A 468608-nucleotide genomic window follows, 5' to 3' on the forward strand; every position below is an offset into this window, starting at 1 on the left:
TTTCAAGGAGATGATCCGGACTCCTTAGAGATTAGGCCAGCTTCCAGATCCGGGAACGTTGGGGTATCCAGGAGACTGACATACTCTCTTGTGAGCTTGGGTGCTTAGTGATGCAGTTTGTCACAATGGCTTAGATCAGTGGTTCCCAACCTGGGGTACTAGTACCACTGGGGGTACTCTGCGGACCAGTTGGGGGTACTTGAAAATAATATTGGTAATGGCGGACAATGAAAAGGTCTTTTGATGGCTGAAGAAGACCCATTGCCATGGAGACAAACCATGTTGTGTCATATGTCTGACCAGCAATCCACTGGAAGCTTCCCATGCTGCCCTCAGACATCAGCAGTCATCTGCCCAGCACTGACAAAGGTGGAGGAAGCAGCGGTATTAATCCTACCGGTGTTAGCGGGAGTCCTGGAGATAATACACAACCAGTGTCTAGACACAGAAGGGCATGATTCCTGGCTGTATACTACTCCTCCGCTCCTCCTTAATATAAGGACATGCATAAGGATCCGCATACCGCTAAGTACTGTCCATATTTCAAAATGAGAGGAGGGGGTACTTATCAATGAAAAGCCTAATCAAGGGGTACGGGAGAGAAAAAAGGTTGGGAACCACTGGCTTAGATGACCAATACTGTATGTCTATTCTACTCTGGATTTCAGTTACAATTGTTTTTTTTTTCCTTGCAGTTGCTGCTAATTTACAGAAGATGGTAGATGACCCAGTTTCATATAAAACATTGACATTTAAGCTGGTAAGTTCTTCTATGAACCAATAAATTCATTATACCATTTAACACATTATAAGAAATCCATTTTCTTTTGAACTTGGAACTGGTAGTTAGAAAATGTAATAGAAAATCTAAAGCATTTGAGCAGCACTTACAGTATGTAATTATTACTATTACTAACAACATATGCTTAGACTGCTCTGCTTTGCAATATAAAGCAGGCACCAGGGTTACATTTAATCTCCTTCCGCAAATCACTTGGACATATTGCTCACGGATATGTGTTGGACACATTCTAGTGATTACTAATACTGCAAGTGTGACAATACCATAAGCACAATTAAAATCTTAGAACCCTGTAATCAATTTTCTGGGCCTGAGGCTTCCATAACTTACACAAGGTCAGTGATTTCAATCAGAAACCATCCAAAACAATAATGCATTTTATTAACCACTGCTTGCTTAAGATGTAACTGCCACTTGTAGCAGATGGTGAAAAAAACCTTTAGGGCTCGTTCACACCTACAGTATCTGCTTGTTATTGTGTTTTGCACATGATGAAAAAGTGCACTGCAGGAAAATTACATTTGTCACATTCCCAACATGGAATTCTCCAATCAATTTTTATGCTCGTTTTAAAATTTTAGAACGCAGCAATAATTTATTTTACAACGCATTAATGCATTTTACCAGTAGCATACATTATATTATTAAATTAGCCCCACATGAAAAGTACATGGGAAATGTGTTAAATGGGCTTCACTACTGTGCATGTTATTTTCCGTGTAATTGCACTTGTTTCCTTCCCAGTTTTGTGGGAAATTGAGCTATATTAACTAATACAGGGGTTCCCAAACTCAGTCCGCAAGTCACACTAAGGGTGGGTACACACTAGAATGATCTTGGACTGAAATGTTGTTTCTGGCCATTTCGGAATCTGGAATTTGTATCATCTGGATTGTTTAGTGTGTACCCGATATTGCGCACATCCATGTGATGCATGTGATATCTTACATACTGTATGGCCAGACAGAAGACATTGGGGGTATTCAATCCCGGGTCACGACTGTCGCTCTGACAGCCATGACCCTGGCCTGTTTTAGTTTTGCTTGACCGCAATTCGCTAGGCAGGATTCAATGTCCAGCCGGTCAGTCGGTGAAAAAGGGGCATGTCCATTTAAATAGCCATTGATTGCCGTAATCAGTCTGTGAACGCGACAATTTACGGCCGTTCTCAGCAAAACGGGCTTGACAACTTTTAAAGTCGGGTCCATTCTGTTGATCTGCCTCTTCAATGCTGTTGAAAAAGACAGCATCGAATAGGCACCCGCGGCTATTTCCCCGGTCGGAAATAGTGGTGGGGATGGAATACCCCCCATTGTGTACAATACCGTGCTGTCTAGTGTAGCCTTGCATCCTACATCATGCTGTCGCCCCCTGCTCCATGTAAGTGTGTATGCACCTTCTAATGCAGGGTCTTGTCTCGCATTGGATTGGATGGGTACATACTGTACTACACATCTTTCTAGTGGATAACTAGCCCAGCAGTCAAGGTTTTAAGTCTATCCGGGCTTGACCATAGGTGACTTAATTAGTACTCAACTCAATTGGGTTTAGACATCTGTGTACAGCCAATAATTTTCTTAAAACCTGGATTGTCGTCTGGGAAGAGTGAGATTAGGACTCACTGAACTAATGCTTTATTAAAATGAATAATTACCTTAGAGGTACAAGCTGATCCTATAATAAGTGCAACACCCAAGTCCAAGGTAAGTGACTTTGGGGTATGGGAACCATATTTGACTTGTGGCGCTTCCTGGTGTACTCCCAAAGCTTGCTTGTCTTTGGTAAAATGGTTATGTAATTTCTGTATATAAAATGTCAGTGAGCACCACCTAGAGGCTGCAAAAAGCTCTGCAACCATTTGTTTCTTCACTCACAGCCCAGATCAATGACAATGACACATTTTATATTTCCCAAACTGAGTGATTGTTCTTTCTTTTTTTTTTTTTCATGTGTAGGCATCCGGTTGTGATGGGACAGAAATTCCAGATGAAGTGAAGCTGATTGGGTTTGCTCAGTTGAGCATCAGTTGATTATTTGCACTTTTGCACCTGGCAGAGTCACACTTTTTTTTTTTTGTGGCCATTCTAGATGAAAAAATAAAAAAGGGATAAAAATAATGGCACGCAAGATTTGCTTCAAATCTAGAAATTCACAAAGTTGTACAAAATAAAATCACGATTGTAATCACTGCTGCTATCCAAAAAAGAAATCTACAAATCTAACTTAGCAATCAAATTTGCAGACTCCCTGTATACAAAAGAAAGGAAAATGCACTTAAAGATAACAGCTATATTTATTAGTTACCTACAATATGTAATTTTCTAGAAGATATGTATTTCTCCTTTCATTGTAAATTTTCCTATATTTTAATTGTAATGTTGATTAATAAGACTGCCTATTTTCTGTATTATTTTAAGACTAATATTCTACAAAAAAAACAAAAAAAATATATTAGCCAAACTTGAATCCTAGATGTAAAAAGGACTGTGAATTTTATTTTCATATATTTATGAATTGCAAATCCAGTGGATATTTGTGGTTAAGTTGTGTGTTTGTTTAAACAAAACTATTACAAAATCCTTATATTTGAGATGATTTATTTTCTAGTCCCACAGTAGCTAGACGTGTGGACTATCCAAGTGCCAGTAACCAGATTTTAACATTATCCTTTTGTGGATACAGTAAGTCAGGCCTGTCCATACTGTGGCCCTCCAGCTGTTATAAAACTACACATCCCAGCATGCCTTGTCATAGTTTTAGCATTCCCTAATAGCAAAACTGTGGAAAGGTATGATGGGGCTTGTAGTTTCACAGCAGCTGGAGGGCCATAGTTTGGACATGCCTGCAGTAGGTCATTGCTTGCTTCATCTGATTAAAGGATATACTTATAATGAGGCCTGTTACTAAACTTAGGTGTACAATAGTATGTTGGTAATCTCATACGCTAACTTGTTTCACTGTTCCAGCAATGATAAAATCAGGTATTGAGAGTTATTGTGTATTAGTGGTGGGAAGTGAGCCCCTGATATGGGACTACAGCTTAAGTGATCCTCTGGATTTTCGAGGCTTTGGTCTAATGATCAGTGCTAGTTTTCCACTTCTGATGTTGCCCATATGTACTAAGCTGTGCTAAGCATTTGACACGTGGTGTGCCTTATCACTTAGCACTGCTGGGTAAATAAGAGCCAGGGTGTTTACTAGGATAGGTGTGAAAGGTGCCTTGAAGACAGTGCAGCTTAAGGATGTGCCCAAAGCTGCCTTTTCTCAGTCACACATGTTATTATAGTGTCATACTGCTTCCCTCACTGCAGGAGTTACAAACTTTCCAAGTGGAAATTCAGGAACTCGTTCACAGAGCTCCATGCTAGGTGTAGAAAATGTGATGGTTGTCTATCTTTAGTGAGACCTTACCCAGTGCTTAAATTGGTCATAGAGAGGTGTGGTACTCACCCCCACCCAGGTTCCCTATTCCCCCTTGGATGCCACGCACCTAGCCCCTCACCTTCCTGACTACCTGGCAGGTATTCCTATAAAAGACATAATTTGCGCAGTCAGTGCTTGACACATACGCACACACATTGGGTACCACACACACAGACACGGTGTGCCACACACACACACACACTGGTTGCGTGCACTCGAGTACAAAGCTCTGCCCCCTGACTCACAATCAGACCATCACTTCTGCCTGTACTAGAAGCTGTGGATGGACAAGGTGGGCAGACAGAGGTGGAACACTTTTCACCTCCATTTCCAACTAACAGAATGCAGTCCCGCACTTTAATCCCAAGGGTAACTTCCCATAGTTCACAATGATGTAGACACATAGGGAGAAATTTACTAAAGGAAATTTGTAAAAATATTGGTGTATTTGTATCCAGAAATACACTTATTTTTTACATTTACTATCCCGAAAATACGGCAATTTGTATTCGTATTGATGTGCTATCAATACGAATTGCCGTATTTTCGGGATAGTAAATGTCAAAAATTAGTGTATTTCTGGATACAAATACACCTATTTTTTACAAATTTCCTTTAGTAAATTTCCCCCATACACTGTTATTTTAAATGGTAGTTTTTTTTATGTGACTTCTGCTTTAATGGCTGTGGCCCTTTGCCATCAGGAGATTCAGGTCTAAAGGAATGGGATTCCTGGAGCAGGGTCCCACCTAAGTGCTATTGGAAGAGGCCTAAACGTGGGTCCTGTTCACTAAAGTAAACATTTATTTAAACAAAATAAAAAGTGGATTTTTCCTCTAGGTTATTTTGACTACATCTATGAAACAATAGCTGCATGCTATTCACCTCTTCACAACTTGTGAATGATGTACACAGGGCCGGTGCAAGGTTCCTCAGCGCCCTAGGCAAACTGTCTGCCTACTCCCCCCCCCCCCCCATTTAGAAGGGGGGTTAGGGTTATGGTGGAGATGGTTAGGGTTTGGCTGCAAGGGTATGTGTATGGTTAGGGTTATAGGCTGCAGGGGGTGTGTATGTTTAGTGTTATAGGCTCTGTGTGTGTGGTTAGTGTTATATGCTGCGGGGTGTGTGTATGGTTAAGGTTATAGGCTGCAGGGTGTGTGCCTATGTGCTTAGTATTTTAGACTGCAGAGGGGTGTATGGTTAGGTTTAGGCTCAGGGGAGGGGGGATGGGTGGGGTTAGGCTGCAGGTGGGTTGTGAATGGTTGGGCTGTGGGGGTATAGATAGTCTATGGGGGTATGCATAGTTAGGGTTAGGCTACTGGGGGATGTATAATGAAGGTTAGGCTACAGGGAGGGATATATAGTTAATATTAAGCCATGGGGGATGTATACTTAGGGTTAGAATGCGGGGGTGGTGAAAGTATGGCTGCGGGGGGAGGGGTATGTATGGTTAGAGGCTGGGGGGGTGATAGTGTTAGGCCTCAGGTGGGGTGTAGTAGCTACTAACCTTGCTCACAAAGGAGGCTGCTTTTGGGGGACACTCCGGACCGATTGACCTAACTGTAGCTCTTCATTCTTCATGCACTCTCCTGATCTCCCCAAACTGCTTCCACTGGGACCCACTCCTCTCTTCATCTGCTCCCTCCAGCAGCCTGACTCCTGAGATACAGGCATGGCCCGGGAGCAGCACAGAGCAGACACATGCACTGTGCAGGCTGATGGAATCCCGTGGCCGCCCTGCAGTTTCCTGGGAGGGGGTTGCGTTGGCTACGTTCCTCCCCCATGCGGCATCCATTCCTGTCCGGTCCGCGCACCCACGCTACCCAGGTGCCCCTTTAAGATAAAAAAACCCCATGGAAACGGCAGCACAGCGGCATGTGGTGCTGACAGGCAGGGGGCGGGCCGCATAATCTTCTTGGTACCATTGCGCCTCAATTCAGCATGCAGCTGTTGTCAGTGGGCGGGCCTAGAGTCCCTGCTCCTCCTGACTGGTGAGTGACCCCAGCTAGCAGCGGCCAGCGACACAGAGCAGACAGACAGCTTCCCCGGCTTCTCCCTTCCGGATGTGTTGCTGTTGCCACTGTATGGTCCTGGAGGCGTCGGCAGGGAAGAGGGCAGGCGGGCGGCAGTACTAAGAGCAGTGGCAGGTGTAATGGCCGCTACTTCTTCTTCCGCCCTCAGGTCCCCAACGCCCTAGGCAGCTGCCTAAAGCTGCCTAGTGGAAGCGCCGGCCCTGGATGTACAACCAAAACTCTAAATTTCCAGAAAAATGGCAATAATCTAGCAGATTGATGAATTGGAACATATCAGTACATTATTTTTAAATTCTGCTATTATCGTGGCCACCTTGACTATACAGTATGCAGACTGTTGGTCATTAGAAATCCCTACTGTAAGGGCAATATATGGACTCATATACTGTTACCCATAATGCTTCTTTAGTACTTTGCTCCAAAATTCTGCTTGATTCAGATTAATTGGCTTAAATGAATTATGAGCTTCAAGGGGACAGTATCTTGGGTTACTCATGGGCATTTTTTTTTTTTACAGGGACATGTGTTTGCCTGCAAAGTGCCGTTTTCTGTAAAATGTATCATATACAAACCATAGGGCAAGACCTAATCTTGATTCCAAATAAACAAGCCATTGTATGGGGAGAATTGTACTCGCCTGCACCGTAAATACACCCTTTCCAGTCTTTAAATAATCTAATTCCTAAAACTTACATTTGCATTTAAAGTAGGTGCAAAATAATCCCTACTCAGTACGGAACTCACCCAATTTGCTGCCTCATCGAAGTGGCCAGCAAACTATTACATCCTTGCAGGTCCCAGCATATAGTTGCCTTTCCTTGCATTGCCTTACTGGAAAAGCTTTTTGTGGTCCCTAAATTACCATTTGTGTTTAATGTGTAGAATCTAGCCTTTGGAATTCACACCTTTTAGCCCCTTTCAACAAGGTCTCAACAGGGTCATCATAACAGCATTGTAGGCCTCTAGCAAGCCGTGCTTTTATCACAGGAATAAATGCATTTGAAAAATCAAATCTTACCCCTTCTGCTGTCTTGCGCTGTTGCACAACATACTTCCATACAGTGCTTAGCTGCCATCACTCTGATTGGTGGATAGCACCAGCCATCCACCAATCAACAATACCATGCCATTTACTGTTTGGTTGCAGGCTGGGAAGCAGGTAGAAAATACTGCATTGCTGCTCTGATTGCTTGTAATTCATAATCAGAGCTGCCTGGCAGCATTCTCTACCTGCCTTCCAGGATGTTCGGTAGACAGCAGTTTGGGGTGCAGATGCCACTTGGCCCATCCTGCCCCTGCTTGAAGACCCTTTGTATCATGGGGCCCTGGGTAAAGTAGCTGCTCATTGTTCCTATACGTTAAGGTAGCCAAGCCCTCCATGAAACAGAATGAGTTGTGCACTACTAATAGTAACTTGGTGGAAATTCCTACCCTTGCTTGAACCCTACCTTTTGCTAAATTTAACATGATCCCAGCACACACATGCCCACAATTACTTTACATAGCAGGATACAGCTAGTTAGAAGTTTTAGATCTGTTGTGTTGGATATCATTTGTAACCAGCATGAAAGAGTATCAAACCTCCTAAAGAGGGCAGGTGGAGATGATGTCCAACCAATCAGCATTTAGCTGTCATTTTGCAGAATATACTTGGGTTATGATAGTTAGAAGTTGATTGTATAATATGGGTAACTCCTTTATGTGAAGTTTTGATACATCTTCTTAAAGTGACAAAAGTAGTGCTGGAGGTGGTAATTAGCTACCCGGCTATACAGTAAGAGCAAGCTGGAACTCTGATAAATAGAGCAAGCAATGAGAGTCTTACTGTCCCCCAGCAAATAGTTTGTATTGGTTAAAGGAGAGGCATTGGTATAGGGGTTATCCAAAATGGAAATTTGAATTTGGACGATCTACAGGTAATTGGACAGCCCGAAGAACAATCATCGGAGAAACATTTGGAAAAATAGCCAAACACCTACATTTTCTGGCCGATGTTTCTTCAGGGTTAATTGAATACTCCCCTTTATGTAAAATGATTTGGTGGTTTTTTTTACCTTACATAGTTGACCTGTTAGCAGCTCTTATAATATTATATTTTTGACATGCGTTCTGTGTAGTTAGCAAGACTAATATTGGGTTCTCTAGGACCCTGTTTTCTCAGGAGAGAGTATTTTACAGTACTGTTTTGTGCTTTTCCCCAGGCTGGCCTTTTTCATAGCTGTGAGCTATAAAAGAAAGCTTTATGTGAGAGATCACACTTTCCAAAATTAAATCCCAAATTGCACAATGGTGGCTTTAAAGTTTAGAGAATTATTTATCTATGAGTATAGCGTTAGTTAGGTTATAAGAATTGAATTGATGATTCTAGTTGTGAGGAATGTGCCCTAGTTCTTGGTGTGTCTTAGTTTTGGATGTCTTCTGGACCTCCATAATGTCATATTAAATCTTGGTTGCATCAACAGTAAGTACTGTGCCATTCCTAGGATATTAGTAAGTCCAGATCTTGTATCCCTCAGGGACTTGTATCTTTGAGTTAGCAACTCTTAAATTCCCGCCTTTGAGACATAACTGTAAATTTGGTAACACAGGAATGTCATACAATAGACATACAGCTGGAGCGCCTCTCAGCCAGCACTGAGAATCGCCAGATTCCCTTAGCTGGCAATCACCGGCGGAGAGGCACTCCTTCTGACGGGGACGCGCGAACATCTAATACGCACGTGCGTCCCCGTCAACATGGCGGGAGAAGGGCAGAGTTAGGGGGGAGCAAGGGGGGGGAGCTGCAGTGGGAGGCAGAGGGCTTCGTCAGAACGGGGCGCATGAGCATCTCGTGCGTGCGCTCCCCCTTCTGGTGGATGGCGGTGGTTGGTGATCCGAGCGCCAGGAGCACCTCCGACGGGAACTTCTCCATCTGTAGCAAGAGCATATGCTGGATGTAGCATTAGAATCTATGCGGGGCATGATGGGGTTTGATTGCTTATGTACCCGTAACTACTAAAACTGATGTTTGGAGTTTAAGACAACTTAGAACAGTCCATGCCAACCATTAAACCAAATAGTTCAATATTTCGTCAATAAATAAAGCTTGTTTTCAACCTGCTTATATGCTGCTAATGTGCATCCATTAAAATGCTAATTTAGAAACATATTGAAATAACACAAATATGCTGTGACCAAACGGAAATTACAGTAGCTTTGATTGATTAAACGTGAATTAGACTAATTAATGCAAATGTCAAGGGTTTTTATAGGCTCCAGGAGTTACATAGGTGCACCAGATTACTAAATGAATTTCTAAGAGATTTATTGTACTGTGCTGTGCAGCTATAATTTAGAACTGCCATATGCAAATTGGAATGGGACCAGACACGAATGGTGACATAAATTTATCGTCTTGTAGCGTCCTCTTGCGATTTTTGCTCTATATATTGCTTTTTCATTGTGCCTGATGATATACAGTAAATATAAAATATGGTTGACGCCAGGTTCAGACTGCATCACTAGGTTGCTTCCACTCTAATATTTTAAATATGTAAATGAAACAGGGATATATTATAGCTTTTCCTATTTAGTTGACTCTGGAGTGCAAGATTCTCTTGTTATTAGTATGCTATAGCTATTTGGCAATTCCAATGCTGTAAGAAATGTTGGTATTCAGAATGTAGACATTTGCTATGTTGACACATAGTCTGAATGTCGACATTCAGGATTTGACATGTCCATAATGTCAACATTGACAATGTTGACCTGCTCATTACAGATGTAGCCACACGTATTCTTCCCATGATTCATCCGCATCGCAGCAAGGATGGTGTGACTAGTGTGTCTGTGATTAAGTTGAGTCTGTGATTAAGATCCATGCTTAATTCCAGCCTAACCCTACCTGCAGCCTACACCTAACGCCAATTGCAGCCTAATCCTAATTGCAGCATAGTCCTAATCTTAATTGTGGCCTAACCCCAACCCTAATTGTAGCCTAACCTTAACAATATTAACAGTTTAACCCTAACCTTAATTGTAGCCTAACCCTGATTGCAGCCTTAGCATTACCCCAATTGTAGCCTTACCCTAATTGCAGCTTAACCCTTACCCTAATGCCTAACCCAAAGCATAACCTTAATTTTATGTGTCCACATTCTGAATGTGTCGAAAACATGAATGGTGTCATTCAGACCACAGCGACATCATGGTGTTGACATTCTGAACATCAACACATCACTATATTCTGTGCACAGAAGGTAGCATCCAAAAGCAATGCATTTAGTAAAACCGGTCCACCTGATCTACCAACAGTCCACATATTCCAGATCACCTAGCTGGTGCACAGCTGCAGTCATTACTAACTGTCACATGTTCAAAGAGGCTGCATTCATTCCTTCTAAATACATACCTCCCAACTTCTACAGCTGCAGAAGAGGGTTGCTCGCGCGGTGAAGCCGTGTGCATGCCCGAAAAGGGGGCATGGTCTATGCAAATGAGCTTGCAACATATGGAAATGATGACCACGCCCCATTTCCCCCCTCTGTGTCACTGAAGAGACGCTCTGCGCATGAGCACAGTATAGTATCATTTATAAGATTTGAAGCTATTATGCAAAAGATTAAACACTGGCTATTCCAGCCAGTAATGGAGGGATGCACAATCATCAGGATACTTTCTCTCAATGCAAATTAGCGTTACAGTGTATACATGTGACATGCGCATATACAGAACCAAGAGACACGGTGTGCAATAAAACCTACTGATAATTGGAGATCACATGTGAGGGAAGTGTATTCATCGATTTCTCTATTAATAGAACGTAGTTAAATCTAGATACGCCTCGTTTCCTTAACATGCTGACTATAGTCATTATACCTTATTGAAATAATTATTTATACCTTATCAACTGTTGGTGTTTTAAATGTTTCCACATGTCAATGTCATTCCAATGCATTGTACTGTTTACACAGAGAAAACACAGAGATGGCTGATATTGTGAAAGGAAATAAAATGTACTGCACAAGTTTTCTGGCTATGTTTTTATTTTCTGCTTAGGAATTTTAATTATATTATAATGTTTTAACCGACTTCCACAGTAGAACAGATTTTCAGTGGGTGTGGTATTGTAAGACACTGAACTATGTGCATATGGTGTAAATGGTACATGATTATATTATAAATAGTTCATTAGTGAACATTGCTTGATACCACAGACCTATTTACCATATAACTCAGTAAGACCTTCTGCCTTGCGATATTTACTAAGATGGTATGTTGCTATGGGCAACCAATCAGATACTATCTATTATCTTCTAGAACAGTGCTGGCTGACCTTGACACTCCAGCTGTTGTTGAAGTGCACATCCCAGCATGCCCTGCTACAATTTTACTATTTGGCCATGCTAATACTGATGCAGGGCATGCTGGGATGTGTATATTTCCACCCTTAGTAGAGGGCAGAAGGATATTTTGTTTGTCACACAAACAGCCAGGTCCCATTCTAGGCAATACAGCATTTTACAGATGGGCTCAAGGTATCCTACATTGGCCAGATGGTGCAGTTGCCCAAAACAGGACAAACCCATAAAGAATTTCTGATTAGGCATCTTACTCAAAATGTAGACATTTCTCTGTAGATTGTAAGCATTCAAACAGGGCCTTCCTACCTCTGTGTCTGTCTGTTATTACCCAGTTTTATTACTGTTGATCTAATTGTAAAGGGCAACAGAATATGCCTGGCTCCATAATAAAATGTAACTAAACAAAATAAAGCTGCAACATCTGGACATTATAATATAAACAAGATTGTCCTGCAGCGCTGAATAACCAGCATTAAATCAGTAAACAATATAGTTGGCCATCTTAAAAAAAAAACATTTGGTGGAAAGGTTCTTCCCTGTTGGTGCTGGAGAGGCATGAACATAGAAGGCTATCACCTGACTATGGCCCTTATTCAGATCTGATCGCAGTACAAATTTGTTCTCAAAATACTGTAGGCAAAACCATGTGCACTCTAGGTGGGGCAGATGTAACATGTAACAAGTGTGTTGAAACTGAAATATAAATTGCAGTGTAAAAATAATCAAAATAAAAATCAGTGATTATTTACCCTGCACAGAAACAAAATAATAGCCCTTTTACACCGCCTCAAAACCCTGGGTCTTCGGCGGGTCAGACCCAGGTCAGAGGCAGTGTAAATGTGTCATGCCGTGTGCCTTTACATGGGACTTCTATCCAGGTCCTGACCTGGGTAGAACATGGCTAGGACCTGGGTAGAGGGTGGTGTAAATGGGTACGCAGGGTCGGATGACCCGGCTCCCATTTACATCAATGGGGGTCGTACAACCTGCGGACCGCAACGTCACAGGTTGGACAGGGGGGGCACACGCAGCCTGTGCTGCTGTCTGCTATACTCTGCAGATGGCAGCGGAGGAGGTGAATGGATGCCTGTGTGCGGCATCCATTCAACTCCCGGATGACGGCTGGGGGGGTGCACGGGGGCTGGGGGTAGCCCAGCAGCTTACCTTGGTGCTGGGCTGCCCCCAGCATGGCGATAGGTGTATCCGGCGGGGATCACCGTGATCCCGGCACTTGGATATGATGTCATCTCCAAGCGCCGCCTCGTCTACAATGTGGGTGGGCACCGCAGTGTAAATGGAGTAAATACCGGATCCGGGATTTTTGGTGTAAAAGGGGTATAACTCACACAAATCTAACGCTCTCTATACATGTTACATCTGTCCCACCTGCAGCGCACAAGGTTTTACCCATTTTGAGAACAAATTTGTACTGCAATCAGATCTGAATAAGGGCCTATGTGTGTTATGGGTGAGGGCTAGCAAGCTATTTATTTATTTATTTTTTTGCAGTTTCTTATATAGCGCAGCAGATTCCGTTGCGCTTTACAATAGAAGCTATCATTCGGGGCACTGTTTTCTGAGCTTTTTGGCCAAGCTGCAGCAAAAACAAGTGGGGGGTCAGACCCACATATACAGAAACAATACAAGAATTGATAATGCTGTGCTAAATGAACAATGTGCAGTGTTTAAATTAAAAAAAGATTATTTATTATAATATAAATAAAAATAGACAAATGTAATGACGGTGTTATTTATGGATTATCTAGCATACTTTACACTCATTCAGGTGATAAAAGCATATAATCTACACACATTTTATGTTCTATCGTCTCCTGTTACCATCTACCCCAATCTAGGAAACTATTATTAGCACAATTGCAGAAAATATTAAACACAATAACAAAATATGTTCAGGTTTTCCAGATGCTACTCCCAACTCCTTGTTGTGAATGTGTTTTGGTCACGAGATCCTTATCAAGACATAACCAGAGTGTGAGTGGCACTGGTATTTAAGTGGCCCCTGACCAGTCATGGAGTAGCAGGAAATGACATCCTGTAACTAATTACTGCATAAAATACATATTAATCATATTAATCATTAAAGTCCATGTAAATTAAAACAGTGATTTGTATAGAATTAAATAATTGTTCTTATAATTATACGCTACCCCAGTGCAGTTTATATATATATATATATATATATATATATATATACACAGGGCTATTTTTCAGCAGGCTCCAGCAGGAACTGAGGCCCTTATTCTAGTTCACTCTTTCTGACAAAATATTTCTTAGATGGACAAAACCATGTGCACTGCAGGTGAGGCAGGTGTAAAACCCCACCCAAATCTAATTATCTCTGCACAAGTAACACCTGCCTCACCTGCAGTGCACATGGTTTTGTCCATCTAAGAAATATTTTGTCAGAAAGAGTGAACTAGAATAAGTTCCTGCTGGAGCCTGCTGAACAATAGCCCTGTATATATATATAAAGAGAGAGAGAGAGAGAGAGAGAGAGAGAGAGAGAGAGAGAGAGAGAGACAGAGAGAGACTGAAAACATCCAAATATTATGTAGCTTTACCATATCCAGCACAATAGAGTATATTGAGGAAATGTAATAGGGTCCGAGATCGCCGGCAGGTTGAAAGGCTGGATGATTTCTAAAGTTTTTTTTAAAGAGGCAATCATTACAAGGCACCCTGTACTAGTGGCGATCTCAGACCCTATTACATTTCCCCATATAGGTTTAATAAGATTTTATATTATAGGGAGGTGTTAAAGAAATTCTGGGTGAAAGAAAGCAGAACAAGTGAAGTTTAGGAAGTTTAGGCAGCAAGCAGCCTAGGTAGTGCTATCATAGAAAAGTCTATTATTTAAATGCAGTTATTTCTTTATATTTATATGAGAAACATATGGTAGGAGTCCCTTTAAAATCTTGATGCTACAGTAGTTGTCTTGTGATGCTTACCACAGCCCAAAGTTATGACATCACTCCTAAGGTTCAGTATCAGTGGTCCATGTGAGCTACATTTTTTGTTATTATCTGAATAAAATACCTTTTATGATTTGTGTGTGTCGCCGAAGGAACATGACATTTGTGGGGGTTGTCCTTTTTGGTCAGATTTTGTTTTTTTGAAACAGTTGCAAAATCCCACTGGATCCTCTCTTGATATTTTCCATTTTTCAGTAACTCAAAGCCTCTTCCCCTTCTTAGATTCTTAGGTGCTCCTACAGATGACTGAACATCAAGGCATATAGTAGAGGAAAAGGGCACTCACCATTGTAGTAAAATTTCAACAGGATTTTATTCCATAGAAGTGAATATAATCTGACATACCATTGATGTAACATGACATTTCAGTCCAGAACAGACCATCATCAGGATATAGTACAGCCACAATTGAAATCCATCAGACAACCAACCTGGCATCCATCCACAGAAGGGGATACAACTGTACTACCTCGCCAGGCCAGCGTAAATACTTTTCTACAGGAAGTGACATCATCATCAGCAGGTTGAACTAGATGGACGCAAGTCTTTTTTCAGCCTTACCTACTATGTAACTATGTAACTCCCTGTCAACTCACTCATTTGATATGCAACCAAAATACACCCATACAGCACCTCTAAACATAGTCCAAATAGAATGTAGACAAGCACCTTTATGTTTAAAGTATAATAGGCTTATTTTCCTGCAGGAAATAAGCCTTGGATATTGCCTTGCCTGGATATTGCCTTGCCTGTTATCAACCTTGCCTGGATATTTACTTTGCCTGTTTTCAAAAGGACTATTTGGTTCCTGCTATTACTTACCAAATACTGAGTAGCTGGCCTGCATTCTCCCACTACTCTGTATCCCGCAATTATCCATATTACTTTGCATTATCTACCTGCAATTATCCATATTACTTTGCATTATCTACCTGCATTTATTGTTCCTTGGAAGTTACTATGTTTGCTGTGGAATTTATACTTTATTCTTTGCTGCCTGAATAAAGTAGTTCATCTTTAGTTCTGTGGACATTCATTTAAGCTGCATCCAGGTCCTGGCTAGATTAATGTCATTGCTAGCTGCTGCTTTCCCCCGTTCCCAGGCATTGAGTTGTTCTCAGACTTTCTGCACAGAAGGGGTCAATCTCACATCCCTGGTCATTACTCATCAAGTACCTTGCCACACCTGGTCCAAAGCCCTGAACTTGTCTGACCTCCTCTGCAGCCACAGTCTAGTCTCTCTGTACCAGCCTGTTGCTTACTCCAGATACTGAAATATGGTTTCCAGTCTTCCAGATCCTAACACCTAGATGATTCTACACACACAGTATATTCTTACTTTGTATGTATTACGGATCGTGACAACAATTCATTGAAGCAAATTTACGGGGACCAGAGAAGCTAGCAGAACCAAAGATACAATAAATATACTCTTTATTCTTGTTTTGTTTAATTCCCATCACAATTCCAGAAGTAGTGCCGGGGGAAGTGCCCCACACTTTCAAGTCATACCATTTGAGGGCTATCAGGGAACTGGCTCTCCCAGCACATTCCCTTAAGCAGCAACTTGCATCAGAAGTGCGCAGATCCTTCATGAATTCTCGCTTCATGTTTACATCATGCTAATAGTTAACATTTGCTGATGTCATTAATATAGCTCCTGTTCACATCTCCTGACACTGCCTATTCATATTCCTCGCAATGCTGAAGATGATGGCCAAAACTGCACATAGCCACCAATGGCAGAAAAAAATAAGCTCAAGGTTATATTTTAGGGAAGTCAAGCTCAAAGTCTGCAGGAACCTCCAAGTAAGGCACCTTTGTCTTTGATGCAATATTAATGCTATGTCAATAGTCTGGGTGTGTGAGAGAAGCAGAAAGCGTATGACCTCACCAGTATTCTACATTCCTTAAAGGAAAATCACAAAAAGAATCTCTGGTGATGTTTGATATTTTTCTATAAATCATCTCTTTCCTTTATTTCACATGTGTTTTTTTTACCATTCTTATATTTGTCATAGTTCTTATTATTGCATCCGGGGTTCCTACTGTCAAATATTTATTGATTATTGCAATTGAATTTGTACTCTCTAATGTTAATACAACTTGAGTCTCCACCTCCCACATCTTTCGATGGGAGATATGGTGCGTGCACGCATATAAAGTGAATCAGCTCCTTGTTCTCGGCGCTTATGTCACCGGGAAATTACCATGGGAATGCTGGGCATTCCCATGGGTGAGTAGCCCGACCTACCGTCCCACGCACCTCCACCCGCAATGATGCACAAATACGCAGAAATGCGACTGCGCCTGTGCATACCCTAAACATCGGTCACCATGAACAAACGGCTGCTGCAAACATACCTGAATAAGGTCCTTAGTATACAAGATTACTGCAGATAAGGTTGATGGAAATCGACAATGTTGTGTCTAAAGGATATATCTGGACAAAGTCAATAACCAAAAAGTTGGCATCTTGTATGTATACTGGAGCATGGAAACACAGACAGATAATAGTATGAAGTGACTTTTATGGATATAAATCAGGGAATGCATGGTGGACAATGTGTGCGGAACCATAGGATGTGCATTTAATAAAGATGAGTAAATTGATTGTCCAAGCGGCACTTTCGTATAAATTTGTCTGATTTCATTCTTCCCATAAACAAAATATTAAGGACTATTTATGTATGTTTTTTTTAAAGAAAACAAAATCAAACAACAAAAAAATTAAAATAAATGATTCTAACTTTGCTACTTTGCTTTTGGTTTCAATTTCACATTAGTTACGCCATAGTGATATTACGATGGATCAGCAGTTGAAAATAACGTAGTTATACAACTGACAAGAGGAAATAACTTTTCAGTCAGTGAATCATGAAATCAATTTACAGTATTGAAAATTCAATGGAATCTGATATCCAGCAAGACAAAAATAGAAAAGAAAAGATTTAATATTTAAGTGATAAAGCAAGACATATATATATATATATATATATATATGTGTATATATATATGAACAGAGAAGAGAAGGAGCGCACAAATGAGCAGATAATATATAAATTCTTTTTACTCAGGAAATAAAGCTCACATACAATTTAAAACTTACTGTAGCAGCGTGGGACAGCTCACAGGGTACAGGCGGCAACACAGGCGTATCAACCGGATAGAACCACGGCAGCAGCGTCTCCACGATCCAGGCGAAGGGACTCGGACACAGCATGTCAGAGAAGCCACACCCCAATGTGTTACGTCATCTAGGACTTCGTCAGGAGGCGTGTCCTAGATGACGAAACGCATTGGGGTGTGGCTTCTCTGACGTGCTGTGTCCGAGTCCCTTCGCCTGGATCGTGGAGACGCTGCTGCGATGGTTCTATCTGGTTGATACGCCTGTGTTTCCGCCTGTACCCCGTGAGCTGTCCCACGCTGCTAAGTTTTAAATTGTATGTGAGCTTTATTTCTTGAGTAAAAAGAATTGATATATTATCTGCTCATTTATGCGCTCCTTCTTCTCTTCTCTGTTCCTACATGTTAATGGTGCCAGGCCCACCAATTTGCTGGTGAGGCTGTGACAGGAGGTTGATGGTGCAGGCCTCCTGCATTAAATTACTGTACTGGATAGGGGTTGCCTGGGATATGGAGAGATGGCGCTGGAAAAACTTGATGCTGGTCATCTCCTCTGCCCATCAGAATACAAATCGTATGAGGGTGACGAATGTCAGGTGGCACCCTCTGAACCACTGTGCTGCCCTCAGACTGACTTTTTTGGCACAGCTGTGGATATGGCAGCACCACATACGCACCCGCACACTGAGCCTCATTGGGTGTCCATTGGGGCAGGTCTGGGTCTCGGGTAGGACATTGTGGCCCTGCAAAAAACCCACCGCCTCCTCCCCAGTCTGAGGCAGATTGAAGATGGTCAGCTTCTCAGTGACTGTAATATACGTGTGTCTCTCACGGAATCAAACCACTGACTGACTATGCTACCTGTGTACCGCTCAATCTACCAGCTGAGTAACTACGCAACAGCTGACTGACTACGCTAACTGCGTACCGCTCAATCTACCAGCTGTCTGACTTAGCCGCGAGAACTAGACGCTGCTTCTGACAGGGACGCTAATTCTGACTACGATGGCTACGCTACAACTAGACGCTAGATGCTTTTCAGTAAATATGAAGACTACGCTAGTCGCGAGAACAGTACTGCCTACGCTGACTACACTATGCTACTTTTGACTGACTACGCGGTACTTTTTACGGACGCTGATAACGTAGATTACAGAAGTAAGGCAGCTGTCGAGCTGCCAGGATTCAAACATGCACTACGCTGATAACGTAGCTTTGAGAAGTAAGGCAGTCTGGCCAGCTGCCAAGACTCAAACACAGAGTGGCGCGCGCTGCCGCCGTGGAACTGAACAAGTGCCTATATTTCAAACAGAAAATGGAATCCCGATGATCTACTTACGGCTGCATGTTCTCACTTCCAGCTACGTGTTCCCACGTGAAATCCGGCCTCTTCCAGTCATGCGGTACTCGGCCTCAGGGTTTGTCCGTCACTTCTGCCGGAAGTGCCAATGCGTCTATCAGGTTCCCCGGCTGCATCAGGTTGAATGGTGTTACTATGCATCCATATGTCACTTCTGCTGGAAGTGAAGTTCTGCTACTATGCACATTATGAGAAAACAAGTGAGTTGCTAGGCAGCCAGATGAGTTATCATCAAATTAATCCCTTTTGCTCATATCATTGGATGCAGAAAAGGCAATTGATAGGTTGCATCTAAATACGGTCCTTCATAAATTTGGTATTTCTGGTAAGGCTCTCTATTCCGACCCTATACACTGACCCCTTGGCCAGGGGTTTCACAAATAGCCTACGTCCCTTTGAGTTTCAAATATCAAATGTTATTAGTAAAGGTTGTGCTTTGTTTCCCTTAGTATTCATGCAATTCTGGCTAAGACTATTAGAACTCAAATATCTATTCAGGGGCCCATATGGCCTTTGTCACAAACTTTGATTATTTTCAGTTATAACCTCCTGCCCTTTACTGACCTTTTAACATCCCTACCGCACTTGCATGAGTTTTTAGAAGAATTTGGGGGTTATTCAGACCTCACCTAATATGTGTATAAATTGCCAAGCAAACTTTTTTATTCATCATGATGTTTACCGTATATAGGAAATATAATCTTTTTGTTACAAAAATGATTTATTTAAATTTAAATTTATGTAACAATTGTGAGCGACGCTGGAATTTTTAGCAGATATTATAAATGTCTCTCACAGAGATGTTGGCACTCAAAGGGTTAAGGAAGATCTCATTAACTGTCTAATTCAAGACATCACCTGGATGGGCTGCATTGCTGCTCTTAAAATGGTCATACTCCCTGTCATGACCCTAGTCGGCGATTCCCCAGATACGACAATCTGAGAATCCCGGCCACGAGACACTTCTCCTGGGTACCCCAAGTGTGTGTGTATTTCACCACGATTCCGCTTGCCACCAATCAAAGTAAGCTTTTTGGACTTAGTCCGCGACAGCTTTGATTCTGCCAACACACCGAATTATGAATTACACGGTAGCGCTCTGGCGAATTTGTCAGAGGCTTGGGCTGGAAAACAGCAGATACCAGAACTAATTATGACTTTTAATTAATTGAAAACACTACAAGGCTTACAGTATATTACAGAAAACATAAGTTACAAGATATATGATTAATAGGTAAGTCAAACGTAAAAAACTGTTTCAAAATAAAAGAAAATGGGAATAAAGAAACAAACCACTTCAAGGACACAAAGCATGAAGCGGGGTTTGGAGTGGAAATCTCTCCGGATACTGGATCAGTTCAGAGACAGGTATCGGACCCATCCCATTCCCAAGAAAATGAACAACATGTCTTGTGAGACACACACTTTTAAGATTTGCAAAACACACACAATCACAGCCCCCACCTCAGGAATCTCCCTGTCCAGGGGTTTCCTTAGGATATACCCAGGGGCTGGCTAATTGACTTCCCTTTTGAAGATGAGCAATTTAGCCATTCAATCACCCCCCTGGGGCCTCCTAATTCTTATCTCAAATAAGGTGTCAGTCTAGAGTTCTAAGGGAATTGCTTTTCTGACATCTCTTCTGGTCTGGGAAGACATTTGCCAGAGACCCTGGACTTCAGTACAGTTTTTATAGATGCAGGGGGGAAGGAGATAACCTCTGCGTTCCTGTTGAGTTTTCAAGCAGATGGGCAGGGCTTGTTGAAATAACCTTTTTACCCACAATTTCTTCATAAAAATACAGGATACATGCAGGTCACTTATCAATAACATTGTAGGTACAGTTAGGCCCATTCCGGCATCAGAATGGTGCTTAATCATGACACTCCCCAAATTATTGTAGCTGTTTAAAAACAGTCCCATTTTAGCGTCAATTCCCTCTTAAGAAAATGTCACACTTGCGCTTCCAGATTTGCCTGATTACCAACTTGCGTGTTTGTTATAGCAAATTGGAGTGTGGTTTATTAGAGATTATACCAAATTGTGAATCCCGGAACATGTAATGGTTTCCCCATTCCCTTTGACAGCCCCTGTTACCATGCACTCCTCACATGCTCATCTGCTGTCCAGACATCCCACAAAGCCTAGATGAAGCTTGTTTCCACGTCTGATGATGTACTGTATCTCTCCCATCCACCAACTTTTCACTAACAGGTCTGATGTATCTCATTTCAAATTTAATATTTGTATAGATATGGGACTGCTCTCCCTACACATTGTCACATTGTCACATTGTCAGAATCCTTCATCTCTTTTGCTTAAGATGCAGGCTCAATACTCTCTATCCAACAATGAATTTGATACATTTCTGAAATTAAGAATATTTAGCATTACTTAACCTCCCCACATTGGGCCTTATTCTGATCGGTGCGGCCCGATCAGAATATGCGGCCACGACCGTGCATTTGAATCCCCGCCTTCCATACGGATCGCCACCTCCGTCCGTACGCGGATATGTGGCGATCCGCATGAAATTGGACGGGGATACGCCTCCTCCGTCTTGGGAGCAGCCCCTGCATTCGATGGTCGCCGAACATCGAATGCAGGGCCGCACGCTCCACCAGGTCCCGCCACACAAGACCACACGGACACTTGTCCGTGTGAAATCATGTATGGGGGCGGGCAGCTGACATCCGGCGATGTCAGATGCCCGCCCCCTACACACGCGTCACGGCCTCATTACCATGCATACGCCCCGCGTTTGCATGGGAACGCCCATGAAACGCGGGGCGTATGCATAGGGTAATGAGGCTAAGTAGCCCCTCACGCCCCTCTACGCCCCCTGTGCGGCGTGTCAAGAATATGTGCGGCGAAATCGCCTGCACATGCGCAGAGTGACCTCTGCACATGCGCAGATGATCACCATCGGCGGGACGAACGCATGCGGAGAAATCCGCACCGATCAGAATAAGGGCCATTGTATCAACCCTTCCTCATTACATAGAAATAAGTTTGTTAAAGCAGATCACAATGGTTGCATAATGTGGTGGTGTTGCCTTCTGATTTAAGCCAAGAAACCTTCAAAATTATTCTCCTTAGTGAAGTTTGGAACTGACCTCAGATGACAATTGGTGCTTTGTCTTCCAGACGTGCTTTCGCTTATCTAAATCCACTACTTATATTTAACTCCAATTTTGAAGATCAACGTCATATCAACGTTATTCCTCATACATAAACAATGCCAATTTCCTTTTAAGTGTCCAAGTTGGTTCTTAACTACCAACTGAGCAGAGCTGAAGGCATGACTATACCAGATCTGTATTTCAGACAGGTCCAGATGCTCCTGGAGTGTACTCCTTCATCAGACATGTTTTCAGCTGCATCTCATATGATGTGCACGGGATGCTCCACCCCATCAATGACCTAAAATGTATGTAAAACAATAATACAGTTTCAATATATAGCATAGTTGATCAAATAAGGTTCATGGGCGTAATTAACATATGTCACTCATTGCAGAATATATATGTAGAATTATGATTTCAACAAATCTTTCTATAGTGCCAGGGCCAGATCAAGACTTTGGGGCCTGGGGCATTTAATACACGGCCCGGAGAAGGGGGGGAGGGGGGGGTATCGATTGTGCATATCACCCAACATGACACAATCCAGGAAGGAAATGCTTTCTAGCCGGTTGTCCCTCTTAATATGGGTTGGAATCGTTTTGTCTACAGCAAGTTGGTCGACAAGCATTAGGTCAACACGGTTCTACAGTAGGTTGACAGGTGATTAGGTCGACACAAGCATTAGGTCGACAGTGTCAAGGTTGACAGTCAGAAGGTTGACATGGGTTTTTTCACAGTTAGGTTTACCAATATTTGTGGTCAATGGCTGCCTGCCTCATAATCCTCACCTCAAGGGCAGTGACTGGGTGAGACTGACATTATGCGATGTGAATAATCAAAGTGTGTGGGGTTAATTGATGGGACCCCCATCATATTATTGCCCATGCAGATCACTCAGGACTATTACAACAGATAGCTCTGGCATTTTGATTTACTTCTTACAAACTGTTCAACCACTGGCCGTCAATGAGATGCTTTCTCTTTTGTGTTTTCATTAATCTTACCCCGTCATGTTTTTCTCCATCTCATTCTACAGCAGTCCCCTATGACAGCCTTGCCCAGTGTGGCCCAATCAAAGAATATTGATATATATATATTTTTTTAATTGCGTAATTTTTATTGAGAGTTTTAATATTAACATTTACAAGTAACATAGAAAACAGTATATTGACCGCCACGATGCACACATCAAGGGTATATAGAAACAGAAAAGACAATATAAGACTGTCATATGCAATTATACAGGAAGGCATACAATAAAGGATTGTACAGTCTAGCAGTGACATTTCTGGAGTCTAGCAAACCACACCCCCCACAGGATAGGTTTAAGGTTTATACCTGAAGGTGCTATTCAGGTACATTTTCAAAAAGGAAAGAGCAAGATGCCAGACCCCACACAAAACACTGTCAAAACACTCATCTTATTGCATAGGGAGAATGAAGAGCATTAATGCATCGCAGCAGCGTCACAATATAGAAACCGGATACTGAAAAAAAAAACGAAACCCAAAATAGACCCAATTATTACTAACAAAATAAGCCCATAAAGACCCCCCCCCCATAACACCCAAAACAACCCCCCCATATAACCCCCCACCAACTAAGGCGTACTTGGATCCCAACCCTCCGCCCCTCTATTCTAAATACTACAAATCTAACCAACTCCCTCCCTCCCCCCCCCCTGAATACTACATTAAGGGTACTTAAAGCAGGATATACCGGGGGCAAATAGAATAGGACCTTACCGAAGGTGAAGTTAAAACATCTCTTTCCCTGACAGAGTATAGGTAACCCAGATTGTATGTCTTCAATCGGGCCAGTTTACAGTTCCCTGGAGGCGTATCAAAAATATAGCAAAGTCAGGAGAGGGGCCATATCGGATAAATATGGCAATGCAAGTAGAAAGCAAAAATTGAAACCAGGATCTCATCCCAATCAGCAGCATCAGTAGAGGTGGTGCTGTTGGAAGGAAATGTGAGGATATTACACCATATGTCATCAAATTTATACAGAGTCTCAGAGATGTATGAGGTCGAACTTAAGTCTGTAGGGTAGACAGAAGGGGCCATCAGGGCAACGGGTGAAGAGAAGTCATCCACATCTACTGCGTCATTGCATACAGGAGTAGGTATAGGGGCCGGGGTACCTCCCAGCACCCCATCCAACTGGGACAACAGTCTGGCAGAGGAGGCAGAGATTGCGTCCAGGATATGGCGGATATGACAATCCAACATCGTGTGTAGAGTTGTGGGCAGCAGCACTGAACATAAGGAGGATGGCGGAGGCTATCACTCCACCCCAATCAGGAAATTCACTTAGATACAACAGTGCTGCGGTGTTCACCAAAATAGAGGCAGTTCAACGAGTGTAATAAATGAGGTATTAAGCAGAGGTATTATAGCCGGATCAAGTATGACAGACCCCTGCCAGCAGTTGCCCCGTCAAGCATATAGTCCAGGATTATGGTGTCAGCGTACAGTGGTGCCTCCCGCAGATTAAATAAACAGCCGCAGCTCGGGGTCATCAAGGATCCACTGAGGGTCCGGAACGGCAGGGACAGGAGTACAGTATGCACAAAGGCAATTACCGCCCAGGCAGCACACGGGCAGGCCAGCGCCGTCACCCCCTGCGCGGACAGCGGGAGTATATCCCACATACACCGCTCACCTTTACAGGGTGCAATCAGCGCCAAGCAGCCAGCCCGCTGCAACACCCGGGAGAAAGACCGCAGGAGGCACAAGACGCCAGGTGGAGTTCCCAAGATGGCGCCTGGTCCCGGCCGCACCAGAGGCAGAAGAAAGCAGGCCAGGAGTCTCACCGCGTCCGAGTCAGGTTAGTCAGGAGGGCACCGGACGGTCCATCATCATCAGGGAGGCACCGGAGGACAAAGCCAGCCAAGTAGGGAATCCCAGTTCCCCGCAAGCAGGATATAAAGGCAGGATTTTGCGGAGTTCAGCTTCCCCACGTGCGCCCGCTAGCACAGTCAAGCCACGCCCCCAAAAGAATATTGATATTATTGTTTTTATAAATACTTGCTTTTATTTTATTTTACTATCAATACAGTATACAGTACATTGCTTTATACATTTGCATAATATTTTCCTTCCATGCACTGGGTGAAAGTGTTTAGACTAATTCCTCAAAATAGCACAGTTTCTTTTATTTTCTTCTTTTTTCAAGCCTTGTGATCAGGCATGCATTATTAGGCCCCATGTCCTCTGTTTTAGGTAATGGTAAATTGCCAATAAGACTGGCAGATGGAATGAACATAACAGTATTTGTGGCAATTATTAGCTGTTATTCCACTTACATAGAGCTTTTAGAAATTGCCAGTGATATTTTCGTTCACACTTAGAACTAATAATAAGTCTGACCTGAAAACCAAGTCATCTCATGGTTTATAGGGCTATATGGCTTGAATGTAGGTATTATTAGATAGAGAGACAGATAGATAGACAGATAGATAGATGCAGATGGAGTGCATCTCTGTCAGCGCTGGAAATCGCCAGATTCCCTTATCTGGCGATCATTGGCAGAGAGGCGCTCCTTCTGACGGGGACGCACAAGTCAACACAGTGGCGGAGAACACTTTCCCTGCCCGTCTCCACTTCAGGGAGACAGGCAGGGATCAGGGGGGAGCTGGGGGGGAAGCAGCGGGTGGCGCAGGGCTCTGTCGGAACGGGGTGTGCGAGTGTCTTGTGCATGTGCTCCCCCTTCCGGTGAATGGCGGTTGGCAATTATATCGCCAGGAGCAGCTTCATTTGCAGATAAACCTAATGGTTCTTTAAAGTATGGTATTTTATTCTGATTTTACCCTAAAGAGGCCTACACAAAGGGCGGGTTTTAGGGCATTTTCTAAGGGATCTCACTAGATTGCTTAGAAAATGCCCCTACATTGCACCATGTGTAGGGGCCATAGTGATAGCAATGCATGGCCTCGCAAGTCGCTATTGCCCGTTGGTTAATAGCCAGCATGCTGGATACATCTAGTTATATCCCGGTCAGGGCCAGTGTTCTCTCCGGAGAACACTGTCCCTGAGAGACTGCTCAGCAAACATCGCTTACTGTGTGATCTTGCTGAGCAATCTAGCTTCGCTCAGCAAAATCTCCCCCTGTGTAGGCCTCTTTACAAATACCACAGTGGAAATTTGAGTGATATGTCTGATAAATATATACCAGATACAGGGGCGTAACTAGAAGGATGTGGGCCCCATAGCAAAATCTTGGAAGCCCCCCCCCATTGTCACTACAATGCCCATTATGGGGGTGCAGAAGAAAGCGAGTGAGAGACAAAGAGTGTTAGGAGTGAGAGTGTCAATGAGAGACAGGGAAAAAGAGTGTCAGTGAGACAGGGGGAGAGAGAGCACAGGTAGAGAGGGGAGGGAGACTGTCAGAGAGAGGGAGGAAATAGAGAGAGGGGGAGCGTGGGGAAAGAAGTGGGGAGGAGAGAGAGAGAGGATAAGACTATCAGCAGAGAGAGAGATAAAGAGGGGAGAGAAAGAGTGGTGGCAGGGGAAAGAGCAGGAGACAAGAGAGGGTAGGGGAGAGAGCAGGATAGGCACCACCTCCTCCCAGTATAGATGGAACTGTGTGCTTCCCACTGTACCCCACTCCCCCAGTAAAGTTGCCGCTGGACAGATGGTACATGCCACACACCCCTAGGACAGATAGAGCTTTGTACCTCCGGGAGTGCAGCACTGGGATTCCGCTCACCAGCGCCGGGCTACCACCGGGTCTCTGCATCGCATTGCTGGGATCCACACCACCAGGTCCCTGCACTGCCGCTCCGGGTCTCCACTCTACCGCACCGGGTCCCTGCATGGTATTGCTGGGATCCACACCACCAGGTCCCCGCACTGCCGCACCGGGTCTCCACACTGCCACACCAGGTCCTTAAACCGCTTCTCCTGTCAGCCCCGGCAGCTGGACAGGTCAGGCGCTTTCATATTTTGCGCTGAGGCTGGACTGTGGACTCTCACTAGTGACGTTGAGCTCCAGCCTCCAGGAGAGAGGCAGGAATATGAAGCAGGAGGAGGAGTTTGCAGGTGCACACTAAATATATATGCTAGACCTTTTAATATCTTGCTATATTGCATTTGAGGTTATTAGCATAGTAATGGCCATTAGTATGGGCTTGTCCACCGCATCCAGGTTACCTCAATAGGACAAGTCCCTAACACTACTCTGGGACAGGTCCAGGGCACAGGGCCCCCCAGGCCAGCCCAGCAGAACCACCCCATGGCATCACATTAGTGTGAAATTAAAGTGATAGTAAAAGGGATAGGGGAAATTATATGTGATAGGACTTACCTAGGTAAGAAGTAATAATAAATGTGAAGGGTGCTACATATATATTAAACAAACTAAAGGGGTGATTGAAAGTATACGATATGATGCCATGGAGCAGCCCAGCAACAGCAGCCCAAAGAGCCCAGCGCCCCAAACACAGTCCTACAGACTAACACTCAGCATATATGTATAGTAGGACTTACCCTCATAGTGCCAAGCTGAGGTGTGCAGTCTTGAATGTTGGGACTCCAACCTATTTAAAATCAATCAGGGACAGGTGGGTGGAGTGCTAGTTAAGGAGGAAGGCGTCTCTAGTTCCTTCCAGTGTGTATGAATACACAATATATAGTACATAGGGGGAGGGGCCCTAAACTGCACACCCTGGACATATGAGGTGCTACCTGCTGAGACTTGTAGTGCAGCAAGCAGGAGTTTGCAGGTGCACACTAAATATATATGCTAGACCTTTTAATATCTTGCTATATTGCATTTGGCCTGGGGGGCCCTGTGCCCTGGACCTGTCCCAGAGTAGTGTTAGGGACTTGTCCTATTGAGGTAACCTGGATGCGGTGGACAAGCCCATACTAATGGCCATTACTATGCTAATAACCTCAAATGCAATATAGCAAGATATTAAAAGGTCTAGCATATATATTTAGTGTGCACCTGCAAACTCCTCCTCCTGCTTGCTGCACTACAAGTCTCAGCAGGTAGCACCTCATATGTCCAGGGTGTGCAGTTTAGGGCCCCTCCCCCTATGTACTATATATTGTGTATTCATACACACTGGAAGGAACTAGAGACGCCTTCCTCCTTAACTAGCACCCCACCCACCTGTCCCTGATTGGTTTTAAATAGGTTGGAGTCCCAACATTCAAGACTGCACACCTCAGCTTGGCACTATGAGGGTAAGTCCTACTATACATATATGCTGAGTGTTAGTCTGTGGGACTGTGTTTGGGGCGCTGGGCTCTTTGGGCTGCTGTTGCTGGGCTGCTCCATGGCATCATATCGTATACTTTCAATCACCCCTTTAGTTTGTTTAATATATATGTAGCACCCTTCACATTTATTATTACTTCTTACCTAGGTAAGTCCTATCACATATAATTTCCCCTATCCCTTTTACTATCACTTTAATTTCACACTAATGTGATGCCATGGGGTGGTTCTGCTGGGCTGGCCTGGGGGGCCCTGTGCCCTGGACCTGTCCCAGAGTAGTGTTAGGGACTTGTCCTATTGAGGTAACCTGGATGCGGTGGACAAGCCCATACTAATGGCCATTACTATGCTAATAACCTCAAATGCAGTATAGCAAGATATTAAAAGGTCTAGCATATATATTTAGTGTGCACCTGCAAACTCCTCCTCCTGCTTGCTGCACTACAAGTCTCAGCAGGTAGCACCTCATATGTCCAGGGTGTGCAGTTTAGGGCCCCTCCCCCGAGAGGCAGGAATAGCCCACCTCCTCCAGCACTGTATCTCCCAGTCCCTTCCACTGCATGCCCTTTCATTAGAAAATAATGTCACTGGGGGCACGGCACAGCAGCGCTATTTAAAAAAAATTAAAAGGGTGCAGGAGATTGCTAGCTTGGCCTCGGGCCCCCCAACCTGCCGGGCCCCATAGCAACTGCACCCCCTGCACCCTCTATTGTTACGCCACTGGTCAAGATAGATTTTATTCTACAGACAAAACATTTAGGCTTCAGCCGAGGACAGACCTTTTTTTTCTTCTTCTCATATGATATAGATGGATGAAAGTAATCAGATTTTCCTTTAAGATGCGGTAATTTATAGCTTCCATTATTGCCTTCAGTTTCAGCATTTGACAACGCATCTGCTCTGTGCGCACAAAACAGCTAAATCTATGAAGTAGAAATGTTATTGTGTTTTATTTATTTATTTCAGTCTATTGACCTGTGATTCACACAATTGGTTTTGCAGAAATGATGCAGCGCAGGGGGAAACGCTGTGAAGCAGAATAGAATACGGTGATTTAGGGTCTGTAATTCTGAAGCGGGAGCAGGAGGTGGTGGAACGCTGCAAACTTTTCCTCCACCATCTATGAAAAGGCTTTATAGATTAGTCTTGTATTGGTGAATGAACAACTGAAACAGTATAATGGAAAATTAGCACTTAGATAAGTGAGTTCATTGCCCTTTATCTTCCTTGCTTCAGAATGTTACAATGTGCTGCTTTTGTGAGGTATTGTGAAAATGTTTTAAAATTACATATAATTATGTTGTGGACTATAGTCATCATGTAGTTCATTCATTGTTCAAAGAAACAGGTTTGAGCACAATGAAGTCCAAAGCAGGGTAAGTATAGGGTCATAGAGTATTTGTATGATAAAATACATACAGGATAAAACCAGATATTTAAACCCAGCATGCCGTGATTAACAAAATAAATAGAACAGTGCATTGCAGTCAGTATTGAAAACACAGGATTATTCTGTTGGCTAATGTACCAGCCAGACCCTAATTCTGATGGCTAGTATGATATATAAACCTCCCATTCAGTTGGCAAGAATATAATGTACATAGTGTATAATATAATGTACATGCACAGTGATATAACATTTGAATGGATAGTTTACACCAGGGTTGGCCAAACTTTGAAATTGGTTGGCTCCGAGATTGGAGTGCAGCTGGGGGACAAATTGTTGGGACTGACCTGATCTTCATTGAAGGTGCCATTGTGGAAGGCCATCTCTCAGGATGGACTTTTGCTTGTTGGTGGCCTGGCATCATGCCCAGGGTACATGGCCAGGTTACAGGTACCACATGAAGCCTACCAGCCTCTTGATGTCTCTGGTCTCCTACAGGCACTCTAACACACTTGCCTCCTGCTCCAAGGAAAAAGTAAGGGTCAGCAGTTGGAAAATGAAGGTCTTCTGGGAATCAGTAAGTTCCAGCTGATGTGAATAGTCATTGCATCCCAGTCTTTCATAGTGATCTCTTTCATGCCAGCCCATTGTGGGGAGTTCCTGCACTCTCTCCCCAGCCCAGTAGCAGTAGTGGGAATGCATCTGTTTAGCAGCTGGATTGTGCTTCCTTTTCCCCTATAGCTTCCTCTTCCCAAGCCCAGGGATCAGCGCTGCTGTAATACACTCTGAGTTGAGAGCTGCTACCAGTGGCAGCTGTGGTGTCAGTGCGGCAGACCAATAAGAATCATCCTGACTATTATTTTCTGTCTCAGTCATATGTGACAGCCATTGGATACATGACAAGAAGATGAGGCAGATCATATGGAGGGCAGACTCAGAGATGCTGCCTGCTCTAATGTCTATTGTGGTGGATGCAGACTATGCATCCACCACAATCAATGGGTCTGATTTAGACCTGATTTTTGCAGAGGACTGTAAGGACTGTGATCAGATAGCCTCCACCCGGTCAGAGTGAAGTCCCGCTCCATGCACTGATCTGCAAATCCATTTCCAACTTTATCAAATGATTTTCCCTTTATATGCAAGTGTGCGTAACTCTTACCCTTCTACAGGCTGATTGAGGCCAGAGATGACGCCTCAAACCCTCCCTGAAAACACCTGGCCGTGTCTGACTTTTTTTGGTCACTCACAGAAAACGTCCATTTACTACCACCAAACGCTGGCTTCCTGTCAGTCAAATTGCAATGGGATTGTGAAAAGTGCTGATTTTTGTCTCTGTATGACCTTGAGAATGCATGAAATGATCTGTATGCATGTGCAGTCTTTTGATAATTGATCACCATGTGAATTTGCACATCAGGAATCGGGTCTGAATAACCCCCAATGTGCGTTGTGCAAGTCAACTTCTACACCATCCTAATTACATCTCTGCCAGTAATGAATCCAAGAGTGATATCTGCTGCTGTAGGCGCTGCTTTAGCTTATGGATAACCAATGGAGGATGTCTTCCATGGTTCCGCTGACACATGTTAAACTGCCTCTTATCTATCAGTTTATTACCATCCACCAACTGCTATGGAATTCATATGGCTAACAATCAAATGGCTTGTTCTTATTACTCTAAGAGGCTGATGGCTGAGTTCCTTAATTATCTATCTCAAGAACTAATGTGTTGGGTATGGGATCTCGGTACTTGGGATGCCGGTGGTCAGAAGTCTGAAATTAGCATCTTGATGTGCAGAACCCCGACACATGCTAGGTAAATATGCTATCACTCTGTGCCCGCAGCCTAACCCTAACACCCTCTATACCTGCAGCCTAATTTGCAGCCTAATCCAAATCCCTCCATACCTGCAACTTAATGCACCATTTTTAGTGCTTATCCCTAACCCCTACCCCTGCACAGCCTAACCCTAACCGTACCCACTTAGAGCTTAACACTCCATTTTTAGTGTTTATCGCTAATTCACCCCCCACAGCATAACCCTAAACTCCCCTATACTGCCTAAACCTAATTCACTTCATGGCAAAGGACCATGCATCGGATCGTATGTCATACACATGTGATTTGGGCTGATTTCACCTGATTTTTTCAGGGTAAATCCGGCCAAAACAACATAGTGTATGGGGGTCTTAAGTGTGCGTTAGTACCAGACAGTGGTGCTGAGAGAGGGAGGAAGGGGTTGCTAATTACCCAGGCCCAGGTCTGATGGAGGGGTCCCCATTTACCTGGCAGCAGCGGCTGCAGCAGCTCATCTCAACCCAACACATGCTGCTTAAAATGTGCATTGGATCACAGACGGAGATCATCACTGCTGCACCAAGGATCCGTTGGATCCCACAGCAGGGAATGGGATTGCATGCAATATATCATTGTCATTATAATTTGTTTTATAGATCCACCCACTTGAAACTTACTTACACATATTTCTAAGGCAAAACCAAATGCAATAGGCTCTAACATTTCAAGTTAGTGTACATAACAAAATGGCAGCCTCCAAAGTAAAAAAATATATTTTTAGGGATCCCAGGTACTAGAGGGCAATACCAAGTGAGTAATTGGGTTGCCACATCCATTGGGGCTCTGAAGGAAGATGTGGTTAGGGAGCTGTGGTTGTGCCTTCCCAGTCAAGCCCAGACAGACATTTTTACCTCCTCCCTTTCATTTTGGTGTCCCTTGCAGCCCCTGGACAGTTTTGAAGCAATTTCATTTAATAAAAGAAAACTTTAAGGAAAAAGCAAAACAAAGGTACTCAAAAAAGCAAAACAAAAAGAAAAAGACAAATCACCAAACACTTAAATAACAGTATTGTCCAAACTAATAAAATAGGCACATTTCCTCTGATTGTTTATTTTTAGATTGTTTAAAAAAGTACTTTAATACAGAACAACAATCCTTATCATACATAACTGTCTATACACTGCAATCGTGATTCTGTACGTTCTGTACGCCATTGTTTTATTTTGGCAATGGGAGGATTGGATGTTACTAAGTATTTCATGTCCTGTTTTTTCTTCCCTTTACACATCAGTAATACAAAATATAATATTGTCATTAGCAGCGAGACTGGTAACTGCACAAAACACCATGTGATACTGTAACATCATAAAATTACACTGTACATTTAGCTGAAATATTTACAACATTGACAAATAACTAATGAACATATTATATTCCTGCACAATGTACAGTTGTAAACTTTTAGCTTTTAGTCCCCCCCCCAAAAAAAAATTTAGGCTATATTTTTTAGAGTGATTTTACTCAAAACAAACAAGTTTTTTTTGTGATTACAAAAAAATAAACAATAAATAAAAAACATCCAATCATTTCAAAGGGTAATTTCTGCACATCCTTTTTCATTATGGGTAGGACAACCAGCAGGCAAATAGAATCCTCCCAATCATTACACTTTCAGCATGACAATCACAATTACTGAGTGTCCCACCTTTCCGCAATTGGAAGGTTTTTCCTGATTTTCAGGGGTGGGGTGCATGGGAGGCATTCCAAAGCATGCCGTAACAAAATGTTGGGAGGTTTCGAATTATGATTAAAAATGTAGAAAGTGATACATTGTATAATAACAAGTAAAAGCAACTAGTACAATTAAACAAGGCTTTTGATTCAATTGGAAAGCAGTTAATAGTTTAATAGGACACTTTATTGTGTGCTTTATGAAACGGGAACTAATTTTGCCATTTTTGTCCATTAAAAGAAAAGGGTAACTAGTTTATAACCCCCCCCCCCCCCCCCAAAAAAAAAAAAAAAACAAACAAACAAAAAAATAATAATTTAGGGGTAAATTTCCGAAAACTTCTAATAATTAAAATAGGTGACATTGTCCATAGCAACCAATCAGATTCTGTCTATCATTGTCTAGGATACAATAGAGAAATGATTGATATATATTGGTTGCTATGGGCAGCATCACCTCTTTTTATTTTTAGAAGCTTTATTAAATCTACACTTTAGTGTCAAAATAAAGAATCCTTTAAACTAAAAATTATAGGAGCTAGATGATGCCTATATAACCAAATATTTTATGTAGTATTTATTTAATCATACTGGACATAATTACTATAATGCACAAAGATGTCATCATTTGAAATCCCCTTGAGACAGTACATGACAATGAGGATTAATTCCCCCCTCATCTTTAATAGGACAACAGAATACTGAACATTAAATTATTGCATAAAATATAAAAAACAGCAATTCTCACTGAGAATTCTACTAATATCCTCATATGCAACCTTTGTTTTTAGCAAACTAATCAGGACTGGATGAACGCTTGTGAGATCTCCAGGGCAACTAACTTGTGGGGGTAAATGTATATATAACTGCAAGTATGATGTGCTAGTGATGTCACTAAAAATGATAATGTGTAAATAGTTCCAGCACCACATATATTGGTGATGTAGCTATGTGCCCGGGCCAACACGTGTGCGATCACCTGGGTGACTGTACTGTACAGATGGAGCCTTCTTCAGCTAGCCTTCTCTGGATAGCCATGGTGAGCCAAGTTGAGCCAAGGCTTATTGTTCTCAGCTGCAATACAATATATAGAACAATACAGTATGGAATTAGCATTGGAGTTCGTTAGCTCTGGCTCACTTAATCCTATTAAAGGTCTAGATGAGGATGGCTCTACTATCTGTATGTCCTATTGTTAAGCAGGTACTGCATCTAAGGAACATCATGTCTCACAAGCATTTTTAAAACACAAAGGAGTACAACAAACTTGTGGGGATCAGCATGTACATGTAGTAACAATGTAGTAACTCTGTAGACAAATGTTATTCAGAGGGGAAAATGGAATTTGAGGAGCCAGATTAGAACATCTCAAATGATGGATTCTACACTCCTCAAAAGAATGCTAATGTTATTCCATCTATCTGTATAGGTTGCAAATAACTGGGAACAACTGCCTATGGTTACAAGGTTATTGGTAAATAATCAAAATTGAAAATTGAACCATGAGATGATACTGTAGTTCCACTTTGAAGGAGAGGCAACTGCACTTGTAGTAGTGGAAAAAAAAAAACAGAAATAGGAACAAAACCTATCGGGCGCTCTGGATCTTCAATGCCAGGATTTTTTTCATGTACAGGTATTATATACAAAAGAAATGGTATATTATAGTGAAGTATGTTTTCACATGCAATTTAATGACAATAAAATGAAGAATAAAACACAACATCCACAATAAGACAAGTTTTAAAATACTGGATAAAGCACACAGGTTTCATATGGAGATAGGTGCTGGTAATTACCGAGTATAGAGGAACTGGGTTTAAGCAGTTCCACATAAGCCAGAACCGTGGTCCCAAAGTGGCAATCAGCTAGAACTCCTGGTTCATCGGCCACCGTCTCCTCCGTCTCCTGGAAATTCGAATGCAGTTCACAACACATTTCTCCCCCACACTGGGGACTTTTTCAAGGTGTGAAAAAGTCCCCAGTGTGGGGAGGAAACGCATTGGTGAACTGCATTCGAATCAGGTTTTGTTTCTATTTCTGTTTTTTTTTTCCACTTGGTGATTTTGGTGAAGGTTTGAGGGACCTTCAGGGAACATATACTAATCGGCAGCTCTTGTGCTACCTATAGACTCACTACCATTGGTGTTAATATTGCACTTATAGTAGTGTCACCTTAGATGCTGCTCTGTGATCCATGTTAATGATTGCGCACCTGTGGCCAATGAGTTGAGGTTTTGATTGATTTATATGATATTGACTTCATGCTCCAAAAGAAGGAATCGCTATAGTGAAACCTTTAAAACTGTGAGTATTCTGCTGTCCTACCAAGGCTCATGGAAATAACTCTATTACCATGAGCTGTCTTCCGACTCAAGAACATTTTTCATGTATGTATAAATTACCATAGAACCCAACAGTAAATAGTTTAAATGTGACAAAGTACATTTCATGTTCAAAGATAAAATACTGTGATATCATGTATATCTTATTTTTATCTAAAGGAAATCAGAGCTCACAATGAGAACCAGAATAGGATCCCAGGTTTAAGGCGGCTCCAGCACAAAATTACAGTTTTATAAAAAAAGCACATGCATAAAAAATTCCTTGCAATCCACAATCTGTACAACAGAACACATAAAAATATCCTAATTACATACATCATCGTATATACAAATGTACACTTAATTGCAGCCAAATGTACCAGTAAGACAACTTATTTCCGTATTTTCCATCAGTATAATTTGAATTAATGATATTATAATAGCAAGGCTGTGCTGTTAACATTATTAAAAGTTTTAATAGTTATTCAGGTCAAGTGAAAAATTATACCAGAGAAATGCAACACTATTGTAGCAAAGATCAGCATCAACAGCCTACTTCCAATGTGCAACAAATAAAATATAATATTTTCATAATAAATATTATTAGAATATAAAAATGCGTTATGAAAAATGTGACTCTCGTAATTAGATTTGCTTATAAATGTTATGTAATTTTAAAAGTTAGTTTATTTGTTAATTTTTATACTTTTGTTTGCTAGAGTTGTTATAATCTGTTTAATATTGCTAAAACATTATTTATTTTTATGTAATCTTTCCAATTGATTGTATGTACTATTAAAAATATTATCAATATAACCACCTAAATGACTGCAAACTGTATTATATGATGCTGAATAAAGTTATACATGTTTCTGCATGCTATTTTGACTATTTATTATTAAGTTTGTCTTTAAAAGATAATTTTTAAATAGATTTTAAGTAAATCAATTTAATTAACAATTAATCTAAAATCCAATGCATTATTTATTGGAGACTGTATACACAGTGATTATATATTTTTTTATTAATTACAATAGCCATTTTTTGTGGCTTCTAGAAATTTTAGGCATGGAACCTATGCAATATGTTAATACAAATTAGAGACTTAAAATACTTTTAAGTTTTTTTTTATTTATTTATTACCATAAATATCTCTTCTAAATAATTCTAATTGATATGGATTTACCAGGCCTTATGTGAAACCATCATTTATGATTTTCTATATTTGCTCTAAAGCAAGGTAGTGGGTGTCATTGTGCATTTTATATTAGTACAGTGCAGTTGACCTTACCAATACCCTCTAATTGTGCATTGCAACCACAATCATTTGACAGGGAATGTCAGATGGTAGTGTATGATTGGGTGTCCAGTGTAACTTGTACAAAAGTAGTGGATGTTGTTGCTGATTTTAATATTTGGTGTTTATAACATAAGGAAAATCACATTCTGCTTCAAGATGTACTGAAGAACGTTGAAAAGTATAGGAAAAACAATGAAAAAAATATCATTACTTCATATCATGATATAATTATTGTGACAACCTCAATTATGAACAGGTAGCTTTTTTTATTCTATACCAATTAAACAATCATAGTCATATCCACAATAAACATTTTACTACTTTAGATAAATAATCTTTTAAAAGGTGCGGTAAGATTAAAGGTTACCAAAAGATCTGTTCTTTAAATAATACATATCAGCAGACACCAGATTAAAAATCTGAAGTTAGGAATTATGAGTAGATCTATGCAAATTTGATTTTTTAATACTGCAATTTTGTACTATGTTGTATTGTGTTTATGTATCGATTTAATGCAAATTTAAATGGAAAGATTTCCAATGGAGCAGATGGAATGCCAGCTCCAGGTCTCCACATAAAAATAGGCCCATCATCAGCTGCACGTTTAGCTAAAAATCATTAGTATTATATTTCTAGTTTCCATAAATATAATGCAATTTTTGTAATTTTACATATTTGGGGCCAGATGTTTCAATCTTCAAAAAATGATAAAAAGTGGAGAGTGAAAAACAACCAGCCAATCAGCTCATAACTGTCACTATTCAAACCCATACTGTAACATGGCATTTAGGGGCTGATTGTGTGGCTATTTATCACTCTCCACTTTATCATTTTTTGAAATTTGACACATCTGGCCCTTAGAGAGACAATGGAGCTGATAGTGCATGAAGCCTACATGTCTACATGGCACTGGCCACACCCACACAGCATTGGCCACACCCCATCTGCTTCTTGTAATAGGCCTTTGAACATTTTCAGCACAATGCATATATTTTTGCACTGCAAAAAGTAAAAATATGCCAGTGGAAGAAGTAGTAGTATATGTATAAATTGGTGCAATGATATTTAGTTTTGTTTAAAGTTGCTTAACTTGAGTTATAAACACACACTGGCATGTATTCAATGCCGGTGCGAGATGCCGGCGAGGGGGTTAAACTGCGAGGATCACAGAAAACCAGTGATCCTCGCACTTTAACCCCCGCGCCGGCCGCTCGCACTATGTAACGTTCCGGGGGAATCCTCACTGTCACAGAACTGCGAAGATTCCCCTAAACTGCGAGAGCCGCGGCTAGTGCAGCAAACTCGCTGTAATTAGCCTCGATTCTCGCAGCTTTTGGAGCCGCATACGCCAATTCTCCCTCGCTCAAAAAACGGAGCGAGGGGGAATTTGCGTATGAGGGGCGTCAGTTGAATACTGACAGGGTGAGTGGTGACAGCGAGCAAAAAGTCCTGCTCGCAGTCACCGCTCGCCCACGGCATTGAATATATGCCAATATCTTAAATGCATTAATTCAGTGAATACTTGACAACATCTAAGCACACCTTTTTCGGGAGGGCTCATCAAGGTTGGAGGCAGGGCTGCCAGTAGAAATTGTGGGGGCCGGGAAAAACAAAATAAGCAGGGACCCCTGGAGGTGGAGCTAGATTGGAGGTGGGACATAAATTGGTGCATAAACCAGTTTAAAAAAGTCACACACATACTGTATACACCAACCACCTCCCTCTTACACACATATACCCAGCCCTGCCTCAGCAACCTCCCTCTCACATGCAAATTCCACAACCTCATACCTCTCACAAACATAAGCCCGGTTGTTTAGTCTCCTCCATGGTGGTGGCCATTTTGTTGAGGACATTTCTATACAGTAATACACGGAACCCACGACAAAAGTCCCTTCAGTCACCCCTGCTGCAGCCCTAGAGGGAGGTGCATGTGGAGGTGGCACAATGATTACATCAAGTGACCCCACCCACTGTTATACCAAAGGGAAAGCAGAGTGACATGAATCTCCCAGAGATTCCGGGAGGATAGATAAGTATGATTAAATGATAGTGCAATATATATATATATATATATACATATATATATATATAATGATCTGGGATCCGGCACTCCCTCCAAACAATTTTAGTGCTGTGGTGCCATCCAAAAACCCTTTTCAGGGATACAATACCAATGGAGGAGGCGGCACTCAATCAGACTGGATTCCAGTAATGAAGTAAAAGCCTTTATTTTCCTACGGCGTTTCGGGGCAACATACCCCCGTTTTCAAGGACAGACATTCAAACAATGACATTAAAATGCATATATACACAAAAATTCCCGCCACCACTCCCCCAGAACTGACGTGGACACGCCTCACTCACCTGTCCAGGGAATCACCGCCGGCGTCTGTCACTGCTGTAAACCACGCTGGATAGTTGTTGCGCCGAAATGCTTCCGTGGGGAAGCATTTCGGCGCAACAACTATCCAGCGTGGTTTACAGCAGTGACGGACGCCGGCGGTGATTCCCTGGACAGGTGAGTGAGGCGTGTCCACGTCAGTTCTGGGGGAGTGGTGGCGGGAATTTTTGTGTATATATGCATTTTAATGTCATTGTTTGAATGTCTGTCCTTGAAAACAGGGGTATGTTGCCCCGAAACGCCGTAGGAAAATAAAGGATTTTACTTCATTACTGGAATCCAGTCTGATTGAGTGCCGCCTCCTCCACTGGTATATATATATATATATATATATATATATATATATATATATATGTATATATATATATATATATATATATATATATATATACAATGTTGTCTCCAGATTACATTCACGTTGCAATTTTCAGCTGAAGGTAAATGTGTTAGTATTTGATCTTACCATTAAAGCACAATTTGCCTCCACTTTCGTTTGTGTTTCATCAGTCTGAATTAAACTAATGGAAGGACAAATTAGAAATGTGGCAATTTGCATTTCTTTACCCAAAATTCATTGATGTGTGTTTTAAATCATTTATCTGCCTGGTCTCTGTGGAAATGTCATTTTTTTTGAAAATCTGAGCCTGTAAATTCACTTATGACTTCAGATGGTTAACCTCATGTTACAGATAAACATTAGTTTCATTTCCCAGCATTTTAATGAAGTAATTAACGCAAGGGTGGAAATACAGTTACACTTACAGTATGGGTATTTGCTATCTTTTCGGGTTTTTGAGTGGAGCACAAGGAACATTCTCAATTTAATCTAGTCAAATATAATCAGTAAAAAAATACTTTACCAGTGGCTACTTACAGGTTACATTTTGAATACATGGCAACATTGCACTCCTTGATATGATACATACATTGCCTCTGAGTCCAGTAAATACAGGCGGCATTGTCAAGTCATCATAGGATAAATGTCTGTTTTATCAAATCCAGAGGAACACTCAATACTTGTCAAATTTACTGTATATACTGAATATATGGGTTGAGAAAAATTCCCAAAGAACTTTAACAAAGTTATTTTCACTGATAATAAATCAGGAAATCCTGGTCCAATAAAGTGAAAAAGAAAAGAAAAGAAAAAGTTGTAAAAAAAAATCAAACATTTAAATTTACAACTGGCACATCAAAGTTTCCTATACCCTTTCTAATAACAAAAACAGTATACAGTACAACCAAAAATGTTAACATCGAAGATGCTTCTTGCTTGACATGTCATTCCAAATCCTGTGCATTTCTTCAGGGCCTATTTGATGCACAGTGATTACTCTACGATAACGGCAAAGACTATAGGCCATTTTCCAGTGATTAAAGCCACTGTTTTGAAATGGGTGAATTCCCAGCTTTCGCAAGCAAAGTCCCACATACACATCCTCAAGATGCAAAAGTCTTGTGTGGAGAGAAGTCTTATAAATGAGGTCTGCCACATCGGCAGAAAAAATGTATCCAGTTCCTGAACAAAATGGAGGGTAGTTGCTATCAGGGTACAAGTCTCTTGGCATGTACCATTTGCTGCGCACGTCCCTTATAGGTCCTCCATTGATGACGTAGCCTGTAAAATATCTTCTCCTAGGCTTTGTGGTTGGTTTCAGAAGTTTATAAATCAGATTGTCCATATTTACAAAAATGTCGCTGTCTGTTTTCATCACGTATTTAGCCTTTGAGCAGAACGTCGCCACCCATCTCATGCCCATCAATGTTTTTAGGGTCAGATTGTGGTAAGAATCTATAAAGTCTTCTACAACAATATCATGAAATATCTGACTTTCTTGTTCCACCATCTGATTTAGAACAGCATCTGAGTTTTTGCCCAGAAGAAAGAGAGTTACAATTTTAATTCCCTTGAAGTTGCTCTCGTTACCCCAAGTTTCTCGGATTGCCTGCCTGGCGTCAAATTCCTTATGGGTTGTGCTTATAAGAATCACCAAAAAGGGGCTGCCATTGTTTTCACATTTTTCAGGCTCATTAATAACAAAGTCAAACGAGTGAGGGTTTATGGGTCGAGTTCTAATATTTCCAAAGGAAATGTTTTTTTGAGATATGACTATTTTGTTCAGCCTGTAGCCTGTGTAGTTGGATGTTGGGCGTGTGACACTTAGATACCAGAGGGCACTTGCCCAGCAAACGACTGTCAAAATATATAAGCATGACACCTTTGAAGCCATGGCTTCTGTTATCTTCTAGGCAATATTTCCTTTAAACTGTCTTCTCATTACATTGACCATCATTTGGTCCAATGAGGACAACATATTAGTTAAGGGAAAACGTGGGTAAATATTCAGGAAGTGACTTATATCCTGTTGCTTAACAATTTTCTGTGTCTTGCAGTTTGAGGAATCTCATCACTTTGCCTGTAAGATGAAGACAGAAAAGAGGCTGTTAGATAATAAAGAAGGAGGCGAGGGGAGGAACATTACATAAATGCATTGAGTTTAGTTGAAACTAACAGCACCAAGGATGATGTTTTGGTTTAGCAAAAACTGACTACATTGTGCTGTATTGGCAACCACCCACTATGGATGTGCCAACCCTGTGTCATTGTCTACACATAAACAATGAAACCAAGTCCACAAAGTTCAATGCGTTACAAATAAAGTAACTTAATCTATACAATTTAAATTCTTATTTTAGAACTGAATAATCAAGTAGTGAGGAAGAAGTTGTAACCAGGTGGAATATTACAGAAAGGCTAGGGGCCTCACGGTTCCTTTGTTTTCTTCTATAGAGTAACTTCTATGCAGTCATCCAATGTCTGCCCCACTCTGTAGGCCCAAATGACCAGTTGCTAAACCTATAAAATTAGTGGTACTTGTGTATTATCACTGTGCCCGCGAAATCGCATGCAAATCGGCCACAAATCAAATGCAAATCGCATGCGATATCGCGGCCGATTTGCATGCGATTTGCCACTATTTGCATGCTATTCCATCCTTGCACACCCCCACTATCCAAGTCAGCCCGAAGCGTGGAGAGCGCAGCGAGCCCCGCGAGGGGATGTGGTTCGCGTCCTCCCAACCTGTTCATACCCCCACTATCCACGTCGGTGTGGAGTTGGTTTTATAAAGTGTGGCGAGCGCAGCGAGCCACCGAGCCGAAGCGCGGCGAGCGGACACGGATTACTTGACGTGTATTCCGCGTCTCCTCACGGGGCTCACTGCGCTCGCCACGCTTCGGGATCGTTTTCCGCTGCGCTCGCCACGCTTCGGGCTCGGTGGCGCGCTGCATTCGCCACACTTTATAAAATCAACTCCACGCCGACGTGGATAGTGGGGGTATGAACAGGTCCCCTCGCCACGCTTCGGGCTGACTTGAATAGTGGGGGTGTGCAAGGATGGAATAGCATGCATATCACGGCAAATCGGCCGCAAATCACATGCAAATCGGCCGGCAAATCGAATCGCGGATCAAATCGGCCTCAAATCGCATGCGACATCGCATGCAATATCGCATGCGATTTACATTAAATTGGGCGCCGTGATAAAACACAGGTACCAAATTATCATACAGTCTCCCCTTTAAAAACATATCTAGCTATAGTGCCGTATTACGCAGGGCCATCTTAATGCACAATGGCCAACTGCTCCACAATTCCAGGGGCCTTCGAGTAAGGGCAGGTAGTGGTTACACAATCAGAGTGGCAAGGCACTAGACAGACAGTGAATTGCTATCTGATTGGTGGATGGCTAGAGCTATCCACCAAAGAGAGTGCTGACAGCCAATTACTGTATGGAAGCATGTGTAGAGATGGCACAGAATCTCAGGAGGAGCATGCTATGATTTTTTTTTTTGTGTAGTTTCACGGCAGCAGTTACGTAGTCAGCGTAGTGTCCCTGTCAGAATCAGCGTAGTGTTCCTGCAGCCAGCGTAGTCAGCGGAGTCAGCTTGTGTCTGTGACTGTGTGTACCTAACCGGAGCTTACGCAGTTAGCGTAGTCAGTCAGCGTTACGCAGTTAGCGTAGTCAGTCAGCGTTGTGTCAGTGCTTATTACATTGTGTGGGAACCATTGACAATTTTTCACCTGCCTGACATGACAGCTGTGAATGTGTTCCTAAAACACCCCCACTAACCACGTCAGCCCGAAGCGTGGCGAGCGGACGTGATACACGTCCTCTCGACCTGTTCATACCCCCACTATCAACGTTGGCGTGAAGTTGATTTTATAAAGTGTGGGGAGTGCAGCGAGCCACTAAGCCCGAAGCATGGCGAGCGCACGCAGATTAATTGGCGTGTATTCCACGTCCCCTCGCGGGGCCTGCTGCGCTCGCCGCGATTCGGGCTCGTTTTACGCACTCTTTATAAAATCAACTCCATGCCGATTTGGATAGTAGGGGTATGAACAGGTTGGGAGGACTTGTACCGCGTACCTGCATGGGGCACGCTGCACTCGCCATGCTTCGGACTGATAGTGGGGGTTTGAAATGGAGGCATTTGCCAATATGTAATATGAAGCACTGGCAAATGTGTCCTTTATTGTACATGAGACGCACTTGCGCACAAGATGCACACGCTACCGAACCCCTTACCCTGACCGTCTCCCTGAAGTGGACACAGGCACGGTTGCCTTACCCTGCTGCATGAATGACTGAGACGCACAAGCGTATGAGATACTCGTGTGTCTCAGGCAGATAGAGCACCTCTCTGCCGGCGCCCGCATGATCGCCTCTCCGCCAGCATCCACCAGTGCAGGGCATCTGGTGGTTAATGGCGCTGTGTGAGAGGCACTCACTAGGCTCGCCAGGGATGCCGGGGACAGAGCTGCAGCTCGTGGGGACATTACGGTGACTACGCTGCCTGACGGGGAGACTACACTGACTATTCAGTGCTGCCGCTGGGACACTATGCTAACTATGCTAGGCTGCCATTGGGCTACGCTGACAGCGTAGTGTAGCCTGCCGCCGTGAACCTACACAAGTACCTTTTTTTTTTTAAGTTAATGGGTTCCTGTGAATGGGTGTGTAGGGGATCCAGTGCATTGCTTTAGCCAGGGCCTACACAGCTGTTAAGACAGCACTGATATTAGGGCTACATTTAGGTCATGAGGTCATGAGCTACTGTTATGGTAGAATATTATGGTTATATATACTCTTCTAAAAAGAAAAAACCCACTAAACAAAAATAAAAAAAACTCTTGGGGTTCTTTTGCCTACTGTAGTCTCCAATAGCAGAAATAAACTGCTATGCTGTAATGGGGTGCCTGATGACTGCCCGACAGTCGAGATTCAGACGGTCAGTACTCCGGCATCAGAATCCCGACTGTTTAAATGCCCAATAGTCGAGATCCCGACTGACAGGGGCTATTCTCCCTTGTGGGGGTCCACGACCCCCCATAGAGGGAGAATAGAACCTGTGGCGTGTGAAGTGAGCCACCAAGCCCACAAGGGGCTTCTTTGCTCTCATCCTCCTGTCGGAGCACCGGCAGTTGGGATTCCGATGTCAGGATACTGAACATCAGGATCCCGATTGTAGCTGTAGCGGGTATGTAGTTTTTGGCTTGTTGGCTATGCTTTGTTTATTACGTCAAAATGTCAATGTTTTAATATCCTCTGGGATTGGACTTATAAATTCTCAAGGGGTATAAAGCAATAGCAATCTACATTATTCTCCAATTCCCCCTGACAGCAGTTTGAATACTTTAGCAGGATAATATTGGTTGGGTAGCAAGAAGAATATGGTGAGAACATACAATTTCTTTAAAACCATTGACATTTGTTTTAGAATGATTAATTATCAAAAGAAGGTAGATAAAGTCATATACTATATTAAATAAATAAAGTTCCATTTACTGGGTATATCATTTTCACAGTTCCCACTTCTCTGTGTTATAAATAAGTGAAAACAATTCAGCAGGCCGGGTGTATTAATGTAACTGCTACAAAATTAGATATGGAAGTATCCTTAGCTATGTCCTTTAGGATGGGTATATCAGGCAAGTGGTTGAGGGCTGGTACATTAATAATGACTATCAGCAGCACTACAGTTATACAGTATGGCCATTTCTGATTGGCTGAGTGATTAGTGGACCCTCTAGCTGGTAGTACTTAATTCATATGCATTGCTAATTTATGCAGTGATGTTGGAGCTGTCCAGTTGACATTCTCATTTGGACTATTGCAGGAAAGATGATTCTATTTGATTGTTCTATTTGATGCTTGCATTTACTTTCACTTGTATTACAGTTTGTTGTATTTAATTACATTATAAATATATGACTTTCATGATTATCAGTCGTGTACAAAGCATGGTTTGGTCATGTAAATGAATGACCTTTAAATAAACATCTGAGTTCAGCCAGCATCTTGCACGTCCTCCGAATTCGGACTTCATTACATCCCACCCAGTATCTGTGTTATAAAGTTGACAGCATATGCACATATAAATACACATTTTGATAAACAATCCCTTTGTCCAATATATTTAGACAAAGCTCCAACTGCAAACCTATTTAACCGATTCGATCACTGCAATTCATCAATGCGGAGAGTTGAAAACCTTTCACCCAAACAGGGTTTTCTCTACTGCACTTCACCAACAGCCTGTCACTGCAACATGCCCAGTAGTTTTACCAGGTAGGGAGCAAGCAATGCCTTTCCATCTTCCAGGTCCTCCATTGTTAGGCACAGATGACATTACTACCCCTTTCACACCAGAAGCAAATTAAACATAGAAACATAGAAACATAGAATTTGACGGCAGATAAGAACCATTTGGCCCATCTAGTCTGCCCCTTTTTTACCCTTCAGGTAAACTCAACCCTTTTTAATCCTTATTTCTTTGTAAGGATATTCATATGCCTATCCCAAGCATGTTTAAATTGTTCTACTGTCTTAGCCTCTACCACCTCTGATGGGAGGCTATTCCACTTATCCACTACCCTTTCTGTGAAGTAATTTTTTCTAACATTTCCCCTGAACCTACCTCCCTCCAGTTTCAGTGCATGTCCTCGTGTTTTATTACTTGTTTTCCTTTGAAGAAAATTTCCCACCTGTACTATGTTAAAACCCTTGATATATTTGAAGATTTCTATCATGTCCCCCCTTTCCCTTCTCTGCTCCAAACTATACATGTTAAGATCTTTTAGTCTATCCAGGTAAGTTTTGTGATGTAGGCCATGAACCATTTTAGTTGCCCTTCTTTGTACACTCTCCAATGTATTTATATCCTTCTGAAGATATGGTCTCCAGAACTGGACACAGTATTCCAGATGAGGTCGTACCAATGACCTATAAAGTGGCATTATTACGTCTTTTTTTCTGCTACTGATTCCTCTCCCTATGCAACCAAGCATCTGACTAGCCTTCCTCATTGCTTTGTTACATTGCCTCCCTGCCTTTAAGTCACTTGAAATAGTGACTCCTAGATCTCTTTCCTCCTCAGTAGTTTCCATTATAGTACCCTTGATACTATATTGAGCCTTTGGGTTTTTGAGTCCCAAGTGCATAATTTTGCATTTTTTAGCATTGAACTGTAGTTGCCATTCTCTTGACCAATTCTCAAGTTTACTTAGATCATCAGTCATTTGATTTACCCCTCCTGGTGTGTCTACTCTGTTGCATATCTTTGTATCATCTGCAAAAAGGCATACTTTCCCTTCAATACCATTTGCAATGTCACTAACAAAGATATTAAAGAGCACTGGTCCAAGTACAGATCCCTGGGGTACTCCACTGGTAACATGTCCCTCCATAGAATGCACTCCATTTACGACAACTGTCTGTTTCCTATCCTGCAACCAGGTTCTTATCCATTTAATTGTTTTGGTACTTGTTTCCTAGCACGGCCACAAATCTTATGGATCGTGTACCTTTAGTTAAGGTACACGATCCATACGATGGACCCGATTTCCTTTGAAATCAGGTCCATTTGGCCGGCTAGGACAAAATATCGGGGGCATCGCGTCGGTCGGGACCGTTAACAATGGTCCCGACGCGACCGACGCGATGCCCGCGATTTCCCCATAGGCTTCAATGTTAAAAAATATTTTAACATTGAAATCGTGTCGGGAAAGGTAAAATATCGGGGGCATCGCGTCGGTCGGGACCATTAACATAGGTCCCGACGCGATGCCCCCGATTTTTACATAGGCTTCAATGTTAAAAGATTTTTTAACATTGAAATCCTGAAAAAATGTGAAAAATGTGAAATGGGCCAATATGACCCATTTCACATTTTAGATGTCCCCGTCGTCACCAACCCGAAGCGTGGCGAGCGCAGCGAGCCCGCGAGGGGCGGCGGTGCGCGTCCTCCGACCTTTTCATTCCCCTACTATCCACGTCGGCGTGGAGTTTAGAATAGAATAGTGTGGCGAGCGCAGCGAGCCACCGAGCCCGAAGCGTGGCGAGCGCAGCGAGCCCCGCGAGGGGACGCGGATACCTTCACAGTTATACGCGTCCCCTCGCGGGCTTCACAGGTGTCCGTGGCGACGCGGACACCTGTGAAGTCCGCGAAGGGACGCGTTTACCTGTGAAGGTATCCGCGTCCGCTCGCCACGCTTCGGGCTCGGTGGCTCGCTGCGCTCGCCACACTATTCTATTCTCAACTCCACGCCGACGTGGATAGTAGGGGAATGAAAAGGTCGGAGGACGCGCACCGCCGCCCCTCGTGGGCTCGCTGCGCTCGCCACGCTTCGGGTTGGCGTCTATCGTGGGGTGGGGTGTACGCCGTGACATTTGGGGGGGTTGGGAATATTTTACATTGAATCCAATGTAAAATCGGGTCCCAGGGACCCGATTTACATTTCATAAAAAAAAAAAAATCGGGTCCAAAATCGGTCGGTCGCGTCGATCACATCGCATGCGATGCGATCGACCCAATTTTTCCGACACGACCACCCCGATGTAAATCGGTGTGGCCGTGCTAGGAAACAAGTACCATTGTTTTATAATCCAATCCCACACTTTCAAGTTTATTTAGCAGCCTACGATGTGGGACAGTGTCAAATGCCTTACTAAAGTCTAGATATGCCACATCTACAGCCCCCCCTTCATCTAGTATTTTGGTCACGGAGTCAAAAAAGTAAATGAGACTTGTTTGGCATGATCTCCCTGCAGTAAAACCATGCTGTTTTGGATCCTGTAAGTTGTTTAATTTAAGATATTCCACTATTCTTTCTTTTAATAGTGTTTCCATTATTTTCCCTACTACTGATGTAAGGCTCACTGGTCTGTAGTTACTTGCTTCTTCTTTGCTTCCGCTTTTGTGCAGTGGAACTACATTTGCTTTTCTCCAGTCCTCTGGAACTGCACCTGTATCTAGTGACCGGGTTAAAGCTCAACCGGGGAAATTTGCTGAAAAACCAGGGATTTTCTTTGGTGTGAAAGGGTCAACACAGGTCTTAAATCCTGGCACTCCGACTCTGCTCTTGACCAGGGTCGGTGAGCCGGGATTTAAAACACGTAAATAAATAAATACAGAAAAACCTGTTTTTTTCAGCAAATTCCCAGATTCAAAAGTTTTAACCCGATAATTTGTGGGTGGTGTGAATTGGGATCAGGCTGCACCCACTCAAAAATGCAGGGCGGCCGGTGTGAAAGGGGTAAGAGGTAAATTTACTTTTTGCTAAATAGGAATAACTGATAAACTTTTTTTCTACCAAAACAAATCAGAATAAAAGGACACTTTAACAGGGAGCAGACTAAACATATAGACACTATCATTAAAATGCTGAATCTGCTTAGTGACATGTTTGACCTCCCCAGTAGATCCTGGAGTGGCAGACAGGGAGAGCAAGTACAAGGGGTTTGGTGATGTGATCAGCATCATCGCTGAGGTGCCGGGTGGTGGCCTGTATTTTGATGGATGTGGCCTGTAATTTGCATGTATAAATAGCCAAGTAAATGTTTATGTGTATATAAAAGAGAACAAACTTACTGTGTCAATGTATAACACATATACAGTACATGTGGTATTTAATGGAACATTTATGCAAAAACATTTTTTATGTGAGCCCTGTTCCTGCCCATTGTCTCTCTCCGTACACCTCTAATGCTGCCAGACTGAGCTGGCTGAGGTATGAATCTGGTGTTGTATTGCTCCAGGGAAAATAATTTATTCTGACTTTTTATGTTTTGGAAGCAGAATGCATATATTGTAGAAAGTGATTCACTGGCCTTAGATTTACAAAATAGTTATTTACCATTTCAGCACACCAGGTGGGATTTTAGCTTTATATCTCTACAAGAGTTTTACTTATAGGCACAGCATTATTTATGGTAAAATGTACAAGTGCTGCATAAAATTTCCTACTTCAAGAGTCATTTGAACAGAATGAATCTAAAATAACAATCGCACATCCATAAATACAAAGCGAGAGCATAATGATTTTTCTACTGTACATTAATAACAATTCATATTGTTCTTGATGTTGTTGCCTTGTTAGTTTAATCTTTATGTATTAATAGGAATTGTAGATCTTCTGTAAAGATTACTATGTTGCAGTTTTCTACCTATGATACTGTAAAGAATAACACTATAAGGGTCATACAAATAGATACAAATAATTAAATTATCCCCTATATCCGTCACTATCAGGGAGGCAGGAGAAACAATAGGAGCCATGTTTTCACAGCCACATTTGAAGCAGTGTGTTTTTGCACGATAGCAGGTAAACTTTACCCAAAAAATTGAATTGACCCCCCTCCCCCCCAAAAAATCAGCAAAAAAAAAAACCTTATTCAAAAAGCCTCAGCGGTGACCACAGGTGGCGGTGGGCTCCTGAGCGCTCCCGAGCCTCGAACATCACAGAGCCTGCCGTCTGCTCCCTGCAACTAATGGCGGCGGTGGCAGCGGCAGGGGAGCTCCGGGGTACGAATGCTGGAGCAGAGAGGTGAGGGGGAGCGACGGGAGGGGAGAGGAGGTGGGGGGTGCCCGGACTGGTGATGCGCCAGTAGTGCAAAATCTGCAGGCACCACTGACGCACACCTTGATATTAGTGGTATTCCCAGGAAATTTTCCGGGACAGCCCGCTTTGGGCATACCACTCAAGTGGTTAAATGTATTTATTGTGTCTTCCGGCACCACTTCTTCTTGAAGAGAGTTCCATACTTTTACTGCCCTGTAAAAAAAGCCATTCCCTTTGCCCACGTGTCCTCAAAGTAAATAGAGTGTCTGACAGTTCGTTACATTGTCCCGTGATATATTTGTACATGGTAAGCATGTCTCCCCTTCTCTTTTCCAGCATAAACTTTCCTAATTCGGCTAATTGTACAAGGACAAGGTGGAGGTTAAACTTGCTCCACCTCAGAATTACAGGTGGAGGAACTCAAGTCCACCCCCCCACACTTTAACCCCTGCTCTCATAACAAATGCTGTAAATATATATATTTTTGTACATATTTTGTTTATTCAGCCTTTTTATATTCCCGTCATTTATGCAGAAGATAATTTCAGTAAAAAGCTGCTAACAAATAACTCTCCCTGGTATTTATTTGTACAGATGGGGCCATACTCTGCATTGCTGCCATCGTGCCATACGCAGGTATCTGGCGGATGGCGATCCTGCAGACATGGACGTGCATTCGCGCATCCATTGCTGAGAATGGGGCGCCAGGAGCCGCTCTGATGATCTGTAAGTCTTTTTAGGTTTAAAATACAGCATTAATAAGTGCTAAAACTATGGACCTTATTCTAGTTCACTCTTTCTGACAAAATCCTTCTTAGATGGACAAAACCATATGCACTGCAGGTGGGGCAGGTGTTACTTGTGCAGAGAGAATTAGATTTGGGTGGGGTTTTACTTCAAAGTGAGATCTATATTGCAGTGTAAAAATAAAGCAGTCAGTATTTACCCTGCACAGAAACAAAGTAACTCAACCAAATCTAATTCTCTCTGCACATTTTACATCTGCCCCCCCTGCAGTGCACATGGTTTTGTCCATCTAAGAAGGATTTTGTCAGAAAGAGTGAACTAGAATAAGTCCCAATGTGATTTTCTGAAAAGAGAATGAAAGAGACCATGAAAACCTTTTCCATATATTTTTGTATCAATTGTAATTGGATTTTGATAATACAAATAAAAAAGAAATCTTTTGTACAAATTAGAAAATTCTGCTAAAAAATATTTGAAGATAAAAACATCACCCAAGTAATAGCACAGAATCGTAATCTGTGGCTTTGTGTGGCACATTTACTGCCGGTGATTAATATGGGTTTTCCAAATAACTGTGTAGATTCAAGCCTCAGAGGCCTGCAGATGTACAGCCATGTTGTAAAACATGTTTGTTTGCTGCATTGTGGAATGCCGATATAATCACACTGGAAAAACTGAAGAAATGCTGAATTAGTGCTGCATGGCTTGAATAAAAATCCTCTGGTCATTTGCACTTTTAACAAATTTAGGCGCTGATTAATGCCTTGTCAATTTTGCAATTAAAATAATTCCAATTTCATTGGATCCCAGGACTCTGTCATTTTAAAGCCATTTCTGTAACCATGACAACAGGTTTCTCTGAAACTAGGATTGTCAATGGGATAGGAAAAATCATGCACCACTTTCAGCACAGATCAATTCATTTGGAAGGCTTTAATTCATCAAATGGTGAGAAAATCTCTGCAATGGAAATTATATCATTCAAATCCCATGGGTCTCATTTGTTATCCAATACAGTACTAGGTTCAAATCTTTAACTTTGAATGTTTTTTTTTCTTAACAAATTTCCCTGATTCTCAGGGAGACTTCCTAAAATAGTAGCAATCTCCCCAACTTCCTGAATAATCTAAAGGTGCCCACACACGGTTTTCTTGGCACTACAATTAAACGGACAGTTACCACCCTCAGACACCGGCTTTCTGTCAATCAGCTTGTGAACGGCTAGCAAAGGAAAAAAGGAGCAAGATCTCTTTGCTAGCAGGTGTAGTGCACGCCCCTTGCAGCTTAGTCGCATGTACAGTGTATTGGTCATCGGCCGCTGTGCAATCAGGTCTGAATTGGGCTCTATGTCTCTTGTTTTTTTCCCAATTGTGCTTTTGTTTGTAAAAGACAGTAAGTCTGTAAGCAACATGAGCCCTATAAGAGCTCAAGGCCGTAACTAAGGGGGGGCTAGGGGGTCACGCGCCCCGCTGCATGGGGGGGGGGGGCACTGTCAGGTCCAGGCAGTGGGGGGCCGGGGACGGGCGTAGCGGCAGCTGGAAGCAAGCTACACTATTTGCCAGGTGGGAAGCAGATTTTGAAAAGACTTACCGGATGCTGATTGGCTGAATTCTCTCAGCCAATCAGCGTCCGGCAAGTCTTTTCAAAATGAGCAGCGCTTCCCGCCGCCAGGCAAATAGCGTAGCTTGCTACAAGTGAAAGCCGCCGCTGCCCATCCCCGGTCCCCGCTGCACATAGGTATGTGGGCGCTGGGGGTCACTAAGCCTCCGGCGCCAGGGGCAAGGCAGTCATTTGGTCGCCCAAGCCCCCCCCCCCGCATGTCGGGGGGGGGGGGACCAAATGACTGTCTTGCCCCGGGCGCCGGAAAAGCTAGTTTTGGCCCTGAAAAGCTTTCCCCTTAAATTATGCCAAACCCACTGATTCCACTGGTTTAAGGACAAAATGAAGTATCTTCCAGGTTTATCAAAGGTGGAAAAGCTGCTTTCCACCTGTCAGCTCTCATAGCACCTATCCCATTCCTTTCTGTGGGACGATATTAACTACAGATGGAGCGCCTCTCAGCCAGCGCCAGGGCTCGTCAGAATGACCCCACTGGTCATATAGTGCGTGCGTCCCAGTTTTGAGCAGCGGGGAAGCGAACCCTGCCCGTCTCCACTTCCATGCATCATCGGGTCCAGAGACTGACATCACATGACATCAGTGACCGTGCCCAATTCGGCAGATAGCAGGCATCTGACATGTAAGTATAGGCTTACTTTTCAGAGCGAAGGTTGGAGAAATCATTTGATGATGAGCAACACATAAATGGTTTCTGCTCCATGTATCCGCATGCGAGCGGATGTGTCAGCGTACACATCTTCTTGCACGCTAGTGTGGGGATTCGCTCGGCGGGGGTGCGCGTTCAGTGGGGCGGGGTTTACCTGCTTGCTAGGCATGCTAGCGAATATATGCTGCCTAGCGAGCAGGTCTGAATCAGGCTCTTAATCAGACTCCAATGAATCGTTACGAACTGCATAATCATGAGGAAACCTACATAAGTAACAGCCGTGTCAGCCGTTTCACAAATCCAATTTGTTTAGATTTGTACTATTGGATCTAATGAATTGAATATAATTCAGCAGAGCATTCTGTCTGGCACGGCTCCTCCTACCCACATACTATAAATAATTAAGGAAAATAATGTTATATCTCTTGCGCCCATAAATAAAACAAAGAGAAATCATCGCTCAAAGCTGCCATAAAGATATTTCTCCAGCAATGGTGAATACAGTATATAGGTTTCTTATTCTCTGCATTTGAGCAGGGACCGATATTTGCCTCATATTCCTTCATGCTGACATATCTCATCTCCTGCTCCTTGAGCATTCAGTGAATGAGCTTCAGCCACCATCTGTTTGCACATTTATATTATTTGTTTTAGACAAGATAATATGGCCCAAGAGTCTCAAGGCCCAAGGGACACAACACTGACAGTATTTCTGGTTATCAGCGACAATGTAAGGAGAGACAGAGCGAGCACACTTTGATCTTCCCACGGTGCTGTGTGTAAATTGAAATTAAATGATTTAGTCTTCTGGAAATAAGCACATTTTTGTAAAACTAAGAATTTTTTTTACCTTCAATTTTCTTTCTGAAGTCCCCAGACATAAACACAGATGAGGCACTGATTATTTCTGCAGAGAACTGTGCACGTTCTACCATCAGGGCTGCTTAATGATATAGGAATGTTAGCAGACCACTATGTGCTTGCAGTGGTTTGCCTTATTTATACAGTAGTTGTACCTACTGAAATTCCACTAGTGAGACATGCCATATAGGCTTTCCATACAGGAACCCTATATAGGCTTTCCATACAGGAACCCTTGTAGGGTTTCCATACAGGAACCCTATATAGGCTTTCCATACAGGAACCCTATATAGGCTTTCCATACAGGAACCCTATATAGGCTTTCCATACAGGTTGACCCTATGTGTTTATGTCGACCTTCATTGATTTGACAGGATGACTGTATCCCCGTATGCACATTCGTTCGATAATCAGCCTGCCTGCAAATTTGCAGCCCAGCAATCAGATCTGAATAACCCCCAAAACACTAGAGGGTGGTTTTCCAAAACCCTATGATGAACTAGAACCAATATGAAAACATGGGGTCAAATGTACTGTAGTACTGGCACACTGAGTTTAACCCTTTGAGTGCCAACATCTCTGCGTGAGATGCCAACATCGCTCACATTTGTTATATAAATTCAAATAAAAACAATGTTATGTAAAAAAAAAATGGTACTTATGTAATATCTGGGCGCCCGACTTTTTGATCGGGTCGGAAAAATCGGGTCGATCGCATCGCATGCAACCAAATCGCATGCGTTGTGATGGACCCGATTTTTACATTGGATCCAATGGTAAATGGTACCTGAGACCCGTTTTTACATTGGGTCCAATGTTAAATGCCCCCCAGACCCCATTTTTTATTTGTATACCCACCCTGTTCATACCCCCACTATCCAAGTGGGCATGGAGTTGATCTTATATAGTGTGGCGAGCGCAGCAAGCCACCGAGCCCGAAGCGTGGCAAACGCAGTGAGCCCTGCGAGGGGATGCGGAATACATGTTAAGTAATCCGCCCCCCCCCCACGCGGGGCTCGCTGCGCTCACCACGCTTTGGGCTCGGTGGCTTGCTGCGCTCGCCACACTATATAAAATCAACTCCATGCCCACTTGGATAGTGGGGGTATGAACAGGGTGGGTATACAAATAAAAAATGGGGTTTGTGGGGCATTTAACATGGGACCCAATGTAAAATCGGGTCTCAGGGACCATTTAACATCAGCGATTTGGTTGCATGCGATGCGATCGACCCGATTTTTCCGAAAAAAAATCGGGTCCATCGCATCTGATTGCATGCCTTAAGTTAAGGCATACAATCAAAAAATCGGGCGCTCAGATAATACATAAGTAGCAAAAAAATATTATATTTCCTATATAACATTACAGGTCATTCTGATGAAGATAAATGTTTGCTTGGTAGTTTTTTAAACCTATTTTGACAAATTCACGTGGCACTCAAAGGGTAAAACACACTTTGCAGGGCACTATAACAAATAACTACACGTTTTCAACTCCTGGGCTTGAGCTTCTACAGACAGTACAACAGGAGGTCAATTGATTTTACATGTGGAAATGGCAAAAGAACAGCGTGACCAAGAGAGTGCTTCATTAACCCTTTAAGTGCCAACATTTCTCAGAGAGATGTGCAAAATAAAACTGCCAGCGCCGCTCACATGTAGATTCAAATAAAAAACGTTGTGTAAAATAGATTATATTTCCTATATACGGCAAACACCACAGGTCATTATGATGATTAAAATTGTTACTTGCCAATTTTGTTTACACCTATTTTGACAAATTCACCTGGCAATCAAGGGGTTAAACAGGAGACAAATTCACCTGTGACTAGATAGATAAAGGGCAGTTAGTATGTAGGGTACAGTTGCTCTGTAGCGGGACAAACACATTTCAGGTGAAATGATCACTGTTTCTCCTTTATAAAGAAAAAAAAAACAACCATGCCCCTTATAATGTGGATCAAAAAGCATTTAATTGGCAGACCCCTAGAGCCCTTAGTATTGACAGATTACTGTATGGCAACAGTAGCTATGGTCAGACATGCAGTAGGTCTCAATAATATTACTAGAATCTTTCGATACATTCTCTGTGCAATAACGGGTGGCTGCTTAATGATCCGATTTTCATAGCCAGCTGTCTGCCTCATTAGATGATGTGTTGGTCGTGTCTCTGTATTTCAGTTACAATATCTTCTAAAGTGCTTTTAGTTGAAGCAAGCACATTTACCATAAATGTTACATATAGGGCCTTATTCTAGTTCACTCTTAGAGGCAAATTCCTTCTCAGATGGACAAAACCATGTGCACTGCATGGGGGCAGATGTAACAGGTGCAGATTTTGGGTGAGCTATTTTGTTTCTGTGCAGGGTAAATACTGACTGCTTTATTTTTACACTGCAATATAGATCTCGCGTTGAAGAAAAACCCCACCCAAATTTAACTCTCGCTGCACATGTTACATCTGCCCCACCTGCAGTGCACATGGTTTTGTCCATCTGAGAAGGAATTTGCCTCTAAGAGTGAACTAGAATAAGGCCCATATAGAGGAATATATTTTAATGTGCTGTTGAGCCCTGCAGTAAAAATCTTCATAATAAAAATATGATAGTTGCTTGGAAAGGGTTACATCATGAGCCTCTTCCTAATGTCAAATGTCAGCCCTTCATATACTATGATGCTTATCGATCTCTGAGCCAGAACAGGCCTGGGGTTTGATCTTGTGCATTTCTTATATTCCCCTAGGTGAAACTATCAATAAGAAGCATCCTCATCACATGTGAACTGCAGCTGGGCAGATGGATGAGAAGTGGCAGATTGTGCAATGCAGTCACTGGCTCTGCTGGTTTAATAATGTTTGCATATTTGCTGCATTTCACAGTTGCCTACCCTGCTGCATTCTGCAGGAGACTCCCTGAAATAACAGCAATCTCCCTCTCTCCCTCATTAGTCTAGCAATCTCCCTCGTTAGTCTAGCAATCACATTACACTGTTACACTTTCAGTGGCAAATGCAGGATTTTAAAAGGGGGGTTTCTAAATAGTACACCCCCTCCCCCAAAGGCAGACATGCCACATATTCACAATCACACCCCCACCCCCTCCAGCACAGTCCCCACCCCCCCCCCAAAAGGCAGACATGTCAGACATATTCAGAATCTGAATAGGTCTATACGTGACATGTCTGCCTTTGGGGGGGGGGGGGGGGGGGGGGGGGGCGTGCTGGAGGGGAATCTGAATATGTGGCATGTCTGCCTATGAGTGGCTGTGCTGGAGGGAGTTGTGAGACCCCTCCAGTACAGCACCCCCTCTCCCATAGACAGACATGTCATATATTCAGATCCCCTAAAGCACAGCTTCCTTCGATAGGCAGACAATAGTGTTCTCCACACACAGTTGTCAGTCTGCAGACAATCCCCCCCCCCCCCCCTTCAGCACAGCCTCCACAGGAAAAGTCTGTAAAATGTATACCCCTGAAGCCCCCCCCCCCCCCCCCCCCACACACACACACGCACATTGTCAGTCTGACATAATGCAGACAGTTGCAGGCACAAATGGCCAGCCCACCCCTGCCCTGACTCACAGTTATCAGCAGTGCCGCTGAGCTCCTCAGTCCCCTTGTCTCTCAACACGTGACAACAGCTTGAGAGGAGCTGCTCCCCCTGCTTGCCAGCAGCTGCATCTTCATGTCATAGAGATGGAAGCAGCAGCAGGGAGGGAGCCTGACTGCCACTGCCGCTCAGAAGAACCTCAGACCCGTCTTGCAAACATCAGGACCACGACCGATATATCGGTGGACAGGGGGGGTTTCTATGTACTCGGAAACCCCCTGCATGCGCGCCTGACTTTTGGGGAAAAAAGGAATAAGAGACAGATACATTTACATTGAATCATCAGTACAATATCCCAGCACTTTACCAAGTATGGTATCTCTTACTAACTGCGTTGGGGCTCATCTACGTTTGTATATAAGTCATTTTAAAAGATTCCTCTCAGATGTAGCAGTACAGACCCATGCTTCTAGGTGTAACAATCTTTCCATACTGTATATGGAACTAGACATGCCCTTGGGTGGAGCATGACACGCCCTCTAAATGGGGCACTTTTCAAATATCTATTTCCTACTATAACCTCCTTGAAATTAGCTTTCAAAAGGAGGTAAGTATGCTGCATATCTAGTGTGCTTTGATGGCATGTGCAGAAGTACTATATGGAAGGCTCAACTAAGACACACAAAGGAGCTATTTCTTGACCGAACAGAAATGTCTATGCTCATTAATCTATATTAGTATATTGTATGTAGATATCAGCACACTTGTAGCTACTGACCTGCAATAGCCATTTGGCCTGCAATATCTACCTGGCCCCTACTTGCCTACATTTGAAAACTAGTTTCAGGGAGATTATAGCTGGAAGCAGAATTTTGTACAGTGCCCCATTGAGGGGGCGTGTCATGCTTCACCCAAAGGGCGTGTCTAGTTCCATATATGGAGAGATTGTGAAAAGAGATTCTAAATGTGGCACCTAGAAGCGTGGGTGTGTACTGCTACATCTGAGAGGAATCTTAGAATTTTATATCCAAATGTAGATGAGCCCCAAAGCAGTAAGTAAGAGCTACTATACTTGCTAAAGAAAAGTCACTGATACAGGTCAGAGATTGTTCATCTATGTTGTTTTACACGTGGTTTCATATATATGGCCACAAGAAATGCATGTACCCATAGGGATCATTGGGCGGGATGTTCAAACATCCTCAGCCCAGCTCCGCTCCCCTTCGCTGCTCATCGCATACACAATATGCTCTAACATATGCTATAATTATGGAAAAGGACAGCTCTTCAGTTAAGAGCTGACCTTTGTGGTGAGAGTCAGCGGATCCCACCGGGACCCAACGGCTCTCCCCTCCCTCCCTTACCCGGCGGTGCTGCTGCGCCGGGCTCTCCTCCTCCCTACACCCGGACGAGGATCATAGTGCAGGGAGGAGGAGGTCACAGGTCCGGGCAGCACAGCTCTGTGCTGCCCGAACACAGGTGAGGGCGGCGGGGGTCGGTGCGGGGCGGCAGTGGGTCGCATTAGAAGCCCATAGGCTTCTATGGGGCATTGCCAGATTTTTCTCGCAATGCCCCCCATCATGGTAACCCGGCGGGGGATGCTTAGAGCATTCCAAAATGCGGTAAAAACCCCAATAACGGGATTTTTACCGCATTTTTAGTTTAGAGAATGTCGACAGTTGTGTTTTATCACCAATGCTGGGAAATGGTGCTGATGATTCAATGTAAATGTATCTATCTCGCATTCAACAGCTACATAATGTGGGCTAGGTGAAATGAGGGAGATTGCTAGACTAATCAGGGAGAGAGGGAGATTGCTGATATTTCACGGAGTCTCCAGCAGAATGCAGGAGGGTAGGCAACTATGACCTGGCCTGCAATATAAAAGTGAATTACATTGCACAGCCATTCTGCTGCTCAGTGCTGTATGCCCCCTGCAGTCTCCTCAAGTATTTCAATGTTATTGTTGAACATGTATGCATACTGTTTGTTATACCTTTTTGATATTATAACTATAGAATGATTTTTTGGGGAAAAAAAGATGTCTAATATGTATCTCTTTAATTAATGTTTCTTGAATGGCTAATAAAGGTGTCAAAAAAGGTGTGAAAATTGGCAAGTCACCCTTTGAGTGCCAACGTTGCTGTGTTCCTCAGAAAATCCGTTAAAAATGCTAGTGCCGCTTCTTTTTTTAGGTGCAATATTTAATTAAACTTCAATTAACTGACTTGCTGTTTTTGTAAAAGAACAGTCACTTTGAGCGATGCTGGCATATTTAGCGTATATTTAAAGGATCACTCACAGCAACAGTCCAGAGGGCCAGGCACATCCAGTAACAGACAGTAATGGTCCCGGTGCCAGCTGTTAGCCCCAATGTCGGACTAGTACATAATACTCACGCTGCCTGGTCAGCAGCAACAGCAGCACACGGTCTTCAATGGAAGGCAATAAAGCAGGCAAAGATCAATGGCAACGTTTCAATTTTATTGATAAAATCGTCATTGGGCCCGATAGCATATATATATGCTATTATCGTATTTACCTACCCTCTCAGGATGGCCGGGAGGGTCCCGAAAATCAGGTCCCCCTCCCAGCTTCCCAGAAAGGGAGGCAAGCCTACCGCATTTCTGTCCATCGCATCAGACCCTTGCGGCCCTTTCCTCTGCCAGTAAAATACCGGCATTCAAGGCTCTTCAGGGAGGGGGCAGGGCTAAATTATGCAAACCACAGCATTTCACACCTCCCCCTCTAGAAAAAGCCACGAATCATGGCATTTACCATTTACCTTGGTGTCAAGCTCCGCCTCCCATCCTCCGGAAGTGCTTCAGAGAGTCTCTTCTCCGGGCTTCTCCCAGAGAGGAGATTTGAAAAGTAGGCAAGTATGCCTAATACCCACAAGGTAATAAACTTATCTGGGATATTGTTTCGTCCACCTCAGGCAGGCATAGTAAAATCTCTGAAAGCTGTCCAGTGGATGTCTCTGAAAGTTGTCCAGAGGAAATTGGGGCTGCGGCAGCCAATCTCAACAAGTTTCACTGAACCTATGTGTTTTCAGGAGAACCAGTGCTTTTATGGGGTGATCAAAATTGGTAGCCCAATAAGAGGCAATGGTTAAACATCAGTACATTTTTTAATCATGGTTAAAAGGATTATATTAATATATATATATATTGACGAAGTCCAATTGAGTGATGAAACGCTTAGAGGCGTGTCCAGTGACGTTTGCGTGGGTGGTCCTATCAACGGTGGATCAAGAGCTTTGCGGCTTTGGCACAACGTAGAAGAGACTGCACCCTATGCTTCTATTCATGCTGGCAAGCTGATTACTTATTACCTACCTGTACGTGAGCTATTGTTTTATTACATAAAATAATTTACTATATTGCTCATTGTGCGCATCTCCTGTTTTTTCACACACATATATATATATATATATATATATATATATATATATATATATATATAGTCCATGGTACTGGCACTCACATCGACATGAATAGCTTGCTGGGGTGACAATCCAGGGTAGGGAACTTGCTAGCAGGTCACTACTTTGTATAATGATACAGAATGGAGTCACTCACCAGTCTTTCAGGCAAATAAAGATGGGTTTATTCAGGCAGCATGGCAATGGTAGTGGGCATCGCCGTTTCGGTCCGCCTCTGGGACCTTTTTCAAGGTCCCAGAGGCGGACCAAAACGTCGATGCCCACTACCATTGCCATGCTGCCTGAATAAACCCATCTTGATTTGCCTGAAAGACTGGTGAGTGACTCCATTCTGTATCATTTTTTTTTTATATATATATATATATATATATATATATATATATATATAAAATATTATAGTTACTGTAACAATGAGCCTAATTCAGACCTGATCATTGGGCTGCTAGTCTTTGGAGCCAGAGTGAAATCCCGCCCCATGCAAGCCTTTGATTTGCTTAGCAAGGCTTGCGAAAATGAGCTTGATCAGGGCTGGAGCTGATGTCACGCGACTTCCCCTAAGATGCTTGTGTTTTCCCTGACACTCCCAGAAATGGCTGGTTATCACCCCCAAGTGCAGGTTTTCCGTCAATCAACTTGAATATGGCCAGTGATAAAAAAAAGTATCATGATTTTATAGCAGGATACCCTCACGCATGCTTACTACGGTCCGTACTCATGCACAGTCTATCGATAATCGCCTGGCCTGCAAATTCACAGCTAAATTCGCATTGTGCCTAATTTCGGTCTGAATTAGGCCCAATGTCCAGAATAAATGCTTCCCATAGGTATCCAATGTCTTGATGTACCTTTGAACACAGTTCTAGAAGACTTCAATGTGTCTGTATAATAGAGTTCTCTAGAATGTCCTCTGTATTGTATATATGTCACTAGAATATTCTGTGTTGTATATGAATCAAATACAGCCATGTTTCATATGTTTCATATGTTTTAATACATTTAATTAGCCATTTGCAAACCACTTTTTTTCCATCATGGACATTTCCACATCAGTGTGCTTGTATTAGATTTAGGGACACTTTCTTCTGTTTGCCCCTCAGGGTAAAAGATGAATTTGCAGCTCTCCCTGTATACAGTACAGTACATCCTCTTGTAAATTAATTGTAGTGGTCCATTAACCACAAGACAGGAACAGACAGAAATAGCATTGACGTGCGGTGAGGCTCTGATTGATACCAAGCACCCTGATATTATTCACAGAAGACTTCATATGAGACATTTTCTCAATCTTTGAAGGAATATATATATATATATATATATATGGTACATGTGAGTTATCCGGACGCCCGATTTCAAAATCGGGTCGGATCGGGCACATCGCATCGCATCGCATGCGACCATCGGATGCGATGCGATGCGATGCGATGACCCGATTTTTCCATAGGAATCAATGTTAAAATGGACTGAGTCCATTTTAACATGGAATTCAATGGGAAAAAGGGGTCCTTTTCATACCCCTACTATCCAAGTGGGCATGGAGTTGGATATAAACCTGTGGCGAGCGTAGCGAGCCACCGAGCCCGAAGCGTGGCGAGCGTAGCGAGCCCCGCGAGGGGACACGGAATACCGTCCCCTCGCGGGGCTCGCTTCGCTCGCCACGCTTCGGGCTCGGTGGCTCGCTACGCTCGCCACAGGTTTATATCCAACTCCATGCCCACTTGGATAGTAGGGGTATGAAAAGGACCCCTTTTTCCATAGGAATCATTTTAACATTGATTCCTATGGAAAAATCGGGTCATCGCATCCGATGGTCGCATGCGATGCGATGCGATGCGATGCGATATCGCATCGCATCGCATCTGATTGTATGCCTTAACTTAAGGCATACAATCAAAAAATCGGGCGTCCAGATAACTCACAAGTACCATATATATATATATATATATACACATACATACAGTATTAGGTTCAGTGGTGCCAAGACTGTCTGACTGGTTTCCCCCTGATGCATCGTTCCTTGACCTCCTTCATTCACCTTTAAACAGCAGCAGCAGCCAGTTACCGCAGAACAGCTGAGTGCACCCTGCAACCGCATGCTGTGCTCCCCTGAGCTGCTAGCACACATGATGAGGATAGCTACTGTCCCGGCCGCCGCTTTTTATGGAGACAGGGATGTGTGCTGTGCTGTGAACCACTCCCGCTCCCATCGCCGCCACTGCCCGCTACCGCCGGTCACAGGCTTCTCCGGCTTACTAGACGGGTACACGCAGGATTGACTAGCAGTAGACCGACTTGGTGCACGGCATACTGGAGACAGACCGCAGTCTGCTCCAAGTCCCGTGGCACAGCGGTCCTGCTCACATTTCCAAACCGCATACCCGCCCGGAGTTTCACATAATTATACAGCACAGTGAGCATTCTGACATCAGAGTTATCTCAGCTCCACGGGGCTTATCAGCATTATAAATAGCCTCTAAATCAAGCATTTTCCACTGTCTAATTTGCCTAATTGAACTAGGTATTAGCACAGTCCTATAAGATCATGATACCACTAATTATAGCATTTACAGGACATCAGGGCCCCACGTTGTAGGGATACTTGTATCCCATTTTTATCACTAGTCTGTTTCTCATGTTAATGTTGTTCGTGTTTTTTATTTCGCTGCTTTTTAATAAAACCTAATAAAAGTTAATTTTTATTATCATTCAATCTCCTTTGGTGCGCCACACAGAGACATTATTCCTGTGTTTTTCTCAGTACTAGAAGAGCCAAACATACATATCACAAAATAAAAATAAAAAAATCTAAACATTGGGCAAGGGTAACTTGTACAATAAATCCCTTTGAACCACACTTGGCTTGCACATAAATAACAAGTCCCCGTTAAACACCACATACAATATTTGAAAGAACACAAGCCATGCATACAGTCAGGGGCATGACTCCCAAAGGCGATGGAGTTGCCTGCCTCCAGGCTCCAATCCCTGAAGGGAAACCTGTATGGTTCATCACCATGGGATACAAATGTGACTGCTGCTCTTCCAACAGAGATCTGGGATGCTCCTATAAAGTTAATTAGCATAGGAGTAGAAATATGATAATGGTTGGTCCCAAATCCAACCAATCATGGCACTGGGACTCTTGCGTGGCGAAAAATGTGTGTGGCCTCAAAAGGGGGCATGACATTTACATATTATACCACACACCGTAAATGGCCATTATAGCAAATGCCGCAATGCCTGTTAAACATAATGTCTTGCACCGTAATGCCCATTACACATAAGGCCACATACCGTGATGCCCACTACACATTGTGCCTCACACCGTGTAGCCCATTACACATTATGCCACACACCATGATGCCCATTACATACAGTATTATGTCACATAAGTGCTGCTTACCTACATGCTCAACATCAGGGGTTACATGCTTAATGCCAGGGGCTTCATAATCGATGCCAAGGAGGTTTCATGCCCCTTGTCAAGGTGTCTCATGCTCATTGCCAATGGGAATTGCATATTTATTGCCACAGGGGAGTAAAATGCTCGTTGCCATGGGGGAGTAAAATGATATTTTGCCAAGGGGGACTGAAATCCTCGTTGCTAAGGGGCACTGAAATGTTCATTGCCAAGGGGATCTGAAATCCTGCTCAGTGACAGCCAGGCAGAGAGCTGTGCTCTGAGCAGGACAGTCTGACAGGTCCCCGCCACTGAGATTTCTAAATTTCACACTGCTTTGTAAGCCAATAGAAGCTTGCGATCCGGCAGCCAATCAGGAGTGGCAAAGATGGTCAGACCACCCCTTAGATTCACCTATGTTAATTATCTCTATCCAGGAGCTTCGCTAACACCTGCAATAGGGCACTGGACGACTTCTGCTTGCTACCTCTCAGGTATAGACAATGAATTCTCTTCTGATGAAACCACTGTAAAAGCTCATAGCAGATAAACGCGTCAAGAGGTCTGGGCTTTCTCTCTTTCCTGTGGGAACCTTATCCTGACCCTAACAGAGGCTATCGTCACCTGTGTGCTAACTTCAATACTGCAAATACCCCCTTGCTACACCGATCCTTTCGGTGAGTCCACACAGAAGGCGGCTGTGCGCTGCACATATCACAAACGGTCAGCACGCTCCCTGCACTGAGCGGAGACGGACAGCTCGCTCTCTGCCTGAATATCAACTACGGCCTGTCATTTGGCGGCGGCAGCCAGCAGGTGAGCTAGAGCTCCTCTCACGTAACAACCACTGCCTGTCCCGATCAATAGCTCCATAGGTGTGACCACACTTTCTTAAAGTCTTGATAACACTGCCTGAGCTTTGCTTACAATACGCCTGCTGACCTAAAGGTCCTAGTGGATATATAATTGCCATCTCTAAATTGGATCGGAGCCATTGTGCGACATTTTATATAAATTAGTGGCTTCTCATAGTCACAATATAACCAAGCACTGGACACTTTATAATGTCCAGATAACGGGTTAAGGTTCATAATTAACACATGGAGAGTGAAAGTGTATATATGTTTTAATTATGTAAAACAATACTTGTTTTACCTTTTTTAACCAACTCTATATTGCCTCTAAGCAATTTGGATGAACTTACACCTCTGCATACATTATATTTTATCTCCCATCTGAATATTCAGCTGTAATGTACATTTTTAAAACCAGTTATCAGTTTTATTGATGGAGTGACATTGATATTGACTTTGAAGGAAACAAACTACACAAAAACGACAAAGAAGAATACATAATAACTGAAAATGAACATAATAAAGTATACTTTACTATAGTAAAATAAATGATATGCAAGAGTACTGACAGCGTCTGACATATCTCTTATTATGCTATGAGATCAACCAAGAAGAAAGAGGACTGAATAATGAGAAGGGTTCAGCCGTGAAAGGTACAGGGAAGTCATCCGTTACGTCGGGAATGGAATAAGTCAGGGGTGAGACATCAAAGGGAAACTCAAATTGATGCCGCGTCATGTCATTTACCTTTAAGATTATAGGTTGTACTTTTTTTGACCAGACTGTTTCAAACAAATTACCTGCGTACAATTTTATCTAACAACCTGTTAATCTCTTACAAACAGAATTGCAAAATTCCAGATAGGGCCTAAAGATCAACTATCATTTAATGCAAGTCTCTGTAATTTCATATGTTTGTTCTTCAAGGTATCCGATTTGTTTCTATCTGATCCAGATCTAGCACCTCCCGACAGTACCTCTGTCAATCACTTATTGTGATAAAGGGCCAATACTGTTTCCAAAGGACAACGAGCATCTCTGGGTACAGAGTCAGCCTTGTATGTTTCTAACTGATCCACATCTAGCACCTCCCTACAGTACCTCTGTCAATCACTTATTGTGATAACGGGGCCGATAGTCTTTCCAAAGGACAAAGCGCATCTCTAACTTTAATATATATAATAAACTAATGGGGCCTACAGAGGGGGCGATTTCAGGGCATAAGGGCAAATAATCTCACTAGATCGTTCAGGAAATGTCCCTATATCGCTCCATATGTAGGGGCCATAGCGATAGCTGATATCGCCTGGCGATTAATATCCAGCATGCTGAATAAATCTAGTTAAATCGCTGGTCAGGGCCAGTGTTCTCACCGGAGAACACCGGCCCTGACAGATCGCTCAGCACACATAGCTGGCAGATTGCAGTGAAGAACTGTGTGCTGAGCGATCTTGCTGACCATTCTGAGTGATCTACATTTCTCAGATTGCTCAGTAAAATCTCCTCGTGTATAGGCCCCATCATATCATCATCTAAAGGTGCCGATACACTAGTACGATTTGGGCTGATATCACCGGATCCCAATGGATTGGGCCGAGAAATCGTCCCAAATCAGATGTGTTTGATGTTCCGCTCGGGACCGATGCGCGGTACCACGCACATCAGATCTGAGCCGGAAGTCGGACCTGCTGCCTGTCCGACCTCCGACTTAGATCCCCTCCTCATTGCATGTGTAAGGGGGGTGGGATGACCCATACACTACTGCCATACATCAAGTACTAGAAAAACCGACATAAATGACACAAAATAAAAAAAATTTAATCGCCATTTGCTAAGAATGGGACGCACGAGTATCTCACATGCACGCTTGCCCCATTCTCGGCGAAAGTACTGTATACTCACTCACTTATCCCCACAGTCTACTACAAATAGTGTAATGAGATTCAGGTCTATGCAAAAGTATCTTTGGAAAAAAGTTTCAACAACAAACTGAAGTACAGTAAAGTAGTTCTTGCGCTACAGTGCATTTCAATGGACACTTCACATACAGCAATCCGGATTATTTTGCTATAGCATTGCATTAGACATCTGACGCATGAGCAGCGATGATTTTAAAAGTGACATCTGGTGGATGATTGCTGGTATTGCATCCACCTGGTAAAAACATTCGCCAAACTGTGCTACTTATTGCGCTGCCTTGCGACTAGGCGCTGTGGTGAGTTGGCGGTCCAAGCGCCATAGGCATGTTAGATTAGCGTGGCTCCCTCTGTATTAGAGGACAATTTAGAAGAAAGAATATGTAATTTTTATCACCCTTCCAACCACATCTGACTTGAACATAGATAACAAGTGCCTGTTAAACACAATATGTTTTTTTTTAGGTGGCATCATTATACTATCTCAAGCTGTTTGCAGGGTCTGTAATGATCACCCTTGACTTGGTACCAAGAAAAGGCCACATTGGGTCCAGGGATTAGACTAGGACTTCCTGAGAGTATTTTACAATAAAAAATGGATCAAATGGACAGCTTGGTTGTATATCATGTTGTATCTGATGCTTCCCCTGATTAGGAGTCCGCTTATCATTCCACACACAACTGTCGCCATCAAGCAGCCACTGAGTCAGACTCAAGCCATGCCTGCCTACTGTGACTTTCTGTGATGTTTAATACATTAATGAATATAAACTACTTACGTCCGTTTTCACTTTCAAGTTAATAAAAGACAATCTTTCCACTGCCTTGATTCATCACACTGCCTACTGAGCTAAAATACTGAAATGCATAAAGCAGGAGTTATGCAACTTAAAATATAAAGGTTGAGTCAGAAATTTTAATGATGCTTGTCAAACAGTATTTATCATTCAGTCTCCAAAAGTCAGAGCATAAAAAAGGATCATGCAATAGAATGTAGAATAACTGCTATGAATATATGATCTCTATAACTGCAAATCACTGCTCAAATCAAATCAACAATCAAGGATAAATTCATCTTAGCGTTTTATATTTCTTATTTATAGGGTATGTAGTCTAATATTACAGCACGTAAATTGCTTAAGTAAAAGTTTGTTTTCTATTTTTTAAGAATTTTTATCCATGAAAATACTATTAGGATATATTATCTAAGGACTTAAACCACCGTAAAGGGACTATAAAACCGATTTGTACAGTTTATATTGCTGATGGTATAGGCAATGCACATTGCGGAAATACCACTGGTGCAGAAGGTGCACTGAGGACTAAGGGGCCCACTGCTGCCTCCCCATGTCACCCTATACTTCTCCCTGTCACCCACTGCTGTGTTACAATATAGAACAAAGTACAGACAATAACCAGCGCCCGATAACTAGGATAGAGCACTGAATTGGCATACCCAAGCATGATCACTGATTTTCTATGAGCAGAGTGGAGGCCCTGAGAAAGTATCTCAGTATTGCTGGGTCTTCTCGATTTTAGGGTCCAATGCAGTATTTCTTAAGTGGGGTCTCCGAATGTTTGATTTTAGAGTGATGGTTAATAGCCCATGAAGAGTAAATAATTAGCATGTAACAAGGTACAGGCTGCCTCAAAGGGCAGCTTATGTAATACAGTACTGCACTACACACATATGCAGGTCCAATGATCACACTAAAGGTGGCTATCCACTAGTGCAAGGAATCACATCCGGTATCTCGCATGCAATACCCCACAATCTCGCTGGATCGCATAAGATACATTGTATGTGGTCATTTTCCATACAATATATCTCATGCAATCCTAGCAGGGGCTATGAGCTGCAAAAATATTCATGGATCTCACATCACAATCGCAGGTAAATGACATGCAATGTGTCACTTTTTATGCGATCCGAAGCAGCAATGTGTTGGAATGGCATAAAAAGTGGCCATTAGTCAGTTACTAGTTTCTCTCACTGTGGAATGATTGAGCACTCAGATCCACAGACACAGACACACACACACACACACACACACACACACACACACACACACACACACACACACACACACACACACCAAGCAGACTCGATAATCTGCTGCCACTGGGCATGGGTAGCAGCACTGTTCTGCCCTGTATACTGCATAGAGTAGTTGCTGACCAGGCTGTGGGGAAAGAGTGTATCTGGAACCCCCCCCCCCCCCCCCCCCCCCACACACACACACACACACACACACCCTGCGTTTGCCTATGCCATTTACAACATTTCTTAAACAATAATAATATTACACACTGATCATAATTTATGGGCCATTGTTCTACTGTTAGCAAACCATCAGCTACTGTATTTTCAGATGGAAAGTGTGATTATACATCTGACCCTCTGAGCCAGGGGCAAACGCAGGATTTTCAGAAGGGGGTTTCCAGAAAGGGGCGGAGCAAAGCACGGAGATGGACACTTAGGAGACCCAGTATATGCCGAGTCAGTTAAAGTACTATAAATAGACCAAATGTATATAAATAATAATATTAATAATATATATATATATATATTATTATAACAGCAGTGTAGACCCCTCGGTATAGCAATGTATTGGGGCCCCTACTGATCCTCCAGCGGTAGGGGATGCTATGAGCGGAAGCTTTGATGTTCCGCAGGTCGTAGGGGTTATTATATCAACCGCTCTGCATGTAGGGGCTGGATCAGTAATTTCCACTAATTACCCCTTTACTGCACAGATGGTGGGAGAAGGGGGCATTGGGCTGAATGAAGGCGCCCTGATGCATAACTTCCAGGGTGGTAGAGGATGTTTGGTACTTATGTAGTAACTGGGCTGCCGATTTTTTGATTGTATGCCTTAAGTTAAGGCATACAATCAGATGCGATGCGATGCGATATCGCATCGCATCGCATCCGATATCGCATCCGATATCGGATGCGATGACCCGATTTTTCCATAGGAATCAATGTTAAAATGATTCCTATGGAAAAATGGGTCCTTTTCATACCCCTACTATCCAAGTGGGCATGGAGTTGGATATAAACCTGTGGCGAGCGTAGCGAGCCACCGAGCCCGAAGCGTGGCGAGCGAAGCGAGCCCCGCGAGGGGACGGTATTCGTCCCCTCGCGGGGCTCGCTTCGCTCGCCACGCTTCGGGCTCGGTGGCTCGCTACGCTCGCCACAGGTTTATATCCAACTCCATGCCCACTTGGATAGTAGGGGTATGAAAAGGACCCATTTTTCCCATTGAATTCCATGTTAAAATGGACTCAGTCCATTTTAACATTGATTCCTATGGAAAAATCGGGTCATCGCATCGCATCGCATCGCATCGAATCGCATGGTCGCATGCGATGCGATGCGATCTCCCGATCCGACCCGATTTAGAAATCGGCAGCCCAGTTACTACATAAGTACCGGATGTTTAATACGCAGAGGAGGGGTGTATAGTGGAGTGAGCTTATTATTCAGAATTTTCTGGTGGGAGGACAGCTTGCTGGAACTAGATTTCTTAGATTTTAGTGGAATTAAAAACTAGAGAATCCCACCCACCAAATGGTACTGAGGACTAGGGGATCAGAGTTCAGGAGGCAGAGCAATCCGCCAATGAGAATATAAAACTACATACCAGGTGTGTGGAGCTGGAGCAGTAACCAGCTGCTGGAAGGCTGATATCTCTGGTTCTGGGCAGAGTAGAGACAAGCTGCTAGTGTCCATCAAAGGGGGAGAGTCCCAGCTTTTGGAATATACTCTCAGAAAAACTCTAAGACAGAACCTGAAATATCTGACTGGGAAGAGCAATTAACAGGCTCGGATGGGGACCACTCCTTTGAAGTCAGATATCTCCGGTTCCCCAGGGCCGATTTTTAAAATTCTTGTACCCATGGAAAGAGGGGACCCTCATCTTTCAGAGTAGGGCCCTTAGATTCCTGGGGGTTTCTGGGTACTCAGAACCCCCCCCCCCCTGCGTGCGCTACTGCTCTGAGCATATGTTGCCTTTACACCCTGCTCCAAGTGCAGTGTCTATCTCATACTCCCACCACTCTTTAGTCATACACTCTGTGCAGTATTTGTTTCTCCTCCAGAGGTAATAGGCATCTGCCAGTTCCCCAAGACCCATGCCCCCATATTTTCATCACACACTTTATCCACCGCTCACCCACCATGAGATCCCATGATCTTTTCTCAGGATTTTCACAAACCAACTACAGTACATAGACAAGCACCATCAACATGTGCAGATGGAGCTGCTCTCTTCCAGCGGGGGTCTGGTGGTCAGATCACCAACCGCCAGTCCCCACCAGCTGCTGGAAGGGAACGCGTGCGCATGAGATGCTCGAATGTCCCCTTCCAATGGAGCTCCCCGTTGGTCCCTGCCACCTCCCCGCCGATCACAGTTCTGTTGAGCTGCAATATGCAGCTGCTGCCTTATTAGCCTCTCCCAGAAATTCAATATATAGGGGCATGGCCAAAACAACTAGATTCTCTGAGAATCACCTCATAACTCACACTCTTGTCCCACCCATTTCTATCAGAAAAGGCTGGTATGGAGGTGGTGGTGGTGGTGGTGGTGGTGGTGGTGGTGGTGGTGGGGGGGGGGGTGTCCTAATATTCTGGCAATCTGTGATACTTGGATATTCCCAGAAAAGTAGAAAAGTAGGAGATTAATGCATAATATACATGTGGCAAGCTCTGTATAGGTGGCATCAATTATTTTTTTCCTGACTGCATTTGACTTTTACCAACTCACTTGTGTCCAGACTGAGATACATGCTGTGCATGATTTGCAGAGATAAACTCGAAGACTTACAGTTAGTCACTAATATACAACTTTATACATATTTTATACTCCGCCCACTATTACAGACCACGCCCACAGCTAAAAATTACAAGCGCCTTTTCGATTTTTATCAAATTATTTATTTTAAATTGTAGATTAATAATAATACAACATATTACCAAATCTTTATTTTGGTCATTAGCAAAACAGGTAGCAACTCTCAGAAATGATTGAATGATAAATCTTTATAACTGGAAAACGTCTTGCTGTATAATTTTTATGCTCCTTAATGACTGATGCATAACTAATTAGATTCATATTTCGGTGTGCCTTTCTCAGGGGTCATATTTCATTCCATTGAGTTATTTAATAATGTTGTTTTGAAACAAAGTAGAGATTAAATATTTTTATTGACTGAAACTAATTGCACAGTTTTATTATACCAACTGTTACATTAGGGGAGCCTTATAAGGACGGAAGATTGATGTGCACGAAATCCTCCAAGACCTCCATCTCAAGCAGGCCGGTATAATACAATGTGAGCAGTTTTCTTAATCTTCTGTAACAAATGCTTCTGATAATTATAATTGAAGGAAACAAGACGGAGGTTACAAATGAAGATGAACCATGGATATACATAGAAATTGAAAATTAAGCAGCAGCATGTAATTTCTCTTAAAAAAAATAACATTTGACTTTTTTGTTCTTCATTACACTAGAATGCAAAAAAAAAAAATGTATTACGGCTAATATTCACGCATTGGTACCTCGGGAAAAGGACAGGGGACGATTTGCAGAAGTCCGAAAATCGCAGAGGCTGCATCAAGCATGCATGAAGTTTCAAAGTGCAATTGCATCCAGATTGCAGTTTGATTGACAGTGGCAGGTTTCAAGGGGGGTGGCGACATGGTGCTTTTAGAAGGGTTGGCCATAACAATGCAGGTGTGTCCACACCATTTTTGGGATAGCTGTGACATCACACGCTGCCACGGTGCGAAGACAGGGGTCAACCGTATACCTGTGATTGCATTGATTCCTGTAATGCGAATGCAATTATATTGCGATCACAGGGAAAGTATTAGCCTGGATGGACAGAAAATTAATAAGGAAACAAAAAAAAGGACCCCCCCCCCCCCCAAAAAAAAAAATGAAATATTAAAATAAAAAGAGAAAAGGAAGAGGAGAAAAGAAGGAAAAGGTTTTAAAGAAACAGATAAAAGGGTGGTAGTGAGAGGAGATCCAGATATAGGGGTAGTATCATGTTGAGGAGGTGGAAAAGTAGGGCTAAGGTGTGAATGCAGAACATAGTCAGACTGGGTAAAGTTACCGGGAGCATGCAAAATCATACCGAACAAGTCAAGTTTTTTCCTAGTACACTATAACAAAAATATCCCCTTGACAAACTTACTAGGAAACGTATTATACCACTGTGAATGATCACTCATTTCATTGTAATCCCAAAAACAGATTGCACCAGCATATTTATCAGAATAAAAGATTAATTAGGAGGGAATTATCATCATCAGTTCACAACTTGCTCCAGAAGACGAGTACCTACAAGTTATCCACATATGCATCCCCCTACGGCTTCAGATATTTCAACGGGAGGAACGCCACCCCCACTACTTGTTTTGGAGGAAGAATTACAAGGGAAACCACATTGGGCTGTCTGGAGGAAAATTCCACCTTCCATCTCTCCCCTTTCCCAATTCAACTGTGGACTCTCATTAAGGTGATGTTCCAGTAACTGGATCCAGCCTTCTCAATCCACCTGCTATTCCCAATTTTTTAAATTTTATATTATATTTCTGCTAATTTTAGTGTGTTATTTGTACTTATTAAAGTGCTTCTATTTTTAAATACAAACCTTGTTCTGCCATCAATTTAGCGCAATCTACACCCCAATATATTTTTTTTGTTTCTTTATAGGGACTGACAATCCCTTTCTCAGATTGCTGCTGGACTTGCAACTCACACAGGCGCCCCAACAGCTACTCCGGTACCTGTTTTTTCCAGTATTTTCCACTAAACTTTGACCTATAATGTACTTGGCAATTCTTAAACTGCAATTTTCTTTTCTAGAATCTATGTGATCAATCCAAAGCTCTTGTACTAATGCTGTGAAACCAAACTGCCAGGAAGTTAAATAATCATAGCACACCTGCCAAAATGCAGAGCTCCCTAAGACAGTATCAGGATTCATGTCACTCAAAAAGTGTGCTGCATCACCCTTAATGGCAGTGGCTGAATCATGGAGTATGTCCCGATGTTTCCATTTGGAACGTGGCAGGTATTCTTTACTGTTTTATTTTTATTTACTTCTTGAACTTTTTATTTATATTGTGTAAATTATGTCAATAGTTTAAAATGTGAATGTGAAGGTAGGGACCATGGGGGAAATTTATCAAAGTTCGTGTGAAAGAAAAAAATGGAGAGATTCAGTACGAACCAATCAGCTGCTTCTAACTGTCAGATAACTGTATTCCAAAAATTATCAAAGCTGATTGGTTGGTAACTCTCCACTATCCCAAGCTTTGATAAATATATTTCTATGGGTATTTGTGTACTCGCAGTGTAGCCACTTAGTGGACTGGACCAATTTTAAGTTCAAGAATTTTAAGTTTAAAGTTGTGACATCACTGAGGAATGAAAGACACAAAGGAGACAATGTCCAGTCACCCATCTCTCCTTATACTAAACTAGTAAGCCCGCTCGATGCGAAAGCTTGGAAAGCAAGTCAGCTACGTTATGTGTTTGTGTGTGAAAAAAGGATGTAGTGTTACTCTCTGCCAGCAGATGGCAGTGTTTGGAGATTCACGGACACTAGACATAGATAGATAGATGATGCTTTCTGTTTCATTCCATACTAAATACATTAGAAGCTACAGAAGTGGCTTTCTCTGAACCACCCCCACTCACGTGAAATAGTTAAATATGAACTACTCTCAGTGTTATATTTTAAAAGTTACATGGCATTTGTTGATGTTGAAAAAAGGTGTTGCCAGTTTTTATTTAAAAAAACCATAATGGGATTATACTTAGATGATCTGTCTGCCGCCACCTCTAAACACATTAGGAAGGTTTTGAAAACACCTGTTGGTCCCTAATGCGTAATCTTCCTGATATTCAGAACTTGCCCAAACTCTACCCTCATTTAGTAAACTCTCTCTTCTCTCTCTCTCTGGGGGTAATTCAGACCTGTTTGCTAGGCTGCATATATTTACTGCCTAGCAAGCAGTTAAACATTGCTCCGCCGAGCGCCCGCCCACCCTGCCGCTGAATATTTACTTTTCTGATGGACGCTTCCTGCCGAATTTGGGGCAGGTGCTCACTCTATGTAACATCATCCGCTACTCCGGCATTCCGACGGGCCCGCCCAGCGTTCCCATGGGCGCGCCCACTGTTTTGTGGGCACACACATGAAATGCTGGGTGCCCACCCCGGAACACCCCCTGCCTATCAATCTGTCATCAACTGCTACCGCGAATGAAAAATTAGATGAAGGCCCTCGCTGCAGATGTATGCACATAATAGCGCATGTACATGCGCAGACCACCACCATTGGGGACGGGGATGAATTCGTACCTGTTCAAACAGGTCTGAATCGACTCTCCCCCTGTCCCTGTCCCTGTCTCTGTCTCTCTCTCTCTCACATCCATATGCTTGGCAGCGAAACAGCTAATAATATTTGTTTGGGACCTTTCGAAATTTGAAATCTGTTCTGTAAGATACAAAATACAGCCGGTAATATTGGGAAAGGGCTGACTAGATGGAGGACAGTGAATTGCCAAACATTCAGTCGAATTTTTTAATTAGAGGGCATTGCCATATACAGTGAAATTAGTTGGCCATAGAGGGCTTGTATTTAGGACAATTATGAGTCTCTTAAATAAAAATAAGAAAACATCTCTTCAGGAATAAATACATTTTGTGGAGCAAATTAGAAAAGTTTCAGTGGAAGTTATTGCAGGAATAGTAGTAGAAAAGTAAGCCAGAAACGTAGCAGAATCTTATTAGTTAAATTTATTTATTTATTAACAGTTAGAGCCATGGTGGGGATTGAACCCATGACCTCAGCGCTGTGAGGCAGTAATGCTAACCATTACACCATCCGTGCTGAGGGAAGTATCCTATCAAATATGATTCTCTTTGTACAATGGCTTTATTTGGGGCAAAATTATTTTATATTTTCCATATGGAATGGGTGGAGGCCTCGCTCCAAACAAGTAAAACAATTATTTGACAATTGGAATTTTTTTTGTAAAATCGTGACTACTGCAAATAGGGTTCGTAAATGTTTCCAAAAAGCATAATGGTCTAAAGCCCAGATAGTCATGCAGAATTATCCAGTTCCTCTTTCTAGCTGCTCTTGCTTATTGTAATTGGGGGGTTATCCCATGCACGACCATTTTTCCTACTCCAATTTTTTTTTTGGGTGGTCACACAGTGTAGTGACTCACTGGTTGTTAGTTGTTGACAATATGATCAATTTACTACTGATCATTTTCATGTTTTCGCTAACAAAGTGAACGTATATTATTTTATATATTTTGATCCAAGGCTTCAAATATAGTTGTTGTTTTTTCCTTCAAAAACTGATGTAAGACAGCATGTTCCAATGCATGTTCCAATGCAGAGGATGGATAATGTGATTGTGCACAAACATTGAACCCTTTCCTGTGTATTGGTATGGGGTATGAAATTATATACACAAGGAAAGGAGAATACAGAGGCCCTTATTCTGGTTGCTGCGGTAATATCCGCGTGCATTCGTGCCACCGATGTTTTGTGTCTGCGCATGTGCAGAGGCATATCTGCGCATGTGCGAGCGGGACGCACGTCCAAATTCCGCATGAGATATGTACACTACGAACAGGGGGTGGAGAGGGGTGTGAAGGGCTGTTTGGGCTCATTACCATATGTTTACACCCCGCGTTTCATGGGCGTTCCCATGCAAACGCTGGGCGTACGTATGGTAATGCGGCCGTGACGCACGTGTAGGGGGCGGACATATGACATTGCCGGATGTCATCTGCCCGCCCAGATCCCTGATTTTACACTGAGAAATGCCCGTGTGGTCTGAGGTTGCGGGAGCTGCCTGGCCACTCGGTCCTGCATTTGATGGTCTGCGACCATCGAATGATGGGGAGGTTCCCTGAGATGGAGGAGGTGTATTCATGAGAAATACACGTGCGGTCCGTTCGGACAGCTTCTTACTGCGTAAGGACGGAATTGGAGATCCGTATGGAAGGCAGGGTTTAGGATGCACGGTGCTGGCCGCATATTCGGATCCGGCCGCACCGATCAGAATAAGGGCCAGAGTGACAGTGCTAGCATTCACGCAGAATCCCAAAGGCACACCCCGGCATCGGTTCTACATATCATTGATTGAATATATGTACTATTCCAAATGAATATCACCATGACATTTCACTATAATATTTATTTGCCTTTTTTCCATTTGCAATACTGTATCTGAATTAAATACCACAAGATGGATACATTCATCCTTCAAGTATTGAATATTACAATATTTATTATATTAGAAATGTAATTATAGTATCAATATTTTATGGAAGGATATATTCCGGTAGGTAGTTAAGAATTCTCCCAGGAGATCTTGTAGAGTAGCTCTAAGTGCAGTATAAGATAAAAATTCATAAACTATTACTGACCCAGATGTCTTATCTCATTATGCATGAATAATTATGACTACCTGATCTATATACCAATACTGAGATGAGCAACAGTTTCAAAACCGTTCATGAAGTAGTTTCCTCACTACAAATTAGTCTGAGGCACTTTGCACATTTGCAGTGGCGTAACTATAAATTTAGCTCCCCCTGCCAAAAAATTTGTGGCGCCCCATCCTCCCCCTTCTTTAGTAAAACATGACAATGGTGCAGACTGGTTACATGGGATACTGTGTGCCGCCATGTGTAGTGCTGCAGCTCCCCAGGAGTGACGTGCGGCCATGCAACGTAACAGGGAGGACATCCCGTCTGCTGACATACTGTAGCCTTCTGTCACCAGCCTCAGCTTCCAAGGACTGACCAGGGATACTAGCGGAAGTGTGTGTGGGTAATGACACCGACCGCCCCAGGAGCAGAGGAGACGAGGAGGCAAGGAGACTGCGGTGGGGAGGGGGGTTGGGCTGTCACCTACGGTACGCAGCTACAGTACACAGCCACTGCCACCCACTACACCTGAGTGACAGCAAAGGTACTTGTTTCCTAGCACGGCGCCCACTAAGCAATTTGCTTAGAGGGCTATTCTGCGTAGTGAAATCGCATCACATGGGCCATGCGATGTGCGATGCAATTTTCCTATGTAATTTATTCACTGCTCTCTCTGCCCCAGGCCATTGCATCGCATCTGCCGCAAAATCGAATGCGATCGCATGCGATTTTTAATCGCATGCGATTATAGGTTTAACGCGAAATAGGTTTAACGCACCCCCCCACTATCCACGCCAACCCGAAGCGTGGCTAGCGGGATGCAGAATACATGTAAAGTAATCCGCGTCCCCTCGCGGGGCTCGCTGCGGTCGCCACGCTTCGGGCTTGGTGGCTCGCCACACTATATAAAGTCAACTCCACGCCGACGTGGATAGTGGGGTAATGAAAAAGTCGGAGGACACGTTCCGCAGCGCTCGCCATGCTTAGGGTGGCGTGGATAGTTGGGGGGTGCGTTAAATCTATTTTTGGGACATACAATCATATTATTGTATACCTAATGTCATTGCATGGCACACCCTATAAAGTCGCATGCGATTTTGCGGGACATGCGATGCGATATTGTGGGGTAAAAAAAAAATTCCATGAAAAAATCGCATCGCATGCGATTTCCCTACGGTGCCGTACGCAGAAAATCTGGGCACCGTGCTAGGAAACAAATACCACAGCAAACTGTGTATTTGTAAAGGACAGCAGATATTTTTCAGTGTGCCCTGAGACCGCTGGCTCCCCCAAGGCACAGCTGGGGCTGCCGCACCATAGTTACGCCACTGCACATTTGCCAGTCATACCTACTTGACCTGTTTCTTGGAGCACAATGCCACCATTGTCAGCACTGCACAATGTGAAGAGGAAGGATGCCATGTTGATGCAAATCGCTATGATTCAGTTCATCAAGACATTGCATCACCTAATTCATTCAAGTGAGCGGGATGCAGAAAGAAGACCAACAATATTGATTGACCAAAATGCAAAATCTCCTGACAACCATAGTGCACTGCAGAAGAAGGAGCTGCTGTGAGTGGTATCACCCACCATAATATTTTTCTTAATGTGGTTATCCCAAAATCAGGAGTACTGCATGGCACCTAATACCCATATAGCATCGCACCTAATTACCGGGTTTATGACAGTTTTGCGATCTGAAAGGGGTTACCGGTTACAGCTAACTGGTAGCAACACAGCAATTCAAACCGGGTAAAAAGAAGGGTTCTTACTGGTTTGTTGCCGTGTTGCTGTGCCGTGTGAATGGGTTAAACGGATCGAGCGACCCGTTTCCCGTTCCCACTGTGGAGGAGGCAGCGCTTGGAGCAGCGCTGCCCCCTCCTCCACTCCGATGGTGCTCCACCGTGCCCCCACATCAGCCTCAGCGAATTGGCAACATATCCATTTCGCTGATGCAATCTGAACAGACCGCACATGCAGGGTCACACTGGGACTGAACCGGTGCGACCCTGCATTATCGGTCTGAAAGCAATATAAGACTGGGCTAAGGAACACAAAATTATTATACAGTATAGATCTTAGTGGAAAAAAAATGTCCAGACCCTAGGTGGCTGCCTGTCAGCTTTATGAGTAATCCAGCCCTATTTCCAACCAGTTCACACAGATAAAATATGAATTACAATATTGTAAAATGAGGACATCTATATAAATCTAGGTTCCTCTAAAGAAAAGGTTAAACTCATAATATAGCTGTTATTTCTTCAGTGCTTTATCGAAAATGTAATATTGCCGAGAGTAACCATTCAGAATCGAGCTGTCAATTCAAGCTTCCAGAGCAGCAATCTCTTCCTTCAAATATACCATCATCTTCTCAAAATGGAATCAAATTTTGGTACTTGTTTCCTAGCACGGCCACAATCGCGGGCATCGCGGGTAATTTTTAATGGTCTGCGATGCGACCGACGCGATGCCCGCGATTTCCCATTGAAATGCATTGAAAAAGTCAAAATCGCGTCGGTCGCATCGTATGCGGCCAAAAAAAGCATGCGATGGTACCGACGCGATGCCCGCGATTTCCCATAGGGAACAATGTAAAATGCCTCAATTTAACCAAATCAACATAGGGAACAATGTTAAATGGGCCAGACACCCCAAAAAAAACCCTTGACCAGTGAAATGGCCCCCCAAAAATAGTTAACGCCACCCCACGATCAACGTCAACCCGAAGCGTGGCGAGCGTAGCGAGCCGTCGAGGGGCGGCGGTACGCGTCCTCCGACCTTTTCAAACCCCCACTATCCACGTCGGCGTGGAGTTGAGAATAGATAGTGTGGCGAGCACAGCGAGCCACCGAGCCCGAAGCGTGGCGAGTGCAGCGAGCCCCGCGAGGGGCCGCGGATACCTGTGAAGCCCGCGAAGGGACGCGTTTACCGGTGAAGGTATCCGCGTCCGCTCGCCACGCTTCGGGCTCGGTGGCACGCTGCGCTCGCCACACTATCTATTCTCAACTCCACGCCGACGTGGATAGTGGGGGTATGAAAAGGTCGGAGGACGCGTACCGCCGCCGCTCGCCACGCTTCGGGTTGACGTTGATCATGGAGTGCCGTTAAGTATTTTTGGGGGGCCATTTCACTGGTCAGGGTTTTTTTTTGGGGTGTCTGGCCCATTTAATATTGTTCCCTATGTTGATTTGGTTAAATTGAGTCATTTTACATTGTTCCCTATGGGATAGCGCGGGCATCGCGTCGGTCGCATAGCATGCGATTTTTTAGCCCGCATGCGATGCGACCGACGCAATTTTTTTTACCTGCGATGCCCCAGATCAAGATCGTTGTGGCCGTGCTAGGAAACAAGTACCCAAATTTTTGACAGAAATATAAAAATCCCATAATTGTTAAATAATTTAATCAGGATATTATTATTTCATGTCTCTCAAAAGATATGAATTGAAGATAAAATATGCCACACTCTAGATCCACTCATTTCCTATTCATATTTACCCATAACTCTTCCATAGTGATCCATACACACCCCTGTTTTGTCAAAAACCTTCCCTCTCTGAGGAGTGAACCAGGACAGTACTGATAATATAGGGATAGTTCAGGAGTAAGACATCTTCTATACATTAAGGCACAGTTTCATATTGTGTAGAGTTTACCTTTATTGTCTTCTAGGCTGAGTTTGCTTTATGTGAACCTTCCTCTTCGCCTTCTCCCACTGGCTGAAAAATAAAAAGTAGATAGTATTAGATACTATCAGAAGTTTAAATTACTATATATTTCTATTGGATTATTATTCAGTGCAGAAAGGGTGATGAAGATACTGACATGTTGAAATTAGAGATGTGTGTGGACAATGTGTTTTGATTTTTTTGTTGTAATTCATCAATGTGTTTTGGTTTTGGCAAAACACCCTCAAGTGTTTTGGTTCACATTTTTTTTTTTTGGTTCAGGTAATAATCAATAATCATGGATTTTGTTTTGTTTTAAATCACGGAAATTTTACAATTCAAAAACCAAAATTCATATTTTAAATTTTAATTCTGAACCACAAGATGATCGGAACAGGGTTTTAGGGACAGATACTGGTTGGTTTGCAGAAGCAAACTCCTTCTTTAATGGACAAAACCATGTGCACTGCAGGTGGGGCTGATTTAACATGTGCAGAAAGAGAGATACATTTGGGTGGGGGGTGTTCAAATGGAAATCTTAATTGCAGTGTAAGAATAAAGAAGCCAGTATTTACTCTGAACAGAAAAAATAACTTACCCAAATGTAACTCTCGGTACTTGTGGACAATCACGGCTCCCACGATGTCCATCGGATAGTAAAAAAAACGCAGAAATGCATCCAAATGCATTGAAATTAGTATCAAACATGTTCAATGGCCCCCAAATGTCATTTTTCAGGCTGTACCACCCCCACTATCAACTCGAACCCGAAGCGTGGCAAACGCAGCGAGCCCGCGAGGGGCGGCGGTACGCATCCTACAACCTTTTCATTCCCCCACTATCCACGTCGGCGTGGAGTCGAGAATAGAAAGTGTGGCGAGCGCAGCGATCCACCGAGCCTGAAGCATGGCGAGCGCAGCGAGCCCCACGAGGGGACACGGATACCTTCACAGGTATACGCGTCCCCTCGCGGGCTTCACAGGTGTCCGCGTGCGCTCGCCACGCTTTGGGCTCGGTGGCTCGCTGCGCTCGCCACACTTTCTATTCTCAACTCCACGCCGACGTGGATAGTGGGGGTATGAAAAGGTCATAGGACGCGTACCGCTGCGCTCGCCACGCTTCGGGTTCGCGTTGATAGTGGGGGTGGTACAGCCTGAAAAATGACATTTGGGGGCCATTGAACATGTTTGATACAAATTTCAATGCATTTGGATGCATTTCTGTTAAAAATCGCATGTGATGCGATCGCATGCGATGCGATTGCATGCGATTTTTTAAAAATGCAAAAAAACGGCATAAATCGCATGCCACTACATATGGCATGCGATGGGAGCCGTGATAGTCCACAAGTACCTAACTCTCTTTGCACATGTTACATCTGCCCCACCTGCAGTGCACATGGTTTTGTCCATTAAAGACGGAGTTTGCTTTTGCAAACCAACCAGAGCCACCCCTTTCAGATCATATTGCCTTGGGAGATCTATACCAAGTTTTTGTTGAAAAAAATATATTTCAGATAAGACGTATTGAGGGTTCAGTTTTAGTTTTAGGGACTTCGTCTGCCATGTGCATGGATCATCCTTGACTCAAAAAAATGTATTGATGTTTGCAACAGTTATGTTTATTTCATTTCTATGTTTTACTATCATACTTACTAATTAAATGTTTCTCATTTGCATTGACATAACAATCTTTTGATATAATGTATATAAGCACAGTCCTCTGTAAAACGACATCCAAAACTTTTTTTAATGCATTCTTTTGGTTTTTATTAATTACAATTTAAACTACTGCAGCCATTACATAATTATATAGATTAACCACCATGGATACAAATGCATTCATTTTAACATTTTTCCTCTAGGTTTCACAAGTCACTATGGGCCTTATTCTAGTTCACTCTTTCTGACAAAATCCTTCTTAGATGGGCAAAACCATGTGCACTGCAGGCGGGATGATGTTACTTGTACAGAGAGAATTAGATTTGGGTGGGGTTTTACTTCAAAGTGAGATCTATATTGCAGTGTAAAATTAAACCAGTCAGTATTTAACCTGCACAGAAACAAAATAACTCACCCAAATCTAATTCTCTCTGCACATTTTACATCTGTTCCCCTGCAGTGCACATGGTTTTGTCCATCTAAGAAGGATTTTGTCAGAAAGAGTGAACTAGAATACGGCCCTATGTGCATCTGTTACCGTCAGGGCCGGATTAAGGGCCTAATGTTCAAATGCCTATTATGAGAAGTGGAGGAGGTGAGGTCAATCATATGTAGGCACGTAGAATCCATACACTATACGCCCAAATGTCTCCCTTAATATATAAATGTACATAAATTGCATAAATGTGCAAAATAGGAATGTAATTGTAATACTTATGATTTATAATAACCATGTGGCCAGCTGGTATCTGTCTGGTGATCATCATGCTTTTATGATGATGGGCCTATTTTCAGTGGCGTAACAATAACCCCACTGAGTAAGTGTGGGCGCCGGGGGTCTTTGGGGCTAGCGATGTGCTGCATTGCTGCCGGGACCAGCCAGCCTTACCCATCTGCTAACCTTTTTTACAGCTACACCACTGCCTATTGTAATGTGGAGGTAGTTCTGCAGCTCCGTCTGCCTCATTGTTAATCTGGCCCTAGTTACAGTGTGACCCTGACAGCCGTCATTAAGTGATAAATGATATCCAATTTGTCCAAATTCACTATATTATACTACTTTTATGTATATTAAAATAAAGCTGTTTGTAAACTGTCTAAACTATGTGGAGGGGGTCTAGATTGCACACCTTAGCTACTTCTTCTATTGAAGATGTAACATTAAAAAATGAGTTTACATTGTGCATATGAATATTGAATATATCAAATGTTGCAAGAAAGAATGATAAATAAAGTAGACTTCAGTACAATTCTGCGTCTCTCCGTTATTGTATACTGGCTTATATGTAACACAATGTTTACATAGAAAGCAGACATACAGTATGCAAGAATTTTAAACGTTAGTACATATGACATGTATTGAGAGACATAGCCACATAGAAAGGTATCTGATGCTCACCCGCTGGACCCTTATCTACTTTTAATGGAATATGGTACGTAGCTGAGACTTCGAACTACAACATAGAACCTACTTGCCTACGCTCCCGAAAGTTGCAGGAAGCTTCCGATATTTGGGGGAAAGCCCCAAGCACCCCTGGAAGAGCAGGAAGATCTTGCATCCTGCCCACAGATTAGTGAAGAGGTCAGGATGGAGAGGTAAAGATACTCAAATCATATAATTTAGGCTTGATGATGTCAGAGCCTCTCAAAGTTCGCTGCAGCATGTTCTCTCTGGGCTTCTCCCAGAGAGAAGAATTGAAAAGTAGGTAAGTATGCAAGCCGCATTGTACAACTTACTTCAGTCGGAAGAGGGTGGCAGTGGGAGACTGGCCAACTCTGTCTAGAGGCTGGTAATACCCCTATAATTCGGGACTCTCCTACAGATTAGAGTAGAATTGGCAAGATTGTTACAAGATATGATTTTCCGTTCAGAAAATAAGCAAATCCAGAATTAAAAATCTGGTAATCGATCCTGTCTTTATCACTTGCTGTTTTGTAATAATTCCAAATGTTGACTGCAGCCACACATTCGCAAGGTGGGGTCTGACACAATTGGAAGAAAAACAAAAGTCAGTCGCACAGGGCAGTAACGTTTTAAATAAAATTTTAAGAGGACCCTCCTAGATACAAATGTGGTTTGCAATTATTTGATACATATGGTGAGGGTGTGCTACCACAGGCATGGAATTTCACAAGAGTAGAGGGACAGCAGGGATGCCTTTTGTTGGTGCACCTAAGAATAAATTGAACTCATAATATATAACTTTTAATGAATTTACATCTAAAATATCTGCGAAATAAAACCAGGACATACAACAATCATACAAACAATAAAAAAGGGGAGGACGTTCCCCTGACTCAGTGTGACCCCCTGGTCACCACAACCCCTGTCTGTAAGTGTTATAGTGTTTTGTACCGTAGGCAACAATAAAGGAGTGGGTATTCTCCTACATGCAGCGGTTTAGCTTACAAGGTCACTTGTAATGAATAGTGTCACACGTACTGTGAGAACGTTAGTAAATATGGGTGAGGCACGCACCTATTGAGGACAATCCTCTGATAGTGCTGCCCTCAGCCCAGGTAGCCGTTACCGCACTAAAACAATGAGGGCTGGTGAACCCAATGTGAGGTGTGCAGGCATGCACTTGCCTCGTTCACACAGCTCACTCAGGTAGCGCTGAGTCTGGCGCCAGACTAGCGTGTCGGTCGCCGGGTGGACCGCTCTCGGGTTCTGCGCAACGGTACAGTTCAAAGTTACAACATTGTATGTGGGGAGGGGAAGAGGGGGTTTTAGAACACACTGAGTGTGTTAAGACGGTCAGCGATCGCTTCGCAGTGAACGCTTCCTCAGGACCCTGAGGAAGCGTTCACTGCGAAGCGATCGCTGACCGTCTTAACACACTCAGTGTGTTCTAAAACCCCCTCTTCCCCTCCCCACATACAATGTTGTAACTTTGAACTGTACCGTTGCGCAGAACCCGAGAGCGGTCCACCCGGCGACCGACACGCTAGTCTGGCGCCAGACTCAGCGCTACCTGAGTGAGCTGTGTGAACGAGGCAAGTGCATGCCTGCACACCTCACATTGGGTTCACCAGCCCTCATTGTTTTAGTGCGGTAACGGCTACCTGGGCTGAGGGCAGCACTATCAGAGGATTGTCCTCAATAGGTGCGTGCCTCACCCATATTTACTAACGTTCTCACAGTACGTGTGACACTATTCATTACAAGTGACCTTGTAAGCTAAACCGCTGCATGTAGGAGAATACCCACTCCTTTATTGTTGCCTACGGTACAAAACACTATAACACTTACAGACAGGGGTTGTGGTGACCAGGGGGTCACACTGAGTCAGGGGAACGTCCTCCCCTTTTTTATTGTTTGTATGATTGTTGTATGTCCTGGTTTTATTTCGCAGATATTTTAGATGTAAATTCATTAAAAGTTATATATTATGAGTTCAATTTATTCTTAGGTGCACCAATAAAAGGCATCCCTGCTGTCCCTCTACTCAAGGTGGGGTCTGGTTTATTCACAAGGGTGCGAATTCGCATCGGAGCGAATCAACCAGAATTACCCCCATTCTGTATCCATGCACTTCCTGGAATCTGGTATTCTGGTGGTAAGAACTGGAGAAGTAAGACTAAGACAGGATCTATTATAGGATTAGGAGGGACATTGGTAAACCTGAATGAAATGTAAGACTGTGGTCATGCTGCCTGCCATTATTAGGCTATAACAGCAATACATTCTGTATATTTGAATAATAACGTCATGTAGAGTTAAGAAACGATAACTGTTACTTTAGAACTAGAAGAAGAATGAAGAGACGACTGTAATTCTTCATCTTATATTTGCTGTATAGTTTCGCTGGGAGTTCAGTAACAGCAGGTGAGTATTCTCAGCTGGGATCGGCTTTTCATCACATTGTCTCGTTACACAGCACAAAACATACAGCGATGATCCTGCCGTCTGCTGCCGGATTATATCTCCCAGTATGGTCTGTGCAAAGCAAATGGTTTTTCTAAAAGGTCAGAGCAAGTTTAAAACCAATTTGTAAGATTTATAATACCAGTGTTATTTTTCTGTTTGAGAGGAACCATCATTACCACAGGAAAGAAAAACAATGTTTTCCCATGTAAAGGAATAGAGGTGCTGCAGGTATTATGAAACCTTTCAATGATATGTGAGACTGTGATGATAACATGCAGCAGAGCAGACACAGCTCTCACCAGGAGACCTTCTGTTGCTGCTGCTGGTTTCCCAAGGAGGATACGGTATCGGGATGGCTGAAAGAACGTGTCTAGGTTGACCGTCAATAGATTGACACCAAAGGTCGACCAGCACAAGCTCAACTTTGAAAATAGGTTGACATAAGCAAAATGTTGACATGGAAAAGGTTGACACAACCTAGACATTGGCCCTATGTGAAATTTGTATATTCTCTCCCTGCTTGTGTGGGTTTCTTCTGGGTACGCCTGTTCTTCCCACACATCAAACATATATTGGCAGGTTAATTGGTTCCCAACAAAAAATGAACCCTAGTCTGTAAAGACATGTACAGTTATTTTGTTGCCACGGTGCATGCACACGGGCACATGTATTGTGACAATGCTACTCACAGCTAGGCTTCATACACTTGTTGATTTTCCATACATTGTGTATGGATCGCGGGAGCAACCACATGATCTCTCCAGGAATTCCGCAAAACACATAAAGCATCACAGCAACAAAAGAACTGGACACATCTGTATTTATGTGTAAACATGCAAGCAACACTGTGACAGCCATATGCACATGTAGGGCGAGATTTAGTGGGTTCACCGTTTTTGTGAAAATGCGATCTTTTCTCAAATCGCCCTATATCGCCGGTTTTTAAAATCGCATTTTTACTGCGAATTCGCATATTTAATGAGGTGTGTATTCTGGGGTTGGGATCATTCGTCAGACTGCATTTAGGTCTACAGTCATTAGGTCGACCCCACTAGGTCGACTGGCAGGAAGGTCGACCTGACTTAAGGTCGACATGGGCCAAGGTCGACATGACTTAAGGTCGAATTTGCATAAAGGTCGACATGAGGAAGGTCGACTGGTCATAAGGTCGACATGGGTTTTTCACTGTTTTTTGAGCCGACATGTGCCGACAGGCAGTATTTCATGCCCTACCATCCACTAGGGCGTGGTGGGAGAATAAAATAGTGTGCCGAGCGCAGCGAGGCACCGTGCCCGAAGCATAGCGAGCGATGCGAGGGTCCGATTCTCATTGCCAACTGTGTCCATGTCGACTGTGTCGACATTCGGATCAAAAAACAGTGAAAAACCCATGTCGACCTTATGACCAGTCGACCTTCCTCATGTCGACCTTTATGCAAATTCGACCTTAAGTCATGTCGACCTTGGCCCATGTCGACCTTAAGTCAGGTCGACCTTCCTGCCAGTCGACCTAGTGGGGTCGACCTAATGACTGTAGACCTAAGTTCATTCTAATAGATGACCGCATCCCGTATTCTGGTATGAAAAGTGCGAGAAAGTGCGATATAGGGCGATTTTCGGGATGAAAAGTGCGATTTTTTAGTCATGAAAAGGTGTGATTTTGGTAAAAAAAAAAAAAATTGGCGTGAGGTCCCCCCTCCTGTACATAACCAGCCCCGGGCTCATTGAGCCGGACCTGGTTCCAAAAATACGGGGGACAAAAAGCGTAGGGGTCCCCCGTATTTCTGAAACCAGCCCCGGACTCTTGGACCGGTCCTGGTTCCAAAAATAGGGGGGACATAAAAACTGGGGGTCCCCCATATTTTGAAACCAGCACTGGGCTCCAACAGCCCGCAGTGTCATGCCACAGCCGGGGGACACTTTTTACACAAGGTGGCTGGACAGCCTTGGACGGGGTACCTGGAGGAGTGGGGACCCCCCCAATAAAGGGGTCCCCCCCCAGGCTTCACCCGTCCAGGGCTGAAGCCCGGGGCTGTCACCGGCGTCCCTGGCCATTGGACTCCGGCCTGATAGTGTTAAATTCAAATTGTCAATGCCCGGCAGTGGCATGACACTGTGGGCTGTTGGAGCCCGGTGCTGGTTTCAAAATACGGGGGACCCCCAGATTTTTTGTCCCCCGTATTTTTGGAACCAGGACCGGTCCAAGAGTCCGGGGCTGGTTTCAGAAATACGGGGGACCCCTACGCTTTTTGTCCCCCGTATTTTTGGAACCAGGTCCGGCTCAATGAGCTGGTTATGTACAGGAGGGGGGACCCCACGCCGTTTTTTTTTTAACTTTTACACATATTTTACCAAAGAACCATACCCAGATCACAATGATTTGTGCATGGTTCAGTCAAAATCGCCATGTTTCTGACAAAATCGCCAGTCAGGATCAGGTCTATTTTTTTTTTGCTGTTTTGACCATTTTTTTTGGCGATTTCAAAATTCGCATCTCATTAAATATGCGAATTGTATATTATTCAATGGGGAAAACATCTGGATGTGAATTCCGGAGTAAAAAAAAAATTGCACTTTCAGAAAGTGCGATTTCACGGCAAATCCCGCATTTTTTGCCACTTTTCGCATCTCATTAATTATGCGAATTCGGAAAAAAATGCGATAACGGCCATTTTTGCGATAAAAATCGCCAAAAACCCAACATCGATCTCTAATAAATGTCACCCACAGTGTCTACTTACATCATCTAGCCTCCCTGCATGCAATAGTGATCGCCATATACTACAGATAGCATTAGTGTCTACCAGTGGTGGCTCGTACATTTTTGGGGGGCTGCCTTTGGCCGCAGCCACCGCGGGAGTACTACGATGCAGAAAACCCCGCCACTCCTGCCTCTCTTTCCGGTCCCCGCAGAGACAGTTCCCGGTGCCTGTGTTATGATGACAGGCGCCGGGACTGGCGCAGGCACAGTACAAACAACTGTACTGCGCATGTGGCCAGCTTCTATGGGCTGCTTCGGCAACAGCCCATAGAAGGGAATCATGGTACCGGCGACTGTATAATACAAATGACAGGCACCGGGAATGGCATGTGCGCAGTACCGATGTAGGTATTGTGCATGCGCATTTGCCGTTTTTGCCCGGCAGCCCGCAACAAGGCGTCCCAGAGGGAGGTAACACCTCCCAATGGGACTGCCTTTGTGACTGGCAGGTCGGACTTCCAATAGGAAGTCACTGCCAGTCACAGTGAAGACAGTGCAGTCTCACAGACTGCATCTGGCTTCACTACAGTGGCAGATTTTACCTGGGGGGCTGCAGCCCTGCAGCCCATAGGTAAAAACTGCCACTGTCTCTATTACATCGGCAGAACATCTCGACCGTTAAAAGTGAGACTTTCGGAGCATTTACATAATATTTAAAAAGGACTACCTTCACACCACCTATCTTATTATTTTAAAGAACAACACAACTTCTCGGTCAATCATATCAGAATATTTCTAGGAATAATAAAACAATTGTTTAGTAACTAGAAAGATAGGAATGTGGATAGTAATCTTGCAAGTTGATTTACAAATTCAAAACATTAAAACCTACAGGTCTGAAGCAAGATTTCAAACTTAAGTGGTTTCTTTAACAGAATAATTTCTTCATAATTTCCCTAGGAATATTTTCATTCCCCATCTTTTATAATTCCATAAAGTTTTTACTTATTTTTAGAAATTTTTAGTCATTTTGTGTAGTTGATTTTTAATAGATTTTAATCGGCTTTATTTTAATTTGCTAATAGTGGGGCAGATGTATTAAGCCTTAACAAGAGATAAATTCAAGTGTGATAAGGAGAGATAAACATCCAGCCAATCAACTTACTGACTTTTTTCAAACACAGCCTGTATTATGGCAGTTAGCAGGTGATTGGCTGGGGATTAATCTCTCCTTATCACACTTGCATTTATCTCTTATTAAGGCTTAAGAGGATAAAAGATAAATATACTACTATACTACTATGCCTTCATATAATCAGACTTCTTTTCAAAACAACAATAAAGAAAACAAACAACAATTGGAGAGATTGATGCCGCCGAAATAGCAAAGTCACGAAACCAGAAATGAAACTCCATGCTCCCGCAAAACACGGACTATGTGCCGTGACCGGAAGTGAAGTTTTCGGTATCCGGAAGTACGATCATGGACACAGAAGATGGGATATGCGGAGATCATCAAGGATGATCTGTCTCCGGTGGTGCAGGAGGAGGATGAATGGAGATACTAGCGACAATAGCCATTAAGAAGCATGAGGATATATTCTACAGCGGTAGTACTGCTCCCAGCCAGTGAGGACCAAAACCGGAAGTGCAGGGGCGGCACTACAGGATATAAAAAGAACTCATTTTCTCATAATAGATCTGGATCCTGAGGAAGAGACACCAGTCTCGGAACAGTCTGATTTAGTGTACCCATACAGGAGTGAGTGTTATTGCTGAACTCCCATGGTAACCGTAACCGGGTCTTTGGTCCTAGGGGGAGAACTTTAATTTACTGCTAGCCCAGACTCATTACCTGTTTTTTTTTACCCAATTTTAAGCCCCAGAATGTTTTTTTTTCTAAATTAATAAAAATAACACGTGGAAAAGATACCGTGATGGACGTCTGATTACAGTATAGTACCGGTACGCCACCGATTGTACCTGAAAGATACCTTTATATGATTTAGCATACCAGTACTCAAGTGACTGTGGTACGCATTGAGTCATTTGCCTTTCACTGATTTTATATATATATATATATATATATAATATATATATATATATATATATATATATATATATCCATATGTGTTTTCATTCCATATGTTCTTCGAGACAACTGTGATCAACAAAATAGTTGCTTTTTGGAAGATTTATGAACAACAGAGGTCCTGATTCAGAGGGGTGTATTATTTTTATGTACATACATATAGGTAATTGTGTGTTCAAAAAAAGGGAGTGCCCAAATTCTGTTTATCAAAAAGCATCCGTTCTATAAGTGACCACCTATACAACAGACAGCACTAGTGATTGCCATATACTACCAACAGCATTTGTGATTGCCATATACTACAGGCAGCATTTCTTATCACTATACACTACAGGCAGCAATAGTTTCCGCTGTATACTGCAGACATCATTCATGACTACCATATACTACAGACATCATTATTGTCTGCCATACAATACAGACAGCGTTGTTTACTGCCATATATTTACTTCAACTGGGATGTGATCAAAAAAGTCAGAAATGCAACAGTTAGAAGACAGACAGCAGGATCTCCCAACTACTGGCTTGGATTCCACAGTCAGAGTTCCATAGCAATTACACTGTGAAGCTTAGTTATTTGGTTGGAGCTATGCTCAACATGTCTATACTATAGGTACAAATTGTGGGAAAAGGCCTTTTGGATCAAGTGCCACAAAAAGTGTTCCAATTGTGTTATCTGGAATGTTGATTTTGCAAAAGTTTAATTATTTATGAAAGGTTTAAACATTTTTATGCAATTGCTTAAATAAAACACATATACTGTATAGTTGCTTATAGACCCAGTCAGAAAAAGAGGCTACGAGGTTAATATTTCCTAATACTACACATTAATGACAATTATTCACCTACTGCTCTGTTTCAAACTTCCAATGACCATGTTTCAAAGGCAGTGTTCAGAAAGTTAGAGAGTAGTTATTTCCAGCAATTTTCTCTCTCCTGCTTAATTCCTCTCCAGCAAGCCTGGATTTTACTTAGACACCTAGACCAGATCTACATTTTTTCTTTATTCTTGACCCTTAATGATCTTTGTTTCATTGTTCACTCTTCAGAAATATGTCTTTAATCCCTTCAGTGCTGGAGGGTCTTGCAGAACACTGAAGGGATTATGGACATGAAACTTTCAATAATCCCTTCTCCGCTACAGAGGATTGGAATTTGCAGCTCTGCAATCCCCTTTAGCACTAAACGTACTGACCTCCTTCATAGCAAAGTCACTTAACTTGTTTACGGAAGACAATTGTACTTTTAATTAAAAGTATTTTGTCGGTGGTCCCAACTACATTGATCAGTGGGTTGTTTTATGATTTTTTTTTTCTTAAAATAAAGGAGTAGAGGCCTAATTAAGACCCAATCGGAAGAGGCCAATTTGGCCCCATTTATAGGATGGTGGGGGTCTGCCCATGCACATACTCACACTCCCCGAGGTGTTTGCAGGGGAATGGGAATTTTATTCCTGCCCGTGCTGGAGATGAAGAGGTGAAGAGATGAAGTGGTCATGGGCAGTTTATTGGTTGTATAACCATATGGATTGAATGCAGGTTGGTATAAACATTTGCAGCATCAAAATAACACTCTTGCCATGACATGATTTTGAAAAACATAATAAAAATAAGCCCTTACTGGGAATCAGGTTCTTTCGGTACCTCCTGTAATTATGGGATGGTATTGTCACCACCTCTAAATTCATTGGTGCACAAAACATGTAGACATGATCTTGCCTGGTAATGTTAAGAGATTCCATCCTGATGTAAACTAGACTCATCCTTATTCCATACTTGCCTACTCTCCAACCAGTTGTGGGAAACTCATGATTTTTCGGGCAGTTCACCACAGAGTGGCAAATTTTCCTCATCAAGGGGCGCCTGAACACACAAGAGCCTGAACACCCAAGCGCGCTCGACCCAGACCCCCCTCCCCAGCACCTTCATGGTGATCATACGTCATGGCTCCCCTGTAGATGCCCCTGCCGACTCCAAGCCCCACCAGAAGCAGCAGCAGCACCAAGGGACTGCTGCAGAAGGCAGTGGCTGAAGCGTTGCACCTTCTGTGGTGCATATTTCTAAGGCAGGGCAAACTACTCTGGTAGGTTTGTCCTGCCCCAGGAAAACCCACCACTTAAGGTGTTAAGCCTCACCACCTACAAGTATGATGAACACAATGAATTGTGTTGTTTCAAGGGTGGGGCCAAGTGATGTACAGCACCGCCCTGCCCCTCACAGTTTTAATTTTAATGTTGGTATGTACAGTATGCTTTATTGTTATATGTTCTCTTTTCTTTATAATAGTGTTTCTGCCCTGTCCTGGACTCCTGGTCTCAGGGTGTTGGGTGCAGATTTGATTTGAAAAGAACAAAACAAAAAAAAACATAGAAACAAATAAGTAAATTAATATTTGTTACCCCTATTTCAGATCATGTCATTTGTATATAGCACTTTCTCCCAGTACATTTGTCTTTACAGTACAAAAACAAAACAAGCTTAACAGTCGATATTAGTGACTGCTTAACAGGAAAGTCTATTTTTGAAGGTCACTGCTCATTGTCGGGCCATACACACTGGGTGGCTTTGAGTTGAAAGCGACTCAAACTTGCTGTTTTTAGCGCCTTTCAGCTCAAAGTCGCCCATTGTGTATGGGCCTTTAGATGGAGTTAATTCTGGATAATAGAAAAGATGCAGCTTTATAAGTTATCCTTATCTTATCCATATCTATCTATCTATCTATCTATCTATCTATCTATCTATCTATCTATCTATCTATCTATCTATCTATCAACGCCATTTGCTAAGCTAAAGTCTTGTGTAATTACACTAAGATGGATCAAGATAAGCTGACTTTGAGTAGGGATAATGATGTATTATCATTAAAAGGTTTGTAATCGTATTCTATTAGTTGGAAGAATGTACAAATGCGTATGATGGTATAGAGACGCCACACACTTTCTACTGGTCTATCGACCTGAATGAAAAATAGATTTGGCATCACCCTCCATAGAAACCGATCAATTTACCCATTAGTGTGCTAATTATACAATACTGTGAAGAAAATCATTATCTAGAGTATTTATTGTACAACCCAGTGAAATCACATTAATAAAAAAAAGAACTACATTAGCACAACAAAATATACACAACAGTAGGCAAAACAAGCATCAACGTATGGTTTTGGTTCTAGATTTACTGTATTTTCAATCTTAGTAAACTAACAGAAAATCACACAGCAAAATATTCAACTTTTACAGTGTCCTTATAGGAATTAGCACTGTTGTTGTATCCATGAACTTGTATTTCTACCAAGAGCTATAATTGTTTTTTTTGCAAACTTACATATCGGGGGAAATAGATGGCCGATTATGGCCGATCCCATGTACAAACGGGTACAACCGGGATCGGCGGTAATCGGATGAAAATATGAACGGAGAGTACAACTAATTTACAAAGCTGCCGTATTTTCCGAATTCATATTCATATTTTTACGATGATGTAGTGATCCGTATTTGGCTGCGGAGTTTCCCGCCAGCCAAATACAGACCAGGCTGAAGCATCGCACGGATCAGTCAAGGGAACCCGATAATTAAATATACAACTCGCTGCAAGTAGCATCGGTGGACACAAACTCACAGAAAGAAGTGAACCTTGCTCCAGTGAGGAAACAGCTGACTTTGCAGTGTTAGTGCACATGCTTGAGTTTGGGTTCTTACAAGCGCAATTTTTGTCCGGTAGACGAATCTGATAGGATCCCTTCATTGCAACCCCTGGAAATCTGACAAATTTTCCATTTGTTAAGAATTTTTGGAGCTTATTGTGTTTATTCTAGATCCCCATACTAGTGTAGGGGGACAGAGGGCTAGAACGGTATAGAAAAGTAAGGGTTACCTTTATAATGAGTAGACCCCTGTATCAGTCCCATACCTACCAAAAGGTGTTAATTATTAATTGGTACAGAGAGTCATAACTGCCTCATAATGGTCTTGTTTATGCCTATTGGCATATTGTCAAGAATTGTAAGATGATAAAAATTATGCAAGTCATACAGAATTGCATTATTTTTGCACTGTCAAATCCTCACAGACTAGCACAATCATGACATTATGGGGCAGATTTATAAAGCATGGTTAAGTAATCCGTGTCCGTCGATAATGCAACAGCCAATCAGCTCCTAACTCTCAAGTTACTTGCTCAGAATGAAAAATGACAGGAGTTAACTGGCTAGTGCGTTATCACCGGCCACTTTATCACTTCACCAGGCTTAATAAATCTGCCCCTATGTGCCTTGTTCTGTCCATTTTAACAGGAAGTTTGTGGAATGTAGGGGGGTATACTTAATTAAGCTTCTAATAATGAAAATTGTTGTTGATGCTCAAAGCAACCAATCACATTCTGTCTATCATTTACTAGCATGCAATAAAGGAATGATATAGAGATTCTGCTTGCTTCTGTTTGCTATGGTCAACATCAAGCTTTAGTAAGTTTACCCCTTTGGAGAGCCATCTACTGTTATAGGTGTCTCAAGGACTCTGTGATAATAAGTGAGTCCAGGGAATGTACAGTAGACGGTATGCAGAGCTGGCACTAGAAATTATGGGGCCTGGTACTGATTTCTAGGCCACCGCCCCCCCCCCCCCCCCATTCTCCGGATGGCTCTGCTGATGGCCGGCTATGCTGGGCCACCCCCTACACATACATACAAACACACACACACACTCTGCATTCATAAATACAGTATTCTCTCTCTCACACACACACACTCACATAGATATCATCCACACATACATATAAACACACACACAGTACACACATATATATATATATATATACCAAAAAAATATATAAATATATGTATGTATATATATATATATATATATATATATATATATATATATACATACATACAGAGTATACATAACACACACACAAGACACACTGCATAGATACATACAGAACACACACAGTATACATACATGCATACATACACACACTACACACAGCATACAACCACAGACACACAGAACATATACATATGCACACTTGCTGTGCGTGATGCGGCCGCAGGGAGACAGATCCCCAGATACACAGCTGGTGAGCTCCGGGCGAGAGGGTGGAGGCTGCGGGCGAGGATGTGGTGGCTCCGGGTGAGGTAGCTCCCGGCCAGGAGGTGGGGGCCTCCAGCATCTCCGCTCCCAGGAGAGGAGGGAGGCAGCGACAGGACCTGGTGGTGGACCACGCACACGACTGGAGCCAAGACAGCATCTACACAGGTCACGGGCAGAGGAGGAGGAGGGGGGGGGGGTGAGTCTGGAGTGCCGGACCAAGCGGCTTCTGGGAGGGGGGGCCCTAAGGGACAGGAGGACAGCTCTGTCAGTGGGGGGTGGCAGCTCAGCAGAGGTGCAGTGGGCGGAATGAATGGCCAGGGCCCCTTCACTCTCTATTAGAATGGCCGTGCCCGGGACAGTTGTGCCTGCAGCACCCCCCTGTTGGCGGCCCTGATGGTATGATGTAATAAACAGTGACAAAAGTAATAAGCGCAAACCCAATGCTGTCTGGCATTATTTATTTGAGATAGAATACTGCTAAGGTGAGCATCATATCAGGTGATAGACTAAGACATGTAATGGTTACTGCTGGTACTATTGGGGCAAGACATTGAACTGATGTTTAAGTTTTGCAGTTCCACAACATCTTTGTACTGTATCTCTACATTTCATAGTGTACTCTTAGCAGTAAATCTACTAAGATGGGAATTCTATTGAAGATGGGTTGTTGCCCAAACAAATCAGATTCTATCTTTTATCTTTTAGAAGGTGCCAAATAAATAAAACGTAGAATCTGATTGGTTGCTATAGGAAACATCCCCTCTTCAATAGGACTCCCATTCTAGTAAATGTACCCCTTGCTGTAGTTTGCAGAGACTATTTTCAAGTACAGATAAAAGGTAGGGAATAAGATATAGGGTGAGCAGGCATCAAGCTGTTGGTGATCTGTAAGATGAAAAGGTGTATTGCCTTTGACATTGTATGGTGCAAACCAAGATGTACAGATGGAGCACCTCTCAGTCAGTGCTGGGAATGGCCAGATTAGCTGGCGCTCCATCTGACGGGGACGAGCGAGCATCTCACACGCTTGCATGTTCCAGTCACTTGGTGGCGGGGAGCGAAATCCTTGCCTGTCTCCACTTCAGGGAGACAGGCAGGGTTAGGGGGGTGTGAGCAGTGATGGCCGAGCGACTGAGGGCCACATCAGAATGGGGCGCGAAAGCGCATCGTGTACGCGCGCCCCCTTCCGGCTCCTGGTGGCGGCTGGCGGTTGGCAATTCCGTCGCCAGGAGCAGCTCCGAAGAGAGCTGTTCCATTGGCATTGCTTTTTCCCTCTGATGCACTTAGTAAATGAGTTTCAGTGTTGCAATCTTATCTATATTATCTTAGTTCTACTTATCATTGCAGCAATTACTTTCACTTTTACGTTACTTTCTATTTTTTTTTTACTAGATCAAAAGTAAAACAATTGTTTTTATAATGGGAAATCTAATCAAAATTGCACACTTATGTCAAATAATTATCTGTTAATGAAGTGGATGGAAAAGACCTAAAATTAATACAAAATCATATTGCCAGAATTTTGCTTCACATCGTTTCATTTGATCAGTTAGTGTTTAATGGATCAGTAAAAAGTCCCTCCTGGGATGCAGTCACACATAATCAAGCTCATATTTTAATTTGAAATCTCTATAGCATTTACACATTATATTCCATTTTGCAGTTGTATAAATTAAAAGGATCAGCACAGCACAAAATAAAAAAAAAACAACTAAAGATGCATTTGTTCATAATCAGTTTATTAAATCAAAATATTTAAACGAATTAAGTAGATAAAAATGTGTGTTCTAATTCGTAACCAGTCGTGCGCATAAACTGATGCTTCTGGTAACAAATAATTTGTAGCCATGGAATTAAAAGCAGCTATTCCATAGGAACAAAAGTTAAATAAATTGACTATGATAGACAGGGCGGCCATTAGGGGGGAGACTGCCGGGACTCCAGTCCTTGGTTCTGACAGACCGTAGTGTCCCTTATTCATGTTATGTTGCACAGTAGCACCACTTTACCTTATACACATTATGTCCCACAGTAAAGGTCCCTTTTCACATTACGTCACACAACAGTGTTCAGTATTCATGTTATACCACACAGTAGCACCACTTTACCTTATACACGTTGTGCCTCAAAGTAGTGCCTCTTTTTCAAGTTAAGGTTTAAGTTGTCTTTGTTCCACAACAAGAAAACTTTAAAAACAATTGTCATTCAATTACTGTAGGCGGAGCTATAAACAGAATCCAGGCATTATTAAACTATTTGTTTACATCTACTATACATAAGCCATACCTCCCAAAAATACCCATTCCAGGAGTTACAAAATCCTCTCTACCTGGACTTTCCTCTTAATTTATGATTGCAATCACCTGTGTTGAAATGAATTTATTACAAATGACATAGTTTAACACTAGCTGGGTGCGGAGGGTGAGACTAGCCTGATCAGGCATTTGGAGAGAAATCTTTATACAGTACTGTAGTTTGACCAATCTTCAAACATGAATGAATTACAAAATCTTGTAAGCACAACCATAGTCTCACTTTTGTACTTCTTTTCTACATTACATTTGATTTTGTAGCCAAATCCTTAGGCAAATAGAACTCCCTGATCTGTTCATTCAGAACATTCAGCATATGAAAAGCCACATGAGACTGAAAAGTTTTTCAAGGGAGAACATTTGTACTCCTGGTTGTGACCCTCTATTATGAGTGTGTCCTGGTAATGTAAGAAAAGAGAAAACCATGCTAATCTGCTGCATGTCATAAATGAGTTCAAGGACTTTAATAAACAAATAGAAGTCAGGAAATCTGGACAGAGCATCAGTTACCAATTTGAGGACTATACTTCACCTGAGCTGTAGAGAAAAGGTTTGGTGGTATTTCATTGATGCGTGTGGCCATGAATGAGTGTTTGGAGATGAGTATGGGACAGGTAGGCAATTTTGTAGCAAGTGCTCAGGGGTGTCCTGTGCCAAAATATCTTATACCAGGAAGCAAAGAGAGAGGTGCTGGTACAGACATGCTGGGGTTTTCAAATGATCCCCCTAGGTCAATGTGACATTTTATATAGACATAGGAAGGGTGTGTGCCCCGCCAGACACTCTGCAAGCTGTAAAGAGGTTCCACCATGAGTGAAAATAATTGAGAATTAGACCAGTGCAGAAGATGTCCATAGTTTCTACCTATCATATTACTGAATGTACTTGATAAAGGCGATCTCATGGTAGGGATGGTTAGAATCATTGATGGTTTATTACCAATGTTGAATTGTTTTGCCATTGATGGGAGAGAATCAAATGGTTTCTCTCCATCGATGGCACAGAACAAATTACTATTTTTTCTTTGCAAGGTGCTGTCACGCAGAGCATAGCTCCACCTCCCGACACCAGCAAAGTGGTGAACAGGGATGACCATTGATGGGGTGAACCACTGATGGTCTCCCATGCCACAGTTGGTGACTATCAATGGCACTCACCATTTCAGCTTTAATGGCAAACATCGATAGTGAGCACACCGATGGGCGTCTTCTCCACTGGTCCACTTCTACACTCTTGCTATTACTTGATGCATGAACCCATTGGACCCTGGGTGGCAGCACCAATAGCGAACTCCTCATTACAGACTGGCATTTCCATAACCCCATTTGAAGTGGCCATGTCCAGATTCACTACAATGTTAGAAAGTGTGACTTAATGTCTGCCAGTGACACTTTTGTATCTCTAATGTGATGTCGTATCACAGGAGCTTAAGGTAATAATTTTTTGAGACTGATCATTTAATTACTTAAGATACAGTTTCCGTTTTTTTTTAACATACACTAGCTAATTAGTGATTGCTTACTTGAGTAATTGTACTGTAATAAAAAAAACACTAGACACTAGTAAACCAATACACTTCCAAGACTACAAAACGCAATAATTACATATTGCATAGGCAATAAACTCACAATAAGTTAAGAAAGTAGCACACAGTATATCATTTCTGCAAAATGTTGTTTACTTGTCTAGTGCTAGAATTGACTTGGCTGCTGCATTCGAAAGATATTCATTTCTAAATGTAGGGATCTTAATGTGTTGCAGTGCTGTAAAATGTTATACCACACTTTATTCTAAAGCATTATATAGTAAAATATAATGTGAAACAACCACAGATGTAAAAGGAGTAAGGCTGTACAAAATTTACGAGACATATGAGTAATGGGTAATTAACTTTCTAACCAGAAAAAATACACATACACATCAGCTTCTTAAAACGTCCCATTTTTACATATCTAAAATGAAAAACCTGAGTACCACATTTAGTACTATAAACCAGTTTTGTATTTTAATTGGTTCTTTGCGAAGCGCGGCATCTGCAGTAATTGATGTTAGGTAGTTCTCCTCCATTAAATCTACGTCCATACAACATTTCACAATATAGTGAACAAGCTTATAGAATTTCTAGAACATGAATTTATCTGCAAGAAGACATTGGGTGTAAGTAGCGTATAAAACCACACATTTGAAAAAAGTAATTTCTGGGGTTTACTGAAACTTCAGTTAATGACACAAATTTATAACTGGACCTGTTCATGTAAATAAATAAATTATATATACCTCTCAACTGTCCAGTCCCAATCCAGTTTTCTTGATTTAAATGTTGAAAGATAAGGTTATATGTTATCAAGCTTTAAAGTAATAAATCATGTCAAGAGGGGATAGAAATCCCCAGCGGCATCAGAATATTTATTACAGATGATGGCAGCTTTGCCTGCGGTGACATCCAGGATTGGCGGATCAGTGATGAGCTCACATTCTGATGTCATGTGATCATCTCACATCCAATACAGATGTTCTATTCTGAGTACTTGCTGTGTATTGATAAGTGTAAAACACGGGCATAAAATCGCTGACCATATTGCCAGCAATTGGAGTGTGCACTGATGATTTATCGCCGGGTGCGTGCTCCCGTTTTCAGCCCCTAATGGTCGCTGGTCGGAGGAGCATGCTCCTCCGACCAGCGACTTCCCCTGCCTCTTCTCCCAGCAGTCTGTCATTTTCATCAGCGACCATCTCTGGTCGCTGATAAATACGGGACACTGAGCAATATGATTGCTGAACAATATATTGCCAGCGATCATATTGCCACGTGTGTACACAGCTTTATGGTGTGTAGATACAGTACAATTCAACATACAATTTTGACTATATAGTCAAAATTGCATCGGGATGGCATGCAGATTGCATGCAGATCGCGTAGGTTTTTTTACCTTGCGATCCCAATTTGCGCTACTGGGACAGCACAAATGAATACCCAGATAGACAGGGCAGCAATGACTATATAATGCAGATCTGCACTACAGATGTAATGGGTCTCATCTTTGCAGGGGATGGAGATGGCGTCGCCATCGCCATCCCCTGCCCCGCCGCCATCTGTATGCGCGCGCGTCCCCTTCCGACGGTGCTGCCCTCGGTCGCCCGGTGCCCACACCGGGTGACCGCACCCCCCCGCAGCCTCCTCGGGTCCCCCCCCTGCCCCTCGAGCGGGAGGCCGACAGTAATGCGTCCGCCTCGCCGCCCCGCCGCCCGGATACTGAGACGCGCGTGCGTGGGGGATGCACGCGCGCCTCAGTCAGATAGCAGCGCCGTGTTGCTGGCGATCCGCCAGCAGCATGCTGCTGGCGGATTGCCAGCAAAGACGAGACCCGGTACATCTGTATATAGTCAAAATCACATGCATTTCGATCACGTCGGGATTGAATAGCAAGCCTAATCGATCGTGTGTACACACCATTACAATGCTGAGTGATTTCCATTTCCATTACCGTACCCTATAAGTAAAAAAGAGAAAGTCTACATACATAAAACTATACAAAGGTGGGTTTTCACTATATACTCATAGTGCTGCCTAACATGACAAAGTAAATAGTGCCCTCCTCAACTCTTACACAAAGTGTCATGGTTAATTCAATATGAATGATCAGGGGCAAACGCAGGATTTTCAGAAGGGGGTTTCCAAAGGGGGGGAGCAAAGCACGGAGATGGACACTTAGGTGACCCAGTATATGCCGGGTCAGTTAAAGTATTATAGATAGACCAAATGTATATAAATAATAATAAAAAAAAAAAAATATATATATATATATATATATATACACTGTATATATATATATATATATATATATATATATATATATATATATACACACACACATACATACATACATACATACATGGGCGTCAACAGCAGTGTAGACCCCTGGGTATAGCAATGTATTGGGGGCCCTACCGATCCAGCGGTAGGGGTGGGGGAAGCTCTGATGTCCCGCGGGTGGTAGGGGGTATTATATCAACCACTCGGCATGTAGGGCCTGGATCAGTAATTTCCACTAATTAGCCCTTTACTGCACAGATGGTGGGAGAAAAGGGCATTGGGCTGAATGAAGGGGCCCAGATACATAGCTTCCAGGGTGGTAGAGGATGTTTAATACGCAGAGGAGGGGTGTATAGTGGAGTGGGCTTATTATTCATAATTTTCTGGTGGGAAAACAGCTTACTTGACTGCAGATATCTCCAGTTCCCAGAAATAGATTTCTTAAGGTGGCCATACACACGCAGATTTATCTGCAGATCTGGCTGGTTGGAATAAAACATGGTTATGGATGAGAGCAAATGACAGTTGACCATTTGCTTGGAAATGCTGGAAAACTGACAAACTGTAACTCATCCATAACCATGTTTTTGTTCCAACCAGCCAGATCTGAAGAGAAATCTTACTAGTGTATGGGCACCTTTAGATTTTAATGGAATTAAAAACTAGAGAATCCCACCTACCAAATGGTACTGGGGACCAGGGCAGTGGTTCCCAACCTGGGGTACTCTGCAGACCAATTGGGGGTACTTGGAAATAATATTGGTAATGGCAGAAGAAGAAAAAGTCTCCCAATGGCAAAATAAGTCTACCATTGACATGGAAACAAGCCACGTTGTGTCATTTCCAGTTCCATCTGCAGCGTCATCAGTGTCTCCTCGTGATTTTGCCCAACCAGCAATTCACTGAGAGCTACCTGTGAACATCTGCCCCGCACTGACATGGGTGGAAGAACTATTAATCCTACAGGCATTAGCGGGAACTCTGGAGACAATACTGTCACAAACTTGGGGTGCACTACCACTCGGGGATTGGCTAGACCTGACACAGGGGCGCGGAGTCTAACCGTGCCGGGGGTTTTCTGCCAGTGACCCCTCCAAGCGGGATATGGGCTTTTGCGGCACCCGACACGTCGGTCGCGGCCCCCTGGTCAGGTTCCCCGTATGAGTGGCGGTAGCTTGTGAAATATGGAAGCGTGGTTGTCTAGCCGAGTTGGTATCAGTCCGGGCAAGTAGGAACACAAGGGAAAGGCAAAGGAGTATCCAAGGACAGGCCGGGTCATACACTGGAAGGCACAGGATGCGGTACACAGGGAGCAGGCAGGAGGATGGTCACAGAACAAGCCAAGGTCATACACAGGAATCACTGGACACGGTACCAAAGGATCAGGCAGGAGAATAGTCAGGAAACAAGCCGGGGTCAAATACAATAATCAGAAGTCTGGAATAGTACAGGGCACTGGAACGCTGGAGCTGGTGTGAACCTATACTCTGGCAGCTTCTGTCTCCCAGAGGCTGCCCTTTATAGGAAGCACAGGGAACCCACAGGTGGACTAATCAATGGGCTGAGCATGCTCAGTTTACCCTGAACTCTCCTGCAGGGGAGTTACCCAGGTGTAACTAATTAGCTGAGCTCAGATCTCACAGCACAGTTCAACTATACAGAGCTGTCAGCAGCAAGGACTCCTCCAGGTGCTGTAATTAGCAAAGCTCAGGCCACACAGACTTTCCTTGCAGCATGGAGCAGGCTGAACAGACAGGAGAAGCCACAAACCAGGTAAGAAACAAACAATAACTGAATGTTGTGACATTACCCTCCCCTCTAGGGGTGGGCTCCGAACACCCCACATGGATACTTTCAAGGTCGCCTGTGGTGCTTCTTCTTTTTCTTAGAAGAACACTTAGATCCCTTCAAGGCTGGTGACGCCTCTGGCTCTTCAAAGTGGGCTCTGGCCAACACTAGACCACCCAAAAAAGGAGCAGCATCGTGTTCAGAATCATAATCTGAGTTGGAGTCTAGTTCTGGGGTGCAAATCAAAGATTTTTTAGCGGATGATTCTTTGAGACCATGAAGTGCTAAAGAGCCGACACGGATGCCCCTAACTATTGAGTTCTTCGATTCAGATCTTGGCAAAAAATTTTTTTCAGAAGCTCTAGTACTCTCGGTATGCCGTCGAGATGACCTATGGTTTTGAAGAGGCATAGGCAGACTTTTAGCCAGGGAGGATGAAGGAGTCTTAGATTCAAATTTCTCGATCACAGCCCTGGAGAATGATATCAGATCTTGCAGTCGAGGATCATTGGCTTCAACAAGTGGATTGACCCATTTTAGTGCTTCTCCCCGAAAGGATAAGATCATAAATCTTACAATATTTGCCAAATTGACTCTGGAAGATGGATCATGATTCATGGCATCTAAGTAGTGATCCGCTAAAGCCTGGTAATGGGCAAGGTTCCCATCAAAACAAATATCTTCAGAAGACTCTTCAGCTGGCTTTTGTGTACTAGCCAACCCTGGTGGGACCTTAGACACAATGGATGTCTCTTGAACTTGAGGCACTGCTGACGCCTTATGGATGTCCAGTACAGTAGACATCGGTACTCTAGAAATTTTTTCTTGGCTGACATGTTTAGGCCCAGGGGTCATGGAAGCAGACCTGGAGACCGCAGAGGTAATGGAGACAGGCCCGGAGGCAACGGATGCACACCTGGAGACCACGGAGGTAGGCCCGGAGGCCGCGGAGACTGGCCCGGAGGCCGCGGAGACTGGCCCGGAGGCCGCGGAGACTGGCCCGGAGGCCAAGGAGATTTTCCCGGAGGCCACAGAGACTGGCCCGGAGGCCACGACACACAAGTCCTCATGCCCGGAGGCAAGGGCAAATGGGTCCTCATGCCCGGAGGCAAGGGCAGATGGGTCCTCATGCCCGGAGGCAAGGAGAGATGGATCTCCACCAGGAGTGACAGACCTGGAACCCCCACCTGGGGGGACGGGCTCGGAACCCCCACCTGGGGTGACAGGCTCGGAACCCCCACCTGGGGTGACGGACTCGGAACCCCCACCTGGGGTGACGGACTCGGAACCCCCACCTGGGGTGACGGACTCGGAACCCCCACCTGGGGTGACGGACTCGGAACCCCCACTTGGGGTGACAGACTCCAAACCCCCTTCTGGGGCGAAGGACTCGGAGCCCCCTTCTGGGGCGATTGACTCGGAGCCCCCTTCTGGGGCGATTGACTCGGAGCCCCCTTCTGGGGCGATTGACTCGGAGCCCCCTTCTGGGGCGATTGACTCGGAGCCCCCTTCTGGGGCGATTGACTCGGAGCCCCCTTCTGGGGCGATATATAGAGCCCCTTCTTGAGGCAAAGTGCTCAGTGGCCTAACCTGGGAAGCCACACTCAGAGACCCTTCCTGGGGTGTGGCTACCAGAGGATCCTTTTGGGGTGCAACTCTCGGAGATTCCTCTTGGGGTAGTGTACTCAGAGGCCCTTTTTGGGGTACCACTTTCAGAGACCCCTCTTGGGGTGCAGTGCTCGGGAAACCCTCCTGGGGCGCAATGCTCAGAGACCCTGTTTGGGGTGTGGTACTCTGAGACCCTGCTTGGAGTCTGACAGTCTGAGACCCCTCCTGGTGCACGACACTCTGAACCCCGTTCTGCGGCTTGAGAATTTGAGAACCCTCCTGGGAATAGACCCTCCGAGACCCCTTCCGAGGAAAAAGACTCAGTACCCCTTCTTGGGGCTCGCCATTCTGAGACCCCTCTCGGAACTCGACACTGTGAGAGTCCACTTGGGGTGAAACACTTTGATGCCCCTCTTCGGGCAAGACACTAGGAAGCCCTTCCTTGGGCAAGACACTAGGAAGCTCCTTCTGGAGCACAATAATCGGAAGCCCCTCCTTGGGCAGGACTAACAGAACCCCCTTCTGGGGCTGGCTGGACAGAACCCCATCTTTGGGTTTGATACTCGGACTCCCCTCCTGGGGCTTGTGACCATGAACTCCCTCCTGGGGCTGGATGGACAGGACCCCCTCCTGGGGTTGGACACCCGGACTCCCCTCTCGGAACTTGACACTCGGGTTCGCTTCTTGCGGCTTGACCAAAAATGTACTGCTTTTAGGTAAAAAGATTTTAGTTCTTGGACCCCAGTGATAGCCTTGAAACTCTTCCTGAGCGGGCACAGAAGCAACAACCTTATTCCTGGCCTCTCGGAGGGAGCAATCCCCAATCAAATGGTCCTGGTCTCCACAATAAAAACATAAATTTAAGGACCTGCGTCGCTGGCGTTCCTCACCTGACAACTGGGGACGAGGCCGACTCACGTACTTGTCCTTTAAGGGCACAGATGTATTTGCCAATGGGGTACCCGGAGTGGAATCTGAGGGTCTCGCAAGCACCAAACCCAGAGTAGACTCGCCGAGCAGTTTGGTGACAAGGGTGAGGACGTTAGACAGCAGCTGCTGTATTAGCAGGCGAGGCACCCTAATAGACTCTGGATCAGAAATCATTGGTGTTGGAGAGGGTGGAGCGAGGTCCATTTGCTGCTGCAGAGCTTGCAAGCTTTGCATAATCAGAGCTTGGTCCTGTTCTTACTTGTTAACCCTGGCCAGCAGGAGTTCCAGGAGTTCTTTATGAGATAGACCACTAGCAGGTTCCATATTCCAATTATAGGCCAGAGTATTCTGTCACAAACTTGGGGTGCACTACCACTCGGGGATTGGCTAGACCTGACACAGGGGCGCGGAGTCTAACCGTGCCGGGGGTTTTCTGCCAGTGACCCCTCCAAGCGGGATATGGGCTTTTGCGGCACCCGACACGTCGGTCGCGGCCCCCTGGTCAGGTTCCCCGTATGAGTGGCGGTAGCTTGTGAAATATGGAAGCGTGGTTGTCTAGCCGAGTTGGTATCAGTCCGGGCAAGTAGGAACACAAGGGAAAGGCAAAGGAGTATCCAAGGACAGGCCGGGTCATACACTGGAAGGCACAGGATGCGGTACACAGGGAGCAGGCAGGAGGATGGTCACAGAACAAGCCAAGGTCATACACAGGAATCACTGGACACGGTACCAAAGGATCAGGCAGGAGAATAGTCAGGAAACAAGCCGGGGTCAAATACAATAATCAGAAGTCTGGAATAGTACAGGGCACTGGAACGCTGGAGCTGGTGTGAACCTATACTCTGGCAGCTTCTGTCTCCCAGAGGCTGCCCTTTATAGGAAGCACAGGGAACCCACAGGTGGACTAATCAATGGGCTGAGCATGCTCAGTTTACCCTGAACTCTCCTGCAGGGGAGTTACCCAGGTGTAACTAATTAGCTGAGCTCAGATCTCACAGCACAGTTCAACTATACAGAGCTGTCAGCAGCAAGGACTCCTCCAGGTGCTGTAATTAGCAAAGCTCAGGCCACACAGACTTTCCTTGCAGCATGGAGCAGGCTGAACAGACAGGAGAAGCCACAAACCAGGTAAGAAACAAACAATAACTGAATGTTGTGACAAATACACAGCCAGCGGCCATACAAAGAGGGACCCGATTCCTGACCATATACTAGTCCACGGCTACTCCTTAATATTAGGACACGCATACCGCTCACTTCCACTCATAAGTACTGTGGAAATTTCAAATTGAGAGGAGGGGTACTTATAAAAGAAAAGCCTAATCAAGGGGTATGGTAGAGAAAAAAGGTTGGGAACCACTGGACTAGGGGACCAGAGTTCATGAGGCAAAGCAATCTGCCAATGAGTATATAAAACTACATACCAGGTGTGTGGAGCTGGAGCAGTAACCAGCTCTGGTTCGGGGAACAGTAGAGACAAGCTACTATTGTCACTCAAAGGGGGAGAGTCCCAGCTTTTGGAATATACCCTCAGAAAAGTCAGACAGAACCTAAAATATCTGACTGGGAAGAGCAATAAACAGGCTTGGATGGGGACCACTGCTTTAAAATCAGATATCGCCTGTTCCCAAGGTCCGATTTTTAAAATTCTTGTACCCATGGAAAGAGGGGATCCTCAGCTTTCAGCCTAGGGCTCTTGGACTTCTGGGGGGGGGGGGTTCCGGGGTACTCATAAACCCCCCTTGCGTGCACTATTGATGATGTACACTATAAAATCAGCTCCTAATTGTCATTTTTCAAATACAGCTGATTGGCTGGTAATATCACCTTCCAGATTATCACTGCTTTATTATTTTACCAGACTTAATACATCTGCCAAAAAGTTACATCCCAACACAAAAAGGAAAAAGGAAGTGCAGAACTTTGGAAAGTAAAACAAAGCCCATTAATAGCATTAATTAAAGGCATACCCCCCCCCCAACATTTGGAAGCCAGGATTCGGGACCTGCTGCGCTGAAGACATGGCTGGCCCAAAAAGGGACTGGGCTACTGGTGGGTGTGGCTTCACATAGAGGGGTGTAGCCTAGCACCACAACCCTCGTATTCATCCTTTTCGGGGGGCATACCCTTGGCTTCCCTAGCAGCTGGGCAGTCCCCGGCCCTCTCCCTCCTCCCTGCACTGAAGAGATGCCACATGCAGAGGCACAGCATCTCTTCAGTGATCATCGCTGGCTGCTCTGCACAGAGCAGTGGTGATCTCCGGCTCCCCTCAACTCCCCCCCCCCCATCCATTGGACATTGCCGGCCAGGAACAGCGGTACAGTCTCCAAATAGCGGAAATGTCCAGCTGTAAATCGGGACAGTTGGGAGGTATGTTAAGGGCCAGATGTATCAAGCTTCAAAAGTGATAAAATGGAGAGTGATAAACAGCCAGCCAATCAGCTCATACCAGCAATGTTACAGGCTGGGTTTGAAAAATGTTAGGTAGGAGCTGATTGGCGGGCTGTTTATCACTCTCCATTTGATCACTTTTGAAGCTTGATATATCTGGCCCTAAAGCTGTAGCATTAAACTGATTTGCATCTGAATACTTATGTGGCTCACAGTTAGAATATTTCTCTTGTACTCTAATTCCTTATTGTACCCTAATTCCTTAATTTTTTATTATGCAGAATATTCTATATGCTACAGATGGGCCGCCCAGACATACAGATATTTCCCACAGAGAGGAAACTACCTGTATCATTAGCTTTCACTGAAATATGTTTGTATTGGTATATGTAGTAAGGAAACATTTTCTTTAAATTGTTATTTCCAAAAAGCTTCAGCAGAATACAGTATGTGTAGGGGAAGAATGTATTCACTAACAGGAAGCTAACAGGAAACATGCTACATGAAGAGTTCTACATTGTCTCTAAGTAGTTTTCCAGCAGCTGTTTAACGACTTAAGAAGCAATAAGGAGAAATAACATAAACTCATATAAACCACATTTTTATTGAGCTCTCCTGCTGGCCTTAAACTCATACTGCAGGTTTTTAACATCGTCATAGAAGAAAATCTACTTTTCTGAGACCTTCTATGCAAAATACTATTTGTTTAAAATAAATTATAAAAAAAAAAGAATAATTGAATAATAAAAAAGCAATACAAAATGCAGCATAAAATATAATGGGTCCTGCAGCAAATACAGCCCCATCACCTCCTGCCTGCCATTACACCATCTGTAATGCCATACCCTCCAACATCTGAAGGGCAGAAACCAGTACAAATTTTAAAATGGGCATGGCCACGGGTAAAGGAAAATGGCCCATCCCCTTTCCTATAAGTACAATGGAGAGTTGGAGACCACAAAAAAAAAGAACACCCTTTTTGGCTGGTACAGGCCAAAAAAAAAGTACTTTGCCTGCCAAAAAAGTTACAACAGTCATACTGGGCACAGTTGACACATATAATGGATCTACCATCTGAAAACCTTACATCCTCAAGGCTTGAATATAGACTTTGATATCAAGAGTTTCTTATAACAAGGACACAAAAAATCCCAAAAATTCCTGTTATAATTTTTTTTTCATTTATTTAGTTTTTTCTTTATTTTCTATTTTCTCTATTTTCTATTCTTACCTTTACATTTTTATCTACTTACCAAACTTCTTTCTTTTCAAATTGCAATACCCATATTTTATATGGAGTCCAACATGTGATTGCCTCCATTTTAATACAACTTCCTGCCGCAAGTTCCGTTTTACAGAATAAAGTTTTTTTTTACAAAAAGAGAAAAAAAAAGAAAAAAATCACCCCTCAAATAGAGGGTGGAGAACCAGCACAGGTATCCATGACTAAGTGCGCAAGCACGAAACGTGTTGGAGCCAGCAAAGCCACAAGTGAGAAACGTCTGCCATCCGTCACCAGAAGCACGAGCGCTGAAGCCGGAAGCCGCCGCACGGGACTCCAAACGTGGAGAAAAAGCCGCATCCCGTTACGGTACTTTAGCTAGGGCTAGTCAGCTATCCTTTGTGCATACAGGTCTTGGAGACACTCGCTAAAGACTTTGCCACAATTTCAAAAGAGAGCTTAAACATACAAAAGCCGTTGTTTATTATTTTATATTATTTTATTGGTATTGCATACTTGTCTTATCTTTATCTATATCCTTTCACTTTAAAACTCTTCTTTTATTTATTTTAATTATTTTATCCCAGTTGCTTCTAGCGCTTTGATTATATTTCATCCAATTGCCACTTTTTACCATATCAGAGCTGCTCCCCTCCCCCCAGAAAAAATATTGGCGCAAAAACAGCAATTCTTTTTTAATACTTATAATGGACTGGCTGATACAAATCGCTTAGAGAAAAATACATTAAAGGTACTACTTGTGAGAAGTGCAGGTGCACGCTGCAATGGAGGGGAAAATAAGAGCGGAGTAAAAGTGTGTACTTAGTAGGACCAGACCAATCTATACAACACTACAAACCCACCCGTACCACCCCTAAACTAGACCCAGCTAATCTTCCCAGTAATACAGAATACCCTTCAACTGACAACTACTGGGACTAGATGCTAACAGCCTTGGGGTAAGATATTTAAAATTCCTTTTGTAATTCTTAAGGATACCATTGATCAGTCTTGTGATCAAGGTTATATTTTCAGCAGTAGTAAATAAATTATATTTCAATACAATACTTAACCCCTTGAGTGCCAACATCTCTGTGAGAGATGTGCAAAATATCTGCTAAAGATGCCAGTGTCGCTCACATTTGTTATAAAAATTCAAATAAAAATGTAAGGTAACATTACAGGTCATTATAAGGAATAGAAATGTTTGCTTGGCAATTTTCAAACAAATTCACTTGGCACTCAATGGGTTATTGAAGAAGTTTTTCAGAAGATGTTACATTCAGCACTAGATTATCGGCAGTTTCATATTCACATACAGTAGTTAAAGTCAATAACTATGGAGTCTTCAGTTTAAATGTCCAAGAAGGGAGACCTGTGCCTCTACCAACCCTGTCTGTCTGCTTCCATATTGATTCATTGAGAATTTTGAATGTTCAGATCAGCAAATATTTAATTATAGTGAGTAAGTGTTGGGTGAGGTGTCTGCTGCTATGGCACATTCATTTCTAACTATGCTCCTGAGTAATATCCCTTTGTGACAGACATAAGTGTAAGGGTGTATACAAGATAACAGAAAGCAAGGACTGAAAGCTTAGCGTGTACGGCAAACAAGATATAAAATACAAAAAGAAGTAAGCAATAAATGAGAAGGTATAATAACATATGTATGGAGGAAGATGGCGAGAAATAAATGCAGCGCCGGGGCCTTGGTTTAGAAAAGATACATATCAGATTTAAACAAATATTGTTGCTTAACATGAGAAAAATTGGAAAAACAAGTACAACGATGCAAGCAGAAACCTGCATTATACATTCAAATGGATAATCCAATCCTATCACTATGCTTCAGTATTAACCGTATTAGCAATAATTGCCAAAATGTTTTATAAAATGTAATAACCTAACAGCGGTAGCTCCAAAAGTCTTATTTTCTATTGCTTCAGTGATAGAAATGGTCCCTACTTCTTATGGGTGATGCAGGATACACAGAGGCACTGCACCTGGTAAGGCGCTCTCAGTCCGGAGTCATCAAAAGTAAAAAAAAAAAGTAGAAAATCTATAAATATTTTAATACAATTTTTAGAAAAAAAAAGCTTTAGTTTAAGTATTAAGCTTTTTTTTTTTTTTTTACTGCATCTACTATTCCCATCCTGAGATACAGTAGTGAGAGCATAGGAGGACAGTTACAGTACAGGTATCGCCTCCGTTCTTTAAATATAGTATGCTGTAAAAATATTTCTCATGTTTTTATGCAGTAGCTCTAACCAGTGGCAATGAGAGGGGGTGGGGTGCTCCTTACCTGGCCTTTTGGAGCTTCTCCGTTGTAGACAGTGGCACCATAGTGGGGAGGGATAGGACACTGCTACACTAGCAACCTTCCCTCCCTTGCCCAGTACGTCACCGCTGTGGGGGAAGAAGAGGCAGATGCAGAAGCGGGATACTCTCTTTATGTGTGATGTGTATGTATGTGTGTGTGATTTGCAAGGCACCGGAGCGCCCCAGGCGAGTCGGGGTGGGGGCGCCCCGGTGCCGGGGGGGGGGAGTACCTGTCCTGCGGCGCTGTGTATTTAAATCTGGCGGCGGAGGCAGCGGGGGTCCCTGCAGTCCATTAGAAATCACGAGCGCTATCCGCCGGGCTATGCGGAAGCGCTTCTAGTGTGAAAACACTGGCAGCACGCTGATTGGCTGAGATCAGCGTGCACCGTGCTGCCATAGTTTTCACACTAGAAGCGCTTCCGCATAGCCCGGCGGATAGCGCTCGTGATTTTTAATGGACTGCAGGGACCCCCGCTGCCTCCGCCGCCAGATTTAAATACACAGCGCCGTAGGACAGGTACCCGGGCGGCACAAAATGCCGCCCTCCAGTGGCCGGCGCCCTAGGCAAATGCCTAGATTTGCCTAGTGGTGGCGCCGGCCCTGGATTTGTGTGTGTGTGTGTGTGTGTCAGGTGAGTGATCACATCCATTACCAAGAAATCGGGTGAAAAGTTACCAAATCGCATGTGTTTGACATCTGTGTGTTCCCATTCATCTCAGATCGGATCTGGAGATTGATCCTGCTGCACATAAGATACAGTAAATCAGAATTGCAGCCATCAGTGCACATAGTGGCTGCTTTTAGAAGCTGCTATACATTGCATCTGATTTCCCTTGAATTCCCCGTCAGCTGTCCGGGAGTCCTTCTGTGCTAAATCGCATGTACAAATGGCACATCAAGTGCCAAATCCGATTGAAGGACTCCCAGGGAGCTGCTGGGGGAGTTGAAGGGAAATCGGATGCGACTTGTGCCTCAGTACCTGAGCACCTGGTCCATACATTGGCTTTAACTGGAGAGCTTCTGATATAGGCACCATGTAATGGCAATTGCAGGCTGGGAGAAAAGGCAAAATGGGACAAACCCCAAATCCAATGAAAAAGTAAGAACCCTATGAGTACTTGCAATGAATAGTCATAATTTAAGGTGGTACTGTATGTAAATAATTTAACACCTGGTAGGGAATCATGGGTAAACATTTGCCGCTACAGGAAAGTGCAGGTTACAAGACTGTTGAGAAACTCTGTATTAGATTATACTGGTTCTGTGATCACTAGTAAGGACTGCCTTTCATGTGCCTGTAAAATAACTTTACTGCAAATGACATGTCTTTCAGAGGCGGTAAAAATAGACAGTATACCATTTTTAATACTTCGTGTGCAGCACGCTGCCATTTTTAGAACTTGCTTCCCAAATAATCTGCTCATGAATATGATTAAAAGCAGAAATTACCATTAATCATGTGCGTAGGCAAAACAGGTGGTTTAAATACTTACAGCAGCAGTAATGCTTCTTGAAAAAACAAAAACTTTCTCACTGGATAATATAAAAAACAGTATATGTGTAGGATAAATGTTAGACCAGTGAACCTCAGGGACAGAGACTGAATTAAAATGACAAGGTACTGGTGAAACCTCAGCACTTTCTCTCATTGAAACATCATCAGCGGGTTCGTGGCATATAATGCACATTAGTTACGTGCTACACATTAATGATAGGTCATAGTTAAAATATCTATACCATGTCAGTCAAATCATTCTGCTATAAAGAAACAGTCATCTTTTTATTATTATACCATTGGTTTATCTGATTTAGGACATTACTGTAGATACATTTTATGGGTTTCATATTCAATCATTATCAAATATGAATCTGGTGCTTATAAATATTATCAATACCAGCGACCCCCCCATAGCTTTACACCGGAGAAATTCAGAATTTACAACCTATATTCGCTTTCCGACTCGGCATAATGGTTTCGCAAAATGCAATGTGTTGACACCCTCACCAGACACATTTACTATGGACGAGCCCTATATTTACTCCCACACCAGCCGGCCAATCATTCGCCTTCGATCATCCCCGCTCTCGTTTATTCAGCTCACTTTTGTCATAAACTAATCTCCATGCTATTTCTGATCAGCAGCCACCAGCCCTGCGGAGGCACTGTAGGGATGGTGGCCAAGGCAGAGTTACAAAAAGGAGATGCGGTCAGAGGCACACACGGGGAGGAAGAGGCCAGAGGTGCATTATGGGGCAGGGGGTTAGAGGCACAATTGGGGAAGGTCCGAGACACATATGGGGAGGTAAGATAATAGGCACTCATGGGGAGGGGGAATGGAGGCACTAATGTGGAGGGGGGAGGTATGCTTAGTCAGGCAGGAGGTAGAGGTACAATATATATGGGGAGAGGAGATGATAGCTGCACATGGGGGGTAGGAGGCTAAAACACTCATGGGATAGGGTTTAGAGGCACTCATGTGAAGAGGGACAGAGGCATGCTTGGTGAATAAAGGGGTAGAGGGGAGATGATAGGTGCTCATGGGGAGGTGAAATGCGCTCATAGGGAGGGGTCAGAGGCATGCTTGGTGAGGCAAGTGGAGGTACATATGGGAAGGGGAGATGAAGGTACATAGATGGAGGTACATATGGGAAGGGGAGATGATATGTATGTGGGGAGACAAGAGAAAAAGGGAGAGGTATTGGAATAAGGCTTGGTGAGGCAGGTTGCAAAGGCACATTCTGTAGGGGGAGGGAAGATGATAGTTTAACATAGAAGGCAGAGGTTCTCATGGGTAGTGGGATCACAGGTACACTTGGGGAGACAGGGAACAGATGCACTCATGGAAAAAAACTTGTCTATATTACTGATGACTTATGGAAGCAAGTGAAGAAGGAGCTTTGCAGAGATGGGGGGGTCTGGATATAAGCTGAGCTGAAGCCTAATATGAGAGCAAATCTACTGCAGTACCTCTTTTAGCCACTGTGTGCACTATAGAGCATACTTCTCCTGCTGAATATGTTACTCTCACTAAAATCTTCACTGCTCAGCTCCCTTCTTTCATACATAAATCCAAAGAACATACAGGCATTTTGGGCTAGTTCAGTATTTATTAAGTCTTAAGTGTGCTTATTTTGTGCTTTATGACCTTGTATTAACTTAGTATTCAGGCCTCTCTGTATTAACAGGGCCCAGAGACCCTCATTATTTATTTATTAAGAACTGTTCATAAGCCTTTAAATGTAAAATAATAGCTAATAAGGGAGTCCCACAGTGTGGGGATCCCTGAGGATATTTACAATAAAACGAGCGATAAAACGCGTAAGGTTCTGTTTGGACACTACGATGACATTCATAAAGGACACAGCAGTTCTCCAGACTGTTAAACCTTTTATAATTTACTAACAACTTGGATAAGTTATTGGTACTAAATGCTATCAGACAGCACTGCTAACTTCAAGGACTCTGAGTTAAGCTATTATTTTAAATATTTAAAATCTCAAGGTGTGTTAACATGCCATAAGGAGCAACGCTAAGTATCTCTGGACTTTATTAATGTAGATCAGCCAGAATACTAATTACCATTGGTGATCATTAATTTAATTTTAGCACAATTTAAGCACTTTTTGCATTTTACTAATAATCCAATGTCAGGTTCTTGCACAGTTTCTACCTCTTCTTATACACTTAGGGTCTTATACTGGTTAATTCACTCAGACGCAAATTCACAAGGTGGACCAATGTTTTGCGTATGCGCAGCAGCATTTCTGCGCATGTGTATACGCTGGGAGCTTGCAAACTCTGCGAGAAGTCTGGTTGCTCCCAGCCTTGCGGACGGGGGGTGGAGAGGGGCATGGAGAGCTGGGCTGGGGCATTAGCATATGTGTACGCCCTGCGTTTCATTAAAACGCAGGGGGTGGACAGCTACCCGCCCAATTCCCTGCATTTCTTAGCTTATATAAACAAGTGGTCAGGGCCACCTTACATATGCGTGCGCCTTCGCCATCATTCGATTGTCGGCAACCATCGAAAGATGGGAGAGGTTCCTACTGGCATGCGAATGGATGTTCATGTAAAACATCCGTTCGCAAACCTTGCGAAGAAAATTTGTTTGTGAATGGGTGGTGCGGGCTAACCATTCGCAAGGCGGGGTTTGGGCTATTTGCAAGGGTGCATGCATGCGTCCGAGAAAACTATCCAGAAAAAGGCAAAAGGACATGTCACATTAAGTACATATTTTTTAACACATGGTTCTGTGTAAAAATTAATGACATTTATTCTGTTTTAGAGAATAGGATAATAGGATAATGTGTTATTTCTTATTTTAATTTTTTTTTTAGTTTTGGAAATGTAAATAATAAATAACAGTTTCAAAAAAGTAATTTGAAACTGCTTTTCAAGGATAAAACAAGTTTTATGATAAATAAAGTTGTAGAAGACAATTTTGTTAAAAGATTGGTAAAAAAAATAGTTTCTTAATTTATAAATCTCATCAAAATTATGCTTCTCGGCTACAACATAGCAACAGCAAAACAGCAACAGCCAAAATGTGCGCAAAAGATGGGGTGAAATGTAATAGGGTTTGATTTTGGTAATTTGCCATTTTTTGGTCAAAAAACAAAATTGCATGTTTACCGATAATCACACATGAAGTAGTGTGATTGCACATCCAATCAGGGCTGTGCTCAGCCCAGGGTTATGCTAGAGGGGACACCCCGCAATGTTTTTTGAAGTTTTAACACAAAACTGCACACTCCCGTTACTACAAAATCGCAGGTTCCAATTACTAAAAATCATATCTTTACATTCCCGCTACTTAAAATTCCCCAGAAATGGCAAGTGATTTCTGACTTTGTCTAAAAAATTGGACCCTATTACATTTTACCTCTGGTGTACTTTTAATAGGAAACCGCTAAGTATATAAATCTGCGAATAATTCAGATGTGATTCATATTTAGTATTAGTTCTATTTGTTATGTTAGGAAAATGTTTTGTGGCCTAATGCCATCTTCTAGAGCAGGGGTCCTCAAACTATTTTGCTCTGGGACCCCATAAGACATTACAAATAATTACAGGACCCCAGCAAGTTACTGCAGAAGGTCGCATCACATGTGTAGTCAGCAGACAGCACATACATGGCAGCATTGTGGAGGCACAGAGTGATGGGAGGAGTCTAATATACCATAACACATCACATGTGTAGTCAGCAGACAGCACATACATGGCAGCATTGTGGAGGCACAGAGTGATGGGAGGAGTCTAATATACCAGAACCCATCACATCACATGTGTAGTCAGCAGACAGCACATACATGGCAGCATTGTGGAGGCACAGAGTGATGGGAGGAGTCTAATATACCAGAACCCATCACGTCACATGTGTAGTCAGCAGACAGCCCATACATGGCAGCATTGTGGAGGCAAAGAGTGATGGGAGGAGTCTAAAATAACAGGGAGGAGTCTAAAATAACAGACAATTCAACAGATAAGTTATTTCAGACTCTTTGAATCACTGACTGAGATTAAAAAAGTCATCAGCCTGACGGTCAGCAGCATGCGGTCGCGACCCCATGCTGAGAAGGTCGGGACCCACTTTGGGGTCAGGTCCCACAGTTTGAGAACCGCTGTTCTAGAGTAATTAAAGATGAAATACCGTACCATTCATTTCATGTATGCTAGTGTCTCTGGAATGAAGTAGTAAAGCCCTGTACACAAGGAGCGACACATCTTTTTCTGCTGGGCTACATGCTGCAGCACAAATGCTCAGCACATCGCAGGACACCCGCTCAGGACACTGCGGAGACCTGCAAAACATGCACTGCACTGAGGACTGACTTTGAGAACCAGTGCTATAACATGATTTTTATTTTAAAAATAGAACAAATTGGAAGCATAAACAGTGAAGATGGACCAAAAATGTCATGTAGGTCTCTTTCAATCCTTCCCTTATATACAGTGATGGCAATAAGTCCTGCTTTACTACATTTCTTCATGGGAATATTGGTTTTAATGTTGAATACAATGTTGTTAACTTTTATTATCATGGTAATGTAAGATTATATAAACCACTATGTCCTGATATTACTCTAGCTTTCAAAGTTAGTACAGTACTGTGGGCTTTAGTTTGGTTTGCCCTTAGAGGCAAATTCCTTCTCAAATGGACAAAACCATGTGCACTGCAGGGGGGCAGATGTAACATGTGCAGAGAGAATTAGATTTGGGTGGGGTTTTTTCTTCAAAGTGAAATCTATATTGCAGTGTAAAAATAAAGCTGGCAGTATTTTCCCTGCACAGAAACAAAATAACTCACCCAAATGTATTCTCTCTGCACATGTTACATCTGCCCCACCTGCAGTGCACATGTTCTGTCCATTTGAGAAGGAATTTGCCTCTGAGAGTGAACCAGAATAAGGCCCTGCATGTGATACTTTTATTTTAATAATGACTACCATTTATAAGGTTATACTTCAAAAACTCCATTGAAAGATACACAATGTTAATGCACATTTTGCATTCGCACTGACAACAACTGACAACTGGCCAATCAGATATACAGTAGCTCTTTATTAAACAATTACCATTCTGCATTTAATATAGAAATCCTGAGCGTGCAGTTATTCGGCATTAAGAAGTAACATGCACCTCAACAATAGTCAAAAGTCATCTTTCAAGCTTGACAAGGAAAATCATCTTCAAGTCGGGTAGAACATAGCTTGTCTCACAGGAATATTCCAAAGAAAATTAACTATTACTGATCTACAGGGGGAAATTTACTAAAGGAAATTTGTAAAAAATAGGTGTATTTGTATCCAGAAATAGACTTATTTTTGACATTTACGATCCGAAATTACGGCAATTCGTATTTGTATTGATAGCACATCAATACGACTACGAATTACCGTATTTTCGGGATAGTAAATGTAAAAAATAAGTGTATTTCTGGATACAAATACACCTATTTTTTTACAAATTTCCTTTAGTAAATTTCCCCCACAGTGTCAAGAATGATCAAAATTAGCATAAAGAAACACTTTCTATGGATGGTCTTCCATAATCAGGGTATCCAAGGAAGGCAACGGAACATCAAGATTTACTTTTTTGGCACATCAGTCTCACACATTTGAACCTCATGTCCCATGAACTTTTGTCACTTCTGTGTCAATGGGCAGCAAAGGGAAATGTTGATGATTACTATTTTTTTTTTTTTACACAGCCAATAGCATGTTCAGCCCCCAATGGAGCATGGTCTAGAGCAGGCATGTCCAACGTTGGCCCTCCAGATGTTGTGAAACTACACATCCCAGTATGCTTTGCCACAGTTTTGCTGTTAGAGAATGCGAAAACTATTGCAAAGCATGCTGGGATGTGTAGTTTCACAACATCTGGAGGGCCAACGTTGGACATGCCTGGTCTAGAGCATTGCAATTGACATGTACAGCTGATGGCTCATTTAAACCCTCAGCTAAGGAGTCCTGTAATGGCTACTGCCAGGGTAGTCAGAGCTATACAGTATACTGTATTTATGGTTAGAAACACTAACTTTGGATGAGCTCTGCAACCAATACAAGTTAAAAGCTACAACAAATGTATTTGATAACTGGAGACAATATTTTATTGTACTTGTAAGAGGCTTTATCAGGGGCCAACTGGCAGCAGACAGCATGGTGAAGAAGCCTGGTGGGCTGGTGTGCCTACAGGGCCGCTTGTACCAGGTAGAGCATAGAGAGTGACAGACAGGGTGGTGTGGGTGCATTAGGGGGTAGCATGTTGGTGTGGGTGTGTTAGGAGGTAGAAGGTGGTAGACTGGCAATGTTGGTGTGTATGGAAGATACTTTTAGGAAAAATCTTCCAGGGCCCCTTTCCACAATTCACAATCTCCCAATGATACAAGGGAAGGGCAATGTAAATTGAATTAGCAATAAATCACCAACACAACCGCAGGAAAAGACACAAAGACAGCTGTGTCCAAATCAGGGCCTATGAGACGGAATCCCACCCCTTCATCCACTCTCACCCCCTCAATAGACCCCACCCATGAGGGCTGTTTCCAGAAATATCCCAGACTGTTAATCCATCCCAATCTGTCCCTGGCCTTTATAGACTAATAAGGTATATTGCAGATGGCTTGTCAGATGTTTTGTTTCCTACTATATATACTATTTTTAGCACTATTGTGAGAAGCTTACTAGCACTGCTGAGCACTTCTAATCTGTACCGAGACCTCTGTAACAAGACTACAGTTTTTATATTGTATGTTTAGTATTAGATATTTAAAGCAAATGTTTTATTGGTTTCTGTGCTTTTTATGCAGATTCAGCAGTATGAATAAACAAGAAGCATTGAGCAATGTCATTTCTTTATGATGGCAATAATTAGCTCTCAATATAACTACTAATGTCAGCAGTTGGATCATTATGTTTCCAATTCCTTCCAGCTGAGAGAAATGTGTTGATGATGGTAAAAATATTCATTGCCATTAATGTACCACTTGTGTTAAGCAAATGGATAAACAGTGTCCAATTATAATTAAATTGTAACTGTACTGTATCTTTTGCACACTGTGAGACAGGTGTTTGTAAACACACACACACAGGGTTTTTTTCTGATTCACTCGGAAAGGCACAATCACTCTCTAATTTATTTATTTTTTATTTATTTATTTACAGTTTCTAATATAGCGCAGCAGATTCCGTTGCGATTTAAAGGCAAGGCACAATCACTCTCTAATCGACAAAGCCATATGCACTGCAGGTGGGGCTTTTGTAGCATGTGCAGAGAGTTAGATTTGGGTGTTTTATTGTTTCTGTGCAGGGTGTATACTGGCTGCTTTATTTTTACACTGCAATATACTGTAGATATCAGTTTGAAGTACACCCCACACCCAAATCTAACTCTCTCTGTACATGTTACATCAGCCCCACCTGCAGTGCATATGGCTTTGTCCGTTAGAGAGTGATTGTGCCTTTCCGAGTGAATCAGAATAACCCTCACACACATTAAGCAGCAAATGATCAGTTCTTGAAGTTGATGTACTGGAATAAGGAAAATGTTTAAGTGTAATGGGGCCAATTCATCCCCGATCTCCCTGACAATCAGCGCTGGCAGATCGGGGATATTAAACATACTCAAAGTGCCTGATTCCTTAATCCCACCGGTTGGCGCATCCAGTTGGGTTAACGTTGGTGCCGGTGGGTTGAGGGGAGTGGGGAATTGAGGCAGCAGATGTATTTGCTCCTTAAGCATCTGAGCTGCTCTCTTTCCCCCATCCAAAGGCCAAATTGTGATGGCAAGGCAACTTGAGCAGAGCAGAAATTAAACAGGTCTAGTGGGGTGTTCCTGGTACAGACGTGTCCCGCTACACCTTACCAATTTACAGGAGAGCACAATAGGAACAAACGGGACACACTTTAATTATACTGTCCATCCAACTATTCTTTTATTGAAGTGCATTTTTTATTTTTATTCTTTTTTATTCTTATTTCATATTGCTTATTCATTAATATCTGCATATTATGTTGTTCATTATAACATCCTCATTAAATTAACTTTTATATAGTGATACCCAATTGATCAGATCCTTTAGTGTTTCAATACATTTTTCATGTTATAATACTCATTATTGAGCACTCCACCACCTTTGTTTCTTTGTGTCCCTCTACAGCAGGGCTGTTCAATTGCGGCCCTCCTGATGTTGATGAACTACACATCCTGCAAAACTAATGCAAAGCATCGTGGGATGTGTAGTTTATCAACATCTGGAGGGCTGCAATTGCCCAGCCCTGCTCTACAGCCTTGCTGCGTTTAGCAGATTTTTTTTTAAAGGAGTCAGTTAAGTGGTTAATGTATATGGAGAGTAAAGTGTAATATTATGCAGTGATTTGATTCATGGAAAGGGTAATGGTATTAATAAGGAAGATTAGGTTATGAATTAAAGAAAAATTAAGGTATTTATAAGGTTAAGTTATAAATTAATGAAAATCAAGGAAAATAAGAGGATACACCTTCTGCATCCATCCCATTTGGTGCTGGCTAATAGCTGCAGAGCTGGGTGCTGTACAATGCAGCATGCTGTATGTCCAAGTGTGCCCTCCGTGTACTCCGCCTCACTGAGGGCCACAACAACTCAAATCAAATCAAATTTTATTTGTCACATACAAAAATCATACATGGTACAATATGTAGTGATATGCTTTTTTATACAACTGTCCCACATTACGATAAAGTAGATTGGCTGAGGAAGAGTGTAGAGAGAATGTGTCAGGTAGGTCCAGAAGGAAAGAAAGAAAGTCCCGGTACTAGGAGGTCTGGTTGAGGGCCCTAATGGCCTGCGGAAAGAAGCTCCTTCTGATTCGCTCTGTGTTTGCCTTCAATGAGCGGTAGCGTTTCCCTGACCGCAACAGAGAGAATAGTCTATTGATGGGATGGCTTAGGTCCTTCATCTTCCTGGCTTTGCTCCTGCATTGCTTGCTGTATATAGTGTCCAGGTCTTGGAGATCGAAACGGATGGTACGCTCTGCCGATTGCACAACCCTCTAGAGAGCTTGCCTTTCCTACTTGGTGCTGTTTCCAAACCAGGCCGTGATATTTCCTGTCAGGATACTCTCGATGGTGCAGGAATAGACATTTTTTAGTACTCTTGAGGATATTCTAAAGTCCTTCAGTCCTCCAAGATGATAAAGACGCTGCCGGGCCTTCTTCGCCAGTGAGTTAACATGGCAGGACCAAGTCAGGTCCTGCGTGATGTAGACACCTAGGTACCTGAAACTGTCTACTCTCTCCACTTGTGCTGAAGTCCACTATTAGCTCCTTAGTTTTGCTGAAGATTGTTGACCTGGCACCAAGATTCCAGGTTGCTAACCTCCTCTAGGTAGGCTGTCTCGTCGTTGTTAGAGATCAGGCCCACCACCACAGTGTCGTCTGCAAACTTAATGATGTTGGTGGAGCTCAAAGTCGAAGTGGCCACACAGTCGTAAGTATATAGAGAGTACAGCAGAGGGCTCAGAACACAGCCCTGGAGTGCTCCAGTTCTGAGGGTGAGTGAGGGTACCACCTGTTGTCTGTCTGTCAGAATGTTGGATATCCAGTAACACAAGGATGGGCTGAGGCCCAGGATCTCCAGCTTAGTGGTGAGTATGGAGGGTATTATTGTATTAAATGCTGAACTATAGTCGACGAACAGCATTTTGACATAATTCCCCCTTCTGCTGTCCAGGTGGCTCAGGGCTGCATGATGGAGGCATGCAATGGTGTCCTCAGTAGATCGGTTTGGACGATACGCAAACTGTAACGGGTCCAGGGTGGCCGGTAGAGAAGAAGTGATGAATTCTCTGATTAGTCATTCAAAGCACTTCATCACTTCTGAGGTAAGGGCCACTGGAAGGAAATCGTTCAGGCTGGTGGGCTGAACGATTTCACACACACACACACACACACACACATACATATATATACTGTATAGAAAACGCTGCTCCCTCCCCCCCCCCCAGCATTTTCTATGCACAGAGCCTCACAGCCCTGCATTGGAAGGCACTGGAGCCATTGAGCAAGCCATAGTACCTCCGGTACAGACAACACGAAGTGCCACTACAGCCACTTGTATATACTGTATGTATATATATATATATATATATATATATATATATATATGTATATATATAAAGGATCAATTGGTCTGTTTGTCTGTCTGGTTATACATTTGGACACTCCTGCATCATTTGATATTAATTGTAATATCTGACAGAAATAATCTATATTCAATTAACTAAAGTAACAGCATCCTTAAAATAAAATATAGAAAAACAGCACTTCAAGGGCAGCGGCTTCCTGAGGAAGCCGCTGACAAGCATCGTGAGGCGGAGAAACGCGTAGAGGAACGAAGGGGGACTTGTGTGGCTACCACTAGACACCACCAACGATCAATTCTCAGATATGACCGCCTAATTGGAGAATAACATCAGGCGGAGAACATCGCGGTATCTACAGCCTGCTAAACCCCATCACTGCTCACAAGCTTGAAAATCATAAGTATAAAGCCTTTAAAAACTTGTATGTGCACAGCAAGTGATAGGACTGGTACTTGAGTATTCCTGCTACAAATACTACTAATTACCATTTATGCATGCTATTAACCACTAACCGGTCCTAAGGGATAGGAATGGACTAACCAATTATATGTTGTGAGTCCTGTTTGTCTATTGTTGGCCATAATATTGTTATATTTTATATTTTAAAATAAAATAATTTTCTATTATTCAGTACAGCGCTGCTCCATATTTCTTTTTTCTTGTCTGTTTGATCCTATTAAAGGGGTTTAGGTAATCCCCCTTTTTGGTGCAGCTGCAGTACAGAATAAAATTAAGCAGCGCTCATTATCATTCTGGTTTGCAAGTTTTCTTTAGCGTACCCCTTTGCTGATAGTCTATCCGAAATCTCTTCTATTTGTTGATTACAAATCTCTGGATTGGAACAATTCCTTTTTGCTCTAGTGAATTGTCCAAAAGGTATTCCTTTTAACCAGTTTGAATGATGTTGGCTGTTGATGTCTATATATCCATTTGAGTCAGTATGCTTACGGAATATTTTAGTATTTATTCTTTAATCTTGGACATAAATAGTGAGATCTAAAAACGAAATTTCTTGTGTACTAGAGTTAAAAACCAAATTTATAGAAAGATCATTTTTGTTGAGATCATCACAAAATTTTAAAAGACTATCATGACCGTCCCTCCATATAAATAACACATCATCAATAAAAATACTAAATACTAAAAAAAATACTAAATACTAAAATATTCCGTAAGCCTACTGACTCAAATGGATATATAGACATCAACAGCCAACATCATTCAAACTGGTTAAAAGGAATACCTTTTGGACAATTCACTAGAGCAAAAAGGAATTGTTCCAATCCAGAGATTTGTAATCAACAAATAGAAGAGATTTCGGATAGACTATCAGCAAAGGGGTACGCTAAAGAAACCCTGGAGGCAGCTAAAAACAAAATTGGACAAGTAGAGAGAGTAGAACTCCTAAAAGTAAAAACGCCAAAAACTGAAAATGATACCAAATATAAATGGGCTTTTATATCACAATTTAATAATTTACATTTTAAGATTGAACGTGTTTTTAAAAACAACTGGCACCTAATTAAACAAGATCCAATCCTAGGCGACCTGGTACCAAATGAGCCTGTTTTTATTTACAGAAAATCAGCATCACTAAGGAACCATCTAGTTAAAAGTACCCTGGAAGAGGCACCCAGACATAGTATCCGCACAAAAGGATTTCATAGATGCGGTGATTGCCTAATGTGCAAAACAGTGAAAGGAACTATTAAAAAAATACCTGATTTTAAAGTTAATGGAAAGACTTTTAAAATAAATGAATTTATAACATGTCAGTCAAAATATGTAGTCTACCTAATGGAATGTTCTTGTACATTGTTCTATGTGGGGAGAACTAGTCGACCATTAAAAACTCGCCTTGCGGAACATATTTACAATATTCGCAAAGGTTTAGTGACCCACACCTTTTCCAATCATTTTAAAGACTGTCACAACTCAAAGGAATGCTTTATCACAAACTTTTGGGGTATCCAATTAATTTCACCAAAATGGCGTACAAGGGATTTAGACAAACGCCTAGCACAGAGTGAGGTGAGGTGGATACACCGTTTGAATACCCTTGTTCCCAAGGGTTTGAACGGCGATTTCGAATTAAAGCATTTTTTATCTTAATGTAGTTTTTATGACCGTCTCTCCATATGGCTGCTATACTTGTTTTTATATATTTTTTTATATTTGTATATGTTATTGTATTATTGATGTATGAGGTTCTATTCAATTGTATCACCTTTGATCCTATGCGGGGCTTCAATATTTGTCCGTTATGTAGAGGCTTATTATATCGATGCCTCTACACATTAAATATGGTCCCAACAAGCCGGTGTAAATGTGGCACGCACGGACATGATCTGCCCACATATGTAAGCTGCACCATTGGAACGCAAACGTCGGACTTTATCTGTGTTGAACGCACGCGTTCTGACGCGTGGAACGCACAGACATCTTGCTTCCGGCGAAAACGGAAGTAAGACGAGCAGGAAGTTTAACGCTGGACGGTATTTATACCCTGCTGTGGCAAGACAAAGACACGCTACTGAGGAAGGATCCGCTGTGATCCAAAACTAGTTTGGCGTGTCTTGCCACACTTCACCTATCTACCCGGTTGGATTACAGTTACTTCAGCACCCCTGTGGATGGCACCTCCAGCTCCGGATCTGGACTGTTCTTCCATTGGACTAGCGGGTTTCTGCCATTGCCCCGGGCTTCATGTTTATGTGCTTTTAAACCCCCAGCCTAATTGTAAGTGTACATCTTCATTAAATAGTGTTTTGCTTAAACGTTATGCACTATCAGTGTACCTTCTTTTTTTACATGTCTGGAGGAGTTTAACAGCAACTATTCCTATTGAGACTTTGACCTGTTAGGTCTGGAAGAATCCATCAGCATTTACTCTAATTTGGAGTCTGCTTTTGTATGGTGACTATAAGGAGGACCTTTCTTAGCGCAGTGTGACCTTCTTCATTTACATATGTCCTTATATTCGTCGAGGTGGTATTAGAATAACACCTCTAGATTGTTCACCTGCAGCTTTAAAAGTTATTTTTGCGCACTTTATTGCACTCAGTCACTTTATTGTTCACATGATTTGCTACACGTCATCATCATCATCAGTTATTGTTTGAACCTGCCCTATACCACGTGTAAATTTGCTTGTGCACAGTATGTATAGGAAGCATCTCTATTAACACATCATTCCTGCATTATGCCCAAGTGAAAATGATGGAAACCCCCTTCTTTGGCCTCAAGTGAAGATGCCTAGTTCAAACTGCATTTGCCATTGCATACTGTATCACTCATTTGTGCTCATTGATGATTGGGGCATGTACAGTGTGGAAAGACACAAGAGAGAGGGGAGATGTACTAAGCTTTGGAGAGTGTTAAAGAGGAGGGATAAAAAGCACTACCCAATCTGCTTCTAACTGCCATGTTACAGGCTGTGTTTGAAAAATGACAGAAGCTTATTGGATGGTACTTTATCACTCTCCAAATCTTAATACATCTGCCCCACTGTGAAAATGGGTGAATGTTAAGCTTTGCATCAGAATCAAAGTGTATTATTGTTATCTAAGGAATGTGGGAGAGCTACTGTATTTATATTTACATTTATGCAACATAAGGATGGTCCAATTTCTTGTACAGTAATTCCATGGTGTGATTGAGTGTTGCATCAGTAATACTCTCTGCATAGTTACCATCGACAAATGTTCCATCTGTATTTTTGTAATCTCCTTTAAGATGGTATCAAAGAATGTACAGTTTTCAATAAAAATACATTATATTGATTTAGCTACATTTGTTATAACTTAGGACTGTTTTTAAATTGATAACCTTAAAGGCATTTGATATATTAGAATCTTATTCCGAACATGATAGCAGTGATTTGATGGGCATAAATAATCTGGTTAAATAAAATCTTGAAGCCTGACTCTTATCTTCCGGCACAGACATCCATTCTAGTATTCTGCCATAATGCCTTAAAGAAATTACATGTCATTTGAAAATAAAATGATATATTTGGAAAAATGCAAAAAAAACCCTCCTTGTTTAAACAATTCTGCAAAATAAAACAATAAAAGCCAGATGTATGAGGCTGCAAAACGTGATCAAATGGAGAGTGATAAGCAACCAGCCAATCAAACCCAGCCTATAACATGACAGTTGGGGGCTGATTGGCTGGCTTTTTATCACTCTCCATTTTTATCACTTTTTGATGCTTGATGCACCTGGCCAAAAATGAGAATGAAGTGATAAAACTCATTGCATTTGATAAATGGTGCTACAGCTAATCAGCTTCCAATTGTAATTTTTCAAACATATGACAGGAGTTGAACGCATGACAGTTAACAGCTGATTGGCTGGACCATCATTTATACACTAGTTAAAAGCCCGTCAAAATGTCATTAAAAAATTACATTAAAAAAACACTCATCCCCAGAATGATGAAACAAGTCTACCTTAATATGGGAATAGGTAATATTTTCTGTGCTTGCACTAAACCAAATATTAGTTTTAACCAAATGCATGACTGGGGAGAAGACAGCTTCCAATTGTGGCAAAGGAGCATACAGCAATATGGAGAACATGGAAAACACATTTAGAGGAGGGATTATGAGACCCCAATACTGGGAGTCCAAACCAAGTCAACCAAGAAGGTTGACCCTGAGCACGCAATATATACTCCAAGAGATTCCCTGATCTCAGGGCATGTAACTTTATGAAGGGAGATTTGAGGCAAGGTTTTTGGAACCAAGTACAGTACCATCTGGTATAAATTATATATTAATTTAGATCAGTGGTTCCCAACCTTTTTTCTCTCCCGTACCCCTTGATTAGGCTTTTCATTGATGAGCACCCCCTCTGCTCAATTTATAATATACACAGTACTTATGAGTGGAGTGGAAGTGAGCAGTATGCGTATCCTTATGCATGTCCTTATATTAAGGAGTAGCGGACAGGAATCGTGCCCTTCCGTGTCTGGCTGCTGGTTGTGTATTGTCTCCAGGGTTCCCACTTACACCTGTAGGATTGATGCGCCTGCTTCTTCCACCCGTGTCAGTGCAGGGCAGATGATCGCTGATGTTTGAGGGCAGCATGGGTAGCTCCCATTGGATTGCTGGTCAGGCAAAAGTACAATGAGACACTGATGACGCTGAAGACAGAGCCATAAGTGACACAACATGGTTCTTCTCCATAGCAATGGGTCTTCTTCTTCTGCCATCAAAATACTTTTTCATCTTCCGCCATTACCAATATTATTTTCAAGTACCCCCAACTGGTCTGCAGAGTACCCCAGGGGTACTAGTACCCCAGGTTGGGAACCACTGATTTAGATGATCGTGTCACCATTAGTCCCACCACTTCTTTGGGGAGAAGGGTGGGACATAGTCTGGTACAGAGAGCCTAAATAGCATTTGTCATTTTGGTGGCCGGTCAATTATTGTGAAAACTATGGCCAATTTTGACAAATCGAACGTCTTAAATGAAACTCCACTCTAGAGAAATTTGAGCAGGTGCCGTAACTCCGCCCAGCGTTAGACACACACATGATTGACAGATGTAGCTATATATATATAAGAGATTGTAAATGGGGAGTGGGAAATTGCACACAATTATTTTAAACATGTGCTACCTTGCTGAAACTTGTAGTACCACACTAAAATGCAGAAGCACAATCTAAGCACAAAGAACAATAATTATAACCTCTACAATGGGGTGAAATAGAGCACAAATTTTTGGCCAAAAATCTGGAACCACCTACCACGGCAAGGTGACCTCATTTGCAGTCATCCTGGTGGATTTATTGGCACATTAAACCATAAAGCGTGTTATATTAGTGTCAATAGCAATATTTGTCTTAAGACAAATACTTCAGATTTTATTTGCATGACACGTTAGCTTCCTTGGCATGACCTTCAATGGCGCCTGTTCTCTCTGTGTACATTATGGCCCTTATTCTGGTTCACTCGCTAAGGCAAATTCCTTCTCAAATGGACAAAACCATGTCCAGGGGGGCAGATGTAGCTTGTGCAGAGATAATTAGATTTGGGTGAGTTATTTTGTTTCTGTGCACGGAAAATACTGTCTGCTTTACTTTTACACTGCAAAATACATCTCACCTTGAAGTAAAACCCCACCCAAATCTCATTCTCTCTGCACATGTTACATCTGTCCCACCTGCAGTGTACATGGTTTTGTCCATTTGAGAAGGAATTTACCTTTGCGAGTGAACCAGTATAAGGGCCTATATGCTGCCAGGACATTTGTACGCATACAGTATTTACATCAGTCTGTATCTGGTAACCACATATCTGTTTTTTACACAGTATTTTTGCACTCATAATTAACACATAAAGCAGGTACTGTACTTTTTGTCATTTCCTATTTCCTTTAAGATTGTAATCATTCTGCGAGAGAAGAGTGAAAATAGAGGGCACATGACTAATGTCTATGTTTTTACATTAGAAGTCATCAGTATCTGGCAATAACATATAGCTTATTTCCAAGATGGTATTAAAAAAGACAGGACCCATTTATCTTCTTAGTTTGGGAAGACATTTCATTTAAATGCAGTTTGATGCATTTGGTAAATGTCAGCTTCATCTTGGGGCATGTTCTCATTTGCATCAGAACAACTGGCAAAGTGCAGGAGTTTAATGCGTGCTGCCGTTCCCGAGAAAGACGTTAAGAACAATATGCAACTGTTATGCAAAACAGCTGAGCTAATATGGGCATGCATATTGGACAATAAACAGGTCCATTATAACACCTAAGTACAAGGTTAGCAATGGAGATACAAAAGTAACAAAGAGCTTCTCAAGAGAGATTCTACTCGTTTATATAAATTACGCTGCATAATGCTGTGTGATGAGGTTCTAAGAAACCATTTAATAAGCAAATTGGTTTAATATGTATCAATATTCCTTGTTACTATCCGCCAAGCAGAGGAACCAGGTAATTTCTCAAATGTAGAATTCTGTTGTTGCCAGTAATAAGCTCTATCAGGAAGGACTGCAGCAGGTGTTAATGTGACGACAAATAGATTTCTGAAGAATAATATCCCAGAATCAGTTCTACTACATGTATTGCTATAAAAACTAGTTATATGAACACAATCTTATTTCTCTGCATATTTATATCAGATATTGATTTGGACCTGTGAAACGGTCTGTCTTGCCAATGTAACCTTCAATATTACTCACAAAGTTAGAGTAGATTATTGCCACCTACGGGCCAAAAGTTAGAAATGTTGCTTCATTTCTGGAACCTTTGAAAGATGTACAGCTGTCCTGGGCCCCGGCCTATGGAGGGGCCCGGGCAGCTGCCCACAGTGGCACGCCCCCCCCCCCGCACAATGCCACCCAGCACCGGCGGACAGGCATGCACAATACACAGTGCAGCCTGCAGAGCGCCGAGCCTAGGATACAGAGGGACTCAGCGCTCTGCAGGCTGCACTGTGCAGTGAGTGCTCCGTCTGAGTCCCGATGCCTGGAAGGAGAAGATGCTGCGATGCTGCGCCACCACAGGTAAGTAATAGTTATTGGCTGGGTGCCGGCGTGCATGAGGGGGGTGCCGCCGGCATGCGCAAGGGGGGGGGGGTGCCGCTTGGGGTCCGGGCTGAAGGTCAGTCCCAGGCCCCAACATTACTAGCGGCAGCCCTGTCTCTCACTACTGTTATTTATCACCGCTGTATTCACAGATATATTTGTCTTCCACCAACTTTTTTAGACGAAACTAAATTTCAAGGCGAATGGGTCCCTTATACATGTATGAACAGTGGTTTCCATGTGTTATAAATAACACACATGGGATAAGAGCTGTCCCTTGCGATGCGACGCCGATGCTGGACTTCCAGGTCTGTGACCCGGGAGTCCATCTGCGCATGTGCAGAGCACGGCGCCGGCAGCAGGGCATGCTGGGAGGGATCCGTGACGGATCCCTCACACAGCGCTGCGGTAAGAAGCCCATAGGCTTCTGCAGGGAATCGCCAGCTCTTGCTGGTGATTCCCTCCGCAGCAGTGACACTGTGGAGGGGGGACAGAGCATACAGAAATGCATTTCTGTGTTAGAGAATCGCCCCCACCCCCCAGTCTACTAATAACTGTAAATCAGGTTACCTCTAATCTATTGATATTACCTTCCACATGTCTGTAACCAATTTCATAGCATACAGATCTTACCCAGCCTTCTAAAACAACTCCCCGCCGATCACGAAAAACCAGCAACAGGCCGCTCCTCACCATCTTCATACAGTAGTCTTAAATTTATTTTTATCTCAGGAGTTACAGTTACATGCCTAGGGCAATACTGTTAAGAGGGCAGTATAAATCATCATAATTAGATTTTATTCCTTCTATTTGGTCATTACCAGTCATTGATTTGAAATTAATGTATGTATGTATGTATGTATGTGTGTGTGTGTGTATGTGTGTGTGTATGTGTGTGTGTGTGTGTGGAGGATGTCAAGACTGACGTAAGAATGTTGGGAGCACTATTACTAATTCAGAGTATATTACCACCCAATGGCTAGGACAATGTTATATATAAATGTGCCCCCGGCTACTGTATGTTGCATTGCAGTAGAACCACACTAGATAGCCGTGATTTATGTGCAAATCCCAGAGCCTATAGAAAATGACTGTGACTGATGGGGTGTATAATCATGACCTTCTATGCAGTACAGTATGTTAAAGAGCTGCTAAGGATTTGCAGATTGTTGTTCATTGTAATTTATGTTCCTTATACTGTAAATAGTAATACCGATGGGCTAGGCTGGTCACAGTTGTAATGTGTTCTCAGACTGGAACAATTACCAACCCCAATGCTTCAATACCATTTTTTTCTTCATAAAATAGTCTTGCATATAATCTGTGAAAGCCTGCTCCCTATCTATTAATATACATTTTGACAAAGAGATATTAAAGATAAATACTTTTCCAACTGAGATCCCTGCATTTCCTATTATAACGTAAGTCTCTCCTGTTCTTCTATTGCAGTGTGCTGGGGACAATTGTTTGTTGTTTAGATTAACCCCTCCATTATCTTCCCCTTTGATGGATCAATTAATTGACTATCTATCATTTTGTGCATCAAACTCGTTATTTGTAAGAATATGGATCTTCCTATCGCCTCTTATTCAGCATTTCACATACTGTAATCACTTTAAGCTGTTTCTGTATGGGATAATGCGCTTCCTACTGTAAATTGGATGGACATCATAAATCCTCAAGCAGTTCTTTCATCACATAAAAGCAAAAGGCAGTAGAGCAAGTGCTTTTCTAAAGGCTATAGAGTTACAGAAATATGGACTGAATCCTAATATCCATAGTACTTTACAGTAAGTGGTGCATTTTCCCCCATAATACACAGATTTTCTCACAATGAAGTGATTACACTTAAAGTCATGTCTCGCTCGTGTTTCTTATAAGAGTTTCTATGCATACTAGTTTCTACTCGCAGCTTCACCTGCATGTAGCATATATTTTATTGCAGTTTGCAATGTTACTGCAGAGCCTTCCTAGATACAAGAATTGTTGTTTTGACTGTAATGCTTTGAGTGCACATATAAAGATCTCTGCTTGTACTGATTCAAGAACAGGCTCCAAAAAGCTGGCCATGCCAAAAGCATCTTTCCTGTACCTTTTTCCATTAAAATGTGTCTTATTCGCAAAACAGAGCAAATACACACATGCTGCTTCTGCTGATTAAAATTATTTGCAGCACACTGGATTGAGTGTGAGTGACCGCAGCTGTATCTGCATACAAATGCTAACATTCCATTTCCTTTGCAGATAAAGAAGCAGTCACACACAGAATATAGACATGACACACATTGGGCAGTAATTAATGAGGCCAATTCGCCATGTTTCATGGTGAATTTGTGCTATTTTCGCTTTGGAAGGTGATTTTTTGTGTCAGAAAGTGAAGCACCCTATTCAACGTGCACTTTTCACCGTCTCGAACAGTAAATGAGGGACAATTCGCCGTCTGATAGTCTCCGCAATTCGCTGTGGTTTTTTAATGGGTTTTTCAATGTGATTCGCCGTGAGTGTATTTAATGAGAAGATGGCGAATTGCTTTCTAAGTGATTTTTGCCGTGTGTCACTGTGTAGCAATCACCATCTTTTCATGGTGAACTGGAATGTGAACTTTTAAAATAAAGGTTTTTTTTTTTTTTTAAATTGGTGTAAAAAAATCAGGAATTTTATATTTTATTATCTGAAGGGGCATGCTATTTTTGGAGAGGCTTATGCGATGGGAGTGGGATAGGGTTATTATTTTTATTCATGTGCTTGCACATATTTAATAAAAAAAAATATATATATATATATATATATATATATATATATATTTTACACATAACAGCCAGCAGGGGGCCGGGAGCCGCTCATTACATATTCATATATTCACTGCTCCCGATCATTACATATGCACGATCGGGAGCAGTGCTAGTGGCTCCCTACCTGGTCCCCTGCTGGCTCTCCCGGGGGGGGGGGAGCTTGTGCTGCCTGGGTACTGGGGAGCCCTCTCCCCCCCCCCAAATACATTCTGGGGCAGGCAGGGGTTAAGATTCGCCATCAGTGACAGAAAGCCCCTGCGGCATTGAATACTGGGACAGGGAGGGCTGACAGCAAAGGCTCCAGCCCTCCGGAACACGGCAACAGTGCAGCGAATCCTAAACAGGATTCACTGCACAAGCCGAATTTAGTCATTGAATACTGCCCATTGTTTTAATCAGGAGAAGATGCTCCTTTGTCCTACTTACACAGTTTTGTGAATAATACACATTTTAATGGAACAAGTCACACACAGTGCTATTCTGTGCTATCTGAGTCAGTCAGAGCTCACTGGTTATGTATCATGCATCTTGTAGTGCATGGAGGATACATACAGTAGTTGTAGATACATCTGTATTTTCATTGATACTACTATTTTAACGATTTTTCATGTCAAATTTTTTTTACGTGTATTAATACCAGACAGTGTTATAATATTATTGGTTTATGTACTTTATTGTTTTTAAAATTTTTACTTGGATAATTAAATACCACATATTCAACATCACCTTCTCTTAAGGTGCCCATAGACGGTCTGTTCCCGGTCCGTCTGTCCTGTACTATAAGATGCACGCTTCCGCGCATCTCATCGTACGGTACAAAAAGTATGTGCTGCCAGGGGCAAACGCAGGATTTTCAGAAGGGGGTTTCCAGAGGGGCGGAGCAAAGCACGGAGATGGACACTTAGATGACCCATTATATGCTTTGATGTCCCGTGGGTGGTAGGGGGTATTATATCAACCACTCAGCATGTAGGGCCTGGATCAGTAATTTTCACTAATGGGTGGGAGAAGGGGGCATTGGGCTGAATAAAGGGGCCCCGATACATAACTTCCGGGGTGGTAGAGGATGTTTAATATGCAGAGGAGAGGTGTATAGTGGAGTGGGCTTATTAATCATAATTTTCTGGTGGGAGGACCGCTTGCTTGACTGCAGATATCTCCAGTTCCCGTAAATAGATTTCTTAGATTTTAATGTAATTAAAAACTAGAGTATCCCACCTACCAAATGGTATTGGGAACTAGGGGATCAGACTTCAGGAGGCAGAGCAATCTGCCAACGAGTATATAAAACTATATACCAGGTGTATGGAGCTGGAGCAGTAACCAGCTGCTGGAAGGCTGATATCTCTGGTTCTGGGAAGAAGAGACAAGCTTCTAGTGTCCATCAAAGGGGGAGAGTCCCAGCTTTTGTAATATACCCTCAGATAAACTCTAATTCAGACAGAACCTGAAATATCTGACTGGGAATAGCAATTAAAAGGCTTGGATGGGGACCACTTCTTTGAAGTCAGATATCTCCGGTTCCCAAGGTCCGATTTTAAAAATTCTTGTACTCATGGAAAGAGGGGACCCTCAGCTTTCAGCCTAGGTCCCTTAGACTCCTGGGGGGGGGGTTTCTGGGTACTCGGAAACCCCCCCTGCGTGCGCTACTGCTGTGCTGCACATACTTTTTGTACTAGCTTTACATTGTATCTCATCGCATTGCATGCACAATGCATGCACAAGGCATGCGATGCGATACGATGTGTACTAATTAAGTACCGAACAGATCCGACGAACGGACCGTGTTTGGGTATCTTTAGTATATATTATTTATTATGGCTTTGGCTAGAAGGGCTGAGTACACCCTTATTTGACAGCAGCTAATGAATCTATTATTGTAACATAACCCAGAGTTTTTGTATTGTTATTTGTTAATAGAGTGAAATTGTTCTTGGGTGCAAGGATCACATGTTCGCATAACTGTGAATCACCTTGAGTGGCAATTGTCTCAACATGTCCACTTTTTTAATAGTTTTTTTCTAAAGTAGGGACCATTTACCCCATGTATTGTCTCTTTGCCAAAGTTCCATAGAATTTTTAAAAACTTCATGGTCGCTTGCATCACCACCTAGTCCGTTTGTCATATTATTTCTAATAATATCAGTGTAGTGAGAAGTTCTTTAATGCTAAGATACACCCTTGCTCATTAAAATCCTGTGACCGAGCATTGTTACTATTATAGCACATGGTGCTAGGGTTATGCTACATCTGTCCACATTGGGCATCACGGACGGTGTAATGGTTAACATTACTGCCTCACAGCGCTGAGGTCATGGGTTCGATTCCCACCATGGCCCTAACTGTGAGGAGTTTGTATATTCTCCCCGTGCTTGCGTGGGTTTCCTCCAGGTACTCCGGTTTCCTCCCACAATCCAAAAATATACTGGTAGGCTAATTGGCTACCAAAAAATTAACCCTAGAAAGTCTGTGTGTGTGTGCGTGTACATGTGGTAGGGAATATAGCTCCACTGGAGCAGGGACTGAAGTGAATGTTCAACTATTCTCTGTAAAGCACTGCGGAATATGTGTGCGCTATATAAGAAACTGTTAATAAATAAATAATAGTGAATGTGGGACTAAAGTACCTCTTACCCCCCCACCCCCTACGAGCATTGGTGCCACACATATCTATTGCATTGATGATGACAATAAATTGTGTTACTAATACTACGGATTTCCATTTTTAAAAGGCATATTACATTTACTAATTACCAGAGGTAACATTGGTTTTTGCAAGCCTCCAATTTTCTGTGCATTTGCCCTGGATATAAAAAACAGCAATAATAGTAAAATGTATTTAATATTATTTTGGGGTCAAAAGTACAGAGAATTGCTATCACGTAGAAGCTGATGCAAATCTACCCTGATGAGTATATAAGAGGATAAATATTTTACTTACTGTATATTCATTATCTTCTTTGACATCATCAGAGTAGACACATAAAGATTTGGGCATGTAGAAGATTAGGCTGCTCTCAGAGGTCCAGATTCTGTCGAAATATAAATATAAAAAGTTATTGAAGTACAAAAGTAAAATAATTAGTAGACACCCAAAATACAATTTTTAAAAAAATGTTTTCTCAGGAGTCAATTAACACCAAATTTCTAACACATTTACTTTTTTTTTTCAAATTTATTTTACTGTTATTTCTTATAAAAATTTGTTTATATTTTTCTTTTTATATTGTACATGGTTTTGTACATAATTAAATTGTTATGGCCTGGCAAAGTGAATTACTGTAGCAAAATGCTTTGTTTTATTAGACTGCAGACTAATATTATTGCATAGTGGATTTGGTCCACTGTTAATCCAGTCATGAAGACATTCGTTAATACTTTCCTTTAAATGCCAATATTACAAATGATGACCAAGTCGAGGATATTGATTTGCTGTATGTTTTCTATTAAAAATAAGTACCTAAACACCGTCTTGGATAATCCTCTTTCATCGTAGATTGCAGAGGTCAGAACCTTTAATCTCTGTGGATAACTTACTCTTGGCGACATTTACATTTAAGTTAATGTCTTAACTTTCTATGATTCTATTTTATCAATCGTTTGCTTATACACAGAATAAACGTATTACACTATTTAAAGGACAGTTCCATCAAGATCGGTTTTATATGAATTTATGTGACACATAATATCACCCAAATCAAAAACATAGGTAATCAAGTGATATGTTAAATAATTATAGTCACTTTACTACACTTCTCTAATCCAGATCTGGTGGGTCACACCTGCGTTTAGGGGCTTGCTCAAAACAGGCTTCTTTGAACTACTGGTAGTGTTGTCAAGGCCATAACCTATTCATTTTAAATTTTTAAAATGAGCTTTTATTCTTTTAAATGAGCAGTTTATGGGGAAGTGCCCGTTACCCTTTGAGTGCTAAGTGAATTTTTTAAAATACTGTAGGTGTGAAAAATGCCAAGCAAACATTTTTATTCATCATAATGACCTGTAATGTTTATCTTATATAGGAAATATAATCTTTTTTTTACACAACATTTTTTATTTGAATTTATATAACACATGTGAGTGATGCTGGCATTTTTAGCGGATATATTGAACATCTCTTATAGAGATGTGTGCACTCAAAGTGTTAATTCCACCAAATACCAGTTTTAAAAGAGAAATGCTGGTGGAGGGGAGGCGGGAAATCTGTATTGGTGGAGAACAGATGACTGTTATGCCCCTTTCAGACCGCACTTTAAAAACGGTATATTGCCGTTTTTTTACCGTTTTAAAACGGTAATGTGTGCGGTCTGAAAGGTGCAGGACCACTTAACCGGTTAGAAAAAAACGTTTTTTCTAACCGGTTAAAATGCAGGGTCCTACCCGTTTCAGAACCGGTATTTTAGGCTCAAAATCGGTTCTGAAACGGTATTTAGGACCCAGCCAATGAGCTGGGTCCTAAATTCAGCACAGTGAATACTTAATGAGCGCTCATTAAGTATTCACAGCACTGGAGCCCCCCCGCACGTGTCGACACCCCCGCGCGCGTGTCGACGCCCCCCCGCGTGTCGGCGCCCCCCCGTGTCGACTTACCCCGTGCCGGTATCTCCGTTGTGGTTCCCGGCACTGCAGCTCAGTATGCTCGGAAAGCACTTATGAAAAAAGTGTCTTTCAGAAAATGGCTGCCCCCATACGAAAGACAGTTTTTTTAAACAGGTTTTCCTATGGGGCAGCCATTTTCTGGAAGACACTTTTTTCATAAGTGCTTTCCGAGCATACTGAGCTGCAGTACCGGGATCCACAACGGAGGTACCGGCACGGGGTAAGTCGACACGGGGGGGGGGGGCGCCGACACGCGGGGGGGGGGCGTCGTCGACATGCGCGGGGGGCGTCGACATGCGCGGGGGCGTCGACATGCTCTCGGTCGACACGCGCGAGGGGGGGGGAGCTGCACGGAGGGGAGGGCTGAAGGCTGCACTGGCTTTGACCCTGTATTTGGAAAGTTTCCAAAAACGGGTCTGCCAGTGTCAAAAAATCTGCACTTAAACGGTAATATACCGTTTAAGTGCTGCGGTGTGAAAGGGGTTTTATCTGGCAGACCCGTTTTTGGAAACGTTTCCAAATACAGGGTCAAAGCCAGTTATGCGGTCTGAAAGCAGCATAAATAAATCTTCACTAATTCTAAAAATGCATAAAATGTTTATTTTATCTTTAATATTGTCTTTAGTTATTTAAAGTTATAATGACACAAAATTAGGGAATTTTTTCTCTAAGTGAAGTGGGGTTTATTTACTAAGATGGGTGTTCTATTAGGATGTTGCTATGGGCAACCAATCAAATCTATTATCTTCAACAAGGTGCTAAATAAATAGATTCTAATTGGTTGCTATGGACAACATTCCTTCTTCATTAGAACTCCCATCTTAGTAAATTTACCTCATAGAAGGAATATGTCTAGGATTCTGAGAAATCCCAAAGATTTCTGGCAGGCCTCTATACTGGGGGCACAGGCAACAGAGGGTGTGTGGCTATCATCAGGAACAGGTGTTACTGGTGATACTGGTAAGGCTTAAGCCCCATACACATGGGGGAGATATATTGCTCAGCCATATATTGCTAGCAATATATGGCTGAGCCATATATTGCTTAGTTTCTCCTTTTCATCAGCGACCAGAGATGGTCGGCAGGGCCACAGAGGTAATCAGCTGGTCGCAGGAGCAAGCTCCTGCAACCAGCGATTAGAACAGGCCTGTTTATCGCCGGGGCACACTCCCATCACTGGCAATATGGCCGCCTGCGACCATATTTCCAGCGATTTCAGCCCCTATCGCCCCCGTGTGTACACAGCTTTAGATACCACTTTGCTGGCCCTGTTTTTGGGGATATGAGAAAGTCTAATCTAGCTAAATGGATCATGTATACACATTAAAAATACATCAAATGCCCAGACTGTAAAATCAATATAAAAATATAGACACATTTTATAATTATTTAAATGTGAATATAAAAGTGGACAAATGCTTTACTGAAATAATACAAATAATTTCTTCATTTTTATTCTTCCAGGGAAAAAAAACAGCGGCACATGATGTAAGTTCGTTCCCAAACCCATCCTTGATTCTTGTTTAATAGAAGTTTCATATTAACATACCAAACAAATTTGCAGCAAATATCTGGTCCTGTGGGCCTTATTGAATTACAAGCAAGCTGCCATCGGAATGGCTTCGCAGAATGTGTCTCTTGCTCATTTCTGCTGGTAGCAAATGGAGGTGTGAGTAGAAATGAGCTATAGTAATTGCAGCTGTTTGCACAGCGCAGGTCACGCAAGGCTGCTCGCCTATACTGTAAGTAAATCTGGCCAAACAGGGGTAAGATTTGTCTTTACAAATGAATAGATTATAAAGGTCTCCCTGTTACAGAATAATTCAGTTAAAAAAGTCTGAATAAAGGAATCTTGGTTTATTTTTTTGTACATACAAGAGACCTCTAATGGTGACATCCTTAATTCACTACCTTTAGTCCCTCCTAAGCTTACCCTGAATATAGTGGTATACCAGGGTTTGGAAGTAAGTTAGGGTAAAGGGAAAAAAAAACAGGAATCACATTTAGCATGTCCACACCCTTCACAGGTTGGGCCCAGTTGAGGTGGGCTTGGTAAGCTGCAAACATCGCAGCTTACTGAGCACCTGAGATGCCGCCTGCTGCCCATCCGAATGCCCGCCCCCCCGCCACCACCGATTCCCACCACCGATGGTCGCGGACCATCTCATGATCTCTCCTGCCTTCGCGCAAACAGACGTCAGTGAAGACTGACTTTTATATGCGATCGTATAATAATAGAGCATGTGCATGCGCAGTTCCCAAACATTATATTGCGAGTCAACAAGAATCACCCCCGTTATACAGACTGGAACACAGCATATAGCTTACCTTCCATGTACTTTAGCTTATACTGTAGTTTGTGCAGAGGACGCAATAGTGAAGAAAGGAGTAATGGCGAGATGTTCTAAACTTGAAAAGGGATAAAATAGACAGTGATAAATCACCAACCAATCAGCTCCTACCTGTCATTTTTCAAACACAGCTTTTGACATGACAGATAGAAACTGATTGGCTGGTGGTCCATCTGGCCCAAGGTCTGTACCCTGCCACCTATTCAGATCCTGCCCTCTACACTTCTGTCTACTTACCAGCTCAGCCTCGGCAACGCAGCTGCTAAAGTTACGGGTGAAGCAGGGGATGCGGTCATTTGGTCTACAGCATGATGGTAGACAGTCATTAGGTCGACACCATTAGGTCGACATGGGAAAATGTCGACATGGGTCAATGTCGACATGGTTCTAGGTCGACAGGTCGTTAGTTCGACAGGTCGTTAGTTCGACAGGTCATTAGTTAGACAATGTCTAAGTCGACAGTCAAAAGGTCGACATGGGGTTTTTCACTGTTTTTTGAGCCGACATGTGCTGCCAGGCAGTATTTCATGCCCTACCATCCACTAGGGCGTGATGTGAGAATAAAATAGTGTGCCCAACACATTGCGAGCGCAGCGAGCGATGTGAGGGGATGTGGTGCACTTTAAACTGTGTCCATGTTGACCGTGTTGACATTCAGGTAGAAAAACAGAGAAAAGTCCCATGTCGGCCTTTTCACTGTCGACCTAGACATTGTCGAACTGATGACCTGTCGATCTAACGACCTGTCGAACTAATGACCCTTTCGACCTCGAACCATGTCGACCTTTTCCCATGTCGACCTAGACCCACATCGACCTAGAACCATGTTGACCTTTTCCCATGTCGACCTAGACCCATATCGACCAAGACCCATGTCGACCTAAGGGTGTCGACCATCATGCTGTAGACCAAATGATCCCAACCCGGAAGCAGATCTGTGACTTCCAGCCTGAAGTTACTGGTTACATCTTTATCACTCAGTTCACTCCTGCTGCTTCCCCCGCTACCATTACTAAAGATCAGTTCTTTCATTTTAGATATATGGGGACTCGACTGGTTCCACCCGTGCATGTATGAGTGCGGGCGTGAAAGGAAGAAGTCATTTTCTGCACTGTAAAAATGATATTCTTGCTCAGCAATCAAACATGTTAATTGTGTAACTAGCTTTGACATTTTGAGCAGATTTATGAGACATTGTTTTGTGTTTTGTAAATGAGATATCATTTAGCTTTATAATGTTTGACATAAAACAAAACTGTTAGTGGAAATGAGCGATGCTATAAAGCTCCCAAATTCCATTACACAAAATAACAATACAATTACTTCAGCTGTAAACATTGTGTGCGTATTGTGATTAGAACTTTGTTACATTTTACTCATTCTTGGGCCACATCATAGCGGGTGGGATGCAGACAGTGATTTTCTGATGTTAATGCCGACCGATATATAATACTGTAGCTCTCTCTCGCTCGCTCTCTCCCTTGTACGACTCATCTCTCTGTCTCCCGTCTTTTCTCATTTCTCTTTTGCTCTCCCTTTTTCCTCTCACCCCCTCTTCTTTTTTACCCCTTATTTGCTCTGAGCTCCTCTATGTCCCCTCCCGTACCTGATTTCTCTTGCCTTCTTGTCCAGCTCTTGTCCAGCACTTGCTATGGGTGGATTCCTATGTTTCAGCAGCACCAGAGGGGGAGTTTTTCTACTGACTGGTTGTGAGTGCATCGGCCTCTGCCATGCGCCAGCAAAACACCAGTAATAAACTGGTGGTGCAAACCTCTATGACTGGCTTAGCTCCTGGCTGGGATTGGCCGGTCTTCATTGCTAGACAGTCGCTGTTTTGAGTAGCATATTGGTGGTCTCAATGTGGCAATGTATAAAGATCACCATCCACTAGGGCGAAGTAATGCATGTGATAGCTTGCATGTGGTACCCCCGCCGACTCACCCAGTGGCTCCTGGGTGGCTGGATTGCATATGATACCTTGTATGCGGTCTTTTTGCATTCAATCTATTGTTTGCGGTGCGGCCTTGTGACTGCAAAGTGCAAAACAAATTGCAGCGCTAGGTGACACCAGCCAAAATTTTGTCTAGGGCATTAAATTGGTTATGGCTAACTCTGTTTGATACATCTCCCACAGCCCCCTCCTACTTGTTATTACTGTCTGCAAACTGTCAAAACACTGTCAAAACACAGAGCAAAAGCAGTATAAACTTGGTCAATTGTCGGGTGGGATTAATATAAACATAAATATATATATATATATATATATATATATATATATATATAGAAGGCAGAACGCCACGGCACTCCAGACAATAGAATAGTGCAAAATCTTCTTTATTGAAGCACAGCAATCAAACAGCAACGTTTCGATACTAGATGTATGCTCATTCAACCATCCACATACAGGTAAGGCCATACAGATTAGGCACACTTTAACATGCAATTCCACATTTGTGGTATACCAAATATTGTGCCCGTGTGGTTTATCATATATCGGGAAAACCGAAACACCCTTTAAGACACGCATGACTACCCATCGGTCAGCCATACGTAATGCTCTTACCAGTGGAACCAGCGATCAGCCTGTTCCTCGCCACTTTATTAGCGCCAAACACAGTGTATCCTCGATTAAATATCGGATGATCGACTGTGTCCCCGTGTCGATACGAGGTGGCAATAGATCCCTACAACTGTTGCGCTATGAGGCTCGTTGGATAGCGAAACTAGGGACCCTGGCACCGTATGGTATGAATGAGCACTCCGGGATAAATGTGTTACTTTAGTCTTGTGACCTTGCTTGTTTTTGCTAATATCAGTATGATGTTTACGCAAATACGTATTCTATTTCAGATGTACTTACACCGACATTATCATAGTGTCCCCCATACTGCGGACCATCCTGATCACATATGTTATTATGCACTTGATTATTATATCTGTTTTTATGTATGAGATTTTGTATGCAGATTCACCTGTACGCTGCTTAAACTGTTTGCATATTTGCACATGACGATATCTCTATTGTTTGTTTGATATTGAATTGTCCGGTGAGATTCTATAGTCCCTATTTGTATAGACCGAGAATGTTTTGTATGTATTTCTTATGAATATTATACTTTCCCGTCCTTTTGTTTTTGCTTTTGTTATATTGGTTGCTGTGGTAACCCTGTGACGCATAGCACGTCTGACCTGGGAACTCCGGTGTCGACGGACGATGACGTCACGGGGTGCCCGTAGCACGCCCCACGCTCCCGGCGGGAGATTCATTGGTGTTCATTGGTGTACTTGTCTGTTAAATAGTAGCATGTTCACTGTGTAAAATTAGCCTGAAGCCGATACATCTAGTATCGAAATGTTGCTGTTTGATTGCTGTGCTTCAATAAAGAAGATTTTGCACTATTATATTGTCTGGAGTGCCGTGGCGTTCTGCCATTTGTATGTTTCCCTGCTAAAGGCACCCAGCGAAGTAACACCTAAGGAGGTTGTGCCGGGCATCCAAGTTGTCTATATATATATATATATATATATATATATATATATATATATATATATATATATATATATATATATATATATATATAAAATACCACATGAAAAGCCTGTGTTTTTCCCTCTGTACCTTACTCTGTAGGAGCCCTGACAGGCTCAGTGCTGCCTCTGATTAAAAACCCTCCCATGACTAGGCAGCTGCTGCTGCTATCCTTCATGGGCCTGAGAAGCATATGATGAGCTCCACCAAGCAGAGCTCAGAACAAGCCTCTCAGCCTCTGACCTCTTGTGCAAAGTCTTATGGGACTTAGGCCTTTATTCATATCTGATCGCAGTACAAATTTGTTCTCAAAATGGGCAAAACCATGTGCACTGCAGGTGGGGCAGATGTAACGTGTAGAGAGAGTTAAATTGTGGTGGGGTGTGTTGAAACTGAAATCTAAATTGGAGTGTAAAAATAATCCAGACAGTATTTACCCTGCACAGAAACAAAATAACTCACACAAATCTAACTCTCTCTATATATGTTACATCTGCCCCACCTGCAGTGCACATGGTTTTGCCCATTTTGAGAACAAATTTGTGCTGTGATCAGATCTGAATAAGGGCCTTAGTCAACTCCCAGTAATGCATTGCACACTTGTGCAGTCAGTGTGCCTTGGCTCCTGATGCTCAGCACCATTAATCGTCACATTGGCAGATAGGCAAAGCAGCAGCACTACCCCACTCCCATGCACAATACCATGAATTCTTAAAATACATGCCAACCACAGGGGGCCCCTAGACAGAGGAGGGACCAGTGGTACTGACCCCCTGTGCCCCCACTATAATCTGGCCCTGACATCTCCCCCTTACTTCCAGAAATGAAAGAAGAAACAGGGCTGTATTGCTCATGTGCTGGTCTCCAGAGAAGAAGTGCAAATGGATCATGGCCTGCCACTGTCAATAGTTTTTTTTTTAAACAATAAATAATAATTCTATAGACGTATATAAGTAGAGAAGAATGGATTTGCTGAATATGATGCTAAATTGCTACAATTATATAAAGTTTTGTAAACATTGTGCTTAGAATGAGGATGCATTCTGTATACATGGACAAATGTTGAATACACTTGCCAATTACTGCACCTGTATGCTGTTTAATGGTGCGTAGCAGCAGGCATTTCTTCCTACTATACTACTGTATACCCAGTGATCGTTAACATGCAATCTGACTAAGCCATATTAAAATAAATAAATGTTAATTGCATTTCCAGAACATCCCTTTACGATGTGTAGTTCTGCAATGCTCTCATTTTTATATAACAGAAAATCATAGTTTCTTTTGCTGTTATTTCAGTTTGTTTTGTTTTAAGCTATTAAAATAATGTTATACTGTACTGTTGTACTCTGTATTGACTTAAATATATTTGTATATAACAGTTTAAATATATTTAACTTTACCTATTATCTCTTGTGTTATATTTTTAATTGTTCTGATTTGTTTGACATGCTATCATTGCTGCAATACAACATAGAGGGATATCGTATTAGTTAATAGGTTTGCTAGGGGGAGTCCCTTAGCGCTAATGCACACTGCTTTCTGGTATTATACCGTGATTCGGTCATAGGTCACGCTGCGCAGGCTGCAGCGCTACACCACCAGCGAAGGAACCCACTCACTGCCGGGCTTCCCCCATCAACACGCATCATACCCGCCACCTGACTCTGCACTGCTGCCGCCTGCCCCCTACGCCGCTCCTCAGAAGTAAGTGATGGTGGCGCCAGGTACCCGCTAGCCACCTGGCCTCCCCCAGCCACAAGCATAATACCTGCCGCCTGCCTCTGTGCCCTGCTGCCCCCTGCTCCCCTCGCCGCTCCCTAAAAGTAAGTCAGTGTGGGGCACAGGGGAAATTTTTTTTAGGGATGCCAAACCCGGGATCCTGGGATTGAGCACTTTTCAATTTCGATTCCCGGGATTGAAAAAATGCCCGGTACTCTTTACCTAGAACGGCGCCCGTCGTGGTGATCGCGGGTACATTTATGTATGGCCGCGACGCGACCGACGCGATGCCCGCGATTTCCCATTGAAACCAATGTTAAACATGAAAATCGTGTCGGTCGCGTCGCGGCCGGCCATAAATGTACCCGCGATGCCCGCGACGCGATGCTCACGATTTCCCATAGGAATCAATGTTAAAAGGCGCGATGGACCCGATTTTACTGTTAAATGCCTCAATCCACCCGATTTGGCCATAGGAATCAATGTTAAATGGGCCACAGAGCCCATTAACCCTTAAATGTCCCCCCAAATTTTTAACGCCACCCCACGATCCACGCCAACCCGAAGCGTGGCGAGCGCAGCGAGCCCGCGAGGGGCGGCGGTACGCGTCCTCCGACCTTTTCATGCCCTACTATCCACTAGGGCGTGGTGTGAGAATATAATAGTGTGGCGAGCGCAGCGAGCAGGGGCGGATTGGCCTACCGGGAAACCGGGCTGTTTCCCGGTGGGCCGGCATATTTTTTGTGTGAACGGCCGCCCTCCCTCCTTTACAGGGCCGGCCGCGGCATCTACGTGCATTTTTCCCTAAGTAAAGATGGCCGCGGCCGGCCTCAAGCTTTGCCAAAGTTAAAATGGCCGCGGGAGTGCTGGTGCGCATGCGCGGCGCACGCAGCTGCTCCCGCGGTCCAGACAGAGGCTGACGCTTGTTCTCCTGGTCTGGCCGCCCTCCCTCCCTCCTTCACAGGGCCGGCCGCGGCATCTACGTGAATTTTAGCCTGAGTAAAGATGGCCGCGGCCGGCCTCTTGCTTTGCCATAGTTAAAATGGCCGCGGGAGCGCTGGTGCGCATGCGCGGCGCACGCAGCTGCTCCCGCGGTCCAGTCAGAGGCTGCCGCTTTGCGTCCTGCTCCAGCCGCTCGCCCGCCCTCCTTCCTTCCCTCCCTGCCTCCTTTACAGGGCCGGCCGCGGCATCTTCTTGAACTTTGCCCTGAGTAAAGATGGCCGCGGCCGGCCTCGACTTTGGCATAGTTAAAATGGCCGCGGGAGCGCTGGTGCGCATGCGCAGACGCACGCAGCTGCTCCCGCGGTCCAGAGGCTTTCTCTTCTGGCTCGCTGCCCAGGCCAGTGCCCACGTGATCCAGCCTTCCCAGCAGCGCGCAGGATTGCTGTTGGGCTGGATCTGATGGGCGTCAGCAGCAGGAGTGGACTCAGCAGCACGCAGCAGAGGAGCAGCTCTTAACAGCAGGCAGCACGCACCAAGGGTAAACTAGGGGCACTAAGGGGACTGGCAGAATTAATATATATATATATTTATATATATATATATATTTTTATATATATATATATATATATTTTTATATATATATATATATATTTTTATATATATATATATATTTTTATATATATATATTTTTTGTGGGCCGGCACATTTTAGATCAAAAGTGGCCGCTCACCCTCCCCTCCCTATCTCCGTGCTGGGCCGCGGCCGCCGGCAGCACTATGCCCTAATTAAAGATGGCCGCGGCCATCCTCGGCAGCTCCCAAAGTTAAAATGGCCGCGGGAGGGCTGGTGCGCATGCGCGAGCGCACACAGCCGCTCCCGCGGTCTGTAGGAACTATGGCAGCGCTGCCTGCCCACATGATGCTCCCCAGCAGCAGCAGCAGCGCGCAGGAATGTTTGGGCGCTGGGCTGGGGAGCCGGATCTGACGGGCAGCGGCGGCGGCAGCAGCAGGGCAGCAGGGCAGCAGCCAGCACCAGACTGACTGACTGAGGGGCAGCCACAGGTGGCAGGTAAAGTGCCACAACTAATAATGATAAATAATACAGCCTGCCTCATATTATATATATATATATAGATCTATATATATAGATCTATATATATATATATATATATCTATATATATTATATAGATCTATATATAGATATATATAATAATATATATATATATATTGCATCAGGACAACCAGAAACATAGAAAATACACAATTTACTTACGTGTCAGAAGAACAAACAAAGATATGATCCCCGGCCAGATCCCACGCCGCCGTGTCCTCCAGGCCGCCTTAAGATGACATCACATAGTGACTGGGGTGTGCGTCACTGGCATGCGCCAGGACGCTGCCTCGTTGCTGGGCTGCACATCAAGCTCAGGCATAGACGCCGGGCGGAGGGAGAATGGCTGCGCTGCCCTGCCCACATGATCCTCCCCAGCAGCGCGCAGGTCTGTTTTGCGCGCTGGGCTGGGGATTCGGGATCCGATGGGTGGCGGCAGCGGTAGAAGCAGGGCAGGTCTGAGGGCGCTGGCAGCCACAAGAGGCAGGCAGGTAAATGGCAATATTTTTTGGCCTCAGGAAAGTGTATATATATGTATGTATACATGTGTGTGTGTGTGTATATATATATATATGTATATATATATATATATATAAACTTGCAACAGGTCCGGCACTCTCTCCTCCAGTACTTACTGCGCCCGGTGCCCTCACGGGTATAGAATCAGATAGAGAACACAGTGTGTGGCACTCGGTGCAAATAAATCAAGTTCAGTCAGGTAGCTTGAAAGTATAGCAACGTTTCATTCAGAGTTGAATTTCGTCAGGATATAACAATGCAATAACTCACCTTATTTCCCCCCCTTGATGTCACAGACAATCTGCTCCTCACGGCGTCCGTCCACGCTGGGCAGCATCCCGGTGACGTCACTCTGTCAACGCCCGATGGTTGCTGGGCGCACATCAGTGACGTTACCACGCCGGGATCTTTTTAGGATTAGTTTTCAAACATATAGATCCTAGAAACTGATAGTTGCATTATGTATATATTTAACATTGTGGATCTTTGTGTGCGTAGGTGTTTATCTACATTCTTTGTAATATGTCCACTGCACATGGTTTTTAAACTTTAAACAGATGCCGCATCTCCATGGCGACAGGACGCTGTTTGTGGATCCCGGCGTGGTAACGTCACTGATGTGCACCCAGCAACCATCGGGCTTTGACGGAGTGACGTCACCGGGATGCTGCCCAGCGTGGACGGACACCGTGGGGAGCAGATTGTCTGTGACATAAGGTGAGTTATTGCATTGTTATATTGTTATATCCTGACGAAATCGATGTGTACGATCAGGGAACACCGCAACAGTGCGGCACTCACTGCATAAGGCCATACCTTTGCCTCACCCCTGGTTATCACCTCATGTGACTTTCAAGTTTTGCTTTTCAGTTTTCAAACATTGCATCAATATTTCATTAATAGGATATATAGGTGACCATGGCTTTGTCCCTTCCAATGATATTATTCCATGTGACCCCCGTACTGCCGGGATAGACACCGCCGTGTGTCGCTATTTATTTATATATTGTTTTGTATGCCATGACCTTTTCTGTGGCAGACGCCGCTGTGTGTCTTATATGAATCGTTACCTTTGGCCAATGTTGGTATATATAGGACTTATTTGCACGCCAGGAGCTTTTATCTCTCTCTACGCTATCACTCTCTGTGAGCATTGTATTTATGTATTAGATGCCTATTCTGCAGCCTGAGGGGCCGGGGACATAGCTAGCAGCTCAGAAAGCCACTAGCCATGCCCCCACAGTGGCAAAAATGGGGCGTGGCCTCATTGGAATAGGCCACACCCCAAAATTGCTAGGCCACGCCCCCCAAAAAAATCTGGCGCGCCTGCGGCGCGCAACAATACCCTACCCCCCCCCCAGGGCTGCCTTAAGATATTTCCCGGGCTGGTTTTAATTCCCAATCCGCCCCTGGCAGCGAGCCACCGAGCCCGAAGCGTGGCGAGCGCAGCGAGCCCCGCGAGGGGACGCGGATACCTTCACAGTTATGCGCGTCCCCTCGCGGGCTTCACAGGTGTCCGTGGCGACGCGGACACCTGTGAAGCCCGCGAGGGGACGCGTCTACCTGTGAAGGTATCCGCGTCCCCTCGCGGGGCTCGCTGCGCTCGCCACGCTTCGGGCTCGGTGGCTCGCTGCGCTCGCCACACTATTCTATTCTCACACCACGCCCTAGTGGATAGTAGGGCATGAAAAGGTCGGAGGATGCGTACCGCCGCCCCTCGCGGGCTCGCTGCGCTCGCCACGCTTCGGGTTGGCGTGGATCGTGGGGTGGCGTTAAAAATTGGGGGGGACATTTAACGGTTAATTGGCCCTATTTGGGCTGTGTGGCCCATTTTACATTGATTTCTATGCCCAAATCGGGTCCATTGAGGCATTTAAGTGTAAAATCGCGGTCAATCAGGCTTTTTAACATTGTTCCCTATGGGAAAATCGCGGTCATCGCGGCCATCGCGGCCATCCCGATTTACCCGCGATGCCCGCGATTACCGCGATGACCGCGATTTTTACCCACGACGACCGCGATTTCAATCGCTGGCGCCGTTCTAGGTAAAGAGTACCAAATGCCCCAGGATTGGCATCCCTATACAGAATGTTATGAAATGTTCAAGCACCTACTATGAGAAGGACGTTTGACCAGTGCTGTGTGGGTGTGGCCAGTGATATGTGGGCGTGGTCAGTGCCATGAAGAATCTGTATACTATCAGTCCCAATGTCTTCCTAAAATGTAAAAGTACAAAAATGACATCATTTTGTGTGGAGAATAATATACATACATTTTATTAGTTATGATTTATGGCTGACTGTGTACCCAGCTGGTGTCTGGTTAGAATTATGATGATGGCTCTCTTCTTATGTGGAGGCCTGGAGCTACCCCATTGATAATCTTGCCAAACAGATAAGCAGCCACTGGGACCCACGATAACACTTATCCTCGATCCCATGTGTTTTTTTTTTTCAAATGCAGATCCATATTCAGCCGATAAAAAAGGTCACTAATTGGATACCATGATATTGACCATCATTCCTTAATCACAATATTCTGTCCAGTTTTATCTTCCAGCATTGGGGCAAATACAATAGCTCTCACAGAGTACAGTACATGGATAAAAATTAGCCTTGCCTTCCCCAAACTATTGCCCCTGACAAATATTCATCCTTAACCCTTTGCGTGCCAAGTGAATTTGTCAAAATAGGTGTTAAAAATTGCCAAACAAACATTTTTATTCATCATAATGACCTGTAATGTTATATAGGAAATCTAATCTTTTTTTACATAACATTTTTTATTTGAATTTATATAACATATGTGAGATACGCTGGCATTTTTAGTGGTTACTTTGAACATTTAAAACTTTGCAGTTGGCTGTACACATTCAGGTAGGGTGCATTGTCCTGGCAGATCTCAGAATAACTCATTAGAATGCCAGGGGGCGAAGACATGTTTTCAGTGCTCTGGAATCATTGGTGATGTGCTTTACACCACTCCAGTGAACTTGCAGGGAGCTGCTCAACCACTGAAACCTCTGTCTATACTGATGATATAAAGGTAGGGTACTACAGGTGTACATTATACTACAGCAAAGAGGGTCATCTTAACATATAGTCATATTAGGCTGCTACCCAGGGCCCCACAATTCTAATGTTGGGTGGTGGTCACACACTCGGGGCCAGATGTACTAAGCTTCAAAAGTAATAAAATGGAGAACGATAAACAACCAATCAATCAGCTCCTGCCTGACATTTTTCAAACACAATCTGTGACATGGCAGGTAGGAGCTGATTGGCTGGCTGCTTATCACTCTCCATTGGGGATACGGTCATTTGGTCTACAACAACTAGGTCGACAAGCATTGGGTCAACATCAATAGGTCAACAAGGTCGACATGGGTCTAGGTCGACATGAGTCAAGGTTGACATGGGTCTAGGTTGACATGGGTTAGGTTGACAGTGTCATCAGGTTGACACAAGCATTAGGTTGACATGGGCAATGTCGACAGTGAAAAAGGTCAACATGGGGTTTTTCACTGATTTTTGAGCAGACATGTGCCGACAGGCGGTATTTCATGCCCTACCATCCACTAGGGCGTGGTAGCAGAATAAAAAACCCAATGTTGACCTTTTGACTGTCGACCTTGCCCATGTCGACATTTTGCTTTTGTCAACCTAGACACAGAGCATAGATCCGCCCCCGACACCCATGAAGCCCCACCTCCACATTCTGATTGGCCCACAGTTCAGTCAGTAAAAGAAAATGGAAAACCATTGATAGGTAAAACTATCAATGGTGATCACATAGTTTATGACTACCGATGGCTGGTTGCATTATCGATGGTGACTGCACAGATGGTGATCCCTAGTCCAAACTATGTTGTTGTGAATACTAAAGGGAATTCTAGGGAATACTAAAACTATGGCAAGGCACGCTGGGATGTGTAGTTTCACAACATCTGGAGGGCCAGTTTGGACATGCCTGCACTATGTGAAAGTCTGTGACTCTGGGCAATATGTATCAAGCTTCAAAAGTGATAAAGTAAATAGTGATAAACAGCCAACCAATCAGCTCCTATCTGTTATTTTTCAAACCCAGCCTCTGACATGGCAGGTAGGAGCTGATTGGCTGGCTGTTTATCACTCTCTATTTTATCACTTTTGAAGCTTGATACATCTGTTTGTCTTTGCTTCTTCCCCTCCTACCATCACAATACTGCCCCAGTCAGAAGCTCCCCACTTAGTCATAGACAACAGCAGACAAGTGCAACCCACCCACCCAATCAATATACTTATTTCCTGAAATACTATGGGCCTTATTCTGGTTCACTCTTCTGGCAAATTCCTTTTTAGATGGCCAAAACCATGTGCACTGCAGGGGGCAGATGTAAAATGTGCAGAGAGAATTAGATTTGGGTGAGTTATTTTGTTTCTGTGCAGGTTAAATACTGACTGCTTTATTTTTACACTGCAATATAGATCTCACTTTGAAGAATAACCACACCCAAATCTAACTCTCTCTGCACAAGTTACATCTGCCCCCCTGCAGTGCACATTGTTTTGTCCATCTAAGAAGGAATTTGCCAGAAGGAGTGAACCAGAATAACTCCCTATGTTTCAGTGAACAGTCCTATGATCTAATTGAATTTAAATTGTTCTGCCTATTCCCACTTAAAAACGTGAACACACTACCAAGCAGGGTATTACAAATTCATAACAAAATGGTACAGGTTGAAATGTTTTCTGGCTTCTGGGGTGACATTTAATGAGATGCGAAAACCGGTTTTTTTTACGGCAAAAATGGTCGAAATCGCACGTTTTCCGAAATCACATATTTAATGAGATGCAAAAATTAACAGATTCTGAAGTTGCGATTTTTAGTAACTTGCATCCAGATGCTATCCCCTTAAAAAGTATACAAATCGCATATTTAATGAGATGAGAAAACGGGAAAATGTTACAAAAAATCGCCACACATGCAGACCAGGTTCCGACAGGTGAATTTGCCAGAACCATGCACAGATCATTGGGATCTGTGCATGGGCCTGTCTTAAAAAATGCGTAAAAGTAGAAATAAAAATGGTGTGAGGTCCCCCCTCCTGAGCATAACCAGCTCCGGGCTCATTGAGCCGGACCTGGTTCCAAAAATATGGGGGACAAAAAGCGTAGAGGTCCCCTGTATTTCTGAAACCAGCCCCGAAAAGTTTTACATAAGGTCCCCCGGCCGTACCATGAGCACCGTGGCTGGTTAACCTTGGACGGGGTACCTGCGGGATTGGGAACCCCCCCAAAAAAGGGGTTCCCGCAGGCTTCACCCATCCAGGGCTGAAGCCCCAGGCTGTCACCTGCTTTCCTGGCCATTGGACGCCAGCCTGATAGTGTTAAATCATTCAGACATAACATTGCTTTATACAGGGGAACTACAAGTACCAGCAGACCTCCCCCGCATGCTGGGACTTGGTGAACCACAAGTCCCAGCATGCGGGTATTAATGGGCCCGCTCAGACTTGTAGTCCACCTGTAAAAAGAATGTTAAAATAAAACACACACATACAGAAAAGTAGAACTTGATTACACACTCTAATTTTAGTTTTTTTGTGCTTTTTTACACTTCTTTTTAAATGTATTTATTTATTAACAGTTTCATATATAGCACAGTATAATTGCTTTAGATATCTAATGAGCAGTTTGCTTACAGTGTACTAAGCTAGTTAGAGTTGTAATTATTTACTAATTATTTCTGCAATTGGCGTAACATTTTGTGATTTGAGCTAAATTGCCGTATTTCTAATATTTGTGAAATTTGACTTTTGCCTGGATTCACTTATTGACACAGAATCGTATTTAAGATAATATAGCTACTTATTGGAAAATCTATATACTTCTGTATAACAAGTGGAAAATAATCTTTTGACAGATGTAAAGAGCTTTGCTACAACCCATAGAACAGCTGAAAGTCAGTTTAAATGACTGCAAAAGTACAATATCTTATTGTTCTAGTGGATTTGTGCCTAACAGTAAGCCTTAGAAAATAACATATTTTTGATCTTCTTCCATAATTGTTCAACTGTAGACTGCTAGCTGCTGGTCACATTTACACTGTGATCTGCTTTAGGAAATAATTGGTCTGTTTTGCAAAGGTTTATACTGTATATACTTATATACAAGACACACAATAATCTGTATTTTTAAACATTACAGTATGCTAAAAAGACTTTTAAAAGCCACGCAATGCTGCAATTGAGATTGGCTAGTAACGCAGGTCGTGGCTTCTAGAAAACTTGAAGTTGATAATGAATCTTTGGAACAAAATGGGGATGATTCAAGTACATTTGGATTTGATATTACCTGCCAGTGGCACCCACGGAGATGCTGCTGAAGTAACTGTCAGCCTCTCATGGGATTTCACAGTCACCATAGCGGCCACTGAGATTTCTGTGATGTCCAGGAGCTGAGAGAGTTCACTTTGAGCTGTGTCGTGCAAACCACTCTACCGCTACCACCTGGGGTGTAGGCAGGAGCTGCAACATTCAGATGCTTGAAGTCCCGATCAAGTACCTATCTACTAATGTTTTTTGGTAAAACAAACTTTGGTATATATATATATATATATATATATATATATATATATATATATATATATATATATTATACAAACATTTATAGCAAAGATATTTGGAATATTAGGGGTAATTAAGTAAAGTGTGATTCATTTGCATTTTGAAAAAAAACTATATCTTCGTTCTTAAGGAATTGATCACAATCACAATGCTGACTGATAAATTATACTTTGTTTTTATAACCACCATTATATCACTTGTATTGATAGTGGCCACCACAACTTTGTTGTGGCCCCCACAGACCTTAATCTGACTCTGGATTTGGGACTAAGTAATAAGTACCCCAAACCCCCTCTGTCTGCGCCACTGCTAGCAGGTAAGACTTATTTGCCTGCATGGCAGCTGTATAAGCTGGGCTTCCAAAGCAAGCCATGTACTGATACTTGCATACATTTGCTCCCTGTGCACACAGAAATGCAATGCCACTAAACGATTACAATTTATAAGTCCATCTATATACTGTAATTAAGGCTATTACAGTCAATAAATATGCCTTCCATTCTTTATTGCACATTTCTGATGCACCAGCCACCCCAGCCCTGCTGTATTTCCTTTTGTTTCATTGAATCATCTCAAAACAAATTAAACCCCATTTATAAAAGGAAAGAAAATAAGCCAAACCTGATTTTGCTGTTCTGCCAATATGTCTTTATTTTGTTTATGTATACTGTATATAAAAGTAAAACTTGCACACGCATTCATGCAAGTGAATAACACATTTCTCCTGCACTTTATTCTAGGAGCACAACCTCATGTAAGCGGAATCTTCTTACATGCCAACATATTGTTTCAGCTTGATCATTTGCACCCCCTGAAGGCCTTTCCATTATCCAGTTATTCCATGAGAGCTGCAGACTGCGAGCACTTGTGGTGTCAGCAGGAATTATTGATGTACACTGTGGTAACCAGACAGCAGATGGTAGAATGTTAAGTGACAAAATGTTTGACTTAAAAATGTCAGGAATACAAGAATCACCGTTATAATTAGACAACGGACAACCAGACAGATACTGCATACTGAGGAGAACATCTCAAGGACCCTTATAACTATGTAGTGCAAAAAAATCCTATAAAACAAGGTCTTTCCTTTGTCACACAAATCTCACTGAATATAAACATCTATTATGAGGCATAATACACATTTGTCCACTTTCCCAGGGTAGTCCCCCACACCGAGTGCCCGGATCTCTCGCATTCCGCCTACTTCAAAGTGAAGGGGTCAGAATGGGAAGATAAATGACGCAATCAATGGTGCCATGAGGGGTGCGGGGGAGCGGTAACTCTTTATCTGTGCTTGTTGGAGGGACATGGGGGTCCTGCTGTTTTTCCTTCCACGAAAGATAGCAGCACATAGAGTGGGGAGTGAGGCAGAAGCAATGTACACTCTCTCCCTCCGTGATGTGCATGGGGGGGAATTGCTCCCTCCAAACCCAACCAAACTCCAGCAGTTGTCACCTCTGCCATCCCCTGCTCATCACATGGCACCAAGCACAATACTGTATTTCCTAAAGAGTTGGGCCACACCACCATGTATTGCCCAAGCTTCCTACAGGTACCTGAGCCTGGCATCAAATTATTTTGAAGCTGACATCTCAAACCACCCCCCCCCACAATGCGTAGGCACACCTGTGCTTTTCCTGATACTACCAGCATTTATTTTTTGGGGGCGTGCCTAGCGTTTATCTTAGCACTCCCATGAAATGGCCGGTTACCACCCCCAGACACCTACTTCCTGCCAATCACCGTGCGAACAGCTTGCAAACAGAAGAAGAAGCAGGATTTCATCCCTAGAAGGAGTCGCGCATGTGCAATCTATCGATATTCAACCGCTGTGGGAATTCGCGGCCTAGCGAACAGGCCTGAATTACCCCCATGCCCAGTTTTTAGCTATTTTTCAATTCAATACAAGAAAACAAACTGTTAAAAAAATTGTGCTATTTCATTATTCATATTTCTATGCGTGACTTTAGTTTCACTTGACCTCTCTGATTTGTAATTTTAATATATTAAGTTTTGTACAAGGGAGGATTGCAAGTATCTAATTATTTAGTTAATCTGCTAGTGTTGCATAACAGTTGACCTGCTGGCCTGTTATACCTCTCATGCCCTTCTCTTATTATAAACGCACACAGCACTCCCTGCTCCGTTCACATCTATTAGATACATCCACAACATGACACGCACAAATTTATTCCATTACATCTCAGTCCCCATTGTCAGGGATACTTGTGCTCTTCATTTATTTGATCAAACTGAGACCGTTTCTCTAAACAATTAATAAAAAATAGTTATTAGTCCATACTTGCCTACTCTCCTGGATCCTGAGGATAGTCCCCACAGTGAATAATAAATACAGTGAATCTGCCATTCTGGCAGAGGGGGCGGGGATTAATACTATCATTAAATTCTAATCCTGTAATTTTATCCCCGCCCCTTTGCAAGTTTGTTCCAGTTACGTACTTTCCCCTTGAGGGGCGGGGTTTTGTGTTGAGATTAGGCTGGCATCATCATTGCCCACCAGCTTCTCCTGAAGAAGAAAGAATTAAAGTAGGCAAGTACTGTATGTATTAAATTGATTGAAACTTGTAGAGCATGTTAATTAGCAAAGTGAGAAAAACAAGATAATATAGAGGGGTTCAGTATGATTTGCCGGAAGCCAGGATCCCAGCGGTCACAAGCTCAACGGCAGTATCCCTGCCGCCGGAATGGCGATTGGGGGGAGCACAAAGAGGCCCCTTGCAGGCATGGCTTCGCTCACCACAAGGTTCTATTCCCTCTCACAATGGAGAATACACCCTGTGCATTGGGATTCCGGCTTGCGGAAATGATAGCATTTGGGATTTTGGCTTCAGGATTGTGACTGCTGGCATCTCGACTGTCGGCATATTAACCGCATTCCATATAATAGACTACATAATAATTAACAGAATAATTATTTCATAGATAGGAAGGTAAGTGGGTGCTCATTTGCAAACTGTAAAACTGCATAAACAGAGCAACAGCTGATCCTTCGTTCTTTATGTTTCATGTGCCTGGGAATGACTAATGCATTAATAAGAGCTGACTGCACCCCTCTGCAGTTACTGCTCCTTCACCTGTGCCTGAAGAAAGCACACGATTGGCATTGTCTTCACAGCTGTCAGACTGGAAGTGACATCAGTGGCGCACTTCTAGCATATATTACTGACAGGGAGAAGCTGCAGTCAGTGTCATGTCAATGGAAAGCTCCTCAAACAGATGCATATTAAGGCCCCTATTCTGGTTCACTCACAAATGCAAATTCCTTCTCAAATGGACAAAACCATGTGCACTGCAGGTGGGGCAGATGTAACATGTGCAGAGAGAGTTACATTTGGGTGAGTTATTTTGTTTCTGTGCAGGGTGAATACTGGATGATTTATTTTTACACTGCAATATAGATCTCACTTTGAAGTAAAACCCCACCCAAATCTAGGAGGTTATTCTGATCGGAGCGGCCAAACGTGCGTACGTTCGCCATTAACGTACGCTAGCCGTACGCGGCCGTTAGGGTTAGGTCCACCCACAAATCAGCCGCTTACGTACGGGCAGAAATACCGTAGAAGGGGAGTGGCGTACAAATGAGCGTACGTCAACGTACGCGGGCGGCCCAGCCCTTGCACTCCGACAACAGGCGTACAACTAAGCGTACGGCGCCGTGTACGGACGTCTTTCCGCCGTCTCCCCACCGACTTCTTGCGGAGATCTGAGCGTACGCCAGTTTGCACGGACGGGTCCCTATTGTTTTCAATGGAAAACACAGCTTGTGTCACCGCTCGTGAGAGTGAGCGTACGTCCGTGTACGCTGACATACCCTTCACATATATGACCTGCAAATCTTGCCTCTCAACTACTAATCTGACAATTAATTAACCCCTTCCCGACATTTGACGTACATGTACGTCATGGTCGGGAAGGACTTCCCGACATTTGACGTACATGTACGTCATGACTTCTAACTGTCACTGCGTCTAGAGACGCAGTGACAGTTAGGTGATGTCTGCTGTCCCTGACAGCAGACATCCCCCCTCGCCGCCCAGGGGGGGCAAGGGTGCCCCCCCCGGTCGGCGATCGCTGTGATTGGCTGTTCAAATCTGAACAGCCATTCACAGCGTTTCCTGTGTTACCGGCGGCTAAGCCGCTCGGTAACACAGGGATCGGTGGTGATCGGTGCTGTCAAGTACAGCACCGATCACCTACGATGTGCAGCCCCCCGTCGAAACCGCCGGGCACTCACCCGGCAGCAGCAGCAGCTCCCCCGGCTCCCCCGGAGCGTCTGGAGCGCACGCAGCGCTGCCCTCCTCCCCCCTCCCCCCCGCAGCAGCAGCAGCAGCAGCATCAAGCTGCAGAACAAGTAAAAAATGAAATATATGCACTGAAAAATATATTTTTATATATATATATATATATATATACACACACATATATATATATATATATATATATATATGTGTGTGTATATATATGTATATATATATATATATATATATATATATATATATATACACACATATATATATATATATGTGTGTGTGTGTGTGTGTGTATATACCGCACCGATTACCACCGATCGCCAGCCCCCCCCCCTCCCACCCGGCAGCCCCCCTCCCTCCCACCCACCCGGCTGCCGCAGCGCCAGCACCCCTCCCACCCCCCCGCCAGCCGCAGCGCCAGCCCCCCTCCCAAAGCTGGTGACTAAAATGGGGTCACTTGTGGGGGGGTTCCACTGTATTGGTGCTTCGGGGGTCTTGCTAATGCGACATAGCACCCACCATTCATTCCACCACCAAAAATCACTCCTTCCCTTCTGGTATTTTTTGGTCACACGTGAGGCATTGCCGTACTCAGGAGAAATTGGGGCACAGATTTTGGGGTGCTTTGTGTCCTTCATTCCTTGTGAAAATAAAAAATTTTGAGCCAGAACTGCATTTTTCTGTAAAAAATTACATTTTTTTACACAAAAATGCAGATCTGGCTCAAAATTTTTCATTTTCACAAGAAATGAAGGAGACAAAGCACCCCAAAATCTGTGCCCCAATTTCTCCCGAGTACGGCAATGCCTCATGTGTGACCAAAAAATACCAGTTGGGTGCATGGCAGGACTCAGAAGGGAAGGAGTGATTTTTGGATTTTGCAGCACAGATTCTGGTTGAATGACCCCCGAAACACCCATACAGTGGAACCCCCCCACAAGTGACCCCATTTTGCAAACTACACCCTTCAGGGAATTCATCAAGGGGTATAGTGTACATTTCAAACCCCCCGGGGTTTCACCAATTTTGATACAACTGAGCTGTGAAAATGAAAAATTAATTTTTTTCATTTTCACTGCCCAGTTGTACCACAATTGGTGAAACCCCTGGGGGTTTGAAATGTACACTATACCCCTAGATGAATTCCCTGAAGGGTGTAGTTTGCAAAATGGGGTCACTTGTGGGGGGGTACCTAACTTTTAGCATCTTATGGTGCCTAGAAACCTACATTGTGCCTAAAAAATAATCTCAAAAAAAAGGAGGCTCCAAAATCAAGTAGGTGCTCCTTCTATTATGAAGCCTGTGGTTTCTTCACCGTGCACACTAGGGCCACATATAGGATAATTATGAAAACCAAAGAATTGGGGGAATCAATTTTTAGTCACATTTCTCTAGTAAAATCTACTGTGTTCCTTAGAAAAATGTATTAAAATTGCAAATCTGCAAAAAAAATGAAATTTTGAAATTTCACCTACACTTTGTTTTAATTCCTGTGAAACACCTAAAGGGTTAACAAACTTCCAAAATGCTGTTTTGAATACTGTGAGGGGTGCAGTTTTTGAAATGGCATCATTTATGGGGGTGTCTCACATACAAGTCACTCAAAGTCACATCATAACTGACCTGGTCCCTAAAAAAATCAGAGTTTGAAATTTTCTTGAAAATTTGAGAATTTGCTATTCATATTTGAAGCCTCCTAGTGTCCAAAAAAATGAAAAGGAGGTTGAAATAATGATTGCAACATAAAGTAGACATATGGTCTTTGTTAGTTATTAACTATTTTGAGTGGTATGTTTATTTGTCTCACAAGCAGAAAATGTGACATTTTGCAAATTGAAAAATTTTCCATTTTTTCACGACATTTTGGTATTTTTCACAAAAAAACACAGACTGTATCGACCCAAATTTACCACTAACTTGAAGTACAATGTGTCACGAGAAAACAATCTCAAAATCACTGGGATAAGTAAAAGCAAAAAAAAGTTATCCCCACTTAAGTGAAACATGTCAGATTTGAAAAAAATGGCTCTGTCAGGAACGCAAAAACTGGCTCTGTCAGGAAGGGGTTAATTAATCTATTTGTTATTCAATTATTGTTTTCTATTAACTCAATTGTCTACCTTAATAAAGACCTAATAAAACTACATTTGAACCCTCATTACATGTATATTTGTTATGTTCTAATGTGGCATTTTAATCACTATCTATGTGTCCCCATATTGCTGTTACTTTTACATCAAGTTATGTTGGTGTTTCTGTATATGTACTAAATTATGTCCATAATTACTTTGTCCACAATGTGTAACATGTATACCTACCCTGATGTTATGTGTGATGTTTTAATCTAACAACAATAAACATGCATGCATTTTCACTATGTGTTATTTTACTCAAAAACACACACATTCACACATCAATCATTACCCCTCACCTCAAATTACAAGTATAACGTACAGTACACATCTGTATGTACCTACCCTTACAAGCCCTCTAACATATTTATTAGTAAAAACACAGGCAATTTCGAACTGTACATAAACGTTTATTTTGGGCACAAATAATAAGGGGGGGGGGGGATTAAAAAAATTAAATCCTGGCCTCCAACAGTCCAAATAGTATCTGGAGGTACAGGAGGGTCAGTAGTATCTCCCTCATGAGGGCTGCCACCTCCTCCTGCTGCTGTTCAGTGTCTGTAGTGAAGGGATAAAAAAAAAAAATTAATATATAACATACACAAATGTTTGTTGTATTTGTACATAATAAAAAGTTCAGAGTTATGTGTGAAGGCCACATACATTTTTAAACTACATTGAAGATGGGTCTGCTGTAAACACAGTACTAAAAAATAATATGTTAACACACACATACTGTACATAGTAAATAACATTAATTCAATTACTCCTTCTTGAATGTATGTATGCTGAGACCCAATTGGTAGTTTGGTTTTGGGGGACTGTCCTCTAACCTCACAATTAGGCTGTGCTATTTAAGGGTTATGACATTGTTGTGGCTTAAGCCAGGGGTTCCCAATCTTTTTTGATTCACGGCACCCTAGAAAATCAGACTTTTTTTCACGGCACCCCTAGGTCAATTTTTTTTAATTTTGATTGGGTTTATATGCGATTCTTAGTGGCAGTTATGTGGTAAAGGGCAGGATTTGCTTCTGTTGGTACACATTCTATGATTGCCAACTACCAGCACTGGTTTTGCTCATAAATAATTAACCACTAATAATTTGAGTTGGTCCTAGACCACCAAGCCGTGGCACCCCTACATGTGTCCTGAGGCACCCCAGGGAGCCACGGCACACAGTTTGGGAACCACTGGCTTAAGCACTCCTTACTATTTAAAATTTAGGACATTGCTGTACAAATTATAGGCCTCCAGCTATGTTTGTAAAGCATGCATCCGCATGGCCTCACACACTATTAACAAAACAATATCTACATTTATGTTGCACATCATGCTGGGAACTGGAGTTACCCAACACCTGGAGCCACATTACTACCACACCACTAATGTCGGATATCTCATTGGATGTACTGTTATGTCAATTATTCAAGGGGTGAGGCATGGCCACACTCCAAAAAACCACCAAGGGGACCCTTGTTCCTGGAGAAGGACAGGACACACCCAGGGGCGTAACTAGGTTTTCAGCGCCCCCCCGCCGGATGTTTTTTCGCCCCCCCCCCCCCCCCCCCCCCCCGCCGCCGCCCGCCCGCCACCCGCCACCCCCCCACCTAACCTGACCCCCCTTCTCACACTTACCTGTCCCCAAAGTCTGCATCTCGCCCGGCTCTCTGCCGGGACCTGCCTGACGTCACGGTCCCGGCCGGCTCCTGCAATGAAAACTGACTCTTAGAAAATGGCTGCCCCCATACTGCAGACAGAAAACTGTCTGCAGTATGGGGGCAGCCATTTTATAATAGTCAGTTTTCATTGCAGCAGGAGCCGGCCGGGACCGTGACGTCAGGCAGGTCCCGGCAGAGAGCCGGGCGAGACGAAGACCACAGGTAACTATACCTCCGCAGCCCCCCCGGCGGCACCCCCAATTTGTCTGCACCCCCCCGCCACCGCGGGGGCTGCGGAGGTATAGTTACGCCACTGGACACACCTCATGGTCGCCCTGCAGTGATATGTTGCAACTAATGTTGATGTTGGATACACATATGTGGTTGTTGTGATTGTTTATGTGTAGAAATGTGTAGGTAAACATTAGACACATTATTTACTTACGGCTACTTGAGCCATCCTGGTCGCCGCTGGTTGGCTGTGCGTTGGTTGGGGGGATCAGGAGCAAGGGGGATGGGATGGGAATTTGGATAGAGGTAGTGGGTGTGAGTGGGGATTGGAGAGGTTTGGGGGTGGGTGGTGGAGAGGTGTAGGGGGGTAGGAAATGGGGTGGGGAGGGGGTGGGGGTGGGGGAGGGGGTTGGGGAGGGGGTGGGGGTGGGGGTTGGGGAGGGGGTGGGGTGGGGGTTGGGGAGGGGGTGGGGGTGGGGGTTGGGGTGGGGGTTGGGGAGGGGGTGGGGGAAGGGGATGGGGAAATTGTGTGGGACCAAGCATGAGCCATTGTCTCGGCCTCCTCTTCCTCCTCCTCCTCTTCCTCTTCCTCCTCCTCCTCTTCCTCTTCCTCCTTCTCCTCTTCCTCCTCCTCTTCTTCCTCCTCCTCCTCTTCCTCCTCCTCTTCCTCCTCCTCTTCTTCCTCCTCCTCCTCTTCCTCCTCCTCTTCCTCCTTCTCCTCTTCCTCCTCCTCTTCTTCCTCCTCCTCCTCTTCCTCCTCCAGGGCTGCCTGGTCCAGGGCTGCCTGGTCCCGGGCTGCCTGGTCCTGGGCTGCCTGCTCCCGGGCTTCCATACGTGCCCTTGCCCGTGCTGAAATGTTCATGTTGATGGCATAGAAATCGAAGATTGGGTTTCATAAAAAAGGGGGAAAGAAAAATTCACATTAGTCATGCTCATAACCTTCAAAATTATCATTGCTGTGATATTTCAGACATTTATCATGCAAACTAATTGATATCCTACACCCAAAAACTGAGCAACTACTTAAACCCCCCCCTATACACCCCCTATACACCCATATACACCCCATATACCCCCCATATACACCCCATATACCCCCCATATACACCCCATATCCCCCCCATATACCCCCCCTATACACCCCATATCCCCCCATATACCCCCCATATACACCCATATACACCCCATATACACCCCATATACACCCCCATATACACCCCCATACTCAGGAACATATTTATAAAAAGTACACAAAACATTGCTAAAAAACGCTGACATACTAGTAATCAAAACTTACATCGGGCAATATGGCGGCGAAGGCTGCTGAGTAACACTGGCTGCCGCCTGCGCAGGTCTGACCAGCGCCGCTCAACCTGCCCCAGGCTTCTGCGGACGCCGGTCGTCGAGAAGATCAGGCGGCGGGCAGCAGTATACGCCCGCCGCTTGTCCGCATTACTAACATATGGGCCCCTGGGCCCCAGGTGACGGTCCATAACTTCGACCAGGGCCAAAAGCTCAGAGGTGGAAAAGGGCCTAGCTCGAGGACAAGTCATAGTGGCAATGGCGCAGTTATTAATTGCAGGTACATATATCACTTTTGGTGCTTGCTGATTGGTCGAAAAAATTGTTTGTTTGGTATTAACTTTATTAATCCCTCTTACATTAACAAACTGGATGCGAATAGAAACTTACGCGGACCGTTCCGATATACACACACCACAACCAACAGCATGCATTCAATGAAGAGAGAAGTACTGTATTTACAGTGTGCGGAAAATAATACACGCAACCCTTTACTTATAACTACGCTGCTAAAAGGGGGCACGATACACCGGGCACGATACACCGATATCCATGGAGAGGAGTACTGTATTTGCAGTGTGCGGAAAATAATACACGCAACCCTCTACGTTTAACTACGCTGCTTAAAGGGGGCACGATACACCGATATCCATGGAGAGGAGTACTGTATTTACAGTGTGCGGAAAATAATACACGCAACCCTCTAGTCATAACTACGCTGCTTAAAGGGCCACAATGCGACATGTTGCTGTATGACAATTTCATACACATTACATATGTAAGGAAAGCATTGTAACGTGATGTTTTGAAATGTGACTCACAAGGCATACACGAACTCCAACAGATACCAGCTGACAACACTCATCATTGGAATGACAGGTGCACACATTTCACGATGTAGCCCACAATGCTCCACAACCTGTGTATGTGCATATACAGGTGATTGATCAGGTGCGTTGAGACCTGCGTAATTTAAGCGGGAATTATCGGCGGGAAATATCGGCGTAAATTTGCATCTACATTGCGGGAAAAAATATACGCCCCCTTGTTCATGGCGGGAGATTAACATATAAATATTCAGTCAGATGCAGCCCACAATTGCTGCAAACATGTCTGACTCAGACGATTCCGCAGCTGAGGACGCTCTGCAGAGAGCTACAGCACAATCCCTGCTTGATGCACTGAACAAGAGGGAACAGGAGCGGAGAAGGAGGGCCCAAGAGAGGAGTCGCCTGCAAGATCAAGCGGGCCCCTCAGTAACAGGCCCTGTTGAACCTCCACCAGCTCCACAAGGGCCAAGCAACCAGCCAGAACAAGAGGTTGCATCTCTCCAAACAGGTGTGACCCAGCAGGTGCATGGTGAGAGAACTGGGGCCACCAGAAAACAAGCTGCAACATCTAGGGTGAGGACTGAGCAGGATAACACCACCAGAAAGAAAAACCCTGCATTTGTAGAGGCCGAAATGCGAATTCTAGTGCCCAGGGCACGCGAATGGATTGAATTGGCAACCAGGAAGCCGGGTGCCAGTGCAAGGAGAAAGCTTTGGGACAAGATCACAGAGGAAGTGAACCAGGTGGCACCAGTGGTCAGAAATTGGGACGCGGTGAAGAAAAGGTTAGTGTGTTTGTCAGGGCTATTTTTCAGCAGTCTCCAGCAGGAACTGAGGCCCTTATTGTAGTTCACTCTTTCTGGCCAAATATTTCTTAGATGGACAAAACCATGTGCACTGCAGGTGAGGCAGGTGTTACTTGTGCAGAGATAATCAGATTTGGGTGGGGTTTTACACCTGCCTCACCTGCAGTGCACATGGTTTTGTCCATCAAAGAAATATTTGGCCAGAAAGAGTGAACTAGAATAAGGGCCTCAGTTCCTGCTGGAGACTGCTGAAAAATTGCCCTGGTCTTTGTCCCCCTGATGTCATATGTGTGTACATATGTTACATGTATGTTTTGAGACTAATAGAAAGGTGTGTTTGTAGATAGTGCTACACTTCAATGTCACATGTGAACACAACCATGTCTAATAACCCACATTGATATATGAAACATGCACCATTGGTGTGATGTGAGGTTATGGGCACAGTTCTGCTCATGTTAAGTATGTGATGGGACAAGAGAAAGTGTGTTTTTGAAAGAGTTGTTGTAACATGTTCCATATGATGCTACTGAAACAAGAATAAGCAAACTGTGCACATGTAGCTGGTGAGAAACTACACATCCCAGTATGCCATTCCATAGTTAAATTACTCCATAATAACCACATTGTCAAGCTATGGTGGAATGTGTAGTTTCACACCAGGTGGAGGTGCCTAATTTGGCCATGGATGATGTCATTTCTGCATAGTGATGTATGTATGTGCATTTAGTGGCCTAATGAATGAGATGAGACACTGAAATGCCTCCTAATTTAGACATGAATGTGTGTGTGGGACACATATGGCAAAAAAACATAAGAGCACCCACACTAGGAAATGTCACGTAGCTAGGGGTACCACATAGTCCGTTTAATTCCGGACACATATTAATTACACAGGTTCTGTGGCTGGCTGACTTCAAGACTCCACTTCACCTAATTTTAAACTGCCACAGAACCTGTGTAATTAACATGTGTCCGGAATTGAAGGGACTAGGTGGTAACCCTACACGTAGCACAGTGGTGCACATATCTCATGGTGATATTTGTATTTTTAAACTTGTAGGTGGACTGACTTCAAAAGTACACTGAAGAGGAAGATGACTGACCGGTACAACCACAGCATGTCCACCGGGAGCGGTCCTATGCCTGACCATTTGGAGTATACCCCCCTGGAGCAGGACTCCTTGGACGTGATTGATGTGGGGGAGATCAGGGGGATCTCCAATATGGACAGTGAGCTCCCGGCGGAGGTCTTTGATGCTGCTTTTGATGGTAAGTCACAGTAATGCATTGTATTTAGAAAGATATTTTTTATTGCGTATGTGATGGTGACATTGTTTTCAATTCTTATCCTAGCAGAAGCAGAAAGCCAGGATGTACCGGCAGCATCTTCCTCTGCAGAGCCACAGGTGGAGCAAGTGGTCCAGCCTGGATGCTGCGATCCGTCAGCAGCAGGTGGCGGATTTTCTGGCGGAGAGGAAGGCCACAAACAAGCTGCAGGTTGAGGCCTTGAACCGCATTAATGAAACTCTGGCGGCTGGCATAGTAAGCATTGGCCAACACCTCAGCCGCCAGAATGAACTTCTTGCGGAGCAGCTGTCCACCGCCAGGTCCCTAAGGGACAATCCCCCATCTGCTGCCCCACCCCAAGCTGCTCCCCAACCTTCCACCTCGGCTGACCCTCCTGTGTCGACTAGGGGAAGACGCCGAAAGCCAGCTGAGCCAAAGGCCCCTGTCCCCAAGGCCCCATCTAAAAGGGGCAAAAAAGGGCCCAAATGAGACCTGGTTCACTTCCTCTGTGGTTGGAGCCCAAAGGTTTAAATTGCACTGGACATCCGCTTCCTGAGTTGGCCATCCATCCATTTGCGTGCCATGGGCATGAAAGTTCGCATTTTGACCTCTACAAATGCAGGATATTTTTTTTTGGTGGTGTGTATCTTGCTTAGTATTCACCCTGGTTGTTGCAGTACGTATTCTGGTGTCCCCATTTCTTTCACCATTGCATTTGCAGGGTAACACATGTTTGGAGATATGCAACCTCTTGTTCTGGCTGTTTTATTATTTGTGTGTCTATTTTATTTGTTTATTTGATTTCTCACATTAAAGTGTCAAGCTGTGATGCTGAACAGCAAATAAATTTATTTTACAAATTAAATCTAAATTGTGGTATGTGTCATTTCTTGTGTGAAACAAATACTAGATTTATGTGTACTTACTGACCAGGGTATTTTTGAACATTTGTTGAAGTGTGGTAGAAGTTTCCCATGTGTAACCCTCTCCATGGCCATTCCCATGTTCCTATCCAACTTTTCCCTGCTAATTAGTTTGTGTCAGCACATGTGCAGAGCAACTTAATAGGTGAGAAAGCAGTTTGTGTGCAGGTGAGGTAGCTCCTACAGTAGTAGGTAAAAGCAGGTCCAGAACAATGCTTTCCTCATGGAGTGGGTGAGGCAAACAAACAAGGGTGAAAAGGTACATTTGTGTAGGAATGCATATGTGTCCTCCCTAAAAAAAGATGTGTGAATGGGCCAAACATGATAAATTAGCTTGTGAACAAACATGCATAACTTTTTAAATATATATGATTTTACAGTGTCATAAGCAGATGTAGGAATCCTTTGTTAGAGAGATGAGAGTGCAATAATGTGATTGGTGGCATCTTACATCCAGAGATTAGTCAAATCCAAATCATAGCAGATGAGATAGTGGTACAGGTCATTATTTTGGGTACTATACAAAGATTGTGTGGAAAATAGTGGTCATGGGCTTCAAACATTGCTGAAACATCCTTTGTAGGTGTTAGATGTGGTTTATGTTATTGTATCCTAAATACAAAACCTATGTTAGTATTAGAGTGAACACGTTGACACATGTCGACTTGTGTAGATTGAGTGTGCTACTGCGTAAAGTCTATGAAAGCACGTAGTGAATGTGTCTAACTGTTTAGCAAATACCTACCTTAGCGTATAAAAAGATTCTTACCTTAAATTAAACAAACCTTTAAATGTGGAGAAGTATAGCAACATAAGCTTCCAATGTGTTTGCGTGCTGTGTGTGTGGCTTGCAGGCAGTGAAATCATGGTTTGGACTTAATAGACTGCAGCATTGCTAAAGGTGCCCATACACGTTACAATTATTGTATACAATATTGTATACAATATCGCATCTCATCGCATATCGGTTTTGCGATGAGATCAGATGAGATGAGATCTAGTACAAAAAGTATGTGCTGCACATCTCATCTGATCTCATCGCAAAACCGATATGCGATGAGATGCGATATTGTATACAATATTGTATACAATAATTGTAACGTGTATGGGCACCTTTATTACATTCAGGTGTATGTGTTTGAGTAGTAATCAGCGTAAATTAGCCAACTCAGGCGCACGCTGGCATGCGGTATCTGTAGGGGTGGTTTGAGATGGCGGTTGGCGGACGCCTGTTTTGTGTCCGAAATGAACGGTGCCTTAGTCGATCGTGCGGTAGTAGCACCGCTCATTTTTTGTGCACACCCCCGTGTACGCCCATATTTACGCCCATTTTCCCTCATTATTTCGGCCGCTCCCATCAACACGCCCCTATGCCGCCCCCATTACCCGTACACTCGCGTACAGGTTTTTTCGCACGTTGAGACCCGGCCGTAAGCGTTGTGGAGTGTTCGCGCCGGCGCATTAGCGTATCTGCACATGCGCAGATCATGAAAAACACCGGGACGTACGCGTACGGCCCGGCCGCTCCAACCAGAATAAGGCCCCTAATTCTCTCTGCACGTTACATCTGCCCCACCTGCAGTGCACATGGTTTCGTCCATTTTAGAAGGAATTTTCCTTTGTGAGTGAACCATAATAAGGGCCTAAGAGTGGAGGAGGACTCTCTTCCAGCTGTGCTGTAGAGTTCATTCGGGACTCCAGAGGAGTAAGTATTAAAAAAAATGGTGCAGTGTTTGTAGTGTGGGCCCCATGGACTACTGCTCATATGGGCAGTACAGATAGTGTAATGGTTAGCATTACTGCCTCACAGCACTGAGGTCATGGGTTCGATTCCCACCATGGCTCTGTGCGGAGTTTGTATATTCTCCCCGTACTTGCGTGGGTTTCCTCCGGGTACTCTGGTTTCCTCCCACAATCCAAAAATATACTGGTAGGCAAATTGGCACCCAACAATAATTAACCCTAGAATGTCTGTGTGCGTGTATATGTGTGTTAGGGAATATAGATTGTAAGCTCCACTGGGGCAGGGACTGATGTGAATGTTCAAAATATTCTCTGTAAAGCGCTGCGCAAGTGATAACAGTAGAAGAACTTAAAATAAAATGAAAAGCTGAAAAAACACTGATTTCTTTTGCAGACCGTGTATTGTCACAGATAGCGGCGCACACATTACAAAATATGGCAGAAATAACTTTACCTCAGAAGCCCGATAATTGACTGCTCTATGAACACTGCTGCATCTTTGTATGCAGCAGCTAGCCTAGAACATGCAAAGCCGCCGGCTCCCCCACTCCCGCTGTGCCCGGCATCAGTCTCAATGGGAAAAGTAAAAATCCGGCGAGCGCTCTCACTGCACATGCGCCGGTTTGGGATACTGGAGGCAGGGATGCGGTGCAATGACGTCATAGCGCCGCATCCCTGCCTCCGGCGTCCCAAAACGGCGCATGCGCAGTGAGAGCGCTTGCCGGATTTTTACTTACCTTACCCCACTGAGACTGATGCCGGGCACAGCGGGCAAGCAGGGGGGAAGAGCCGGCTGCAGTGCTCCGGCGCCAGGTGACATGTTACCGCCAGCTTGTGCTCCGCCAGCTCCACCGGAGCTACGCCTCTGAAAGGTAAGGATGATGATACAGTATGTGTTTATATGTGGGGTAGGTTAGGCTGCTGGGGGGGTAAGAGTTAGGCCACATTGTGTGAGGGTTAAGCACTAGCAGTTAGGGTCAGAACTAGGGGTCGGGACGGAGGGTTAGGAAGTGCGTCAGCGTTGTGGACATAGGCCGTGGCGTAAGGGTGCACGTCAGTGTGATACAGCACAGGCCGTGGGTTGAGGGTGCGCATCAGTGTGATAGAGTGTACGCTGAGGGAGCATGTCAGTGTTTTAGAGCACAGGCTGCAGGGTGAGGTTGTGCGTCGGAGCACAGACCGCAGGGTGAGGGAGCTCATCAGTGTGATAGAGTGCAGGCCGCAGGGTGAGGGAGTGCGTCAGTGTGTTAGAGAGCAGGCCACAGGATGAGGGAGTGCATCCAGTTTATGTTCTAGCATGGGAGGGGGTTGATAGCGTTTGATGGGGTGGGCAGCCCCAGAGATAAAAGTGTATGGGGCCCCAAGATATCTGTTGCTGGCCCTGCATGTATGAGGCGCCACCACTGCCCCCGTGTGAGCGCCACGCTGACAGTGCAGGTCAGCAAAGGCACATGTGGGACCGATAAAATTAGAATCAGGGCCATTGTCTGATAACAATGTCACTCATCAATGTCACAATAGTTGGTAAGATGGGCATAGACGCTACTTGTGTGATTCAGCTTTGCAATTTCGCCACTATTAGTAGTAATAAGAAATTAAATAATGAGGTATTGTCACATTATTAGTCATTACTAAACAGCATATACGGACAGTGACTTACCCGAAAATCGCCTTGACTACTTGCTTATTGCAGCACTGAGGACCAGATGTATCAAGCTTCAAAAAGTGATAAAATGGAGAGTGATAACCAGCCAGCCAATCAGTTCCTACCTGCCACGTTACAGACTGGGTTTGAAAAATGACAAGTAGGAGCTGATTGGCTGGTTGTTTATCACTCTCCATTTTAGCAGTTTTTGAAGCTTGATACATCTGGCCCTGGAGATCTTTGTGCTGGGCAAGTGGACAACTCTGCAACCATGATATTCTCAACTCCAGCCCCTAAATACCACCAGCAGGTCACGTTTTGCGAATTTCTTTAATTCTGCACGGGTGAATTAATCTATTTTGCTGTTATGTTCTTTATTATATCTACTGCTTTTACAGACAGACATCCTCAATACATAGCCTGTTGGGGATAATTGAGGGTTCAAGTTTGAGAACCACTGCTGTAGGCTACAGGCTATAGTGGATTCAAGGGGCAAGATCTGAAAAACTTAACTAATGAAATTTGACAATTATGGGCACTGTGGTAACTGTAATTAGCTGAACATGTAAGACATCACTGATATTTCCATTTGTAAAATAGCCCCAGGATATCTGTATATATTAAATGGTCCTGAAACTAAAAATTTCCCTTTTATCATGCGGGAAAAGATGTTTCCACAAGACGTTGGCTTAATAAATAGGCCCCTTGGAGGGAATGCTCATACATATAGCTGCAAACCCACTGCCTCTTACACCGCAAGTGCAGCATTCACCTTATGTGCCCCTTCATTAATGAATTGGCTAATAAGCATAGCATTAAAGAACCTTTGTATATTAATATACAGCATTATTTTTCAAGCCAAGTTGAATTGCGTCGTTATTTTTTTTATTCTGTCTCATTCTCACAGAGATAAACATATTCCTTATAAATAATTTATATTTACAGACAATGAAGGAGAAACATTATTCATAAATCTTGTGTCTTAACATAACGCTGGATAGAAATGCATGACAAGGTGACAGGACACAATACATTAACTGACAATACATATGACAAGTGTGGAATAAGAGAACTGTAATTCATGCAGGTGAAGTGATATACAGAGCATTGCTGTGATGGCTGATGCCAACTAGCTAGATAGAATGCTAGTTGTCATATGGGTCCTGGGTGATCTTCATTACACAGGGGGGAGTTTCAGATTTTAACCCTTTCGCTACTAGAGGAATTACACCTTAGGTGGCATAGTAACATAACAAGTAACAAATATTTAGAAGAAAAGATCCAACATTTCCTACTACAATTGAGAGGGTTTCCCTACAATTCATATTAAAGACACCCACATAGACATCAGAGATCCAAATTAATGTCCAAAGTGAGTATACTGTGGGTGAGATTTAATAGGGTGAGAGATTCAGAAAGTGAGAGATTTTGTAAGAAATCTCCAGTTTTTTGGAAAGCGGCAATCATTTACACTGCAAAATTAAACTGGTTCTTCAGTGTAAATGATTGCCGCTTTAAAAAAAACTGGAGATTTCTTACCAAATCTCTCCCTTTCTGAATCTCTCACCATGTTAAATTTCCCCCTGTATGCCTAATAGAAGGTGAGTATAGACCTAGCGCTTCATGACTTGCGCATGCGCAGTCCGACTTTTCAGCTTGCAGGCTGAATACCCAGGAGGATCCTGGGTATTTCCGTGAGTCCGGGAGAATGGGGCGAAAACCGGGAGACTCCCGCAAAATCCAGGAGGGTAGGCATCATGTTTGTCTCCCTTTGTATCCCATACACCCATTGAGAACTACAGCAGTTGAAACTTTAGGAAAGAGCAAAAGAGCATTGCAAACCACTACCAATGGCGAGTATACGGCAGAGCAATTTTAGCTAAGGCACAATTCTCTACACCGAATGGTCAACATACAGCACCACTTGTTAGATGATTGTCTCATTACAGTGTACATTACAGTATATACATTTTTAATCTATACTAATGGCTGGAGAAGTGTTGTAACTACCAATCCTTCTACTGTAACAAATACTATAGATCTCCTAAAAGTGGTGTCAGAGAATTATAAGGCAGTACTCCATGATATGCTCTTTAAAATATTGGCTATAACGACATTTTTTAAAGAAATCATTCAGAAAATACTAGGTCTGAGTACATAACTGGGCAAAACCATGCTGCACTGAAGGTGGGGCAGATGTAACAAGGTGCAGAAAGATTTAGATTTGGATGAGGTGTTCTGAATTAAATCTAAATTGCAGTGTAAAAATAAAGCTGACTAACTCATGTGGGTTGAATGCAAAATCTGACAATGTTTACCCTGCACAGTATAAATATAAATGTATTTGCTCCACTTACATTGCTCCACAAACACGCTTTTTTTTGCTCTACTTACGAATATGAATCAGATCCATTATAGTCTTAATTAATTCATTTTAATTGTATCGAACTACTGTCAGGACTGTGATCATGCAAATTCCAAGTCCTGATGCAGTGAGGGCAGAGCCTAATATAATACACACACTGTTTATGCTATCTCCCATCTACTGCCACCACCTATGATAAATATACCCACCACCTATGATAAAAACACAAAAGAGCCCCAGGTTCTCTTACACCAGTGGTCAGGGAACAGGGGTAAATTACCCCAAACAGAATAAAATTGAAACTCCTTTGGGAAATGGACGGATGCGCTGCCGAGACACAGTCTATCTTTTGCTAAATATATTTAACTAAGATCTCTGAATTGCCTTCTATTATGTTGGTTATTCAAATCTTATTACTAATGCCCGTTGGTGTGCTTTGGGTTAAATCCCTCTCCCTTGCAGCACCTGGGGGGCATTACCAATTTGATTGAGCAGCTCTCACATTGTTGTTTTGAGACACAGTCTGTGTCTGGGCAGAGTAACCATCCATTACCCTCAGAAATTTAATTTAATTGCATATAGAATCTATATATATAGATTCGGTACTTATGTATTATCTGGGCGCCCGATTTTTTCATTGCATGCCACTACTTAAGGCAAGCGATGCGATTTTTCATTGTAAAGACCCGATTTTTAATTTGTATAGTCAACCATGGGTGTTTTCATACCCCCACTATCCAACTACGCATGGAGTTGATTCTATATAGTGTGGCGAGCGCAGCGAGCCACCGAGCCCGAAGCGTGGCGAGTGCAGCGAACCCCACGAGGGGCCGCAGATTACTTTACATGTATTTTGCGTCCCCTCGCGGGGCTCGCTTCACTCGCCACACTATATACAATCAACTCCATGCGTAGTTGGATAGTGGGGTTATGAAATACATATTAAATACAATTAAAAATCGGGTCTTTACAATGAAAAATCGCATCACATGAATTGTATGCCACTATATTGCATGCGATGCAATAAAAAAATCGGGCGCCCAGATATTACATAAATACCATAGATTTTATATGTATGCCCAGTTATGTGTACTGTAGTGTACAAGGCCCTTGTGTATAACATGCTTCCCTACGTGATGCCCCAGGCTCCGCCTCCAAGTCCACCTGTTCTTTAGTAGAGTGGACTAGTTGCTGTGCCATCTTGGCAGTGCACAGTGTGTACTGCCGCTGCAGCGCCGAGTTTCTCTGCCTGGTTATAGGCTCCTGTCATGGCATACCCATCTCTAGTCTAGGGGAAAAAAATTTGCACAGACTGTCACTATATCATCTTGAAATACTGACACTAATAGTTGCCTGGATGTCACATTATCAATGGCTATACCACACACATCCTTAAAGATAGGGTTCTGGAGCGTATGTGAAAGTAGATTAGTAAATGAACACTTTAGTTACAAAAGAAAGTGAATTGCTTAGTTACAGAACGTGTGTTCCAAACAAAAGAGGAGATACACCAAATGACACATAGTTTATTCAGGGGCCAGGGAAAATGCCAGTCTAGGCTCCACTTTAAATTAACCCCCAGAGTCTGACACAGAGCAACATGCTCCTCTACCTAATATCAGCATTTCCCACCCCCTAGTGATGTCATAACCAATTCCCAGATCACTGACTGGCTTGATAATTGACCTAGGATCCATAACAGTACTGCTCACATAAATTTTAACCTAAGCACAAATAACTGTATGTAATTTTCCCTGTGTATTAGCTACATGAAATATGAAATGTTCACATTAATAGCTACTATTTAAGCTATGAATGTAAACTGTTGATATGTCCTATTGGTGCAGATAAATAGGCACCAGCATAATTGGTGTTTAAGCCAGACAGGTTATTGTTAAGGGTCCCGGATGACTGACCGGCAGTTGGGATTTCGACAGTCATTACACTGACTCGGAATCCCAACTGTTAAAACCCCAACAGATGGGAAGTGGCTATTCTCCCTTGTGGGGGTCAACGACTCCCATAGAGGAAGAAGATAATAGGTGGAGAGCGTAGTGAGCCACTGTGCCTACAGCGTGGCGAGCGCAACGAGCCCGGGAGGGGCATCGTTGCGCTCGCCCCGCTATCTGAGTCCCGGCAGTCTGGATTCCGATGTCAGGCTTATGACTGTCAGGCTTATGATCCCAGGCGATGTCAGGCTTATGATCCCAACTGTTGGTGTGTTATACCACACCAATTGTTAAATAGGCTTGGAGGTTTATTCAGGATAACTTCAGTTGTCAGCAGTAACAGCTGTAGCACAAGCTATAATACAGAGATAGTGGTTTGACACGAGAGACAATGGTAGCAGAGATATTTACAGTACTTACTTCCAGGAGGAACATGTGTTTGAAGTGGTATCCGGACTGATCAAGATAGACAGACATACGGTCCACAGTCAAAAGGTCGACGGTCTAAAAGTCGACATGCAATAGATCGACATGGTCAAAAGTTCGACATGGAAAAGGTCAAAATGCTTTTTTTTTTTAAATTTCAGCCGACATGTGCCGACAGGCGGTATTTCATGCCCTACCATCTGCTAGGGCATGGAGGGAGAATAAAATAGTGTGTCCAGTGCAGCGAGGCACCAAGCCCGAAGCATGGCGAACGCTGTGAGCCATGTGAGGGGACGCGGTACACATAGGGCGGTATTCAATGTGCATTTTGGCGATGTGCAGCGAATCCTGTTTAGGATTCGCTGCACATTCGCCACTGCTCGCCGCGTTCCGAAAACCTCGCCGGCTCCAGTATTCAAGGAGTCAGGGGCTCGCTGCCCCTGACCAGCGAATTTTGACTCCTGGGCGAATGCCGCAGGGAGCCTGAGGACGGCGGCAGGCAGAGAGATGGAAGTCTCCCTGCCTGCCCCAGAACGTTTGTGGGGGGGAGGTGGGCTCCCCGGGTGCCAGGCAGCATAGGCTGCCCACCGGGGGTGCCAGCAGGGGACCGGGTGTATTCACTACACCCGATCATGCATATGTAATGATCGGGTGAAGTGAATATATGAATATCTAATGAGCGGCTCCGGCCCCCTGCTGGCTGGTCTGTGTAAAAAAAAAAAATATATATATATTTTTTTTTAATTAAATATATATTCATGTGCTTACAGCACATGAATAAAAATAGCATGCCCCTCCTCACATTCCACTTCACCATAAAAAGATAGCGATTGCTACTCGGTGAATCATGGCGAAAAAAACCTTGAAATGTATTCGCCATCTGGTCATTGAATAGGGTGATTCACCGTTTTATGTAGAAAGTGGGGTTTAACACTTTGCGCTAATGGTGTAATTGTTGCTCTGGTAGATATTAGTGAACAATATGAAAACTGGACACACCTCTGAATTAAGCTTAATTCAGAGGTGTGTCCAGTTTTCATATTGTTCACTAATATCTACCAGAGCAACAATTACACCATTAGCGCAAAGTGTTAAACCCCACTTTCTACATTTCTTTTTTTGAGTTCAGTCTAACTCACTTAGCACATGCAGCAATTGGTGTTTATATATATTTAAACTACTATTACCTAAGTACTACAAACGATTATTTTTAGCGCCGGAATTTGCAGGTTTGTGCTTGGCAATTAGCCACTCACTCCTGAAAATACCCTTTGATTCACCGTTTTAGTCAAAAATTCGCCTTACAGCACAAAATCGCCATAAAAACCTGGCGAATCAGCCTCATTGAATACCGCCTTTAGTGTCCATCTCGACCTATGTCAACATAGACACCCTAAAAACATTAAAAACTCACGTCAACCTTTTTTCGATGTTGACCTTTTGACCACGTTGACCGTTTTGATGTCGACCTTTTAACCATGTTGACCTTTTACCTGCCGAACTTTTGACCCTGTCGACCTTTTGACTGTCGACCGTTGGACCCTGTTGACCTTTCAATGTCGACCTTCAGACCCTGTCGACGTTTTGACCCTGTTGACCATGTGACTGTCGACTATTAGTGGTCGACCATATGATGGTAGAATAAGACACTGTAGATGTTTATACCATAACTGTTTGAAGTACCTCACACACAAACTAAGATGGCGCAGGAATGCGGAGTTGTGCAATTGCAGTAAAGGTTGTGGTAAAGGTACAATACAGAAGCAGTAGGTAGTGCATGCACATTTATACGACTGTGGGAACCCCTAGCTGTTGTAGAAATATAAATCTTTAGTCAGACACAGATAAAATACGTTGAGGTTTTGAGCTCTGAGAGTACCTTTTTTAGGCAGACTGGTAAAGCATTTTCCCTGCATGTTCCCCGCTGTGTTCGATTTATATTCAGTTTTATAACTTCTGTTCAGTGTTGCAAGTAAGGGGGTACGGAGTGGTACAGAGTACCTGTAAGAAATATGTTGCAGGTACGCAGTACCACTTACCCCTGATCCACTGTCATTTCTATTTTCATTTTAAGTCTAAATATAATGCATCCGCAGCCCGCCCACCCAGCGTTATGATTGGTGCTGTATGCAGCTACCGGCTACTGCTGATTTAGCCTGTCACACTGACAGGCATCAGCAGCGCCGACAGCATGAAGAGCAGGCTCCACAATTGTAAGCACAAGCTGCCTGGCTCTCCCCCAAGCAAGAGCCAACCCACCCCCAGTCATTCCCTGTTTCTCATTCCCTGTTTCTCATTCCCTGTCTCCTGTGTCCAAACCTCTATTGTCATTTAGTCACTCCTCTAGCTTTGTGTGACCACGCCCCCTGATGACACATGACCATGCCCATGTTTGGTGGAGTCTATCAGTACCACCAAGAAAAAAATTCTACTTGCACCACTGCTTCTGTTACATTTTTAAATTGTATTGTAAATGAAAACACTTAACTTCCCATTTCATAACTAAACATGCACATACAGAATAGCCAATTAGTTTTGTTCATAATAGGAAAGAGACAAATATATTCAAATCTGTATCAGAGAAGGTCCATTTTTGTTTTAGTACATTTATATATGTAATTCTGTACTATTTACTATTTAGTCAATGATGGTTACTTCTTAAATATGCATTGACACACACACACATATATATATATATAGCAATCCCAAAAAAAAAGTCACTCCGGGTCTGGTAAACTCAAAACGTAGTTTTACTGGTGCCTACGGCGTTTCGGGCCAAGTCCGTCTTCAGGACATACTCCTGAAGACGGGCTTGGCACGAAACGCCGTAGGCACCAGTAAAACTACGTTTTGAGTTTACCAGACCCAGAGTGACGTTTTTTTTGGGATTGCTGTATGTGGTCAGGGATCCCCTGACTACCGGACGAGCACCCGGGCAAGTTATACATGATACACTGGTGGGCAGTGCCGGATCATGTGGAGATATATATATATATATATATATATATATATATGAATATGACAAGGCTAAAGTCATTTTGTAATGCTAGCACTTTTAATATAATTAATATTTTACATGAGTTATTTTAAGCAGTTTATACAAAGTACAACAGAAGTGACTAAAAGCAATGGTAGCAGATTCATTATTTATAAAGCTTACTGCAATATTTAATATTAATTTTAAAATATAAAAAGGCAACAATGTACACTTACGAGGAAACTGTACAAAGTATGCCTTCGGCAGTGTTGGAAAAGTTATCTCACCAGGAAGTAATAACGTTCAAATTTGATTAAATTCAAGAGGAAGTGCAGTATGACCATGTGACTATATAAAATATAGTAGCAGAAAGGTGAATAATTTACTATATTATTTTACCACTTCCAAATGAAAGGGAGGTTCACCGTCATATTATTTTCCGTATGACTTTAAAGAAATAAAGTTTATATAATAGGCCTTTCACAAACACATAGCCCATATGTTTCCCTGAACAGGAAACAAATGTTTTTTTTGTTTAATCTCATAAAAAACAAATGTGGATATCGTAAATGAACTTTAATTGGCTAAAAAATATTAACTAAATGTCATTATACATTTACTGTATTCAGGGCCGTAACTAGGGGGGGGGGGCTAGGGGGTCACGCGCACCGGGCGCTGGAGGGTGGGGGCGCTAGTTTGGTGTCCCGGCAGCGTGGTCCCTGGGATGAGCAGCGGGGGTCCGGGGACTGGTGGGTTAACGCCAGGTCCTAGCGGGGTCCCGGGGACTGGTGGGTTAACTCCGGCTCCTAGCGCTGCCGGACGGTGGGCGGGAGGCAGGTTTTGAAAAGACTTGCCGGACGCTGATTGGCTGAATTCAGCCAATCAGCGTCCGGCAAGTCTTTTCAAAGTCATCAGCGCTTCCCGCCGCCAGGCAGATAGCGCTAGGAGACGGAGTGAGTGAAGGCTGCCGCTACACCAGTCCCTGGACCCCTGGACGCTACACACAGGTATGTTGGCAGGGGGGGTCCAGGGACTGGTGTAGCGGCAGCTTTCACATACACAGCCGCTCGCTATTTGCCTGGCGGCGGGAAGCGCTGATGATTTTGAAAAGACTTGCCGGACGCTGATTGGCTGAATTCAGCCAATCAGCGTCTGGCAAGTCTTTTCAAAATCTGCCTCCCGCCCACCGCCCGGCAGCGATAGGAGCCGGCGTTAACCTTCTCCAGTCCCCGGACCCCCGCTGCCTGACCCCAAGGTAGTGATTTTTTTAATTTTTTTTGTGTGTGGGGGGCGTCCAAATGACTGCCGACCCGGGCGCCGAAACACCTAGTTTCGGCCCTGCTGTATTGCAGTGGTTCTCAAATACGGTCCTCAAGACCCCACACAGTTCACATTTTCCAGGTCACCCGGCTGGTGCACAGGTATGCTCATTACTCACTGACACATTTTAAAAGAGCCACAAGTGGAGCTAAAGATGAAGCCAGTCTCCTGGTGCCATTCAAACGAGACGCTTGCGTGCCTTATTCTTGTCAATGGGACGCGCGAACACGTGAGGTGCTCGTGCATCCTCGTCCATCCCCATGCGCCGGCCAAGCCCCCACAATGAGAGCGGCACCATCTGTAATCATTTCTCTTGCAATTCTTTGAGGAGACCTGCAGAACATGCACAGTGTGGTGTCCTGAGGACCGAGTTTGAGACACTGTGATTTGTTGCATTGCAAAAAAAAAGGGTCTAGCTTGGCATTTATTTTGGTAATGATTTTTGCATGGTTAGTTAGGCATAGTTTTGCGGTCAATGAGATCTACTGTATGTATAGTTATATGTGATATGCATGAGTGTTTTCATTGTGCTAAGTGAAGGGGAACAGTGGAAATAATTATCGTTAGGAAGTGTTATCATTGCATGTTTTGATATGGTGACAGTGGAGAATTTGTAAGTGTACAGTAAAAGATGACGAGATGGAACTGTTTTATTTATGCTTTGTTCTGTATTACAGAATTTTATACAGTAATATGAATTCCAACACTGATTTTAGGGGGTGTAGTTGGATGCACAATATATAGCTTGTTACATAACATTGTTAGTGTATTATAATCATACTTCCGTATTATGACCGTTTCCTCTCTGGGAGAAGCCTGGAGATATGAAGTACAGTAGGTGGGCAGCAAGTGGCAGGTTAATGGCATCTTTAGACTCCACACCTCACATAGAATACAGTATGTCACAATTAGCATACATTTACATAAGGGGGATGCACTTAATATAGTAATAGAATGTAAGGGACCACTATGTGAGTAGGACACAAGAGGACACTGTCATTATTACTTTAGTTAGGATATGGTCACTAGGTCTCCAGGAAAGCATTAGGTCAACACCACTAGGTCAGCATGCATAAAGGTTGACATGACTGAAGGTCAACATGCATGGTCGACAAGATTGACTGTTGACATGGGTTAGGTCGACAGGTCATTAGGTCGACACAAATATTACGTTAAAGTGTGGTTTTTCATTTTTAGTTTGAGCCGTCATGTGCCGACAGGCGGTATTTCATTCCCCACCATCCACTAGGGTGTGGAGGGAGAATAAAATAGTGTGCCGAGCATAGGGAGGCACCATGCCCAAAGCATATTGAGCGCAGCGAGCCATGCGTTGGGACACAGTGCTACCTTTCAGTGTCCATGTCGATTGTGTCGAAATTCAGGACAAAAAAAGGGAAAAAACCCATGTCGACCTTTTGACTGTTGACCTTCCCCATGTTGACCTAATGCTTGTGTCGACCTAATGACCTATCGACCTAACCCATGTTGACCTTCAGCCATGTCGATCTTCATGCATGTCGACCTAGTGGTGTCAACCTAATGTTTGTTGACCTAGTTACTGTCTATTCAATGATCCCATTCAAATTTAACATACAGTATGACATTGTATATTGTGTGTAACTGATTCTGTATATGGAGCAGAACAGAACTTATATTTCTAAAAGCTGCGGACCGCTAAATTTTATCACTTTCAGAGCACTACAGTTTCAGAGACTCGGTCGCAGACAGATATACAAGTGTTCTATATCAAATTAATTAATTATTCTCCAGCGACCCGGTGTGCTAGGAATAGTGGTTGGCGTGACAGCAGCAAAGATGCATGCGGACATATCAGGAAACCGGGTTTCCTCCCACAATCCAAAAATATACTGGTAGGCTAATTGGCTCCCAACAAATTAACCCTAAAATGTCTTTGTCCGCGTGTACATGTGGTAGGCAAGATAGATTGTAAGCTCCATTGGGGCAGGGACTCGTATGACTGTTCAAATATTCTCTGTAAAGTTGTGCGCTATAAAAGAAGCTGTTAATAAATAATAATCTCCAAGGTTTAGTAAATAGACCCCATACCCTTTTAATTTGTAAAGGCCCCCATACATTATGCGATTTTGGGCCGATTTTGTCACTTTGGGCCGATAAATCAGGTGAAATCGGGCAACACCGCATGTGTGTGACATCTGATGTGATCCGATGCGCGGTCCCATGCGCATCGGACCGGATCAGGGGGGTTGGACCTGCTGAACATAAGATATATCGGAATCTGACCCATCATGGGTGCTTAAAAGCACCCATGATGGGTCAGATTCGATATATCTATTGTGGACCCTCCTCCTCCTGACCCCCGCAGTAGCAGCACGTCACCGGAAGAAGCAGGCGAGATGGGAGAGAGTATCCACCACTGCTGCAATGTCCTGAGTCGAAAGTGAGTTGTTATCTCTGTATACAGTACACTGGAATCAGGCTTGTGCTCCGGAGGAGTACGGCGCCTGATTGCCTGTGCGGTTCTCCATGGACTCCTGTGTTATAAAAATGTAAACACAGGAGTCCATGGAGAGCCGCATAAGCAATCAGGCGCCGTACTGCACAGGAGTCCATGGAGAGCCACATAAGCAATCAGGCGCCGTGCTGCAATGGAGCTCAAGCCTGATTTCGGTGTACTGTATACAGAGAGAAGAACTCACTTTCAATCAGGGCCGCCAAGAGAAATCCTGGACCCGGTACAACAACTTCCTCGGTCCCCCACGGACGCTGCTCCCAGCACACTCTGCGGACCCTTGTTACGCCACTGCTTCCAAGGTGGATACAAGGACAAAAATTTACACTGTAATGCCTATTACACATGTCACACACCCATTACATATTATACCACATGCCATAATGCTCATTACACATTATGCCACACCCCGTAGTGGCCAGTACACATTTTGCCATACACCGTAATACCTATTACATTTTTTACCACATGCCATAATGCCCATTACACATTATTCCACACACTGTAATGATCATTACAAATTATGCCACACACTGTAATGTCTATTACATATAATACCACACATATTATGCCACCAAATAAAAAGACCTGTGTGTCCAGACCCGAGACCCCTGACAGGCCCGGGTAAACTGTACCTGCTCCCCCTCCCTCTCTGCACCCCTGGCCATGAATACAGGCATATCCTGCCTGGAGCTAATGTTACACACCCTCCCCTAAAACGCTTGGGCACACCTGCTTTTTTCCTGCCACTCCTAGCTTTTTTTTTGGCATGCCTAGTGTTTTTCTTAACACTCCCACTTCCTGTTAATCATCTTGCGAACAGTTAGCAAAGGAAAAAAGTAGCAGAATTATTTTGCTAGCAGTCATTGCACACACATTGCGGCTTAAATGCATGCGCAGTTCATCAATAATCGTCCACTGTGCTAATTCGTACAGCTGCAATCAGGTCTGAATTAGGCCCTATATTGCACCCCTTACATTGCAACATGGTCATGGTGTATTAGATATTTGACATTTTACCCTATGATTTTAGAGGTCAGTGCCTTTCCTGTTGCTCTGTAGGCATATACTGTATAATACTCACAGCACTGAGGTCATGGGATCGATTCCCATCATGGCCCTAACTGTGCGGAATTTGTATATTCTCCCCGTACTTGCGTGGGTTTACTCCGGGTACTCCGGTTTCCTCCCACAATCCAAAAAATATACTGGTAGGCTAATTGGCTCCCAAAATTAACCCTAGAATTTCTGTATGTGTGTGTACTTGTGCTAGGTAATATAGATTGTAAGCTCCACTGGGGCAGGGACTGATGTGTATTTTAATGTAAATATTCTCTGTAAATCGCTGCAGAATATGTGTGCGCTATATAAGAAACTGTTAATAAATAAATATACAGAGTATACAGTCTATACTCATAGTTGCCTACCCTCCTGCATTCTGCAGGAGACTCCCTGAAATAGCAGCAATCTCCCTCTCTCCCTCATTAGTCTAGCAATCTCCCTCGTGTCACCTAGCCCACATTACACGGTTACATTTTTGGGGTAAAAAAGGAATGAGAGACAGATACATTTACGTTGAATCATCAGCACCATTTCCTAGCACTTTACCAAGTATAGTAGCTCTTACTAACTGCTTTGGGGTTCATCTACATTTGGATATAAGTCATTTTAAAAGATTCCTCCCAGATGTAGCAGTACACACCCACGCATCTAGGTGCCACGTTCACAATCTCACCATATATGGAACTAGACACGCCCTTTGGGTGGAGCAGGACAGGCCTCCTCAGTGGGGCGCTGTGTAAAATTCTACTACCAACTATAATCTCCCTCACTAGTTTTCAAAAGTAGGCAAGTATGTCTATACTGTATACTGTAACAGTGAAATGTTATCAAAGCAGCTGTAATTTTACAGAAAATCTAATGACTAGACAACAGGGGAGCAATGATTTAATCTTAACTGGTTATTCTGTTCTATATTATAGTGCAGTTTATAATAACTGTATAATCATTATCACAGCTTGATTATAATCACAACTAAATACTGCATGTTTCACACACACCAACAATAAAACGGCCCCTTTCCACTTAACAAAAAACGTAACAGTGCATAAAAATGTGTTCTTACCAATAGGATTGTCACAGCAGCTGGAGTCTGGTTCATTCAAAGTTCAGTTTCTAAGAAAACATAGAATAAAAACTTTTTTATTGTTACTGGTGCATATAAACACATTTACATAATTTCTTCAGTTATACCTTAGCTCATTTTCTTTGTTGAATTTCCCCTAAGGTACAACAAAAATGTCTATAGATCTCCATATTTTAGTAAATGCTTGATGCTCTCTCGATACCTCTTTTGCATTTAAGATTGTACATGTGTTGTTTATGTTTTCAAAAGATGTTCAATGTCAACGTATAACTGTGTAACAGATCTGTGGATAATGGACATTGTTCAGATTCAGGCGGAAATGTGATTTGCATCTTTTCTCATCCAAAAACATTTTTCAATAGGGCACATCAGCAACTTATAACAAAACATATGCATTTTTTTTTTTCAGTTGTAAACTGGAGGGATACAAGCATTAGCTTGAAAAGCCTTAGGTCGACACCACTAGGTCGACATGCAGGAATGTGTTTTTTTTGAGCTGACGTGCTGACAGGCGGTATTTCATGCCCTACCATCCACTAGCGCATGGCGGGGGAATAAAATATTTTGCCGAGTGTAGCGAGGCGCCGGTCCTGAAGTATGGCGAGCGCAGCGAGCCATGCAAGGGGAAGCGGTAATACATTTCATAGTCCATGTCGACTGTGTCGACATTCGGGACAAAAAAGTGAAAAACCCAATGTCGACATTTTGACTGTCAACCTTTCCCATGTTGACCTAATGCTTGTGTCAACCTAATGACCCTGTCATCTTAACCCATGTCGACCTTCAGTCATGTCAAACTTCTTGCATGTCGACCTAGTTAATTTCTGTCCAATGATCCATACCCAAGCTGAGTGTGTAACTGCTTATTACTGTGTTCCGGGACAGGGCTGGAATGGCCATGAAGACCCAGGCAGCAAAAGTACAGTATGGGCATCATGCGGGCATGTCATTGGAATTTGGGAGTAATATGTCTGGTGAAAAGTCACAAGCGTAGCCTCCTAAAAGGATCTGATTTACGGGATTATAACCCTTTTGTAAAGTCAAATCTGATGAGGATGAGTCTGTCTAATTGGTCGCTTGAATTTAAAACTCATCCATTTAGGCAAAATCATATGCTCTTTGTATAATTCTAAAGCCCCATACACACTAAGCGATATTGTTCACAATGTCACTCAGATGGAGCTTTCTGAGCGATATTGTGAACAATTTTGCCTATTTTGTACCCTCCCTGTTAACGATGTGCACTCCTGTGCATCATTAACGACCCCCTCCCTCCTCCAAGCATGTGTGGATGAGGGAGGTCATCTTTAACAACAGCCATGCTGCAGCTGCAGCATGGCCGTCACTCCCCCCGCCGACCCCCGCTCTCACTCACCTCAGAGCAGGCATCAGCAAGTGTGTATGCACTTGCTGATGTGTACCCCCCCCCCCACCGGGTCCCCGACGCCACCAATATCGGTCACAGGGTATATTGGGTAGTGTGTATGGGCCTTAAAGGTGCATACACACTGGGCATTTTCCCCCATCTAAGCAATTTTCCCAGGGTTGACTTGGATGGCTTTCCATAACAGGACGCTATGGAAAGTCATCCACCCGGTCGCTCATCTGCTTGTAATCCCAACAGATCAGTGGCGGCGGCCAGCGATGAAGCAGGAGCGAGCTGTCTAGCTCACAACCAAACCCCAGCAATGTCAGGTACTTCAGCTAGTCTGACATTTTTATGTGGAAAACAGGTTCTTGTCCATAGAAGGGGATTTTACCCACATAATCTCTATGGGCCTAAAACAGATGTGGTTGAAGTGTGTGTAGATCAGTGGTTCCCAACATAGGAGTGCACAGCACATTTTTTAGGGGGTGCACCGTCAAAGGAGTGTGCCTAGAACCACCTATTGGGCTTGTCTAACACTGCCCATTGAGTGTGTCAATCAGGGGTTTCTACCATCATCTATTGACACTCGCTACAATATAAAACGTCTCTCTGCCACACCATAGTCTCCTGCCTATTTCAGTTTTAATGTTCTAATTACTCTGTGTAACAGTACATGCAAATAAAGTCAAAAACGTATACGGATGACGCAGGTATGTAGTCATATGACTAGGAAAGGACCCCCAACTGTGCTAGTATAAGATACCAGCAGCACCTCAGAAAGAATCCACTGTTAGATAGGATTCACAGTTTTCAAAGATGAAGAAAGAAATTCAGAGGGCGCTAATTGTCTAGTAAATGATTAACACAGAAATTGTCCAAAATACTTTTTCCTCAAAAATTGTTTTTAAAAAACGTGCAAGTCAACTTTGTAGTTTTCTTCAAAGGTGATGGTAAACCACAAATATGAAATCTTTAGAATTGCAGCAATATGATCATCAGATTGAGTACAAGAAACCAACGTGTTTCGTCAGAAATATGACTTAATCAGGGGTAAGGATACAGCAATTTGGTGTTATCATAATCGGTTGCCAGGGATGTAGTGATATAACAATGGTCTAGTGCAATTAATAATGCAAAACACACATAATTGATTGAAGGGCACTTCTTTGAATGGAATACAGTTCTAAAAGGCAAGAGTCTTTGGTAAAAGGTATTGCTAGTGGCAGGGGAGTGTTCATAAGGGTGAGCACAGCATTAGGGGGTGCCTGTGCACCCCTAACACTCAATGTGCGCACGCCTATGGTTCCCAACCTTTTTTCTCTCCCATACCCCTTGATTAGGCTTTTAATTTATGAGTACCCCCTTCTCTTAATTGAAATATCCACAGTACTTACGGGGGGGGGGGGGGGAGATGTAGTTATCAGGCAAATTTCTGAAGGGTCTTGTGCAGTGTTGTCATCTACCAAAATGTCATGTAGAGGCTGCTTTTGAGGACGTATCTTACTTTGGTAAATTTTAGTCACGAAAGCTTTTCTGGGATTCACTATTAGAATTCATATTGTTCAAAAGTTCAAAGATCCTGTCTTATCAGTTTGGCCATAGAGTAGGAGCCACGACCGTGCACTTGTCCTTCTTAATTAACTGCGCTGTTGACATGAGAGATTAAAACTGCACTCAGATGTGGTAACCCGGGGAACAGGTGTACAGTCTGAACTGCTACCATGTCACAAAGCAAGCCATGCCACTGACTTGTATATTTATAGTCTGTCACTTTTACTCACTCAGCAGTTTTTATGAAGTGAGAAATGAAGCGTAGAACAATTTAAGTTGGAAGATCTGGTCTTTACTCAGTCACTTTGAAAGACAGTCTATCAAAAAATGTCAAAACAAATGTTATCGTTTAACATAAAATCATACGAGTTTGCAGTTAAACTAAGTAGCCTGAGGCCAATCTGCCGAAAACAGCTGCCTCATTTAAGTATCGGAGTAAAGGCCCCCATACACTAGAAAGATTTGTCTGACCTGTAAATTGCATCTGATTTCCCTTGAACCGGCAGCTTCCCAGGAAGGCTACATCCAATTTGACACATGATGTGCCATTTTTTACATCCAATTTGCGTCAGATGAATCTTATGGGATTTATCACTTATTATAAATGACATGACATTTATCTGATGCGAATTGGATGTACCGTGATTTACCGTATTTTAAAATATGAATTCGCCTGGAATACAAATACGAATGTAGATCGACCATAGTAAATTTGGCTAGATACGGCTAGAAATGGCTATGAATATGCATAATCATAGCCATTTCTGCTTATTGATTTCCCCATTGCCCCCCCACACACAAAATCTAGACAAGCAAAGACAGATAAGCACTCTCATCAGCTGACACATCTAATGTTCTCTGCCACATTGTAGTTCATTACCAATATGTAACCAATATCTCTGAATTCTATTATCATGTAGTGTTCAAGATTGGTTACTAATACTATTCAGTGTGCTGGGGGAACCAATGTCTTGTTACTTACTCAGTATTAACCCCTCCCTTGCATGCACCTGAATAGTATTACTGAACTAATTTGAGCATCTACCACTATCTGTAAGTATATTGTTCATTACCAAGCAATACAGTAGGTAAGCCAAAGAAGCAAAAAGAAAAACATTTTTTTGCCTTTACAAAGTTTCTATGTTACTACTTCGTTAGCCACACAATATTCAGACAAATTAAAACTAAAATAAGTGGTGGACATTGCTACCAGGGGTGCCGAGAGGGAGGGGGAGCAGGTACAGTTTACTCGGGCCCGAGCCTGTCAGGGGTCCCGGGTCTGGACACACAGGTCTTTTTATTTGGTGGCATAATAGGTGTGGTATTATATGTATTAGACATTACAGTGTGTGGCATAATATGCAATGATCATTACAGTGTGTGGAATAATGTGTAATGGGCATAATGGCATGTGGTAAAAAATGTATTAGGTATTACGGTGTATGGCAAAATGTGTTCTGGCCACTACGGTGTGTGGCATAACGTGTAATGAGCATCATTTGCATACAATGCAATCTCATATTCCAGACCACTGGTCCTAAAACCATAGATGTCAGATTGAGAGAAAATTTTGACAGCGAGGAGTGGCGTAAGTATAATGGGCCAGAGGGAGCTGCCTGGCGGGTCCCATTTGAGGTTTCGCAAAGGGAGAACAACACGACACCATGATTCCAGTGACGACACCATGATTTCAGTGATGAATTTTCCATTGCAGGCCATAGTATTGAGCACTCTGAGCATGCAGGGCCAAGAAATAAAAAGGTTTCTTGGTGCATGGTGTACAGAAGGATGAGGGGCAGATTTATTAAGCTTGGTGAAGTGATAAAGTATCTGGTTTTTATCACCAGCCAATCAGCTCCTAACTGTGAAGTTACAGGCTTAGTTTGAAAAATGACAGGTAGGAGCTGATTGGCCGGTGATAAAAACCAGACACTTTATCAGTTCACCGAGCTTAATAAATCTACCCCTGAGTTTCTTCATTGATAGAGTGAATCAAGTCTATGGCGCACCTTGTGTTGTCTATTCCTGGTGGTTTAGGATAAAAAGCACCTGATCTGGATTAATCAAGGGGGAAAGCAATGTGGAAAGAAAGCCTACTAGCCAGAACATTTAAGAGTGAGATGGGTCTGTAGTTAGCATGGATAGTGGGATCCTTACCTGGTTTGGGGATGACAACTACTGTATACTAGCCATGCCCTAGTCCAATCAAAGGGAGCCCTATATAGAATTGTATTATAAAACCCTGTTAGGAAAGGAGTGAGAACATTTTGCCCCCATCTTAAAATAATATTTTTTCTTGTTTAGAATGGATTATCTGGAGGCTTCTTTGGCTAAAGACTCTTATGTTGGGTACAAAGTAGCGATATTGGGTGTGCCAGACCCGGTGGGGTAGCCGGTATCGGTAAGTGCATACATACTTGCCGATAGCGGGTGCAACAAACAATTGCAGAGGGAGGGTGCTGGCATCACCTGCGACTCGCAGGAGCATGCGGCATTAATAATATAGTGCATACACACTATTTATTATTTATTATTTATTTACAGTTTCTTCTATAGCGCAGCAGATTCCGTTGCGCTTTACAATAGTAGACAGTGATAAAACAAACTGGGTAACAACAGACAGACTTGGAGGTAAGAGGGCCCTGCTGCAAGCTTACAATCTATAGGGATATAGGAGAGAAACGCAAGGACAGGCACCAGTAATAGCATAGCAGTCCTACCAAGTTACAAGTCCAGAAGGGAAGCTATATGATACATACTGTAAGCGCCAATATACTAGATGATATACACGATAATGTCATTACTCCTAGTAGATAATGACCCTCCTATATCATTATTGTGGGTTTCCGAGTGCATGCAGTACTGTTATCATTCTTAATTTATGTTTTCTATTTTCTTTACTTTCTGTCTTTACTTTCTGAATTTTATTTATGGACTAGATACATGTTTGGGACATTTAATTATTTTCCTTGGCACTTTTTAACATATGATACATCGGTTGGATTACGTCAGTTACAGTATTTTGTTTGTCTCTATGGTGTTTATTTACTAAGATGGAAGTTCTATTGAAGATTGGATGTTGCTATGGGCAACCAATCAGATTCCATGTATTATCTTCCAGAACATGCTAAATAAAAGAGTAGACCCTGATTGGTTTCCCATAGCACATCCCATCTTCAATAGAACTTCCATCTATGGGGGATATTTACTAAAATGGGAGTTCTATTTCATGTGGGATGTTGATTTGGTCAATCAATCAGATTCTATTTCTTATATATTTATTTAGCACCTTCTAGAAGATAACAGATAGTATCTGATTGGTTGCCCATAGCAACATCCCACTTGAAATAGAACTCCCATCTTAGTATATTTCCCCCTATGTGTTTATCCATATGACATTGTACACTGTTTGATTCGGTACTTGTGTATTTTGGCGGCGCCCATCGCATCGCATACCATAACGCATGTGATGGTATGCGATGCGACGCGATTTCGTTGGTTAGTGTACAATGGCATACAATTTTCAAATTGTATGCCATTGTACATGGCATACAATGCCATACGATGCGATGCGATTAAACATTGTATAAGCACCCTAATGGGTGCTTACAATGTTAAATGCACCCCCACGCCACCCCCCCACTATAAACGTGAACCCGAAGCGTGGCGAGCGCAGCGAGCCTGCGAGGGGCGGCGGTACGCGAGGGGCGGCGGTACGTGTCCTACGACCTTTTCATACCCCCACTATCCACGTCGGCGTGGAGTTGAGAATAGAAAGTGTGGCGAGCGCAGTGAGCCACCGAGCCCGAAGCGTGGCGAGCGCAGCGAGCCCCGCGAGGGGACGCGGATACCTGTGAAGCCCGCGAAGGGACGCGTTTACCTGTGAAGGTATCCGCGTCCCCTCGCGGGGCTCGCTGCGCTTGCCACGCTTCGGGCTCGGTGGCTCGCTGCGCTCGCCACACTAATCTATTCTCAACTCCACGCCGACGTGGATAGTGGGGGTATGAAAAGGTCGTAGGACGCGTACCGCTGCGCTCGCCACGCTTTGGGTTCACGTTTATAGTGAGGGGGTGGCGTGGGGGTGCATTTAACATTGTAAGCACCCATTAGGGTGCTCAAAAGCACCCTTTAGGGTGCTTATACGATTTTTCATCGTATAGAGGGTCAAAATCGCGTCGCATCGCATGCCATCGGGTACATGGCATGCGATGCGATACGTTCATCGTACGATGCACAAATCGGGCGCCGCCAAAATACACAAGTACCTTTGATTCTTTGTTCAAAATGCTAATCAATCCATTAAACACATATTTAAGAAAAATCTACTCTGTTTTTATTCCATACAATTGCATCTCCCACAGTCCTTTACCATCAAATGATGAAAAATGAGATCATGATGAAATGTTTCACCGTATATATTACTGAGAAGTTATTGAAATCAAATAGTGTTTTATTTCTAAAGCTTTATTACTAATGATACTGTATGAGTCAGTAGTGTCCCATTTTACAAATCTGTTACTTTTCAAAAATAAATAATATAAAAAATAGACAGATGGTTGAAAAAAAAAACAAAGACAGGTGGAAATGTACATAAAAAACAACAACTCTGAAACTATGACAAATCCTGTACTATATTAAAATCAAACCAATTGTTCTCAGTTACATGAAGAAAATAGTACAATACTGCCTATTTAGAAACAGAACTAGATCATCAGAGTATTTGTTCCATGCAATAGAAACAACTTGCTATGCAATTATTGTGGCCACAGGCAACGCATCATAGTAATCACTGTGTGCATGTAAAAAAAACAAAAATCATATATAAATTTTAAAAAGAACAGGGCACACACCAAATTTCAGCATAGGTAAACTGGATTAATCCAGCCGCGGCAATTAGAATTTGCAGGTATAAAGAATATTCATCATCAGGGCCGGACTGGGACCAAAAATCGGCCCTGGCATTTTGAACACACAGGCCCACCTGCTTTATGACACACACTGTAATGCCCATTACATATAAGGCTACACAGTCCTTTATGCCCATTACACATTATGGAACACACCCACTGGTGAATCTAAAAAATAGGATTTTGGGTACCTACCGGTAAATCCTTTTCTCGTAGTCCATATGGGATACTGGGTTGTATACTATGGGGTAGAGATCCTCCGCAGGAGAGACAGGCACATTAAAGCTTTTAGTGTGGGTGCACTGGCTCCTCCTCTCTACCCTCCCTCCACTAGTCAGTTAATGAAAAACTGTGCCGAAGGAGAGCTATGTGAGGAGGTATGTGAACAATAATTGTGGTGAGATTCTCACAGCACACCCAAACCAAAATTACAAAAGTAGGTGAACCATAACAACACTTCTGGGATCACCAATAAACCTTAGAGAAGGTATATATATATATATATATAATAACAAGGCAACAAGCCTGAACAGTGTAAGGAACAGAACCATTACAGCAGAAAAAACCGCACAGAGGCGGGCTCCCAGTATCCCATATGGACTACGAGAAAAGGATTTACCGGTAGGTACCCAAAATCCTATTTTCTCTACCGTCCAATGGGATACTGGGTTGTATACTATGGGGAGGTCCCAAAGCTACCAGAACGGGCGGGAACGTGCGGAGTCTGCTGTAAAACCGCTTGTCCGAACTGGGAATCCTCCCTGGCCAGGGTGTCAAATCTGTAAAACTTGACAAAAGTGTTACTCCCCGACCAAGTTGCGGCCCTGCACAGTTGCATGGCCGAGACACCTCGGGCAGCCGCCCAAGAGGTCCCAAGAGATCTGGTGGAATGGGCCTTTAATACTTGGGGAAGGGCCAAACCAGCCGATGCATAGGACTGTTGTATAGTGCAACGAATCCAACGGGCTATGGTCCTGGTAGACGCAGGAGAACCCTTCTTTTGCGCATCCTACAAAATGAACAGGCTATCCGACTTGCGAAGTCTAGCCGTGCATTTTACATACGCCTTAAGAGTATGCACCACATCCAAGGAAAGTGGAATATCAGGATGTACCGCGCTGGAAGGAACCACAATGGGTTGGTTCAAGTGGAAGGCGGACACAACCTTTGGCAGGAACTGCGGCCTGGTCCTGAGTTCAGCCTTATCCTCGTGGAACACTAGGTAAGGACTTTGACAGGACAATGCCCCAAGCTCAGACACACGCCTGGCTGAGGCAAGGGCCAAAAGGACAACAGTCTTCCAAGTAAGGTGTTTTAATTTCACCTGTTCCAAGGGAACAAACCAGGCAGACTTGAGAAAGCAGAGGACCATATCCAAGTCCCAAGGCGCGGTAGCTGGCACAAAAGGAGGCTGAATCCTCAGCACCCCCTGCAGGAAGGTGTGGACCTCCGGCAACAGCGGCAGTTTCTTCTGAAAGAATACTGACAGAGCCAAGATCTGTACTTTCCAGGATCCCAACCGAAGGCCCCAATCCAAACCTGCTTGAAAGAATCTTAACAAATTGTTAAGACGAAATACCGCTGGCGGCAAGGCATTTCTTTCACACCAGGCTATATACTTCTTCCAGATTCCATGGTAGTGAGAAGCCGTGACTGGTTTCCTGGCACGCGTCATGGTTGTGATAACAGAGGGATGCAGGCCCTTAAGGCCTAATATCTGCCGCTCAACCTCCAGGCCGTCAAACGCAGCCGCGGTAAGTCCTGGAAGACAAACGGTCCCTGAAGGAGAAAATCTTCTCTTTGAGGAAGACGCCACGGGTCCTCTACCAGCATGGCCTGAATGTCCCCGTACCAGGCCCTTCGAGGCCAGTCTGGAGCCACTAGAATGGCTTCTACTTTCTGGTGCCGAACCCCTTTTTTAGCACCCTTGCCAGCCAGGGTAGCGGTGGGAACAGGTACACCAACTGGAAGTCCCATGTCCAAGTCAGGGCAACCACTGCTGCTGCTCCTCGGTCCCTGGTCCGGGCACCGTACCTGTCCAGCTTGTGGTTCGACCGAGAGGCCATCAGGTCGATCTGAGGGAGCCCCCAAAGATCTACGAGGTCCTGGAACACCTGAGGGTGGAGTCCCCCCTCTCCGGGGTGGAGATCGTGACGACTGAGGCAGGCCGCCTCCCAGTTGTCGACTCCTGGAATAAATATTGCCGACAGGGCCTTTACATGGCGTTCTGCCCAGGAGAATATCCTGTTGGTTTCTCTCATACAGGGCATGCTCCTTGTCCCTCCTTGGCAGTTGATGTAAGCAACCGTAGTTGCATTGTCCGACTGGACCTGTACCGCCCTGCAGCATAGGCTCCGCCTGTAGGAGGGCATATTGAACAGCCCTCAGTTCCAGGTTGTTTATGTGCAACCTGGCTTCCATCGGAGACCAACGGCCTTGCAGGCGAACTCCCTGTATCACGGCTCCCCAACCCCGAGGCTGGCGTCCGTGGTGATCAGGACCCAGTCCTGTATCTGGAAGCAGCGACCCGCCAATAGGTTCTGCGAATCTAGCCACCACTGAAGGGAGATTCGGGTCTGTGCAGACAGGCAGATCGTTCTGTGCATCTGCTGAGGGGATCCCGACCACTTCGTGAGGATGTCCAGCTGAAAAATCCTGGAGTGGAACCTGGCATACTGGATGGCTTCGAAGGAAGCAACCATCTTGCCCAAGAGCCTCAGGCACAGGTGCACTGAGACCCAAGTACTTGATAGAACCTCTCTTACCAAGTCCTGCAAGGCTGAAGCCTTCTCGGGCGGCAGGAACACCTTCTGCTCCTCCGTGTCCAGAGACATTCCCAGGAATACCATCTTCCGGCTCGGGATCAACGAGGATTTTGGTATATTTAAAATCCAGCCATGTTCCCTCAGCACCTGCATCGTCAGAGCTAACGCACTTCTCAGGGCCTCCTCCGAACCTGCCTTGATCAACAGGTCGTCCAGGTAGGGTATGACATTTACCCTCCAGAGCCTGAGAAGGAACATCATCTCTGCCATGAGCTTGGTAAAGACGCGCGGGGCAGTTGACAGCCCGAAAGGTAGCGCCTGGAACTGGTAATGGCTGTTTCCCACAGAAAATCTTAGGAAGACTTGATGGGGAGGCCAAATTGGGACGTGTAGATAGGCGTCCTTGACGTCCACAGCAGCCCTCTTTCCAGGGAGGCAATCACCGACCTGAGGGACCCCATTTTGAATTTGAACACCTGCAGAGAGGGGTTCAGAGACTTTAAATTCAAAATGGGCCTTACTGAACCATCTGGTTTGGGGACAAGGAACAGATTTGAGTAATAACCCTGACCTTGTTCCTGTCTTGGTACGGGTATTATTACTTCGGACAAGAGGAGCTTTTGAATGGCCCCCTGAAGGAGCGCCTGATCCTCCAATGAGGCTGGAAGGGCCGACTTGAAGTATCTTCGAGGAGGAGGCCCGGCAAACTCCAGCCTGTAGCCTGCTGAAATTAGATTCCTGGCCCAGGAGTCTAGGCAGGAGGCGTCCCACTCCTTGCTGAAGTGCGACAGACGGGCCCCCACCTCGAGATAGTCTCGTGGTGGGTGTACCCGGTCATGCTGCTGGCCTGGAGGCAGCAGGGGCGGTGGAACGGTCCTGATGGCCTGAGGGGTTGTGCTTTCTGAACTTCCCTCTTGTGCCTCTGCTAGCGTTAGAGGCGCCTCTGGCCTTAGGGCGGAACTTGGACCCGCGAAAGGACTGCTGGGAGGGTCCAGTGAAAAGGGCGTTTTGCTGCTGTGGGGGCTGATGGGAGGAAGGAGGATTTCCCTGCTGTAGCCTTAGAAATCCAATCATCCAGCTCACTGCCAAAGAGCCTTTCCCCGGTGAAGGGTATGCTTTCCACACTCTTCTTGGAACCCACATCAGCCACCCACTGGCGCAACCACCGAGCCCGCCTAGCCGACACAGCCATAGCAGAATTCCGCGCATTTATAGCGCCCAATTCCTTTTGCGCTTCGCACAATATCCGTGCGGTATCCTGAATGTGGCGCAGGTTTTCCCCAATCTGAGCCACGGACATGTCCCCCAACAAACCCTCTTGGATCTGCGTGGACCAAGTATAAATGGCCTTAGCCATCCAGCAACTTGCCAGTACCGGGCGTTGTGAAGCCCCGCTGGCCGAAACATAGACTTTTGCATTGCCTCAAGTCTCCTATCTGCACCATCCTTGAGTGTGGACACCCCAGGGACTGGTAACAGCACCTTCTTGGAAAGGCGTGAGATAGAGGAATCCACCGCTGGCGGTTCCTCCCTTTCTTCCTACCAGCAGGATCAAAAGGATATGCATTAGTGAAGCGCTTTGAAAGCTGGAATCTCTTTTCGGGGTTCTGCCAAGCACTCTTAAAAGCACTTTCTAACTCAGCCTGTTCTGGGAAGTACACCGGCTGTTTTCTCTGGGTCATGAAGAAGGAGTCTCCCTCAGAGGATTCCTCCATAGGAAGCTCTAACACCTCCCTAATGGCCTTAATCAGAGGCTCAGAGCCATGAGCCAAAGACTGCTCCTGAACAATCTCTTGTTCATTCTGCTCCTCTCCCTCATCAAGGATGTCATCATCATCATTGTCAGAATCAGGGGCCATTGCAGTAGCAGGCCGCTTAGGAGGTTGAGCAGGGGGAGGGGTGAGGTATCAACCCTGGCAGACAACATGGCTAACTCCCTTTGTACCCTCTGCGTCTGCTGTGTATTGGCAGAGAGCTGGGAAGCAGCAGAGTCCATCAGCGTTTTTATGCTGCTGGCCCAGGCAGGCTCTTGACTATCAGCCTGAGACCCATCCACAAGTTGTGGGGGCACCCCACTGACCTGAGAGGTCACTCCACTGGGTTGTGGAAGCATACACGGCTCACAGGTGACCTGTGACTGTGAAGCTGGTATAAACCTTGTGCTGCACACCATGCATGTTAGCTTTTTTCACCATGATGAAGCAACAGGACACCCCCAGCAGCGTACCCACGCACACACATCAACACTCAAACTTATGTACTGTAATCTATCACAGTATAAGTGTAATTCAGCCTTGTTTAAAGACTATGTATGTGGACAAGTGGTTAACTAGCCAGTGGGGAGACTTAGAGCAATATTGAGGGGACCAGTACACCCAAAACCTTAACTCACGGATTGTAGTGAGCTGGTAGCACAAAACACACAGTGATATATATCAACACAGTGTAATAATAGAGCTAAGCAACGCTGCTGCGCTGTTAAACTTGCTGTCTCTGCTGCAAGGTCACATACAACCACGCCGCTGAGGTGCTGTAATGGCGACCTCTGGAAGCGTGAAGAAGCAGGCAGCAGAGACAGAGCGCGCCCAGCAGAGCCTGGTCCCGCTCTGAGTGAAGCCCCGCCCCCTTTGCACGGAGCTGGCGCTTCCAGTATATTTATACTGGCATATGCATCGTTTTTCACATAAAATGCATCGTTTTCCACATAAAATGTTATAAAAACCTGCTGGGCATCCCTGGTGGTCCAGCGGCATTACCCTATGCCAGTCTGATGAGAGGGTTTCGCGCGGTCCCTGCGAGAGGGCCGCCGCTACTCCCGCCGCCATCTTGCCGCACGGAGCAGTTGGGGTGTCCCCTTGTGGGACCCCCAACCTGTACTCACCACAGACGTCTTCGGACCAGTCAGGGGGTGTGCGGCAGCTGGGGGGCCTGCTCGCTACAGCGCAATGCTGTGCGGTGACAGGCCCCAACTCAGGACAGATTGTCCTGCAGCAGGGTCGTCTCTGACCTTAAGAGGTCGTGGCCTGACCCTTCCCCTGACACCCTCGAAGTAGGACAGCTGCCTGGTCAAAGCAGCGCCCCAAAATAATAAACTAAAGAAAACTTTGAAGAAAACTCTGGAGCATCCAGAAGCACTGCCTCTCCTGAGGCACATTTTTCTAAACTGACTAGTGGAGGGAGGGTAGAGAGGAGGAGCCAGTGCACCCACACTAAAAGCTTTAATGTGCCTGTCTCTCCTGCGGAGGATCTCTACCCCATAGTATACAACCCAGTATCCCATTGGACGGTAGAGAAATATGGTAATAGGTGGTCCCATTTTCAACCATTCTTGTACTATGGACCTGTGTGCGGTGAAGCCGCGTGTGCCAAAAGGGGGTCGTGGCCTTGCAGAAAGGGGTGTGGTTTAGGGACAGGGAGATTGACAGCAAGGAGTGTGATAGTAGGGGCGCTGGGAGAGTCACAGATTTGATGCAGTAAGGAGAGTGACAGCGGGGACAAAGCATAAGGGATATGCTTAATACATGCCTTTCAGGGTCCTCCTGAATAACACTTTAGGGGGAACCCAGTGGCAAACGCAGGATTTTGAAAGGGTTTTTTTTTCCAAATAAGTGGTTACAGAACCAATAAAAACTGCCCCACCCCCATAGATAGCCAACAAAACCCTCCCATATACAGGTATATCCAGCACAGCCCCCCATAGATAGACAGCATAGCCCCCAAAGAAAGCACAGCCACACATAGTCAGCACAGCCCCACCATAGTTAGACAGCATAGCCCCCCCATAGTCAACACAGCCCCCCCCCATATTCAGCACAGCCACCCCACAGATAGACAGCACAGCCCCCAAATAGTTAGACTGCACAGTCCCTCATAGAAAGCACAGCCCCACCCCCACCCACGCCGCTCAGAACAGAGGCATCATGATGCCGATGTGTCATGATGTAATTATGCAAATTACATGCCTGCCCGGCGCCCGCTCAACACAGTGATGCGCGCCTAGGAAGCGGTGCTGAAATCACAATTAAAACATTTTAGCACTGGCAGTCCAAGTCCCTGGCACTATATAACTTATCCCTGCTCACTGGCTCCTATTGAGCATTAGTGCCTTGTGCACCAAACTGAACAAGCTTTAAATCTCTTTCCTTTCTCCTGCAATCAGCCCAGTTCCCACCTGTGGCTGTGCAGGTCTGAACACCTGGACTGGAGCCGTATGTTTGGGAGCCCACCCATCTATCCTCCAAACACACATCAGAGACCCATTCCTGGCTTTGCAGCGAACCAGGTTCTGTTACCTGACTGCAAAGCACTCTCTCTCTCTCTGATGCTGGATGGCTTCTTAACCCTTTACAGGGCAGTTGTGACCAGGGAAAAACATCACTTTCTGCTGAAACTAACCCTGTTTCACCACAATATCCATATATAGTCTCAAAGATGCGACACTAATCCAAAAGACATCACTCAACCAGCGGGATACAACGTTCAAATGCATATTAATGTTATGGCATTTTCATCGAGAGGAAAATGCCGTAAAATTAACAGAGTGATGTCTTTTGGATGAGTGACGCATCTTTGGGACATTGTATTGGTATTCTATGCAGGCACCCCGACAGTGATTTTTTTTGAAGTTTCAATAAAAAATGTTACACATGTTACATCTGCCCCACCGGCAGTGCACATGGTTTTGTCCATTAAAGAAGGAGTTTGCTTTTGCAAACCAAACAGCATCACTTCCATGGTTCCAGTCATTCAGTACATAGATTTATATATAAAGCTTTCACTTTACTTCTTACTCTTTACTGGGTTCCATGGCCGTATTATTCATTAGGCTGACTAGGCTAAAGCTTAGGAGCTCTGCAGGGACTTTGCTAAGGCACTGCTACCTCCACCCTAGGGCTCTAATGTTTAAAGATATGTTTTACTGTGCACCGTAGCAGGACACACTCGTAGTCAGCTGAGGTTTGTTTTGATCCAGCAGCTCTAACGCTATTTCAACAGAGATCAGCAAAGGAAGAGCGTTTGTGCTGTGAGAAGAAAGGGCAGCAGACTTTAATTCAACTAGGTATTGGTGTCCATGTGAATACTCAAAGTGTAAATGATGGCATATGCTCTGCTTCGCAAATGTCAGCTGCAGTGGGGAGAAAGATTGAAGTGCCGGAGGGTGCCCGAATACCTAAAAGCCTAGTGGCCCGGCAATGGGTTAATACAGCCCTGATCTTATTAGAGTCCCTGTCTCGGCCAGCAGATAAATGGCACAGTACAATCATTTCTTAGTTACTTAGAGACAAAGAAATACACGGAACATATCAATGACAATGCATTATAAAATAATTCTTTTTTTAAAGCAAATTACTTTTTGTAAGGACTGTTCTTTATAAGAATAAGAACAATCTATTGTAGAACAATTCTGATTACTCAATCCTCAGAGATAAGGATAACAAACTCACTGAATACAGCACATAAACGGAAGAGTAGAGATTACACCTGGTCATGAGCCTATGGAGTCCTTGGTGTTATTTTGGCAACTGTGGCTATAGTAAATGGAATAAATGTGACCATTTAGCTTTTGCCTGTCATAATCAGTGGTGCAGACGTTCGGTAGAGAAGTCTGGCAGCGCGCGATCATGTTCCCTGCTGGTATTCTTATGGTTTAAAACCTGACAGAAGCAAGCATTTTATCCTGCTCATCCAAGTGCAAACGTGGATACTCAGATGACCAGGAGGAGATGGACTCCCTGTTGCTCACTATTGTAATGTTATGTTGGACGCCTGCACAGACATTTCCTCCAGCGCGATGTTCAGATGAACCTGTCTAAAACTATTTATTTGGAGAGGCTCGCTTTCCATTTGTGCTTTCCATTTGTGCAGGGTTACCAGTAAATGGCTCAATAGAAATAGTTTTTCACTAACTTTATTACACAACCAGCGTGTTAATCGTAATTACTTTTGCTAATAACCTCGGAATGGCTCTGCTTGACAGCTACACTAAATAAACTGTGAAGGTACAAGAAGACCTTTACCTCCTACAGTACTTCATGTCATTCTTATTGTTTGGTATCGTGAACCCCTCAGTATTTAACAATATGTAAAATCAGTGGCCTAACAATAGCCCTGCAGACCCCGTGGTGGTGGGGAGTAGCTGTGTAGGTGTGGGCGCCAGGAGTCTGCAGGGCTATTGTAATGCCGCTGCCGCCTGCCGGGAGCTCACCTGCCGCGTCTGTGGCTGGTGCCTGGAGCCGGAGACCCGCAGAAGATTTGTCCCCTCCTGGCTTCTGCTTCTCATCTAAATGGACCATCACAAAATGTCTGCCCCATACAGCAGAAAACTTTCTGCTGTATGTGGGCGGACATTTTGTGATGGTCCGTTTTCATTAGACGCTGGAGCCAGGAGCGGACAGGGGAGCCGGGACCACAGACAAGGTGCCTGCTACAGCGGCTTTTGGATGGGTAATGGGGGGGGGGTTAACTGTGGGGGGCGGTGCCGAAATTTCGGTGTTGGTGCTAAACACATGGTAGAACTAATAGGGTAGAAATAAACTGTCCACAATAAATATTGATGATGCAGATACCACCATTATTAGGGGTTAAAAAGTATAGGTTTGAGAACTTTAAATTAGAGTCTATTAATATAGAAGACCTACAGATAGAGCCTAGCCTTCTCTGGGTAGCCATGGTGAGCCATGACTAACCAAGGCCTATTTTTCTCAACTGCAATACAATACATAAAACAATACAGTAGGGGATTAGCATAGGAAAAACTCTGACAGCTCTGCCTCACTTAATCCTATAAAAGGGCTAGATGAGGATGGCTCTATCTGTTTTTGACATTTTGAAAGGCAAAAAATATATATTAAAAGTGGACTCCTGCAATACAGTGAGCACTATACCTATTTCCCTCCCACCAGTCCCAGCATTTGGAATAGGAGTAAGCACTAGTTGGGACAGTGGCAAATCCCATAAAATTAGGACTTTCTTATCTAGAGAGGATGTAGTCAATATCCCGTCACTCAGCATGCTGATGGTCAGATTCCAGCAGCAGAACCCCAACAGATACCAATAATAGGAACTGGAGTTAGGATGAGGATTAGAGTTAGGTTTGGGGTTAAACACTGGGGAAGTTTAGGAGTAGACTGTGGGAGGGGATGGTTGGAATAGGCTGTGGGAGGGGATGGTTAGGATTAGGCTGTGGGAGGTGATGGTTTGGGTTAGGCTGCAGGAGGGAATGGTTATGATTAAGTTGCAGGAGGGATGGTTAGAGTTAGCATAAGGATGTGAGTTAGGCACTAAGTGAAGAGTTAGGATTATGCTATGTTTAGGGTTAGGCTGCAGGATGGACAATTAGGGTTACAATACTGACCAAAATAGGTTAGTATTTTGAACATGGGATGCCGTTGCCGCGATTCTGACCATTGGTATTCTAAGCAGTAAGCACCAAGATATCATACCCAGCCCATCTAGACACTGGTAGTAGGATTTATGATGGCAATCTACTAAAATATGAGGATGAATCTGGACTATAATAAATAAGTGTCTGGATCTGCAATCGATGTTACGGAACTTATAGTTGTGACACACAAGCCCTACACAAAGTAGTCACAAAACTCTAAAAAAATAATAATACAAACTACATTTTATTTATAATAGGTATGCTAGTGCTACAGTCACAAAATAGTTGACAGCTACAAAAGAAGCTTAAGTACAATAAGTTAAAATATATATAAAAAATGAAACTGACCTAGTGTACTTTTACAATTATTTTGGCCTCAGCAGAGCAATAGCCGTGGTAAGTGGTTCGGTGATGATACCAACGGTTTGGAAAAGACATGTACAAATGGAGCGGGCATCATCCTTGGCCAGTGTTCGCCAGATCCCTTGCACTGGTGAGCGCCGACAATAGAGACTGGGACACAAATGCATTTCACATGCACGTGCGTCCCAGTATCACGGCGGCTGGGCAGCGTCTCCCTGCCCGTCTCTGCTTCAGGGAGACGCTGCCCAGTTCAGGGGGGGGGGTCGGTGAAGCGAGGGGGACCAGTGGGGGAGGCAGGGGAGGTGGCAGGGACCGGCAGCAGGCTCCATTTGCAAAGGGGTGCCCGAGCTTCTCGTGCGCGCTTGCCCCTGGCGGAAGCCAGCTGCTGGCGGGGCTGGCGAATCTATCGCCAGCTCCTGGAAAGATGTAGCTCGCTCCATCTGTACTCTCTGTATATAATTACTTATTATAATGCTTGGTACTAATTATATTCAAAATGCTGACACTTTCAATATACTGTATATAATTGCCAAAATGAAATACTATCAGCAAAGTGAGTTTGAAGCTACACTATTTACTCAGCACTTTAGCATGATATAAAACTTGACAACTCATTTGAGGTTGGCTCATATACCTAGAACTACATATACCAATACCTGCTTTAGGCTAAGAATACTGTAGGTCATCAATTTGTGCCCTGTTTAAGAAGTACATTCTGGTAGCTACACGCTTAAGATATATTACAGCAATTGTCCATATTAACGGAGACCATCTTACTAATTAACAAAGGCTCTAGAGAAAACCAATTTTGGATGTAATTAGACTATAAGGGAAAGAAAAGATGTGTTTCAGAAATATTATGGAAGAGTATTAAATAATTTCTTACTTTGTAGCTTGAAGCAAAGAAATTCTGAGGATTATTACGCTTATACAAGCTGGAAAGTAATGTCGATGAATCCTGAAAAAATAGTCTTCATTGAGCTTCTCAAGACAGACTTCAAGTAAGTCCACAGATTTTTGCAATTATGCCTTCGTCACAAAGTATTACTTTACAAACATTTTTTGTTAACAAGGATTTGTCTGGAAATGAAGGTGAAATACAAGATAAAATATGCACACACACACAAACAAATTTCCCAATGGTTTCTTTCTCTCTCTCTCTCTCTCTCTCTCTCTCTCTCTCTCTCTCTCTCTCTCTCTCTCTCTCTCTCTCTCTCTCTCTCTCTCTCTCTCTCTCTCTCTATAATATATATATATATATATATATATATCTGTATATATATCTGTATATATATATATATATATATATATATATACAGATATATATATATCTATAGATAGATACAGTGGGGCAAAAAAAGTATTTGGACAGCCACCAATTGTTGACCCACTTAAAAAGATAAGAGAGGTTTGTCATTTCCATTGTGGGTACACTTCAACTGTGAGAGACAGAATATGAAGAAAATATCAGGATATAACATTGTATGATTTTTAAACAGTTTATTTGTATATTTTTGCAAAAAATTAATATTTGGACACCTACCAACAAGCAAGATTTCTGGCTCCCACACACCTGTTAGTTCTTCTTTAAGAAACTCTGCTATCCTGTATTTGTTACCTGTATTAATGGCACCTGTTTGAACTGGTTATCTGTATAAAATACACCTGTCCACACCCTCAAACAGTCAGACTGCAACCTCTCCGCCGTGGGGAAGTCCAGAGAGCTGTCTAAGGACACCAGGGACAAAATTGTAGAGCGGCAAAAGGCTGGGGTGAGCTACTTGACAATATGCAGGCAGCTTGGTGAGAAGAGATCAACTGTTGGCGCATTAAAAAATGGAAGAAATACAAGATCACTGACAATCTCTCTCGACCTGGGGTTCCATACAAGATCTCACCTTGTGGGTATCAATGATCTTGAGAATGGTGAGGAATAAGCCTAGAAATACATGGGGGGACCTGGTCAATAACCTCAAGAGAGCTGGGACCACAGTCACAAGGGTTACCATTAGTAACACACTACATCTTCATGGATTCAATCCTGCAGTGCCCAAAGGTCCCCTTGTTTAAGACAGCACATGTCCAGGCCCATCTAACATTTGCCAGTGACCATATGGATGATCCAGAGGAAGATTGGGAGAATGTCATGTGGTCAGATGAGTAAAATAGAAAGTTTTGGTATAAACTCCACTCTACGAGTTTGGAGGGAGAAGCCAGACATATCAAGCTTCAAAAAATGATAAAATGGAGAGTGATAAACAACTAGTGAATCAGCTCCTACCTGTTAAAGACTGGGATTGAAAGATAGAAGTTAACAGCTGATTGGCTGGTTGTTTATCATCTCCACTTCATCACTTTTTGAAGCTTCATATGTCTGGCCCACAGTATGAGCCCCCCAAAAAAACACATTATGCCACACAGTTTGAATCAAAATTTATATATATTACATATTTTTCATCTATTAGTCAGGTATGCATCTGGAAACTGTTGGACCTATTTAGACAAAAACAACATGAGGTTTGAGTCCAGGTTAGGTTCAAATCCACCACGACCCACAATACTCTCTCCATCGGGGTCCTGGGGGCACATATAGGGGTCTGGCCACTAAACAAAATCGGTCAGGTAAGCTAGATATCATACCCCCTCTAAATTATGCTAGTTGCTGAGATCCAGAAGTCGACCACAGAGAGGTGTATGCTGGGCACACCATGGGCATGGGTCCGATATGAATTCATACACTGTTGGATCAAGTTGGACAAACCAACATGAGGAGGCTTAATTCAGGGTGCCGGCAGTCTGGATTCCGGTGCCAGCATCCTAATCGATGTTGGCATACAGGCGCCAGTCTATTTATATATATATATATATATATATATATATATATATATATATATATATATACATATAGAAATTATACTGTATATAATGTAGATATTAGTGCATTACTTATATTGGTACTTATGTATTATCTGGGCTCCCATGTTAAATGCACCCCATTTTTTCATACCCCTACTATCCAATTACGCATGGAGTTGATTTTATATAGTGTGGCGAGCGCAGCGAGCCACCGTGCCCGAAGCGTGGCGAGCGCAGCGAGCCCCGCAAGGGGATGCGGTCTCATAAGAAAAATGGGAGCCCAGATATTACATAAGTACCCTTATATTTTTAAATGTAGAGAACCTTTAAAGGCATGATAATAATTTCAAGAGAAATCCACAACAAAAAAAGGGAAAACGCACAAGATATTTGAAACTTTCTAGTATTTGAGAACATGATAATGGATTTTATATCTTATCCAAACAAAATGCACTGCACTAAATCTGAGATTATGGTATCATACACAAGCAGAACATTGAATAATCCCACATGTCAATAAGCAGAACATCTACAGCCTGGCAAAAAAAAAGAAGAGATTAATTTTTTTCTTAAAATATGTGCTCTCTGTGTAAGAATTTATCATAACTAAAATACTGATGGTCGAGTAGAAGCAAATTAAAGTCAATGCATTTTTGCTGGTCTACATACAGTTGTTTAACTGCATATAGTAACGTTGTACTGAGAGCAGTTCTTAGTGAGTTAATAAAAAAGATTCTCATTCAATTCACTTCTATTAGAAAATACAAAGAAAGAAAGGGTGACAATTTCACTTGTAAAATCCAAGTTGTAACAAGTCTTTAATATTTAAATTTTTAAAATTCTTTACTCTTTAAAATAATTTTAGACACATATTTTTCAAAGTCAAAAATAATTTATTTTATGTAATTTATTAATATAAATAATAAAAAAATAATATGGCCTTTCAAGTATTCTTACTTTATCACATTTTCATTTCTTCTCTCTGGTAGAAGCTTGGAACAGAGATGTAGCTGGACATTACGGTGGTATGGTGCCTTATTTTCATATCCTACACACAGAAAATGCAGTGATCTCAGATCCGTGAGGAAGGGTGGGACTGAAAGGATGAAAATTTTAGCCCTGACCCTTCTATGCGAAGCCTTGATTCACTGTATTAATGCCTCTGATGAAGAACACCTAATGGTCTGAAATACACGTTAATACACTGAACAACAACTGCTGACTTTCGGCTACTTACCTTGTGTGGAAGAAATCTTGGACCTGTACTAACAACTCTATTGTCACTTGCCACTTGTAACCAGCCAGGACATTGGATATTCTTCTGTGCCACATTGTGGTAGACCTGCTTGTGATTTTATATCAATTGTGAGTGCATTTGCGAATACATTTTTGTGTGTATCAAAGGTAATGCACAAGAAAGTTTTTTTTTGTGCTTTCTTTTTCGGTACCTATCTATTGAGAACTTGAAGGGGCCTGCAATACACAAATTTTTGGATGCATATCAGTTTGCCAAACCTAACTGGTTCTTTGAACTTCATGTACTACTCATTTGATGTAAGAGTGTTTATTTTCTTGGTTTATGTATTATAGTATAGGCACCTTAATGGTTAAGTGACTTTTTTTCTCACTTCACTAAGAAGTCGTTGGATTCCAGAGATCCACCCAGTCTATTGGGGTTTGATGGGCTACCAAAAAAAGTCTTGCACCTTTCAAGAAAGTAGATCGGTATGCATTTTCAATATTCTTTATTATCAATGTATCATAATGACATGATGTTTAAAAAACTTTCATATAAGCGATTTTTGACAAAAACGATTAATAAGAAGATTTTTGGGCAATCATGAGCAATTCTGAGTCGGATCTCAGTAGATTCTCACATATGGCTGGATGACAATTAGAGAGGTGGACAGAGCCTGAGTAAGGACTCCAGCCACCCTAGGATAATACAGAAGTGCCCCCACCATACATTAATTTATTTTCTTACCTACAGTACATGCTCATTGCCACTGGCTTCATGCTAGTTGTCAGGGGGTTTATAATACTCGTTGCCATGGGTTACATGCTCATTGCCAGGGTTTTTTTCTCATGGCCAGGGGTTTCAAGGTTGTTGCCAGTTGGTTACGTGCTCTTTGACAGGGGTTACTGTATGTGTTCATTTCAATCATGAAAATAGAAGTAATAAATATACAACGGACTAAATACAGTTATTTTGACATGACATTCTGCAAATGCTAATATCAATGAAAAGCATGTGAGGAATCCCAAACAATGGATTATGAGGATGAAAGATTATTTTTATTGCTAACATTTCCTCATACACAATGTGACAAGTAAACAGGATTGCCCTTTCACTTTCAAAAACATAAATACATTTTTGCAAAGTCAGAATCAATATTGGTGTTTAGCAAAAACAATTTATGCGGTAGAGTATATGTCTAGTGCAGATACGGCACTCTCTGGAGGAAGCCCACAGAGGAGATGTGATGTCCAGCAACAAACTCTAACGACATATAGCTAAAATGATGCAAACTGTTGTGATTTGTGTTACTTTAGCCCCTTCCCAAGTGCTTCAAATCACTGTCAGTTAATCAGCTGCCCACCTTTTCAGGGGGGCAGGAGAACCACACGATTTTCTGGAGCCTTCCAGCCATTCCAGGAGGGTGGGCACGTACTACTATCCCGCTTCCTGTGGGAGACACATGATATTTTGGGTAATCTCCTGTACCCCTAAAAAGTGGGCACTCCTCCCTCATCTCTCCTTCTTTCTAGGGAAGTGAGCAGAATTGGCAATGTGTTGTCACTAGCGCATTGGGCCTAATGGTAATTATCTAATATTAGCCCTGCCCACTATTCCAAAAGTGGGAATTCTGGCATTTACAGTGATGGGTGGGGCTTAATTATGCATCTAGTCTGGCAATGCCTTATCTCTGCCTACCTACAGGCATCTCCCAGAGAGGAAACATGAAATATAGATAACTATGGCTTACACTGTCTTGCAGTGTGAACCTGGGTTTATTGGTCTGGCTGCATGGATTGAACATATTAGTTAATTAGTGACCCATAGACCATTAGATGATTAGTAGCATTTCAAAATATATATATACTGTATTACAACTTACTGACATGAGAATGTTAATAGTGTATATTCATATGTAGGTACTGTACATACAGGGGTGAAGCTAGGATTTCTGTTACCTGGGGCAAAGACTCAGTTTGGCAACCCCACCGCCTTATCATTCATACCCTCTCATACATTGTCACTAAACAAAATCTACAAAGCCAAACCACCATTCTACTGTACACTGGGTGTCCCGTGGCATCATCACTTGCCCTGACAAATTATCATTTTACCTGGCTCCCACCGCCTGTCCCACCCAAATCTGGAACCATGGGCATTTCTCCCATACACACTTCTCTGTCTTTAAAATTGGATGATCGCGTCCATTCCACCTGGACTTCCTCCTGGTTCACCCAAGGTTCTGTATATGCCCAGCCAGTTTTCCTTTGGTTTATACAAAATATATAATACTTGACTGCATAAGAACACACACAAATGTAGTGTGGCAAAAGTGAAAATAGTAATAAAACAGAAATGTAGTTCAAAACAGACTGATGGGATACGCTTGTGCACTATTGATAATGGCAAACCCTGGGGCTCTTTGCTGATGCAAACACAAAAGTCCTTATTCTGTCCTGCTTCTCAGAAATTGTCCCAACATCCAAACTGTCTGGAGAGTCCTGCAGGGGCTGTTATTACTGCTCTGCATTCACACAGAAACAAACACTGCAGAGAGAGGCTAGCCCAGAAAGTGCTGGATATGCCCTCAAGTAATGGGTCATGGTGCATGACCACACCCCCAATGTGACACAAACTATGGCTTGACAAATACCACATACATTTCCCCCTTTGTCATGGATTTAAAATGATGGGAGGTATGCTGATGTCAATTGCTTCCCAATAATAACATTGCTTTAAAATAAGCCGTTCAAATTCTGTCTGTTAAATCCCATTATTCCAAACCATTGGGAAAAAATAGAAGCCGCTGTTGTTTACTTCACGGATGAAAAACTTATCACCAACTGCAGGATCCACTGAATTTGCACAGCCCGAGCAACTATGTGTGGGAAGTGCAAGCTGCTTAGTAGCCCATTTGTATGGCTTTATATTTTTTAACCCTTTCTGAATTTGGGTTATAACAATATCAATATTTTAGCCTTTATAAAAACAAAGGTCTCTTTAAATAAGTCAAAACAACAACAAAAAATGCTCAAAAAATGTCACAAGTATTATTTGTTTAAAAACGTTTATACTTCTTATAATTAATTACACCAACCTACAAGCACGATTCACACCTGAAACCATGACTGCATAAAATACTGATTTAAAAACCTAAAAAGAAAATATTATAAAAGTTATATTGAAAAGTTTGAGACTAATTTAGTGGTTTTGCAAGAAAAATGAATAATTCATTCATACAACCTAATTATATAGGCTCAAATAAATTATAAATGACACAAAAGTATTATAAGGCTTTTCCTCTGTATACTTGACACAGCCATTTTTTCTTTTCTTTACAGTTTATAGCATTAAAGCAGACTGAAATACATTCACACTTAATGGGACATTTTAACTTGCTCTGCAGTTTAATTTGGCAGTAGACTTTTCGGATGTACAAACAACTGTGCATGTTTTCCAATAAATTATACTTTATGGTGCATCTTTTCTTTAAAACATCCTGCAGTTTCTATTAATTTTTAAAAAAGCTTGAAAGAGGGAATAAAAAAATAAAAATCATTCATTTCTTTCTTCATTTTGATAATGTTGGGAGAAGTCTCAACTGATTCCCTTACAGCTCCCAGGTGGCTGGATCACATGCGATGTATATCGTATGCAGTAAGATCTGACAGATCTTACTTGCAGCACCTCAGTTCTCTGATCCGAAGCGTATGTGACCGCACATTGGATCAGAATTGGAGTCAAAACATACACGATTTGACACTTTTCATCTGATTTCTCGGCCCGATCTGTCGTAATTGGATTAAAAGTGGCTAAATTGCAGCTTACAGGTTGTTAAGTGTTTTGTGCATGCTCATGTTTGGGGAACAATTATGCCATTATCACAATCAGTAGTCTTTTTAACAGAGGAGTTTTAAATTGAATTAAATTGGGATCTTGGAATCAGGAATTTTAAACATATTTAACCTATCCCTAACCCCCCTCTCCCCCCCCCCCCCCACACACAATGCACCCTAACCTCCCCCCGTGCGGTCTAAATTTAATGTCAACCTTCTGACAATGTTGGCATTTTAGATGTCAACAGTTTGAGAATGTCAACATGTTGCCTGTCTCAACTTTAAGAGTATCAACATAATGTCTGTCAACATCATGGGGTCAACATTCTGACTGTCAACATTGTAAATGTCAACACTTTCACTACATCCCTTTGGAAATAGAAACAGCCTAGGTACACTGGGTGGTCATTATTATTATTATTATTATTATTATTATTATTATTATTAAATACAAGCAAGAAAGAAGGAAATTGTGAGGTAGACACTATGGGGATATTCAAACAGAAATAGAAAAATAACTACAGTAATTGATCCCCAGGCGTAATCCACTTTTCCAGATAGTGCCAACTATTGGGATTTCTTTTCATCGTCCTCAGGCAGGAGAAACAAAATCTGCCCTAAGGTCTTTTTAAAGTCATGATCGGGAAAAAACACAAGCGTGATCCAGTGTTTTTTGCATAATAGTGGGTATTAATTTTGCCAAGAATAAATGGCTATTAATTTATTTGCCCAATAAAACCTCATTTTTTTTTATTACGATCAATTAAATTCCCCTTCCTAATATATATTATATTTTATTTTCTCAGTCTGTTAATATTTAGTAGATATCATAAGTTAACATTTATTGAAAAAGGTTATTACAAATGTCAAAAATAGCTTATTATCAACTAAACATATCCTTATGGGAATTGTGGTTCACCAGTGTCACTTATGAAGTAGATCTTCTACGTTTCATCTGTCACCAAAAATAAAATAACAAAATGTCAAACTCAATTATGGTCTTATCTATCAATAACAGTTGAGGTAAGGAAATTTCGGCCTAAGTCGTCTCCAACCTAGGTCATTGAGGGGCACAAAATAATTTTTATTTTTTTAAGTCTATGTATTTTGGCAATGGTGGTGGTGGTTGACCAGGGCTAAACAAAGATGTAATCTGGCTTGTATTTGCAAACATAAATTTATACTTAGAGCTCTTAGGGGCACTTTTTATCAACACTATTTATAGGAAGTTCAGTAAAAAAACAAAAACTTTTTTTTTATTTTGCAAATACAGAAAATAAATATTTGCCCAGAATGATAGAATGGGGTGCCCTGTGTTTTCATTTGCAAAAGCAGCGCTACTAAAGTATAAAATTTACTAAGACAGGGGTTCCCAATCTTTTTTGAATCACGGCACCCTAGAATACAAGAACTTTTTTTCACGGCACCCCAAGGCCCAAAAAAATGTAGAAAAAATATAAAATGAAATGAATTTTAAATGAATTGTGTTTATATGTGATCCTTAAGTTCAGTTATACGGTAAAGGGTTCTGTTTGTACACACATTTTATAAATTGGTAGCCACCAGAACTGGTTTTGTCCATGAATAATAATTGACCATAAAAAATGTGACTTGGTCTTGGATCACCAACCTGAGGCACCCCTGCAAGTGTCCTGAGGCACCCCAGGGAGCCTAGGCGCACAGTTTGGGAACCAAAAAGCTATGCTACACACGCCTCAATAGCTAACCAATGTAGGCAATGTAGGCAGAATTTGAAAAATTGTGCCTGCTTACACATGCGCGGACAGACGTATCTGTGCTGCGTCTGATCCAGGAAGTAAAGTGATCACATAATCTTACTTCTTACTGTAGCCTAATACATTCCACTGAAGAAAGATATCTTACAGCAGCAATATGGAATGAAAAGGGATCTTCATGTTCCCTGGCAGACTGTACTTATGATAAATGTGCTCCTTAATCTTACTTAGGATTCACAGCACATTACCAACACCATAAAGTGTATGTTAATTCCCATGTACGCCTGCTCATTTCTGACTTACAGAAGACTAGACACACAACACCTGTTAGATATAATTAGCATGCCGGTATCAGCTGTAGAGATGTAAAGTATATAGTCTTGGATAATATATCGATATTATATAATATATTATATAGGATTCTGCTTCTCGGAAACAGTAATATTAAATCTGCTTTATTCAATTATTGTCTCTGTCACAATCTCATGATGGCAGGGATAATTATTGATACTAAATTGACACAGTTTCAAAAACATAATTATTATCCTCGCAGCGGTGCATAGATTAACAACTGCCACTGTCTGGGAACGGATCCTTCTTTCTGAAAATAAATCACAACCATACTAATAGAAATATGTCATTGTCACTTTGCTTTTGACAGTAAAAACCGATTACCAACAGGCAGCATTTATAAATATTGCTGGTCTGCATTTTATAGGAAATCGACTTCCTGATTATAACTGCAAAATATGGGCTGATCATGATTGACAATTTTAAAATGCAGCCAATGAAGCCTTTGGCTGTATATCAGTCTCTCCATGACCCTAAAATGGAATTATTTTCAGCTGCTGAAAACACCCCATGGTTGTTCAATGGTCTGAGTCCCACTAAGTTGGTGTTTCACAGTTCTGACTATAAAAACCTGTCAGGATCATATCTGTCTTATCCTCATCCATTCTAAAGAATATATTTCTCTTTGCCGTAGTGCATTCAAAGTGAGCTATATACTGTAGTCATTCAGCTGGAGAATTTTGTTGAGAGAGAATATATATATATATACGATAGTCCACTCAGTACCTGCCAGGGAGTTTGTGGAAACAAGAGGCGGCACTGATCTGTCTTTTTCCCCAAAAAAGTTATATTTTGGAAGAATTTTTAAGGCACAACAGCACGATGTGATGATGTTTCAAGACCACAACTGATCTTTTCATCAGTTCCATATGTACATAAATTACATAGTTGCACTATGTAATATATATATATATATATATATATATATATATATATATATATATAGGAAACAGTATTACCCGGCACTCTGCTTGTGATACAAATATCTTGCTGCGGTGCCTTCCAGGGAGCTCTAGGATCCAAAATAACAAGCAGGAAGAAAGGCGGCACTTAAAAGTCCTTTATTGCAGCGGACATACGCCGTTACGGAGTTACCTCCGTCATCAGGGACACCGTCCCTGATGACGGAGGTAACTCCGTAACGGCGTAGGACCGCTGTAATAAAGGACTTTTAAACTTCACTACAAGTCTGTGAGAGTGCCACCTTTCTTCCTGCTGGTTATATATATATATATATATATATATATATATATATATATATATATATATATATATAAGAATAAATGGTGTGATCCTAATAATGCGTTTATGAGAAAGCAGCACCTCTATAGAACCTTGCTAGAACCTAATGAAGCAACTAAAAAGGATAGATAGAAACAGAATAGAAGTGCGCAACAGTTTTTATCACCAGTGCTCACTTTAAGGTGGTTATTACAAAAGATAACTCAAATCGATAAAAACAAGTACAAATTTATTAAATGTTACAATGCTTATGTTTTCTTAAACAATTCCATTTTCTCAAGATGTACCACAAACAGAGACAATCCGCAGCCCAATGCGTTTTGTCCTTCAGGACTTCCTCAGGGGCGATAAGTATGTCTAATATGGGTATATTCTTTATTTAGTGCAGTAATGTATTGTTAATCCTGTACTGGATGCAGTGGCATACTGCAGTGGGTTTAAGGATATTACAATGGATATATATATATATATATATATATATATATATATATATATATATATATATATATATATATATATATGATTACCCAGTTCACAAGAGGTTCTTCGATACCCAAAAAGGCAATCCTTAATGCCTAATGAACAGGTGACATTCAGGTGTTGGGTAAATGTGGGGGAAATGGTTAACATAAGCTATGGAATCTGGAATAGATGATTAGTGACAGGTGTGTTGGTAGCTGCTCACCTATAAAAGCAAAGTGTGCTGTGAGCTTCAGACCAGATAGTATGCCTGGAATCAAACATTGATGTGATAGCTATGTGTATTGTAGCCATTTTCAGCGATAGTGTTAGGACCTGCAGAAAAGTAGGGGTCCCGTGAAGGGGGCTGCAGGCTTAAATGCATTGATCAATTCATGAACCAAATCTCCACTTTTTATTATCAGTTAATTTAGGGGGTTATTCTAGTTCACTAGTAAAGGCACAATCACTCTCTAATGGACAAAACCATATGCACTGCAGGTGGGGCTGATGTAACATGCGTAGAGAGAGTTAGATTTGGGTGGGGTTTGGACTTCAAACTGATATCTAAGTTGCATTGTAAAAATAAAGCAGCCAATATTTACCCTGCACAGAAACAATAAAACACCCAAATGTAACTCTCTCTGCACATGTACCATCAGCCCCTCTACAGTGCATATGGATTTCTCCATTAGAGAGTGATTGTGCCTTTGCGAGTAAAACAGAATAACCCCCTTAGTGTGTGCAGAGCCCCTACAATGTCTGTTTAAACAATGTGGTCACAAGCCATAGGGCACCCCAAAACTAGGAAAGGTGAGTGCCGATGTTAAGTGTATATATATATATATATATATATATAATATACATACATAGATACAACAAAATCCAATAGCGCAACTGGGTGTAGTTCAAATGGGAGAATCAATCCCAGGTGTAAGTCTGCTGCTTCATCTCCAAGGATTCCCAACCAGGGCTCCAGACTATGACTTTGCTTGTAAAAGAAATGGAGGAGCGCACAATAAGTTAACCATAAAAACACTTTTTCTACAATATTTAAGCTCACATACATGAAAGTTAGCAGTAGAGAGTATACTATTCAGAGCCACTGGGTCACAGCCAGGATGCGTCCAAAAGTCAGATCAACAGGTTCCTTTTGTCCTTTAATTTTGTTATATTCTCCCTATAGCAGTTAATGGATGGTGATCTTCTCACCAGCTTCAATAACCAAACATCTGATTTCATAATTTTATGAAATTCTTTTTTGGCATTTGTAATGTAATGTGAAGCCTACTTTAAAGGGGTTTGGTAAGAAAACATGGCATTCGAGATGGTTGGAATCTAGATACTGCAATCCTGATGCTGAGAATGCCACTGGTTTCCTTATATTTTATCCTTACCCCACCCTTCCCGCAGCCTAAACCTAATTGTCCCCTCCCACAGCCTACCCCTAACCTTTCCTTGTTATCTCTCCGCTTAGTGTCTAAACCTAACCCAAACCGTCATATTCGCCTCAGGGATCTGTGAGCATTCTCAGAGTCGGGATTCCGATTTCTAAATTTTGACCAACCACTCTGATCCTGTCCAGACCGCATCCCTGCATGTTGCTCACCACTGAAATTAATAATTGCATCAATCAAATCAGAAAGATTACTTTTCCTTGTTGGAAATAACACATTGAGGGAGAAAAGGGGCAGAGATACAATGTACTGATTAGCCTAGGTGTAGTACCAGGCCTATGTGTAGCCATGTTATCGAAAATACTGGGTCAAACATTATTATGGTTTCCCTGGCAACACAGGTGATTAGATAACTGTAAAACATGGAATAATGGGTAAAACTGGAAAAAAGCTCTCTTCAGAAAGCAAAATAAATTTAGCAACATAGAATAGTGATGATAGTGATAGTGATCATAACTATTAAGTGAGCACAAACTGAGCTAAATGCCGTCCGGCTGGGTGGATTGGACTCGCATGCCATCTACATTGCTCAATGTGTACCTGTGATATGCATGCTCCCGCAGTTTCATGCAACAATGTCAGGTTTGATGTGTTGCAGACCAGCAATCCTGGATGCCGGGGATTCGCTATGATGTTGGAACAAATCCCATTTCTCCATTGTGTACTGCCAATTTTGGCTGCAGATGATTCATTTTTATGTAGGAACAAATCCTTGTTACTTCAGTGTGTACCCAGCTTTAACTTCAGGGTATACAATAACTCTTATCCTGTATTTCTGATCCCTTATCAAGCAGGATCATTGAACATTGATTATTTCCCACCTCTCCACCTTCCCCTAGGTCAATTTCCATTACAGACCTCGCTATCCACTACAACATTCCCTTACTTCCCCATTAACTCTACCTTGCGTTTAATTGTATAGTTTTGTTATAGTTGTCCTATATCTTAATGTTCAGTTGTATAGTTAACACCTGTATGGGTTCTACTTGTTGATAAGGCATCCCCCACCCAAGCTGCAATGGTACAGATGGAGCCTTCTTCAACGAGCCTTCTCTGGATAACCATGGTGAGCCATGGCTCACCAAAGCCTATTGTTCTTAGCTGCAACACAATACAGTACATAGAACAATACAGTAGGGGATTAGCATAGGATTAAGTCCGACAGCTTTGGTTCACTTAATCCTATTAAAAGGCTAGATGAGGATGGCTCTATATGTATTATTATTTTTAGACGTGTCCTAAGGGCCCAAAGTTGCAATGCAACTAAAAGTGCCAGCAAGCTCTGCAGGCTACTGGCCAGCTGGGAACATGGATCATTGTACAACAGCTTGTAAAGTCACAGATTGCTTACTTGTGATTTACACATTTAGTAATTTACTCTAAGACTTGACTATGGCCATTAAGTTTTAGGATAAAAATATTTCACTAATTCTTTAAAATATAACACGTAGAAACATCTGTTCTCTTTCTTCTCTTTTATAAAACAGGTTAGTAAATGATTGGTTGTTAAAAAATTGTACTTTAGAAATATGAAGGTCAAAATACCTGGACTGGACTTAATGGCATTTTAATGGTTCAGTAATTTATATATTTGGTACATTACCCATTTTATGGCCTTGTGAAGCTCTAAAAGCAGACAGACAAATTTGTTGAAACAAAGTAGTCCACTTATCCTTAATTCCATTTAACTTAAAATCTATGACTTTTTTTTTTCATTTCTACGGAACATTAGCAAATTTTCCCAATCTGTTAACAGCTGACAAGTTATTTGGAAGTAAAAAAAAATCTATATTCTTAAGTGATTCTTCCTTATATTTATTCTTCAATTAGACCCTTGGCTGTACTTTACGAAGCACGATGTGACCCAGAGGATATTAAATCGTGGAGAGTGAGAGAAAATCATTAATATCTCCATCCATTTGGACTTACTCATTAAAGACAGCACACCATTGCGTAAAACTATAAGGAAGCAAAAATATAGAAGTTTGCAATTTGGGATGTACATTCTATTTCTGTATTTTCCAGGTATTTAGTTTATATAATCTGTACAAAACAGACAATGGGGCTAATTCAGTGAGCCCTGCTGCAAAAATCTCACGTCACAGGTAGGATAAAAAGTTTTTTATTGATACATTTTGGAGAAAAAAAGTTAACTCAAGAAAACCATGAAAAACGTAGGGCCATTTATGTGGTGGTGTACAGTTGGGATGATTTTCCACATGTTTTATAACTGGCATCCACCAGCATTAGGTTTGCCTATCGCTTTGTCCATAAATACTGTGACTTGATCATGGACCACCAACCCAGGGAACACCTGCAAGAGTCTTGGGCACCCCAGGGTGCCAAGGCACACAGTTTGAGGACTACTGCTTCATACCCTCCAACTGTACTGCTTTAGCCGGTACAGTACTGTTTTTTAATGGTCTGCACCAGCTAAATCAGAATGTACCGATTGTACTATTTTTTAAGGGTTTAGGCTTCTACTCCTTTTCTAAAAGATTGGCGCAGAAGGAAAGAATAATTAATTCTACTGACTCTGGCCCCTCTCTGACAGGTTAGGTCTCTCCCCGGCACCCTCTCTGTTCCCAGTGCTGCATTGCAGCAGGTCCCGGCAGCATGCGTCGCATCTTGATGTCACGTAGCCAGTGGACCCTCCTGCACTGGAGAGAGATGCCGAAGGCAGATGCACTTCACGTCTGTTGTGAACGACGCTGTTGATTGCTGTATTGCTGTACTGCCTTGATAATGGTCCTCAGGGACCGAAACGTCGGCAGGCCTTTTTTCTTTTTGACCGAATAAATTGATTGGGACACTGAGCCCGGGTGACTACTTCTGAAGAAGCCTGGTGAGTGCTGTTTTCCCCATTGGGGAGTTCCCTGTATGTACATAGCTGTGCTAGTTTTGGCTGCACTGCTATATATACGGCACCCCAGCAGCTACCTATTATATGAGGGTGAGAGTGCAGGTCCTGTGTAAGTATATATATATATATATATATATATATATATAAATATAATTCCCAGTATGCATTCAGAAAGGGGTGTGTGGCCCCCTTTACCAATCGACATGCCCCCTTTGCTGTTGGTCATGCCCCCTTTCCGAATGTGTACCGGTTTTCAACCTTCATATGTTGGAGGGTATGCTGCTTTATACTTTTATATTTTCATTTAATAGAAATAGCAGAATTCACTTTTTTACAATTAACATATTTTCTGAGCAGAGAACTTTTGCGCACAACATCAATCAGGATGCATTTATTCAGGAACGTAACGTAACACAATCCTGCAAGCAAGTTAAACCAAACAAATATTACCAAGTTCAAATATTTATAAGCAGATGTTTAATTATATGAAAACAAATTAGAGTCAGGAACAGCTATGTTTGAATTCTCTTGAATATAAGAAATGACAGTGTGGAAATGACACTAGTGACTACACTGTCTGACTAGTTTTTCTGGTTAGAAACATTTTCATTCTTTATTACACCATGGCAGGTATAGCATGTAATGCCCCATTTCCACATTTCAAAAGGACTGGAAATAAAATGTACTTTGCAATATGTGCTTCCTATATAAATTGTGACATTGGGATTGTATACTATAGATAATTCATAATCATTTTATAGCTGTAATTTACGTTTCAGCTGATTAATATTTTGATCCAGTATTTGGGTCTCTTATTGTACCCCTATTATTCCCCATTTGAGCTTAGGAAATGCAGTTGCCCATTATGGGTACCACTGTCAGACTAGCCCAGTACAGTGGGGCATTCTTAATGGACTCTACTGCCCCAGTGCCTGGCATCCGTCATGCACTGTCAAAGTATTATCTTCCTTTCAATATGTGGGGAAATTGGTTTAAAATGTGCCCTTTCCCTTTGCGGGCATCAGTGTGGGTTAGGAGGGGGCAGGGCCATCAGTGTTGGCTGGCATCCCTCTTCCTCCTGTCCTTCTCCAGTGGTCGTACTGAATGTCAGACGTAAATGACATGCCTCACGTTAGGAGAGCTGACAGGTGAGGTTGTGTAGTTAGGGACCTCACTGTGGGGTGGGAGAAGTCATAATATACAGCTGATGTGGATGTTAGTTGGGTGGGAGGAACAGGAGACAGATATAGGAGGAGTGACCAGCGGATATGGTGGGCCGATGGGCCGACACATAAGAAGCTGGGAACACATGGGTACATATTCAGTGACTTTAATGAAGGGCGAAATATACATGGTGTCTCTGGCAGTATTATCAGTTGTCTCTAGCGATATTGTCAAGTGCAGCACATCAAACCTGATGACATCGATAGTGACTGCGGACATGTGTGTATGTGCCAAATTGAGTGATACTGTATGTCAGTACAGTAGGCCCACTGAGAGGATATATCACTCAGTGTGTACCCAGTTTAACACATTTCTTTCCGATGTATATGTGATAAGTGACCTGGAAAGCAGTTGTTGCAAACATCTATAGTTTATTGGTATAAGTATAGTGAAATCTGATTGTGTTAAAGATTTCTTCTTAATACTGTACTTGTGTATTTAGGAGGGTATGTGGTGGAACTATTCCACAAACTTTACTCAGAGGCGCAGCATAAGGGGGGCACATTTACTGGGTCCTGAGATTCTGAAGGCACTGGCCACTCAATGCCTCCTGTGTTGTAATCTGTTCCTGATTCTGAAATGTTCACAAATCTGATTGTTTGCATGCAACTCTGATGGCGGGTGGACTGGGCATGCAAATCTACAGAACTGATCCTGCGTCGTCACACATACAGAAGGAGCCCTCCTCATCTAGCCCTTTTATATGATTAAGTGAGTATTAGGATTACTCTGCTAATCCCCTACTGTATTGTTCTATGTGTTGTATTGCTGCTGAGAACAATAGGATAGCCATGGTTAGGAGTGCCTAAATATTCATCATATCAATGTCCAACCCTCTGTTACATTAGCACTATCCATTTCACCCCCTAAAAAATCATGAGTTGGGGGCATCGGGCCATACTTGCCTACTTTTCCGCAAGTTGCAGGAGTCTAACAATTTTTGAGCCAATCCCCCATACCCAGCACCCAGTGTCTGCATCCTCCCAGCTTCCCAGTGGCATCAGTTATGTGCGGTGATACCATTTCTCCCCCCATGTATGAGTCTGGCTCTTATATCAGTGCCGGGCAATGTTAGAATGGTCACTATCACCATCTGTTCCAACACCTGCAGCCTTAGCTACCTCTGTACTCAAACGATCACAGCCAATAAGTTCTGTTGTTCCAGTTCTTAGCCCATTCTGTCAGCTAAAACCACAAATAAACATACAGTACTCCAAAGTGCTGGCGGCAAAGCACTGTCCTGCTATCAGGTAACTGTATATATACAGATGTAGCCACACTAATCAATGCCGCAATGCCTGTCTTTGTCCAGCAGCCGACCATAGAGGTAAATGGGGTGGGCTACTAGATGTAAATGGATGAGCACGTATAATGTTTTATTTTGTTTGATTTTTACTTTGTTTTAACAGTTGCAGCCATGTTAATTTCTGAGAATACTGTATGTGTGGTTGTTCTTCCTTATTCCCAACTGAACTACAGCTGTCCGTCACTCCCAACCTCGTTAGTTGGACTGTCAACTCCAGGGTACTATGTTATTAGTTCAGAGCAAAGGGATTTTTGTTAATTAATTCGAGAGAACAGAGTGCAGCTGATCTTTTGTTAGCACAGGATGACAAAGAATAACCTTCCGTTCCTATATATACTGTAAAGTACAAATCTGATGAGGGGGAAAAAAAGAACTCAGCAAGATCTAAGTCAGACTGTACAAGCCATTCAATTATTTCCTACTGGGTTAGCTCAAGCATAGAGATTGTGCCGATGATTAATCTTATTTACTGGATGTATAGAAACTCTCAATAAGGTCAGGTCCGTAACTAGGGGGGGGCTGGGGGGTCACGCGCACCGGGCGCTGGAGGTGAGGGGCGCTGTGAGGTCCGGTGACAGGTGTGTGGACGCTGTAGCGGCATGTTACTTTGACTCCGTCCATCTCCTACTAGCGCGGCTGCAGGAAGCGCTGATGACTTCGAAAAGACTTGCCAGACGCTGATTGGCTGAATTCAGCCAATCAGCGTCCGGCAAGTCTTTTTGAAGTCATCAGCGCTTCCCGCCGCAGCGCTAGTAGGAGATGGACGGAGTCAAAGTAAGATGCGGCTACACCATTCTTGCCTCACATGCTGCGGCTTCAACGGAGGAGAGGAGGCTGAGTTAGGAAGCCCGGAGAGCCACACCCAGCTGTCCGCCGCCGCCCCACGTGACCCAGCCCGGACAGCAGCAGCATGGGATGAGGAGGAGAAGGGCAGCAGCCGTGGCGGTGAGAGGACTGTGCGGGGAGGGGGGGGGTCTCCGGCGCCAGGTACAAGGCGTCATTTGGTCCGGTCCCCCCTGTCAGCTGCTAAGCAGCGGAGATAAACGCTGTGCGCATGCGCACAGCGTCTATTCCCGCAGCCAGGGGGCTGGGGGCATGGCTAGAGGCTCACAGAGCCTCTGGGTCATGCCCCCATAGCGGCAAAATGGGGGCGTGGCCTCGCGGGAGAGCCGCAATTATAGGCCATGCCCCCCAATTAGGCCACGTACCCAAAAATTTCGGCGCAGCAGCATCACTACTACGAAGCTTCACAAGTTGGGAGGTATGCTTTCACAAAAGGGGGGGGGGGGGGGTGCACCAAATGACTGCCTTGCCCCGGGCGCCGGAAACCCTAGTTTCGGCCCTGATAAGGTTCCCGTGACGCTTTGAGGTCAGTTACACGCAAACTAGTCACTAATCAGGATGTTATTTCTGGTTTTTATTTGACTTTTCTCCCTTCTTGTTCTCATACAAGTCATTCTGCAGCAATGATGCTTAATACGATGCTTTCTTGGCTCCCGCTTCCATAATGATCTGCAGGAATATTCCATACATTAACTTTCAAAGCTGACTTTCCCAGAAGACCTAACGCATGCTCACCGCACATAAATAGTAATAGCACTGAATAAATCAGTTATATTTAGATTCATAAATGGCAATTACAGGTGAGAACTTGGAGGAGAGATTGCGCTGTCAAGAAAAGCTGATAAACTGCCTGTTGCTTCCGTTCCCCGAATATCATGTGCTTACCATTTGCCTCTCTTCTATATTTAAAAGCTTAAGAACTTGTTTTTTAAAAACTTACTGTAAACAGAATCTAACAAGTTCCACGTTTCCAGTAAGCGCCTGCTGAGCTATCATTTGGCTCTATATACTATTTATAAATTGAGATTATTTTCATATTACCCTTCTACTGCATATACAATGGATAAAGCCCTGACTGGAAGTTATTCTGTATAACGGTATATAAGATGTTTATGTCTTTGCATTTATGCTGCATTAACAAATGTATTCTGGTAAATATGGTGCAGATGTATTAAGCCTTAACAAGAGATAAATGCAAGGGTGATAAGGAGAGATAAACGCCCAGCCAATCACCTGCCAACTGCCACGTTACATGCTGTGTTTGAAAAAAGTCAGTAAGGAGCTGATTGGCTGGACGTTTTTCTCTCTTTATCACACTTGCATTTATCTCTTGTTAAGGCTTAATACATCTGCCCCTATGAATCAAATAAACAGTGTACCAGTCAAGGCATGGAGGTCACTGGGTGGACAATGTCTATGTCGACCGTCACTAGGTCAACCACTAATGGTCGACAGTGACTAGGTCGACACCTCAAAATGGTAAACATACTCAAGGTCAACATTGACAAAAGGTTGACTCAAGCATATGATCAACAGAGACATGGTCGACATGAATAAGGTCGATATGAATTAAAAAAAAAAATCCCCAAAAAAGGTGGTCTTTCATTCTTTACTATCCAAGTGGGCATAGCGTGGGGACATATTAGTGAGCCGAGTGCAGAAAGCCATGCGAGGGGATGCAGTACACATATACGGTGTCCATGTTGACATATGTCGACATAGACAAAAAAACTCATGTCAACCTTATTAATGTCGACCATGTCTCTATTTCGACCATAACATTGTCTATCATTTATACCTTGACCCCGGTCAAAGAGGTTCTGTTTCTAACACATTCTTTCCATAAATTCCTCTATATTTATTAAAGTAGACACAGATATGTTGTGGAAAATATCCAGTTCTTTTAATACAATGGTACACAAATGGCCCCTTTTGTTCTGGCCCAGGCCATCAGCATTATAGGCATAGAGCCTGGCCAGCGATATCCTAGGGGGCGTGGCCTAATCATGGGAGGCCTGGATAGGCAGCCTTAAAATAAAATGCAGAAAAAAAGAATACTTTACGTTCCTCCTTGGCCACACTGCACCACAGCACAAAGCTGCTTGTGTTACAGTAGGTTGAGTAGAAAAGCTGCTACAGCTACTGGTTTCAAGCAATGGGATTAGGACCAGGGACCCATCCATCAGGCCTGGGCCAAGGTAATTAGTACCCCCTCCCCCATCTCTTGGCACCCCTGATTGTAGGTCCTGGCAAAGGAAGGCACTGATATCTACAACCATCCAACAATCAGCATACGCAGGAACATTAACTGTCTGTCTGTCTGTCTGCTGGGAGGAATCTAGAGAATAATGCCTGACGGCTGTCGTTAGTTATGATTCAAAATCATAGAATCTTTAAATGCAGCAGCCTGGGTCAGATGCCGCCCCCCCCCCCCCACTCAGCCTGCCCGAAGGCCCCTAGAATAGAAGAGCCCTAGACAGCTGCCCAATGATTAAGCCTATCAATTTACTAGTAACTCATGTCATAGTGATGCATGAAATGTCACGTGACACAAAATGTCTCTCTCTAGCAGTTGGCATTCGTTTATACTAGAGATGTGCAGGCTCTGATTTACTATAATTTCAAAGCAGGATCTTATTGGCTATCAACTGTCAACAACTGTCATGTGATAGCCAATAAGACCCTGCTTTGAAATCAGAGTAAATCAGAGTAAATCAGGACCTGCACATCTCTAGTTTATACAACCACTTTAGTGGGATTAGTACTATACTACTACTGAATTGCTAGACTTGCCTGTGGGTGATGACCATGCCCACTGTGGCATGGACATACCCCACAAAATGAAACAGTTAAATCCATTTCATAAGAGGAATGACAATGTTCTTATTTATGAAAGCAAATTGTTGCCAAGTTTAAGTAGCTAGGAAGCTATCATACATGCGAGTAAATGCAAAATTATATTTAGCATTTTTCAACTATATGCGTATGGTTTAAGTTTTCATACTTATAACTTCTACTTTATCTTTTACTGTGATAATCTCATTGTTCCATTGGTAATTAGACACAGCTTCCTCACCAGGTCGTTCTGATGTGGATTGCACGATATTAAATGTTATAATGATATTCTGATTTTCAGATTCAATCTGGATTTTAATTCTTAGTGGGGCAGTCTCCCGGAGAGAAGCTAAAGTTGGTGAAGATTATAAATGAAATCAGTTTTTCTTATCTTTTTTAGAAGTAAAGTTATGAGGCAATCTATCATCTCCGAGCGACCGCACTTTCTTTTAAATTTACTTATCGCGTTGAACATTTTATTTTACTTGCCATACAAAGCAGCGCAGAAACTGTTTCCTACGCCATAAATTATTCAAAAAACATGTCAGCTCGAATAATTATCACATGATTCCTAGAGATAAGTGCCCAGAAGCATTGATATCAACAGTTTAAACTATTGTGCTAAGAAATTAATTCTTAAGCCTATGCACCATACTTAACACAGCATCTCATTTACATTGATGCGGTTCAAGCAGTTGTACTTTCTTCCTTTTCTTTGTTCAATGAGCGGCTGAATACATTTCGGGAATACTTATAAATATATTATCAGCAAAGTGCTGTTATTAAAGCAACGAGTGAAATAGAACTCTTGAGGCAAAAGGTGGATCTCAGAAGCCGAAGAATGTAGAAATAGTTATGGGTTAACCCTTTGAGTGCCAACGTTGGTGTAAGAGATGTTCAAAATGTCCGCCAAAAATGCCAGGGAGGAAGTTGAGGAATATGGATCACTTAAGTTGTTGCTGGCAAAGGATCAAGTCAATTAATTGAAGATTTGTTAAACACTACGCCAAAAAAAAGAATAGTTGGTGAGTTACGCTGGCATTGATAGCGTATATTTTGCACATCTGTCACAGCAACTTTGGCACTCAAAGGTTCAAATGTATAGTACTAAAGTATGGGTGGTGGGAAGTACTATCACAGAGTCTATTTTGCTCATATATCATTCTTATGTCCTATGATGGACTTATGGTTCTGAGGCCTATCATGAATTGGAAAATAAATCTATACCACTCTCGCCACCGTGCGCCACGGTGAAATGAGGTGCGTGCAGGTGAGACACTTGCACTCCCCATTTATTGCAATGGACGCTCGAGTCGTAAGATGCTCGTGCATCCCCGTCTCCGCAAATGGCGCGCCGAGATGGGTCACTCGGGTGTGCCGGTGGCATAGATGGATGTGACATTGGGCCAGATTCTCTAAGCTTCAAAAGTAATAAAATGGAGAGTGATAAACAGCGAGCCAATCAGCTCCTACCTGCCATGTCAAAGACTGTGTTTGAAAAATGTCAGACAGGAGCTGATTGGCTGGCTGTTTATCACTCTTCATTTTATCACTTTTGAAGCTTAGAGAATCTGGCCCTCTATCTGTAGGAGGTTATTCAGACCTGATTGGATCTCTGCTTATTTGCAGATACCTGCGATCAGTTATACGCTGCACATCCAGAGCGAAATCCCGCACTGTGCTTGGCTGCGATAAACCTTGCGATAATTTTTCAGCCCTGTGAGTAGCTCCAAATCCATTCGCAATCACTCACCATGGAATGATTATTCCAGTGTGTGCAGTCTGTGTTAGCGCAAGGTGCTTCAATACATACAGCCTGTTCATCGCCATAGCTGACGTCATACTCCTTCCCTTCAAAGGCCTTTGCACACCTGCATTTTCCCTGACGCTCCCATAAAATGTCCGGTTACCACCTCCAAAATGCCAGCTTCATGTCAATCAACTTGTATATGGCCAGTGATCAAAAAAGTAGCAGGATTTTATCGCAGGACAGCCTCACACATGAGTACTATGAGCCGTATGCGCAGCCTATCAATTATCATCTGGCCTGCGAATTCACAGCCGTCTGAATAACCCCCTTAGTTGCAGTAACAATTGTGGAGTACTCATGGCTGGAAAACAAATAAGGGATAAATAATAAATACAGGAGTTGATTTGAGGTTTTTATGGAAAATATCATAGTTTGATAGAAGCTGATGATCCTACAGATCAATATTAAAGATAGTGAAATACCAATTTTTTTTTAAAGTACATTATATTAGGTAGATCACAATGAACAACACAGACCAATGCAATCAAGTTCTCAAGAATAAAGACAATGAATAAGAGAAAGAGCAGGTCAACACAAAAATGAGCTAACTAGTGTAAAACATGTCAATGTAGGTCAGTGGTTCCCAACCTGGGGTACTTGTACCCCTGGGGGTATGCTGCAGACCGGTTGGGGGTACTTGAAAATAATATTGGTAATGGTGGTAAAAGAGGAAGAAGTCTCCCGATGGCAAATTAAGTCTCTTGTTGCCATTGAGGTGAACCACATCATGTCACTTCTGGTTCCACCTGCAGCATCATCAGCATCTCCTCGTTCTTTTACCCAACCAGCAATCCACAGGGAGCTACCCGCAATCCCCTCATCAGTAATCATCCACCCCATGCTGACATGAGGGAAGAAAGCAGAGGCATTATTCCTACAGGAGTGAGTGGGAACCCCGGAGACACAGCCAGCGGCCAGACAGAGGGACCCGATTCCTGACTGCACATTACTTCTCCACTACTGCTTAATAGAAGGAAATGCATAAGGATACGCATACTGCTCACTTTCACTCTTCTTGAAAGTACTGTAGATATTTCAAATTGAGAGGAGGGAGAAAAGCCTACTCAAAGGGAATGGGAGAGAAAACAATTTTGGGAACCGCTGCTGTAGGTAAAAAAAGGAAAAAAAGCAAAACTTCAGCATACACAGCAGTGAAATTGTTCATAAAAGGGAACTAAAAACAATAAAAAAGAAAGAAAAAAGAAAAGAAAACATATTTGTCTATTGCAAGGCAGAAGAGGAAGGGGAAACTCATCCATATTTTCTTTTTAATTATTTGGAAAAGTGTAGTCATCTACTCCATGTAATCCACGTACCAGATGTGGCACAAAATTGTCTGCATAGTTGGAGAAGTGGGTTGTTTTCAATGTTCCACCAACTGGCAAGTCATGGCAGTCACTTTATGGCACATTATTTTGGTTCCTATTCAAGGCCCAGAGGGAAGATACTGTCATTTATTTAGGATTGTATAGGATAGAAATATTAACTGACCATAAGAGAAGATCAATGGCTTCCTTCAAAAGATGTACTCTCTGCGAGCATGACCTCCATATGTGGAAGAAGGATTGACTGCTTTTCGACATTTATCCAATGTGTCAGGATACATTCTACTCAATTGTGAGGGGGAATATGACTATTATTCGATAAGTATCTATTTCTACATTCTTTGTATAATGAACTGTGCAGAGGTATTGATGAACTGTGTGTGAAGTTCCTATTAATTCCTTTAATTTTTTTCATGGTTGAACGCCTTAAACATCTCTCCACCTCAGTTAAGCCTACATTGATTGTTCTCAATCCCTTAGTTTTTTACAGTGATGAAAGTAACCAGCCGTTTCATCTGTAGTTCGGGACTTTTACCATTTCTCTACAAAAAAATAGAAGATTACATGGACTGTAGGATGTATCAGTATATCACAATACATTCTCTTTGTGACTTACTCTAGGGCAGTGGTAGCCAACCCTAGCACTCGAGAGCTACCAACAGTTCACATTTTCCAGACAACCTAGCTGCTGCACAGCTGCACTCATTAATCACTGACACATTTTAAAAGATACACAGATGGAGCTAATTAGCTCACTTGTGATTCTGTGAGGAGACCTGCAAAACATGCACTGTTGGTAGCTCTCGAGGACTAGGGTTGGCTACCTCAGCTCTAGGGGAACACTTGTGAATAAATTGCCTTTTCCATAATCAGCCAAGGATGAAATGGACTCTCTCAACTAATGTCACACACATCATTTCATACTATACTAATTGGCAGAAAACAACTCAAGTCTGCATAACATGTATATGTAATGTCTTTATACACAGTTCTAAATGCTGAAAGCAGTAAAACAACTGAGCCACTTAACAGACATTCACTAGAGCTACAGGAAATACTTCGGGACAATGATGACACCTGGTTAAGTTGACAAAATGTGCTGTAACCAACAACAGTTTTTTCCAGTGGGATCATTGGGCCTTATTCTAGTTCACTCTTTCTGAAAAAAAAAACATGTGGACTGCAGGTGGGGCAGATGTTACTTGTGCAGAGAGAATTAGATTTGGATGGGGTTTTATTTCAAAGTGAGATCTATATTGCAGTGTAAAAATAAAGCAGCCAGTATGTACACTGCACAGAAACAAAATAACTCCCCCAAATCTAATTCTCTCTGCACATTTTACATCTGCCCCCCTGCAGTGCACATGGTTGTGTCCATCTAAGAAGGATTTTGTCAGAAAGATTGAACTAGAATAAGGCCCATTGTCAGCCTATTAAAGATCCTACATTTCTGTAAAACATTAGGCAGTATCATTATGCACCATAGGGCTTAGATGTACACCTATATATCTTACATAGTGGCTATATAATATAACAGCATTATATTTAAAATACTAATACAAAATAAATAATCATATATAATAATACATGTCTGGGTCTGTTATCTGGAAATTTTTGAATCTTAGAAATAGGAAAGAGACAAGTAGTCGTTACTTCTCATTGATAATGTCATACATCCAGATATGTTCACCTTATACAGACGTGTCCTGCTCCATTCTTAGCAGCATAGCAGTATTCTGTAGCAGGACTGCGATGTTTACACATTGAGGTATGCCCCCTGTGTACAGGCTGTTTTTCATTTCTTGTGTGTCTATTATTATTATCCTTTATTTATATGGTGCCACAAGGGTTCTGCAGCGCCCAATTACAGAGACACACAGGGCTATTTTTCAGCAGGCTCCAGCAGGAACTGAGGCCCTTATTCTAGTTCACTCTTTCTGAAAAAATATTTCTTAGATGGACAAAACCATGTGCACTGCAGGTGAGGCAGGTGTAAAACCCCACCCAAATCTAATTATCTCTGCACAAGTAACACCAGCCTCACCTGCAGTGCACATGGTTTTGTCCATCTAAGAAATATTTTGTCAGAAAGAGTGAACTAGAATAAGGGCCTCAGTTCCTGCTGGAGCCTACTGAAAAATAGCCCTGAGTACACATAATCAAAACAGGAAAACAGTGACAGTTAAAGACAATACAGGACAAGTACAGGGTAAATGATTATAGGAACATCAGCAGATTACTGCAACATAAGTATCCAGGTGGCAGCAAATAGCATGCTTTGGTGCAGTCGGAGACTACTGAAGTAAGAAAGGATAAGCACATGAGGTAAGAGGTCCCTGCTCGTGAGAGCTTACATTCTACATTTTTTCTATGTTGACAAAAGTGTACCAGGTTGCCTCGGATGGCTCGCTGCTCTCTCCATGCTTCGGGTATGGTACCTGGCTGCAATTGGCACACTCTATAATCTAACTCTATTCCCACTTGGATCATGAAGAAAGAACAAGTCATTTTCAAAGCAAAAGTTGACTTTTTGACCTGTTGATATTTAAAATGTCAATATTTTGTCAGCATTACTACCCTGTCGGAATTTTGGACCTTGGCTGCATTTTGACCATCGGCCAATGGTCGGGATTTTGACCTTCGGGAAATTTACTGCATCCCCTACATAGTGGTGTCAAACTCATGGCCCTCCAACTGTTGTGGAACTACACGTCCCAGCATGCCCTGCCACAGTTTTAGAATCCATTATATAAAATATGTGGCAGGGCATGCTGGGACTTGTAGTTCCACGAGGGCCATGCGTTTGACATTACTGCCCTACATCTTGTGCCAAGATGATGCAGTTTGTATTGCTGCCAAAGAACCACACTGTCTGGTATAACAGGTGAGTATAATACATGGGGGAGTCCCTTACTGGGCCAGACAGTGCTGTGAGTATCATCAGGGGGGTTCCCTCAATACCTCAAAGACCCTGGTTGTAATGTTGCATGGCCAAACCCCTTCTAATCAAGAATGTAGACTTTTTTGACACATGCACCTTGGGCATGAATGGTTCCTTCTTCAAATATGGAAGGTGGGGGCACCAATGTTGGTATAGGTTACCGAAATATAGATTGCTAGGGGTGATGGGGGGTGCTGGCTGCTGATGTGATCTGTGCTAGGAGAGGAGTTTTGGGTCAGAGGCAAAATTAGCAGCAGTGCTAGACAGCACCAGACAAAATCTTGCATAGGGTATAAAATTGGTTAGGGACGACTCTGGGTTATGCAGCGGGCCGGTGGTGTTATATATGATCCGATACTGTGTTAGATCACTAATACAAGCAGAAGGGGTCTACTTATGTCAGGCATCTCCTGCTGAATTAACATATTAGAGCATCAATGCTATCTTCCAAAACATTGGCAATGGGCCCGTTACTAGCAAGAAAGATTTGAAAAGGAAGTAATGCTGTTAGTTTCTAATGCAGGCAATGACTTGACAGAGAGGTTGCTTTATGTGAGTGCTCGAAGCCAATTTGACTGTAGTTCTCCTGGCATACAACCCCCACAGTTCAGTTAGCAGCAGTGAGCAGCTGGTGACTGACACAGTAATTTTTTTTTTACTCCCATCCCAACATAAGTCAGCTGGAAATTTTGACATGGATCTAGAAGGGGTCTGGCAATGTCAAATTTAGGACACATTGTTTTGGGTATGCCACCTGCCATGGACATGCTTAGAGCTTTTGAAGTTCTTAACATACTACTGACAGGACAGTGGGATAGTCCATTGCAATAGTGTATGTACTGCATAAATAGAAATAGTTGGAAAGTACTGCATGCTGTTTAAATGGATATATCATTTAATAAGCTATTCCTGCATGAAACTGGATGGATAAGCTATGTTTCAGAGTCTAGACGTTTTAACTGTAGGGTAAATCACACCTGGATCATTTAATACAATATGGAAAACATTTAAAAATTAACAGATACATTTTATCATAGCAGGTGTAAATCCCACCAATAGGGAATTAAAGGTATTTTTTATAAATTGCCTCTAGTTATTAACAGCACAAAAAGACATTGAGCTTTTACATTGAGACACTGAGGTGTAAATATAGACTTTTTTTGCAACTGCAGCTACAATATAACTTGAGACTGATATTCTGTGTGGTGCATTGTAAAAAATGCTCAGATTGTGGTGCTCGATAATTAAGACATCCTTATTAGACACAAAACATACCTCACGACTGTAATCATTTTGGCAGGACTTTGCCAAATTGCAGACCTTAAAAGGAATGTATTTTATGTAACAATGGTGTCATATGGGGTAAGGTTACAGTATATCGGAGGGGAGGAGTTGTGCTGTCTAGATATACAGTATGGATGTTGGTGGATAGTCATAACTTCATCTACCAATTATGTTACAAGAAAAGCCATTGGGCCTTAATCAGATCTGATCGCAGTACAAATTTGTTCTCAAAATGGGCAAAACCATGTGCACTGCAGGTGGGGCAGATGTAACATGTGCAGAGAGAGTTAAATTTCGGTGGGGAGTGTTGAAACTGAAATCTAAATTGCAGTGTAAAAATAATGCAGCCAGTACTTACCCTGCACAGAAACAAAATAACACACAAAGCTAACTCTCTCTATACATGTTACATCTGCCCCACCTGCAGTGCACATGGTTTTGCCCATTTTGAGAACAAATTTGTACTGTGATCAGATCTGAATAAGGCCCATACTGTACCATTAGCCTTTACAAATGTTAGTAAAATATAGGGGTGATTCAGGTTGGCTCACAAAGTACATTTGGTTTGCTAATGGAAAAAACCATGTGCACTGCAGGTGGGGCTGATAAAATGATGTTTTACGTCTCTTGATTTCAAGCTCGAATCGTGGTGTTTGACTAAAAGGATGAATCCAGAGTGATGTGAATATTCAAAATGTGAAAAATATAAATATATTTGTGTACCAAAGTATGGAAACAAAACCAGACTCACAATATATAGAGGCAGGACTAGACATGTATTGATTTCTTTTTATCAGATGCTCTTCTCTTCCAGGCAGTTGACCAAATTTTGATGTATCTCGAAGATGCACAATGTTAATATGTGAAGAGATTTTCACATGTAGTAGTAGTTTGTTTATTTATAAGGCGCCACAAAGTGTCCGCAGCGCCGTACATAGCAAACAAAAAAACAAAAGACAAGATAACGTACAGGGTGTGTTGATAAAATACAGCATAAATAGGGGTATAGCTGGTAGAACTAATATCAGCATCAGTTCATGTGTCATACCATCTTTGAAGACATCTATTATTTAGACTTTTAGTGTTGTTGGTGTAACACTACAGATAGTGTACCTAACTCACCACATTTAATATGTGGTATAAACACATCAATGGTATCTTTATTACAATAAGGGAGTTAGCAGAAGGCGGTACTGGAATTACTCAAACTGATGTAGATGAAAACACATAAAGGTTTCTTTTTTGTGAGAGTGGGTGGACTGGAAGTGGTTTCTTCTGACTTTACCAATGGTTTGTCAGTCTTGTGGTGTAAAAGAAAGTGGAAACAACCAATGGGTAGCTGGTGAGGTACGCTCTCACACTAAAGGTGTCCACTTCCTGCTGGTGAGGGGTTGCCTACTCTATTTAGCCCATAGCCCGATTATAAATTATAGTACCTCTGCAGACAATGCTACACATTGGTTGTTTATACCATAAGACTGGTAAACCATTGGTAAAGTCAGATGAAACCACCTCCAGTCCACCCACTCCTACAAAAAAAAGAATCAATTATTTGTTTTCATCTACATCAGTCCAAGAATATTGGGTACGCTGTCTTTGCTATATCCCCTATTGTTCTAAAGATACCATTGATGTGTTGACTCCACATATTAAATGTGGTGAGTTAGGTACGCTATCTCTAGCGGAACACCAACACCACTAAAAATATAAATAATAGATGTGTACAAAGACAGATTTACACATTGTATGTCAAAATCTCCCCACATTTTAACATCATGCATCATCGAGATACATCCGAATTTGGTCGACTTCCTGATGGAAGAGAAGAGCAACTGATAAAAAGAAACCACTACATGTCTGGTCCTGCCTCTATATATTGTGAGTTTGGTACGCAGCCTATCACATCTAATATTCACCTGCTATCACGATTTTGTTTCTTTACTTTGGTTTAACACAAATATATTCATTTGTTTAAAATTTTGAATATTCATGTTAAACTGAATTCATTCTTGTGTTTGAACACCACGGAACAATAATTTTATTATATGCACTGTTACACTTTTGTATCTTGTATATAGGTATACTTTGCCTCTAGTGTTTGGGTCACCTCTGCTCTTTTTTCCATACAGAAATAATTGAGTCACTGGTCCATATATAATAAACCTTGCCCTTTCCTTGACCTAGGTGAAGGTCATGTTTTCTTTACAGCTGGGTCCTCTAGGAAATCAATAACCCTCAAGTCTTTATGTTTCATAAAACATTTATAATGCAGTTTGAACTACATCAAAGAACAAAGCACACCATCACAGTTGCTTACTATCAGCAGAAACTGAGAGGCATAATGCAATTAGCCTAAATTTGTATTGTGAAAAAGAGTATTTTCATGTGAATTATGATGTGTCTTTTGCAAAAGACCTGGAAGTCGTGTGATAGTCATCACACTTTTTCTGGCCAAAGACCATGCAAGTCCGTCATCTGATGCATACATCATTGGGGGGCAGACGGAGAGAGATATGAAGTTCAAATTTGTGATAGAGTAGCGATAGGTCAGAAAAGGCGAAATATATCTAAATATATCTACAGATACTGTCAGTGCCAATCTCTGAAGTGTTCTGAAATGCAACGCATTCCAGAACTTGATAAATCCAACTTTATACCAGCCCTTATTGACACTTATGGGTGCTGCATTTGTGGTCATAAATTGAAATCCCTCCATGTACATCTGGACAATCATAAAAAAATTGGGTTACAGCCTGAAAATGTCTGTTTTGGGAAGAGTTCCCACAAATATATATTAATAATTGCCCAGATAATTTGATAATTGCATTAATTTAATACATCCATGAAAAAAAATATTTATAGTACAAAAAAACATACAAATTTGAATTTATTTCAATAATATCATGAAAACAGTAAATCCGCCAAAGTACACAAAGCAAAAAGGGCATCACTAACAATTACATTGTTTAAGAAAAGGTCAAGTTATTGTGAAGTCAAACAGTATTTGCACAACAATTTACAGCAAATGTATGTGTACAATGTTAATGAACAAATAAGTAACAACAAATCTATCATTGCTCACAGAACTGGACAATTGTATTATAAAGACCTGAGTCTTAAGTCATGTTAACACTTAGGATTGTTGCCAATTTTGCAAGAATAACTAGGTATTGTACATCAAAGTCTTTTTTATTTACTTAAGTGATTTGTGAAATGGCTTTCAAGTCTTTGAATTTTGTTATATTCTATTCCATTTTCAGAGCAAATACTCTATACTCTATACCAAGCAGTGGCGTTTTTTACCTATGGGCTGCAGGGCTGCAGCCCTCTCAGGTAAAATTTGCCACTGTCTGTGAAACTGCACTGGCTTCACTGTGACTCGCAGTGACTTCATATTGGAAGTCCGACCTGCCAGTCACCAAGGCAGTCCCATTGGGAGGTGTTCCCTCCCTCCAGGATGCCTCTCTGCGGGCTGTCGTGCAAATTCGCCGATTGCGCAAGCGCAGTACCTATATCCGTACTGTGCACGCGCTGGTCCCGGTGCCTGTCATCTGTATTATGCACGCACTGGGACCATGATTTATTCTATGAGCTGTTGCCGCTGTTGTTACACACTGACAGAACTGACACCGACATATGGTGAGAAATCTGTGAAGGTAGAGTATAGCACTAATCCTATAAAGCCTTAAATCAATATATGCTGACAAATGTAAAATAAAACGTGGTACTTGTGTATTTTGGCGGCGCCCGATTTCAGCATCGCACGATGAACGCATCGCATCGCATGCCATGTACCCGATGAAATGCGATGCGACGCGATTTTGACCCCCTATGCGATAAAAAATCATATAAGCACCCTAATGGGTGCTTACAATGTTAAATGCACCCCCACGCCACCCCCCCACTATAAACGTGAACCCAAAGCGCGGCGAGCGCAGCGAGTCCGCGAGGGGCGGCGGTACGCGTCCTACAACCTTTTCATACCCCCACTATCCACGTCGGCGTGGAGTTGAGAATAGAAAGTGTGGCGAGCGCAGCGAGCCACCGAGCCCAAAGCGTGGCGAGCGCAGCGGATACCTTCACATGTATACGCGTCCCCTGGCGGGCTTTACAGGTGTCCGCGTCCCCTCGCGTGGCTCGCCACGCGGACACCTGTGAAGCCCGCCAGGGGACGTGGATACCTGTGAAGGTATCCGCGTCCCCTCGTGGGGCTCGCTGCGCTCGCCACGCTTCAGGCACGGTGGCTCGCTGCGCTCGCCACACTTTCTATTCTCAACTCCACACCGACGGGGATAGTGGGGGTATGAAAAGGCCGTAGGACGCGTACCGCCGGCCCTCGCGGGCTCGCTGCGCTCGCCACGCTTCAGGTTCACGTTTATAGTGGGGGGGTGGCGTGGGGGTGCATTTAACATTGGAAGCACCCATTAGGGTGCTTAACATTGTATAAGCACCCATTAGGGTGCTTATACAATGTTTAATCGCATTGCATCACATCGTATGGCATTGTATGCCATGTACAATGGCATACAATTTGAAAATTGTATGCCATCGCACACTATGGCACGAAATCGCTTCGCATCGCATACCATCGCATGCGTTATGGTATGCGATGCGATGGGCGCCGCCAAAATACACAAGTACCTAAAACGTAATTGATTGCATCTATTGGACTATATACCATTGTTTGATTGGGGCATTAGGAAAGATTTACCTGTGGTTAAGAATTGTTTCTATGGGGGATATTCAATATGTGCCTGCCTATTCAATGCTGCTGTAACCGCATTGAAGGCAGTCAGATCCGATTTTTTAAAGCCAGATCTGATTTGTAGGAAACAGCCGCGGATTGCCAAATTCACGGCCGTTTTTTATCAATTCCGACACTCGACAGCCAGAACATTGAATTCCGACTGTTGAATTACTGTCGGATCGTACGAAAACAGCCAAGTATTCCGACTGTCAGACGTTCCTATAATTGGAATGCCGGATTGAATATTCCCCCTATGTTTTTATATATTTTTGACCTTTCACTGTATGTTTTATAATACATTTGATGATTTAATTTATGCTTAACGTGTGCTTTCTCTTTATCTACAATATCGCTGTACTATAGTTACTGTAACTAACTAAGATGAAGGGAAATCAGAGCGACATACAGTACTTTATACATTTAGGTTTTCTTTAAAGCATCTAATGCCGCACAGACCAGCCTGTTAGAAACCAAAATCTATTAAATATATTGATCGCTAAAACAGGTTCCCATAGAAATATCACAGTGCTGAAACAATGCAACACCGTGACCCATAAATCTAAATCTGACAAATGTCAGGGCTTGTAGAAAACAATTAGTGCAAATGAACACATTGTTCTTTTGTAGCCTGGCCAGCTGTTCTATAGTTTTACAGATGGATGCCATACATAGGAAAATGAACGTTCACCTTAGTATAGGTAATTGCTGCAATAAACAATAGTATAAAAGAGAAGCTGAACATTTGTCCAAGGTAGAGTTGGGAGGGGTCATTTTATTTAAAAGAGACATTCACTAATCACTAGCCTTCATGTTATAAAGTGATGACCTGCAAACAGTTTATTATCTCTATGCTGCATATTGTTTGGAAGCAAAAAATGCAACCAGAATTAAATGGGCATATTCACGCATGTGCAAACCCCAAACGTCGACCAGGGGACCGAATTCAGCCTGCAGCGAACAGGTCTGAATCACCCCCTAAGGGAGATATGTATCAAATAATCTAAAAAGTGCAGGTGGAGAAGTTTCCCATAGCAACCATTAGCTTTTTGTTTTCAGTTTCCTGGAAACCGAACCCACTTATCTCTTAGATTTTACATTTTATTTATTCCATTTATTGTGTAAATAAATATCTAGTCTAGTTTTTGTTCATACTCAGGGGCAAACGCAGGATTTTTATGGAGGGGTTTCCAAGCACGCATGCACGCATGCATGCACACACACACACACACACACACACACACTCTCTCTCTCCTGCACATACACACATATAGCATGCATACACTCTGCAGACACAAACACACATAGCATACATTCACACACGTAGCATATACACTGCCTGTACCCACAGACACACATAGCATACATACAGTACACATAAAAATTACACAGACACACACACACACACACATACATAGCATACACAGAGCATGCACACATACACACACACACGCATGCAAGCACAGCATACATACACACATATCCACAGCATACATACACAAAATCCACAAAGAAGACAAAAACACACAACATACAACCCATAGTTGCCTACCGTCCTGCATTCTGCAGGAGACTCCCTGAAATAGCAGCAATCTCCCTCTCTCCCTCATTAGTCTAGCAATCCCCCTCATTTCACCTAGCCTACATTACACTGTTACATTTTTGGGGAAAAAAGGAAGGATAGACAGGTACTGTACAATTACATTGAATCATCAGCACCATTTCCCAGAACTTTACCAAGTATAATAGCTCTTACTAACTGCTTTGGGGCTCATCTACATTTGGATATAAGTCATTTTAAAAGATTCCTCTCAGATGTAGCAGTACACTGCCACGCTTCTAGATGCCACTTTTACAATCTCTTTTCACAATCTCTCCATATATGGAACTAGACACATCATTTGGATGGAGCATGACACGCCCCCTCAATGGGATCGCTTTGCAAAATTCTGTTACCAACTATAATCTCCCTGAAACTAGTTTTCAAAAGTAGGCAAGTATGATGCAACCCCCTCCCCCCACTCCCTCAAACATCAGAGGAGTGTACCTGTTCAACTGCTGGGGACACATCCCTGTCTCCCCCAGCCAGCTCTCACACAGTCACACGGAGCACTGACTGACTGGGAGGAGTCCTGTCTCTCTAACAGCAGACAGCGGCCATAGGCTGTATTTAAAATTGGACAGCTCGGCGTGCAGGGAGGGTTTCTAGGTACTCGGAACCCCCACCAGGGCCGTAACTAGGGGGGGGCTGGGGGGTCACGCGCACCGGGCGCTGGAGGTGAGGGGCGCTGTGAGGTCCGGTGTATGTGGACGCTGCGGGCATAGTGTAGCGGCGGGCATGTTACTTTGACTCCGTCGGAGTCCGTCCATCTCCTGCTAGCGCGGCTGCAGGAAGCTCTGATGACTTCGAAAAGACTTGCCGGACGCTGATTGGCTGAATTCAGCCAATCAGCGTCCGGCAAGTCTTTTTGAAGTCATCAGCGCTTCCTGCAGCCGCGCTAGTAGGAGATGGACGGTGAGAGGACTGTGCGGGGAGGAGGGGGGGTCTCCGGCTGTACGGGGAGGGGGGGGTCTCCGGCGCCAGGGACAAGGCGTCATTTGGTCGCCCCCCCCCTGTCAGCTGCTAACTAAGCAGCGGGGAATAAACGCTGTGCGCATGCGCACAGCGTCTATTCCCGCAGCCAGGGGGCTGGGGGCATGGCTAGAGGCTCACAGAGCCTCTGGGTCATGCCCCCATAGCGGCAAAATGGGGGCGTGGCCTCGCGGGGGAGAAGCGATTATAGGCCACGCCCCCAAATTAGGCCACGCCCCCGAAAATTTCGGCGCACCTCCGGCGCGCATCAGCATCACTAGGGGGAGGGGGGGGGGGGGGGGGCACCAAAAGACTGCCTTGCCCCGGGCGCCGGAAACCCTAGTTTCGGCCCTGCCCCCACCCCATGCATGGGCGACTGTTACTGGTTCAGAGAACTGAAATAAAAGTATAATAAATGTAACAGACACAGACAGGACATCTAACACAGGGAATACGCTATTTTTCAATCACGTTTTTCCCTTTCGCCTGGGTTCAGCTAAAGATTTCATGTAAAAGACTTCTTGTACATCCATTAATTCACTGAGCTCAGGTTAATTCATTGAAAACCTAAGTGGGAAATACCAGACCAGAGAAACATTTCCCTTATGAAATACTGTAAGTTACATTTGCATTCACAAAGGAGAATTTAGAACAACTTTCAACAGTGTATCCCAGCATGCAATGGTGTGAAACACTGACGCATTTTACTCTATCCTATAATACCGTTATCACCTCCAGAATATGACACTTACAAAATTAAGATATTAGAAATATTGCCCACAGCAACTACTCAGATTCTGGGGGAAATTTACTAAGATGGCAGTTTTATTTTACATGGGATGTTGCTATAGGCAACCAATCCGATACTATCTATTATCTTCTTCAAGGTGCTAGATAAATGGTAAGTAGAATCTAGTGCTATGTTCAGTATCTCTCACTTCTAAAAACTTAAAATTTTGTAAATTTACACCTTGGTGGATTTGGCACAATATCATGAATGGGTCTGATGTCATTAGCTGCGTGGTATGCTATAAGTGAGGTTAAGGACTGTAAAAAAGAAAACATAAATGGCGATTTACAGTACAGTAAATCTCAAAACCCACATCCAGAACCGCCCAGACCATGGCCATTTTAAGCATCTTTAGAAGGTGAAGGCCCTTGTAGCCACATGGAACAGCGACCCTGCAAAATTTAAAGGGTAGTTTCTACCCAAATGGGGTAAAAATGAAATTCTTGAGGGTAATGGACGGTCATGCTGCCGAGACACAGCCGGGCATGCAAATATATCTATATGCATGCCCGGCTGTGTCTTGGCAGCGCGACCATCCATTACCCCCAGGAATTAAATTTCATTGCATATCGAATCCATATATATATATTCTATATGCATGCCTGGCTGTGTGTTACAGTACTGTAGTGTACAAGGACCTGATGCAGTGCAGTGCGTCAGGCCCTCGTGTATAACACACTTTCCTGCGTGATGCCGCGGGCACCGCCTCAATTGCCACCACCTTTTTCAGTACAGTCGACTAGTGGCTGTGCCATCTTGGTAGCGCACAGTCTGTACTGCCGCTGCGCGCCGAGTTTCTTTGCCTGGTTATAGGCTCATGTCAAGGTATCTCTAGTGTACCACACACACAGCCATAAATGGTCGTCATCATCATCATCAATTGCTGCCAGGCTGCGTACCGTACTAGCAGGATATATCATCAATTTCTGTGGGTACAGTGTGTATTACAATTATATGATTTCCTACCTTTCAAATCAAGGGGGGGTAATGCCAGCTTATCTGAATATATTTTGGGGTAAAAGGTTCCCTGACCCCTGGTCTAAAGCATATCATTTTGTCTACAAACAATTAATCAAAGACTATGGGTGAGAGATTTGGTAAGAAATCTCCAGTTTTTTTAAAGCGGCAATCATTTACACTGCAAAATGAAACTGGTAAATCAGGATTGTCTACCTGACCCTCTCCAGTTTAATGATAAAAAATGCAAAATTATGCACTTGGGACTCAAAAACCCAAAGGCTCAATATAGTATCAAGGGTACTATAATGGAAACTAATGAGGAGGAAAGAGATCTAGGAGTCACTATTTCAAGTGACTTAAAGGCAGGAAAGCAATGTAACAAAGCAATGAGGAAGGCTAGTCAGATGCTTGGTTGCATAGGGAGAGGAATCAGTAGCATAAAAAAATACATAATAATGCCACTTTATAGGTCATTGGTACGACCTCATCTGGAATACTGTGTCCAGTTCTGGAGACCATATCTTCAGAAGGATATACATACATTGGAGAGTGTACAAAGAAGGGCAACTAAAATGGTGCATGGCCAACATCACAAAACTTACTTGGAAAGACTAAAAGATCTTAACATGTATAGTTTGGAGCAGAGAAGGGAAAGGGGGGACATGATAGAAATCTTCAAATATATCAAGGGTTTTAACATAGTACAGGAGGGAAATTTTTTTCAAAGGAAAAGAAGTAATAGAACACAAGGACATGCACTGAAAATGGAGGGAGGTAGGTTCAGGGGAAATGTTAGAAAGAATTACTTCACAGAAAGGGTAGTGGATAAGTGGAATAACCTCCCATCAGAGGTGGTAGAGGCTAAGACAGTAGAACAATTTAAACATGCTTGGAATAGGCATATGAATATCCTTACAAAGAAATAAGGATTAAAAAGGGTTGAGATTACCTGAAGGGTAAAAAAAGGGGCAGACTAGATGGGCCAAATGGTTCTTATCTGCCGTCAAATTCTATGTTTCTATGTTTCTCCTCAGGGAGAAAATGCTCTGTTCCTGGACTTCCCTGGTAATGTAGGATTGCCAACGCCTGTGGTGAGCTAGGCAATTGAAAAGAAAGGTGTTTCACCACAGGCGATGACAATCATACATTACCAGGGAAGTCCAGGAACAGAGCATTTTCTCCCTAAAGGAAAGGGTCAGGTAGGCAACCCTGGAGTAAATGACTGCCATGTTAAAAAAACTGGAGATTTAACAAAACTCTGACTTTCTGAATCTGTCATGCTATTAAATTTCACTCTATGTTTGAGTCTTAAATGAAGTTCACAGTGCTTAACAAGCATGGGTATAAAACCTACGCCTAACTGTTAAATTAATTACATGAGTGAGAAATACTAAATATCAGCCATACGCATGGTTGCCTACCCACGGCACGGTCCATGGCAGCGGGGTCCCAGCAGCGGATATGCTGTCATCAGCGGGGGTCCCTGCGGCAGATGGGAACTAGTAGCGGTATTAATACCACTGCTAGTTCCCATCTTCCCCAGGGACCCTGCTGCTGACGGCATATCCGCTGCTGCTGGGACCCTGCTGCGGCGCTGCTGTTGCTCCCTGACCCTGCTACGGCGCTGCTGCTGCTCCCTGACCCCGCTATGGCACTGCTGCTGCTCCCTGACCCCGCTGCGGCACTGCTGCTGCTCCCTGATCCCGCTGCGGCGCTGCTGCTGCTCCCGGACCCCGACAGCGAGCAGCGGGTGAGTCGAGAAAGGAGGGGGGCTGGGTTTTTTTGGGGGTGGGGGGGGTGGGTGGCGGGGGTTGGGAGCACCCACAGAGAAAAAAGGAAATCGGCGCCCCTGCCTGGTAATGTATGATTGCCAGCACCTGTGGTGAAACACCTTTCTTATCAATTACCTAGCTCCCACAGGTGATGGCAATCATACATTACCAGGGAAGTCCAGGAACAGAGCATTTTCTCCCTGAAGGAGAGGGTCAGGTGGGCAACCCTGGTTATACGATATACTGTAATAGAAAATTAACATTTGATATTAAATTAACATAAGAAATAATTGAACTGCATTGCTAAATGTATTGATTATCAGTCATATACTGTATGACATGTTTAAAGTTATACGATAGTTCTGCTATAATACATAATTAGATTATAGTAACATTCTGCAGTTCTCATCATGTAGATTAGATAGTAAAGCTATTCCTCTGTCACTATAATGACTTTAGAAACATCTTACAACTCTAAAATTTCCGCAGCATATGCTTTCCCGCCACTAACTGCACACTGTGCCAATTTGTAAGCATATAACTTGCAAATTCCTTTCTTGTAATTAAAAAGCTGAATGTCCATTTCAGTGAGGGGCGGAGCTATGCAAGCTGCACTCAATGAGAGTAAGGGGGAAGCTGCCCATCATGTTTTCCTGTCAAGACTAGGAGAAGATGGCCAAGCTGGTGAACTGATTAATTAGTCTCAGCTGGTTCCTACTCTAAAGAAGTAGCTAAAAGTGCCGGTTATGGTATAAATCATCTACAGTGTCTAGGTCAGTGGTCAGGGAACTCGGTCCTCATTACCCCACACAGTGCATGTTTTGCTGGTAACCCAGCAGGTGCACAGGTGTACTAATTACTCACAGACACATTTTATAAGGTCCGCAGGTGGAGTTAATTATTTCACTTGTGATTCTGTGAGGAGACCTGCAAAACATGCACTGCGTGGGGTAATGGGGACCGAGTTCCCTGACCACTGGTCTAGGTCTACAATCATATGGTCGACAGTCACAAGGTCGACATTGAAAATGTCAACAGGATCCAACGGTGGAGAGTCAAAAGGTCAACAGGCAACTGGTCGACATGGCTAAAAGGCCGACATGGTCAAAAGGTCGACATGGAAAAAGGTAAAAATTATTTTTAATGTGTTTAGGGTGTCTATGTCGACATATCCCGACATGGACACTAAGTGTCCTGCGTCCCCTCGCATTGCTCACTGCATTCACCATGCTTCGAGTTTGTTGCCTCGCCACACTATTTTATTCTCCCTCAAAGCCCTAGTGGATGGTAGGGCAGGAAATACCACCTGTCGGCACATGTCGGGGGGGAGGGGGGGTGGCGCTACCCAAATTTGCGGCAGGGGGGTGCAAATTTAATAGTTATGCCACTGCACCCCATCATCTCAAGTCCCCGCCTTATTTGCTCCTTCACCATCTGTCTGTTCTGCTACTCCCTCCTATCACTGCCTGTGCCCCTATCTCCTCTGAGGCAGTGGCCGTATGGAATACTGTTTGCAGCACTGTCCGTGACTGTTTGCCCACACTAGAAACATCCCTGTACAGTATATATATGAAGAGAGAGTGCACTATAGATATAAATATTCTCTGTCTCCTCTTTTTCACTCATTAGTTTGAAATCACCTTCTTATCTTATTGTGTGTCCCCACATATCACATAAATTGATTTTTTTGAATTGCTTATAGGAAATTGCTTATTAATTATTCCTGTAAATGTCTTTGATTCATTGTTGGCTATTGTCCCTGATGGCACATGGATGTCTTCTGTCACTCTGCTGTCACTAGATATTACTGGAATCTGAACAGTTCAGAGCTTTCTATGTGAGGTCCTAATGAAGAAGCGACTCTTGTTTATTGCCTGTTATAAACATTAAACTTAAAGTCTGTCCCCCGGTATCCCCACTACATGACTGTCAGCAACATGGGTAAACTTTAGTGCTGGGCCAGATATAGCGGCCAAGTTCTTGGCCGCAAGGAGGTTGTGTGGGGTCACATACGGCAGCTTGACCGGATCCTGCAGAACAGGCGTTGACAAACTAGTATGTTATCAACTTCCTCTTTATCACTTCACCAGGCTTACCGGGAATAAATCTGCTCCAATGTGACCTCATCATCTGACCCCAAGATCTATTGGACTTACATATGTTCATATTCAGTAACTGCACAAAGATTCAGAGCTGCACATTTGGTCAATGGACACAATGATGTATTGTATTGGGGCATCCCATGATATCCATGAATTTGTTTTTTCTTATTACCTATATAGTTCATCTTCCAGGTTCCTGCCTGGTTAGTTAGTTCCCCAGTTCGATTTCCTGTCTGACTTACGTTAAACCTCACATAGAAACAGAGAAATTGACGGCATATAAAAAGCACTTGGCCCATCTCTGCCCATGCACATAAACACAATTACACACTAGGGTTCATTATTGTTGGAGCCAAATATAGGGAGAGTTTAAAAACTCCACATAACTAATAAATAATAACATAGCCGTCCTATCCTCTATTGCATATGTTAGCAGGGCTCCTAACACTGCAGCAGCATGGGAGTGCCACAGTGCTCCATTGGAAGAGCAGTGCTCACACTGGAATCCCGCTGTGAACCAGAAGGGCTATTTCACACGATCTGGCTCCTACCGGCCGGCAAAACCCCGCACGGCCATAAGCAGTGCCGCACACAGTAGTTCATAATGGTGTCCATTCACACGGGATGGCCACGGCTTGGCTGCCCGGTTGCAGCCGGATCCCACCACTGGAAGGGACGACTGCCGGGCTGTGGCCATCCCCTTCATTGTAAACTCCAGAGTGTGGCATGGCTTCTTGGCTGTGCAGGGTCTCGCCGCCTGGCAGGAGCCAGAACGTGTGAAATAGCCCTACAGGTGCTGCTGTACAGGCAGGTATCCCTTAAGGGCTGTGAGCCTGGAGGCAGGTGACTCCAATGCCTCAGAGAGTTATGCCCTTGCATGGAAACAAGTTTGCACGGACTGTTTGCAATTGTCATCAAAAGCTTTTGTTATCAGAAATAGTTCTGTGACAAGTCTCCTACAAGATTACATGGGTTACATTGGTTCTCAAAGGTCACTGTTTTTTGTTTTTCTTTTACAATATTTTTCTATTTCCGTTGTCATATTACATAAAAAACATGCATAGAAAAAGAGATACAACTTATAAACAAAGGGTACTTGTAACAACTGGATAATAGACGGTGGGGTTAATCCATGACTCAAACACCAGTGAATAGAAAATAAAGGGTCAGATTCAGTAAAAGGAAAAAGCAAGTAACTTTGTGTCTGGAACAAAACGTGCTGCAATGCAAGGGGGCAAATACATTTATATTGTTTCTGTGCAGGGTTAATACTAGCTTCTTTGCATGTAGCCCACAAATGGTAAACATTTTTTTACACTGCAATTTAGATTTTAGTTTGAACACACCTCACCAAAATGTAAGGGTAAATTTGCTACGATGGGAGTTCTATTGAAGATGGATATTGCCCATAGTAACCAATCAGAATCTACTTCTTATTTATTTAGCAACTTCTAGAAGATAATAGATAGATCTGATTGGTTGATATGGGCAATATCCCATCTTCAATAGAACTCCCATCTAATTTAACCCTTAATTGCTCTGCACATATAGCAAATGCCCCACCTGCATTGCAACATGATTTTGTCCATTTGCATGCTTTTTTTTGCTTTACCAACAATCATGTATTTTGCAATGTACTTTCACTTTGTGCTGTGACAGTTTTTAGATCGCAAACTCTCCACCCCACCCCCAGTCCCTCTCTCCGTATCCAGCAAGCTTAAAACAGTTCAGTGCCCCTGCAAAAATCTCATTCTGTTATGACATCTTTTAACACACAAAGGAGCAATTTGATCCGTTAAGTGACCTCTAGTGGTGAGTGGCGGTGATTCACCTCATAGAGGTGAGGAGTAGTTATCCTTTTATATACAAGGCTATATTGAAAAGTAATGCCTTCGTGGCTATAAGTTTTCTATGTGTGAAAGCATTTGAACCCTTTTTTTTGTACATGGTAGCTCAATGTATCTTCTATGTAATACACTATTCACTTCTCAACATAGTCCCCATCCCTTTCCATGCATGTGCGCCAACGCTTGACGAGTCGGGCAAACCCATCAGAGAAGAAATCTGGTGGTTGGTGTCCCTGTCATCAGAGTTGAAGTGTTGACCCTTAAGATGCTCTTTCATCTTTGGGAAGAGGTGAAAGTCGCAGGGCGCAAGGTCGAGGCTGTACGACGTGTATTGCAGAACCTCCTTGAACTGCAGGTGCTGCAATTCTATTCCCAAAGATGAAAGAACTGCCGTTTGGTCCTGGTGTCGACAACAACCACCAACTTTCTTCTCCGATGGGTTTGCCAAACTCATTAAGCGTTGTTACAAAAAAAATTGTCCAAATGTATTCACAAATAAAAACTTATAGCTGATTGGATGCCAAGTGCACATCCAACTATCAGCTTTAAACGGTTTCACACATCTACCCAATTATATTGGCTCAAAATAAATAAAGTTTTTGGTACTTGTTTAGTTTCACGGCGGCAGCATGGCCGCACGCTACTTCCGGGTCTGTGCCCCCTTGTGGGGCTCGCTGCGGGCTCGCTACGCTCCCACACTATCTAAAGTCAACTCCATGCCAACGTGGATGGTGGGGGTATGAACTATCCACGTTGGCATGGAGTTTCTTTTAGAAAGTGTGGCGAGCGTAACCCGGAAGTAGTGTGTGGCCATGCTGCTGCCGGGAAACTAAACGAGTACCAAGTTTTCTATCATTTTTATTAACATAATTATTTATAAAATATAAATGCTTAGTGCAGCGATGTACAGAGCATGTAATACATGCTGTAAAAGGCATAACCGTAGCACAACGTTAACAACATTTATTTGAACATGCTATATTAAGCATTAGAACCCAGTTACAAGGGCTTACAATCTCAACAAAATGCTTGTACACAATTGCATTCACAATTTTGATATTTTTTTTAGGCTCTGGAACGCTTAATCTTAGACGATAGAAGCCAACCAGAGCCATTGCAAACTCATTCTCAGCTCTGTACACATACACAGCCTATAAGCAAGTATGTGGAACATCGAGTGTTAGGGTTGCCCTATGGTCATTCACACTGGCCATGGCAGTAACAACACTGATTGCAGATGGCAGATATGGTGATTACACCCCTACCCTTTTGCTACCAATCCCTGTTACCAACTCCCAACGGTCCCTTTCTTGTCAATTACTGTATAACACGATCTTGGTGTGGGCGCAATCCGAAAAGCACTTTAACACATGTGTAGTGCGACGGCTGTGAACGTTGGCCGTTGAGTGCAAACATGAATTAGGCCTAATATACATCTTAAGGGACAGATGTACTACGCTAGAAAAGTGATAAAATGGAGTGAGATAAAGTACCAGCCAATCAGATCCTAACTGCCATGCCACAGACTGTGTTTGAAAAATGACAGCTTGGAGCTGATTGGCTGGTAGTATGGGCGGGATGTACTAAAGGGAAAATGCGGTAAAACACCCGTTTTACCGCATTTTCCTATGTATCAATACCCGTCCGCCCCGTTTTCGCTAGGCACGGTATCGCCACCCTCTGGGTAGCGATACCCTATAGAAGCCTATGGGCTTCTTTCGCCGCCCGCGTGCCCCCCCCCTCCCGTCCTCCTTTGATCTCCTCCTCCCCCTGGTGTCACAGGAGGAGACGCAGGGGGACGCTGGCAGCCGCCGGGGGGTGACGGAGACCCCCGCAGACCACATCACAGGTATCGCGGGGGTCTCCGTCACCGCAACCCGATGATAGCCGCATATGTTAGTACATATGTGGCAGCATCGCGGCGGCTGCCATGCGAAGGGCGGCGATGTATATTAATACATCCCACCCTTTATCACTCTCTATTTTATCACTTTTCAAGGCTTAGTACCTCTGGCTCTGAAATTCTCCAAGCATGTAAGTTCCCACCATATTTGCATTTGTGTATGTGTGAGTCGAGATAGTTATCATTTCTATACGGTAGATGATTTATATACAGTAAGTTCCTGCTTAAAAAACATATCTTTGCACATACTGTAGCTGCGGTCGTATCTGTTTCTGGAACATTTACTGTTTTAATAAACACAATCTTTTTTATTCTTTGCTTTCCTTTAAGCTCCAAGCCTCAGTGCATGAAAAAGGGCAGTGTTCTAAAATCGACTCTAATCTCTTCTCGGTACACCGGAACTGTGATTATGTCACAGGCGTTCCTATCACTCAGAGTATAAATTCAGCGTGACCTTTCCACAGCACATAGAAATCCAGCTATTATAAAGTCAAGTGAAACTAGGAGAGCACAATATTATGTGAGGCCAAACCAATAGTATGATATACCTAGCGATAAAAATGACAGAATATGATAATACTGTATGTAATAAACATAGCATCAATTAACGCTACAATGGAAACCAGACAAGTTTCCTGATCTAAGATTTGAGCAACGTACCTGAGAGCCTGCTGTCATTATTCTGTGCTTTCCATCTGTCAACTTCAAACCAGCATTTAAACTGTATGCAATCAGAAATAAAAAATAATGTTACCATACAACAACAGATAAAGAAATTGCAGCTCAAATGTTGGAGAAAAAAAATCCAAACAAAATTAATATTTCAACAATAAACCGCAATAATTTGAATTTTTAACCATTTACAGAATAAATTTAACACATATTAAAGCTAACCTTATTGAATCTAGGAGGCTTTGTTAGGATAAATTAGATTTATTTTTTATTTATTATTAAGTTTATACAGTGCATATATATTCCGCAGCACTTTATAGAGAGTCCCTGCCCTATAGAAGTTTACAATCTATATTCTCTACCACATATACACGTGGACTCATTCATTCCAGGGTTAATTTTGTTGGGAGCCAATTGACCTACCAGTATTTTTTGGGATTGTGGGAGGAAACCAGAGTACCCGGAGGAAACCCACACAAGCACGGAGAGAATATACAAACTCCGCACAGTTAGGGCCATAGTGGGAATCAAACCCATGACTTCAGTGCTGTGAGGCAGTAATGCTAACCATTACACCGTCCGTGCTGTCCATGATATGGTTAAAATCCTAAAGAAAGGCCTGGGTTCCCCTCCCTACAAATCCATAACCAACATCACACCTCTCAACTTAGGCTGGTCACTGAAATTAGGGGGCAAAATGAATGGGGCATTGCTTATTGTCCAATAACCAGCACTAGGCAGGGGGTCACACAGCCCAAAACTAGTAAACCCAGGGATAGTTCCATCGAGAAGTGGAGATCCCTTCCCTAAAAAAAGGGACACACACTCCGCAAGAAACATCTTTCAGCCCAGGGCTCTTATCTGCACTCCTTGGACTTTGGGTGCATAGATAATACTTAAATAATGAGTTAAATGGAACTGGTTACTGCCACGCTGAATGGCATTAAGTTGAATGGAAATTTAAATACACTATACAGATGGAGCCAGGCTTATCAGGTGTGCCAGCGAGGCATTTCTGACTGCTGGTGTGCCGGCTCGCGCTTCCACAATTGTGAGTGGGTTGTCAAATTGCGCGCAGAGAGTAGGCTAGACGAGCCTGGCTCTATCTGTATTTCAAACAGAAACATGTCCTACTTTACCAATTACAAAAGTAATCATTTTGTCTATTTTATAAAACAAGAGGGGTCCATTTTCTTTCTACTGATTATTAAATGAATAAGTTGTGGTGCAAAAGTCTCTCTTTTGCATCCTGATGGCATGTGGGGAGGCATGAGCAGCATGTAAGGGAGTTGGGAGATCTGTAGGGATGCAGAGAGATCTGGAGAACATATGAAGAGGTCTGAGAAGAATGCTGGGCACATCAGTACCTTAGTATGGGGAAAGGGGAAGAGAGTTTTTGTTGTCCACGCACAGGTATTCACTGTAATTACTCAAAGAAAAATTAAGGATTAATGTAGCATTCCACAATGAAAAAGAGTATAGTGGGTACAATCGTATCGATTAATCTTAGATGTGGAGGTGCTCCCTAGAGAGTAAAGTATTGTAGCATAGATAGAACAGAGAAGGACTCTCTCTTTTTTGGGGGCACAACTTGTCTATGATATGATTTTTTGTTTAAAAATTCACTTTTATTATTTTCGGTTAAAATATTTGAGCCAACTATTAACACACAAACAATTTCACAAACAAAACATACAACATGCAAGGTCTTGCCTGGGTAAGTACGTCTCCCTAGGCAGAGCAAGATAAGATTTAGTGTTTTTTTATATAAAAAAAGAGCAAAAGAATGTTTGACACCCTTCTACCTCCACAATTTGTCTTGGGCAGATGGGCTTGCTCTTTGTGATGAAGGTACAGCAAAATATCTCCTTATATATCTTATGGTGCTCCTCTGAAAATTGGTTTGGTACTTGTTTCCTAGAACGGCGCCCACGATATTGATCTTGGCTATTTGGGGTCTGTGGGCCATTTAACATTTTTTCCTATGTGAAATCGGGTCAATTGGGCCATTTAACCCCTTCCTGACAGAGCCAGTTTTTGCGTTCCTGACAGAGCCCTTTTTTTCAAATCTGACATGTCTCACTTAAGTGGGGATAACTTTTTTTTGCTTTTACTTATCCCAGTGGTTTTGAGATTGTTTTTTCGTGACACATTGTACTTCAAATTAGTGGTAAATTTGGGTCGATACAGTCTGTGTTTTTTTGTGAAAAATACCAAAATATCGTGAAAAAATGGAAAATTTAGCGATTTGCAAAATGTTAAATTTTCTGCTTGTGAGACAAATAATCTTACCACTCAAAATAGTGAATAACTAACATAGACCATATGTCTACTTTATGTTGACATCATTATTTCAACTTCCTTTTAATTTTTTGGGACACTAGGAGGCTTACAATATGAATAGCAAATTCTCAAATTTTCAAGAAAATTTCAAACACTGATTTTTTTAGGGACCAGTTCAGTTCTGATGTGACTTTGAGGGACTTGTATGGGAGACACCCCCATAAATGATGCCATTTCAAAAACTGCACCCCTCACAGTATTCAAAACAGCATTTTGGAAGTTTGTTAACCCTTTAGGTGTTTCACAGGAATTAAAACAAAGTGTAGGTGAAATTTCAAAATTTCTTTTTTTTTGCAGATTTGCAATTTTAATACATTTTTATAAGGAACACAGTACATTTTACTAGAGAAATGTGACTAAAAATTGATTCCCCCAATTCTTTTGTTTTCATAAATATCCTATATGTGGCCCTAGTGTGCACGGTGACCAAACCACAGGCTTCATAATAGAAGGAGCACCTACTTGATTTTGGAGCCTCCTTTTTATGAGATTATTTTTTAGGCACCATGTAGGTTTCAAGGCACCATAAGATGCTAAAAGTTAGGAACCCCCCCACAAGTGACCCCATTTTGCAAACTACACCCCTCAGGGAATTCATCTAGGGGTATAGTGTACATTTCAAACCCCCAGGGGTTTCACCAATTGTGGTACAACTGGGCAGTGAAAATGAAAAATTATTTTTTTTACACAAAAATGCAGTTCTGGCTCCAAATTTGTCATTTTCAGAAGGTATGAAGGAGACAAAGCACCCCAAAATCTGTGCCCCAATTTCTCCCGAGTACGGCAATGCCTCACATGTGACCAAAAAATACCAGTTGGGTGCATGGCAGGACTCAGAAGGGAAGGAGTGATTTTTGGATTTTGCAGCTCAGATTCTGGTGGAATTTTGGTGGGTGCTATGTCGCATTAGCAAGACCCCCCAAGCACCAATACAGTGGAACCCCCCCACAAGTCACCCCATTTTGCAAACTACACCCCTCAGGGAATTCATCTAGGGGTATAGTGTACATTTCAAACCCCCAGGGGTTTCACCAATTTTGATACAAGTGGGCAGTGGAAATGAAAAATTACATTTTTTTACACAAAAATACAGTTCTGGCTCAAAATTTTTCATTTTCAGAAGGTATGAAGGAGAAAAAGCACCCCAAAATCTGTGCCCCAATTTCTCCCGAGTACGGCAATGCCTCACATGTGACCAAAAAATACCAGTTGGGTGCATGGCAGGACTCAGAAGGGAAGGAGTGATTTTTGGATTTTGCAGCACAGATTCTGGTGGAATGAATGGTGGGTGCTATGTTGCACCAATACAGTGGAACCCCCCCACAAGTCACCCCATTTTGCAAAGTACACCCCTCAGGGAATTCATCTAGGGGTATAGTGTACATTTCAAACCCCCAGGGGTTTCACCAATTTTGATACAAGTGGGCAGTGAAAATGAAAAATTACATTTTTTTACACAAAAATGCAGTTCTGGCTCAAAATTTTTCATTTTCAGAAGGTATGAAGGAGAAAAAGCACCCCAAAATATGTGCCCCAATTTTTCCCGAGTACGGAAATGCCTCACATGTGACCAAAAAATACCAGTTGGGTGCATGGCAGGACTCAGAACGGAAGGAGTGATTTTTGGATTTTGCGGCTCAGATTCTGGTGGAATTTTGGTGGGTGCTATGTCGCATTAGCAAGACCCCCCAAGCACCAATACAGTGGAACCCCCCCACAAGTCACCCCATTTTGAAAACTACACCCCTCAGGGAATTCATCTAGGGGTATAGTGTACATTTCAAACCCCCAGGGGTTTCACCAATTTTGATACAAGTGGGCAGTGAAAATGAAAAATTACATTTTTTACACAAAAATGCAGTTCTGGCTCGAAATTTTTCATTTCCAGAAGGTATGAAGGAGAAAAAGCACCCCAAAATCTGTGCCCCAATTTCTCCCGAGTACGGCAATGCCTCACATGTGACCAAAAAATACCAGTTGGGTGCATGGCAGGACTCAGAACGGAAGGAGTGATTTTTGGATTTTGCAGCTCAGATTCTGGTGGAATTTTGGTGGGTGCTATGTCGCATTAGCAAGACCCCCCAAGCACCAATACAGTGGAACCCCCCCACAAGTGACCCCATTTTGCAAACTACACCCCTCAGGGAATTCATCTAGGGGTATAGTGTACATTTCAAACCCCCAGGGGTTTCACCAATTTTGATACAAGTGGGCAGTGAAAATGAAAAATTACATTTTTTTACACAAAAATGCAGTTCTGGCTCGAAATTTTTCATTTTCAGAAGGTATGAAGGAGAAAAAGCACCCCAAAATCTGTGCCCCAATTTCTCCCGAGTACGGCAATGCCTCACATGTGACCAAAAAATACCAGTTGGGTGCATGGCAGGACTCAGAACGGAAGGAGTGATTTTTGGATTTTGCAGCTCAGATTCTGGTGGAATTTTGGTGGGTGCTATGTCGCATTAGCAAGACCCCCCAAGCACCAATACAGTGGAACCCCCCCACAAGTCACCCCATTTTGCAAACTACACCCCTCAGGGAATTCATCTAGGGGTATAGTGTACATTTCAAACCCCCAGGGGTTTCACCAATTTTGATACAAGTGGGCAGTGAACATGAAAAATTACATTTTTTTACACAAAAATGCAGTTCTGGCTCAAAATTTTTCATTTTCACAAGGAATGAAGGAGACAAAGCACCCCAAAATCTGTGCCCCAATTTCTCCCGAGTACGGCAATGCCTCACATGTGACCAAAAAATACCAGTTGGGTGCATGGCAGGACTCAGAAGGGAAGGAGTGATTTTTGGATTTTGCGGCTCAGATTCTGGTGGAATGAATGGTGGGTGCTATGTGGCATTAGCAAGACCCCCGAAGCACGGTGAAATTATGAACCTAATATTCCATAGATGTGTGGTATATTTTAAAACACTCCTTTATACATAGGCCGGGTTTGTCGGGGCAAGTGTCACACTGGAAAATAGTTTGCTTTCTTATTCCCTTTTTATAGCAAACTTTGCACCTTTTTTGTGTCCTGCCCTTTTTTCCAGTGGAGGGGATTTCATCAGGAAAATGCTGCCCTGGTACAATACGGGGGCCAGTACTAGAAGTACTGGGGCCCTCTGCCTGCTGGTTCCCAAATATTAGGCCCTTTATGACTTCCTCTTGAAAGTGCATAAATGTCCCCCTCTGGCCGGTAGAACGGAATAGCACGTAAGCGTTATACAGTGCCATCTGGATGATATACACGGCCACCTTCTTGTACCAGATTTTTGTTTTCCGCAGGGCACTGTACGGCTTCAGTACCTGATCTGAAAGATCCACTCCGCCCATGTACCTATTGTAATCCAGGATACAATTAGGTTTTGAGGTGTGGGTACTGGTACCTCGTACAGGGACGGAGGTGGTACTGTCTCCGTGAATTGTTGTCAGTATAAGGACATCCCTCTTGTCCTTATATTTGACCAACAACATATTTTCGTTGCATATTCCCCTGCTTTCACCCCTTCTCATTACTTGGGCAATGTGCGTTTTTGGGAGGCCTCTTTGGTTCTTGCGCACAGTACCGCAAGCTGCTGTACCTCTTGAACCAAGGGCCTTAAACAGGGGGATGCTGGTGTAAAAGTTATCCACATAGAGGTGATAACCTTTATCCAGGAAGGGGTGCACTAAATCCCAGACAATTTTCCCACTAACACCTACGAGGGAGGGGGGGCATTCTGGCGGTTCAATTCTTGAATCCTTCCCTTCATAAACCCTAAACCTGTGAGTGTACCCTGAGGTGCTTTCACACAGTTTATACATTTTTATGCCATACCTTGCCCTCTTACTGGGAAGGTACTGGCGGAATTTAACCCTTCCTTTAAAATGTATAAGGGACTCGTCGATACAAATAAATTTTTCAGGGATGTACACCTCTTCAAATTTGGCACTGAAATGATCAATGACCGGCCTGACTTTGAATAGCCGGTCAAAGGTGGGATCATCTCTGGGTGGGCACTGTGCATTATCGGTGTAATGTATAAATTTAAGAATTGTCTCAAATCGAGCCCGGGGCATGGCCATACGGTAAAATGGAGTACTGTACAGAACATCTGTACTCCAATATTGCCTAATTTCTGGCTTTTTTACTATGCCCATATGAAACACCAGACCCCAAAACGTCATCATCTCTACTGCATCTACAGGGGTCCACCTAGCAAATGATGACGTGGGGTTTTGAGCAATAAACTGCTGGGCATATAAATTAGTTTGGTCCACCATTAAATTTATAAAATCATCAGAGAAAAATAATTTGAAAAAGTCAATTTCTCTGAGACCTGTGGAATCAAATTGGATTCCTGGCATGGCCAAAAACTCAGGAACCTGGGGCTCAAAATTGTCTGGTGGTGGGGTCCATACGAGATCAATTGTTGGGGGGGGGTCTCAGCTGCTCTGGGGGGGCGTCTTTGAGGGGGTCCCTCATCACCAGAGGAGGAAGAGGAGCTTAAGGCGAATCCTTCAAATTCCCCGCTTGCATCACTGGCTGTGTCAGAGTCAGAAGCAAGCATGGCATATGCCTCCTCCGCTGAATACATTCTCCTGGATGACTGGGAGGACATTTGGGAGGACATTTGGGAGGACATTTGGGATGCCATTTTTATTTTTGTGTTACTGGTAGTGAAATGTTTCAACACGTGTATAGTGTAGGGGGGGGTACAAACTTTATTTCAATCCGGGGGGTATGTAGTGTGTAGTGTGTATGTGGTGCAGAAAAAAAAAAAATACTTTATACCAATAAAAAAAAAAAAAAATGAAGGGGTTAAAAATAAAAAATTTAAGGGGTTAAAAAAAAAAAAAGGTCCTGCGCCAAAAATTGAGCACAGATGTTGGTCAGTAACGTCTGTCACTGAACAGCGCTCAAAGGCAACAGGAATTTGATCAAAAAAAAAAAATATAGATCAACCCTGTGCCGAAAAAGATGATCAGTGATGTACGTCACTGATCAGCGCACAGCGGCCACAGGACACCCACAAAATCACAGTGTGTGTAAAAAAAAAATTAAAAAAAGACCCCACAGCACTCACAAAAAAAAAAAAAGGTGATCAGTGATGCGACACTGATTACCAGTGAGGTGCAGCAGGTGCACAACCTTTGGTGCAACTGACAGGTATATATAAAAAAAAAAAAACCTCTGTACCCCCAAAAAAGTTGCTGATCACCTCAGATATAGTGATCAGCACAAAAGGCGGGGGCAGCAGACACAAAATTTAGCACTCTCTATCACTCTCTGTCACTATCTCTCTCTATCTCTCTATCTCTCACTATCTATCACTCTATGACACTGCAGCAGCAGCACTGACAGGTATATCTATATATAAAAAAAAACCTGCGCCCCCAAAAAGTTGCTGATCAGTTAATTTATACTGATCAGCACAAAAGGAGGGGGCAGCAGTCAGTTATATCAAAAATATATAGCACAATCTGTCACTATTTCTCTCTATCTCTCTCTCTCTATCTCTCTCTATCTCTCTATAACTATCACACTGCAGCAGCACAAAATATAGCACTCTGTCACTAGGCCTCTCTATCTATCTCTCTCTCTCTATCTCTCTCTATCTATAACTATATCACACTGCAGCAGCACAAAATATAGCACTCTCTGACACTATCTCTCTCTCTATCTCTCTCTCTCTATCTCTCTCTATCTCTCTATAACTATCACACTGCAGCAGCACAAAATATAGCACTCTGTCACTAGGCCTCTCTATCTATCTCTCTCTCTCTATCTCTCTCTCTCTATCTATAACTATATCACACTGCAGCAGCACAAAATATAGCACTCTCTGACACTATCTCTCTCTCTATCTCTCTCTATCTCTCTCTATCTCTCTCTATCTCTCTCTATCTCTCTATCTATCTCTCTCTCTATCTAGCTAGTACACTGCAGCAGCACAATTTCACAGGAAGGCACAAGTAGCAACAGGATCCAGGAAGCAGTGATGAAGCAGCGATCAGGTAAGTATGGAGCAAGTATGGAGCAAGGTTCTGGTCAGTATGGCGGCAGGGGGGTACGGTGACCGCACTGCACGCTATTCCAGACCGGAATGGCGTCTGCAGTGCAGTCACCGTTAGTTTAAATCCCCCTCCTTGGCTGTGATTGGTCCGTCGGTCCGACGAACCAATCACGGCCTTTGGGGGCGGGCGGGGTGAGGTGGGGTGACACCAGTGTCACCCTTACACCCCGCGGTGATTGGTGCTGTACTTTACAGCACCAATCACCTCTGATCCCGTGTCACCGGCGAACGTTATTCGCCGGTGACACAGGAAAACGCTGTAATTGGCTGTTCACACTGAACAGCCAATCACAGCGATCGCCGACGGGGGGGCGGCATCGCAGCCCCCCCTGGGCATGCACGGACATGTCTGCTGTCAGGGACAGCAGACATGTTGAAACTGTCACCGCGTCTATAGACGCGGTGACAGTTTAAATCCATGACGTACATTTACGCCATGTGTCGGGAAGTGCTTCCCGACCATGACGTAAATGTACGTCAAATGTCGGGAAGGGGTTAACATTGTTCCCTAATCGCGTCGGTCGCATCGCATGCGATTTTTTGGCCGCATGCGATGCGACCGACGCGATTTACATTTTACCATGCATTTCTATGTAAAATGGGCGCCATTCTAGGAAACAAGTACCATTGGTTTCTAGGGAGTCTCACAGTAGAGAGCCAATGATTGGGTTTTACAATAAAAGATAACTCAATCTATCTATTTGTGACCACTCATAAGTATAAGTTCTGATGTTAGTGGGTTGGTTTTTTTATTTCTCAAGGACCCTGAGATATTACTGGGTCTATGATTTAGAGATTTACCAACTGGTTGACTTTTTATCCAAGATTTAAATCAACACAGATACACCCTGATGACTATAGGCCTATAGGCCTATGGGCCTGTATTAATTGTCAGTGGACCACTGTTTGTGTGTTAATAGTTGGCTCAAATATTTTAATCGAAAATAATAAAAGTGAATTTTTAAACAAAAAATCAAGTTGTGCCCCAAAAAAAGAGAGAGTCCTTCTCTGTTCTTTCTATGCCACATCAGTACCTTGTAGGGTTTTTCATTGCATATGTTTGCTACAGGTACCAGAGGTCAACACCACCAGAGGCAGAGGAGGGGTATAGGTTCAATGAGGTTGGTTGTCTGCCATTTTTTATTTGTACTGAGCCCCACATTTTTAAAATGGCAGCCCCAGGTGGTAGGGTGTAGGAGTTTAAACCTTTGAGTGCTAAGTGAATTTGTCAAAATGTGTGTGAAAATTGCTAAGCAAACATTTTTATTCATCAAAATGACCTGTAATGTTTACCTTATATAGGAAATCTAATCTTTTATAACCTTTATCCAGGAAGGGGTGCACTAAATCCCAGACAATTTTCCCACTAACACCTACGAGGGAGGGGGGGCATTCTGGCGGTTCAATTCTTGAATCCTTCCCTTCATAAACCCTAAACCTGTGAGTGTACCCTGAGGTGCTTTCACACAGTTTATACATTTTTATGCCATACCTTGCCCTCTTACTGGGAAGGTACTGGCGGAATTTAACCCTTCCTTTAAAATGTATAAGGGACTCGTCGATACAAATAAATTTTTCAGGGATGTACACCTCTTCAAATTTGGCACTGAAATGATCAATGACCGGCCTGACTTTGAATAGCCGGTCAAAGGTGGGATCATCTCTGGGTGGGCACTGTGCATTATCGGTGTAATGTATAAATTTAAGAATTGTCTCAAATCGAGCCCGGGGCATGGCCATACGGTAAAATGGAGTACTGTACAGAACATCTGTACTCCAATATTGCCTAATTTCTGGCTTTTTTACTATGCCCATATGAAACACCAGACCCCAAAACGTCATCATCTCTACTGCATCTACAGGGGTCCACCTAGCAAATGATGACGTGGGGTTTTGAGCAATAAACTGCTGGGCATATAAATTAGTTTGGTCCACCATTAAATTTATAAAATCATCAGAGAAAAATAATTTGAAAAAGTCAATTTCTCTGAGACCTGTGGAATCAAATTGGATTCCTGGCATGGCCAAAAACTCAGGAACCTGGGGCTCAAAATTGTCTGGTGGTGGGGTCCATACGAGATCAATTGTTGGGGGGGGGGTCTCAGCTGCTCTGGGGGGGCGTCTTTGAGGGGGTCCCTCATCACCAGAGGAGGAAGAGGAGCTTAAGGCGAATCCTTCAAATTCCCCGCTTGCATCACTGGCTGTGTCAGAGTCAGAAGCAAGCATGGCATATGCCTCCTCCGCTGAATACATTCTCCTGGATGACTGGGAGGACATTTGGGAGGACATTTGGGAGGACATTTGGGATGCCATTTTTATTTTTGTGTTACTGGTAGTGAAATGTTTCAACACGTGTATAGTGTAGGGGGGGGTACAAACTTTATTTCAATCCGGGGGGTATGTAGTGTGTAGTGTGTATGTGGTGCAGAAAAAAAAAAAATACTTTATACCAATAAAAAAAAAAAAAAATGAAGGGGTTAAAAATAAAAAATTTAAGGGGTTAAAAAAAAAAAAAGGTCCTGCGCCAAAAATTGAGCACAGATGTTGGTCAGTAACGTCTGTCACTGAACAGCGCTCAAAGGCAACAGGAATTTGATCAAAAAAAAAAAATATAGATCAACCCTGTGCCGAAAAAGATGATCAGTGATGTACGTCACTGATCAGCGCACAGCGGCCACAGGACACCCACAAAATCACAGTGTGTGTAAAAAAAAAATTAAAAAAAGACCCCACAGCACTCACAAAAAAAAAAAAAGGTGATCAGTGATGCGACACTGATTACCAGTGAGGTGCAGCAGGTGCACAACCTTTGGTGCAACTGACAGGTATATATAAAAAAAAAAAAACCTCTGTACCCCCAAAAAAGTTGCTGATCACCTCAGATATAGTGATCAGCACAAAAGGCGGGGGCAGCAGACACAAAATTTAGCACTCTCTATCACTCTCTGTCACTATCTCTCTCTATCTCTCTATCTCTCACTATCTATCACTCTATGACACTGCAGCAGCAGCACTGACAGGTATATCTATATATAAAAAAAAACCTGCGCCCCCAAAAAGTTGCTGATCAGTTAATTTATACTGATCAGCACAAAAGGAGGGGGCAGCAGTCAGTTATATCAAAAATATATAGCACAATCTGTCACTATTTCTCTCTATCTCTCTCTCTCTATCTCTCTCTATCTCTCTATAACTATCACACTGCAGCAGCACAAAATATAGCACTCTGTCACTAGGCCTCTCTATCTATCTCTCTCTCTCTATCTCTCTCTATCTATAACTATATCACACTGCAGCAGCACAAAATATAGCACTCTCTGACACTATCTCTCTCTCTATCTCTCTCTCTCTATCTCTCTCTATCTCTCTATAACTATCACACTGCAGCAGCACAAAATATAGCACTCTGTCACTAGGCCTCTCTATCTATCTCTCTCTCTCTATCTCTCTCTCTCTATCTATAACTATATCACACTGCAGCAGCACAAAATATAGCACTCTCTGACACTATCTCTCTCTCTATCTCTCTCTATCTCTCTCTATCTCTCTCTATCTCTCTCTATCTCTCTATCTATCTCTCTCTCTATCTAGCTAGTACACTGCAGCAGCACAATTTCACAGGAAGGCACAAGTAGCAACAGGATCCAGGAAGCAGTGATGAAGCAGCGATCAGGTAAGTATGGAGCAAGTATGGAGCAAGGTTCTGGTCAGTATGGCGGCAGGGGGGTACGGTGACCGCACTGCACGCTATTCCAGACCGGAATGGCGTCTGCAGTGCAGTCACCGTTAGTTTAAATCCCCCTCCTTGGCTGTGATTGGTCCGTCGGTCCGACGAACCAATCACGGCCTTTGGGGGCGGGCGGGGTGAGGTGGGGTGACACCAGTGTCACCCTTACACCCCGCGGTGATTGGTGCTGTACTTTACAGCACCAATCACCTCTGATCCCGTGTCACCGGCGAACGTTATTCGCCGGTGACACAGGAAAACGCTGTAATTGGCTGTTCACACTGAACAGCCAATCACAGCGATCGCCGACGGGGGGGCGGCATCGCAGCCCCCCCTGGGCATGCACGGACATGTCTGCTGTCAGGGACAGCAGACATGTTGAAACTGTCACCGCGTCTATAGACGCGGTGACAGTTTAAATCCATGACGTACATTTACGCCATGTGTCGGGAAGTGCTTCCCGACCATGACGTAAATGTACGTCAAATGTCGGGAAGGGGTTAACATTGTTCCCTAATCGCGTCGGTCGCATCGCATGCGATTTTTTGGCCGCATGCGATGCGACCGACGCGATTTACATTTTACCATGCATTTCTATGTAAAATGGGCGCCATTCTAGGAAACAAGTACCATTGGTTTCTAGGGAGTCTCACAGTAGAGAGCCAATGATTGGGTTTTACAATAAAAGATAACTCAATCTATCTATTTGTGACCACTCATAAGTATAAGTTCTGATGTTAGTGGGTTGGTTTTTTTATTTCTCAAGGACCCTGAGATATTACTGGGTCTATGATTTAGAGATTTACCAACTGGTTGACTTTTTATCCAAGATTTAAATCAACACAGATACACCCTGATGACTATAGGCCTATAGGCCTATGGGCCTGTATTAATTGTCAGTGGACCACTGTTTGTGTGTTAATAGTTGGCTCAAATATTTTAATCGAAAATAATAAAAGTGAATTTTTAAACAAAAAATCAAGTTGTGCCCCAAAAAAAGAGAGAGTCCTTCTCTGTTCTTTCTATGCCACATCAGTACCTTGTAGGGTTTTTCATTGCATATGTTTGCTACAGGTACCAGAGGTCAACACCACCAGAGGCAGAGGAGGGGTATAGGTTCAATGAGGTTGGTTGTCTGCCATTTTTTATTTGTACTGAGCCCCACATTTTTAAAATGGCAGCCCCAGGTGGTAGGGTGTAGGAGTTTAAACCTTTGAGTGCTAAGTGAATTTGTCAAAATGTGTGTGAAAATTGCTAAGCAAACATTTTTATTCATCAAAATGACCTGTAATGTTTACCTTATATAGGAAATCTAATCTTTTTTTAAACATTTTTATTTGAATTTATATAACAAATGTGAGCAGCGCTGGCATTTTAAGACAATATTTTGCACAGATGTTCACACTCAGATTTTGCACATATCTCACAGAGATGTTGGCATTTTTATTGGATATTACGCAAATCTCTCACAAAAGGGTTAATACACTCCCTATTGGAGCTCACAACCAATCTTAGCTCAGAGAATTGTCTATATACTGTATTAAGTGCAAGATAACTTTTTTCTTATGTTTAGCATCCTTTGAGTTTCTGTTTTCTCAGCTTTACAACAATTTGATGAGTGCATGACATAAACAGCATTATAAGGCTACTACCTCTGCTAGCACTCCCATAAGAACGCATTGAGCTTGCAATATTTGGGCAATATAGGAACAAAGAATTTGACTGAACCTTCTTTTTTTTTTTTTTTTACATTTATTTTTATTGAAGAATAAGCATCGCCATGCAGAAACATAATCAGTAAATACAACACACAAACCCTGCTGAAATGATAAGGCTGCATTAGCCACACTTCAAGAAGCGTAAGGCAATGCTAAGCTTCTACCCACTTACTTATGAATATACCCAGGAGATATTTATGAATATTCCAATAGAACACTGTAGATAAGTCAAAACAGTATATAAAAAAAACAGCTTGTTTATCCTTATATAAAGAGAAACAAACATATACAAAAGGGGAAAATAGGAGGGAAGAGGTAAAGGAAGGGGTGGAAACTTGCCCATGGTCAGAGAGAGAGAGGATAAAGGCAAACAAAACAAGTGAAGAAACAGTACAGTTTGTAGAGCTCATATCGTTGACACAGATGCATTTAGGACCTTACTCAGGTCTGTTTGCATGTCCGCGTGTGTTCGCACGCGGACAATGGTTTGTGTTTGCACATGCGCTGAGTGCATCCACGGTGATCACAAACTTGCGAGCAGAGGGCGTTGGGGCGGTCAGTTGCTGCCCCGCAGGTCCAGAGCAAGGTTGCTTAGAGCAACCTTACATGTGAGTGCACCTTCCACATCTTTCGATGTTCGGCGTCCATCAAAAGAAGTGGGAGGGTCCCAGTGGCATGCCAGTGGATGTTTATGTTAAACATCCATTCGCAGTCATTGCGGATGTACGCGTCTTGCGAATGGTGGGCTGGCGTACCACCATCTGGTTCACGCACAAGGATGCAAATTTGCATCCGAGCGAATGAACTAGAATAACCCCCTTAGAGTATGGTCTAAAACAACAGGTCCCCAATATTCCCAGGGGCATTTTTGACAGAGCAGGACTGGTTAAAGGCAAACCAAGGACTCCATATATGGATAAATCTAAGATTTATTATGGGGATTAGCTGTTATTTTTTGCAGTAGCGGCAATGTGCCAAATATTATTAACTACTGCTTGAAAGTCATAATGCCTCCAATGAAAACCAATAAGGCAATGGGCTGCGTTGAGGATCTAGGAATACATATTATCAATGAAATCTACAGAGTATAGCAATGCTGAATAATAAAACCAAATATATATGCTTTCACCCAGGTCTGAAGCAGTTACAGGGCACATTTTAATTCAAGAAGATTTACTTTTCCTTGATGGTAAGAAGTACTTGTGTGGAAATCCTGCTTAAGGGTTTGTTCCATCATAATACAGGTTATTATCTTTCAGTGACTGGCTGCCAATGGTGTCACTTCAATGACCACTATGAACGTGAGTACTTTATGGTAAGATAAGAGAAAATAGCTTTTGTTTCTTAACTATTTGTAGATTTGGGTCATGTGGGTCGGTACGCCCATTTTTATTTTTGCTCAAGAAACTCATGCAAAAGCGTGACACTGGGTTGTACATAATGGGGGTTATTTGGTTCACTCTTTCTGACAAATTCCTTCTTAGATGGACAAAACCATGTGCACTGCAGGTGGGGCAGATGTTACTTGTGCAGAGAGAATTAGATTTGGGTGGGTTTTTACTTCAAAGTGAGATCTATATTGCAGTGTAAAAATAAAGCAGCCAGTATTTACCCTGCACAGAAACAAAATAACTCACCCAAATCTAATTCTCTCTGCACATTTGACATCTTCCCCCTGCAGTGCACATGGTTTTGTCCATCAAAGAAGGATTTTGTCAGAAAGAGTGAACTAGAATAAGGTCCATTGTCTCGCTCTGCTTTAGAAGGGGTTATGAGGGGAGACAGGGAACTTTAACTGTATATTCAGATGAGTCCCTTTAACTGTGATCTTAAGCCAGCGCACATGGTTTTGCCCATTAGAAAAAGATTTTGCTTCTGAGATCCATCCTGAATAACCCCCAATTTCCTATTGAGTGCTCTTCTCTTAATATAAATGTGTATTATGAAAAACTCCCTATATACTGCTACTCAAGAGTTAAAGTATAAATCATGTATATATATATATATATATATATATACACACACACGCATACACACACACACTAATGATGTCATGCACATATGTGTGAACAACACTTGTGCATGTTAACGTGCGCTGATTTACGTGTCATATTCTGGTCACAGGTTAATTAAAAATAAACTACAATTACAGAATGATGACTATCTCACCCACCTAAATAATTTATTTTCACGCTGATTCTTGCAGAGTCTGTGATCTAAGAATGTGATCACACTTTGAAATTGTGTAGCACTGATTATGTTCACACTCATTAGTAGTCGCACATTCTAAATACAGAGGAGCATTTCTATATGGATGAAGAAATTACTATATACACCAGTTAGCATTAAATTAAATTTTAATTTCAAATATTCTTGCTAAATTTAAAATAATTATGTTGTAATCCAAACTGTGTATGAAATAATAGGTAAGCCCCTTAATTACTTTCATAGCAACTAATGCACTAAACAGAATAAAATAAAATAAAAAATGGAAAAAATGTGCATGTTTTGAATATAGGCCCCAAATGTCAATTACAACTATAATTGTGAGCTTTATATTATTGTAACAAATGGGGACAGAACTTATTATGTTGGTAGCATTCCAAAGTTCTGTTTTCAAAGTGATGCACAGTACAAACTGATATAGACTTGGACTTGGTTGCTAGGCTGCATATACTCGCAGCCTAGCGACCAGGTCAGCACCGCTGCCGCCCCGCCTAGCGTGCGAGGGGATGTGTACGAGAACACATCCCCTCGCATGTGGCCGAAGGGGATAGAAACCATTAGACGGTCACCGATCATCAAATGATTTTTTCTCCCCTTCGGAAAAAGAAATCAGTCTGAACTGACTTTTATTTCCACCAGAGTTTGCTAAAAAAGCATTGACCCGCCCCATGGGGGCGCCCATAAAACACTGGGGGTTCCCATGTTGCCGGCCCCTGCACGCCCCCTTCCCTCCCCTACCAATGCGCCAAGGGCGTTCACACAGGAGGTCTGCACATGCAAATATTTGTACATGAGCAGACCCCCACTCTCGGAAATGGGGACAAATTCGGCCCCGTCCGATAAGGTCTGAATTAGGCCCTTTATCTACATTCTGATGCATGATGCTGGTAATACCATATTTAGGAGTTTCTCTGCTCGGGTATGGGTCATGGGGTCGACACAATTAAGGTTAACAGTTAATAGGTTGATAAATATTGGTCAGCAGGTCAACATGCATTAGGTCAACATGGTACAAAGGTCGACAAAAGCAAAGGGTCGATGTGAAGAAGGTCGACATGAGCTTTTCACAGTTCTTGTTGTTTATGTCTATAGGTTCACATTGACACCGTTTAAGTGCGGCCATGCTTCGGTCATGGTGCCTTGCTGCCCTTGACACACCATTATATTTCCCCTCCATGTCCGCAAGTCATTTTTTGTGATGAAAACCTCATGTCAACCTTTTTACTTGTGCCGACCCTTTGACCTTGTTGACCTATTGCATGTGGACCTTTTTCATGGGTTGACCTTTTGACTGTCGACCTAATGACCACATCTCCTCTGCTCATATGGATACCCAAACAAACCCCTTTACCTGCTGATGGTGAAGCTTTGGTCAGTAGATAACTACGTATAATCAGGGCCGGCGCCACCACTAGGCAGGACTAGGCATTTGCCTAGGGCGCCGGCCACTGGAGGGCGGTACTGAGCCGCCGAGGTACCATAGAGAGGTACTAGAAAGCATCCATCCCATCCTGCCTGGCGTGAATCAACGCTGCCGCCCGCTCCTTACTGGGGGGATTTCAGCGCGGCACTACCCGGCGTAGTATCGCCCGCACACACACCCCCCCCCCCCCCAGTGCCGCAGTAAGTATCATCCGTACCCTCCCCCCCTCGCTGCCCGCTCCCTGCTGAGGGGATTTCAGCGGCCGTCGTGGTATCGCCTGCACCCCCCCTGTGCCGCAGTAAGTATCGTCCGCACCCTTCTCTCCCCCCCCCCCCCCCCCCCCCGGGCACAGAGGTTTTTTTGCCTGGGGCGGCCGGGGGGCTTGCACCGGCCCTGCGTATAATAACACAACATCCAATAAGCTGCTGCTGATATCTAAGAGGAATCCAATCTGCTTTTCATTTCTCTAGGCTACCGAACCCGTGTAATGCAATATTACTGAGCTGAATTATCAATAAAATAAGTAACAAAATAATAGCAAAAGGAATCATGGTATGGGTGGCTATTAACCATTGATGGTTAGCAAGCATCAAAGATATGCCACTAATATTGAATGGTTTTGTAATCAATAGCAGAGGCTCTATATTTATTAAACATTGGATGCAGAGTTCTGATGGTGACATACTGTAGCAATGGGATTTCCCATCACACATCACTTAGCTCCTTCTAAAAAAAAGTCACACAGTGCTTAGCCCCACTCTTCTCTGATTGGTCTACCACTGTCATGTGTCTTCACAAATAACTCCAATTGATGGTTATGACCATTGATGGAAGTACAGATGGTGCCTCTGCCACTGTTGCAGGGATTCAACTCGGCTGCTGTTATCACAGGAGCATAATTGTAATTGTAGTCATCTCAAAATGACAGTTTATGAATAGATATTCTTTTATTTTGCCATTAAAAAAAAACAATTTCATAGCTTCATATAAAATGAGTAATAGGCCATCATTGCTATACTACTACTGTGGTACATTAAACTTAGACCACTTAACACCAACACTGTTTTCATAGCTCACTACACAATTATAGATCCAACATTTAAGAAACTGGCAAGTACAGCACATTGTGATTTCACAGAGAGAAAGAAAACGCAGGAGAACCGTATAGCTGGTTGGTGAAAATATTTTTAAAATAAATAAATCTATGGGCAGTATTCAATTACTTTAATCGCGCTGTGCAGAGAATCCTGTTTTGGATTCGCTGCACAGTCGCTATGTTCCGGAGGGCTGGAGCCTTCGCTGCCAGCCCTCGCTGACACAGTATTCAATGCCGCAGGGGCTCGCTGCCCCTGATGGCGAATGTTAACTCCTGCAGCGGATGCCGCAGGGAGCTGGGGGACGGCGGCAGGCAGGGAGATGGAAGTCTCCCTGCCTGCCCCTGAATGTATGTGGGAGGGAGGAGAGCTCCCCGGGACCCAGGCAGCACAAACTGCCCCCCCGGGAGAGCTAGCAGGGGACCGGGTAGGAGCCGCTAACACAGCTTCCAATCGTGCATATGTAATGATCGGGAGCAGTGAATATATGAATATGTAATAAGCGGCTCTCGGCCCCCTGCTGCCTGTTATGTGTAAAAAAATATATATATTTTTAATAAAATATATATTCATGTCCTGTAAGCACATGAATAAAACTAGCATGCCCCTTCACAGAATAAAATTCCTGATTTTTTTACAACAATTCCACTTCACTATGAAAAGATGGCGATTGCTACACGGTGACACACGTCGAAAATCACTTAAAAAGCAATTCGCCATCTTCTCATTGAATACACTCATGGCGAATCACATTGAAAAACCCATTGAAAAACCACAGCGAATTGCTGAGACTATCAGACGGCGAATTGTCCTTCATTCACTGTTCACTGATGGTTGAAGTGCACGTTGAATAGGGTGATTCACTTTCTGACACAAAAAAATCACCTTCCAAAGTGAAAATAATACAAATTCGCCATGAAACATTATACAAGACAAATATAGGATAAGACCTTTCTATGGCGCAGTGCTGCCTTCAGTTCGTACTAATCTCTGGTTATCACCCAATAACCAAAAGGACACAGAGAAATACAAAAAGAGTAGATTTTCCAAACTTTCTATGGCGCAATCAGTCCAAGAGTTCTCCGACCGTCAAGAATGTTAATGTTGTTCAATCTTTCTGTTGATTTGGTGATTTTTCTCGAAGAATAAAAATGAAAAAAACACTGATTAGATGCAAACTTGGTCAAAAGTGATCTAGTTTCTATTGTAGGGAGTGAAGCTGGAGGGTATAGATGAGCGTACCCTACTCACAGTATCACTGGCGATGTAAAAGCACGTAGCGGGTACTTGTTCTGCTTACAGGTCCTCAATAGCCTCCTTCTTGACTCCCAGTATAGCGGATACCGTAAAAGATAAAGGTAAATGGCAATGTGTGATTCTTTTATGGGTAATCAAATCTTTAAGGTGTGCTTGGAAGTGAGGTGGAGGGCATAAATGAGCGTACCCTACTCACAGTATGACTGGTGACGTATGAGCACGTAGCGGGTACTTGTCCTGTCAACAGGTTCTCAATGGCCTTCCTCTTGACTCCCAAGTGTCGTGTATATCGTGAAGAAATACAGAAGATAATAATGTGTGATTTATTTACTGATGATCAAGTATCACAATGTGTTTTTGAAGTGAAGTGGGAGGGCATAGACGAGCGTACCCTACTCACAGTATCACTGGCGATGTAAAGACACGTAGCGGGTACTTGTCCTGCTGTTGAGTCCTCTATGGTCCCCCACTTAGCTCCCGGTGCGGTGTGTACCGTGAAAAATACAAAAATAAATCCCAATGGGTGACTCTATTTACTTGTGAACGGATAGCACAGTGGTTAAGGTAGAAATGTAATTTTGTGGGCGCACCTCACTCACTTTATGTCAAGGGTGAGGCACATATATAAAGGTTTCTTTAACTCAGTGCTGTGATAGTGAGGAAAAGAAAGTAGGCGTACCCCACTCACGATTAGTCTGAAGAATTCCAGGCCCGTAGCGGTTTCTTTGCCTTTTTTTAAAGTGCGTGATTTTTTTCGGACAATCTCCGTCCAGAGTGTATATATAAAGATGAAAAAAACAACAATGTGTAGTTTTGTAACAAATATAATCCTATGTGTTCACTGTGAACACGTAGGAAGGACAATTTACTCGATTAGGGAAATCGTGGTAGACTTGATAGATTTTCGTACCAAGACTCACACTAAATGGTGTTTTTTAAAGGTGCATAAAGGTATCTTTCAAGGTGTTTTTTGGATCTCTTTCACCTTCACCCAATGGGAGGTTTGTGCCCCAGGAGGATAGAGTAGATACAGGTTATAATGCTGGCGTACCCTAACTTACGGTTAGGCAGATCTTTGTACTCCTATAGCGGTTTCTTTGGCTCTGTACTGCTGGTCATCTATTCTGGGGATTTATTTCCTCCCAGATGTGTGCCCGGCACATACAGAGTGACAAGAAAATGGATCTCAAAACAGTGTCCCGTAACTAAAAAGGCCTTTTCACAACAGTTTCAAAGTAGACCTATTTTCTCCATAAAAAATTTTTTTATTAACACTTTTTTTAAAAACCTTCCATCACCATGATGGTTGGATACCACAGGTAAAAAACAGTTTATAAGACCCACCGTGGTCAAAATACAATAGCTGAAACACATCCAGAAAAATACAAAAATACAAAAAATCTTAAAAAGTTAAAGACATCAATGTCTTGATAAAGGTGTTCGCACCGAAACGCGTCGACAACCAGTGTGGAGAGTGAGCAGCCATCACATCTTTATACCTAACATTGGATGTACGTAAGAGATTTTTTCAATTTTTAACTTTTTAAGATTTTTTGTATTTTTGTATTTTTCTGGATGTGTTTCAGCTATTGTATTTTGACCACGGTGGGTCTTATAAACTGTTTTTTACCTGTGGTATCCAACCATCATGGTGATGGAAGGTTTTTAAAAAAAGTGGTAATAAAAAAAATTTTTATGGAGAAAATAGGTCTACTTTGAAACTGTTGTGAAAAGGCCTTTTTAGTTACGGGACACTGTTTTGAGATCCATTTTCTTGTCACTCTGTATGTGCCGGGCACACATCTGGGAGGAAATAAATCCCCAGAATAGATGACCAGCAGTACAGAGCCAAAGAATCCGCTATAGGAGTACAAAGATCTGCCTAACCGTAAGTTAGGGTACGCCAGCATTATAACCTGTATCTACTCTATCCTCCTGGGGCACAAACCTCCCATTGGGTGAAGGTGAAAGAGATCCAAAAAACACCTTGAAAGATACCTTTATGCACCTTTAAAAAACACCATTTAGTGTGAGTCTTGGTACGAAAATCTATCAAGTCTACCACGATTTCCCTAATCGAGTAAATTGTCCTTCCTACGTGTTCACAGTGAACACATAGGATTATATTTGTTACAAAACTACACATTGTTGTTTTTTTCATCTTTATATATACACTCTGGACGGAGATTGTCCGAAAAAAATCACGCACTTTAAAAAAAGGCAAAGAAACCGCTACGGGCCTGGAATTCTTCAGACTAACCGTGAGTGGGGTACGCCTACTTTCTTTTCCTCACTATCACAGCACTGAGTTAAAGAAACCTTTATATATGTGCCTCACCCTTGACATAAAGTGAGTGAGGTGCGCCCACAAAATTACATTTCTACCTTAACCACTGTGCTATCCGTTCACAAGTAAATAGAGTCACCCATTGGGATTTATTTTTGTATTTTTCACGGTACACACCGCACCGGGAGCTAAGTGGGGGACCATAGAGGACTCAACAGCAGGACAAGTACCCGCTACGTGTCTTTACATCGCCAGTGATACTGTGAGTAGGGTACGCTCGTCTATGCCCTCCCACTTCACTTCAAAAACACATTGTGATACTTGATCATCAGTAAATAAATCACACATTATTATCTTCTGTATTTCTTCACGATATACACGACACTTGGGAGTCAAGAGGAAGGCCATTGAGAACCTGTTGACAGGACAAGTACCCGCTACGTGCTCATACGTCACCAGTCATACTGTGAGTAGGGTACGCTCATTTATGCCCTCCACCTCACTTCCAAGCACACCTTAAAGATTTGATTACCCATAAAAGAATCACACATTGCCATTTACCTTTATCTTTTACGGTATCCGCTATACTGGGAGTCAAGAAGGAGGCTATTGAGGACCTGTAAGCAGAACAAGTACCCGCTACGTGCTTTTACATCGCCAGTGATACTGTGAGTAGGGTACGCTCATCTATACCCTCCAGCTTCACTCCCTACAATAGAAACTAGATCACTTTTGACCAAGTTTGCATCTAATCAGTGGTTTTTTCATTTTTATTCTTCGAGAAAAATCACCAAATCAACAGAAAGATTGAACAACATTAACATTCTTGACGGTCGGAGAACTCTTGGACTGATTGCGCCATAGAAAGTTTGGAAAATCTACTCTTTTTGTATTTCGCCATGAAACATGGTGAATTGGCCTCATTGAATACTGCCCTATGAATTAGCCTTAAAAAAACTTCGATTCACAGGATCTAATATGCTATTTTCACTCTCCTCTTATCACTAACATTAATCAAATGCTTACTTAGCATTGAAGGGAAACTGAATTTTGTCCCACGGCATTTATGAAAATGCACCCTCCTAGGACAGGGCTGGCATAACAGCGTTGCAGGCCCTGGGAAAAGCAATATACCCGCCCTTTCACATAAAAAAAATGAGATCATAAATCATAAATAACGCCTCTTGTGGTCCAGCACCATTTCTCCAGAAGCTTCCTTAAAATATATGGCAGTTGAAATATCTGTCAGCTCTCTGATTGGTTGATAGCTACAGCCATCACTCATTCTATCTGCAAGCTGTCTGCATTCTGCATTCAGTTAGAGTTGCTAGGCAGCATACTTTACTTGCCTCCTATTAAGCTCTGGAAACCATAGCCCAGGTGAGCAGATGCCTCCTTGGCTGGCCCAGTTCTACTTAAAAGCCCCTAGAATTGTGGGAGTCTTACTGACGAGAAATCAGGTGAAAAGTGGGCATTTAGTATGTGTTTGACATCTGATCCCATGCGCATTGTATCAAATGTCAAACACTTCTGATTTGGACCTCCTCCTGGCAGCATCGAACTGAATCACATGCAATACATCACATGACAAAGGACAACATGTGATGTCTCGTAGGCGATCCTGCCGGCTGCTCAAGGGGTTCAGCTGGCCATTTACTGCTGTGAGAAGTCACAGAAGTGTATGGCAACTTTAAGAGCCAATTGGGTAGGGGCTTATGTGAATGATGCAAATTATCTTTAAAGAACTGTCTAAATTGTCAAAGATACTGTTTGTAAATAAAGCTTTATAAATATACAGGAAAGCATATCAAAGTATTCCATTTTTTTTTCAAAAATGTTTTTATTGAGGCACTCTATGATAAAAAAATCAAATACAATTTATATATACGCAGATTGTACAATGTTGTCATTTTCAGAGAAACAAAACTGACAGGTCAGAACAATAATAAATAATAAGGTTGTAATAAATAATAAGGTTGCAAACATTCAGATATATAAGCATTCCATTTTTAATAGATGTCATAGTTTGCTTAGAGGTATATTCCTTATACTTAATGATATCTATTTATTCAAGTTATTGTAGAAAGCTACAATTTCATCCACTAGTAAATATTCAGGTTTTAATTAGCTTAATATTGTTAAAAGGCAGTAACATGGCTCCATATGTGATTTATGAATGATAATGAGTGTATTAATATTCATGCAAGCAATGTTACAAACAGTTTTAAGCATGTGGAACAAGTATTCCAAAATGTAGGACAACACTCTGATTTAATTAAGTTGTAGACCCCAACTACCATGTTGACCTCTTCTTGAATAATCCAATAACAATAATGACAGGTCCTGCTAGTTCTACTGTTATAGCCAGGGCTACATAGTTACATAGTAGTTAAGGCTGAAAAAAGACTTGCGTCCATCTAGTTCAACCTTGGCTTATTAGCTTAACCCTTGTTTTATGTAGTGAATACTGATATTTTAAAGACTGTTATTTTTATTTGTACCCCTGGATGTTTTTAGCCAATAAATGTTTGTCTAACCTTATTTTAAACGTATTTATTGTGTCTGCCGACACCACCTCACCATGCAGAGAGTTCCATAGTTTGGCTGCCCTGACCGTGAAAAAAATGTTCCTTCTAAGAGAACGAAATCTTTTTTCGGTACTCTTTACTTATCACAGCGCCCATCGCGGGCATTGAATGCACTAAAAAATCGAGTGCGACGCGACCGACGCGATGCCCGCGATTTCCCATAGGGAACAATGTTAAATGTCTCAATTGACCCGATTTTCCTGTTCATTGCCTCAATTGACCCGATTTTTCCATAGGAAACAATGTTAAATGGCCCACAGAGGCCAAATAGGCACCCTGAAGTGTGAAATGGCCCCCACAATTGTTAACGCCACCCCACGATCAACGTGAACCCGAAGCGTGGCGAGCGCAGCGAGCCCGCGAGGGGCGGCGGTACGCGTCCTACGACCTTTTCATACCCCCACTATCCACGTCGGCGTGGAGTTGAGAATAGAATAGTGTGGCGAGCGCAGCGAGCCTCCGAGCCCCGCGAGGGGACGCGGATACCTGTGAAGCCCGCGAAGGGACGCGTTTACCTGTGAAGGTATCCGCGTCCCCTCGCGGGGCTCGCTGCTCTCGCCACGCTTCGGGCTCGGTGGCTCGCTGCGCTCGCCACACTATTCTATTCTCAAATCGCGGGCATCTCGGCCATTGAATGCACTAAAAATCGGGTGCGACGCGACCGACGCGATGCCCGCGATTTTTTTACCTGCGATGCCCACGATCAAAATCGTGGGCGCCGTGCTAGGTAAAGAGTACCCTTTTTTCTTCTATTCTAAACTTGTGCCCCCGTGTCCTAAAGTCCTTCCTTGTGGTAAAAAGGGCGCTTGACAGTTCTGTATATTGGCCCCTGATTTATTTGTATATGTTGAGTATGTCCCCCCTTTACTGTCTCTTTTCTAGCGTAAAATAATCCCAATTTGTTCAATCTGTCCTCATAGCTTAAATTCTCCATTCCCTTTATTAGCTTTGTTGCTCCTCTTTGGATTTTTTCCAGTTCTATGATGTCCTTTTTATAGTGCTGGGCCCAAGATTGTACTCCATATTTAAGATGTGGTCTAACCAATGCTTTGCACAGTGGCATAATTACTTTTGAGTCCCTAGTTTCCATACCCCTTTTTATACCTGCTAGTATTCTGTTTGCTTCTATATCACATTGAGCACTGCACCCCAATTTGTTATCTATTTGGACTCCTAGATCTTTTTCAAGTTCTGAATTACACAATGCCTCCCCGCTTAGGTTATATCTAGCACATTGGTTATGTTTCCCCAGGTGCATAACCTTGCATTTATCCACATTGAACCTAATTTCCCACTTTTTTGCCCATTCATCTAGTTTGTTAAGATCATTCTGAAGCGCGGAGACATGCTCGGTTGATCTAATTACTCTGCTCAATTTTGTGTCATCAGCAAAGATGGAAACTTTGCTGAGTATTCCCTCCCCAATATCATTAATAAATATGTTAAATAAAATGGGCCCTAGTACCGATCCTTGTGGCACTCCACTTAGTACTGGTATCATATTTGATACTGCGCCATTCACAACCACTCTCTGTTCTCTATTACACAGCCAGTTCCCTACCCATCTACATTTACCCCTAGTCCCAGTTCCTCCATTTTGTTTATCAACCTCTTGTGTGGCACTGTATCAAAGGCCTTAGTAAAATCTAAGAAGACCACATCTACAGCATTTCCATTATCAAGATTTTTGCTGACATCCTCATAGAAGCCTAGTAAATTTGTTTGGCATGAATGATTTTTCACAAACCCATGTTGGTTGATACTAATTAAACCATGAAGATCTAAATATTCCTGGATGCCATCCCTTAAAAATCCCTGAAATAATTTACCCACTATTGATGTTAAGCTCACAGGCCTATAATTAGCTAGGTCATCCCTTTTTCCTTTTTTGAATATTGGCACTACCTCAGCTAATCTCCAGTCTTTTGGTACCTTACCCGATGTAAGTAAGTTATCAAAAATGTAATACAGTGGGGTTGCTAATTCCTCCCTTAGTTCCATTAATATCCTAGAATGAATCCCATCTGGATGATGGCTGGTGTAAAGCTTCTCCGCACCCTAGGCAAAACTTCAAACCACTGGCCCCTCCCCCTTTTGACCTTACACTGCCACCCATAACCCCTTTCCAGCCTCTCAAATGAAAGTGCGGAGGTGACGTCTTAGAAGTTCCACAGTCGCCATTTGCATTAAGTACAAAAAGGATGTCTTTCTCACAGGCATCCTTCATTTTGTGATAGGCAAACTTGGCGGTGCCCACCCCCCCAGATCCCAGCTCCTAAGGCAGCTGCCTATTGGTATATAACTACAATGTTTCACCACTATTTTGGTGTGTGTTGGTTTTAAATTACTCTATATATTTTTCTACTAAATATTCTGTATTTCTTGAAGAAACCCATTCAATTTAGTGACAAGCTCTGTTTCTGAAGTGTTACTCCCACGTCTTTTCAAACAAAGCGGTGTCTGGTTTACAAAAGATCTATCCCACTCAGTGCTAAGGAAAGATTGTAGAATAAAAAGTACTGCTAAGTTCTATAGAGTAATCACCTCTAAATAAAATCCAACCAGAAGTTTTCATCAAGTAGATTTTCCACAAACATTTCTTCAAAAGAGTAGTGATTTCCTCTGTTAGAAAGAGCTGAGTACTGTACTTGGATGGATCAGGGGTCAAACAGCAATATAAATGGAAATTCTTAAGTATCATTACTCTCTCTCTCTCTCTCTACACTATATATACCATATTTTTGCAGGAAAGAATGGGCACTGAGGGACTTTCAATCAAGTGGTGAAAGAAGGACAGGCTTTATTCCTTGGTCAACGTTTCGGGGTCTCCCCCGTCGTCAGGACAAACAATGGTGAGTACAAAGTGTTGTGACAGAGTGCAATAAATAAACTCAGTTACTTACCCCCTCCTACAGGCGATTCACTCACACCGGGACCTCTGGGCTAACTTCCGGGGTTGATCGCGCGATGTCAAAGTAATAAATAAAATAAAAACACATTTTTGGAGAATGATGGAGGAGGAAATAGTGGGAGATCAGCAACCTGATAGAAGTGCTGAAGCTGATACCACCAGTCATGACAAGGCCGATACCTCTTTGTATTTTTTGCTCTTTGGAGCATTTCTCTTTTTTTGGGATAGTTTAATAAAATGCCGCCCTGTCTGCCCCTGCAGTGCCGCTCTGCTTCCAAGATGTGCCAGGTTGGAAGTGTAAAGGCCCATACACACTTGAAGATTTTCATTTCAAAAGACTTTGCCAAAATCTTTGATAGATATACCTGTCACCAAAGTAGTGCGTACACACTGATCTATTTTCCCAAAAGAGCAAGAGATGTTCAGGAGGTGAAAGACTTTGCTGAAAATCTTTCATGTAAAAGGCTATTTACATAATGGGCTGGGTTTGATTTCCAAGGGTGGGAGAAGGGGCCATATTATTCTGTGCATTTCAGTTTTTGGGTCCTGATTCAGAATTGATCGCTGGGCGGAGTATATTCGGAGAAATGCGATTTTGCATGCGATATCAAACGCAATTTAATACCTCTTTATTTCCCGACTATCCACTACGGCGTGGAGTCGAAATTATATAGTGTGGCGAGCGCAGCGAGCCACTGAACCCTAAGCGTGGCGAGCGGACACGGATTATGGTACTTGTGTCGGTTGACGGCGACACCTGATATCGCATTCAGTGTCCCCTTGCGGCGCTCGCCACGTTTCGGGCTCGGTGTCTCGCTGCGCTCGCCACACTATATAAAATCAACTCCACGCCACAGCGGATAGTGGGAATATGAACAGGTATTAAATCGCATGCGATATCGAATGCGATATCGCATGCGATATCGCATGTGATTTAGTGGCGCCGTGAAACTACACAAGTACCCGCCGGTCTATTGGATTATGTGTGTACGCAGCACGGGCTGAAAGATTAGCCACTTTCAGCCCGCGTGCCGCCCCGCCGTCTCCCCCTGCTCCCTCCCCCCTCCCCCAGCATGCACCTAAATTCCGGCTACAGTACCCCTCCGAATGGCCACAATTTCGTCAGGCTGCTGGGCACCCCTCCGCCCGCAGGTCCTTCCGGCCACACGCCCACCTGACATGTCTGCCTGGATGCCCCCGCACCCCCGCAGCAGCTTCCAGGGTCCCCAGCCGCTGCCTCCTCATATGTTAAAAAAAAAAGCAGTTGTTAAAACGTTTATAAAATGAGACCACTGCCATCAATGTGAGATTGCCCACAAGTGTATTTATATTATAGATATATTTATGTATATATATATATATAGATATATATATATCTATATATATATATATATCTATATATATATATATTTATTATCTATAAATATAATATATATTATATTTATAGATAATAAATATATATATATATATATAGATATATATATAGATAATAAATATATATATATATATCTATATATATAGATATATATATATATATCTATAATATAAATACACTTGTGGGCAATCTCCCATTGGTGGCAGTGGTCTCATTTTATAAACGTTTTAACAACTGCTTTTTTTTAACATATGAGGAGGCAGCGGCTGGGGACCCTGGAAGCTGCTGCGGGGGCAGCCAGGCAGACATGATCGTGGAAGAACGGGAGGACCTGCCGGCGGAGGGGTGCCCAGCACCCAGACGAAATTGCGGGCATTAGGAGGAGTACTGCAGCCGCCCGGAATACAGGTGCGTGCTGGGGGAGGGGGGAGGGAGCAGGGGGAGGCGGCGGGGCGGTATGCAGGCTCAAAGTGGCTAATCTTTAGCCCGGCAGCCCGGCGTACACACACAGAGATGATGGCTGAATAAATCAGCCATCATCTCTGGCATGCTGGTAAAACCAGCAGATTAGAGACTTTGACAGCGATGATGCGGGAGCGCGCATCATCGCTAGTCTGCAATCTGGGAGGCATACACACTAGGCGATTTTCAGCGGAAAATCGCTCAAAACTGCTGTTTTGACCGATTTTCAGGTGAAAATCGTCAAGTGTGTATGGGCCTTAAGGTCCACATGTATGTGATGCCCACTGCTGTCGCTTAGCTTAGTCATCCAGCTACCTCGGTATACCCTTTTGGCCCAACTACAGTAAATGAAAACGATTTTGTAAGCTGTGAAGTGATCAAAATTGACTAGAAATGAGTGGAAACTAATGTTATTGAGGTCAATAATACTTTAGGGGCAAAAACAAAACCAAATTCTGTTATTTTAGCCATTTTTAGCATATTTTCATAAAAATCCAGATCCAAAACCAAAACCCACAAGGGTGGTTTTGCCAAAACCAATCCAGATCCAAAACACGAAGGGAGATCCAGATCCAAAACCAAAACCCGAAAAAGTGGCCGCCGCACATCTCTAAAAATAATGCAGCCAGCATTTACCCTTAACAGAAACAAAATAACTCACAGAAAACTAACTCTCTCTATGGCCCTTATTCTGATCGGTGCGGAAATTCCCGCATGCGGACGGACCGCCGATGTTGATCGTCTGCGCATGTGCAGAGGTCACTCTGCGCATGTGCAGGCGATTTCGCCGCACGGATTCTTTATACGCCGCACAGGGGGCGTAGAGGGGCGTGAGGGGCTACTTAGCCTCATTACCCTATGCATACGCCCCCCGTTTCATGGGCGTTCCCATGCAAACGCGGGGCGTATGCATGGTAATGAGGCCGTGACGCGTGTGTACGGGGCGGGCATCTGACATCGCCGGATGTCAGCTGCCCGCCTCTATACATGATTTCACACGGACAAGTGTCCGTGTGGTCTTGTGTTGCGGGACCTGGTGGAGCGTGCGGCCCTGCATTCGATGTTCGGCGACCATCGAATGCAGGGGCTGCTCCCACCATGGAGGAGGCGTATCCCCGTCCAATTTCATGCGGATCGCCACATATCCGCATACGGACGGCAGGTGGCGATCCGTATGGAAGGCGGGGATTCGCCTGCACGGTTGCGGCCGCATATTCTGATCGGGCCGCACCGATCAGAATAAGGGCCTATACATGTTACATATGCCCCACCTGCAGTGCACATGGTTTTGCCCATTTTGAGAACAAATTCGTACTGCATTCAGATTTGAATAAGGGCCATACATTGTTGCAGTTGTTAAACTACAAACAGATACTTAGTCACTAAAATTTAGTGACCAAATCGGGCGCTAATATATTATAAGATATATTTATAATACTAGAATTGTACTATTCATGTTTTGTATAAATATATTGAGCTGCAGCTATTCTATATGCTCAAGTGTCTGAGCATATAATTTGTGTTAAGTCCGATAACGGACTTCACACAAAAAAAACAAAATGTAACCACCAAAGTGGGAATTGTTGCGCTATTTATTTTAAAAATATCTTAAAGGAATACACACCATGAGTGAATGCACAGACTCAAATAACTGGATGGAAACTGTCTCGGTATAATATCAAAGCTAATTTATTTAGACAAATATAGAAAATTTTAATAGGCGGCCACCTATAAACAATAAGACATAAAAAATTCAAAATAATTATTATGCGCATATATATATATAAAATTATAAAAACTTCATACAATGAATTTCTGTATAGACAAGACTTTTTATATAAATAGGCTTTCTATTTTCCTCCCAATTTTGGATATATTTCCAGGGTAGTGGATGATATATATAGCAAATTTGCCAGAAGATATTGTTCCTTGTAAGGAAAGGGTAAGCCGAGCTGAACCCACAGTGTTGTCGGGCCACGGCACTACACAGCGGGGAGTCTGTATCGATGAAATATAGCTTGCGGGAGGACAGTTTGTATATAATATAAGAGCAGATGCTATGGAGGTGTTGTTGGATAAATATCTCACCTATACCTCCACACAGTCCTTCACCTTGCGAGTCTGGAGTGTGCCGCCGTACGGAGTTAGCTGTGATGTTAGGCGGGTGGGTGCGGTTGATGTTTTGCGCACTCACGCTGTCAGTGATAATACAGCGCGTCTCTCACCCACGCTTGATTAGTACTCCTGCTGGCATTCTCCGGCTAGACACCAAGCTTGCGGCTTTGTATGGCTAAATGGTGCTGCCGTAGAAGATGGAAACCAAGCAACTTTGCAAAAAAAAGCCCTTTTGGAGGGCGAAACACGTTAGAAGTTACCCCCAGCGATTGGTGATATATTGCCCAGCAGCCTCCAAACATCGGATGACCATTTCCAGAATTATTATTTTTTTGCAAAGTTGCTTGGTTTCCATCTTCTACAGCAGCACCATCTAGCCGTACAAAGCCGCAAGCTTGGAGTCTAGCCGGAGAATGCCAGCAAGGTGTACTAATCCAGCGTGGTTGAGAGACGCGCTGTATTATCACTGACAGCATGAGTGCGCAAAACATCAACCGCACCCACCCGCCTAACATCACAGCTAACTCCCTACGGCGGGACACTCCGGACTCGCAAGGTGAAGGACTGTGTGGAGGTATAGGTGAGATATTTATCCAACAACACACCACCCTCCATAGTATCTGCTCTTATATTATATACAAACTGTCCTCCCGCGAGCTATACTTCATCTATACAGACTCCCTGCTGTGTAGTGCCGTGGCCCGGAAACACTGTGGGTTCAGCTCGGCTTACCCTTTCCTTACAAGGAACAATATCTTCTGTCAAATTTGCTATATATATCATCCAATACCCTGGAAATATATCCAAAATTGGGAGGAAAATAGAAAGCCTATTTATATAAAAAGTCTTGTCTATACAGAAATTCATTGTATAAAGTTTTTATAATTTTATATATATATATATATATATATATATATATATGCGCATAATAATTATCTTGAATTTTTTATGTCTTATTGTTTATAGGTGGCCGCCTATTAAAATTTTCTATATTTGTCTAAATAAATTAGCTTTGATATTATACCGAGACAGTTTCCATCCAGTTATTTGAGTCTGTGCATTCACTCATGGTGTGTATTCCTTTAAGATATTACAAATAAATAGCGCAGCAATTCCCACTTTGGTGGTTACATTTTGGCAGTTGTTAAACTGTTGGCACTACAGAGTGATGGGGTAAGTAACAGCTGCGGACTGGGACGATTACTATAATACACCACTGGTAGTGGCATATATATATATATATGTGGAGGCTTATCAGATTTCATATTGTACTTTCTATTTTTATAGCAGTAAAATGATCATTTATGCAAATCTGTAATTATCCTTTCTGCTATCCTATTAATTAATGCAAAAATAGTTTTATCCATCTTCATTTTCTGTTGAAGAGTCCACACGGACAACTCAGAAGTGGAACTGTTCGTATACTGCATATTAATAATGTATTTGTATAACTATAAATTCATTACTTGTAATTCCACTGAGTCTGTTTTTCTAATATTTATACTAAACACTACAGATAGGAAAAGGGAGACTGCAGTTGACCTGAGTTAATATTTGTTTCATATAATGCTGATCACACAGTGCAAACATGAGGAATGGCAGACTGACAATGTAACACTTAGATCTGCAGTGTGGTTTCATTTAAATAATTCTGGGTACTTGTTTCCTAGCACGGCCACACCGATTAAGATCGGGGTGGTCGTGCTGAAAAAAATCGGTCGATCGCATCGCATGCGATTTGGTCGCATGCGATGCGATCGACCGATCCGACCGATTTTTGACCCGATTTTTTCATTAAATCCAATGTAAATTGGGTCCCTGGGACCCAATTTTACATTGGATTGAATGAAAAAAATTCCAAACCCCCCCAAATTGAAGCGTGTACACAGCGCCCCACGATAGACGGCAACCCGAAGCGTGGCGAGCGCAGCGAGCCCGCGAGGGGCGGCGGTACGCGTCCTCCGACCTTTTCATGCCCTACTATCCACTAGGGCGTGGAGTGAGAATAGAATAGTGTGGCGAGCGCAGCGAGCCACCGAGCCCGAAGCGTGGCGAGCGCAGCGAGCCCCGCGAGGGGACGCGGATACCTTCACAGGTAATCGCGTCCCTTCGCGGGCTTCACAGTTGTCGGCGTCGCCACGGACACCTGTGAAGCCCGCGAAGGGACGCGTTTACCTGTGAAGGTATCCGCGTCCCCTCGCGGGGCTCGCTGCGCTCGCCACGCTTCGGGCTCGGTGGCTCGCTGCGCTCGCCACACTATTCTATTCTCACTCCACGCCCTAGTGGATAGTAGGGCATGAAAAGGTCGGAGGACGCGTACCGCCGCCCCTCGCGGGCTCGCTGCGCTCGCCACGCTTCGGGTTGCCGTCTATCGTGGGGCGACGACGGGGACATTTTTAATGTGAAATGGGTCATATTGACCCATTTCACATTTTTTAACATTTTTACACCATTTCAATGTTAAAAATTTTTTTAACATTGAATCCTATGTAAAAATCGGGTGCATCGCGTCGCATCGCGTCGGGACCAATGTTAATGGTCCCGACCGACGCGATGCCCCCGATATTTTACAGTTCCCGACAAGATTTCAATGTTAAAAATTTTTTTAACATTGAAGTCAATGCAAATATCGGGGGCATCGCGTCGGTCGCGTCGGGACCAATGTTAATGGTCCCGACCGACGCGATGCCCCCGATTTTTGTTTCCTAGCCGGCAAAATGGACCTGATTTCAAAGGAAATCGGGTCCATCGGGCTAATCGTGTCCCTTAATTAAGGGACACGATTAGTTACGATTGTGGCCGTGCTAGGAAACAAGTACCTAATTCTGTTTTAAATCTCCTGTTAGAAACATGAAAACTTTTAGAAAACCATAATTTTGTCTTACTCTATATAAGTGTGTAGCTGTAAGCACAATAAAAACTGTTTACAGCACATAAAGAACACTGCATTATCACGTAAACATGTCTAAGTACTTATGTTTTGGATGAGAGTTGATCTTTATGTCAGTTATAAGGGTTTTGACATTTTAAGCGACAATTTGTTTTTGACTGATTGAAACAGCAGCCACAGTTTTGGAACGAGTTGGGGGAAATGTTTCCACTGTGTACCCAGCTTAGGAACACATTCTAATGTTTTCTAGTATAGTGTATTGTGATTTTCAAAGCAAAGCTGTAGAAAATAGCAATGATTTTTAAAGCATTGGATCTCTTATGTAATGTTTTTGCTATGCTCTGCACTGTAAACCCTGAATTTACCAATCAATCCCTCCACCTCACTTGAGGTGACCATACACCACTGAGAGTTTGCCGTGACGGTGACTGTGCATACGCCTAGACATGGAGACAGCAAGTGAGTGCAGATGGATTTATGGGAGCACCCTTTAACCCTCCTGCATTCTGCAGGAGACTCCCTGAAATAGCAGCAATCTCCCTCTCTCCCTCATTAGTCTAGCAATCTCCCTCATTTCTCCTAACCCACATTACACTGTTACATTTTTTGGGATAAAAGGATTGAGAGATAGATACATTTACATTGAATCATCAGCACCATTTCCCAGCACTTTACCAAGTATAGTAGCTCTTACTAACTGCTTTGGGGCTCATCTACATTTGCATATAATTCATTTAAAAAGATTCCTCTCAGATGTAGAAGTACACACCCACGCTTCTAGGTGCCACGTTCACAATCTTTTTTCACAATCTCTCCATATATGGATATAGATGCGCCCTTTGGGTGGAGCATGACACTCACCGTCAATGGGGCACTGTGTAAAATTGTACTACCAACTATAATCTCCCTGAAACTAGTTTTCAAAAGTAGGCAAGTATGGGTTTAGGACCAATGGTATATATTTCACTTTGTGAATGCACTGCTCCTATAATCTGTAGATGCACTGTCCTTAACCATTGATGGCAGAACATCAATACCCTACTTCTGGGTAGTATCCAATTTTAGGAGCTTGCAGACATGTAACGGCCAATGAGATCAGAGCTGTGCTGTACAGCTATCATTGTTTCATATGTATCAGCGTGATCTTCCAACATTTAGCTACTCTGATTGGTCTAAACAGCTGTACTGTGGAGTGGTAATGTAAAAAGCCATTTTGTTCCTTAGTCCCTCTGTGCTGGAAGATAAGGTTAGAGGCTTGGTAAGATTAGTTGAGTCAACAATCACACAAATCAGACTGGGGGAAGCAGAACAATTAGATATTTGATGTTAAAAAAGTGTTAATTAGGGGAGAATAGAGAATAAAGCTGAATAGAGAATAATTAAAAGAGAAGAAATAGAGAAACTGTATCTAAGAGATATATTAGATAAAAGAGAATACATCACATGAGAAATAGGAAACAGTTCAGGAGAAAATGGAGACCCATGGGGAAAGAGATTCTTTGTTTGGGGAAGGAGACTGAGGAAGAGAAGCTGATGGGAAATGTGCTTCTGATAGTTACAAATGTCTTATGTGCACTTAGGGGATTGCTAGTAATACCCATAACCCTCTTTGTAACAAATAGTTGCAGAATACATCAATGTTAAATGTAGTAGTATATTCTTCCTGCATCACAGGCCCCTTGAGTGAATTCTCAGCACTCCCAGGAAGACAGCACGGTGTCAGTGATCAGAGCAGGTAACTGCATTTGCAACTGCACCTCTTGAGGGTTCTATATACTACAATGATTTTGTTCGATTATGAACTTTCGGGCCGATATATCATTTGAAAAGTGGCAAATTGAGTTTTCCATCCGATGCGCAGTCCCATTAATCTCGTAATGCACCTTTGATTTATCGGAATTACAAGGAATTGGATGAAAAAAGGAGTGATTTTTGTGCATACGATATATCACATGCGATATATCGAAGGAAGTTTGACTGCCATTTCCAGTTCCTCTCGCCCCCTTATCCAGCCCATCAGATATATTTTATGGTACAATTGTATACCATGAGATATATCCCATGCGATCTATCTTGGCTTGATCAATCGCATGAGATATATCCAACACCAAAGTACAAAATCTAATGGAATCACTCCCAGAAAAGTCCAGGGTGAGTTCAAGGGAACTTACATCCGACTTCAGGGTCAGACGTATCATTGTAGTGTACAACTTTTAGTTGTTTCACTGCAACACTTACAGTAAATCAAGTGGGCATTCCAGAAAGCCATGTACATGAGCCAGCATGCTGGTGAGCCCATTAGAGCAGTGGTTCCCAACCTGGGGTACTAGTACCCCTGGGGGTACTCTGCAGACCAGTTGGGGGTACTTGAAAATAATATTGGTAATGGCGGACAATGAAAAGGTCTTTTGATGGCTGAAGAAGACCCATTGCCATGGAGACAAACCATGTTGTGTCATATTCCTGACCAGCAATACACTGAGAGCTTCCCATGCTGTCCTCAGACATCAGCAGTCATCTGCCCAGCACTGACAAAGGTGGAGGAAGCAGCGGCATTAATCCTACCGGTGTTAGTGGGAATCCTGGAGATAATACACAACCAGTGTCTAGACACAGAAGGGCATGATTCCTTGCTGTATACTACTCCTCCGCTCCTCCTTAATATAACGACATGCATAAGGATCCGCATACCGCTAAGTACTGTCCATATTTCAAAATGAGAGGAGGGGGTACTTATCAATGAAAGGCCTAATCAAGGGGTACGGGAGAGAAAAAAGGTTGGGAACCACTGCATTAGAGAGTGAATTCAAATGCCTGAAACTTATTTAGCAGGTGTGTGTGTGTGTGTGTGTGTGTGTGTGTGTATGTGGGGGTGGGGGGGGGTGTGGGTGGGAGGGGTTGATTTATAGTTACACCTCTGGATTCTCTGTCATCTATTGTATTATGTATCATTATTTTAGCCATGAAAATTCTGGGACCAGGCATTTTATGTTTGTGTCTGAATCTGTTCCTGGTTTGATGTATATAGTTTATGGTCACCTCCGTGACTGCCCATACCTACTGTATAGCCGGGTTGCCTACCTGCCCCTCTCCTTCAGGGAGAAAATGCTCTGTTCCTGGACTTCCCTGGTAATGTAGGATTGCTATCACCTGTGGATAGCTAGGTAATTGATAAAAAAAAGGTGTTTCACCACAGGTGATGGCAATCATACATTACCTGGGAAGCCCAGGAACAAAGCATTTTCTCCCTGAAGGAGAGGGGCAGGTAGGCAACTCTGAACTAAAATCTGCAATCTTTCTCATGCTACCAGTACTTTTCCTTCTCTGCTCAAAAATACAGTGATTACTCCCATTCTGAAAAAACACAATTCTGACCCTAATTTTCTCTCTAACTATCGTCCTATCTCTCAGCTCCCATGCCTCTCCAAGCTACTGGAGAGACGTGTCTACTCTCGCCTCACAAACGTTCTTACTTCTCACACCCTATTAGACCCGCTTCAGTCAGGCTTTCGCTCTCAACACTCCACTGAGACAGCACTGACTAAAGTGGTGAATGATCTGGTAACTGCTAAGTCTAAAGGCCATTACTCACTACTTATTCTTCTAGATCTTTCTGCTGCGTGTGACACTGTGGCTCACACTCTTCTCTTACAAACACTACACTCCCTAGGTCTTAATGATACAGCCCTTTCCTGGTTCACATCTTACCTATCTGATCGCTCTTTTAGTGTTCGCTTCTCTGACTCTACTTCCTCTTCACTACCTCTGTCAGTCGGAGTTCCACAAGGCTCAGTCTTCGGTCCTCTGCTTTCTCAATCTATACTTCCTCTCTTGGCAAACTAATCAGCTCTTTCAGATTTCAGTATCACTAATATGCTGATGATACTCAAATCTATCTATCAACCCCATAGATGTCACCTGTGGTTTTGAGCCGAGTCTCTGACTGTCTCTCCGCCATCTCATCTTGGATGTCTTCTCGCCAACTCTAACTCAATATTTCCAAAATGGAATTACTTATATTCCCGCCAACTAAGAACAGTTACCATCCTGACATCTCAATCGCTGTTGACAACTCTACAATCTACCCTACCCCACAAGATTGTTGCTTAGGGGTCATCCTTGACTCTGATCTGTCCTTTCTTCCCCACATTCAATCTGTCTCCAAATCATGTTACATGCATCTAAAAAAACATATCCAAAATATGACCGTATCTCACACAAGACACTAACAAATATCTTATCCATGCACTCATTATATCCCACATTGATTATTGCAATAGTCTCCTAACTGGTCTTCCCAAGAACAGACTCTCACAACTGCAATCCATTTTAAATGCTGCTGCTAGGCTGATCTTCCTTGCAAGATGCCCATCATCTGCTGATCTGCTCTGCCAGTCCCTTCATCGGTTGCCTGTATATTACCGTATTCAATCTAACACACTTCTACTTGCATATAAAGCTATTAACCATACTGCACCAGCTTATATCTCTTTACTTAGCACAAAATATCTCCCATCTCGACCACTCCGCTCTGCACAAGATCTGCGTCTCTCTTCTGCACTGATCACTTGCTCTCATTCACTATTATAGGACTTTCATCGGGCTGCTCCCATCCTATGGAATGCCCTTCCACGCACAATAAGACTCTCCGCTAGCCTCCAAACTTTGAAGTGTTCCCTGAAAACTCACCTCTTCAGGCAAGCCTATCATATTTAAGTTCTACACGCACAACCCTCTGAGGCACTTATGTATTATATAACTTCCCTTCTGGACTTGTAACTTGGTGTGACTGCTATGCTATTACTGATGCATGTCCTTGCGTTTCCCTCCAATGTCCCTATAGATTGTAAGCTTGCAGCAGGGCCCTCCTACCTCCAAGTCCTTCTGTTACCCAAGTTTGTTTTATCACTGTCTACTATTGTAAAACGCAACGGAATCTGCTGCGCTATATAAGAAACTGTAAATAAATAAATAAATATAGCCACTTTGCATGTGACTCAATCAGACCCCCTAGCTCTAACTGTGGTTATAGTAGTAAAAATAAAATGTTGCATTTATAAAGATAAACTTTAAGAATTCTTACTATGTATGATATATGCGAGATTAAATAAGAGAGTGCGCTTTCCCAGATAATACCTATTCACAGGACTATAGTCTAGTTATCATCACAAATGATTATTATTATGGCATATTGTTCATTTTCCATCCATTCTTCATTGTTCAGTTCTGAGCACACTAGTTACCAGGCAGCAGTGACACTGTGTAAAACTCACAAAAGAAACATCTTGTCTCAGCAGTGACAGGTAAAATGTTATGTAGCTCCATAACAGAGCCGGTAATAGCCTCTGCTGTGAGAGACATGAATGAGGGATTACAAACCCATGTCCTAAGATTTTACAACCTCCAAATTCTGACTAAAAGGGAAAGAAATGTTCTCTGACATAATACACTAAAGCTTCAGGGTTCTGCCTGTATTTATGGTGAAATGCTGAGTAGCCCTGAGTAGTATGTTGTTGCACTACTCTACACTATACAGGATCTAGAAAGAGAAATATGTTATTTTAGGATACGGTAATCAAATATGTTGTATGAGATACTACGGCACAAATAATAATGCCAATTTTTGGGGTGATTTTGGCACAGGATTCTGAGCATTATTTCAAATTTTGCCGATTTAGAACCAACTTCATTAGCCCCGTCTATTGTATTCATACATCCCAATTTATTGGACGGGTTTGGGTCATAGGTTCGACATACATAAGGTCGAACACTAAAGCTTGGCATGGCTTACGCTGATCCATGTAATAGGTTGACAGGGTCGGAAGGTCGACATAAGCATTAGGTCAACAATGGGAAGGTCGACAGTCAAAAAGGTTATTCACGTTTTTTGGCCCGAATGTCGACATAGTCGACATGGGCACCGTCTAAGTGTACCGGGCCCCTCGCATGGCTCACTGTGCTTGCCATGTTAGGGCACGGTGCCTCATGGCGATTGACACACTATTATATTCTCCCACCACGCCGTAGTGGATGTAAGATATGACATACCATCTGTCGGCACATGTCGGTTAAAGAAATTGTTAAAACTCACGCTGACCTTTTGACTGTTGACCTCCCCATTTTCGACCTAATAAGTGTGTCGACCTTCCGACCCAGTCGACGTTAGCCATGTTGACCTAGTGCATTTCAGGTGTCAACCTAAGCCCTGTTGGCCTTCAGTGGTCGACCTAAAAAATGTTGACCTACATATGGTCGACCTAGTAACCATATCCCGTTGATTGTAGGTACTATTTCCGTAATGGAAGCGAAGTTGTGCACGATATCCATGCTGCTGTAGCAGGCAGTAACTGGTTACACCTGTGCCACTGGTTCCTGGCCTTAACACAATAAAGGCAGCTGAGCACTCTCCCTCTCGCTGTCTCTCTGGAAGGGTTTGTAGTTAGTGAATCAGGGCTAAATGCCTCCTAACCAATTCCCGGTGATTGGGATGCCCACGTGGCTCCGCCAACCATGTGGCCAGCTGGTGTCTGTATGGTGATCACAATTCTGTCATGAAGATGGGCCTATTTTATGTGAAGGTCTGGATCTGCAGCTCCATCAACCCCATTGTTAATGTGGCACTGGGCTACATCAGTATATTTCATATCCATAGGTATACTGTATATTCAATTGATGCCGGATCCATTCCCAAATTCTTTTGGTGGAATGCATCCCGCATCCATTGTTCAATGAAGTGGCCATATCCGGATGTCCTATTTGGCCGCTGATTGATGCTCACCCGGCTGGTGTGGGAACCGGGTGAGTGCGGTGGTGGGAGGCAGCCGGAGCCTGGACTGGGGCGGGTGAGCTGCTCTCACCTGGCCCGGCGGCGGGAGGGTACGGGAGGTGGTGGGTGGTTGCGGGCAGTGGCGGACAGGAGGACGGTGCCGTGTAAGCTGCTTCTGCTCACCCGACACCATCCTCCCTGCCTCAATAAGGCACCTTTTACATTGGATTGTGATTGATGGAAACACAGCCAAAACCTTTCGGTGTTGACTGTGTTTCCCTCAAAAGCAGGTGGATTAGTGGCTAGTCCGTCAATCCACCTGGTTTTCGGCAGGTCAAAAAAAACAGGTAGCATTGAATAGATCGGAACCCCTTCCGATCTATTCATGTAGAAAACTGCCCTCTTTTCCGCAAGACGGCAGTTTCGACATGCATTGAATATACCTCATAGAATGCTAACTAAACAATTCTTGTGGCAGGTGGTTTAAATCATCACTTCTGTAATATAAAAGAAGTGATGATTTAAACCACCTGCCACAAGAATTGTTTAGTTAGCATTCTATGAGGTATATTCAGTAATATCGCTGCCATCCGGAGGTTGGTGCTCTCCTATTGGTGGAAATGAGTCCCTGGGGTTACCCATTTACACGGCCCCTGACTCCGGGGAAGCCCCGTGTCCGACCCTGAATATTTGCCGGGTCGGACACACGGGGAACAGGACTCGGGTTATTTTTTTTACCCCTTTTACACCAAGCCCCTACCAGGACTGGAGCGGCAATAACCAAGGTCGAGGCTCTGGTGTAAAAGGGGTGTTAGATTCTAAACTCATTTGGCTGGACTATCTTTACCTTCTGGTTCAAGCCAATGTACATAATTAAAATGTGCCATGATTTCCTCACTGTACAGTGCTGTGTAATATGTCAGTGCTTTAGATACAAAAAACAATAAAAAGCCAAGATGTAAAAATATCCAATGTTATTTCAATGGGGATGGATATTTTTTATAGCCACTGCACACTGACATGTTAACACTGCTTCTAGCAAAAATATTGATATCCTAAATAAGCTCTTCAGTTAACTTGTATACACACCATTCTGCATATCCTGCTCAGCATGGGGTAACAGTCTGCAAAATAGCAGCTTGTTAGTATTCATAACTAAGCTGGCACTTCTGACTACTTTCCAACGTTCAGAGCAGTTATACTGTAGCACAAAATAAGATTAATGATGTTTATGGAGAATAATGTCACAGCAAGCTTAGAGTGTTTCGCAGCAACAAAATGTACATTAGAAAAGTTTTGCTATGAATTCTGAGCTCAATTTTGGAGTTAATTCACCCCACTATCTAACAGTGTACAGATAACAAAGTACAGAGTTTAAAATGAATGCAAAGAAACATGTGATGGGACATACTGTATCATTACAGTATGTAAAAAAATAAAAGTAGTGTTCTCTCAGTTCTGCGACTAACATTGAGATGCTGTGTTGTAGAGAACATAGAAATAGACCGCAAGCACAAAATACTGCTTATCTTATATAAATGAAAGTGACAGTGCTTCAGATTTTTTTTTATTTCATGTATCATACTGTACTTGTGGCACCCTGCAGCAGGTCCCCCTAAGCAGGACATGTAAAATTAACCCCACTCCAGAGAGGGGGTTAATTACCCTCCCCATCACTGCGGGCGCCGAGGGACAGGAGGTGAGACTCACCCGGGTGATGGACAGGAAGAAGAAGCCCAGCGGGGATTGGAGGAGGCTGTGGCATGAAGAGGAAGCAAGGCCGGAAGCTGAGGAGGTCAGAGGGCAGACGGTGGGACAGCACGTGAGGAAGCCAGTGACGGTGTCCTGTGCTGGAGGGCGGCGAACTGACAGCGTGAGAAGGCAACTGCGGCTGCATCACTGGACTGAGCAGCGCAGCCCCCGACTGAGCGGACGACAGGATCGGTGGCGCGAGAGCACAATTTCCCGACTGCTGGGGACAGAGGCGCAGCCCGGCTAGAGTACTCCTGCTGGAGTACCCCTTGGAGAGGCGCCTTCCCTACCCTGTGAACCCCAACAGAATCGTGAGTCTGGCCCTGGTGGCCACGAGTGTGTGAATGTGCAGCCCAGCACTTGTCAGACAGGCTAAAGTGACCCCCTGTGCCTAGTACAGCCCAGAAATTGTAAGGCAGCCCTAAGTGACTCCTCATCTCAGCCCCCACGGTGATGAGGGAGCGCCTACCCTCCTATTGCCCCCGTACAGAGGGGCCCTTTCTGCCCAGCCATATAGACACTGTCACTTAGACAGGGCCAAACTAAGGCCCTTATTCTGATCGGTGCGGATATTCCCGCATGCGGACGGACCGCCGATGTTGATCGTCTGCGCATGTGCAGAGGTCACTCTGCGCATGTGCAGGCGATTTCGCCGCACGGATTCTTTATACGCCGCACAGGGGGCGTAGAGGGGCGTGAGGGGCTAATTAGCCTCATTACCCTATGCATACGCCCCGCGTTTCATGGGCGTTCCCATGCAAACGCGGGGCGTATGCATGGTAATGAGGCCGTGACGCGTGGGTACGGGGCGGGCATTTGACATCACCGGATGTCAGCTGCCCGCCCCCATACATGATTTCACACGGACAAGTGTCCGTGTGGTCTTGTGTTGCGGGACCTGGTGGAGCGTGCGGCCCTGCATTCGATGTTCGGCGACCATCGAATGCAGGGGCTGCTCCCAAGACGGAGGAGGCGTATCCCCGTCCAATTTCATGCGGATCGCCACATATCCGCGTACGGACGGCAGGTGGCGATCCGTATGGAAGGCGGGGATTCGCCTGCACGGTCGCGGCCGCATATTCTGATCGGGCTGCACCGATCAGAATAAGGCCCTAAGTCCCAGCGGTCCACTGCTCTTAGAGGGAGTTCCCCACCCCAGTCAGCCCCAACCGGCTAACTCAGTCTATTGATCTGTAGGAAGGCCTAATTAATGCTTGCCCAGGCTATTGATCCATAGGAAGGCCCATTTAAAGTGAGACCCTGGCTATTGATCCGTAGGAAGTTCGGGTTGTCCATTAGAGACATGTGCCCTGTGAAGTCGTACATTAATTCCTGTGCACAGGTCGAATTCTAGATTCGGGTCCAGGACAGTAATCGGGTACCGCTCCCTTTAGGTCACACCTTGTTAGGCGTTGTAAACATTGTGGTTATTAGGATAAGTGAAGTTGTGTATTTGGTACGTTAAAGATAACGTTATTGTGGGTTAACCTTGTACAAGTTGTTCCCAGGATAAGGAAGTGTCTACTAAGGTTCTGATGTACAGTAGATTAAATTGTACCAGATAGTGCACCATTGTTATACAAATCCTGGCATATTGAAGTGCGTACTATTGATTACCGTGCATTGTGTCATTGATCTTGTGATTACAGTGACTTGCTTACCCGCAGCTGTGACATACCCTCTTGTTGGAGGGCGAGACATAAAAACTAAACCTGTTCAAGTATATCTGCTTCCTCAGATCTATATTCCCTGATTGCTGTCCAATACCCTGGAATGAAAGACCCTCACCCGCCCCATGGGCGTCACATACTTATATATTAAATTTTTTTTTTTTTTTAAATTAATTACACTGGTTATGCACACATACAGTATAAGTAAGTTTTCCCAATGGCAAATCACGGGTAGTGATTTAAACATTTTTTTGTCATTTTAAAGTGGTAAAAAGCTCTGCTGTCTTCTGCTATAAGAGAAATGCTCAATGTGGGGTCTTATATTTGTATTTGGGCATTACCTGAATCCATTTCCCCCCACACAGCCTGCATTAAATAAGGACTATTTATGTATTTAATTATTTAACAGTTTCTTATATAGCGCACACATATTCCGCAGCGCTTTACAGAGAATATTTGTACATTCCCATCAGTGAAGCCAATTAACCTGCCAGTATATTTTGGGATTGTGGGAGAAAACTGGAGCACCCGGAGGAAACCCACGCAAGCACGGGTAGAATATACAAACTCCACACCGTTGGAGCCATGGTGGGAATCAAACCCGTGACCTCAGTGCTGTGAGGCATTAATGCTAACCATTACACCACCCGTGCTGCCTGTGGGTGGGCAGCGCAGATGGGCTGCCCAACTTAATGCTCTAAGGGCCTGCATTAGACCTTAATGCAGGGCAGTGAATTTGCAGCCCTGCCGATTATCAAACGACTGAGCACACGCATGGTACGCAGTGTGCATGCGCGAGCCTTCCGAATGAATTCACAGCCGTGCACATGGGCCGGAATTTGCTTATGCGGAGCTGCGTTTACCTGATTTCTGGGCTACGAAATTCACAGCCCAGCGATAAGGTCTGAATCAGGCCTAAGCCATGTGCTTACCTGTGAGTAGTACATGATGTCACAAAAAGAGTTGCATCTGTGACAAACATACAAACATACATATTACTTGTTGGGTATAACTTAATAAGTTAATATAGGAGGATGCAGTAGTACTTGTGTCCAATCGGAGCAACAATGTAAAATTGCTATACGTTGGACATCAAAAAAATTATTGAATTCACCCTAAAGGCAGAGAATAGTTTGTTAATCATATTTGTTGACTTTACAATCCTCCTGGAGATGGTGAGGTCCAGGTGGGTGTTGTGGGTCATGGTGTTGTAAATCTCATCATCACTGCTCCACTCTACAATTATGCAACCAAGTCCCCAGACTGCCCACTTCATCAGGGAAGTGGGCAACATTTGGTAGGCTGAACTCTCCTGGGAGAGTGAGTGAACTGGCCAAAATCTGTGAGTCTCCCAGACATCCCAGTACATGGTGCAAGGTTGATCTGAAACAGGGTGCTCAACATGTGGCCTACCAGCTGTTCTGGAACTACACATCCAGTATACCCTGGGACAGTTTTACATTCCCCATGCTAGGTTGTGTAGTTCCACAACAGCTGGAGGCCCACATGCTTGGCAACCCTATTCTAAAACGTTGGCCAGTGATAGCATCATAGCATCCCAGCCTAAGAATTTACACCTGTATGAGAACCAATCACGATATGTCCATGGCCCGTCTTAGCTTCAGTTTAGACCCTGGGCAAAGCAATGCATTTGGGGCCCCTCTACCCTTATTCATGGGAAAACATAAACAAAAAAATCCCTTGCCGTGGACCCATGCCCCATCTCTCCCCTTGCTTCCATACAGTAAATGGTTGTCAGCACTCTGATTGGTTGATAGTTCCAGCCATCCACCAATCAGCATGCTGATAGCCATTCACTGTCTGGCTGCAGGCTGGGAGGCAGCTAGAGAATGCTGGACTCCGATTGATGGATAGTACCAGGCAGCATTCTCTACTGCCTCCCAAAAAGTTCAGGAGGCAGATGTCCACAACCCAATCTGCCCCAGCTCCAATACCCCCAGAATTGGGGACCATTGGGCAACTGCCCTTTAAACCCATACTGTATGTAAAGGTGGCCCTGGATATATCATAAAGGTATGGGAAACATGTTATAGATCTCCAATGGCTATTCTAAGATAATAAAGATCTGTTTAATTTTTACCCTCATCGTATTTAAATTTGATGAAATTACAAAGAATGCATGCAAGCAACAGCTAGTACTAATAGCAAGAACAATGTATTGCATTGAAATACTTTTTAAAGCTCTAGATCAGGGATTTTCAACCTTTTTACCTTGCGGCACACTAAATAAGATTGCCAAGGCACACCATGAGAATCCCACAGGGCAAAACACATTTTCACCCACAGGAAAAAAAAAACTATTGGACTACATATAAAAAACAATCACATTGGTCCCCACAGGTAACAAAAATAAAATACATTGAACCTTTACATGAAAAGAAGAGACCAGTGAATAACAGTTGCACTGGTGGTGGCTGTAAACTGGTTTGGGCATCTCTAGATCTGGGGGCACACTTGAGAACAGCTCAAGGCACAGTGGTTTAAAAGCACTTTTGTGCCTTGCATGGTTACCCTCATGTTATCTGAATTTAAGCAGTTTTTATCATCTTAATAATATGTAGTTTAAAAAGTATACAGCTACTTCTCTAAAAGGTCAGATAATAAAAATGTAGATAACTATTATTAGCTTTAAGTGTTTTCTACTTCTGAAACGTAGGCAATTCACAGATTATATAACTGTAACGTTTACTACAAGTGTTAATTGAAATGAGCTTGACATTTATACAACCCAATGAATTTTACCAATTTCATTAGCATGCTTTCAGTTTTTAAAGGGTCTTTCTACCGACAGACAATGGGCCTTATTCTGATTCACCCGCTTCCACGTGTGTTCGCATGGGGAGCAATGTTTTCCATCTGGGCATGTGCATTTCTGTGCATGTGCAGATGCTGGGTGTGAGTGGGCATGGGGAATGCTAGTTCGCTGTCCCATTCGCACCCACCAGTGCAGACAGGGAGGCGGCGGCAATGGGCTGTGCCCATGGGAATGCCCAGTGTTTCATGGGCGTTCCCATGCAAACGCTGGGCGTTCCTATGCAAATGGTGCAGTGACACGGGTGCCAGAGGTGGGCAGCTGATGTCCCTCTTCCCACTGTCACAGAAAGCTGCGGCGGTTCACAGTGGGTCCACTACTCCCGCCCCTGCCAGCTGTCCATGTGTCTGGCAGGGTCCCGGCAGCAGGCTGGTCGCGGCAGGGGAGCAGGTGGGGACGATGCATGGAGGCGGGTCCCGGAGGACTGTGAGGGAAAGGTCCTGAGGCGTGCAGGGAGGACAGTGCAGCCATCCCAGATATGGGCTAATGGGCTGTTGGGCCAGCCGGTGTGCTTTCCTGCACTCCTGCACTGACAGCCAATGCCATCCGCCCTATAGCAGAGTGTCTTAGTTTGCATGCACCTTCCAAATCATTCGATGGTCGGTGACACAGCTGTATGGGGCCCATAGCAACATTTGGAAGGGGCCTCTGTCCCAACACTTCTAAAGAGACACCTCTCTTAAGCAGTTATTAATGTTATGCCCCATAATGGTGCCTTAGTTCATTTTCTGAACCAGAGTATTTCCTTAGTTACTTACAGTGTCTGCACTTCAGAGTGGCCCAGTTTATATTATGTAACATTATAATGCCTTCCATTCATTTTATACCGCGTAACAATGAGCAGGTCCAAGAGCATGCCTAGATTGATTTATTTTCGGGGATTATGGGATTATAGTGCCTGATTCAGCACAGACCCAGCAAGCAGGACGACCTTGCCCTGTGCCCACCCCCTCCTGCAGCCTGCCACTGGGAGTTGCAGCGTTTAGAAATTTCTCAAAACTGAACTTGGTCTGTATCAGGCTCATTACCTTTTGTGCTGTGACTTATTCATTGTTGGAGAGAGCACGAGAATAATAGAGAATAATGATCAGTAGTGGCTCCAGAGCTGGGGCTGCAGCACAGTTCACAATTCAAATACTGGAGCCAGACCAACTGCCAGTGAGTCAGTCTGGAATAGCAGTTGGTGGCAGTTGGTGCTGCAGCCCAAACTCTGGCTGCAAACTCTGGAGCCACCAATGACGTATGGATTTATGGAGGCATTGACACAAGATACAGAAATGATTGCTTTGTCACAAAACACAGAATAAGTGGTTTCAAGAAGAGACAAGAATGGAATGTTACAATAGAGGTGCAGCTGTGGTTCCGCACTCCAACATGGAACTAACTCACACAGAAATGATTGTTATTGTGTATCTAGTACCCTCCAGTAAAAATAAACAGCATTCTCTGTTCTAGCTCACAGAAGAACAGTCCACACTACAAATCTCTCCGAGGAATTAAAAAGGATTTTTATTACATATGGCCTCGCAGCATTAATAAAAATAATTCTTAAAGCTTGAAGAGTGTGGTCTTCTGTAGCTTTCCGAAAGCTTGTTTATAACCATATGAAAGCAGGAAAATGAATACAAATGCTTGCACTCTGTGGGATATGAAAAATGCACATGATATACTGTAAAGCGCTTTACAATATAAATGCAACAATTCATAAAGTTTCACTTATCTCCGTGTAGTTTGTTAGTGATAGTGTCATAGCAGATGTGTTAGAGGTCAGAGAGGTGACCTGTTAGTGGTCCTATAAGGAATCATTATTGCAGAGCAATGGAAATCCCTTTAAAGGAAAACATTAACAAAATAAGTCAGATATACGAACAAAAGCTCATTATTAAATCCTCACGGTTTTTCTCCTGTTTTAAAAATGCCTACTTTGTGACTTAATCTGGGCTGGTGCAAGGTTTTTCGGCACCCTAGATAAAACTTCACATTTCTATACCACCACCACCCACACACCAATACTGACTTTCCAGAAGCTATGGGGAAAGTGCGGAGGTGGTATCTAAAGGTGCCCACACATGGATAGATATTGGATCTAATCCAATAGCTATTTAATTTCCTTTGAAATCCAGAACACCCCTGATCATGGTCTCTCAGTCAATCAGCGGCAGCCCATTCATTTGAATAGGATGACCGCTGATTGGCTGAGAGAGTCTCCTGCCCACCTCTGGCCTCTCTCTGTCTGCCAGTGGCAGGGGTGACTGCGGAGGAGCAGCAGCAGGGGTGTGGAGGTGCAGCAGGGAGTGTGGGTGTTAAACAATTGGTCTTCCGATCGGTCAGAAATGGCCATATCGTATAAGAAAATCTTACTGGACACCGTTAGACGTTATCACCTGCCATTTTCATTAAGTTCAACAAGCATGTCTCCCTTAGAGCAATCCTTAATTGCTTTCTTCCAGATCCGGAGCTACTATGCATTTAAGATAACAAAGATCTATCAATTAAGACTAAGTATTTATGGAAGATTTGGCAATTACTGCATAAACAGTGCTGTGATTTAATGAGAACAAGCCTTTATCAACATAAGTCATTATTGGTATATTCAGTCACTCCTGCTGATAATCCAGACATCTGCGGCAGAACTAGATAAACTATCCAACTTTCTAATGACATAGACCAGCACTGCTCTGGGAAAAGTAGGATATACACTATGGGATATACAGTATGTTATTGGCATAAGACTGGAAACACTAAAGCCATTGGCAAGGATTCCCTCTGTTTGCAGCCATGTGAATGCAGCCACTGGTTCTGTAAGATAACATTCATTGTATCCATACAAAGTAATGCTGTTTATATCATCACTAATTTACTATCTGGACCTGAAGCGATTCTTTGTTAAGAGCTATTATTTAGGATTGAAGCTTCCCCTGGAAACAACTAAGCACAGCAGGGGCCTCACCTTTTCCTACAACTCTGTAATTCTAACTCATTGTGGATCACTTTATAGTAGACAAAATGCTCTAATATATAATTAGGTTTCCATAAAATGCTATAAAACCCTGGTGGTAAGCAAAATTTCCAGCAATATTAGAGGTAATCTCCTATTCCGGGAAATCTATAAAATGTGGATTGCCATACACAAACGATTTGGTAGAAATCCAACTAGCTCACTCCATACCACATTCTGGGGCAACCCATGTTTCACACCGGGACTAGGTAACACCTTGTACCTAGAATGGCGACAAAAAGGAATAGCGGCCATATGTGATGTATTTGACCCGGGCGGCGTGATCATTTCATTTGTGGACCTAGCCACTAAATATCATCTCCCTAGATCCCAATTTTACATGTACTTACAGGCACGGCACTATGCCCAATCACTACCCAAATAATTTATTACCCCAGATCCAATTTTATCACCGCATAATATCCTTGGATACAGGATCAGAAATTTATATCAGACCCTGATAGTTGTCCCAAAAGATAAGCTACTCCAAGCACTCGATCTTAAATGGTAATCTGATATTCCTTCCCTCCCACCGATCCAAACATTGCTAAAGAAACTCCCAAACACTCTCAATCATTTGCAATAGGCATCACTTCAGGAAACCCACCTCAAATTCCTCAAGCGACCTGGCATGGCCAGTGTTCTCCGGTGAGGCAATTTAACTAGATTTATGCTGCATGAAGTATAAGGGGGGTATTCAATCCCGAGCGCTATTTTCGACAGAGGAAATAGCGCCCGTCACCTATTCAATGCTGTAGTTTCCAACAGCATTGAAGGCGGATCTCGACAAAACAGATCTGTCTTTTAAAGCAGTCGTTCTGTTTTGTCGGAAACGGCCGTGGATTGTCAAATTCACTGCCGTTTCTTGTCAGTCGAAATCCAAGATTTAATACCCCCAATATCTAGACGGGCGATAGCGACACCGCGCATCACTATCGCTATGGCCCCTACACGCAGAGTGATTGGGGTTCATTTTCTAAGCAATATAAAGTCAAATATAGTCAATCTTGTCAAATATAGTCAGATCGCTTAGAAAATGACCCCAAATCGCTTCACGCTGATGAAGTTTCACACAAAAACAGACACATGAAGTTTTGTTTCATAAGCAGAGGTAAATACACCCCCCCCCCCCCCCATGTGTCCTATGGCAGAAGGCCACGGCTACACAGATCTGTCCCATGGAAATGTTTACCACCAATTTTTCAGTACTGACCTTTAGTATAATACAATGCTTTGCATTGTGTATAATAGAGGCAGCTGCTTCTATAACCGTCTCTCAACATCTATTCTTATTGTATAGTGCCCGGTCAGCAACCTTTTATCAGTGTGCCAGCTAACATGTAGTAAAGCTCAGTGTTCCAGGCCAGGAGTGGGGATGTAGTGAGTGAGGAAGGATCAGAGTTACTGGCAGCCCGTGTACATTACTAATGATTAATGACTAATGCAAAAAGCAGGCTGTAAGTAAATTCAGCTAATTTGTAGTTCAGTGTTAGGCTGCCCATCAGTAGTATGCTGCCCACCAGTGGTACGCAGCCCCCACAGCTGTATACTGCCCCTCAGTGGTAGGCCGCCCCTCAGTAGTAAGCTGCCCCTCAGTAGTAGGACGCCCCTCAGTAGTAAGTTGCCCCTCAGTAGTAAACTGCCTCTCAGTAGTCGGCTGCCCCTCAGTAGTAGGCCTTCCCTCAGTAGTAATCTGCCCCTCAATAGTCGGCTGCCCCTCAGTAGTAGGCTGCCCCTCAGTATTAAGCTGCCCCTCAGTAGTAAAATGCCCCTCAGTAGTAGGCTGCCCCTCAGTAGTAGGCCGTCCCTCAGTAGTAATCTGCCCCTCAGTAGTAGGACGCCCCTCAGTAGTACGCTGCTTCTTATTGGTACGCTGCCCCATGACTACTAGTCATTATTTTACCACATTATTTGATGGTAAAGATGGTGGCAGCAAAGGTTTAGGGATTAAAATTGCCCTTTAGAAGGACCACACATTATCCTTAATCTCTGTACCAAGTTAAATGACCAATTTAATCCTACCCCCAGATCCACACTAAGTGCCCCAGTGTAGCTCATACCTCCATGTTGCATAATCTATCCACTTCCCAAAAGGTACTCCCGCTAATCTGATAGATCAAATGTCACTGAAATCCATCAATTACTCCCACATCCCATGAGACCAGCTACATGCTCCCGAACATCCCTACATTGCTCTTACTCTCAGGCAGGCCCGGACTGGCCATCTAGCACTTCTGGCAAATGCCCGAAGGGCCAATGGCCAGGTGGGCTGGCGCCGGCTGGGACTCTCCTCTGTTCGGTGGCACTGGCCGCAGCTTTCATAATATGGCCGCGGCTTTGGGAACATAGCCACCGGCCTCCTGCACTAAGGACCTGTCTAGACAGTGCAGGAGGCCGGTACAGAGGGAGGAGCATCGGGCGGGACAAGGAGCAGGAGGAGAAGCCAGGAAGGAAGCAGCGCAGCCTGCCTGTGCTGATCCTCACATGGCACCATACTTCCTACTTCCAGCCGGCTTGTGCGTGCACATTACTTCCCCATGCTGGTGCTGCAGGCTTGCAGCCTCGGTGTCCATCCAGCGGCTGCGGCGAAATCAGCTCCACAGCCTCAGGTAAATAGCATATGTACAGGGGGAGAACAGGACTGAGGAGTCAGGACACCACAGGCTTCTCCCAGAGAACTTTTCTGAGAGAAGCTTGTGGTGTCCTGACTCCTCAGTCCTGTTATTTTGCAGGGGGAGCAGCCTGTGGTGTCCAGTTATTGTGCAGGGGGAGCAGCCTGTGGTGTCCAGTTATTGGCAGGGGGAGCAGCCTGTAGTGTTCTGTTATTGTGCACGGGGAGCAGCCTGTGGTGTTGTTATTGTGCAGGGGGAGCAGCCTGTGGTGTCCAGTTATTGTGCAGGGGGGGCAGCCCGTGGTGTCCAGTTATTGTGCAGGGGGGGCAGCCTGTGGTGTCCAGTTATTGTGCAGGGGGTCAGCCTGTGGTGTTCTTTTATTGTGCTGGGGTGCAGTCTGTGGCTTCCTATTATTATACAGGTGGAGTAGCCTGTGGTGTTCTTTCATTATACAGGGGCAGCAGCCTGTTGTGTCCTGTTATTATACATGGGGAGCATCCTGTGGGGTCCAGATTGTTGTATATTCTGTAATGGGCATTATGGTGTGTTCCATAATGTGAAATGGGCATTACGATGCGTTCCATAATGTGTAATGCCTCCTTTTTCTGATGTCACGCCTCCTTTCCATGAGACCATGCCCCATTTTCCCTGCGCAAGGGTCCCGCCTACTGCAGGTGGGCCTGTGTGCTCAAAATGCCAGGTCCCAGTCCAGCCCTGCTCTCAGGTGTGCAGTGATGCTTCCTGGATTGTTTGCAGGAGCAGTGAGAGACTGCATCTGTTCTACCTTATTCTTTTTTATCATCCAGTGAGAATCACCAGTGACCTCAGCTTTTATTCAATAAGGTGCAGCTTTAGAGCACATAAAGCAGAGACAAGGCAGATGAGGTTAAAGTCTCATGGACAGAGAATTCTCTCTGAAAAATAACTTTTTATTACGTTATCTTTAGTAACAGACTTCATAAAGAACCTGCATTGTCAAAGATATAGCGATTAGCAATATTACTCTTAGGACACAGAATGCAGTCGGAAAAATAATAGAGGTTAAATGCAGGGACAACTGAAGAGGGAGCATGTACTGAATAGAGGCCTATGGTCCTGATGGAAACCCAAACACAAATGTCCAAAAATTGAAGATCACTTAAACTACAATCGCCTGCACACTTACATACCCTTCCGGATGGGCAGGGAGGCTGATGAAAATCAGGTACCCCCACCGGCACCCAGGAAGGGTGGGCAAGCTTCCCGCATGCTCCAGCCTTCTCCCGCATCTTCCTACCCCACTGGTGAAATCCCAAGTTTTGCGGGTTTATGGGGAGGGGCTAAAATTGCACATACACCCATGATTCTCTAAATTCTTGACATTGTGGGCCGGGTTTGATGATAAGGGGCTCTGTCCCTGCCCCCCTACTGGCAGCTTAAAGTCTCCTCATTAAATGTAAAGTATGGTTTAAGTTCCGATTGGGGGCGGCAAATCAGCATTGCTGGGGCGGGACACAATGTCTTCTGGGGGTGGCTGAAAAAGGCAGTCATGTAAATATGGCCGGCCTGCGCCTGGCTTCACAGCTAGGCTGCGCAGCCAGGGAGCTACCAGGATTGCAGTAAAGCGCTTGGACTTGGCGATGTGCCACCAAATTTGTGTGGGCACATGGTGGGAAGGAACCTGGGGAGCCGGGCAGCCTTGCCCCGCACTGGCTGCCCCCCCACAGACTACCACCGAAGGTTGCAGTTTTGCAAAATTTCACAAAATAGCAACCAGCTCTGAATCAGGCTTAATATTGAATGCCTGCAACAGAGCAACCTCATCTCCCTATTAACAATCAGCCAATCCACACTCACATACACATTCTGCTTACACCATCTATTCAAAACAGTTTGCCCCATCTGCAACAGGAATATAAGTGGATACAACAGGGATTTTTTTATAGAAAAAAACAGGTTTGTCATTTTATAAAATGAAGGCAAATATGATTATGCGCAAACAATGGATCCTTAATTAATACTATATCAGAGATATAATAATGATAATTAAATGTCACAAGCAATGCCCACTCACTAATGTATAAATATAACAGAAACAGAAAGATCATGACATAATAGAATAAACAGAATAACATCAGTTCACAGGTAATAGTCAAGAAATTGTATAAATTATAATGCACATAAATATAATCCTCTTTGGTTAGTGCTATAACTACATTTCCAGACATGTTCCCATAATAAACATCTGATTAAAGTCATTATTTAAACCCCTCAGGAATAATATGCCTAGCCATAATCTCCTGGGGCTTTATGTTCAATCTACAGGATACCAATAGAACTACTTCCAGTATCCACCAGTTACAGTAGAATGTATTCAATCTGGGAACTGATTGTGCATTGGTTGTAAAGTGCAATCATTGTGATAAAGTATTGAATAAGGTGCAATTGTGGCTACCTGATCAATGTTCTTTATGATAACATACTGTATGATCAAATGATAACACATACTTGCCTACTTTTACTTTCACCTCTCCGGGAGAAGCCCGGAGAGGCAACTCGTCAAGGGGGCGGGGGCAAGGCTGATATCACTCTGCCCCGCCCCTCATGTTGGAAAACTCTGTGATTTGCGGGCCGCGGAGAGGGGGCAGGGCTTAAATGATGCGAAATGCCGTGATCGCGTCTTTTAAGCCCCGCCTACTTGTCTAATTAATCCAGCAGGCATGGGGGGAGCGGGGGCTGTAAACAAAAACCGGGAGACTTGCCTACTTTCCCGGGAGGCGGACCCGATTATCGATAGGCTCCCGGCCATACCGGGAGGGTAGGCAAGCCTGTGATAACAACACTATTATGAGAAGTAGAATTTGTTTGTACTCCTTACTATTGCACCTTACCCTAGGTCTCTGCTACCATAATAATTATGCCAGTGTCCTGTGCCATGATGTATCTATCTTTACTTACCATGTACTTGTCCTAAATTGCCTTTTACTGTAAAAAGTTACCATGAAAACGCTGGGCATTCCCATGGGAATTAGGCAGTAATACGGGTGCCGGGGGGTGGGCAGCTGACGCCAGCGAATGTCAGCTGCCCACCCGCTTCCCGTACAGGGAGCGCACAAAGCTAAGACACCAGTGAATGTCTTTGGTTTGCGTGCACCTTCCAAATCATTCGATGGTCGGTGACCATCGAATGACTTGGCCCCTGCACCCAAAGCTGGGAATGGATGTTTATGCAAAACATCCATTCGCAGCCGTGCGGGGGAATTCGCCGAGCGAGGGGGGGGAGGGGCAGCTGTGCGAGCAGCGGGCGGAGTTTTATCCACACACAACATTGCAAATTTCGCAGCATTGCGTGTGGACCAGAATATGGCCTTTTATGCCCACGTGGATGGTAGAGTGTGAACAAGTCAGTTTTTGACAAAATCCATCTATCATCAATCTGTATATATTCATATGTAAACAAAATGTTATTAACATAGCTCCGAGGCCTTAAAATTACAGTATTTGCTGATGTATACCTATATTTAGTGACTTCGGTTACCATTGCCATTTGATGATGTGTGTGATGTGGCCACAGTGTATTCCTGCAACTGTTGTAGCCTGCAATCATGTAATGATAGTCAAAGGCTTTAAACATCAATTTATCAAATTGCATGGAGCGGCCCTCTTCACAACTGAGCGCATACCAGCACATCCTGGGAATGAATTTCCATTCTTCAGTAACCTATTTGCATATGAAATTATTCTGATCACTTAATGAAGAGGTCAAGCGATTTGTTTTAAAGTATATATAGGGTTTTTTGTTGTGTACTATCTCAGCATTAAACCAGGATTTCACTATGTCATGTAGTGTAATTTAATTATGTGGTGTATGTAATTATATTTTAGATTAAATATATATACAGTATATATATATATATATATATATATATATATATATATATATAGACAAGAAGAATATATAGAGAGCGCTAAAGTATTCTACCACCAGTTTTTCAAGTATAACACAATGTATACAATTAATCTTGAAACACACAAATCTTTTATTAAAAAATCTTCACTTAAAATTCCACAATTGTCTTTATTCATTTCTTTCAAGATGATGCAACATCCAACGCGTTTCGTCTTTAAAAAGACTGGGGCAATGTGGATCTTTTTGCATTTATAAAAGTTATTTTAAAAAGACCTTTGGAGTGACGCCGTCTTCTCTCGTGCCATTTTGAATTATCATGGAGGGCACCTGAGGCAATTATCTTCATACAGTGGAGTGACGATACGTTACAGTATCTAAATATATATATATATTATATAGAGCTTAAAGTGGTCCTGGTGAGGTGGTGGAACTCACTTCTCCTGCCTCCGACCCCCCCCCATGAAAAGAATACTGCGGGCAACATTGTTCAAATGATGTCCCACAGTGTAAAACAAGCCAACACCAGACACGTAACAGTGCTCGCGCAGCAAAAATTGAGGGCATGGCTTTGTGGGACAGGGGATTATGCAAAGCGTAATGCCCATTACACAATATGCCACACACGGTAATGTCCTTGACATATTATACCACATAATGCCACTTACCTACATGATTACTGCTATGGTTTTCTTGCTCGATGGCAGATTTTCCCTATGAGGGTGATTCAGACCTGATCGATAGACAGCGTGTATGCACTGCCTGGAGAGCAGGTAAAAGCCGCACCGCCAAATGCACCCAGCCCCCGCCGAACGACTCCCCACATTAGCTTGTGAGCGGATGTGTACGCTTACATTGTATGATTTTGAAACAATTTCTTTGTATCTTCTTGCGGAAAATAAATATTTGGACAATCAAAAAGTTAAACTCAATACTTTATAATATAACCTTGGTTAGCAATTATGGAGGTTTTGAGGTGCATGTATCTCATGTTCCCCTGTTTTATGTTATGCTTCACCTCCAATATTGTGTCCAGAGGTGTTTTGAAATTTGTTTTATATTATCCTTATGCGCCATTGCTATTGAACAAATAAACAATGCCTACAAATGAACCGGTTCGGCTTTTATCCTACTACAAACCTCTACTAGTGCAGGGTTCCCGGTAGTCTTGTCATCACAAAGGACGTCTCTTACTGCAAGAGCCATCCTTTGCAAAATTCTCCATGAGTACAGCGTTAGTAAATGCACGCCGAGGCTGGCTGCAAGCATTGCATGCTTGTTGCGATGCTTGCTGCATCTCACCCATTATGTGTGCTGATACCGCTTGTCCCCCATGTACTGTATGAATGTGCCAGATTGTGGTAAATGACATGGGTGCTTTGCCCCCTATCTATAGCATCACTGCTATCTACAAGATAGCGTTCCGATATGCAGAGTAATGTATGCACGGTCAGTAGCACTGACTGTTCCGACATCTGCAGCTATCGATTCCGACAGCTGTTGTTGCCCATACACCACAGCAATGACAGCTCTGTCCCTGGCCGTAGTGAGTGTCAGGACCAGGCTGTGCAGGAGATCGGGCATGAGTAGTGTGATCTTGTACATAACCAGAGAGTTGGCCAGGGGAAAGACATAGTGTATCAGCAACAGGCTGATGCACTGTGTGTGTGTGTGGGGGGGGGGGGTCTGCTATCAAACACCGGAGACAACGTTTCCACTTACCCATTTTGGCATCTGAGATGTTAAAACATTGGCTCTGCTGATTCCGGCATCCCCTTCATACTGAGCTCCAAGTCGCCGGTTCCTGATGCTCGCCCCCACCTCCTCACACCCCCCTAACCCTGCCCATCTCCTTGAAGCCTAGCGGGCAGGGTTCGAGTTAACCCACAGCTAACCCACACATTGGGGGTTAAGGCCCAGAGGTCGCACTAACACCGATTTTTTCTAGCAGCATCTATGGCTACAGGGAAAAAAAACCTCTTCCTTAAGTGCACCCTCTGGAGTTTACCATGTGGGGTAACAGCATTATTTCAATAGCTGCAGGTAGAGCTTTAGCTGCACAGTAAGCCCTGCAGCAAATTGAATCTGCCCTTTAGCCAGTCTTCAGTGTGGAGAGGAAAAAATTGCACATAAGAGAGACATAATCTAGTTTCCTGGGCGCGCATTTAGTCGCCATGGCGACCTGGTGAGTGGGATTTGTTCTGCCCTGCACCAGAGATTGCTCTGTACCAATTTATAGCAGCAGCATACAGTAATATACACATGCATATATATTTGGAGGAGTAATGTTTTAGCTCAAGAGTGAGAATGTAGTTGCTTTATATTTTGCTCAATACCAGCGATGGCTAACCTTGACATTCCCAGCTGTTGTTGAACTACACATCCCAGCATGCCCTTCATCAGTTTTAGCATGGCCAAATAGTAAAACTGTAGCAGGGCATGCTGGGATGTGGAGTGTCAAGGTTAGTCATCACTGCTCTATACGGTACTTCACAACGGAGGATGTGCTGAACAAGCCATAGTTAAAGACTGAATACAACAACGTGCTCAGACCTTTATCAAATGCAGGTTACATAAGTAGATGAAAAAAGCAATTGCCCGTCCAGCTTAAAGGTTCCCTTCTGGGTAATGTGCATTCTGCTATCTTGCTAAAGTTCATTCTAACTTGCCAAATAGGAAACAGTTTAACATACCAAACCTATGACTACTCATATGGGAGAACAGGATCACCGGAGTTAAAATTTATGATCCATTTTTATGATGCAATCCTGTCAGGGTTTGGGAAAGGACAGGGTACTAAGATAGCTCTGGTGTGTGTGCTAAATGATCTTCTGATGACAAGAGACGATTGCTTGATCTTAAACCTCCTTGACCTCTCTGCAGCATTTGATACTGTAGAGTAGACAATATGATTTTAATAGAGCAGCTGAAGACTTTCTTTGGCCTGGATGACACAGGCCTCAGCTGATTCAAAGTATTTCTCACTGACAGAATACTCTGGGTATCTTCAGGAGAATATCTATCTGCACCAGTGTGCTGTAACGTGTTATTATTACACAAGGCTCTGTCCAATCGCCCAGGCTATATGGGGCATACATGATATGAAATCAGACATCATGTTCTGGAGTACTACTGCTTTCCACATAATACTCACTGTACTTGTTTGCTGAAGCTAGTAAGAATCCAGTATCAAGCCTGAGAGGCTCCAGAAGAGGAAGAGAATCTGTTGGGTGAGACATTGGGACAGATGTATTAAGTCTAGTGATGTGATACACTTGGGATATAAAGTGGAAAGTGATAATGCAGCAGCCAATTAGCTCCTAATTGTCATTTTTCAAACACAGCTGATTGGCAGGTGTGATAGGCGCCTCCTTTTTGAACTTAATGCAAACAGCAGGTGTTGAACTTCTAATAGAGGGTACACTATTTTTAGAGGACATGCACTTTGTCTATTCGATTGCTTATAGAAGAAATCGAATAGAAAATCGTATGGGCATGAAATGGTTTTTCTGCATTCGATGCAGATTTTATTCCAATGCCCACTACCGTGTAGTGTAAATTGAATAGAAAAATAGTCTTGTCAGGCAAGACTACAGTACAGATCTGTACTATATGATCAAATCGAATGCATTTTGCATACCATTCATTCGATCCCAATACAATCCCGTTTCGATCCCAATCGAATCAGGATTGTATCGCAAGCATAATCGCACCGCATTAGACGCCACCTCCGTGCGCTCACATGAAGTTCTGGAAAGTCGGTATTGGTGTGCTGTGGAAGTAGTGGGAGAAGTAAGCTGAAGTTTTGCCTAAAGTGCCCAAAAAACCTGGGACTGGCCCTGTTAGTACCAGGTGGGGGTAGGACGGTAGCACTTAAAAAGTCTTGTTAGGGTGGTAGAACTTAAGAAGGATTGTTGACCACAGAATCTATTTTGGTAGATATGAAGCATGGAATTAAACTATGCAAATGTGTCCTCCTACACCTGTCCCTTTTATGCAATGTGTAACAAGATGCCTTATATGATTTCCATGCTGCGAATATTTTCCTCAGTTTTGAAACTTAATTCCTAAATAATGTACTAAAAAGTCTGTGATGTAATGAGAGGAGCTATTTGTCCGCTTTCCCTAAGGAACATAACAAGCAAGTGGAAAGATGTATTAAAGATTAACCAAAATGCATTTAATGTACAATATTAACCCAATAACATTGCTTTACTGTTTATTAATATCCAAAATCAAAGTTACGCTTTAAAGTTAGCTCTTTAATAGTATCTTATATATACGGTATTTTTCGCACCATAAGACGCACTTTTTCTCCCAAAAAAAGTTTGGGGAAAAGTGTGTGCGTCTTATGGAGCGAATAGTTCAAAAAAAGTGCATGCAACAAACTCAGGAGTTTCAGCAGAGCCCGCTCCCCCCCCCCCCCCTCCCCTGGTACTAACGGGGATCATGCAATGTGCTGTGGGGTCCGTTTGGCGAATGGGAAATCATCGGCGGGTCCCTGCGGCAGATAGGAAGTAGTAGCGCTACTACTTCCCATCTGCCGCAGGGACCCTGCTGATGATATCCCATTCGCCGAACGGACGTCACAGCACACTTCATGATCCCCACTGCCCAGACCTCTGTGAGCTGCTGACAAGTACCTGGGGAGGGGGGACGGGGCATACAAGTACCAGGGGAGGGGGGGAAAGGGCATACAAGTACCAGGGGAAGGGGGGGGAGTGGCCATACAAGTACCATGGGAGGGGGGGGAGTGGACATACAAGTACCAGGGGAGGGGAGGGAGTGCACATACAAGTACCAGGGGAGCGGGCATATAATATTAAATATTTTATTACACTATTTGGTTCAGAATATTTTTTCCCCTGTTTTCCTCCTCTAAAAACTACTGTAGGTGCGTCTTATGGTCAGGGGCATCTTATGGTCAGGTGCATCTTATGGTCAGGTGCGTCTTATGGTCAGGGGCATCTTATGGTCAGGTGCATCTTATGGTCAGGTGCGTCTTATGGTCAGGTGCGTCTTATGGTCAGGTGCGTCTTATGGTCAGGTGCGTCTTATGGTCAGGTGCATCGGTACTCTTTACCTAGAAGGGCGCCCGTCGTGGTGATCGCGGGTACATTTATGTCTGGCCGCGACGCGACCGACGCGATGCCCGCGATTTCCCATTGAAACCCATGTTAAACATGGAAATCGCGTCGGTCGCATCGCGGCCGGCCATAAATGTACCCGCGATGCCCGCGACGCGATGCACCCGATTTCCCATAGGAATCAATGTTAAATGGCCCGACCGACGCGATTTTACTGTGAAATGCCTCAATGGACCCGATGTGGGCATAGGAAACAATGTTAAATGGGCTACAGAGCCCAAATAGGCACAATTAACCCTTAAATGTCCCCCCAAATTTTTACCGCCACCCCACGATCCACGCCAATCCGAAGCGTGGCGAGCGCAGCGAGCCCGCGAGGGGCGGCGGTACGCGTCCTCCGACCTTTTCATGCCCTACTATCCACGTCGGCGTGGAGTTGAGAATAGAATAGTGTGGCGAGCGCAGCGAGCCACCGAGCCCGAAGCGTGGCGAGCGGACGCGGATACCTTTACAGTTATACGCGTCCCCTCGTGGGCTTCACAGGTGTCCGTGGCGACGCGGACACCTGTGAAGCCCGCGAGGGGACGCGTTTACCTGTGAAGGTATGCGCGTCCCCTCGCGGGGCTCGCTGCGCTCGCCACGCTTCGGGCTCGGTGGCTCGCTGCGCTCGCCACACTATTCTATTCTCAACTCCACGCCGACGTGTATAGTAGGGCATGAAAAGGTCGGAGGACGCGTACCGCCGCCCCTCGCGGGATCGCTGCGCTCGCCACGCTTCGGGTTGGCGTGGATCGTGGGGTGGCGTTAAAAATTTGGGGGGACATTTAAGGGTTAATTGTGCCTATTTGGGCTCTGTAGCCCATTTAACATTGATTCCTATGGCCAAATCGCGGGCATTGAGGCATTTTACATGAAAATCGCGGTCAATCAGCCTTTTTAACATTGTTCCCTATGGGAAAATCGCGGTCATCGCGGGCAGCAGATTTTTATGTACCCGCGATTTACCCGCGATGACCGCAATTTTTACCCCCGACGCCCGCGATTCCAATCGCTGGCGCCCTTCTAGGTAAAGAGTACCGGTGCATCTTATGGTCAGGTGCGTCTTATGGTCAGGTGCGTCTTATGGTCAGGTGTGTCTTATGGTCAGGTGTGTCTTATGGTCAGGTGCGTCTTATAGTCAGGTGCATCTTATGGTCAGGTGCATCTTATGGTCAGGTGCATCTTATGGTCAGGTGCGTCTTATGGAGCGAAAAATATGGTGTTTTTTTTTTTTTTTACGAAAGCCGTAAATTACTTTACCTTTGTTTTATAATTGATTTTATTTCCTACAGTATAACTAAACAATGTTGGGTACTTATGTAGTATCTGGGCTGCCGATTTTGAAATCGGGTCCATCGCATGCGACCAAAATCGCATGCGATGCGATCGATGCGATGGACCCGATTTTTCCATAGGATTCAATGTTAAAATGGACTGAGTCCATTTTAACATGGAATTCATTGGGAAAAAGGGGTCCTTTTCATACCCCTACTATCCAAGTGGGCATGGAGTTGGATATAAACCGAGCCTAAAGCGTGGCGAGCGGACGGTATTCTGTGTCCCCTCGCGGGGCTCGCTATGCTCGCCACAATCGGGTCCATCGCATCGCATGCGATTTTGGTCGCATGCGATGGACCCGATTTTTAAATCGGCAGCCCAGTTACTACATAAGTACCCATTGCTGTTGTAGGAAACTTTTGACATTAAACAATAATAATATATTTTAAGAATAATACATAAATAAAACATGTTGTGCAAATATTGATTCACACAAATCCAAACAAAAAGAATCCATTGTAAATAACACTCTTCTGTAATATTTATCACACATGATTCCCATCTTGTCTTTCCAAATGATGTTTATATAATTTTCAGAGCTGATGCTTGGTTTAGGAGATACAAGCAGTGTGATATATGAAGTGTCCATGGTAACCTGACAGAAGAGATTAGAGAAGCCATAAGTTTTAATGCTTAGAAAACATTAAATCACAAAACACTGAGAAATGCTCAAGGGGAAGTATAACAGATAAGACAGGTAAGGCTTTTAGAGGAGACTGCTGCTTGCATTATGAGTCTGTATAAACTCACTGCCGCCACATACGGAGTAAGATATGAAGGAAATCTGTTACGCTGCATTTCCGGCAATGCACAAGAACCTACACAGAATCCTTTTTAAAGGTTTCTTTTTCTTCCGTAGAAATCTATGAACAGAAAATATTAAACTACTAGCTTTATATAATGTGTGTAGTATTGTTATACTATGTAAGGCCATTGAATACACTGTAAATATATTTTGGTGGAATTAGGCAGATATAGGCGTATATTCAATTTCAGATGGAACTGCCTTCTTGTCGAAGACTAGAATAGGTCAGAAGGGGTTCCGACCTATTCAATTCTAGCTGCCAATCCACCTTTTTTGTTGGAAACAGGGCCAAATTCAACAGGTTTTGTCACCGTTTCCGCAATCTTAATATGACTTGAAAAGATGTCGTATTAAGACAGGGAGGACGGTGCCGGGTGAGCAACAGCAGCTCACCGCCCCCCACCTGCCTCGAGCACCCTACCACCTTCTCCCACATAACTTATCCGTCCCGCCACAAGAGCTGGTCACCCGGCGCTGTCCCGGCTACCGCCACCTCCCAGCCATCTCCGCCTCCCGGACACATACTTCCACCTCCCGCCACCGCTATCACCTGGTCCCGGCACTGGCTGCGTAAGCATCAATCAGTAGCCAAATCAGACATTCGGATTTGGCCGCTGCAATGAATTGGTAGATCCCTTCCAACAAAAAAACATCGGAATGGATCTGACACTAATTGAATATACAGTACCCCATAGAATCCCTGTGTCAAAATTGTGTACTTGTACCTGACATAAGCATCTATCTTGACAATAAATAATTAGTATCCAAACCACAAAGGGGGCCTAATTGTGATTCAGAAGAAAAGCGGATGCAAGTTCAGAAGGATAGGGCAGCCAGACTTACTACCTGCAGCATGTATTTGTCTGTGTAAGTATCTGTGTGGTTTCATGTATATGTATTACACCGCCCCATTTTTACAGCTGCAACCACATAGCACCAGGAGGCAGACTGGGGCAGTGACTGATGTGAAAGACCAAAATTAATCTGTTAATCATTGCACAATATGTGTGTGTTACATAAATTACTGTTAATAATAAGCAAATCCTTTGGGGGGAGGGATTCAATTAGCCATGGTAATTGACTGCAGGCTAATTGAATCAGCAGGGCTACACAATTAGTCCAGAAGGCAGTCCGCAGGCTGCAGTTAATGAGGGTTTTATTCTAGTCTGAGCAGACTCCAAAATAAAGCCCAGTTATACAGCCTGTTTCCAGGAGCGGAGGCAGTGTTACTCCATACTTTAGGTCCAGGAACTTCATTCTGGATTCTATGTATTAACATCCATTAACACAGTAATTTTCTGGGCAAAAATAAAAAAGGGTTTCTAACAGCCCCAGTCATTGAAGTCTGAGGATGACACACTATTTAACTTCAGTCTATTACCGCATTTCATTGAATTCCCTCCAGGAGGCAGGAATTCAGTTAGCAGCAATCACACCGTACAATGGACCTTATTCTGGTGTACTTGCAAGGCTATGAATTTCGCAGCCTTGCTAGTCCCCCAGACGCTGCCCGAATGGCTGCCAGTCCCCCCCCCCTTGCATGCCGCGATCTCCCACACAGCTGCAAATGGATGATTTGCATAATCGCTGACATCAGCTGACCGCACCTGCATCATCAGGAATTTTCATGGAAAGGCCCGCCGCCGTACACCCCTGCCAAGACTTTGTGTGCGAGTGCTGTGGCCGCTCGCACACAGCAGCTGCATATGCGCATAAATAACTATGCGCATGCACAGTCACCACGTGTGGGGGACCGATTAAATTAGAATCACCCCCAAGAGGTACAGCACATATCCTGCATTAGTACTGTGGGTATCAGTTCTCGTAATTCAGTACAGAGGTGCTTATTTAACATCATGGTGTAAAGAGCAATGCAGTGGAGTAACCCACAGCAATTAAACACCAGCTTTTAGCAGCTTAGTGTAAATCCAATATTTGAAAGGCTGCCATGAGATAAAGGTGAATCATAAATTTACATTCAGGCTATGCTAACTACTTTGCTGTTCAAACCACATATACAGTACCTCCGAACGTTCTGGATATTTAAAGGACAGTCACAATTTTGACTGTCCCCCTGTCCCACCCATGGGCAGCAGTGTGGGGGGGGGGGGGGGCAGTTGGGAGTCTCCCAGAGAGACATTGGACCAGATGCACTAAGCTTCAAAAAGTGACAACGTGGAGAGTGGTAAATAACCAACCAATCAACCAACTCCTAACTACTATGTCACAGACTCTTTGAAAAATGTCAGGAGCTGATTGGCTGGCTGTTTATCACTCACATTTTATCTATTTTGAAGCTTAGTGCATCTGGCCCAGAGTCTCTGTGGGAGCATCTACTGTATTCTTAGAGACAGAGGGATCTAAGACATGTCAGCAGCCCACAGGCTACTGGCCACACCCCCATAGTGACAGAAAATGGCGTGCGGCTCCTGAGGCCATGCCCCCTTCACCAGAGGTCAAACCCGCTCAGACAGATCCAGTTCCCCCAACTAAAATGTTGGGAGAAATGCATGTACTGTATTGTAACCCTAATTTCGGCCATGTACCTTCTCCTCTGCCTCCAGTGTTGGGAGGTACAGATGGAGCCCTTTTCAACTATCCTCCTCTGGATAGCCATGGTGAGCCAAGGCCTATTGTTCTCAGCTGCAATACAATACATAGAACAATACAGTAGGGCAGCGGTTCCCAATCTTTTTCGAATCACGGCACCCTAGAGTATAAGAATTTGTCCACGGCACCCCCAGGCCCCAAAAAATATATATAAAATTAAGTAGATTGTGTTTATATGTGCTTCTTAGGGTCAGTTATGTGGTAAAGGGCATGCTTTGCTTCTGTTTGTACACATGTTTTATGATTGGCAGCCACCAGCACTGGTTTTGTCCATAAATAATTGATCATAAATAATTTTAATTGGTTCTGGACCACCAACCTGTGGCACCCCTGCAAGTGTTCCGAGGCACCCCAGGGAGCCACGGCACACAGTTTGGGAATCACTGCAGTAGGGGATTAGCCGAGTAATCCTATTACTCATTTAATCCTATTAAAGGGCTAGATGAGGATGGCTCTATCTTTATGTATGCAACATATTGGACATTGCAGTGTGTGGCATATTGTGTCTGAGGCATTGCGGTGTGTGGCATAAGGTGTCAGGGGCATTAGATTGTGTGGCATAATGTGTAAAGGGCATTCTTTTTATTTTAGTAGCTCTTTGGACGGTTTCGTTTGTCACGAATAGCTCACGGCCCAAAAAGGTTAGAGACCACTGTAGTAACTAAATTATTGCCTCGTTCTGGCCAACGTTGACATTTCTGGTAGCTGCCTCCTGGGGTGGTGAGCAGAAATGTGTAAAAAAGTGGTCCATTAAGTGGCTGCATTCAAAACAGTGGTCCATTAAGTGGCTGCATTCAAAACAGTTGAATTCCTCCCTTATAATCTTACATATTACTCTGAATAATGAGTGTTTATCATTAAATATGCTACTTAGTTACATTAGCAAAACCAACAGTATTTTTTTCTTCTAGTGAAGATGAAGCACTGTCATATATATCAAAGTTACACATTTAACAGCTTTAAAGGAACAGCAGACCATATAAATATACCCGGGGAAGATGCACATTACCCAGGGCAGCCAACAAGAGTCATACTGTATCATATTACACCTGCAGTCAGTAGTGTGATTTATCCAGAGACTCAGAGTTTCCTTTCCAAGGGTTAATCATTGAAAGATGGAAACAACTGCATGATATGAGCAGATGAGTAAGAGGCATTAGAAAAGATTGGGATGCACATAAGTAGCTCTCCAGACCTCTTGATACATTCACAGAATGAAGTTTGAAGAAAGTCCATAACATCAATGTAAATAAACCCTCTTCTGGTAACAGACAAACAGTAAAGAGTTCCTCTTATTGTAAAATCATAGATATGTATTTTCCTAGAATTTCCATAATACTTATTGATTACGGTGACGCCTGACGGACTCACAGGTGACAGCATAATACCCCTAAAGGTGTTTGCAAGGTGGGTGGGGATATGCAACAATGACACAAATAATGTCATCAAGCGCCGCCCATGTCAGCCTATTATGATTAGGCAAGGATGTGATGACCAAATGGATGTTATTATATGATAAAACAAATGGTGTCATCAAGACACATCCTCCACTTGTTATAAAGCCTTATATATTTATCCCAGAAGCTAGAAAGTCAAGTATTGGGACCTCTCTTCAAATTTGAACAAGTATATCATACACATATTATAAAGTGGAAGATGATAAAGCACCAGCCAATCAACTCCTAACTGTCGAGATGCAATGAGCTTGCACAATTCTTTGGTGATGGAGTATCCTCCATCTGGACTGAAATCGTTACAGGGCCACCAAAGGAGCCTCAAGTTGGCCAAAGTAAGTCTCCTGGATCAGCTTTGACCAAATAGATGGAATATTGGGCATATACACAATAGATAATATTCCCTATACATCGCTACCGATATCAGCATTGTCCACAGTATATCGCTCAGAGTGCACCCAGCATAAGGTGACTCAGAATGGCTGCTTCACCTCTGCTTCTGAGGCAAGTAAATCTGTGTCACATGACACTGGCTGTGACACTCCTACAATATGGACCTGTTTTGCCTCTGTTTATGGAAACAGTCCCCATCACCAACCTAAAGTCAATCATGCTGCGGCTTATGAGGTATTGGGGCAGATGTATTAAGCCTTAACAAGAGATAAATGCAAGGGTGATAAGGAGAGATAAACGTCCAGCCAATCACCTCCTAACTGACTTTTTTCAAACACAGCCTGTCACATGGCAGTTAGCAGGTGATTGGCTGGACGTTTATCTCTCTTTATCACCCTTGCATTTATCTCTTGTTAAGGCTTAATACATCTGCCCCATTGTCAGCAATCTCACAGAACAATGGGCCCAATTCATTATTGATCGGTCCCCAACATATTTGCACCGGGTACCGATGTTTTTGCTCTGCGCCTGTGTATATTCTAATATGTGCATTGCAGGCTGATGTTCGGACGCCTTCGCCAACTTGCACAACGGACACAAAATTGGAGATGTAAGCAGTCGATGTAAATATACAATATATATACATGTACCACAATGGCTGCCACCTTTCAGGAAATATTATTGGCAGCTGAATTCCGTAGCATTATATCAGGATGGGCACGTGGTATAAGAGCAGAGACATCAAATATATAGCAGAAGAATATTGGAATAAACTGTTAAACAAGTTTCCTCAAATGGAAAACCTTCTTCATTACCTAAAGATCCCCTGAGTTTTGCACTGGTGCAGTTACTTCCTCTAATTTCATATGTATAATCTAACACTTTACATATTTAATAATGTGAGGAAAAAGCTATAACACAGGAAACCCAGCTGGGATTATTAACTGAAAGGAATATTATTTATTAAGAAGTTTCTGAATGATCAATTACATCTCCAAGTCCCGACACTTCACAAGATAAGAAAGTATCACAAGAAAGCTGAATTTACTGTAAGTATATTTCGTTTGATGAAGTAATACAGCGCGCAATGAGGTTAAGCAAGGTTAACGAAGTAAAACTAATCAAAGGCACTATCCGCTTCAACAACTGTCTGTGCTATTTTGGTCGTCCTTGACTCTTACGGCAGATTTATGACAGTCAACCCCTCCACCCTTTAAACTCAAGTGTTAAAGAGTGATGGCTGTTACATTAAATATATCAGTAATCAACTGTCAGGACTGAATTAGTGGGCTGGATGGACGCTCGAGTAACTGTTATCCGGATATCCAAACACCGAAATATTCTGAAAACCTTAGGTTTTCTGAATACAGATGGAGCAGCTCTCAATGGAGCTGCTCCCGGCAATAGAATCGCCAATCGCCAATGTGCACCATCTTATACAAGGGGCACGTGCGCACAAGATGCTCGAACACCCCGTTATGTCAGAGCCCGCCACCGCCCGTAGCCCCGCCACAGCCCCCACTTACCCTGCCTGCCGGTGTGATTATGGGGATACGCATCCCCATCAGATGGAGTCCCCAGGCGGTCCCCCAACATCCATGACATCCACCAGGTTTGTCTTTAGTGGCATCTCCGATGCATTGTGTGGGTGCGCCAGTGACAGCATGATGTCACCCACGCACCTGCACAATGCATCCTTGGGAGTGGGGATACCTCTGAAGATGAACCTGATGGCCGCCGTGGATGTCGGGGGGTGCGGGGGGGGGGGACCAGGTGAGTATGTAAATTTTTTTTACAAAATTCCAAAATCTGGAATAATCCCTTATCCAAAATGCTTGTGGTCCTGCTCATTTTGGATAAGGGATACTCAACCTACTGTATACAGTAAATGAATATGGTCTGGCATATAATGAGGACAACATGAAAATATAATGTTACCACTTAACTATAAACTGTCAAACTCAGGTGCAAAACAATATTACGGGTTTGAAGTCACCAGAAAGAATCCCTTTCCCATCTTGTGCAGAAACACTGCTCTGTGAAATTAGCGTTAGCATTGATCCACTGCAGAAACAGCACCTTCTGCTAGATGAGGGGACTACGGTATGTGTGCACCTTCTGCTAGATGAGGGGACTACGGTATGTGTGCACCTTCTGCTAGATGAGGGGACTACGGTATGTGTGCACCTTCTGCTAGATGAGGGGACTACAGTATGTGTGCACCTTCTGCTAGATGAGGGGACTACGGTATGTGTGCACCTTCTGCTAGATGAGGGGACTACGGTATGTGTGCAGTTTGAAAAAGTCATTTAAGTACATAAATTTTAACCATGACTTGGAAGGATGTTCATTTATTATTAAACCTCTTAGCTGTTCCTATTTCAGCAGCTAGGTAGGGATTGTCATTGGTGCTGTTGACATTGTGCCATCCATGGCGATGGTTCTATAAGCCATCATTGGTAACAAAATATGGGATGTAGTACAATAATTGGTTTGCACATATCCATCCAAGCACACTGTGTGAGCCAGAGCCAGGGACAGGGCTCGGCTGCTGAGTGACATCTAAGCTCAGCCTTGTCAAGAGCGCAAGGTGGCCCATCCATCCCAACAGAAAGTTACGCACACTGGTTGTATGTGTCTGTAAGCCGGGAGTTGAAGGCCGTGCAAGGCTGCTGGCTCACAGCCCTGCACAGCAGCTACAGCTACTGATTTGTAGAATTCACTCAAAAAAAAACAATCTTTTTAACAGAGCTTAACATGCTGATTCAGATCTGATTGCATGGGTGTGAATTTGCAGCCTCACCATCTAATGATTTGTAAACTGGACAAAAGTCATCACAGGCGTCGCGTAGTGCGGCAGTGCGATGGAAAAGTAAATATCCGGGCTGGAGCTGATATCACGAGTCCACCCTTCTAATGCTCAAGCACCCCCTGGACACTCCCAGCATTTTCCTAGGCACGCCTGCGCATTTCTTAGCACTCGCACTAAACGGCCGGATTCCACCCCCACACGCCTACTTCCTGTCAATCACCTTGCAAATGGCTAGTGATAAGAAATAGTTGCAGGATTTCATAGCATTATGGCCTTGCACATCTGGTCTGAATCTGGCCCATGTAACATAGCTTAGGTCATAAGATAGAAACCCACATAAAAATAATTAGCACAGTTGTCACCGGAGTATTACCTGGACAGTAAGGTTTAGGGATGTCCTGTCCAGTTTTGGAATTACTCTAAAGGGGCCTACACACATAGCGATGTGCTGAGCATTCTGACCTATGCTAGATCGCTCAGAATGCTCAACAAGATTGCTCAGCATGCAGCGATTTGTCAGCGCTGTGTGCTAAGCCATCTGTCAGGGCCAGTGTTCTCACTGGAGAACACTGGCCCTGACAGATGGCTTAGCACACAGCGCTGACAAATCGCTGCATGCTGAGCAATCTTGTTGAGCATTCTGAGTGACCTAGCATAGGTGGTGATTAAGAAATTAATATCCACGCATCGCTATCGTTATGGCCCTACACACTCTGCGATGTAGGGCCATTTCCCGAGTGATCTAGTTAAATTAAGTAATATCCCTCAGAATATGGCCTGAAATCACTACGTGTGTAGGCCCCATGTGGTTTCACCCAACTAGAAAATATTATATCTACAGTAATAATCTCTTTCGATTGCATAAATGACAATAAACAAAAACAAATAAAAAAAATGTCAAAGATAAGGTGAAGGGAGGGGTCCGGGAGAAAATTAAAGGCAGGGTCATCAACTATTCCAATTTAGATCAGTGTACCAAGGGTGACATTAAATAGGATGATGTATTTCAACTTTTGTGAATTTTAATCAAAAAATTCCAAATGCGCACGTTTTGCCGAAGTTGCCAATTTAATAGGGTCTGATTTGCATTAAAAATCACACATTTTGCCATGAAAATCGCACATTCTGACCTGTCTATTTTTTCTTACACTTCAATTCGCATTCAGATGTTTTCCCATTATAAAGTATACAACTCACAAATTTAATAGGATGCGATTTTTGTAAAACGTTACCAAAAATCGCAAAACAAATACACCAAGTTCAGCATGCCGAGTCTGACAGAACCATGCACAGACCAGTGCAATCTCTGCATGGTTCTGTCCATAAAAATGTGTTAAAGTGAAAATAAAAATAAAAAGAACAATGCCGTGGGGTCCCCCCTCCTGAGCATAACCAGCCCCGAGCTCAAAGAACCGGTCCTGGTTTAAGAAATTCAGAGGTCAAAAACATTAGGGGATCCCCAGAATTTCTAAAACCAGCACCAGGCTCAAGGGCCAGTCCTGATTCCCAAAATACGGGGGACAAAAGGAGTAGGGGTCCCCTGTATTTTGGCAACAACACTGGGCCCAAACAGCCAACAGGGAAATGCCACAGCTTGGGGAAACTTTTTATGCAAGTTCCCCCAGCCAAAGCATTCATCCCTTTGGCTGGTCAGAATTGGGGACCCTCCAATAAAGGGGTCCCCTCCCTCCAGAGTGACCGCTGCCCAGGCTAAAGCCCGGGGCTGTCTCCAGCGCAAATTCCTTCTTAGATGGGTAAAACCATGTGCGCTGCAGGGGGGCAAATGTAACATGTGCAGAGAGAATTAGATTTGGGTGAGTATTTTGTTTCTGTGCAGGGAAAATACTGGCTGCTTTATTTCTACACTGCAATATACATCTCACTTTGAAGAAAAACCCCACCCAAATCTAATTCTATCTGCACATGTTATATCTGCCCCACCTGCAGTGCACATGGTTTTACCCATCTAAGAAGGATTTTGCCTCTAAGAGTGAACCAAAATAAGGCCCTAAATTACTGGAAGTAAAATTTTGAGGTCACCTCTTCTTTAGTTTTTTAGAATACTGTTTAATAAGCGGATTAAGGATGCATAAAACAGATATGAATATCTGCAAACACAATTAACATCATAAAACCTATCAAATCTAGCAATAACAAAAAGAAATGTAAAAAAGGTACATTTTGTGTAATAAAGTGGCAAGAAATGACTGTTTACCCCAAACTTTGTTAGAGCATTTTAAAAAAATTGACGTAGTACAGCCGTAATATACTCCCTCTTAGGCGGTATTCAATGTCGGCCACCATTTCCGCCATGGGAAATAGTAAAGGTATAGGGTTCCGACAGACGGGAACCCGACAGTCATTAGCCTGGACAGCATGGTGAGCGCAACTAAGCCCCTTGCGTGCCCGCCACCTATTCTATAGGGGTCGTGGACCCTCACGAGGGAAAATAGCCGGTGGCCGTCGGGAACCCGTCTGTCGGTGTTTTAACAGTCGGGACCCTGACGTCAGGTAAATGACTGTCGGGATCCCGACTGTCGGGACCGCGTCCGGCTCCCACTTCTAACCACCCAATACTGCTCATACCATTGTCACGCATATACATAATGTTCCAATCTTGTGTTCGCCCAATGTCTCTCACATCTACTGTATGCTACAGGTATTAGATAGACAGTGTCTAGATAGACAGTCAATAGGTTTACCCCAAACTGTCAACATGTAATAGGTTGACAGGGTCAAAATGTCGACATGAAAAAGGTAGACAGGTGAAAAGGTAGACAGGATTTCTTTTTTTACTTTTTTTGGTTTAAATGTGGAAAACTGTCAAAATGGATTCTGATTTAGTGTAATGTGTACCCTTGCTTCGCTCGGCATGCTTCAGGCTCAGTGTCTTGCTAGGCTTGGCACACATATTCTCCCTCAAGCCTTTTAAAAAACAAAAATCATGAAAAACTCTTATCATGTGTCTACCCTTTCCATGTCGGCATTTTGACCCTTTTCATCTATGCATATTGACCTTTTCAACCTGTTGACCTAGTGCATGTTGACCATTTGAGGAAGTCTATCCAGAGACACAATCTACCAATTGGAACCAGTATGCTACTGCTTGTCTGCTTCAGGGACAGGCAGCCAGTGCAGCAAAGGCAGTGCAGGACTAGACGGTCTCTGCAGTACCAGTATGTAATACACATAATAGCCCAGGGGATCTCAAACTCAGTACTCAGGACCACAGACAGTTCACATTTTCCAGGTCACCCAGCAGGTGCACAGGTGCAGTCATTACTCATTGACACATTTTATAAGGTCCGCAGGTGGAGCTAATTATTTAACTTGTGATTCTGTGAGGAGACCTGCAAAACATGCACTGCGTGGGGTCCTGAGGACCGCGTTTAAGAACCTGTGCAATAGCCCATACCCTATTGCTTATACATTCCCAGAACAAAGTCACTGACAGAATAGTAGCTACCTCTGTGCAGATGACACTTAATACATTTTATTCATACAGTCGATACTGTAGCCCCCCCCCCTCTTCAGCTCCACACATAACTGTCACAGTACTCTCACAGACCAAAACACTCAGATTCATTTTTCCTATCAAAGTATTTTCCTGATATGAAAGAGAAAAATAACAAGCTCTTTCCCTACTGTTTTTGACAATGCATGGACATTATTAATTATAAATATTCTGAATACTTGGCTTTGAACATCACAGCCTGTAATTAAACATGTGCTGTTAATGTGAAGCAGAGCATTTCTTTTGTATGCCTACTCGTACTTTATCCAATATACACTGGCAGGGCACAGCACCATTCACAGTGTAATTAAAGCTAACCTTTCTTGGTCGAATACATGAAATAACTCATTACTGAGTGCTCCGAGCGGATACCGCACAACATTTATGAATGGTCAACAAAGACACTCATTGTTTCATTAAGACACCTGTTTCCTGCATTATATAAGGTATTACACAGTATATTCTGGATCCATTTAGATTATACATCAGAGGCGATCATCTCCCCTTTATTCTTTAAATAAGCGTCACATATAACACTATTGGGCTGCACGCGTTAAACACAACTTATGAAATAATCATAGCCCTCCAGAACTCTCTGGTCTTAAGAAAAGAGTTTGGAACATAATGTATATGAAATGGAGCTCATGGCCATTAAATTATAGATAATGTGGCCTTGAGCACCTGGCGAAGGGTCGGGGGCCTTGCGGCATGACCCCCATTTTTGTTATTTTTGGAGTCGTGCCTAGCCTTCCTATGAAGGTGGGCAGCCACTGCTCCCTGCCCCGTACCGCGGCATACAGGTGGGTCAGTCGGATCAGGCTGAGAGAGGTTTAGATGTTGCATGAAGGGTTAGTATGCAGGAGGGGTCAGTTTGGCTGTGGAAAGGAACAAATAGGCAGCAGAAGAAAGTCAGGCTGTGGGAGGTTTAGGTTTTAGGTGGTGGCACGGCAGGTGGCATATGTACCACCAATAATGTGGAAAAATGGATAATACAGCACAGTTCTGGAACCATGGGTGTTGGATATTCGGTGGTGTACCTGTATGTGCAAATTAATTCACCACCATATCTTAGTGAGTACTGAATCCACATACAAAAAATGTAACATAGGGGTGAGACATTCACATGAGCACCAAGTGGTGAAAAATGAGACATTTATAGTAGGAGCTAATGCACAATAACATACATCCACCCATATTCAGACAAATTTCTTACATCAAGAATAGGCTATTAGAAGTGAGACCTGTTAATAATAGCATTAGTGAAACGAATCATATGAAAAGGATACTACATGATCAATCCTATTCTTTGCACAGTGTGTGATGTGCCATTTCTGCATCATTTAATGGCGTCCAGTGTGTACATGCAGATGGAGCCGCTGCCATCCTTGGCCGGCGCCCGCCAGATCCCTTTCACTGGTGGGCGCCGGTGATAGGGACTGGGACATGCGTGCGTCTCACACATACGCGCGTCCCAGTATCGTGGTGGCTGAGCAGCTTCTCCCTGCCCGTCTCTGCTTCAGGGAGACGCTGTTCAGTTTGGAGGAGGGGTCGGGACGGCGAGGGGGACTGGCAGCGAAGGCGGGGGAGGCAGCGGGGACCCCCGCCAAGCTCTGTTGCCACGGGACGCGCAAGCGTCTCATGCGCGCGCCCCTGGCGGTAGCCGGCCGCTGGCGGGGCCCTGCAAAGATGTGGCCGGCTACATCTGTAATATACTGTATAGCTAGAGAAGCGCACTCCTGTCACTAGCAAAATCCTGTCATCTGTATGTGCAACTCAATCTGAGGATATCATCAAGGACAGCATGCTACTGGATGTGGATGCTGACAATATCTTTTGTAAAACCACTCAGACTGTATGCACATTGGGCCTCCATCAGTATGGATTGCTAGTTAGTGAAAAAACAGTTTCCTGCGATCAAAAAGTCATCGCCCCAGAATGAAAGAACAACCACCCCTTTCAAAATTGTGAACACATTCGCAAATCCATTGGCATAAACTAAACCAAAAAAAAGTTTCCATCAAAGTAAGTCTATGGCTTCCACCAATCTGTTAATAAAACAGACTGTAAGTGGTCATTCCTGACGTCAGAGACCCATCCAAAAAAAGTCTTGGCAGACCGGCATTTTCTCAAACACGCCCAGAAAATGCCATATTTCCGTCCCAAAACACTAACTTACTGCCAATCAAACTGCGACTCCTATGCAACTGCTATGTGTATAGATATTTATTCACTCATTTTCATGTCATCTTAAAACTCATGGACATCATTCTGCAGTAGAAACATTTATTGGGGACATTTATAGCAGGATATATATCAATGTAATAAAATCACTAAGAAGTAAAAATAATTCACATGCAATAAATATCTCCTACTGTCATGTCTTATTTAAGACATTGGAAGCTATATACTACAGCACACCTTATACAGTGATAAAGTGGAGAGAGATAAAGGACCAGTCAATAGTCTGTGTTTGAAGTTAAGAGCCGTTTATCACTCTACAGGGCTTAGTACATAATTACAAATGGGGGAAAAATGCAAAGATTAAATTGAGTAAAGTTGTGACCATATAGTTTCAGACATCTGAAGCAAATTATTTGATAGCATGTGTACTATCTATTTACATAGCGGTCAATTGTGTGAATTTGCTAATTCAATTTCTGTAAAGCATATCCAAAATTTTGCCGGTTTGTAGATGACAATTAATGTTTTTTCCCACTGCATAGTCCTCCTGTATATGCTGCATCTACAACTTGGAGTGCCTCCTCTCTTACTACAGCTCTACTAAGGGGGGTATTCAACCCCTGTCGAGCATGTTATTTTGTTGACGTTTTTAATTTGTTCGACAGGAAATTCCATTTTTCAGAGCTCGTCTATTCATTCTGACTTTTTCTCGATTTTCGAGGAGAGCTTGCAAGATTTGTGATTTCGTTTTGCTCGCTTGTCGAGATGACCAATGCTCGAATTGTGAAGCATATTTGGGTGAGATTTTTTCGGGATATTTTCGTCTGCCTATTCAATGTGGATTATTGTTCAGGTGCTCGACTGCTTCAAGGCAATTTCTCTCCTTTTTTAACTCGCCTCTTTCAGGAGTCTTGATAGGGTACTTTTGATTTACAAATCTGCCCCATAAGCATGCCCATTCCCAAACCACAAGATTTTTGTTTATACAAATCTTCTCAGCTCATATTTTTAATTGTTTGAATACTTTCATTCCATGGTTTACTTTACAAAAGTGATAAAAATGTTGTGTTATTGCAATGAATATGTACTCCAGATTTCCAAAGTTTGTTTCTGGAGCATCTATTCCAGTAGCCTTCTAGAAGCATGCTTAAGGATTACCTGATATTATGAAACAAAGCTTACAAACAGTGTAGTTGTTTAATGAGTGGCACTGTACATATGTATCTCTAGAATAGCTTAAATTCCTTTTACCCCTTATACATTTTGATGCAATTGTAATGGGGGATATACTATTTAACTACAGTACTGTACAGTTCATATGGCCTTATGGCTTTAAATGGTGCTTTTTCAAAATGTATTCTTTCCTTTGAAAATGTTGTCTGTCCAGATTTTTCTGTGTATTTTGTATACTTTTTTTAAGCTAATTTATGAGGCAATGTGGATGGATCAAATCACCTCACTTAGGTCCCTTGTATCCATACAAGGTCAGATTATCCCATGATGCTTTGTTTTTTGTTGCCATATTTTGTTTACTTCACCCACAATGCAATGGGTTTACAAAGTATCTGTTGAGGCGGGAAGGCAAGATCGGCACTCCTACAGCTCGCCTCATTGATCAAATGTCGTCAGGAGGAGTCACTGATGATTTACACTTTGAATAGGCGGACACTCAACTTGTCGAGCTGCATTTTGGCTGTCGAGCAAAATGAAAAATGAGAACCTCCACTATTCGGATTATTTCTGCTGAGATTAAATACCCCCCTAAGATTATGCACAGACATCGTAACAAAAAAGGAGGAGCAAATATGATCTAACACTGGATTGTTCATTGAAATATACTCATTTTAAAAAGAATAAACTGTTAATTGTAATGGCTTGTCTGATCTAAACCATCTCTGGTTGATCCTCACATCTTATTCTGGTTCGTGCGGTACGGCCCGCGTGCGGCCGTACCGCCGATGTTTTCCGTCTGCACATGCGCAGAGGTCAATCTGCGCATGTGCAGGCGAATTCGCCGCACATAACGTTAGTACGCCGCAAAGGGGGCGTATAGGGGCGTGAGGGGCTTCATGCCCTCATTTCCCTATGTATACGCCCCGCGTTTCATGGGCGTTCCCATGCAAACGCGGGGCGTACGCATGGTAATGAGGCCATGACGCAACTCATGGGGGCGGAAAGCTGACGTCGCCGGATGTCAGCTTTCAGCCCCCATACAAGCTACCACACGGACGATTGTCCGTGTGGTCTCAGCTTGCGGGAGCTGCCGCGGCGTGCGGACCTGCCTTCGATGGTCGACGACCATCGAATGCAGGGGGCAGCTCCCACCATGGTGGAGGCGTACGCCTCCACCATTTTCATGCGGATCGGCAGCCGTCCGTGTACGGACGGCCGTGCCGATCCGTCTTGTAGGCGGGGATTCGTCTGGTGCGGTCGGAGCCGCATATGCGGCTCGACCGCACCAACCAGAATAAGGGCCATTATCTTGAAAACAGTTTATTTTGAGTATTAATTAATTTGTAATATATATATATATATATATATATATATATATATATATATATATATATATATATAAAAGCTCAAAATATATAAAGATGTAGCCAAGCTTGTTCTTGCCACAATACGTATGCTCCAGGGCTGTACTGTATATAGTCGCACCTGGTGAATACCCATAGAGATTATAGGCGTACATACTTACACACATGCGTGTCATAGTTACGAGCACACTTGCCACTTCGGATATGCATTGCGGCGACTCTGAACGTGGCTACATCTGTACTTACAGTATGTCTGTATTTGTTTAGATGCAAATAGGTAACAAAAATAAAAAATATATATTTTTAGCTAAAATAATTGAGACAGCCCATACAGTATGCCGTGAACTGGCAGGATATTTTTTTCAAAATTTTAAAATCATATTAGTTATTTGTTTCAGAAATTCTATAATCCATTAAGCCAGACAAGATTCTAACCAAAATGTATCAAAAATACATTAGCCTTGCTGAGATATTTAATTTACCCTGTAATTAATTATAATCTTAATTATCTTCATATTGTTTTTCTATCATAACATTAAGTAGTGTTCATCAACTGTATAGAATAGATTACATTTAGATGACATAGCCTGTAGGCAAATTGATAAGCAATTTGATGAGAGAAAATACTGTCATCTGTATTCAAGATACATTCCAAAGTCCTATAAATAAAGTGTAAAGGTGTATATAAGAGTGTAGACTACTAAAAGTGGCAAGAAGAACTGCACACAAACAACAAAGAAACCCCTCCCCCCTGTATTATGTGGATATCACTGAGGCAGTTTAGAGGGGGATATTCAATCTGCCACCGCCATTCCCGATGGTGAAAATGGCGGCGGACCCCGATTCAATGCTGTCTTCATCAACAGCATTGAACAGGGGATCTCGGCAGAACATGCCCGACTTCACAAGCAGTCGGGCTCGTTCTGCCAAGAACAGACGGGAATTGACAAGCTTCCGCCCGCAGTTTGCTGATTCCTGGCCGCTTCTTGCAGCCACGCCCCTTTCTCGGTGTTCGGCAGGTGGGACATTGAATCCTGCCTGTAAAATGAGCATCAAGTGGGCCGAGAACAGGACAGGGTCACGGCTGTCAGGCCAGCCCAACAGTCGTGGCCCAACATTGAATACCCCCCAAAGAGTTCACTCATTAGGCAGTATTCAATGCTTTTTGCGAGCTGTGATAGCGAGCAGTGCTGGCTACTCCCTGTCACAGCTCGCACAGTCAGTATTCAATTGACCCCCTGCACATGCCATTTCCACCTTGGTGGTTTTTTACAGCTGCGTGGAAACGATGTGTGCGGCCGCCAAAACAGCAAGGCTCGCAGCTAAATGCACCAAGCCATTTGGGGGAATCCTCGCTGTCCTCTGACAGCAATGATCCCCCTGGAACGTTGAGTACGGTGAACGGCCAGTATGGGGGTAAAACATTTAGGGTCACTTTTTTCGGCGATTCTTGCCATTTAACCAACCCGCCAGCTGCATTGAGGGCCTTATTCAGATCTGAGCTCAGTACAAATTTGTTTGGAAAATGGGCAAAACCATGTGCACTGCAGGTGGAGCAGATGTAACCTGTGCAAAGAGTTCAATTTGGGCGGGGTGTGCTGAAACTGAAATCTAAATTGCAGTGTAAAAATAATGCCGCCAGTATTTACCTTGCACAGAAACAAAATAACTCACACAAATCTATCTCTCTCTATATATGTTACATCTGCCCCACCTGCAGTGCACATGGTTTTGCCCATTTTACGAACAAATTTGTACTGAGCTCAGATCTGAATAAGGCCCTGAGTACGGTCCATTGTAGACGATGCATTTGCTATTCACCAGGGTCTCAAATAACTGCATTCCCTGTGTGGTGGAAACATAGGGGTAATTCAGCTAGCTAGGCTGCATACTGTATATTCGCTGCCTAGCGAGCAGGAAAACACCACCCTGCTGAACCAAATATATACCTAAAAAAAAATAACATATAGTGATATTTAGACACAACGGAGACAGAGCTAGTGTATAAAGGAAATGGTGGCGAGCAGGTGGCACACTTTTATTAACACTTTTAATTAAAAGTGTTGATAAAAGTGTGCCACCTGCTCGGCCACCTTTTCCTTTTAAACACTAGCACACATTTACCGTTTCAAAACGGTAATATGTGTGGTTTAAAAGGTCCAGAGTGAATTTACCGTTTCCCCAAAAAACTGTATTTGGAAACACTTAAAAAGTAGGGTCCTACCCGTTTCAGACCCGTTTTATTTTTGCAGTCTGAATGGGTCTGAAATGGTATTTAGGGCCTAGCCAGCAGTGAGCACAAGCTGGTCCCGTTCTGTGCATATCTAATAAGCGGGACTCAGCGCAGTGAATATTTAATGAGCGGGTCCCCGCCCCCTGCATATGGAATGTGCGGGACCCTCTCATTACATATGCAGGGTGCAGGGACCCGCTCATTAAATATTCACGGGACAGGTCCCGCTCATTCCATATGCAAGGGGCGGGGACCCGCTCATTAAATATTCACTGCACTGGGCCCTGCTCATTAGATATGCACAGAGTGGGACCTCAGTGCTCAACATGTGTGATGTGAAATGGGTTTAACTTGCTCTGACCCACTTTAAGAAACATTTAAATACCAGGTCAAGCAATGTACTGTACACAAAATGAGAGCTGCATCGTAATTCTGACACCATTCACAATGATGGTGACATAATCCTGACTGTCAGAACCTCATTTTTAAATATGTTGGGGAGGAATAGGTTAAGGCACTAGAGGGAGGGGAGGGTTAGGGATAGGCTCTGTGGGGGGAGGGGGGGGGTTACAGACAGGCTACAGAGGCAGTGGGGGTGTTAGAATTAAAGGGAGGGTTAGGTAAGGCACTTAGCAGTATGATTATGGTTAGGCTGTGGTGAGGGTTCAGCTAGGGTAATTCCTTAAGGGTTAGGTTGAAGTTATGGAGCATAGTAAACTCATAGCTGCCTACCCTCCTGCATTCTGCAGGAGACTCCCTGAAATAGCAGCAATCTCCCTCTCTCCCTCATTAGTCTAGCAATCTCCCTCATTTCACCTTGCTCACATTACACTGTTACATCATAGTTACCTCCCCTCCTGCATTCTGCAGGAGACTCCCTGAATAGCAGCAATCTCCCTCTCTCCCTCATTAATCTAGCAATCTCCCTCATGTCACCTAGCCCACATTACACTGTTACATTTTTGGGGAAAAAAGGAATGAGAGACAGATACATTTACATTGAATCATGAGCACCATTTCACAGCACTTAACCAAGTATAGTATCTCTTACTAACTGCTTGGGGGATCACTTACCTTTGGATATAAGTGATTTAAAAAGATTCCTCTCAGATGTAGCAGTACACTGCCACGCTTCTAGGTGCCACATTCACAATCTCTTTTCACAATCTCTCCATATATGAAACTAGACACGCCCTTTGTGTGGAGCATGACACGCCCCCTCAGTGGGGCACTGTGCAAAATTCTTTGGTACTCTTTACCTATGACGGCGCCCACGATCTCCATCACGGGCGTCGCCGGTAAAGAAATCGCGGGGATCGCGGGCATCGCGGCCAGTACATTAACGGCCGCGACGCGATGCCCGCGATCCCCGCGATTTCCCATAGGGTTCAATGTTAAATTTAGTGCTGCCTGCGATTTCACATTCAATGCTTCAATGGCCGCGATTTGGCCATAGGAATCAATGTTAAATGGGACACAGAGCCCAAATAGGCACAATTAACACTTAAATGTCCCCCAAAATTTGTAACGCCACCCCACGATCCACGCCAACCCGAAGCGTGGCGAGCGCAGCGAGCCCGCGAGGGGCGGCGGTACGCGTCCTCCGACCTTTTCATACCCCCACTATCCACGTCGGCGTGGAGTTGAGAATACTCACGCCGACGTGGATAGTGAGGGTATGAAAAGGTCGGAGGACGCGTACCGACGCCCCTCGCGGGCTCGCTGCGCTCGCCACGCTTCGGGTTGGCGTGGATCGTGGGGTGGCGTTACAAATTTGGGGGGACATTTAAGTGTTAATTGTGCCTATTTGGGCTCTGTGTCCCATTTAACATTGATTCCTATGGCCAAATCGCGGCCATTGAAGCATTGAATGTAAAATCGCGGGCAGCACTCAATTTAACATTGAACCCTATGGGAAATCGCGGGGATCGCGGGCATCGCGTCGCAGCCGTTAATGTACTGGCCGCGATGCCCGCGATCCCCACGATGGGCGCCCAACTAAGTAAAGAGTACCAATTCTTTTACCAACTATAATCTCCCTGAAACTAGTTTTCAAAAGTAGGCAAGTATGACTAAACTTCTAGGATCCTGATACTAACCTGTTGGAACATGTTTATAAATCACAGTAAAACGCAACGGAATTTGCTGCACTATATAAGAAACTGTAAATAAATAAATAACTCATCCAGGTGCTACAGAGGTTCCACCTGCTCTTCTTGCCTTGGTGGTTTATGTAGAAATAATGAAAATGTAGGTGTTGACTGCAGTTCGAATTTCTGACTATATCCTAATAATCAGACTGGGCAAATAATTGAACCCAACCAACTGTGCTTTTCCACCACATGACAAAATGTTTACTCAGGTATGTCATCTTAAAGCAGAAGTTGCAATAATATACATTTGTAAAGTATATTTGCTTTTCTCAATTACCCTCAATGTCATTCTTATACATTTTTCAGACTGCCCCCAGATTGGGTTATTGCTTTGTTGACCTCAGTCGCAGCTCATTCTAAAAGGGGCCAGAAAAAAAACCTGAGTAACCCAGCAATCTGACTCAGCGAGGATTAGACTTGGGACCATCTGGGTCACAGTAGAGTGTGAACAGTCTGAGATGACATCATCTCTAAGCATCCACAGTAAAGTTGGATAGATATGAGTCATGGAAGACCTGTGCCCGGTGTGAACGGCTGGATCCGGGAATAACGCGGATCCGGGAATAACGCGGGTCCAGCCACCAGTATGAAAGGAGTCTGGGTTGGACCCATGTTCAAAATCCTGGGTTGGATATATAATAATGATCAGGAAAGAATTTTAAAATGTAATAAAAAATTAAGTAAGCCATAGTTCTAGTTTGTTTTATTTTTTTTACCTTTTTTCTTATTGAATCAAATGCATAGTTGTAGATATTTAAATTGTTAAATACAGAACGAGATCAAAATCATAGTTATTTTTTAATTTATAAACACTTGGATAGTCATTATAGGACTGGTTCTTAGATTTGCATCCAATCATTCTCATATAAAGCACAGTACAGTGTATGCAGGAGACAGTAAGGGTGCAACGAAACATTGGTCCATAGATCTGTCAAATTGTTTACAGACTGGGCGCAGAGACCGGGGCAATAAGAAGTTACGGTACTCTTTACCTAGATGGGCGCCCGCGATTTCAATCGCGGGCGTCGGGGGTAAAAATCGCGGTCATCGCGGGCATCGCGGGTAAATCGAGGGTACATAAAAATCTGCTACCCGCGATGACCGTGATTTTCCCATAGGGAACAATGTTAAAAAGGCTGATTGAGTGCGATTTTCATGTAAAATGCCTCAATGCCCGCGATTTGGCCATAGGAATCAATGTTAAATGGGCCACAGAGCCCAAATAGGCCCAATTAACCCTTAAAATGTCCCCCCAAATTTTTAACGCCACCCCACGATCCACGCCAACCCGAAGCGTGGCGAGCGCAGCGAGCCCGCGAGGGGCGGCGGTACGCGTCCTCCGACCTTTTCATGCCCTACTATCCACTAGGGCGTGGAGTGAGAATAGAATAGTGTGGCGAGCGCAGCGAGCCACCGAGCCCGAAGCGTGGCGAGCGCAGCGAGCCCCGCGAGGGGACGCGGATACCTTCACAGGTAAACGCGTCCCCTCGCGGGCTTCACAGGTGTCCGCGTCGCCACGGACACCTGTGAAGCCCGCCAGGGGACGCGTATAACTGTGAAGGTATCCGCGGCCCCTCGCGGGGCTCGCTGCGCTCGCCACGCTTCGGGCTCGGTGGCTCGCTGCGCTCGCCACACTATTCTATTCTCACTCCACGCCCTAGTGGATAGTAGGGCATGAAAAGGTCGGAGGACGCGTACCGCCGCCCCTCGCAGGCTCACTGCGCTCGCCACGCTTCGGGTTGGCGTGGATCGTGGGGTGGCGTTAAAAATTTGGGGGGACATTTTAAGGGTTAATTGGTCCTATTTGGGCTCTGTGGCCCATTTAACATTGATTCCTATGGCCAAATCGGGTCCATTGAGGCATTGAACAGTAAAATCGTGTCCATCGTGCCTTTTAACATTGATTCCTATGGCAAATCGGGAGCATCGCGTCGCGGGCATCGCGGGTACATTTATGGCCGGCCGCGATGCGACCGACGCGATTTCCATGTTTAACATGGGTTTCAATGGGAAATCGCGGGCATCGCGTCGGTCGCGTCGCGGCCACACATAAATGTACCCGCGATCACCACGACGGGCGCCCATCTAGGTAAAGAGTACCGAAGTTTCTGTGCAAAACCCAGATTTGCAGACAATTTAGCAGTTATAGATAATGGATTGTGAATATGGACATTTTCTCATGAAGATGAACAACACCTACTATATAAGGATTTCTGTGTAAGGCAAATTAGCCACATTTCCAAGCCAGGGAAGTCTTTAGTCTATAGCCAAATAAATATCACAGAGATATCAGAGCACAATAAAATGTAAACTATTTCTCTAAAATATCTGATATATATATAACCATAAAAACTGAGAAATAGGAGCGTGTCAAAATATGCTGAAAAGCCGCCTGTGCTAAGAAAAGCCACTTAACTAGTACTGTAAGTCAATCATAATTAGCTTAATAAAGATTCAGCCTTTACTTAATTAGTCCAGCTGAGTGTTTTAGGCTTTTTTCCCCTACCAGTCCCATGAGACAGAAACCTACAGTAGTATTTCTTTTCTAAATGTAAATCCTCCGCTGAAATAATATTTTAATCAACCTTTCAAAAATCTCTTCCCAAACAGCATTTTCTCTCCATCAATGAAGAGAAGGTTATAATACCTCAATATTTTCTGTCCTATTCCCAATGACTTTTGATACCTTGAAGCAGTATTAAGTGGTTCATCGCTGACAGTTTGTAATTTAGCATTTTATTTTTACCTTTGTACATAGTACACAGCTCTGCCTTTGTATAGTAGGCACTATCAGCCCTGAATCCATGGCTCTGTCCAGCAGGAGGGGTTTCTGTAAGGTGCAATGTGATGCTGATGTGAAGAGCCAAGGATGCCATCATAAGATCTTTCTAGGCACAGGTGGTGCCAGATGTTTCCAGATGCTGCTGTCACTCATATTAAAGATGTCTGGCTCTGATTAATAAATTATTAATAATATACAGTGACTTGGCATTGTGGTCTTAAAGTTGATAAAAATGGACAATAAGCTGTAGTGCCAACTATACTGACATTTCTTTTGATTATAATTATATATAGGGCATACTCAGTGACCCCCGGGATTTCAGCATAAGGTGTATGCACCAGGACAGCACAGTCAAATATTATGCATTATATATTTTTGCACCCTTAGTACCCATAACCTCTGTAGTGGCACAGCTACTACTGTATACTGTAGTTCATTTTTGTATTCAAAGCTGGCAAACAGGCATGGCATCTCATACATGGAATAGGTTCCCCCTTGTGGATGATGTTACCAAGGTACTTTAAATGCAAGGGCTGAATATTAGTCCCAGTCCCGCCCTGATGGTGGGGGATATGGAAGTGCGGGGTAGGATTAGCCAGTCGGTAAATTGACTCATCCCTTTTACCTAGGCAACTTTACACCACTGTCATGTGACCATAGATTCTGGAAGCAACCATCCTATATATGTGGCTGTGATTGAGAAAAGCACACGGTAACTTGCTTGTCAAAGTAATTTTTTTTACATGCCGGGTATAATGACCGTTATGTTAAAGTACATGTTGTTAATTTACCAATGTATAACACCATATGAATCATTTTGCTACAGATTAACCTGAATTATTAAATTAGGCAGTTTTTTTTCCAAAATGATGGCTGTGGGGTAAATTGAGTCAGTTTGAAATTAAGGGTGATGAACTGAGTGCATGATTTATCATTAGAATCCAGGGAGAGCACTGGCAAGGAGAAACTTACTTTTGCATTTAAGGAAAATTATACTCATTGGCTGGTACTTTATCTCTGTCCACTTGGTCACAATTGAGACCAAGGCATAATTCGAAATCTCTAATCAAAGAAGGGTATAAATACCCCCCCCTGGCTTTGACAACCTTATCACCTTGAAAAAGCTGTGGTGAAGACAGCGGAACGTGTCAATGCCTAGGAGAGCAACCTGCCAGCCTTCACCTTTGGTCCATGACACACTCCACTACCATCGGACTTTCAAACCTGCAAAACTCCACCATATTATAGAGAGGACAATACGGGTCACGTCATCCACTCCATGGATCTTCATGTAGCGGTCTTCTGCTAATCATGCAAATACAGGGAACCGTGCTATTGTGAGGACAATGGATAGCAGATTACAAGAACCCTAGCACATACAACATACAGTAAAACCGCTCATTTTACCCCAATCTCTCCCACAGATTGTAATATTCACTATGGAAGGGATTGATGTGAATAACAGAATTATTCTATGTGAAGCCTTATTGCAATATTCTTCATTATTCAACCATTATTCAAATGTACCAATGTTATTTTGTAGGGCAGGTCTAAATTCACACTTACCGGGGCATGCCCACAAAAATGGTGGGAGTGCCCATGGAAACACTGGGGCATACCCCCTTGAAGGTGGGCGTGACCATGTATCCTCGGGACGGGCGGATGAAGTCAAATGATGTCAGCTGCACCCCCAATTCAACAGCGGGCATCTGAAAAGTAACTATAGAGCGCAGACTAGAGAAATCAATTGTAAAGGTGGCCACACACCCGCAGATTTATCTTCAGATCTGGCTGGTTGGAACAAAAACCTGGTTATGGATGAGAGCAAATGACAGTTGACCATTTGCATGGAAATGCTGGAATTCTGACAAACTGTCACTCATCCATAACCATGTTTTTGTTCCAACCAGCCAGATCTGAAGATAAATCTTACTAGTGTATGGGCACCTTTAGCATATACATCCGCTCATATGCTAGTGCGGGGATTTGCTTGGCGAGGGGATGGGCGTTCGGCGGGGCACTGTTTACATGCTTGCTAGGTAGCGAATATACGATGCCTAGCCAGCAGATCTGAATCGGGCCCATAGTTCTCTATGAAACACTTTTCTTCTCATTAACATTTTAATGAGTGCTACACTCCAGCAAGCTGACATTAGAATGGGTTCTATTTTGAGCTCGCTGAACTTTAACATTTATTTATATTATAAAAAGTAATAATCAGCCTCAATTACATTGAGCAAATATGTTATAATTGATGGTAATTGTCAAATTGCCCTGCTTTGACAAAGTCAACAATTACAGCGAATGATGATATTTTGATGATGACAAAAAAAATTAAAACTGATTATGACATTTTTTAGAAAAAGGTTATTAATATTTATCATGACATCACGGTGCAATCTGACAGTTCCCCAAGCAGAAGACTAGGAATATGTTCCCAAACAGCTATAAGTGCTCAAAGCCTTATCATTTGGCTTACTTTATACATGTTTGCCCTTCAAACAGCCCCATATGAAAGACTTGATCACTTTTATTAATCCATGGAGGCCAGTTCAGCGCTACTCACATAAGTTGTCATAAAAGCTTCAAGCATGTGCGAATTGAACTTTAGCAGGAAAAGGAACATGTATATTAAAAAAGCAAATTTATGCACATATATATGAACAGATGCATCTCACTAGATTTTTACACAATACAGGTATAATGTATGTATTGAAAGAATCTCTTCCCCATTGTCTCTCGCTATCATGGCTCCACGTCACTCTCTCCAAAGCACCTCTGTCACAGATGGAAGGGGTCAGGGTTCCAGAGACCAATCCTCATTCCAAAGTGATTCCATCATGATTATTGGTTGATTTTATATACAGGTCTATAGATAGCTAGATAATTATATATCAGTTGCTGACCTGTCAAAATACATAAGCTGATGAGAACCAGGGCCTCCGTGGGACCAAATGACTTGAATCGCATGATTGTAGCCCTGCCCAACACTGTGCAATGCCTGAAATACCGGCATTGAACTGTGGGGGGGGGGGCTGGTCACGATGATGTGATCGCACTGGCCACACCAATACGATGACCCTTCTTTCCACTCCTGGCAGCGACCCCTCCCCCTGCCTCACTGAGTTGGCTTCCATCTCCTGGAGAGAGAAGTCAGAAAGTAGGCTAGCCTGGCCGGGGCTCTGTCATGCGGTGTGTATGGTGTATTTGCACCATCAATGTGAGGAGCAGCATTAGGCTATTATTATAGAGGATATATTTAAATACAAACACACAGCATATCATTTTCAATTAAATAATTTTAAGTACGACTAAATTATTTGCAATTGTTATTTTAAAAAAAAATCTAGACGCAATTAAATAATGCAAATATGCAGCCATAACCTCATATAATGTGCAGCCACATAGTTAATTAGGCAGCTGGAGAGGTGAACCAACATCATCTATCAGAAGTGGTACCAATCATCTTAATACTTACAGTATAAAGCCTGCTTGTGACAGCCCACATGCACCTGGAGAGACATACTTCCTTACAGTTGTATATGCATTGCTTACAAATCTACCTCAGTTGAAATTAAGTGAACACACATAAAATGTACTCAACTTTGGCTCAACAGTCACCACCACTATTCTCCAGTGGCATAGACTGCTATGTTTAAGCCAAACTTGGATCCATATGTACTTTATCAGCATATGGATTGTCTCTAACAAACAGGTGCATACAGTGGACAGGCATGGCAACTATCCCAGAAAATCTGAACATCTCAGATTGGATTCTCTCCTATAAACTGAGTTTAGCTGCTGTCTAAAGCTGCATACGCGCTACACAACTATACTATGGTTAACCGTATCGAAGACCCTTTCTGAGCAATATCACCTATTGTGTATGGGGTTTAAGGGAGATTTCATTTGTGTTCCTTATTCCAGTGCTTTTTACTTAACTGATAAGAATAAATCATCAGTCATTGGCTGCGGCGGTTAATATTCCTTAAATTACCTCCTCGGGCCTAATATAGTATACTGAATGGCAGCTGATGTTTACAAAGAACAAATCAACCACCACAAACAGCTCTGGCTGCTTGTGATTATATGCTGCACAGAATATTATTTATTAGGATGGCAAGAAACTACTCTGCATTGTATACTGGTCATCAAATTGCACTGCATAAAATATTTTATTTACAGGATCTGACCCTTTGTCAACATGGATGCTGCTAACACCCTCATCCATTCACTGGTCATCTCCAGATTCAAATATTCTAATCTCTCCAATCTGGCCTCCCTGACTACCGACTCTCTTCACTAAAATGTATCCTCAATGCTGCTGCCCGGCTCATCCTATGTCCACCTCCCCTCTCCTACAAGTCTACACTTGCTCCACTTCACCTTCAAAATCCAATTAAAGCTTCTCACACTCACTGACAAAGTGAGTCAGTGAGTGTGAGTGCCCATTCCTCTCCCAATTGCCTATCTGACCTTATCTCTCCTTACACTCCAACTTGCCTTCCTTTGCTCCTCAAATGCAAGCCGCCTCTCCTGCTAACTATACTATGCTGCTCCCTGCCTCCGACTCTCCAAATATACAAAACTTCAAATGAGCTCTTAAGACCATCTACTTAATCAAACACAGCCATCTTTCATCCTAACCCTTTGTTCCATGCTCACTTCTACATAATTTGTGTCACTGTCTGTCTGTCCCTGACTTTCAGAATGCAAGTTCTCATGAGCAGGACCCTCTCCCCTCATGTACTTTTCCTTCTCTGTCTATACTCTACTCCATTCTACATACAACAACACCTGACCCATGGTTTCTGCCACCCGAATGATTATTTCAATGTCATGTCGTCCATGCAGCATTCTTTATATACCATGTACTTTCCCTACATTGTCTTGTACTGTATGTTACTGTTTTCCTGGTTTGACCATTTGTTTATGCATTGTACTTTGTTAGGTTCTGCGGAACCCTTGTGGTGTCACATAAATGATGATGATTATAATAATTATAATAATAATAGTAATATCAGCGGCGGAGCTACGTTTTGTGCGCCCCCCCCGCCATTAGGGGGGGCGCCCCCCGCCACCCATTCAAACCCCCCCAATCCCCCGCAGCCTTACCTTTAATGCTGGTCCCGGCGGCTCCGTTCTTCTGCTGAGGACGACCACAAAATGGCCGCCCCCATACAGCAGACAGTTTCAGAGAACTGTGTGCTATATGGGGGCGGCCATTTTGTGGTGGTCCTCAGCAGAAGAACGGAGCCGCCGGGACCAGCGAAATAGGTAAGCCTGCGGGGGATTGGGGGGAGGTGTAACTATAGCACCGCAGCCCCCGGCGCCCCCATATGCACAGCGCCCCCCCGCGGTGGCGGGGGCTGCGGTGCTATAGTTACGCCAGTGAGTAATATCATCATTGTATGCCAACCCCATCATTGTTCCCCAACCTGTTCCCATGAATCCACAATTCTAACCATTTAAAGTGGCCAGTTCTCTCCGGGCTTCGCAGAGGAGCAACAACATGTAAGCAAGAATGGTTTCACCCCAGCAGATAAAATCAATAGGACAGACACTTACTAGTAGTTGTAAATACAAAATCTAAAAAGAATGTTCTCTATTCATAAAGACATAATGTACACCAAACATCTTTAGGAAAATATGTAAGAACTAGAAATGAAGAAATAAATTATTTATCAACAAATGAATTAAACAAGTACCAAAATCTAAATTTATTAAGACAAATGGAACTAGGAATCCCATTTTAATTGCCGTTGAGATCAAAAGCAGTGGTGAGATTTCTGCAATGTAACATGTATTTGGGACATTCGGATGTTGTCCAGATTATTGATTTGTTATTCATTGATTTGGTGAGTTTATTCCATAGTCAAAAAATCAGATTGGCGGATATCTGGGATTGAATAAAATCTGTATGTACTAACTAAAATCACTGAGCATGTTATCAGTCCATAAAGTCCTTTGCATAAAGTAACATGTGAATGCAAGAGAAGCCAGTTTACTAATCAGACATATTTTGTTTTGTAATAGATAATATGCACATTACAATAAATGAGATAAAACCAGGGGCTAAAGTGAGGGGTAATGGGGTGGAACTGAGTTCCACCACCTCTAATGGTAAGGGGTACTGAGTTCCACCTCTACCAAAGCCCTGAACAGTAATTCCAGCAGAAAAGCCTGTCCCAGCGGCTGCTTCTTCTGGTACAGCGTATGTGATGTCATGCCATCACCGCTGCTGAAGTGAAGGAAAGCAACTAAGAGGAGCAGGCTCTGTGCTTGCTGAAGAAAGGGTGAGAGGGGGCTGGAGGAACTCAGAGGTGAGGAAGCTACTGGAGGGACACAGGGCATGGAGCTGCTGAGGGACATTGAAAATGACCTTCTGGAGTGACAGAGCCAGATGTGAATAAGCAGCAAAACTGTGGACATTATGTGTATAAGGGGCACTACTGTGTGATTTAATATGAATCAAGGGCACTACATGCAGTATAATGTGTATATGATTGTGCTACTGTGTGTTGTTATTTGAATTGGAGTTATTATTGTGTGACCACTCCCCTTCCTTGTGGGACCATTATTCTTTATGGGAGGTAGGGCACACTGGTCGAGGCTCTGGCTAATGAGGGGAGAGGGGAGGCGGTGTTAGGGTGTTAACACCAATTCCCCCTTTAAGACCACTTTAAGCCCTGAATACAACTATACCAGGCCACTTCTTAGGCAAATGTGCCAGGAGCATCTGAAAAGATTCAAAACCCAACCGCTGTGTCTTGTTAATGCTTGTCTATTTCATAAAAGCCTAAATGTTTTCTGCAGCCTCCTGTAAAACAGCCATAGAAATATTAATTATGTGAGTATTATTGTCCCCTATCAGTATGAGTTTCATTCTGAGACACATTTATCTTCAATGGCACATGATTTTCCACAGTACAGTATATGGCATTTCTGTCTCTGAGCTATTGTCAGATATTGGATCTGCTCCAGAGTGATGTGGCGTACAGCACTATTATTAGAAATGTTTGCTAAGAGATACATAATCCCACCTACAGATCAGTGAGGCCTTTTTTTCTGTTCCAACTGTGTAAACTAAGGAACTAGTGCAGGAACAAAATGTGTTCGAGCTCATTTAGTAATGTTACATCTGTGTGATAAAATGAACCGTAAGCCGTAACATCCAATAATAATGAGGTCTTTTTCTCTAGTTAAAACACATATTGCTCAGGGGTCTAAAGAGGAAAAATGTCACTTCTCATCTGATTTATTGTATGCCAGTTGTTACATATACAGTAACACAAAAAACACAAAATTTACCGGACAGGAAGAGTGATAGATAAGCTGATAGAAATTGCTTTACACTACTTGTACACAATATAATAATATAATACTAAACTATAATATAATTAAGAGAGAAAAGTGACTTAGTTGTGTAATTTTAATTATTTGCATTATCCATGCAACATTAAATACAAACACTTTGTGTTGTTTTGCCCCTTTATAAATCCAATATGAATCTTTTTTTTTTCTGCAAGAGGCCAAATGGAAATGTCAATTAGATAATGTGAATGGACGGCGGCAACTTCATATGATACAGCTGCTAATGATTTAAGTGAGCTGGAGGGGTCAGTACTTGAAACAGCCAATCAGAAGCAGCTAGCTAGTGCTGTTGATAAGTATCAAAATGGCAGATTAATGCACCAGCCCCCGCAAGAGATATAGCTGCTAAAGAAATATCTGCAGATTCATCCATGTCTGATCATGTCACAGTAATGTAAACATGCCCTTATTCATGCGGACATGGGCCCTGCATCCAGGGGGCCCACGCGGCATACCCTGCACCCATATATTACATTTACAGCACCCCACTAGAATTAGGTGTTGCAGAAATGATAGTCAATATGGCTCCCGCACATGTGCTCTCAGTACAGGCATATCTTATGCAAACAGAAAAACTATATCCAATTTTTAAAATTTTAGCCCCATATTGTTTTACAAATGAAATCCCATACATTTTTTTAGAAAGTAGGCTTTGCATTGTTTATACCCCTTTCACACATAGAATTGGACCCAGGAATTCATGGGCAAGCTGGATACACTTGCGCTATTATCTAAAAGGGGTTCCAACCTTGGACTTGGGTTGAGCCTTTTACACAGCGAAAGGATCCTGGTTAAACCAGTTTTTCCCCAGCAAATTCCTGGCTCCAAATGTAGGTCCTGGGAATTTTATCAGATGTGTGAAATGGATTACAGAGCTGGTGCTGGGATCCAACACATGTTCCAAAAGCTATATTAAAGCCGTGTCGAATCCCCAGCATCTGTCTGAAAGCGATATTAGTGTTTCTATTAGTATTCAAAAGCAGGGTTGGCCCCACTGAAAATAATGCTACATATATTTCATAAACTATTAGCTACAATTAACTATCACTGACATATTATAATCCTGATTTAACACAACAGGTTTGTAACCCTACAGGATTTCAAATTTTCCCTTGATACACTTGTGCGTACACGTAATGATGTCACAATGGTGATTATTGGCTATGAACAAACTGATTTTTTTTTTTACTGGCTGTTTATAAATGTGGTTGCAATTCTGTCAAAGAGATAATGTAGACATGTAATTTCAATTATTTTTGTATTGCTTATTGCACCTCATCTGGACACTTGCCTGTTAACCCATATTTGTGATCCATTCCAGTCAGGATTAAGAAGACATTGCAATGAAACCCTATTATGTGTATATACTGTTCTTCTGGTGGTACCACACTTTCTGGGTGTTTCTGTAGTGATACCATGGACCATGGCAATGTAATAGAGTTCCTGAAAAATTTCTGCCGTGTGGATGTCACAGTCCTGAGCTGATTCAAGTCATTTCTCACTAGCAGTCCAGAAACTAGAGTTTATTCTGGAGTATTTGCATCACCAATGTAATGTCCCAGTCTACTACCGCTATTCAGAGAATTCACAACTCTACCTGTCCTTTGCTCCAGGTACTGAGAACACAGTAACAACCCTAAATAGCTGTCTAGTTTAACCCCAGAGGATGGATGTGTACCAGCTGGCTGTGACTGAATCCTGATAAAACAGGTCCGTATGATAGAATTTTATCCTCTGAGTACAAGAATACAGCTTAGCCAACCATCTGGACTTACGATAAGAGGTTCAGAATTAGAAAACAATGAACATGTGCGGAACCTAGGTGTTGTCTTGAATGGTGGCTTGACACTTCAACATCAGGTAGCAGCCGCTTCCAACTACTTATTCTTTCACCAGTGGAACATAGCCAGAATCAAGCACTTAATTCCATCAGACCTGCCTAAAGTCATATATGCATTTGCATCAGCTCACCTGGACTACTCTTATGCCCGCCTCCCAAGTCTCCAGGCAAATAGTTGCAGCACTTAGAGCTGTTGCAAATTGAAGATGCCTAGTTATTAACCAACCAGCCCCTTTCCAGACACATAACACCCATTGTCTACTGCCTACTTTCTGCCTTTAGAAGATAATCTATTTGAAGATTGGCTTAATGACTTTCCGAACCCCACATAGTCAATGATACCTAAAGCAGAGTCTGACTTCTTACTGCCCTGCTGACTTATTTCCATCTGTAGATGAAATTATATTATCATGTACGTCTTTTTTTTCAAACTCAACTACTACAGATGGAGCAGCTCTCATTCGCCGCTGTGCGCCATCCGCCAGAAGGTGGCGTGTGCGCAGGAGACGCTCGTGCACCCCGTTCTGACGAAGCCTGATACCATCCTCCACCGGCTCCCTGCTGATCCCACCCCAGAACCCGCTTGCCCTGCCCGTCAACCTGAAGCAGTGATTCCCTGAGCTGGCTGAGAGGTGCTACATCTGTATGTAACCAGAATAGCTCTATATTCATTGGGGGGGAGGGGGTCGGTCGAGCTTTTAGCATTGAAACACTGGCTCTATGGAAACACTTACTTGTTTACTTAAGCATTTCGCTAATGTTCCTTTTGTTCCTAAAAAGATAAAACCCAAATGCTTATTTCTCTTTCCTGTTAAGCTTATTTTGTTAATTAAAAGCACATAAATTGCATTAACAAGCAATGTAAAGAGAGATATTCATTTTAACTAAATGTTTACAAACATTTCCCAATATTATTACTGATTCATTTGTTAAACATATTGAGCCTCACCCTAAACGGGCGATTCAGACCTGATAACTCAAGTCCGAATTTTCTGCCGCGGCCGATGGTGAGGGTTTGCAAATGCGCATTTGCAAATATGTACATGTGCAAGTGCCTAGAATGAACACCTTTGGTGAACGCCGGGGCATTCGCACATTGGTGGGCAGGAAGGGTGTGGACATAGGGGACCATTAGGGTTTTATGGGCGTGCCCACAAAAACGGTAATTTTTTGAAAACAGCCTGGCGACAGAGGGCACAACTGTCCTTGGTCCCATTGCTCCAGGAGGTCTTTGTGGGGCCCACATATAATCCAAGGTTTTTTCACCATTACCTGTATTGCAGTGCAGCAGAGCGCAGCCGGGCACGAGGCCTGTCCTGGGAAAGCTGTAGCATTACTGCACCTGGCAGTAAGATTTATTGCAGTGTGCATGACATCACAAGGCACTATCCAAGGCACATCACATCAAGGCACATCACAAGGTCAAAGTGCTGACCCACTAACAGCAGAGGAGCCATGGTGGGCAGCAGACAACATAGAAGGTGGTAAGTGTTGGGGCTGAGTGGCTGACAGGATTTACACTGTGGAGATTATGGCTTATGCTGTGGGTAATATGGCTGGAGGAACGCTGAGACTGGCTGGAGTTATGTTGTGGAGCACTTGGGCTGGCTGGAGTTACATTGGGCTACTGGCTGGAGGGACAGAAGGCATCTGGGAAGACACAGTGGGGGAGGGCTGAAGGGGTGCTGTGGAGACCAGGAGATGGTGTCCCCTAAACAAACACATGGCCCCATTATTTCTGTTGACAGCCCTGCCTGTAACATGGCAGTTAGGAGCTGATCGGGTGATACTTTATCACTTTCCATTTTATCACTTTTGAAGGCTTAGTACATTTCCTCCTGTATCATCTTTCAGCACTGGAATAGCTCACGGTGTGTTGGGTTAGAAGTTCACTTGTGGTTTCCCAGCTACTTCTTGCTTCATCCCATGCACTTAACACCAAGTTAAAAGCATTGCGATCAACTGAGTGACCTCCAGTGCGGATGTTTTGGAAATAAAAATGTCAAGCGCTGTTGTGTTTCATCGCTGTCCTTAGAGAAATGTGCAATATATGCAATATAACCTCAGATGCAAAGCAGGATCTATATATTACATTTTTTTCACAGTGCTACTTCTACGTACAGTATGGAGAATTTACTACATTTAGGATTGGGTCTTAACTTATTAATGGCTTAATAGAAGACTACAGTAAGATGTAAGAGATTGTGCCAAGGGGGCAATTCAGACCTTCTCAAATTCACTCCCCTGGCCGACTGTTGGGGTTTGCAAACCCCAGGAGCCAACACCTTCGAAGACTTACACATTAACCGGGGCATTACTGCCTCACAGCTCTGAGGTCATGGGTTCCATTCCCACCATGGCCCTAACTGTGCGGAGTTTGTATATTCTACCCGTGCTTGCGTGGGTTTACTCCGGGTACTCCGGTTTCCTCCCACAATCCAAATATATACTGGTGGGCTAATTGGCTCCCAACAAAAGTAACCCTAGAGTGTCTGTGTGTGCGTGTACATGTGGTAGGGAATATAGATTGTACGCTCCACTGGGGCAGGGACTGATGTGAATGTTCAAATATTCTCTGTACAGCGCTGCAGAATATGTGTGCGCTATATAAATAACTGGTAATAATAATATTAAGTCTAGGCTTACTTTTACTTGTGAAGGTAGGAAAAAAACCATTCCATGGCGAGCAACCATCAAATGATTTTTCTTCTGTGCGGCCGCATGCGAGCAGATGTGTAAGCGAACGCATGCACTCACATGCTAGTGTGGGATTAGGCTGGCAGGAGATGGGCATTCGGCAGGGCGGCATTTACCTGCTCGCTAGGCAGCGAATATATGCCGCCTAGCGAACAGGACTGAATCAGGCCCCAAGTCTAGTTGCTGACTTCAATAACTAAAAAATAAATAACATTGGGTTCAGAGTTACAAGGAGCCGCAGGGGAGCTCAGCGGTGAGTGTACATTGTTGCACAAATATTGGACCTTATCTAATTTGTGCGGTCCCCCATGCATTTGCACGGGGGACCGATGTTTTCCTAATGCGCATACACATTTCTGTGCATGTGCTGGGTGCGGACGATCAAATTTGCCGACCTGATCGCACCCACCAGTGCCGGTGGGGGGGGTGGAGCAGCAGTGGGTGGACACGCCCATGGGAACGCCCACCATTTCATGGGTGTACCCATGAAAACGCTGAGCGTTCCCATGGAAATTCGGCAGTGACGCGGCTGCAGGGGGCGTGCAGCTGACATCACCGGAAATCAGCTGCCTGCCCTGTTTCCGTACAGGACGCATGCAAGGCTAAGGCACTGAGAGTTTTGTGTGAATGCTCCAAATCATTTGATGGTCGGGAACCATCGCAATGCAGGCAGCATTGTGAGCGGCGGGCAGCGTTAAAACCACATGCAGTTCTGTGAAATTCGTAGCGGTGTGTGTTCTAGAATAACCGCTATTGTTCCTGTTCCAATGATCTTACTTACTTTAATAGTAAGGTGCCTAGGTGGATGTAACAGTGTGCATGATAAATAACAGTCTTAATATACCATAGCTGATGATTCCATATAGTTTCGGATATATAAAACACGTACCCTTGTTATGCATACAAATATATTGTGCAAGTGAAATAGCTATGTGAAGATTAAACACACTAAAGCATTATAATTCTACAAGCCAACAGCTGTGATATATACTACACTTTTAATCATGTTCAAAGTCAGCGGAGCATTGTCATCTTATCATTATATACTAGCACTGTTGTTACTGCCTCACTATTTTACATACTCGCTAAGAGTCTACATTAATATTTCATATTACATTTATGAAGTTTTGAAAGCACTGAAATATAACCAATATAAACCAGCATTTTCAGAATTAGGAATTCTAATTTGCATCAAGTATCACAATTCACATCAAATCCAGCACTATCCAGTGTAGTCTATAAGCATTATACTTCTTGTTGGCAGGATACAGTGTGTAACTGTTTTTTTAGATTTAAAGCATAAACATAAAAAACACACAAGATTTTATAAATAAAAAAGTTCCATTATGTGTATTAAACACTATACAAACATTGAAAAAGAAACATATAAAATATAATAATATAAGAATAAGTGCAGAGCAACTGCATACACTAGTCATCACTATATATAAAAGGCTAAATCTCCATTTTTTTAGATGTAGTACTGCCAGTGACCACTAGAGGCCACTTGACAAACCAAATTACTCCTTAATAGAAAGTGAAACCAAAATGATATGTTTAAAACTTCCTAGATATGAAGAGAGGGAGCTGTGAAGATAGAGATTGGAGCAGAAAGGGAGTAAGCCGTCATTTTAATTGGCTTTTAACTAGTATAGCATAATTCCCAAACTGAAGTGCAACATTAAAAATCAGTATCCATTTTTTCAATTAAATCCAAGGTGGTATTTACATTTTTCCAGATAGAGTCTAAAACGTAAGGTAATACTTTGAGTGTGATTTAATAGGATGAGACAATCAGAAAGTGAGAGATTTGGTAAGAAATCTCCAGTTTTTTATACTGCTAAATCAGTTTGATTTTGAAGTGTAAATGATTGCCGCTTTAAAAATACTGGAGATTTCTTCCCAAAATCTCTCATTTTATGAATCTCTCATCCTATTAAATCTCACCCCAAATCTCTCACTTTCTGAACCTCTCATCCCATTAAATCTCACCCTTTATCTCTAACAAGTGTATCTCTCTCTCTTAAATACCCCCTCAATGTTGGAATGTAAACTGATTATTTCAAGCAAAAAAAAAAAAAATCTCACCCCCCCTGACCTTTATCCATTCAAGTTATAGATATTTCCATTCATCGCATTTTTACTTGTTGAAAATAGCCATTTAAGTAACAACATGAACGCAGGTCATAAGATATACTGTATGCAAAAAGGAAGAAATCTATAAACTATAAAGTAGTACAAACATACTAATATGCAATATATCATATGCACTATTAATATCAACAACTAATCTTTCCTTTTATATAACAACTAGTTGGTTTTTGCCTATATCACCAAGATTATATATATTACGCATTAGAACAGTATTATATTTATACAAATTAAAATAAAATACTATTATCCATTTTAAATCTGATTTAGCAAAAATTAAAGGATGTTGCTGTAACCAAGGGTAAATAAGAAAAATAGGAACCGTAAAAACACCCAAATCCATAAACATAATGCTATATAATATAATAATAATAATAATAATAATAATAATAACAAAAATATTCCATATTATTCCATAGTGCTCTACAATATCAAACTGTGTAAAATAGAAACATCTTTAATTCTAGCGTCCACATTCAGAAAAGAAGAAAAATTCTCATTTTATCCTTAACTCACTGAATGCCATTGAGAAAGTGAAGAATACAATTCCATCAGACGATTACATGAGGGCAGCTTAGTGTATATGAATAACTGTATTGTATGAAATAACCCACAGACCTCCTCTTTGATGTTTAACATTCTTCCAGAGAGAAACGCAATACAATATCAGGTTGTGAGGTACAACAGCATAGGACATACAATAGACCACTTAGAAGAAATGTTTTACATGAGGGTAAATGTTAAAAAAAATAGTGTTATTAGAAATGTTTTACATGTGGGTAAATGTAAAAAAAAATAGTGTGTTATTAAATCGGGTTAAAAAAAAAAATACAAAACCTAGTATCTAACAATAACAGGGGCTTAAAACAATAACAGTCACTTTAATATGTCACCAATCCTCATAAACAACAGAACTCAGGCTTAGTTATGGGAAATAGTCAGACTCTGAACTTGCCCAGCCAATGTAGCAATGCTGTGGGCATTATGGGCACAGCATGTGCTCAGTAGGACCTTGTGCCAGGTGTACTGGTAACCATAACACAGGTAATTGTGTAACATTGGCTAGAGAGGGCCTGCAATCTGCAACCCCTGTCCCCCCCAGGAGGAAGAGTAACATACACATGGTACACAAAGGAGCAAATCAGAGTTGATGGGATGCACACAGAATTCAGCCAGAAAATAAAGATAACAGCTACCATTTTCTGATTAATGTCACCAGCAGAGGAAACCTGTAATGGTAGCATAGTGTCTGTGACATTATTAGCGAAACAGGCAGCAGATACATTTCCAAGGGGATAGAGACTGAGCAAGTGCATGGATGCAGGGAGAACAATCTGCTTCATACCAGCTTACAGCATCCCTTCCTCCATGCACTGCCGGCCGGTGCCTGCTATGCCCACACATGGCACACAGCTGCTGGGAAATAGGAGAAAGCAGGCAGCACATACCATCAGAGCAGGAAGGATCCATGATATGTCCCGGGCAATCACTGCACCAGCAGCCTGGCACACAGTGCTTGGTATCCACATGCAAGTGATGCTGCTGCCTGCAGCTGCAAGAGGCAGAGAGAAGAGATGAGAGAGGGGCCTCCCAGCCAGGCAGTGGCTGCCTTCATTGCACACAAGCCCAGCCTCTAATGCAATCCTCCACACACGCCCAGGCTAGCAGCATTCAGCAGTGCACAGGAGAGACTGGAGCCTGGGAAGCCAGTGCCCCTGATGTCACAAGCCCCTCCTGACTCTGCACAGGGGGCACTGCTGCTGTTCTAATACTGGTGGGGAGAGGTTACAGCAAGTGCACGGGGGAAAGATCCAGGGTGACTGACAGATTGCCCCTTACAACTGGGCATACACGTATTAGGTCAGAGTACCCCTGAGAGCCACACACGATATACGTCCAGGCTGTGTTATAGTGGGACAGATGTATTAAGCCTTAACAAGAGATAAATGCAAGTGTGATAAAGGGGTGAATTTATGAAGCTTGGAGAAGTGTTATCTATCCCCATAAAGAACGTTATGAGCAAGGTGATAATGGTTCAGCCAATCAGGTACAATATGTAAATTGACAGGTAAGAGCTGATTGGCTGAACCATTATCACCTTGCTCATAACGTTCTTTATGGGGATAGATAACACTTCTCCAAGCTTCATAAATTCACCCCAAAGAGTGATAAATGTGCAGCCAATCAGCTCCTTACTGACATTTTTCAAACGCAGCCTGTAAAATGGCAGTTAGCAGGTGATTGGCTGGATGTTTATCTCTCTTTATCACCCTTGAATTTATCTCTTGTTAAAGCTGAAGGTACTTGTGTATTTTGGCGGCGCCCATCGCATTGCATACCATAAGGCATACGATGGTATGAGATGCGACGCGATATCGCGCGATGCTGTACAATGTCATACAATTTTAAAATTGTATGCGATGCGACGCGATTAAACATTGTATAAGCACCCTAATGAGTGCTTACAATGTGAAATGCACCCCCACGCCACCCCCCCCCCCCACTATAAACGTGAACCCGAAGCGTGGCGAGCGCAGCGAGCCCGCGAGGGGCGGTGGTACGCGTCCTCTGACCTTTTCATACCCCCACTATCCACGTCGGCGTGGAGATGAGAATAGAAAGTGTGGCGAGCGCAGCGAGCCACCGAGCCCGAAGCGTGGCGAGCGCAGCGCGCCCCGCGAGGGGCCGCGGATACCTGTGAAGCCCGCGAGGGGACTCCGATACCTGTGAAGGTATCCGCGTCCGCTCGCCACGCTGCGCTCGCCACACTTTCTATTCTCAACTCCATGCCGACGTGGATAGTGGGGGTATGAAAAGGTCGGAGGACGCGTACCGCCGCCCCTCGCGGGCTCGCTGCGCTCGCCACGCTTCGGGTTCACGTTTATAGTGGGGGGGGGGGTGGCGTGGGGGTGCATTTCACATTGTAAGCACCCATTAGGGTGCTTAAAAGCACCCTTTATGGTGCTTATACGATCTTTCATCGCATAGGGGCCAAAAATCGCGTCGCATCGCATGGCATGCGATGCACCGCGATGAAAACATTGCGCGATGCACATCGGGGGCGCCGCTATAATACACAAGTACCAAGCTGAATACATCTGGCCCAATGTAACTAACTACCCAGATCTAGAGCCACTGTATAAGCAGTGTCACTACTAACCAATCCAGTTACACCAGTAATTATTTCCAAGACGTTCTGCAGCAGTTTCTGCTTTCATTTCTTTGAGGTCTGTTTAAAACTAGTGATGTTATTGTGGCCCTTATTCTGATCTGGGCGGTACGGCCCGCGTGCGGCCGTACCGCCGATGTTTTCGCTCTGCACATGCGCAGAGGTCACTCTGCGCATGTGCAGGGGAAATCGCCGCACAAAAATTTTATACGCCGCAAAGGGGGCGTATAGGGGCGTGAGGGGCTTAATAGCCTCATTTACCTATGAATATGCCCAGCGTTTCATGGGCGTTCCCATGCAAACGTGGGGCGTATGCATGGTAATGAGGCTATGACGCCAGTGATGGGGGCGGAAAGCTGACATCGCCGGATGTCAGCTCTCCGCCCCCATACAAGCTTTCACACGGACGATTGTCCGTGTGGTCTAAGCTTGCGGGAGCTGCTGGAGCGTGCGGCCCTGCCTTCGATGGTCGCCGACCATCGAATGCAGGGGGCAGCTCCCACCATGGTGGAGGCGTACGCCCCACCATTTTCATGCGGATCGCCAGCCGTCCGCGTACGGACGGCCGTGGCGATCCGTATTGTAGGCGGGGATTGGTTTGTGCGGCCGGAGCAACGTATGCGGCTCCGGCCGCACAGACCAGAATAAGGGCCCGTGTGACAGGTGTTTTACCTTCTGGCTGGGATTGGCTGTATTTTATGATGTCACTATAGTGTGCAGTTTTGGGGTGTAGACATATGTCGACATATCAGTGTCATAGAATGTTGAGTAAGAAACTGATCAATGTGTAATAAAGGAAAAAACCTTGATCACTTTTAACAATAAGAGAGCTAGTATTCGTAATGCCATCCGCATGGCTCAGAAACAATGTCTAGGTTGACATACATATAGTCGACATAGACAAAAGATCAACACAAGCAAACGGTGAAGATGGCTATTGTCGACACATGAAAAGGTTGTGGTTTTTTGGTGGGGATTTTTTTCCAAGTTTTTTAACTTTTTCATACTTTACCATCAATGTGGGCTCAGATTGTCGAAAGCAAAGAGCCCCAGCCCGAAGCATGACGAGTGAAGTGAGGCATGCAAAGGGATACAGCACCCTAACTGGGGGTGCACATGGCCAGGTTTTGACATTAAAACAGAAAAGGGAAAATACCATGTTGATTTTTATGTGCCGACCTTTTGTTTGCGTCAACCATTTTTTTCCAATGTTGAAAAATTGCTGTGGGGGATAATGCTGGGTACAAATATCTGTGGATGGTGCACCACACTTTTACTCTGCTCCGGCTGGTGTTAGGTGTGTTGTGGTAGAGTGGGTAACAGGTGCCAGTGCAGGGAAGATAAACTGGGTATCAGCAGGACTGCCATCAGAAATTGTGGGGCCAAGGACTGACAAAATAGACAGCCCCCCTCTCCCCTCCCCATAGTTACACAAAATATTATAAGATATTTTGGCGGCACCCCATAGTTGGCGCCTCATGCATGGCGCCATCAATTTGATTTTTAACAAAAGAAACTAAATTACAGCAAAAGTGGGCGTGAGGGACTATGGCGTACCTGCAACATATTTTAAAGGTACGCCATATATTATAGCACATACCGTAATGCCCATTACATACTAAGCCGCACACCATAATGCTTAATACATGTTGTCACACACCGCAATGCCCATTACATGTTATACAATACACAGTAATGCCTATTGCATATTAAGCCACACACTATAATGCCTATTATAAATTATGCCACATAACTGCTACTTACCTACATGCTCATTGCTAGGGGTACATCTCATTGCCAGGGATTACATCTCATTGTCTGGGGTTCATGCTCCTTACCAGGAGTTTCATGCTCATTGCCAACGGGGCTTAAATGCTCATTGCCAGGGGTTACATGCGCCTTTCCATGGGTTTCATGCTTGTTGCCAGTGGTTTTATGCTCATTGCCAGGGGGAATTAAATGCTCATTGCCAAGGTGAGTTACATGCTCATTGTCATGGGGGAATAGATGCAGATTGCCAGGGGGAGTTACATGTTTGTTGCTCAGGGGGATATCTCGCTCATTGCCTAGTGGGAATTTCTTGCCAGGGTGATTTACATGCTCATTGTCATGGGGGAATACATACAGATTGCCAGGGGGAGTTTATTGCTTGTTGTCAAGGGGGAGTTACATGCTTTTTGCCATGGGAGAATACATGCACATTGCAAGAGAGAGTTTCTTGGTCATTGCCCAAGGGACGTTTCTTGCCCATTGCCAGGGGAAGTTAATTGCTTGTTGCCCAAGGGGGACTGCTACATGCCAGCACTCCCAGAATCTGCACTTCTGGGAAGTGCTGGGTGCTCTGCACACCCTTCCCTGTCAAATGCTAGAGGTGCAGGTGCACCTCTTGTGTCTGTCTCTGCTCTGTGTCCTGCATCTGTGTGAGCCGAGGGCGACCCATGGCCGTCAGAGCCGCATTCTCTTATATGTGGCAGGCCGCGGGAGTGAGGTGGATGTGAGGTACTGATGGCAGTTTCCAGGAGAACTGCCTGAGTCCTCCACTCTCTTCGGAGCAGCAGGGCCTGGGGACAGTTGTCCCCATAGTACCCCCTGGCGTACCAGGCTATCTCATTAAAACAAAAGGATAAACGGTTTATATGAAAAAGAGCAGTGTCAAAAAAGCAGGGATAACTTTGAAAACATTCTCCTCTCCTCCAGCACAGGTCAATTACATCTTGCTGACATCATAAATAGTAGGCCATATTGTCTAGCACAGCACTTAATTGCAACAGCATGAGATATGACAAGCAGCAGTACATACTCAGACATAATTGCACCAGCACTTTCCCTCAAATAACTCTAAAAGGACTCTGGGCTTTCCTTCCCCTGCTCACTGGCCTCCATTTTGTAGCTTCTACCAATCTGAGGTGTAACAGGGATAGCATTCTTCCACATGAAGATAATGTGGAAGATCCAGTCCAGGAATGAGAACATCAGAAGCAACAGGGCTGGAGAGATCCAGTCTGGATATTTGGGAATCAGTCTCTGCTGATTAAAAGCACCTGCTACTTCCTCTTAAATGTTTTTCAAGAGCAGGGGGTCATTGCTCCCAGACCCTAAAAGAGGCTGGGTGATAAGTGGGGGATTATGGGCCTTATTCTAGTTCACTCTTACTGACAAAATCCTTCTTAGATGGACAAAACCATGGGCCTTATTCTAGTTCACTCTTTCTGACAAAATCCTTCTTAGATGGACAAAACCATGTGCACTACAGGGGGGCAGATGTAAAATGTGCAGAGAGAATTAGATTTCGGTAAGTCATTTTGTTTCTGTGCAGGGTAAATACTGACTGCTTTATTTTTTACACTGCAATATAGATCTCACTTTGAAGTAAAACCCCACCCAAATCTAATTCTCAAGTAACATCTGCCCCACCTGCAGTGCACATGGTTTTGCCCATCTAAGAAGGATTTTGTCAGAAAGAGCGAACTAGAATAAGGCCCTATGTTAGGTGTTCTCTGGAGTGTATCATTACTGTGTAACCTGTGGAAAAACCTGCTATGCTTTAACTGAGGAATTGCCATGCTGTTACCTTGTATGCTGTCTACCTGCTACAAATAAAGAACACAACTTCACTGCTATCCAGTCTTTGTGATTCCTTGTCACAAAGGACTCACACCAATGGAGTGCTCTTAATTATGTCGTTTGACCTTGTAGCCATCCAGTCCTCTAACATGTCATAAACCTGGATCACTGCTGCTCTTACACTGTAGACTCATTTGACACTCCACCTTATGTTCTTTGCAAATGATTTCACTTAAGCTGCAGCTTTCCTTGGAATCCATGTACCACTCTGCTTTATATTTTAGGACATGCATGCCAATAATGTGACATCAAGCTGATGTCAATTTGAAACCCTCCCTATTTAAGGAATTCGACTCTAGGCATTATCCAGTGCTGGAATATTACACTTCAAACCTATACTCCTCCCCATGAAAGCCCGTGTCCTGATCCAGTTAGTCTCACGATTATCTCCTTGCTAGCTCCTTTGGAACTTCATTGTGACTTCCTGTTCTAAACTTAGCTATTCTTTTGACATGATTCTGCCGATCACCTGGACCTGGATTGTCTGTCTGGTTAACAACATGTAGTTAAATGGTTAAATGCTACAAACCTGTCTTCTGGCCATACATCTACAGATTTATTTCTGATCTGGCTGGTTGGAACAAAAACCTTGTAATGGATGAGAGCATGACAGTTGACCATTTGCTTCAAAATGCTGGACAACTGACAAACTGTTATTCAGATATCCCCAGGTTTTTGTTCCAATGAGTCAGATCTGACAATAAATCTGTAGATATAACCATACCTCCCAACATGACTGTCACCATCCGATTACATGATGGATCGAATAAATAATGCCTCCTATTATTATTATTATTATTATTATTATTATTATTATTATTATTATGTGTTCTACCAATGTATTTCTTCTGTACTGGTGAACTATTGGTGACCCAGGGAGGTTGGTTCTGTATTCTCTCAGAGTGACCATCTGTAGAGTTCTCTGACGTTAAATTGTCAGATAAGATCTGAGACCCCTCATAAACCAGATTGGTGGTTAGATCATCATGGTCCAGAAGAGAGGTCAGAGATTTTCTCCCTCCTCCAGTTCAGATCTCTTATCAGTCTTTGCTGTTGCATTTTACTCGGTAAAGGAATGTGTACAAATCACTTCAAAGTAGTGGACTATTTAGGGACATTCATTAATGTCCAGCAGAAAAATGGTCAAAATCCCAAGGGTGGAAGGGATGAGGGAGTCTGCAGGTATAATTGCACATCTCTCGCTATAGCAAGCTGTTACCTCTTAGGGGATCAGCAAGGACGCAACCCGGATGTTTCATGTGAAATACCCTGAATACAGAATCAGTACTTGTGTGTAAGATACAGTTCTGTCCTTTTTTAATTCCCTTTTATTTTTGAGTTGTATTTATTTTGTGTGCCCTTTTAGAATCTTTGTTATCATCTTTGTAACCATTTTTATCACTAAAGCTCTGAAGTATCTTCTTGGAATAAATCATTCATAATTCCAGTTCTGAATCTTGTGTTCTGAGGACTTAAGCCAAAAGAGAATGCTATAACCTTCTTTATATATTGTATTGTGTATCCGGACGTATGCAATCTTGAACTTGCATTGGCGGCAGTAACCTTATATAGGGGACCAGGGTGTCCAAAGTGAACCCCAGTCATGGCCGTAGCTGTTCAGGTTGATGTATCTGGAGGAGTGACTGGTGGGTCCATGACAATGACCCATTCCAGGAGGGACAAAATGCTCTATTCCTGGACTTCCTTGCTAGGGCAGTTGCAGAGGTGGGGCTGAAACACCATTCAAAATTCAAATAGGGGGGCCCCCGCAAATATGCTAATATGCATGTGCAAATATGCATAAGCATCTTGATTTATGCACTAATGGGGTATTGGTAAATCTAACTTCCCCTAATTCAGAAGTCTAACTAGTAAGTTTACAATAGCTGTTGTGAAGTAGTGTCACTCCAGAATGACTACTGATTCTATCTGATTATGCCACAGTCAGGACTGGGGAAATTGACTGTAAATAATTACCCATGTTATTTTTTTTAATAAATAGGTTTCTTTGTTTCCTCATCACTAATTAGCCTACCAGACACAAATTAGTGTATTTATTCATAAACACTAATTATTTGTTTGATAGATATTTATTATTTTCAGACCACAAACTATTCCCATGCCATTAATTAGCTTGATTACCACAAATTAATTGTTTGATATAGATATCTCGCAAATGTGAACTTGAGCCTTTGTACAAAATATTGTGTGATATATACCTATGATTGTGAAAATATACATTGCCCTGTGATCAGAGATAGACAGGTGACTTGTTAGTATGAAATATACCACTTCCTCTGGTATATGCCATAACCGTGCTGTAGAAAGCATCTGGTTTATTTGTTTCAATTAATCAATTTTGTCTGTTTCATTTTTTTGGGAATTAATGATTTTATGGTGGAACACACAATTTATACATTTGACTATTGCCAGCTGTTGCTATTGATCCTGTGATCATTAATGACAGTTATGGTCAAACCCAAACCTGTTTCCGGGACATGACATTATCATTCTACATCTTGACTAGTTTGTAATGAATTTCAGCACTGATGTTCCCTTTTTAATGCAGAATTCTGATCACACTACGCACCTCAATGTGTGACCATGTGTCCTCCAGTCATGCCTTACAGCTGATGATGTAGTCTAATGGCCATGAGGGTAGCAGTGGTCTATATGCCTCGTAGGAAATTAGAATCAATCAGAGATAAAGGTAGCTACTCTCTTGCATGTTGTGTTAGACTGATGGTTTGCAGCGGACCTTGCCGTTAGTCTGCATTATAAATAGAAATCCTGGATTTGCATACCCCATTCAGAATGTGATGGCAGCGGGGCTCGGATGAGAAGACACTAGCCACAAGCCCATTTCTGCTCCTCTCTGCCATGCTCCACCTGACCACTGACCAGGAAGATGAAGAAACTCAGAAATGAAACAGGAGCCCGCAACCAGGGACATTAAAATGTAAGCGCTGGGCTGGGGTGGGTAGTGATGGTGGTGGTGGGGTGACATCTGTGTTCATACTCATGCAGGGCTAGTGCTGTCACTGCTGTTAGGAGTAGCAGTGGCACAATGAGCCTGGGCATCTGGAGGAGAGAATCTATTTTGAGTAGATACAGAGTTGGATTGCACTCCCAGTGTGGCAACAATTGCTTGTCAATGTCAGCATCCATCGTGTATGCTGCCTAGTGGCTGCCCCTCGCACCAGATCAGAGGATCACCAGAGCCATGCCATGCCACTGCAGTTCATGTTCCCTGCATACATGTGTGAGGCTCATTTCACACAGCCACGTACCTTCAGATACCTCTCTGCCTGGCTGGCACATGGAGGTGTTTCCCGCAATTCAGAATGATAAATGAGGTTGGGGACAATCTGACAATCCCTGCCACTTTCCCATAGTCCCTTAATTTGCGGCAATTAGCCATGAGCGGCGGGACTTGGAATGCAAGGTGAGTTATGTACTGGCCTATTTTTTTTTTTATAAAGGAATTAGTATTATTCCAATATGACCTACAGCTACATTGTTGTCATTAAGATCTCTTCTATTTTTTTTTGTTTAGTTTAAAGTAGATTCCATTCAAATGTCTCTATTCTCTCATTAATACATATGTCTCTATAAAATCCTTCCTAGAGGAAAAAGGTTCCAATCTAGGAATTTAGGTCCTTACTACATTTTTCAAGGTTTTTTGTTTTAATTGTTCTATATTTAATTACTCATGTTATTAAACTCCAAATCATTAGAATTTAAATAACCACAGAGACATTTTTTCTGTAAAGGAACATCTTTACTAATGAAAACATATCTTTTTAGGTGCAGTTACAGGCCCATACATTTTTGCAAAGAAAATCTGCTTGACATAACTGTAGCATAACAGAAATGGGTGCCGGACGGGGTCCCGACAGTCGGGATCCCGACAGTCATTAACCTGACGTCGGGATCCCGACTGTTAAAACACCAACGGCCGGGTCCCCGACGGCCGGCGGCTATTTTCCCTCGTGGAGGTCCACGACCCCCATAGAGGGAGAATAGAATAGGTGGCGAGCGTAGCTCGCCACCGTGCCCACAGCGTGGCGAGCGCAGCGAGCCCGCAAGGGGCTTTGTTGCGCTGGCCACGCTGTCTGAGACCAGGCAGTCGGGATCCCGACGTCGGGATAATGACTGTTGGGATCCCGACTGTCGGTGAGTCATGCCACACCCAACAGAAATACACATGCAACTTGTACTATCATTTTTTCTCTACCCATGTACGAGCACATTCCCCCTTTGTCCCTGACTCAAGGCCACCCCTCAGTGGCGCACACAGTGGGGTTTCTGAGTACCCAGATACCCCGCCAGGAGTCTAAGGGGCCTATGCTGAAAGCTTGGCGAAAAAAATTGCCCTTGGGCAATAGTCAGGCGCTGCGTATGCCCTCCTCTTACAAATCAAGCAGCAGTTATATTTAGGGATTGTCAGTCCCAATAGGAAAAGCAAGATAAAAAATGGGGTGAAAACTGCGCTGTTTGAGGAACTGAGTAAACAATCAATTGATAAATTTTAAAAAATTTAATTTCATAAATTAGTATACATTGAATAATACACAATTAATAAACAAAATAAATTAAAATTATAATTAGCATGAAGTGTGCACTTATTGGCCAATTAGATATTGTATCTGTGCAAATGCGGCACTTGGTGGCTCCACTTGTGTGGTGGGCCTTTCTTTCTCTGAAAAAGAGTGTTCCCACTTTTTCTACCTGGTGTCACACCAGGGGACTCAGTCGACAAGACTGAGACCTCTGGTGGGGACCTGGACCGGTACCTGAACCGGGGAGGTTGGAGAGGACCCCTGCGCATGAACTGCGCGACAGTGCACCCAGAGCCAATGAGTAGTCAGAGGTAAAAATACAACCAGGTTTATTATGCAGAAGGTTGTAATGGTACAGACAGTAAAGTATGCAGGAGTAATGACAGTTCATGCAGATTGCAATACTTTACAGGGATGATGAGTTGTGGAATCGATGGTGGAACATCGGATGGATATCGGAGATGGAGACTGTGGGTCCGGAATGACGGACGGAAAAAGAAGCTTGACTGTGGGTCCGGAATGACGGACGGAAGCTTGACTGTGGGTCCGGAGTATCGGACTATCGATGGTGGAACATCGGAGATGGATGATGCAGGAGCATCGGAGGACCAGAGTCCTGGAGCTAGGCTGGATCGCTGGGCTGACAAGGCAGGCTCACAGGTGATGGAATAACCTGGATGTCGACAGGAGATGGAATAACCTGGAACGCTCTGCAGAATGGGAGACAACACCAGCGGAGAAGTACACTTGCACGGAGACAAGGACAGCTGACCATATACAGGAGACAACTGAAGCACTAGCATTGATCTGAGAGCTCCCAGCATACTTATACCCACTGGGTGGCCAGGATTGGCCGGGCAGGTATGACTGGGAGATCAGATCACACAGGATTGGATGGGAATGACATGTGACTGGGAAAACATGGCAGCCCCCATGTCAGGCTATGGCGGGAAAGTATGTTTGCGCACACCATGCTGGATACTGGGAGCAATGGCGGCGGACAGGTGGACCGGCGTGCATTGGGTACTGTCACTGGGGACAAGGAGAGCGGTGCACCGCGCAGCCGCGGACTCAGCAGCGCTGAGCAGACTGGAGGATGGCAGCGATGATGGCGCACGGCAGACAGGACGCCGGCAGAGGTGACGTCTGGACCGCAAGCTGAACCTGCGGAGGCACTTAGCCGGTAAGAAAGTCTGTCTGACAGCTCGGATCGTGACAGCACCCCCCCCTTTAAGGGTGGCCCCAGGACACCTTTTAGGCTTGCGGGGAAACTTGGAGTGGAACGCCCGGATGAGTCTGGGAGCATGGACATCGATGGCATTGGTCCATGATCGTTCTTCGGGGCCGTAGCCCTTCCAATCGATCAGATATTGCAGACGACCATATCGGATGCGAGAGTCCAAGATCTTACTGACCTCATATTCTGTTCCACGCTGGGTGCAAACCTTGGGAGCCTTGGGGAGCTTGGAATGAAAGCGATTCAGAACCAGCGGCTTGAGCAGCGAAATGTGGAATGTAGCTGGCACTTTCAAATAGGGCGGCAACTTGAGCTTGTAAGCTACAGGATTGACGACTCGCTCAACTGGGAAAGGACCAATATATCGGGGAGCAAACTTCATCGATGGCACTCTCAATCGAAGATTCTTGGTTGACAACCAGACACGATCTCCTGGACGGAGGGCTGGCACAGCTCTGCGTTTCCTGTCGGCAAATTTTTTGTACCTGCTTGAAGCCTTCAGAAGTGAAGAACGAATGAGCTTCCAGGATTTGACGAATTGCCGGATGGTCGTGTCGACCGCTGGAACAGAGGACACAGGTTGCAGAGTGAAGTCGGGAACTCGAGGATGAAACCCATAATTGGCAAGGAATGGAGTGACATTAGATGAAGAATGATATTGGTTATTATGGCAGAACTCTGCCCATGGAAGAAGTTGAGCCCAGTCATCTTGGGAAGAAGAGACATATGTGCGGAGAAATGCTTCAAGGTCCTGATTCACCCTCTCCGTTTGGCCATTGGTTTGAGGGTGGTAGGCTGTGGAAAACTTTAGTTTGATTTGAAGCAGGGAGCACAGGCTTCGCCAGAATTTGGCTACGAATTGGACTCCTCTATCGGAGATAATTTCGAGAGGCAGTCCATGAAGCTTGAATATCTCTTTGATGAAGAGCTGGGACAGCTTGGAAGCTGACGGAAGACCGGTGAGGGGAACGAAGTGAGCCATCTTGGTGAACCGATCAACAATCACCCAGATGGTGGTGAACTTGTCAGACTCTGGAAGATCAGTTACAAAGTCCATAGAAATATGCGTCCAAGGACGATGTGGCACTGACAGTGGCATCAATTGCCCAGGAGGAGACTGACGACTAGTCTTGTGCTGAGCACATTTAGCACAAGCGGAAACAAAGTCCTGTACATCCTGTTTGAGGGACGGCCACCAGTAGGACCTGGTGATAAACTCGTAAGTTTTTTGAATGCCTGCATGGCCAGCGAATTTTGAAGAATGCACCCAACAGAGCAACTTCTTTCTTAGAGCTGGCTTTACATATCTTTTCCCTGTAGGGGGCGTGAGATTTGAAACTCTCGTTGCGGAGAATGCCACTGGATCAATAATGAAGTGTTGATGTGTGGACTTAGACTCACTTTCTTGCTCCCATGAGCGGGAAAGGGCATCAGCTTTTCGGTTTTGTGTCCCTGGACAGAACGACAGCTTGAACCGGAACCTGGAAAAGAAAAGTGTCCATCTGGCTTGACGGGGATTTAAACATTGAGCAGACTTGAGATACAGAAGATTCTTGTGGTCTGTGATAATTGTGATCTCATGAACAGCGCCCTCTAGAAGATATCTCCACTCTTCTAATGCCAACTTGATGGCGAGAAGCTCTTGGTCACCGATGGCATAGTTACGCTCTGCAGGCAGGAATTTACGGGAGTAAAACCCACAGGGATGAAGACGACCATCGGGCGCTTTCTGCGAGAGGACTGCCCCAACACCCACTGAGGAGGCATCAACCTCGAGAATAAAGGGTAAGGTAGTATCAGGTTGTCTTAAAACAGGGGCAGAAGTGAACCTCTGTTTCAACAGATGGAAGGCTTCGATGGCTTCTGCCGGCCACTTCGCTGGATTAGACCCCTTTTTAGTCAAGGCAGTGATGGGAGCCACAATAGAAGAGAAGTTACGAATGAATTTTCTGTAATAATTGGCAAAACCCAGGAAACGTTGAATACCTTTCAGCGAAGAGGGAATTGGCCAATCTTGGATGGCCTGCAGTTTTCCTGGATCCATTTGAAGACCGGAACCGGAGACAATGTACCCTAGGAAGGGTATAGACTTCACCTCGAAGACACATTTCTCCAGTTTACAGTAGAGATGATTAGCTCGCAGCCGGGACAGAACCTCTTTGACCCAATAACGATGTTCTGTGATGTTATTGGCGTAGATTAAAATGTCATCGAGATATACAACTACATGACTGTAAAGAATGTCCCGAAAGATCTCATTGACATAGTGCTGGAACACGGCTGGGGCATTACTGAGCCCAAAGGGCATGACGAGGTACTCATAGTGGCCGTCTCTGGTATTAAACGCCGTCTTCCACTCGTCGCCCTCTCGTATGCGGATGAGATTATATGCACCTCTCAGATCGAGTTTTGTAAAGATGGTTGCACCGCTGACACGGTCAAACAGCTCGGTGATGAGAGGCAGCGGATATCGGTTCTTTACTGTAATGTCATTGAGGCCGCGATAATCAATGCAGGGACGTAAGCCTCCATCCTTCTTTTTGACGAAGAAGAATCCTGCGCCAGCAGGAGAAGTCGAAGGACGGATGAATCCCTTTGCCAGATTTTCCTTGATGTAACTGGTCATGGCTTGAGTCTCTGGAAGAGAGAGAGGATAAGTTCTACCTCTGGGTGGTTCTTTGCCTGGGATAAGTTCGATAGGGCAATCCCACGGTCTGTGAGGAGGTAGGACATCAGCGCCAGACTTGCTGAATACATCTGAGTACTCTTGGTAGGGAAGAGGCGGAAGGTCTGCTGCATCGGCTGAAGAATGACGAGCTGGGAGTACCTTTTGGAGACAGGTACCGGAGCAGGAAGGATCCCAGGAAAGGATTTCAGATGTCTTCCAATCAAGACGAGGATTGTGAAGACGGAGCCAGGGTAAACCCAGAACCAGAGCATGAGTGGCTCGGGGTAACACCAGGAAGGACAAAAGTTCAGTGTGCAGGACTCCCACTTTGACTGTAAGTGGCAAAGTTCTGCGGGAGACTGTCGCATCAGGAATCCTACTGCCATCCACAGCAGTAAGGAAGACAGTCTTGGAAAGACTTTCAGTGGGCAACCCCCACTTGCGGACCAGTTCTGCAGTAACAAAGTTGCCAGCGGCACCGGAATCAAGAAGCGCGGAGACAGTCTTGAAATGCTGACCAACTTGTAGAGAAACTGGAAGGACACAATCGGTTGCTGATGGAGAGGACTTAATTACTCCTAGCCTACCCTCTCCTTGACGGGCTAGGAGGAGGAGTTTTCCTGACGCTTTGGGCATGCAGAAATTTGATGTGCAGGATCGGCACAATACAGGCAGAGCTGTGCCAACCGTCGACGTCGACGTTCTCCTGGAGACAAACGGAAGCGGTTTATCTCCATTGGTTCTTCTTTGGAATGGACCGCTGGAGCAGTGGGTAAAGAAGGCGGAGGAGTTGGCACTTTAACTGGAGCGCTCTTGTGACGTTCTATAGCCCTTTCTCGGAAGCGTAGGTCTACTTTAACACACAATGAAATAAGGTCACTTAGACCTGAGGGTAAGTCTCTTGTAGCAAGTTCATCCTTGATACGATCGGATAGGCCATGCCAGAAAGCTGCGTATAAGGCCCCATCACACCAGGAGAGTTCAGACGCCAGAATCTGGAACTGGACCAGATATTGCCCGACGGAGCGGGATCCCTGTCTGAGACGGAGGAGTTCAGTGGAGGCGGATGCTGATCGCCCAGGCTCATCGAAGATACGCCGGAATGTTGACACGAAGTCCTTGTAATTGGACAGGATGGCATCAGATCTTTCCCATAAGGGAGACGCCCACTCTAGTGCCGCTCCACACAGGAGGGAGATGATGTAGGCGATCTTAACCCTTTCAGTAGGGAAGTTGCTGGGTTGCAGCTCGAAATGAATCTCACACTGATTGAGAAAGCCTCGACAGGTCTTGGGGTTCCCATCATACTTGGTGGGGACAGACAGATGAAGGCGAGGTGCAGCAGCCATTACAGGAGGATGAACGGGACTTGGAAGTTCTCTGACAGGCTCAGGGCCACTGAGAGTGGTCTGTAACTTATCCAGCCGGGAAGACAGATCTTGCAGGCAATGAATCACTTGGCTCTGCGCAGCCTCTTGCTGATCCAAGCGAACAGCCAGTTGCTGTACAGGGCTGGGTGGAGAAGCTTGGTTTGCGGCTGGATCCATTTGGCTAGTGCTTACTGTCACACCAGGGGACTCAGTCGACAAGACTGAGACCTCTGGTGGGGACCTGGACCGGTACCTGAACCGGGGAGGTTGGAGAGGACCCCTGCGCATGAACTGCGCGACAGTGCACCCAGAGCCAATGAGTAGTCAGAGGTAAAAATACAACCAGGTTTATTATGCAGAAGGTTGTAATGGTACAGACAGTAAAGTATGCAGGAGTAATGACAGTTCATGCAGATTGCAATACTTTACAGGGATGATGAGTTGTGGAATTGATGGTGGAACATCGGATGGATATCGGAGATGGAGACTGTGGGTCCGGAATGACGGACGGAAGAAGAAGCTTGACTGTGGGTCCGGAATGACGGACGGAAGCTTGACTGTGGGTCCGGAGTATCGGACTATCGATGGTGGAACATCGGAGATGGATGATGCAGGAGCATCGGAGGACCAGAGTCCTGGAGCTAGGCTGGATCGCTGGGCTGACAAGGCAGGCTCACAGGTGATGGAATAACCTGGATGTCGACAGGAGATGGAATAACCTGGAACGCTCTGCAGAATGGGAGACAACACCAGCGGAGAAGTACACTTGCACGGAGACAAGGACAGCTGACCATATACAGGAGACAACTGAAGCACTAGCATTGATCTGAGAGCTCCCAGCATACTTATACCCACTGGGTGGCCAGGATTGGCCGGGCAGGTATGACTGGGAGATCAGATCACACAGGATTGGATGGGAATGACATGTGACTGGGAAAACATGGCAGCCCCCATGTCAGGCTATGGCGGGAAAGTATGTTTGCGCACACCATGCTGGATACTGGGAGCAATGGCGGCGGACAGGTGGACCGGCGTGCATTGGGTACTGTCACTGGGGACAAGGAGAGCGGTGCACCGCGCAGCCGCGGACTCAGCAGCGCTGAGCAGACTGGAGGATGGCAGCGATGATGGCGCACGGCAGACAGGACGCCGGCAGAGGTGACGTCTGGACCGCAAGCTGAACCTGCGGAGGCACTTAGCCGGTAAGAAAGTCTGTCTGACAGCTCGGATCGTGACACCTGGGTATGGATGGGTTATCTAACTCCTCGGACAGTGTTTGTGGGAACTGGAGAGTTTGCAGTAAAAGACACTCACATTTCTGGGATGTTGTCCACTTGCTCGAATGGGCTCATTCGAGCAAGTGGACAACATCCCAGAAATGTGAGTGTCTTTTACTGCAAACTCTCCAGTTCCCACAAACACTGTCCGAGGAGTTAGATAACCCATCCATACCCAGGTAGAAAAAGTGGGGACACTCTTTTTCAGAGAAAGAAAGGCCCACCACACAAGTGGAGCCACCAAGTGCCGCATTTGCACAGATACAATATCTAATTGGCCAATAAGTGCACACTTCATGCTAATTTTAATTTTAATTTATTTTGTTTATTAATTGTGTATTATTCAATGTATACTAATTTATGAAATTAAATTTTTTAAAATTTATCAATTGATTGTTTACTCAGTTCCTCAAACAGCGCAGTTTTCACCCCATTTTTTATCTATGCTGAAAGCTGATGGTCCCCTCTTTCCATGGGTACAAGAATTTTTAAAATCGGCCTCTTTGAAGGACACTAGTAGCTTATCTCTACTGTTCCCAGAACCAGAGATATCAGCATTCCAGAAGCTGGTTACTGCTCCAGCTCCACACACCTGGTATGTAGTTTAATATTCTCGTTGGCAGATTCCTTAGTCCCTAATACCATTTGGTAGGTGGGATTCTTTAGTTTTTAATTCCATTAAAATCTAAGAAATCTATTTCCGGGAACTGGAGATATCTGCAGTCAAGCAAGCTGTCCTCCCACCAGAAAACTATGAATAATCCTCCTCTGCATATTAAACATCCTCTACCACCCTGGAAGTTATGTATCAGGGCCCCTTCATTCAGCCCAATACCCCCTTCTCCCACCCCATTTCCCACCACCTGTGCAGTAAAGGGGTAATTATTGGAAATTACTGATCCAGGCCCTACATGCTTAGTGGTTGATATAATACCCCCTCCCACCCGCAGGACATCAAAGCTTCCCCCACCCCTACAGCTGGAGGATCGGTAAAGGCCCCAATACATTGCTATGCCCAGGGGTCTACACTGCTGTTGATGCCCCTGTATGTATATATATATATATATATATATATATATATATATATATATATATATTTATATATATATATATATAGCAGCACTCAATCCTAAGCAGGAAACAAAATCCAGCACAGGAAAAGACATGTATATAACATATATAAATCCAGTATAATCCCCAACAGGAGGTAAGTATTAATCAATGTTGCTGATCCGTTTTTGTATATTGCCGCTTTAGTAAGGTGTCCTCGCAAGACAGTGCAGGCTGATGGTTAGTGGGGTATTGCATGAAGCCAGTTCTGATAAGGTCAATTCTGCAGGACAATAAAAATATTCAACGCCTTTCAATGTGACAAAACCCACATCTTCTTCAGGAGTTGGTTGATGGATGAATTGCATTGGGCTACTATATACCCCTATTGATTAATTAATGAATTTCAGACAGGTGTTTTGATTTAATCACATAAAAACTGTAATAATAATAATACTAAAATTGTAGTCAAAGAAGACCACCTGGTTCTAACACTGAACCATATATAAATTCAGTAGTATAATCATTTTAAAGGTATATAATCTGAGCCATGTGATTGGCAACTATCTTGTGTGTATATACAGATGGAGCGCCCGTCATTCAGCAGGGGTCTGGCGGTCAGATTGTCAACCGCCAGCCCTCGCCAGCTGCGCGGGTCCCCTTACAACAGAGTTCCCCGCCGGTCTCTTTGCAGATCGATGCCACCTCCCCCATCCCCCCCTAACCCTGCTCATCTCCCTGAAGCGGAGACAGGCAGGGTTCACTTCCCCCGCCACCCGGAAACTGGGATGCGCGTGCGTCCCAGTCAGATGGAGCGCCATCTCGCCAGCGGGGGCATTCTGGCGAGCGCCGCCGCTGGCTGAGAGGCGCTCCATCTGTAGTCAAAATACTTTGCCAGCCATAGATAAATCTACTCTGGCACATGCTTCCCTTAGTAATTTACATTTTACACACCCATGTGTAAAAAGATACGCCCCCATAAGTGGACACACATTTTGGTGCAGCTTGACTCGCCACTACTATCAACTATTGACTACTATCCTCTTTAATCTCCTTAATGTAGTTTTCAGAGGTAGGCCATTATGAAAGTCGAACATCACATTTGAGAGGTGGTGTTTCTTATTGTACCATCCTTATATTTATGGTAAAACTCCTGCTATAATTGAAACTGTACATTTTTCCATGTTTGTGGCTGAGTATACTACAAACTCTCTTGAAACTGGTCCAGAGTTTAAAGATTAAGTTCAATTACTGTATGACATTATAGCTACTGTATAATGTACATCACATACCTGAATAATTCATATGCTTGAAATGTTTATGCTACACAGGTCCATTATGCTCCCTTACACTCCTTTACACAAGTGTACTCAGGTTAAAATGTTAGGAATGAAGTCATTTGCTAAATGATATCACTCTGAGACAGAACATCAGGCTTACGCTGTAGAAATGCAGGGATTGTTTTGGGGAGTCACACTGTACTTGGGTAAGACCTAGTGATGTCATGGTAACTTACAGTAACTCATAACGAGTCTCTGCTGTGATCTGCTGACCACGAAGTCTGCATTCTCCAACTCTTTAATTACGTTAAATATCTGGTTTTGCAATTTGACATCTCACCTAGCTTGCGCTTACCTGTAAAACCCCAATCCACCTAGCTTCAGCCATAAAAATGTGACCCTTTGGGTGACATTTTGATGAATAAGGCACATGCAGATGGTCCCTTACGATCACAATGTGGCATTTGACTGGAGACGGGCAGGGAATCTGCTCTCTGCTGCCATACTGACGGGGATGCAAGTACGTGTGAGACGCTCACGCGACCCCCTCAAATGGAGCGCCTCTCTGCCATCTGGTGATTCCCTGAGCTGGCTGAGAGGCTGTCCATCTGTAGGTGGGTCATTGCTCTGGTACACTCTGCACTCTCCATAGCTGTCTCCCAGCAGTAAACTGGAGACAGGGGCATGCACTAGTTATAGAGAATGTGGTGAATAACTGTATTTATATGACACATTGGGGGAGGCTTGCTGGGACCTTTCATTTCACAGGTAAATCACAATATTAAATCTTATTTCACCCTGATTGCTACAGGTATCAACTTGGAACCTACCACCGTGTCCCCTGGCGGTGGAATTACTTTACTGACTAGTGGATCCCGGTTCTGGTTTTAAAAACAGGGGGGCCAACATATTTTTTCCCCTTTTTTGGGGGGGACTTGGACCGACCCAAGAGCCCGGGGCTGGTTATGCTTAAGAGAGTGAACCCCTCACCATTTAAATAAAATATATATTTTAACTCTTTCTTTCACAATATATACAAAGAAGCACTGCACAGATCTGACTGATCCGTGCATGCTTCTGCAAACTCAGCAGCCAAAAGCAGTTCTATGGGCAGTATTCAATGGAAATATTCTCCGTGCACGGCGAGCATTTTTTTTTGCTCGCCGTGCACTCTCCGTGTTCCGGAGGGCTCGCTGCCACTCCTGCTCCCCCTATTCAACGTGTTAAAGACTCGCCGCCACTCGCGGCGAGTCTTAACCCCTGCAGCGGACGAGCGTCCGCGGCAGGGAGCCGGGGGACGTAGCAGCCAAGAGAGATTAAAGTCTCTCTTGGCTGCTGTAGGGGATATGGGGAGGGGAGCAGGGCTCCCCTGGACCCAGGCAGCACAGGCTGCCCCCCCTATAGCCAGCGGGGGACCCAGTATTCACTGTACCCGAACGTGCTTCGGGTGCAGTGAATATATGAATATCTAATGAGCGGCTCGAGCGCTCCGGCCCCCTGCTGGCTGCACTGTGTAAAAAAAAAAAAAAATGTAAAAAAATATTTTTTTAAAAATTAAATATATATTCATGTGCTATAGGCACGTGAATAAAAATAACATGGCCCTTCACAGAAAAAAAAAACATGATTTTTGGACACCAAAATTAAAAAAAACACCCTTTTAGTTTAAAAGTTCACATTCCTGCTCTCCATCAAAAGATGGAGAATTTCTACACGGAGAGAGGCGGCGAGAATAACTTAGAAAGACGGAGAATATTTCACATTGAATAGGGTGGCTCGCCTTTGGAGAAAAAAAACCTCTCTCCACGGCGTGAAAAGCACAAACTCGCCATGAAACACGGCGAATTTTTGTCATTGAATACTGCCCTATGTGAGAAGTGCATTTTGAGCTGAATTCACAGTAGAATTGCTGATATGAATGATGGGTGCCTATGTAAAGTCCTGCTGATTTTGGCCAATGGTCTGTTGATTCATGCATGTGTGTTTTGTTGTGATTTTCATTCAGATTTGAGCAAATGATATTGACTAATTTGTAGCAATTCCATTTTAGTAAATTTACCTCTAGCGATTCAGGTAAACATATGCAGCATGAATGCCCAGTGACAATTAATGCTAGAACACCATTTAAGTTACATTGTTTTGGGCCAGAAAAACACTAGTGCTCATTCATGCATCTCGGTTCAGTATGGCTTGGAATCTCAGTTGCCACCATACATCAGAGGTAATCAAACGTCAGTCAGAATGAAATAAGTTACTAAGGATAAAACTGTTTTTTTCCCATATTAAATAAAATATACTCGCTGAAAGCACTATTTTACCACTTTATTCAACTAATGATAATCTCTCATGACATAGTCCAATAAACAGTGATTACCAATTTCTAGCAGTACTTGGTGCTGAGATGACATAGAGCGGAATGGACACAGTCAAACTGCTCAGGGTGTCACAAGTGGTTTTGCACGTGTTGGTCAGTCACAAATGACTAATGTGAGAAGCCGAATGTGACTGGGTTAGCAACTAATGCTTTTCCTGGTAAATTCAGTTAAGTTTGCTGTGCTCAGTGAGCTCCATGGGTGAGATTTAATAGAATGAGAGATTCAGAAAGTGAGAGATTTGGGAAGAAATCTCCAGTTTTTTTAAAGCGGCAATCATTTACACTTCAAAATCAAACTTGTTTTGCAGTGTAAATGGTTGCCGCTTTAAAAAAACTGGAGATTTCTTACCAAATCTCTCACTTTCTGAATCTCTCATTCTATTAAATCTCACCCCATGTGAGCAGTTTCTGTCATTTCATATGGTTTCTATTGTATTCTTTCTATTCTGTCAAGTAATCAGTATAAGAATAGTAGATTAAGATAAACTGACAAATGGATGTTTGATGAATCTTTTTCATGTTTAACTGTTTGATGATGCTCTGCATTCGCCGGATAGCGGGCAGCATTAAGGGGGTTGCTAGGCCCAACCTGAATCACCCTCTAAGAACTGATATAAATTCAGGGAAATATTTTTTGTTTTGTCTAAATATCACAACCATGACTGACAAACTGTGCTTTGCCATTTCAGCTGTTTGTCCTATCATAGGAAATTCAATTAGCTGCTGGTCTTACCAAGGGATTTTAGCTCCAGTGTTACATGCCCAAAGCTATTCCACTACTGCCCTAGGTAAGGCCAATACTTACCCAGACGGTGCACTTAGGGGCCGATTTAGCATCGCTCGTAGTGATTTAAATTCGGCCTCAGCCCAGATGGTTGGGAATTTCACATGCACATTTCTGCGCATGTGCAAACCCTGGCCGTGAACGGCTTTGACGAGTTACATACTCGCCGGCTGTTCACTGCAGGGAGGGAGGGCTGGGGGCGTGCAAGGGGGCAGGAGCAGGGGAATGTCCAGCGTTTTATGGGCCTCCCCATGAAAACACTGAGCTATCCCCTGGTGTCCCCCTGCTGGAGGCGGGCGGCAGATGTCACATGACTTTAGTTGCTGCCATGTCTTCCGAGGAAACCGATGAAAATAAAAGTCAGTTCAGACTAGTGGGTTTACTGAAGATGGGAAGATGGGATGTTGCAATCATATTCTAACTATTATCTTCCATAAGGTGCTAAATAAAGAGAAGATTCTGATTGGTTGCTATGGGCAACATCCCACCTTCAATAGAACTCCCATCTTAGTAAACAAACCCCATTAAAATTAAATTTCAAGGTCAAACCTAGGAACATGTTTTGCCATTTTTGGTACATGTGTATTATCATGGCACCAGCCTACGCTACGTTTTCAGCGTAGCCCAACAGCTGCCTAGCGTAGTCAGCGTTGTGTCCCCGCAGCAGCCCTGCGTAGTTAGCGTAGTGTTCCCATCAGGCAGCGTAGTCACCGTACTGTCCCCGCGAGCTGCAGCTCTGTCCCCGGCATCCCTGGCAAGCCTAGTGAGTGGCCTCTAAAACAGCGGCGGTAACCGCCAGATCCCCTTAGCTGGTGGACGCCGGCGGAGAAGCGATCATGCGGGCACTGACGGAGAGGCGCTCCATCTGCCTGAGACTCACAAGTGTCTCAGACGCTTGTGCGTCTCAGTAATTCTTGCAGCAGGGTACGGCAACCCTTCAGGTTTGACAGCGCATACATCTCCTGCACAAAGGGGGTGCGGTGTGCAAGTGCGTCTCATGCCCAATAAAGGACGCATTTGCCAGTGCTCCATGTTACATACTGGCAAATGTCTCCATTTCAAACCCTTACTATCCACGCCAGCCTGTAGCGTGGCGAGCGCGTCCTCCTGACCTGTTCATACTCCCACTATCCATGTCGGCGTGGAGTTGATTTTATAAAGTGTGGCAAGCGCAGTGAGCCACTGAGTGCGAAGCATGGCAAGCATAGCGAGCCGCGCGAGGGGACGCGGATTACACGTCAAGCATTCCACGTCCTCTCGTGGGGCACGCTGCGCTCACCACGCTTCGGGTTCAGTGGCTCTCTGTGCTTGCCACACTTTATAAAGTCAACTCCACACCGACTTGGATAGTGGGGGTATGAACAGGTCGGGAGGACGCGTACCACTGCGCTCGCCACGCTTCAGGCTGGCGTGGATAGTGGGGGGTGTTTTAGGAACACATTCACACCTGTCATGTCAGGCAGGTTAAATGGTCAATGGTTCCCACACAATGCAATAATCGCTGACTGACTACGCTAACTGCATAACTCTGACTGACTACACTAACTACGTAAGCTCCAGCTAGCCGCAAACGTACTGACTAGGCTGGATGTGGGAACACGATGATGATACTGACAGGGACTCTGACTACGCTGACTACGCTGACCGTGGGAACACTGATTCTGACAGGGACACTATGCTAACTACATAACAGGCGTGATGATAATACACAAATATCTCATTTTATATACTGGGGCTTTGGTATAATAGAGCAAACCTAATATTAAGCAGGTAAATTGCACATCCCTGAACCTTGCCGGCTTCTAGAATGCATGCCTTCCAACTGTCCCGCTTTTTGCAGGATCCTTCCCGTTTTTATGAGATAATCCCGCCTGGGGCCTGCAGTGTCCCACGGTGGATAGTCTGCTGAACACTGCACTGCTGCACAGAGCAGCGATGAATAAATTCTGTAAGCATACGCACAGCGTCTATTCACTGGAGGCAGAGGGACATTGGGCATGTCCAGCAGCTCTCACAGAGCTGGCCATACCCACCGGCCCACCATTTGCAAGGTGCTTTCCTTGGCTGCGAATGGATGTTTTATATAAACATCAATTCTTATTCGGCGACCATCGAATCATGTGGAATAGTTCTCTGAGGCACCCTTGCATATGCATGCACGTTCATAAGGAAGTGGGCGGGCAGCTGACATCCGGTGACGTCAGCTGCCCACCCCCGGCTCCCGCATCACTGCCTCATTAGCATGAGAATGTCCAGCATTTTCATAGGAACACCCATGATACGCTAGGTGTTCACATATGCTAATGAGCCCGCCACCACCCCCTGCCTGCTGTCCTAGGTGCATGCAGCCAGCGATCCGAGTATTCGCAGTGGGGGCACGCACTCTGCATATGCACATGCACAGAAATGCGCATGCGCAGGAACACAGCATTGCCCCGAACGGACGCTGCAAACTGACCTGAATAAGGGCCATAATGTGCATTGCTATTCTATTTCAATGGTGTTCCAAAAATCTTGTTCATAATACCCTATTTTATGTTGAGATGAAACCTCCCTGGATGTCCGATCACTACTGCCTTCTGTTCTATTGGGGAACAAAACAGAGGATTAGACAACTTAGACCTCCAGTAAATGTCTGCCCTGGGAAATAGTGGTACAGCAACATATATATCTATAGGGGCACAGCTGCTGTCATGGGAGACGCTGACACATTCAGCAAGTGGCTCCCTGAGGTATTAATAGATATTCTAAGGAAGTGCCTGTCAGGCAGACTCAGTTCGGTTCCTAAATATGGGAAACTATGTGAAGGGTATACGGTCCTTGGGTCGACAATGTCTAGGTCGACAGTCACTAGGTCGACCAATAATGTTCGACAGTGACTAGGTTGAGATCTGGAAATGGTTGACATACCATAGGTCGACAGATGGTCGACTCAAGCTTAAGGTCGACATGGCAATGGTTGGTACTGAAAAGGTCGACATGAGTTTGCGCTGGCCATGCAAGGGGACGCGGTACATTTATAAGGTGTCCATGCATAAAGTCTCTGAGAGTGTACTCGGCACTTAAGATTAGTATTGCTTTTTGTATATAAATGGTTATAGCATTGCAGATTAAGGCCCAGATGTAGCAATATGCAAACAGTGATAAAGTGGATAGCGATAAACATCCAGCCAATCGGCTCCTAACTGAAATGTTACAGGCTGGGTTTTAAAAATGACAGTTGTTGCTGGTTGGCTGGTTGTTTATCACTCTCCCCTTTGGGGGTTATTCTGGTTGACGCTGCCCACCGAATGCCAGTATGCCCCCCCCCCCTAGCACCCTGCGTACCCTCGCAATGCTGCGAATGGATGTTTAACATAAACATCCATTCACAGGCTGTGGGGGAACACCCACATCATTCGATGGTTGCCGACCATCGAATGATGTGGAAGGCACACGCACATCTAAGGCTACTCTCAGGTAACCTTAGATCTGCGTGGACATTCGGCAGGAAGTGGGCGGGCAGCTGACATCTGGTGATGTCAGCTGCCCACCACTGGCACCCACGACAAGGGCTAATTTCCATAGGAATGCCCAGCATTTTCATTTTAACGCCCATGAAACGCTGGGCATTTCCATGGGCGCGATTAATCGCCGCCACCCCACTCCCCCACCCGCTGTCTTGAGTGCGTGCATCTGTCAAACAGTCTGTTTGCTGTGGCCACACGCACCCAGCGTATGCACACGCGCAGTAATACCATGACACGATACCGTGACTATGCTCCTGAAGCAGCCCATAGAGGCTGGGGGCCAGAACATGCGCAGTACAGAAGAAGCTTCTGCGCATGTGCTGATCCCATGATGGAGGTTGGGACCGGCAGCGGGGACCAGCAACAGAGGGGGGGAGGCATCATTATGGCAGCCCCCCCTCCTCTACAGAGGTAAGAGCCGCCACTACAAACAGGAATTGCTCAGTATCTGCTTCCATTTAGCGGATGTGCCCTTGTTATGGGAAGACTTGGTTCAACCAGATCAATATGAATTCTGGAGTCTTTTAAAAAATATAAAAAATAAATAACATAAAGGGAATGATTTACTAAGTATGACTCGGAATTTAAAGCAGTCCTAATATTACATACAAAATTCTCCTGTTTTTACATTTAACATAGTGCAGGATTTGTTTACTAAATGGGAGATCCATTAAAGATGGGGTGTTGCTATTGTCAACCAATCAGATTCTATCTATGATCTTCCAGAAGGTGCAACATCCCATTTTCCAGAGAACTCCCTTCATAGTAAATGTACCCCTACAAGTCCATAAACTTTTTATGGGTGTCCCCTTTATTGCTCTGTGCCTGTCTATATTATATAGTAGTGCTGCTGATACACATAATGGTAACAGCAGCAATGCCTGTTAATAAAATTCCCAAAATGCTGTAGTAGTGCCCACAGTAGTGCCCCTGTATACAACTCTGCTCTCATCCAGCAGCTCACTGTCTCCATGTATCTCCAGCCCCCTCAGCCCCTTCAGCATGCACATAGCCTGCTCCTTTTATTCACTTCAGCAGCAGTGACGGTTTGCTTGATATTAGTGCTGCCTCAATCTATTGACATGGGTGGTGGGGCAGGCTTTTATTTTGGAATTACTGCATACCTCCCAACTTTTCATGTCCAGGAGCCGGGACAAAGCTGCTGCGCGCCACAGGGGGCGTGGCCTGGTTCCGGGGGCGTGACCTATACTCGCGGCTCCCCGCGAGGCCACGCCCCCATTTTGCCGCTATGGGGGCATGACCCAGAGGCTCTGTGAGCCTCTAGCCATGCCCCCAGCCCGCTGGCTGCGGGAATAGACGCTGTGCGCATGCGCACAGCGTTTATTCCCCGCTGCTTAGAAAGCCAACAGGGGGGACTCCCAACAGCCCCCCCCTCACCGCGGGACACTGCTAGCCGCGGGAGGGACAGCGGGACAGGCCCTGATAATCGGGACTGTCCCGCTGAAATCGGGACTGTTGGGAGGTATGTTACTGTGCAGGCCTGTAGTGAAGGTGGAACTAGCTCCACCTAACATTTAAGGTGTTCCATTTAGTTCCCTCCCATGTTAACCCCTGCAAAAAAGGTATAGTATTAGATGTGTCAGACTTGATTACAGTCATTTATTATAATTACTTTCAGCACGGTCACATCTGCATTCCCATCATTTCACCTGCAGGGGTGTGCATATGGGAAACGGTGATCTGTCAAATCATACTTAGGTCGACAGTCATTAGGTCGACCCTGGAAGGTCGACTGGCCCCAAGGTCGACAGGGTTAAAGGTCGATATGGGCCAAGGTCGACTTGACTTAAGGTCGACATGGGTTTATGTCGACAGTCATTATGTCGACATGAGTTTTTCACTGTTTTTTGAGCCAACATGTGCCAACAGGCGGTATTTCATACCCTACCATCCACTAGGGCGTGGTGGGAGAATAAAATAGTGCGCCGAGCGCAGCGAGGCACCGTGCCCGAAGCATTGCGAGCGAAGCGAGCGATGCGAGGGGCTGCGGTTCAACTCCAACTGTGTCCATGTCGACTGCGTCGACATTCGGGTAAAAAAACAGTGAAAAACTCATGTTGACCTAATGACTGTCGACCTAAACCCATGTCGACCTTAAGTCAAGTCGACCTTGACCCATGTCGACCTTTAACCATGTCGACCTTGGGGCCAGTCGACCTTCCGGGGTCGACCTAAAGACTGTAGAACTAAGACAGCGGTACATCTGTTCTGACAGATGTACCACTTCCGTGCATATGGGTCCAGGGTGCATAATAATATGACTATACATATTTTAATTAGTATTTAATGCAAAAAGCAGAACCTTGTTTGGTTGAGGTTCTTTAAGTGACCCTCATTATTTATTGTATTACAAACTTTATGCACAGATGTGTGACCAATGCAAAGAAATGTAATCACCAAATGTTTAATATCTTCCAATTTGTTAGCATTAAGCATCATTCATACTGACTGCATCCACTGTACTGAGGAGACAGGCTGATGGATCAATGAGACCTATGCAAGTAAGTACACCTTCTCTATTCATGTGTTGGACAAGGGCTTTTTAATCCGGAGGCCTGCTGTACTGCACTCTGCATGTGCTTACCATAGGGAAGCCACATGGCTTATTTATACACATATCTGTTAACAAGGGGGTAATAACAACAGGTGGAGCTTGATGATGTCAATATCAGGCCCCGCCCCCCGAAGTGCTGCTGCCCGGAGAGGAGACTTTAAAAGTAGGCAACCCTGACTTATCCACTGCCAAGTAAATCTTTTGTTACGCAGAGCCTGCGATTACGGTACTTTTGGCCAGTGTAAAAATCATTCGATGTTGAGCCTCTTATGATGGGTTTTGGACATTTTTGTATGGCTGCGAATGGAGCCATGTTTCTCTCTCCAGTGATATTGTGAATTTACCATCAATAGTGACTTATCTTACTTATGCAGTGATATAACGCAATTGTTTTCCAGGCAGATTGTGAGAATAATTGGTGAATAACAATTTAATTATATCACTGCATAAGTGAGAGCTTAATAATAATAATAATAATAATAATGTATTAGAGGACAGTAATATGAATATTGCCACTTAAGAGGTATTATCCCCTAAACAAATAAGGAATTTAAGCTGTGATGAGGTGTCAGTTTCAGAATAATTACTTCTAATTGCTTCTAATTGGATTATTCTGTTCAATTTAAATATAAAGAAACAAATGATGTTGAGTATTATGTAGGTACTTACCTGATCAAAGCACTTTATATACAGTAGGATCAGGGGCTGGCTGGACACTTTCAGCCTGGGGGGCAACAGAAGCAAGTGGCCCACCACCATCACCATTGTTTCACCACCCTACCCTCTCCCCTCTATCTAGTATGCAGCAATTATTAAACAATCATTCCCCCACACACAAACCCGAAATAGGGACAGCGCGTTGCAAAATTTTACACTCTAATGACCATTACGCATAATGCCACACACCGTAATGCCCATTACACATAATGCCAACACCGCAATGCCCATTACACATATTGCCACACACTGTAATGCCCATTACACATAATGCCAACAATGTAATGCCCATTACACATAATACCACACACCGCAATGCCCATTAAACATATATTTGCCTGCTTTAACCCTTGGAGTGCCATTGTTTGTTCATTACCGGTGTGTATATATATATATATATATATATATATATATACAGGGGCGGATTTAGGGATGAGGGCGCCCCTAGGCACAACAATAATGTTTACTAAGTAGGACAGTTTATAGGGGCAGTATCTGCATGTCCTATCCATTTACACTCTATTTAAGATGGAATATAGTACAGTACAGTGGGTATTTTGCAGTTATTGGTACATTTTGGGCTGACAGTACTATCACAGGCATCCAAGTGCCGCCCCCAAACATGTGCCGCCCCTAGGCCGGTGCCTCACGTGCCTAATGGGAAATTCGGCTCTGTATATATATATATATATATACATATATACAATACAGCCAGAGCTCCCCCAGGGCCCCCTCACTACATGCAGCATCCATGATCCGGTCCCAGGCTTTCCCTGGCAGGAACAAATCCTGGTACTTCAGACCTGGTGCAGGGCCACCCGCGCTTTCGCCGGCGGCCTCCGCAGGTAAACTGTACCCGCCCCCCCTCTCGCCAGCCCTGGGTAAAGGATTCAGTATTGAATCCCGGCGGTCGGGATCCCGGCGTTCAGAATCCCGACGCCGGAATCCCGACAGCCGAAATGCCGACAAGGGGGGACGTGGATCGCCCCCCCTTGCGGGCTCGCTGCGCTCGCCACGCAGCGGGCCCGGTGCCTCGCTACGCTCGTCACGCTAATTTATTCTCCCTCCAGGCGTGTCGTGGACACCCCAGGAGGGAGAATGTGTCGGTATTTTGGCGGTCGGGATTCCGGCGTCGGGATTCTGAACGCCGGGATCCCGACCGCCGGGATTTTAACTGCATCCCCTGGGTAAATGCTCATTGCCTAGGGCAGTGATTTTCAACCTATTTACCTTGCGGCACACTAAACAAGACTTTAAAATTGCCAAGGCACACCCTAAGATCCCCACAGGGCAAAACACTTTGGCCACCACAGGAAAAAAAAACACCTATTGGCCCCCACATTAAAAACAATCACACTGGTCCCCACAGGTAACAAAAATAAAATACATTGGCCCTTTGCATGAAAAGAAGAGACCAGTAAACAACATTTGAACTGGTGGTAGCTGTAAATGGGATTGGGCATCTCTAGATGTGGGGGCACACTTGAGAACAGCTCAAGGCACACTAGTGTGCCACGGCACACTGGTTGAAAAACACTGGCCTAGGGGTTCCATTTAAACAGTGCGCCAGCGCTACCCGAAGCCGCACTTCCGGGTAGCGCTGGCCGCGCTCTCATCCTGACAGACACTAAAGGTACAGCAGTACCTGTAGTGTATGTCTCCTCCAAGGCGGCGGACATTTTTGGAGGGGCCGTCGCCATACATGGAGAACTGTGTGCGGCAGCAGGACCCGGAGACGGCTGCGGCAGCAGGGCTGTGCAAAATGCACACAGCCGGCCCATGCCCAGCCACTACATACCGGCCCGGGGGGCATGTGGCAGCCTCCCCCCCACCCCTGAGTAGGTTATTATACCGTCTGTAGAAGATTTCTTCTGATCCACATGGTGTTGTTATCACCAAGAAAGGAATGTAATTCCTCACCTTCTTGAATATGGTATTCAGAATATTCCCATATTGCATGGACATTTTCACCTTCCTATACTAAACAATGATGGTTATTACCATATCATCTATAGCACGGGTGTCAAACACAAGGCCCGCGGGCCAAATCCGGCCAGACAGACCTCGTCATGTGGCCCGAACAGCCGCCGCCAGCCTTCACCTTTTATTCTCTTTTTTGAGAGGTTTTTTATTTGCACTGCCGGCGGCCATGTTCCTGTAGTCTTTTAAGATGTCTGCGGCCACAGGAACATGGCCGCCGGCCTCCACGGCTGCGTGGAGGAGGGCCCGGCAGCCTGTTCCCTCTTATCGAGGCAGTGGCAGATGCTGGGTGGGGACATCATAACGATGACGCCTCCCACCCACGCGTCTGCAGAGAGGAAGGAAGGCAGGCCGAGTCGGGGGGCCGCAGCAGGACAGGCCGCGGCGCAGAGAGTGGAATTGAAATGACTGGAGCCCCAGCAGCAGCAGCAGCAAAGGAGCCTGAGGGATAAAATACAGTAATTTACATAAAAAAACTATATATCTGGTGGTGGTGTCATGGCATTACTTTTATATTATACAGGGGGAGCAGCCTGTGGTGTCATTATTATTGTACAGGGGGAGCAGCCTGTGGTGTCAAGGCATTATACCATGACACCACAGGCTGCTTCCCCTGTATAATAATAATGCCATGACACCACAGGCTGCTCCCCCTGTATAATATAAAAGTAATGCCATGACACCACAGGATGCTCCCTCTGTATAATAATAATGCAATGACACCACAGGCTGCTCCCCCTGTATAATAATTTGTGTAATGGCATTACTATTGTTATATTATAAAGCGGGAGCAGCCTGTGCTGTCATTGCATTATTATTATACAGCGGGAGCAGCCTGTGGTGTCATGGTATTACTATTATTATATTATACAGCGGGAGCAGCCTGTGGTGTCATTGCATTATTATTATACAGCGGCCCTTTGAGGGTGACCAAACTGCTGATGCGGCCCCCGATGAATTTGAGTTTGACACCCCTGATCTATAGGAATGGTATCATTGGGTCAACCTAAAGATGGTCGACAGTCATTAGGCGACACCACTAGGTTGACATACTTCAAGGTCGACATGGGACAAGGTCGACAGGTGTTAAGGTTGTTAACATAGTTTGTTAACATTGTTGCCATACACATACATTATATTTAGGCAGTATCCAGCACTGCGTGGTTTTAGTTTGCATGTTCACTTCAACACTTTTTGTTATATTTTACAGCACATTGACTTGTTTGAATCCATCTTGCCGCTCCGGACTAAGGCACAGTGACGTCAATAGTCACGCCTCCTGGGGGTGTGCCGCTGCTGACGGAGCAAACCCGGAAGTGCGGGGTGTCGGACGCCAGGTGGGAGATGCACGCTGGATACTCGTTATATATCTCTGCACCTGGTAAGAACACTGTTTATTGCCTGTACACTTTATGTATTTACTGGACCTGATGAAAAGACCCAGTGGGTCTTGAAACGTTGTCCTCTTCTTTAATGCATTTAATATAAATTGAATGCCGCCTATTCATCTCATCGCCTTCTGGGGATAACGGTGGGTGCTATTGTCTATATCTACTTTGGAAGGCACCGTGGCATTGTACCTATATTCTGGAGTACCGATACCCTACAGTTTGGAGATATATATAGGGCGGTATTCAATGTGAATACCTGCGAGGTGCAGCGAATCCTGTTTAGGATTCGCTGCACATTCGCCACGTTCCGGAGCCTTGTCGGCTCCGGTATTCAACGAGTCAGGGGCTCGCTGCCCCTGACCGGCGAATATGAGCTCCTGCGGCGATGCCGCAGGGAGCCTGAGGACGGTGGCAGGCAGAGAGATGGATGTCTCTCTGCTTGCCCCAGAACGTTTGTGGGGGGGAGGTGGGCTCCCCAGGTGCCAGGCAGCACAGGCTGCCCCCCGGGGGTGCCAGCAGGGGACCGCGTATATTCACTACACCCGATCGTAACGATCGGGTGCAGTGAATATATGAATATCTAATGAGCGGCTCGGCTCCGGCGCCCCCTGCTGGTTGCTGTGTAAAAAAAATAAAAAAAAAATATATATTTTTTTTTAAATTAAATATATATTCATGTGCTTACAGCACATGAATAAAAATAGCATGCCCCTCCTCAGAATAAAATTCCTGATTTTTTTTACACCAAATGTAAAAAACAAAACACTTTATTTTAAAAGTTCACATTCCACTTCACCATAAAAAGATAGCGATTGCTACTCGGTGAATCATGGCGAAAAAAAACTTCAAATGTATTCGCCATGTGGTCATTGAATAGGGTGATTCACCGTTTTAGTCAAAAATTCGCCAAACAGCACAAATTCGCCATAAAAACATGGCGAATCAGGCTCATTGAATACCGCCCATCTCTTATATATTTAGCCAGATCCGTCACTCAAAAGCAGTGTAGGTAATGGTGGGTGGGGTTCCACGGGTGATTGACAGGCCCATCCACCGTTATCCACAATGCAGAACCTGCATTACAAGTTCTACACATCCTATGTCCTACACAAAGCTCCTGCCCCCTACTCTCCCACCACTCCCCATGTCTGGCCAAATACCACCCAAACCCCGCCCCACGGCTGAACACCACCCCCTCCACCCCAGCACACTGACTGTGACCCAGGATGCCTTTAAGTTTGCTGCAGTGGCTCATGTGTACTCTCCCCTCCTGCCAGTTCCTTCCTCCCTGGCCAGACATCCACAGTGAGTACTTCTGTACTCACCGTACAGCCCCTGCTGAAGGTGGCATGGGACCCCCCACATGGGGGGGGGTTGCGGGTGGGGGGAGGGGTGCCCCCGATTTTTGGGAGGGGGGGTCGCGGGTGGGGGAAGGGGTGCCCGCGATTTTCGGGAGGGGGGGTCGCGGGTGGGGGGAGGGGTGCCCGCGAATTTCGGGTGGGGGGAGGGGTGCCCGCGAATTTCGGGAGGGGGGGTCGCGGATGGAGTGCCCGCGATTTTCGGGTGGGGGGAGGGGTGCCCGCGACTTTTCGTGAGGGGGGGTCCCGGGTGGGGGGAGGGGTGCCCGTGAATTTCGGGAGGGGGGTCGCAGGTGGGGGGAGGGGTGCCCATGAATTGGGGGGGGTGTGTGTGTCACGGGTGGGGGGAGGGGTGCCCCAAATTTCGGGAAGGGTGTCTGCGAATTGGGGGGGGGGTGTCGCGGGTGGGGGGGAGGGGTGCCCGCGATTTTCGGGAGGGGGGGTCATGGGTGGGGGGAGGGGTGCCCGCCAATTGGGGGGGGTGTGTGTGTGTCGCGGGAGGGGGGAGGGGTGCCCGCGAATTTCGGGAGGGGGGGTCATGGGTGGGGGGAGGGGTGCCCGCCAATTGGGGGGGTGGGTGTGTGTCGCTGGTGGGGGGAGGGGTGCCCGCGAATTTCGGGAGGGGGGGTCTCGGGTGGGGGAGGGGTGCCCACGAAAGGGATTCTCTCTCTCTCTGCAATCCCTCTCTCTCTATCTCTGCGATCCCTCAGTGTAGGTAATGGTGGGCGGGGTTCCACGGGTGATTGACAGGCCCATCCACCGTTATCCACAATGCAGAACCTGCATTACAAGTTCTACACATCCTATGTCCTACACAAAGCTCCTGCCCCCTACTCTCCCACCACTCCCCATGTCTGGCCAAATACCACCCAAACCCCGCCCCACGGCTGAACACCACCCCCTCCACCCCAGCACACTGACTGTGACCCAGGATGCCTTTAAGTTTGCTGCAGTGGCTCATGTGTACTCTCCCCTCCTGCCAGTTCCTTCCTCCCTGGCCAGACATCCACAGTGAGTACTTCTGTACTCACCGTACAGCCCCTGCTGAAGGTGGCATGGGACCCCCCACATGGGGGGGGGTTGCGGGTGGGGGGAGGGGTGCCCGCGATTTTCGGGAGGGGGGGTCGCAGGTGGGGGAGGGGTGCCCCCGATTTTCGGGAGGGGGGGTCGCGGGTGGGGGGAGGGGTGCCCGCGAATTTCGGGAGGGGTGCCCGCGATTTTCGGGAGGGGGGGTCGCGGGTGGGGGGAGGGGTGCCCGCGAATTTCGGGTGGGGGGAGGGGTGCCCGCGAATTTCGTGAGGGGGGGTCGCGGATGGAGTGCCCGCGATTTTCGGGTGGGGGGAGGGGTGCCCGCGACTTTTCGTGAGGGGGGGTCCCGGGTGGGGGGAGGGGTGCCCGTGAATTTCAGGAGGGGGGGTCGCAGGTGTGGGGAGGGGTGCCCATGAATTGGGGGGGTGTGTGTGTCACGGGTGGGGGGAGGGGTGCCCCAAATTTCGGGAAGGGTGCCCGCGAATTGGGGGGGGTGTCGCGGGTGGGGGGGAGGGGTGCCCGCGATTTTCGGGAGGGGGGGTCATGGGTGGGGGGAGGGGTGCCCGCCAATTGGGGGGGTGTGTGTGTGTCGCGGGAGGGGTGCCCGCGATTTTCGGGAGGGGGGGTCACGGGTGGGGGGAGGGGTGCCCGCGAATTTCGGGTGGGGGGAGGGGTGCCCGCGAATTTCGGGAGGGGGGGTCGCGGATGGAGTGCCCGCGATTTTCGGGTGGGGGGAGGGGTGCCCGCGACTTTTCGTGAGGGGGGGTCGCGGGTGGGGGGAGGGGTGCCCGTGAATTTTGGGAGGGGGGGTCGCAGGTGGGGGGAGGGGTGCCCATGAATTGGGGGGGTGTGTGTGTCACGGGTGGGGGGAGGGGTGCCCCAAATTTCGGGAAGGGTGCCCGCGAATTGGGGGGGGGGTGTCGCGGGTGGGGGGGAGGGGTGCCCGCGATTTTCGGGAGGGGGGGTCATGGGTGGGGGGAGGGGTGCCCGCCAATTGGGGGGGTGTGTGTGTGTCGCGGGAGGGGTGCCCGTGAATTGGGGTGGGTGTGTGTCGCTGGTGGGGGGAGGGGTGCCCGCGAATTTCGGGAGGGGGGGTCTCGGGTGGGGGAGGGGTGCCCACGAAAGGGATTCTCTCTCTCTCTGCGATCCCTCTCTCTCTATTTTTGCGATCCCTCTCTCTCTATCTCTGCGATCCCTCTCTCTCTATCTCTCTCTGCGATCCCTCTCTCTCTATCTCTCTCTGCGATCCCTCTCTCTCTATCTCTCTCTCTCTCTCTGCGACCCCTCTCTCTCTCTCTCTGCGATCCCTCTCTCTCTCTCTGCGATCCCGCTCTCTCTCTACGATCTCTCTCTCTCTCTCTCTCTCTGCGATCCCTCTCTCTCTCTCTCTGCGATCCCTCTCTCTGCGATCCCTCCCTCTCTCTCTCTCTCTGCGATCCCTCTCTCTATCTCTCTCTGCGATCCCTCCCTCTCTCTCTCTCTCTGCGATCCCTCTCTCTGCGATCCCTCTCTCTCTCTGCGATCCCTCCCTCTCTCTCTCTCTGCGATCCCTCTCTCTCTCTCTCTCTCTCTGCGATCCCTCTCTCTCTCTGCGATCCCTCTATCTCTCTCTGCGATCCCTCCCTCTCTCTCTCTCTCTGCGATCCCTCTCTCTCTCTGCGATCCCTCTCTCTCTCTCTGCGATCCCTCCCTCTCTCTCTCTCTCTGCGATCCCTCTCTCTCTCTGCGATCCCTCTCTCTCTCTCTGCGATCCCTCTCTCTCTCTCTGCGATCCCTTTCTATCTATCTCTGCGATCTCTTTCTCTCTCTCTCTCTCTGCGATCTCTTTCTATCTCTCTCTGCGATCTCTTTCTATCTCTCTCTGTGATCTCTATCTCAATTACACTAGATCTCACACTCACATATATTTCTACATCTAATGGGGCGTAGCCCCTCACGACGGTGTGAAGAGCGCCCGGAGGGCGCGATAAATCACCTAGTAATATATATATATATAACAAATTCCATTCATTATCAGCATACTCTTTATAATTTTATAAATCGGTAACACTTTATTATTCAGAACAAACTTGGCAGCAAAATAAGATCTATTTAGTAAACTTGAAAACATTTTTTTTTTCATGGTGCACAATCATTTTGCAGAAAATCCCCCGTTTTTCAGCTTTTTAAAAAAAAAATTCAGATCCTGCTGTACGTTGTACGTGAACATTATCCATACAGATGAGAAAAGAAAAAGGACCAGGGACATCTTGGCAGAAACTGAGCCAGCGGTAAATCCAACAAAGCAACAATGACTCTGTCTGTTCTGACAGCAGGCAGTATATATTCTCACACTGGGGGAGGTAAGTTCCGATGGTGTCTGGTTAAGGAAGACACCATTGTTGAATACTGGCGGTTCAAAAAAAGCAACCATGCTCCTCACCAAGACAGATATGTTTCACATGGTCAGTCTCATATGTAAATTTTAGATAAATTTGGTGTTACACAGAAGAAAAAAAAACGACATTTGATTTTTTTTTTTTAGTTAGTTTTTTAACTTTCTGTAGTAAAACTGGTGCTAGATACATAAAATTGCAAACTGTTTTGATGTGAAACATGCTTAATGGGGTTATGTGATGCCGTAAGTTATTATTGTAAGGAAAAATAATAAATGTAAGTTTTTTTTATGAACTGTATAGGGAGGGGAAAATCACAATAGAATGGCTAAGAGGACATTTCATGGAAAGTTAAGATCTATGCAAAATTCACCAGTGGATCTTTAAAAAGTGACAATTAGTAACACACCTGTGCACTTGGGTAATGCAAACTGTTAGGGGTCCTGACTTCTGAGGGCAACGGTTGAGAAACACTGGTGTAGGTGGATCTCAGAAAAGATTCACTAGGGGCTACTGTCATTAGGAATACATTGGTGGCTGTCCAATGTTCATTTACCAGCACGTGTTGATATTTTTCTTAAGGCAACTTGGAATATGTTTTATTTAAACATATTTAAATTATTCTTCCGTACTCTAAATGAACTGGAGTTTTTGAGGAGTTGAACCTAACCTTTATTTAGATAGTGCGTCTTTTTTAACTAAGACGATTATGTATATGTGAAATGTAAATAAAGAGTCAACTATTATATTCTAAAAAGGAAACTTTTAAGGTCATGGTCAAGATATTACTTTCAATCAGAATATATTTCACCTGCACATTCTTGATTGCACATCCCAGTAATACAATTAACAAAGGTTTAAAAAACGATTTTTGTGAGCAGAGTTTTTAATGTTTTGCAAAATGATGGTGTTAATGTGAATGTAAATGATCTAGTTTTTCTCCCATGCAGCGTTAATGACCTCCTCCCATGTCCAGAATGTTTGGGTAAAGGAAGGTCCTTGTTAACGACGGCAATGCTGCAGCGGCAACACGGCCATCTCTCCTTGCGCCGCACCGACCCCTCCTCCGTTGCTCACTTTGGAGCTGATATCGATGCCCTACTGGGTCCCCACCATCACCAATATTGGTGTTGGCAGGGTCACCTAGTGTGTCATAACTATAAACTGACATTTGTCTGGCCTCAGGAGACATACAGTGTAGTCACTTAGTTTTTAAGATGTGTTTATGATGTGACAAGATTTAGAGTACCAGTTTATTATGAAATTTTATCTTCTCTTTTCTATGTGTCAATAGTTTTTAAATGGGCGTCCTACACTCTTAGGCTGGCCATACATCAGAACAATTTAAGGTCCGAACACACGATTTCGACGGATTGTGCGATGCATTGTGTGTTTTCAGTGCACATTATGAGGTGTTTCGGCAGGATACGCAGGACCGAGCTGCACATAAGATCTAAATATGCTGCTAATGACCAGTATGCTGGAAGAACTTGCAGCGTGGGTTTACCCTTACAGACTGCGAATGGATGTATAGCATAAACATCCATTCGTATGCCGTGGATAACCTCCCACATATTTCGATGGTCGCCGACCATCGGAAGTGACTTTCAAGTCACTTCCATATGCGTGCACGCTGGGACTGATATGGACGGGCAGCTGACATCCGGTGATGTCAGCTGCAGGCCCCCCACACTCGCGTCACCGCCTCATTACCATGAGAATGCCCAGTGTTCTCATGGGAACGCCCATGTAGCGCTGAGCTTTCCCATATGGTGATGGGGCAGCCCAGCACCCCCGCCCCTTCTCTGCCCCCGTACGCACCCTACGTCTGTGCAGACGTGCAACATCGGTCTTCCATGCAAATGCACGGAGGACCAAATGAACGAGAATAACCCCCCTAGGGTGAAATGCAATTATTTACACAGCAAAATCAAACTGGTTTGCAGTGTAAATGATTGCCGCTATATAAAAACTGAAGATTTCTCATCAAATCTCTCACTTTCTGATTTTATCTCACCCTATTACATTTCACCCATAAGATCTATCGTGTGTCTGGGAAGCTGTTGGGGAAATCACCAGTTGCCCTGATGTATGCCCAGCTTAACCTCAAATTCTACAATTTCACAAGCACTACACCTCAAAAAATGCACTACTCCACCCTCCCGCAGCTTCCCATAAGGTTCAGCCAATCCTTCAATAACATTATGTGGTTTTCTGCAATTTGTCCTAACTCATTTTTGATTGCCACCTTTGTTATCATCCTGTTGTTATCATGTACATATATCCGTACCACCGCAACCAACCCATTCCTCTGTTTAGATCTACTTTTTCATCCTGTAATCCCCCCAGTGTACTTCTACTAATTGCATATCATGTCAATTGTAACATATGTAGTGTGTCTATATGTCTGCCTCTGCTTGTACTTTCATGGGCAGGATGGACAACATGTGAACTATTCATGCAGTGCATATTATATTAGACACTTTTCATTTACTTATATTTGTATTGCTTATCTCACACACTGCACTTGGTGCAGAGGCTGCTAGTGACTGACCTCACAACTGGGTGCGCACATGTAAATATCAGCTCAGTCGTGGCGTCAGGCACAACGTATAAGTCTGACGATGTATACAAGTATCTATGCATTCACCAACTTTATCTCCTCTATGGGAGAAGCCTCATTATTAGGCCATGCCCCCAACACATGGTCCACCCTTGGCCAGTCATTTAGCCCTGCCCCTTCGTGTAGTTCCTGCGATTGCCAGTGAGTAACATACAATCCTGCCCCCTTCACTAGGAATTTATTGTAGCTCAAAGCTTGTCCTGCTTGTTACTGACAAAAACACGGATATCATTGCAGAAACATCGATATTTTACAGATCAGCATGTTAGCTGTTACTTACACATAGTGTTAAGGGCACAAGGGGCTAAGGAGTTTTTTTTTGCCAGCGAGTTCAACAATTGGTAATCTGAGGTAATTAAGGCCTTTCATCGATCACACATGTTAGAATCCAATGAAAGCACGACATTAAACAGCAACGTAGAAACATAAGAGCAGGCAATTGCAACCTTAAGCAATATTTTGTTTTACTTAATGGGCTTTTACAGGCTGTATCACAGAGTGTGTAAAGACGATAGTGTAATTCCTCGGAAAATAAGAGTCAATAAAAAAGAAAGAAAAGAAAAAAACAACAATAGCTGTTAAGGAAGTACATAGTAATAAAAGTAACAAGTAATAAAAATAAGAAATTATGTAACTGAGAATAACGCCAAATTAGCACAATACAGGTTGAGTATCCCTTATCCAAATGGAGGGTTTTTTTCTTGAGAGGGGGAAAAACCCACTCTCTCAAGAGCCCCGGCACTGATTAAAAATATGCATAGATAAATATAGAAGGTTTTTTGTATATTTCGAACCTTGAATGGCTGCTGCAGGTGTGGGGAGTTTGCTAAACTCCACAGAGAATTTCTAGAGACAAGTATTTTGTGGGGGGTACACACCGCGCTGTCAATCAGGTAAATTGATTGGTATATACAAAATGATGTAGTCACGCTGAGCACAATGATGAAGGACACGCTGTATATAAGATAAAAAGTTTATGGAGGCAAATAATATAAATAGTATAGGAAGGTAAAAAACAAACTGGAATATAATGTACATACAAACATATAATATATGATATTCTAACCGGTTAGGAAATGTTAAAATCTTAACATGTTAAAACAGACTTGGCAAAAATCCTGACTTAATGTATGCTGGCGTCCCAGCTAGAACATGCAGATGATAATTAATAAATGTAGAAACAGTCCACTCGAATTGGCCGCTGGGTGGGGAAGCCTGTGTTAGCAAGTGAGCTGAGATGCAATGTATTTCGTACAGGCAGTTGGCAAATATGTACCAGGCTACTGTGCTAGTGTTAGTAACTAGGGGGGGTATAAGTGTATAACTCACTGTCTTTGGGGGTTGTAGTAGAGGCACTTCTGTAGGTTGTGGCATATCCGTTTCCGAGGGGTTCCACGTTAAAGATGGCTTACACGTGCAGCTCCGGGGTGCTTTTTTTACAACTTGAAAAAGTCTACAGTTGCCCAGTAGATGAAACGCGTGGTGCTTGTTAAGTTGAGGTAACTTAAGGTATGCGATGGACGCGACCGACGTGATATTTGGCTATTTTTAGCCTTTATTGCCGGCAATGAGAAAATCACGTTGATTATAATGGCACGCGATGCGACCGACGCGATCAACGCTATATTACATAGGGAGCAATGTTAAATTAGCCGGCTATTACAAAATCGCGTTGATCGCGTCCATCGCATGCTATTATAATGGCATGCGATGCAACCGACGCGATCAACACGATTTTACATAGGGAACAATGTTCAATGGGCCAATGGCCCCGATTTTTGATTGTATAGGCACCCTAATGGGTAATGTGTATGTTAAATCCCCCCCCCCCATGGTTAACGGAAACCCACGATTAACGCCAACCCAAAGCGTACGCGGCGGTACGCATCCTACGACCTTTTCATACCCCCACTATCCACGTCGACGTTGAGTTGATTTTATATAGTGTGGCGAGCACAGTGAGCCACCGAGCCCGAAGCGTGGTGAGGGGACGCGTATTACCTGTGAAGTAATGCGCGTGCGCTCGCCACGCTTCGGGCTTGGTGGCTCGCTGCGCTCGCCACACTATATAAGATCAACTCCGCACCGACGTGGATAGAGGGGGTATGAAAATGTCGGAGGACATGTACCGCCACCCCTCACGGGCTCGCTAGATAAATATAGAAGGTTTTTTGTATATTTCGAACCTTGAATGGCTGCTGCAGGTGTGGGGAGTTTGCTAAACTCCACAGAGAATTTCTAGAGACAAGTATTTTGTGGGGGGTACACACTGCGCTGTCAATCAGGTAAATTGATTGGTATATACAAAATGATGTAGTCACGCTGAGCACAATGATGAAGGACACGCTGTATATAAGATAAAAGGTTTATGGAGGCAAATAATATAAATAGTATAGGAAGGTAAAAAACAAACTGGAATATAATGTACATACAAACATATAATATATGATATTCTAACCGGTTAGGAAATGTTAAAATCTTAACATGTTAAAACAGACTTGGCAAAAATCCTGACTTAATGCATGCTGGCGTCCCAGCTAGAACATGCAGATGATAATTAATAAATGTAGAAACAGTCCACTCGAATTGGCCGCTGGGTGGGGAAGCCTGTGTTAGCAAGTGAGCTGAGATGCAATGTATTTCGTACAGGCAGTTGGCAAATAGGCACCCTAATGGGTAATGTGTATGTTAAATGCCCCCCCATGGTTAACGGCAACCCGGCGGTACGCATCCTACGACCTTTTCATACCCCCACTATCCACGTCGACGTTGAGTTGATTATATATAGTGTGGCGAGCACAGTGAGCCACCGAGCCCGAAGTGTGGTGAGGGGACGCGTATTACCTGTGAAGTAATGCGCGTGCGCTCGCTATATAAGATCAACTCCGCACCGACGTGGATAGAGGGGGTATGAAAATGTCGGAGGACATGTACCGCCACCCCTCACGGGCTCGCTGCACTCGGCATGCTTCGAGTTGGCGTTCATCGTGGGGTGGTGTTAACAATGGGGGGCCATTTCACCCATGAGGGTGGGTATACAATGAAAATTGGGGTCTGGGGGGGGGGGCACTTTACATTGGGGCCAATGTAAAATCGGGTCTCAGGGACCATTTTACATTGGTTCCAATGTAAAAAATCGCGTTGATCGCATCGTATGTGATTTGGTTGCATGCGATAGAGGCGATTTTTTGGGTCCCGATGGATGCAATTAAAATCGCCTGCGCCGTGCTAGGAAACAAGTACCAAACGCGTTGCTTCACATCCGCCAGCTCCTGTTTCAGACGTGCTCCTGACTTCCGCCCTTACTTACAGCCACTTTGCCGCCTCACTGCCGGCCAGGATCTCGCTTCCACCGCTGCTGTGCACGCCAGTCCCCGGAGCTACATGTGTAAGCCATCTTTAATGTGGAACCCTTCAGCAACAGATATCCCACAACCTACAGAGGTGCCACTACTACAACCCCCAAAGACAGTGAGTTATATACTTATACCCGCACTCAAAAGTTTTCAATCGGGACTCCTGCACATGGAGAGGCTACCAACTCTGTTCCCACTTAGTTACTAACACGAAGGCACAGTAGCCTGGTACATATTTGCCAACTGCCTGTATTGAATACATTGCATGTCAGCTCACTTGCTAACACAGGCTTCCCCTTTGGCACTACAAATTGCTCTGTTGCCTCAGGTTACTAACTGTCTGCGGTATTTATGTAATATCTGGGCTCCCGTTTTTCTTATGAGACCGCGTGCGCTCGCCACGCTTCATGCACGGTGGCTCGCTGCGCTCGCCACACTATATAAAATCAACTCCATGCGTAGTTGGATAGTAGGGGTATGAAAAAATGGGTTGCATTTAACATGGGAGCCCAGATAATACATAAGTACCCTGTTTGCTACACCCAGCGGCCTATTCGAGTGGACTGTTTCTACATTTATTAATTATCATCTGCATGTTCTAGCTGGGACGCCAGCATACATTAAGTCAGGATTTTTGCCAAGTCTGTTTTAACATGTTAAGATTTTAACATTTCCTAACCAGTTAGAATATCATATATTATATGTTTGTATGTACATTATATTCCAGTTTCTGTTTTTTACCTTCCTATACTATTTATAGTATTTGTCTCCATAAACTTTTTATCTTATATACAGCGTGTCCTTCATCATTGTGCTCAGCGTGACTACATCCCTTATCCAAATATCCGTTATCCAAATTATTCCGAAAACCATACATTCCAGAAAGTGAAAAAAATATATTATTTTTTGCTAAAAACTTACTGGGGACAGCTGTAACTGGCACTACTGGGGACAGCTGTAACTGGCACTACTGGGGACAGCTGTAACTGGCACTACTGGGGACATGATATGTAACTGGCACTAAATATGTGTAAAACAATGATTGCTTGGCATTCACATTCAGCGTCTGAGATAGTACACAAATTTTGTTTCATGTTTTGAAACCTTGTTTTATGCACAAATAAAATATATTTGTGCGTATTTCATGTGTTTGATGCGTTTATACAGAATAATGGAAGATACTTCAATATACATCTTTGAAATATAAAAATATTCTGAAATACGGAATAATCTGTAATCCAAAATTCTCCTGGTCCCGAGCATTTTGGATAAGGAATACTCAACCTGTAGTACATACACGGTCACTTGTATCAATGTTTAGTGTAAAGTCTTAAGAAGTGTTAATGTGGTTGAAGAAATGTATAACTACTGTAAGTCAATTAAGCTGTGAACATTTGTGGTATGTTGTTTGTTACTTTATATAAATAGAATATGACCCTTTAAAGTGTTTTTGATGGATACGTGGTTGAAAGATAATTATAATGTAGTTCATTATCAATGGTCAAACTGCATTTAAAAGAAATCTCTACTTTTGCTTTTACGGTATTACATACAGTTCTTACTGTTTCTACTTCCCTGGATCCAGGAGACACACTTTTTTGGGTACTCCCCCGCAACCACGAAAGAGTAAGCACCCCACCCGCATTATGCCCACTTACTATTGAAGTGGATAAATACAAAAATGTATATAGGAAATTTGTAGTACCCAAGGAGGGGACATGGCGATTCTATGCTAATGGCATGGATTTTGCCAATGCCCCTATGGAAATGAAAACCAATTGTGGTGGTTTCTCAGCAAGGAGGCGGAGCATAATATACTTTTAAGCCCTCCCCATCCCTGTCTTCGCCCACCTGATTCTCTTTTCCGGGCATCCCTGGGGAAGAAAGCCTTGAGGTACACAAGTACACAGTATGTACATAATAGACCCAAAGTGACTTTCTGCAAATAAAGTTCATATCTTAGTTGTTAACATTTGCTTAACCCTTTCATTGCCAAGTGAATTTGTCAAAATTGGTGTGAAAATGGGCAAGCAAACATTTCATCATCTTCTGAGGAAACCGTCAGATTTGTAGGATGGAGAAACACGTAAAGACTGGGAATCCTTGTAAGATTTTATCCCCAATTGTGCTATCCCCTTGGATATTTAGCCTTCAAATTTGACTACTAGTATCCATCGCCCCCCCCCCCCCCCCCTCCCCTCCCGGACCAATTCTACCATCTATCACACAGAGGGAGACCTGTGGCGATCCCACTGTGCTTCTTTGTGAGAATGGGGGTCTGTGGCTAGTGACTAAACTTTGTGGGGAGAGCAGGTGCGAGACTGCGGCCAGACTGCGTTCGCTCCCGCTGTTGCCACCTATTCCAACAGCACCATGCCGGTGGAAGTGATTGATGGCTTACCACCTTTGCTGCACCGCCTCCTCTTCCCCCCTCGATGAACCTAACATCTATTGCAGCGAGCAGCCCGTGTCATCATCAAAAGGAGCTATAGGAGGTAAGCCCCTAGCCCTACCATCTTGGTGAGGATAGCCACAGCCTTAAATTTCCATTCAACGGTCAAGTGTTTCATTTCATTAATCACCCAACATCTGGTCAATCAATCATCTGGTATTTTCTACAAGAGAAATGGGTAAGAGCCAAACGGAAAATTTACACCATTTTATTCACTTTTTCCATCTGAACTTTAGCATATGTATGGACCTTAATTATTAGGTACCCAAGGAGAAACTTAACTATCATGGGTTCAATGCTGGACATGTCCAATTGATTTTAATTGTATTTTTTTAAATTTGTAGTTGTTATATACAAATTTACTCATTTGAGATCAGGAATTATTAACTTTTATTAAAACTTTTTGATCAACACAGTGTGCTCTCTTAAATATATTTTTCTTTTTCTTTAGGAATTCTAGTTGTTCTTTTTGGGAACAGCACAATGTTAATTGTAGCTGTGTTTATTAATTATTTTTTTTCTATTATTGTTGCGTATGATATATTTATAGTCATAATAATGACCTGTAATCTTTACCTTATATACGAAATATAATTTTTTTAACACAACACTTTTTTTTTAATTTTATATAACAAATGTGAGTAACGCTGGTATTTTTAGCAGCTATTTTACACATCTCTCACAGAGATGTTGGCATTTTTAGCAAATTCTGTATTTTGGGCATCTCTCACAGAGATGTTGGTATTCAGAGGGTTAATACTGTCTGTAGCATTTACTTTTTATCTTTGGTGGGCTCAGCTTAAACCATCTTCTGTCTATATTATGTTTTACAGCCATCATTTTAAATAATGTGAAAAATCCCCTTGGGAATGTTTATTTTGGAATGTGTACATGCTACTTGTCTTAACCCCTTCCCGACATTTGACGTACATTTACGTCATGGTCGGGAAGCACTTCCCGACACATGGCGTAAATGTACGTCATGGATTTAAACTGTCACCGCGTCTATAGACGCGGTGACAGTTTCAACATGTCTGCTGTCCCTGACAGCAGACATGTCCGTGCATGCCCAGGGGGGGCTGCGATGCCGCCCCCCCGTCGGCGATCGCTGTGATTGGCTGTTCAGTGTGAACAGCCAATTACAGCGTTTTCCTGTGTCACCGGCGAATAACGTTCGCCGGTGACACGGGATCGGAGGTGATTGGTGCTGTAAAGTACAGCACCAATCACCGCGGGGTGTAAGGGTGACACTGGTGTCACCCCACCTCACCCCGCCCGCCCCCAAAGGCCGTGATTGGTCCGTCGGACCGACGGACCAATCACAGCCATGGAGGGGGGTTTAAACTAACGGTGACTGCACTGCAGACGCCATTCCGGTCTGGAATAGCGTGCAGTGCGGTCACCGTGCCACCTGCCGCCATATACTGACCAGAACCTTGCTCCATACTTACCTGATCACTGCTTCATCGCTGCTTGATCACTTGCCTAGTAGTGTGCTGGATGCTTCCTGGATCCTGTTGCTACTTGTGCCTTCCTGTGCTGTGAAATTGTGCTGCTGCAGTGTAATAGCTAGATAGAGAGATAGATAGAGAGAGATAGAGAGATAGAGAGAGATAGAGAGAGATAGAGAGAGAGATAGTGTCAGAGAGTGCTATATTTGTGCTGCTGCAGTGTGATATAGTTATAGATAGAGAGAGAGAGATAGAGAGATAGAGAGAGATAGAGAGAGAGAGATAGATAGAGAGGCCTAGTGACAGAGTGCTATATTTTGTGCTGCTGCAGTGTGATAGTTATAGAGAGATAGAGAGAGATAGAGAGAGAGAGATAGAGAGAGATAGTGACAGATTGTGCTATATATTTTTTATATAACTGACTGCTGCCCCCTCCTTTTGTGCTGATCAGTATAAATTAACTGATCAGCAACTTTTTGGGGGCGCAGGTTTTTTTTTATATATAGATATACCTGTCAGTGCTGCTGCTGTAGTGTCATAGAGTGATAGATAGTGATAGATAGTGAGAGATAGAGAGAGATAGAGAGAGATAGTGACAGAGAGTGATAGAGAGTGTATATTTTGTGTCTGCTACCCCCCCTTTTTGGGGGTGCAGGTTTTTTAGTGTCCTAGAGTGATAGATAGTGAGAGATAGTGACAGAGAGTGACAGAGAGTGCTAAATTTTGTGTCTGCTGCCCCCGCCGCAACTTTTTTGGGGGTGCAGAGGTTTTTTTTTTTTTATATATATACCTGTCAGTTGCACCAAAGGTTGTGCACCTGCTGCACCTCACTGGTAATCAGTGTCGCATCACTGATCACCTTTTTTTTTTTTTGTGAGTGCTGTGGGGTCTTTTTTTAATTTTTTTTTTACACACACTGTGATTTTGTGGGTGTCCTGTGGCCACTGTGCGCTGATCAGTGACGTACATCACTGATCAGCTTTTTCGGCACAGGGTTGATCTATTTTTTTTTTTTTTTTGATCAAATTCCTGTTGCCTTTGAGCGCTGTTCAGTGACAGACGTTACTGACCAACATCTGTGCTCAATTTTTGGCGCAGGACCTTTTTTTTTTTTTTTTTAACCCCTTCAATTTTTTATTTTTAACCCCTTCATTTTTTTTTTTTTTTATTGGTATAAAGTATTTTTTTTTTTTCTGCACTACATACACACTACATATCCCCCGGGTTGAAATAAAGTTTGTACCCCCCCCTACACTATACACGTGTTGAAACATTTCACTACCAGTAACACAAAAATAAAAATGGCATCCCAAATGTCCTCCCAAATGTCCTCCCAAATGTCATCACAGTCATCCAGAAGAATGTATTCAGCGGAGGAGGCATATGCCCTGCTTGCTTCTGACTCTGACACAGCCAGTGATGCAAGCGGGGAATTTGAAGGATTCGCCTTAAGCTCCTCTTCCTCCTCTGATGATGAGGGACCCCCTCAAAGACGCCCCCGTAGAGCAGCTGAGACCCCCCCCCCAACAATTGATCTCGTATGGACCCCACCACCAGACAATTTTGAGCCCCAGGTTCCTGAGTTTTTGGCCATGCCAGGAATCCAATTTGATTCCACAGGTCTCAGAGAAATTGACTTTTTCAAATTATTTTTCTCTGATGATTTTGTAAATTTAATGGTGGACCAAACTAATTTATATGCCCAGCAGTTTATTGCTCAAAACCCCACGTCATCATTTGCTAGGTGGACCCCTGTAGATGCAGTAGAGATGATGACGTTTTGGGGTCTGGTGTTTCATATGGGCATAGTAAAAAAGCCAGAAATTAGGCAATATTGGAGTACAGATGTTCTGTACAGTACTCCATTTTACCGTATGGCCATGACCCGGACTCGATTTGAGACAATTCTTAAATTTATACATTACACCGATAATGCACAGTGCCCACCCAGAGATGATCCCACCTTTGACCGGCTATTCAAAGTCAGGCCGGTCATTGATCATTTCAGTGCCAAATTTGAAGAGGTGTACATCCCTGAAAAATTTATTTGTATCGACGAGTCCCTTATACATTTTAAAGGAAGGGTTAAATTCCGCCAGTACCTTCCCAGTAAGAGGGCAAGGTATGGCATAAAAATGTATAAACTGTGTGAAAGCACCTCAGGGTACACCCACAGGTTTAGGGTTTATGAAGGGAAGGATTCAAGAATTGAACCGCCAGAATGCCCCCCCTCCCTCGTAGGTGTTAGTGGGAAAATTGTCTGGGATTTAGTGCACCCCTTCCTGGATAAAGGTTATCACCTCTATGTGGATAACTTTTACACTAGCATCCCCCTGTTTAAGGCCCTTGGTTCAAGAGGTACAGCAGCTTGCGGTACTGTGCGCAAGAACCAAAGAGGCCTCCCAAAAACGCACATTGCCCAAGTAATGAGAAGGGGTGAAAGCAGGGGAATATGCAACGAAAATATGTTGTTGGTCAAATATAAGGACAAGAGGGATGTCCTTATACTGACAACAATTCACGGAGACAGTACCACCTCCGTCCCTGTACGAGGTACCAGTACCCACACCTCAAAACCTAATTGTATCCTGGATTACAATAGGTACATGGGCGGAGTGGATCTTTCAGATCAGGTACTGAAGCCGTACAGTGCCCTGCGGAAAACAAAAATCTGGTACAAGAAGGTGGCCGTGTATATCATCCAGATGGCACTGTATAACGCTTACGTGCTATTCCGTTCTACCGGCCAGAGGGGGACATTTATGCACTTTCAAGAGGAAGTCATAAAGGGCCTAATATTTGGGAACCAGCAGGCAGAGGGCCCCAGTACTTCTAGTACTGGCCCCCGTATTGTACCAGGGCAGCATTTTCCTGATGAAATCCCCTCCACTGGAAAAAAGGGCAGGACACAAAAAAGGTGCAAAGTTTGCTATAAAAAGGGAATAAGAAAGCAAACTATTTTCCAGTGTGACACTTGCCCCGACAAACCCGGCCTATGTATAAAGGAGTGTTTTAAAATATACAACACATCTATGGAATATTAGGTTCATAATTTCACCGTGCTTCGGGGGTCTTGCTAATGCCACATAGCACCCACCATTCATTCCACCAGAATCTGAGCCGCAAAATCCAAAAATCACTCCTTCCCTTCTGAGTCCTGCCATGCACCCAACTGGTATTTTTTGGTCACATGTGAGGCATTGCCGTACTCGGGAGAAATTGGGGCACAGATTTTGGGGTGCTTTGTCTCCTTCATTCCTTGTGAAAATGAAAAATTTTGAGCCAGAACTGCATTTTTGTGTAAAAAAATGTAATTTTTCATGTTCACTGCCCAGTTTTATCAAAATTGGTGAAACCCCTGGGGGTTTGAAATGTACACTATACCCCTAGATGAATTCCCTGAGGGGTGTAGTTTGCAAAATGGGGTCACTTGTGGGGGGGTTCCACTGCATTGGTGCTTTGGGGGTCTTGCTAATGCGACATAGCACCCACCATCATTCCACCAGAATTTGTGCTGCAAAATCCAAATATCACTCCTTCCCTTCTGAGTCCTGCCACTTTTTGGTCACACATGAGGCATTGCCGTACTCGGGAGAAATTGGGGCACAGATTTTGGGGTGCTTTGTCTCCTTCATTCCTTCTGAAAATGAAAAATTTTGAGCCAGAACTGCATTTTTGTGTAAAAAAATGTAATTTTTCATTTTCACTGCCCACTTGTATCAAAATTGGTGAAACCCCTGGGGGTTTGAAATGTACACTATACCCCTAGATGAATTCCCTGAGGGGTGTAGTTTGCAAAATGGGGTGACTTGTGGGGGGGTTCCACTGTATTGGTGCAACATAGCACCCACCATTCATTCCACCAGAATCTGTGCTGCAAAATCCAAAAATCACTCCTTCCCTTCTGAGTCCTGCCATGCACCCAACTGGTATTTTTTGGTCACATGTGAGGCATTGCCGTACTCGGGAGAAATTGGGGCACAGATTTTGGGGTGCTTTTTCTCCTTCATACCTTCTGAAAATGAAAAATTTTGAGCCAGAACTGCATTTTTGTGTAAAAAATGTAATTTTTCATTTTCACTGCCCACTTGTATCAAAATTGGTGAAACCCCTGGGGGTTTTAAATGTACACTATACCCCTAGATGAATTCCCTGAGGGGTGTAGTTTGCAAAATGGGGTCACTTGTGGGGGGTTCCACTGTATTGTTGCTTGGGGGGTCTTGCTAATGCGACATAGCACCCACCAAAATTCCACCAGAATCTGAGCTGCAAAATCCAAAAATCACTCCTTCCCTTTTGAGTCCTGCCATGCACCCAACTGGTATTTTTTGGTCACATGTGAGGCATTGCCGTACTCGGGAGAAATTGGGGCACAGATTTTGGGGTGCTTTTTCTCCTTCATACCTTCTGAAAATGAAAAATTTTGAGCCAGAACTGCATTTTTGTGTAAAAAATGTAATTTTTCATGTTCACTGCCCACTTGTATCAAAATTGGTGAAACCCCTGGGGGTTTGAAATGTACACTATACCCCTAGATGAATTCCCTGAGGGGTGTAGTTTGCAAAATGGGGTCACTTGTGGGGGGGTTCCACTGTATTGGTGCTTGGGGGGTCTTGCTAATGCGACATAGCACCCACCAAAATTCCACCAGAATCTGAGCTGCAAAATCCAAAAATCACTCCTTCCCTTCTGAGTCCTGCCATGCACCCAAATGGTATTTTTTGGTCACATGTGAGGCATTGCCGTACTCGGGAGAAATTGGGGCACAGATTTTGGGGTGCATTGTCTCCTTCATACCTTCTGAAAATGAAAAATTTTGAGCCAGAACTGCATTTTTGTGTAAAAAAATGTAATTTTTCATTTTCACTGCCCACTTGTATCAAAATTGGTGAAACCCCTGGGGGTTTGAAATGTACACTATACCCCTAGATGAATTCCCTGAGGGGTGTAGTTTGCAAAATGGGGTCACTTGTGGGGGGGTTCCACTGTATTGGTGCTTGGGGGGTCTTGCTAATGCGACATAGCACCCACCAAAATTCCACCAGAATCTGAGCTGCAAAATCCAAAAATCACTCCTTCCCTTTTGAGTCCTGCCATGCACCCAACTGGTATTTTTTGGTCACATGTGAGGCATTGCCGTACTCGGGAGAAATTGGGGCACAGATTTTGGGGTGCTTTTTCTCCTTCATTCCTTCTGAAAATGAAAAATTTTGAGCCAGAACTGCATTTTTGTGTAAAAAATGTAATTTTTCATGTTCACTGCCCACTTGTATCAAAATTGGTGAAACCCCTGGGGGTTTGAAATGTACACTATACCCCTAGATGAATTCCCTGAGGGGTGTAGTTTGCAAAATGGGGTCATTTGTGGGGGGGTTCCACTGTATTGGTGCTTGGGGGGTCTTGCTAATGCGACATAGCACCCACCAAAATTCCACCAGAATCTGAGCTGCAAAATCCAAAAATCACTCCTTCCCTTCTGAGTCCTGCCATGCACCCAAATGGTATTTTTTGGTCACATGTGAGGCATTGCCGTACTCGGGAGAAATTGGGGCACAGATTTTGGGGTGCTTTGTCTCCTTCATACCTTCTGAAAATGAAAAATTTTGAGCCAGAACTGCATTTTTGTGTAAAAAAATGTAATTTTTCATTTTCACTGCCCACTTGTATCAAAATTGGTGAAACCCCTGGGGGTTTGAAATGTACACTATACCCCTAGATGAATTCCCTGAGGGGTGTACTTTGCAAAATGGGGTGACTTGTGGGGGGGTTCCACTGTATTGGTGCAACATAGCACCCACCATTCATTCCACCAAAATCTGTGCTGCAAAATCCAAAAATCACTCCTTCCGTTCTGAGTCCTGCCATGCACCCAACTGGTATTTTTTGGTCACATGTGAGGCATTGCCGTACTCGGGAGAAATTGGGGCACAGATTTTGGGGTGCTTTTTCTCCTTCATACCTTCTGAAAATGAAAAATTTTGAGCCAGAACTGCATTTTTGTGTAAAAAAATGTAATTTTTCATTTTCACTGCCCACTTGTATCAAAATTGGTGAAACCCCTGGGGGTTTGAAATGTACACTATACCCCTTGATGAATTCCCTGAGGGGTGTAGTTTTCAAAATGGGGTGACTTGTGGGGGGGTTCCACTGTATTGGTGCTTGGGGGGTCTTGCTAATGCGACATAGCACCCACCAAAATTCCACCAGAATCTGAGCTGCAAAATCCAAAAATCACTCCTTCCGTTCTGAGTCCTGCCATGCACCCAACTGGTATTTTTTGGTCACATGTGAGGCATTGCCGTACTCGGGAGAAATTGGGGCACAGATTTTGGGGTGCTTTTTCTCCTTCATACCTTCTGAAAATGAAAAATTTCGAGCCAGAACTGCATTTTTGTGTAAAAAATTTAATTTTTCATTTTCACTGCCCACTTGTATCAAAATTGGTGAAACCCCTGGGGGTTTGAAATGTACACTATACCCCTAGATGAATTCCCTGAGGGGTGTAGTTTTCAAAATGGGGTGACTTGTGGGGGGGTTCCACTGTATTGGTGCTTGGGGGGTCTTGCTAATGCGACATAGCACCCACCAAAATTCCACCAGAATGTGAGCCGCAAAATCCAAAAATCACTCCTTCCGTTCTGAGTCCTGCCATGCACCCAACTGGTATTTTTTGGTCACATGTGAGGCATTTCCGTACTCGGGAGAAATTGGGGCACATATTTTGGGGTGCTTTTTCTCCTTCATACCTTCTGAAAATGAAAAATTTTGAGCCAGAACTGCATTTTTGTGTAAAAAAATGTAATTTTTCATTTTCACTGCCCACTTGTATCAAAATTGGTGAAACCCCTGGGGGTTTGAAATGTACACTATACCCCTAGATAAATTCCCTGAGGGGTGTACTTTGCAAAATGGGGTGACTTGTGGGGGGGTTCCACTGTATTGGTGCAACATAGCACCCACCATTCATTCCACCAGAATCTGTGCTGCAAAATCCAAAAATCACTCCTTCCCTTCTGAGTCCTGCCATGCACCCAACTGGTATTTTTTGGTCACATGTGAGGCATTGCCGTACTCGGGAGAAATTGGGGCACAGATTTTGGGGTGCTTTTTCTCCTTCATACCTTCTGAAAATGAAAAATTTTGAGCCAGAACTGCATTTTTGTGTAAAAAAATGTAATTTTTCATTTTCACTGCCCACTTGTATCAAAATTGGTGAAACCCCTGGGGGTTTGAAATGTACACTATACCCCTAGATGAATTCCCTGAGGGGTGTACTTTGCAAAATGGGGTCACTTGTGGGGGGGTTCCACTGTATTGGTGCTTTGGGGGTCTTGCTAATGCGACATAGCACCCACCAAAATTCCACCAGAATCTGAGCTGCAAAATCCAAAAATCACTCCTTCCCTTCTGAGTCCTGCCATGCACCCAACTGGTATTTTTTGGTCACATGTGAGGCATTGCCGTACTCGGGAGAAATTGGGGCACAGATTTTGGGGTGCTTTGTCTCCTTCATACCTTCTGAAAATGACAAATTTGGAGCCAGAACTGTATTTTTGTGTAAAAAAAAATAATTTTTCATTTTCACTGCCCAGTTGTACCACAATTGGTGAAACCCCTGGGGGTTTGAAATGTACACTATACCCCTAGATGAATTCCCTGAGGGGTGTAGTTTGCAAAATGGGGTCACTTGTGGGGGGGTTCCTAACTTTTAGCATCTTATGGTGCCTAGAAACCTACATGGTGCCTAAAAAATAATCTCATAAAAAGGAGGCTCCAAAATCAAGTAGGTGCTCCTTCTATTATGAAGCCTGTGGTTTGGTCACCGTGCACACTAGGGCCACATATAGGATATTTATGAAAACAAAAGATTTGGGGGAATCAATTTTCAGTCACATTTTCTAGTAAAATGTACTGTGTTCCTTAGAAAAATGTATTAAAATTGCAAATCTGCAAAAAAAAAGAAATTTTGAAATTTCACCTACACTTTGTTTTAATTCCTGTGAAACACCTAAAGGGTTAACAAACTTCCAAAATGCTGTTTTGAATACTGTGAGGGGTGCAGTTTTTGAAATGGCATCATTTATGGGGGTGTCTCACATACAAGTCCCTCAAAGTCACATCAGAACTGAACTGGTCCCTAAAAAAATCAGTGTTTGAAATTTTCTTGAAAATTTGAGAATTTGCTATTCATATTGTAAGCCTCCTAGTGTCCCAAAAAATTAAAAGGAAGTTGAAATAATGATGTCAACATAAAGTAGACATATGGTCTATGTTAGTTATTCACTATTTTGAGTGGTAAGATTATTTGTCTCACAAGCAGAAAATTTAACATTTTGCAAATCGCTAAATTTTCCATTTTTTCACGATATTTTGGTATTTTTCACAAAAAAACACAGACTGTATCGACCCAAATTTACCACTAATTTGAAGTACAATGTGTCACGAAAAAACAATCTCAAAATCACTGGGATAAGTAAAAGCAAAAAAAAGTTATCCCCACTTAAGTGAGACATGTCAGATTTGAAAAAAAGGGCTCTGTCAGGAACGCAAAAACTGGCTCTGTCAGGAAGGGGTTAATAAAAAAAAACTAATTGCTGGGGAAAAAAATGTCAATAAGTATGGTGACTCTCAAATTCTTAGTAAAATGTACTGTATGTAACAAATGCTACAGTAGTTAGCACTACAGTAGAGTGCACTATTGATAAAATAATGTATTTTATCATCTGATTCCAAATATTTACAGCACTTTTCCTGGTTCGTTAGATTAGGTTGGTCCTCTGAAGCTCTCTCTGCGAAGCGTACGCAGACCACACACATCGTGTGTGTGCTCCCAGCCTCCCCCTCCCTCATGAAATGTTGAAATTTTGAAACTGTTTAGCTTAAACCTAATGAGCGGTCTCGGTCCTGGTAACAGACCCGTCTCAGCCTGAAGACGTTGTGTCTCACCGTGGCACACGGTGTCCAGCTTACAGCACCTACAGGCAGACGGAGTAGTGAGAGTGCAGCGGTGTACCTTAACCACTGTCACTCATAGCAGATAAGCTGGGGCCGCTTGTGTGTATTGCTGTTTTCCCTGCCGAATACTGAGCAATCCAGGCTCACGGCATCACATAAAACAGCATTCATCTCACTCCCGCCACAAATTATATATGTTATCCATACCCTTATCTGCTAATTAAATTATTTCCGGATCAGAGATGCCGACATACTGTGTCAACACTGCCATATACCTATAGGGTTAAGATAGCAGTTCTAAAAACACATACTTATCAGCTAACTACCATACTGAAGGGAGACATACACTGGGGCCCCATGGTGTGAGGATTCTATATCCTTTTTATACAGATGGGGCACAGCTTATCTTTGCAGGGGATGGCGACGCCAGCCGCCATCCCCCGCCAGCCGCCATCTGTATAGCGAGAAGGGGACGCGCGCACACGAGAGGCGTGCGCGTCCCGCTTCCAGCGCTTCCCCCGGGTGACCGCCGGCTTGTCGGCGGTCACCCGGGGTCCCCGCCGCCTGCCCGCACCCCCCCTAACCCTGTCCATCTCCCTGAAGCAGAGACTGACAGGGTTCCCGTCGCCCCGCCGTCTCAGTCAGATGGTGAGCCGGGCTGCTGGCGGATCGCCAGCGGTGACGTTCTGGCAATTCGCCAACAAAGAAGAGCCCGGCCCCATCTGTATGTCATTGTTTTGTTTCATGTGTATATGTGTTTTATATTTCACAGTTTTTAAAAAATTATTGAATAAAAGTTAAATTTTAGAAACGCTCTAGGTGCACCACACAGAGACATTCCTTTCTTTCTTGTGTGTCGTTAGATTATGTATTTAATCTTCAATTCAGTCTGGTGACTCATCAAATATGCCAAGCTCTGGAATATTTTGATTCGCTACACAAGTGTTCAGCATAAATATAGAATTTATCTCAATTGCTTGAACTTGATAGTGATGCGCTGTCATCCGCTCATATAAAACATATCAGAATACTATATAAAATCAAATTATTCGTGGAAGACACAGATGTTCTCAGATTGCAAAATGTAAAAATATGTATTCTCTTTCATGTTTCATCACTCATACAGATGTACAGTACTATGATAAAGTGTCTAAAAAAAAAAAAATTTGCACACAACTGGGCAAACCCATGTTGCACTTCAGATGGGGCTGATGTAACGTGCAGATATATTTAGATTGGGTTGGGTTATATTTTTCTGTGCAAAAGTAAATACTGTCTGTTTTACTGTTACACTGCAATTTAGGTTTCAGTTTGAACACACCATGCCCAAATCTAACTCTTGCTATGCACGTTACATCTGCCCCACTGCTCTGCAACATTATGATGCCCAGTTGTGTGCTTTTTTGCTTTGTTAACCAGGGGTTAAAGTAAGGGGGAACTGAGGGGAACTGAGTTCCACCTCTACCACAGTCCTAAACAGTAATTCCAACAGAAAAGCCTGTCCCAGCGGTTTCTTCTTCTGACTTGGCATACAGTATGTATATAAAGATGTACAATTGTGGACATTATGTGTATGAGGCATCACCGTGTGATTTAATATGAATCAAGGGCACTATATGCGGTGTAATGTGTATACGATTGTTCTGTTATGTATTGTGGTACCATTATTCCTTTATGGGTGGTAGGGCACAAACTCCCTGGCACTGGTCTAGGCTCTGCCTAATGGGGGGGGGAGTGTCGGTGTTAGGGGAACGGGCTGTGTGGTGTTATGGGCTGCTTCGGCAACAGCCCATAGAAGGATCTATGGTCCCGGCGCCTGTACAATACAAATGAAAGGCACCGGGACCAGCGCATGCGCAGTACCGATATAGGTAATGCGCATGCGCACTCACCGTTTTTGCGCAGCAGCCCGCAGCAAGGCGTCCCGGAGGGAGGGAACACCTCCCAATGGGACTGCCTTGGTGACTGTCAGGTTGGACAGTCACTGCCAGTCACAGTGAAGCCAGTTCAGTCTCACAGACTGCATATTGGCTTTACTACAGTGGCGGATTTTACCTGGGGGGCTGCAGCCCTGCAGCCCATAGGTAAAAACCACAACTGCTGATGCTTATCACCGCTGCACATGATAATGGGATTTTATTTTAGCAAAATATTTTTGTACACAAAGAAAGCTCGGTTATACTGGAATTTTATATTATCTTAGTCAAACCTAATAGCGAATGTGTGTCTCATGATTAAAAAAAAAAAGTTTAAAAAATTGTGTCTGTGTCTGAATTTGGATGCAAATTTGCTCAAACTCAGCATGAGCCCAGAGTCTTTTTGACAGTCTTGTACATTACAGTGTTTTATATACATTTACCTTTTTCTTCTATTATGGTGACAAATGAGTGTAAATATTGGTTAATTCCTGCCTTGGAAGTAATTTTTGTCAGCCACTTGATTTGGAAGCAGAAAGGTAAAATGAAATAAAACAAAATGAGAAATGTTTGCAGAAATGCTTTAATTTTCCGCATCAATTACAGAAGCATGTTCTGTAGAATTTCATTACAGGATTCCTGGACACGATACAATTTTGCTGTTAATATTCTTGGAGAATCTACAATGCCCTAAATTCTATGTTATTTCATTTGTGAGACCATTGTTATCATCCGCACCATGATTTACAGTTTGGGAGACACATTCTACAGAAAAATACAGAAACAAAAATGAAAAAGTACATCATTATTCATGTTTGGTGATAACGTTCTATGCAAAGATAGGATTATATGGTATTTACAAATGTAATCTGAATATCTGCTAAATAATTTAGCGGCCAGGCAAATGCAGAAGAAGTGTAGGGAAAGACAAATATAAATTTATATATACACATATATATAGGCACCAGTTTATGGTGTGTTACAAGTGCTCTGTCAGTAACTTTTGGCTTGTTGGAGTGCCGCCTCCAGGACCCATATATATATATATATATATATATATATATATATATATATATATATATATATATATATATATATATATATATGTGAAGAACAAGTAGCGGCACTCTCCAGGCTTTGCATCAAATTTTCTTTATTATTCCTACATGCTTCAGAAGGGAAAGCTCCCATCCTCAGGGATCAACACTCATAATGAAATCACACAGGTATTTATTCCAGCATAAGACACACCTCCACCAATCACTAGTGTCTGCTGAAGTACACCTCCTGTTCAACACACCTGAGATCACTCACCAATCACTTGGAGCGGCTAACCAGGGAGCTGAACAAGGACATACATCAGACAATATAAAAAACAAAAAAAAGTGTTTAAAATAGTACAGACACATGTGGCCCTATTCAAGGGAACACGTGTCAAACAACATGTATACATATATAAAAAACACAAACATAACCACTATATACAAGCAACACTAAAGAAATTGTCATACCATATAGTTAAAGGCAGTATAAAGTAACTATAGTACCATCAAAATACAATTTCATAATTTGATCACAAAATGCTGCATTTTATAGACAATTGCTGGTTCATAAAAACAATAAAATCCCAATTTCTCATTCAATCCCTGTGAAGACAGAGAATCAAGCTTCATAATCCACTTGCTGTCGGGTCTAAAAAGTAATTGACCTCTATAAACGCCCCTTCTCAAGGGGGGAACATGGTCAATAATTCTTGTGCGTAGGCTGGCTATGGAATGGCCTGCCACTGCACATTGTCGAGGTACCGGTTGGTCACTGGTACCGGCAATTAGTGCTGATCGTATAGTGGACCGGTGCTTTGCCATACGTTCTCTGAAAGATATTTTGGTTTTACCCACATATATATACCCAAGGGCAAATATTAGGTAAACCACATTTTTCGTCAAACAATGGAGGACATGTCTAATAGTATACTTCTTGCCACTATAGGGGTGCAAAAAACTAGTACCAGTCAAGAGGGAACTGCATGTTGTACACCCCAAGCATTGATAGCAGCCGGGGGTTTAAACATAAAATGGGTTGGAATAGGTGGTTTCTTCAAGTCTGTAACATCCAATTTAACCATATGGTCTCGTAAATTGCGACCCCTAGTATATGCCGGCATCAGCCTGGCATTATATAGGGCAGGCAATTCACGATCAGTATTGACTGCGGGCCATAATCTCTTAACAGAGTGGTTCCCAAACTGTGTGCCGTGGCACCCAGGGGTGCCTTGGGGGACTTGCAATGGTGCCCTGGGTTGGTGGTCCAGGACCAATTCAAGTTATCTATGTCCAATATAATAGTCAAATTATGGACAAACAGAAATACATTTTGTCCATTACCACATAACTGATCCTAAGGATGAGATATAAACACAATTTATTTAACTTAATAGGGGTGCCGTGAAAAAAATTCTGATGCTCCGGGGTGCCGTGATTCAAAAAAGTTTGGCAACCCCTGTCTTAACATATTTATTTGTATGCTCGCTGGTGTTAGTATACCTATTTATCCATGGTATCACAGGAGTAGTGTCTTTTTTCTCTTGGGGTTTATTCAAACACTCATGACGGGACAGTTTTAACACTCTTTGTTTTGCTGCCACCAACTCAGATCGATAGTAGCCTTGATGTATGAAGTGTTCAATCATATTATCCAATGTGTGGACCACCTTCTCCTCATCGCTAATGATCCGTCTGGCTCGCATCACCTAGGAGGAAGGTAGTCCACGCTGCAGTGGTAAAGGATGACACCTCCCATGTAATAAAACCAAATTATGGTCTGTGTCCTTAATGTACAGACTGGTAGATACAGTAACCTGCCATTCCTACAGGTAATTTTTACATCAAGAAAAGAAATGCCCTAATGGCTGGTGATAAAAGTAAATATTACGACATGTCCCGATCCATTATGGTCATTCAAAGTTTTTATCATCAACTCCTCTGTTCCAGACCAAAGAAACAGCAGGTCATCAATGAACCTTACAACCAATAATAAATGGCCGCTACTGACTAAGGGGGCAAACAAATGACTTTCTAGTGCCCACATAAATGCATTGGCATACGATGGGGCCACATATGACCCCATCGCACACCTGAGTAGTTGTAGATAGTAGCGACAATTAGTGACCATTAAAGAAAAAATAATACTTCGTGAGCACCATCCGTAATAAAGACATAAAGAATAGAACCAGGGGGCCAGTATATAGGGGGTTGTTTGTGATCAGTAACTCCACAGCCCGCATACCATCTTCATGGGGTATGCAGGTGTACATGCTGACCACGTCAGCACTACAGAGGATCAGATCACTCCCAACCTCACCAATTGCCTGCATCCGATTCAACGAATCATTTGTGTCTTTAAGATAAGATGGTGTAGCCTGGGTACTGAACAGCTAATGCCTTTAATAAATCTTCAGAAATAATACCATCAGTGCATGCAGTAGCCAGTAACATGTCAAGTTCATTTTTAAAACACACAGTAGGGTCAGCATCAAGTATCTCATAAACAGTCACATCAGCTAACTGTCGTTGACATTCACTTACATAAGCATCCACCAACTGTACTACCAGAGCCACCCCTTTATCCACAGAGCGGATTACAATATCTCTGCGCTGACCTAATGACCGCAGTGCCAGCCTCTCCTCATTGGACAAATTGGATCCCCTGGGATGGCTCTCAACAAAGTCATTTGCAGCACTAGATAATATGCATGAAAATGTCTTAATAAACGTAGAATGGCAAGGGGGGTCAAAGTTAGATAAGTGTTATTTTACGTACTGACATAGGAACAGTGCTCACTTCATCTTGGCTTTATGTCCAAAGAACTCCTTCAGTCTCAGTGATCATGAAAAATGGTAAGAGTCAATTTGCCATTGGACTGGATCATGGTACAAAGGTCAGACCTTTTGTGAATACAGACAACTCAGCCTCCATGAGTGCAGTGTCTGTGAGGTTAAACACCAGTTGGTCTACTTCGGTGTCTTTTGCGGCCGCCCTCTGCCTCTCATTTTGCTTCCCCCTCCTCGTCCGGCGGAGGGGTTGGGCCTGCCTGTAGGAGTTCTCGCTCGCCTCGCACTCCCCCCAAAAGGGACGGCCTCACCAGATGTGGTAGGATGTACAGCAACGTTATCGTTGAAGGAGGTGCTGGAGTCATTAGGGGCCGGGCGGAGCGGTCGTCCATATCGAGATCAGTACGTATGTGTCCTATTGTTCCTTGAGTACTGGGGGTTCAGCCATGTATAGACACTGTTCGTGTCATAATCATGTTGAACTTTACGTGCTTTATCTCTCTTGAACTTTATCAAATCTTTAGTGTAACGGTTACCTATTCCAACCTATAGAAGGGGTGGTAATAGGGGTGCCGGACAGTCGGGATCCCGACAGGCATTTACCCGACGTCGGGATCCCGACTGTCAAAACACCGACAGCCGGGTTCCCGACGGCCACCTGTTATTTTCCCTCATGGGGGTCCAGCGCAGCGAGCCCACAAGGGGTTTAGTTGCGCTTACCATGCTTTCTGAGTCTGGGCAGTTGAGATCCTGACGTTGGGCTAATGACTGTCGGGATCCCGACATCGGGCTAATGACTGTCGGGATCCCGACTGTCGGACCCTTGTACCACACCCGGTAATAGAGGTCAATTACTTTTGAGACTCGAGAGCAGGTGGACTATGAAGCTTGACTCTCTGACATCACGGGGATTGAATGAGAAATTGGGACTTCATTGTTTTTTATGAACCAGCAATTGTCTCTATAAAATGCAGCATTTTGTGATCAAATTATGAATTTGTATTTTGATGGTTATTTAGTTACTTTATACTGCCTTTAACTATATTGTATGACAATTTTTTCAGTGTTTCTCAGTGTATATATTGGTTATGGTTTTTAAAAAAAATATATTTATACATGTTGTTTGACACATGTCATGGGGTGGGGGTGAGGCAGGTGAGGCACAGCCTTTCCTGTCATACTAGTGTATATGCCGGAGTTTTGAATTTATAAAGTATGTCAAAAATACAAATTTATATATATATAAAAAATCTTCTTTTTAGTCAAAACTCTAGAGTAAAAAGTCTATGGCAGATGATGCAGTGCCTCAACTGGCTACCTTTTCTGCACTGTACACTGCTGCACATGTGTATAATGCTGGCATGTACCCCATGAACCATATATTGTGTGCATATCTGGCTCTGGCTGGTACTTGCCAGGGACTCTTGAGAGCCATTTACCTCACTGCACGTCCCTGATATATATATATATATATATATATATATATATATATATATACACACACACAACATGCTCATGAATCATGCTCTCTGACTGGTGTCACAAATTTCTTTCTGAAAAAGGAATGTACTACTGAGTACAAGTATTTTTGAAGAAACACACCCATCTGTAAACTGTAATACTTTTATGCAAAGCCTGTCTCAATAACTGGCTACTATGGAGATATACCTATCCATATAACAAGGTGTCATGTATGATTTCTGATGTCGTAATATTCTACATCCAGTTTTTAATATTGAAGAAAACAAAACCCTTTGCATAAATACTATTGGATCCAGATTACCCCTGAGGAAGTCCTAGCCGACGAAACGTGTATGGTTATATCTGTGAACTGACTGTATTCAGGTGTTGGATCAAATATCGGAACTACATGTGAAATTTATATCTGAAGAAAAATCTATGCATCAATGAATAAATACAATCCTTGATTTACCATTGTGTATTTTTTCTGATGAAAACTTAGAGTGCACTTCTATATTTCTCTTTTTCATATCTATCTATCTATCTATCTATCTATCTATCTATCTATCTATCTATCTATCTATCTCTCTATCTAATATATATATATATATATATATATATATATACATACACAGTATGAGTATCCCTTATTATTTTTTCCATACTTACCTGGTCCCCTGGTGGTGCCCCAATGGTCCCCCAAGGTCCACAGTGTCCCCAGGCATCCAAGGCGGCCTTAAGGATCCTCTTCAGCGGAATCTCCAGTCCAAGGGGTGCATTGCGCGAGTGCAGGGTCACGCAATGCACCCTTGGGACCAGAGATGCCACTGAGAGGATCCCGGAGACTGCCGTGGACTTTGGCGAACAAGATAAGTATGAAAAAAAGGGGTGGGGGAAAAAAAAACAAAATGTAATAGTCTGAAAAACCACAGTTTTCGGAATATTTCAGTTTTTGTAATAATCAGATAAGGGAGACCCAGCCTGTCGAAACGCATCGGCAGTGACTAGTATCCCCCACAAGCAAGCCCAGTGCTAAGGTATTTGGAGCCAAAAGCAGGGTGCACACTCCAGACCACATCCTGCCTTATTCCATCCTTGCTGGCTCCAAATACCATTAGGGGTAAGAAGACCTTACATATACATGTGTTGTACATGTCTTTATATGTTGTTATAAACGTTATCTTTTTATGTTTATGTACCAATAAACCTTGTTCAACTCCTGGCGCACTGCTATGACGTCACTGTGATGTGATCTGAGACAGTGACGTCATAGCAGTGCGCCAGGTACCCGGAACTCGCACCGGAGGTCATGGGCGGGACGTGGGAGACCAGGGGGTGAGTATGCACTGTTTCTCACACTATTTATTCACAGTATGTACACTGAGTAGGTTGTTACTTTTGCCTTCATGTCCTGACGACGGGGGCACGACCCCCGAAACGTAGACAGGCTTTGGAATAAAATTCCTCCAGTTCTTCACCTGCTTCAAGCCTCCGAGTGCCTTTGTCCTTGTGGATTTGTATATATAGATATATATATATCTATATATATATATATATATATATACATATGTGTAGAGATAGCACTCTCCAATTCAATTCAACAGCCGGGGTGCCATATGCCAGAAAGTCACCACAATTTTGGAGCTTCCATATCCATACAAGAAAATTAGCAGACACTCACCGGACTTGCTTGTAGCTTTTTTAATAAGACATCACCTTTAGTGCATAACAGTGGGTACAGGTCGACGTTTCGGTCCCATGCTGGACCTTTCTCAAGACCCCCTTCCTGCTTTCTCCAGCGTGTGTACCTCAGGCTAGGTAACATAAAAGGGATAATAAAAGTTCCCGAAACGTCGCAAATTAATGACTACAGCCTGTTGATTTATTGAGAAGGAGACAAGTCCCGAGCAGTGCGGCACTCTTGCCTACATATATATATAGGTAAAATTACAATGGGTGCACAAGACTGGTCTGCAGGGGCGGGCTGGGACGGGGGCAGGGTGCCATATGCCCCTCGGCCACTCTGCCATCTGGTGTACAGGGCCAGTGGGCCACCTCTTTAGTAAGAAGTATCCTGGTGGTGCAGCGGTTTCTGTACCTGCAGCTGTCACCATCTGCAGGTGGAGGCATAATCCACCATGCAGGACTATGTACACAGTGTGGTAAGGCTGCCTATGCGTGGCCGTATTACAGAGTGCTAGTAATACGGAAGCCCTGTAGTTCCCCAGTTAATACCAAGCTGTGATACGGCCACGCATAGGCAGCCTTACCACACTGTGTGTCTCCGTTGTGTGAGCCTGTGCTCAGCTCACTGTGTCAGAGCTGGGCTCACAGTTTTTCCAAGAAAGGGCAGCAGCAGCGCTGACTGTCCGACAAGTTCAACTTCTGGCAGCCGGACAAGTTCCCTCCTAAGGCCCCCAGCTCAGCTTCCTGCCCGGGCTCTGCAGTAGCCCCGCCCCCAACTCTCTTCCTGTCTTCTTTCGATCTCCTCCGGTCATTGCTTCCTCCTACACCACACAGGATGGAGAAGGCTGCACCTGTGATCAACTGGGGATTATAACAACAAGGTAGACCCTGGCCCCTACAGTCTATCTCTACCTTTCCCCTGTGCAGTCTTTTTCAATATCTCCCCTGCGGTCCCTCCCACTCTCTCCCTCTTCCCTGCTGTCTCTCACTAACTCCCCTGTGGTCTCTCTCTCTCTCTCCATCTACTCTGCTGTCTCTTTTATTATCTCTCCTGCTGTCTCTAACTCCCCTGTGATCTCTCTCTCTATCTACTTTGCTGTCTCTTTCATTATCTCACCTGCTGTCTCTCTCACTAACTCCCCTGTGGTCTCACTCTCTCTCCCCTGCTGTCTCTTTTACGTTCTCTCCTGTGGTCTCTAATTTCCTAGTGGTCTCTTTCACAAACTCCCTGCGGTCTCTCTCCCCTGCTGTCATTTTTACTATCTCCCCTGCTGTCTCTTTTACGTTCTCTCCTGTGGGCTCTCATTCTCTCCCCTGCTGTCTCTTTCACTCTTTCCTTGTGGTCTCTCTCCCTATCTTCCACCCTGTGCTTTTTCTCTATATTTCTCTGTCCCCTGCGTTCTCATGCAATCACCCCCTCCCCTGTGCTATCTCTCTCCTGCACTCTCTCTTGCTATCGCATTCTCCCCGTGCTCTCTCACTAGGGCCCTTATTCTGATCGGTGCGGCCGGATCCGAATATGCGGCCAGGACCGTGCGTCCTAAACCCCGCCTTCCATACGGATCGCCAACTCCGTCCGAACGCGGTAAGAAGCTGTCCGAACGGACCGCACGTGTATTTCTCATGAATACACCTCCTCCATCTCAGGGAACCTCCCCCATCATTCGATGGTCGCAGACCATCGAATGCAGGACCGAGTGGCCAGGCAGCTCCCGCAACCTCAGACCACACGGGCATTTCTCCGTGCAAAAGCAGAGATCTGGGCGGGCAGCTGACATCCGGCAATGTCATATGTCCGCCCCCTACACGTGCGTCACGACCGCATTACCATACGTACGCCCAGCGTTTGCATGGGAACGCCCATGAAACGCGGGGTGTAAACATATGGTAATGAGCCCAAACAGCCCTTCACACCCCTCTCCACCCCCTGTTCGTAGTGTACACATTTCATGCGGAATTTGGACGTGCGTTCCGTTCACACATGCGCAGAGACGCCTCTGCACATGCGCAGACACAAAACATCGGCGGACCTAACGCACGCGGACATTACCGCACCAACCAGAATAAGGGCCAATCTCTCTTCCTTGCGTGCTCTCTCCGTCTCCCTTGTGCTCTCTCTTGCTATCTCCCCCTCCACTGTGCTCTCTCCGACTATCTCTTTCCCCTCTCTCTCCCACATGTTCTTTTCCCTTTTGGGTGGGCTCCTCCCACAGTGCTGCTGTGTGAGGGATTCGAAACGGATCCCTCCCAGGAAGCCCTGTGGCCTCCTGGGTCTGTGCGCATGTGCAGGGCCTATCATGTAAGAAAACCGGAAATCCAAGCAATGTTGATGATTGCAAAACGCAGCACTTATTCAGAGCATTGTGACGATGGGCGGCAGGATGTACCATTACTGCTTGGTGCATCCCGCCCTCTATCACTCCAGGGCCACTCTCTTATGTTATCCCCCCAGGCTAAACATTGCCAGCCAGCACCTGCTGGTGTGGCATCTACCGAATTTTAAGTCTAAAAGTACATTTATCACATGACAAAATGTATAGCTTTTTCCAGATGTTGAGACATTATGGGTTAAACATGGAATGTTTAGGACCATTCTGTAAATTGGGAATGGAACCCTTCAGGGTAGAGCCCTAATTAAAATGAATCTTTTTCTTTCTTTTAAATTGCTCAGCTGCGAGTGAACATTGTTTATAAACCTTCCCAAAAAGTCAATTAAAGAGTCACATTATAACCAACTAATTACAAGACAGTATTTTACATATATAATTCCTTGTGATACAATGCACCAGTTTTACAAAGCAACTACAAATGAGATACAATCAGTTATGGAGGAAAGAAAAAGAAAAGAAAATCATTTTTTAAAGCTGGGAGGGAAGGAGGTGATGCAATTATATAGCCAATTTATTCACAAATGGAAAGTTACAAAAGGACTTCATATTAAACCTCTCTATTAAATCCAAATTTAGCTGGGGGCTCTGAAACAATTTGATCTGTTCTACTCAGTAAATTATTATATTGATCTTCATCTCATCTTTATATAGTCTTTGCCATAAAGTTTTGTACCAATTGACTGTAACGAATGTCACTCTTTAAAGGTGAAAGTCACATTTTGGCTTTATTTGTATAATATTGTTTTGTGATCCTAATAGAGGGTACACACAGTGAGATATGCACTATTTTTCTATTCAATTTTGCTTATAGAAGCAAAATCGAATAGAAAATTGAATGGCCATCAAATTGTTTTTCGAAATTTGATGCAGATTCGATCTCAATGCGTGCTCCCATGTAGTGTAAATCGAATAGAAAAATAGTTTTGTTAGGCAAGACTATATAGTACAGATCTGTAATATATAGTCAAATCTAATGCATTTTGCGTACCATTCGATTTGATCCTGATTTGATCCCAATCGAATTGGGATCGAATCGCAATCAAAATCGCACTGTGTGTACCCACTATAACACTAAGGTCATGCTACTTTTTTAAAAGTCATACGATTAAATAATCATAGGCACGGTATGATTCACAATTGGTAATCTTTACCTGTCGGGGGCATAAAATGCATTTTGTACTGTACTTAAAACATACAGTATACTACGCATTTTATTACATTTCAAACCTAAGGAACAGATGTGAAGAAGTAAAACCTTGTAGTTATTTGGATGAACAGCTTCATGCTATAAGCACTAAGATTTAAACACAGAGTACACAAAATCTTAAATGACAAAATAAAGGCCTAAAGTAAGCTTTGGCTCATAAAAAGAAAGGAAAACGTTCATAAAAAAGACACCTGCTTTCTGCTGAGGACTGTTTGATCCATGCATCGGGCAAGCTCCCACCAATATCAATATACTATGGTATTACAGAATAATCCATGCTGGTGAAAAAAGGTATACAGTAAAACAGTGTTTTTCAATAAATTAAATTAATTTGGAAAAGGTATAAAATAGTAAAAAAAAACAAAAAACGGTACTTGCGTAGTTTCACGGCGGCGTGCGTCTGAGTCCCCATGCGGGGCTCGCTTCACTCGCCCACGCTGCGGGCTCGGTGGCTCGCTACACTCGCCACACTATCTAAAATCAACTCCATGCCAACGTGGATAGTGGGGGTATGAACTATCCACGTTGGCATGGAGTTAAGTTACTTTATTTTAGATAGTTTGGCGAGTGTACCCATTCAGAAAAGATGGGGGATTGATGGCGCTTGACTTGTATATCCACAGGATTTAATGAACTCGATATGTGAAACAATAAAAAAACAATTTTTGTGTAAGTGACACAATATTGAAACAAAGAGAGTGGGGTATGAGGAGTCCCAGTAACTAATTTCGTACCGAAACTCACACTAAAAAGGTGTGCTTGAAGTGTATAAAGGTTTCTTTATGTTAAGGGTCACCCACTGTGACAGGAACACTGACTTAGTAGTGCGTACCAAACTCACTCGTGAAATATGAAGATTAAGTGTATAAAGGTATCTTTTGAAGCTCAACAACATAGGACACCAGCCATTGATAAAGGCGGCTGGGACCGCCGAAACATGTTGGAGGACAACTTAGGAGTGGATGCCAGGTTGATTGTCTTGGTGAAAGATACCTTTATAGACGTCGATCACCTGCATTTGCAGTGAGTACGGTACGCCACCATTTGGACCACCCTCACTGTATGGCTGGTGTCCTATGTTGTTGAGCTTCAAAAGATACCTTTATACACTTAATCTTCATATTTCACGAGTGAGTTTGGTACGCACTACTAAGTCAGTGTTCCTGTCACAGTGGGTGACCCCTAACATAAAGAAACCTTTATACACTTCAAGCACACCTTTTTAGTGTGAGTTTCGGTACGAAATTAGTTACTGGGACTCCTCATACCCCACTCTCTTTGTTTCAATATTGTGTCACTTACACAAAAATTGTTTTTTTATTGTTTCACATATCGAGTTCATTAAATCCTGTGGATATACAAGTCAAGCGCCATCAATCCCCCATCTTTTCTGAATACGTCTTGCAAGTGAGGATTATTGAGTGGTTCTCTTTTCGGGATTGAGGCAGCAGGGACTCCATAGCGCCTTGGGACTTTTTCCGTATTTGTTTATTGGCGAGCGTACCCAACCCGGAAGAAACTACACAAGAACCAAAAAAACTATTGAACATATTTTGGGGTTTATTCTGGTAGATTCACAAGGCTGCAAATTCGCAGCCTTGCGAGTCCACCAGACGCCACCCATCGTCTACTGGGACACCCACCCCCTTGCACGCCACATTCATTCGCACGGGCTGCAGATGGATGTTTAACATAAATATCCATTCGCAGACTGTGTGGGAACACCCACATCATGCGAGCGCCCCCGGCTGCGTTCGCCATTGGCCAAGTTTCTCTTCGCCGAGGCACACGCAGCCTGAGTGACCGGCATGGGGCGCTTGCTGGGGTCCATCCAGCATTTCATGGTTGTGCCCACAAATATGGTGGGCGCACCCATCCACTGGCTGCCTGTAAGATGGCAAATCTGTTTCCAAGCACTACACGACCAGAGCTCAAGGAACCTGAAGCAGCTTCTGATTCCTTATTGCGATGCTCTTTTATGCTGGGTACACACCAGAATGATTTGACCCAATTGCCCCAATTTCCATACAATCTCCATTGATTGCATGTAAATTGGGCATGTTTTAGATATGATTCCAATCAGGGTACAGATCATAATCGCATCGTGATCGGATAGTATGCAGATTGTGAGTACATCGAGTGCTCCAACAGATCGTGCGACCATCATATAATCATGTTCCGATCTGCTCACTATCATGATCGTTCTGGTGTTTACCCTACATTACTGTGATCTGAAGATGAAGGTCTATTAGCACCCGGGGTTAAAACTTTTAGCTTTGTGGCTCCATCTCAGAGCCGCTGGGCCTTCCGCCACAGTGGCAGCAAATGGAAGTCGTGGCTCGCTGAAGCGCCATCCCATGAAGCCACACTCCTTTGTTGAGACCACATCCCTTTTTGGGCATGTGTGGCTTCTCCACGCAGAAGATTCCAGATAGGGACAATGATGATCTTGGGACATATGCACTAGGTACGCTGCAGATACAATTCTTTCATATAGAGTTAATCTTGCCCTAGCAATATGGAAATAAAAAATTTGCACAAATTTATTAAAAAACTCTTGCTGCGAGATTGGCTTCAATTCAAGTCCATCCCAGGGAAGAGCTGACACCAAAGCTATAGCTTTCGCTATTGCACTGCTTCCTGATTTAGCATCTGGGCATGTACTGTGCAGGTACAGCACAGTACAATGGGACAATGGATTATTTTCTGAAAAGATCCCTATAAGGCCATAGTCTACTACAAATGAATGTTGTCTGAAGATTCCCAAACATGGACAATCTGACTGCATAGCAACACCCATAGAAACATACAGTAGAAAGGCTTTTTATGGGGTCTGAAGTGGGGGCTGTTGCTGGTCTTGGAGATGTCTGCTTTGGTTTCTGTCTCTCAAATCCAGAGTTTTCTTAACCCTTTGAGTGCCAATGTTGCTGTGAGAGATGTGAAAAATATCTGCTAAAAATTAGGGATGTGCACAGGGAACTTTTCGTGTTCCGTGAAACACGTTTTGGGTCTGTATCTCGAGCAGTGTTTTGAATCTGGATCTGTTCCAAAACACCACCATTTTCGTGTTTTGTGTTCTGATTTTTTTTTTAAAAAGCATAAAAACTGCTAAAATTGCAGAATTTTGTATTTTTTTTTACTCCTACGCTATTATTAACCTCAATATCATTAATTTCCACTCATTTTTCCAGTCTATTCTTAACACCTCACAACTCACAATATTGTTTTTGGGCAAAAGGTTGCACCGAGGTAGCTGGATACTATGCTAAGCCACACAAATGGGTGGTATAAACACGTGGCTCATCTAGGAGTGGCACTGCAGCAGCAGACACGATGGCTGTTTGAAAAACTAGGCCCCAAAAAACACATAATGGAGGTGCAATATGGAATTGTCCTTGGGCCCTCCCACCCACCCTTATATTGCGAAAATATGACATGCACACTTTAAAAAACCAATTCATTTCAATAATTTCAGCGACCGGGTCTGCCACACAACTGTGACTAAAATTATTGGTTTGTTTGGGCCCCCACAAAAAAGGAAGCGAGTCACCTCTCCCTGCACAAACTGGCTTTATAGAGGCAAGAGGTCCTCCTCATCCTCCTCCTCTGATTTCTTCTCACATCACCATCACACTATCACATCACCAGCAGCATCCTCCTCCTCCTCCTCATAAACTTCCTCCTCAGCGCCAGCTACATCAATTTCCTCCTCCTGGTGTACAACATTGACAACTTCAAAATCAGGAACTGGACTGTGGGTGACTCTTCCAGCATATGCAGAGGGCGTGCTGCAAATGGTGGAAGGAGCCACCTCTTCCCGTACAGTGATGGGAAGGTCAGGCTTCGCAACCACCAACACCCTTGGACTCGGGGATTTGTGATACCGTGTCTTTAGAAGGCTGAGTTGTTTGCTGTCTTTTTGTTGACAGCTCAACTTGCTTTACATTTCTAGTGGGGGGGAGAGGAGGATGAGGAGGAGGGCTGTGATCATCGTGTGAAGCTGGACCACTAGTCAAAAACATAGGCCAGGACCTTAGCCATTCCTTGACACTCCATGTGGTAAATGGCATATTGTCAAGCTTATGTTTCTTCTCCAACGATTTACATTTTTTTTTTTAAACGTACTCAACTTTGCCTTTTTTGGATTTCACACGCCCTCGACAATGACATTGGGCATCTGCATTGGCAGAAGACGTTGATGGCATTTCATCAGCAGCAGCTTCAGCACTTGGAGGAAGGGGTTCTTGTACTATTGGAGCCTCCATATTTTAGTTCTCCATTATCTTTCTGGAGTACAGCTACACAGCAGCAGAGACACAGAAAAATGTAAAAGGATTATTATTTACGTCAGTAACCCTTATTGTAAAAAAAAAAAATATTTATTATTTTGCAGCAATGATGTGCAGTGTGCACACAGGTGAGGTGAGACTTATTGTACCCTGTCCCAGCTAACAGTCACACAGCAGCAGACACAGAAAAATTGAAAAGGATTATTATTAAGGAATTTAAGTCAGTAAACCTTATTGTCCAAAAAAATTAGATTGATTTTTTTGAAGCACCGATTATTTTGCAGTACCGTGTGCACACAGGTGAGGTGAGACTTGTAGTACCCTGTCCCAGCTAACTGTCACACAGCAGCAGACACAGAAAAATTGAAAAGGATTATTATAAGTCAGTAACCCTTATTGTCCAAAAAAATTTGATTGATTATTTTGCAGCACCGATTATTTTGCAGCACTGGTGTGCACACAGGTGAGGTGAGACTTGTAGTACCCTATCCCAGCTAACAGTCACACAGCAGCAGACACAGAAAAACTGAAAAGGATTATTATTAAGGAATCAATAACCCCTTTATTGTAAAATAAAAATGATGTTTTGCAATTTGCACTGACTTGCGGCCTGCACAGGTGAGGTGAGACTTGTAGTACCCTCTCCCGGCTTACACACACAGCAGCAGACACAGACAATTTTTAAAGGATTATTAATAAGTCAGTATTAATCCCTTTATTCTAAAATAAAAATGATAATTTGCAATTTGTACTGACGTGTGGCCTGCACAGGTGAGATGACCCTTGTAGTACCCTGTTCCAGGTTAGTCACACAGCAGCAGACACAGAAAAATTGAAAATGATTATTATTAAGGAATTTGGTGGTAGGGACTGGGAGTGGGACAGGAGGACAGGTAAATCAATCTATATGAGGCACAGGCACAGACTTAGGGATAAATGATATACAGCACAGACACTCTCAGTGTACCACCACACTACACTACACTACACTACACTACACTACACTAACACAGTCAGACTGAGCAGGTTGTCACTATCAGCAGTGAAGCAGTTAAAACTTCTACACCACGCAGGTTGCACAGTGGGGTGAGAGAGTGAGCACGCGGGCGGGTGCCAGGGAAGACAGCCAGAAGTGCACACTGTTCAATCTCCTAGACTGGAGTGAACATGGCGCCCGCTCTGCGGTCCTTATATACATATAGTGACGTTGTCCGGATCTCGTGTGATCTGACAGCGGGATCTCGCGGGCGCCGGAAAGGCGCGCTCCGAGTCTGGGCGGGAAGCCCAAACAGGCTTGTGAAAGCATTCGGATAGGGGGGGGGGTGTTCGGGGTTGTCCGGATTCCCGGAATCCGGATGCGCTCATCTCTTCTAAAAATGCCAGTGTCACTTACAGCGACTGTTCTTTTTTTGGCTAAATGTTTAAAAAAACTTTAATTAATTGACTTTAGATCAATGACTAAAGTGAGTCATATTCCTCAATTCCATTATTTTGCACATCTCTGATAGCAACAGTGACATTTAAAGGGTTAATTAAAGGGTGTTTTTGTTCCAACCAGCCAGATTGGACAATATATTTTTAGGTGTATGGCCAGCTGAAGTCTAGCCTGAGCAGTGTCTAACCTGAGTAGTCTAGCCTAAATAGTCCCTGGCATGGCCTCTCCACCCTCATTTTGACGTTACAGCCCATTTCTGGAAAGGCCGGTCTCCCCCGCCCCTGTCCATCCCAGTGAATGCCTCTGCTTGTCAATCACACATGGCAATCCTGGGATTCACCGTCGGGGGAACTGCGGGTTGGATCCCTTATGCAATCCAAGCTGAATCTGCCTCAGTGTTTTCACGTCATCTTAGTAGCATTTTATTTTACAGTATGTTATTTTCCTTATATTACCATTTGGTATTTTGTCACAGTCTCTTTATAATGTTTTTAAGCAGATCTTATTTTAGTTCTCTAAAAACATTTATACAAACCATATTATTTAAATGTATTTCTCCGTCCAGTTTCTCCATTCTTCTGTGCTATAAACAACTTATTTATTGTACTTCTCTAAAAATGAGAGTAAAATAGCAGAGCACTCTAGCTTTCATTCATGTCACAACATATGGAAGTGATACAATGTAAGAAGCCTGTTACTATACATTCCCATCTATAGAATAGAAGATTCAGCTCTCAGATAAACTAGAGGAGCACACAAGTACTTACACAATAACCTCCCTCTATCCTGAATGGAATCTACTTGACATTCTGACATCCAGAAAACCATTTAATCAGGTTCTCTATCCTCAAGCCCCTCTCATGTTTCAGTGATTTGTAAGATGTCTTTGAATTGATGGGAGGTGAATGCTGAGCATTACTTTAGTCCGGTATTCTAGGTGCTCTAAACACTGAATGGTTTCTGGGAACAAATACAGTAACATTTCTTGGAATCAATTCCATACTTCCCAGAGCATCTCATTCTACATAACATACAGATGGAGTGGGTCTAATCTTTGCAGGGGATGGCATAAGATTCGCCATCCGCCATCCCCCACCAGCCGCCGTAAGGGGACGAGCGCGCACGAGATGCGTGCGCATCGCCTTACAACGGGGCTCCCCCCCGGGTCCCCGCCGCCTCGCCGAGGGTCGCCCCGGGTCCCCGCCGCCTTGCCGCTCCCCCTCTAACCCTGTCTGTCTCCCTGAAGCAGAGATGGACAGGGTTCCTGTCCCCCCGCCGACAGGAAACTGAGACGCACGTGCGTGTGAGACGCACGCGTGTCTCAGTCAGATGGAGCGCCTCTCCGCCGGTGATCGCCAGCGGACAGATTCTGGCGCTGGCGAGGCAAGAGCGAGAGGCGCTCCATCTGTAGCGGTGTGTTTTACAGGTAGGTTTCCCTTTAGTCAGGGTGACTACAATTATAGTATTGTGCCCAAGTTCTCCTAGAAGAGTAATTTTTGTTTTTTGTTACCATTCAAAATATTGAACTCACTTGGCCTGATCCGGAGCACCCCTCTCTGTAAGGCGGAGGCAGCCTTCTTCCGTATGCTAACGCAAGACTCCACCCATGTAGGGTATGCTGAATATTGGTGCGTCTGCATGTGGACATCCATCACACCCATTGATATTTATTTATTAAGATGAGAGTTCTATTGAAGATGGGATGTTGCTATGCCAATCAGAATCTACATCTTATTTATTTAGCATCTTCTAGAAGATAATTGATACAATCTGATTGGTTGCCCATAGAACTCCCATCTTAGTAATTAAACCCCACTGTGTTTACATATGCAGTCACTGGTGTCATCATTAGTATGTTGGGTACAGGAGATCCATCTGAAACTGATGTTCCCTCAGGGTCTGCATTACAGAATACTCAGATGACACCTCCCAAAAAAAACCCAGATCAATTCCATGCATCTCCATGGTCTCCAGCCAATTATTGGCCGGAAACAACCAATACATTCTGTACATACATACTCGCAACTACCAATACGTACATACTTTCAAACTCCATACATGTGCCTATGCAGGGCCAAGAGCTGTGACGGGCCCAGGTACTGAATGGAAAAAGAGTTGGTTAGAGTACCGCCGCTGCATCCCCAAGAGGAGGGGTGGCTCCATTATTAATAGTTACGCCTGTATAACAGGACAGCCCAGCAGCACATGTGGTAGTGACAGTGACTATTTTGACTCTTCTGATCATGCAAAGAGCAAGTTTGCGCTCACTTCCGGCTTGCAGGGTGCATGGAACGGCACCTTGCAGCCCAGCTTCCGGAGGCCACTGTAGTTTTTGGGTGCTGGTGACCCCTGGCTTTTGAGCGTGACATGCAAAGGAATGGGGCCAGCACATGTTGCCGGGAGTGCTCATTACATCACTGCACAAAATACTAAACAAACTTTAACAATTGATGTTAATGAAATGTGTGAGTAAACAGGTAAGTCTGTTCTGAAGAACTGTGGATGACTCTCGAACAGTGCAGGGAAGTGAGTTCCATAGAGTCAGGGTGTCAAAACAAAATCAGGGAGATTCTTACTACTGCTAATAGTCTTCTACATATGGAAGTATATGTACTTGTATGGAGCTCTGCAAGGCGTCATACAGTAGTTAGCAAACAGACCTCTCTACAAGTCAGTCCATGTAGAGAGTAACATTTCTCTGTATCTCCTATGCTGCATCCATCCCCCTTATAATGTAGTATATGCTGATGTGGTAGTATTGGCAGATATATCTGCTATGTTCTATAAAACAAGTCTCCTATTCACAGCATTTTCAGCTGCTTACGTTTTCAGTTGATGTTCTGAATCTGAAAAAATTCTGTAGAAAGATTTTTGATTTGATTTGTACAATTTCTAACTCTTGTATATAATTGCCAAGTTGTAGAAAATGCATTGTTATGAGGTTTGTTTAAAACAATGAAATACCAAACAAATACATTCTCACATGGAAAAATAAATGTAATATTTTAAATAATTATCTCCATGCTCCATAATGTATTTGCGGTGAGATACACATATTAATGGTCTATGACAGTGGTTCCCAAACTGTTTCGAATCAGGGATCCCGATAGTATCAGAATATTTGTCATGGCACCCCTAGGCCAAAAATGTTTTATGGAGTAATTTAGAAATAAATATTAAATTAAGTAAATCATGTTTATATATCATACTTATGGTTAGTTGTGTGGTGAGTGACAGGATTTGCTTATGTTTGTTCACATATTTTATGATTGGAAGCAGGGGTTAAAGTGAGGGAGAACGGGGTGGAACCTCTAATGGTGAGGTGGGACATTTTAAACTCCACATTGGCCAGGCACAGTAATTCTCACAGAATAGCATTCTAGTTTGCAGGGGGATGCCAAAAACCCTACCACTAGCCCTGTCTCTGCCTAATGGGGGGAGGGGAAGGGGGGAAATTAGGTGGCATAGAGAAATGAGTTCCCCCATCTCTTCATGACCACTTTAATCCCTGATTGGAAGCCACCAGCACTAGATTTGCCTATTACATTGACATTAAATTATTTTTAATTGGTCCTGGACCACCAAGCTAGGGCACCCCTGCAAGTATTCCGAGGCACCCCAGGGTGCCACGGCACACAGTTTGGGAACCACTGGTCTATGATGACATTTAAGTCTATATCACTGTACAAAACAGCAATTACATTTTACATCATTCTCTTGCTAATTTCTTTTTTGGACCTGATGGAGGAGGATGGATCACCTAAGAGAAGAGATCTAAACCATACTTATTGCAATTGTTTACTTAAAAATTGAGTAAAGGTAATGGGGAAAAATTGCAACAACAAAAAAAACCTATTACAGTATATGTTTTATCATTTATGTTTACATTGCAAAAACTGTGAGCCAGTTGCATTACTCACGTTTGCGCTCACTGACCAGGGACCCTCCTGTATAGTATACATGGTGCATCCATAAAGGGGCAGAGGCGAATTTAGACCTCGTGAGGCCCTAGGCAAGATACCGGTTTGGGGCCCTCCTCAAGCAATCCTTAGCACTATATATTTGCCGTTGATTGCAGCTGGCATCGATAGAGTACCTTGGCGCATATACAGTCTTCCGATTAATGCTCAGCGGCGTAAACATCAGCAATGCATACAAATCTGATTCAGGCTTTAGGTCTTTTTGGAAGTAGGCTTATTACCTGTGTCACATTTAAAGTAAACTGACTGCCCACATAAAGTGGATGAATCCATTTTGCTTGTCCAAATATATTTTATCCTATTATCTATGTATCAAAGAACATCAAAGGGACTTTGGAAGTGCAGGCAGGGCCATGTGATGTCATGACATCACGCAGTAGTCGCACAATGCTCCTCTGTGAATGTTTTGGAAGGCCAGGATACAGTACCTTCGTGGGGACCTTCTAGGCCCTAGGCTGCTTTGTGGAATATCCAACTGTGGAAAGGGGTGTGGCCTTGTCATCGTGTGGCTTTGTTCTATTTTCTGCATTTTGGGAGCATGCTGAGTGCTACCCGAGCAGCAGGGCAGCCCCCAGCTCACCTCAGTGCACTGCTTAGATCCCTGAATTGATAAACAACATGTATCCGAGCATCACTCACTGCTTTGCAGATCAGCGGTGATCAAAGGTTCCCCCAACCCACACACCCAGACACTGCGGGTGGGACAGCAGGATAGTGTACGAATAGTGTACTATCCCTCTGAATTTGAGACAGTTATTATGTATGCAAGTTGTGCAATTGTCTAGAATATTAACAAGCTTGTGACAATGGGTGTGTTTTGTAAAAAAAAAAAATTATAATAATAATAATAATACAATTAAAAACATCAGTAGTACAGGTTGAGTATCCCTTATCCAAAATGCTCGGGACCAGAAGAATTTTGGATAACATATTATTCCGTATTTCAGAATATTTTTATATTCAATGATGTATCTTTTGGTATCTTGCATTTATTAATGTAGTGCTGGTACAGATGTCCCCAGAAGTTGCAGTTACCTATCATGTCCCCAGTAGTGCTGTTACAGATGTCCCCAGTAGTGCTTTTAGCAAATAAATAAGAAATGTTCACTTTCTGGAATGTATGGTTTTCGCAATAATTTGGATAACGGATATTTGGATAAGGGAAACTAAACCTGTAAAAATAAAGTCTAAAATCCAAAAGTTAAATGTGGAACCCAATTTTGGCAGTAGTGTTATATAGAATGTTACATATCAGCAATATTATTTTACTTCTGTAACATGAGCTGAAATGTTGTCATATGCACTAACTCATTGGGAACGTGAACAATAACAATGCTTTGGTAACATCATAGAAAACAAATAAATCACACGGGCTGTCTCATTTGTGTCTCGGCAATATATTGTGCTGGAGAGGATAGGATGCAAGGTAGGCGATATTTTGTTTGAAAAATATAAATAAAGAAATATATCACCATTTTTGCAATACTATTCATATATTACTTTAATGAGATCCTCAAAGAACAGTGTAAATAATAGGAGTGTGAATCATTTCCTAGCATCTCCATCAGCTGCTAAAATCAATCTGCTTTTCCATAATATAATTTTATTGTCACAGGAATATCCTCTTCTCAGCTTGGTCGATAGGCATATATCAAGGGGCACACTGTATAGCAGCTTCAGGATTTAGGATGAGAGAGGTCGTTAGATAACACCAGTTTAATTTAATTTAATTCTGCTACACAGGATTATTTCTGATACTGTGACTAGGAAGCTGCATTTTTTATCCAATTTTAATTGCTGAACTGCCCAAACGATGTCAAGGAAACAGTGTTACCCATGCAATGTCACATGAATAAAGTGATCTAAAGTATTCAAATGAAGCAGTATTTACCAATTTAATGCAATGAAGAGTGGCTTGGAGCAATGGGCCTCATATTGGGGGAGATTCTCTATGCAAGAAATGCGGTAAAAACCCCATTATCGGGGTTTTTACCGCATTTTGGGATGCTGTAAGCATCCCCCGCCGGGTTAACGCGGCGGGGGGCATCGCCAGAAAAATCTGGCGATGCCCCATAGAAGCCAATGGGCTTCTACCGCATCCCACCGCCGCCCCGCAACGACCCCCGCCGCCCCGCACGGACCCCCGCCGCCCCGCATCGCCCCCTCCTCCCTTACCTGTGTTCGGGCAGCACAGCGCAGTGCTGCCCGGACCTTTGACCTCCTCGCTGCACTGATCCTCTTCCGGGTGCAGGGAGGAGGAGAGCCCGGCGCAGCAGCAGCAGCGCCGGGTGTGGGAGGGAGGGGGGAGCCACCGTGACCTGCTGGGACCCGGCGACTCTCATCGCAAAGGACAGCTCTTAACGCAAGAGCTGTCCTTTGCTATCATTATCGCATATGTTAGAACATATGTGATAATTATAAATGCGATGGGCGGCGAAGGGGGGCGAAGATTCTTAGAGAATCTCCCCCTTTGACACAATAGATTGCACTGGGTTGGAAGTGCCTCCTGGAGCCGCTGGAATTGGGCCGTGCAAGGTCTGATGAGGTCCTTCCCGGGAACGGTGGGGGCAGCAGTGCCTACTGGGATTGCCAGCGTCACTGAGGTAGGAACCCTAAGAAGAGGAGATCCTGTGAGAGCTGCGTCTAGCTCCGCTGTCGAGGATCTGATTGATGCCACTGCAGCTGTTGCCAGCACTGCTAGGACGGTAAGCGGCAATATGAATGGCACCAATGCCCAATCCTGTTACAGATTTTTTAGCTGAATATGAGCAAAACAAAATTGATGGGTGGAGGGAGGGTGACAGCTTCTTCTGTATTAGCCTAGGTTGGCTGGAACCCTTAATCAGGCTCTGCCCAGCAGTGATGCTGATATATGCTAACGTATCAGGAGGCACCTTTAAAACAGATGCCTTACTTCATGCAAGTGTAATCCGATGCTGCATCCAACAGTGTTGTATCACTTAGCGAAACCATCTGCCAGCTATCTAAATGTCAGATTACGCAGATAAATATATACAATCACGCTAAAGAGCATGTTAGCAGTGCTTATCACATACTTTATATAAAAAAAATATATAAATGCAAGTGTTGAATAAATAAATGTTAATCTTTACTAACATACACAATTAATACATTTATTGCACACAACAAAAAATGATAAAAATGAGCATAAATACATTCAGATAAATAAGGTTTAAAAACAAGATCGCTCTTCCAGAAATGGGATGGGATGAATTTCTTAATAACCCAAGTGGAAAATAAGTCAAAGGTAAGTGCACTTTACCGATTTTTACAAGATACCGATCATAGGTAGACTTCGGTCCCCCAAGGGGAAGTAATCCTCACGAGTTGTACAGGGCTTCCAGCCACCGCTGGAGGTGAATAAAGCAGGTGGCCGTCAGTTCAACTTGTATCCTCTTATTTGGGGCTGAGATTGTTGTTGACACTAGAGGGGTCCACACTGCATAGTGTGGACCCCTCGTGCACTAGAATCTAAGCTCTTGTCGAGCGCCTGATTAGATTCTTTATTAAATCTTTTGTGAGATTACGCAGATGCAGACTGTGAGCACTCCCTAAAAATAGAGTCAAAACACCCCTGGATTCAGAAAGACTAGCCAGCTATACCCCATCTTGCCCGCTATACCTGGACAGTATACCCCCTTCCTGCCTCCTGGACAGCTGCACTCATAGGCAAATGCAGGGGGGGGGGGGGGGTTGGTTGCACAGAAACCCCCTCCTCTTGGCAAGTACCTTAAATTATGACAACATTAGCACTGGTATATAATATGATCAATAGAGCTGCCACCACATCAGTGTAAGGGACAGAGCAGAGCTGCATCACATGCCCAGTGTACCAGCTTCTTCTACCACATTTGCTGTATGTGTGGATCTGAGCCCTCAAACATTGCAGTGGACCAGAAAGTAGCTGCCAGGAGGAAGAGTCTGGAGCCTTAGCATGAAGTGGGAGATTGTGAGCTAAGAAAGTGCAGTTCTGGTTCTATTATATTTGTGTATTTATTTATTATGGCATGTTTAACCTTTTCGGGACCACTTATCTTATTTAAATGTTTGAAACAGCCTATACTATAGACCATCTGTACTGTTAAATATTAATACTGTATTCCATACAGAATCCAGTGTATAAAAAATCTAATTTTCAGGGCTGTTACCACTCCCCCAGACTCCCGTACTTACTCCAATGTGCTGCAGAAAACCCCCCCTGTAAAAACCCTGCGTTTGCCACTGGCAATGCCAGCATGATCACAGGATTTGTTCTCCATATGTTCAGATCGCCCACCATTGGATTCGTAAACCATTGGGATTACATGGTAATCTGTATTATATGCCCTTTGTTTCCAAATTGAAAAACAAGTATGATTATTATTATATTAATTTTTCAGATGCAATTTCCATTATGATTAAAAACAGTGAAACCCTTTGAGATGTGCAAAATATCTGCTAAAAAGCCAGTGTTGCTCACATTTGTTATATAAATTCAAATAAAAAATGTGTAAAAAAATATTTCTATATAAGGTAAACGTTACAGGTTAATGTGACGGCAAAAACTTTTTTGCTTGGCAATTGTCACACCTATTTTGACAAATTGACTTGGCACTCAAAGGGTTAAAATAGGCCACAGCATTATTCCTATGCCTGTGCACAGGAGAAAGGGGGCATGGCCTGGCAGAGCGCTCTCACGTCTATGCATGATTATCAAAGCAGAGCAAAGTGGGGCTACACGCAGGCCTGTTGACAGGGGGGTCAAGGGGGACAGCTGTGATGGGCCCCGAGGGTCAAAGGAGCCCGAGAGCTCAGTCGAGAGTTTAGAGGGGGGGCAAAACATAGCCATTCACAAGTTCTGCCCCCCCCCCCTCAATCCCTTACTCATTGGTCATGGCCGTGGCAGCGGAAGCTGTGTGCTGCTCGGGGCAGACATGCAGTGTCCGGGGAAAGTCTCCGCCCACTCAACGGGCAGCAGCTCCCAGCCGCTGCTTAGACAGGGTTGGTGCATCCTGTGTTACCACTGAGAGGCTGAAGGAGGTGGGGGAGCTGTGGCACTGGCACAGGCAGCAGGTGCTGGCTGGTTGACTGTGTAAACTGACCCCAGAGCCCCCAAGCTGACTGCCTGAGCTTCCCCTGGAGCCCTGAGCCATCACTGGACATGTACACCACAGGTTCCTGGAGGAGAAATGGGTACTTATGTATTATCTGGGCTCCCATGTTAAATGCACCCCATTTTTTCATACCCCTACTATCCAACTACGCATGGAGTTGATTTTATATAGTGTGGCGAGCGCAGCGAGCCACCGTGCCCGAAGCGTGGCGAGCGGACACGGACTCATAAGAAAAACGGGAGCCCAGATATTACATAAGTACCGAGAAATGCCATCAGAACTGTGAGTCAGTGTCATAGAGTGCAGGTGCAAGGGGGGGCGTCAGTGTGATAGAGTGCAGACCACGGGGCTAGAGAGCACGTCAGTGTGATATAGTGCAGACAGCATGGTGAGGGAGTGCGTCAGTAATATAGACCGCAGAATGAGGGAGTGTGATAGACAGCAGGCCCAGGGGGTGATTGAGGGCAACAGTGTGATAGAACACAGGTTGCAGTGCATCTAGTTTAGATTCTAGCATAGGGGTGATAGTGTTTGAGGGTATGGGGGGGGGGGGGTAGGCAGAGATATCAGTGTATGGGGCCCCAAGATTTTTGTTGCCGGCCCTGGCTACAGACCAGCCCATAAAGCCATTGGCCCCTCTGGCATTTCCCAAACTGAACCTGTGACACAGAAACAGTTTTCAATGTCTTGTGTCTGTAGTGCTCTAAAGCACCATCTAAGGCCCTTAAGGTCTTGTTTCACTACAGAAGCATTTCACAGTATATTTATTCTTTAAATAAAAGTTTATTCAAAAGTGTGTAAGTTAAATTGTCTATATGGGATCCAATTACTTCTTGTGGAAACGATTGCGAGTAGAACATATCAGCATGATAAGGTTGGGATATTTTGTTATCCCCAGCTGGAATCACAGACTTCCTCGGAACATGCTTTGAAAGCTGTCAGTCAAACTACTTATATTGATGCACAAAATCCTGTTCTAACAGAGAACACTGCTACAGTCACAAGCTGTGAGCCACAGAGAAGTGCGCATTGGAATCCATTGTTTATTCAGCAAATAAGCAGAACTACAATTTGTGCATACCAGCTGCATTTCCCCTTGTCAACTACAACTTTATATAAAAACATCAAATATGTAGCTTTGTCCTTTTACAGTAAATATGGCCCTTATTCTGGTTGGTGCGGTAATATCCGCGTGCGTTCGTGCCGCCGATGTTTTGTGTCTGCGCATGTGCAGAGGCGTCTCTGCGCATGTGCGAGTGGGACGCACGGCCACATTCCGCATGAAATGTGTACACTACGAACAGGGGGTGGAGAGGGGCGTGAAGGGCTGTTTGGGCTCATTACCATATGTTTACACCCCGAGTTTCATGGCCGTTCCCATGCAAACGCTGGGCGTATGTATGGTAATGCGCCCGTGACGCACGTGTAGGGGGCGGACATATGACATTGCCGGATGTCAGCTGCCCGCCCAGATCTCTGCTTTTGCACGGAGAAATGCCCGTGTGGTCTGAGGTTGCGGGAGCTGCCTGGCCACTCGGTCCTGCATTCGATGGTCTGCGACCATCGAATGATGGGGGAGGTTCCCTGTGATGGAGGAGGTGTATTCATGAGAAATACACGTGCGGTCCGTTCGGACAGCTTCTTACCGCGTACGGACGGAGTTGGCGATCCTTATGGAAGACGGGTTTAGGACGCACGGTGCTGGCCGCATATTCGGATCCGGCCGCACCGATCAGAATAAGGGCCTATATGTTTATGGAAAGAGACACAATAAGTATCAGTGATAAAGACAAACATGGATTCAAAGAAAATGGTAAAACAACAATCAATAGGTGATACAATCATCAATGAGATCAGTTACCTGATTGTGGTTGACTCTGTAAGCTGCGAAGCTCGGGCCTGCCCTGCCGCCCGCCGAATCGCTGCCCCCTCCACAATTGTATGCCCTCGCAACCATGCCCCGCTGGTGGAGAACTCAATCGATGGTTGCCGACCATGGAATTATTTCTTCAGGCCACGCCAATATAAGTCAGTGGAGACTGACTTATATTTTCAACCATTCCGCTGAAGACAGGGCAGGCGGTGGACATCATGTGATGTCAGCCACCCGCCCCAGCGTAACTCTGCCTGCCCGAAATCCCATTGAGAAGCCCAACGTTTTCATGCGGATGCCCATGAAATGCTGGATATTCCCATGGGTGACACCAGGGCCTGCCACCCGCACTGCCCCATGCGAACGGGCTGGCAACTATGTAAGTTGCCAAGTCTGTTTGCCCAGAGACCCTGCAAATGCGCATAAAACACTATGCACATGCGTGGAAAGAAAACATTGCTCCCCTGGGCGAACGCATGGGGGAGAGTGTGAACTAGAACAACCCCCAAATTACAGAACAAAAAACATAAAGAGAGCATACATGGTGTGTAGTTAGGAATAAGAGCAGGAAAAAAGAGGAACAATATGAGCAAAAGCCACCACATTCCCAAAGGTAAAAGAAGGTGGAGAATCAGTATAGGTAATGGGGGAAATTTACTAAGAAGGCCAATTACGGCCGTTACCTGTTTACAAACGAGTTTGGTATGATGGGGATCAGCCGTAATCGGTCAAAAATACGAATGGAGAATATAACACGTTTACAAAGCTGCTGTATTCTCCAGATTTGTACTGATGGCGAAACCATTCATATTTGGCTGCCAAATTTATGGCAGATAAGTACCTAGGAGCCACCAGCATTGCACGGATCTGACTGTGTAAAAAAAATACAAAAATAATTAAATATATATATATTTTTAAACGGTGTGTGGTTCCCCCACCTGACTATGACCAGTCCCAGGTTCATTAAGCTGGCCCTGGCTGCAGAAATACAGGGACGAGGGGAAATCTGGGGCCCCCCTGTATTTCTATAACCAGCATCAGGCTCTGGGCTCAGTTCTGGTTCCCAAAAAACTGAGGAAAAATGCACTGGGTTCAAACAGCCAACGGTATCATGCCACAGCCGTGGGACACTTTTTATATAAGCTTCCTCTAGCCAAAGCATGATCACCCTGGCCGGTCAGCCCAGGCCGGTCCTTGGGGAAGTGGGGATCCCCGCAATAAAGGGATCACCCTCCAGGGGAACCTGGTCCGGACTGAAGCCTGAGGCTTTCCCTCCCAACCCTGGGCTATTTATGGCTTGATGATGGTATTTAAAAGTGTAAAAAAATTAGAAAAGTATTGGGTTTTGTTGTGAAACTACAAGAACCCGCAAGCCTCCCCCGCATGCAGGGAATGGAGTACCACAAGTCCCAGAGGGTGGTGCATTAACAGGCCTGCTTGTTCTTGTAAAACACACACAAACCTTTAGGGTTGTTCTGGTGACTTACCCGTTCCTGGGTTTGCAGAAGTCACTGTTAGCAGTGATAGCAGACGTCTGGCTTGCAGTGTCCCTGTGAGCGCCGGAGTCGCAGTAACGGTATACTGTAGTCAGGCATGCAAACTCCTTAGGGCACGCGTGCTGTGCAAGAGGCGCATTTAAAGGATCAGCTCCTGATATTGTCCTGTGTGCTTCTGCTCTGCTGCATGCTGCTAATACATCCTACAGAAGGAGCCTTCTTCAACTAGCCATCTTTGGATAGCCATGGTGAGCCATGGCTCACCAAGTCCTATTGTTCTCAGCTGCAATACAATACATAGAACAATACAGTAGGGGATTAGCATAGGATTATATCTGACAGCTCTGGCTCACTTAATCCTATTAAAGGTCTAGATAAGGAAGGCTCTATCTTTATGTAAAGGTACACATACACGCTGTCATCATTGCATGCATGTTGGTCCTGATCACTTCGCATTGTACGCAAATTGCAAGCGATTTGCATGCGATTTGCGTGCGATGCGATTGGGACCTAGTTCAAAAAGTATGTGAAGCGAATACTTTTTGAACTGTGTGATGGGATGTGCGGAGGAGCAAGCATCGCATCGCACCTGCAAATAGCACTGTGTATGGGCACCTTTAGTCTGAGCATTGCAGACTGATTGCAGCACCTAGGTGAGACCATGCTCAGTTCTCTTCCTGATTAGGAACCTGTGAGACTCTAGCCCAGTGTCTGACAGCTATAGCTCATTAGTTCTTTATAAAAGGCACTTCCTGCCAAACAGACTCTGAGTATAGGTTCATTAACCTGCTCCAGCGTTTCCTGTGACTTGTCTTGAGATTCCTGACTATATGTGTTTGACCTCAGCTTACTTTCCTGGTTACTCTCCTGCCTCATCCCAGTGTACTGCAAATCAATCAATCGGGACCTAGAGGCTGCAAACCATACCTGACCCGGATTGACCTTGGCCTTCCTATTGCCTCATCCTTCGGCACCTGCTATGAAGACCATGAATAAACCTGACTCCACTCCACCTGTCCCAGGTTTACCAGTCCTAAATGGGGAACCTGATCAGAGGACCGCGAGCAGCGTGTCTGGTACAGCAAAGCCCATATCCCACTTGGAGGGGTCACTGGCGAAAACCATCAGCACGATAAGATTGTGCACCCGTGCAAAAGGGTCAAATCATTCCCCAGCCTGGTATTCGCTATTCTGAGCCCAAGACCGAGACACATACATATTCACCTATAGGTTCCCCTGTAGGACGGTCCTCTTCTCCAGTAGAAATCCACAATAGGTACCTGTGAAAAGAACTTAAACTTACCAACCCATCTGGTGTAGATCATGTCCTCTTCGTTCCATGTAGCATCCAGGCTGTATAAAAAAATAAACAGATTGCCCCGGCTCCAGCAGACTGATTAGCCACAAGTATGTTGACACTCGCAGCTCCTCCCCGAGAATGAGGGATTCTCCAGTGATGTCATTCACCGGCTCCACCCTTATCCAATCATGAGCAGGCTCCGGGGAAGCTCTGTACCTGATTATCTCTGCAGAGCTCCATAGAAGCCCAGGTTATAAATTTGACATGGTGTCTATGGGCAGTTCCCACCATAGATCCTCAAGTTAATCTTTAACCTATGGTGGGAGAAGCTGCATTTGATCTCAATATGTTTCTGTCTCTATCTTTGATGATTTTGAACTACATTTAGCATTTTCTTCTATGATTCTGTTTGTCTTCTCGTCTGATATCTTATATAGGTCAGCAGCTATAGTTCAGAACTCAAAACCTGTTAAAGCTATTATAGTTGAACCCATAACAGTATTTCATTGTGTACAGGGTGTGCGCTGCAGATCAGTGCCGGCGCTACCCCCTCAGCAGCTCCTGCAAAGCAGGGAGGCGCCATGCTGAAAAGGCGCTGTCTCCCTCCCTGCTCTGCTAAAGCTGCCTCAGCCCTCACTGTCACTGCATCCTGCATGCCGCCCGCAGCGCCTGTCTGACAGCGGGCGGGCGGCAGTATAAAAAGCTGCTCCCTGCACCGCGAGTGCACACAGCCTGCACGCCGCTCGCAGTGCCTCTCTGACAGCGGGCCACAGTATGGAGAGGCTGAGCAGCTCCCTGCATGCGCACACACTGTCATCCTCCTGTGACCTGCCCCCTCTTCCTCACGGACACTTGTGCTGAGGCATGTAGCGCTGTCTGTGAATGCCTGGATGACATGTCCTGTCCAGATCCGCCCCCTACCCATTGCTCCCTGCGCATGTCAGCTGTCAGTCAAATGACGAACAGGCAGCAGCGCCGCCCTACCTGCCAGTCCTCAACACTCCGCCCCCTCTATCTCCTCCCCTCTTCTTCCATCTCCTCCTTCTCTCCCCTCCTTTCCCCCTCAGTCATGAGGGGTGTAATGGCATCCTCAGCGTCCTGCCTAGGCAGATAGAAGAGGAGGGACTGCACAAGAGTTAAACAGCAAAAGAACAGTGAGTCTTTAATTATACATGTTTATAACAAATTTTTTTGTAGATTTTTTTTCATATTAATTTAGACACTTTTTAAATAATGGGCTGGGTTATGTGCCTAAAGGTGCGATGCGATGTGCGCTCCTGTGGGCATTGCACAGTACAAAAAGTATGTGCTGCACATACTTTTTGTACTGCTCTCGGATCGCATCGCACACATTGCATGCATGCCATGCGATGCGATCTAGCCCATAATGTATGCGATTCTTGCAGCGTGTATGGGCACCTTTAGTGCCTGCAACATTTTGCGGACACAGCACTGAGATGGTGTATGCATACATGTACATGCACCCGAGATCCTCCATAGGATCGCCTGTTGCATATGCTCCCACAATCAGGCTGCAGCTTGTTGCAATGGCAATGTGAAAGGGTGAAAAAATGTATGGTTTGCAGGAGGGCGCCGGACACCCTAGCACCTGCCCTGCTGCAGGTACCTCCTGCTCCATCAAATCCATATTCCTAATCACATTTTTGGAAATTTGGCACACTGAACTAAAAGCAAAGACTCTGGCAGTGGATGGGATGGGCAGTAACATGACATATTTGCCTACACTATAAAAAACTTGAGACTTCTGATTTTTGGGGCAGTCCTCCACAGCCCCAGAAGAGTAGGCAGCTTTACTATACCTACAACATGGGGAAAGGTAGATTGGGAAAGAAAACCTGTGCACCAGTACCACTTTTAGGTATATAGGATATGTATCAGATATACTTATATAAGAAAATCCACTATTTTATGTTATCAGATATGCGTTATACATTGATAAATGTTGTGGAGGTGCTCCCCTGAGAGTAAGAAATGATGCAAAAGAGAAAAGAGAAAGTACTCTCTATTTTTGGGGGCACGCTTGTAAATTTAAAACTTAACGTTTAATTATAAATTCATTAAAATAGATTTAGACATGACAGGACAGACATACAAAAAACATGTACAATTCTTGAAACTCCAAATGACAGAGTTCTCTATTAATTATTGAGGTACCACAATATATGAAGTGGACCGCGAATATTTATTATTGTGGCAGAATACCTTATTTTGCACCGAATATTCTTAGTTTTTAGGTCGTTGTTATTTTCTATTGACAGGAAGATTTTTGATATAAGGAAAAGAAAGGGAGGGAAGGGAAAAGAGAAAGAAAGAAAGAAAGAAGAATAAAAGAAGGGAGGAGAGAGGAAAAAAGGGAAGGGAGGGAGGGAGGAGGAGGGGAAGGGTCAAGGAAGAAGGGAAGTGAGAAGAATAAATTGATGAGAACAAATTAGGTGTCAGTACACCCCTGCAGTTTGATTGTGATCACGGTGACTGCTGATTGCTCTGTATGTCTGGCTAAACCAGACTGTGCAATTGAGCGGGTCTTACCATGCGACAGTTGCAGATAAGGGTGTTAAATAGTTGGGCTGTAATTCCCTCTCTGTTAGGGTGGGCGACTCCCTGATTAGCTGAGCCCTTGCAGGGAAATCTACCCTCAATCAGTGAGGTTTTGAGCCCAGAAAGTGTATAGTTTTTAGAGAGCAAAGTTAATTGCCTTGTAGGGTGTATGTGCACGCTGCTATCTCCCACTTGCTTTGCAGTATTGGTGGGCGATGAGCGGTGAACTCCACCCTTGAAGACAATAATGGAATTACCCAGTTATATAGAGAAAGGTATATCGTTAGAGAAATAAAAGAAATAGGATAGCAGGTAAACGCAGTAATATTTGGAATGTGTGATATCAAAAAAAGGATCAAAAAGAGTGGTCCTTTGATCACAATATCATTATATACACCTGTATATCAATTTACAAGTATCAAACATCAGCTTAATCACCTGTTTTCACAATAATAGAAGATACTCCTGTCACTAATTATATAAATTTCGCTAAGAAAACATAATCATGCATCTCATTCCTTCACATGAAAGGTATCACTCTAGGTGATCTTAATGGTTCTAAACCAATCAGAGCAGACAAGAGTAAAACACAAGGAAAAACAATAAAGCCCTTTTCTCAAAATGTCAGCAGGACAGTACAATTTCTGTGGGGTCGTATTCACAATTGTATCAAATAATTACAATGTTAGCAGCCCCTTAATAGGGGTCTTACCACCACCCAGATAGTTGTCTGCTATGATCTTAGGGACAATCAGTCTGCTGCAGAAGGAAAGAGATTTTTTCTTAGGTCTGGACCTGATCGCAGTAATGGGGAGTCTGGTGTCTCCTCAGTAGCTCAAGGTGCAAAAAGTAGTTGTGGGATAGACAGCTGTTTCGCGGAGGTCCCGCTTCCTCAGTATCCTGATTAGGATACTGAGGAAGCGGGACCTCCGCGAAACAGCTGTCTATCCCACAACTACTTTTTGCACCTTGAGCTACTGAGGAGACACCAGACTCCCCATTACTGCGATCAGGTCCAGACCTAAGAAAAAATCTCTTTCCTTCTGCAGCAGACTGATTGTCCCTAAGATCATAGCAGACAACTATCTGGGTGGTGGTAAGACCCCTATTAAGGGGCTGCTAACATTGTAATTATTTGATACAATTGTGAATACGACCCCACAGAAATTGTACTGTCCTGCTGACATTTTGAGAAAAGGGCTTTATTGTTTTTCCTTGTGTTTTACTCTTGTCTGCTCTGATTGGTTTAGAACCATTAAGATCACCTAGAGTGATACCTTTCATGTGAAGGAATGAGATGCATGATTATGTTTTCTTAGCGAAATTTATATAATTAGTGACAGGAGTATCTTCTATTATTGTGAAAACAGGTGATTAAGCTGATGTTTGATACTTGTAAATTGATATACAGGTGTATATAATGATATTGTGATCAAAGGACCACTCTTTTTGATCCTTTTTTTGATATCACACATTCCAAATATTACTGCGTTTACCTGCTATCCTATTTCTTTTATTTCTCTAACGATATACCTTTCTCTATATAACTGGGTAATTCCATTATTGTCTTCAAGGGTGGAGTTCACCGCTCATCGCCCACCAATACTGTAAAGCAAGTGGGAGATAGCAGCGTGCACATACACCCTACAAGGCAATTAACTTTGCTCTCTAAAAACTATACACTTTCTGGGCTCAAAACCTCACTGATTGAGGGTAGATTTCCCTGCAAGGGCTCAGCTAATCAGGGAGTCGCCCACCCTAACAGAGAGGGAATTACAGCCCAACTATTTAACACCCTTATCTGCAACTGTCGCATGGTAAGACCCGCTCAATTGCACAGTCTGGTTTAGCCAGACATACAGAGCAATCAGAAGCAGTCACCGTGATCACAATCAAACTGCAGGGGTGTACTGACACCTAATTTGTTCTCATCAATTTATTCTTCTCACTTCCCTTCTTCCTTGACCCTTCCCCTCCTCCTCCCTCCCTCCCTTCCCTTTTTTCCTCTCTCCTCCCTTCTTTTATTCTTCTTTCTTTCTTTCTCTTTTCCCTTCCCTCCCTTTCTTTTCCTTATATCAAAAATCTTCCTGTCAATAGAAAATAACAACGACCTAAAAACTAAGAATATTCAGTGCAAAATAAGGTATTCTGCCACAATAATAAATATTCGCGGTCCACTTCATATATTGTGGTACCTCAATAATTAATAGAGAACTCTGTCATTTGGAGTTTCAAGAATTGTACATGTTTTTTGTATGTCTGTCCTGTCATGTCTAAATCTATTTTAATGAATTTATAATTAAACGTTAAGTTTTAAATTTACAAGCGTGCCCCCAAAAATAGAGAGTACTTTCTCTTTTCTCTTTTGCAGCTTTACTATACCTGCTCACTTTCTAGTGAAGCAGGCAGGATTGCCAGCAATGTCGGCAGCCAAGGGAAGGGGTCAGGGCTGCGTGACTGGGTCGCATAATTTAGATCCCTCTCTCAGAGCAGACCTGTGAATTGCAAGTGTTTCCCTATATTGGGGGTGAAACCTGATAAATAATGATGAGACCAGGGGTTAAAGTGAGGGGGAACGGGGTGGAACTGACCCCTCAAATGGTGAGGTGGAACATTTTAACCTCCATATTGGCCCAGAACAGTAATTCTCACAGAAAAGCATTTGCAGGGGGATGCCAAAAACCCTACCACTGGCCCTAATGGGGGTAGGGGAGGGGGTTTAATCAGGTGGCATAGAGAAATGAGTTCCCCCATCTCTGCATGACCACTTTAAGCCCTGGATGAGACCATTTTGCCCCACCTCCGAAGTGCCCCGCAGTGTCTCCTCTCTCTTACAAAGTAGGTAGGTATCTATTATGGTGGTCAGATTTAATATTATTATTATTACTGGACTGACAGTATACCAGTCATGTGTTTATGTTGTTCTGATCAGAAAGTTTTAGGAGAAAGTGACATTTTTCATGGATAAAAGTGAGAAGCTGTTGCCTTATGTTTCTGTAATCATAACAGAGTCTCTGTATTGCAGTCTTCCAAAGCGATCAAAGAAAACGGAAATTGAGTCAGGAAGATAAATATCAGACATAACAAATAGAACAACAGTGTTTAATAGTGTAACAAAATCACACAATAATAACATGCTTCCTCTCTCACACTTCTGTATTGCTCATGCATTGCTAATTAGTCATTTTTGTAATTCAGGGATTAAGTGAAATGAACCATAACAGCATAATACATAATTTAGTTATACTTCATTCTACCTAGTTATAGTGAAATATTCTGCAAAGAAGGGTGCCGTGATCAACCTTAATAGCTAAAAAGCTCATCTTCTAGTTAGAATGCAGTTATTTCTGTGTGTTAATTAGACTTAAATAACTTAAGATGACCTGCACAGTGTGCTATCCTTAATAATTATATGGGCAATGTATGCACCACCAAAAGGTATGTCTAGTAATTAAGCCGAATGAGCAGATGTAAGATAAAGTGAGACTATTCTCATTTCTATTAGGTTAAACATATGGACAGGCTGATGGGGATCATCATCTTCCACAATGTGCTGTTCTGCCATATGAAAGCCAGTCCATCTCGGACTGTGACAGCTGTAAATGATACATTGGGGGGTATTGAAATGTGAATGTTTGGGCGTCAATTTTGTTCCCTGTTTCCACTTAGAAGGCCTTCACGTCTTTTAAACAAACGGTCGGGTGCGCTTTTCAATTCTTTTTGTTTGTTTGGTAACCCTAACAGGGAGAGGAGTTCTTAATAGTGCACCCCTTTTCTCCCGTTTGTTTTAATCCTCCCCGGCGTGTTTGCAGTGTGATCAGCAGAGGCTGGCAAGGAGAAGAAGCCAGGCAGTGTACACTGGAAAGGTGCTTCGGGTTACTGAGTGCAGCGACTGGTGCTGTTACTGTAGGGGGGGCTATGGTGACACTGGATCTGCAGGTTCATCAGCGCAGTGTGCGAGCAGTGTCAGCAGCGCTCGTGTTATGTGGTGCTGCTACAGTATCAGGGAAGTGCTTACAGGCTCAACACTGTTAGTATGACTGTAACGATCCACACAAGTGCTGCTGACACTGCCATGGACACTGCACTCATTAACCCACACCTTCTCTCTCGTCCACACTGTCCGGCTGTTTCTCCTCACTAAGGTCTTCCCAGACGCTGCTCTTCTGCAGAAGTCCCAAAAGAGGGAGGGCTACTGCGGCATCCCCCAGCTGACAGTCAGATACACCCCCCCACCAATGATCACATGGCAGCTGGCTCCCCAACAGCCCCACAGCAAGAGCTAGGCTGCGGCCACAAATAGTGGCACAGCGGGTCCTGTTCAGTGGGACCTGTTGCGCCATAAGAGGCCTGTGTGAAATGCAGTGTTGCTCCTCCCCTCCTGTGGGAACCTGGGCAGTGGGGTGAGGGAGGTCTGGATCGTCCTTCAGCAGAGGAGGTGGTCCAGGACTCCAGGTCCCTTGCAGCAAAATTTTTTTATTTAAATATGGCAGTGGTTAGCCAATCATGGCTAGCCACGTCATAACCCTGCCACCTTGAGCTAGCTATATTAGCCAGTGTGAGACAGGGGTGGCAGTATGATGGCGAAGGAGGTGCAGAGAAGAGCTACTGAAGCCCTGGGAGGTGGCAGCCATGCAAAAGAGCTTAAAAGGCTGCCGCCCCCATGTAAAGAACACAGATGAAATGCCAAAGCCCCGGGGGGTGCGGCAGCCATGCATAAGAGCAGAAAGGCCCACTGGGTGAAAAAGGAGTATGATAAAATATTTTAAAACATGTTTTTGTTATTCTCCCAAGTACCAGCATGTGGGGCAGGCTTACTGTGACCTGTAGTCCCCACTGCAAAGGAATATATTACTTTGTAAACTAGCTATCAACCCTGCACCCTCCGTCCAGGTGTGCAGGGGATAGCTCCAGGCTTTAGCCCAGGCCTGGAGTGCCCTCTAGAGGGGGAATTCCTTTATTATCAGTCAATGGTGTTAAACGTTCCGTAAATTCTTGTTAACTGTATTTGATCAGAATTCACTGTGTACTGAGGTGCATTGCCTGCAAATGTGAAGAGATGTGCACCCCTCAATATCTGGGCATAGGCGTGAGCACATTGAGTGTTAGGGGTGCACAGGCACCCCCTAATGCTCTGCCCACCCTTATAAACATCTCCCTGCCACTAGCAATACCAGAAATACCTTTTTCCAAAGACTTTTGCTTTTTAGAACTGTACTCCATTAAAAGAAGCGCCCATCAATTACTTATATGTGTTTTGCATTGTTAATTGTACTAGACCAGGGGTGTCAAACTCAAATTCATCGGGGGGCCGCATCAGCAGTTTGGTCACCCTCAAAGGGCCGGTTGTATCTGTAGGTCCCCCTGTATAATTATAATGCCATGACACCACAGGCTGCTCCCCCTGTATAATATAAAATGAATGCCATGACACCACAGGCTGCTCCCCCTGTATAATAATAATGCCATGACACCATAGACTGCTCCCCCTGTATAATATAATAAAAGTAATGCCATGACAAATAAATGATTATACAGGAGGAGCAGCCTGTGGTGTCATGGCATTATTATTATTATTATACACGGGGACACCTCAGGAAACATCAGATATATATATTTTTTTATTGTGAGTGTGATCCTCATCCTCACTTACTGTTTCTCCGTCTGTCCTGCAGCTGCTGCGGCTTCCAGCTTTTCTTCACTGCTTGCTGCGGCCACACTGTCCCCGACTCCCGGTCCAGCTTCCCTGCCTGCTCCTACTTCTCTACAGACGCATGGGTGGGCGGCGTCATCGTCATGACGTCCCCACCCAGTGGGAACAGGCGGCCGGGCCCTCCTCCACGTAGCTGTGGAGGCCGGCGGCCATGTTTCTGTAGCCACATACATATGTGCTTACAGGAACATGGCCGCCGACAGTGGAGGAACAGGTAAGGCGGCTGCGGACGTGGACGCGGCCCGCAGCACTCCTGTTTTAGACACACTGCCTGCGTGCTATCTCCTCGCGCGGGCCACATGATGAGGTCTGGCGGGCCGGATTTGGCCCGCGGGCCTTGTGTTTGACACCCGTGTACTAGACCATTGTCATATCACTGAATACCTGTGTCATACATATATGTTTGTGACTTTATTTGCATGTACCAGTGGTTCCCAAACTTTTTTGAATCACGGCACCCTAGAGCATCAAAATGTTTTCAAGACACCCCTAGGCCAAATGCTTCTTATTGAGAAATTTAGAAAAAAATATTAAATTAAGTACATTGTGTGTATACGTCACAGTTATCTGGTGAGGGGCAGGATTTGCTCCTGTTTGTCCACATATAATATTATTGGCAGCCACCAGCACTGTTTTTTTCTGTTACATTGACCATTATTAATATGAATTGATCCTGGTCCACCAACCCAAGGCACCCCTGCAAGTGTCCTGAGGCACCCCAGGGAGCCTAGGCACACAGTTTGGGAACCACTGGCATGTACTGTTACACAGAGTAATTAGAAAATTAAAACTGAAATAGGCAGAAGGTTATGGTGTGGCTGAGAGACGTTTTATTTTGTAGTGAGTGCCAATAGTTGATGGTAGACACGCCTGATTGGCAGTGTTAGACACACCCAAGGGGCGGTGTTAGACATGTCCAATAGGTGGTGCTAGACACACCCCTTTGATGGTGCACCCCCTAATAAAACGTTCTATGTATATGGGAGAAATATGGAATCTATCCATGCACATTGTGCAGACATCCGTTTATCAGACTGTTGTGTGCAGCTGGTAAAATAGAAGTGAACATCCTCATAATTGTGCTGGAACTACCTCCTGAACTTCATTATGATGTCTCAGCTTGCATGAAGAATAGTTATATTAAGACATGTAGCCACTGTGCAACCTTCTGTTTAACAGTTACCTTGGCTAACCCTGAAACATGAAACATTTATGAGTTCAGGCTCTTGAACACAGTTATTTTACCTTAGAATTATGGAGTAGGAGAAAACTGCTTTGTAAAGAAGCAAATCACCACCCAGTGGCCATGCTCTTCCAGTACATGGAGTCAATGTCTTGGCAGTACATACAGGAGCTATAATACCTGTTCTGGATTATTATCAGGGGGCCCGGGAGGGTGACCATGAACCCGCACACACAGGGAAGCATCCACACATACTGTATATACATCCCCAGCATGGGGGCCACTGTAGCATTTTGAGCTATAGGCAATTTAATTGGTAGGAACCCCCACAGGGTGGTAGGTGTCCCTGGGATTCCCACAAACCTTAATCCAGGCATGTCCAAACTATGGCCCTCCAGCTGATGTGAAACTACAAGTCCCATCATGCCTTGCCACAGTTTTGCTATTAGGGAATGTTAAAACTATGGCAAGGCATGCTGGGATTTGTAGTTTCACAACAGCTGGAGGGCCACAGTTTGGTCATGCCTGCCTTAATCGAGCCCTATACATTCCATTTTATACATTAAACTTAGTGTATGTAACCTACCTCTTTTGCAGATCTTTGGGAAGATCGTGGCGGACAAACTCCACCCTGGCCATAACTTGTTTGATATTCTCCCATCAGGTCCATTCCTGCCAAGTTGTCAAGAACCGCTACTAGATTGTAAGCTCCTCTGAGCAGGGCCCTCTTCCCTCCTGTTGTCACAGCCCACTTCTCTTCACATTTCACTCACAGCTCTCCTATACTCCAACACTCAGTGACCATCTTCGTCTGCATACTCATCTCCATCATTGGCATCTAGCCTCTAGTTGTATGTTGATTGAGTCCTCACTACTTACATTTAAGCTGTAATGTGTATTGAACTGTGGTGCTCTTTATTTGTACTGTATTTTTGTTATTTATTCAATGTTATGCCAAGCTTTGTCTCCCTGTATTGTTCCTTTGTACGGCCCTGCGAAACACTTGTGGCGCCTTTTAAATAAAATTATAATAATAATAATAATAACAACCGCAAAAAGCTTCTTCCCGATAGCTATTCAGCTATTGAACAATGTACTCTAAGATACTGCTAATCTAAACACCTAACTGCTCTATCTAACCTTGCAAATCCTAACATGTGAATTGTCATTTGTATGCGCAACTGATGCAATGTATGTATGTCCTGTTATCCCTCTTGTACCATGCTTCAAGCTGCGCTGTATCCACCAAAAATTACTAGTATATGAGAGTATACATGGCCAACAAAGTGATTCTGATTCTGATCCAAAATAGGCTGTATAAACATATCCTGTGTGCACAGTATGTGTGTGTGTGTGTGTGTGTGTGTGTATGTATGTAGGTATGACTGTATATTAAAGATAAACTTCTCACTCAGTATTTATGATTTCACAATTATGACATCACACTAAGCAGAATATATGTTACCTGTGGTTACAGAAAAAATAGATGCTATAAAATTTAAAAATATAGCTTTACACCACCAGAACAGTACTCTAGGGGCGTAACTCCAAGAGGCAATGGAGACACATGTCTCAGACCTGCAATAAGGGACTAAACAGCTCCCGCCTGGGACTGCTCAGACCGCACTGCAGCAAGCAACAGTGCACCTGCTGCTGGATCATGAGACAGGACCTGCCAGAAGCAATGTTTGTGTATGTTGCAGATGGCTGAAGCTCATTAGTCTGACCCTGATCCAGTCTGACACCAGCATAGCTGTAGGTTCCAGTCCCTGTAGAATGACTGGGAGAGATTCTGTAAGTCTTGTGTGTATGTATATATATATATATATATATATATATATATATATATATATATATATATATGTGTATGTGTATGTGTGTGTGTGTGTGTGTATATATATAAATATATATATCTATCAATACACTAAAATATAGATGTACTGTAGCTGTGCTTGAAAAAGCACATGAAAATAAAAACCCAAATTAGTAATAGATCAGTGACGGTTTTTACCTATGTGCTGCAGGGCTGCAGCCCACCCAGGTAAAATCCGCCACTGTCTCTGCCTAAAGTGAAGCCAGATGAAGTCTGTGAGACTGCTTGGACTTCAATGTGACTGCCAGTTACTTCCTATTGGAAGTCCGACCTGCCAGTCACTTAAGGCAGTCCCTTAAGGCAGGCCCCCTCCAGGATGCCTCTATGTGCACAAATGCGCAGCAGCCCCCCAAACGGGTTCTGCGCATGCACAGTATCATCGGATCATTCTGCGCATGCGCCGGTCTGGGGGCTGCTACAAATGCAGCCCATGGAGGCTTGGGCCAGCACATGCACAGTATGTAAGAATTTACTGCTCATGCGCTGTCCCCGTGCAGAGGACTGGACCGGAATGTGTGGGAACTCGGAGTGCTGCAGCGGCGTAACTATAGCACCGCAGCCCCCGCCACCGCGGGGGGGCGCTGTGCATAGGGGGGCGCTGGGGGCTGCGGTGCTATAGTTACACCTCCCCCCAATCCCCCGCAGGCTTACCTATTTCGCTGGTCCCGGCGGCTCCGTTCTTCTGCTGAGGACCACCACAAAATGGTCGCCCCCATACAGTAGACAGAAACTGTCTGCTGTATGGGGGCGGCCATTTTGTGGTGGTCCTCAGCAGAAGAATGGAGCCGCCGGGACCAGCGCAAAAGGTAAGGCTGCGGGGGATTGGGGGGGTTTGCATGGTCAGCGGGGGGCGCTCCCCCCCCTAACGGAGGGGGGGGGGCGCCCAAAACGTAGCTACGCCGCTGACTGTAATAGATACAGTAACACTTTTGCTAAAGGACCCAATAAACATACATATAACACATAAGACAAATAGGGGAAAATTTACTAAGATGGGCATTCTAGTTCACATGGGATGTTGCTGGGGGCAATCAATCAGAATCGACTTCTTATTTATTAAGCACCTTCTAGAATATAAGAGATAGTATCTGATTGGTTGCCCATAGCAACATCCCATGTGAAATAAAGCTCATATCTTAGTAAATTTCCCCCATAATGTTGTAGTTTTTATTATTATGTAAAAGAGACAACTGCTCATTCCTAGTGTAAAATGTTTTTTTCTAAAAAAAATTTAGTTCAGATTTAAGAAGATATTCCCGTAAACAGTTGCACAGTATTAGGATCCCTAGGATTTACAATGGGGGAACCACAGCAGATTTAATAGGATGAGAGATTCAGAAAGTGAGAGATTTGGTAAGAATTCTCCAGCTTTTTTAAAGCATTGCCTCTAAGTGACTTGGCTCTCAGGGCGGGATGTATCAATATTCACTTTTCTGTAGTGAAGTGGACTCCGTTTTTTCGCGCTTTTTTCGCGATTGTTTTGCGATGATTTTCGCGTTATTTACGATGATTTTATGCATATCTTTGGTCCGCGCTAATGTGGACCTCTCCCGAAATCTTTTCGTTTTTTTTTTTTTTGTGCGCATGCGCAGATGCGTCCTGCTGCTGGCTGGGTTTCCCCGGCTCGCAGCGCTCAGCTTGACTTGCTGACGAACTGCAGTTGTGACAGTTCAATTATTAAAGTATAATGTATTTTTACAGTGTGTTATTTACCTTATGAAAACAGGTTGTGCTGTGGGATGTATTTTACTTGTTGTATGGGAGGCAAGATTGATTCTTTTTTGGAAGGTGTGAGGCACAGATCATCAGGGCTAGGCAAGAGGCAGTGAGGTGTGAGGCACACTGCCTCTTGCCTAGCCCTGATGATCTGTGCCTCACACCTTCCAAAAAAGAACCAATCTTGCCTCCCATACAACAAGTAAAATACATCCCACAGCACAACCTGTTTTCATAAGGTAAATAACACACTGTAAAAATACATTATACTTTAATAATTGACCTGTCACAACTGCAGTTCGCCAGCAATATAAGGCGAATTATATAGAAGAGAAGCTGAGCGCTGCGAGTGTTAATACATCACACAGCGCTTCAGCTACAATGCTGTCCAATGGGAGGATGTTTCGCGCCGGAAACTCCGCGATACTTCAACCCGGCGGAGTTTTTTCAACAATAGAAAACGAAAACTTTATTAATACATGAAGCGAACAAGGGACCAACGCGAAAACGGGATGTCAACGCCACGGTAAGCGTTGATACATCCCGCCCTCAGTCTGTTATACACATTTCAAGAGAGAAAAGTCAATAAATATTTGTATTTAAGATAAATTGAAAAAATGTACACAAGTCTTTACTGTGCATGCGCTTCAGGATTAGGACTTCAGTATTACTGTATTGATTGCCTTTCATCTGTGCTTAGTTTACCCACCATTATAGCAGATACTGTACTCACAAACTGCATTGTATTGTGTGTGGATACGTAAAAAAAACGCTGCTGATCAATATTCTAGAGTTTTAAACCACAGCAAACAGCAACTCCCAGTTCTTGGTACTTATTGCACAGTATAACTCACCTCTGTCCATGGTCCTGATACCAGATTACAACAGGAAACTTTGAGGATTTCTAGGCACTACCAGCTTAATAAATTAGTATGCTTCAAATTGTGATGAAGTAAAACATAGTTTGGGAAATTTACTAAGAGTAAGAATATGAAAATTCATATTCATATTCTTAATACGAATGAATACGACTGGCATCGCCGTCGTATTTCATTTACGAATTCGTATCCCGGAGGATAATTTACAAAGCATTCATATTTGACAGCTTCGTATTTTTCGATGGCGTATGGATTATTATTTTTGCAGATACCAGTTCTGATTTTAAATACAAATTCGTATTTTTAAATACAAATTTGTATTTTAAAACACAAATTCGTAATGGAAGCCTGCACAAATCAGTCAGATCAGTGCAGGCTGCAGTGTCAAAAAAAAAATAAAAAAAATTGAAAAATAAATAAATAAATTAAAAAAGGTGTGCCCCAGGGATGTGACTGCACCTGGATTTAAAGAGCCAGTCCTGGTTTTAAATAATCAGGGAACAATTAGAATACAAATACTAATTAACCTATTTACAGGATAGTAAATCCTGAAAATATGAATACGCCTAAAAAAAAAATTGTATTTTACAATACAAATACGATTTTTTTTAGCCATATTTGACTTTCCCCACTTGTGAATTTCCCCCAGTAAGTTTAATCAATTGAACCAAAATGGATGCATTAATTAACCGTTTATTAACCTCTCCTTGAAGATTTTCTATAGTGCAAGTTAGAAAATCAAAAAAAGCTCTACAAAGTTTGACATAAATACAGCTGGTAGTTTTGGATAAGTTGTTTTAGGCAATGTTGAAAATAATTTCCAAATACACAATTACAGCATATTTGTATTTGTTATTGTATATGTATTGTAATTAATTAATTCATTATTTTTAACCTTAAACATTCTATTTATACTTTGATCTGTCAAATAGGCCATGTACTGCACATGTAATTTTTGCATTTTTCCACAACCAGCTCTAATTGCAGTATATCCAACGGGATGCAGTTAAAATCCCGGCGGTCGGGATCCCGGCGTTCAGAATCCCGACGCCGGAATCCCGACCGCCGAAATGCCGACACATTCTCCCTCCTGGGGTGTCCACGACACCCCTGGAGGGAGAATAAATTAGTGTGCCGAGCGTAGCGAGGCACCGGGCCCGCTGCGTGGCGAGCGCAGCGAGCCCGCAAGGGGGGGCGATCCACGTCCCCCCCTTGTCGGCATTTCGGCTGTCGGGATTCCGGCGTCGGGATTCTGAACGCCGGGATCCCGACCGCCGGGATTCAATACTGAATCCTATCCAACTATATAGGGTTGTTTTACAGTATGTCCGGCTTTCTAACCCGGCTACCATTACATCAGCCGAGTTGTCTGTTTTAGCATGCAAAAAAACCACCAGGATCCAATGTTTTAGTGGCAGCTCTTATTTGGAGACAAAAGCATCCAAACTTAAATGAATTCGGACACTTTACCATGGCCCAGTTTTGTAAAATGTCCAATTTTCCTGAAAAAATCAGGCATTTCACAAAAACAGACCTAAATTGGAGGCCGTTTTTGTCACTGATCCACGGACTTTCCAACACTCGACAGTCGGAAATTGAGATTGAGTTGCTGTTGGATTGGACAAAAACTGCCCAGGATTCTGACTGTTGGGGCGTTCCGACAGTCGGAATCCCAGATTGAATAGTGCCATATGTCTCTTACTTTTATTTTATGCCAAATGTCAGATGACACATTAATATTTGACCTTATTTGGGGCATCAGAAGTGCAGTATAAGGCAGCGGGTATGGCCTGCACAAATGTCAAGTTGCATGAGTGTCCCTGTTTCTCATTTCAAAGTAATGGGCCATTACTAATTGCAGCTGTAATCATCAGCTTATGTACTCCTGCATAATACAGATAGTATAATAAACAATGAGAAGTTGGAATGTGTATTTCAAAATAGAAAATGCTTTATTAATATTCAATGTCACCATAATCAAATAATAAAAATAATCAATGACTATTTATAATGACCTTCTGGTATTATAATGATAACAAAACTTCAGTGGTTGTTAATGGGGTGAATGCATAATAAATTGCCAACCAATAAATTTAATTCAGTTGTGAGCAGCCATTTAGCTTGCCATTGATATTTCCATCACCCGGAATATAACACTGTGTCAGATGCGATAAGCTTTGTATTTCTGCTGATGAAGAACCAGTAAGCATATGTTTGCTCTTAAGTGCAGCCTGGCAATGAAGTGCACTGCCAGGAAGACCGTCTCTGACATCTGTTTTAGCCTTCTGGGTCCCATCACTGTGTGACTGTATTCTGACTGCTATACTTACTGGTAACGTAATTGGCACCCACTGACCATTATCTTTAATACAAAATCCAAACAAAAATAAAATAACATTTTCTAGGCCGTAAATGTGTTTCTTTCTCTCCAAGTTAAATATTTCAGGTTCCTACTGAAATGTATTTATCAATGTAGTCCATTTAAAAAAAAATATTTTGCGAAATGTTGGCGTGTTCATTTTATTGATATGACCTGATCAGCATTGAAGGACATAGTGACACATCCCAGTCAAAAACAATGTATGCAGATGTGGACTGTGCTAGCAGCTGAGCCACGACCATAGGGAAGAAGTGTGATAAATCACCCTTTCGTGATGCTGCTTTTGCTGTGCTTACTTGCTCATACAGCAGCAATGTGAACAAATGCTCATTCTGCAGAACGCATCTAAAAGATGCCTAATGCCTGTATTGCAGATGCAATTGCTGAGTCTGAAGACGCAGCATCGGATCGCCATCGCAACCATGTATTATATGGCAGTCACTGTGATGTTCTCTGTATTATTATATGGCAGTCACTGTGATGCTTTCTCTTTTATTATATGGCAGTCACTGTGATGCTCCCTTTATTATTATATGGCAGTCACTGTGATGCTCTCTGTATTATTATATGGTAGTCACTGTGATGCTCTCTGTATTATTATATGGCAGTCACTGTGATGCTTTCTCTATTATTATATGGCAGTCACTGTGATGCTCCCTTTATTATTATATGGCAGTCACTGTGATGCTCCCTGTATTATTATATGGCAGTCACTGTTATGCTCTCTCTATTTTTATATGGCAGTCACTGTGATGCTCCCCTTTATTATTATATGGCAGTCACTGTGATGCTCTCTGTATTATTATATGGCAGTCACTGTGATGCTCTATTATTATATGGCAGTCACTGTGATGCTCTCTGTATTATTATATGGCAGTCACTGTGATGCTCTCTGTATTATTATATGGCAGTCACTGTGATGCTCTTTGTATTATTATATGGCAGTCACTGTGATGCTTTCTGTGTTATTATATGGCAGTCACTGTGATGCTCTCTGTATTATTATATGGCAGTCACTGTGATGCTCCCCTTTATTATTATATGGCAATCACTGTGATGCTCTCTGTATTATTACATGGCAGTCACTGTGATGCTCTATTATTATATGGCAGTCACTGTGATGCTCTCTGTATTATTATATGGCAGTCACTGTGATGCTCCCCTTTATTATTATATGGCAGTCACTGTGATGCTCTCTGTATTATTATATGGCAGTCACTGTGATGCTCCCCTTTATTATTATATGGCAGTCACTGTGGTGCTCTCTGTATTATTATATGGCAGTCACTGTGATGCACTCTGTATTATTATATGGCAGTCACTGTGATGCTCCCCTTTATTATTATATGGCAGTCACTGTGATGCTCTCTGTATTATTATATGGCAGTCACTGTGATGCTCTATTATTATATGGCAGTCACTGTGATGCTCTATGTATTATTATATGGCAGTCACTGTGATGCTCTCTGTATTATTATATGACAGTCACTGTGATGATCCCCTTTATTATTATATGGCAGTCACTGTGATGCTCTCTGTATAATTATATGGCAGTCACTGTAATGCTCTCTGTATAATTATATGGCAGTCACTGTGATGCTCTCTGTATTATTATATGGCAGTCCGGGATGCAGTTAAAATCCCGGCGGTCGGGATCCCGGCATTCAGAATCCCGACGCCGGAATCCCGACCGCCGAAATCCCGACACATTCTCCCTCCGTGGGTTTCCACGACACCCCTGGAGGGAGAATAAATTAGTGTCCCGAGCGTAGCGAGGCACCGGGCCTGCTGCGTGGTGAGCGCAGCGAGCCCGCAAGGGGGGGTGATCCACGTCCCCCCTTGTCGGGATTTTGGCTGTCGGGATTCCGGCGTCGGAATTCTGAACGCCGGGATCCCGACCGCCGGGATTCAGTACTGAATCCGGCAGTCACTGTGATGCTCTCTGTATTATTATATGGCAGTCACTGGGATGCTCCCCTTTATTATTATATGGCAGTCACTGTGATGCTCTCTGTATTATTATATGGCAGTCACTGTGATGCTCTATTATTATATGGCAGTCACTGTGATGCTCTCTGTATTATTATATGGTAGTCACTGTGATGCTCTCTGTATTATTATATGGCAGTCACTGTAATGCTCCCCTTTATTATTATATGGCTGTCACTGTGATGCTCTCTGTATAATTTTATGGCAGTCACTGTAATGCTCTCTGTATTATTATATGGCAGTCACTGTGATGCTCTCTGTATTATTTTATGGCAGTCACTGTGATGCTCTCTTTATTATTATATGGTAGTCACTGTTATGCTCTCTGTATTTTTATATGGCAGTCACTGTGATGCTCCCTTTATTATTATATGGCAGTCACTGTGATGCTCTCTGTATTATTATATGGCAGTCACTGTGATGCTCTCTGTATTATTTTATGGCAGTCACTGTGATGCTCTCTTTATTATGTGGTAGTCACTGTGATGCTCTCTGTATTATTATATGGCAGTCACTGTAATGCTCCCTTTATTATTATATGATAGTCACTGTGATTCTCCCTTTATTATTATATGGCAGTCACTGTGATGCTCTCTGTATTATTTTATGGCAGTCACTGTGATGCTCTCTTTATTATGTGGTAGTCACTGTGATGCTCTCTGTATTATTATATGGCAGTCACTGTAATGCTCCCTTTATTATTATATGATAGTCACTGTGATTCTCCCTTTATTATTATATGGCAGTCACTGTGATGCTCTCTGTATTATTATATGGCAGTCTCTGTGATGCTCTATTATTATATGGCAGTCACTGTGATGCTCTATTATTATATGGCAGTCACTGTGATGCTCTCTGTATTATTATATGGCAGTCATTGTGATGCTCTCTGTATTATTATATGGCAGTCACTGTGATGCTCCCTTTATTATTATATGGCAGTCACTGTGATGCTCTCTGTATTATTATATGGCAGTCACTCTGATGCTCCCTTTATTATTATATGGCAATCACTGTGATGCTCTCTGTATTATTATATGGCAGTCACTCTGATGCTCTCTGGGGTGGATATCTCCTATGGATAGAGGAGTTTTACACAACCAACACATTCTCCTCATACTTGAATACTTTTGAAAACTAGTTTCAGGGAGATTATAGTTGGTAATAGAATTTTGCAAGGCACCCCATTGAGGGGGCATGTTTTTCTCCACCCAAAGGGCATGTCTAGTTCCATATATGGAGAAATTGTGAAAAGTTATTCCCAACATGACACCTAGAAGTGTGGGTGTATACTGCTACATCTGAGAGGAATCTTTTAAAATGACTTATAAGCAAATGTAGATGAGCCCCAAAGCAGTTAGTAAGAGATACTATACTCAGTAAAGTTCTGGGAAATGGTGCTGATGATTCAATGTAAATGTATCTATCTCTCATTCCTTTTTCCTCAAAAATGTAACAGTGTAATGTGGGCTAGGTGACATGAGGGAGATTGCTAGACTAATGAGTGAGAGAGGGAGTTTGCTGTTATTTCAGGGAGTCTCCTGCAGAATGCAGGAGGGTGGGGAACTGTGATTCTCCTTATCTTTTACTGAGTTCCTCTCCTGTGACACCTGTTGTGGATATAAAACAGCTGTGCACACCTCTACTCTCATTGGCAGCTGTAATAGACAGGAAGACATGCCCGGCAGTGTCATACTAAAACACATTTATATAATTGATATCTGGTTCTTGGTTTAGTGAGGCCCCTCCCCCTGTTCAGCTATCATTTCTAGCAGTACATATGACTGCAACTCAATAGAGTGGGTAAAACACAAATCGATGGATCAATCACATCGCTCCCAGTGCAAGAGTGACAGACAGCAGTAATTAGAAGCAGCTTGGTGATTCACCTATTTCTGCAGCCATTCATTTAAAGTAAGTCCCACCAAGGTGGTCACAGTGTGGACCAAGGGGGGCACATATAGGTAGGTGGTGGGAAGGGACCAGGGGGGGACACAGAGAGGCATGTGGTGGGAAGGTACTAGGGGGGACAAAGAGGCATGTGGTGGGAAGGGACCAGGTGGAACACGGAGAGGCATATGGTGGGTAGGGACCAGGGGGGACACGTAGAGGCATGTGGTGGGAAGGTACCAGGGGGGACAAAGAGAGGTATGTGGTGGGAAGGGACCAGGGGGACACAGACGCAAATGGTGGGAAGGGACCGGGGGGGACACAGAGAGGTATGTGGTGGGAAGGGACCAGGGGGACACAGAGAGGCATGGGGTGGGAAGGTATCAGGCAGGACAAAGAGAGGCATGTGGTGGGAACGGACCAGGGGGAACACGGAGAGGCATGTGGTGGGAAGGGACCAGGGGGAACACAGAGAGGCATGTGGTGGGAAGGGACCAGGGGGACACAGCGAGGCATGTGGTGGGAAGGGACCAGGGGGTACACAGCGAGGCATGTGATGGGAAGGTACCAGGGGTGACAAAGAGAGGCATATGGTGGGAAGGGACCAGGGGTGACACAGAGAGGCATGTGGTAGGAAGGGACCAGGGGGGACATGGAGAGGCATGTGGGGGAAAGGGTCATGGGGAGAGACAGGGAGGTAATGTGTCTGGGGCATTATGGCGGTGTGGGGGGGCGCCTAGAAATCTTGGCTTCGGGGAGCATCATTTATAGTTACGCCACTGCAGCCAATGAACTGTGTTTGAAAATGACAGGTGGGAGTTGATTGGCTGGTGCTTTATCTCCTTTCACTTTATCTCCAGTTTATCTCTTCTCCAGGCTTAATACATCTGCCCCTATATCTCTGCTTTGGTGAGTGTCAATACTTCATTACCTTCCATAGAGTGATACAAAATGCCAATGATAAAATCTCTATGCGATATGCCATATGCAGCCATGTCAGTCTTGTGTTCCTCTGCCGTCACAAAAATCCTGAGTGTTAGTACTTTGTGTATCTTTTTAAGGAAAATAAGTAGCCCTGGGTTTTGCAAAATTATGTTTTATTGTGAATAACTAATAGTCAAATACATCTCACTGTTTCATGCAGAATAAAATAGCGCTATAATAAGGGCATCATAAACACATGGGTTTTGTCCGTGGAAATGTGAAATAACCCTGGAATAAGGAGAAAATATGATACATAACAGCATATACCTGATGTCAATACTGCAGTTATATCAGACATTGGAGAATGCACAATCCAACACTCCAGCTGCTTTTTTTTAAATTAAGTGAATGGAAACAAAATATAAAAATTTGTCTATAGCCTAAAAAAGTGGAGGAAGTCTATGCATGGGAAACTGGTCAGATGGTCGACCGTTACCATGTCAACAATCATACAATGTTGACATGGATCAACTTGCCGACAGGCACAATATCGTAATCATTGCGATGTTGACATGTTTATAATCTGAAATTCTGACATTCAGAGGATGCTTACAGTTAGGTGCCAATGGCAGTGTTAGGGTTAGGGAGGGGGGACTGGGTGAAGGTAAGGCTTCAGGAGAGCTATGGGATGAAAGGGTTATGTACTCAGGGGAGGGGTAGAGATTAGGATTACTGATAGGGGTAGAATAATCCCCAGAAGGTCGCTGCTGAGACATTTCCGTTGGAACGGCAAAGCACATGACTGCTGGAACACAGAAGAAGATGCTGGAGCTGCAACTGCTCAAACAACAAAATTGAACTGCTTTCAGCTCAAAATCACCCAGTGTGTGTGGCCCTTATGGTTGTTAAGCATAGAAAGATTGCTTTGAGCAAAGAATGACTATATGTTTGTATAATGAGCCTGTGAGCGTTGGAACCATAACAGCACACTGCTGTCTTATTCAGCCAACGTCTGTCACAGCTTAACATTTCTTCTACTGATTAATTAACTTTTGTAAGGAACACTAGCAATATATACACACATTGACATATGTAGCAATTAGCACAACACATAGAATACATTGGAGCTTATTGCATGTTAAAACAATTTCATGGGAAGCTGTTTTCACCTTCATTGCACTGAACATACAATAATCCATGACATAAAGTACAGAAGTGTCATACACTCATGCCAGCTATGGCAGCATTAGCTGCTACATTAGCACTAGGAGTTATCTCTGGAATGGGAGGGACCCCATTCGGACAAGTGTTAACATAAAGGCTCATGCTTGTGTGGGGTGGTAGAGTATGCAGCATTATGCTCTCCTCCTTCTGCTAGGCCTATTTGGAAGAATCTGATGTTCAAACACTTTAATACAAATTAAGGTTTTATATTAATTCACTCCATCAAAAACAAAATAGTTGTCCATAAATAAATTGAATTGGTCCTGGACCACCAATCCAAAGCTCCCCTGCTTGTGCACCAAGACACCTCAGAGAGCCACAGTACACAGTTTGGGAACCACTGGGCTAAATACAACATATTTTCTACATGAACAACTATCCTAGCTTAGACGGCCAGGTGGGCAGTTGACAATATGTCAAATGTTTGGTAGCATAGCCAGATTCATTACACACCTTGGGACCATTAAAGAAAAGGGAGCCCTCAAACTAGTATGTGTTCTAGATCTCCATGATGGGCCATAAAACAAGTCTGATACTAAAATAGTAGTTAAAAAAAAAGTTTTTCTTTTATTTTGTAAAATGTAATAGTATCTTTGATTTGGTTGATGGGGGTATGAAGCTTGCAGCCCAGTTATCTGTTAAAGAGTTTTCATAAATGTCCTTCATGTCTTTCATAAAATGGGTTCTACGCATACAGAGGATGTTACATCGCCAATCCAGGACCCTGAATATTCCTCTGTAGGCTGCTACCAAAGCAGCCCATAGAGGCTGGGGCCAGCGCATGCAGGCCCGGACCGGGACTGGCGTCAGTGGGGATCTGGTCCGGGACTGGCAGCAGTGGAGGGGGGGGGGACAGCCTCGCGGCAGCCCCCTCCTCCACTGAGGTAAGAGCCACCGCTGTTTATTATTCTTTTATTTCCTATTCAAAACCGAACAATTGGTATCAACAGTATCCTTAAGAAAGTCCCAGTTTCACACAGAGATGGCTGTACTTTATTTATTTATTTTTAAAACAAAGATTACATTTTTAAACACCATATAGAAAGGCACAAAAATGCTTCCACGCAGATGGCTAACATCCCAAATCCGAATTAGAATAATCTAATTTTTAATCACAGAAGTTTCCATTAAATTAATGTATGTTTCCACTGACAATACCCATTTTCTGAATAGAAAGTATTGCACACCTAATATTTAGCATAAGTACCTAGTTTACTAGCAAAATTAAATGTCATTTAACAATCTCTACACTCACTATCTTCCAAGCAGTTGGTTTGTAGGTTCCTGACCCACTGTTATTTACGTGTCATTTCTTTTTGGTTATTTTCTTTTTCACTTTTTCGTATCATTTGATAGTTTTATGCTAAAATGAAAGACACTCTCAACATTTATACATAACATTATACATAAAGTTTTGTTTGAGTGATAGGTTCTAAAGGTCTAGTTGTTTTGTATAGACCTAGTATAATAGTCAACATATTTGTTTCAGTGTCTGAACATCTTTCCCACGCAGAACTGACTTTGTATAAAAACGACAAAACAAACAACAAACTCTCAACATCATTCTGATAAAACCAATGTACATATTATGTCCGATATGTTCTGAAAAACATATTATATTACCATTCAGTCTCTTAGGCACACCAGGTGCTTATTACTTTTTCAGAAACCAACACATGATACAATATTCTTTATATATATCTAGAAGATAGTCATGCCGTCACATTTTGTATAAAATCACAAACTCCCCAAATACATTTTTTGTATCTCTTCATGGAAAATAACTGCGGACTAATATTGTCTAATACTGTCTTCTACTTTATATTGAAAGTTAAGCATTTAGTAATGATGATGATGATGATAATAATAATAATAATAATATTATGGTGATCTTTACATAGGCATTTCACCTTCAGCAGACATTTATTGACTGGTTTATGTATGCTGTTACTGTGTGTAATGTTTTATATTTCTTGCTTCTTCGCTTTTGATCAAAGTTTTTACACCCTATACCCGAATCAGGATAGTATTATGGCCCTTATTGTGGTTGAATCACCGATGTTTTGCGTATGCGCAGCAGCATTTCTGCGCATGTCCATATAATGGGTGCGTGAGAACTCGGAGAAAAGTCTGTCCGCTGGGTGCATGTACCCAGCCTTGCGAGTGGGAGGTGGGGAGGGGTGTGGGGTGCTGGCCTGGGCTTTCCCATGAAAACACTGGGCGTACACATGCTAATGTGTCCGTGATGCACGTGCGTCATAACGAATGTCAGCTGCCCGCCCAATTCCCGGCATTTTTATACGCATATGTAAAGGTTGTCTGGACCATTCTTAAATATACGTGCGCATTAACCATCATTTGATGGTCGGCGACCATCGAAAGATGGGGGAGGTTCCCGCTGACATGTGAATGGATGTTTATGTAAAACATCCATTCACAAGCTTTGCGAATACATCCCCGTGAGAATGGGTGGCGCTGGCTAACCATTTGCAAGGCGGGATTAGAGTGACTTGCAAGGATACGAATTTGCGTCCGAGCGAGTCAACCAGAATAAGGGCCTATATTGAATGAGCAAATATAACTGAGCTACAGTCCACGTGAAAATTTAAAAACCGCAACTCTACTTACATGATATAAAGGTATTAGTGAAAAACGTGATAGGAAGCTATAATGACAAATCAATGCGTACGTATAAAAGGAGCAAGCTGTTTCAAAACTGTTACATATGGATCAATGTAATCTGTACATCATCAATGTAATGTTCTATATAACAGTTCTGATGTCTACATTTATGCACTGAAGGTAATTTTCTTTTAAAATACTAGCTGATAGAATTTGTTTCTTTCTCAAACAATGCCTTGGAACATTGGTTTAAGGCCGTAACACTGTATATTCCATGTCTTGCAGCCTTGCATCACAGTCTTTCACTCTTTTTCCTTTAAAACCTTGACTGAATGTACTTTGTAGAATTGGCTCTCTACCTATAATACATGGCTCATTTATAACGTTGCCCTGCAAACCACATGCATTAGGCTTCTCGGGAGTGAGAGTCTGAGTTGACAAGCCATGCAGAACAATTGTTTCTGTCATTTCTTTCTTCAGAGTTATTACACCGATGTGATATTTCAGCTTCACTTTTCTCTAAATCTATTGTCTTATTTGTCACAGGATCTAGACACAAAGATTCTTCACATGAGGAATATTTTCTGGAGAAGCCGAATCACCAGACTCCTATTCTTGATTTTCGGAGTTAAACAACAGCAAAAAGCTCTGCAATTCATCAAGATACAATGTATTTGTTCTTTATGCTAGCCCTGTATTTTTGGTATATTCTGTATTTTCTTTGTGTGAAAGTTTTCTGTAATGTATATTGCACTTGTTGTGATTATTGTTATTATTATTATTATTATTATTATTATTATTATTATTATTATTATTATTGATGATGATGATTTTTACTATTGTGAACTGTTTGTGTAATTTTCCCCCTCATTTCCATCAATTTTGGTGACTTTCAATAAACCATTTGTATTTTTATTTTCTTCTTTTTTCAAACATTCTGCACTCATTCTAGAACCTTCCTTTTTACTCAGTGTACTGTGTTGAATGCCATCTATACCCTCCTGGTCGACTTCACTTTCTATATCCATTCTAGAAACTTTCACTTCCTCATTCCAGATATTGACTTGTTTTTCACTCTCGTGTTTGCCTTGTTCCCCTCCTTCTGGGGGTGGTC

The 468608-nt window shown here is 43.6% G+C and overlaps 2 protein-coding genes across 4 annotated transcripts in view; one reads left to right on the forward strand and one right to left on the reverse strand.

Annotated features, from left to right (window-relative positions):
- Positions 1-2989, forward strand: part of STK39 (serine/threonine kinase 39) — a 362307-nt gene extending 359318 nt beyond the window's left edge. The window contains exons 17-18 of the mRNA XM_083153898.1: positions 696-760; positions 2758-2989. Of these exons, the coding sequence (XP_083010024.1) occupies positions 696-760; positions 2758-2832 (140 nt within the window). The 3' untranslated portion in view covers positions 2833-2989. The remainder of the gene's footprint in view (positions 1-695; positions 761-2757) is intronic.
- A 36772-nt stretch (positions 2990-39761) lies between these two features.
- On the reverse strand, positions 39762-355061 carry B3GALT1 (beta-1,3-galactosyltransferase 1). Of its 3 annotated transcripts, XM_083153902.1 has the most exons (7): positions 354849-355061; positions 312555-312623; positions 252402-252462; positions 187087-187136; positions 138163-138253; positions 81454-81516; positions 39762-41799 (listed from the first exon to the last, which is right to left on the reverse strand). In XM_083153902.1, the coding sequence occupies exon 7, from the start codon at positions 41611-41613 to the stop codon at positions 40633-40635; it is 981 nt and encodes a 326-aa protein (XP_083010028.1). In that variant the 5' UTR covers positions 41614-41799; positions 81454-81516; positions 138163-138253; positions 187087-187136; positions 252402-252462; positions 312555-312623; positions 354849-355061; the 3' UTR covers positions 39762-40632. The 3 variants fall into 3 exon arrangements, with proteins under 3 accessions (XP_083010028.1, XP_083010027.1, XP_083010029.1); XM_083153901.1 differs by lacking the exon at positions 312555-312623; XM_083153903.1 differs by lacking the exons at positions 252402-252462; positions 312555-312623.
- Between the last annotated feature and the right edge of the window lie 113547 nt (positions 355062-468608).

The sequence above is a fragment of the Crinia signifera genome, chromosome 7 (assembly GCF_055691185.1).
Source record: "Crinia signifera chromosome 7, ASM5569118v1, whole genome shotgun sequence".
Classification (NCBI taxonomy): domain Eukaryota; kingdom Metazoa; phylum Chordata; class Amphibia; order Anura; family Myobatrachidae; genus Crinia; species Crinia signifera.

Excerpts from the sequence above, each read along its gene's own strand:
- B3GALT1 (XM_083153903.1), bottom strand. The coding sequence starts at position 41,613 with ATGGCTTCAAAGGTGTCATGCTTATATATTTTGACAGTCGTTTGCTGG.